The sequence below is a fragment of the Rhynchophorus ferrugineus genome, unplaced genomic scaffold (assembly GCF_030347505.1).
Source record: "Rhynchophorus ferrugineus isolate W39M unplaced genomic scaffold, kcgeb_rfMv2 rfM1, whole genome shotgun sequence".
Classification (NCBI taxonomy): domain Eukaryota; kingdom Metazoa; phylum Arthropoda; class Insecta; order Coleoptera; family Curculionidae; genus Rhynchophorus; species Rhynchophorus ferrugineus.
In genome coordinates this window covers 20899813-21465545 of record NW_027472580.1, presented here as the reverse complement: position 1 = coordinate 21465545, position 565733 = coordinate 20899813, and the positions used below count along the sequence as shown (strand labels likewise).

At 31.9% G+C, this 565733-nt stretch overlaps 26 protein-coding genes, 2 long non-coding RNA genes and 1 pseudogene across 65 annotated transcripts; 15 read left to right on the top strand and 14 right to left on the bottom strand.

Annotated features, from left to right (window-relative positions):
• The first annotated feature begins 31751 nt into the window (after positions 1–31751).
• LOC143206168 (sodium-independent sulfate anion transporter) lies at positions 31752–53178 on the top strand. 2 transcript variants are annotated; one of them, XM_076419015.1, is made up of 10 exons: positions 31752–31996; positions 33348–33530; positions 38337–38546; positions 39883–40103; positions 48772–48949; positions 49010–49174; positions 49959–50108; positions 50167–50319; positions 51211–51518; positions 52936–53178. In XM_076419015.1, the coding sequence occupies exons 1-10, from the start codon at positions 31900–31902 to the stop codon at positions 53092–53094; spliced, it is 1824 nt and encodes a 607-aa protein (XP_076275130.1). In that variant the 5' UTR covers positions 31752–31899; the 3' UTR covers positions 53095–53178. The 2 variants fall into 2 exon arrangements, with proteins under 2 accessions (XP_076275130.1, XP_076275131.1); XM_076419016.1 differs by lacking the exon at positions 31752–31996 and adding an exon at positions 32822–33227.
• On the bottom strand, positions 32002–32765 carry mRpL12 (mitochondrial ribosomal protein L12). The gene is made up of 2 exons (XM_076419050.1): positions 32624–32765; positions 32002–32565 (listed from the first exon to the last, which is right to left on the bottom strand). Exons 1-2 carry the CDS (start codon positions 32686–32688, stop codon positions 32073–32075), a joined length of 558 nt encoding a protein of 185 aa, XP_076275165.1. The 5' UTR covers positions 32689–32765; the 3' UTR covers positions 32002–32072.
• A 10847-nt stretch (positions 53179–64025) lies between the features above and the next one.
• LOC143206486 (uncharacterized) lies at positions 64026–64707 on the top strand. Its single transcript, XM_076419053.1, has one exon. The coding sequence runs from the start codon at positions 64152–64154 to the stop codon at positions 64683–64685; it is 534 nt and encodes a 177-aa protein (XP_076275168.1). The 5' UTR covers positions 64026–64151; the 3' UTR covers positions 64686–64707.
• Positions 64708–83491: 18784 nt separating this feature from the next.
• On the top strand, positions 83492–84454 carry LOC143206437 (uncharacterized). Its single transcript, XM_076419047.1, has one exon. It carries the CDS (start codon positions 83567–83569, stop codon positions 84386–84388), a length of 822 nt encoding a protein of 273 aa, XP_076275162.1. The 5' UTR covers positions 83492–83566; the 3' UTR covers positions 84389–84454.
• A 2534-nt stretch (positions 84455–86988) lies between these two features.
• LOC143206453 (uncharacterized) lies at positions 86989–87919 on the top strand. Its single transcript, XM_076419048.1, has one exon. It carries the CDS (start codon positions 87022–87024, stop codon positions 87838–87840), a length of 819 nt encoding a protein of 272 aa, XP_076275163.1. The 5' UTR covers positions 86989–87021; the 3' UTR covers positions 87841–87919.
• Positions 87920–101700: 13781 nt separating this feature from the next.
• Positions 101701–136986, top strand: LOC143206192 (sodium-independent sulfate anion transporter). 3 transcript variants are annotated; one of them, XM_076419017.1, is made up of 12 exons: positions 101701–101848; positions 120409–120649; positions 123615–123819; positions 127539–127759; positions 127898–128075; positions 131448–131618; positions 131676–131837; positions 135766–135906; positions 135966–136105; positions 136157–136330; positions 136383–136545; positions 136850–136986. In XM_076419017.1, the coding sequence occupies exons 2-12, from the start codon at positions 120479–120481 to the stop codon at positions 136903–136905; spliced, it is 1782 nt and encodes a 593-aa protein (XP_076275132.1). In that variant the 5' UTR covers positions 101701–101848; positions 120409–120478; the 3' UTR covers positions 136906–136986. The 3 variants fall into 3 exon arrangements, with proteins under 3 accessions (XP_076275132.1, XP_076275134.1, XP_076275133.1); XM_076419019.1 differs by lacking the exon at positions 101701–101848 and adding an exon at positions 116319–116429; XM_076419018.1 differs by lacking the exon at positions 101701–101848 and adding an exon at positions 118577–118974.
• LOC143206485 (uncharacterized) lies at positions 111713–112265 on the bottom strand. The gene is made up of 2 exons (XR_013008440.1): positions 112077–112265; positions 111713–112010 (listed from the first exon to the last, which is right to left on the bottom strand). It is a non-coding gene; the product is annotated as an uncharacterized LOC143206485 (long non-coding RNA).
• Positions 136987–139134: 2148 nt separating the features above from the next.
• On the top strand, positions 139135–149438 carry LOC143206109 (sodium-independent sulfate anion transporter). 5 transcript variants are annotated; one of them, XM_076418997.1, is made up of 11 exons: positions 139135–139275; positions 140357–140510; positions 141566–141761; positions 141811–142006; positions 142061–142281; positions 143770–144112; positions 144170–144331; positions 145931–146217; positions 146371–146515; positions 146579–146761; positions 147080–147323. In XM_076418997.1, the coding sequence occupies exons 3-11, from the start codon at positions 141585–141587 to the stop codon at positions 147238–147240; spliced, it is 1875 nt and encodes a 624-aa protein (XP_076275112.1). In that variant the 5' UTR covers positions 139135–139275; positions 140357–140510; positions 141566–141584; the 3' UTR covers positions 147241–147323. The 5 variants fall into 5 exon arrangements, with proteins under 5 accessions (XP_076275112.1, XP_076275121.1, XP_076275122.1 ...); XM_076419006.1 differs by lacking the exon at positions 139135–139275 and adding an exon at positions 139424–139595; XM_076419007.1 differs by lacking the exons at positions 139135–139275; positions 147080–147323 and adding an exon at positions 148964–149438.
• Positions 149348–150119, bottom strand: LOC143206483 (uncharacterized). Its single transcript, XM_076419051.1, has 2 exons — positions 149702–150119; positions 149348–149639 (listed from the first exon to the last, which is right to left on the bottom strand). The coding sequence occupies exons 1-2, from the start codon at positions 149900–149902 to the stop codon at positions 149445–149447; spliced, it is 396 nt and encodes a 131-aa protein (XP_076275166.1). The 5' UTR covers positions 149903–150119; the 3' UTR covers positions 149348–149444.
• A 1587-nt stretch (positions 150120–151706) lies between these two features.
• Positions 151707–154251, bottom strand: mre11 (double strand break repair nuclease mre11). The gene is made up of 6 exons (XM_076419038.1): positions 154021–154251; positions 153819–153963; positions 153418–153766; positions 152541–153349; positions 152371–152476; positions 151707–152245 (listed from the first exon to the last, which is right to left on the bottom strand). The coding sequence occupies exons 1-6, from the start codon at positions 154136–154138 to the stop codon at positions 152045–152047; spliced, it is 1728 nt and encodes a 575-aa protein (XP_076275153.1). The 5' UTR covers positions 154139–154251; the 3' UTR covers positions 151707–152044.
• Positions 154252–154308: 57 nt separating this feature from the next.
• On the bottom strand, positions 154309–155244 carry LOC143206484 (serine protease inhibitor I/II). The gene is made up of 3 exons (XM_076419052.1): positions 155085–155244; positions 154679–154798; positions 154309–154623 (listed from the first exon to the last, which is right to left on the bottom strand). Exons 1-3 carry the CDS (start codon positions 155140–155142, stop codon positions 154583–154585), a joined length of 219 nt encoding a protein of 72 aa, XP_076275167.1. The 5' UTR covers positions 155143–155244; the 3' UTR covers positions 154309–154582.
• Positions 155245–158326: 3082 nt separating this feature from the next.
• Positions 158327–385409, bottom strand: LOC143206226 (cytochrome b5 reductase 4). Of its 9 annotated transcripts, none has more exons than XM_076419034.1 (12): positions 250066–250144; positions 224755–224977; positions 178864–178979; positions 178639–178800; positions 174894–175071; positions 170624–170909; positions 162086–162300; positions 161878–162015; positions 159829–159991; positions 159673–159762; positions 158875–159001; positions 158327–158808 (listed from the first exon to the last, which is right to left on the bottom strand). In XM_076419034.1, exons 2-12 carry the CDS (start codon positions 224912–224914, stop codon positions 158701–158703), a joined length of 1743 nt encoding a protein of 580 aa, XP_076275149.1. In that variant the 5' UTR covers positions 224915–224977; positions 250066–250144; the 3' UTR covers positions 158327–158700. The 9 variants fall into 9 exon arrangements, with proteins under 9 accessions (XP_076275149.1, XP_076275141.1, XP_076275142.1 ...); XM_076419026.1 differs by lacking the exon at positions 250066–250144 and adding an exon at positions 243067–243189; XM_076419027.1 differs by lacking the exon at positions 250066–250144 and adding an exon at positions 243067–243186 and having other exon boundaries at positions 224755–225115.
• Positions 185878–186430, bottom strand: LOC143192078 (uncharacterized). The gene is made up of 2 exons (XR_013004706.1): positions 186342–186430; positions 185878–186248 (listed from the first exon to the last, which is right to left on the bottom strand). It is a non-coding gene; the product is annotated as an uncharacterized LOC143192078 (long non-coding RNA).
• On the top strand, positions 292872–299699 carry LOC143206406 (UDP-glycosyltransferase UGT5-like; annotated as a pseudogene). The gene is made up of 3 exons (XR_013008380.1): positions 292872–293190; positions 296582–297375; positions 299183–299699. The product of XR_013008380.1 is annotated as a UDP-glycosyltransferase UGT5-like (transcript).
• Positions 301702–317975, top strand: LOC143199463 (uncharacterized). Its single transcript, XM_076409302.1, has 6 exons — positions 301702–302071; positions 303454–304254; positions 307123–307625; positions 311683–311971; positions 312812–313618; positions 317460–317975. The coding sequence occupies exons 1-6, from the start codon at positions 301717–301719 to the stop codon at positions 317960–317962; spliced, it is 3258 nt and encodes a 1085-aa protein (XP_076265417.1). The 5' UTR covers positions 301702–301716; the 3' UTR covers positions 317963–317975.
• Positions 323306–333818, bottom strand: LOC143206390 (UDP-glycosyltransferase UGT5-like). The gene is made up of 3 exons (XM_076419043.1): positions 333525–333818; positions 326734–327543; positions 323306–323987 (listed from the first exon to the last, which is right to left on the bottom strand). Exons 1-3 carry the CDS (start codon positions 333763–333765, stop codon positions 323461–323463), a joined length of 1578 nt encoding a protein of 525 aa, XP_076275158.1. The 5' UTR covers positions 333766–333818; the 3' UTR covers positions 323306–323460.
• On the bottom strand, positions 336811–344388 carry LOC143206348 (UDP-glycosyltransferase UGT5). Its single transcript, XM_076419040.1, has 3 exons — positions 344088–344388; positions 339829–340638; positions 336811–337614 (listed from the first exon to the last, which is right to left on the bottom strand). Exons 1-3 carry the CDS (start codon positions 344326–344328, stop codon positions 337100–337102), a joined length of 1566 nt encoding a protein of 521 aa, XP_076275155.1. The 5' UTR covers positions 344329–344388; the 3' UTR covers positions 336811–337099.
• LOC143206363 (UDP-glycosyltransferase UGT5) lies at positions 347235–355273 on the bottom strand. 2 transcript variants are annotated; one of them, XM_076419041.1, is made up of 3 exons: positions 354961–355273; positions 349255–350064; positions 347235–348075 (listed from the first exon to the last, which is right to left on the bottom strand). In XM_076419041.1, exons 1-3 carry the CDS (start codon positions 355199–355201, stop codon positions 347561–347563), a joined length of 1566 nt encoding a protein of 521 aa, XP_076275156.1. In that variant the 5' UTR covers positions 355202–355273; the 3' UTR covers positions 347235–347560. The 2 variants fall into 2 exon arrangements, with proteins under 2 accessions (XP_076275156.1, XP_076275157.1); XM_076419042.1 differs by lacking the exon at positions 354961–355273 and adding an exon at positions 351955–352357 and having other exon boundaries at positions 349255–351912.
• Positions 385410–385728: 319 nt separating the features above from the next.
• On the top strand, positions 385729–391257 carry LOC143206422 (fatty-acid amide hydrolase 2). Its single transcript, XM_076419044.1, has 7 exons — positions 385729–386249; positions 387006–387225; positions 387764–388066; positions 388137–388276; positions 388506–388691; positions 390172–390374; positions 390433–391257. Exons 1-7 carry the CDS (start codon positions 386058–386060, stop codon positions 390776–390778), a joined length of 1590 nt encoding a protein of 529 aa, XP_076275159.1. The 5' UTR covers positions 385729–386057; the 3' UTR covers positions 390779–391257.
• Positions 391019–392154, bottom strand: Den1 (SUMO peptidase family member deneddylase 1). Its single transcript, XM_076419049.1, has 2 exons — positions 391642–392154; positions 391019–391590 (listed from the first exon to the last, which is right to left on the bottom strand). The coding sequence occupies exons 1-2, from the start codon at positions 391974–391976 to the stop codon at positions 391287–391289; spliced, it is 639 nt and encodes a 212-aa protein (XP_076275164.1). The 5' UTR covers positions 391977–392154; the 3' UTR covers positions 391019–391286.
• Positions 392101–407579, top strand: Dlg5 (MAGUK family member discs large 5). 2 transcript variants are annotated; one of them, XR_013008061.1, is made up of 23 exons: positions 392101–392536; positions 393022–393098; positions 393151–393263; positions 393319–393589; positions 393654–393873; positions 394233–394407; positions 394463–394744; positions 394804–395007; positions 395063–395207; positions 395269–395541; positions 396386–396663; positions 396726–397056; positions 399239–399571; positions 399658–399922; positions 400008–400228; positions 401989–402224; positions 402282–402475; positions 402539–402810; positions 402867–403093; positions 403146–403350; positions 404412–404578; positions 406048–406269; positions 406329–407579. XR_013008061.1 is itself a non-coding variant. In XM_076418970.1 (23 exons), exons 2-23 carry the CDS (start codon positions 393062–393064, stop codon positions 406525–406527), a joined length of 4896 nt encoding a protein of 1631 aa, XP_076275085.1. In that variant the 5' UTR covers positions 392101–392536; positions 393022–393061; the 3' UTR covers positions 406528–407579. The 2 variants fall into 2 exon arrangements, 1 of the variants encoding a protein (XP_076275085.1); XM_076418970.1 differs by having other exon boundaries at positions 404386–404578.
• Positions 407580–408471: 892 nt separating this feature from the next.
• Positions 408472–419016, bottom strand: garz (Sec7 domain-containing protein garz). Of its 3 annotated transcripts, none has more exons than XM_076418960.1 (32): positions 418805–419016; positions 418455–418682; positions 418174–418401; positions 417919–418119; positions 417661–417863; positions 417396–417613; positions 417168–417336; positions 416959–417105; positions 416664–416886; positions 416423–416607; positions 416218–416368; positions 415983–416158; positions 415699–415907; positions 414733–414851; positions 414450–414682; positions 412789–412916; positions 412626–412735; positions 412444–412563; positions 412175–412349; positions 411739–412121; positions 411508–411686; positions 411367–411451; positions 411151–411291; positions 410914–411095; positions 410671–410832; positions 410413–410610; positions 410164–410358; positions 409993–410097; positions 409795–409932; positions 409563–409719; positions 409361–409505; positions 408472–409293 (listed from the first exon to the last, which is right to left on the bottom strand). In XM_076418960.1, exons 1-32 carry the CDS (start codon positions 418875–418877, stop codon positions 408975–408977), a joined length of 5685 nt encoding a protein of 1894 aa, XP_076275075.1. In that variant the 5' UTR covers positions 418878–419016; the 3' UTR covers positions 408472–408974. The 3 variants fall into 3 exon arrangements, with proteins under 3 accessions (XP_076275075.1, XP_076275076.1, XP_076275077.1); XM_076418961.1 differs by having other exon boundaries at positions 411508–411674; XM_076418962.1 differs by having other exon boundaries at positions 417661–417854; positions 417906–418119; positions 418805–419015.
• A 102-nt stretch (positions 419017–419118) lies between these two features.
• On the top strand, positions 419119–421162 carry frj (membrane bound O-acyltransferase domain containing farjavit). Its single transcript, XM_076418969.1, has 8 exons — positions 419119–419405; positions 419454–419587; positions 419641–419793; positions 419848–420002; positions 420060–420274; positions 420328–420483; positions 420533–420692; positions 420747–421162. The coding sequence occupies exons 1-8, from the start codon at positions 419194–419196 to the stop codon at positions 420939–420941; spliced, it is 1380 nt and encodes a 459-aa protein (XP_076275084.1). The 5' UTR covers positions 419119–419193; the 3' UTR covers positions 420942–421162.
• Positions 421163–439356: 18194 nt separating this feature from the next.
• LOC143205929 (uncharacterized) lies at positions 439357–457941 on the top strand. Of its 2 annotated transcripts, none has more exons than XM_076418943.1 (10): positions 439357–439496; positions 443091–443407; positions 443466–443678; positions 446419–446613; positions 449618–450034; positions 456672–456891; positions 456951–457116; positions 457176–457358; positions 457452–457586; positions 457642–457941. In XM_076418943.1, exons 2-10 carry the CDS (start codon positions 443098–443100, stop codon positions 457783–457785), a joined length of 1983 nt encoding a protein of 660 aa, XP_076275058.1. In that variant the 5' UTR covers positions 439357–439496; positions 443091–443097; the 3' UTR covers positions 457786–457941. The 2 variants fall into 2 exon arrangements, with proteins under 2 accessions (XP_076275058.1, XP_076275064.1); XM_076418949.1 differs by lacking the exon at positions 439357–439496 and adding an exon at positions 439650–439750.
• Positions 457942–458499: 558 nt separating this feature from the next.
• Wdr81 (WD repeat domain 81) lies at positions 458500–477782 on the bottom strand. 6 transcript variants are annotated; one of them, XM_076418917.1, is made up of 30 exons: positions 477543–477782; positions 477192–477486; positions 476847–477087; positions 476584–476800; positions 476361–476530; positions 476142–476305; positions 473893–474239; positions 473758–473837; positions 473534–473703; positions 473374–473470; positions 473206–473322; positions 472923–473146; positions 472719–472875; positions 469137–469551; positions 466386–466594; positions 466127–466324; positions 465863–466066; positions 465596–465747; positions 465435–465540; positions 465104–465329; positions 464825–465036; positions 464360–464766; positions 464153–464309; positions 463821–464093; positions 462384–462581; positions 462083–462279; positions 461830–462030; positions 461617–461775; positions 459491–459588; positions 458500–459117 (listed from the first exon to the last, which is right to left on the bottom strand). In XM_076418917.1, the coding sequence occupies exons 1-30, from the start codon at positions 477641–477643 to the stop codon at positions 458865–458867; spliced, it is 6045 nt and encodes a 2014-aa protein (XP_076275032.1). In that variant the 5' UTR covers positions 477644–477782; the 3' UTR covers positions 458500–458864. The 6 variants fall into 6 exon arrangements, with proteins under 6 accessions (XP_076275032.1, XP_076275044.1, XP_076275041.1 ...); XM_076418929.1 differs by having other exon boundaries at positions 458500–459099; XM_076418926.1 differs by having other exon boundaries at positions 472719–472869.
• Positions 477783–478041: 259 nt separating this feature from the next.
• asun (integrator complex subunit 13 asun) lies at positions 478042–481971 on the top strand. Its single transcript, XM_076418936.1, has 12 exons — positions 478042–478464; positions 478519–478593; positions 478647–478825; positions 478910–479023; positions 479102–479192; positions 479248–479359; positions 479743–479897; positions 479962–480203; positions 480829–481060; positions 481119–481292; positions 481350–481697; positions 481754–481971. The coding sequence occupies exons 1-12, from the start codon at positions 478222–478224 to the stop codon at positions 481868–481870; spliced, it is 2082 nt and encodes a 693-aa protein (XP_076275051.1). The 5' UTR covers positions 478042–478221; the 3' UTR covers positions 481871–481971.
• Positions 481972–483491: 1520 nt separating this feature from the next.
• On the bottom strand, positions 483492–487689 carry Amun (protein amun). Of its 2 annotated transcripts, none has more exons than XM_076418953.1 (6): positions 487485–487689; positions 485508–485764; positions 484684–484944; positions 484509–484622; positions 484199–484395; positions 483492–483936 (listed from the first exon to the last, which is right to left on the bottom strand). In XM_076418953.1, exons 1-6 carry the CDS (start codon positions 487631–487633, stop codon positions 483838–483840), a joined length of 1077 nt encoding a protein of 358 aa, XP_076275068.1. In that variant the 5' UTR covers positions 487634–487689; the 3' UTR covers positions 483492–483837. The 2 variants fall into 2 exon arrangements, with proteins under 2 accessions (XP_076275068.1, XP_076275070.1); XM_076418955.1 differs by lacking the exon at positions 487485–487689 and adding an exon at positions 485949–486069.
• A 30228-nt stretch (positions 487690–517917) lies between these two features.
• On the top strand, positions 517918–525871 carry bur (GMP synthase burgundy). Of its 8 annotated transcripts, XM_076418861.1 has the most exons (13): positions 518153–518359; positions 518676–518871; positions 519232–519348; positions 519553–519857; positions 519917–520070; positions 520132–520269; positions 522243–522474; positions 522738–522897; positions 522966–523110; positions 523163–523392; positions 523486–523792; positions 523860–524048; positions 525113–525871. In XM_076418861.1, the coding sequence occupies exons 2-13, from the start codon at positions 518854–518856 to the stop codon at positions 525212–525214; spliced, it is 2097 nt and encodes a 698-aa protein (XP_076274976.1). In that variant the 5' UTR covers positions 518153–518359; positions 518676–518853; the 3' UTR covers positions 525215–525871. The 8 variants fall into 8 exon arrangements, with proteins under 8 accessions (XP_076274982.1, XP_076274995.1, XP_076274976.1 ...); XM_076418867.1 differs by lacking the exons at positions 518153–518359; positions 518676–518871 and adding an exon at positions 517918–518056; XM_076418880.1 differs by lacking the exon at positions 518676–518871 and having other exon boundaries at positions 518152–518359.
• Positions 525872–526396: 525 nt separating this feature from the next.
• Positions 526397–561112, top strand: LOC143205822 (protein KATNIP homolog). 4 transcript variants are annotated; one of them, XM_076418850.1, is made up of 18 exons: positions 526397–526653; positions 526706–526852; positions 537262–537563; positions 537735–537779; positions 537831–538053; positions 539830–539942; positions 543598–543773; positions 548900–549004; positions 549063–549260; positions 549328–549465; positions 555285–555422; positions 555492–555691; positions 557120–557292; positions 557349–557520; positions 557747–557931; positions 557987–558101; positions 558171–558297; positions 560794–561112. In XM_076418850.1, exons 1-18 carry the CDS (start codon positions 526538–526540, stop codon positions 561043–561045), a joined length of 2925 nt encoding a protein of 974 aa, XP_076274965.1. In that variant the 5' UTR covers positions 526397–526537; the 3' UTR covers positions 561046–561112. The 4 variants fall into 4 exon arrangements, with proteins under 4 accessions (XP_076274965.1, XP_076274959.1, XP_076274969.1 ...); XM_076418844.1 differs by having other exon boundaries at positions 539824–539942; XM_076418854.1 differs by lacking the exon at positions 537735–537779 and having other exon boundaries at positions 539824–539942.
• The last annotated feature ends 4621 nt before the right edge of the window (positions 561113–565733 follow it).

Here is a 565733-nt window from a genome sequence, read left to right as displayed (position 1 = left end):
CGTTCTATAAAAACACTAAAACAACTCATTTGAAGGCTGAAAACTTGTTGGAATACACATTGTATCCAAAGAGGATTACTTTGAAAGTGATTGAATTTGAAATATTATAAATCGTTTATATTTTAATTAAAAACATATTGCTATTGTTTGATCATTTTAGTATAATAGCTGTAAGAGTTAAAAAGAATAATTGGATCAGACACATGTTAAACATATCTTACATAGTGTTAGATTTATAATATTGTAACGGTATCTTATCAGAACCATTCAATTAAATTTGGTGTATTTCAATGTTGAACATATATAAGATATATCATTATTATTATATAATATTACAATATTTTTAATAAATACACTTTGATCAATCCGTGAGGTTTTTAAAATAACACACAGTCTTATTTTAGACTGTAATATATAAATATATAAGAAATAACAAGGAAACAGACATATTTTCTTAAACATTGTAAGATATATTCAAAAAAACAAGTTTCAAATGGACTCTAGTAGTCACCAAATTTATTTATAGAATATATTTAAAATTATTCAAATAGAATGCGAACAGAAATGTATATAAATATCCTACATTTTATTAACAATTTAAAAATTCTCTCGATATATATTGCAGCAAGAAACCCAAAATTTCTACTAAACAGAATTTTTTATATTTTATTTTCTGTCGATTCTGGTATAGAAATTAAATGAACAATAAAATATCTCTTACGTCAGCCATTTTTGGACGAGATAACGTTTTTTTTTTCGAAAGGAGAAGGGCCAGCTAGTAGTCACAGAATGCTAAATCTAGCCAAATCAGCCGTATGTTGGACACTTGCTACTTTTTTCATGGATTTTAGTGATAGTTTATTGCAGTTGTAGGTAGAAGGGCATTATCTCTTGAAATAATGTTTGATTTCTTCTATAAAACCCTTCTATATATCTATTTTTGCAATTGGTTTTTTAGTTTGACTGTAATCCACCACTAAAATGTGTTTTGCATCTAAATAAAAATACTTTCCTGCCCGTTTTCTGAACAAGAACCCTTAGAAATAAAGGATCTGGGTTTACTCCACGCCATTGCCCCCTGAATTAATGTTAGTTCAGTTTTAAGTTCATGCTTTTTGATGACATTTGATAAGATACAAGTCTCGTCCGCAAATCAATAGATCCATAAATGCCAAACCAAAACCCCCCCTCTGTAATCAAAAATGCTAAACGCATTTTAATATAATAGTGAAATATTAGTTATAGTTCTTCCAATAATACACGTCCACATGCTGTCGAATATACGACAAATGCAGTTGACAAAACAAAGTAAGGAAAACGCAGCGATATCAAAGTGAGTTAAATATATTACATGGATATACAATTGTTAATTATGTACACTGGGACTCCAGGGGTTACCACTACGTAAAAAAAAAACTGGCCTAGATGAAAAATACCAATAAATTCGTTTAATGAAAGAAAAAAGCATGGCGTGGAAAAAAGTACAAAAAGTATAATTTAAATATACTAAAACAACCCTAACCTACGAACAACTTAGTCTGTATAGTTAAATATAGTCAATTCAAAATAGCACTGACACGGGAAACGTCGCAATGTTGCTGCAGCTATTCTGAGTTTTAGTACCTTTAGGCTATTATATATGTTTATTATATTAAGACATATGACAAAATTTTAATATAAATGAACAAATACTCTATTAAATATAATGTATTTTAACATTATAGTACATCAAATGCATTTATTATCGAAGAACTTAAAACTACAATTAATTTTACAACCACAATAATTTATAGGTTAGAGTTGTTTTATTATATATACATTGATTTTTTCCACACTAGTATCGGTAGGGTTCTAGACGTGTTTTTGTATGTAGTGGTACCCCCGAAGGCATAATCCACTTAAGTAACAATTGTATATCTGAGTGATGTATTTTACTTTCATTAGAAAGCATATTTATGTTTTACGCTTAGTTCTTGTTTCTTTCGATGCAATCCTTGTAAAGTTATTATGATATTACTATATTTCTCTTTAGTTTGTCCTGTTACTATCTGTATACATCTTTCTTGATAAAACTACATTTAATAACTGCATTCTAATTAACGAATTTGCCATATCTGCAAAAGAGTTAGTGTTTGTTATCTACTCATACATGTTAACCAAAGTTCCATGTATATTCTGAACAATATCACACATGCTAATAAAGCTTTCACACTTTATAATTCAATTTCCTACAATTAAAGTATATTAATTGTATACTGACCTTCAATGGTTTCCTCTTTCATCACCATGTCTTGGTAATCATCAGCATTGAATCATAAACCAACATTCATAACGATTTATTCAATTACAGTCACTTTCAGAAATACTACCTAATCTATCAAAAATTTGCTCAAGATTCCACCATTTGTCAATTTCTTCTTTATTGTGTCTGATCGAGCTCATACAAACCTATGGTGTTATTTTCAACAATGCCTCTTTCCATAAATCCAGACAGTTCTGGTTTGAATGTCCTTCTCGACCTGAATATTTATTGTAATAATTCTTTGCAGTACCCTATATCAACTCAATTGGATTAAACTGATATAGGAGGGAGACATAATATTTTGTGGCCATAAGATTCAGTAATCTGATCTACTATGTATCTTTTTTCAGGCTTAATTCCAAAAAAGTAAATTACATAAGATGCAATTAAATATTTTATTTATATTTATCGAGTAATAATTTGAAATAGTTCATTCTTTAACATGATTTCCTCGAAACTTATTTTATGTACTTTAAGTCATGTAAGCCACTGTAATATTCATGGCTCTTTTAAATATATAAATTGATATAATTCTTCTTTGGTTTTGTTATATTTTTAATAATCGTATTCTTTTAAAAGCAATCTCTGGAAGTTTTATTAAACCCCTTCGTTGGTTACCTTTTCACCACTTAAATTCTATATTGTACTACCAACAATGCATGAACGGATGTTCTAGATCTCTCAAACAGCTGTATATCTTTTGGATCTTTGTGGACTAACAATTTTTTCTGAAATAATTCTATTAAATCATGTTTCGATTGAAAAAACTACTTACTGTTTTATAAATTTCGTATATTTGATCTCTGAAAACCAAGATTGAGCTTGATTCGTCACCTGTTTCGCAAAAACACGGTTTGTTTTTGACGAATTTAAGGTTATATTGTTTTTTATTTCTTGAGATATTTTAGTGATGGTGTCCGTACCAATATACAGTGCAGCTGCAAGGCGCAAAAAGTATTTTCAATAAAAACCTCGGTGATTTCAAATTTATTCAAACAAAGCACTAAAACAACGTTTACCGGGTTATAACCCGTAATTATAATATTTTGAAGAATTTTCAGAAGTTTGCAAACAGACAACTTTTGCTGGCTCGATACGTTACATGTTCGAACTTCTCTAAGAGCATTCTATCTTTTTTTAAATAAAATAAAATGACAAGGATAATATTGACTGATTATAAAACGAATATACAACTTGAGACAGACATATATTGACACTCGTGTCACTGCTATTTTCAATTGACTACATAATTTATATCCTTAATGTATGCATATACATTGGATGTACTATAATAAATTGTATTTTAAAACGTTATTTTTGTTTCATTATTTTGTTTACAATATTATTTTGTTATGTTAGAATCTAAATCAACCAAAACTTAAATTTGTTGAATTAGATGTTTTATTGGGACGTCTATATCTCCGAACGTTATATTTTTGGCCCAAGAGCTAGCTAAAAATAATATATTTAATGCATTGAAGAAGGAATGCATTTATTTATTAACATATTATGAGGAATTCACATTGGCATTGATTTTAAGGATGATAAATGGATTTCACTTCATTAGTATTTCACTCGAAACGGTTTATTTTTAATTTACTCGTATTATATTATAATTCGCACTGATCGTAGCGTAGTTATGCGAGAGAATAAAATTGACGAACTCGAACGTCATTTATTTTATCTGTTCTTTTGTTTTCCGTGGCCGATTTGAATTTCAAATTCGACATCCGCAAAACGCACCGACATATTTTCAAGCGGGCGCTTTTCGGTTGGCCCCAGACAGGAGGGGGGATCGGTCCCGGCGTCGCCGGCTTTCACCTTGACATCTCGCGCTGTTTATCAGTCGACTCAGAAGAGTTTCTTCGGTTTTAATGCAACTAGTGTCGCAATAGCTCTTAAATATCAGAGATTCAACGAAAACATCGACACAGCATTAACATTTCACGGTATCATTATATTCTTGAAAAATTCACAGACATTGAAGAATCATAAGAAGAAAGATAAACCCAAACAAATTTTATATTTTATCACGGAATGTAAACCAATATAAAAAATGTATTCCTTAAAAAGATACAATCGATCAACAATTTCGGTGGATCTTCAATAAAATATTTCCAGAAGATAAAGGCTGGATAGTTAATGATAATGGTTAACGTTTCTTGATGAGTAATAAATTGCTATTGTATTGTGTACTTGAAATTTGATATATTGAATTAAGGATGTCGACTCCAGAGAAATATATCGATATTTTTTTGATAACATCTTTATTAGATATGCATAATCCAACTTAATTATACATTAATTTATTTCATTTTCACATTTCACATATCATTTGTACTTGGATTAATTCACAAACAAGACGAGTGCGAAATAAATACATCAATATATATTCCTCAATTATAAAATTATAATAACTTAAGCTATAGTTTACATTAAAGGTATACACTTTATGTAAGTTCGTATGGTTCAGTTCGTTTCAATCTTCTGATATCCTGTTTCGTGTTCTAGGTGAAATCTAGGATAACTACGCAAATCCATTTGATTTCCAGGTCTTTGTCCAGTTCTTCGTTGGTTACGTAGCGTTAGGCATTGGTAATTACTGGAAGATTTTTGTTTTGACAGCGTTATAATAATAGCCATGTTCCCATCTTCTATTCTCATATATATATATATATATATATATATATATATATATATATATATATATATATATATATATATATATATATATATATATATATATATATATATATCCGTCTTATAAAGAAAGGGTACCAAACACTTTTAAATACATGAAGGCATATCAGGATTTATTTAAATAAAATAATCTACTCTGCACCAAACCATGGTAAGCATAAAACTCTAAAACTAATAGTAATGCGGGCCGGCAACGCATTCCGTGTCAGGGCTTCACACTCTACAAGTACAGAACGGAAACTAAACCGAACATGTTCGAACACGTTTCATACTACGGATGAACTATGATCGTCGTGGGGACCGTCCAATAAATCAGCGGGACTGCTTTTTGAAAGAAAAAAAACAGTTGAAGCAAAAACTTGGCTTTATGCCGAGTTTCCGGACACTGCCCCAGGAAAATTAACCATCAAGGATTGGCATGCTAAGTTTAAACGTGATGAAATCAGTACCGAAAGCGATGAACGCAGTGGACGGCCAAAAGAGGTTACCGACGAAAACATTTTAAAAACCCACAAAATGACTTTGAATGACCGTAAATTGAAACTTGAAGAAATAGCAGAAACTCTAAAGATATCAACTAAAGGTGTACGTGATATCATTTACGAATATTTGGGTATGATAAAGTTCTGTGCAAAGTGGATGTCGCGAGAGCTCACTTTTGATCAAAAGCATCGACGAGTTGATGATTCGGAGCAGTGTTTGAAGATGATCAAGCGTAATAAACCGGAGCTTTTGCGTCCAAATGAGACAATTAACATGCATTAACAAATTTGTAGCAATAATAATTGTATTATTTTTAGTATTGTAAAATATATTGGTTTACATTGATTTTAAAATATTAAAATCAAAAGTACGGAATGTAATGTTAACTTTTATAATGCTAAAATATCCAAAAAACATCAATCTCGTTTATAGCGGAAATATTAAGTACCAAATTTGTGACAAAATATTTTCTACAACTATAACAAGAAGCAAATAAGAAAATTATTCTTTTTGGCCAAATAAAAATAGAAATTATTGCAAACGGTATGAAGAAATAGTATACCATTGTACTAGAAGTAATATTAAAGGTAATTATAACTTAATGGGGTTTGTCCATCAAAAATAGAAACAGAAATTACATATAAACTGTGGAGAGACAACATCTCTATGTCTGAAGAAGTTTAATATTTAAAAGGCTCTAAGTGAGGGTCAGTGTATACAGTTGAAAGCATATATAGACTATCAATAAAGACGACAATCGAATGCTTTCCATATCTAACACATTCATCATGTATTATTGTAATAATAGATTATTATGAAATTTTAGACCAATTATCGAGCGAAATGCTAATAATAATCTCAACTCTGAAAAAAATTGTTATGTATAGTTTTACTGATTTGTCAAGAATGTTGAAATGATACTGAATATTTTTTAGGAGAGTGATGATTGTTTAGGAGGGCCATAGTGAGGGTGCGTACACATTCGAAAGCATATAGACAATCAATAAGAACGACAATCGAATGTTTTTCATATCTAACACATTCATCAATAAATTATCAGAGAGCCACAATTGTTTTGTTATTGTATTAATTAATTATTATAACATGTTAGACCAATTAAGTGGAAATATTGAGAGCCAATTTGCAAAAGAAATGTTTTCGTCGAGATATGTTATATCTGTTAACACCATCTAAACACAACTATCACTACAACTAGTGAATTAAAGTATACAGAGTTACTTCTCACTAAATTATTAAGAATCAATCAATCTTGCACGTCGTATATTTTACCCATACCCTATCCAATAATAAAATAATAAAAGTAATATATTCTTCGTGTTGGATGGGCTACTTTTATTGCACAATTCGTTTAAGACAATCAACTATTCGGACGGTGATTACGAAACACCTTACGGAAATAGAAAGCGGTAACGGCATCAATCGGTGCTAATATCATTTCAATTGCTTACTTTGTTGGCTTTAAATGACCATTTCTCCTATGTTATTTATGCGACCTAACTATCAGCCATAATATATTTTTTCGCTTGTTAGCGCCGAAATCCAAACATAAAAATTTTCCTAATAATCTATTAACGGACGTAATTTTTTTCTTCGATTTTCTATTGATATATGTTGTTTGCTGTTAATGGATTAGCTAATGTGTTTATATTATCATATCTTACACAAGGTCGTATAAATTTAGTTTAACTATAACTTTTGCAGATTGTTTATAAATAATTTCAAATAAATATGTATTGATCCCTGGAAAAACTATGACGTTGTTCGATCCCTACTCATAGTTTTTAACTTTAAAACGGAATTTATGGAGAAGAACTAACACAATCTACAAAGGATAAGCAAAACAATATGACATATACACAATATTTAATCTTTAAAAATGTGTTGGGCAACCATTTGCTTTCAAAACAGCTGCAATTCTTCGCAGAATAGGGTCTAAATAGCTTTCAATGCAGTATTTCATTCTTGTACTAAAATATCCGCCGATTGCTTCACTCACGTTGGGGATGGAAATCTACTTCTTACTCTGCTCTCAAGCTCCTCATAACCATTCAATTCTCTTGAGTTTTGGCAATTGTGTTGTGTAGGAAATATATTTGCAGATATTCTGACAGTGTTTGGCAGCAATATGCTAATCATGATAAACCGATCGGACGATTGACGATTGGAAGCAAGCAATCCGGATCGTAGGCTTCTTTAGAGGTTTTCCATACATATACCCGGCCATTTATAGGAAACAATGTAAAATATGATTTATTGCATCATATCACATTCCTCCGATTATCAAATATTCAAGTATTTTGAATTTTGCAACTCTACTTTTGCAGCTGGGCATTAGCTTCTATTATAAAGGGTTTCACAGTGACAGCCCTTCCATGAATATTAGCTTTATGGTACTCCCCCCCTATACTGTTTTGTCAAAGTGAGTATTGAGTTCTGCTATCACTTTTGTCTGGCCACAATCCATTTAATTTTCGTTGATGTCCGTCAGTTAACTTCGGCTATCGCCCCCTATTTCTCTTCACCAATGACGTTTTGCTAAGCCTTGCGTATGCTAGCATTACCATAGACATTATCACTCGGGAAACATTAAACAATTCGTTTATTTTCGCTATCAGAGCTCCTACTAATCGAGCACCAACGATTTATCCTCTTCGGAAGTCTGAAAGGTCACACATTTCACCAATCGCTTGTGTTATAAATCGCAGAACAAAGCATATAATACACTGATAGCAAATAGCAAAATACATACGTATCGCATTATTTAGACGAAAGCAGTGTTACCAACATATAATAAAATATACTATATTACATGGTGTTCATATTATCTTGTATATACTGTGTATATTGTCCAAATTATTTCCCATCTTTCTGGCAATATGTCGATATCGCGTAAGATATTGGTTTAGCAGCGATTTAGTCATAAATCCCTTTTCGCACTTCTTCAGTATTATATCGTCCAGGCCATATTGCATCAATGACCAAGTGGTAACCAGCCGCAAAACTTTCTATTCGAGTGTTGTTAGACAAGAAGTTGATTTTGCCTTTGCTTTTACTCACTACTGGCGGTCATTTTTCTATGGCATTCGTGAAATTTTGCACTGTGAAGCCTGCAACATATTCATAATAAATTTTTAGAAATTGTCATCGGTATATCTTCATTGGAAACAAAGATACATTGAATGCATACTGCAAATTATATTATAAATAATTAAAAAATTTACAATGTAATTCACGTTATATAGATGAGTAATGTGGAATCATCATCAACATAGCATGTATATGTTATCAACGTATATGTTATCGATACATGGATTGATTCTCGCATTTGTTGAGCATTCTAGAGAATCTATAGTAGACAACCATTATCATCATCAGTCCATAGCCGGCACTAGTGTAGAGTGTTTACTTCTCAACCAATACGGTTTCTACAAGGTTTCATTAAAAAATTCTTCACTAAATCTCGCCACAGCCCTCAATTGGCCGCAGATTGTTTTCCATTTTTGAATTCATTTCATTTTGGATCTTGATCCCTGTCTTTTAGAAGCTGCTTGCTGTGTCTTCCTTCTGTCATCACTGGATAAATATGTCCAAATGATTGTAGTATGAGCCTCTGAATATTTACTTCAACTGTACTCTAATTATCGCGTGGATTGTGATACGGTCTCGGAGAAAAACATATAGAATTTGCGTTCAGTATCACTTTTGAAAAACCTCAAACTTATAGATATCAAATTGATATATCAAATTAAAGACATGAATAGAATTGACAAGATAAGAGCTCGATAAGAGATAAAGATTCGGATTTTAGTTTTAATTTTAATCCGTACTTGATTGTACAATGCAGTGATTATTTTCATCATCTTCTCTATTTTAATATAGCAATTACTAGTAGTTAACTGCTAGTGTTAGATGAAATATAAACAGTATTTTCCGGAAGAATTCTTTATGAAATGTGGTGAATAAACTCCCACTGATCATTTTGTTAATCGACTTCAAAAAAGGAGGAGGTTCTATATTCGGCTGTATAATTTTTTTTATATTTTCAATTTCTATATTCCGTCAAATATATATGGACTTTCAAAATTCTTTCTATATTCGAAAGAGTACACTTCTGAGGCAGTCCCGTTAGAAACAAGTCACAATCTGATGGAGGAGGGGGGGAAATCGAGGGAAAACCTCATATTTCAAAGGCACGTACAATTTTTTCCCTTTTTTATCTAAAATAATCATATATTTTAGTATAATGTTATTACCGAACTGATGTAACAAAAAATCGGAAGTAGTTCAATGTGGAAACCATTCAGTTTACTTTTTATATACTAACAATACCATATCAGGAGTCGTAGAAACATTACAGGCTACTGTTTCCATGGTGTAATAGTTAGAACGTTAAGCTCACACACGGAGGTCGCGGGCTCATTTTCCATCACGGCAGTAACTTTTTTGTTCTACTTTAATTGTAACATTTGTCAAATTACCTAGACTAGGTAGCGAACCCCAGAGCCTGAAACGTTCCTTATTTTGTTTCAATATTTCCTTATTCCTGTTTTTCAATGATATATTTTTAAGAAACAAATTGAACCGAGTTCAAAAACTCATTAAAACTAAAAACTTCAGGAACTCATTAAAAGTAAAAAATAATCAGTTTCAGTTGGAATTAAACGGGTCTAAGCAATACAAGAATTATAATATAAGTTTGATTATTTTTTACTTTTTAGTGAGTTCCTTATTTATTTTTAGATGTCGGATCAATGTTTTTCTTAATAATATTTTATTAGATTGAAATTCCTAATTTTGCAATTTACCTTACAAAAATTTTAATTTTTGTTCAAAAAACCACATGACATTTTTTCTGCAAAATAATAGCCGAATGTCATTTATTGTATATAAAAACACACAATTTAATAATAAATTTACTAAAAGGTTTTACTAAAAGGATTGGTTACTATTTGAAATCCGGAAATAATATGAAGGTCATGTATATATATCAAGGACAACCAATCACATTATGACAACACATGTTGTATATTATGTTATCGATAATATACAGCCTCTATAGCATTGTGTTGGAAATGCCCTGGGGTATATTTAATTAGCAGCAATGTCATTTTCTCTGAGATAAGGAAGTATTATATTGATAGATACTCTATCAAAATTATTATTACATATTTTATAATTTTAAAAAATAAAATAATATATGACTTAGATGCAAATTATTTGACAAATATATTGTAAATTATTTAAAAAATTTTAATTAATATAATTGCATTCATCGTTATTCTTGTTTTTCTTTTGTTCTTATTTTTACTCTATTTATTTACATATATACTATGGTTACACATTTACAACATACATAAAAACCTGTAAAATATATATTGACGAAACTAAATAGTTATAAAAGTAAATAACCCTCTGAATTGTAACAACATTTCTGAGATATTTATCACCTCGAGCAAGGTCATTACATTATTGTGAATTCTGTAACAAAATTGTTATGTATAGTTTTAATGATTTATCAAGAATGTTGAAATGATTCTGAACATTGTTAGAATTATTATGAATCTAAGTAATGCTATGGAAATTTTGGAAAATACAAGCTTACAATATTTTAAATAAAGATCTAAATTCGTATGTAACTGTAACTGTAACATTTTCATTGTCTTCACATAATCACCTAAAATATATTTGTCAACGAACCAAAAATCTATCATAAAACTAGTAGGTCTTGAAAAAACTGAAATATATTGTTTACACTGTGTATTTATGTTTCACTTATTGGTTTGTTGAGTAAAATATCAGACATTGAGGGTTGATTATATTATAATAGATTTGAAGTACTCAATACGGTTTTATAATATACGATATGTAGAAAGTTATTCCGGGATTTACAAAAAATTTTATAGTGCATTAACAAGTCTATAACAATAACAATTAAATTGTTGTGTTATTCTTAGTGTTGTAACATACAGTGATTTTAAAATATAAGACTTAAGTTAAGTTTTTAAAAGCTAAAATATCCAAACAGTATCAGTTTTGTTTATAGTTATATTTTTAACTACCAAATTTGTAACCAGACATTTTCAAAACCATCAAATAGAAGTCAACATATGCCAAAATTTCACACCGATATAGCTGCACATTTCAAAATAACAACAAAAGCAAAGAAAAAATTATTCTTTTTATTCAAATATAAACTTTGCAAGGGGTATGAGAGAATAAATATGCAATCGTACTAGAAGTAATATTAAATGTAATTATAACTTTTATATGTCTTGCAATTAACTATCCATTCGTTTTAGTTTAGTAAATGTACAATACATCAACCAAAAGCTAGATAGTCAGTTCAGTAGTTAATTCATTAATGGGATTTGTCTATCAAACATAGAAGCAAAAATTGCAGCAACTAATAAAAATTAAATTTATATTTAATTTAATCATGATATATTTTAGTAAAGATTTAGTTTTTCTTTTATAGGAGAAGTGTTGCTAGAATTTCTTGAGGAAAAGCTGAAGAAAGATAAATTAGGATAAAAAAAAATTACATAAGATTTTGCAAGATGCAGGAATAACGGAGGACAATACTTACTAATAAGATAACAAATTTTAAATAACAAAATTTACTAATAAGAATTGACCTGAATTGTATAAACAAACATATTACATTAATCATCAATGACACCCTAATGTTCTAATGACTACTACTCTGAAGGTGGGGGATATTGGATTGTAAATATAAAAAAGTGTTTGTAATAATATATTGATAGGACTTCTTTCAGGTGAAAATTGCGATGATCTTTAAATTGAAGATATAGCTTTGAGATAGATGCATGATACATACAAATATGCTTTCTGGAATATTGGTAAATAATATTAGATAATATCAAGTGTTCATGTAAATATGGTGTGTAACTGAACCTGTAAGGTAATTAAAGGTGGTTAAATACCTCCACGTATAATGAAATGCTATTTTAACTTTTACCTTTTTCCATCAATTTTAGTGGTCTTTACACTCTTTTTGTTACTGTCTTACCAAAAGTGCCCCAATAAATGATTTTGAAATATTCAAGTTTCATCAAGATATACAAATTCAAATAATTTATTTTCTTTGATTTTATTATACGCCTTAAAAAATTGAATTCTTTTTAAGGCTATATTTGGAAATTCCGTTAGACCTCATCGAGGGTTATCTTTACGTCATTTAAATCCTATACCCTGTAAGAGTGTTTCAAGATTGTGTCGCTCGCTCAAAAAACTCCATGCCCTTTTGTCGCTCCAACCCTTTTATATATTCTTTCCAGACTAACAATTTTCTCTGAAATAATTTTATTAAATTATGTTTATATCGATAAAATAGTTTGTGTCCTCACTGTATATTTACATGTGTGTGTTTGACATTTGTGGGTTGACATTTCGTATATTTGATGTCGAATAGAGCCAATATCAAGATGGTCAAGATTCGTAATCCACTTCATATGTAGACGGGTTTTCTTAGTTGAATCTAACGTATTGTTCTTCATTTTGTAAGCAATGTTATTCACAGTACCCACACTAATATTCAGCGCAGCAGTAACATGCTAAAAAACAGTTTCAATTAAATTGCATCAACTTATAATATTTAATATCATCCATAATCACATCTCTAACGGAATTTACGGGCAAAAGCGAGCCTTCATTATCTCGATTATTTTTTAAATAACTTATTAAAATCGCAATCAATTTGTGACCTTGAATATCCATTGTTTTCGGTAATTTCAAACAAAATGATATGATATATTATGGAGCCATTCTAAAATTTATTAAAATAATCAAAGCGTTAAAATAACGGTTACCGGTTTATAACCTGTAGTAATTATAATTAATATTTTGAATAATTTTGCGTACGTCTGATAACCAGACGACTTTACAGGCTGATTCATTTAAGTGTTCGAACTAATCAGACAGCATTGTGTTTTTTTTTTAACTAGAATAAACTGAGAAGGAAAATATTGTCTGATTCTAAAACGAATTTACAAATTGCGGCAGGCAATACATTAAACATATTGATGACGCATATACAAATGAACTTTGAATATATTATATTAGCATGTTCGCATGTTACGAATTGTATCACAATGACTTCACAATTGCTAATCGCTAATTCCTCGAAACATTTTATTAGACCGCTTAATTATCGGTTTTATTGTATTGAATCACATCCTCTCCATATTTACGGAGAATCAGCTTATAATGATTTGTCTTATAAGAATTAACGTAGGAGGAAGATTATTGTTACCACTGAAACGTTATTTTATTTATTTTATTTGCAAATAATTATAATTAATTGTTAGGTTTAAATTTGTATATCTATAGAATAATCATTATTTATTAATCTTTTGCAAAACTGCTACATTAGGTTACATTACTTCTACGTATTAAAACAGTCACTTTAATAAGTTTATTTTGCCGAGAAGTTTTGACGAATCTATTGTCTAGACCGAATCTTGTACTACCTGACTACTGTTTGTTTCGTTCTCTACAAAATTTCCTTAATGCTGTCAAGCAGGCGTCTCAAATCTCAAAAGCTCTACAGTGACGGAATTGTGCTTTTAGCAGAAAAGTAACAAAAGTTAAAAATTTTTACGAATAAACTAACTTCTAAAAAATAAGTAAAATCCGAAATTATTTTTCTCCAACTCGTCATTTTTTCTATACTCAAGTGTTCATGCTGGTAATTTCTAATGAAACTTTGGGAATGACTGTTATTACTTATTCTGTATTCAATAAAAATCATCTCAACAGGCAAACATTTTTGATAATAGTGCGTACTCATTATAAAAAAATATGATATTCTTTCTGTAAACTTTCCTCTTATTTATTGTGTCCTTGTGTAATACCAAAATACGCATCTTTCAAGCTCTAATATTGCCAACCCTTCTGTTTAACCCTCAGACTTGGACACTGTCATCTGTAAGCAGTAATACGGTATTGAATATAGACAAAATAATATGAACAGCATGAAGTACATTATGATACATATTGAAGATCTTATTATGACTGATACTGCTTCCAAATACTGACATATTCCTAGATGATAATACGACAACACACAGAGCCAATAATTCAGGCTTGGTTTGAGGACCATCAAAATATCAAACATCTTCCCTGCCCAACTCCCAACATAACTGAACAGTTTGGGTGGGGCTTTAGAACAGAGAATAATAATTAGATTTCCATCTCCAACATCATTGAAGTAATTGGGGAATGCTTATATACAAGAATGGGGTATCATTCGATTGAAAACTATTCACAGACTGTTCGGCCAAGAATTCGTCGCAAGTCTTAAGAGTATATGTACTTAGAAAATACAAGTGTAACAAACCAAAGTTTTTTTAATGAAAGGATTGTTGGTTGTTTCGTTATTTGCTTAACGTCTTTCTGCGCACCTTTATACGCTTGTGGTAAACCTTCTAGATCTAGAAAATCTTATATATTTTGTCTAAACTTCAAGACGTAGTTAGTTTTCCAGCAAATTTTTAAGAAATATTATTTAATTCATTCATTATTTGATTTGTACTCAACGAGTTCCTCTTCTGTAAGTTCATTGTCATTAGCAGCTAAAACTTCTTCAACATCTATAGACCGAAGACCTTCAAAACCATTATGTTTTTGATGCATAACTTTTAAAATGTTAGTGATTACGACTTCTTTGTACGGAAATGCTGAGATATCGATAACAACATCTGGTCGTGGGTTTTTCCAGCTTGCATTTATAGTTGATAATCTTAAATCACTCACTGCATCTTTAATAAAGGTTATGCAATGAGCAATTTTAAACTGTTTCCAACTTTTGCTAACAGTCAACAATGCTTCCATGCATTGTAAGATGCGACTGAAAGTGCGCCTTAGATAATATCGTTTAAATGTTGCTATTATACACTGACCTAATGGTTGCAGAAGCAAAGTTGTGATGGGAGGTAAAAATTGCATTTTCACATTGTAGTCGATTAAATTTAAGGTCCGAGCGCATTGTCAATAAGCAGAAGTGCTTTAAATGATAGTGACTTTGAGGACTGATACTTTGTAACACTAGTCACAAAACAATTAGTAAACCAATCTGTAAATAGAGTCATCGTAACCCAAGCATTAGGATTTACTCTCCAAAACAGAGGCAAAGAGTCCCTTTTCCTATATTTCAACGATCGTGGATTTAATGATTGGTTCTTAACGCCAAACCGCGGTTGGTGAAACCGCGTGTTATAAGGGATTACTGCATTCACCAAAGGTGAATTTACATTACTACGTTTACAACCGATGAATTAAACAACTCACACTCAGTATAATATAATTGATTTCAACGCGTATTAGTAAAAACAACGACGAACAGAGGAAAAGAAACCGAATAAAATCGTCGCACGTACAGCGACCGTAAAATATATGTCTTCCTGGACCGGTTGATCTTGAAAAGGTCATTGAGCAAAAACGCGCCCGATATTTGTCTAAATGCGTTCGTCCTTGCGATCGCGTATTTGAAGATGGATACGGAACCGAACGAATGAATGGGCTCGGCCTGATTGTGCGGCTGATTATTGTTGGTTGATGCTATCGGAATGTCAAGAACGGACGAAAAATTGCTTTAAATATCTCAACGACGATACAGTCGGAAAAGGTCGCGGGAAGATCCCGTTACCGGCATTCATCACGATTAATAATCGGAGTTTGATGAAGTTTTTTTTAATTAATTATATCTTACATTAGATATGCCTAGTCAATCATAATTTACAAACTAATTTAATTCTACTGTTCTGTTGTACTTGCATTAATATACAAGCAAGGTGAGTACGGTATTAATACATCAGTATATATTTTCCAAATTACAATTATATTAAATTATTTAATCTAAAGTTAGTAACAGTTGTACACTATGATCTATTCAAACTTTTTTGTACATGCATCATCGAAATTTTTGACGTCAAAACGTCGCAGTGTTACCTCATCAACTCTGAGTTTTAGTTTAGTTTGGCTTTAACGTACAAAAAAATTTTAATCTAAAAAAATAATTGAACAAAAATGTTATCAAACACATTTAGTTTATTTTAACATTATAGTGCAGCTAATACATATATTACCGAAGAACTTAAAACTACAATTAAGAACACAGGTATAATAGTTTGTAGGTTAGAGTTGCTTTATTATATTTACATAGAACTCTACACCACCCATGAAGTAGAGTTGGGTGAACCATGAGCATATTGTTTATGTAGCGGTATACCCCCGGAAGCCTAAAGGACCTAATTAACAATTGTATATCAAAGTAATGTATTTTACTTTTGTTATGAGATCATATTTAACTTTTTACGTTTATTTCTTGTTTCCTTCGATAGTGCGTCTGCTTATTAAGTCATCTTGATATCACTGTATTTTTTATTTCACGCTCTACAATACAATTTTCTACAGTTATATTCTATTAATTATGTACATAACTTTAGTTATTTCCACTCTCATCACTCTGTCTCTGGAATTTCCAGTACAGCACATCAATATCACATATCCTCAAAGTTTCCTTTAGTCACTTTCACTTTCCGAGTCACTGTCCAAGTCAATCACCAAATTGTTAATTTCAAATGTGTCTAAAACATGTTCACAATTCCACCATTTATCAATTTCCTCCGCTGTATATCTTATCAAGTTCATTTAAACCGAAGGAGTTATGGTCTACAATGCTTCCTTCCGCATATCCAAATAGTTCTTGATAGAATATCGTTCTCGACCAGCATATCTATTACAGTAAGTCTTTGGTACCCCCCATATTAACTCCATTGGATTGAGTATACAGTGATAGGGAGGAATTCGCAATATTATGTGACCATATCGTTCAGCTATCTGATCTACTGTGTATGTTTTTTCTGACTTATTTCTAAAAAAAGTAAATTGCAAAAATGCAATGAAACATTTCTTTTTAATTTACCTAGTAACATTTTGAAATAGTTTATTATTTAACACAGTTCCTCAAAACTATAAATTTTATGTACTTTAAACCATTCATTAATTACAGCTTTTGTTGGTGCACTTTTGTTGGAACCTTTTCCACATGGTGAATTGGCCATAACAATAACTGATAGTTCCTCCAAATTCTTTAAAAGCTGATTTTAAAACCACTGCAAAAACAAGTTATCGTTCATTTCTCCATTGTAGTCACCCTTGGACTAATTCTAAACGAAAACACTAATTATGCACCAGGAATAAAAATATTTCATTTATATTTATTTATACTAAAGAGTAAATCGCATTTGTGGAAAGTTTAACATTTTTATTTCGATTTAAAAAAAAAGGTGGATGAATGTCATCTAATCCTGTGCAAAGCTTATAGCAATCATGCTCCATCAATTTCAACATGTAAATACTAGTTTACACGTTTTAAAAGTGGTGATTTTGGCACCTAGGACACAGGGCGTTCTAGGCAGCCGAAAGGAATTTGTCTTAAAGGCGACGATTTGAAAGAATAATTCGACGAAACCATCGATGCTATCGACTAGGATTAATACATTTTGCGGAATATATGAAAAAAACAGCCGGAATGTGAGCAAAGAAACAATAATGTTATATTTAAAACCGGTGAAAACATACTTGGAAATATTAAAAAAGGAAAGTGTTATCCAACTCGCCGTAGTTTCCAGAACTTGCTCCTTCTGATTACTACTTGTTCAGATATGAGTCGTGGCCTATCTGAGGGTTTCATTTCTTATTAAGATATAAAAAAATGGGCCGATTCATAGACCGCCTCAAAAGATCTATCGTTCTTTCGAGATGGAATCGATAAATTAGCAGAATGTTTGGAAAAAGTAGCGGCTACAGATGGACAATACACATTGTACCAGTTTTTTACAATAAGGCTTCAATTTAAAATAAAACTTTAAAACTAATCACAGGTCAATTGAAAAGTCCCTGGCCTGACACATAGATGGCGCTAATTTTTTGTTCCTATTAATTAAAATCCTATGTGTTTTAGTTAGCCCTAATCTTCAAAAGATGCGGGTATAAATTTGACAGCTGTCGGATCATTAGTTTGCGAATTATAGCATGTTGTGTGAAGCAACTTTGTTAGCAATTTGGTATTGTGAAAAACATGGATAAAAAGGAACTTTGATGCCGACGGACCGGATGTTTCTGGACGCTGCCCCAGGAAAATCAACCATCAAGGATTGGCATGCTAAGTTTAGACGTGGCGAAATGAGCACTGAAGGCAGTGAACGTAGTGGCTGCCCAAAAGAGGTTGTTATCGACGAAAACATTTAAAAAATCCACAAAATGAATTTGAATGACCGTAAATTGAAATTGAATGAAATAGCAGACACTCTAAAGATATCAACTGAATGTGCACATCATATCATTCACGAATATTTGGGTATGAGAAAGCTCTGTGCAAAGTGGGTGCCGCGCGAGCTCACTTTTGACCAAAAACAACGACGTGTTGATATTTCAGAGCAGTGTTTGAAGATGATAAAGCGTAGTTAACCCGAGTTTTTGCGTCGAGATATGACAATGGAAAAAACATGTCTCCATCATTTCACTTCGAAGTCCAATCGACATCATCAGCATCATCGCCATCCGAGTGGACAGCACACGATGAAGCTGCTCCAAAGCGTGGGAAAACGCAACAGTCGGAAGGTTATAACGTCTGTATATTGAGATGCGCATGGAATAATTTTCATTGGCTACAAGACAATGCACCGTGTCACAAGTTAGTGAAAACGAGGGAAAAAATCCATGAATTGGACTTCGAATTGTTTCCTCATCCACCGTATTCTCCAGATGTGGCCCCCAGCGACTATTTCCTGTTCTCAGATCTCAAAAGAATGCTCACTGGGAAGAAATTTTCGTCTAATGAAGAGGTGATCTCCGAAACTGAGGCCTATTGTGAAGCAAAGAACATATCGTACCACAAAAATGATACCGAAAAGTTGGAGGGCCATTATAATCAGTGTATTACCCTTGAAGGGAATTACGTTGAATAAAAAAAACCAATTTTGCCGAAAAAATGCGTTTTACTATGGTAGGTGTTTTACTATAGTATATTGTGCCAATTCTACTCAATAATGTCACTTTTAAAGTGAAAAAAATACCAATAAAAATGCGCAATCGAATTTTTGGTTCTTCATTTTGGTTATTAGATACTGCTGCGCGATTTTACTTAACAATCCAGTAGTTCACAAAAATTCGAACGTAATTTCAAATATAACCAGCAAAATGTTCTTTAACAAAATTCTAAGAACAAACGTGCCAAATGTCACATGCCTCGTCGTGTAGGTCTATTTAACAAACTGCACATATAAACCACTTGGAATGTAGTTCCTCGATGCCCGTGAACGCTTTAAAAACAACCACCGTGATGTTATCGACGTAGAAAAGTGAAATTTCCAAATGAGCAGCGGCGATGTGTGACGCATATTTATTTATTTAAAACAGTTCGGCGAGATTACGCCAACTTTTTCATAATTCTGTTAATTTCTACGTGCGGGAATGTCGGTATCGACGAGATGGGCAAAACATTCCACTTTCTTTCCAACAGGTGTAACTCTGGTTGCTTAATTACAGGGGATATGCTAAAAATAATATAAATAATCGTAAACTAAATATAACATGTGTAATACAAAACATGGTCTGAAAAGTCCCGAGCGTAACAAAGAAAACGCGTTTTTTTGAGTTGTTGTCTACTCAGATGACGACCGTTTTGAAGTGATGTATCCATGTTTCACTCATTGTCACATATCAACGCAAAAATTCCAGTTCGAAATAATATTGCTCAGAATCATCAACACGTTCTTGTTTTTTGGTCAGCCGTGAACAAACCCACTTTAAACAGAGCTTCCTCATGATCAAATGTTCATGCAATATAAAACCAACATGTTCTTTTGATATCTTTACGATGTTAGCTGACTCATGCAACTTCACTTTTCGATCATTCAAAACGATTTTATGCATTTTTTATGTTTTCTGGTGTCACCACCTCATTTGGAGGTCCACTACGTTCTGCATCATCGGTGTCCAGGTTCGAAGTCAGCAAATCAACGTTTTATTATTATTTCTGATAGAGCGGGGCATTTATAACACTTTTCAAACCATTCTTCACTTAAACGGCATTTTCACTCATCAAGAAGCAGTGTAAACTTAAAACACAAATTTGTTTTTAATTCATTCTTTTGAAGATAACAAAAGTAGTGTCACTCTTAGCACAATAACTCACAAACAATAAGTAGAATATCATAAAAATTTTCAGCTCTCTTTTGAATGTTGGTTCTAATTGAACTAAGTCTTTTATACTGCTTAGGATTTCTTTCACGCATTAGAATCTAACACTAAACATTAACAACAACAAACTACGTCCCTAAATTTTTGGTATCGCCTTTCGATTTTTGCTCTATCTTGGTGTACGAGCTCTTCTTGCTCGTCTCCCCTATTCCTATTGTTTTATGGGAAAAAAAGCAAGATCTAAATGCAGTAAATATATTTTGAGAAACATTCGAGCTCCAATCTTGTAGTAATTTTGCAACAAATTATCTATTATGTGCTTGTGATTGCCGAAATATCCATGCTGCTGCCTCATCAGACGTTAAACACCTTGAAGCATTTTTTCCACTTGTTCCTGGACAAATTAGTAATTAATCACTCTCCGTATCATGGAACTGGCCTGTATATCATGAATAATATGCAAGGATTTTTTGCTATATATCATGAAATTCATCAAGCAAGATTTGAAATGATCTATATGATTTTTCTGTTATATCCATAACGTTGACAGAATATGAATATTCAACATTTTCACCAAATGACCACTTGTATAGCTTTATTCTGTATGCGTTAAGAAACAACTTCGATACACATGGCTTGTCAGTTTACTACACCAAAATCAAAATACTTCAAATGCGCATCTTTCAGTGATTTTTATAATTTATTATGATTTTTTAACTATTACCGGTCATTAACACATGCAAATATAACAAACAAAAACTTTGAATCGGATTTGCAAAGTTATCTGCATTTTCACACGTTCCCAAGCACAATCATAACACCATATCAAGTTCCAAATGATGTTTAATTAGACGTCGTCAGCTGACAGCCATTATAAGAGCACAGTGCTGCCACCATACGCGAACTCGCAAACCGGAACCAATGTTGGCACACGGATAGAAGATCTGAATTCATATTGATGCCCTAAGATAAGGTTGATAACGCTAAGAATCGTTCTCACCTCCTCGGGCCTAAAAGTTGACCTGAATTTGTAAACTTGTGCTATTATAACTAATGATTAATATAGTTGATTAATGATTGACTATTATAACTAACTTAATACCAAACCAAATCGAATTTTATAAACCGTTTGGGTTATATGTTAGGACGCATCAGATAACATTCAATCTGTTTTTAACTAGGATAAAAGGAGTTGGAAAATGCGCTCCAAGTTAAAAATTAATTTAACATTTTTGCAAAGTGGAATACGTAATATTATGACGTGCATTGGCTGTTTTATTAGACGGTCTATACTTAAAATAATAAAAATATGCACAGGTTTTGTTTCATAATTTATTGCCATTTTGAAGGTTATAAAAGCATCACTCATAAAAGCCCTTACATCTATTGCCAAATAAATGTGAGATAACCAATTTTCGTCAGTTTCAAGTCTTTCTTGAGGCGAATTTTTCAACAAGAAATAATTTGCTATAGACACGATTACAAGGTTGATTCCAACGAAGTTCCCGGAGTTACCAGCGAGTCACTATCGATGTATGTAGTCCAGCGTTGTCTTCAGAAAATACAATTCCTGCCCTAGCAGCCAAAGCTTGTCGCTTTTAACTAATTGCTTCCTTCAAGAAATCCTAGCTTGGCCACCGTTTGTGTCGGCTACCAGGCTTCACTCACAATCGTTCCCGAAAGTTCTTATAAGCGATTTACTTTTCATCATCTGCTTCAGAAATTGATCGATTTATTTCAATTTTATTCACAAATAGACGTTTGGTTCATGAAGTATTTTTGGTTTAACTCGTATGTCATCCATATACCCACCTTTTTCTATTATATCCAGTTTTTTAAAATTATACCAAACAATATTTTGTTCAATAGGTATCGCATAGATAATACAAAGAGTAATCCGGTATAAAATATTTAGAACCGTACAATTTATATGCTGTGGTTTGTCTAACCCAATGTTAAAAAGATTTTTGTATACACTTTTACGGATAACATTATATCTGAGAAATGGTATTGTTACAGAAGAATATGAACATGTTTATTCTGCATTCTTGTTATTTCAGACTAATGAACTCGCCAGTATAACACTTTTCATTATTCAGTTCCATGAAATAATAACTTGATTTCAAGCTACTGCATGAAGACCGGTGTATATTAGGATATGTTACTCAACAAATATCTCGAGATTTGGCGTATGCTACTGGGTAGTGTATTTATTTTTGAAACAAAGAAAAATTAGTTTGACGCATGCGTATATGCAGCTTCATTTTAGATATTTGAACAATTAATATGAACTCCAAGAACTATATAAACATTATCATAAAAATGACCAATATCGTTTATAGAACAAATCCAGCCATTGTAGTTAAACCCAAACGAAAAAGCCACCGCTATATATTAAATCAGTGAAATTCTCTTAAAAATCTCCAAATATAATCAACTATGATCGCTACTAGTCTTGATCCCCAAACCACATTAATGAATAAACTACCTCGAGCTTTCGATTAACATATTGTACGTTTACTAGCCTAAAATGAATGAATGGATACTTTTAAGCTGAAAAAATCTCAGTAAATACATCATTATTTTTACAAAACAATAATTTTTTTACTTATACCCTTGTACGATAATGTAATGTATTTTCCTTGTCATTAAGTCATTAGATTGTCGTTGATAGTTTTATATTTTGTTTATTTGATCCAGGTCTACTTTTGTTAACAGATTTAATTATTTCATAGTATCACTGTATGCTGTTATAACATCTTAGTAAAATGCTGTCTAATTTCTTCTTCTCTGATTCTCTAAATTTCACATTATTCGACTTTCACTCTCAACAAATACTAGCTACATCTCGCCTATAAAATAAAATTTAAATAATTACTAAAATTATTATGTTTAAAATAAATGTTCATTATTGTCAGTAACTACAATTTTTGCTACTATTCTTGATGGACAAACCTTATTAATGACTTGTCTACTTTCAACACAACAAGAATATTTTCTTCCCTATTTTTGTTATCATTAAATTTTGGCATATGTTGATAGCTATTCGATGTCGTTGAAAATTATGTGTCACAAATTTGAAAGCTACCATTCCCACACTAAATGAAATTGATGCTGTATGAATTTTTAAAAATTTTACCTTACATTCTGCACTTACCCTTGTTCCATATTTTAAAACCTATGTATATTAAACCACCAAGAATATAACAACATTTTTATTATTATTACTATTACTACTATGGATAGATATTTGTATGTATCCTGTGTATATTGCAGAGTTCATGATCTTCCATGTATTTTGTAAGTAGTAGTTCAAACAACTTTGATGAACTCGATCGCAATCTTTGCTTTTCTACCAAGTCTTTTCTTCAAGTTCTATCATTTTATTTGCAAAACCACTTTTTTAAATTTTTGTCTAGAAAGCCCTAGCATAATTTTGTTTCTCTTCTCGTATCGTCCAGGCGTCCAGATCTCTTCCGGTCTTGAATATTTCAATTAGCTCGTTTCCGTATAAGAGTGTAATGTAGACCATTATATGAAACTATGATCTTTTCTGTAAGTTGATGCACATAATATCCTTCCTGGCTCATAATAGAGTGAAATTTTAAATCCATAGTTAAAAGATTAAACTATATTCAGTATAAAAACAATGCTATGAAACGTTCCTTCTACTGGTGTGATGGTCGCAGATTCGAGTCCTGCTGGCGCATATATGTACTTTATGTTTGTGATTGTAATTGCAAATGTCTTTATAGGAAACAGTGGACAATCCTACGAGAAATAACCATCCCAGTCACGCCAGTAACCAAGCTGGATAAGACCAGGTGGCCAGAAACCAGTCGGTAGGCTTAATGTCGAGGACCGTGCTTCAGACTGCACGTTAAACAATAGGTCTAGTCCAGATAAATGCTCGATTGGTTCAAAGGGAGACTTTAAAATATATTTAAAAAAATACGTATCTTCAATACATCCTTTCTCAAATAGGGAATTATACCCAGCAACTTAGTTGACTGTCGTTACAAGTATTAACAACAAAAAATACATTCCAATGTCAACATACTTATATAAAGATGTATTACAATATTTCATTTATGTCAGTCAAAAACATCCTGTCTTACCGAGCTTGGTTACTGCCGTGACTGGGACGAACTTCCTTGTCGGATTTATCACTTTGGATATGGATTTTCCATATGGATAAACCCAAACATAATTTTACAACAAGCGTGCCCCAGCAGGATTAGAACCATCTACTAGGATGTCAAAAAAATATCAATATCAAAATAGATGTCAAAAAAATATCGATACATCCATATTTTTCAATATCTTTTGAATAAAGATTACAGATATTTCTTAAACATTTCTGAGATGTTCTCTATGTTAAGTTGGTGATCAGTAACCAGTAGATGGGCTTAATGCCGAAGACCTAGTTTCGGACTACACGTTAAACAGTAGGTCTAATCCAGATAAACGCTCCATTGGTAAAAGGGAGACTAAGCTTGGTTAGTGCCGTGACAGGGATGAACTTCCTTGTCGAATTCACACTTTTATATGAATGTCATATGGATAATCCTAAACATAAGATAACAACAACCATGCCCCAGTATCAAGAAAATATCGATAAATCCATATCAATATATATATATATATATATATATATATATATATATATATAGAAATATATATACAAATATATATATATATATATATATATATATATATATATATATATAGATATATATATACATATATATATATATATATATATATATATATATATATATATATATATATATATATATAGATATATATATATATATATATATATATATATATATATTGCATAATTCACTGTAGTTTAAATTATTGATAATATATGCATTAGATGTACTATCGTATTAAAATAGAAAATATATATTTGAAAACATTTTTGCTTCATTATTTTATTTCTACTAGAATTTTGTCATTTTAGTAAAACTCGGAAGTTTTGATATCATAAATTTAGATGACGTATGTTGACACTTACTTTGGATATATATCATATATTAGTATTTAACATGTATATAAATAAATTGGCGTTGCAAAACATAAAGAAAACATTTCAATATTTCTTAAACAAAAATTACAGATATTTCTTAAATATTTTAAAACCCTTTTGATTATTTTTAAGGTTACTGAAATAATTTTAAAGATTTAGTGTATTATTATATAATGCAATAGATACCTTATTTTTAAAATAATCGCTATTTTTAACATGTTTAGAGAAGAATATAATTTTTATTCTTAAAAATATCGATATATCTCTTGTAAAATAACCTGTTCCTAGGTGATGCAAAGAAATATCGATATATTTTTCTCTCCAATATATGGATATATCGAAATATCAATCTCTTTCTCTACAGTCGACATCCGTCCGACCTTCCTGTCGCTTTGATCACTACGCCAACTAAGCCGGTTTCAAAACTTTTAAAGCGTAGAACTTATATTAATGTTTTTTATATGAAAATTAATAGGTTAGGTATAATAACACACAGTTACTACTAAAGCTGAACAACTACAAATTATATTTGTACTACTATTAGTATGCAAAAAATAACACAAAAACCTACTTTTAATCAGTCTAGTGCAATTTTGGTGCAATCTAGTGCAAGTTTTTGAATCAGAAATTTCGGAAGTTCTACGGTAAAGGGAATTTATAGATTTACCAGAAAAGCAGCAAGAGGTCATCGATCAAAACAGCATACAGGCTATCTAAAGTTGCTCTGAACATACGTCATCAAAATGTTTAATGTATTGTCTGCCGCAGTTTTTAAACGTCAACGTAAATTCGTTTTAGAATCCGACAATATTTTCCTTCTCATTTTATTCTAGTTTAAAAGAGATACAAAGCTGTCTGATATGATCGAACACGTAAACGGATAAGCCTACAAAAGGAAAGGTAAATAAAAAAAGGAGAAGTAAGTATTGGTGATATTAAAAATATAAGTTGTTGTAGTTTTATTGAAAACGTTTTCGGGTATTTTTACTGCTGCGCTGAATATTAGTTTGGGCACACTGACTATAATCTCTAAAAAAAATGGTTTATATGAAAATTAATAGGTTAGGTATAATAACATCCAGTTACTACTAAAGATGAAAAACTACAAATTATATTTGTACTACCATTAGTATGCAAAAATAACACAAAAACCTACTTTTAATCAATCTAGTGCAATTTATTTAAATATAAGGAATTAAAGGTTAAGCAACGCTTTATAATAGAACATCAGACACAAAAACATAACGAAATAACATTGGAAAAATTCAGCAGTTATTCAAATTCGAATTGCAAATTTGGATGTTGCTAATTTTTTTGCAATCTCGTTACACAGGGCGTTCAAATACCAATACAAATAGAAAATTACTTAATATCGAAAAAGGGAAAGTTAAGAAAACATCATAAAAAGGTTTCGTTAGTTACCTTTAGGATCATGAATATTACTGGAAATATTGCACACTCTCATTAATAATACAGTTCCCGTGACCTGGCTAATTAAGAAACATTATTACAACCAATTTGTTTTCGTTCAGTTACATCGGATAAAGTAATTAACTAAATGCTTTAAATATTTTTTAAATAATAATGTGTTCAAGAAATATCGAAATGTTTTCTTTATGTTCTGCAACCCCAATTTATTCAAATATATGTTAAATACTAATATTTGATATATATCCAAAGTAGGTGTGAACATACGTCATCTAAATTTATGATATCAAAACCTGTGAGTTTTACTTCAGTTTGGTATGACAAAATTCTAGTTGAAATAAAATAATGAAACAAAAATGTTTTCAAATATATATTTTCTATTTTAATATAATTGTACATCTAATGCATATATTATCGATAATTTAAACTACAGTTAATTATACAGCAAGACTAATGTATAGGTTAGAGTTGTTTTGTTATATTTTCATTGAACTCTTTTCCACACCATCCATAAGGTAGAGTTTCTGTCGCGTTTTTATATAGTGGTGTCCCCTTGAAGGCGTAATCCACCTAATTAACAATTGTATAACCAATTAATGTATTTTACTTTCATTAGAGAGCATATTTACCTATTTACGTTTAATTCTTGTTTTCTTCAATGTTGTGTTTCCTTGTCAAGTCATTTTGATATCACGGTGTTTTTATTTCTTCTGCTACTACCTGTATGCACTGTTTTTGATAAAACTAATCATTGAGTTATCCCTAATTCATTTGTCATATCTACAAAACCTAGCCTAATGCTCATGTATAATTCTGAACAATTACAAACATATCTATGCACACAAATCTTTCACACCCTGCAATATAATTTTTTACATTTATACTCTATTTATTACGTACACTCCTTTAGTTGTTTCCATTGTCATCACCCTGTCTTAGGAATTTTCAGCATTACATCATTATCACATATCCCGAAAGGTTCATTTAATCACTATCACTTTCTGAGTCATTGTTCAAGTGAATCACAAAGCTGTTATTTTCCAATCTGTCTAGCAATTGTTCACGATTCCAGCCTTTATAAATTTCTTCCTCTGTGTGTCTGATACAGTTCATCTAAACCGAAGGTCTTATGGTAAACAATGCTTGTCTTCACATATCCAAACAATTCTTATTGTATATCCTTCTCGAACAGCATGTCTATTGTAATAATTGTTTGCTACCCCCGATATCAACTCGATTGGATTGAATTTACAGTGATAGGGAGAGAGTATACATTGTGACAATATTGTTCAGACATCTGATCTACTGTGTATCTTTATTTAATTAAACATTTCATTTATACTTAGTAAGCAACAATTTAAAATAGTGCAGTATTTAGCATAATCTCTTCGAAACTTAATTCATGTTTCCATTCCTTCATTAAAACCTTTGCTGACGCTATTGCTGGGATGGGTTTTCTTGAACGAATCTAACATTTTGTCCCTCATTTTTTACAGATTCTAGCCCAAACTAATATTTAGCGCACAGCAATACGCCATTTTCAGTAAAACTACACCAACTTATATTTTTATTATCATCAATATTTACTTCTCTAACGGAATTTACTAGCAAGAGGGGTCCTTCATTATCTCGTTCCTGTGCGAAATAAGTGATTAAAGACGCAATCAGTTTGTAACCCTGACTATTGAAATGTATCAAAACAAGCAAAACTATAAAACAACGTTTGCCGGTTCATAACATATAGTAGTTATAACTAATACTTTGGAGAATTTTGCAAACATTTGACAAACGAACACCTTTGCAGGCTTATCTGCTTGCGTGTTCGAACATATCAGACAGCCTTGTATCTCTTTTTAACTAGAATAAAATGAGAAGGAAATTATTGTCGGATTCTAAAACGAATTTAAAAACTGCGGCAGGCAATATATTAAACATATTGATGACGTATGTTCAAAGCAACTTTAGATAGACTGTATGCTGTTTTGATCGATGACCTCTGGTAAATCTATAATTCCCTTTACTGTAAAACTTCCGAAATTTCCAATCCAAAAAATAAGTAATTGTCATAAGAATGTTTTGAACTGAGGTCTAAATTATAAGATCCAGAGGATGCATAAAGACTTCCCAGCCATTCTCTCAATAATTCCTGAATCACTAAAAAAGACAGAAACTCTTCTGTTGATAAGTTCTGGTCGCTTTTTTTAATTACAATAATTATTGACTTATTAATTATTAAAAGTTGAGCCAACGCAGGCATTACTAACGTTTCTGAAGCTTGTTAAAACCTTGACCTCGTTTTGGTGTCTTAATGATTGTAGTTCATTCCGCGTCAGCAGCAAATCACATATAGGTATTTACTTGATGAATAGATATTACTCTCCATTAAAATTTTAGCTGTTAATTCATCTGGAACCCAAGTCTCCAGTTCCTTTTAGTATCCTATCTTTCTTGGTTCAAAGGTCTTTTATGGTCGATGTTTAAAAACGACAGAAAACAGTCGCTGGGTTTGTTGAGAAGAGTTGTGATTAGGAAGTAATTTTTAGGATAATTTTATATTTACAAAAGTTTGTTGAGGTAATTTAATTGTTTATTATTTAATATAGAGAACTAGCAGCAGACAATGCGAAAATATGTGTGTAAGGTATGAATTATTAGTAAAATATTATAATTTTGTAACAGTAATTTTGTAGATTACTATGGAACAATGGTATATTTACGCTAAAGATTATTAAGATTATTATATTAAGAAAACAGAACTTGTTTAAAGATTATAGTAAATATTAATATTACACCTGTAACTTTCTAATTTTGCTATCTTTCAAAATATTTAATAAAAGCTGCATGTTTAAATGAACTGTAATTAATACATACTGTATATTCTGTTACCAATGTTATTCTCCTTATTTGATTCTTCCATTACTCCATGTGTCTATATTTTCTGTAATATTCTTCTAATTTCTTCCTTATATTGCGATTTAATCACTGCATTCTCCCCTAGAGCACTTGCTACATGATCTACAAAATACTTAATATCCATTCTCTCCTCCTATATACTTACCAAATGTACGCTATAAAGTAATAAATAATTATATTACCTCAGCAAATTTTTCTAAACATACAAATAAACTAAAAATTACTTCCTAACCACAAGTCTTCTCAACAAATACATAACTATGAAATCTGTCAATCTATTTTAGAATAAATGCGCATGAGCAGTTTTGACCAATGCACAGACATGCCAATATCTATGCGAGATGAAATATGCCCCTCCATCTTAATAGTTTAAGGACTTTCAATAACATTTTGAGCTATTTGACCTTCAATATAGAAATTTCCGTTCAATAACTTTTGCCTGAGTAAACGGATCACACTTTCAAACGCACTGCTATGGTATGGATTCATTCAATAAATGTTATTGTTATTTTCCCCCGTTCTGATTGACAACTACATTTTGTGAATAAAGTTAATATTAAAAAAAGATTCTCGAATTTTGTCTAGTGTATTATGAACTAATTTAGTAATGAATCCAGGATTTTGATTTGGTTTGAAAAATTACATCCCCCCTAGCCTACTCAGATGCAAGAATACTTCTTTCAGGGCACTGAGACGTTATCTGAAACGTGGGTACAGAAAATGAAAACAATAATAAACAAACAACAGAAATTAATTTTATCTATGGGGTAATCACGTTTTCTCGACATAATCTCCACAGATTGCAAAATGAAGGTAGAGTTAGGACAAAATATCAAATATTGATTTATAGAAAAATACTTCTGAATTAGTGGAAAAAGTGAATGCGAACAAACAGCAATAATGTCGACTACTTGAAACCTTTGAAGATTTGCTTTAAAAATAACAGCAGATCAAATAATTCAAATAATAATTATCAACAGCGTGATCAAAACCAACAGCCAAAAGATATCCCACGATGTAACACATTATTATTTAATTCGAGCAAAAATTCTCAAAATTACCGTTTATGTTTCTACCAAGGCAAAATTGTAATCATTATATTGCTACGGAGAACTGAAAAAATATTATAGCTATAAAATAATAGAAACAATAATACATGCATCTGTTTGAATCAAGCAAGCTTTGAAAGAAATTTTATTTATGGCTATTCTCTACGGCGCATTCGCTAGTATAAAATTATTTTCCTTCAGTAATAAGATATTTCATTACCAAAATGTTATATCCAGTACTAATAGTGGTTTTATATTTAATTTTCTGATACGGCCTCTCCAATACATTATTTAAAGCATATTATTTGCGTGTAATCTACAAATTACTAAGTATCCTGTATATATTTAGTTAGAAATAATTTGTAAATGTTATATATTATTTATTTTTCTAATTCTTTGCGAGGTTACCTAGCGCACTCGCCATAACACTTAATTTACAAATATTTTCGGATAAAATAACAAAATAGTTATATTTATTTATTTAAAAAACATATTAATAAACAACTATTTTGTTTTAAATTATCTATTTAGCAATACATGTATAATGTATTAAAATTCCATTAAATATTTCGTTTAGAGTAATGTCATGCATCTCTTTCATTTCTAACGCGTCTTTTAATACTAATTTTTAGGTTACATTTTACGTTTTAAAAACAAAGGATGTTGGATGAAATGATCATCCAATCACTCAGATTATAAATATTGCTGCATCGCAAATTTGTATATGCAATTGATGAATCAGAATGGATAACATTGAGGTTAGCTCAGAAGAAACCCTTACTACTAGGGCTGAAAATATAACACCATCAACTCCACTAATACAAAATAACAATGAAAACAGTAAGTCAGTTGGTATTTTTTATTTATCATTAAGAAAGACAATTTATTAGCTACAACACTTAACTTATACATACATCTATTCAATTTCAACAGTACCACCTACATTTTCTATGGCTTCTTTCAGTTTATCTGCATCGTCTTTAGGAACATCAGCTTTTACTATTGCTGGAGCACTCTCTACAAACTTCTTGGCCTGTACTAAGTTCATTCCTTCCATCAAATTCTTGATTTCTTTAATTAAAGCTACTTTCTGTTTCTCATCGAACTTCATTAATTTTACGGTAAAGATTGTTTTCACTTTTTTTGGCGCAGCGTCTTCATCATCTTCTGATTTGGCTGGACCAGCAGCTACAAAACCACCCATAGGGAACGCGGGGGCATCAGGTAGGTTCAATCTCTTCTTAAGAACACTGCTGAGTTCAGAGACTTCTATTAAATTAAGTTGGGAAATTTCTGTAGCTAATTTATCAATTTTTGGCGAAACCGGCTTGTCTACGTTACTTGGAGGTGGAATCGTAAGATTTTCGACTGACGCTGTTTGGGCTTCGACCGACTGACATGACTGAACTCTAAAATATATGAAGTGAGACTTCAGATTTAAACTACAGTTGACTTAAATATGTTTACCCTTTATGTAAACCTCGCCATTGCCTTAATGTCGACCGGAAAATAATTCTAGTTGCACTTTGCATTTTAACTAAATCTGAAAATATACCTAACTACAATCGTTAAAACAAATGATCTATTTTTAAGGTTATAAAACGTGATGGTTATGTCAAACCTTGAATTTTTCGATGCTTTTATATAGTTGCCTATATTTGAAGGATTGTTTTCTATTTAATTCTAATTTAATCAATACCATTCATAAATAAACTAACATGTTAAAATTCTAATCATAGCATGTTAAAAAATATGATGTAAAGGTACAATCTTTATGTTGATAATCGGATTATTGAAAGCATTCATTATCTTGTGTAGTGACCGACTGTGAACTTTACGTAATAATTTTGAATCAAGAAGCGATTATGTTAATAATGTTAAACAACATCACGCCGGCTACGAGAACTTGGTTAGGAAATATAATACTGAAAGAAACAATTTTGTCAATTTTTAATTACCTCAACAATGCATTAAAATTTTTGTCATCCGAAGCGTTTTGTGTTGTGTTAGCTTAGAGCTGCAAAACAAAACGACATGTCGCCTCCGATTGAATTGAAAGAGATTAAATCAAGTAAGTGTAAAAAACAACTCCCTTATATTAAATTTTTATAGATGGTAGTGATTTAGATAAGATATTGTTTGAGATAAGGTTTTGAAATATATTAAGGTAATTGTTATTTAAATTGTTCAGATGCCGAGAGACCTCCCAGGTCTATTATCAAACTTGGAACCATGGATATCGTCAAAAGGAAATTGCCCATCATCCAATGGTTGCCTACGTACACTCTTTCGTTCTTCATGCAAGATCTCCTGGCTGGTTTTACAGTTAGTCTAACCGAAATACCTCAAGGAATTGCATATGCAATAGTCGCAGGTACGTTTGTTTTGATTACAAGATTTGCTATTAAATTATTTTAATTCATTATGTTAATATTCAATATATGTTGATTGAATTCTTGGTGTTGTTAAAATAGAAATATAACAGAGACATTCACACAAGAGTCTAGTTCCGGAGAATCCCCGCATGCGCACAAGGGTGTGAGTTTGTAACGTTGCCAATTGTTGAAAATTATACGTATATTTTAAGAATATTATATATAAAAAAATTATCTCGAATTCACAAGTTAACCTAATAGTATAGAACCTAATATGTCTGTTCAGCCCTAAGTTAAAATGTGTTTATATATTTTTCGTCCCCTGTAATATAAAAAATTTAATATGAAGGACCTTTTATGAACATCTTTCATTTTAAAATAATTTTGAAAAGAAAAAAAGAGAAAATAAAACAATATGTAATCATTTATGAATACATAAACACAGTTGTTGCAAATTATTTGTATTCTTAAAAAGTACAATATATATTCTGAAATTCACAAATTAACCTAAAATGTCACTTGAAACTCGAGTTCAAATTTAACTAACTTTACTGTCTATTATTTTAAGCTTATATGGTATATCTATGTTATTTAACCTTTTATAAACATATTTAATTTTAAAATGAAAAAGATAAAATAAAACAACATGTAAAGTAACAAATATAATCTATTTATCAATATATAAAAACTCATCGATCATAATCGCTCTAATTTAGATGTAGTAATATTTTTACCAAAATTGAAACCCCCAGCCTTAACAATCTTCAAGCGAACCAAACTTCAATGTTTCTTATTCGATTTTAATGTTCTCGATTGACTATATGGTCTACGAGCTGTGATTCTGATGAGGATGATGATGATTATAAAGGACATTGAATCATATTTATAGGTACTTTTACTTTCGCTGGATCTCAACAATGCTTAAAAATAAAGAATTTGGTATGGAATTGAACCAAATTTGTAAAATTAAAATATAAATTTAATGGATATACACTTGGATGGAATTTTCTCATATATTTTTAGAATAACAGTGTTATAATAGCTTATTTGATAATACACAATCGATTATTTATCCATTGCTGCTCTACCAATTATAATCAAGATATGAACAGTACAAAAACAAATAAACCATAAACATTTCTTAACCTTACAAAATAGATCTCTTACCAACGCCAGGATCAAATCCAAATTGGCTGTTGTAATACGTTGGACCCAACCTCTCGCTTACTTATAAATGGCAATGTCGCATAATCAGCCGGAAACTACCGAAGTTTACCGAATACGGTTGAGATTCTTCAAATGTAGCCATTACTTTCATTCACTATTGTTGTTGGTACCTAATCAGCATTTCCATGTGCTTTTTAAAAAAATCAATATGTGACAACTGAAGATTCCACTAAATTAAAGAAGTGAAAGTTTCGCAAAGTTACGATACATATTCAAGGTGATATTTGGAGGTTATGTTGTTGACAGATGTCAAATATTATGAGATCTTTGGACAACTTTACTGTGTACCAAAATTCCATTAATAATTTTAAAAGAATTACTTTATCCTATTTGATAACTTTATAATTTAAAGTCCACAACAAATTATTTATATGATCCCATCAACGATTATACTAATAACCAACAGTATTCATGACACTTATCTAATTATCCGTATAATATTATCGACCACGACCATGGCAACTAAATCTGTTTACAATTAAATCTCATAAAAATATTTGATACAGATTGTAGGTGTTACAGATTTGTAGATATCGGCACTTTAAAGGGTCCGACAACCGCAAGAGATAAAAATTACTGGGTCACGCGAGCATTGATTTGCGCTTTTACCTGCTTGAAATATTTAGATCATAAATCTTCATTAATCTACAAAGTGTCAACAATTTTTCAAAGAGTCATTCGTGGCTTTTTTAAAAGTTTTTTAATAATGTATTTTGATAATGATAAAAAACGTTTTTGTCTTGTTATTCGGAATATTCCGCCGTTATATAATGATGTTAACTAACAATAAATATTGGATAGACGGATATAGTTTAACTACGGATTGAATTACACAAGTGGTACCCATATGTAGTAAGCTATGTTGTACAATAGTTACGTTTGAATATGTGTTATAAAGCGATTAATACAATGGATTCCGACTGTACGCTTTCTTGTAAGTCATAACGAGAATCTTCTTATGCATTGTTTTTGATGCTTCTCCTTCGGATTCTTTATGGTGGTAGATTTTATGTGGTTTATGTATGGTAGTTTAGGTGGCTTCTGTGCCGTCATGCGAAATACTATGATAAGCCCCTTTATTGAACCAAATGTATAATTATGTTATATCTTAACGGGCGTTAAGTTTTTGTGCATTTTAATGTTTTACATGATTTGAAAACATACCATAATATGATCATCATTATATAATTACTTCAGGCTTGTTTCTCTTATGTATTTTAGAGTATGTTATATGGCTCGGTGAATGGAGGTAAAACGAAATGAAACAGTGATTATTTACATGGTGTGACCGTTGTACAAATAAATAAAAAAGGACAGGCAGAGGTGTTACCTGAAGACGAGGTTTGCGTAGTCGATGGGAGCACGTCTTAATTGAATTATGGTCAGTGACTGAATGAATGAAAGTATCCTTCAATAATCTCCCAGATAAACGTCTCGAGATTGCCATCTATTCGTTATCGTGTTCTAGTTGGTGCTGCCGGCACCCCGCCCGTGTTCGACATCTGGGATTATATTTCTGGGTATTTTGTAGACCGTCATTCTAAGATATAAAATTCCACATGCCTCAAGGTCGCTACGTATTCTTTATTTGAGGAAAACAGTACCTGTACGCATAAAAGTACTATTAGTTTTTTTGCACAGTAATAAAGGAATAGTGTTAAAGTAACAAAACATGTATTCATATTCATTCATTCAACTCAAAATGTATGTATAGTGGAGTAACCACTACTTATTTTGAAACTAAAGTTCTTCATACCAGATTGCTCAATAAGGCGAACATCATTTTGTTTTATCAGAAAATTTAATTTAAGTTGAAATTTAAAAATATTTATAATTAACGATTAAACATATGGCATTCATATGCGCTAACAATGGAACAAAAACACATTTGAGTGCGATTTTAAAAAAGATTAAAATAATTTGATGCCTTGTTTCATTAATATAAATAAGAATTGGGACTATTTCTATTACTATAATCCTGGATCAAAACAAAGGACTTCAACTCCAAAGCACGTTATTGTTCGGAGGTCGACCTAACGAGCGTTAACATTAGTTTTTTAAAGAAATAATACATTAAGGTTACCATTGTAGTACGTTGGACCAATGTAATGCAAAAAACAATACCCAGTTTACAGAATAAAAATACATTTTCATCAAAGTAGCACCGCTATAAATAGCCAATTGTTTCAAAATCCAGTTCTAGACAACCTCATAGTTCCACATTGTGCACTTTTGGGTTCTTCTAATGCTGCGTACAGACCGGGCCAACGAAAACCAACGAATGAGATTCGGCGTTGGATACCGAACGTCCGTTGGCCTCCGATGAAACGTTATGTACGCATTGTTGCATTTGTAGTTAGGAGCAAACGTTCGTTGGGTGTGAATCCGTATTTTTCAACGACGGCGGCGACTATAGTGTATAAACCGTCCACACGCATTCGTTGATTCCATTTATTTCTTTTGATGTTAGGGATACTCTACGGATTGCAAACGAACGCCAACCAATCTTCGTTGGTCGTCGTCAAGCCGTCCGAACAGAACTAAAAATATCCCAACGGACCCATCCGTTGGCTTTCGTTGCCCGCGTACTGTACGCAGCATAATACCTCAAAAAATTATTTCAATAAATTAGAGAGATCGGTGTATTGAAAATAAATAATAATAACAATGTAATAAATAATAGTAAGAATTATACTGTACAATTTTTACTGAGTATATCTCCAAAGCTTATAATTTCAACATATTTATTTTTCAATCAATACGTTTTATTTATAAGTTGATATATAAGTATATATATAGTAAAATAAAATATTTACAGTTCAAATCAAGAGGCCGATTTATTAAATGAAATTCTCGTAGAAATCAAGGTCATATTTCAACCAGCTGTTAGATTAAAAATGCAAATGCAAAAATAATCGTTGGAATGGATTTTAATTTAACGATATCAGTTTAATAAACATCAGCTTAGTATTTTATTATATGTTTTCCAATCATTTTCCTTTTTTCTGCTCTTGAGAATAATAAAATTCGGATATATCCCTATTTTCATAAATACTGAATATATCGATTTGTTTTTATAAAATCATTAAACCAATTTGATTATAAATATAATATTTTTGTCATTGTTGATTATTAACCCGAATTTTATGGTGAATTTCCTCTGATACAGCAGTCAACAATCTGCTCGTGGACAATAAGTATAGGATCACTTCAGTAAGTGATCTGCTGTACAACTTATAATCTAAACCTGATTCTAAAGACTATTCTAGCTTATTCTAGAGATTATTAAATCTCATTCTATGTGTCTATTAATCAGTTCGTATATTTTAACCTAGTAAGTAGCCATTCAGGCAGAATCTCACTCTATATAACTGAGACACTGGCTGTTCGAAGAAAAAACGGCGTATTTTCGGAAGTATATCTGTGAGATATGATGAGCGAAGTGTTTACAATTAAGGGTTTTGTTTATATTAAAATAATAATGCACCGGCAGTATTCTCTGTATTCCGTTATAGTTAATTAAATAAAAATGTTTTAAACTCTACAGGTTTCATAATTTATACACATTTTCATTGCAGGACTAGCCACCCAATATGGAATGTATAGTTGTATTATGGGAGGCTGTATGTACGTAATATTTGGTACATGCAAAGATATCAATATGGGACCCACAGCGATATTGGCTCTATTCATTCAACCGAGCGTTGCAACCATGGGTCCAGATGCAGCAGCCCTAATATCATTTTTAACCGGACTGTTGATATTTTTAGCAGGAGTATTACATTTAGGTAGAATTAATTTATTGACAGATCAATTGAAAAGTCCCCAGCCTACCATAGTAAAACACATTTTTTTGGCAAAATTAGTTTTTTTTTACTCAACATAATTCCCTTTAAGGGTGATGCACTGACTATAGCGACCCTCCAACTTTTCGATACCATTTTTGTACTACGATTTGTCCTTTACTTCAAAAGAGGCCTCGGTTTCGTCGATCACCTCTTCATCCGTCGAAAATTTCTTCCCAGCGAGCATTCTTTTGAAATCTGAGAACAGGAAATAGTCACTGGGGGCAGATTTGGAGAATACGGTGGATGAAGAAACAATTCGAAGTCCAATTCATGGATTTTTTACATGGTGTATTGTCTTGGTGAAGCAGCACTTTCTTTTTCTTCAAATGCGACCATTTTTCGGAGATTTCGGCATTCAAAGGGTCCAATAACGCTATGTAATAGTCGCTACTGATGGTCTTTCCTTTTTCAAAGTAGTCAATGAAAATTAGTCCATGCGCATCCCAAAATACAGACGCCATAACCTTGACAGCCGACTGTTGGGTTTTCCCGCGGTTTGCAAGTTCATCGTGTACAGTCCACTCGGATTGTGGACTGGATTGTCAATTGGATTTCGGAGTGAAATGATGGAGCCATGTTTCATCCATTGTCACATATCGACCCAAAAACTTGGGTTTATTACGCTTGATCATCTTCAAACACTGCTCCGAATCATCAATTTGTCGTTGTTTTTGGTCAAAAGTGAGCTCGCGCGGCACCCACTTTGCACAGAGCTTTCTCATACCCAAATATTTGTGAATGATATGATTTACACGTTCAGTTGATATCTTTAGAGTGTCTGCTATTTCATTCAGTTACAATTTACGGTCATTCAAAATCATTTTGTGGATTTTTAAAATGTTTTCGTCGGTAACAATCTCTTTTGGGAGTCCACTGCGTTCATCGTCTTCAGTGCTCATTTCGCTACGTCTAGACTTAGCATACCAATTCTTGATGGTTGATTTTCCTGGAGCAGTATCCGAAAATTCGGCATCAAGCCAAGTTTTTGCTTCAACTGTATTTTTTCCTTTCAAAAAGCAATATTTTATCAACACGCGAAATTCCTTTTTATCCATTTTTTTCACAATAATAAAAGTCGCTTCACTCAAAGTGCTATAATTCTTAAACTAATGATCCGACAGCTGTCAAGTTTATACACGCATCTTTTGAGGGCTACCTAAAAAACATATGGATTTAATTCTAGTAGCGCCATCTATGTGTCAGGCCGGGGTCTTTTGAATTGACCTGTTATATATTTTCAGAATGAACAAACCTATTCAAACGAATCGTTTTTTAGGATTTGTAGTCGAATTCTTTTCGTACCCGGTGATAACTGGTTTTACCACTGCGGCCGCATTAAGTATTGCGTGTTCCCAGCTCAAGGGTCTTTTGGGTATTAAGGGATCCGCAAATGAGTTCCTCGAAGCTTGGAAAACTGTCATCGAGCATATTAGTGAAACCCGAAAATGGGATGCCACCTTAGGGTTCGTGTCTATTGCTTTCCTTTTTGTTTTCAGGGTAAGTGCTCAGTAATATAACATTTTCGTTTTTAAATTATTTAATATTACCTTGGTATTCAAATCGTGTGCCTAGTACGACAATAAAAAATCCAGAATATTAATGTCATTTCATTGAAAAAATATGCTCTCCTTATCACTCTTACTGTTTAAAGGAAATACTCGGTGATTTTTTCGAATAGTAAAAGTAGGTACACAAGTAGATTTTATTAGATGATCTTGTCACATCGTTGTCCAACTGAACCCAAACTTTTCTTGATCACTGTATTTTACTTTTATTTATCAAGTTATTGCAATAACTGGACGTCTCTTAGGCAAAAAAAATCCCTTTATTAAAACAATGTCTGACATAATGGTACCTAACTTTTTACGATACGTAGGGAACAAAAGCAATTACCATGATTTAATGCTTAACATTTTTCCATAATTTTTATAAAATATCATTTTTGAAATTGAAACATAGAACGTCAGTGACAAATACCAGTACCAAAACACATTATTTTTTAATTTTTATAGTTAAATACATCTTACATTAGATATGCTTAGTACCATCTTAATTTACAAATTAATATATTACTACTACTCTGTTGTACTTACATTAATACACAATCCAGGCGAGTACGAGATTAATACATCAGTATGTATTTCTCAAATTCAAATAAATCTAATCTGCTTAAGCTACAGTTAAGAATACACTTATAAAGTAAACAAGTTCATGTTGTTTAGTACGCTTCAATCCTCTGATTTCCTATGTGTTGTCTAGTAGCTGTATTCGTCTAGTCTATCTGTCTGTCTAGTAGCCACGTTGATGTGATTGAGCAACCTTATTTCATGTTTTAAGGCAAAATCTTGGATCACTTCGGGTATCAATATCTATATAAATCAATATCTTTGATTTTAAGTCAAGTTGAGAGCATCTTCCGACTAACCAGCACAGTTGCTTGACTTTGCATCTAATATGCTCTGCTTTTTGCCTAACATAATTTTTCCAGCTTAATCTACCATCAAGATATATTCATTCAAGATATAAGAAGTATTTGGTTGATTCTGCTTGAGGAACCGGGCATCCGTCAAGTGATGTAATTGGGTTTTTATCATTTCGCTGCAACGCAAAATTAACATAGACCGATTTGGAGCGATTAAGCTGTATTTCTTGTAGCCTCTTGTCCATATATAGATCATGTTGACCGCTACTTGTACTTTTTCTACAGCCTTAGACAGAGATATGTCTTTTGCCATGATAACTGTGTCGTCGACAAATGTTCCAAATATTGTTTACTCTTTTTTAAATGTATATAAAACAGAAATATAAATTTATCTGCCAATTAATTTTGCATAATATTTTTTACATATTTTATTTTGATTATTCAACAATTTTATTTGTTATTTGATAACGGTAACATGCATTGGAAAATCGTTTTCATACTCGTTTTTTAGTATTATTTTATTAAACAGCAATATTATTATTTGATTAAGCTCAACGGTCTATATAAATGAAAATATAAATATTTGTTTAAATAAAATCAATATCTATATGTTTTTCACCAATTGACAATACAACAACAAAATTGTGTTATTATAGTATTGGGAAATTAAATGCATGTATTCTGATGCTATTTTCATTTTGATAAGAAATAATAATAAATAATAAATAATAAGTATTGAAGAATATATGTATGATATATCCACCTAATACATCCTGTATCGATCTAAAAAAACAGTATTCAAAAGGCGCTATGTCTGGTCAATACGCTGGATACTGTAGAATTACCTATGAGAGCTTTTACATATCATTTAAAATTATTGCAACATATAATCGAGCGTTGTCATCGAAAAATATGGCTTTGCATCTGGTACTCGCCATCGTTGGTCTTTTTTGCAACAATACGTCGTTTAATTTGTTTAATTGACGTCGGTAGTAACACTTTCACTGGGTTCCTTATTTTCTACCAATTATGCCACTTTCTGTTTTTGCTTTCGGATCTTTCCAATCACCTGCAAACATCTGGAAACAATTGATTCATCAACTCCTGAGCTTTCTGAAAGTCCTGTGAGAATTTAAAATAGGTTTGTCGAATTAATTTGACGTTAGTATCAAAATCACAAATCGACAGCATGATCATGAGTTTCTAGAAGTGCTTTTATAATATTAGACAACATATTTTTTCAAATCCAACAACAATAGAATCACATGAATCACGAAAAACAATCTATGTACACTGAATAACTCAATAATATTAGATGGAAAACAGTCATTTCAATGCTGCTTCTTATCATAGAATAATGATGTTCCATAGCAATCTACAAGCGTTTGTAGGTTACCAATCAAATAACATCAGTCATAGACTCTTTCTTGCAAAGGAACTAATTATCCAGTAGTCCAGACACAACAACTTAACAACTGTCATCGTCAGACGCCCTATGCTCATCTATACCTATTTTAAGAAAGTTTGATGAATTTATATCTCTGTTGAAATGAGCAGCTCCCGTTGCTTCAGTAACTCCTACTACCATTTGCTCTGATCAGTTGGATGCACGGCTTGAAAATATGGTAAATTTGTTGACATTTTTATCGTGCCAAAACCTTCAAGTTATACTTATTATATAGACGGCACAAGGTCATAGAAAACAATGGGCAATATTTCCAAAAATAAATATCTACTCTTTTTTAGAACATATATTTGATGAAAACTATACACATTAATTTATACACATAATACCTAGATTTAGCTGACGTATTATGTATACAACTCTTGTTTACCAAGCTGATATACCTATTAATCTGATTTATCCAATGATATCTACTACAGAAATTGATAACAACCTCAATCCTAAAAAGACTCCTGGAATTGATGATATTTCAAGTGGGTTATTAAAGACAGTTTTATATTATATATTCAAAATATTCAAAAGCTGTTTTATACTGAAACTTTTACGAATCACTTATGATTCGGGACGGGACGGAATTAATACACCACTTATGGCCTTGGAACAAAAGAGAAACTTTATTTTGATCCCTGGTAATTTATACCCACTCGATACAAGTCACAGTGCCCTCTACTAACTTTTCTTCCTCCTTTCTATATTGGCTCTTGTATCGAGACAAGTCATATATTTAACAGAAACATGCTGGAATGTTCCAAGGTAGCTCAGATAATTATGTTTAAAAATCTGACAAAAGAACAGAACAAATCGGGTCTTACAGGCTGCTATTTCGCTGCTAATTGCAATATCATTTGAGAAACTGCTGTTAAATTTAGTACGGATTTCAAAATCACCCAAGTACATAGGGTAACAGTGATTGATAAAACGTATTTGAAGAAAATAAATAATACCCTGCAATATCTAATCTACAGGATGAGCAAATTGCTATCGTAGAACTGTTGGAGTCATATCTTTTCGAAAGAAAGTAATGACATAAAAGTATCACATGAAGAGGTATTATCAAGAAGGCATTCTCTCTCCATTATCCATTAAGAAGATATATGATTAAAAGAGGTTTTTTTTTGTTTAAGAGTTCTAAAAAAAAGCGGAAAATACATTGCGCTATATATTAAGAGATTTTGTTAATTTCATTTACATTTTCTGTCAGATTAAACTTCATAAAATTAAATTAAATGTAAAAACAAAGCTGGTTAATCCAACGACTATATTTAAAACAGATTACCTAACCTACATTTTATAATGTATTACTCTTAACTTTAGCTTAAGTAGTTTAACTTAATTTTGGTTAGTTTTAAAAACTTCCAGATATATGAAAAGTTAACTTATAATAGTTTTAATGAGTTCTCCAAATTCTTCTTGTATCTGATTAATCCTCATCCAATAATGACTTTAATTATCCTTTAACCATTTTTTTGTGATAAGTCCAAGATCTAAGCCCTAACCCTTTTACTTCAGTGTCAGTGTCATATATACTAGACACTATCAATATATCATAAATGATACAAAATAACAAAAACACTTCAGTTCCCCGAATTAGTGCAACATTTTATAGCAAATTTGAGACTCTATGGAATCCGACAGTCTACTGCTTATAGATAACTTTCGCAGACAATGTAAAGTGCACTTATGTAGCAATAAATATTATCAGTCCTTTATTTTTAGATGTCTAAATTATATCGTTTGAGTATGCAAGCTATAAAGTATATACATTAGTACATTTATTATGTAGTGAGTAATTGAACTAATATTTAGCACATAAAAACAATTGTTTTTATTACTTTTGTACTTACATCAAGTTCGTTCTACTTAAGTATTTTGTGTATAGGCAAATTTTATCGCTAAATCGTCTATCATAAAGAAGTTTGACATTTACTTAATAAATTAATGTTGATAACATTAACAGTTTACATTTCTCCATATTCGCCAGGTCATCATATCAATCATAACAAATGATGATCTGAAGGTATAATGCCTAGTCAATATAACGAATGGAGTCATCTCAGTAAGTTTATTATGCATAACGAGTATATATTATAATATCTGTTAAATACAAATAGTGCATTTTTTATTACATCTTACGTTAGATATGATTGGTTTAATATTGATCTTTTGTACTTGCATCAATGCACATGCAAGACGACTACCCAATAAATAGAGTCAATGTTATATATAGCCCATCCAAAGTTATTTTGTACATACGTCATCTAAATTTCTGAAAAAAATTAAATTATTAATTAATTTAATTAATTAAATTTATTTTAACATTATAGTAAATCTAATGCAGATATTGTCGAAGGACTTAAAACTATAATTAAGTACACAGTTGTAATAGTTTGTAGGTTAGGGTTGTGTGATTATATTTACATTGAACTCTTTTCCATACCACCTGTGAGTTAGAGTTCTAGGCGCGTTTGTAGTTGTATCTAATCCACCTAATTGACAATTATATATCCAAGTTGTATATTTTACTTCCATTAGAGACCATATTTAGGCATAGTAGACTTAGACCTTTTACGCTTAGTTCTTGTGTCCTCCAGTACAAAGTTTCCTCGTAAAGAGATTTTGACATCACTGTATTTCTCCTTCGTTAATACCTGTATATATCTTCCTTGATAGAACTAGATTTAATCACTGCATTCTCCTTAATGTATTTGCCATATCTGCAAAACAGTTACTTTCCTTTCTTTCCTGGCATATTTTAACCAAATGTATATTATGAACAATTACACACATAACTTTACATATAAATCTTTTACACTCTATATCATATTCACGAATCATATCATATTCAGAAAGTTTCATTGAAGTAAATAACTAAGCTGTTAATTTCCCATCTATCTAATCTTTGTTCACAATTCCTTCCAATCATCTTGCCATGAGTGACCATTGGGTATATTGGTCCCATTCTGAAATATCTATGCCTCATTTAAATACATACATTGAAATAATAATTCTTCCTTTATTTTATTATATACTTTTAAAAATTGCATTCTTTTAAAAGCAATATCCGGTAGCTCCATTAGACCTCTTCATTACTTTTCAGACCAATAGTTTCCTTTGAAATAATTGTATTAAATTATGTTTGTATTGAAATACTATTTACTGTTTTTATACATTTCATATATTTAATCTCTGATAGAGCTCTGATCAAGCTGATCTTGATTATATTTAGCCCAAAGAAAATACAAAAATAATAATATTATTTTGTGACATATAGAAAAAATTAAATTACCAACAAAACAAATATAAATAAATATAACTGTTTGGGTTTGTTTGGGTTCTTAAAATTAAATTCAGAATAAAACAAATCTGATTTGTTACTCGGCACCGGCTTCAAAGTGATCAGTTGGTAGTAGTTAAAATAATATTGTAAATAGATAAATACTATTAGGTAGGTATTAAGCTAAATTGTGTGTATTTAGTAGAATATAAAATACGTGTAATAAATAGGTTAAATAAGGTTTTTGTTTACTTTCATTTAGTTTTTACAACGATTATTATGTACATATTTTATTCTAAAATGTTTTTTTGTGTTAAAAATCTAAGTTTGATTATTTTTTACATTTTAGTGAGTTCCTTGTTTATTTTTTGAAGTCGGTTCAATTTTTTTGTTAAAATTTTTTATCCCTATGAGTTAATTGCAACGATACAAAACAATGAGTTCGTGTCAGTAAAACTAAAACGGTCAAACATTTTACCAAAGGCATATATATATATATATATATATATATATATATATATATATATATATATATATATATATATATATATATATATATATATATATATATATATATATATATATATATAGAATATTAGGAATATTGGGTATTAGGTACGATCCGTTTATATATTAATTTATGTTAATTGAAGTATCTTCATATTCAAAAACAAATTTATAAAAAAGTGTCAATCTGACAATGTTTTGTCAATTCCGTGTCACTGTCTTCGTATGATATTTAAATGTAAAAACTTTTTCGTAAGCGTATTTTTATGTTTTCGTTTTGTATAAACTTTGACCTGACAATAACGAACACAATAAAAAAAATATTGCCAAAGTTGGCTAAGAAGTTATACGCGTATATATTTTTCGGACATACATTTTTATTTATATTGATAATGTAAATTTGAATTAACACATATATCTTAAATATGTGTTTCCTTAAATACTTCATGAATTATGCCTTTTAATTGAACTTCGCCTCACAATATTTTTTTATAATTAAATCGACTCATAAATTATAAGTGTTACAATATAACACTCAAATATACTTAAATCGGTACAATATATTTGATAAAATTTTTGTTCGATGCAATCCAACAGTCTGCTACTTATAGATAACTTTCTCTAAAGTAATGTGCTGCTGTGTGGATACAGGTTATCAGTTCTTTATTTTTAGATAGGCATATTTTAACTCTGAAGTATGCAGCGTATAAAGTGTGGGGTGTTTTTGGGTTAAACTAAGGTGTGATAGAATGTTCTTGTATTAATATTTCGAATTTCAATAAAATATTCATGAAATTCATATAATATTTCGAATAACTTGACCATGTCGTTCCATTAAAACACTTTCAACGTTTTCTTGACAACTTTTTTAACATATTATGTCTTATAACATATTGATAGTGCTAGGGATGTCTGTGCCGCGTCTTTTAACAATAGCCTGAAAAATATCGATATTTTTTGAAAACTAACAAATAACAAAAATATTGATACATAAAGACGAGAAAAATATCGTTATTTTTAATAGGCTTTTCAAAATTAAGAACTGAAAAAACAATAAGGCTTTAAAATAAGTGTCAAGAACTTTTTTTAAAAAAATTTCAATATTACTGTTGGATCAGAAGATCGGACGCAAAAAATGACATTTAACGTGTCTTGACTTGAATTCATACGAAACTCAATTTTCCTTATTTTATACTCGTAAAGTATCAGCAAACTATTCTTGTCCAGTAACGTTTTAAACTCTAAACTTTAATAATATTCGCATTATTTTACCATACGCTTTACATGGTAATCGATCCAGTGCAGTGAAATGACGTACATAGTCTATACAATAAAACAGCAAATGCACGTCATCAAAATAACGTCAGATATCTGATCTCTAATTATTATCACTAATGTTTTGAAGAATTTTATAGACGTTTGGCAACAGTGGCAAGCGCAAATATAATGTTATATACTGATTCGGTTACATATTCCGACGCATCAGGCAATATTATATCTCCTTTTAACTAAAATAAAATGAGAAGAAAATCCCCACTCAGTTTTAAAAAAATTATACATTTTTACAAACTGCATTGGATAGTATATTCGACGTCATCTATCACTTGCATCGACTGATTTATTGGAAGAACTATACTATTTTAAGAGATGTTTTAAATTGAATACAAAAGATAATCTGATGCAATTACAAAACATTAGTATCTCTTTATAACCCTTCAAATCCTACTTGCACACCTTATTTATTATTTTATAATAATAAGTAGTAACATAATAAATTTTATACCAGTTAACATAAAACTATTAAAAATTTAACGACTAAATTCGAAACTACACCCTTGTTAAACAATCAACCAGCTATGCTGACGATGCTAAAGATACAATCAACCGAAAACATCGCAGCAGTCCATGAAAGTATATGAAAGAATTTCAGACTGTCAATTCCTTGCTGTGTACAGTAGCTCCAATACTACAAAGTACTGGCAACTCATTTCTTTTCTTCCAGTCCAAATTGAATAATATGGACGTAGACAATACAGTCCTTCCAGTAAAACAACCAGTGCACGTTATAAACGACGTCGAATATACTGCCAAATGTAGTTTTTGCAGGGCGAATTTTTCCTTCTGTTTTTACCCTAGTTAAAAAGAGACCGGATGTTGTCGATTCGTTGGAACATGTAACTGAATCAGTCGATAAAATTCGATTTGTGTCAGTCAATTTTCTATCTTGTTGATATCTTGTTTGTCAATATCGACCTGCCTTTATCGAAAAACACTAATCGTGTCATTAATAACACTACTTGATAAATTGCACTGATATTTAACCAGTCAAAAAAATAATTGTTCTTATTGTATAGGTACTTATATCAAGTCCTACTTAAGTATTTTGTGTACAGGCAAATTTTATCATTAATTCCTTTACTGTAAGGGTATTTGAAAGTACTTATGTATTGCTTTGTTTTTTTATTGTACCACTTGTACAGCGTAGCTTCTTTTTCAGTACATACGCAAATATGGTTCACTCAAGACCAACCCGGAATGGTCATCAGGAAGGAACATTTCGGCTATTGTTATTATGTATTTTTCCTTGGGCAGCAATGCTTTAGCGGTTATAGCAGGAACATCGATCGCTTACGTAGCTGAAAAACACTACAATGCCACTCCGTTTTTGTTAACGGGTGAGGATTAAACAGGGCTTCATTAATCCATTAATTAATGATTAATTTGCTAAATTGCAGGACCCGTACAAGAGGGTTTTCCCCCAATTTCATTTCCGCCATTTAGCACAACATGGAATGGGACCTACTTCAGCTTTACGGACATGGTATCGGAATATGGCTCTCTTGTAGCTTTCTGTCCTATGGTAGCATTTCTCGAACACATTGCCATTGTGAAAGCATTCTGTAAGTTCATTTTTGATAATATGATACGCTTTTTATGTTTAAAATTACTTTAAGGTCAAACAAGTTTTCCATTTTACCTAAAACATCATTTTGGTTTTTAGATCCATCAGCAGTTTAGTCAAAAATAATTGTTCACTCAACTTACCTATAGATTCAATGATTGGCCACCTGGTAAATTGTTAGATACGTTTTTGAAACATACCCAATTCATTTCTTAGTATTTTATTTGAACTAGCCGAAATGACTATTTTTAAAGATTTTTTTCCACATATGTGAAATCCCACGATATCATGACAATCTTGATTAATGACATTAAGTTAATTTGGTCTCTTAAACAAGTGAATGTAAAGAATATAAAACACGTTTAAATAATAAAATGTTCTATACAAATTTTAGAGTCCTAAATTTAGTGATATCAATAAATTCAAGTTTAAACCACAAATAATTAGGTGCCATCAACCTATCGTTACTGACTGTTATGGCAGTACCAGTTGTTTTTTAATAAATATGGATCTCTACCAAACTTCACGATACATTTACAACTGGTGATTCCCATGAAGAGTGACAGTTCTGTTTAATTATACATCAAGAATTTCAAAGATTAGTCTCATCTAATATCGGAATTCAGTTTGTTCCATACCAGTAAGGAGTTGTTGAATAAGGTCAATTCATATTAATCGATATATAACTTCAATATTACTATCTCCAGTCTAAATTTGAGCGCCTTTTGCCATCTAAATAACCCAGTACTATAAGAATTAAACATTTTTTTGTTGTATTACAGCTAAAGGTAAAACCATAGATGCCACTCAAGAGTTGTTGGCTTTAGGAATCGGTAATATGGCTGGTTCCCTCATACATTCCATGCCCATCACAGGGTCTTTTACTAGAACAGCTGTGAACAATGCTTCAGGAGTTAGGACAACCGTTGGAGGTGATGCTGGATAGATGTATCTAATGAACTGACTTTGTAATATTTATCTCTATCTTAGGTTTGATTACATCATTGATGTTGTTGGTGTCTTTGGCTGTCTTGACAGGTGTATTTCAGTATATACCTAAAGCCACTCTAGCCGCTGTCGTAATGGTATCTATGTATTATTTGTGCGAATTTCACGCCATCGGGGTCATGTGGAAAACCAAACGTAAGTTGTATTTTCAATGTAAGAAGTGTCTGGAATTTTACTATATCATTTGAATAACCTTTTCCCCTAAGTTGGTAATGCTATTCGAAGACCTCGTATGAAACCATTAATTACTAGGTATATTCTGTCGCTTTTATAAATTAATTATATGTAATTAATTAATGTCAATTTATAATTGATTTAATATAATTATACATTGAAATAATTTGTATAACTTTTTCCCGAAAAAAAATTACTCCAGTTCACAATTATAAACTTACAAATATATGTTACAAATATAATCACCTAAATGGTATATTATAGATGTATTTCTTTATAGTTTAAGTCACTTTAATATTGCAGCATTATTTAAGAATATTTTATTATTATTACATATAGATCGTGCAAATAAATTAGAGACTGTGTCATTAAAACAAAATAATTTGAGGGAAAACAAAATCAAAATAAATTCAAACAATTTTAATTATTAAAAGTTTAAATTATACAATAAATAAAAATTGTTTTGATACTTTGACGATAATAAAGAGCATTGAAATGATCAGTAACTTTGATGCAATCTTGATCATCTGATGGTAGACTGCCAATCAGAAATAAAACTCTAGCATCAACAGAATCATAAAATTTTCAAGAGTTGAACAAGAAAAACCCATAACTTTTGATTAACATCTGAATATTTTGACTAAAATTTTGAACTCAATTGAAATTTGTACTCTGAAATACCTTATATTAGTTTAAGGCAACTTAATTTTGATTTTGGCTACAATAAGAAATCTGAAGGATTTGTAGACTATGGAAATAATAACGAGAGCCTCAAAATTCCGGATACTCTTTACATACATTTGAAAATAATACATTTTTGTCCGAAAAATGTTTAAGTAATGATTGTTTCAGGACTAGACTTGATACCTTACTTTTTGACCGTTTTATGTTCATTGTTTATCAGTTTAGAATACGGTATTTTAATTGGAATTGGAGCAAGTATGGTTTATATTTTATATGATAGTGCAAGACCAAAGTTATACATGGAAAGATTGGTGATACTAGATCGTGTTGTATATTTGATTCGACCAAAAGTGGGTCTTTATTTCACGTCAGCCGAGTTTTTCAGAGAAAAACTTTTGACGGAATGTTCTGAAGAAAAATCCATTGTCGCCATTGATGGACAGTACATAAGGACTACAGATTCCACAGGAGCTAAAGTAAGCCGAAGAATTAGTATTAAATTAATTTAAGAATATATTGAAGAGATAGCACGATTGTCTGTATATTCAAATGCATTTATTTTTAAAAATGACTAATTATTGACATAGTTTCCTCCACGACTTCCTACCTTTGACTCTCTTCCTTACTTCATCCTTTCCTATCTTGTTTTCTTTTTCTATTTCGTTGGGTCCTACTTCCTTGCTGTCTTGTATTTTATATGTTCTTATTTGCTCTATTTTCCTTCATTTCTAGCCGTCTTTATTTTCATTTTATGATCAACTTCGTATCTACAAGTATTCCTACTCATTTATATTTTATTATATAAGGTTTCAGTAATTTCCTAATCTCTCTAATTTATTTATATAGATCTTCTCATAATGATCCATTATCCCCGTTCTGCTTTCTTCAATATTTCTGTTGTCTTTATTTTTTTTGTCATTTTAATATTCTCATATTATCAATCTTCTTATCTATTTTTTAATATTTTTCGTAATATCTCTAAAGACAGGAAACTCCTCCTCTGACGTATTTTACAAGTTGTCTAGCTTCACAAGTTCCTGTTGTGGTCTGAGTATCAAGCAATAAGTATCAATTATCTCGCTAGGTGAACGGCACAAATTATATAAAACATTTCAGACTCTATGATCTTTCATTAGTAGATTTAATTGTGTTTTTTATACTTTACTATCTATACCTCGCCTACCTTGCATTTTTGTGTTGTTTTTTTAATTTCCTATTTTATCTAATATTTAGTGCTTTTTTTTCCTGAATTCCTATTTTATTTTCAATGCACTGTGCGACACACGCTGCGAAACCATTTTATGTTATCTGTACTTGCAGGCATGCATTTTGGACGTTTTGTCGAATTCTATAAAAAATTAAGTAATAAACGCTCTAATTTTCTTGAGAGTTAACGCTAAAAACATATATCAGTCTTTCTTCTAACACTGAATTTTTGCTGCAAGTACGAATTCTATTTCACTTTTTGACTGAACTAGTGATAACAGAAAACAAAAGAATTAATGACTTCACACCCTCTAAGTAATTCTTCTTGGTCACAATTAAGTTACAATTGTTTTCAACGGTTGAGTTAGATTTCTGAAACAGCTTTTAAGACCTTCCTGTCAATAAAAAATCATATCCTTGAATCTTTTTCTAATGTAAAGGATAAACAAGTTATATAAGTTTGATGCAACTAAATCAGATGAATCAGAGAAGTTAATAGAACAATTGCGGAATGTTTTCTTCATTTTTTTATGAAAAAACTATCAAAAGTTTATGCCGTGTGGGAAGCCACATAAACTTATTGCGTGCGAGTGTTATCAGTTACTGTATAAGAAAAAAATTACATATAGTAAGCAAAATCCCTCCAAACAAAGTGATTACTAATCTTTATCTTTATTTTTTTTTCAGAATCTACTAGATTTACACGATAATCTAAAAGTCAGAAATCAAATATTAGTTTTATGGAACTTCAAGGATTCCGTAAAACAAATTTGCATAGGAGATAGTAAAAAGTTAACAAACAATTTTCATAGTGGAGAATTGGAGGATATTGTTAACGATCTATGAAATGTATTAAGCAACATATCTCAGGACCTTAAATATATCGATTACTGTATACATATTTTAATAAATAATTTTCATTTTTTTAAATGGTTGTTCATTATTGTTAGGTGAAAATTTACAGTGGTTACGATTATGTAACTCATGAAATCAAATCATGTATAGTATCTCCATTTCATACCTCTCTATTTATAACTTATTTTCGTGTTAATTGTGTACGTTCATTATTTATTAACTTAGATTGTGAAATTATAGTTTTATTGAACTGCATACAATATGCAATAAGATACATGTTTTATCAACATTCTTATCATTACTGGTAGGAATTAAAGATACAGTGAGATTATAGAATATGTATGCACTTTTAAACTGGATGATACGGACATGTTAAATGATCTTACACAACACATGTATGATAAATTATATCTCTCATGTCTATTGTCTATGACCAAAAGTGTGTTGACCACAACTGCATAATATTGAGTCTCATCATCAACTCAACTTCAATTGAAAGCTTCTAAAACTATTCTGACCAAGCGTTACCATGATTTTATATCTTTAACATAATATTTTACCATTGTCTTTGGTTGTGTTTCTTTCTGTGTTTCTTCTGAGTGGGCAATAAGTATTTCTTATAATAAACTTATAGACATAGTATATTGAAAATCACTTCAGTAAGTAACTAGCTATGTAAATGATCTAATTCTAAAGTATATACCTACTTCACTCTCATTACGCATGTTTACCTTTCTGGCAAGTATATTAGATTACACACTCGTTCAAAGTACTTAACACTAACATTTTATACTATAATAGTTATAGGTTCTAGTGGAATATTGCGTTGAATCACTTTATTATACACGTAATATGATATCGAATAGCAGGCAACATGTTACTTTGGAACCATTGACTGATGCCAATGTTACACTTACTGGTAAATGGATGTTCTACACACCCCGAACAAAAAATCATCAGCAATCGATGAAAACTATAGAGGGGTGACCAAAACAAAGTCATTCTATAGAAAAGGATCTGAAAAGTTATAGGAAGGTTGGAATGAATATATCACTATTGAATAAATATGTTGTACTTGGTTATATCTGAGACTTAATTAATGAGTTAAATCAGCCTACTATAACTAGTTAACTATTATTACGGCAATAAGTTTCAAAAATAAATTTATTTCATAATTATTGTTTTATAAAAATTTATACTGTAGCTATTTCATTAATGTAGGAAACTCCTCACCAGTATATTTTTTTATATCTACTATAGTTTCTATTATATTAAAATTTAATATATTACTGAAATATATTTGACAAATATTTACAATTATTAATAAATAGCTTGCTTTCTTCATATCCATTCCAATCTTACAAAATTTCACATTCCATCTGAATATCACTATTTTTAAAAAGTAAAAAACTGTTTTGAATTAATGTCGTTGACATGCAACTAAATTGACATTACAAAATATTAACCTGACTTAAGATAAAACAGCCAACATTGATATTTACTATCAATGGACACAAGGTAAACTACACAGGTGTATAATAAAGAAATACTTAAATATTGTTAATAGGTCGAACGAGCCTACTGTCTCTTAATAATACATTTTTAATAATTTTAAATGTATATAGAAAAAAACTGTAATGAAAAGAAATAAACCACACCAGTAATCTCGGATATTCAAAACAGCTTATTTATCATTCAGTATGCTGAGCTAATTATAAATTAGCATTACCGTTTTGGTTTAGTTTTACTTTTTTAAATTCATAGTTAAGATAGAGAGACAATCAACAGGCAAGGGAAATCAAGCAAGTTTTCAAAAACAAAATCTTACTTCATTTTAACCATATTTCAATATTTGTTATTGACAGAGTGTCAGAGTTATTGATAATTGGACCATTCAGATTCGTACCGTGGACAAGAAACCTGAGGGAGATTTGACCGATGTTACATTACAAACATTCACGCATAGCTTTTTTCATACCATTTCAGCATAGACTGATGTTAACTACATCTATTTTCTAACAATATCATCTCATCCGCTCGCAGATAAATATTTTGATTAATCTACTAACAAGTACATCAATTTGTCTAATGGCAAACAATGTCTAATAAGCATCAGGAAATGGTCACTTGGAAAGAGTTTTAAGGGCTTGTTATATTTCCTTTTGTCGCTAAGTTCACACAACTGTCATCTGTACTAATGCAGTAGAAGCTAATGTTTGAGAATCATAGTTGGCATTCGATAAAGTTCGGTATTTTCCGTCTGATTTTGCGACGTTGCCATTTACAAGCTATAGAGGGCTAGAATCTAACGTACAGCGACCATTTTAGGGTTAATCGTGACACTTATGCGAGATCTCTTTTAAAAGGTTAAGAATTTAGTTATTTATAATATAATTTATTTATTTTTATACTATTCATATCTTGATTATAAATAGTAGGCAGTAATGGATAAATCATCGATGTGTGAATATTGTCAAAAAAGCATACAGACATATGAGGACATTTTGCAAATTGAATTCAATTCTATACCAAATTCATTATATTTTTGGCATAGTTGACCATGCGAAAGTATGGAGTACAAATGTAGACGTACAAAAAATCGACTGATAGTGACTCGATATCCTTTATGTGAGCATACCTCATCAAATTCACAGTTCATTGAAACCATAAATAAGAAACATTGAAGCTTAGTTCGCTTTAAATAAATAAAAATATGATTGAAGCCAACGCAGCTGATAAAATTCCAATGGATGTTATATTGGATGAAGTGCGAGATAACTTGGAAATACTATATTTATTAACTAGATTGTAAAGATACCGAATACATTATATTTGTTATCTAGCATATTGTTTTATTTCCCCTTTTTCCTTTTAAATCAAATATGTTTATAAAAGGTTCTTCATGTTACATTTATTATATTAAAAAGATGAATATATTGTACCAATAAACTTAGTTAAATTTGAACTTGAGTTTCAAAGGAATATATATTATACTCTTGAAATATACGAATAATTTACAAGAATTATAACTTTGGCTTGTTATTGTACTGTTTATATATATATTTATATTGATAAATAATTACGTATAGTTTTATCATCTCAAAATTATTTTAAGATGAAATATGCTTATAAAGTGATCCTCATATTACAATTTTTATATTATAGAAGATCAAAAAAAGTTAACTTGAGTATAAACGGAAATATTAGGTCAATTTGTGATTTCAAGATAATTTATTAATACACATATCCTTCAAATATACTTATAATTTTCAAGAACTGGCAACTTTGCAAATTCAAATCCTTGTGTGCATTCCATGATTATCTAGAATTAGACTCTTGTTACTAATGCGGAGTCTGAACGTGATCTGTCATTTAGTTTGTGTTTACTGTGCTTTGACAAGTTTCTGTTCATCTTAAAAAATTTACAAATAATTTGTTTAAAATTTTATATTGCAAATGGAATTTTATATACTGGGCGCTATGTACTGATACAATTGGAGAAGTTTTACATTGAACTGGCTTAGCAAATACCGTTGGATACCATCGTACCGTAGAGTGGCGTATGCACTTTGCTCGGCCGTCAATGTCTTCAACTGAATCCTTGATGTGGATGAAGGAAATGTGGATGATGAAATCATCATTTAAGTCTAGAAAGGCCAAATTAGTGGAAAAGCACTAGATTTTATAAAAATGCGTCGAATAATCACTACATTAACATTGTTTGTTTATCTTGCCTCAAATTCAAATAACACGTTGAAGGCCAGGGTATTATTTCGGAAGGTGATACAATAAATTTTAATAAACAATAAATATTTTGTGCTTTATTGACCAATTTATGGTATTGCTTAACAGAATATATATTTGTTATTTATTTATGTAAGAGCGAGTTATTTATATTTCTTGAGTTAATCTTTCAAAACCCGAATATACATTTGGAGTTCAAGGTAATTGGAAATCCCATAAATTCTAATTGTAATATTTACGGTATTTAGTAAGCATCCAAGACAATTTGGAAATGTTGGTTTTATGTTACGCAATAAGTATGTTGAATAACTTTTTTTTTGTGCTGTCCAACTTTTGAATTTGTTTACAAAATATTCCATTTTTCTCTTTTTATTTTTAAAATTGTATAATTATAATTACATAACTGATTTGAATATACTGAGGTTCAATCTGTCTAAACCTATATATATATATATATATATATATATATATATATATATATATATATATATATATATATATATATATATATATATATTTTTTTTTTTTTTGAAGCATACACAAACGGCAGTGTCACGTGATATTTTTTTTTTTTTTTATTATTACTCTTCGTAAGTCCACAATCTGCCCTATTGGCAATAAGTATTTCTTTTGTTTATATTATATATACATGGCATGTAGAAAATCACTTCATTAAGCAATCTTCTGTATAAAATATTATCTTAATTAATTAGTCTTATTCTAATGCTTATTCTAAACTCTACATATGTCCAGTAATCAGATCAGATGGTGTTAAACGTTTTAGTCTACGCACTTCACTATCACGTCGCATATTTAGCTGATTAGCGAGTACATTGGGATGCACTGACACTCTTTCGAAGTACTTCACACAAACACGTTGGATTACACTCGTTATAGGTTCTAGAGGAATATCGCGTTGTATCACTTTATTTGAAATATAGTACGGAGCATCAACAATGGCACGCAACACCTTATTTTGGAACCGTTGAATGATGGATATATTGGATTTGCTAGCGGTACCCCATAGTTGAATTCCATATGTCCAAATGGGCTTGAGTATAGACTCATACAGCAATACCTTGTTATCTAATGATAACTTGGATTTGCGCCCAATGAGCCAATACATTTGATATAATTTTAGTCCTAGTTGTTTCCGTTTAGAGAGTATGTGCTTCTTCCAGGTTAGGCGTCGATCTAAATGCATACCAAGATATTTAACATGGTCTGCTTGGGGGAGTTGGCGATGATTGATATTTACTGGTGGACATGTTCTTCTACGCAGGGTAAACGTTATATGCGTGGATTTTGATTCATTGGCTTTAATGCGCCATGTCTTCAACCATAATTGTATTTGCTCCAGGTGGGTTTGTAGGTTTATTGATGCTGTGACTGGATCTTCATGGGATGCTAAGATTGCTGTATCGTCTGCATATGTTGCCACAGTAGTTATTTTTGTGGTGGGCAGATCAGCCGTATACAGAAGATACAGTACTGGACCCAGTACACTACCTTGCGGAACTCCTGAATATATGGGATTTAATTCGGTATGTTCATCGCCTTGATTTACAATAAAATGTCTGTCAGTGAGATACGATTTTAGTAGCTGATAGTCCGGATGAGGGAGAAGTTTCTTTAGTTTAACCTGCAAGCCCGTATGCCATACTTTGTCAAAAGCCTGAGATATGTCTAGGAAAGCAGCCGAACAATATCTTTTGGCATTTAGGTCAGCGTTTATTTGGTTTACAAGTCTATGCACTTGTTCTATAGTCCCATGCTTATTGCGAAAGCCAAACTGATGTTCTGGAATAATTTTTCTTTTTTCTATTATATAGTTTAGTTTTTTTATGTATAACTTCTCGAAAACTTTCGAGATTATTGGTAATAAACTTATAGGTCGGTAAGAGGTCACATCTTCTGGTATTTTTCCTGGTTTAAGTATCATTAATATTTTAGCTACTTTCCAGATACTAGGGAAGTAATTAATTCGTAGCATAGCATTAAATATATATGTTAATAGTTTTATAGCCTTTTCTGATAGTTCTTTTAAAATTTTGCCAGTAATTAAGTCATAACCAGGAGCTTTTTTAATATTAATCTCTCTCATTATTGTATGTTTAACTTTTTTGACCGTTAATTTCTCGTGCGGTAAATCCATTTGAAATGGCGAATCTAGAAAGCTAGTAATTTTATTTTCGTCATCTTTATGTAGCTGAGACTGGAAAGGTTTAAAAACATTTTTTAAGTGTTTTGAGAAAATGTCGGCCTTCTCTTTATTGCTTCTCGCCCAATTATTTTCGCTTGTTTTAATAGGTGGGTTATGCTGCTGGGATCTCCTAAGCTTTTTTGTTGCTTTCCACAACGAATAGTCTGTAGCCTCAGTTGATGTCAAGTTTTCTAGGTATTCTTGAATGCCTTGGTTCTGTTCGATTTGGATTAGATCTCTCAGCTCTTTTATGGCCCTATTAAATTTTCTTTTATTCTCTTCAGTCCTTTGCTGTTGCCAATTTCGTCGTAACTTTCTTTTTTCTGCTATCTTTTTCTGTATTGTACATGATATATGTGTATTTTTTCTTGGAAATGTTTCAATGTTGGGAGTCGCGGAATATGCTGCCTCCTGTATATTTTTTGTAAGATTTATTGCTGCTATTTCTATATCCATTTCAGTTTGTAACGGTAAGTTTAGAGAGATATTTTGGTCTAAGTTTTCTCTAAATGAGGGCCAGTTAGTTCTATTATTGCACAGAGAAGGGGGTTTATCTTTGATGGTAATTTTTGAAGAAATTGTTACTATTATTGGTGAATGATCAGAAGACAGGTCGAAACATGATTCTGCCTGACACTTTTTTGGATCAATATTTTTTGTAATACAGAAATCTATTGTATCTGGTTTTTTATTTCTGTCTGAAGGCCAATATGTTGGTTCACCAGTAGAGATATGTTGTAAGTTATCTATCCTTATGGCTTTGAGCAGTTCTCTACCTTTTGAGGTTATTATTCTTGAACCCCACATTAAATGTTTTGCATTATAATCTCCTCCTGCTATAAATCTATTACCTAGCGTACGGAAGAATTCTTGAAATTGTTCTGCCTTGTTGTTATGTTTGGGTGGGCAATAAATCGCAGAAATTGTTAATGGTCCATGGGCTTCCTCTATGGTTATACTGGTGGCTTGCAGGTAGTCTTTGCGGAATTTTTCTTTTTCGAAATGCTTTATATCATCTCGAATTATTATGGCTGTACCTCCATGTGCTTTATCATCAGGGTGATTTGTATGATAAAGCTTATATTTAGGAACTTTCAAATAATTTTTGTCCGTAAAGTGTGTTTCGGAAACCATCATAACGTCAATATTTTGTTCAATTACGAACATTTTTAGTTCCCTGGCATGTTGTTGGAGCCCATTGGCATTCCAGACGGCGATTTTGTAGCTATTGGTTTCAGGTATTAGGCAAGTTTGCTTACGACGGTTGTGAGTAGACCAAGCATCGTACTCATTTGATCCATTAGTTTGGCCATCATATTTTCTAATCTTGAGATGTTGCTAGTTTCAGTAGGTTGAGATATTGTCTCTCGTTTTTGTGCTGAACCATTTTCAACTATTTGGGCATAAGTTATGTCTGGTTGACTTGTTCTGGTGGGTAGTGGTAGATTGGTAGTAGTGGATTGTTTTTGTTGATGCCTTTTTTCCCTTAAGGCAGGATAGAGTTTCTGCTGTAGTTGCTTGTGAACTGCGCAACCCTTGTAGTTCGCTGGATGATTTCCGTTACAGTTGACACATTTCACTTTTTCATCGCGAACTTTACGAGTACAATCTCCTGTCTTATGTTCTCCTGCACATTTTACGCATCTATATGATTTGCGACAGTAAGTCTTTGTGTGCCCGTGCGCTTGACACCTTGTGCATTGTGGTATAATTCTTTTTATATGTGGTGGTTCGCATTTAATAATATTATTTTCCAATTTGGTGATTTCATACACCGCCTTATTGTTTCCATTAGGTTTTATGTCTATATAAAACATAGGCAGAGGTTTTTTTGTCGTGTGATGTCGTATATTGTGAATATTTACGACCTCGTGGCCTTTTTCAGCTAGTGCTACCTTGATGGTGTTAAAGTCCGTCCCGTGATGTAATCCTTTTAATACGAATTTAAATGTTCTCTCGGATTTTGGCCTGAATGTATGGTATTGGGTGTTTCTTTCATCTAATTCTTTTATAAGAACTTTAAAGTGATCCGCTTCGAACAATTGGATTTTAATTGTTTCATAGCTCACTGTTTTAATTGTGTAGTTCGTAGTAATGGTTTTTAATAAATCATGGATGTTTTTTATTATTCCTACCTTATAGACTGTTATTGGTGGTGGTTTGGGAACAACTTTTTCAGGGCTTGGTTGTATGTTCTCTTCAATTTCTTCCGACAGGTTGCTAAAACTGTTTTTTGTCTCTATCGGTTTCTGCAACCAATAGTCACTGATTCTTGTTTGTTTCCTCGCGATTTCTTCTTCTGGACTTCTCAATCGTTTTTTGTTAACGACTGTAGTCCATTCTGATGGTGGAGTTTGCGTTATTGCTGTTTGTTCTAATCTTATATCAAAGTGTGCAGGTGATTTGGTTGAATCGCTATTGTTTGCCATTTTTTAATTTTTAATATTTTATTTAATTTACTTCCAGAGGATAAAAAAAATAAAATAAATACATTGTTTATTTCACGCACTTCATTTTTCACTTACGTTATTTTAGCACTAGTTTTTTACTATAAATACTATAAATGAATTTCAAAAGGACTGTTGTAAAATAAGATGAAATTATTTTAAACACTAATAAAAATGAGATGCAGTCCTTTTGTCTGGTCACGTAAACACGTATTCACTACACTTTAGGTCCACTGAGAGACGGATAGCCGCATCTGTTATGCGTTTTTAACACTCAATTAAATAACCGTAATAAAATACTGGGTTTTTTTAAAGAAAGGTATCTTTTTATAGCTTGGACCGTATTGAAAATACGTCTTCACCCTACGAAGGTTGGAACTGTACTACGTGATATTAATTCAGTGTTCTGCTAAATATATATGGAGCGTACCTAGCGTGTTTATTAGTGTTAACGTTTGAAGTGAGTATACAACTTATTTTGGTTTTCCCTAGCATGGCCTGCTAACTCTGGTGACGGGGTATAGTATTAGTCCACTATAGTTAGTATTAGTGATATATTTTTAGTGGTACATGTTCCTTTCGCTCCATATACAAATGCCACATTTCATCCTAAACAGTTTATCAGTGCTATTAATTATTATCAATAATTGAAAATGATAATGAAAATTCGTTGGTTAGTCATATTTTTGACTTGATTTAAAAAATGTCGCCCGACCAAATCATCATCAAGATCTCACACACTTAAAACTAGATAAGAACAGATGATAAATTATTTATCTCGTTTTCCTTGGATATATTTTTTGATTTCACATCCAAATTTATTAGCTGCTTGCATGCATATTTTGGTTAGCGATATATATTTCATAAAACAGCAATAAAGAAAACATAATATTACTGATAAATTAAATAGTTTCGACATTTATTTACATAAAGTTACATTTTTCCATTTAGTATTATTGAATTACTCAGCGCATATAGACGACAGTCCGTTATATTCAAATTATCGGTTAAGTTTTCAAAGATTTAAAAGTGGAGATTTTGACATCAATGACAACTTGGCTGTTGATATATTAATTGTATTTAGAAACGTACATAAGTTGGAGGTGTCATTCCTGGCAAGAGAAAAAAAGAAGAGTCCTTGGTATTGCGGTTTTGATAATTGTTTGATATTATGGGTTTTGGTTATTAAGACTATTCCGAGTGCTAAACGTTATGAGTTAGTTCAGGACAGCCATCAACTTTGAAGCAGAATATTCATGGGCATACAGTTTTACTGTGCATATAACAGAATCAGCAAGGTGTAATGTATTACAACTGATTGAAAAAATCACTGTAAATATCTACTCACTAATTGAATGACGTATCGTTACAAAAAGACCAAAAATAGCAAATATCAGACACAAAGTAATTTCACATTTCACACATTTCAAGATTTAGAGAAAAAAACTTAATACCTACACCAGTTTGGGTTTATTGACAATCATTCAAATTTTTGCTAGATGCGTAGAATAATAGACGTAATAGAAAATGCTTACGAAGGTAAAAAGGTATGTTAGAGGTATGTCAAAACCATCGATGACGATGACTGGCATGACGGGCTTGTTCATAAGCTACAAAATATTACGTAATATTTTCTGGTGTACCACCTCATTAGGACGTCCACTGTGTTTTGCATCATCGGTGTCTCTACGACCACGTTTGAAGGCAGCAAACCAACGTTTCATTGTTGTTTCTGATGGAGCAGACTCCTTATAACACTTTTCAATCCATTGTTTCCCTTAAACGACATTTTTTCCCATCAAGAAGCAGTGTAAACTTAAAACACGAACGTGTTTTTGATCCATTGATTGATCCAAGAGTTGTGAAGGTTACACTGTTGCATGAAATAATTAACACGCTCTTGTAGATTTTTATTAATATATATTGTACCAATTGTTATAGATGCAAAATGCAAAATATACATATGCAAAAAAAACATGCCAAAAACCTAATAAATATTATCACACGTTTATTTAATTTCTAAAAATTAGTAATATATCTATCATGATTTAATTCAAATAAAAATCGAATACACTGAACGTTTGACGTGAGTTTATGATTAAAAAATAGTTACATTTTCCTAGAAGCTTCAGCAACATCAACTTAAACGTTATAGAGTGATACTATTATACATAGTATTACTTGTTTGTTATTTAATTTTATTTTATATTTGTTAAAAAATACCCATACCAACTAACAAAATAGAGTCCATATCGCATAGCATAGACCAAAGAGATATCGCTTATTTTTGTTTCTTTCAACTGGGTATGATTGCTTGTACATATAAAACACGTACATGTTGTTAGTGGTCGACAGAAGATCAGTGCACAATGAAGAGTTTCAGCAGCGTGCTCGTGTTTGCGTCCGTTTGTTTCGTTTTCGCCGAAAACTGTGATGAAAAGGGAACATTGATCTATAAAGATATCAGATGTAAACCGGTCAACGAAAGCGGAGGTTGTCCCACTAGTTTTGATTGTGATTTTGCCTGACCCAGAACTGGATGTTTATTTAAAGGTAAAGTGTACAATGCCCAGGAGCGAATACCGTCCAATCTGATTGATTCGTCTTGTCACATTGGGTGCTACTGTCAGGAAACCTCGATAGTGTGCGCTGAGATGGACTGTCACGACATCTTCGGCCCTAGGCTTAAACCTGGTTGTTACTTCAAATACAAGACTGGAGTATGTTGTGCAACCGGTCGCCTGTGCGAAGATGAATCTTCAACCAAAACGTGTGAAGTCGAAGGAAAGACTTACAAAATCGGACAAAGGTTTTACCCGAAGAACCGATGCTTAACTTGCGTGTGTCATAAGGATTTCGACGGTACCTATGACGAAAAGACCTGCGCACTCCAGAACTGCGCCTCTGAACTCACCAACGCTGAAAAAATTAGGGACAAATGTGCCCCAGTTTACTTGAGATCCGGCAAGGGAGAAACCGCCCTTTGCTGGCCCAGAGAGTGGGCTTGTCCCGATTCGGACAAGTTTGAAATAATCAATCAAGAAACTAGCACGGAATCGTGTATTTTTGGTTGGCAGACCGTTCCTCTCGGACATGGATTCAGAAAAACTCTCTACAAGCACAATGGAAATCGTAAAATAGTTTGTGAGTGTTCGCTACCTCCACTTTTAACCTGTAAGGAAGAGTGAAGTGTTCAATTATATTTTTCACTAATATTTTCTAAACAAGTAGCATTAAATGTTGCTTTAGGGTAAACGATATGGCTCGGTGAATAGAGGTAAAACGAAATGAAACAGTGGTGTTTACATTACGTGACCGTTATTTATTGAAGTAGTATAAAAATGTGGAAAATACAAAATATATAAAAACGGATGGCAGCGGTGTTACCTGGAGACGAGGCTTGGGCAGTCGATGCCAAGCACGTCTAAACGGAAGGTCTAAACGTGTACTGAATCATTGGAAATACCCTTCAATAACATCCCAGATAAACGTCTCGGAGTTGCCAGGTATTTTTTATCGGGTTCTAGTTGGCGCTGCTGGCACCCCGCCCGTATTCAACATCTGGGATTATATTTCTGGGTATTTTATATATCGTTATTCCACTATGTAAAACTCGACATGCCTCAAGGTCGCTACATTGCTATATACATCACATGCTACTAACAGCAAGGCAATGAATATAAATTAGTGTTGCTTCTGTTTGGTTTACTAAAATGAGTTCAACAAAATTAAAACAATAATAAAATGAGAAGACTATTTAAATAACTAAGAGTATCTTAAGCTACGAGGGTTGAGTATTAGAAATAAGTGTTCAGTAATAACTGCATGATTTCCAAAACAGGCAATTCTTTTCCGATTCCTTGAGATTTGGAAGAACTAATTTATCACGGTATGCTAGATCTGAAGAATTTTATACATACACACGCTGTGTGTATCTTTTATAAGGTAGGTTAATGGTAAGATTATGGATTATGCCAAATTTTATATTGGATTTGAGAAAAATGTTTTGGTCTGGTCCAAAGATATTTTTAATTGTGAAAAAATGAAATTGTTTTTCTCAGGCGCAATATTTTTCGCTACGAACATGACTTTGTTTTAAATATATACGCTGGTAGCTGAGGCTACAGATTCCTCTATATATTTACCTTCGACGCATTTTTCTTTCGAATCCAATATCTGGACAGTTTTATGAGATTTGATGTGATTTGTTAAAAAAGTCCTTCATTGTTTTGTCAGCGTTGACAAACCAACACAAGGATAATTATGCTGTATTAGTAATGTTAGGTGCTTCTGTCGGGGATCGTCGATAGTGTGCGCTGTGCTGGACTGCCCCGAGTTGTTCTGGACTACCCCATGCCTAAACTTGGTAATTACGTCAAATACGAGCTGGGAAAATATTGTCCGACTGGCAGCGTGTGCGAAGATGAAGCTTCAACCAAAACATGCGAAGTCGAAGGAAATGCTTACAAAATCGGAAAAAGGTTTTATCCGAAGAACTGGTGTTTATCTTGCTTGTAACATAAGAATTTCAATGGCTTCTACGACGAAAAAACCTGTACTCCAAGAACTGCGCCTCCGAACCCACCTACGCGGAAAAAATCAGGATAATTGTGCTCCAGTTTACTTAATATGCGACAAGGAAGAAACCGCCCTTTGCTGTCCCAGCGAATAGGTTCTTCCTACCGATTCCGACAAGTTTAAAGTAATCAATCAAAAATCTAGCACGGAGTCGTGTATTTACGTAAAATAGTTTGTGAGTATTCGCTACCTCAATTTTTAACATGTAAGGAAGAATGACTTTTTATTGTATATATTTAATGTAATTTTGAATGAACAATGAACATGAATAAATTTATTAGAATATTTTACGCTAACACATGCTAAACGGGTAACATTAAATATTGGTATATGTTTTGCTTGCTCTTAATAACAGGGCAATGAATATAAATTACTGTTGTTTATGTTCGCTAAAATCAGTTCAGCAAAATTAAAACGATAACAAAATAAGAAAACTGTTCAAATATTAAGATTATCTTAAACTACGAGAGTTGTGCAATAATTACCTGATTTTTAGTAAAAATATATTTATCCTACCACTATATTTTGTTTTTTTAGGTAATCATGTTATAATTGAAGGTAAGTGACGTAAATGTTCAGTAATAACCGCGTCATTTCCAAAGCAGATATTTTGTCCAATTCCTTGAGATTTGGATGTATTAATATTTCGCGGGACTTTTAGTATCATATGTAGAGAAATAGAAGGAGGAAATAGATAGGTAAGGGAGGAAAGGTAAATACTATTTTAGGGTAAATGATGTGGCTCGGTGAATGGAAGTAAAACGAAATGAAACAGTGGTGTTTACATTATGTGAACGTTATTTATTGGCTATATAAAAAAATATGAAAAATACAAATGATAAAACGGATGGCAGCGGTGTTACCTGGAGACGAGGCTTGAGCAGTCGATGGTGCCACGTCTAAACCAAACGAGGGTTCAGCACTGAATGAATCGAAATACCCTTCAATAACATCCCAAATAAACGTCTCGGGGTTGCCGCCAGCTATTCGTTATCGGGTCCTAGTTGGCGCTGCTGGCACCCCGCCCGTGTTCAACATCTGGGATTATATTTCAGAGTATTTTGTAGACCGTTATTCCACGATGTAAAATTCGACATGCCTCAAGGTCGCTACACTATGAATTATGCCAAAGTTTATATGGGCTCTGGGAAACATGTCATGTTTCTTTTCGTGTAATTCTATTACGAGGAAATTTAATTTGTTTTTCCTAGATACAATAATTTTCCCTTTCATATTATCGTCATTTTAACAATGAAAAAAGTAAACATTGTAATTAAATTCTTTGTGAAGTAAGTTTCAAAACGTTTGGAAATACATACCGAAAGATTAAATTGAATTGTCTCCTTCAAAAACTGCAGTGCTATCCCTATAAAGGACATCTACAAGCTAAGACGACACGAAAATTCTCATTGGTTTACAATGAACATGTGCAGTTACGAAGTTCACTTAAATTTTATGGAGCGGGAATAATTGACAGAACGGTCACATGATTGGAATAGTCATGTGGTGTAATTTTTTTCTATGGTTATAACCATTGACATTAACACACCATCTCATATGGATTTGCCACATAAGAAGCTTACTATTAAGGAAGTAAAACAAACAATAGTTAAAGAAACCAATGTTCAGAAAAGTGCATGAAATTAACAACATTTATATTTAATGCTATGTTAATACTTAATTACTTTCCCAGCACTTGGAAAGTGGCTCAAATCATATTGATTCTTAAACCAGGGAAAAAATCAAAAGACCTCTCCTCTTATGGTCCTATAAGCCTCTTACACCTGGTCTCTAAAATGTTTTATAAACTATATATTAAAAGACTCAAAACAGCATAGAAGAAAGAAATATTACTCCAGACCATTAATTTGGCTTCCGTAATAAACGGGGAAGAATAAAACAAATACATAGATTAGACAACAATTGAAAAAGCTTCTGCCCCATACGCACTTTCAACTACTTAAATCATATCTCACAAACATATATTTTATTATGAAATAGGGTGACGAATATAGTGACATCCATCCCATATATTCAGGTGTCTCGCAGGGCAGTATTCTTGGTCCACCAAAAAAACACTATTTTTGCAACATGGGCTTAAAATAGTTATGTAGAAACCTGTAAGGAAAATACTTTGCTTTGATTGGTCTGCCATTTCGCCTGATTATTTTGTGACGTCACATTTATTGGCCAATAGTATTTAAATGAAAATCAAATTTAAATTTTAAAATTAATTTATTAAAATAAAATCCTATACAAATATACATAAGTGTAAATAATATAAATATATATATAAACAAAAAGCAAAAAAAAACAGTTATGAACTCTATTCTAGGCAATATTAAAATATCTATAATTCTTCTATAACGCCTTCCCATATATGTTTAGTGCCATAAATTTTATGGGATCTGTTAGAGTTCTAACTTATCTTGATATATTGAAGGTAAACTTTGAATCCTTCCCTGTTGATATTGCATTAACTTCATTAAACCAAAAACACAATCACACCTCATAATAACTAAAAATTTGGTCTTGAAAAACATTATGACAGTTGAAACACTAAAAATGTATGTGTTTTTTAGATATTTAGATTTTAGAGTATTTAATCTGTGGAACTACGTAATATAGAATGTAATATAGAATATAATTGCATGTTGTCTCTTTTTCAGAAATTTTGTTAAATAGCCTGAAATAAGACTAAAATACAATATTAGACTCTCGTTTTCCTCGGAGCAAAATTCTCTGGAACTGAAAATATAGACTCAAATGGTGATTTAACAACCTCAAGTGGTACTAGATCTCCCGTTAAAAAAGAATATAAGTTATCTAACATGTTCATCCTCTTCACAATTTTCTCCGGGAGAATGATGTGAAAAAATTGAAGTGATGAGCCCTTTTAAAAATTTCTCGAACATACTAGGGGAAGGATGCTGTTTCTACCTCCATGAGCTCCAAATAGATCCAACAAAATTCTTTAAGCAATCTTGGTTAAGATTTGTTAAACAAATGTAGTTATTTGTAAATTTAGACAAAATAGATTTCTTTAAGGTAATAAATCCCCTAAAAGTAGCAATTAAACTTTTAATTGATGGCACCATAACAAATATTTTCTTAACAAGGCAATCAAATTTAAATATATAATTCCTCTACTATAAAATGATTGAACACTGATTGTTCTAAAAAGTTAAAGTATTGCAAATATTTTAGGGATATTTTACAATTAAAAGTAGTATTTATTACTACTAATTATCCAGTTAAATTAATTATAACCTTCTTGTAAGCCTTCTTTATGTAGAGACATCACACTGACAGCATACGAACAACTTGGTAGATTAATTGAATTTTATTACTACTAACATCTTCATTAGGTTTTGATTTTCTGTAAACAAGCAATATATAAACAAACATGTACTAGATAGATAATTTTATATGTACCTGATAAAACCAATGATGGATAAGAATTTACCCTAATACCTGTTCGTGAAGGAAGGATGATTGAACTAAACAAAACATTTCCCCAAGGTCGCCTATACCGTGAAATTTCTATTTTTTCTATGGTGTAAAGTGCATGCTCTCGTGATCCAGTCAGTGAGCGGGAGTGAGCTTTTATAAAATAAAGAGAAATAAAACGAAAATTAATATTTTAAGATTTTGGTTTCAAAAAGCATTACACTAGGTGTGTCGGGAATTACCTGCCAATTTTTGTAACAGATTTCACTAGCCATACCCATGCAACGTTATGATTTTACACTTATATCTTTTTTCTACTAAGATTAACATCAAAACTTCAGTAGTTACATTTTGGCCAAAATAACACCGTTATAGATGTATAATGTTGACCAGTTACCAAGTTAGAAACCATCTCAGAAGACATCCGGTCTTATCCGGCTTGCTTACTTGTATTACTAGAATGATAATTTCTTGTCGAATTTTAGACTGTTACCTGATGACGTTTACGCAGCAGCAGAAGCGTCGTCCTGTCGTCTTATCCACTGTGGCTACCAAGCAGGTATCTAGAAATCAGAGGTAAGTCAAATATTAGTTTGGGTATGGGTATAGTTTTTGCTGTCCTTTTAGCAAAATTACTGGCAGAGGTACATAAACGCTACAATATAATCTCGCTAAAATACTATGATATTTTCTATTACTTATCAAAAGGTAAATCCCATTTAGCATTCGCGAATTCTTGTTGTAATTAATGATAAAAACTGCAATGATAAAAAATGCAATGGAAGTGTGGAAGTGTTCGGGAGTAAAGTGGACCAGTGGAACAACCTACCGTCGGTTGGCTACCGATTTCACGCTACCGACGATCAAACAATCCTTCACCCGCGCAGTACTCCGGAACTCCCATGTCCAACCAAATGATCTAAAACAAAGCCGATATTTAAGTGGAAATTTCGCTGATGTTAATCCAGCTCTATATAGACTGAATCTGATATCGATTATCTGTATTGAAATTTTACGCGACTTTCGCCCAGTTAATGGACGTTTTCACATCTACCGATACGACACCGACACCGTATTCTGTTTTTGTCATTTTCATTAGTATTGTCCCATATAGAAGACTTTGATTCTACTAATTCAATTAGTGTTACAACATCATATTTAAAGCTATACATTTTCTTCTTTTAACCTTAAAAATATCTCTGTACACAATAAAAATCGGCGCCGACACGAGTGGACCGATTGCTGCCCGCCGACAGGTCGGTGCCAGCAACGACACGATACCGACATATTGGCGAGTGTGAAAGGGTTCCTTTTATTTACGTGAGATTACGGGTCCACCGATATCGGTGCCGGCAGATGTGAAAATGTCCAATAATGACATTGGTCCTTAATTTAATTAATGTGAAGAGATTTTTTAAATATTCTTACAAAGAAAAGTTGGAATTTAAAGGAAAAAGTAGCCCATTACCAGATGTTATTATTAAAAAATCTGGTGCAAGTTAGGGAAAAGTTACACGAACAAATGTAATACATACATTTATTTAAAAAATGAATAGGCTTTAATTAATATAAAATTTAATTTTAAATTAGATAAATTTCCTGAGAATAAACTTACATCCGTATGTTCCTTTTATCTCACGTTTGATAAAGAACGATTACGAACTGTCACTTATTTATTCAAGAAATAATTCAAACTACCCAACTAAACACTACCTCTTCTAAAACTTTTAATAGCAGACAATCTAGGAGACCCATTGAACGAGACTTGACAATTAGAAGTCGTGGTAACAACTCCCACGACATCATCAGTTTCAAAGTCATCAAAACGTTTCTCAAAAATTCAAGCCAAAGGTTGTTTGACAGCCCTTTCCATGCTATCTATTGAAAAATAGTTTATCTCCGAAATAGGCAATTTTAATAACATAGTGACTACCAAATTTGTGAACAGAAAAGAACGTAAGATGGACTCAATTTATTAAAAATAATTAAGTTGTTTTTTACAAAAATTGGACAAATTTTTCCCATATTATTCGATTGATTTCAACATTATTTACATGTGAGAATAGAGTATGGAAACCTGGTATTTTATAAAGAAAAGACATCAAACACTTTTAAACCCATAAAGACATATCAGGATGTATTTAAATAAATGATCTAAATTAGACAACACACATTATAATCTTTACCTCTGCACCAAACCATGAATATATGGGTATAAGCATAAAACTCTAAAACTAATTGTAACGCGGGCCAGCAATGCATTACGTGCCAGGGCTACCTACACCACAAGTACAGAACGGAAACTAAAGCGAACAAGTTCGAACATGTTTCATACTACCGATGAACTATGACCGATCGTCGTGGGGTAACTCAGAGCTCCCAAAAATAAATATGTAATCCCACCAAAATATTTCCTATTATTTACCAAAAGGCAAATTCCATTTAGCATTCTCGAATTCTTATTGTAATTAATGACGAAATCTGCAATGGAAGTGTGTGCTTCGGGTATAACGTGGACCAGTGGAATAACCTGCCGTCGATTGGCTACCGACTCACGCTATCGCTGTTATTTATCTGGGCCACACGATCAAATTCGTTCAAATACCCGAGCGTTACTCCGGAACTCCCATGTCCGTCCAAATGGTCTAAAACAAAGCCGATATTTAAATGGAAATTTCGCTGCATTTATGCCAGCGACTGTATTGGAATTTTACTCAACTCTTACTGACTTTCGTCCAGTTAATAATAACAATATTAATAGTTGTGCCTATGGAATTGGTCTTTAATTTAATTAGTTTGACGACATTTTTTAAACATTCTTATGATGAAAAGTTGTGATTTAAAGGAAAAGGTAGATTATTACCAGATGTTATTATTGAGAAATCTGGTGCAAGTAGAGGAAAAAGATATTTATGTAAAAAAATTAATGGATTTTCACTTTTCTTTTGGGAACACTTTGGAGAGTATTGCGATAAATTCTCTGAGGATAAACTCACTTCCCTATGTTCCTTTTCTCTCACGTTTGATAAAGAACGATTACGATCACTTATTTATTCCAGAAATAATTGAAACTACCTAACTAAACACCACCTCTTCTAAAACTTTTATAGCAGACAATCTAAGAGACCCATTGAAGGAGACTTGACAATTAGAAATCGTGGTAATAACTCTCACGACAACAGAAATTCAAGCCGAAGGGTATTTAAGAGTTCTTTCCATGCTATCTATTGACATTTTATCTCCAAAATAGAGAATTTTAATGACATAGTGACTACCGAATTTATGAACAGAAAATAACGTAGGATGGGCTCTATAAAAATAAGTTGTTTTTTGCAAAAATTTCACAACACCTTCAAATTTTTCCCATATTATTCGATTGATTTTTCAACATTATTTACATGTGAGAAAGAAAAGACATTAAACACTTTTAAACCCATAAAGTCATGTCAGGATGTATTTAAATAAATTATCTAAATTAGACAACACACGTTATAATTTTTAACTCTGTCGATAGTCAAAAAAATAGCGATAGTAATTACTATTTTCAGTCAAATGCACGGTTCGACTGTTTTTTTTTATTCGTGATGTCAGACAAAGATGAACGAATTCTTGTCTGTATAAAATGGGAGATAGGAAAGGACGGAGATAAATACTTGGAGCAGTTAATTTTAAATGTCTTTATATTCTCCAATGGTAGTATAAGCGAGACAGAGATGTATATATATTCATTCACGTAATAACTTTAAAAAAGAAAAGGAAAAAAAACTAATTTCTATTATCATGTAATAAATAAAATAATTTTAAAGGATGTAGGATTACGTTTATAAGGAACGTTCTGTGGATGTGTAAAAAAGAATGGAATAATAACACCACAAATGTTTTATCATGTTTTAATATATTAATTGCTATTTTTAAATAACATAGGATAATAAATATAAATAGTACAGTACAATTTAAATAAAACCTAAGATTTTCAATAACCATAACTACTAAATAAAATGTAAACATAAACCTAATCATTGAAAAATCTAATCCACGATGAACCTAAAAATGACTGTATAATAACTACCAGACCCTTTTTAAATAAAAGTTTTATTTATTTTTGAACGGAAATATTTTTAGATTGCTGTGAATATTATCATATTTTTTTATCAAAATATCTCCAGATGTCAATACATTCTTGGTCAGTAGTTTTGTCTTGAATTTCGAGTTGTGGAACTATATATGTATTTTTGAAGGTAGAATGGAAGATACCTCTTTTGTAACAACTTTCATAACAAAATAACAAACAAATTTTAACAATATTTTAACAAATACCAAATCCTGCTTTTTTAAATCTAGAATCTAAAAATGTGAATTTCCTGCATATCGTATTCATTTCTAAAACTGCCAGTCTTTTATTGTTGACATATAATACACAATTTTGTCATTTTTCCCCATTCACTTGTTAAAATCCTGGATTTGATGGAATGCTGCAGTCCTCTTATTAACCGTATAATTAAAGACATCGTTGGGATATCTTTCAATAGATAACTCGGTGGTCATTATTTCAATGGGCTTTAAAAGTTGAACACAGTCTGTTAAGATAGTCCATTCGTTAACAAATAAAAACTGTGATGTTCTTTAATTTTTTTGCCCTCGAAAACTAGCGTTTCAAAATGCTGCTATATTAATTTACAGTATATAGTTATTCACAAGCAAACTACAAAAAAAAACATAAAACCACATATATTACATATAAATCCATATAAGCATAAATTCGGAGCATTACTTTCTCATTAAGGTCGCGACAAGGACGACACAGCCACATTGTTAAAAATCAGTCGAACGAACTAGTAGAACCGAAAATAGCGACTAAAATAGTCGATAGTAAAAAGTAGTCAATTAGTGAACAGTCGATAGTCGATTTCAGTCGATTGTTCCCAACACTACATAAAACTCTAAAACTAATGATAACGCGGCCATAACGCGGATATTTCGTGCCAGCGCCACCCTCTCCACAAGCACAGAACGGAAACTAAAGCGGACAAGTTCGAACACGTTTTATACTACGGATGAACTATGGCCGATCGTCGTGGGGAACGTCCGATAAAATAAGCGGATAAGGCCTAGTCAGATATCGATCCGTTTAGGCGTGTTCCTAGGCTACGGTAAAAATATCGATAGTTCGATATATAGATATTTAAAAATAAAATAAGTGCTAATGTTAAGGGTTTTTTTAAAAATTATATTTAATTTATTTTGAAAAAATATCGATATATCGATATATCTACCAAAAAATAACCCAAAATATTGATATTTTTATCAGAAAATATCGATATATCGATATTTTTTCTGCATCCCTAGATCCAGTATCTCTGCCTGTCCTGTGTCCCGAGAATTGTTTCTACGCCACACACTTCTAGAAACCTAACCAGAATTGTACTAGGGCTACTTCTTGGGGTAAGGAACGGATGCTCACATACACGTAAGATATATACGCTCATAGTATTAGAACGGTACGTATCTTGTCTTTCGCGTCGTTTTGTTATTACAGAAAAAAATCCACAACAAAAGAAAAAATCCATAAAATATATCGCAAAAATCCGTGAATGAAAATAGAAATTGTTTCAATATCCAGTTTATTGGTCAGGTTGGCTTCTGGTCTTCTCATACCTCAAAAAAGAAGAAAAGATAACTGGTCTTAAAGCAATTTACCCTTAATAACTGACCTGACTGAAATAGAGCCCGATAACATTTTCCTTTAAACAATGTTTGTGTCTGTGTATATAAGGCGGTTTGGATAGTTTTAATCGGCAGAATGTTAATTTGTCCCGACGCGCACGATGAAGACTTTCAGTTACGTGTTCGCGTTTACGATTATCTGGCTCGCTTGTGCACAAAACTGCGATGATAAAGAGATTTTGATTTACAAAGACATCAAGTGCAAAACTAAAACTAAAAAAGGAGGTTGTACTACTAGTTTTGAATGTGGTTTTGCACGTATCAGAATGGATGTTTATTCAAAGGTAAAGTATACAAAGAACAGGAGAACATTCCATACGACTTGACGTATTCATCTTGTAACACTGGCTGTTCTTGTCGAGGGTCTTCCATATTGTGTGATGAGCTAGACTGTCCTGAATTTCTAGGCTATGTCAACCCTGCTTGTTATAACAAGTATGAATTAGGAAAATGTTGTGCCGTTGATACCGTTAGCGGTGATAATGTTTCATCAAAAAAGTGTCAAGTCGACGAAAAGACTTACAAAATCGGATAGGGGTTTTATCCAAAGAACCGTTAATTAAATTGTGTGTGTCATGGGGATTTTGATGGTACGTATGATGAAAAGAACTGTGAAACCCACAACTGTGCCACTGATCTACATAGCGCTGATAAAATTAAAGAAAGATGTGCGCCGACTTACTTGAAATCCGATTGTGGCGACCGCCACGACCCTTTAGACCACCACGAATTCACCAACAAGTACAAAGGTTGGCAACGCCGGTGGATTGGTACCATGCAGTTCCAGGCTATAAAAGACCATCACGACGACGTCTCGTTCTCTTTTCTTTTCTCCATCCCCTTGTAACAGTACCACTTCCACAGCGCTACCCTACTTCCTCTACCTAACCTAATATCCTGTCAATTCTCCCGTCGACCACATGTATAACTTAATATTAAAATAAACAGTATTTCTTCAACCAGTGTTTTCAGTTCTCGTGCAAATTCCTTCCAAAAATAGTAGTGTGTGTTCTGACAAATAATCGCAGCGGCAGCCACACATTTTCACGTTGATAGTCTTGTATTTTGTTTGTATGATACAAGTCTACCTTTGTTAGCAAATTTTATTATTTTACAGTATCACTGTACACTGTTCTTATATCTTAGCAAAATGCTATCTAATTTCTTCTCTGATTCTCTGAAATTCAGATTCATCGACTTTCACTGTCAACAAATTCTAGCTACATCTTACCTATAAAATCAAATTTAAATCATTACTAAAATATATTATGTTTACAATAAATGTCTAATTATTACCAGTTACTGCAATTTTTATTACTATTCTTGATGCCTATTCGATGTCGTTGAAGATGATGTGTTATAAATTTGGCAGTTAACATTGCTACTATAAATAAAATTGATGCTGTTTGGATTTTATAACTATTAAAAATTTAACCTTACATTGTTCTTTCATATTTTAAAACCAATGTATGTTAAACCACCAAGAATAACACAACAGTTTAATTATTATTACTATAGAATTATTAATGTAATACAAAATCTAAATATTCTAGATTCTTTTATTGTTTTGATTTGATCGACTCGAAAAGAATGTACCGCCATTAGAAATGGAAGACAATATAGTCATAGAGAAAAATATAGTTTATTATTTTCTGCAGTTTAATCTATGCAGGAGTATGCGCATGCGCCAAATCCAGAGATTATTGTGGAGTAATGTATCCTCACAGCGTGTTCACCCAACATAGACTCATTTGATTACCACTTGTTCAGATCAACGTAGCATGGATTGCTAATATACATCGATGGTTAAAATACTATACATTGGGTCAGTGGGCAATAAGTATTTATTATCAACTCAATATCAACTGAAAGCTTCCAAAATATCTTTAATGTTATATGTTTTTTTGGTCGTGTTTCCTTAGATTCTCAGCTCGGTTATTTATTATTACCGTTGATAAGTATTTCTGATAAATATTATATACACAGTGTATTGAACATCACTTCAGTAAGTGACTATCTATATAAATGATCTAATTCTAAAGTTTATATCTGTTCATTAACGGAAGTGTAAATTTTAGTTTACGCACTTCACTCTCATTATGCATGTTTACCATTCTGGCAATTACACTGGATTATGTTCTTCGCTTTAGATCAAAAAGATCATCTGCAGCCTATGAAAAGCATGCAAGGCGACGAAAACAAAATCACTCAATAGAAAAGGAATGGAAAAGTTATAGGAAGGTTGCAATATATTTCACGTATATTACCCTTGAATAAATGTATATTAATGAATAAAATGTAATTTCTTAAATATATGTTTTACTTAATTAAACCTGAGACTCAATTAATGGTTTAAATCTGCATACTATAACTAGTTAAGTATTATTGTAATAACTTAAAAAAAAGAAAAACAATTTATACTGCAGTTATTTATTAGTGTAGGAAATTTCTAAATTTATATCTACTATATTTTCCATTGTAATAAAATTTAAGATATTATTGAAATATAATTGAAAAATATTAATATTTATTAGTAAATAGGTTTCTTTCATTCTTTCTTTTTCTCACAGAAATTTCACATTCTATCTAAATGTCACCATTTTTAAAAAGTCATAAACTGTTGTGAATTAATGTCCTTGAAATGCTTTTAAATTGATAGTACAGGATATTACCTGTCCTAAGATAAAACATCCAACCAAGATCTTTAATATCAACGGACGCAAGGTAAACTACACAGGTGTATAATAAAGAAATATTTAGAGATTGTTAAGATGTCGCAGAGAAAACGAGTCTACTGTCTCTTAATGCATTTTATAATGATATCAAATGTATATAGAAAAAACGTTAATGGAAACAAATAAACCACACCAGTAAACTCGCATATTCAAATTCAATTTAAATCAGCTTGTTTATCATTCAGTATATTGAGTTCACTATAAATTAACATTACCGTTAGATGGTTTATTTTAAACATTTTTTAAATTTACAATTAAGATACAGAGACAATCATAAATGGGAAATAAAATCAAGCATGTTCTTAAAAATAGGATGTTATTTCTTTTTATTTTATTTTAGTATTTGTTATTGATAGAGTATTAAAGTTAGACCATTCGGATTGGTACTACCGTGATAAGCCGTGAGAGAGATTTGACCGATGTTACTTTACATACATTAACTTTTCAAATAGAATTTTTTTATTAATACCTCACAAACGGCTTGTTTTACTCAATTTCAGCATAGACTAGTATCAACTATATCTCTTTTCTCAGAATATTATCACATCCGTTCACAGATAAATATTCTGAAATGTATATTTCATATATATAGAAATAATCTACTAACAAGTAAATCAATTTGTGTCTAATGATAAACAAATAACAATAATTTTATTATACATTCTATTTAATAAATATCAGGAAATGAACACTTGGAAAACGATTTAAGGACTTGTTTAAATTCTTCTTGTCGCTAAGTTCACGCAACTGTCATCTGTACTAATGCAGTTAAAGCTAGTGTTGGAGAATCATAGTCGGCATTCGGTAAACTTCGGTATTTTTCACCTGATTTTGTGACGTTGCCATTTACAAGCAATCGAGAGCTAGAATCTAACGTACAGTGGCCATTTTAGGCTTGACCCTGGCACTGATGGTAGGTCTGTTTTGTAAGGTTAAAAACGTTGCTTTTATAATAATTTATTTATTTTTATATTCTTAATGTATTGATTGTAAATAAAAGGCAGTAATCGATAAATCATCGATTTGTGAATATTGTCAAAAAAACATGCAGAGCAAATTTAAAATTGAATTCAATTCCATGCTACTATTCTACCAAATTTATTATATTTTTGGCATAGTTGACTATGCGAATTGTACGTCTAAATCCACAGTTCACTCAGTTCAGTTCAGGTAACCAGATTGTAAAGATTTATATAAGATTGTAAAGATTTCAAATAAATTATATTTGTTATTTTACACATTGTATTATTTTTCCTTTTTCCTTTTAAATTAAATTTGTTTATAAAAGGTTCTTCATGTTACATTTACTACCTTAACTAATTATATTAAGTAATATTAGTAAATTTTTGAGTCAAATATTATACTCTTAAAATATACGAATAATTTACGAGAACTATAACTTTGGTTTGTAATTGTATTGTTTATATATAGATAAATAATTACGTATTGTTTTATTTTCTCTTTTTTTCTGTTCAAAGTTATTTTAAGATTAAATATATTCATAAAATATTCATTTTTTAAATATTTAATAAGTTAGTTATAATTAGTTATTAATGAGGAGTGTGATTCTGTCATATGTCATTTAGTTTGTGTTTACTATGCTTTGATATGTTACTGTTCTTCTAAAAAATGCTTTTGCGATTTTTACAATGGTTAAAAAATTTAACAAATAATTTGTTTTAAATTTTATATGATGGGCGCTAACTGAGACTATTACAGAATTCTTACATTGAATTGACTTTATCAAATTCAATATGACAATATCAAATCAAAAATAAATATTTTGTGCTTTATTGACCATTTTATACTATTGTTTAACAGAATATTTATTTGTTACTTATTTATGTAAGAGCAAGTTATTTGTAAATTATATTTCTTGTGTTAATCTTTGAAAAACCAAATAAACACATGTGCAATTCAAGGTAATTGGAAATCCCATAAAATGTAATTGTAATATTTACGGTATGTGGTAAGCGTCAAAGACAATTCGAAAATTTTGATTTTAAGACCCTTTTTGGGGCACTTATGCTTCCTGGTAAAATTTAAATGATGATAAAAAATTCAATATAACTTGTCCATCTCAGTTGCCGTACTGGTACTCTGCAACAAAGGCAGTTAGCATCCATGTGTGGATTGTTATTGCAAGATGTAAGATTTGGTATGTCCAAGGGTCTGTATAGTTTCATAACAGTTCAGTCTTAAAGTCTCGTCAAGTATGTTCAATAACGTATTGACTGTGTTTTGTGCTGCCCAACTTTCGTAATAGAAGAAGTTATATTTTTAAAATTACAATTACATAACTAATTTTAATCTACTAAGGTTTAATCTGTCTGAACCTATTTATATAATAAACCTGTTTAAATAAAAGATGTTAATATTAAAGTGGATAGCAGTCACTGACATTACAGTGAAAGATAATTATTCATATTTTGAAGCCTACACAAACGGCACTGTCACGTGATATCCATTCAGTGTTCGGCTAATTATATAGGGAGCGTACCTAGCGTGTTTATTTTTTGATTGGTCCCTTAATAGACACTGTACATTAACTAAACTTAGTGTTAGCTCTTTAAGTGAGTATACAACTTATTCTGCTAACCCTGGTGACGGGGTATATGGTTTTTTTCATACTTCTATGGCTTTTTTTTCATACCTATATAGACTATATTCCCTCGACTCCATCGCACGTCCACTATAGTTAGTATTAATGATACATTTCTAGTGTTACATATTCTTTCGTACCGTATGCACATGCTACATTTCATTCTAGTCAGATATCATTGCTATTAATTATTATTGCGTTTATCTGCCATTTCAATTATCAATAATTGAAATTGGCAATGAAAATTCCTTGCATTCCATTCAGAAATGTCAGCCGATCAAATCATCATCAAGATCTCACACACTTAAAACTGGTTTTATTTGTTTATTTTGATAGTAACTAGCTGTTATTTTAATTATTATTTGATCTCTGTTTTTTTTTCTTTAAGTTGATAATTTGTTTATCTCGAATTTTCCTTGAATATAATTATTGATTTTACAATCCGGATTTATTTATTTATTTATTGGAGAAAATGTAAAATATCAATGTACATAACCAACATTTCTCTACATAAAATAATAATTCCTTTTAGTATTGAGTTATTCATTGTATATAGCGCTATACCACATATACATATAGATAAAAAGGTAGGTTCTTAGATGTAGCGCAAGTATTCGATAAGATATAACATGACGGGCTTGTTCGTAGGCTACAAAAAATGTTACTGCAAGAACACGCTGAACTATTAAAATTTTAAATTATTGTCAGAATGTTTAGAATCAAACAAGCGGAAGAAGCTAAAGCAAGTCATTACCTACTCTAGATATATGATATAACAAAATCGAAAATATCAGGATGGCTACGTTTACTGACGATACTACGATATAGCTGTCGGACCCACACCAAAATTATAACAGGTACATGACAATTTAAATAATTGGACAAAAACCTGGAAAAATAAAATTAACTTAAAAAACGAAAATAAATGTGTGCATGTGAAATTTACGTATAATTATATAGCAACGCAACGCAAAAAGTACCGTTGAATGAATCTTGATGAAAAACTCCTAGAAAACTAGAAGAAACATATAAGAAAGAAAAGGTAAGAACTAGAGTTCAAATATAAGGAAATGGAAGTACATGTAAGTTAACTGGAAGAAAATTACATTTTCCAGAATGTAATATATGGACAGAAAGAATTTAATTATGAGTATATTCATAAAACAAAGTCAGGGAGAAGTACTGTAGTTGCATCCAGATACTACCGGATTGATATACCGAGACATTCATAGATCGACCATCACTCAGGAAATCAAGAGAATCGGAAAGTATTACAACTCTTGGATAATATCAGAACATGACACAAACTTAAAAAAATCAAACCAATTGATCTCCGGTACTGTAGTGAGGTACATTTAATAGAAAAAGAGCAGTGTTAATAGAACAACATTATTACACCAGATACTATAGACTATAGAGATATGACCGATAGAACCTCATATCTATAACACGTGGGCTGAAAAGCCCCGAGCGTAACAAAGAAAACGCGATTTTTTTTGTTCAAAATTGACTTTATTCATCAACGTAATCTCTATCAGGAGCCAGACAATCATTTCAGCGCCACTCTAACATTTCAGTACGGCTTTAGTAGAACAATTTATCTTTTGCCTTCAAAATAGGCTTGTCACCATTCTGATGAATCCATGTTTCATCAATTGTTGCATATCGACGCAGAAATTGTTTTTGGTCAGTAACAGTAAGCAAAGGCGGCATCCACTTTGAATAGAGCTTTGTCATAGTCAAATGCTCATGCAATATAAAACCAACACGTTCATTTGATATATTTACGATGTTAGCTAACTCACGGAACTTCACTTTTCGATCATTCAAAACGATTTTGTGGATTTTTTCGTGGATTTGGACGTCCACTGTGTTTTGCATCATCGGTGTCTCTACAACTACGTTTAAAGTCAGCAAACATACGTTTTATTGTTGTTTCTGATGTAGTTCTTATAACGCTTTTCAAGCTATTGTTGTATTAGTATTAAATTGTTTGGCTTAAACGGTATTTTTTCCTATCAAGAAGTCGTGTAAAATTAAAACACGAAATTGTTTTTGATCCATTATTTTAAAAATAACGAAAGTAGTGTCGAGCTTAGCACAATAACTCATAAACTTATGAGTAGAATATCAGAAAATGTTAACAGCTTTCTTTTTAAGGTTAGTACTAACTGAAAAAGAAGTGAATGCAATATAACTAACGCCATCCATTTGTTAGTCTTGAGACTTTTCGAGAGATAATGTATTATACATAGATTTAAGTTATTGTACAAACAAAATACAAATTGCATGTTAATCGGCAATGTAACAATAAAATAATAATAAAATTTCAAGAGTTGTGAAGGATGCACTGTTGCATAAAATAATCGATAGGCTCTTGTAGATTTTGATTAATATATATTGTACAAATTGTTACATGCAAAAAAAAACATGTAAAAACCTAATAAATAGTATCTCATGTTTATTTAATTTCTAAAAATAAAGTAATATATCTCACATTATTTGAACGTTTTTCATGTGTTTATGTTTATAAAATAGTTAGATTTTACTAGAAACTTATCAATTTCAGCGGTATAAAATAATATCATTATACATGGATAATAATTGTGTGTCCTTAAATATACTTTGAACCAAAAACATAAAGAACATGTATATATTATCGAAATTATCCCGTATATGTCCTAAGTCCACGATGATTTCTAACTTACATACATAACATGAACATATCTCATATATAGTCAAACTGTAACCTTAACCTAACTGTAACCGACCTCTATTAATTCAAACAAAAATACAAGCAGAATTACGATCCTTTTCAAGGAAAAAATACCCACACCAACTAAAAAAAAAAACAAGTCCATATCGCATAGCATAGACCAACCAGATATCGCGTTTTTTTTGTTTCTTCCAACTGGGTATGATTGTTTGTACGTATAAAACACGTACAGGTTGTTAGTGGTCGACAGAAGATCGGTGCACAATGAAGAGTTTCAGCAGCGTGCTCGTGTTTGCGTCCGTTTGTTTCGTTTTCGCCGAAAACTGTGATGAAAAGGGAACATTGATCTATAAAGATATCAGATGTAAACCGGTCAACGAAAGCGGAGGTTGTCCCACTAGTTTTGATTGTGATTTTGCCCGACCCAGAACTGGATGTTTGTTTAAAGGTAAAGTGTACAATGCCCAGGAGGAAATACCGTCCGATCTGACTTATTCGTCCTGTAACGTTGGGTGTTTCTGTCGAGAAACATCAATACTGTGCGCTGTGCTGGACTGTCCCGAGTTCTTCAACTCTATGCTTGAACCTGGCTGTTACCCCAAGTACGAGCTGGGGAAATGTTGTTCAACCGGCCGCGTGTGTGAAGATGAAGCTTTATCTAAAACATGTGAAGTCGAAAGGAAGACTTACAAAATCGGACAAAGGTTTTACCCGAAGAACCGATGCTTAACTTGCGTGTGTCATAAGGATTTCGACGGTACCTACGACGAAAAGACCTGCGCGCTCCAGAACTGCGCCTCCGAACTCACCAACGCTGAAAAAATTGCGGACAAATGTGCCCCGGTTTACTTGAAATTCGACAAGGAGGAAACCGCGCTTTGCTGCCCCAGCGAGTGGGTTTGTCCGACCGATTCGGACAAGTTTGAAGTAATCAGTCAAGAAACTAGCACGGGGTCGTGTATTTTTGGTTCACAAACCGTCCCTTTCGGACATGGATTCAGAAAAACTATCCACAAGTACAGCGCAGATCGTAAAATAGTTTGTGAGTGTTCGCTACCTCCACTTTTAACCTGTAAGGAAGAGTGACTTGTTTTTGTTATATATGTTTAATGTAATTTTTATTTAATTATATCAATAAATTTATTAGTAGTAGCCTTTGCTTATTATTTCTAGAATACATCTCAATAATACTTGCTAAACGAGTAATATTAAATATTGCTATATATTTCACATGCTATTAACAGCAGAGCAATGAATATAAATTAGTGTTGTTTCTGTTTGTTTCACTAAAATGAGTTCAACAAAATTAAAACGATAATAAAATGAGGAAACTATTTAAATAATTAAGATTATTTTAAACTACGGGGGTTCAGTACTAACTACATGATTTTTAGTAAGAATATATGTATTCTACTACTACATTTTGTTTCTTTTTAACCATTTTTTAATTCAAGTTCCTTCTGTTATTTGAATGGAACAAACCTTCAGTAATAACTGCATCATTTCAATAACAGAAAATTATTTTCAATTCCTTGAGATTTAGAAGTTATAATTTATCAGTGGATACTAGATCTGAAGAATTTTGGGGATACGCACGCTCTATGTATACTTTATAAGGTAAGGTAAGAATAATAATAAGTAATACCATGAATTATACCAAGTTTTGTATTGGGTTTGGAAATAATGTTGTGGTCTAGTTCAAATGGATGTCTTATTATGAGAAAATTAAATTGTTTTTCTTAGACGCAACATTCTATTTTTCGCTTATATATATATATATATATATATATATATATATATATATATATACGTCATTTTAATAATGGAAAAAGTAAACATTGTAATTAAATTCAATGTAATGTGTCCTAGGCGAAAGTGCAAAATCCGACAAAGAAAATGATCCAAGACACACCAGGTTACTGGCTCGGTAAGACTTAATGTCTTCTTAAGGCTTAATGACGAGGACCGTGATTCGGAGGCCACGTTAAACTGTAGGTCCAGTCCAGATAGATCTTAAGATATAAAAAAAAATAGTAATAACTGTAACTATGGAATAAAGGTGAAGAAATTTGATGACTGTGAAGACTATTTCCAGATATTATTGTTGAGAAATATGGTGCAAATAGAGGGAAAATTTAAACCCGTAAATTTAATAGAGAGATTTATTTAAAAATTAATGGATTTTCACTTTTCTGTTCCGAACACTTATAGGAGGGTATTGCGGTAAATTTCCTGAGAAATCACTTCCGTATATTCCTTTTAGCCATATTTGATAAAAAACTATTACGACGTAATTACTTATATAAGTTTAAGAAAACTGTATAGTTTTAAGATTAGGCATAGTATTATTATTATTTTGAACATAATGGTTCAAGGCGGACAGTATGTTGCGACGCAAATTTAATTATTAATAGTTGGGACAGTCGTGTAAAATTTAAGTTACGTTAATTGTAGAATTCTTTCCGTTGTATAGCTAGCGGGTCCAATTTATTATAACTTTTAAATGATGTTCCTAATATTTATGACATGGGAAAAGAATTATGGCCTGATACAAAACATAACGTTCGCATTGTAATGAACGTCTGGTGAAATGATGAGTTACGAACTAAACTATCAGTTATTTATTCAAGAAATTATTGCAGAACATTAAATGATGCACTACCTCTTCTATTTTTTTTAATAGCAAACAATCTAGGAAACACGTCGAAAGAGACTAGACAATTATTAGAAATCGTGGTAAAAACACTCATTTCAAAAAATAAGTAAGGAACTCAAGATTTTTAACACAAAAAAAGTTTTAAATTAAAATATGTACATAATAATCATTGTAATAGTAAATCAAAATAAACAAAAACCTTATTTAATCTATCTACTACACGTATTTTATATTCTACTTTATACACAATTTAGCTTAATACCTACCTGAACTTATTCATCTGTTTACAATATTATTTTAACTACTACCAACTGATTACTGTGAAGTCAATATGGGCAACAAATTAGATATGTTTTTTTCGTAATTTAATTTTGTCTATATGACATAAATATTATACTTTTATTTTTGTATTGTTTGGTCTCGGAACTGCTACACCATAGAAGCATTTGCCTGCAATATTTCTATGGCTTTCCATATAATATGGTTAGTACTTAAAAAGCAAGCAACGGCTTTTACATCAGTTTATCTAATTAATTTTAAAGCATACAATTAGTTCTCTGTATATCACCACAATATTTATAGAAACATCCTCTAACTCCTAAGCGTTGAGGAGTTGTGTCATTAGACATATCATCTCAGCAATAACATTATACACAAATATCTGATTATTTTAGACAAAAAAAAATACGTGAAAACATTGTACGTGTCTTCTGTTTTGTAATCAGCTAAAAATGCATAAAAGAAGAAGATATCCTAAAGTATATCCCTAAAAGTTAGTGAATGAAAATAGAAATTGTTTTAATAACTTCTGGTCCCCTCACACCTTAAAAAAAATTGTGGTAAACAATTTTCATCAGCCTAAGATATAATAACTGCTAATAACGCAATTTAACCTCGATAACTGACCTGATCTAATATAAACAGAAATAAAAGCAAAATTATATTCTAAAAAAAAATGGAACGCGATAACGTTTTCTTTCAACCGGGTATGTTTGTGTCTGTGTATATAAGAGGACTCTGATAATGTTTATTGGCAGAATATCGACGTGTCCCGACGCGCACGATGGAGACTTTTAGCTACGTGTTCGCGTTTTCGATGTTCTGGCTCGCTTCTGCACAAAACTGCGATAATAAAGGGATTTTGATTTACAAAGACATCGAGTGCAAGCCGGTTACTGAAAACGGAGGTTGTCCTACCAGTTTTGATTGTGATTTTGCGCGTCCCAGAAGTGGATGTTTGTTCAAAGGCAAAGTGTACAACGAACGAGAGAGAATTCCATATGACCTGACATATTCATCCTGTAACGCTGGTTGTTACTGCCGAGGGTCATCGATATTGTGTGCTGTGCTAGACTGTCCCGAATTTCTACGCATTGCCCACCCTGGTTGCTATAACAAGTATGAACTAGGAAAATGTTGTGCCGTTGGCACCATCTGTGGCGGTGAAGCTTCATCAAAAAAGTGTCAAGTCGAAGGAAAGGCTTATAAAGTCGGACAGTCGTTTTATCCGAACAACCGTTGTTTAGATTGCGTATGTCATGAGGATTTTGACGGTACGTATGATGAAAAAACCTGCAAAACCCGCAACTGTGCCTCTGAGCTATACAACGCTGATAAAATTAGAGAAAGATGTGCGCCGGCTTACTTGAAATTCGATAAAGGAGACAGCGCTCTCTGTTGTCCCAACGAGTGGATTTGTCCAGAACCGACCGATAGATTCGAGATAATTAAGCAAGAAAATAGCACGGGCTCCTGTTATTTTGGCTCAAGGATCGTTCCTGTAGGTCATGGCTTCAAGAAGGAAATACACAAATACGATGCACAATGGAAAATCGTTTGCGAATGCTCTGTCCCCCCGCTTTTGACTTGTAAAGGATTGTAATTTTTCATTATTATTGCACATGATTTTGTTATACGCGATTTTTATATACATAAGTATATCAATAAATATATTAACTATATTTCTTGTATATTAATTACTAAAATATTGCCTAACATTTTTTCGATAACTCCTAATCTTAAAAATATCATATAATAACAATAACAATTTGGTATATTCAGTTTTCAGTTAATGAGTAAATATTAATGTTAATATCTGTCACTAACTAAATTATTTCATTAGATTATTACAATATATTAATTAAATAATTTAGTTCCCTAGATGAATATTGTAAAGTATATAATAAATCAAAACTGAAGACATAGCTTGATAAGGTATATAATACAAATCAAGACAAAATATTATTTTCGAACATCCTTTCTTTTGTTAATTCAAATAAAAGTGCTATTGTAATCATTTTTCGTACAGAAATCTACAGTGCTTGATGAAGAACGCCTTTACCAACTGAAACATTTTGATGGTGAGGATAAGAAAACTGAAATAATTATCGAGCAATATTATTATTTAAATGAAATGTTTCGCACACAGTAAATAACACTTCTATGAAGAAATATTCAGCCTATTCAATATTTTAGTGATTTCTTAATAAAAATTGCTGTATGAAATTATTTATTTCATACTAGCGACCCGCCCCGGCTTCGCACGGGTGCAATGCTGATACTAAATTAAATACACTACAGAAAAAATATGAACGTTGTATATAAAAACATAGCGGCCCGCTCCGACTTTGCACGGGCATAAAATATATATGCCTATGTCACTCAATGAAAACATGATTAAAATCGATCCAGTATTTTTGGTTCATTCATTACTGCCCTTGGCCTGCACGCATTAAATTTGGAGTAAAACAATTCCTCTTCCCCTATACTTACTATGAAGATTTCCTGCTATCTTTGGAATATCTAAATTCATACAATTTTTATTACATTACACATTTTTAAACGCAAATTTTAAATTTGTAATATCTCCGAAAATATTTGTTTAATTTACATGCTGTAAGGAACCATATTGATCTATATTAATTGCACACTGTATTTAAGGTACTTAATTCGATAAGGATTAATGCCGTATTGCTTAAAATAGCTTCGTAAATAAGCCATTTTCTCACGTAAAAAGTAAACAATAAAAATGGTTAATGTGGGTTATCCCTAAAAGATAAACATATACCATCGCGGACTTTTTTGTAGACCTTTTTATGGTGTACAATACTGTAGTACATTAATTTGATCTAACTCGTAGGGTTAGGCAGCGTTTTTGCTAATTGCTAAATAAGCCTAAAAAATAGGTTAATTTACGACATCACGTTAGAAACCTCTAAAATTAGCAATGTTGCCTTAGTATATTATGCATGTATTATACATATAAACTTTCCTCTTGAATCACTCTATCTATTGAAAAAAACCGCATCAAAATCCGTTGCGTAGTTTTAAAGATTTAAGCGCACATAGGGATATAGGGACAGAAAAGGCGACTTTGTTTTATACTATGTAGTGATAAAATATAGTGGCAAATATATATTAACCAATATTCTAAAGTTGAAATTATTGGAGATATATTATTAAATGTAAAATGCAAAGTGTAAATATATAAAGCTATTAAATTCAGTTATTGTGACATTTCTCTAAATAAAATATTCGGATACATTTTACACAACTTAGGTGATGGTGAATTCACTGTTTCCAGATGTCAAACGAAAGATTCATAAGAAGGAAAAATGACTATACGGTTTCACTGATTGGTATTGATTACCAGAAAAAAAAGAGTTTTCTGTAACTTAACAGGTCAATTGAAAAGTCCCCGGTCTACCATAGTAAAACACATTTTTTGGCAATTTTTTTATTCAACATAATTTCTCTCTTGTCTTCAAAGGTGATCTCCGATACCATATTTGTATAACGATTTGTCCTTTGCTTCAAAATAGGCCTCAATTTCAACAATCACCCCTTCATTCGATGAAAATTTCTTCCCAGCAAGCATTCTTTTGAGATCTGACAACGGAAAATAGTGGCTGGGGACCAGATCTGGAGAATACGGTGAATGAATAGCAATTCAAAGCCCAATTCATGGATTTTTGCCATCGTTTTCATTAACTTGTGACACGGTGTATTGTCTTGGTGAAGCAGCACTTTGTTTTTCTTCAAATGCGGCCGTTTTAGGCGATTTCGTCCTTCAAACTTATTATAGACGCCATAATCTTGTCAGCCGACTGTTGTGTTTTCCCACGCTCTGGAACGGGTTCATTGTGTGCAGTCCACTCGGATGACTGTCAATTGGACTTCGGAGTGAAATGATGGAGCCATGTTTCACCCATTGTCAAACATCAACTCAGAAACTCGGGTTTATTACTCTTGATCATCTTCAAACACTGCTCCAATTCATCAACTCGTCATTGTTTTTCACACATTTGTTTAATATCTTTAGAGTGTCTGCTATTTCATTCAATTTCAATTTACGGTCATTCAAAATCATTTTGTCGATTTTTTAAATATTTTCGTCGATTACAACCTCTTTTGGGCGTCCACTACGTTCACCGTCTTCGTTGATCATTTCACCACGTCCAAACTTAGAATACCAATCCTTGATGGTTGATTTTCCTGGGGCAGTGTCCAGAAACTTCGCATCAAGCCAAGTTTTTGCTTCAATTGTATCTTTCCATTCAAAATGAAATATTTTATCAACACGCGAAATTCCTTTTTATCCATTTTTTTTCACAAAAGCAAAAGTTGCTTCACTCAAAATGCTATGATTCAAAAACTAAGTATCAGACAACTGTCAAATTTATACACGCATCTTTTGAGGGTTAAGGCTACCAAAAAGGACATATGGATTTAATTCTAGTAGCGCCATCTATGTGTCAGGCCGTGGACTTTTCAATTGACCTGTTAGTCTGGGTGGAAACGAAAATTAGATCTACTACGATAATCCCAAAATAGTTAAGGGGTAGCAAAGTAGAATCATCCACCGAATCACTCATGGCCATAAAATCTTGCTGTGCCTGTGGTTACAGTGTAATACGAGCTGCTACAGTGGGTGCCAAATTATTAGGGACAATACTGAGATTATATAATTTTCTAGTTTAATTGGATTTCTAAAACAAATGATTATTTGGTTTACAAAAAATATACAAAACTATATAATATTCATTCTACTAATTTCAATATTTTTAAGAAATAATAGAATTAATTTTAATATTTAGTGATGCCACCCTTTGCTGTTTTTGTATATATATATATATATATATATATATATATATATATATATATATTTGCCTAAGGCTGCAGAAAAAGTACAGGTAGCTGTAGCAAGATCTATAAATACACCAGAGACTAGAAAATACAACTTCATAGCATGTCTAAATCTGTCGATGTTAATTTTGCGTTGCGGCGAAATGACAAAAACTTAATTATAACACTTAACACATGCTCGATTCCTCAAGTAGAATCAGCCAAATACCTCGGAATACATCTCGATGATAGATTAAATTGAAAACATCATATTATACAAAAATCAGAGCATATTAGAATTCAAAATCAAACGACTATACTGGTTAGTCGGAAGATACTCTCAACTTGACCTAAATATAAAGAAATTAGTTTATGTGTCAATCATAAAGTCAATTTGGACCTATGGTGTGCACATATAGGGTTGCACTAAAACAACTAATAATTGAACATACCCAAAGCAAAGTTATACGATTAATTACCAATGCTTATCGCTACGTAACCTATGAAAAGTTGAACGTTGAAGCGAATCAAACCACACGAACTTGTTTAGTGTATAAATGTATTCTTAACTTTAGCTTAAATAGTATACTTTAGCTCGGCTTGCTTGTGTATTGATGCAAAAACAATAGAACAGTAGTAATAAAATAATTCGTAAATTCATATTATACTAAGCATACCTCATGTAAGATGTAATTAATAAAAAAATAAAGTTTAATAAAATACCCACCCATATCCAAATACATTTTGTCAAATATCACATTTGCTGTCCTGTTTATAGGCTTCAGATTCTCATTGACAGCTTCAGTTAATCAAATATGGCAGTTTCAACTCCTTGGCGGAAGTAAATCTTATTCAACAATTTCAACAACGTTTTCCTCGTAGGCATGTAGAAAATTTTTGACGCTTTATTTTAAGAAGCTTAATGCAAAAATGTTTTTCTTCGCATCTAAAACGCCCCCTTTTGGATTTTGGGGCTGTGTGTGGATTTTAGACATAATAAATATAAAAATCGTCTCATTCATATTATTTAAAATTGTCTCAAGCTTCTGAGTAGAAGAACTGACAATGTTCGAATGATTTTCCACCGACTTATCTTTTATATTCTTGTGATACTCTTTTCAAGAAACTCCCAATTGCCTAATATATAAACCACAGTATTTTGGTGACAACATATTTTGCGATTAACATTCATGGTGTATGGAATTATAATTTATATTCTAAAAAATATTTTTTAAGTAAAATAATAAAGAAAATAATATTAAAATGTACTTGATGATATTTGAAATTATTTGCCAATCTTTACGGGATATTGATCTGAGATAGGTCGGTTGAAATTGAACTAAAAGAACCTGTAATTAAATGCATTATGTAATTATGCATTATGTAATTCAGGAAACCCTGTTTGCATAAAATTTAAAAGGGTAATGTAGCTGGACTTACATCTTAGTGGTCATTTTTGGAGTTTGTATATAACATTCAGATAGGTTTACAAATGTGTTTTCATTGCTAACATAATCGCAACTGCAACATAATCAGCTATTTCAAGCGAAATTTTAATTAAATATCCGTTTTGTACGACTTACCTTTTTGTAGTCTTTTTGGGATTTGTATAGAACATTCAAATAAGTTTACAGCTGTTTTGATTACATTGCCTTGTTCTTGGCTGGCTGAAGTTGAAGGAAAAGATGTGTAACTTCACTTTAATTTGGAAATACTCTTCATTAAGTGACCCTAAATGTTATTTGCAGTTACTGGTTCTCTTTACAGTTTCATGGCTTACTAATGAAGATTGAATAATATCGCCTGCTATAAATTTTATATTTGAATCCAAAACAATTACATATAGTTAGCATTATAAAAGAATTTAAATTACAACGGTAAAGCTTATCTCTATAAAGCAATGGTATTTTCGACCACATTTCGGTTTGTACTCAGCATGTGTAAAATGCATACTACAAACTTTTTTGGTCATATTTAAGACCTAACAGGAGATCAGTTTTTGATTATCTGTTGTTAAAGACCATTTCTGACATAGAGCAGAATCCCTAGGAAGACTGTACATTCTATTTGAAACAGTAGTACATCCTGGGACGCCTATGCGATTGCTTCAGATTTGAACAAATTACTTTAACTCAAAAATAACTATAAGAAATAGCAAAATAAAAATATTTAACACGTGCTTAGACGTTTTTTGAGTTTGCTTTGTTGGAAAATTCATTCCAATTCGAAAGAGACGCTTTGTCAAAAAAAGGTAAACCGAAATCCTTTGCATATAAATGAAATTATTTTTATAGAAAGTATACAATTACCAAAAAAAGTCCAAAATATCCAAAATCTTCTTGATTATTTCCACAAAATGCAAATCCATTCTGAGTATACCAAAATTAACTTTGCTGCCAAATTTATACTGCCAGCCGCCTAGCTGCAAATTAATAACCTACACCGCTGTTTCTCTCATCTTCTTTCATTTTCTCTATATTTTATGTATAAGAGACCAGCAGGACAACATCTCTCTCTCTTCATTCATTTCCTTTACCACTTCAGCATGATCTTGTCCTAACCTATATCCTATCCATTCACATGTAGTCTTCAAAATAAACAAGTTTTAAACAAATCAGTACTTTCTGTTCCCGTGCAAATTTCTTCTACAAAATAGTACTGATTGTACGACAAACAAACAAAATCAGCACACAAACAACAATTAACATTCCTATAAATCGTTCAAATACGTTTACAACAAAGCTGATGTTAAAAACCATCCCTATATTTTAATTTGTAAATAACATATTTACTACCTGCTCTGAAGAAGTGGAATTAATAATACTGCAATAAATAATTTTTTTAATTTAAAGAAAAGCACTAACGAACATATTCTTCCCACAAAATGAGCGTTTGGATTTTGGTTATAACATTTTAGAAATAATAATTTTGGAAACAATTGTTGAAGAATGTCATTAATATCAACTGAAGCAACCTACTCAAGTTGAAGTCAGATTCCGGCGATCCAAATAAAAATTACTATATGAAAATATTACTTCTATATTTTCTTTAGAATTAAGTAAGAATTAAGTTAGAATTAAGTTAAGTAAGATATTTTAGCGAAACTGAAATAACAAATTGAATTTATGAATAAATATTAATCCCAATAAGTACCTGATAATATATTACCTATTATTCGTAAAAAAATTCATTCAAAAACATAGCTAAAATTGAGAATATGAATAAAAACTATAATATATTCTAGATGTGACAACATCAACAAAATTACCAGGATAGGATAATTATCAATGATCACATAATGGCAGGATATGTAAAATATAACTATATTAGTTATCTAAAAGTTTTTCGTAAAGAATGATAAATTTGTGTGTATCAATATTAGTAGCATTCTTTCTAGTGGTTATTAAAAATATCATGTGTAAGCATATATCTTTGATAATAATATGAAATGTATAATGACACTGTTGCATACACAATTGTTCATGTTTGGAATATGCTAAGTATATAGATGCTAGTAGATGACAAGTATAATATTACAAGAGAAAATTCCAGACAAGGATGCATTAGGATCATTTAGGGCACATTGGTGGTGTAAAAAATCCCAACAAAAGAAAAAACATCAATAATATGCGAATATAGATAATTGAGAATATTGATGTTGTTACTTCGATATTGACATACACTATATTTGACATAAATTTTGGTGCTTTCATTTTTGTCAATGTTTTAAATACATATAAACGTAATAATGCATAACCAAACTAAATTGAAATGTTATTCAATTTATTTAAGTGCGTATACACTCAACTAGCTTAACTAGCCATATTCTACATCTTGAGCATTTTTCTGTAGTCTTTGATCACTAAGCTACCGAGCCAATTTTTATAGCAAATCCTTACTAAACGAAAGCAAATCTTTCTTTTCGAAGTATAGTTTGGTGAAAGATTAAATGTAAATAGATAGAAATACAGCATCATAGACCAATCTCTCAAGGTCTACATGGGAAAATTTTAATGTACACTTTTTATAATTATTTAATTATCACACAAGGAAAATATTTTATAGTTTCATGCAATTTAACCAAAATAAATACTTATATATCAACATAGGTCAAAGTTAAATCGCAACAAACACATGACACAAAAGAAGGTTTATCACTCTGGGTTTACGACTATTTCTAAATTTTCACTTGTCTCGTCTAGAAAATGTGACTATATTTACAGTCTAGTTGGCGCTAATGAAACATGTTTGTGTTTATTATAATTATTATTCATAGTATACGAGGCCGATAGTGAGAAATTGCCGGATCTGACACTAATTTCATACTAATAGTTTGAGACAACAATAGAAAATGTACCTTGAAAAAACGATAATTTTTTAGCGATAATTTGCGGAAAACATTTTACCGATAAAAAAATTCTTACAGGATGATCTTATGCACATAATCTTATCTAATTTACCAGTTATACATTCGATTGTTGATACTAAAAAGAACATAATAGGTGATTGCCTGTATTTTGATGACAGATATCTATTAATGAAAATGGTTAGTATAAATGTAAACAACTATGTTTTATTTATTAATGTATTGTTACTATTCGTTGTCGACTAATTTACAATTTGACTCTACAGTGACTTAAAACTAGGTACTTATTTAGGAAGACACATTAGTCCTTCCTTAGTCTCTAATAAAATAAAAGTTACTAGCATTTTTCAGTGTTTTTATCATTTGTACTGTCCCTTCATGTTGAGTTTGCGCCCTAGCTCAGAGTTATCCAAGAATTGCAACTTCGGTTTTAGTCTGGGACTAGGTTATTTCCTCATGTCTTGTTGCGAATCTCTTAATTTCTTCTATGCCAGTTGGAATCCTAAAGTCTCGAAGTAAATTCATACAGCATCTGGGTGCATCCATAATGAATCTCAAGGCTTCATTCCGAAATATTCGTATCATGTTTATATGACTTATCGCAGAACATACTCATAACTAAATTTCGTAAGTTCATACAATTTCTAATATTTGCTGATACAGCAACAAATTAATATGTACGAATAATTTAGTTTTTCTTTCAAATAATCTATTAAATGTATATATTGTTTGTATTTCTAGTCAATTTCTTTTTGGTATGCTCTTTCCAAAGAAATCTTGAATCAAAATTCACCACAAGATACTTGGCATTCCTACTATATGGCATAATATAATTATTCACAATTATCGGTATAGAAACATATTGACTTTTATTCTTCATTTGGTTTTATTCTTGGTTCATTTGTGCATATTATTACTTGCGGGTAGCAGTTTTCTGGTTGCTTCTTCGTTATTGTTTCCAATATGCATATGTAGCCGCAGTAGTGCCATGGTATATTTTCTGTTGGTGGTATGTCACATGTATAGAGTGGGTAAAGAACAAGACCGAAAACAATGGTTTACAGTATTGTTTATTTGATTGTTGAATAATTTTCTTCTTATTAAACTCTAAGTACCTTTGCTGAGATGTTGCAGTTTAAGAGATCATTGTACTGCTCCGATAAAGAGTTTTATGTAGGAATCTCTTATGCCAGACCTTATCGGAGGCTTATAGTACAATAATATATGTTAGCTGAGTAAATTTTTTTAACTTCTTGGGATTTTTTTCCATAAAACAATAGCTAAACAACCCAATAACTCTTACATAAAATAATAGTTTTATATCTATCTAGATAATCAATTAAATTGCTCCAAATTACATTTTCGACATTCATTGCTTTTGCTGTTCGATTTGAAGATATTGGATGTTGAAAACCATAAACGCTTTTAATAACTTATGGTAATATTGATCCTTCAAATCCCAATTGCCGATTTTGGCTTCAACAATTTAAAAGTGTGCGCCTTGGCATCAATAACAATGAACTCGAAGAATTATCGGATTAAAAGCCTGATCAAACTCGTTCAACTTTCAAATAACTTATTGGTTGATAAATACATTATTTCCAGTAGATTTCTAGAACTATTTCAACATTACATTAACATTTCATATTTTTATTTACTATCAAAACAGAAGAATTTGCTGTGGTGTATTGTAGATGGCGATGAGAAGTAAATCTATTACGGCGATTTGAAGCTCAAAAGGTTACAGTTTATTACGGGAGAGCCATATACATTAGCAACTGAAGCTAAATATTCATGACCACAACGTCTTTCTGTGTATATAGTTGCATAACCAGTAAGGTGTAATGTATTACAAACTACTAAAATCAAATGAAACTGCTAACACGGCTGTCCCACGATTTCAACTGAAGAAATTTATAGTATTTTTCATACAACTTGACAACTAGTATTTAACAGACTCAAAGTGATCCCTTTATGAATTGCATCTCTGGATAGATAAAAACCACTGCAGTTTGAATGAAAAGTTCAGTTACATCTGGCCTATTCATCCAACATAACAATTTTGTGATTACCACTGATTTAAGGCGATGTAGCATGGTTAATACACGATTTCGAAATGCTGAAGAAATGAGAAAATGTGTCTAAACCAATAACTTTTTCAACACATTTTCGCCGTATTGCCAGAAATATATAGAGAAAGTTGTAGAAAATTAAAATTATGAAAAATATTACATACATACAGAATACATATATATAATTTTTATGGTGGTAGGTATATCAAGGAAATTCGCGGAGGCGGCTCACCCACCATCTTAGAAAACCTCCTGCAGCTTGGCCGAGTCGACTTATTATTCAGTGACAAATGCCACTTCCTCCCCCTGTATTACTAATCGCAACTGTTTGATGTCGTACACTTCTTGATGTTTTCGTCTTCCGAGCGAACTATATCATGAAGAATACTCATCTGTATTAGCGAATATATCCCTATTATCAGCAAACATCAGATTGGATAGCACCATATTGAACGTGATCATATTGTAATGTCTATTTTTAAAAACTTTTCGCATAATTGGCTCCATTACTATGTTGATAAAGAGTGGGTATACGACACCTCCTTAGCCAATACCAGCCCGGATCCCAAATTAGTTTAATAAATCATGCCTAAAGAACTTTAATATTATTAAAGGAGCATGTTAAGCTTCCAAAAATAGCCAAAATAAGGGCAAGTTTATACAGTCTATAGTATAACAGGTCAATTGAAAAGTCCCGGCCTACCATAGTAAAATATATTTTTATGGCAAAATTAGTTTTTTTATTCAACATAATTCCCTTCAAGGGTCTAAGCCCAATTTATGGATTTTTACCATCGTTTTCACCGATTTGTGACACGGTGCATTGTCGTGGTAAAGCAGCACATTATTTTTCTTCAAATGCGGTCGTTTTTCGGCGATTTCGTCCTTCAGACGATCCAATAACTATGCTAGCTATACAATGCCAATGAAAATTATTCCATGCGCATCCCAAAATATAGACACCATAACCTTGCCAGCCCATTATATAACCTCCCACGCTTTATAGCGGGTTCATCGTGTGCAGTCCACTCGGATGGCTGTCGATTGGACTTCGGAGTGAAATTATGGAGCCATGTTTCATCCATTGTTACATATCGACGCACAAACTCGGATTTATTACATTGATCATCTTCAAACTCTGCTTCAAATCATCAACTCGTCGTTGTTTTTGGTCAAAAATGAGCTCGCGCGGCACCCACTTTACACAGAGCTTTCTCATACCCAAATATTCGTGAATGATATGATGTACACGTTCAGTTGATCTTTAGATTGCCCGCTATTTCATTCAGTTTCAATTTACGGTTATTCAAAATGATTTTATGGATTTTTTAATGTTTTTGTCGGTAACAACCTCTTTTGGGCGTCCACCACGTTCACCATCTTTGGTGCTCATTTCACCACATCTAAACTTAGCATACCTATCCTTGATGGTTGATTTTCCTGGGGCAGTGTCCGGAAACTTTTCAGTTGACCTGTTATAACGACGATACAAAGCGACACTGAATGTTTTTATATATTAAAGCCCCTCTGGCGATCTATTTTTGGGAATCTTACTCGGTACACCACTCTTAAAACTATGAAGGTAGAAAGGTATCTTCAAACACATTCTTAGACGTAGCACAAGCCTTCGATAAGGCTTCGACGGCCATGTTCAGAAGCTACAATAAACATTACCGAAAACACACACAGAACTTTTAAAACCTTACATCACAGCCAGAATGTTTAGAGTCAATCAAGAGGAAGCCAAACAATGAAAGAACCAAACATAGGTGTACCATAAAGAAGTGTAATGGGGCGAATTCTTTACCTACTCTACACATATGATATACCACAAATAGAAAATGTCACGATAGATATATTTGCTGATAACACTGTGATTCTTACGTTCGAAGACAATAGCGCAAAAAGCCACATTGCAACAAACAAATGACAATATAAGTAATTGGATGCAAACTTGGAAAATAAAAATTAAGGATAGTAAATCTGTGTGAAATAAAAATAAGTGATAATATATTTCGGTATAGCAACAACGCTAAGTATTTTGGAACGAATCTTGATGTAGAACTTCGCCGGAATTGACATGAAAAAAAGTAAAGAAGTCACAGTTATCAGTACATAACAAACTGTTATAAAATACAATTAAGTAGCATAGTTTAGATACTAACTGTTACCCATGAAATGAAAATAGTTGTAGAGAGACATGAGAATAAAGTCCATTCTCATGTCAATATCGAAATAACATCAGAACCGACTCAAAAGAATCAAACTATTTTATCTTGTGTAGTGTAGTGTGTAGTGCAGTTAATAGAAAAACAGCATTGTTAATACATAAACATTATTACACCAGAGTCTAAGATAGGGCCCATGGGTCCTCATAGATATATACCTAGATTTAAGTTAATCTAAATACAAATTGCAGGTTAGTTGGCAAGGCCTAGTAACACTATAACAATTTTAATAAAAAAAATAATTCTTACAACGCATTACCTTCAGTGTATTCCGTAGTCAGAACAGTAACAGTTACGCGATATAACATCTCCTTCCTAAAGAAACGACATAAAATTATTTTTGAATATCGCCAGTACCTTCATTAGCCAGTTTACATTTAATGATTCGAAATGGCACTGTTTCCACCTAAATCTCTATGGTATACCCGGAACGGTTGGTAACTCCAAATTCCACTAGCCTTGAACTGCACACTGCTGTCAATTCGCCTCAACTTCAACCCATCCGTTGTGACCGTAAACTGTAAAGCTTACCATCGTAGCTGATTCTTTTGTCCAGTGAAGTTCCAACTTAACAAAGCCAGGAAATATTTGGAGTAATGGCGTAACTATTGTCAATCCAATATCAACCTGTTTTCTTTTCTTCATTAAAATTATTTTCCTTTATCAAAATTATTGATTTTTTTTATATTTAACCGACTAAAACCAATTCTAAAAAGTAGGAGGTTCATCAATCATAATAAATAAGTTTAGGTATGTATTAAGCTAAATTGTATGTATATAGTAGAATATAAAATACGTATAGTTGATAGGTTAAATAAGTTTTTTGTTTATTTCTATATAGTTATTACAACGATTATTATATACATATTTTATTTTAAAAGGTTTTTCTTGTGTTAAAGTTTGATTATTTTTTAATTTTTAGTGAGTTCCTTATTTATTTTTTGAAGTCGATTCAATTTTTTTGTTAAAAATATTTCCTATTTTTTTGTTTAAAATACTTTTGTCTCCTTTTTACTAACGAGCTTTTATCTGGACTTGACCTACAGTTTGACGTAGGCTCCAAATCACAGTCCTCGGTTTAAGCCTACCGATTGGCCAGTGACCAACTTAGAGACCATCCTAAAAGACATCCGGTCTTACCCAGCTTGGTTACTGGCGTGACTGGGATGGTTATTCCTTGTCGGATCTTGCACTGTTGCCTATAAAGACATTTAAATTTACAATCACAAACATATTATTCATGCCCCAGCAGGATTCGAACCCGCGACTATCGCAACAGTAGAAGGACCGTCCTGTCACCTTAACTACTGCGCCAACGAAACCGGAAAATTATTGTTTTGATTCCGGTTATTTAAATAAGTGAAAATAAACCATCATCATGACACCAACAATAATTTATAGTAAAACTAGACCGAAACTAAACCACCGAACTGGCCTACTAATAATCTAAATAAACCCTAGTTACTGCTATATCTACTCTAATAAACAATTAAAAAGAACATATTTAAATCAGTAACAAAGAATAAAATATTGTACTAAAATAAAATATACATATTCAGTAATACCTTACTATTTCTTGTGGTTATATTATATATGAAATAATTACAATTCTGTAAAATACTGATGACCATTCTACTACGAAAAACGCTATTTTTAACCAACCGAACAGGTTTTACCTTTACATAGATGTATGACCATCAGTTCATGTAATCGTATCACGAACAATCAATTATGCGACCTCAAATGAACAACAAAATCATTCAACATTTGTAACACGGAAGGTACCGTTGATATTTTAGCGTAATATCTTCATAAAAGAAGCCACTGGTCGCCCTGTATGGATTAAACGTATTTTTAACTGAGCGAAGTTTGACTGGCCGACCCGAAAGTATAAATCATGGTACCATTGTATTTCGATCAGAATCGGTGTTAAATGTGTTCACTGCCAAACTAGTCATCCTAGTTCTATTTGGTTTTATAAGTTTTATTGCGGAACTGGTACTGTGTAGTGCGGTGACTATAACAAAACGGATTTTATTTGCTTACGAACTGATTGTGTAGTCGCAACAACAAGGTTTTTATGATAATAGTATATTTCAGGTAAACGTTTATATGTTTATTGTTTGGTATTAGCTTTTACTTTTGTTTTTGGTATGTTACTTAAGAACGAATTTCCACCTATATGGTTAAAACTCATAAGAATATCAGTAATATTGTTCAAATACATAATACTAATTTATTCTGATGTTGAAGCAGGACTATCAGCATCAATTAGCATGGTTCACATCTCGTAAAAATTAGTTTAACTCTAGTTATACATTTTTTACCAAATATACTTTTTTAATATATAATTGTTTTGTTTTAAGTAAAAAGAACTTAAAGTTTTAGATTTTCTTTAACCAAATCTCTCATGCCACTTATTTTTCTTCAGCAAAATAAAATAAATATAAGCATGTTTGTATATCATATCAAGAAACATTTAATATGTTAATGGTTCAAAAATGGTCTGAAAATATTACTCAATATGGCATGGCCATGGATAGTATGCATTTCACGTTCGAATTTCACCTTAATAGATACTAATATTTAAATCAATTAGCATCATTTACTTCTTTGCCTTAGCGAATTTCTAACGGAAGATGAAAGTTCTTTCTCAGAATCGCATTAACAAATAAAAAGCTTGTAATTATTTTCTAATGTAGGGTCGGTTCGTTAATGAATGAACTTTGAATAAACTCTCACCAATATCATAAAAAGTGATTGATCTATTCAAAATATATATACATCTTTGGACCTAAAGTTAACAGCTAGCATTCAGCATAGCATATCTTTGACATACGTATTAGGTTTTGGAACAGCAATATTATATTTAAAACTGTCCACCCATTTTCGGTGATATGCGTAGGAATAGAAGTGTACAACTATAACAACTTCTAGCAAAGGCAAACATTACTATTCAAGCTAAGTTTAATCTATATTATCTTGTGTTTAAACTATCATAATATACATTTTTTTTATTGTGAGTGCTGCTATTCAAGCCTCTACTTATGTATGACAAGAAGTCTCTCAACTCTTACATCTTACTCTATGTGTTAAAATTATTAGTTTTCATGAAGTACTGTCTTCAATTACTTCTTTATTAGTTTTTATTTATTTATAATACTACATTATTTGTAATAAGATTTATCGTATCGATTTAATTACATTTAATAATAATGATTTACTAAATACTCAATATTAAAATAATTATTTGAATCAAGTCTTATTGTTGTCAACTTAACATAATTATCAAATCTCATCGACAGTTAGATCTTCTTTAACTGTAGAAAGATTTGACGTAAATACTCCTTTTGATATGAAACTTAATAATAGATATTAAGCTCAATTAATTCATTCATTCATTATTATTTTATTATTATTCGTTCATTAAGTTAATTTTAATATTAAGTTCTATGTTTATGGTTAGGTTTTACTTTAACATAATGATCTTACGTAACAGAGATAAATAAGTAAAATATATGTAACAGGTGAATTGAAAAGTCTCCGGCATACCATAGTAAAACACATTTTTTTGGCAATTTTTTTAAATCAACATAATTCCCTTCAATGGTGATACACTGGTATAGCGACCCACCAACTTTTCGATACCATTTTTGTAGTACGATTTGTCCTTTGCTACAAAATAGGTCTTAGTTTCGGCGACCACTTCATTCAACGAAAAGTTCTTCCCAGCGAGCATTCTTTTGAGATCTGAGACAGGAAATAGTCGCTGGGGGCCACATCTGGAGAATACGGTGGATGAGAAAGCAATTCGAAGCGCAGTTCATGGATTTTTGCCGTCTGAAGCAGCACTTTCTTTTTCTTCAAATGCGGCCGTTTTTCGGCGATTTCGTCCTTAACGGTCCAATATTACCTTTTTCAAGGTAATTAAATTATATTACTTTTTTCAAGGTAATTAATGAAAATTATTCCGTGCACATCCCAAAATACAGACGCCATAACCTTGCCAGCTGACGGTTGCGTTTTCATACACTTTGGAGCGGGTTCATCGTACGCAGTCCACTCGAATGACTATCGATTGGACATCGGAGTGAAATGGTGAAGCCATGTTTCATCCATTGTCGCATATCAATGCAAAAACTCAGGTTTATTATGCTTGATCATCTTCAAACACTGCTACGAATCATCAACTCGTCGTTGCTTTTAGTCAAAAGTGAGCTCGCGCGGCACCCACTTTGCATAGAGCTTTCTCATACCCAAATATTCGTGAATGATATGATGTACACGTTCAGTTAATAACTTTAGAGTGTCTGCTATTTCATTCAATTTCAATTTACAGTTATTCAAAATAATTTTGTGAATTTTTTTCATGTTTTCGTCAGTAACAACCTCTTTTCTGCGTCCACTGTGTTTACAATCTTCGGTGCTCATTTCACCACGTCTAAACTTACCATATAGCTGGGGCAGTGTCTGAAAACTCGACATCAAGGCAAGTTTTTGCTTCAACTATATTTTTTCCCTTCAAAAAGCAATATTTTATCAACACGAGAAATTCCTTTTTATCCTTTTTTTCACAATAACAAAAGTTGCTTCACTCAAAATGCTATAATTCACAAACTAATGATCCGACAGCTGTCAAATTTATACACGCATCTTTTACGGGTTAGGACTAACTAAAAACATATGGATCTAATGCTAATAGCGCCTTCTATGTGTCAGGCCGGGAACTTTACTATAACTACCTGTTATAATAAAACTCCATGGTTTTGCTATTTCTCCACATAAACATATCCATATAGTATTATTGACTTCTTCAGTGTATACAGACGCTAATCCTGGAATGTCCGAAATTATAGTTTCGATATTGATTGTTTTTGTTGAATAATTTTATTAAATATGCTGATGAACAAGGTCTATCAAACAATTATAGCGATGCTAATCCATCATATCCCTATTATCGTTTTGATAGTCGTTTCATATTTTTGTTCGTCGATTGATAATTTTCATAACAATGACAGATAATGGCATAAATAACCAAAAAGTTCGAAGACAATAAGGGTCGGAAACGACCAAAAAAAAAGGAAAATAGTTACCACAAAAATTGGCTGAAAATGTCATTTCGAAACATTTTAACATGGTGGTTTAATTTCCTGTCAGACAAAAAAAAAGCTATTGTGTGACGCGTTGTGACTGCCAATGAAAAGTGCATCTGTGTTATAACAATCGCAAAAAGTCATGGGTTAGTCCGAAGTCTAATCCACATCAACACCGAAGGGATTCATAGCCATCAAGTTTTGCTGTGCATAAGGTGGAATAAAGTGTGGTAAATTACAAACTTTTTTGAATTTGAATTGTTAAAATCAAATAAAACTATTACTACCAACCTCTAAGAAGAAACTGAACAACGTATTTCTGCAAAGAAGACCATCGATAGCGAGTAACAGACTCAACGTCATCCTATTACATGACAGCGCTCGGTCACACGTTGCTAAACTCGTACAGGATGCACTATTGCAGCTCGCATGATTTTGATTACCACTTGTTCAGATCGGACGGCATGGCTGGCATACGGTTTAGAAATTCTGAAGAAGTGCGACAATGGACCTATAATTGTATCGCTGCGAAACCTGCATCGTTCTTTCAATAAAATATCGTCATGTTACTAGAAGAATAGGAGAAATTTGTAGACATTTTTCTCAATAAATACTTCTTAAAAATGATTTCAATTAATAAATATCCATTACACAATTCATTATCACTCTTTAAAGAAATGCATCATTGTTTTATAATAACTTGTAAATCTTCTAACCCATCTAAATTTTCACATCTAGCTTTTCATGATTCCTAATCCTAGGTAGTAATGTGGCCTTGATTATATTGGTATCTTAAAACATGACTAATTTGATGCTTAACTAAGTTCCATTTGTTCTACGTCGAATAAACAAACAAACGATATGAGAACGTTTATTATTTATCACTTTTAAGATTATAGTGTTATTACGGCATTTTAATTATGTTAATTTAATTGTAATTGAAAACAAAACATTACACAACATCAATAGTACCAATATACGTATATATCAAACAAAACTATCTAATTAAAACGTATCCTTTTGTTTTTATATAACTGAACATTTCGTTGGCTTTTGGATTTCCCCAGTTTAACAAACAGGTTCCACCTCTATAGTAATAAAGAAATAAAGTATGGGAAAAGGTACATTTGATGGCAGCGAATGGAAGCAACAGACATATTAAAATAATTTTTGGGTAAAAGCTACAGGATGAAACGATTTTAAATCAATGAGTGTATGATCATTGTATTCGTGCATTTTGTTTGTTAAAATAGCAATAACTATTAAATGTAAAACCAATATATATTTATCATATCACTAATAAGTCCAGCTTTATATTTCTTCTTTTGGTCTCCCAGTAATATGCACATATTTTAGAGTGGTGATACAGGTACAATCCATTTTCTAACCGGCTTCGAAAAAGGAAGAGGTTCTATGTTCGGCTGTATATAACATATAATAATTGCATATAACAATTGTGGGCCGATTTTTAAAATTCTTTTTTTATTCGAAAGAGTGCACTTCCGAGGTGGTCCCATTGCAACCAAATCAAAACATACAAACTTTTCACATACTTATTATCTTAAATAATCAGATATTTGTATATAATGTAATTGCTGAGCTGATGTGACGTAAAATCTGAAGTCGTTCAGTATAAAAGCCATTCAGTTTGCTTTTTAAGCACTAACTATAGCATATAAGACCTCGTAGAAATATTGTGTACAACTGCTTCTATGGTGTAATGGCTAAAGCGTTTACCTGCCAAACGGAAGTAGCGGGTTTGATTTCCGACGGGGGCAAAAACTTTTTGTTGTTAATTAGTTAGAACAATCAATTCACCTAGGCTAGGTAGAGGACCCCGGGGCTGAAGCGCTCCATATTTTCAATCATTGTTTCTTTATTACTATTTTTCCTCATAATAGCTGCACCTTTACTTGGCCTACCCAATGCAATATTAAATAAAATAACTGCGTAATTTATTGAGCAAATATCTAACACTAAAAAGAGAAAAATAAAATATTTTTAACAAAAAAATTGAACCGACTTAAAAAAAAAAGGAACTCACTAGAAATGAAATATAATCAAACTTATATTTTCAATACACAAAAAAAAAACATAGAATATGTACATAATAATCGATGTATTAATTAAATAAAAATAATCAAAACCCTTATTTAACCTATCTACTACACGTATTTTATATTCTACTATATACACACAATTTAACTTAATACCTACCTAAACCTATTTATCTATTTACAATATTATTTTAACTACTACCAACTAATCACTTTGAAGTCGGTGCTGAAGATTCTGCCCTATATTTTCCATGATTGTACAATTTCTAGCATTATATCTATAATATTTCCTCACTCTAAATAGCTTGACTACACTTCGTAAATATCTTTATTGTCTTAATCTTAAACTCATGTTAATCTGTAATGATGAAACTGTAATAACATTTTCTATAGCCTAGAACTTTATAATTATAGTATATATTTTTTGACCAAAGAAGGAATTTGCGTGATCAAAATGTGAGCAACGATTATTGTTCAAAATCTTTTAAATCTCCATATAAACTCGATTACATGAACATGTAAACATATCGATCATATATCGAAACATATAGATGGATTTTCAAAAGTTTCTTATTTCTAATACTTAACTTGACTAACTCCAGAACATTTGCCAATCTAGCGTCAGTCTGTCATAATTTATGGATAATCTGTTTCTTTTTTAGATAAGTAAGTCTTTAGTGATAAGTAATATAAGTAAGTTTGAGAAAAAAATCAACTCTGAGTTTTAATTCAGTTTGGCAACAAACATATTATCAAATATAATTTATTTTAACATTATAGTACATCTAATATTTACTTTCATTCGAGAGCATATTTACTTTTTTCGTTTAGTTCTTGTTTCCTTCGATGGTGTGTTTACTTGTCAAGTCATCTTGGTATCACTGTATTTTTATTTCTTCTACTACTACCTGTGTACACCATTTTTGATAAAATTAATCACTGAATTCTGTTTATTATATTCTGGTTTTCTTGAGTGAATCTAACGTATTATTCTTCACTTTGTAAGCAATATTACTCACAGTACCCATAGTAATATTTAACACGGTTTCCTACACCCGGTAAAAGTATTTTCAATAAAATTGGAGGGACTGGTATTATTTAATATCATAAATAATTACCTCTCTACCGGAATTTACCGGCAAAAGGAGACCTCCGTTATCTCGTTCCTTTTCAAAATAACCTATTAAAGCCGCAATCAATTTGTGACCCTGAATATCTATTGTTTTCTGCATTTTCAAACAAAGTGATATTACGGAGCGATTAAAAATTATCAAAATAAAGGGCTAAAGGAATGTTTGCCAGTTTATAACCTGTAATAATTATAACTAATATTTTGAATAATTTAGCGTACATCTGACAACCGGACGACGACCAGCTGTCAAACGTATGCAAAATTCTTGAAAACAATAGTGATAGGAAGTTTTAACTCTTACCTATAAATTATTGTAGCTGTATAATTAACAGTTTTTAGATATAGTATAATGTTAAAATAAATTATATTTGGTAACATTTTTGTTCAATTATTTTATTTAGATTAGAATTTTTTTGTGTATGTCACAGCCAAACTGAACTAAAACTCAGAGTTGATGCGGCAACATTGTAATGTTTCGACGTCACAAATATCCACGACGCATTATTAAAAAAACTTTTAATAGACTATAAAATACTTGACAACTAACAAAGATGTTAATACTTTATGACAGGGAAACTATTGGGGAGAAGGGCATGTTGTAGTGGAAAACAAATCTGTTATCTTTACTATTTTCCTTGCAATTATTCTCTGTTATCTCACCATATAAATCTTCCCTGAATCCCATAAATATTTCAAAACCAAAACTATCCCAATCAGTTCAGCTATTCTGGAGCTTGAGTCGGTAACAGTAATTAATTTATATATAGGAAATAGAATATTACTGTATATATAATAATAATACTAAACGGATTAATTAAAATTAAAGTAAGATAGACGTAATTCATACGGATAATTACAACAAATAATTATATAATTAATGTTCAAAGAATGCACACGGCAACGAAGGAATTGTCTACATAAACAATCATTTTATTAAAAAGCGACCCATTCAATGCTACAAGTAATTGTTTACGGAGCAAAAACACAATTTTACGGCGAGAAAAAAATTAAATAACTAAACCCATTTCCTCCAATTCATTTTGCGATATGTCAAGTGCGGATTACCATAAATGTTACGCAACTATAAAACTCTATTAAGTTATCGGCGCAAAAAAGTTAGCAGTTCGATTCTGCTTTCCTGGAATGTGCAAAAACCCGACATTGCTGACATAATAGAATCGAATTTTTTTGTTTGTTAAAGTGACTCGTACATGATTAACAATAATCGAGACTTTGTATTATTCCACTCCGATAGTAAACGATTCCGAACTTAAGAACAAGAAAGTCAAGCTGGTAGAATTTTTGATATTTACTGTGATGAACAAAATATTAGTAATTTTGAAATTATACAAATCGTCAACTATTTATAATATTTGGGTAAACAAGTTGGCAATACACAAGCTATATGGAGGTCATCCAGTTATCATATCAGAATTGCATAATGCATATACCGGATGTTAATCTTATTGAACTTCCAGAGAGAACACAAGGCTGTTTTGAATTAAGTCAATTAAATGGAATAAAATTTACTATTAATAAAAGGAAACAGGTTGACATTGGATTGACAATCCTTTCGCAGTTACTCGAAGCACGTCTCTGTGTAATTAAGTGAAGTTCAGACAAAAATATCGCAGATGAAGCCGTAAGGTCACATAAGGTAGATTAAAGATACTCAAAGACCCCTGGCTATAAACTATTCCAGGTAAGAAATATTCGACCTTTCAAAAACATCTCTAGTCGGTGGAATCCCGGCACACGGATCACAATTCAAGGTGTTCACCAGAGGCGAACTGAAGCTACAATAATCTCAGCCGTAGACGATTGGAATCTGAAGCCACAAAACCTGGAAAAGCGTACCATATAGTGACACTATGTAAATTTAGGTAAAAACAGTACTATAGGCTATTCAAAGTTTATTTGTATATGAGTCATTGAAATTTGTGACGTCAAAATATCACAATGTTGCCGCAACTCTGAGTTTTAATTCAGAGTTCATTTTAATTCATTTAATAAAGTTCATTTTAATTCATTTAATAATTTGGCTTTGACATACAACAAAATTATAATCTAAATAAAATAATTGAATAAAAATGTTATCGAACCTTTATTTAGTCTATTTTGACATTATAGTACATCTAATGCATATATTATCCACGGACTTAAAACTACAATTAAGAACACAGGTATAATAGTTTGTAGGTTAGAGTTGTTTTATTATACTCGTATTTACACTGAACTCTTTTCCACACCACCCATGAGGTAGAGTTCTAGATACGTTTTTTTATGTATTGGTATCCCCCTGGAGGCCTAATCCACCTAATAAACAATTATATATCAAAGTAATGTATTTTACATTCATTTGAGACCTTTTACCTTTTTACGTTTAGTTCTTATTTCCTTGGATGGTGTGTTTACTTGCTAAGTCATCTTGATATCACTGTATCTTTTATTTCTTTTGCTACTAACTGTGTACACCATTCTTGACAAAATTAATCATTGAATTCTGTATAATGCATTTACCATATCTACAAAACAGTTAGAATTAATTCTCCCTCATACATTATATCCTAATGCTCATGTTTAATTCTGAACATTTACAATCATATATGTGCACATAAATCTTTCACGCTCTACAATACCATTTTCTACAGTTATATTCTATTAATTATGTGCATACCTTTAGTTGTTTCCACTCTCATCACTCTGTCTCAGGACTTTCCAGCATTATTATATATCCTGAAAGTTTCCTTTTGTCACTTTCACTTTCAGAGTCACTAACCAGTTCAATCACTAATTTGCTAATTTCCAATCTGTCACAAATCATGTTCATAATTCTACCATTTATAAATTACTTCCTCCGTATGTCTTATCGAGTTCATCCAAACCGATTGTGTTATGGTTGACAATATTTCCTTCCACATATCCAAACAGTTCTTGATAGAATATGCTTCTCGAACAGCATGTCTATTATAATAAGTCTTTGCTTGCCCCCATATCAACTCAGTTGAATTGAATATTGATCTACTATATATCTTTTTTCGGCCTTCTAAAAAAGTAAATTGCAAGAAGGGCAATGAAACATTTCATTTATATTTACCTAGTAACAATTAGAAATAGTTCAGTTTTTAGCAGTCTCTTCAAGACTCAATTCATGTTTTGCAAGCCATTCCTTCATGACAGCCTCTGTTGATGCTATTGTTGGGATTTTTTCCACCAGTGTGCTATGGTGCACTGTCCAATATAATCACTGATGGTTCCCTCAGGCTTTCAACAATTGATTTTCAAACCATAAGAAAAACATGTTATGGTTCATTTCTCCATGGTAGTAGCCCTTGGATTTGGAGGAAAACACTAATTCAGCACCAGGAATAAAACTGAAAGCATGAAGCATGAATAACAATATCTGCAATTAATTATTAATAAGTATATTGATCAACAAAATGTAATCAAATGCTATTGCAACTTTTACCTGTTTCCATCAATTTTTGTTGTATTTACACTTTTTTGTTACTGTCTTGCCAAGAGTGCCCCAATGAACCATTTTGAAAGTTTCATCAAAAAACAAACACAAATTCAAATAATTTATCTTCCTTGATTTTATTGTAGGCCTTTAAAAATGGAATTCTTTTTAAGTCAATGTCTGGAAATTCCATTAGACCTCTTCGAGGGTTATCCACACCATTTAAATCCATTCCCCGTAAGAGTGTATGAAGGGATGTCTTACATACCTCAAAAAGCTGCATGTTCCTAACTCTTTTATATATGCTTTCCAGACTAACAATTTTCTCTGAAATAATTTTATTAAATTATATTTATATCGTATATTTCGAATCTCGAATAGAGCCAATATCAAGATGGCCAAAATTCTTCACCAACTTCGTATCTAGATGGGTTTTCTTAGTTGAATCTAACGTATTGTTAATTTTGTAAACGATGTTATTCAACGTGAACACACTAATATTCAGCGCAGCAGCAACACGCTAAAAAACATTTTCAATAAAATTGTAGCAACTTATGTTATAATACTTAATATCATCAATAATTACCTCCATAGCGGAATTTACGGGCAAAACGAGCGCCTTCATTATGTCCTTTCTATAATTTAATAATAAATTTGAGTTTAAGAAATAATTTATTAAAGCCGCAATAAATTTGAAACCCTGAATATCTATGGTTTTCGGAATTTTCAATCAAAGATGATATATTACGGAGCGATTTAAAATGTATCAAAATAGTTAAAGCGCTAAAATAACGTTTACCGGTTTATAACCTATACTATTTATAACTAATATTTTGAATAATTTTGCGTACGTCTGATAACCGGACGACTTTGACAGGCTCATTCGTTTACGTGTTCGAACAAGTCAGACCACGTTGTGTCTCTTTTTAACTAGAATGAAATGAGAAGGAAAATATTGTCTGATTCTAAAACGAATTTACAAAAAACTTATATATATATATATATATATATATATATATATATATATATATTCGTTTCAGTTCTCTACTTTACTACCGCATGTTACCTAGTAGGTGTTTACTTGCAGGTTGCTGTAATTTAATAACCTTATTATATAAATCGTATTTGCAAAATATCCTAAAGTAATTTGATTTCAGTTATTGTACAGTTTTTCATTGATTACGTAGCGATAAGCAATGGTAACTAATTAAAGAACTTTAATTTGGAAGCGTTAGATTACCAGTTGGTTTGGTGTTTAAGTGCAACCCCATTTTAAGTCCAAATTAGCTTCAATTATGAAACCTAATAAACCAATATTTTTGATTCTAAGTCAAGCTGGGTGTATCTTTCTGCCTAACCTTTACAGTTTTGTTATTAAATTGGATATTATCTGCTTTTTGTCTAAGGTGATGTAGATATTTAAATATAAATATTCATCCAGATAAAATATTGAAGTTTAGAGATAAATCGCGTAAACGAATCATTAACAGTTAATATTCAATGCTCAGGCAGTTTTCATATATTAAAAGATGACTTAGATCCTGTTACATAATTAGCAGCAACATTTTCTTGTTTTGATTAGAGTATTTATACTACTGATGATACATACTTTTTCCTTTTTCAACTATTGAATATTGTTCGATAGTTTCCATGGACAGAGATAAAATATTGCCGATGAAATTAGTTAGGTATTGTATAAAGTTATTTTGAGTGTAATTAAGCCGATTTTTATTTTTATTTTGAAAGTGTTATGTACTGTTACAACAAAGAAGTGATTTGTTTATTTCAAGATATTTAAGTTGCATTTTTTTTCAGGTTTAACTTTATTATAAACTTACTATCCGCTAGTACCAAAGGACTTTTATTAATTATAGTTGCTTAGTTGAGATGTAGGATCGTTTTAGGGTCTCCTATTAATTTTTTACCATCTAGCAATTGCATCTCGCCATATATTTTATATATATTTATAGTTTAAGAATAAGCAACTAATGTTGAAATAACATTATCTATTTTCTTAAATTCCTTCTTTGAAGGCCTTATTCTACATTTTAAATGTTACTAGTATTTAAATTATTTGTGACAACTAGACAAATACTCAATAAAATTAATATGTAATAACATTTTAATATTTTATCTATATTAAGAAATGGACCAATATTTGATGATTAAATTTAATATAATTTTGAAATGTTAGACACAGGACACTGTGATACGATATTCGCTAACTAAAACATTTCATTTCGTTTCATCACTATGGTTGAGACTCCGCCACTATTATATAAGATAATATAAGATAACGGATATATACATATATATATACCTCCTTTTACCAACCAAGGGTCTATCTAGACAGGACCTACATAAATTTACGACCATGCCTCAGCAGGATAAGTCCAATATATTAGCGTCAGTTTTGCAAAACTAATTTTGTTCACAGATTACCTCAGATTAACTAATAATACAATAAATTCATCATGCTATAAGATAAAGCATCTGCTTGCTTGCTCAAAATTGCTCAATTTTTATTTACCTCAAATAAGAAAACTGAACTGTTAGAAAAAAAACTGTTGCAATAAACTATATATTTTCTGCGTGCAGCTCCCTCTAACTTCTCGCTCTTCTTAAACTTTAAAATAAATCAGCAGTGCTTTTTGCAGTCGGTAGAAGATCACCTGTATATAGAAGATACAATATCGAACCCAGTACACTGCTTTGTGGAAGTGCTGAATATATTGGATATAATTCAGTGAGCTCATAATATTGCTTGATCGTAAAATATCTATTTGTGACATATGGTTTTAGTAACTGAAAAGGAGGATAAGTGAAGAGTTTATTCAATTTAACTTACTGAACAATATATTTTATTTACGTACCTATTTTATTTCAGTCCAGATTAATTTTGTCTAACAAAAAATTATAGTCGAGAATAATAATTTTTTCTATTTATTATTAAAGCTATAGGTGTAATTTCTCAAAAGCTTTGGACATTATTCATATTAAACTTACAGTTATTAATATAGAATATAATAACTTGTAATAATATTCATCAATGGAGAGAACCAAACTTTTACTTTTAATTGTTTGAAATAAGTGATCATGATAATGCACAATTTCAATTCAGATAATGAACACCAAAGCAAAAAGTGATATTCTGCTCAGTAACCAACACCAGAAAGGAAAACAACAGCAAAAAACGAAGGAAGTTAAAGAGGTAACCGTTTAATTATAACCGCGAACGTTAAATTAACAACAATTTTTTTCTTCGTATTGTCTACGGCTGGCGATGATAAAAATAACTTGGTTTTAGATAGCCTTCACAATAAAAAGCTGTTTTCTCGGATTTGTTGATTGTTGTTGTCGCGTTAATTGCTGCACATTATTGGTATAGTGTTAACATTTTCTATACGAATATTAGCCTTCTGATTATTTGTTTTACGAGTGTTACATGAGTATTTGTATTGTTAATATTTGCAAAGTGACGATAGTCATAAAATGGAAAGAATGTCAATTTTATTGAACCAAAGAATAAGCTTTTCACACTTTTCAATTAGTCAATTTGCAAAAAACTGTATAAATTATCTTTTAAATTCTCTTAAATTATTTTTCTGCGCTATTGAATGTACAAATACATTTTGAGGATTTATTTAAAATAGTATCTATCAGTAGTTAATTATCATTTTCTTCTTTTAAAAAACTCACATATTGCGTTGGAAAAATCGTAGTTTGAATCGATTCAAAAGTCCAACGTAAGTTATTTACTATCCTTTAACTTTTGAAATCACCTATGACAACTTTTTTGAATTAAGCCAGTATTATCACGCTGTCTTAAAAATAATAGGGTGTGTTTTATCTACAGTTATATATTCAAATTATAAACGTAACATAACAGTTGTCTTCAAATGAAGCTTTCTGAGCTAAAATGAACATAATTAAACAATGCAAATAAACAACATAATAAAACAAGATGAATCTTCTTATCAATTATTTCGATAGATGTCACATTATCCTGATGAGCGCTACTTTTAAATGAAAATGTTTAGGAATGAACCTTCTGAATAATATCTGTCAGAGAGAGTGTGTGTGAGATTAATAAATAGTGGATAAAATATTGTTATCACAAAAATTGAACCGACTTCAAAAAATAAATAAGGAACTAAATATTAAAAAATAATCAAACTTAGATTTTTAACACAACAAAAAACTCAATTTACAATATCAATATATTGCAAAAAAGTATCTAATTTAATCAATAAATTATGCTGTTATTTAGGTCAAGTAAAGATGTATGAGGAAAAAATATTAAAGAAACAATGATAGAAAATAAAGAACGATTAGAGGTGATTCGACAAATGTTCTAACCAAACTAGAAAAAAAAGTCGTTGCCCCCGCCGGGAATCAAACCCGCCACCTCCACGTGTGTATTGAACGCTCTAACCACTACACCTTAGAAGCAGTTGCCTGTAGTATTTCTACGGCTTTCTATATGTTACGGTTAATGCTTAGAAAGCAAACTGAACAGCTTTTGCACTAAACGACTTTGGTAACCAATAAAAACTCCTGAAAAACCTCTGAAGGGTATAGCAGTCCAGTCCTTGCGTTCATCAGTTTACCTAAATAACCTAAAAGTATATAATTAGTTATCTGGACGTCCCCATAATATTTAAAGAAATATCCTCTACTCTAACTCCTAACCGTTGAAGAATTGTGTCTTCCGTCTCATCAGTTCAGCAATAACATTATACACAAATAACTGATTATTTTAGATAAAAAAAAATATGTGAAAACACTGTAAGTGTCTCTGAAATTTTAGACTGTCCGTCGATTTCCCTGGATTCCGCCATCAGATCCTAACTTGGTTCCAATGGGACCGCCTCGAAAGTTTACTCTTTCGAATAAAAAAAGAATTTTGAAAATCAGTCCACAATTGTCTGAGAAAACGGTGAGCATACATTAAATTATATTTATACAGTCCAACATAAAACTACCTTCTGTTTTGAAGTCGGTTAATAAAATATAATGATTCGACAAAGAAGCTATATTGGTGCAGTAAATATTGTAAATAAGAAAAAATGAATAATAATGTACAAAAATAATTCAAATTAATATTGACTAATTAATATAATGTTAGTAATCAAATGATAAGATTAGGGAAAACGCAATTATTAAAAACTATATGGTATAATAGAGAATTAAATGACAATTCAAGCAGTTAAACCATATGATAAAATAAATAATAATTACAGAGAAATAGATATCATTTTACAAAAAAATATTAGGGACTCTTTAGATATATTGATATTTTATATCATTGTTACTTTGAATAGCAAAAAAGTAATTGAATTTTAAAATATATTGATTTATTGAAATAATATAGTTTTTGATACATTTTCTATATGCGCGAGAAAATATTGATATTCCGAAAAATAAATCGATATTTCCTACACTTATTGCTCTGACAACCCCAAAAAAAAATCATTGGTTTGTAAAATATGTCATTTTGCTAGAAACATATTATATCGGCTTGGTTAGCGCAGTGGGAAAGGCGACAGGACGGTCCACCTAGTATTGCGGGTTCAAATCCTGCTGGGGAATGCCCGTAAATTTATGTTTGTGATTGTCCTAAGCAAGAGCGTACAATCCGACAAGGAAAATGATCCCAGTCACTCTAGGAGCCAGTAACCAGGCTGGGTAAGACCGGATGTCTTCAGGGATGAAGTTGGTTACTCGTTAGTCGGTAGGCTTAATGCCGAGGACCGTGATTCGGAGCCCACGTTAAACAGTAGGTCCAGGCCAGATAAACCCTCGTTGGTAAAAAGGAGACTGAAATATAAGAAAAAGCATATTATTTTTTCTAACTTTTTGACATTAATCATTAATTATATTAATTAAATTTGAAAAAACATATTTTTCAAGAATATGGATATATCGATTTTATAATAGATTTCTTGTAAAAATATAATTTATGAAACCTTTTCGATGTTGAAAAAATTATATATATTTCGATATATTATTTCGAAAACGAATTTCAATATATTATATATATTATATATTAACTATTCGGACGAACAAAATAAAGGATTTAAATTTTTTTTTATTATTTATTATTTAATTAATATATTGTTACTAGTCGTTTCCGTCTAACCTACAATTTGTCTTTATGATAACTTAAATCTAGGTATATAACTAAGAGGACTCTTCGGCTCTACTAATCTCTGGTGAAATAATGTTTATACATGTCACGCTGATTTTTTTAATATATGCACCTGACTACACAACACTATACAAGATGAGATGGTTTGATTCTTTTGAGTCTGAGTCCTGTTCTGGTGGTATCCAAGATTTAAATCCAGGTTTTAAAATAAAACATATCTATATTTTAACAATCAAAAAAGTACCTCAACTATAAAGTAATCACATCTACAAAAAATTCAATATTCAGGTAAAAATTGATAAATTTCGGACTTATTATCTTGACAACCTAAGAAATGTCATATTCTGGAAACATATATTGATTGAATTAATATATCGATTTATAGAACCGAAAGCGTCGGTCGCAAGTATACCGCCTGAAAGATGAGGCCTAATGAGATGAAGATGAGTCATAGACAGCGATTAACAGTATTTTAAATAAAATACACCCTAGCAATTTATATGAATAACCACTAAAATTTAATAGTAAAACCTCAAAACTTGTTTATACGCTTTATAACAATGATCTAATAGAAATAATGCAGAAAATGTAATTGTGTAAAGTGAAAAAACGGAAAACAAAATAATTGATCAGAGTTCATTATATTTTTTCGTTTTTTCAATGGGAAATTGCGGGTTCTCTTCTTCAAATCAAGGGTAAATGAAGGCTATAGTAGCACCGTTACATTGTACTATTACAAGATTATATTTGGCAGTCTCAACAGTGTCACAATTAGTTCGAACCTGTCGAAACATAAATCAGTTTTATTGGTTTAAATTAACATGTCCTGGTAAGTTTTTCAATTATCTCCAACATATAGCTCAGTGTTAATTAAATTACTATCTAATATCTATAAAAATAACATCTAAGAGAATTTTATTAATTTAATTTCCATCAGTCAAAATAAAAATAAGTATCCATTAATTACTAAACACTGATTATATAAAAACTAGTTCTACATTAAATTTCTATTTTGTTTTATAATTTTTAGTGAAATATTAAACAATAATTTTAATCAGTATCAATATTTTTGTATAAAATTATTGTTTATTTACGTAAATAAATGTCGACATCATGTTCATCACTCCAAAGCCTGCTGTTTTTTTTCTGCAAGTATAAACTGTGAAGGTGAATAAAAGTAAACAACTGGCATATCGTATCAGTTTTTTATAATTAGTAGACGTTCTGAAAGAAACTTTCTATAACAATTCGTTTAGAAAGAATAATAATTTCCATAAAATCAATAACCCAAAAAAATGACAAAGTGAGTTTTTTCTGGAAGAAAGTAACAAAGGTGAGTGTAGAAATTAGCTTATACGTCTAATGTATTTGTGTATTTCGTATATATTTATGTCAAGTTTTTGTATTAAATTTATTTATGCATTAGTTCGAAATATTTAGATAAATAGATTCATAAACATATTAGATAAACAGATTCTAAGCTATCGATCTTTTAACAGAGTAAAAAATGATATGTTAAACTACGCATATTTGAGAACGTCAAGAGCGAGACGGCACCATTCGGCAAACCTTTTTCACATAATGATAATCAACTACACGGATATCCTACAGACATAAAAAGCAATCGAATTCTGCACGCATTACAAAACAATTTCGGTATCCATAGCTTATCAGTGTTTACAGTTGTTAGCAAAACAGAGTACGAGAAATATATAACTTTGAGTGCATTTGCCATGACTTTTCCACGTTTACCAACAACTAAAGCAACAAAAACACTTGGCTGGAAACCAGAAGAGCACAGTGCTATTTCCATGTGTGAATTCGATTGCATTTACAGGGACGCCAAGCAAAATATGTAAAAATATCCTAAATTTTTAAAATTAACTACCAATTTCAAAAATTTATTAAAAATAATGAAATCGTTTTTTGTAATGTTTAAGAATTATATTTAATTTCTTTTAAAAAAATAGCGAGAAACATCGGCTAACAATTTTTTTTATCAATTTTGACACATGGATTCAAGATCTGAGTTCATAGCATAAAATAATGTTAAGAATCGTTTTCATCTGCTCGGGTCTAAAAATTGACCTGCATTTATAAACTTATATAATGAATGTCGAATGTCAAAAATGCGATTTTGAGAGTTTAGCGTTCATATACTGACGTATGTACTGAATAACACAATATCAATGATCAGCAATTGCTATCGCTGATCAAAATACATTCCAGCATCTGATATCTTCATATAACCCAGTCTTCTGTATGAAAAATATATGTTTCTTCGAGATATGACTCATATTAAAGTCAAATTTTGTTGATATACGAGTAGTAAATAATGAAAAAAAAAATAGTGTAATTTTTTCTGTCAGTCAGTAGCATCTGCATCTATGAAATTTCAGTGAACAGTATTTGGTAAAAGGGGTTATTTAGAGTTTAGAATTGTTTTACTACCAGAAAGTTGAATAGTCGAAAAATAATATTTTACTATATTAACATTTTCAGAAATTAAGTAAAGAAGGTGGAAATTATTGTTGAAGTGAAAAAGATGGTAGAAAGGAAAAATCAAGTTACCTAAGCCATATACCATTTTACAATCTCTAAAAGAGTTAATTTAAACTCAGAGAACATACTATATATCAAAAACCTCCTAGTATTCCTAGTTAAACTGTCTCAACATCTCCGCTCTGTTGGTATTGTACTTATTGTTATTTTTTGAGCGGAAAAATAGCTGAACAATTTTAACATGACTTGTAATTTCAATTTGCAGACGGACGCCCGACGACAACAACAGGAAGAGAATAATTGTAATTAATTTATGACTTTTTATTTACTTTGTGATGATGTTCAATAACTGGCGTTTTCTGGAGAAGTTTGTACCGATATGGCAATTCGTCAGACATTATGACCTTAATGCTGTCATTTGTGACTTGGTAGCCGGTATTACAGTGGGCCTCACTCTGATTCCTCAAGTGATAGCTTACGCTTCATTAGCGGGTTTAGAACCACAAGTAAGTTAATTAATAAATTTGTAAAATTTCCATTATTTCTCAATAAATGTCATTTCTAATGATATAAATATAGTAGGCTGCCTTATAACATGCTTCAGTAACATAGTTACAGTTGCTCTTCTTGACTTCTTTAATGTAGTTCATGAGCTTACTTTGACCTGTTTCGCCCAACATTCACAAACTCTTTTTTTCAGTAAACAATTTTTTCATTGTTGTATTTTAATTTAGTTTTAAAAATCTATGTTAATGAAATGAAATCCAACACCATTAATATATACAGGGGATAGACAAAATAATATAAACACCATGAAAATGTATTATATTGTTTTATGTTGGCAATACCGCTTCTGTTTTACATGCCAAGCCCTGTATGATATATTTCAGTGTACGAGGGGGGTCCAACAATTACTTAGCCTACGAAGGAAAAACGAAAATTTTGGAAGTCAACATAGTCTCCTTTTAGCTTGATAAACTTGACCCAGCGATACTCCAATTCTTTAACTCGTCTGAAAAATAGGCCTCTCGGGGTCTGCAAAGTGGGCTTCCGTGGCGGCGATGACCTCCTTAATCTTTTTGTAATGATTTTTGTAATCTCTGCCCGACGAGTGACTTTTTCTAGTTTGGAAACAAAAAAGGTCGCATGGAGCCAAATTTGGAGAATACGGATGGGGTAGCAGTTCGTAGCTCAATTCGACCAATTTAACCGTAACGAGTGCGGAAGAACACTTTTCTTCGAAAATGATGCCGTTTATTCTACAATTCGGTGTGAATCCCAAAAAAGCCACCGGACTATCATTTTTCCGCACAGCCGATACAGCCGATAGGAGAGTCTTCGCCTTTTTCGGAGCACGTTCTCCGGGTGAAGTTCACTGTTTAGACTGTTCCTTGGTCTCTGGTGTATACCAGTAAATCTGTCTCATCAACGGTCATGAAACGACACAGAAACTCCTTCGAATTGAGCTTAAACAGCGTCAAACAATGTTCTGAAGTTGGTTATTAAGAAGAAGGTTGCGCTTATCTGGAGTGAACAAACAAGAATCGAATCCCTTGCTAACTTCCACACGCCGTCAAGACAAAACTACGAGTTGATTTTGGCTAAAATATGTACAGTAACTATCTATAAAAATGTGTTACGTGATAATAAATTCCTCTTGCGATAGTGGCGCCATTGGGTGGTGAGGCCAAGTACTTATCGGACCACTCTCGTAATATACGTTTTGTTCTGCGTAATATACCGTTAAAATAAGCGATCGGTGAAATGTGTGATATCTCAGTTTTCTTAAGACGTTTAAAACGGATTGTAGCTAAACAACATAAAACTACTGAGGCAAAATTGATAACAGATCTTAATACACACTTGAGTAATTCTGTTTCGACAAAAATAGTATGGTAAAATCATTACAAAACTATCGTTCAAAAGAATAGACATATAAAGCCCCTAAAACAGAAGCCAACGCTAACCTGCGAAAGAAATGGCACAACAATCATAAAACCTGGATACTTGATGATTAGAAGAATATGATATGGATAACAGGGAACAAACGACCGGATTCATGTAAGGTCAGGTATGGGAGCTTCTGTTAGGATTTGGATAGCAATATCGTGCTATTCACTTGGTTCTCTCATTCACATCACTGACCACTGATCACTGCGAATTAATATCTCTAACATATTGCTGCCAAACATTGAGATATTTCAAGAAAATAATGTTGTCATAGGCATTTGAGTATCTTCAAATTATCAACAATTATCTGCCCTGGACAGCACAATCGCTACAGCTCAACATAATACAACCATTTCGGGGGTTTTAGTACAGAGAAGAAGTAGATTACCATATTCAACATCACTGAAGCAAATAGCGCATGTTTTATGCACAAGAATGGAACAACTTTCCGCTGAAAACTATTCAGACACTCTACGAATCTAACAAGTCAATTGAAAAGTCCCCGGCCTGCCACATAGATGGCGCTACTAGAATTAAATCCATGCGTTGTTTAGTTAGCCTTAACCCTCAAAAGATGCTTATAAGTTTGACAGCTGTCGGATTATTAGTTTGTGAATTATAGCATTTTGAGTGAAGCGACTTTTGTTATTGCGAAAAAATGGATAAAAAGGAATTTCGCGTGTTGATAAGATATTGCTTATCGAAGGAAAAAATACAGTTGATGCAAAAACTTGGCTTGATGCCGAGTTTCCGGACACTACCCAAGGAAAATCAACAATATAGGATTGGAATGCTAAGTTTAGACATGGTGTGACAATGGATGAAACATGGCTACATCATTTCACTCCGAAGTTCAATCGACAGTCATCCGAGTGGACTGCACACAGTTAGTCAGTACAGTACAGTCAGCTGGTAAGTTTATGGTATCTGTATTTTGGGATATGCATGGAATAATTTTCATTCACTACCTTGAAAAGGGAAGGACCATCAACAGCGACTGTTACATAGCGTTATTGGACCATTTGAAGGACGAAATCGCTGAAAAACGGCCGCATTTGAAGAAAAAGAAGGTGCTGCTTCACCAAGATAATGCACCGTGTTACAAGTGAGTGAAAACGATGGCAAAACTCCATGAATTGGGCTTCGAATCACTTCCTCATCCACCGTATTCTCCAGATCTGGCTTCCAGCGACTATTTCCTGTTCTCAGATCTCAAAAAAATGCTCGTTGGGAAGAAATTTTCGTCGAATAAAGAGGTGATCGCCGAAACTGAAGCGTATTTTAAAGCAAAGGACAAATCGTACTACAAAAATGGTATCGAAAAGTTGGAGGGTCACCATAATCAGTGTTATTCCGCGAGAACTACAACTGTTTTAAGAGCAAATAGCCTTAGAGCAATACACCTTATTAATAAAGACGATGTACATTTCAGATGTTCATATTATTTTGTCCATCCCATGTAATTAGTAATAAGTATCATATTCATATCGTAAAATTATTAACTGTGTGTTCTCTTTTCAGTATGGGTTATATTCATCGCTCTGTGGAGGATTCATTTATGCCATATTTGGAACAATTCCAGAACTTAATATAGCACCCACAGCATTGCTGTCATTACTCACGTACCAATACACGCACGAGGCAAGTTTCGGAAACGTTCAGGCAGCGTTGCTTTTAACGTTTTTCGCCGGTATTGTAGAGCTCTTCTGTGGAGTGCTGCATTTAGGTATGTGAAGTAAATAATTTAAGGTTATTTTCTATAATAAATTAACTACCTGTGAGACTGAACTTTGCTCAGTCCATTCGAAGGTTTGAAATTATCTCATCAATTTTCATAACATAATTCAATATGATTTGCAATATATAGATTTCTTGATCAACCTTTACTTAAATAATGTCAGTGTTCACAAGAGGCGTTAAATTACGCTTCTCTATATAAAACGTTATTTCCACACAAATGCAATACAAAGCATTGTCTGACATTATATATTTCCGTGAGATGTACATGTATCCAATTTTACTATTAAAAATATTCCAAAACGGGGAGTTCTGCAGTAATTCATTAAATATTATATTTATATAATTATAAATTCACTGAAAAGAACAGAGAAGGAAAAGTATCGTATATTAACTGAAAAAAGTTTAGAGCTAGTTTACTACTAGAGGTTGGAATAGCAGTGGAATAGACAAATGTATACAGTCTATCAAAAGTTATTTTGTACATACGTCATCCAAATTTGTGGCGTCAAAATATCGTAACATTACCGTATCAACTCAGGTTTAGTTCAGTTTTGTTTTGACATAGAACAAAATTATAATCTAACTAAAATAATTAAACAATAATACTGTTAAAAAATATAATTTATTTTAACATTATAGTAAATCTTTATTATATTTACATTAAACTCTTTTCCATACCACCTATGAGTTAGTAGGCGCGTTTGTAGTTGTATCCTCTGGAGGCCTAATCCACCTAATTAACAATTGAACAATCAAGTAATGTTTTTTACTTTCATTAGAGAGCATATTTTCCTTCTGCGCTTAGTTCTTGTGTCATTCGGTACACTGGTTCCTTGTAAATACATTTTGCTTTCACTGTATTTTTCCTTCATTTGTTCTATTAAAGCTGTATACATCTTTCTAAACTAGATTTAATCACTGTATTCTCCAGATTGCATTTGCCATATCTGCAAAACAGTTACTATTCTTACTCATGTATATTCTGAAATATTAGACACATATCTGTGCACAAAAATCTTTTACACTCTACAATAATATTTCCTACAGTTATTGTATATTAATTAAACACTCAGCTTTACTTTTTTGCACTCTCATCGCACTGTCTTAGAAATTGGCAGACCCATTTAGACCTCTTCGATACTCTTCAGACTAACAGTTTTCTGAAATAATTGTATTACATTCTATTTGAATTGAAATGAAAAACCACTCACTGTTTATACATTTCATATTTAATCTCTGATAGAGCTAATATGAAGCTGATCTTGATTCGTCACCCGCTTCGTATGAGGATTTTTTTTTGATGAATTCAAGATTATATTTTTCATTTTTGAGATATTTGAGTCACCATGTCCAATAATATTCACTAATATACACTGCGGCTGCAACACGCTAAAAAATAATATTTAACAATAAAAATGTTTATAATGCATTATGAGCGCTTTCACATCTGCCGACACGACACCGACACGACGGATCAGTACGTACTTTTACACTTGCAGACACGATATCGTTTGTAGGGTCATGACAGGAGTTAACAACAAATTGTACTTGCTATATTTGCGACGCAAAAAACTTTTTCTTTTTCCCTTGGGATAATTGTTCATATCCATCCATTAAATATTCAAAAATTTTTTGATAGCTTTTGTCTCTAAGCATTTTGTTTTTATTATTTTCATTAGTCTTGTCCCATATACAAGATTTTGATTCCACTAATTCAATTAGTGTTACAATATCATATTTAAAACTGGACATTTTCCTCTTTTAACCATAAGAATATTTCAGTACACAATAAAAGTCGGCACCTATACGAGTGGACCGATGGCTGCCCACCGACATGCCGACTAAAATGTAACACAATATCAACTTTAGTTCCATTTGGAAAGCTCCGATCGGTATATCGATATTTTCTGAAAAAAATATCGATATTTTTGGCCGGTATTTTTTCAGAAAAATTAAATACAATTTTTAATAAACCTTTAAAATTGGCACTTAATTTTAATTTTTTAGGGAATTTCAATACTAAGGTTTAAAGGTATAAAAGAAAAAATATTAATTTTTTTCGCCGGCCAACAACCCTACTATGAGCCAAATTTTATCAAAATCCTGAGCCCAGAATGCATCTCAGTATATCTTTTCACATTTAGCTCTGTCTTGATTGGTTTAATAATCGAGTATTTGTTCTGCAGTTCCATTTTTATTACAAAACACGATATGATATCAAATATGAAAATCAAAAATGTTCGTGATTACAGTTATTTAATTTCGTTATATATTTCAAATTAACTTATAGGCCAGTAAGAGGCGACCCATTCTGTACTTTACACTGCTAGGGAAGTAATACATTGTTACATTACATTTAATACGGATGCTATAAATTAGCGTTGGGAACTTTCGACTGAAAACAGTCGAAACAGTCGATAGCCGCAAAACATAGTATAAACTAGTAATTACTATTTTCAGTCAAATGCACGGTTCGACACGGATTTTTTTAATTCGTAATGTCAGACGAAGATGTAGAACGGTAACAATAAGGTAGAACAACGGTAAAATAAGCGAGACGGAGATGTATAAATTCCTTCACGAACTAACTTTAAAAAATAAAAGGAAAAAAATAATTACTGAATACCATAATAATAATAATACATACATATCATGCAATTTATAATTTAATTTACGAAGTAGAATTATTTTTATATTTGAATGTTCTGTGGATCTATAAAAAGGAATGGAATTATTCTATGGAATGGAATAAAACCCCACAAAAGGTTTATTATATTTTAATCTATTAATTTCTATTTTTAAATAATATACTGTAATAAATATAGATAATACAATAGAAAAAGAAAACCTAAGAACTAAAGATGTGTAATAACCATAAATACTATATAAAAATTAAACATATACCTAATCATGGAAAAAATACTAATCCATGACATAATTTAAAATGATCTAAATGAAATGACATAAGTGCTTTGTTTATTTATTGAACTGAAATATTTTTTAACAAAAATCGAGATAATTATCGAATTATTACCTATTATTGCCATAAAAACAGTCAAAATATTTTACTATTTATCATTCCCAATTTTATTCTTCTTACCCTATTACATTAATATTTTTAAAAATATCGTACTAAAATGCTATAATATTAATATACAATATATTGTTATTTATAAGCAAACTACCAAAAAATCAAAAAACTATAAATCATAAATCATATAAATCTATATACGCATAAATTAGGTAAATTTTGTCGAGGTCGTGGCTAGGATGACAGAGCCAGAATGTTAAAAATCAGTCGATGAAATAAGTAGAACCAAAACTAGTAACTAAAAGTACGACTGAAACAGTCGATGGTAAATAGTAACAAAATCAGTGGGACCGAAAATAGCGACTGAAAACAGTCGATAGTAAAAACTAGTAAATTACTAAACAGTCGATAGTCATTTTCAGTCGATAGTTCCGATCACTACTATAAACATTATGCCCATTTCTAATGCGTGAAATAACATGAGAATAAACTATTTTTAGAACCGAAATATCCTGATTGTGGAGTAAGGTAATTTTATGATTATAAATAATAATTACATTGTAGATTAATAATATTGTATTCTAGATTATTAATGTTTCAGTGCAATTTTAAATAATGTTCATTCGTTTTAATCAGGTAACTACGATTTTCTTAATATTTGAATATTAAACTAGGTTTTCTGGTGGAGTTTGTGTCAACACCTGTGGTCTCGGCGTTCACATCAGCAGGAGCCATAACCATTGCATCATCCCAAGTAAAGAACTTATTCGGACTCAAGTTCAAGGCTGAGAATTTCGTGGAAGTGTGGAGAAAATTTTTTGCACACATAACCGAAGTAAAATTATACGATACAATTCTTGGATTTGGGTGCATCGCAGTACTATTACTATTAAGGGTGAGAATATGTTAATTACAAATTTACGTCACTATGTTTGAAGGTGTTTTAAAATGTTTTCTCAATAAAAATCATTTGTTTTTTTCTTGTTTCATTCATAAATAATTTAAACAATTTAATAAAACATATTTTCTTCAGAAATTAAAAGATTATGGTGAGCCACCCGTCACACCCAGTGGATCTGAAAAAACGGCATCTGTAGGTAAAAAACTGGTATGGTTCGCTTCAGTAGGACGCAACGCTATGGTCGTGATATCATGCGCAGTTCTGGCCTTTGTTTTCAAACATTACGACGAGAAACCCTTTGCCTTAACATGTAAGTAATAAATTATATAATATTTTTTGAATACAATATTGGCTATTAGATTCATTGTTTGACTTCTCATTTGATAATAAGAGGTGGAGCAAAAATCCCGATACTATTTTGATTGCACGCCATCTTGGTTATGTGACATTTAGCTCAGTTTCGATTTAACCATTTTGCTGTGTGGGCGTCCAAATTTTATTATGGAATATACGCTACAAGAACGAGCAGAAATAGTGACAGTATTTATTGAAAATAATCATTATATTTATTGCCACTCAGCGGAAATTGCATCAAAAATATCCCGTACAAAATTCAATTAGTCCAAAAATTGATACCGAGATATTAACGAATTGGGTACGGTAATGGAATCTTAAGGCTGTCTAGTGAAATTGAAGATTTTTCGTTTAAATTGATAATGAGTGATGATCCCTATTTTCTTCAGTCGGTTTTGGTTAACACAGAATAATAAATTAATTCATGAAACTTCAGGGCATCCACTAAAACAACTATATGTTGTGGTATTCATGCTATAAACATTGTACAGTTTTGTTCTGCTGGCGTTACAAAATCATTTCGGTACCAATGGCTTATCAATATTTACTACAACTAAACCAAAGTAGTGCATTTGTCAACAGAGAAAATTGAAGATGCGCATAAGCAGAACTGATTTTGACGAACATTCATGCTGAACAGGTTTCAAAATTGATTTAAAGTCCTAGTACGTATGCACCTTTTAGTTCCAGTAATCGCCGTATGACTTTCAGCGCTTGAAGACGATCGGGCCAACAAGATGTTTTTGAATGATCAATATGTATTTAATATCTATAAATGATTAATAATACATATAATTATATAAAAACATGAAAAATTAAAATACAGCCTTGTCCAAAGAAGTTTTGTACATACTTCATCTAAATTTGTGACATCAAAATGTCACAATCATAGAGTAATAGAGATGAAACTCATAGGGGACTCTGGCGCAAAGTTTTATACATAATGGGCCATTCAAGTAATTTGATTGGTCAATTTAAATTTCTATTATAGGCACCTGTAAGAAAAATATTTTACTGTGAAGACATTTGATTGGCTCATTAGTAATGTTTGGCACGTGACAACCTTGACCTCAACTGTAATTGACCAATGAAACTTAAATAAAAAACCATATTTTTCTGAAATAAATTTATTAAATTAAATTCAATTAAATATATATATAAATATAATATTTAAAAATAAATAAATATAAATATAATCTGTAGAAATAAATAAATATAAATATAATCTATAACAATAAATATAAATTCATAATGTAAATTTATCTTCAAAATATAAATATAATATAAAAATAAATATATCTATAAAACATAAATATTATATAAATATATATAAAACCATAAGCAAGAAACTTTGGTGTATTGCAAATCAAAATTATCTCTTCCGTCTCTCTGTTAGTACTTTTAATATTTTATCCGAAAGGTCATTATGGAATGTGAGTCTGGTGCATGAGTTATTGTCTTGCCTCTATAAAATCAGTCTTTTGTGGGTCTACTGATTTATTCATAATTGTATGTAAACAAAAATCACACTTAATTTCTTTTTTAAAAAGTTTTACTAAATAACCTGGGATGTATATTACGGTACAACGTAAAACTTTGTTTGCCCGTATAGGAACATCTCGACTGAAGTTATAGAGTCAAGCAATTCAACAGTAAGAATGAGCAGAAGGGGTATACTGGCTGAATGAATACAAACTTTACTATTACCTTCCGGAGTTTGTTCAAATGTCGATCATTCTTGCTTCGAACACCCTAGTTGTGGGCCTGGAACGATAGAAATAGGCACTACAAATATAGTAAGACTGATGATGATCAATTGATGATTCCGAGCAGCGGTTGAAGATGATCAAGCGTAATAAACCCGAATTTTTGCGTCCATATGTGACAATGAATGAAACATGGCTCCAATTCACTCCGAAGACAAAGAGTGGAAAAATGCAACAGTCTGGCAAGGTTATGGCGTCTCTTTTCTGGGATGCACATGGAATAATTTTCATTGACTACCTTGAAAAAGGAAGGACCATCAACAGCGACTATTACATAGCGTTATTAGACCGTTTGAAGGACGAAATCGATGAAAAACGGCCGCATTTGAAGAAAAAGAAAGTGCTGCTTCACCAAGAAAATACACCGTGTTACAAGTCAGTGAAAACTATGGCAAAATGAATGAATAAGGCTTCTAATTGCTTTCTCATCCATCGAATTCTCCAGATCCGGTCCCCAGTGACTATTTCGAAAAGAATGCTCGCTGGGGAAAAAATCCGTCGAATGAAGAGGTGATCGACGAAACTGAGACCTATTTTGAAGCAAAGGACAAATCGTACTACAAAAATGATATCGAAAAGTTGGAGACTCACTATAATCAGTGTATCACCCTTGAAGGGAATTATGTTGAATAAAAAAAAACTAATTTTGCCAAACAAAAATGTGTTTTACTATGATAGGCTGGGGACGTTTTAATTCATTTATTTTTTGTGCACAAAAATCTTTTACACTCTACAATAACATTTCCTGTAGTTATAATTAATTATATACTCACCTTTACTTGTTTCCACTCTCATCACCCTGTCTTAGAAACTGGCAGCATTGGATCATATTCAGAAAATCTCATTCTAGTTTATAACTAAGCTATCTTCCAATCTACAATTACTACTATATCTAATTTGTTTCATAAGACTATTTTTATTATCATCTTACCATGATTGACCATTGGGTATATTCTGAAATATCCATATCTCATCTAAATACATAAATTGAATTTATAATTCTTCCTTCGTTTGATTATATACTTTCAAAAATGTTATTTTTTTTAAAGTAATATCCGGAAGTTCCATTAGATACTTTTCTACAAACGGTTGGCCTTGAAATAATTGCATTAAATTATGTTTGTATTGACAAACTACACACTGTTTTTATACATTTCATATATTTAATCTCTGAAAGAGCTAACCTCAAGCTGATCTTGATTTGTCACCCGCTTCGTATGAGGTTCGTATTCGTTTTTTTTTTCGGTGAATTCAATATTATATTTTTCATTTTTTGAAAAATTTCAGTAACCGTGTCCAATAATACTCATTACAGCTGCAACAAGCTAAAAAATATTTTCAATAAAATCGCAGAAAATTAATATTTAACAGTAAAATTCTTTACCTCTCTAACGAATTTTTATATATATATATATATATATATATATATATATATATATATATATATATATATATATATATATATATATAAATAGAGATCACAACCTAGTAAATCACGTCATATAAAATAAATTAATTTTTATTGAATAAGACTTTAACTATAACTAAACAATATTTTTCAGCAAAAGTTTCGGCCGGATTTCCCAACGTCTCCATTCCCTTCAGTCCAGTTGTTGTCGGTAACCAGACGAACACTATTACCTTAACAAGCATGATATCTGAAGTAGGCTATGGTATAGTTGTGGTATCGTTTGTAGCGATCCTCGCCAATGTTGGGATAGCCAAAGCTTTTGGTAAAAATTTAGATATACATATATGTTTGGAATAATTATTTTGTACTTTCTTTACAGCCAGAGGAAAAGTATTAGATGCATCTCAAGAAATGATCGCGGTAGGGCTCTGTAACATGTTCGGATCATTTTTCGGATCCTATCCGGTCAATGCTTCGTTTTCCAGAGCAGCTGTGAGCAATGCTAGTGGTGTTAAAACTCCTTTATCGGGAGTATATACAGGTAAATTTAAGGAACGGTATATAAGAGCTCAATTGAAAAGTGCCCGGCCTACCATAGTAAAACACATTTTTTGGAAAAATTAGTTTTTTATCCAACATAATTCCCTTCAAGGGAATTAACACTAATTATAGCGACCCTCCAACTTTTCTGCACCATCTTTGTTGCTTTGTTTGCACCAAAATAATCCGCAGTTTATTCAGACATATTATTACATATCCTGCAGTTATGTAATAGTCGCTGTTGATGGTCTTTCCTTTTTCAAGGTAGTCAATGAAAATTATTCCATGCGCATCTCAAATTACAGACGCTATAACCTTACCAGCCGGCTGTTGCGTTTTCCTACGCTTTGGAGCGGATTCATCGTGTGCAGTCCATTGGACTTCAAAGTGAAATTATGGAGCTATGTTTCATGCATTGTCACATATCGACGCAAAAACTCGGGTTTATTACGCTTGATCATCTTCAAACACTGCTCCGAATCATTAACTCGTCGTTGTTTTTGGTCAAAAGTGAGCTCGCTCGGCACCCACTTTGCACCGAGCTTTCTCATACCCAAATATTCATGAATGATATGATGTACACATTCAGCTGTTATCTTTTTTTGCTGTTCTACTAGTTTATCCAATTTCAATTTAAGGGTATTCAAAATCATTTTGTGGAATTTTTTAATGTTTTCGTCGGTAAGAACCAGTTTTGGGCGTCCATACCATCTTCGGTGCTCATTTCATCACGTCTAAACTTAGCATACCAATCCTTGATAGTTGATTTTCCTGAGGCAGTGTCCGGAAACTCGGCATCAAGCCAAGTTTTTACTTCAACTGTATTTTGTCCCTTCAAAACACAATATTTTATCAACATGCAAAATTCCTTTTTATCAATTTTTTCTCAATAACAACAAATTATTCATTCAAAATGCTATAATTCACAAACTAATGATCCGACAGCTGTCAAATTTATACACGCATCTTTTGATGGTTAGGGCCAACTAAAAACATATGGACTTAATTCTAGTAGCGCCATTTATGTGTCAGGCCGGGGACTATTCAATTGACCTGTTAATATCTAAAAACTACTACTATCACACATACACTACTTATTAACTCATAATAACAAGACCGTGGCTGAAGTTTGAAAGTTTTAAGTTTTTTGCACTGAATGGCGTAATATGTAATGGTATAATAGATGTTCGCTAGTCGTGGACACACGCTATTTTCTTGTTATTAATTTTGTATCAAGAGTCCACAAGTTTTTACTTATTTGTGTTGATTGGAATTAGTCATCAGTGAGTCGAAAGCGCAGTTGTTATATTTCTTAGCTATGTTATAAAAATGGATTGCTAGAAAATTTCCATATATTAAAAGCTTTATTTCAGTGGCTATACTAAAAATGTTCAATGCTTCAAAAATTTTTAATTTGAAATGAACATCAGTGAAAAATTGCCACGGATTTCGGAAATGTAGAATATTACTTAATTCATTATCTGTATTCACCAGGTGTTATTTCCTCCAAATATAACTTTTTGTCTTTAATTTAAAAACTAATACTTAGGCTAAGAATCCCCGGGCCTAACACATAGATGATGCTAGTTTTATTGTATTCATCGCTTATTCAGTGAGTACTAAGCTTCAAAAGAAATCTGTTAAAATTTCATTATTCATATTTTCGTATTCTATTCATATGTTTGTGAACTATTATCAGTTATTGTGCTAGGAGTGACACTACTTTTGTTATTTCCAAAACAATTGATCCAAAACAAATTCGAATTTCAATTTTACACTTATTCTCGAAGGGTAAAAAATACCAAATACAAAATAATAAATACAAGCGAAGTAATGGCTTATCTCCGCTTCATCAGAAACAACAATAAAACTTTGATTTGCTGACTTGAAACGTGGTCGTAAAGACACCGATGATGCAGAACGCAGTGGACGTTCAATTAATGTGGAAACGCCAGAAAACATAAAAAAAATCCACAAAATCCTGTCGAATGATCGAAAGGTGAAGTTCCGTGAGTTAGCTAACGTCGTAAATGTATCAAAAAACGTGTTGGTTTAATATTGCATGAGCATTTGACTATAAGAAAGTTCTGTTTAAACTGGGTGCCATATTTGCTCACTGTTATAGCCAAAAACAAGAACGTGTTGATGATTCTGAGCAGTGTTTGGCCATATTTAAACGTAACAAACCGGCCTTTTTACATAAATATGTGGCAATAGATAAAACATGGTTCCATCACTTCACTCCTGAATCAAAACGATCGACATCTGAGTGGACAGCATTTATTGAACCTCGTCCAATGCGCCCGAAAGCACAACTATCGGCTGGAAAGGCTCCCACATCCACCGTATTCGCCAGATTTGACTCCCAGCGACTACTGGCTGTTCGCAGACCTTAAAAAATGCTCAACGGTAAGAAATTTCGCTCGAATGAAGAGGTTATCGCTGAAACTGAGGCCTATTTTAAGACAAAAGATAAATCGTTCCACAATAGTGGTATTGAAATGTTACCCTCGGCGCTGGAATGATTATATGACTCTTGATGGAGATTACGTCGACGAATAAAAACAATTTTGAACAAAAAAAAACGAGTTCTCTTTGTTACGTCCGATTAGATGATCCGTATCACTTACATGTATATTTCACAACAATAGGAACTTCATTGCTTGTCGAGGACTCACCGACAGGTATTTTGTCAGGTCTGATGACGACATTATAGCTGTCAGATGGTTTCGATTCTTCAATTCGATCCAATGCGTTCTTGAACATTTCGACTAAATCGTTGTTCTGGTGAAGAAACGTTTATGGTTCTTAGACAATAGTTTGCTTAGACTATTTGAATGTTACTAAGATAGTTTTATGGTATAGCAACTCAAAAATGGAAATTGTCCTGTATAATATTCCTTGCGCCAGAACACGTCATTTGGAAACAACTATTATATTTTTGAATATTGGCCAAGAAGTGGTTAGAATGATTTCCCATTCCAAAAACTACTGCGCGTAGTAGATCTGGTGGTGAGATCAATTGTAACAATTTTACTTTCCCACTGACACAATATAACCCTGTAGATTCACCACCGTATTTTAAGCTTTACAATATTGGCAAACAATTATCATCTCTCCAAGTGTAACTGATTTGTTGGTCCCATAATTTACTTCCGGATAAAAGTGGGATGTTACTCGATAATGGCGTCGTGTTCGCTTCTTTTGTATTTGATGTGCATGAACTCGTTACATCTAAGCCTATCCACTTCATTTCCAGTCATTCTCGAACGCAAGTGAGACATACAAATACGACTGCATCAACTTTGAGTTTTAGTTCAGTTTGGCTTCGACATACAACAAAATCTAGTCTATATGAAATAATTGAACAAAAATGTTATCAAATATAATTTATTTTAACATTATAGTACATCTAATAACTAAAGTTAATTATACAGCCATAATAGTTTATAGGTTGGAGTTACAACCTCTTATCACTATTGCTTTCAAGAATTTTGCAACGTCTGACAACCGGACGACTTTGACAGGCTCATTCGTTTACATATTCGAACTGATCAGACAACATAGTGTCTCTTTTTAACTAGAGTAAAATGAGAAGGAAAATACTGTCTGATTCTAAAACGAATTTACAAAATGCGACAGGCAATACATTAAATATCTTGATGACGTGTATATTCAGTCACAAACTCATGAATTTAAAAAAAATCAAGGCTTATCTTAACACTTGGGGTCTTAAACAATTTTAAATGATACAACACTATTGTCTAATAATAATAATACACTAATATATTGCCTATTATTTATTAAAAAAAATAAATCTTGATAAAATCTCTATTTTGTTAATATAAAAAGGTAGAAAAAATTAATTTTTTTTGAAACATATAAGATCCCTGAACTAATAAAATAATATAATTAAATTTATATTACAGGTATAATGGTAATGTTGGCATTTACATTCCTTACTCCATACTTTTCATACATTCCAAAAGCTACTTTAGCAGCTGTAATTATTTGTGCTGTCATTTTTATGGTGGAAATAAATATAGCCAAATCTATGTGGCGCATAAACAGTAAGTCTATTAATTATTATTCAATTTACAAGACCAATAACGTTGCAAAATTATTCCAGAACTTGACTTGATTCCATTCTCAGTCACTTTCATCTCTTGTTTACTACTTGGCATTGAACTTGGTATCTTAATTGGAATACTAGTTGAACTAGGAAAGTTATTGTATTTTAGCGCAAGGCCTAAAATTATAATAACAAAGGTAAAGTTGAATATGAATTATTGACGTTAGATAAATATTTAAATTTTTCAGGTTGTTGGGAATAAAATTTATTTAAAACTATTACTTACATCATCTGTATTATTTTCATCAGCTGAATATATCCGTGAAAAAATTGTAGAATATTCTAACGACGTTAAACAAGATATTAGCATCATCCTCATAGATTGTAGTAATGTTAGCACTCTGGATTACACTGCGGGCAAGGTACATTCGTTATTAAAGTAATATAAGGGAAATTGACAAAATTAATTTTTAGTGTTTTTCGTTAATAGTCAAAGAATTGCAAGCCAATGGAAAAATTGTATCATTTCTCGTACCTAAAAATTCAATAACAAAAGCTCTCGAAAACTGTGATAGTAAAAGGCTGGCGATATATCAAAATGAATTTGATTTTGAACAATCGTTGACGGATAAATGCAGTAAGTATATGGCGTTGCATAACCATAGTAAAATATCTTTAATTAGATAGGTTAAATATTCTAATGTCCTTTGAATATTAATATTTAACAAAATATATAATTTACTAATATATTTAAGTATAAAAAATATTCTAAATTTATTAATACGTGTATTTTTGGTTGCCTCATTTACTTTGTTTTGGATTTATTGAATCGTAACCTCAAATTCAATCACCAAAACTAGTTTAAATAATACGTTTTTATTTATAATTATTGCTGAAATTTGGAGGTCATTGTCAACTAACGTGTTTTTATATATCTATAGGCAAAAACGAAGTAAGGAATAATGGAGATATGGAAGCTGTAACCACACAACTCTAACTCTATAAAGGTTTCCTAATTTTTGTACCATATTGTTGTGTTTTTGTTATTTATTATATTAATAAACGTTAATAAATAAAATTGTGTGTTGTTCTTACGGCTTTAATAGGTGCTAATGGTAAGTTCTAAAATAATCTTATGTAATATTTATATCGTATTTCATTGACGGTATTAAATGAAAGGAAAAAACGAAACTCAATAAACCTGTCCTCGCAGTTGGGATTGGAATTAATTGGAAAAATCGTTATTGAAAATAATTTTAAAATTTACAAATATATTGCCAATCAATGAAGCGTGAACAATTTACTTTTTTTGTCTTTTAACCTCTACAGGGTGTAATTAATAACATTAAATAAATAACAAAGAATTTACTATACCTTTTATGAGTTAAATGTAATAGTAGACTATTATTCACTATTTTAGCATAAATTATTAGGTTTTTGTTGTTTTGATTTTTTATTTTAAAACACTAATGTTATTACATTTATTTAAAAAATATACATTGTAAAAATTGCTCATTCTAAGTTAAGATTTAGTTTTTACTATTTGATATAATTATTATTAAAATATAATATCTTATAATATATATCTTAATCATTGTACCATTAATATCTCTGTACAATTTATTTATTAAGACGTTCTAAAAAGTATGGTTCTTGGTATTTTTGATTATTAAATTAAATTGTATATATAAAAAAAATTGTTATACGGCAAATATTGGGCATGTGACACTATATTCAAATACCAATATCATTAAAAATATTAATTGCATAAGTTGTATGTAAATTTAAAAATAAAAAAAAATTAATCATTTAATAAATGTAATAATTTAATATAGTTCGTAATCATGCTACAGTGTAATGTTCTTGAGTATTTAATGTAACATGTTAATTGAAGTCCCGGGCCTACCATAGTAAAACACATTTTTTTGTCAAAATTAATTTTTTTTTATTCAACATATTTCCTTTCAAGGGTGATACACTGATTATAGCGACCCTCCAACTTTTCGATACCATTTTTGTAGTACGATTTGTTCTTTGCTTCAAAATACGCCTCAGTTTCGGCGATCACCTCTTCATTCGACGAAAATTTCTTCCCAGCGAGCATTCTTTTGAGATCTGAAAACAGCAAATAGTCGCTGGGGGCCAGATCTGGAGAATACAATGAATGAGGAAGCAATTCGAAGCCCAGTTCATGGATTTTTGCCATCGTTTTTACTCATCGTTTTTTACTGACTTGTGACACGGTGCATTTTCTTGGTGAAGCAGCACTTTCTTTTTCTTCAAATGCGGCCGTTTTTCGGCGATTTCGTCCTTCTAACGGTCCAATAACGCTATGTAATAGTCGCTGTTGATGGTCCGTCCTTTTTCAAGGTAGTCAATGAAAATTATTCCATGCGCATCCCAAAATACAGACGCCGTAATCTTGCCAGCCGACTATTGCGTTTTCCCACACTTTAGAGCGGGTTCATCATGTGCAGTTCACTCGGATGACTGTCAATTGGACTTCGGAGTGAAATGATGGAGCCATGTTTCATCCATTGTCTCATATCGACGCAAAAACTCTGGTTTATTACGCTTGATCATCTTCAAACACTGCTCCGAATCAACTCGTTGTTGCTTTTGGTCAAAAGTGAGCTCGCGCGGCACTCACTTCGCACAAAGCTTTCTCATACCCAAATATTCGTGAATGATATGATGTACACGTTCAGTTGATATCTTTAGAGTGTCTGCTATTTCATTCAGTTTCAATTTGCGGTCATTCGAAATCATTTTGTGGATTTATTATATGTTTTCGTCGGTAACAACCTATTTTGGGCGCCCACTGCGTTCGCCGTCTTCGGTGCTTATTTCACCACGTCTAAACTTAGCATACCAATCCTTGATGGTAGATTTTCCTGGGCAGTGTCCGGAACCTCGACATCAAGCCAAGTTTTTGCTTCAACTTACATTGGATTAAGTGATTTAAGCATAGCTAGAATATACCTTATTAGTTAAAATATCTCTTTTATGAAGTTACATTTTTATTAAAAGTTTAGTCATAGTGAATATGGTAACTTGAGATATTTAATAAGTGATTACAAATAATAACAAATCAAAATGGCAGGCAAATAATGAAATTATCTTTAAATTTTAGGTATAAAAGTGTCCAGAAAACTGCCCAATAAATCAGACAAATTTGGTCATATTTAACACAGTACTTTGGGCAACTATTATGCTACTTGAATTTTATTAAATTGCTATCTGACACTTAAAAACTAAAGTGTCAAGGTTAAACCAAGAACAATACCGATACTAAAAAACAATAGATTTCCACTCCACTCCACTAACCACTAGATTGCATCAAAAAGGAGCGCAAGAACCTCATTGGGCACGTAAAAATATTTTTTTGTTATCTCCTGACTTGCAACATAAGTTAATTCATTTTTTTGTTTATTTATGTTTGTGAAATCTGTCGGTTATAACAAGAGCACAACAATTTACCTTTTATTAATAATCACTCACTTATTTTTGCTAGTTGTATCAAAAAAAATAGTGGTACTAGAACCGTGCTTATTGAAGAGTAACGCACATATATATTTAATGTAGAGGGTATGTAAAAATTTTATTTAGAAGTTGTTATTGCCGATAGGTTTAAAAGTGATTGTACCTCGGATTGCATTTACGCTGCAAACGTTTCTGTTGCAATTGGTATGTATTGTTCCGCTATTTGTTTAGGCACAGAGAATATTATTTACTAAGTAGTAGACGTAAACAATAAAATATGTAAAAAGGCAAACATTTAACTAAGTATTATTATATCTCATAAATGATAAAAATATGATTATTCCTCTTTATATCCTCTAAAAAGTTTATAAAACATTTTGTAAACATAACCAGTGTTTAAAATAATGAAGGCGTTATTCCTAACAATTGAACTTACTTTATTTATTTAGGAAAATTGCAAAATATTTCGTATTTTAAGAAACATTGTTATTTTATTATTGTTTTCATAAATATTTACAACAATTACACTGAAGAGTTACATGATTTAAAGTAGGTCAAATGTTTTTCAAGCTTATACCTTAATATATTGAATAAATATAATATTCACATTTAATTCACGCTTATAATTAGTATCTTTCGATCAAATGGTTGAGAGAGATTATTAACTAGTATTGCTATAGTGAGTTAAAATTATTTCTTATTATCTATTGAATATTCTTTAGGAACAAATTTAAATACAGTTCCGCAAGTAAGTTTAAATTGAAGTATATTATAGCACCTTTCTTGCCAAAATATTTTATTTTATTTCTAGTTTTTTTTTTCAAACAAAAACCTATTCGGTGACTCATTGAACTAAATGAGGAGGAAATAATATTTGTCGCAGACAGATTTAATTATTTCGTAGTTTTTGTTGGAAATGTGAATTAATAACAACAAAAAAATCAATAACATTTTTTATTTCTTAGAAAAAGTAGCTGCAAACTCGTTTTGAGCCTCATTCTTCAGATGGATTCCGCAGACCACGGAGAGAAATTATAATAATTTGTATCATGCGGACGTTTATGTAAAAGCACTTTCACCGGGTCAACATTTCTGTGAAGATTTTCATTAACAAAATAGGTAAGCAAAAACATATTAGTAGTATTATACTTGGTACGATGGCAGTACGTTTTCTGGGTTAATCAAATAAAAAATTATTGCACAATAATTAACGCCTACCGTAAAGGTTTTAGCAAATTTTCAAATGTCATTATTTAAAGTAATTTTCTTTCTGGTAATGTGTTTTATTGCGAGCATATCGTTGAATGGATTAACGACGGAGGGCCTATAAAAATATAAAAAAAGGTAATCCTCAACTAAAAGTTCCTTGTCTGAACACATGATATGTTTAATTATCATCGGATTTCTTTTTACAATTACTTTGGCCGTACAAATACAGAGAAACTTAGTTGGCTTGTTCAATGGTCTTTGTTTTGTTATAATGTTACTGTGAATGAAGATTTCAAACATGTTGAGGTACCGTTGTGATATATTTAATGTTTAAATCTAAGTTTTTGATAATTTAAATTAACCATTTTTAAAATTCGCCTTCGTCATAACATTTCAATCACAAATATGACTGAAGTATGCTACTTTTATAGTAGATGATAGCCTACAACTAGTATAGATATAGTAATTTATAATTATTATTGATTAATGATGTAACTGTACTTTATTTCTAGTCAGTGTAACTCATAAATTTTTAATTCGCACCTTGACCATATTATCACAGAAGTAATTTAATTAAATACGTCAATTATATATTTCATTTGTAATATCAAAATGTTTATTGTAAATTTATAATAATGTTTTCACTGTAACAGCGATTTACTTTTCAGTTCCTAAAGAAAAATTTATAAACAACCAACTGTTGAAATTAATTGTTGCCGCATGGTGACCAATTGTTTTAAGTAATATCAAATGAACAATTTGATTGTTCGTTTGATATTGAAACATTATTAGAGACTGAATTATTAGTAAAGCATATCAGTCATAAAAAACAGAACTATTAACATTTATTAGTAGTAATATTAATAGTTGTACTTGTTAATTAACTGCATTTCATAAAAAAATATGTAAATTATAGTATAAATAGTGTAAATTATAGTATTATATAATTCCTTATTATATTTTAGTTGGACTAATAAAATAAAAATGCCCACTTCCAAAACGATAAAGAAATTCGTTCGAAAACGAATACCAATACTGCAATGGGGCCCCAAGTACGATAGCCGGAAATTGCTATGTGATTGTATAGCAGGTTTTACTGTAGCACTTACGGTTATGCCTCAGGCTTTGGCTTATGCTACATTAGGTGGACTCCAACCACAGGTAAACAATATGTTTTGCTTTGCTTATAATTTACACGAATGTGTTTCAGTATGGATTATATTCGGCCTTTATGGGTTGTTTCGTCTATACAGTATTTGGTAGCATTAAAGATATCACCATTGGCCCTACAGCGCTTATGGCTTTGATGACTTACCAACAAATAGTGGGAAGAAACACAGACTATGCGATCCTGTTATGTTTTCTTTCAGGAGTTGTTCAACTGATCATGTCTATCTTACATTTAGGTAAGTAATTTCAAATAAAATTATTTTGTTATTCAACTTTTATCGATCCTTCAGGTGTATTGGTCGATTTTATTTCCATACCGGTAACGGTTGGATTCACTTCAGCTACATCAGTGATAATAGGAAGCTCCCAGTTTGCTAGCTTATTGGGAATTAAGATGACATCGAACGGCTTTTACGACACAATGAATAAATTATTTCAGAATATACACCTCACCCGTTTTCAGGACACCCTGTTGGGAATTTCCTGTATCGCAGTTCTTTTATTACTAAGAGTAAGTAAACAATTTATAATTGTATTAATCAATATTTGTATTGATGAAATACCATACCATAAATCCATGGTCTAATATATTAGTCGAAATTCGAGTCCATTTTAAATTAGTCTAGGACTAATTTAAAAAGTATATGTTATTAAAATTTGTTTTCACAGTATTTTGAATACAAGATCACAATGAAATACTAAAAATTCCAGTGGCGTTCAAACACCGTTTGGTGGCATTATCACAGAACTAATATTTTTTAAATTGCATTAATGTATTAACTTCAGAGCATCAAATATAAATATACATGATCTTTTTTTACTTTTATGTTATAAACATATGTATGGTATAATAAATGGTGTAAGATATGTTTGTATATTAAAACAGACAATATATTTTTAAAAATTAAATACTAAAACAATTAATACAACAAACAACTAATACAATTGGGTAATTTATTTTTTACAATTTAGAAACATTTATTAAAGTAATGTATTTAATCATTAAATTAACTATTGATTTTCCAAAACTTATTTTTATAAAGTAAATAATCAAAATAATTGAGTCACGGTTCAAGGAATAAAATGTTATATAAACACATATCTTATTACATTAATCATTAAACACCTTAATATTTATCAATACTTTGAAATGTTTAAATGTACTGTTAATAATTCTTCATATTTTCCTACATACTTTCTTTACTTCATTTATGTATATATACAGTCCTTTACAGTACATCTTTTATCCATATTTCTCACCTAAAATATATATTACAAAAACATTAAAGACACCAGGATGTTTAAAATCATAATTTCTTTACCTAAATTTTTAAGTAAAATTACATTATTCTTTGCTTATTTATTTTACTCTTTGATCTCGCCTTTACTCATCTTTAATGTATCTTCTATGGCTTTCATTTATTACCTGCAATATTCGGTTAATGCTTTATCACGAAATGCATTTGCTAATGAAACCTGAAATTAATCATAAGACAATACTACTAAAATTTACTTAAAAATATTAGCAAGCTTTAGAAATAGCTTTAGTACAATTATATACTATGTCTCCAGAACCATATCAATCAATAACAGTCTTTAAGCAAGAACCTTTTTTGTTGTCTTTTTCTTCATCAGATTAAATTAAATTAACATTATGATTTCGAAAATCTAAATATCTTGTAACCAAAGAAAACAGACGATTCTTGTTATTCTCGGATATTGTTAATATATTCGTTTAATATTGTTTTAAAATAGGCGTAAAAATTCTTCCTCCGTATAAGCGTATCGTATCAAATTTCACACCTCCAGGTACTCCCTTTTTCTTTAAAAAGTGTGGTAAAATTTTCGATTGGCCATTTAATATATAGATAATAATAAAGCTATACACAAAATTATTTATATAAGCTCCAAATAGAAACTAAATTATATATTCTTTTTTTTAACCAATCTCAAAATTTCCTTCGCATTCTTTCATTAATAAAAGAAATTCATTCTCTAGAAACTGAAAGACGTAAAATTAAACAAGAAAGGTGTGAAACCAACTAAACAGCAATGCTGTTTTAACTACATATTCTGGCTGATATCCACGTCCAGGAATGCCATAGTCGTCATTATTTGCAGTACCATTGCCTTTATGTATGAATCACGTGGGTCAGGATCGCCATTCCGACTCACTGGAGATGTTAAGGCTGGCCTGCCTGAATTTAAATTACCACCATTCAGTACAATGGTTAATAATAGTACAAGAGAGTTCCCTGAAATGCTGTCAGATTTGGGTAGCTCCGTGTTCCTGGTGCCAATCATTGCCGTTTTGGGAAACGTGGCTATCGCTAAGGCTTTCGGTAAGGAGATAAATACGATGGGAATGTATTAGGTTTACTAAGAGATTATTATTTCAGCTAGCGGTGAAGTAATTGATGCCACTCAGGAACTATTGACCCTGTCACTGTGTAATATTATTGGTTCGTTCTTTTCATCAATGCCTGTTACTGGTTCTTTCTCCAGATCAGCAGTGAATCACGCCAGTGGCGTTCAAACACCGTTTGGTGGCATTATCACAGGTATATCTAAACATAGTATATAAATAAATTCATAGCCAATCAGAATGAAATCACAATCAAATTAAATTGGATTAACATTAACTTTTGCCAGTAATGTTAATTGGAACGTAAACAATATGAATAGGGCTCTATTTATATCCAATAATTATAAACAGCATAAAGTACCACAAATATGATAATGAATAGCTTGCCATGAAAACACAGTTATTAAAACGTGAGTGAAAAAAATTAATTTTCTGAGATAACAGGTCAATTGAAAACTCCCCGGCCTACCATAGTAAAACACATTTTTTTAGTAATTTTTTTTTATTCAACATAATTCCCTTCAAGGGTAATACACTGATTATAGACCCTCCAACATTTCGATACTTCACTGACTTGTGAGACGGTGCATTATCTTGGTGAAGCAGCACTTTCTTTGCGGCTGTTTTTCGGCGATTTCGTCCTTCAAACGGTCCAATAATGCTATGTTATAGTCGCTGTTGATTGTCCTTCCTTTTTCAAGGTAGTCAATGAAAATTATTCCATGCGCATTCCAAAATACAGACGCTATAACCTTGCAAGCCGACTGTTGCGTTTTCCCAGGCTTTGCAACGAGTTCATCGTGTGCAGTCCACTCGGATGACTGTCGATTGGACTTTAGAGTGAAATGATGGAGTCATGTTTCATCCATTGTGACATATCGACGCAAAAACTCGGGTTTATTACGCTTCAAACACTGCTCCGAATCATAAACTCGTCGATGTTTTTGGTCAAAAGTGAGCTTGCGCGGCACCCACTTTACACAGAGGTTTCTCATACCCAAATATTCTTGAATGACATGATGTATACTTACAGTTGATATCTTTAGAGTGTCTGCTATTTCATTTGATTTCAATTTACGATCATTAAAGGTAATTTTGTGAATTTTTTTAAATGTTTTCGTCGGTAACAACCTCTTTTGGTCGTCCACTGCGTTCTGTATTTTTTCCATTTTTTCTTTTCATCCATTTTTTTCACAATAACAAAAGTTGCCTCACTCAAAATACTAGAATTCACAAACTAATGATCCAACAACTGTCAAATTTATACACGCATCTTTTGAGGGTTAGAGCTAACTAAAAAAAAAACATATGGATTCAATTCTAATAGCGCCATCCATGTGTCAGGCGGGGAACTTTTCAATTGACCTGTTACCTAAAATTTGGAATGTTAAATAAATTATTTTAAGTAAATCCATTAAGGAGTTTACGAATTTTGATAACACAAAAATACCAAATCTGAATTTTTATATACAAAGATAAATTGCAAATCAAAATCACTAAAATTATTTGTTGTTTGTTAATTATAACTAAATTGTTAATTATAATTAAAAAGTGTATATTAATATTCACAATTAGTATATAGTCATTTAATTTTTACGAAAGAAATGCGGTATCATTCAAAAAGAGCCTTCATTTATTCTATGCTTATGAATCAATCCAAGTACAAATGAAAATTAGTAATAAATTAATTTATAATTAAGATTGTACTAAGCGTATCTAATAAAGATATTATATAAAAAATTATTCTATAATCATATAAATACTTTGTCAGCAACTGATGAATTTATTTTTACAGGAATAATGGTATTATTGGCACTCAGTTTTCTGACTCCATATTTTGCATACATTCCAAAAGCCTCCTTAGGTGCTGTTGTAGTATGTGCTGTGATCTTCATGATCGAATATGAGGTCATTAAGCCAATGTGGCGGTCGAGTAAGAAAGATTTATTTTCTGCCATGGCCACCTTTGTATGTTGCCTGATCATCGGAGTAGAATATGGAATTTTAATAGGTGTTGCTATTAACATTATGTTTTTGTTATATCCTTCTGCTAGACCTGGTGTACACATGGATAAGTGTATGGTAAATATATTATATGTTTCAGTATTCATATATATTTGATCAAATAAGATCAGACCCTACTTTCAGTTAATTTTTCCATCTTTTTGGCGAATGCAAATACAATTTTATATTTTATCATCCTTTCGTTTCTTTCTCATTCGTTAACTTTTTTAGACACCGCGTGGTAAGGAGTATATTATTATAACGCCAGGAAATGCCCTCTATTTTCCTGCTATGGACTTTATAAAAACAAGCGTAGCGCGAGCTGGTGTTTCTTCAAAACATCTGCCAGTTGTTATTGACTGTCAATTTATATTAGGTATTACCGGATCATATAGTTCTTCTTGTTTTTAATTAACTTTATATACCCAATGATTTTTAGGAGCTGATTTTACTGCAGCTAAAGGAATAGCGGCATTAATAAACGAATTTTCATCTAGGAAACAACCACTTTACTTCCTCAATGCTCGAATGGAAGTAGTTTCTGTATTTCGAGGTGTTATGTCAGATGATTTCGTTAACTTTAATTGTAAAACGAAATTGGAACAAACTATAGAGGAGCAAGGTAACGTTCTGCACGAAGCTTGACGCTTGATTCAGAGAAACTTTTTCATTTTATTTGCTACTGTAAATATTGTAACTAATTGATCAAAAAATAGTATTAAGGTTTTTATATGGTAGATAATAGAACTTAAATAAATAGGCTCTTAAATTTTGTTTTCCTATGCTTTACCACAACTCAAATGTATATAGCTTATTTCCACTAATTCTACAACCTTTCACTTTATTTGATATAAGCTTTTAACTGCTTTCAGAATAATAAATAAAAAAACAGAGCACAAACGTTGTTTTTCTAGTCATGTGTTTGTGTTGTCTTTTCTAGGAAATAGTATAAGCGAGGAAGAAGAAAGATTATTAGCATTCCCATCAACCGAAAGCTGTGGTTTTAAAAACGTTGAATTAAAGGAAATTTCGTGTTCAAGTGACTTGGATGAAACTGTCCATCATCGACACAGTTATACTAACAAATCTAATAAATTTTAATAACATATTAAATTAATTATAATCATAATACATGTTTAGTGGCTAGTGTTTTATTTATTTAATATTTATTGTAATTGATAAGACACGAGCGTTTTATTTTCAACCTTTTATGAAAATTGAATTTTTGGAAATTTTCTATAAAAATTTGAGGTATTAAATGTTTACACTATATTCTATCGACATGCATTCATCTAACAGTTCTTAATTGGGCACTGTATATATTCCCCATCATATCACGAGATTAGAATATAGTTCTTGTGTCATTTGCTTCTTTATATAAAAGAGCACAAAGTGCTGCCTCTGATTTATCCTTTTTTAAGATATAGTAGAAAATTAAATACAAATGAAAGTGAATAGTTTAACAATATTATTTTATTATATTCCTTAAGTATTAACAGTGAACGAAAATATACAAAATGTCAATAATAAAACACAATACTCGTGAAAATTAGTCTTGTATTGCTGCTTTTGATTTTCCTCTCCCTTTATCAGAACTTCTACCATTTTTAGGAGTATTTGCTTTTCTAGGTTTTGTAGTCTATTTGGGAATTTTTGAAGTTGGAGATTCATCTGTTCTATCATTCTCAGCATTAACAGTGCTAGTTCTATTCTTTGCATTATTTTCAGTTTGGTTTAATAGCTCCTCATCCTATAACAAATCTGCCTTGTATATTTATTTTGTTAAATTGGCCAGAATAAGTGAATTACCCCTTGAACTGATAACTCCGAATATTTAACATCATTGGTTCCTTTATAATCACGTTTAAACTCAGCATACCAGTCGATAATGTTTGCGTCTTCTGGGGCAGAATCGCCGTAACATTTATTAAGCCAATCCTTTGCTTGAACAGAATTTTTTCCCATCAAGAAGCAGTGTAGAGTTAAAACACGAAATTGTTTTTGATCCATGTTTTGAAAATAACAAAAATTGTATCGCTCTTAGCACAATAACTCACAAACTTATGAGTAGAATATGAAATTTTAACAGCTTTCTTTTGAAGGTTAATACTAAATGAAAAACACAAAACATACCGACTTCATATTTCAATGTTTTGTGAAGCAAAAGCAGTATGTGCAATAAAACTAATGCCATCTATGTGTTAGAGCCGGGACTTTTCAGCCCATGTGTTAATAATCATAGAGTAAGAATAATTTTTCTGTCTTAATAATATATGCAAATAGCAAAGAAAAAATATAGTCATTTAATAGATATATTTTTTCTTATCTTAATATCATAGGCCGTTTAGAATAATCCACCTATGAACATGTATAAAAAGATTTATCTAAAACTTATTTTGAAATTTTAATTACAATTTCTTCTATAACGATTATTAACTTGATAATTTCAGAAATTATAATGTTCAACAAATGAACCAAAATTATTTAGAATCTTCCATTTCGATCCTAATTTCGGTATAAATGTATGTTAATCCAATGAATCGCACGATCTTCTGTTATAACTCAGTGTTATCTAAATTTTTTAAGTAAATCCATAAAGGGGTTTCCGAGTTTTGATAACATAAAAATACCAAATCTGAATTTTTATATAGTAAGGTAAATGGCAAATCAAAATCACTAAAATTCTTTGTTGTTAGATTTCCACTAATTTTACAACCTTTTAATTTATTTGATATAAGTTTTTAACAGTTTTCAGAATAATAAATATAAAGAAAGAGCACAAAAGTTGTTTTTCAAGTCATGTGTTTGTGATTGTCTTTTGTAGGAAATAGTATAAGGGAGAAAGAAGAAAGATTATTGGCATTACTATCAACAGAAGACTGTGGTTTTAAAACCGTTGATTTAAAGGCTATTTCGTGTGTGAGTGGATTGAATGAAAATGTCCATCATAGACACAGTTATGCCAACAGTTCTAATAAAGTTTAATAACAAATCATTAAATTAATTACAATCAAAATACATACTTAGTGACTAGTGTTTTAATTTATTTAATATTTATTGTAATTGATAAGCTGGTATATATATCTTCTTGTATCATTTGCTTGTTTCCATAAAATAACACAAAATAAGTGTTGTATTTGATTTCATCTTATATGTTTAATCTTTTTTTAAGATAAAATAGAAAATTAAGTGCAAATGAAAATATGAATTAACAGTACAATTTTATTATATTCACTAAATATTAACAGTGTACGAAAATATACAAAAAGTCAATAATAAAAGAACAATACACGTGAAAATTAGTCTTATACTGTTGCTTTTGATTTTCCTCTCCCTTTACCAGAACTTCTACCATTTTTTGGACCACATGTTTTTTTAGGTCTTGTTGTCTTTTTTGGAATTTTTGTAGGTGGAGACTCATCTGCTCCATCACTCTCAGCATTAACAGTGGTAGTCTTATTCTTTGCATTATTTTTAGATTGGCTTAATAGCTCATCATCCTATAACAAATCTACCTTATACATTTTTGATTTTGTCAAATTGACCTGAATAACTTGATTACCCCTTGAATTAACTGCTCAGAAGTTTTAACATCATTGGTTTCCTTATAATCACGTTTAAACTCAGCATACCAGTTGATGATGTTTGTATCTTCTGGAGCAGAATCACCATAACATTTATCAAGCCAATCCTTTGCTTGAATAGAATTTTTTCCTGTTAAAAAGCAATGTTTAGCCAACACACGAAATTCATTGATTTCCATTGTTTTTAGTTTGTTGAAAACTGTCGTTAAAATACAAAACCACTTATCTATTTCTAACTTTCTAAACAGAAAATACTTTTATTAACGGGATATCTTTTTAAAGATAAATTTCACTATAATTAATGAAACTCAACTTTTAAACGCTTAACATATATTCATGTTACCATAACCCTCTCAATCTTTCATATTTTCGGCGTTAACTGAAGTTAGTTGCTATGGTTACGATTAGCATTGGGAAACATAAAATGAAACCAATTATCGAATATTTAGTAATGGGTTCTTTAAGCTCTTGAATAAATTGATCCGAAAGTTTACAGTCGTTAATAATTTTGTATTTCCAAATATGAAATGGGTGAGACTAAAAGATTATTTGTTTTTGATTGATAAATTGTAAAAATACATTTTAAATATTTTTATATAAATCACTCTGAGAGGATAACCTAAACTTGATATTACTTTTAAATAGTAAGACTGTTCACATTAAAAAGTAAATTATTTTTAACTAGCAACACAAACCCCCTCCTGACAAAGCAAATATATTTCACCCCCTTATTATCAATTTTTTTAAAGAAAATATCATTAACGAAACTTGGTATTTTGGAAGTACAGTATCGAAAATTTTTTGAATTCTTCCCCACGCCAAAATAAATTTTCATGAAAAACCCGGGTTAGAGCGAAAGAATATCGATAGTTTTTCAAATCGTATTTAATTTACGGCTAACATCCTTAACTTGAATTTATTTTCGTGCGCCTAGATTCTATATTGCCATAATCCTAATATATATATTTGAATTGTATGGCTGAAAGGATTATAATATAATGATAATAATAGGAAATGATAACAAATGTACTTAAATTCCTAAGGATTAATAATGTAGCGTCCAAATAGATTATTTTAGAAGTTAAAAGAGTATAATAATCTGTCCTTATAATTAAAAGATATTTCAACACCGATTTTTTTGTATAGAACGATCTCACCGTACATTGTTTTTTTATTTTCTGTTATAGTCTTTTTTTTACCATAGAGGGTTTATCTGTACTGGATCTACAGTTTAACGTGGCTCCGAACCATGGCCCTCGGTGTTAAGCCTAGCTACTGACCAACTTAGAAATTATACCAGAAGACATCCGGTTTTACCCAGCCTGGTTACTGGCGTGACTGGGATCATTTTCCTTGTTGGATTTTACACTCTTGCTCAACACAAATATTAAATCACAAATATTAAACAATCACAAACATAAATTTACGATCATGCCCCAGCAGGATTCGAACCCGCAAATTAACGCGGATTATGTAAAATACTTTTGAGTGCACTGAAAGTTGTATTTATTCTTAAAGAATCTCCTCATAGTCTAATAGACATGATTGACTGAATAAGTTCAGAAAAAATACGGTCGTTAGCCGGTCACGAACTTCTTGATATTTATGATTTGAGTCACAGTGCCTAAATGACCTAAACTTGACTTAAAACATAGTGAGTTTGTGAATTCTGGAGTTTCGTACGCTAGCTAAACTTTTCTCAGGCAAGGGCCTTTACCAGATTTATTATGTGGAAGGCATTAAGAGTAATTATAGTGACAGCATCGTAAACAAGGTCCAGTTTGCTTAGACCAGAAAGGGAATTGAGTAGTAGCATCCGTAATCCAATTTAGACAGAATTACGACCCTATATTGTCTTTTTGATATTTAATATATGATAATCAAACTAAAACTCAAACAAATACTACAAATATATGAAGAAAGTAAGATCAAGCCTAGAAATTTATTATGGCCTTTAATACTTTTTAGAAAATATTGTCAATATTTTAGTTTTATTATATAATTTATTAGTACCCAAATATTAAAATACAATAAATAATATTTGGAAACATTATTCCATTCTTCTTTTATAAACTGAAAATAATAGAAAAATTATCATTTAATTATCTATAAAAAAAAATTGAGTGATTGGGAAGTTTTTGCTAATTTCTAGTTACAATCCTTGAATACTTTAAATAGGTAGAAATAATAGATATTTCTACAATACTAATTTATTATATTCATTATATACTATTTATTTCCAATACAAAACAAAACATTATTAAAAGCTAAACTTATAATATATTTTAAAAAATAAATGGCAATTCATATTATAATTTGATTCATACTGTTGTTTTGGCTCTTCCTCTTCCTCTACCGGCACCCCTACCACCTCTAGATCCGCGCCCGCCCCTAGCTTTTGTGGCCTTTTTTGGGCTTTCAATAGGTGGAGACTCGTCCGTTTCATCTGCATCGACATCAGCAGGGGCAGTTGTATCGCTTGTACTAGCTTGTCTGTTCGTTCGACTTAATATCTCATCAAACTATAAAAAGTAAGGTGTATATTATCTTAAATCTTTGTGTATGAAACATTGCAGTTTAAAGTTCAAATTGATATATATATATAAAACAACAATTAGCTTTGAACAAATTAAGTAAATAAACAAACCATATTAGCATCTTCATCCTCTAATAATCCTGCACAATAAGATTGAATATTTTCAATTTCAATTGAATTCTCCTTGAGTTTCTTTAATCTTGTTTCTGTAACATATCTGAAAATTGAATATTATAAAAATGTTTAATGATATTTATTGCTGAATCAACATTGTTGCATACTTTATCACATCATCTAAAATATCCATGTTATTTGAATCTACAGCTTTGGAGACTGCTTCATTTAATTTATTTACTGGAAAGAATTTTAACTTCTCAGATGTGTTACGCTCAAAGTAATCGGCTACTAATTCTTCCACACGTGATGCCTGGTCTTCAGTAATAATTGCTTGTGCTTTATCCTTTCTAGTTATCTCTTTTTTGGTCATGCATTTTATTTTAATCATGTCACTGGGATTAGCTACTTTGTCTACATAACTTTCACCAAAGCGAATTGGATTAAATGCTTGGGACTCTTTATTGTAACTGACATTTAAACGAATCAAAGGTAGTTTATTTCCTTCTCTATTTAGAGCTTTTGCTCGTTCAATCATTTCATCAATTTTTTTTCCAACCACTCTTTTCGCCATTTCCTGATGATCACTCTTATCTTTTGACATGAGCATTTCATCATCTTGTTCATTTCCAAATACAAACTCATCAAAGATAAATGGTCTAACAGTTTTTAAAGGTATTGCTTCCAATTTAAACTCTTTTTTATGGATTTTGAATAGGCCTACATGTTTTTGCAAAGACTCCCCAACAGATAGTGATGTTGCTACGGTACTACCCGGTTGACAGATATGCACTTTATTTGAGTTTGTTTCTGGATCTATCCTGCAATCATGTTCATGTCCCCATATAACCAAATCCAACAATTCAGGCAATGCATCATCGGGGATAAAATTTTTAGCTCCACGATTGGCTCTATTTTGATGGAGAACAAACAGTTGAAACCACTCATCAACTTCTGGAGGTGTTAAAAAGTTTACCTAACATTAAATTATAATTAATAATAATTTAATCTAGTTTCAGAGATAACTTTGAAAATATTACTTACTTTCTTATCTAAAAACAATCTACCCAGCCTTTCATCCTTTATATGTGACAAACCATACAAAGCAATTTTAGTTTGACCTTTTCTCAGAAGAATGGGTTCAATATCTATGTCATCATATCTATTATATATTCCAAAATAATTTACTAATCCCGTTGATGATAATATATTTAGAGCAGATATTTGATGAACTCCAGTGGGGTCATCATGATTTCCATGTATAGAAAATACTGGTAATTCAATGTTTATATTTGGATCTTCATAATTGACAGTATCATTAATGGTACTGGAAAAATTAAAGGCACCATCTGATAGAAATTCTATTTCGATTGGCCTATCTCCTAAACAGTATCTAAAAATATTCAAAGCATTATTACATTTGATGTATATACTATAATATATACCTTTTGAGCAGTTCAATGCATTTATTCAAAGCATAGCTGGAAGGTCTTGCGTCATGAAATAAATCTCCACCCAACAAAAGAATATCTACAGCTTCTCTTTTAGCAATTTTCAACACTTCCTCAAATGTAACGAAAGAATCTTCAGCTATAGAAAAAGTTTGACACACTTACATAAAGGTTTAGTTAGATATAAAATAAATACCTATTTTAGCATTTCTTTCTCCATAACCCAAGTGAATGTCAGTAGCAACCAATATTGTTACTATATCCTCTTCATTGCGTTCCTTAACATCTACAGCTTCTCCTTCATAGGAACTCATTTTTATAATTTGTTTTAAGCGAACATGAAATACAGATTACTGAATATAAGCCGACGAAATAAAAAGTTAGGTTAGGTTCATATATAGTCCTTAAAGTTATCACTAATGACATCATAAATCAGTATTTTGTAATAATGATTGATGACTCCACGTACATAAAAACTCATAAATACACTTCCTAATACAATTTATTTAAGATAACAATACAACTTTATTTCGTATTATAATTAACATGACAATCATAGAAAAAATGACAATAGAATATCAAGTTTTCATTAAAATTTTGTTTGTTAATATTTTGATGCTACGACGATGCGATCCAAGTTAAAGATTATTATGATTATTTATGCATATTATAAATTATTTAGGCCTAAATTATTAGTTGGTAAAAAAATAGTCACATAGCATTTGTTTATTTTTATTTAAAGATAATGTTTATATTTCTTATTTTCTTTCCCACTCTGGAATCAACTCTGAAGAAGCAGCTGTAAATAAAAATTAGTTGAATAAAGTGACATGAGGACTAGATATTCTTGTTACCCTCTCGTTTATTGTAACAGAATTTTCTGGTACAAATCCAAATTCCCGTCTCTGTACAAGAGCATTGATTGCAATCTTGTTGTTTAAATTGACCAGGTTCGCATTTCAAAGAATCATCTCCTAATGAATCATAGAAAGAAACAAAAAGTTAAATTTTTGTGACAGTTAAATAAGATGAAAACCTTAATTAAAATACAAATGAAAATTTCATTTTATAAAATTAATGAAGTGGTAATTAAAAGAAATAAAAGATTAAATTAAAATATTTATGAAAGTTTTTAATGTCTTGTAATTATAGTTATGAAATTATATGAGAAGTTTTTTAAGAAGTTTATTTAATGAATTATCTATAGCTTTCAAATACAAATGAATTCGTTTAAAGTAATTGTAAAGCTTTAATTCTTACCAGATGTCGATACGATATAAAGGGCTAAGAAAGCAACGAAAAACACTACGCCTTTCATTTTGGTTTGTTTTTAAAAATTAGAACCGTGGTTCTTTGGTTTATAAATGTAATAGTATAATTAAAAGGCGATAACTTTTAGACCTTTATACTTCTGCAGAACTTGTGAAACTATCGAGTTATAAAACACATGTAAAAGGAAGGATCATGTTTGTTACGATATTAATTATTTTGTATTTTAACAATTTTTGTAAAAAAATTGAATTAATAATCCCATTGGGTTGTTAATGGTAACCTAACGATAAGCAGTAAAAGTAACTAATTTATATAAAGACTGTAGAATTACAAAATATTTAAAATTTATTATTAAAATATTTATATTTTATTTATTTATCATTGATTTTATTTGGGGTTGTATTCCTTGCAACATAAACAATTATTAGCTCTATGGTTATTTATTTATTACTAAAAAAACATTTACTTTTAAATATTTTAATTATTGTGCAAAAATAATTCATAATTTCATCCCTATGTTCACCAGAATTCTTTGTAATTGAACTCTACGTCGTATGTTAATATCAATTATTGTTATTTTACAATGCTCACTATAAGGTGGTGTCGTTTAAAAAATTACTAAAACAATTTTTCATCATACCAACGAATCATATGTTAAGATCAATTATTATTATTTTGCAATGACCACTGTAAGGCGGCGTTGTTTAAAAAATAAAACAATAATAAAACAATTTTCGTCAGATGGAGGCCAGATTATGGTTATTTGGTGTTAATATATCAATTATAAGAATTTAGCAATTGTCTTAACGTTGATTTCGTACCAGACCTTTGAATTAATTCGTGGCAACTGAAATTAAATTATTGATCGAATGGTAGTAAAAAATCGTTAATGTAGATTTAAAAAATCATAACTCTATGGTATCAGACAAACCTCGAATAAAGTTAAACAATATTTAACTGACATGTAAATATTATTTAAGTGTAGTTTTATGGGAATTCAATTACGCAATATTCCAATGTCAATATTACAAATTATGTTTATATTATAGAGAGTATATGCAAAGATTGGAAACCCATCGCCATTAACTCGAAAATCTTATAAATATACAAAGATTAGGTAGCGTTAAATAAATGGTAAATAGCGTTATATATTCTAAAGAATTCTCAAATACAATAACCACGAATACATTTATTAATGTGGAATATAAAAAATTAAATATAAGATTTACATGTTATAACTCCATGGATTTTTAGAGTAAATATTTTTTCGAATGTAGATTTATCAGAATTCATACGTTACGTAATGGTATTTCGTTAAAAATATTACAATCTGATCAAAAGATGATTAAAATTAAATTGGCTATATATGCAGAGACAAAAAAAACTTGTGTTACAACTGTTCGCCATTACAAGTATAATATGTTTATTATTAGAAAGAAACATATTAATAACGTTTCATTCTAAGAAACAATCGAGTTATTGATAACTGATTAGAAATGTATATATTGGTAATATTGTTTTTAGGTATTTTTCAATTTTTGTGTATTACTAGTTAGCATCTTATAATTGAAAATACTATGTATTAGATGTGCTATTGAGGGATTTTCATTGGAATAAGATGACAATTTTTATATAACGCTTTTGTGACTCTGATAAATCATTTTGAACATAAACTAAAATAAACAAGATCGTTTAATTACATTTCAAGCAAACCGTTTTTATTAAAAAAAAGTTTAAAGTTTTGGTGGGTTATGAGTGAGAGACGCTCATTGCTCAAGCTTATGTTGAGATGGGAAGCTCTCCCGTATCTATGTCACCAGACTTGTTGAGACTCAATGCCATTTTAGTAACGAGTTTAGGTAAGATGGACCCCTTTCTGAAATTATATCTATATTGATAGTATTCATTTCACAAGCCTTCAGATATTAATATCTTACAGGAAGGTAATAGGCGATACGTCAAGCAGCAAAAACTTAAAAAAAAATAAAATTACTGTTTGTAGAAACAAATAAATATTAGCTTAACAGTGTTATAAGTATAAAATTAAAAATAAATTATTTTGAATTGTAAAACTGTTTATTTAATTAAACAAAATCAGACTATATATTCTCTTTCATCATGATTAAGGCTTATCTACATAGAAAACCGATTATTAGTCTATTACCGACAATGATGGAATGATTACCGACACCTTCGCCAAAAATGGCTATAAGTAATATGTTCAATAAAATCATATATATTGCCTTTAATTTTTTTTTAATAAAATTATTCGTTACTTGGTTTTGCTACATATTTAGTTTCTTTTCTAGTGTAGCTCATTGATAATAATTGATATAATAATATTTTTTATAATAATTAAATTTTCATATTGCTCCTATAATTTGAATATAGCAAACACTCTAAATAATATGTCCCGTTTTGATCTATGACTTTATGCTACTTTTCTGATGAAACTATAAACTATAACAGTGGCTGTTCTTGATAAAAATTTTAAGACGTTCTGCAATTTTTGCAAAAGAATTATCTATGTTACTATATATATATAATTTAGTATACGATAAATAGAGACTATTGCACTAAAGACTGTGTTGCTGGAGAACAGATCTTCTATTTCATACATACACTCAATAAGATGGTTTCTGATTTTGTATACAACATTAATAGTCCGTACATTAAAGTTCTAACGGGATGGAACGTTGTGGGGGATCCTTTTGTTCCACGCTTCTACTCGTTGAGGTGAATTATTAAAAAAGAAATGTCTTGCTAGATATTCCGAGGATTGCTAAATAATACGCGTACTTTTCTATTTGGAAGTAGTTTTAGACATAATTAAATTTAACTGTAACTGGTATAAATGTTAAATTTAAATTATTATAAAATTTAAACAACTGCTATATATAATGTTATTATGTATAAACTGCTCTTATACACTGTAAAAAATATATCTGCTGAAAGAATACTAAATATTTTATTAATTGTTAAAAATATATTATGTGTCAAATCCACTAAGAATTTAATGTAGCTTTTTCTGCCAGTCTCAAATGTGGGTTTTTGATTTGACATTTATTATCCATTAATTATCTAAAATTATTTTAAAAATCACTGTATAGTATGATGTTTCTTTATTTAAAGTTCTCTTAAGTTTGGGAGATTTCATTTTTGGATGTGTTATATAACAGTCTTTAATTATTGTGATATTTGGGGTAAAATGCTAATAAAACAAAAGGGAAGTTTCGAAAATATATGTTTTTATTTAATAGCATGTTGAAATACCCTTAATATTGAAAATCATTGAGTCACTGGGTATTGTAAACAATGACACTGACTAATTTATTGTACAATTTCACTACTAGTTCGAAACCTTAAAATCTCGAAAGCAGTTCTTTATACCAAAGTTGTATAATACTTGAATGGTGATATAGCATCTAGAATTGTATAGTTGATGTCAATTGTTTTACTTTATCACACCCACACTAAGTGATAATACTAATAGAAAAATATATACATTACAATCAAAATAGTAATTAAATACGATACAATAAAGAGTCAGATGATAAACGAAATATAACTTAAATATTTGCGGATAATTAACCAATACAAGTTGCTATCCTTCGAATTTCTTGATCTGTTCTGAACTCATACTAAGATCGTGTAGTTGCTGCAAAGCGGCATCGTTAAATTTTGGGGGTCCACAAATGAAAACGAATATATCCTGCATTAGAAAAAAAAGGATCCATCGTTAATCTACGATTGGATTTGAGAGATTTACAACTTTTACCTTTATCGTGTAGCCGGTATCCTTAAGATGCTCTTCTAAACAATCCTGGATTAATTGGGAATTAACGTGACCTTTTTCGCCGGTCCAAGTTTCATTCGGTTCAGATAATATATTGTTTATTTTCAACCTAGAAAAAAAAACACGTTTTAGAAAATGATATCTCTGATATTAGAAAGCCTAGCTAGCTAGATGTAATTTGATTTATAATTTGCAGTTTTGTGCTTCTAAAAATCTTTTTGTCGTTTTTAAAACAAAAGTCTGATTTCGTGTGTTGAAAATTATTTCATTCAGTCGCGATTTATTTCAGCATCTTGGCTATAGCATTGTGGAGGCGAGAATGGTATAAATATTAATAAATTTATAATATCATATATTAATATATAAACATATCATTAATAAACTACAATGATGGTAGAAATAAAAACAACCATGTATGCCACGCCAACACCTTGACATAACTTAATATACAAGAGTCGAAATTTTAATTTCATATGATTAGATAGTTGTTCACCAGAATTCACCAGTATGCCGTATAGTTTGGCTGAGTACTATTTCCATTTTTATAAATATATCCAAAATTGGTAGAGTCTGAGAAGGAGGAGAGTTTTTAATGATATGTCTGTATACTTTTTTAGCAAAACATTAATATTCAAAAATTAATGAGAACTATTTTAATATATGTTTAGGGCATTATTAATTACATTGACAATTTAATGCTCAAATAAATACTGTTTCTTAGTTATAGAGAGACCTTGATCAATATATATATAAAATATGATAAAAATATAAATATCTGACCTTTGATCTGAAGCAGCTAAAGATGCCAGTTGTGTTTTAAACAATATATCCTTTTCGGTTCTATTGAAGAACAATAAACGTATGAATTGACTGAAAGAAATAATGTTTGTAAGTTAACAATCATAATAATATTTTTAAAGAACCAATGATATTTACCATTTTTTAATTCTGCGTTCTAAAAGAAACAGGATCAGGCTCAACATTGGTGTAATACCAGTACCACCCGCCAACATTAAAAAAGTTTCTCTTTTTTCGATTGTCTTTAATTCCATTCCGCCAAAAGGTCTGGATAAAGAGAAATAGTCGTTCATATCTTTATCTGAAAAAGAGTTAATGTGATTATTTAAATATTACTTTGATAAAGCTCATTTAGATAACAGAATGGTATATTAACTAAAAATGTTTTTTTTGTAATATAAAACCAAAATAATTTTGTGACCTTAACCAAGTTCAAATATATGAAAGATCATATACCCGAAATTAAATGCAAATATTGGGGTATTAAAACCTATATATTAGTTGATAGAAAGAACTAAGAGATGTTTACCGTCAGATATGCAAATCTGTATGGAAATGAGGCAGATGGGTCATAAGGGAAACAATATCAACATCATCCGATATTAAGCAACAAAACTCAAATATTATAACAAGCCAATTTACTGTATTTAAACAAATATAACTTATTTTTCTGCATTAGTTTATTAAGTACTTGATTAGGGGTTTTGATGGGATTAAGTATCCCATCAAATGGATCCCATGTGGAAATCTGTTGGTATACTATAACTAGTATGGAGCGACTCAAGCCAGTGAAACAGAGTAGGAAACAAAACACGAAAAAACCTAGAAAAATGTGTCTGAAGAGGAAATTGAGAGAATAACGTTAATTAAATAACAGGAACCTCAGATTGTCAGATATTATGGAGGGTGTATTATCTAAAGATGGATTTATAATCCAATTATTTTACTGAAACCTTGGTTTGACAGAGAAGATAATTGACGGAAAAAAAACGATAGTTTCATCTAAAGTAATGCAGACAGTGCAGTCATAAACTGAATGCAATAGTTCAAGATGTGTATTATGGAACTGGGGCAAATAACTGAGGTGTTATAAATATTGTGCCGGAAGGTGATAATAAGATCTAGTACATATGAAAAAACTAATTTAGTAAGTTATGTATTATATATCAGTTTCATTGACTTTCGTTAAATATACTTTTTACTTTTTATTATTTTGGAATTCCAAAGTTATTTAATTTTTCAGATATTTTTTGTACTAATTATTGAAGTGCTCGAGCATGGAAAGATTGGGAAGTTTACTGTACGAGAGAAATGGCCTCGTATAAGCATGTGGTACTATTGTAGGACGACATTTTTGGCGTATTTTAGTTACTATTGTATTAAAGAAAATTGTTAGAAATTGGCAATTAAAACGGCCAAAGGGGGCATGATCTATTAGTTCGCTCCATGAGCGTAATATTCTACATAAGATTTCAATCAGCTTAGTTGCTTACTTTGATATATATGATTGAATAGAAATGATTTTTGGAAAATAAAATACCTGAAATTAAATGATCCTTTGATACTGAGTCTCTAGCTAACCTACTAGCTATTACATTACTTAGAATGTCTTTGTGCAGGGAATTCAGTGGAAGAATATTTTATTCTATTTGGGTTTACATTACTAAGCGATGGGAGAAGAGAGAATGTAATTGTGAATCGTAGAGAATAAAATCAATTGTGTTAATTATGGAAAGAACTAGTATAAAAATAAATTTCTGGAATCTAACTTGAAATGACAATATTATCCTTTTGATATGTGTTTTACACTTGCGGCATAATAAGCACATAATAATAATATACAGAGGAAACTAGTGGTTAAATTAATTTTGCACATAAACATCCCCAAAGAGATGGGCTACTATATTTCTTAAAATTGGGTTATAAGATTAGTCTTTTTTATAGTTATAGTAAAATTAGAAGTCTAAAGTTTTTCTAAAACAAAGAGATTTATACCAACGTTTCAAATTTTATTTTTATCGGCCATTAAAAAAGATTATCGTCAACCTTCCCGAGTTTACCCTATATAGTAACTTATTCCATCTACTGTAAATTTATCAAAGTCGATAGTCGTGGCAGTATGAATATTAAATTATGGAAATGCTTTGCAATTCTAGAAAATTACAAACTTGTGATTGATCATCTCACCTGTAATGTAACGACTCATTTTCCCATTAGAGTATCGTTTGACCATCAAACATAAACTGTCATTTTTCTTGCAATGGGGCAGGAATTTATCGAATAAATTGTCCGGGACTGGGGTGTAACTTCTGGAGAACTCTTCGCCTAAAAAACAAGGGAGTAAGAAAAAGTGAAAAATGAGACTTCTCCGAGTGGAAACGATATATTATCTTACCATCGACCGCGGCAAATACTCTGACATGCCTTCCAACGGGCACGACGATTCTTCCTTCGTCTTCCCGTTCCAGCTGCAGCAAAACAGTGTTGTAGTTAACGTCGGATTTTCTTTTCACTAAGTAGGTGGACCTAACTTGAGACGAGGATGTGCTGTTGAGTTTCGTCTGTTGTTTCAGGACTCCATAGTTGTCCCACACACCGCTGTCATGTTTCCTGTGACCGAAAAACATAAAAATCATTTTTACGATTTCTTATGTCCCGAATAAGGATTGTTAATGTCTTGGGATACTATTAGATTAGGGATTGACGTTTATCATCGTAGTTATATAAATTGGATCAGCCAGGGGATGCTTAATGGGTGAAAGAACTATTGAGCTAGGTAATCAATAAAGCGGCATGTTGGAGCATATGTGGTAATAAAGAAAATATTTACGTATCCATGAAACTAATAATTTGTTATCGTCCTGAGTGGGCACACTCATTAATTTATTTTCAACTATTTTTAGAAAATTTAAGTGATATACGTTAGGTGTTTGCATGTATTTTAATCAGCGATAACTAGTGTACATCATAAATGACGCCGAATATGCCAAATGCAGTATGTACAAATGTTCAACTCGTTTTAAACTCGGACCAGATTTCTTCTTTTCATTTTACTCTAGTTAAACAGAGACAGCGTGCTATTTGATGCTTCGAAACACGTAACCGAATCAATTTTTAAAATTCAATTTGTGTTGGTACTGGTAGACCCTGTTGTCAAATGTCTACAAATTTCTTCAAAACGTTAGACAAAATATTTAGACGTTATAAACCCACAAATCTCATAAATTTTTATCATGTGCATTAGCAGTGGAGTTAAACAACCTAAACTAATTCTTAAATTCAAATGGTTTTGATATTTATTGACATAAAATAACAGTTTTCCATTTAGTATTATTAAATTATTCAAAGTATACAGGCGCTAACCATGAACTGGTCAAAGTTGCATTTTCAACATTCAGTGCTTTTGTTGACGCTATTCTCCAATATTCTAATTGTTGGTTTTGGTTTCAATGACACAAAAGTGGCGACTTTAATGTAGATGGCAAAGAACGGCTTGAAGGACCAAACATTTTTGAAGACGGTGAATTGTAAAACTCATTGTGGAAAATTGGTTAAGGTGAGTTTTCGAATTTTCCAGATTTTTACATGCCATGGAAATGATCCAAAAGGAAGGAAAAGGGCTACCATATGAATGGCTTATGAATAATTCATTTCGAACCGTGTTGAGATTTCAATTTCATTGCTTGCAAAAAGAAGAGTTTTCTGTGGCTTTTTGTGATTAGCTATGAAAAGTGGATTTAATATGGCAATATCAAGAGCAAAAAGTCATGAGTTAGCCTAGAAGTACAATCCTCACCAATACTGAAGAGGTATATTCACGACTGTAATGGCAAAAAAGACCAGTAATAGAGAGAAGCAGACACATGGTCATCATCTTGCATGACATAGCTCGGCGACACGTTGTAAGAGTTGTTAAGGATACACTGATGCTCAAATTTGACTTGTCTGGAATACGGGTTTGAAATACAGATGAAATAGAACAACGGTGTCAAACCAACATTGTACTTTTGACATGTGAATGTATCGTCATGTTGCGAGAAAAATTGGAAAAGGTTGCAGAAAATGTTGGAAAATGTTTTTATTAATATGAATTGTAGCAACAAAAGTGAAAAAATGACCAGAACACACTCCTAATCACCTAATATAAAATGACAGCACATAAAACTTTCAAATTTCTTTAACTCGCCCGTGGATGATAGTTAATTTAAAGGTAACATCCTTTCATTAAAGATAATAAACCGGGATTGGGTTTGTAACAAGAGCTTAATTTGAATATGAAAAATCGGTGTATTGCGACATAGCTACGTCCAAAAATATATCGGATAAATTACTTTGTTTTTAACGCTGCACTTACATGATTTTTCCTTTTATATTGACTTCATTTAATTTTCAGTGATGTTTTCGCCACTTTTTGGATATAATATTTGATGAATATAAAACTTTTGACTAGTAGTGAAAATTTAATCCATATAGTGGCATATGTTTGCAGCACATTTTGGTTTATATAATTGCGCCATTTGCACAAAAACGTATGAATAGCTGATTCAATGGTTATCCATTTATTAGATTTGTTAGGCCTGACTCGTAGCAATAACTATTTGTTTGTAAATCCAAAATACGACTCCAATAAATGAGTGAGACTAATATCCGCTTCTTTTGAACATTGATCTTGCCAATCCTTTTATATGTCTCGGAAACTTGAAATGCCACATCCTTTTTTTCTTTTTCCATAATCACCAGCTAGAACCAAATGGTCTTTTGCTGATGTCGCTTCGGGTTCAGGAAAATTGGGTTTTACGGGCGACAAAGACCTTGGCATACTGGGTTGCCGTATTTGGATCAACTACCGAGATTTATGGATGGGTAGGGATATGATTCAGGCTTTTCACGAACTGAATGCCTGATTCTAGATGGCTATTTGCATTCCTCACAAACCATGGGGCAGTAACGCGCGGACTTTTTTTGGATTAGAACTTTTGGAGTAGTGCACGTTGTTTCTCGGAGACATAGCTGTACCACACTTGTGCTCCGTATTCAACCATCAAGAATTGGTATTCTAAGTTTAGACGTCGTGAAATGAGCACCCAAGACGGTGAACACAGTGGACGCCCAAAAGAGGTTGTTACCGACGAAATTATTAACAAAATTCACAAAATGATTTTGAATGACCGTAAATTGAAATTGAATGAAATAGCAGACACTCTAATATGAACTGAACGTATACATCATATCATTCACGAATATTTGGGTATGAGAAAGCTCTGTGCGAAGTGGGTGCCGCGCGAGCTCACTTTTGACCAAAAACAACTTGAGTTGAGTTGATGATTCTGAGCAGTGTTTGAAGATGATCAAGCCTAATAAACCGTAGTTTTTGCGTCGGTATGAGATAATGAATGAAACATGGTACCATCATTTTACTTCGAAGCCTAACCGACAGTCATCCGAGTGGACTGCACACGGTGAACCCGCTCCAAAGCATGACCTGTTATCTTCTCAGTATGAGTGGATTATTTTGTAGTTTTGCGATCTTTTAAAGGTGTCTGCGGTGATGGATGGTTGCTGCGACGCGAACAACTTGATGAAGGTTTCAGTGTTTGGCACGGAAGGCGAATTGTTCATTAAAAATTATGTGAGGCGCGTAAGTGAAGTTGTTTAGAGCGTGGACTATCGCTTTTTCAGCAAGTTTTTACTCCCTAAAATAATCAGGCTGATGGATCACAGCTTGGTTGACAAGTTTTCACACTATCTGGCTATAGTTTGTTTAGATCTTTGTAGAACTCTCTTAATTCAGTTAAGTTGTTCTCACAAGAAGCCCATAAAAAGCGAATGATTCAGTTTTTCAACTAGAACGTTTTTTGCATGGCTCTATATATAAAATGTCTAAAGATTGTCTAAAGTAATATGGCATATTTAGCTTAAATAAATTCAATTTTACACTTTGATTTATACTTAATGTACACTGGTGATGTTACCCAGCAATAGTATAATATCTATTTTTAGTGACGATACTGCCACAATGGCTGGAGGTAAAGTCCACAAGGCAGCAGAAATCAAATAGCAGACATCGGTAAATAAAACCAATAACTGGATGAAGCAATGTAGAATCAGTTCTAGTAAGATTACATTTGTTTATGTCAATTTCATACATAAGAGAAAACAACACATCCGTATCATAATTGATGTTTCATATCAATCACATCAATATTTAAGAATTTTTGTATATGTTTTGGAAACTGTATATTAAATTTAAAAGAATGCTTATTAGGCTATTTGGAAGAAATTCTGTACTATCAACATACAGTAAACTACTGCTTTGTGAACAAAACTTTAAGCTCATATGGGCATATTGCATCCAGATATGGCGTTGTGCCAAGAATATTAATCTGGACATAATTCAGTGGTTTCAGAAAGTATTAAGATGTGCTGTTAACACCCCAATTCAGAAATAGTGATCTACATAGGGATTAAGAAATGGACATCATTAATTAGAGTCATGAGCAGTTCTTCACCTTCAATGTTGAAGTCTTGATCTGATGTAATGTGGTGTTGGTGTAAACAAGTTGATGGAACCTTTTAATGAGATTATTTATATATATTATAATATTATTTTAATAATATTATTCATTATGTATTGTTCAGATTTTTTTAGTAATATCACTGAGATTTTATTTAATAAAAAATCGTTACTTCAAAATCCGTTGAATTTTACTAAAAAAGGCGACAAACATTTTTTCAAATCCAATAAAATGTATTTCAAAATATTTGTAAATATATTTGAAATCATTTTGTCTATTAATAACTAATCTAGTACTTAGTAAGTACTTGAATCAAGCTGAAATGAGAGGTAAAGGTTTATAAGCATAAATTAATAACAAAATGAATCTAAAAATGCATAAATTTGTAATAATTTTTATTGATCACATAATGACAGAGATCAAGTAAAAATATATAGATCCTTATACATAAAAAAATGATTTCCATATACTTCTTATTCCAATAAAAGCGGAACATTCTAAGAATTTGGAGTGAACTTATAATTTGTCATAGTTACGTTCCCATGATGGTCACCCTTATTAAGCTAACTCTCGTTCCAGAATAAGTTATAATTACTATTTCAATTTAAACGTAGTAATATCTTTTAATTTTTCAGTATATAAATTCAGCTCAACCATAGAACCCATAAAAGATAAGCGTTTAAAGGATTAAAAAGAATTTAATCGGATTTAGTATCAATCCATTTATATCTGACAAATGATGAATAGTATGATGCGTGAAATGTTGGAAAATGGACACCTGTTTTCTTTAAAAATTGAATAGTTCTGTTTTAAAGTATTCACATCTTATAAATTTTCTCTTATTATTTTCATACGTTACTATTTTCACTTATATCACTACATAGTATAAAACAAAGTCGCCTTTTCTGTCCCTATATCCCTATGTGCGCTTAAATCTTTAAAACTACGCAACGGATTTTGATGCGGTTTTTTTCAATAGATAGAGTGATTCAAGAGGAAGGTTTATATGTATAATACATGCATAATATACTAAGGCAACATTGCTAATTTTAGAGGTTTCTAACGTGATGTCGTAAATTAACCTATTTTTTTAGGCTTATTTAGCAATTAGCAAAAACGCTGCCTAACCCTACGAGTCAGATCAAATTAATGTACTACAGTATTGTACACCATAAAAAGGTCTACAAAAAAGTCCGCGATGGTATATGTTTATCTTTTAGGGATAACCCACATTAACCATTTTTATTGTTTGCTTTTTACGTGAGAAAATGGCTTATTTACGAAGCTATTTTAAGCAATACGGCATTAATCCTTATCGAATTAAGTACCTTAAATACAGTGTGCAATTAATATAGATCAATATGGTTCCTTACAGCATGTAAATTAAACAAATATTTTCGGAGATATTACAAATTTAAAATTTGCGTTTAAAAATGTGTAATGTAATAAAAATTGTATGAATTTAGATATTCCAAAGATAGCAGGAAATCTTCATAGTAAGTATAGGGGAAGAGGAATTGTTTTACTCCAAATTTAATGCGTGCAGGCCAAGGGCAGTAATGAATGAACCAAAAATACTGGATCGATTTTAATCATGTTTTCATTGAGTGACATAGGCATATATATTTTATGCCCGTGCAAAGTCGGAGCGGGCCGCTATGTTTTTATATACAACGTTCATATTTTTTCTGTAGTGTATTTAATTTAGTATCAGCATTGCACCCGTGCGAAGCCGGGGCGGGTCGCTAGTATGTTATATAACACGACTGATACGGCATTGATAATTGCAAGAAATGGCTCTGGTATTTAGTAGCGTGATGTGAGGGGTACTATGTTTACACTATAAGGATTTAGTATATATTAGGCCATGATTGAACCGGCAGTATTGTCTGTTTGGTGGTTCAATAAGTCTATTTTATTACATAAAACAAAATAGATAAAAAAAATAAGTTGCTGTGTAGTTGTAACCCTACACATGTCATAACTAACACAGTTGGTAGGATTCCGAAATCATAAAGCTCTTCTCTTCGACTTCATTCAAGTCTGACAGCCGTAATGTCACGGGGACATAGAGATTTAACTTTATAGGAAATTTTGAGGAAATTTTCCGCGACGTTCAACATCTCGATGTCGCTACTTTTAACTTATTACTAGTTTAAATCGTTATGCTAAGAGCCGCGACGGGATCGGAATAGTTCATTTAGTTTCTATCGTGCGTTCATTTTTTATTTGGTTTTGGGCACCATTTTCAGTGTGCCTAACGTAAGGAACAATGCGTTTAGATTTTTATAACGTTTACAGATTAAGTTATTAGTTTATTAGTTTATATAAGTCGGTAGTACAATAAGTAAAATGAATTATCAATCTAGGAAGTGTTGCGTACCCGGATGCACAGATAGTACAGAAATGCAGAATTGTTTTCCGTGGAAGAGGCATTTGGCTGTTTTTAAAAATGATTCCAAAGTGACTGGATTAAGTTTCAAAGAAATTTATGATCGTTACAGCCTGTTTTGTTGTTGTAAGTTGGGGTAAGTTTATTCATATTAATAATCATATAAAATATCAAATATTAATTTTTTTAATTTTAGAAATTAATTTCCTTCCGAAAAAAGCTATGCAAACAACGATATACTTTTATTGTTGGATCAATTAAGTCATAGTTGGAATTCTACTAAAATAATACCTACTAAATGCAAACCTTTTAAGACAGGACTAATCGAAGTTCAATACACTAGTAATTTTGGAGCAAAGCGATTCAGGACATATTTTTTACCTGCCATCAATTAAAAATTTAATAACTACCTTGAAAATTGTGTAATTATTCGAATAAATATATTGGCTTAAAGTAATAAATTAATTTGTATCATATCATTAATTTTTAGGAAATTGTGAAGAGGATGAACGTGAAGGCCCTTTAGATAATCTACATTCTAACAGGAGATGTATTACTAAGAGTTGAAAAATTACAACATGATACCTTGAATTTCAGATGTTCTTATACGAACAAACGAGGCAAGGCAATGTTTTATGTCTTAGAAAATTGTTTTATTATACTATCAGTAGGTGTCAGTAGGTTTTTGAACAACCTCTTTTAATTTATCCCGCGATATTGTCACGTTGGTAATATAGCATAATCTTTGTCAAATATCTTCAAAAAAAATGTATATTTAAAACCTTTTGATTGTACACTACGTAATTATCCTCCAGATAGAATATTAAAAATAATAATTTGCGCCATATACTTTTGGAATAAACAGGGAAACAGAAGTTTAACAGTGAAAGACTCAAAGTTTCCTTCCAGTCGAAACTCTAATAGATCCTATTAAATTGATGGCACTGAAGAGATAATTTTGATTTGTTCCAAAGTTCACCAACATTGTTTGTTTATTCAAGCTCATTCGATTTATTATTAAGTTCTTTGATTGTTTATGTATATATTTATTTTTGAAGATTTTTATTTCACTCATTGAATTGTATTTAATAAATTTATTTCGGAAATTAAGTTGTTTTTTATTTAAACTTTATTAATGAAACTAAATCTGTACATGTGCAGTTCAAGCACCAATAACATTAAATAATACTATCACTCCATATAGCAACAACGCTAAATATCTCGGAATGAATCTTGATGCAAAACTTCTCTGGAAGGAACATATAAAGAAGAAAAGAAAAGAACTGGAATTGAAATATAGGATAATGTACTGGCCAATTGGAAGAAAATCACAATTATCAGTAAATAATAAATTAATAATAAAATAATCAAATAATAAATTATGGGGATGTTCTGCAAAGAGTAAGATAAATAAAGTATAATTTTTTCAGAACAAAGTCCTGAGAGATATTGTGGGCTCACCCAAATACCATAGGACTGATTACCTACATCGAGACCTTCTGATACCTACATTCAAGTAAAGTCAAGAAATCAAGATAATTGCAAGGGGGCACGAGGAAACACTCCATTCTCATCAGAATATTGAAATATTGTAGCTTTTGGATACCACCAGAACAGGACACAGACTCAAAAGCATCAAACCATCTGATCTTGTGTAGTGTTGTGTAGTGTGGTGCCTATATTAAAAAATATAGCAGTGACATGTATAAACATTATTTCACCAGACACTGAGATAGGGCCGATGGGTCCTCCTAGTTATATACCCAGATTTAAGTTATGATAAAGACAAATTGTAGGTTAGACGGAAACGACTAGAAAAAATGTAATAATTAAATATTAAAAAAACAACTTTATTGGCCAATTAAATGTGACGTCAGAGCTGTCACATTCCAAATGTTATCAAAGAGTCAATGAAATGTCTTCACAGCAAAATGTTGAGCAATCAAATTACTTGAATGGAATGCCAATACATCTGGTGGTATATAAATATCTATAAACATAATAATAAAATTCGGTCATAACTTACCTAAAAACCAGTTCCACTTTTCCAGTTTCTGCCGTAACGGTGACATCGCAGGGCCAGTGTATCTTTTCGAAAAAGGTCAATTCGTTCTTGTAGGTGTGCTCGTAATAGGTCAGCGCGATTACCAACGTTCGGTCGTTAGTCGGCTTCTGTATCTCTACCAGGGGATTGGAGAAAGCTTTTGTATAAAAAATAATGGTGATATACTCCAGTTTCTGGATCCAGTCGAACCGAGGTAATTCGATTTTTTCTTCGTTGGGCGAGACGCCATTGGTTTCGGTTGATGATTCTAAAAATATGTTTTAATTAAACTAGACGTAAATGAAAGGCACAAAATGGTGCATTTTATTTTATTACAAAAACCATAGAAATATAACAGGTGGGGTAAAAGTCCCGCTACCATTTTGTGACGTTCCGCTTTAACTATTGTGTTGTGAAGACGTCTAGGTTTTGTTATGGATAAATATATGCTACAAGAACGAGCAGAAATAGTAACAATATTTACTGAAAATAATCATTTAATTATTGCCACTCGGCGGAAATTGCGTCAAAAATATCCTAATCGTCCAGTGCCTCACAAAACCACAATTTATCGTTTACATGCGAATTTTCGACAGTATGTCGTAACGCTGAAAATGTGGCTCTGGTGCGCGATAGTATTGAAGAGTCTCCAGAAACATCAATTTGGAGACGTCGTTCCCAGTTACATATTTCTGCAAGCAGTATAAGGCGAATTTTGGAAACTGATTTGAAAATGTTCTCGTACAAAATTCAATTGGTTTAAAAATTGATACCGAGAGATCCTGATCAACGAGTTGAGTACAGTAATGCAATCATAAGGCTGTCTGGTGAAATAGAAGATCTTTCGTCTAAATTGATAATGAGCGATGAAGCCCATTTTCTTCTCAGTGGCCAATAAACAGAACAGTCGGTTTTGGAGAACACAGAATCCTCAATTAATTAATAAAACATCAATGCATCCATTAAAAACAACTGTATGGTGTGGTATTCATGCTGAAAACATCATTGGACCCTATTTTTTTTGAAAATGACTAAGGTGTTGCAGTTACTGTTACTGCTGAGCGGTACCAAGACATAATTCGAAATTTTCTTGTGCCTGAAATGGAAGAGGACGGACTAGAGGACATATGGTTTTATCAAGATGGGGCCACAGCATACACAGCTCATTCAACAATTCAATTATTGAATGACGTTTTTCCACGAAGACTAATTTCGCGAAATGGCGATTTAACAGATCAATTGAAAAGTCCCCGGCCTGACACATAAATGGCTATCACCCTTGAAGGGTATTATACTGAATAAAGAAAATAATTTTGCCAAAAAAATGTGTTTTACTATGGTAGGCCGGGGAATTTTCAATTGACCTGTTAACATGTCCATCCAGATCCGGATTGAACAGCACCAGACTTTTTCTTATGGGATTTTTTAAAATCAAAAGTTTATGTGAATAAGACCCAAACGATTCAACATCTTAAAGACCTATAGACTACATATTCGTTACAAAATTGAAGAAATTCAGTCTGAAATTTCGCAGGATGTCATAAAAAATGCATTAAAAAGAGCCGAAAGTTGCATTACCAATTGCGGACACCATTTAGCTGATATAATTTTTCAGTCATAACAAAAAAAAAATGTGAAGATCAAAGAAACTTTTTATGGTAGCGGGGCTTTTGCCACGTTGTAGAATGGGAACTAAAATGGGCAGACCCGTTCTTTCGACTTAAAATTTTGTGATATCTTTATGAAAGGTTATATTTGTTTTTTTTTGGATATAGTTGTCAGAAAATTTGTTGTTATGACGTTATTTTTGTAACGTCTAATGCAAACATTAATTACAAACGACGGCACATGACAAAGAAAAAAAATTTGTTTCATCAAGACAATACATCGTGTTACAAGTCAATCAAAACAATGGCAAAACTACATGAATTGAACTTCGAATTGCTCCCATATGCACCGAATTCGCCAGATCTGGCTCCCAGTGACTACTGACAGGCCAAACCTCAAAAAAATGCTCACCGGTAAGAAATTTGGCTCGAATGAAGATGTTATCGCTGAAACTGAGGGTTATTTTGAGGCAAAAGATTAATCGTTTTAGAAAAGTGGCATTGAAATGTTAGAGAGGCGCTGGAATGATTGTGGCTCTTGATGGATATTACGTTGATGAATAAAATAAATTTTGAACGAAAAAAAAACGCGTTTTCTTTGTTATGTTACTTTTCAGCCAACGTGTTACTTGAATGCACCATTTTAAGAAAATAAGTTGAAAAAAATGATTTCTTTAAATTTAAAGATCAAACCAAAGTATTGTCAGAGTTCATTCTTTTCCAAAAGATCCTGCTCTAGCCCAGAACTAATTTTTAAAAGTAAATAATGATTCATTTAAGATAATTTCTTATGAATTCCTAAATGATGGATGGTTTTGCTTTTGCTTTGATAATAAAAAAACTTATTTTACTATTTATCAATCAAAATGTTGTTCCTTTTACCTCATTACATTAATAAATAACCTTGAAAAATATAGTTCCAAAATTCAATATTTACAATTATATTACTTTCAGTTGCTATTTTTGGTCCGACTACTATTTATCGTCTGTTTCAGTCCTGTACTTTTAGTTATTATTTTCGGTTCTACTAGTTTCACTCGACTGATTTTTAACATTCTAAATCTGTCGTCCTAGCAACGACCTTGAAAATAATGTGCCGAATTTATGCTTACATAGATTTATATGTAATATATATGGTTTATGTTTTTTTGTAGTTTGCTTGTAAATAACAATATATGTTACATCTTGGAACACTATTTTCCAAGATTATTAATGTAATAGGGCAAAACGAATAAAATTGTGAATGATAAAGATTAAAATAATATTTATTATTTTTATGACAATAATAGGTAACGTTTTTTTGATTGATTTTTTCGTTTTGATCTAATTCTTTCGAATTTTTCTCACGCATTCTGATTGTCAAAACGTCTTTCCTAAAATCTTGAAAACTACTTTAGATTCGAAACCTTTTGAAGAAGTTTTTACAGTAGCAGTTGTTAAATTTGGTAAAAGAATATTAACGGTAAATAGGTGATAAAGTATATTCAATATTTAAATACAGTTCAGCAACTCGAAATTCAAGACACAAGTATTGATAAAAAATGTATTAGCATTTGGAGATACTATGATAAAAAACTAAACTCTAGCTACTAGAATGAAATAAATATTTACACCAGGTACTACAAAAATTTTACAAATTATTGGGCGTTTAGAAAACCAACTGGATTTTTTGGCAAGCTCACAAAAATGATGTTATTTTAAAATAGCAATTAACGTATTATTAAAATACGATTCTTCATTCATGTTTATAGATATAAAGAATGTTCAAATATAAAAATAATTCTACCTCATCTAAAATGAAATTATACATTGCAACGTAATAGTACTCAGCAATTATTTCTTTCCTTTTCTTTTTCTAAATTAGTATGAGAAGGAATATGTACATCTCCGTCTCACTTATAGTACGGCTGGAAAAAATAAGTACATTCGAATAAAATATAACATAAAATATAACAACCAATTACATTTATTATATTATATCTTCATTAGTTTCCAAGTATTAAAATTAAATACGCTGAAATATATTTGGGATAATTACTCCATTTCTTTCTCATAAATTCAACGTAAATTTATTAACACTGCCAATTGCCCGTTTAAATTGATTTAAAATTAATTGTTCGAAGCAATTATCTCCATCCTTTCCTCTCTCATAATTTATATAGGAAAGGATTTGTACATCTTCGTCTGACATCACGAATTAAACAAAATAGTCGAACCGTGCATTTGACTGAAAATAGTAATTACTATTATTGAAAATAGTATATTACTATTTTCAGTCGCTAGTTTTTTGACTATCGACTGTTCCGACAGTTTTCAACAAACCAACAAACAAACCTTTAAATATTAACAAAGTGACACTAAAGGGTTTTGCAACATGATAACTTTCAGTAATTTTTTAGAAAATTCGTGTAAATTGACCACAATTACTAATCACTGATCCCGATTATTACTTGCCTCGATCGATAAAGCATGGTCTGTCTAAGTAGCATTTTACATTAAGCGAACAAAAAAAAACAAAAATTAGATGGAAAAAAATCATTCCGCCACAATAAACGCTCAGACTTTGACCCAAAAAAACGGACCGAAGTTGATAAAGCAGTAACAGGCAACAGTATTTCATAAAATATCACTTTCACAAATTATACCTGACGAATTGAGCGACGGCGAGACTTCCAAACGGGTACTCTGCGGTTTCTCCTGTGCTCTGACCTGATTCTTTTCACCGAAAAAGAGCGCTTCCGTGTCGACACTGGGATCCACGGAAACCAGCTTCCCCACGTAACATTTCTGAAGGATTTGCTCGTAATTTACCCAGGGATGAACCTGAAAAAGGAAAAATATCGGATACAGCCGCTCTTATTGCGGATAAAATTTATTTTGCTTTTGTAGCTATGCGTTTTCAGTTTGTCGGCGAACGGCTCGTTCCGAGAGATTCCGAGATTGTTTTGGTTTATGTCGTTGCAGAGGCACATAGACATTTACTTTAATAATGTTTAGATTGAAAATACGGTGGTAATTTATAAAGACGGAAGTTTAAGTTATTTCTTTTTATAGCAGTTTCAATGAACTGGATTAATTTTATCTCTTATCAAAATAGTTTCCATTTTAATACAAACTACACAAATAATATAAATATGAATATTTATAATATCTTATTATATATCGGTCTATAAATTAATTTTAATTGATTTAAAATAGATGGGTTACCGTCTATTAAGTCACATCGGGTACATTTGTAATCAACTACATGTTGAAGCATCATTGAGAGATTTTACTTCTCAGTATGTCATTTCGTCGAAGTGTGAACAAAGAAGTTTTTCAGTGCGGGTAGCTTTACTTTTTCACTTCAATTTAAAAAAAAAGGCGGTTGAAGTATATCCAGTACTCTGTGAAGCTTATAACAGCCATGGCCCATCTATTTCAACATGCGATGGGTTTAAACCAAGTACTACGCGAAAAACGACCGGAATACGAACAAAGATACGACAATGTTATTCTTCAACATGATAGCGTTCGACCACATGTTGCAAAATCGGTAAAAAGACACTTGGAAACATTGCAACAAAGATACTTGCGAAGTGCTACTCCACCCGCCCTATTGTCCAGACCAGCTTCCCTTTGTTTATTACTTATTCCGATATATGAGTTCAACAACGCTTCACTTCTTATGATGATACCAAAAATGAGTCAATTCGCGGATAATTTCGAAAGATATATTGTTCTTTCGAGATGGAATCTGTAAACTGCTTGAAGGTAGGAAAAAGTAGTGGCTATCGATGAGCAATACCTTGCATAAAATATATTATATTGTTTTTTTACAATAAAGCTTTAAATAAAAAAATCTTTAAAACTAGTTTATAGTTATATCTATTTATAAAATTATTATTGATCAGTCATGAATGGAGCAAATGTTAAAATTTATACAATGGTGTAATTAACACAAATACTTTTTAGATTTTATTGATTTAAATATCAGAACACTGTTATTTATGACAATTAATTAATTATGATATTGACTAAAAAGTCCCCGGCCTGACACATAGATGGCTCTACTAGAATTAAATCCATATGTTTTTTAGTTAGTCCTAACCCTCAAAAGATGCGTGTATAAATTTGACAGTTGTCGGATCATTAGTTTGTGAATTACAGCATTTTGTGTGAAGCAACTTTTGTTATTGTGAAAAAAAATGGATAAAAAAGAATTTCGCGTGTTGATAAAATATTATTTCTTGAAGGGAAAAAATACAGTTGAAGCAAAAACTTGGCTTGATGCTGAGTTTCCGGACACTGCTCCAGGAAAATCAACCATCAAGGATTGGTATGCTAAGTTTAGACGTGATGAAATGAATTGAAACTTGTCGATGTAAAGTCAAGCAAGATTTAATAAAAAATAAAGCTTGATAAAGAGAGATTGACGAAAGCATCGATATGGCTCTGCAATACGAAATATGAACTGTAGAATCCTTGAATCTCCAACACCCGTCTAGAGAATGTAGCGCGCCTATCATCAACATCATAATTCAACATTAGATCGCAAAAAGTTTGTAGCATAACATTAAATGCCATCTCTTCCAGCTAATGGAACTATCGTAAGGTAGCTAAAGAAGTTTAATAAATTTTAAGGCAACATGTTCTAAAAGCCGAAAGCTCTCCAAATGGATGGCTAGTATATACAGTCGAAAGCAAGACGAAAATCAATAAAAATGACAATCGCACGCTTTTCCAATACGTTCCTCCATAAATTGGCGAAGTGCGAAAATCTTGTTTAACAATCGCAATTCAGTGTAAATCCTGTCAGCTCTTCTCGGCTTGTTTATTCCGGAGCTATTTGAACTATAATTTGTAAATATAACAGGTCAATTGAAAAGTCCCCGGCCTACCACAGTAAAAACATTTTTTTGGCAAAATTTATTTCCTTTATTTCAACATAATTCCCTTTAAGAGTGATATAATGATTACTGCGACCTTCCAAATTTTCGATACCATTTTTGTAGTACGATTTGTCCTTTGCTTCAAAATAGGCCTCAGTTTCGGCGATCACCTCCTTATTCGATGAATTTTTTTTCCCAGCGAGCATTCTTTTGAGATCTGAGAACAGGAAATAATCGCTGGGGGCCAGATCTAGAGAATACGGTGGATGAGGAAGCAATTCGAAGCCCAATTCATGGATTTTTGCCATCGTTCTTACTGAGTTGTGACACGGTGCATTTTATTGGTGAAGCAGCACTTTTTCTTCAAATGCGGCCGTTTTTCGGCGATTTTGTCCTTCAAACGGTCCAATAATGCTATGTAATAGTTGCTGTTGATGGTCCTTCCTTTTTCAAGGTAGTCAATGAAAACTATTCCTCGCGCATCTCAAAATACAGATGCCATAACCTTGCCAGCCGACTGTTCCATTTTCCCACGCTTTGGAGCGGGTTCATCGTTTGCCGTCCACTCAGATGACTGTCGATTGGACTTCGAAGTAAAATGATGGAGCCATGTTTCATCCATTGTCACATATCGACGCAAAAAGTCGGGTTTATTACGCTTGATCATCTTCAAACACTGCTCCGAATCATCAACTCGTCGTTGTTTTTGGTCAAAAGTGAGCTCGTGCGGCACCCACTTTGCACAGACCTTTCTCATACCCAAATATTCGTGAAAGATACGATGTACACGTTTAGTTGATATCTTTAGAGTGTCTGCCATTTCATTTAATTTCAATTTACGGACATTCAAAATCATTTTGTGGATTTCTTAAATGTTCTCGTCGGTAACAACCTCTTTTGGCCCACTGCGTTCACCGTCTTCGGTGCTCATTTCACCACATCTAAACTTAGCATACCGATCCTTGATGGGTGATTTTCCTGGGGCAGTGTCCGGAAACTCGGCATCGAGCCAAGTTTTTGTTTCAACATATATATATATATATATATATATATATATATATATATATATATATATATATATATATATATATATATACAGCAACGGTATTGTTTAATTATTAAATATCTGTACCATAGGTTCCATATTACATATATATATATACATATATATATATATATATATATATATATATATATATATATATATATATATGAATATAAACATATGAATTTAATTCTAGTAACGCCATCTATGTGTCAGGCCGGGGACGTTTCAATTGACCTGTTAAATACTTATTTGTATCGATATGAAAATTTTGTGCTAGATCAAGATTTTTCTATTACTTGTTATAGGTTATATTCAAATTATTACGTTATACTGGAATATATGACATGTATGTTTCGATAAGTGAATATTACTAGCGATAAAAAATTATTAGGATTGTGAATTTTAAGGGTTTTATTTATTTATGCCATAGCTTGATTCTTAGTATTGTTGTTAAAACATTAAAACATTTACCTCTTCAAATAATCTGGTAGCATCAATACCTGCACCTCTCATCAGTTCGTCTTCGCCACCAGGGTGAAACGCTAGGTACTCAGTGATGTTGTATACTCGTCCACGTATCGCTGTCCAAGCATCAGTCATGGTGTTATGTCGAGCTAGTTCCAACTTAGTAACCTAACGGGATTAAAAGAACAATCACATTGCTGTCATTATATTAGAATAAGTCATTTTATTTACCGACAGATTTCCTCCGCGTGATCCCAATCCAGTCAGATCTTTACCCGATGTGCCAAGACGGATCCAGTCCATTAATGAATGTCCTGGTTGAAGGGCAACCTTGTTCCGGGGGTTTCCTGAAATAAAACCGATAATTATGAGTAAACATTACAATAGATTTTTATTGGTGCTTCTAAAAGTTTTAATTATCAAATATTTTTAGATCTAATCTGTGATTTATAGTTGTGTTTCTCAAGGTTACTTTTAAATAATTCTTTTGTTTTATTATTAAATATCTGTACTATAGGTCCCATATTACAGAGACTTTTTAACTAATTAATATTCAGCGGTTTATTTTTCCCCATTACTTAGATACAATGATGAGATAGTTGTTGATATATGATATTTGTTTCTACTTCGAATTCATTTCTTCTATTTTCTATTCATTTTAATAGACACAAACATTTTCGAATGGGTTAATTTTTATTTCCCTTTCTCTTTTCCATTTCAAGTTATAAAGAAAAATGCAACATTGTATAGATAGTTTGTATTAGATTAAAAATGTAAACACTGTCCTACATAAATATTACCTGTTAATGTACGTCAAGTGTGCACATCCTAATGTGTTAAAGTTAACTGTTAAAGTAAGATTTATAAGATTTTACCAAGAGTTACTGAAAATTATAAAAAGAAAGTGTAAAAAACTGCTGGAAAATACGTATTATATACACTCAATAATCATACCATAATTTTTCATTTTAACTGAATAAAAACACACTTTTGGCTATTCGATAATACAATTCATTAAACATTACAGACATACTTTTAATTATTTGTTTAATGTTACTATTGCTATTGGTTTACGTTAGCAATAATAACATGAGTTCGAATTACGCGGCAAAACTATAGCACAGTTAGGTACAATCTCTTCTATTTTTCACAACTTGAAGGCAGTCTCTTTTCCACTCTTGCATGTACAGAATTTTTTAGTTATTCAATATTGTTAAATTACTGTTCATCAGAGTGCACAAAATGTGCCATATTGCCGCGATAAGTTTCCATAATATTCAAATTAGAAGAGTCACTTTATGTTAAATAGCGAATTAAACAATTAAACTTACTTTTGCTAGTTTGATAACTTTGTTTTTTTCCGTTTTTATATCTTTGAATTTTTAATGAGGTGAAAGAAGGTCTGTCGTGATAAGAATACCTTAGATTAGGTCTCTTCAGTCATAAAACCAGACATTTAAATGATGCGCCACCATAAGTGGATTGAAGTTACTGAGGACAATATATTACTGAAATTTAGGCAGAAGATTCAATGGTTGAATATGTGCCAAGGGCAGAGTTCACTGGCTCACAGTAAATTTCAAGTAAATCTGTTCAGCAGAACTTGAGATATCGTGTTAATCGCATCGAAAGGAGTTTCGATAAAAACGTTTAAAGTTTCGTTTTTAAATGCCGCATTTCTTAAACTATATCCACTAAACTTTTAGATCTTCAATCTGCCCGTACAAATAAGTATTATTATATGATTTTCGTTATATAATATAACTATCCTGACATGTAGAAGATGACTTACTGAAGTGATCTGTTGTACAACTTATGATCTAAATCTTATTCTAGATACTATTCGAATTTATTGTAAAGTCTATCCTAACTTATTCTAAAGACTATTCTAACTTATTCTAGAGATTATTAAATTAACTCTATGTGTCTATTAATAAGTTCGTATGGTAGTTTGCGTTTGAGCCTATGCACTACACTGTCATCGCACACATTTAACTGTTTGGCGAGTCCACTGGGATGCACTAATAGTCTTTCAGAATATTTCGCACTAACACTTCGAACCACATTCGTTATGGGTTCTAAGGAGATATCGCGTTGAATCAGTAACATGGATATAGCAATATGGGGCACCAACGATGACACGCAACGCTTCATTCTGGAACCATTGGAGGATAGTTATGTTAGATTTGCTGGTTGTACGCCATAGTTCAATACCATAGGTCCAAATAGGCCAAAGTATTGACTTATACAGTACAAGACCTTGTTATCTAATGATAATTAGAATCAGCCAGTACATTTGCTTTAGTTTAAATCTGCTGTTTGGCTGTTTGAGTTTTGTCACTATATGTTCCTTCCATGTCAAACGTCGAACAAAATGCATTCTCAGATATTTAACGTTGTGTGCTTGCAGAAGTTCATGATTATTCAATTTTACTGAGGGACAAGTTTCTCTACAAAGGGTGAATGTCATGTGGGTAGATCTTGTCCCATTTGCTTTGATACGCCACATTTTCAACCACAATTCGACTTTGTTAAGATGAAGTTGGAGGTTTCTTGTGGCTGATATTGGATCTTCGTGTGATGATAAAACCGCTGTATCGTCAGCATATGTTGCAACAGTAGTGTTTCTTGAGGTCGATAAGTCAGCTGTATACAATAGATATAACAATGGGCCAAGAACACTGCCCTGTGGAACAGCCGAACATATTGGGTGTAGGTCAGTGTATTCGTCACTCTGTTTGACAATAAAATGTCTGTCTGTAAGGTATGATTTCAGCAGTTGAAAGTGCATATGGGGCAAAAGCTTTTTCAATTTAACATGCAGTCCAGTGTGCCACATCTAATCGAAGGACTGAGATATAACGAGAAATGCAGCGGAGCAATATTTGTTATCGTTTAAGTTTATGATAATTTTGTTGACTAATCTATACGTTTGTTCTGTTATTCCATATTTATTACGGAAGCCAAATTGATGGTTTGGAATAATATTTATCTCTTCTGCGATTATTTTGAGATTTTTAATGTATAGTTTTTTAAAAAGTTTAGATATCACAGGTAACATGCGTATAGGACGATAAAAGCAGATGTCTTCTGATTTTTTTCCAGGTTTAAGAATCATATTGATTTGAGCCACTTTCCAAGTGCTAGGAAAGTAATTAGGTCTTAACATGACATTAAATATGAATGTTATTAATTTGATGTATTTTTTTGAGAGCTCTTTTAATATTCTAGTAATTAGGTCAAAATTAGGAGCTTTTTTAGCATTAATTTCTTTAACAATTGTTCGTTTTACTTCCTTAGCAGCAAATTGCTCATGTGGCAGATCCATTTGAAACATCGCCGAAATTAATATATATTTTTTAAATCCTCTTAACGGCATATTAACGGAGTTAAGCTTAGAAAATATGAAGAATACCCCCTTAATTTAGCGCTGGTAGGATGATATTTTCATAATATCAAAAATGGTCTTTTCGTTCGAGTGCATCTAGGATACTGTGTGAGTATGGCCAGTCCGTTGGGCGTTATCGATTTTAAAGAGTTCCATAATTCGATATTGGCGCTCAGAATTGCGCGAATTTAAACGAGCGCTCTGGTCGTAAAACATTAAAAGGGACCATTCGCTCTGGAATGTTGAAGGGTTGATTCAATTATACGACCAGTTCAGACGAGGACGGCCCATTCTGTTTAATAATCTGCTTCTCTTTATTGTTTTTGAAATTTCATAATTTATATTAATTTATACTCGCATACGATGATAATAAACGGAAAATTATAATGCTGAAACGATGTCCAGTTCCAGACGAATTAACAATATGTTACTTATTTTATAAAATGGATGTCGTTTTTATTTAATACAACGAAGGATATAAATTAGCGTTGGGAACTATCGACTGAACTGAACAGTCGAAACAGTCGATAGTCCCAAAACAGTCGATAGTCAAAAAAATAGCGATTGAAAATAGTAATTAATATTTTTAGTCAAATGAACGGTTCGATTGTTTTTTCCATTCGTGATGTCAGACGAAGATGTACGATTTCTTATCTGTATAAAATGTGAGATAGGAAAGGACGAGGATAAATGCTTGGAGCAGTTAATTTTAAATGTCTTTATATTCTCCAATGGTACTATAAGCGAGACAGAGATGTATATATATACATTCACGTGATAACCTTAAAAAAGAAAAAGAAAACAAAATTAGTAATTTCGTAATTTCTATTATCATGTAATAAATAAAACAAATTTAAAGGAAGTAGGATTACTTTTATACTGAATGTTCTGTGGATGTGTAAAAAGGAATGGAATAATAACACCACAAATATTTTATCGTGTTTTAATATATTAATTGCTATTTTTAAATAACAGCATAATAAATATAAATAGTACAAGTACAAAATACAATACAACTTAAATAAACCCTAAAAACTAAAGATTTTCCATAACCATAACTACTAAATAAAATGTAAACGTATACCTAATCATTGAAAAATCTAATCCATGATGAACCTAAAAATGACTGTACAATAACTACCAGACCCTTTTTAAATAAAAGTTTTATTTATTTTTGAATGGAAATATTTTTAAATTACTGTGAAGGTTATCATGTTCAACTATTCTCCAGTGAGGCGATTTCTTCGATCGTTAATTATTTGCCCAGATTTTGAAAAAACTCGTTCCCAGGGGACAGATGTTGCAAGTATAGAGGAATATTTTACGTGTAGCTGATATAATTCAGGTAGTTTCATTTTATGTTTTCTAAACGCCCAATAAATGGAATTTCCAAATACTGCTAAATCTGTAAAGTTGCTGCAGTACTTTGAGTAATTACTTCTTTCATTCTAGCCATTTTTTTATCAAAATATCTCCAGATGTCAATACATTCTTGGTCAGTAGTTTTGTCTTGAATTTCGAGTTGTTGAACTATATTTGTATTTTTTTAGTTAGAATGGAAGATACCTCTTTTGTGATAACTTTTTGTATAGCCTCAGCATTATTTGCAATACCAAATCCTGCTTTTTTTAATATAGGATCTAAAAATGTGGATTTCCCGCACATTGTATTCATTTCTAAAATTGCCAGTATTTTATTGATGACATCTAATAGACAATTTTGCCATTTTCCCGCATTCACTTGTTAAAATCCTGTATTTGATGGAATGTTGCAGTCCTCTTATTAACTGTATAATTAAAGACATCGTTGGGATATCTTTCACCAGATAACTCGGTGGTCATTATTTCAATGGGCTTTAAAAGTTGAACACATTCTGTTAAGATAGTCCATTCGTTAAAAATAAAAACTGTGGTGCTCTTCTTAATAGCCAACAAAATAAATTGTTGAATATTAAAGTAGAATTTTCCTATCAGAAAATGTATTTATTACAAATATTTAATATACTTTATTCACCTCTTTACGGTTAATATTTTTAAAAGAAATTTAACAACTGCTACTGTAAAAATTTTTTAAAATCTTTTGGATCTATGTAATTTCTGAAACCTTTGGAACCTAATTTAACCTAATTCTTCCTTTTTTCACCCTTGCTTCGTTTTTCAATCTCTATCTGTGAGAAATAATTTTACAGATTCCTTCATCAATCCCAAAATTATTTGCAGCGGTGGTAAAAGAAGATGGATGGATGACATTTTTCTCATCAATTTTAGGCCTCCTCAGCTACCATACTTTTTGGTCCAGTGTTAAATATGGTAAACCTAGGTTGTCCGAACAACATGCACAACATTTCAAAATCACTGCACACCTGCCAGCCATGGTCTTCATATTTTAATTTGTGAAGAATCAATTCCAAATTCTTGTATGTTTCCTTGACAGAATGACCTACAGGAATGGAAACATAAAAACCGCCATTGTGAAGTAGAACTGTTTTAAGGATTCTCGTGCATCTCTGAAGAACATCCTGACGTCCTGGAATTTTCTCCATATTATTTTTGTTATCAGTATATACTAAAATGCATAAAAATAAGTGATATATTTCTAAATTTATTTAATCCCATTAGAGTAATTTCACTTATAATGCCAACTGTTCTCTAAGTAAAAGGTGTTGAATTCGACTTCTGAGATTGCTGAATCAGTTTTTGAATTATGGAAAATCGGACGGGCTACTTTCGTCCTCCAACCCTCCTCAATTCGCTCTCTTTATTGAATTTCAAAATCTCTTTAGCATGAATTTTCCGTAGGTGGGAATATCGAGTATGGAGCATTCTGATGCTCTAGCTACATTGGTTCTCTTACATTGCTATCTTCTCTCAAACATGAATTCCCATTATTAGAAAACGTTTAACTCCTCAATGCCACTAGTCGAACTTCACGGACAACAAACTCTTTCAGATTAAGCCAGATTTATTTTTTAGCCTTCCCCTACCATCAGTTGACCATGAGTTGTGTTCTTTCACGGTTATCTAATAAATATAGATAATCCATTCAAATAAAAGTTTTGTTTAGATATAACAACTCCTGTTTAACATGTTCTAAGCGAATGTCCTCGCTAAATCTCAATTAAATCTAATTACGTTTCGACAAACTACAAAACGCTCTTACTGGAGACAATATCGATAGACTGCTAGGTTTCGTTAGGGAAATTAATTATGTACATAAAATTTAATATTGTTAGAGGTTAGTGATTGAATCCAGTATGATTATGCTCAATTTTGATCTAGTGCTCGCTCTGTGGATACCTGATATACGTCCCTTTTTCCTTCTTTCCTCATCACTGTTTACAATTAGGATTTCTAACTTAGTTGTGTGATGCGATAGTGGTAAAATTAAGTATTGTATTTCACTTATTGTGATGCTGTAGTTCGGTGCTGTATTTTGCTATATTTGACTTTTTTATTTATTCATTTTTAATAAATACGTAACTATTAAATATTGTATTTCAATTTTATTTACTTATAGTTGATTTTTCATATTTCAGTTTAAATTATCTGATTTATTATATAAGGTGGGTCAAAAGTCCCGCTACCATTTTGTTTTTTTTAATACATATTGTCACTACTTCTGCTCGTACTTGTGGCGTATATTTATCCAAATAAAATTTGGACGTCTAGACAACACAATGATTAAAGCGAAACCTAGGTAGCGAGACTTTTGCCTTATCTGTTTGGATCTAATAATATAAGGACCTAATATATTACTTTCTGTTATTTTATTTAACAGAAAGAAGAGGCGACTTGTCGAACAGCGGTATAAAGCGACACTAAGGGTTTTCTCTGTCCATCTGTGGTAGAGATGTTTAGCTAACCAAGACCGTATTATATAACAAATGTATTAAAAATAACCGAATTTGTTTAAAAATAATGAAGAACATCAACAAGCAGTATAACTATATAGTTATTAAATATATGTTCTCAATATTTTCACGAAATCTCTCTTCTCTACTTACAGTATTATTCTTGGAAATAATAGTATAATAAAATCTAATAAAACTGAATATATCATTTACGAAATTTATTTCATTATAGAGCACAATACAAAGAAGCAAACATCCGGCTTAAACATAAATCATACTAAATGCGGACATTTGTCCCCGATTATTGCGAAATACACCACTAGACACAGCATGATCAAGAAGAAGGGCACGGAAACGCACAGCAAATAATTTAATGCCCTGAAAAATAAAAGAAAAACAAGATTCAAATCGGCTGAAAATTGTCAAGCTGACGCGAAACGTTCCACGTTTATTTTTTCGCGTTACTCTCACCGACTAAGATCCTGTTTTGTAGGCTTTTCGCGTTTCTGAACGAGCCCCGCCTGTTTTTTCGAACCCGTAGGATATTTCACCTTTGGCATCTTTCAAACCAGATTGACTTCTGACATTTACCGAGTTTATTAGGAACTTAAAACGTTTTGATTTTTTTTCTGAATAGGGAGGTAAGGAGGTAAGGTATTAAATTTTTTTTATGTTTTATAAAGGTTTACCCAGCCTGGTTACTGGAGTGACTGGGATCATTTTCCTTGTCGGATTTTGCACTCTTACATAGACAATCACAAATATTCAACAATTACGAACATACATGTATGACCATGTCCCAATAGGATTCGAACCCGCGACTATCGCAACAGTAGGAGGACCGTCCTATCGCCTTTACCACTGTGCCAAACAAGCAGGCTATAAAAGTCCTTGATTTTACCTTATTGATAACAGGTCAATTGGAAAGGCCCCGGCCTGACACATAGATGGCGCGACTAGAATTATATCCATATGCTTTTTTGTTAGCCCCAAACGCTCAAAAAATGCGTGTATAAATTTGACAGCTGTCGGATCATTATTTTGTGAATTGTTATTGTGAAAAAAATTGATAAAAAGGAATTTTGCGTATTGATAAAATATTGATTTTTGAAAGGAAAAAATACAGTTGAAGCAAAAAGTTGGCTTGATGCGGAGTTTCTGGACACTATCCCAGGAAAATCAACCATCAAGGATTGGTATGCTAAGTTTAGACGTGGTGAAATGAGCACCGAAGACGGTGAAAGCAGTGAACACCCAAAAGAGGTAGTTACCGACGAAAACATTTAAAAAATCTACAAAATGATTTTGAATGACCGTAAATTGAAATTGAATTGAAGCAGACACTCTAAATATATCAACTGAATGTGTGCATCATATCATTCACGAATATTTGATTATGAGAAAGTTCTGTGCAAAGTGGGTGCCATGCGAGCTCACTTTTGACCAAAAACAACGACCAGTTGATGATTCGAAGCAGTGTTTGAAGATGATCAAGCGTAATAAACCCGACTTTTTTCGATCGACAGTCATCTGAGTGGACTTCCTAATCTACCGTATTCTCCAGATATGGTCCCCAGCGAATATTTCCTGTTCTCAGATCTCAAAAAAATGCTCGCAGGGAAGAAATTTTCGTCGGATGAAGAGGTGATCGCCGAAAATGAGGCCTATTTTGAAGCAAAGGACAAATCGTACTATAAAAATGGTATCGAAAAGTCGGAGGGTCGCTATAATCCGTGTATCAGCCTTGACGGGAATTATGTTGAATAAAAAAAAAACTAATTTTGCCAAAAAAAAGTGTTTTACTATGGTAATCCGGGACTTTTCAATTAATCTGTTAGTGCATCATTTTTATATTTAAAGACACTCTTATTATTTGTGGTGGATACGTCGATGGGCAATATTTCTTTTGTCTATGGTTTGAAAGTATTTTAGATGCCCACGACATAATTAGTCGTAACGTATGACATGTTCAAACAGAAGTAAAATGGTAAAAAAGGGAATAAAGAAATACTTTGAGGTAACAAGTAGTGTGTAAAAAATAAGAATATAGTGGAATATGTATAATTAAAGTTAGTGAATAGAGTTAAAAAATAGTTAAGAATATAGTTTAATATTTGCTAAAGTTAAATAAGAATATTGAAAAACAAATTGGTCCTTCATTAAAAGGCACATATAGTATAGCAACATATAGCACTCATAATACAAATCTCAGAGACTAATCGCATAAAATAATAGAGAAACTAGCAGGAGGTATAATAAGGTTATCTAGAGAAAAATATCGCTACGTCCACTATCTAGATGAGGTTATAATAGACCATTCAAGTAATTTGATTGTTCAGTTTAAATTTTCATTACAGGCACCTGTAAAGGATACACTTTGCTGTCAAAGCATTTGATGGCTTCTTTGATAAAGTTGGCACGCAAGTGCTACACGTTACAGTATTGACGTCACGTTTCCTTAACTAATGAAATTAACAAAAAACAAACAATTTAAGGAGTTTTAAATGTTTCATGTTAAAAATAAGTTTGATTATTTTTTACTTTTTAGTTCCTTATTTATTTTTTGAAGTCGGTTCAATTTATTTTGGTAAAAATATTTTATTTTTCTCTTTTTAGTGTTCGATATTTACTAAACAAATTACGCAGTTATTTTATTAAGTATAACAATAAGTTAGGTCAAGTAAACGTGCAGCCTGTATGAGGAAAAACACGAATAAAGAAATAGTTATTGAAAATAAGGAGGGATTAGATGTGATTTGACAAATGTTTTATCCGAACTAGAACAAAAATAAAAAGTTGTTGCTGCCGCCGAGAATTAAACACCGCACTAACCACTACATCATAGAGGAGGCTTCTCATATGATACGGTTAGTGCTTGAAAAGCAAACTGAACGGCTTCTGCCCTAAACAACTTTGGTAAGCAAACCCTTACTAAAAATGTCTCAAAAACTCCTGAGGGGTATACCTGTCCAGTGCCTGCTTTCATCATCAGCTTACCTAAATACCTTCAAAGTATACAATTAGTTGTTTGTACGTCCCCATAATATTTAAAGAAATGTCGTCTAACTCCTTGAGGAGTTGTGTCTTCCGTCACATCAGCATTACACGATACATTATGCATTACATGACATTATACATAAATATCTCATTATTTTAAATTTAAAAAAATTGAAAACATTATACGTGTTTTTCAAATTTGAGGGTCTCTCTCGATTTTCTCGGATTTCACCATCAGATCCTGTATTGGTTCAAATGGGACCACCTCGGAAGTGCACTCTCGAATAAAAAAAGAATTTTGAAATTCGGTCCACAGTTGACGGAGAAATCAGAAACATACATAAAAAAATATACAGTCCAACATAGAACCTCATTTTTTTAAGTCGGTTAATAACCATTTTTTGCGCTTTTAAATTAATAGGATCCATTAGAGTTCTTTTTTAAATAACTGGGCCTAAAGTTTAATGTAGGCTCCGAACCACCGTCCTCAGCATTAAGCCTACCGACTGGCGAGTGACCAACTTTAGAAATCATCCCAGAAGACATCCGGTCTTACTCAGCCTGGTTACTGGCGTTACTGGGATCATTTTCCTTGTCGGATTTTACACTCTTGCCTAGAACATTTACAAGTATTAAACAATCACAAACATACATTTACGACCATGCCCCAACAGGATTCTAAACCGCGGCTATCGCAACAGTAGGAGGACCGCCCCATCCCCTTTACCACTGTGCCACCAAGCCGGCTATTAGAGTTCTGTTTTTGTTGTTGTTTTATTGTATTGAAAATTCGTCGTTCTTCCCTCATGCAATTCTAATAATTAATTTAATTCAAAAATATGTCATATGATTGTCATATTCTTAATATAATAATTTTATTATATATATAATTGTATATACTAAAAATCATTACAGATTACACAACGAAAGGGTTAAAAAATTAAAAACATTAAAAAATTATGTATTAATACTACTGCAGCATTAATGACATGGCAAAATCTAGAAATAAAATAAAGCAGATAACCTACAGACCTATACAATTTGTGTAATCATTGCAGACTTCATTTACACAGTTTCTATGAAAGCGTAAGAATTACTCTCTAAATAATGTTTGATAATGAGTTCAGGAGACTAATTTGTTGATAGTTGGAAGGAGCTTGTATCTATTTTTCAGAATAACAGCGATAGAAGTGTGTTTTTAGAAAGATGGAAATTTTTACTGAGCCATACCTCTATGTTAACTTGTTCACTGCTGTCGAAGGAAAAATCAGTCAGCGGCAGTGTGGTGCTGTTGTCGTTGATAGCGGCGGGTCCTTTCCGTTAATTTGGGTAAAAAAGTAAACAAACAAAATAGTAGTTGATAGTGATATATAGTATATTCAGCAGTGTACTCACGTCATCAATATGTGCCTGTCGAAAGTTGTAAATTTGTTTTACAGTCAGACAATATTTTCCTTCTCATTTTATTCTATTTAAAAATAGATAGAATGCTGTTTGACAAGTTTGAACATGTAACCCAATGAGCCTGCAAAAGTCGTTCGTTTGTCAAACGTCAGCAAAATTCTTCAAAATATTATAGCTACGGGTTATAAAGCGGCAAACGTTGTTTTATTAAATTTCAAATCGTCCCGGTTTATATTGAAAATATTTCTTTTGCGTGTTGCAGCTGCACTGAATATTAGTACGGCACGGTCACTAAAATATCTCAAAACATAAGAAACAATATAATATTAAATTCACCAAAAAGAAATCGTCTTTGTGCTTCAAAAATCAAGCAAAATCAAGGCAGAATTATTATATCAATTTGTATATTTATTCAGATATTTTCAGATATTTCAGAATCGTAAATTGGGTCACTCATTGCAAGATGATAATAAATATAACGTACAGACAATAAAACTTGACGGAAAAAGGTAAGCGATGGAATAACTATCGATTAGGTTTTGTTACTTTGATTGAAAATTATTAATAATTCAGTGCAGACGTCTAGTTTTTCATGCTGGAAACAGGAATGGTTTTATTTCTGGTGCAGACTTAGTATTTTCTTCTAAGTCTAAGGGTGCCTACTATGGAGAAATGAACCATAACTTATTTTTGCAGCTTTTAAAGAATTTGGAAGAACCATTAGTTATTATCATGGACAATGCACCATATCATATTACACTGGTGGAGAAGATAGCAACAAGTGCATCAACAAAGGCAGCAATTAAGGGATGGCTTAATGTACATAAAATAAGTTATGAAGAAACCATGTTAAATAATGAACTATTTCAAATTGTTACTCGGTAAATATATATGAAATATTTAAGTGCCTTTTATATAATTTATTTTCTTAGCAATAATCCTGAGAAAAGATACATGGTAGATCAGGTTGTTGAACGTTATGGCCACAGAATATTACGCCTTCCTCTCTATCAATGCATATTTAATCCAATTAAGTTAATATGTGGTATTGCAAAGAATTATTACAATAGACATTCAGGGCGAGAAGGATATTCAAACCAGAACTGTCTGAATTTATGGAAAGAGGCATTGTCGATAATAACACCTTCGGTTTGAACGAGATCGATCAGACACATGGAAGAAAAAATTGACAAGTGGTGGAATCGTGAGCAATTTTTTGATAGATTAGAAATAACCAGCTTAATTATTCACTTGAGTAGTGATTCTGAAAGTGACAGGGATGGAATAAAACTTTATGAATGTTGGTTTATGATTCAACGCAGGAAATTACCAAGACAGGGTGATGAAAGAGGAAACAACTAAAGATCGGTGCATAATTAATATATTTTAACTGTAGGAAATTGTATTATATAGTGTGAAAGCTTTATGCGCATGTATGTTATTGTTCAGAATATACATAAACGTTTGGTTATAATGTATGAGGAGAGAAAAAATAGTAACTGTTTTGCAGATATGACAAATGCATTAAGAAGAATGCAGTTGAAAGAAAGGTGTATACAAATATTAATAGAACAAACGAAGGAGAAATACAGTGACATCAAGATGTCCTTACAAGGAAACACTATACCGAAGGAAGCAAGAACTAAGCGTAAATGGTAAACATGGATGTAAACATAATGAAAGTAAAATACATTACTCAGATATAAAATTGTTAATTAGATGGATTAGGCCTTCGGGGAATACCACTACATGTTTTTTATGTAACTCTACCTATACTAAAGTAGAAAAATGTTCATTCAATGTAAATATAACAAAACAACTCTAACCTATAAATTATTGTGGCTGTATAATTAATTGTAGTTTTAAGCCCTTCGATAATATATGCATTAGATGTACTATAATGTTAAAATAAATTATATTAGATAACATTTTTAATTTATTATTTTATTTAGATTAGAATTTTGTTATATGTCAAGGTCAAAATGTACTAAGACTTAGAGTTGATGCGGCAACATTGCATTTATATATTATATAAACATTCTATATTATATAAAGCTGATTCTAATAAGATTTAATTAATTCCATATATTAACAAATAAAGCTTTAAATAAAAAATAGTTTTTTATGCAGTTCATAACATTATTGTCTATAAAATAGAGTGCAAAAATTAATAGTTCAGATATTAGTAACCCTTATTTATATAAAACCTTATTTTAATAAAACAGAGATAATTAATCTAAATTAATTTTAGTTCTATTAACTAAACGAATAGATTTTCTCATTTCCATTCAGTTACTTCCAAAATATACCGCCCTCTATTGAAATGTAATGAATCAATTAGCGAGTTTGCCTATGTGTGCCTTTTCTATTTACCACTACTAAATAATACCGTTTAATTAAACTAATTAGCAAAATCATTACAAATTAGCACTATTTTATACTAACAGCGCTCAACTCATGGAAATTAAAAAAACTGCTTCCAAAAAACATTTTCCCTGTAAAGCGAGTTTAGATTCTTTAGATAGAAACGAACTAAAACTATAATTAGGTGTTTTACCATACGATGAGGTTAACTATCTATTTTTGAACTAATATAAGAATTGCTATTTATCTATATGTTGAGTCTGATAATGACAAGACAGTAATTTTTAACGAAAACGGTTTTATTATTTTCCGAAGCATTGTCCATAATGATTAATATACCTTTGCATGCGCTTGAACCAATATTCATGATACTTTTTCCACTCTGATTGAGTCTTTTTTTGTCGAATTATACGGAATCTGACGTGAATAAATCTTTTGCACAGCTAAATGCTTGTTCATTCACTACTTTACAGGACATCATGTGCAAGGATGACTCAATCCCACAGAGCATTACAGATATTCACCACTATCATGCTTGAATGAATTGGAAAGTCGTGTTTCCAATGATTCACAGTAACAAAGGAAAAGATTTCATGACCAAATGTCGAAGTAAGTTGATCGTGTCTTGATAATCCACTTCGAAAGTCGTAAGACATCATCACATAAAAATTTTTACGAATTAACATTTTCTTCACAGAGGCAAAATTTTGGAGTGTTTGTAAACAACACAAGTTGTACCCTGATGACAAAACGTTCTGAAGAAGATTATGTGTAAAAAAGTCTACCCTCCAATTAGAAACATCAGATGAAGCCTAAGGACACTTAGTATAGCCAATGCGCTAAATATAAATAATGTTGGTTGGTTACGTTGTGCTGGTGAAAAAGTTAAATTGCCACAATCGGTCCTACGATCAGATGAATGTAATAGATTCATTATTTTCTGGGGTGAGAAATGATGCTGACCACTTCTCGGCCGACATACACGAGGATAATGTTATTGTCGGAGAACATTTGCACAACAGTTCTAAGTGATACAAAATTAACCTGATCATTTAATAAAGCTGTTTCTTAAACGGCTTAGCGAAAATTTTGTCTCCCTTTCTTGATGAAATTTGGCACGGTTAAAGCTTATATCGTGGAAGAATTCTTAGGAGTAAAATTTTAGTGTAATATGCGCTACAAATAAATAAACTGAAATAAAACGAAATACGCCTAAATCAAGTAACCAGGAATAGCCGACACAAAATATATAAACAAATATTTTAGGCTCTGACCGACGCGCTGCCAGCTCCGGCCGCCTAATTTTTAAAATCAGAATCTGAGAGCGCTGTAATGTAAAATGCCGACAGGCAATTTTATAACAGGTCAATTGAAAAGTCCCCGGCCTACCATAGTAAAACACTTTTTTGGCAAAATTAGTTTTATTTATTCAACATAATTTTCTTCAAGGGTGATACACTTCAAGGTGATTATAGCGACCCTCCAACTTTTCGATACCATTTTTGTAGTACGATTTATCCTTTGCTTCAAAATAGGCCTCAGTTTCGGGGATCACCTCTTTATTCGACGAAAACTTCTTCCTTCTTCTTTTGAAATTTAAGACCAGGAAATTGTCGCTGGGGGCCAGATCAGCTACTCGAAGCCCAATTCATTTATTTTTGCCATCGTTTTCACTGACTTGTGACACGGTTGGTCTTAGTGAAGCAGCACTTTCTTTTTCTTCATATGCGGCTGTTTTTTGGCGATTTCGTCCTTCAAACGCTCCATTAATGCTATGTAATAGTGGCTGTTGATGTCCTTCCTTCTTCAAGGCAGTCAATGAAAATTATTCCATGCGCACCCATCATGTGCAGCCCACTCGGATGACTATCGGAGTGAAATGATGGAGCCATGTTTCATCCATTGTCACATATCGACGTAAAAGCTCGAGTTTATTACGCTTGATCATCTTCAAACACTGCTCCGAATCAACTCGTTGTTGTTTTTGGTCAAAAGAGAGCTCGCGCGGCACCCACTTTGCACAAAGCTTTCTCATTCCCAAATATTCGTGAATGATATGATGTACACGTTCAGTTGATATCCTTAGACTATCTGCTATTTCATTCAATTTCAATTTACGGTCATTCAAAATCATTTTGTGGATTTTTTAAATATTTTCGTCGGTAACAACCTCTTTTGGGCGTCCATATATACAGTTATTACAAGGTAATAAAGTACAAATTTAGTGGTATTAACTTTTAATTCATTTTCAAATATTTGGTAATACATACGTCAATTTATACATCAAAATGAATGAGTTAAAATGAATGTTGTAAAAAATATTAGCAATTACAAAATAGTTTCATAGAATTTTAATTCTTCTGTAGCGACCTTGAGCATGTCGAATTTTACATCGTGGAATAACGGTCTACAAAATACCCAGAAATATAATCCCAGATGTTGAACACGGGCGGGGTGCCAACTGGAACCCGACAACGAATAGCTGGCGGCAACCCCGAGACGTTTATCTGGGATATTATTGAAGGGTATTTCGGTCATTCAGTGCTCAACCCTCGTTTGGTTAAGACGTGCCACCATCGACTGCCCAAGCCTCGTCTTCAGGTAACTCCGCTGCCATCCGTTTTATTATTTGGTATTTTCCCTTTTTTTTTATATTGCCAATAAATAACGGTCACATTATGTAAACACCACTGTTTTATTTCGTTTTACCTCCATTCACCGAGCCACTTCATTTACCCTAAACTTCATTTGTTGGGGAGCTGTTAGTTTCTACATAGGACAAATTAGAACGCCGTAGGCAAATGCAAGCCATAGAAGGCAAATTAATTAAGATGCGCTGGGTGAGATAAGAGTTGAATAAATTACCAAGAAGGATACAAAAAATATTTTATTCAGCTTGGTGTATTCATTGTTTTTGCAATTTATATTTTAAGTCATAAATATGGATAAAGGATAAAAATTATATGAATACATAAATAAAGTAAAGAAAATATGCAGCAGCTAAAATGAAACTAACTACATAATTTGCATACATGATGGACAAATAGAAGAAATTATGAATTACTAAGCGTAAATGCGTAAACATTTCAAAGCATTGTTAAATATTAAGATGTTTAACGTTTAATGTTATAAGATATGTTCCTATATGGCATTCTATTGTTTGAACTTTGTATCAATTATTTTGATTATTTACTTTATAGACGTTTTGAAGTTTTGAAAATATATTTCTAAATTGCAAAAAATAAATTACCTAATTGTGTTCGTTTTTGTTTTAATATACATGATAAAGTTAAGTATATATAGTATAAGTTAAGTATAAGTATATAGTATATCAAAAGTGCTTTATTCATATATTCTCTGTTTTAATATACAAACATTTATTACTTCATTTATTATTCATTCATTATTATAATTGTGTTTATAATACAAAAGTAAAGAAATATCATGTATAGTCAATTCAAAATAGAAGTGACACGAGTGCAATATATGTCTGTCTAAAGCTGTAAATTAGTTTTACAGTCACACAATATTATCCTTGTCATTCTATTCTATTTAAAAAGAGATAGAATGCTGTTAGAGAAGTTCAAACATGTAAGAAATTAACCATAATTTGTCTTTGCAGTAGTTTGAAAATCAGCTTTTAAAGAACTACACTGATGGGGAAAATCCCAACAAGTGCATCAACAAAGGCTGCAATTAAGGAATGGCTTAAAGTACATAAAATAGGTTTTGAGGAAATCATGTTAAAGAATGAACTATTTCAAATTATTACTGGGTAAATATAAATTAAATATTTAATTGCAATTTATGTAATTTACTTTTTTAGAATTAAGCCTACTAGATTACTGAATGTTAAGACCACAGAGTATTATGTATCCCACCCTATCACTGCATTTTTAATCCAAATGTGTTGGTATGGGGTATTCCAAAGAATTATTACAATAGATATTCAGGTTGAGGAGGATATTCAAACCAGAACTGTCTGGATTTAAGAGGCATTGTCGAAAATAACACTTTCGGTTTGTATGAGCTCGATCAGACACACTGAAGAAGAAATTGACAAATTGTAGAATCTTGAGCAAGTTTTTAATAGATTGGAAATAAACAGCTTGGTTATTAACTTGACTAGTATTTCTGAAAGTGACTGTGATTGAATAAAACTTTATAAATGTTGTTTTATGATTCAATGCTGATGATTACTAAGACAGGGTGATGAAAGAGGAAACTACTATGGTCTTAATTGTAGTGAATTGTATTATACAGTGTGAAAGCTTTATGAGCATGTGTGTTATTGTTCAGAATATACATGAACGTTTGGTTAACATGTATGAGTAGAGAAATAACACTAACTGTTTTGCAGATATGGCAAATGTATTAAGGAGAATGCAGTGATTGAATGAATTTTTATCAAGAAAGATGCATACAGATAGTAACATGATAAACTAAAGAGAAATATAGTAATATCATAATGAACTAACTGAATGAACATAAGAACTAAGCGTAAAACATAAATATGCTCTCTAATGAATGTAAAATACATTACTCAGATATACAATTGTGGAAAATAGCTCAATGTATATATTATAAAACAACTCTAACCTATAAATTATTGTGGGTGTAAAATTAATTGTAGTTTTAAGTTCTTCGATAATAAATGCATTTGATGTACTACAATGTTAAAATAAATTATATTTAATAGAATATTTGTTCAATTATTTTATTTATATTAAAATTTTGTTATATGTCAGAGCCCAAATGTATTAAAACTCAGAGTTGCTGCGGCAACATTGCGACCTTTCCCGTTCACTGTTATTTTGAATAGACTGTATATATCATATATTTGATGTTCTGAAGTTATTACAGTCCTGAAAATAATACTAAGGCGTAGTAATTTAAACGTATCAATACTTTGTTGATTATTCAGACTTAATGGAAATTTGATTTAATTAAACGCCATTTTAAAAAGGTTAGTGAGTTGATTGAATATAGAGACATTTATTATTCTTATTAATGTTATATATCTAGTATTTATAAATATCGAAAAAAGCGGAAAAAAGTTTTAAATGTCTGTAATAATGTCTTAAATAATCTGTTTATATCAAAAATAGGTTAGGAATTAATTCCGACACCTAATGGAACTTTTAAAAGAGTCTTCGAGGATACAAAAACAATGTTCTGAGACGTTGATCAGAATTTGATTTATATGTAAAGAATTTTAATTTACTTCCGGCACAACGGCAATAATTCATAAAATAGGAATCGAATAAGATAGAGCGTATTAATTAATGCGGTTTTAATGCCCGAAACCGTCATGGGGCAACGGCAGGAAAGCCTGCATTGTTTGCGGTTTAGTTGAATAGCGAACGGATCACGATCCAGTTCTAAATTGAACGCTCCGAACAGCGTTTCACACATAAACCAGCGGCATGCAAAAGGAGGCGAATTGTACGTGAGCATAGTCGGACAGCTTCTCCAGCTTCGCCTTTGTGTCGGTAGCAGGAGCGCACCGAGGCGAAATTCCTAACAATACGATTATTCTGAGGCTGCACAACTTTGGCGCAGCTGTCTATCCCGCTGGCGGGCCTTTGCAAAGGCGTCACGGCGTATATATCGGGCGTACGGCTTAATTTAACCTAGGAAACGATATCAGATGATTCGAATATTGTTGTTTTATAATAACAGTAATTTATCTAGTTATGAGATGAACAACAGGATTGATTTAGGAAAATGTTAATTGATTAAATTTTTATAAATTTTCTTTCAGCTTAAATTTATATCATTTATTCTATTTATTTTGAAGTATATAAAAAAGAAAAGAAAAGAGCTCGAATTAAAGTACAAAAATGTATTGCTTGTTTGGAATAAACCCTAAATTATCCGTACATAATTAGTTGCTGCTATACAAGTAAATACTAAAATGTATGTGAACCTGTGGAATTGAGTTATGGGGATGTTCTGTGAAAAGTAATATCAACGTAATACAAATACTTCAGAATAAAATCCCAGGGCGTATCGTGGATGCACTCAGGTACTATAGGAATACTTACTTATACCCAGACCCTCGGAATCTAACTATCGTTAGGGAAAGTAAGAGATTCGCAACACTCTCGAACTCCGAAGCGTTGCAACTCTTGGAGATATCCAAGGAGTTATCGTGAAGTTCATTGTTAAATGAACTAGAACGCAGAGTCTAGAAAACTGAACCATGTAATCTTGCGTGAATGAACTAAATGGTAACTTTTAAATTAGAGGTTAAGTAACGGCCTGAGTCTAAAATGGGTCTTCCTAGATAATTAACTAGTTTTAAGTCACTGTAGAGACAAATTGTCAGTTAGTTGGGAACGATTAGTCATAACACATTAATTTTAAAAAAAATATCGTAGTAGATACTTGCATTATTTTACTATTCGTTTATAAAGAAAAAATGACAAAGAATTTAAATATATTTATTTAACCTAATGCATATTAAACTACTAACGATGATAGATGAATCTATATGCATTACAACTAATGGAAGTGATATAAATTGTCCTTTGTTTGACGATTATGGATAAGAATAGGTACAATTAACTACAATGACTGATTTATATAACTGGGACAAAGTAGGCGCTCCCTTGAAGCCTGATAACGTGATGATGAAATTATTCTAGTTACTCCATAAGTTACATACAGTGTGTCCTTTTTTCGGAGATTTATTACCTCAGTGACCGTTACTTATTAACGTTATAAATAATAAAGAAAATGCAAAGAGAAACGGTTTAGTAGCGCAGTGTTCTCACATGTAAGACAATTTTGAAATAAGTAAGTAGCACTTAAGAAGCAAGAAAGTTTTACAGTAGTTTAAGTGAAAACATAAGAAAGAACGATTACTATTCTCCCAAGAACATATTCCATGAAAAAAAAGGAGCGTCATGTAATATTTTCGACCGATTTTCATTTTGGTTCAAGAAAAGTTCAGAGGAATTTAAGCCGCACAGAGTTGGATGGAGAAAGTGTTATGTGCTAATTATCGACGGACGGTTACTCCAAATATGGAACACAAATTGCCTGTCAGAATTATATTTTTCAGAAAGATGATGCTGCTGTTCATACTGTGAAACTCGTTAAAGATTATTTTCCAGAACACAACCTTTAAATCTTAAAGGGGCCCTTACTTCAATATTTTTGAAAATTCTTAAGGTAAGCTAGCATTTGCTGTGTACTAAAATGGTAAACAACTTAATAATGCTGAAGAGCTAAAAATGTTATTCAAGGTAAGTGGATCAAGAGTATGTTAAAAACCTATATAAAACGCTGCCCAAGATACTGATTGAAGTTATGAAAAATAGAAGAGCATGTACCCATTACTCAAATAAAAATTGAAAATAATTATCAATTTTTATTATTTGATATTTTACCTAACTGTGTTATAATTTCGTCGCGTAGTTCGAGCTTCACGATTTTACACGAAATCTAAGAAAACAATAACTGTCTCATTGTGATGTTTAGATGAGTACCATGATTATTCGTCTTTAATCGTGAAATCTAAAAGCGAAAAATACATTTTTATTGTAAATAATAAAATAAATGTAGTGTGCTAAAGTTTCGTCGCGGTAAAGTGTATATTCTCTATATTAATCGGCTTAGCGAAAATTTCACCTTCCTACTTGAGCAAAACGGAAGCACCGGGAGACGCGAAATTTGACACGGTTAAAGCTTATAAGGATTTTTAAACTAAAAATTGTTGCGTAATAACAGGTTCATTGAAAAGTCCCCGACCTGACACATAGATGGCGCTACTAGAATTAAATCCATACGAGTTTTAGTTAGCCCTAACCCTCAAAAGATGTGTGATTAATTTGACAGCTGTCGGATCATTAGTTTGTGAATTATAGCATTCCGAGTGAAGCAACTTTTATTATTGTGAAAAAAAATTGATAAAAAGGAATTTCGCGTGTTGATAAAATATTGCTTTCTGAAGGGAAAAATACAGTTGAAGCAAAAACTTGGCTTGATGCCGAGTTTCCGGATACTGCTCCAGGAAAATCAACCATCAGGGATTGGTATGCTAAGTTTAGACATGGTGAAATGACGTCCAAAAGAGGTTGTTATCGATGAAAACATTTAAAAAATCCACAAAATGATTTTGAATGACCGTAAATTGAAATTGAATGAAATAGCAGACACTCTAAAGATATTAATTGAACGTGTATATCATATCATTCACGAATATTTGGGTATGAGAAAGCTCTGTGTAAAGTGGGTGCCGCGCGAGCTCACTTTTGACCAAAAACAACTAAAATTCTGATACAGTAGGTCATTCGCCGTTTTCGCTTTATGTCAATCGACTACGGACGTGTAATTTTACGTTGTGACGTAAACTCTGGCAGCGTTGTACAGTAAAATACCAGCAGAACAATTTTAAATCAGAAGACCGGTCCTTATTTTGTATTTGATCGGTCTACCGGTTTTGTATTTGAAACGATATTAAGACGGTAAGTCAAAGTAAAAACATCATAAAACAATTTATTAAATTCTAAGCAGTGGTTTTTAAGGTTTTATTTTACTTGTGGTTATTCCCGTACTGTTGAAACTATTAAAGTGTTATCGTAGTTATGATTTAACGATTAAGAAAAGTATGATCTTAAAAAGTTACATTCTACATTATTTGTAGAGACAACCAATTAATGTGTAAGTATGTTTATTGGAATGGGTATTTAGATGTAACAAAATTCCAAAATAACAAGAATCGTCTGTCCTTTGTTTACAATTTATTTGGACTTTCGCGTGCAACTTTCTCAGATTCAAAATTAATCAATATATATTCAATATTAATAACTTCAATTAATTTGATATGTGGTGAACTCAGATCATCTAAAAAAAATTGTTTTTGCTTAAGAACTGGTAGTAATTGATAAGGTTCCGGAGACATAGTATATCATTGTATTAGAGGTAATTGCATAGAGAGAAAAAAACCTAATACCAACACACCAGTTTGGGTTTATTAACAAGCATTCAATAATTGACCAGGTCCACAAGTAAAAAAGTATGGTTAGCTATATTCTTAGATGTAGCATAAGTCTTCGATAAGGTTTGGCATGAAGGCCTTCTTCATAAACTATAGAAATTATTACCAAAACTACACACCGAACTGCTAAAATCGTACATTATAGTCAGAATATTTAAAGTTAAACAAGAAGAGTAACATATAAGTCTACAATAAAAGACGCTAAAGCAGGTGTACCACAAGGAAGTGTACTGGGGCCAATGCTTTATCTTCTCTACACTTGTGATATACCATAAATGGACCATATTGCGATGGCTACACTTACTGATGACACTGCGATTATAGCTGTCGGAGACAATAGTGAAGAAGCCACACGAAAATTACAACAGACAAGTGACAATGTAAATTAGACACAATTAGACACAATACATGAAAATTAAGGACTGAAAATCTGTGCATGTCCTACAAATAGACCGTACAAGTATCAATAACATTAAATAAAAATATCATTCCATATAGCAACACCGCAAAATATTTCGAAATGAATCTTGGTGTGTGTGTGTGTGTGTGTGTACTACTATAGGAATACTGTAATACTATAGGAATACTGTAATACTATAGGAATACTGTAATACTATAGGAATACTGTAATACTATAGGAATACTATAATACTATAGGAATAACTAGCTACATCCAGACCTTCAGATACCCACAGTCAGTCAAGTAGTCAAGATAATTGCAAGGGGGCATGTGGAGACTCCATTCTCATGAGAATATTGAAGTATTGCAGCTTTTGGATACCAGCAGAGCAGGACACAGTCTCAAAAGGATTAAACCATCTGATCTTGTGTAGTGCTGTGTAGTGAGGTGCATATAATAAGAAATTCATCAGTGAGTAATCCACACCGGGTTTTATTAGTAAATACATTTGGCAAGGAAGTAGTAATCAAATGCTGCAAAGTAATAAATACATCAATTTGTGCATCAAGAGTTGGAACGAATGTTGTAGACTATTAGAAATTATAAAATAGTTTGTAGAATTTTAATTCCTCATAGAAGAAACTATGAATATAATTAGTATTAATAATTAGATATTTTAAACCGTTGATAAATATTAAGATAGCAGGCTTGGTGGTGCAGTGGTAAAGGTAACAGGACGGTCCTCCTACTGTTGCGATAGCCGAGAGCTCGAATCCTGCTGGGGTATGGTCGGTAAATTTATGTTTGTGATTGTTTAATATTTGTAATTGACTTAGGCAAGAGTGTAAAATCCGATAAGGAAAATGATCCCAGTCACGCCAGTAACCAGGCTGGGTAAGACCGGATGTCTTCTGGGATGACTTCTAAAGTTGGTCACTGGCCAGTCGGTAGGCTTAATGCCGAGAACCGTGGTTCGGAGCCCACGTTACATAGCAGGTCCAGTCCGGATAAACCCATAGTTGGTAAAAGGAGACTTTAAAATATGTAAAACAAATATTACGATATTTAGGATTAATGTAATACAAAATGTAACTATATGACAATTTATTCCTTGAACGGTCAATCAATTATTTTTGGTTATTTACTTTATAGACCTAAGTTTTGAGTCAGTAGTTCATTTAATTATTATGAATACATTACTTTAATATAATTTATATTGCAAAAAAGAAAGCCTCTAATTGTGTTCCTTATTAATTTAATTAATATACAAATATGTATTAGTTCATTTAATAAAATTCATTCTCCATTAAAAAACCTATTCAATAGCATTGTTTTTGTTTCATTTTTTTATTTAAATTGGAACTTTGTTATACATCAAAGCCAAAATGAACTAACACTCAAGGTTGATGCAAAACGTTGCAATGGTTTTGACGTCATAAATTTAGATAACGTGAGTTCACTGTTTTATTGAATGGTCTATTCAAAGATATTTTGTACATACGTTATCTAAGTTAGAGTTTTGGTTCAATTGGGCTTTGATGTACAATAGCATTTTAATAGAAATTAAATAATTGAACAAAATGTTATCAAATATAATTTATTACAGTACATCTAAAAACTACAGTTAATTATACAGCCGCAATAGTTTATAGGTTAGAGATATACACTATTGATTTCAAGAATTTTGCATACGTTTGACAATCAGACGACTTTAACAGGCACATTCGTTTACATGTTCGAACTAATCAGACAGCATTGTGTCTCTTTTTAGCTAGAATAAAATGAGATTACAAAACGAATTTACAAATTGCGGCAGGTAGTACATTAAATTTAAATTGTCTACATATTAAAATTATCTTGATGGCGTATGTACAAAAAAAAACTTTGAATAGACTATACTTATGGCTACATTTACTGATGACACTGCGATTATAGCTGTCGGAGACAATAGTGAAGAAGCCACACGAAAATTACAACAGGCAAGTGACAATATAAATAATTAGACACAAGCTTGGAAAATTAACGACAGAAAATCTGTGCATGTGCAGTTCACCACCTCATGGGATTGTTGTGCAAAGAGTAGCATAAACAAAATACATTTTAAAATTTTCAGAACAGCCCGGAGAAGAATTGGGGGCACACCCAAATACTATAGGAATAACATATAGTTATGTAGATACATCAAGACCTTCAGATACCCATAGTCAGTCAAGAAATCAAGAGAATTGCAAGGGGGCATGTGGAGACTCCATTCTCATGAGTATTGAAGTACTGCAACTTTTGATACCACCAGAGCAGGATACAGACTCAAAAGAATTAAACCATCTGATCTTGTGTAGTGCTGTGTAGTGAGGTGCATATAATTAAAAATTTAATGCTCTGATGTTGTTACAGTTGTGAAAATAATCTTACTCGTGACAATTTTGATGTAATGTTCAGTGGGGTAGTAATTTAAACTTATTAATACTTTGTTGATTATTATAACTTGTGGAATGGAAATTATATTTAATTGAATGTCTTAGAAAAAGGGTTAGTGAGTGTTAATTGTTGGGATAGTTTGCATATATTTTAATATACAAATATTTGTTACGCAGTAATGACTGTTCTTCATGGGTTTCTTGTTCTGGTCACAATAAAATCAGTTTTAGTTTATTTTTGTGATTGACCAAAGGGAAGAATATGTGTAATAAAGAACACCCATTACATGGTCAATATTTAGATTTCTGCCATCCTGAGATCCTAAATGGTAAAAAGAGGATTCTAAAATATAATAAGAAAAAAATTAAACCAAGCCGACCTCTTATAGATCGTTCTACTTAACGAATTATGACTTAAAACGTTGTCATTAATAGTTTATCGGTCAGGTTGGCATAAAAGCTAATGCATCAGTATCGTTCGCTCAGGATATGCGATCGATTATTCGATTGGCATCCGAGCTGAAAGTTTCAGCAATAAAATTTTACGCTTGTCAATTACGAAAACTAGAATGTGATACTTTGTTCCAGTTTTGTGGCAGTAATAGGAAGCCGTGCTGTCGCTTAGTTACGGTAATATGGCACTATGTGTTTTTTCCACTTTCTTGGATTAAAATTAAATTATAAATATAGTAAATATAAACAGGGAATTGCATTAAACTATAGCAAATTGTTGCAAATACGAAAACTCCGGTTACCAATGGGATTTTATTTATTTAGAACAAAACTTGAAATATGGCACTAAAAAAAAATGCTTGCTGTTTTGCTGATTTGATCAGCGATATGCATTGGTGAATATGTGAAGTATTCATGTAAACAACTGTTAGACCACCAACTGTTAAATTCGAATGTTTTAAAATTTATTTATTATTAAGAAAAAATTTATTTAATTAGGAATTAGGCTAAAATGTTTGTATAATATACGCTATACATTTCAATAAAGCGAGATACGTCCCAATCAAGCAACCAGGAATAACCGTCACATCGGTGACCCAAAATTTATAAACAAACATTTTGGACTCGCTGCAAGCTCGAATTTTTCTAAGGGATTCATGGTTTCTGTTTATGTTCCAAAAAAGGTCACTAGTAAAAAGTAGTCAAATCAGTCGAACAGAAAAGAGCGATTGAAACAGTCTTTTTATTATTATTTAATTAATATATTGTTAATAGTCGTTTCCGTCTAACTTACAATTTGTCATTGTGATTCAGTCACTGCTGAATTTTTTAATTTATGCACCTCACTACACAACACTACACAAGATCAGATGGTTTAATTCATTTGAGTTTGTGTCCTGTTCTGGTGGTATCCAATAGTTGCAATGTTTCAATATTCGTGTGAGAATGGAGTCTTTCCTCATGCCCCCTTGCAATTCTCTTGATTTCTTGACTGACTTTGGATATCTGAAGGTCTCGAAAAATTTGTATTTTATTTATGTTAGTCTTTGCAGGACATCCCCATAATTGAAATCCGTATGTCCATATAGGTTTCAGTATTCGCTTATATAATAGCAATTTATTATGTACTAATAATTGCGATTTCCTTCCAATTAGCCAGTACATTTTCCTATATTTCAATTCCGTTTCTTTTCTTTTCTTCTTTATATGTTCCTTCCAGCGAAGTTTTGCATCGAGATTTATTCCGAGATATTTAGCGTTGTTGCTATGTGGAATGATAGTATTATTTAATGTTACAGGTGCTTGTACGGTGTGTTCATAGGTGAACTGCATATGTACAGATTTACTTTCACTAATTCTTATTTTCCAAGCTTGTGTCTAATTATTTATATTGTCACTTCACTGTTGTAATTTTCGTGAGGCTTCTTCACTATTGTCTCCGACAGCTATAATCGCGGTATCATCAGCAAATGTAGCCATCGTAATATTTTCCGTTTGTGGTATATCACAAGTGTAGAGTAGATAAAGCATTGGTCCCAGTACACTTCCTTGTGATACACCTACTTTAGTTTCTTTTATTCTAGAGTAAGCTTCTTCTTGTGTGACTCTAAACATTCTGGTGGTAATGTATGATTTTAATAGTTCAGTGTGTTGTTTTGGTAGCATTTTCTGTAGTTTATGAATAAGGCCTTCATGCCAAACTTAATCGAAAGCTTGTGCTACATCAAAAAATATAGCTGAGCATACTTTTTTACTTTGGTAGGCTTTTTCAATAACATCTGTTATTCTGTGGAGCTGGTCAATTGTTGAATACTTGTTAATAAACCCAAACTGGTGTGTTGGTATTAGGTTTTTTCTCTCTATGATCGGTTTCATTATTTTCAACAGGAGTTTTTCAAAAACCTTCGATATTACTGGCAGCAGTGATATATCAGGAATCATTATAATTTGCGCCATCTTCCAAATGTCTGGGACATGTTTTAGTTTAAATGCTGTATTGGACTGAAACAGTCGATAGTAAAAAATTTGTCTATTACTAAACAGTCGATAGTTCCCAATTCCAAACATATAAGCTTAAGTTAGTTGATTTCCCCAGGCAATAGTATAACAACGGAACCATATACAGTAGTACTTTTGCTGTTTACGCAGAAATATCATTGCAATAGTGGATCAGAATCGAACCGGAAAACGTCAGGAAGCGACGAATGCATTTCATCGTTTACGTAGCGAGCGGCACGTAATTTCGCCCGTTTTATTGTTTTCCGATATTTACCCGACATGTTTCTACTTGTTTAACTCCGTCCGCTCCAACAAACAAATGGACTTTGCGAACTTTTTAAAAATTTCTAACTGGAGAAAAATACAATCGGACGTATTTTATCGAGGCCGCTCGAAAGAGAGATATGGAAATTGGACCGTTTCCAGCTGCAAGGAGGAAGAGCGGCACCGGCGAACCAGATTACCCGAGCCGAGATAGCACGAACGAACATCCAGTTTGGGAAAGGTGTTTTTGTTCTCGGCAAATGGATTACTCCATTGATGCTTATATAATTGATAAAATGCTCGAGTGGGGAACTGATGTAAATTTGGAAAAGTGCATTTTATACCCAATGCAATGATGAACAAAAATACGAGGCGTGTTTAAAAACTAATTTCTACTAAACTACGATTTACCAGCTGTACCGGAAAGTCATTACCGGCTTTTTTAACAGATGTCGCTATGATTAAATATGATAATTTGACACAGATGTTATTTTAATCAATCAAAAACAGATTACGTCTCTAGTCAATAATTTCGAATAGGTACGAGGTAATGGGTGCCCGTTCTTAGCGGTAAAATGGGTTAGAATGATAAGTACTGATACTATTAAATATGAAGTTGATGAGATTTTTATTGGAAATGTTCTTGTTGTATTACAGCTGTATTATGACACTGTTAGTAGGTCTTTTAGTTGTCCTTTGTTTTATCCCCCGATATTGCCAAGTCCATAATATAACACAATTTGTTTCAGATATTATGTGAGAATGGAGGGTGGGCACGTGGTTTTTATAATAAAACTACTGGATTCTACTATGGTTTATTCGAGAAGCCAGCTCAGAAGATCATTCAATTGCCCTTTAATTAGGACTCTTCCTTCTTCCTCAGGCCATACTCGTACCAAAACTGCCCTGATTTGGCGGCCGCTCAACATTATTAGGTGTGGGGACGAGATCTCCATATTTCTTGGAATATTCAAAGGAGGCAGCATCCCAACTGCTTACGGCCAATAAACGGCGTATGCTCACGTATATTTCAAAAAAGTTTATTTAAAACCAACATTCAACAGGTAAATTGAATATTAACTGGAAAAGACTCAATGATTATTTTAGTACAAGAAAACAAAAAGACAGGGCTCTAATAGATCTTATTAAATGCAATTAGCGCTCTCTATTTTCTCTGTGGCTATAAATATCACATTTTGCGAAAGTAACACCGTCATAGATTTATACCACTTTGAAGAGTTTCGTGTCTGAAAACGTGTATTTGCGGCACGCATTACTTTTCTTATTTAATAAAAAAAAACCATTGAAAGTCATAGTTTGATGTTAGAAACTTACTGTGAGCCTACTCTAATCTTAAGAACATGTGAGGCCTGGTTTGGAAAATTCAAAAGTGCTCATTTCGTTGTGCAAGACAAAGGACGTTCTAGTAGACCAAAAGGGTTTGAAGATACGAAACTGTAAGAGTTATTGGATCTAATCTATATAAAAGATGGAAAGATGCGTGACATATCAATTAAATGGCAGGCAAATAGAAAATAGAAAAATCGCCTATTAAATGCTGCTTCAGAGGTATGATCGGAAGTCAGTTCTGCATCGAAAAGTGGATTTATATTTTGAAAACCTGTAGCGACCGCTATGGCCCTTTAGGCCACCACTCATTCACCTACAGCAAGTTCAAAGGTTGGCAACGCCGGTGGATTGGTACCATGCGGTTCCCGACTATAAAAGACCATCACTCTTGTAAGTTTAATCCCTTCGTACTTCCTTTTTACCTAACCTAATATCCTGTCCATTCTCCCGTCGACCACATGTATCATTCAATAACGAAATAAACAAGTTCTTATTCAGCCAGTGTTTTCAGTTCTCGTGCAAATTCCTTCCACAATATCGTAATGTGTTTGGACAAACAACCGTATCGACAGCTACAAACATTCATACAAACCCTAAGCGATAAAATCATGCTTGCGAAGCCTGCATAAGGCTGATAGATTCCAAGGCCAAATCGAGTTTCATGGGACCAGAGTGGCGTGATGAGAACAGTAAACCTGATGAAACGATGAGTTAATAGTGATCGCTACCGACAATAAATGATCAATTTGAGTTATGAATTGATCGAAAAAATGTCTAGAAAGGTCTCGAAGACATGGTAAAGCTATTTTACAACACGACAATACGCCGTTTCATAAGCAAAACCAGCCAAGGAAGCATTGAAAGCACTTGGATGGGACATATTATCGTAACTGCTCTAGAATTCAGACCTTTCCCAGCCCGACTATCAACTTTTCGCATCAATGGGACTCGCGCTTCGCCAAATTCGAAGAAATTAGAAAATGGCTCGATGAATGGTTTTTCTCAAAGGACAACCTGTTTTTCAGAATGGCATCCCTAAATTGCCTGAAAGATGAGCAAGTGTATAGTATCAATTTTTTGATTTTTTTGATAATGATAGTGCAATCCGTATTGGGTCATGTGATATCATCACTGGTATCATAACCTAAATGATCCAACTAACTGAAGTCTTCAGAGCTCTATTTTTCAGAGTGTACAATACGAGTATTATAAATATCCATCAAATATATATTCCATAATTTTCAACATTTTCCCATGTTTTTGGCAGCATGACGACATCAAATCTAAGGAACGATATTGGTTTAGCAGCGATCCAATAATCTATCAATAAAGTAATAAATAATCACTAAATAAATATCAATCAACAATTGTTCTTGCTTTATTTTCAAAATTTGCAAAAAGCTAAAGTTTCCTTCTAGAGTGTGTTATTGATATTTATTGTATTACGATGATCCTAAATCTAGGCAAAAAGACCTAGATTAATAAATATGTTAATTTTAGTTTTTTTTGTTATTGTGTCAGCATTGGATTACAGACAGAATGTGAAACACACATTGGACTATGGTATTAATATCATTTACTAATTCATAATTTAAAAACTTCTATAAACAACATCAAGCGATTGAAAGAGACGTAACGATATTCTAAAAGCATGGCTACTCAAACTTACTGAATTTGAAATCGGCCAGAAAAGAAATCACGCCGGAATCCAATCGAATTATTCATAAAAGTTTTTCCATTAAAACCTAAATAATCATGTCTACTTATTTTCGATTTCAATAGTGACTTCCTGGCCAAATACAATTTGTGCGGCTTTTGACTTCTGTTAAAAGAAAACACGCTCCGAGGTAATGAAAGTGATTGGTAGCTTTCGTAATGAATAATCGAAAGCTTTTTGCGATTTTTCATACGTCTTAATCAAACGTACAAAAAAGTTTTATTATTTTTGTTATCATAGCTTGCTTCTTTATAAACAAGTACTGCGACTAAAATAATTATATAATTTCTAATTTTGGTGATGGTAAAAATTTGGTAAAAAAATGAAATCGAGATGCACGACCAGTTACAGTAACAGGTCAATTGAAAAGTCCCCGGTCTACCATTGTAAAACAAATTTTTTGGCAAAACTAGATTTTTTAATCAACATAATTCCCTTCAAGGAATACACTGATTGTAGCGACCCTCCAATTTTTCGTTACCATTTTTGTAGTACGATTTGTCCTTTGCTTCAAAATAGGCCTCAGTTTCGTCGATCACGTCTCCATTCGACGAAAATTTCTTCCTAGCTAGCATTATTTTGAGATCTGAGAACAGGAAATAGTCGCTGACGGCCAGATCTGGCGAATACGGGGGATGAGCTCACTAAACACTGCTCCGAAACATCAACTCGCCGTTGTTTTTGGTCAAAAGTGAGCTCGCGCGGCACCCACTTTGTACAGTCTTTTGGCAGTCTTCGGTGCTTATTTCTCCATGTCTAAACTTAGCATACCAATCCTTGATGGTGATTAGCGAGTACATTGTGATGCACCGACACTCTTTCGAAGTACTTCACACAAACACGTTGAATTACACTCGTTATAGGTTCTACAGGAATATCGCGTTGTATCACTTTATTTGAAATATAGTACGGAGCATTAACAATGGCACGCAGCACCTTATTTTGGAACCGTTGAATGATGGATATATTAGATTTGCTAGCGGTACCCATAGTTGGATTCCATATGACCAAATGGGCTTGAGTATAGACTCATACTGCAATACCTTGTTATCTAATGATAACTTGGATTTGCGCCCGATGAGCCAATACATTTGATACAATTTAAGTCCAAGTTGTTTCCGTTTAGAGAGTATGTGCTTCTTCCAGGTTAGGCGTCGATTTAAGTGCATACCAAGATATTTAACATGCTCTGCTTGGGGGAGTTGATGATGATTGATATACACTGGTGGGCATGTTCTTCTATGCAAGATAAACGTTATATGCGTGAATTTTGTTTCATTGGCTTTAATGCGCCATGTCTTCAACCATAATTGTATTTGCTCCAGGTGGGTTTGTAGGTTTGTTGGTGCTGTGAGTGGATCTTCATGGGATGCTAAGATTGCTGTGTCGTCTGCGTATGTTGCCACAGTAGTTATTTTTTGGTGGGCAGATCGGCCGTATACAGAAGATACAGTACTGGACCCAGTACACTACCTTGCGGAACTCCTGAATATATTGGATTTAATTCGGTATGTTCATCGCCTTGATTTACAATAAAATGTATATCAGTGAGATACGACTTTAGTAACTAATAGTTCGGATGAGGGAAAAGTTTCTTTAGTTTAACCTGCAAGCTCGTATGCCATACTTTGTCAAAAGCCTGAGATATGTCTAGAAAAGCGGCCGAACAATATCTTTTGGCATTTAGGTTAGTGTTTATTTTGTTTACAAGTCTATGCACTTATTCTATAGTCCCATGCTTATTGCGAAAGCCAAACTGATGTTCTGGAATAATTTTTCTTTTTTCTATTATATAGTTTAGCTTCTTTATGTATAATTTCTTGAAAACTTTCGAGATTATCGGTAATAAACTTATAGGTCGGTAGGAAGTCACATCTTTACAGAAAATAACAGTTTTCCTATTAACTATTTTACTATTTTAGTAAAATAGTTACTATTATAGTTAAATAGTTACTATTATAGTTAAATAGTTACTATTATATTATTATATATATATTAGTTCACTATTTTATTTTCAACTTTTATCATCTTTCTTGTTTGAATTGAAGAAATTAATAGATTGGCGGATATAGTTAATCATATAGTTATCAGTTAAATTAGATTCGAATAAACAACAATTTATTTCTTTTAATAAATTTGTTTATCATCCATGGTTATATTAAATTGCCATCGGCATACTTGATTGATCCCTATTTTGTAAATAAAATAGGATTATAATAATTATACCCCTGTTGTAGACTATTTATGAAGGCTGAGACAAAACTTCCTCCAGATTATAGACTAGTACTAAGACGATTTTCTTCACCAAACTGTTTACCCAATTAGTATACCTCCTACGAAAATATTAAATATACATGAACAACCAATATCGATTAATACGTTCTATGTACTTAATGTTTGAAACCAAAGTTTTGTTAATAAAATTTAATGGATGGTAGGAGTTGTTCTTGTATTTTCTTTTTTTATTCTACTTGTATAGATATTATTGCACCAGTAGTCGTATTAATTTCATTACTCAATAATCAACTTAATAATTAATTACTTTCATTCCGACTACTACTCATTTAAACATCTTCATGTTTGGATGAATTTAAAAGTCACTGCAGCCTCATTTTCGAAAAAATAATACCCAATTATGCTTTCAGTTTAAAATTTGCATCAACGTTGTGGATTCTTTTGTATTTTCATAATCAGTTTTGGGTTCTCTAAATCTCAAATGCCTCAACCTCAATGATTTAAAGCGAAAATAAACTTCAACTCTAAGATCATTTGTCTCGAAAAACTTTCATTATTCTAAGCACGTTTTTCAACAAAAAAAGCAAATCATTTTCTCCTGTAGGATTTAACTTTTATTGCACTAAACTGTTAGCTGTGAAAGTTTGTTGTCATTAATTTTCCTGGGCTACAGAAAATCCTACAAGAAAACGTCCGTCAGCATCAAATCGTACAATCTTGGTTTTATTATCCTGACTGGTTCAGATATTTGCCCAGTAAACAATAAGTAATTCTTGTGATAATTATTATATATGAGCCATCTAGAAAATTACTTCAGTAAATTATTGTCCGTGTAAAATATGTAATACTAAATGTTACCCTAAAGATTCTAATATTTGTCCAATAATCACATCTGACAGTGATTGACAATGATATTTGGGTGCAATGATGCTCTTTCGAAATATTTAACACTAACACTAGGTTATGGTGTCCAGAGTACATATTATACTGTACAACATTGAATGATAGCTATATTAGATAAGCTAGAAATATTCCATAGTGGCTTTGAGTTCAACATGTCAATATATTTGAGGAATCTAGCAATGAAGCCAAGCAATATTTTTTAGAATTTTAAGTCTTTATTTGTTTGGTTTACTTTGCATTTGCTCTATATATTCGCGCTTATTTCGAAATAAATTGGTGTTTAGAAATAACTTTTATACATTCCATTACTGTATTGAGTATATTGATGTACAATTTTTCCCAAACTTTGGAAATAATAGGTGATCTTTCTCAATTTAATTATTTCACCCACTTTTCAGATGCAGAGAAGCAGAGAGCATGGACAAAATAATATAAACACCATGAAGTTTAGTACATCTTGTTGCATGTTGGCAACGCTGCTTCTGCATATGTATTGTTCATTTTACATGCCAATTTGTGTAGGTTATATATATCAGTATTTTATAAGTTTTGTTCTGCGATAGTTACAGCAAGCGATTAAAAAGTAAAATCAGTCCAGTAAAATCATTTCATCAGACTATTAAACAAAAGAAGACGAATTGTTGATACTCGGTTAGAGATAGCGTGTATATGACCAAAAAAAATCAAATTATTTAATGTTTTACGATCGACAGTATCTACACTAATAAGAGCATACACAAAATAAGGTAAGACATCATCGGTGAAGAATAATAACGGGCAAATCCAAAGTTAATTGGTAGAGACCGCTTAATATTAAAAAGGATTCGAGCCATACAACATAAAATCAGCGCATCAAAAGTGACCCAGAACTCAACACTGAAGGAAACGCTAAGCTGTGAAAGTAGTAGTGCAACGATCATAAAACCTGGATTCTTGCTGATTTGAAGAATCCGACATTTTCCGATAAATCATCCCTTACATTCTTTCTTACGGACCCCCGTGGGTTTATGTATGCAGAACCCTATTAAAAGCCTACGATCCAAATTGTCTACTTCCTATAGTCAGGTGCGGGGTAGGTTCTGGTCCTCTCAATCGCATTACTGGCAGGATTGCTGCGAATACATATCTCGATACCCTCAATTATGAAGTTCTTACTATGATTAGCATGTTACTGCCTAATAATGCTATATTTCAAAACGATAATGCGCCCACAATAAATAGATTAAGGTTGGTTTGGGGTTTGAGGGGCATGAGAACATCATCAAACATCTCCCTTGGCCAACACAATCGCCATACCTCACCAAAAATGAACCTCGTTCAAGTAATTGACAAATGCTTTGGAACATTTCGTTGGAAACTATGCAGTTACTCTACAAATAGTGACTCGACAACACATTAATGAATAAATATTGCGTATATATCAGGTGTTCGTTCAGCTCAGAGCGAGGCTCACTCGTATTCTTAATATATATATATATATATATATATATATATATATATATATATATATATATATATAAAAATCTACAACATGGCCGACTCATGCTCTCAACATCGATCCTCCTTTATCGAAACGCTTATAAAAGCATAATTCAATTTATTTTTATTACTTAATAACACAGATATATTAGATATTTCATGACTGCCTTATTGAGTTTCAAAAAACACGTTTATTGAAAAAAGGGGATACATTTATCTGTGAATTTTTTTAATGTGTGCTATGTTATAAACATATCACGGGAGAACGGTAAATGTCGGTATGAAAACGTAGTGATTAAATCAAATTTTATCAAGAAAAACGTGCACAGACAGTAACAGAAGAAGCTAAGGAGAAATACACTGATATTAACATGATTTGACAAGGAAACACTACACCGAAAGAAACAAAAACTGAATGAAAAAATGGTAAATATGCTCTCTAATGAAAGTAAAAAACATGACTGGTTGATACAGTTGTTAATTAGGTGGATTAGGTCTCCAGAGGATACCATAATATAAAAAACGCATTTTTATTGTATTATATTACATATTATTTTTATACGACATGGACGACTCATGCTGTCAATATCGACCGTTTATTATTGAAAGCCTTATACTGCGTGGCTCAATTTACTCTTGATGGATGTAAAAATTACCCTCGATAAATAAATATTTTATTGGTTAATAAAACAGATAGGTACTTCGTGACATATCCCCTACGGAGTTAAAAAAACGCATCTATTAAAAAAGAGGACACATTTATCTGTCAATTTTTTTAATGTCTCGAAGTTATAAACACATCATCGGCGAACGGTAAATGTCGATATATTAAAAATTCCCGTGGAGGCTTTTTCGTTTAGTTCGTGGCGAATGGCAAACATCCAGAGCGCAACATATTAAAAAATAAATAATCGGATTAAATATAAACCGACAGTTTCCATTCCACACATGCCGAGTTAAAATATGTATAGTTTTCGTACGGATTTGGTTTTCAAATAATCTGATCTGATACCGAAAGCACCGGCGGATGGGATGTAGGTGGATTTATGCAAAAAACCCTGCGCGACGAAAATATTATTATAAAAGTTTATATTTGAAAAAATAAAATCCAGCTATTGTCCGGAGAATTAAATATATATATATATATATGACAGTGATACCTATTTAGCTTAGCATGTAGTAACAGGGCAATTGAAAAGTCCCCGGCCTACTATAGAAAACACATTTTTTTGGTAAAATTAGTTTTTTTTATTCAACATAATTCCCTTCAAGGGTGATACATTGATTATAGCGACCCTCCAATTTTTTGATACCATTTTTGTAGTACGATTTGTCCTTTGTTCCAAAATAGGCTTCAGTTTCGGCGATCACTTCTTCATTTAACGAAAATTTCTTGCAGCGAGCATTTTTTTGTGATCTGAGAACAGGAAATAGTCGATGGCCAGCTCTGGAGAATACGATGGATGAGGAAGCAATTCGAAGCCTAATTCATGGATTTTTGCCATCGTTTTCATTGACTTGTGACACAGTGCATTGTCTTGGTGAAGTACCACGTTCTTTTTCTTCAAATGCGGCCGTTTTTTAGCGATTTCGTCCTATAAACGGTCCTATACCGCTATGTAATAGTCGCTGTTGATGGTTCTTCCTTTTTCAAGGTAGTCAATGAAAATTGCAGAAAATTGTGTGCAGTCCATTCGGATGACTGTCGGATGGATTTCGGAATGAAATGATGAAGTCATGTTTCATCCACTGTCACATTGACAATGAGATGACGCAAAAACTCGGGTTTATTACGCTTGATCATCTTCAAACACTGCTCCGAATCATCGTTGATTTTTCTGGGGAAGTGTCCAGAAACTCGGCATCAAGCCAAGTTTTTGCTTCAACTGCATTTTTCCCTTCAAAAAGAAATATTTTATCAACACGCCAATTCCCTTTTATCCATTTTTTTTCACAATAACCAAAGTTGCTTCACTCAAAATGCTATAATTCACAAACTAATGATCCGACAGCTGTCAAATGTATACAAGCATCTTTTGATGGTTAGGGCTAACTAAAACTCGTATGGATTTAATTCTAGTAGCGCCATCTATGTGTCAGTCCGGGGACTTTTCAATTGACCTTTTATTTATTTTATCATTATTGTTTTTATGAGTTTTGGCTGGAACAAATTTCTAATAAGTTGATTAAAAAGTATCCGGTCCTTCCGCATATAGAGTTACCTAGTTTGGATTTATTAACAAAGATTCAACAATTGCAGATTACATAGAATAATACATGTAATTGACAGAGTCTATGAAGGTAAAAAGGTATGTTCAACTATATTCGTAGATGTAACACAAGCCTTTAATAAATTATGGCATGACGGCCTTGTTCATAAGCTACAGAAAATGTTACAGAAACTGAATTGAACTGAATTATTAAAACCTTACATAACGGCTGGAATGTTTAGAGTTGAACAAGCGGAAGCCAATCTACAATAAAATAAGTTAGAATAGGTTTACCACAAGGAAGTGTATTGGAGATTTGCTAATGATACTGCGATTGTTGCTGTCGGAGACAATAGCGAAGGAACTACACAAAAATTACAACGGGCAAGTAACACTATAAATAATTGGATCTAAACGTGGAAAATAAAAATTAATAAAGGTAGATCTATGCATGAGTAGTTCACGTATAATCAGACTAATAACAAAATATAATACTATTATTCCATATAGCAACAACACTAAGTATCACGCAATAAATCTTGATCACTGGAAAGAACATGTAGAAATAAAAGGAAAAAATTGGAGTTCAAATATAGGAAAATGTATTGGTTAGTTGGAAGAGTCACACAGTCATAATCAGTATATAATAAAGTATATGGACATACGGAATTCAGTTATGGAGATATTTCGCAAATAGTAACATAAATACAATAAATGCCTAATAAGCCCTGAGAAGTATTGTAGGTGCACCCCACGACACGAGTGATTACTTACACCAAGACTTCAGATAACGACTGCCACTTCAAGAGAATCGTAAGGAGACATGAGGAGAGATTACATTCTTATGTCAATGTACAATATTACAACTTGGACACAAACAAAAAAGGATCAAGCCATTTGATCTTGTGTAGTAGAGTGTCGCGAGTTCATTATTACAGCAGAGACTAAGATAGAACCGATGGGTTTAGGGTAAATGATGTGGCTCGGTGAATGGAGGTAAAACGAAATGAAACAGTGGTGTTTACATTATGTGACCGTTATTTATTGGCTGGAGAAGAGGCTTGGGCAGTCGATGGTGGCACGTCTAAATCAAACGAGGGTTGAGCACTGAATGAATCGAAATACCCTTCAATAACATCCCATATAAACGTCTCGGGGTTTGCCAGCTATTCGTTATCGGGTTCTAGTTGGCGCTGCTGGCACCCCGCCCGTGTTCAACATCTGGGATTATATTTCTGGGTATTTTATAGACCGTTATTCCACGATGGAAAATTCGACATGCCTCAAGGTCGCTATAATACTCCCCTTCCAGAATTTTACATACAATTATTTTAAGCAACAAAAATACAAAAATGTATGAAAAAATATCAAATACAAAAAAATATATATACCAAACAAAATGTGCTGCATGAAAAGGGCTTTGAAAAATATGATAAATCGAAACGGTTGTGGTTGGTACGGTTGCGATCTGGTACGGCTGTTGATATTTTCCGCTCCTACAGATACCGTTGCTTCATCGTCGTTTTGGCACTTGAATGTCGTCCATCGACGACGTTGAGAACAAGTTATTTTTCGGACAGGGCTCCCGTAACCGACGCTGTGGGAGGATTGATTGTTCGACGACGTGGTAGCTTATTTTCTTCGATATATACATACATATATATATATATATATATATATATATATATATATATATATATATATATATATATATAATTTTATACCAGAAATTTTGAATTTATAAACAATCTGCTAAAATTGATTTATGGTTTTTATATACAAAAAATAAATAAATAAATTGAGAATTTCTGAAAAACATTTTCAAGTTTTTTAGTTTTGTTTACCTCTTTCTTGTTATCTGATTCGGGCATTTGAATAAAAATAAATTTTTTTATTTGATATTATATCTACACAATAGATTTAGTCAATTTTATGAATGGAAATGAAATATGAATGAACGAAATTCCTGAACGGGAGAAAAAATGGGGTTTCCTGAGAGGCGTATCGTCTTTCCGATCTGTTTCTTTATCGGTCCCAAACCGGGGGTATCTGCGTAAGGTTTATGGATGGTCCAAGGCCGAAACAACACCGCCTGACTGACGGGAGACGGAGTGAGGTCGAACCGAAATTAATTCGTTGGATCTTCGGAAATTCCGACCCGTTGGATATTCGAATGTTTGCAATTTTAATAATTTAAGCCGTTAACAAACGATCCGTCCGTTTCACTAAACATATTTAGTGTACATGCTTCTTCTATTTAAGTTTATGTTTACTGAAGTTTGCTATATCTTCAAACAATTCAATCGTTTTATTTAAAAATACGAACGTATAAAAAAAACTATCGAAAAAAGTAACTTTGTGTTTCATTTTAATTAGTTTTTAGAAGCATGATGAAAAAACAACAATAATGCCGCATATGCAGCAATTATTTGCAATGTTCCCTTGATAATTTTTTTTGATAACATCTTCACTAGATATGATTAGTACAGTCTTAATTATAAATTAATTTATTACTACATTTCATTTGTAGTTGTATTAATTCACAAGAATTCATTCATAACATATTCATAAATATGTAATCCTTAATTATAAAATTATAATAACTTGAGCTATGGTTAACACTAAAGGTATACACTTTATATAAGTTGGTATGATTTGGTACGCTTCAATTTTCTAATATCCTGCGCGTTGTCCAGTAGTTGTATTGCCTACACGTTAGCAAACGCAAATCCATTTGATTTCCAGGTCATCGTGTGGTTCTTCATTGGTTACGTAGCGATAGGCATTGGTAGTTAATCGAATACTTTTGTTTTGGCAGCGTTGGATGACTAGTTTGATTTGAATTTTAAGTGCAATCCCATATTTGCACCCCATAGGCCTAAATTGGCTTTACGATGGTCTGAGTTGAAGTTCCTTCAATATACACAGGATAAACGTGATATTAAACTGATTTTATCTAGCTAAACTGATCTAGCTATTTTAATTTAATAATATGAAAATGTATAGTCTATCCAAAGAAGTTTTGAATATACGTTATTAAGATAATAGTAAGATGATAATAAAAATAGTGTTATGACAACAAAAGTTGATGGAAAAAGGTAAACGTAAGAATAACAATTGATTAGGTTATATTAGTTATAACATTTACTAATAATTCATTGTAGATATATTGTACTTCATGCTAGAAACAGGAATGGTTAATAATACCTTTGATTTGGATTAACTCGATCTGATACATTGAAGAAGAAATTGGAAAATGATGGAATTGTGAACAAATGTTAGATAGACTGACAGTTAACAGCTTAATTATTCACTTGAATGAAACTTTCTGAATAGGATATGATTCAATGATGCCAATTTCTAAGGTGTAAGTAAAGGTGAGTATATAATCGATATACGATAACGGTGGGAAATGTTATCGTATAATGTAAATTATTTATATGTACAGATATAGGTGTGATTATTCACAATATACATGAGCATTTGGTTAAGATGTGCGAAGAGAGAAATAATACTGTTTTCCAGATATGGCAAATGTATTAAGGAGAAAGTAGTGATTATATCTATTTTTATTAAGAAAGATGTATACAGGTATTAACAGAACAAAAGAAGGAGAAATAAAGTGACATCAAAATGCTTTTATAAGGAAACACTGTACCGAAGGATACAAGAACTAAACGTAATAGTGTACGGTAAATATGCTTTCTAATGAAAGTGAAATATATTACTTCGATATACAATTGTTAATTAGGTGGATTAGGCCTCCAGGAGATACAATTACATAAGAACGTAAGTATTGAAATGATATATATTTCAATAATATATTAGCTATACCTTTTGAAATTGGCCAGACATATCAATTTGTCAAAACCTTCTTATTCCTCTATTTATTTGGAAGGAACCCTTATTTTTTCCCAACGAATATATAAAAGGGTCTTCACAACGAATCTGCCTTCCTACCACATAATTTTTTTCAATTGGTCAAATAATAGATGTCGTCCCCATTTTGCACAATTGGTGGACCAAAACGGCACGAACATCTGACATTGAACGAAATTATTTTTTTTCGGAAGGAAATTGAGCGTTCGATCTTGGGCTCTTGATTTTAATAAAATATCAAGACCACTGATTACTTTTTTTTGCTAGGGATCGATGATACTTAATGTAATTAAAAATACCAGGTGGTACAACCAAATATTCAATTTTAATTTAAATTTTTTAACTTTGAAGAAAATTTTAAATATTATTAATGTAACCTTTTGGACCACTGGATGTAAAAATTCATAAAAAAAGTTCCACCGAAAAAAAAAACACTAAAATCAGTGAAGTGCGTAATTAAGTAATGCCTGTATACTAGATGGAATATGCCTTCCTCACTTGCATTCAATGAGTTTGACTAAACTTGAGGAAACTAAATTAGTAGGAAAATCGGCCAAGTGCCAAAAAGTACGATATTTTTTAATATCAATACTGTACTAATAAATTAAAGTAATATTTATACGAAATCGAAAACAAAAGACTGTTGTGAAATTCTTTGACTTACTGTAAGTAGACTTTTATTATTCGGTACTTAGTTTTAGACTAAGCAAATTATCGCTTTGATAGTTTGCAGGAAGAGGCTTAGAGTTAGGCATGAGGATGTCTGTTTGGAATTGAAAAAGCGATGTGTCTGAATTGCAACATAGTAACTGAAGATACTGTTATAATAGTTGTATGTAAAAATTACGAGAAAGTTGCAACGAAATAGTGAGTAGAGTGAAGAAAATGTGAGTAAAGAAAATTAAATATTGCATTAAGTTTGAAGAGACTAAATCAAAATAATATTAATGTGCTTTACGATATACAATGTGTATGAATGATACTGAAAGCGAAAATATAGTGGAAAACTCATGTAACAAAGGATGAGGAAGAATTGGATGTTAAGACAAAACAATGTATTAGTCATTTTGAGAAAATCTCATAACATACAAAAAATAGTGTTGTTTAAATACATCCTTAAGCCCATATGAAAATAAAATATCCAGAAATGAAATTGTAAGAAGATCGATCTGGGCATAATTCAGAGGTTTTAGAACACAAAATTGAGGACTATTAATGCCTCCTAGCGCCTATATCCTTCTATAAACTTGGAAAGACACATCATTAACCAGGTCATTGAAAACATTGCCTAGAACCGCAAAAACAAAAACACATTCACACAAAAATTGGCACAAAAAATTCTTCAAAATCGAGGCGGTCTAATTTCTCGATGACATAGTTTGGACAGAATCCAAGAGAAGTGACCATTTTGAGCTGGTGTAGTATGGCGTTCGTGGAAAAGTAGATAATAGTAGTAGTGTACATGTTAACAATAGACTAAACAAGTTGTTAGAAATTAAGTTATTTTAATGCCAAAATCTTTCGTCTTTTATTTGTAGTAATTTAGGACTTTTAAGATATAATAACAAGTATTCATCAGACTATTTTTAATAATATCACGGAAAAATATAGTCTAGCCAAAGAAGCAGTGAACATACGTCATCATGATGTATAATGTATTGCCTGTCGCAGTTCGTAATTTAGTTTCATAATCAAACAATATTTTCCTTCTTATTTTATTCCAGTTCAAAAGAGATACAATACTGTCTGATATGTTCGAATACGTAAAGGAATGAGGCTGCAAAAGTCGTTCGGTTGTCAAATGAATCTAATTGTTCAGAATAATACATGAGCATTCGGTTAGAATGTATGAGAAGACAATGAATACCAACTGTTTTTTAGATATGCATTTATCATTAGGTATAATTCAGTGATTAATTTTATCAAGAATGGTGTACACAGGTAGTAACAGAAGAAACAAAAAACACATGACTTGATAAGGAAAGATTTCATCGAAAGAAACAAGAACTAAACGTAAAAAGGCAAAATATGCTCTCTAATAAAAGCAAAAAATATTATTTGGATATACAATTGTTAATTAAGTGGATCAGGCCTGCAGGGGATAACACTACTTAAAAAAAACATGCCTAGAACTCCCTCATGGTTGGCGAGGAAAAGAATTTTACGTAAATATAATAAAACAACTCTAACCAATAAACTATTGCGGCTGTATAATTAAATGTAGTTTACATTTTTCGACTAATGTTGTAAATTGTGTTATATGTCAAACCCAAAATAAATTAAAACTCATAGTTGTTGCGACAACATTGCGACGTTCTGACGTCATACATTTAGATGCCGTATGTTCGCTGCTACTTTGGATAAACTATATTATCTTGAAATTTGATTATATGTTGATATATCCAAATATTAATATGTAAAGCCTACTAAGAAAGAATCGTCTTACAAATGTAAAAAGTAACGATATGCCTTTTAATTTCATTAATCGATATGGGATTATTGTGAGTTGCAGTTTAAATCAATATGCAAATGAAATTAATGGTAGGGCTAAACGAAATTTTGGCGATCCTTTTTTTTTCCTTTAATTAGGAAATTTCACTTTATCCCGTGGCACGATTAATAATTGCGTTCTCCGCGGTACAGATTTTCCGGCTTGATATAAAAAAAAAACGATTTCTCGATTGTTCTCTTCCGAAAATTAAAAGGGCGCCGACCTTAGGAAGAAAGAAAGAAAAAAATAATTAGAGGAGAATTAATTACATCTAAGTTAATGATTGCTCGAAAATTGGCTAAAAGTATAAAAATGATTTTTATCCATTTTTTCGGATTGTCGACCCAAAAAAAATTATGGGCTTTAATTAAAATGTTAATTTAGAATACGCCCCTCCGTGTCCTTGATAAATCGCTGTGATTTGCAATAATTTTCGTACTTTTTGGTCCACAAATCAACAAAAACTTACTTTTCCACACAAAATTCATGTCATGAAAGGAGGGAGAAATCTCAAAACAAAAGTTCGATACGCTACTTCCAAAAATTTCTTCAAAAGACATCCAGTCTTACTCAACTTGGTTGCTGGCGTGATTTGAAACTGGTGATTTGGGTCATACTGATCAGTTAAGCTTTGGACAGCACCTAATGTTTGAAAATGCAAAATTGCAATCTAACTTGATTAAAACTTAACGTAAACACACCTAAAACTTGCGTATTAGCTTGGAGTTATGAAATAAATAGAAACATTTTAAAAATTTGAAGGTGGAATCCCATATGTGACTAAATATATCCTAGATTAATGCATGATTGTACCTTTCCCCCGATGCATCGATGCCAAAACAGGCGATATCATTAGAGAAAATGTTCCCGATGGAACCTGAAATAGGATATGCTTTATGATAAATTGGGAAGGTGTTTTGTGATCAATATATGTGACTCCGGAACGTTACAGTCAACAATTTATTTAATGGTGAACTGAATGAAAAACTCGACCAGAAAAGGTTCTTTACTGTACATACGTATAAAGAAGCAGGTAAGTCATTCTGCTTAAAAATAACATTCCGCTTCACACTGTTCAAGTAGCTGAGCTGACCTCTTGACATGGTCCTGATTAGTTGTAACATCAGAAATGCAGAAATGATTATATAAACTTATATAAAACAACTGATAGAATATTTTTACGGGATTAAATTTCCTGTTATATACTTTTTATACGAAGTAAATTAATTGAAACACATGTAAAAAGTATATGTCATACAACTAATTTTTAGAAAGACAAACAAGGAGAATAAAAAACATACAATAGAAAATCCTACCTTCTTCATCTAAATCGTTGTCGCTAGTCGTTGAATTGTCATCGCCTTTCGAAAGATCGACGTTTCGCGTCGCGTCCTTTTTGATCTCATCATCGGACACTTCCGATTGACTTTTCCAGTTCCAGCAACAACACGTAGTTAACTTCAGTTTACAGAACATGGTCTGTCACTATGCCATTTCACAAAAATTGAAATAAAGGTCCATCAATTTCACTTAATTTAACTATCAATTTATATAACAGAATATTAATTAGCATATATATAGCTGATATTTATATACGGGACGTTTCGTCTAATCGATCGTTACTGTCCGAAGCTATACGGTGCTAATTAATAACGTGCTCGAGTTTGAGTCTGATGGCTTTAAATTTAAAACAATTGGGAATAGTTATGGAATTATAGAGCAACTCGTGATGTTTCAGTATCAATTAATTTAAAAAGTTACAATAACATAATAAAGGAAATTGTATTGGAAAATTGATCCATGAATCTTCTTTTATTTTTTTTAGCAATTAATAAGGAATATGTTTCGTTTTACAATTATTATAATTATTGTTTTTTAAGTTTTAATTATTCATTTTTTGCAATTAGAAAATCTGTATACTTCTGTTTTAGGTTATAGTTATCTCTCTGAAAACTCCCATAAGGTAGTGTCTTTAGACCAATATTGTATTTACTCCTTACCAGTGATATCCCTAAATGTGAAGGAGTAACAATGCCATATATGCTGATTATACTGCAATATTCGTTATATCTAACATGAAGAAACTAACACTAAGAAATGGTGAATTAAATTTAATGCTAGGAAATCTACATACATCTAAATATTATGTGCAAGAAAGTAGAAAGTAGTCGATTATATATATGTTCTAAAGCAATTCCATATACGAATACAGTAAAATAGTTAATATGACCTTGAATTCCAAGCTCAAGGTAAAAATACATATTAAAAATAAACGACTAAAACTTAATTTTGTCCAAGGAAATTATAGAAAAAACAGACTATTAGTATTCTTTTTCTACCTTAACATCATCAACACCATAGCTACAAAATTTGACTTTGAATGTATCAATCAATTGGCCTAAAAGTACAAATTGACATTTAGTAAATACATACTTTATACATGATAAAGAATTATCTATTTCATCAATATTTCCTTAAGATAAAATAAAGGCTCATGAGTGTCAAGTTCAACAAAAAAAATCATCTTTATCAAAATAATTAATGATGTTTCTTTAATGTTAATGCCTATTAACCTTTATTACATAGCATTTTATTAAAAAAACAATGTTTAACATACAACATACTTTTTGCTGGAACATACTATGGTGAATGAAATTCTGATATCATCTGGCTCTGTTTTAATGCGAGCTATGTTATGAAGAAATGTCAACACCTGTAGAGCGCTATCATCAGCGAACCTAAAATCAATTAAAATGTGTATAGCATCATACTTGAAAGAGTTTGAATGGAATACGTGTCAAGCTGGAAAATTGCTTCACTCTGTACTTTTTTTGCAAATATGAAATATTTCAAAAGCTACTCTAGTTATATTAACAAAAAAAAATTAATTAATAGAAGTGTTAAAGTAAATGAAGTAAAAAAAGTTCGTTGACTTGTTTTAATTAAAACACAAGTATAGACGGTTTTCGAGTGAACATAGAACGAGATACATGTTCATTATAAGAAAATGATGGGAATAGTAAGCAAAAAAAGACGTTATAATGAACGTTATGAACGAATATTTCAGTTTAGTCACCATCCGTAAGAATTATAGAGCCATCAGTTTTTTCTCCTAATTGATAATTTTTATATTTATTTTCGGTATGTTTGTTGTCTGACTGTTTCTTAAATACATGTTTGCGATTCGAAACTCAATCCAACTCACTGGTAATCACCTTCGAAAAGTTATTATAACTTTTTGATGTATCATTGCGCATATGTAATCTATTCAAAGTTCTTTTAGTAATGCGTCGTGGATATTTGCGACGTCGAAACATTACAATGTTGCCGCAGCAACTCTGAGTTTTAGTTCAGTTTGGCTTTGACATACAAAAAAAATTCTAACCTAAATAAAATAATTGAACAAAAATGTTAATTTATTTTAACATTATACTATATCTAAAAACTACAGTTAATTATACAGCCACGATAATTTATAGGTAAGAGTTAAAACCTCTTATCACTATTGCTTTCAAGAATTTTGCATACGTCTGACAGCTGGTCGCGGTCCGGTGGTCAAATGTTAGAAAATATTAGTTATACTTATTACAAGTTATAAACCAGCAAACAATATTATAGCCCTTTATTTTGATAAATTTTAAGTCGCTCCGTAATATATCATATTATTTTGTTTGAAAATGCCGAACACAATAGATATTCAGCGTTAAAAATTGATTGCGACTATAATATTGCCCCCTTTTGCCGGTAAATTCTGTTAGTGGGGTTATTATGACATTAAATAATATAAGTCGTAATAACATCGCTTACAAAATGAAGAATAATACGTTAGATTCACCCAAGAAAACCCGTCTACATACAAAGTGGGTGACGAATCTTGACCATCTTGATATTGGCTCTATTCGAGACCAAATATACGAAATGTATAAGAACAGTAAGTACACAAACTATTTTATCGATATAAACATAATTTAATAAAATTATTTTAGAGAAAATTGTTTCTCTGGAAAGTATACATAAAAGAATTAGGGACATGCAGCTTTTTGAGGGATGTAAGACATTTGTATACACTATTACAGGGCATATATACATAGACATATTAAATGGTGTAAAGATAAATCTCGGAGAGGTTTAATGGAACTTCCAGATATTACCTTAAAAATAATTCAATTAAAGGCATAAAATAATATAAGAAACTTAAATATTTCAAAATGGTTCATTGTAGCACTCTTGGCAAAACGGTAAAAAGTTACAACTGCATTCAATTGAGTTTTGTTGTTCATTATATTTATTAATCGTTAATTGCAGATATATTGCTGGTTGAGAAGGATATTACATCAAAAACTGTTTGGATACGTGGAAGGAAGCATTGTCAACCATAACACCTTCGATTTGGATGAACTCGATAAGACATAAAAAGGACAAGACGAAGTAATTGATAAATGATGGGATCGTGAACATGTTTTAGACGAATTAGAATTTAACAGTTTAGTGATTAAATTGGACAGTGAGTCGTAAAGTGAAAGTGATTGAAGGAAACTTTCAGGATATGTGATAATGCGGTGTAATGCTGGAAATTCCTGAGACAGAGTGATGAGAGTGAAAACAACTAAATGTATGCACATAATTAATTGAATATTACTGTAGAAAATGGTATTGTAAGACGTAAAAGATTTGTGTGCACAGATATGTTTGTAATTGTTCATAATTAAACATAAGCATTAGGTTAGAACGTACGAGGAGAGAATGCTAACTGTTTTGTAGATATGGTAAATGCATTAGACAGAATTCAGTGATTAATTTTATCAAGAATGGTATACGCAGAAGAAATAAAAATACAGTGATACCAAGATGACTTGTCAAGTCAAGGGGATAACACTATATAAAAAAACGCAAGGATGGTGTGGAGAAGAGTATATTGTAAATAAAACAAATTTAACCTACAAACTATTATGCCTGTGTTCTTAATTGTAGTTCTAAGTCATTCGATAATATATGTATTAGATGTACTATAATGTTTAAATAAATTATATTTGATAACCTTTTTGTTAGAATTTTCTTGTATGTCAAAGCCAAACTGAAGTAAAACTCAAAGTTGATGCGGCAATATTGTAATGTTTCGACGTCACAAATATCCACGAAGCATTACTAAAAAAACTTTGAATAGACTATATACATGGTTTTAGACATGAGCAATCAAAAGCTTTTTACAAGGTAAATTAGGGTTTCAAAATTGATTCTAGCTTCCGAAATATTTAATAAATTCATTATTTTACTATTTTTGACCTGAACGAGAAATGAACGGAGGTTGAACTGAGTCTTTTATACTACTTGGGATATGTTTCACGGACTAGGGTCCAGTAGTAATCGCTCGTCAGGTCTTCATACCAAAATCATTGGTATCGCCTTTCGATTTTTGGTTTTTCTTGGTATAACCGCTCTCCTTGCTCGTCGCTTGTGCCACCTGAGTTTTATGGGAAAAAATTAAGATGTGAATGTAGAAAATGTATATTGATAGACATTCGAGCTCCAATCCCGTAGTAGTTTTGCAACAAATTGTGGATTCTGTTGTGATTTGTGGTTATCGAAAAAGTTGTGAACAATACTTTGATGTCCATACTCCTGCTTCATCTGGCGTTAAACATTTTGTACAATTTGCGTCAGCCATTAGTTTACGAATATCAAAATCGCTTTCACTGTTCATTGGTGATGAAGACAAGGTATTTTAAGGCATTTTTGCACTTGTAGTTCGACAAATTGATAATGGATTACTGTCAGTACATGAAACTGGCCTCGACACTGATAATACGTCCGATAGCCGATAATACATACCGATGATATTCATCAAGCAAAAGTAGCAATCATCTACATTATTTTTTTATTCCTTGCACAACGTTGATACAGAAAATGAAAAGTATATATTTTCAGTGATGACTTGTATATTTTTGTTCTGCACGTGTTTCAAAGAAATATCGGTACTCATGGCTTGTCAGTGCATACTACAGCAAAACAAAAGTACTGCGAATACACATATTTTGCATTTTTCATGATTTTTTCTACTTTACCAAGTATATAACTTTCACAAACGTAACAGAAACATTTTGAGTCGACTTTACAAAATAAGAAGAAGAAAGGGAATCTTTCTGAATATGGGATTAAGATTCAATTCTGATTATTTCCACACATTTCGAATCACAATTACAGCACCAACAAAAGTTCCAAATTGTGTTTAATGTAACGTAGTCAGCTGACAGCCGTTATAAGGGCACAGTGTTGCCACCATGCACAAACTTGAAAACTAGAACTAATCGTCACACACGGATTCTCACGTGCTCGGGTCCAAAAGTTGACCTCAATTTGTAAAGTCGTGTTGTTAAACTTTACATTTGACAAAGCAAAATAGATTTTCAATAAGGAACTCATTTTTTTGTCAATTTATTTTTTTCCAAATCTAGGATAAATTTATTTAAATAATACGGTTCATTAATTGATTTATTAATTATTTTTAGCATACCGTAATAATAATATTGTTACTAATATTTTTATCGTGAATTTATTTCATAGGCGACATTGATATAATTAGCAGATTGAAATATTTACATTCATATATTAAAAACGGTTGTGCAACTAAATTCAAACTGGACAACAGTGTTGAAATAATTAGAGTAGGCATATATAGCCTATCCACAGTTGCTGCGACCATACGTCATTAATATGTTTAATGTATTGCTTGTCGCAATTTGTAAATTCGTTTTAGAACCAGACAATATTTTCCTTCTCATTATATTCTAGTTAAAATGAGATACCATGCTGCTTGATACGTTCGAACACGTAAACGAAGCAGCCTGTCAAAGTCGTCCGGTAGTCAAACGTATGCAAAATTCTTCAAAATAATAGTGATAAGAGGTTATAACCCGACAAATGTTGTCTTAACGCTTTGCATGTCTTGATAAATATCAAATCGCTGCTTATTATTACTGGGATTAAAAATGCCGATGCCAGACCAAACAAATTGTCTCTTTAATCAGTTACTTGGAACAAGAACGAGATAATGGATGCCCCTTCTTGCCAGAAAATTCGTTAGAGAGGTAAATATTTTTTACTGTTAACTATTAATTTGCTGCGGTATTTATTGAAAATATATTTCTAGCGTGTTGTAGCTGCACTGAATATTAATATGGATACGGTCACTGAAATATCTCAAAAAATTAAAAACATAATCTTGTATTCACCGAAAAGAAACCGTCCTCATACGAAGCGGATGGCAAATCAAGATCAGCTTGATGTTAGAACTATCAGAGATCAAATATATGAAATGTATAAAAACAGTCAGTTTTTAGAACTCAGTTAGAAGTTAGTCAGTCTTTTGAAGATAAACATAATATAATACAATTACTTGAGAGGATACTGTTAGTCTGACAAGTATTAAAGATGTATTGAAATTGGTCTAATGGTCTAATGGAACTTCCAGACATCAATTCAAGAAAAATCAAAGAATACAATTTTTAAAAACATATAAGATAATCAAAAAACGTATTATTTCATTTTATGTATTTAGAAGGTCACTAATGGTAAGAGGACAATAAAAACAGTTTTAAGACAACTAAAGTTCATGGAAAAAGGTAAACGTTGGAATAAAAATTGATTAGGTTTCATACATTTATATAGTCATATTATTTATTAATACATTATTGCGGATATATTGTGCTTCATGCTGGAAACAGCAAAGATTAATAGCACCCTCGGTTAGGATGACCTTGATCAGACACATTGAAGAAACTGAAAACTGATGAAATCGTAAATAAACGTTCGATAAATTGAAAATTAACAGCTTATTTATTCACTTGAGTGAAACTTTCTGAATATGGGATTATGATTTAATGCTGATTATTTCCAAAACATGGTAATGAGAGTGGTAACAAATAAAGGTCTGTAGGTCATAGGTGGTGTGGAAAAGAGTTCAATGTAAATATAATAAAACAACTCTAACCTATTATTAATGTGGCTATATAATTAACTATAGTTTAAATTATTCGATAATATATGCATTGGAGGTATTATAATGTTAAAATAAACCATTTTTATTTTATAACATTTTTGTTTCAATATTTTATTTAAACTAGAATTTTTTTTATTTGTCAAAGCCAAACAGAAATAAAACTCAGAGTTGACACGGCAACATTTTGACGTTTTGGCGTCATAAATTTAGATGACATATATTCACACCAACTTTGGATAGACTATGCCACATCAGAGCACTGATCACATCATACAATATTGTTTTAAATGCAATTATAAAGGTACAAACCTATTCAGCAAAATAGATGCGATTTTCTAATTCCTACAAACTTTTATAAAGTTGTACATTTTTAATTTTCATTGCCTTTTGTTTCTAATTATTTTGAATTTTGTCCCCCTTATTGTGAGGAAATTTTCTGAAATTTCCTTTCCGTCGCCCTTATAGAAAATTTACAGCTTGTAAGTTTAAAAAATGAAATACAAACGCGTATAATTGCCCTCAGCGTCGCGATGAAGAACTGGAGAATAAAGTTTCAAACAGAATTTGCTAAAAATTCAGGGTGCTCTCTCATAATCAAAAGCACGAACGCGATTTCGTTTGAAGTTTAATATTATATTTTTAATATAATATTATTTTTTCGTTTTTTCCGAACTGAAAATATTCAATTTGTCCATAATAAATGGTCTATTGTTTTCTTTTTATTGGCATAAATGAACTTATTAAGATACGTTTAACAAATATTTTACGCATGAAGAACTAAAATTTGAACAAAATATTTTCTCTAAAACATTTTACTCGCAGAGAGAGTCTCCATTATCTCGTTCGTGTTCGAAGTAATGCCTGGGCTGAAAAGTCTAGGCCGTAACAGAGAAAACGCAGTTCTTTTTGTTCAAAATGGGCTTTACTCATCAACGTAATCTCAATCAAGAGCATCACAATCATTCCAGCGGCGCTCTAATATTTCACTACCACTCTTGTAGAACGATTTATCTTTTGCCTCAAAATAGGCCTGTCACCAGCTGTCCTTTGAGATGATGATCGTTTTGATTGATTCCGAAGTGAAGTAATAGATCCATGTTTCATCCATTATCACACATCGACGCAAAAATTCCAGTTTGTTACGTTTAAACATGGCCAAACACTGCTCAGAATCATCAACACGTTTTTGATTTTGGTCAACAGTGAGCAAACGCGGAACCCACTTTGAACAGAGCTTTCTCAAACTAACACGTTCGTTTGACATCTTCACGATGTTAGCTAACTCACGCAACTTCACTTTTCGATCACTCAAAACGATTTTATGGATTTTTTGAAGTTTTCTGCTGTTACCACTTCGTTTGGACTTCCACTGCGTTCTGCATCATCGGTGTCTCTACGCCCACGTTTGAAGTCAGCAAACCAACGTTTTATTGTTATTTCTTGAGCGGAGTCTTTATAACACCTCTCAAGTCATTGCTTGGCTTGAACGGTATTTCTTTGTATCAAGAAGCAGTTTAAAATTAAAACACAATATTGTTTTTGATCCATTATTTTGAAAATAACAAAAGTTGTACCACTCTTAGCAGCAGGATATCTCACAAATGGATGAGTAGATATCATGATATTTCAACAGTTTTCTTCCGAACGTTAGTACAAACTGAAAAAGCGTTGAATGCAATAAAAATAGCACCATCTATGAGTTAGCCCAGGGACTTTTCAGTCCACGTGTTGCTTCTAAGAAAAATAATCTATATTAGAAAATTCCACTGTTATATCAGTTATAACAAAAGTGGCAATTTGTACGCCAAGATATCAAGCAGAGCAAGTTAAATATCTTGGTATGCACTTAGATCGACGCCTAACCTGGAAGAAGCACATACTCTCTAAACGAAAACAACTTCGACTGAAATTATATCAAATGTATTGGCTCATCGGGCGCAAATCCAAGTTATCATTAGATAACAAGGTGTTGCTGTATGAGTCTATACTCAAGCCTATTTGGTCATATGGAATCCAACTATGGGGTACCGCTAGCAAATCTAATATATCCATCATTCAACGGTTCCAAAATAAAGTGTTGCGTGCCATTGTTGATGCTCCGTACTATATTTCAAATAAAGTGATACAACGCGATATTCCTCTAGAACCTATAACGAGTGTAATTCAACGTGTTTTTGTGAAGTACTTTGAAAGAGTGTCAGTGCATCCCAATGTACTCGCTAATCAGCTAAATATGCGACGTGATCGTGACTAAAACGTTTAACACCACCTGATCTGATTACTGGACATATATAGACTTTAGAATAAGACTAAATAATTAAAATAATATTTTATACAGAAGATCGCTTAATGAAGTGATTTTCTGCATGCCATGTAAATATAATATAGACATAAGAAATACTTATTGCCTATAGGGCAGATTGTGGAATCACAAAGAGTAAAAAAAATGTTTTATTTTAAAAGGAAAATTATATTAATAAAAACAATGCATGAACAAAAATGTATTACTAATTAACAATTATAAACACAGTGCGACCAAATGAGGGAAAAGCACGAAGGATCAAAGCCACTCCGTACACTTAAAGCAAAATGTGGAAACTGAAAAAGAATAAAATATAAACGTTGCTAATGAGATTTGGCCCTTTCAACGCTGAGTTTCTGGAAGTATCCGAAAACTTTGAACAAGATTTATTTGGGTAAGATTGCCGCCGGTTTTCGATTTCAGAAAACGTCGAAATATGATAGATATTTCTCGCGAACTTATTGAAATTTCTTCGGAAATATTTTCAGAATTTTAGCGTTGTGTCAAAGAAAAACTTAATGAAATTTATTTATCATTATTAAATTACTAAAACTTTGCAATTATTTAAAAGGTTTTTAACAAATAAACTGATTTTATTTACAGACCATTTTTAACGAGTTATTTTAATAAAATGTCTTTCTAATAACCCAATTGTTAAGTTGTTTTTTTACATGAGTATTTAAGTGAGTTAATGTGTTAAAGTAGCATAGGTTCTAACAACCATAAAACAATGTTTCCTCAAAAATTTATATACCCATTTAGCCAAAATGAATAACTCTATTAGCTCTTTTTGAATAGTTTCAACCTAATAAAAATTGTTCTTGCTCAGTGTCATTTGGCCAGTATATCTAGGCTTGGCGCATAGGACACTGCTGACTGAAAATGCATCAACACAAAGTAGTAAATCTTTTGAGCGACTGTTAAACAAACTGAAAAATTCATCACTATTTCGTACGACTTGGAAAATAATTTAAAGGGAAATAATATTGAAGTGGTTGAAGTGATCAAGGAAAATTTATATTTAGTACATTATAACAATGACTTAATTAATAGCAATGCATTTTGAAGGCGAGCTTTCTATTTAAATTATACCTTTTGGAAGTAGTTTAATACAAGCAGATCAAGTACTGCAATCGATAGAGTTGATTCAAAAACATGGAAAAATGCATCGACCTATTATGAGTTATAAAAATACCCGGAAAATATTCGAAGAATAAAATAATTTCGTAGTAAATGGCAGTTTTCCATTCAGTGTTATTGAAATTGAATTATTGACAATAATTAATTTTATTGTTTGATTTGAAGAAATCTGTTGTTGAAGTCCACTTTAAGCTAGAAACGTATGGTCACAAAATATAAAAATATAGAATAGGTTTACTCGTAACCATGCTTTGCATGTCCGAATCACTGGAGTAAAGACATTTTTTGTTATGATCTTATTTTTCTAGCACCATTTTCCTTAATCTATTGAAAAAGATAATATGCCTACAAGATAAATCAGTTAATCAAGTATCAGCAGTTGCACAGCCCAAATTAGAATGTTCAAAAAGAATTATAAGTACAAATATCATATTTTTGAACTGAGAGGTTAAAAGTTAAAAATTATAACACATGTTTCTCCGAAGATGCTTTTGAAACCGAAGAACCTGTATCTTCACATTTATGCTGATAAGAACCAGACACACTAAAACAACACTAAAAAGATTAAGTATTATTACATATACAGGTAATATTGCAATCAAGAATTATTATACATATTGTTATGATTCTACTATTACGTTATATTATCTAAATGTTATTTAACAGTACTCGGGACCTATTTTAATTCATTTTTATGGGAAGCTATCACTAGATTTTTTCATTTATTGGTAAAAGAATGAATATAACCAAATACAATGAACGTTCTCGTACAGATATTGTCAGCTAATGGCGATCCTTTCTTAAATTATTAACTGAGCAGAACATAATGAGAAAACGCAATGTAATAAGAAAAATAATAAACTCGCTTTGCGCCCTCAGGTGTCTTGGGCGAATAAAACTTGATTACAACCTTACACATGAGACAGCGCATTCTAAGTCTTTCCATTCTGTACTTGTGGAGATTCTGCTCCATCTTGTCTCAATTGTCGGCTTTGACAATAACAAACAACAGCCTGTACGACCAAAAAAGTTCGAAGACAATTAACTGCAAGAATTATTGGACGAAACTTTCAAAGAACTTTCGGACAACTTGACAGCTCATGACTCAGAGCTGTTTCCAGATGTCATAGGTTTGTTCAGGAGAGTCAAAATTATTGCTTGCTGCTAAAACCGTATGAAACTGAAAACAAAAGCAAGGGCATCCTTTTGCATGACAATAGGCGATCACATGTTGAAAGAGTTGTGAAGAATACACTGTTACGGTTCAAAAGGAAAGTTCTGTCGAATCCAGCCTTTTCACTATAACAGGTTAATTGAAAAGTCCTCGGCCTGACACATAGAAGACGCTACTAGAATTAAATCTATATGTTTTTTAGTTAGCCCTAACCCTCAAAAGATGCATGTATAAATTTGACAGCTGTCGGATCATTAGTTTTGTGAATTATAGCATTTCGAGTAAAGCAACTTTTGTTATTGTAAAAAAAATAAAATATTGCTTTTTGAAGGGAAAAATACAGTTGAAGAAAAAACTCGACTAGATGCCGAGTTTCCAAACACTGCCCCAGGAAAATCAACCACCAAGGATTGGTATGCTAAGTTTAGACGTGGTGAAATGAGCACCGAAGACGGTGAACACAGCGGATGGCCAAAAGAGGTTGTTACCGACGAACGCATTTAAAAAATCCACAAGATTTTGAATGACTGTAAATTGAAATTGAATGAAATAATAGACACTAAAGATATCAGCCGAACTTGTACATCATATCATTCACGAATATTTGGGTATGGGAAAGCTCTGAGCAAAGTGGGTGCAACGGCAGCTCACTTTTGACCAAAAACGAGTTGATGAATTAGAGCAGTGTTTGAAGATGATCAAGCGTAATAAACTCGAGTTTTTGCGTCGATATGTGATAATGGATGAAATAGGGCTCCATCATTTCACTCCGATGTCCAATTGACAGTTATTCGAATGGATTTCACACGATGAACTCGTTCCAAATCGTGTGAAAATGCAACAGTCGGCTGGTTGTATGACGTCTGTATTTGGAATGCGCATGGCAACCTGGAAAAAGGAACCATTTGTAGGACGAAATCGCCGAAAAACGGCTGCATTTGAAAGGACAAGAAGGTACTGCTTCACCATGACAATGCACCGTGTTACAAGTCAATGAAAACGATGGCAAAAATCCATGAATTGGTCTTCGAAATCCACCTCCTTATCCACCTTGTTTTCCAGAACTACTTCTTGTTCTCAGATCTCAAAAAATGCTCGCTGGGAAGACATTTTCGTCGAATGAAGAGGTGACCGCCAAAAGAGCTACTTTGAAGCAAAAGACAAATCGTACTACAAGAATGCTTTCGAAAAGTTGGACGGTCGCTATAGCAGTGTATCACCATTGAAAGAAATTATGTTGAATAAAAAACTAATTTTGCCGAAAAAATGTGTTTTACTATGGTAGGCCGGAGACTTTTCAATTACCTGATCAAGGTTTCAAGGACCTGTTACATAGCGCCTTCTGACGATTACTTATTGGAATCCAAGCAGTTGGCACGCGAGATTGCATTATTTGCAAATCAGTATAGGGCTTTTGACACAGTATAACCAAGTTTCCAAAAATATGAGAAAACATAAATGATGTTAATTAAGATATACTCTATCAATTTTTCTCAATAAATACCTTTTTAAAGTAAAAATGATCAGATTACATGCAAGCACCTAGTAGATATGAAGACGAAATGTAACTACAAAGTTATCTCACCAAGAAATGCATATTGATAACAAGTCGTATTGATCAAAAACCATCCTCGATGAGTATAAATAAAATATTTCCCATCCTTAAACGAGACCGCTTCTTACGCGGAAAGTTTCAAACGAAAGTTTTCAGTTGAGTTTCATGACACGAACATCAATCATGCTACAGAGACGAGACGGGATTGCTCTTTTCATCCTCGACAAATTAGAAACGCAAATACTTTGAGTGTTAAAATTATTTAGTTCGGAAGAAGTCTTCAAGTTTTATACTACTAATTGTTTCCAGGAGATATATTCTTTAAAAAAGATGTTTAAATACTTCTTAATTTCGATATTAATAAACACTAAACTAAATGTAATAAAATATCTGTTGAGGGAAAAATACTTTAAGTATTTATATGGACTGGTAATTTTAGTTTCATTTTGTGGTTTCATCTTTTATTTTATCTATGTTATATCAAGTGACTGTTAATGGGCCTGACTACAAAAACTTATATGCCTCATATTTCATAACTAGAGTTTAACGTGGGCTCCGAATAACGGTCATCGGCGTTAACGTATCGACTGGGCAGTGACCAACTTAGAGACCATCCCAGAAGACATCCGGTCTTAATCAGGTTACTGGCGTTTTCAATTACAATCACAAACATAAAGTACATCCATGCCCCAGCAGAACTCGAAGGAGGGGAACCGTTCTGTTGCCTTCACCACTGCGCCAATGAAGCCGGCGTTATTTGTATTGAATTATCATCGGTGATGGAGTGGAGAAAATTATGAGTTAAGAACCTCCACTAGTGGCAAATCCAATTTTAGTGGGGTTAGAAAGGCGCGATAAACAAACAACTACTAAAGTTAAATGAAATTAAAACTGGAGATAACTATTAACTATAATTAAACCGTCTAAACCTAATATTGAAAGAATAAAGACCAGAGGATCGAATCCGAAACAAAGGACACAATTGGTTTTTAACACAGCAATGCTCGTTACACCTCTAAAAATGAGTTAAAATATTTATATTTTAATTATAATGGAAAGTACCACCTTAGCCACCATATTCCGATGCCACCGTTGTTGCACCTTCTAACTAGCGCTCGTTTCGGTTAATGACTCATTGCCATAGAGGCAGAAGTTCACCCCTTTTGTTTATCTTGTTATCTCAAGATTAAAAAAATATTTGATTCATAGATTGAAAGACGAAGAGTTTTTGAGGCAGGGATCGTTTTTGACGGAAATTTGGAAGAAAATGGTATATAGTAATGTATGATATTTTCAATAATATATTTTTCGGTAAACGGTATAAATTAATTCAAACCAGGTACTACCGTCTACAAATACCACAAACTCTTCTTTCTTATCATATGTCATTAAAAAGATAATTTCTTTATAAATTATCAATTTATGTGAATTTCAAAATAATATTCATTAAAAATTAAAAAAAAAAATTTCCGCAGTATTTGGTATATACAATGGAGTACCGTTGGAAATTTACGCTGAACTCAACTCACAAATCATTTCAATGCAAGGTAATTTGCATTTAAAATGCTGTAACAAAGCTGCAACATAAACAAAACTTATCTCTGGAATTCCGATAAATTGGAAACGTAAATTTCGGCCATAGCGGTGTAATTAAGGAATATATATATACATAGCTAATGGAAACAAACCAAAGCAAAAAAGCATCTCGAGAAGGTATTTTCAATTATATCAGTCACACTACTAAACACTGAAAAAACAGTTATAAAAAACATTTTTAACAAAAAAAATTGAACAGACTTCAAAATTCAGATAAGGAACTGCCTAAAAAGTAAAAAATAATCAAACATACATTTTTAATACAAAAAACAACGTTTTAAGATAAAACATGTACATAATGATCGTAATAACTAAATAAAAGTAAATAAGAATTTTATTAAACCTATCTACTACACGTATTATATATTGTACAATATACACACAATTTAGCTTAATACCTAAATTTTTATTAAGTGTATTAAGTGAATTTACAGCGTCTTTCAAAAGATGCTGGTATACATCGAAGTGATTTAATTCATGATTTGTATAAAATTTCGACATAATATATGCTTGTATGCATTTTGATGAATGGTATTGGTGAAAATGAGAAGCAAAGAACTGTTAGACAGCATAATCTAAATATTAAATTCAATGGTTTTGACATTTATCTATATAAAATGACAGTTTTCTTGAATGACTTGAAGGACTTATTCGGTGTATTCAGATACTAATTATGGAACATTCAAAATAGCATTTTCGATACTCGTCACTTTTATTGTTTAATTTGAAGAAATCTGCTCCCGAAGCCCATCACACTTTCAGAAACTTACGGTGATGTTACTCCTAATTAATAGCATATAATAGCCTAATTGCTGCAACAACGGTCTGGAGTACCAAAAAAGTTCGAAGACATATGGATTGACTGAAAACGTAATTTCGATCCGTTTCAATATAGAGGTTTTATTGTTTGTCAGCCAAAAAACAAGAGCTCGTATTACGGCTAGCGATGAAAAATGGATTTACTACCATTCTCTTAAATGTAAGACGTTATAGGTTAGTCCAGGTAAGTTATCCGCATTTACATCGTAGCGAAATATTGGCGGCTCTACAATCTTGCTGTGCATATGGTGGGATTAACAAAATGTAGTGTATAAGCTGCTAAAACCGAGTAAAACTGTCACCACAGATGTCTACCGACGTCAATTGAACAGATGGAGTAGCATAATGTTACAAAAAATATCAGAATAGAGAAATAAGCACAAACTCATCCTATTGCCTGACAACTCCTAGCCACACATTGCAAGAGTTAGGAAGGATACACTGTTGCAGCTCAAATTGGGGATTTTGCCACATCCGGCATACTCGTCGGATATAGTGCCTTCTGATTACCACTTATTCAGATCAATAGAGAGTGGCTAGGTTGGCACACGGTCTTGAAATGCTGAAAAAGTGCTAAAATGGATCGAAAATTAGATCGCTGCAAAACCAGCATCGTTCTTTCGACACGCTATAACTGTATTATCAGAATGAACGTACAAAAAATGTACAAACTAATTTTATTATTATATATTATATTTTAGCAATTTGTATCATTGAATGCATTTTTAAATCGAAAAAATGGTCTGAATACATGAAAGAACCTAATAAAATTGCCTAGCAATAAACAGCAAATATGGTAGGTGACATATTTGTAAAAAAATTGTTTTACTATTATAAATAATTAAATATTTAAAAATGAATTTATCGAAAAGAGGTTTTCAGATTACTTATTTGAAGTCATCCTTGAGATATTGTTGAAAATATTTTTAAATGTGTATCTGATCATTAAATTAACCTTTATATTTCACAGTTTTTTGATATAGGTTTTCCTGCTAACTCTAACAGCTTATAATTGTTTTCTTTTATTTTGAATATTTTTCAAACTTTAATAAATATGTTGTAAAAAAATAATGCTAAATATCTTCGACGCTGGTTCAATTTCAACATATTAATAATGAATAAATTAACAAAATTAAATGCCATCAGGCTTATAAACTAATTTTAAAGGATTTACAACAGATGGTGTTAATGTGCATTAAATCGCACCGGGCACATTCTTAACCGACTTCATCTCGGGCCAAGCTTTACTCTTAAGGGAAGTAACAGGCTGTGTGAGGCTTATGGCAACAATGCTTAATCGATTTCAATATGTGAATACCGGTTTCAGTGTTTTAGACAAAGACACAAAGTTTCAATTTTTTAGACAAAAAAAACTAGTATTTGAAGGATTGATGAGATCATCAATGGAGATCGCTAACGAGTGCACTTGATGCGTTTGGGCAAATCACTGCGCGAAAACATACTTGGAGACAACAAAATGCCCACCGTATTTTCCAAATTTTACTTCTTCTGATTACCACTTATTCTTAGTTCTTCACTAGTTCATACTGTTCACTAGTTCTTACGAAGACACGAAAAAAAACCGATTCGTCGATAGCCTCAAAATATACACCGTTCTTTCGAGATGGAATCCGTAAATTACCTGAAAGACTGTTAAAAGTAGCGGCCATCGATGCACAATACTTTGAATGAAATACATTCTACTGATTTTTCCCAATAAAGCTTCAATTAAAAAAAAACCTTTAAAACTAATTTGTAGGCCTAATAAAATAAATAATTAATAAAAAATTATATTGAAACATTATTTAAACATGAACATATATCCCCAAAGGAATAAAATAGAAATACTAAAATAGTTAATTACTTAATGCAACTTTTGTATTACATCTTACGTTATATATAACAGGTCAATTGAAAAGTTCCCGGCCTACCATAGTAAAACACATTTTTTTGCCAAAATTAGTTTTTTTTATTCAACATAATTCCCTTCAAGGGTAATACACTGATTATAGCGACCCTTTAACTTTTCGATACCATTTTTGTAGTACGATTTGTCTTTTGCTTCAAAATAGGTTTCAATTTCGGCGATCACCTCTTCATTCGACGAAAATTTCTTCCCAGTGAGTATTCTTTTGAGATCTGAGAACAGGAAATAGTCGTTGAGGGCCAGATCTGGAGAATACGGTGGATGAGGAAGCAATTCGAAGCCCAATTCATGGATTTTTGCCATCGTTTTCACCGACTTGTGACACGGTGCATTGTCTTGGTGAAACAGTACATTCTTTTTCTTCAAATGCGGCCGTTTTTCGTAACTCGTCGTCGTTTTTGGTCAAAAATGAGCTCGCGCGGCACCCACTTTGCACAGAGCTTTCTCATATCTAAACATTCGTGAATAATATGATGTACACGCTCAGCTGATATCTTTAGAGTGTCTGTTATTTCATTCAGTTTCAATTTACGGTTATTCAAAATCATTTTATGGATTTTTAAAATGTGTTTGTCGGTAACAACCTCTTTTGGTCATCCACTGCGCTCACCGTCTTTGGTGCTCATTTCACCATGTCTAAACTCAGTTCAGTCACTCAGGCAGTGTCCGGAAACTCGGTATTAAGCCAAGTTTTTGTTTCAACTGTATTTTTCCCCTTCAAAAAGCAATATTTTATTAACACGCGAAATTCTTTTTTATCCATTTTTTTCACAATAGCAAAAGTTGCTTCATTCAAAATGTTATAATTCACAAACTAATGGTCCAACAGCTGTCAAATTTATACACGCATACTTTGAGGGTTAGGTCTAACTAAAAACATATGGATTTCATTCTAGTAGCGCCATCTATGTGTCAAGCCGGGGGCTTTTCAATTGATCTGTTACTTGGAATAATCTTAATTTACAAATTAATTTATTACTATTGTTCTGTAGTATTTGCATCAAAAGAAGGACGAGTGCATTTACCAAAATGTGTTGTAAACAAAATAATATAAATTTATTTTAGAAAAGAACAATACGTAATATTTCACTGAGATATAACGCTGAGATAATATCTTACATTGTTAACACGAATGATGCTGGACTGAAAACTTCTGAACTACAGTTTACAAACATAAACACAAACTCGAACACACGATTTCTGCCAAACTCCGTCGAATTAGAAACGCAAATTTCAACTGGTTCCCCCGTCTGTAATAGGGGCCCGTGGTTATGCGCGTACATTTTAATGAAGAAAGCAAATCCTTTTTCGTAACGTTTTTATGACTCCCAATACGGGCTGAACCTCGCGAAATGAATCAGTACTCGAATACATTTTGAATACTAACCGTACGGTTATTGTATTCATGATTTTTCGACGTAACAATATTAACAATTGAAAGTTTTGTGCGCGTACTTCTAACGTGCCTTGTAAACAAAAAATAACTTGCCATAACATTGTTAAAATACAAAATATAAAATTGAGGACTCATAGAATTTTTGGATGTTTTGCCTCAAGTTCCTTTGTCGCAAAAATATCCGTCTTACCATACTTTTAGAAATGGTTTGGCGCTGGAGTTTAAATGTTATTGATTTGGAAACAAAGAGAAACGCTCAAATTTCAAAGGCAAGTACAAAGCTTTTTGTGTATAATGTTATTGCTGAGCTGATGCAAAAGCCATTCAGTTTGCTGTTTAAACACTAACTGTAGCATATAAGACTTCGTAGAAATATTGTAGACAACTGGTTCTATGGTATAATGGTTAAACCGTTTAGATCCCAAACGGAGATCGCGTATTCTATTCTCGGCACAGAAAATAGTTTTTTGTTCCAGATTAGTTAGAACATTTGTCAAATGATCTAGGCTAAGTAGCGGACCCGGGGGCCTGAAGCGGTCCCTATTTTCAATCATTGTTTCTTTATTCCTATTTTACCCATTCGGGCTGTATAACCTGGTCTAGCTATTGTAATGTCAAATAAAATAACTGCGTAATTTACTAAGTAAATATCCTTTCAAAGTAGTCAGTTGGTAGTAGTTAAAATAATATTGTAAATAGATAGGTTAAATAAGGGTTTGTTTATTATTACTTAGTTATTACAACGATTATTATGTACAAATTTTATTTTAAAATATTTTTTTTGTGTTAAAAATCTAAGTTTGATTTAAGTTGAATTAAAAAAAATTCCTTAAGTCGGTTAAATTTTTTTGTTAAAGATATTTTATTGTTGGTATTTAATTGTAAGGGTTTATTATATTTTATGTTCAATATATTTTACGAGAAATATCGATGATTTTTAAAAATAACGAAAACGTTATATCGATACTTATTAAAATATCGATATTTTTCTCGGTAGTCAACACTTGGAGATAACGAATTTCTCTTCTTTCTTTCTTTATTTCTTCTTTTTTTCTTTATTTGAAATTTTGTAGGACAGGTTATATTTGTTATTCTTTCATTTGGCAAATCATTTTAAGTAAATTTGTTGTCACAACGTTATTTTTGGTAGCATTTAAGGTGAACATCATTTGTATATAAAAGCAATAAACAAAGGCAATAAGGGTGTGGTTTTTCAAGATGTGAAGGTTCAAATAAAATCAATCATTTTCCAAAGAGATTCTGTTCTAGCGCAAGAAATGGTTGTTAAAAGTAAATAATAATAAACTCAGGAAATCTCTTATGAATTCCTACATTTGACCCAACCATATGTTTACGGACCGAAATGTGAAATATTTACTTATCTCATTGCTTATCTAAGATGGAATTCTTAATTGTAATTTCAAGAGTAAGTCTTTCATTAAAATCTACATCGATATTTGAAAAGAAATACATAATATGTGTATCTTTACATTCACATCATTTCCCTTAACCCGTTGGAAAGGAAAATAGAGCTACAAGTTAAATATTAGAATCAGTATTAGCTCAGCCCACATTAGAAGTATAATCATATTTTTTTCAAATGGAGTACATTGAGAGGTGTGAAAATTGAATATTACAAGACGCTTTTGAAACGGGCGAACCTGTATCTTTAGCTTCATGCTGATAATAAACAGACAAGATGATTTAAAAGATCTTAGTCTCTTAAGTAAGTGTGTATGTAGTAATATTTCAAGCAAGAATAGTTAACGGTATTAGGAATACTTTAATTCGTTTGTGCGAGACCCTAGACTTTTGCATAGCTATATATAATATGGATAGTGTACATAAAGCATCTATAAAAATATATAAAGAAGAAAAGGAGGTTTCGTAGTCATTTACAAAATTGTAACATGTAATTATTATATTCTATTACTTATTAATTACTAGATTCAAATAAAATATTTTGAAGAATATTTTGGAAAACTGGAATGGTTTTTCTACTTTTTAATATTTAAGGCAATAACAATGTACAGTTTGAAAATAAGTTGTCAATTGGCAGATTAGATATTGTTTTTTGATGCATTTTGAAAATGTTTTATAGAAGCGTTAACTAGTATTTAAATAAAATATTTTGTCGATATTACTTAAGGACTTTATGGTCATTAATATTCTGCTTGTCGATATGGATGGCTCCTCTAGATTAATCCATAACTTTTTGAGCTTAGAACAGTGTAATATACCCGCTTTTCATCGCCAGTCACACACCACCGAAAAATATTCTTTTTTGCCTGAGAAGCAATAGAACTGTGATGGCTCCAAATGGCATTTTCAGTCAATTCGCGAGGTAGCCATTTTTACTCAATTTTGAACTTTCTCATCTAAAAACAGTTGACTAATCAACTGCTAAGCTGCTTGTAAATTATTTGAGAACTTGAGCTGGATCTTCGCCCAATATGTCTTGCAATTTATTCTCCTCGAACTTTAGTCACGAAAAATAACCAAAAATCACTCAAATCTGGTGAGTAAGAATTATATAATGAAAAGTTATGGCAGGATGCTGTATGTAGTAGTATCACCTAAAGAAATAATACTATTAGTAAAAATAAAGAAAATTTTTGAAAATTTTGGAATTTGTACCGAGTAAATCGCAATTACGGAAAGTTTTACTTCTGTATATCTTATGGTAACCATGCTCCATCGATTTCAAAATGCGAATACTAGTTAAAAAGTGGTGATTTTGACACAAACATTCTCGACAGCGGAAAAATATTGAAGACGGAGATTTAAAGCTATTATCCGATAAAAGAATCAATGCGAATTGTTTGTTACGTTTGAGACGGGCGAAAACGACCGAAACACGAGCAAAAATACAATAATGTTATTCTTCAGACAACGCTCCACTATATGTTGCAAAATCGATGAAAACCTACTTGGAAACATCAAAATGGAAAGTGCCACTTTACACGCCGTATTATCCAGACCTTGCTCCTGATTTTTACTTGTTCCGATATATGAGTCATGACCTATTCGAGCAATGCCTCACTTCTTATGAAAATACGAAAAAAATGGATCGACTAGTAGATATCCTCAAAAGATACACCGTTATTTCGAGACGGAATCCGTAGAATTCCTGGAAGATAGGAAAAAGGCCATCAATGGAAAATACTTTGAATAAAATACATTGTACCCATTTTTCACAATAAAGGTTCAAATTAAAACAAATCCTTTAAAACTAAAATATTTCTGTTGTCCAAAGAGACAGAAATCTTTGGTCGTAGTAATATAATAATAAAAGTAATTATTTCAAACAGTAATCGTGAAAATTTTTCAAAAGTATAACAAATTATTATAAATTTAGTATAAGCCAAAAGATACATTTTCCTGGCAATAAATATCCTCCTTTCAACGTATAAAAGTTATATAAGGGGTCATCCTTGGACGTAACATTTCAAGGACCAGCAAATATACCACTTAGATGCCATATATTATCGTTAATAATACCCAGCGCCGAGAAAGATAATAAAACGTATTCATGAACGTTGAGAAATATACCGAGGACCGTTGCCTTTTGCTGAATATTTTATATTCTGATAGTTTACAAAGATAACACAATATTTGGGGTTATCTGGTGTAATATATTTCTTCCAAATGGTACAGTTAGGTGGAATCTTAAGTAGAACATTTATAATAGTTTATAAATATCAACAAAATTAACTATCAATTTACTTTTAATTAACTATTTGAGTTTTCCGTGCAGTAGCTCTAAATATGTACGACGACTGCTTTCAAAATATATTTATATACTACTGTGACATGTTGAAAAAGCTGCGTCCTTTGGTTTATGCAAAATAGCAGACACCAAGGAGCAATCAAAACAGTGGATGAGCATGTGAACGTACCACAAAGAAAGCCAAGTTGTGTATGTCTCAAATTGGCATCTCATTCATTGAGGAAACCTACTATTTACAACGAATACAAACAATGGAAAATCGCTGCACTAAATAATCGAGTTAAAAAAGTTTCAAAAAGTTATACTAAAATGTTTAGTAACTTCGTGGAAATGAAACGGAAATGTTTGGAAAAAGCAAATGTAATAAAAATAGCTTTCTAGTTACACAAATTATATATTGCTGATTGTAATTTCTGATAATAAAGATCTTTCCCTATAAAAAAGTGTAAAAAAGTCAGAATAGCTTAACATTGAAAAAACGAACGGGTTGTACTGACTTTAGATTTTATGAGCTGGGTGAATTTCTGAGTTATTTCTGTTAAATTAATTAAAAACACTTTCTTAACTGATTTTTGAACACAAGCACCATTGGAAAAAAATGGCGGAGTAATTTACACTTATTAATACTTTATAAATCATTGAAATTTAATGGGAATTACATTTAATTAAATGCAATTTCAGTTAAATCAATAGTAAATAATAGCCATTGAGATAGTTTACACATATTTTAACATGTTTTTATCTACAGATATTTTTAATTTTATTTAATTTTAGGTGTCAAATATATTTATGATCTTATACTGAAAATATTATGAAAACAAGTGTGAGTAACATATAATTTTTAAATTAGTCCTTTTACTTTATTATGAGAGAAACATAATAAATTTAATATATTGTGGTCGAATTTCGGACACAGGGAGGGCGATCACTAATTATTATAAATGTAGTAGTACACTTTTTAGTCAAAAGACTCTTGCTGCTCTTGTTTATTACATTGACGCCTAGAAATTCCTACATTCAAACAAAAAATCAAAATATTTACCGGGAAATACGAGCCCAGGCTATAGCTCTATGATGCTTTTCAGCTACCAGATGGATAACATCTCATTTGCAGAATGAACCGAACTAAACTCTAGGAACTTTGTAACTATGTAACAGTGTGCAAGTAAAACGTGTGTACAGTGAGAGAAACTCTAGACAGAATCATAGCTTATTCCTGGATGAACTATAATATACGGCGACTAATTTAAAAAAAAGATTAAATTAATGGTTGATCTAGGAAACTAGTGTTAATATAAAATGAAATTTTTTAAAAATATGTAATTATTTTTCTAGTGTTTATACATTTACATGTTATAACATTTATATAATGTAAATAAGGGCTAAGGAATAATCAAAACAGTGGGATTCTCCAGGCGAAGATACCCCAAAGAAAGCCAAGTTGTGTATGTCGGCTAACAAATCATGGAGACAACTTTTTGGAATGCATACAATGTATTTCATGTTGATTATCTTGAAAAAGGAAAACGATCACCGGTGAATATTATTCAGAGCTTTTGGACATATTTATTAGTCAGTTAAAGAAAAAACGGCCGGATTTAGTAATAAATGTGTTTCATCAACATAATTCATCAACACAGACCGTGATGAGAAAACATACTATTTTGCAAAGAGCTGGGAAATTGCTGCACTAATTAATCGAAAAGAAGTTTCAAAAAGTAATACTAAAATGTTCAGTGAGTGCGTGGAATGGAAATGAAACGGAAATGTTTGAAAGATGCAAATGTAATAAAAATAATTTTCTAGTTACACCCATTACTTATTGTTCTTTCTAATTTCTGGTAATAAAGATCTTTTTCCATAAAAAAAGGTGTAAAAAAGCCAGAACAGCTTAACATTGAAAAAACGCACGGGTTGTACTGACTTTAGTTTTTATGAGCTGGGTGAATTTCTGAGTTATTTCGATAGAAATTGAAAGTGTAAACTTGAAAATGAATTATATATTATTACATTATTATTGTATTTATTATTATTATATTATTATTATTATATTATTAATATTATATTATTAATTATATTATTATTATATTATTATTATTATTATATTAATATTATATTATTATTATTATTATATTATTATTATATTATTATTATTATATTATTATTATTATTATATTATTATTATATTATTATTATTATATTATTAATATTATATTATTGTTATATTATTATTATATTAATATATAAATACAATTTCAGTTAAATCAATAGTGAATATTAGCCCTTGAGATAGTTTGCATATATTTTAATATGATTTAATGCACAGATATTTATAATTTCAATTAATTTTATATATCAAATACATTTAAGATCTTATGCTGAAAATACTGCGAAAACAAGTGTTAGTAACATATAATTTTCAAGTCAGTCCTTTCACTCTATTATAAGAGAAACATGATAAATGGCACTAATTATTATACATTTACCAGTACACATTTTCGTCAAAAGACTCTTACTGCTTTTATTTAGTTTACTACTTCGAGGCCTACGAATTTCTACAGTCTAACAAAAAATTAAAATATTACGAGAAAAACGAATACAGGCTATAGAGATCTATGAGCACGCAGATGCTCTTCAGCTACTAGATGAATAACACCACGTTTGCAAAATGAACCGAACTAATCGCTAGGAACTTATGTAACAGTGTACAAGTAAAACGTGTGTACAGTGAGAGAAACTCTAGACAGAATCGTAGCTTGTTCCTGGATGAATTATAATATGCGGCGACCAATTTAATAAAAAGATTAAATTAATGATTGACATAAGAAACTAGTTTTGATATAAAATGAATTTTAAAAAAATTGTGTAATTATTTTTCTGATGTTTATCCATTTACATGTTATAACATTTATATAATGTAAATAATAAATAAATGGGTAAATGTGTAAATATGTACGGGTAATTAATTATAAAATAAAATGATACTACGAACATATACTTAGCGGTTTTATGGATTTTAACTTGCGAATAAGTGAGATTCGTATGCCGCCATTCTGTCGCCAACCCGAGAAACGAGACCGTAGAGCATCCGAGCGCGCCATGCAAAGACACGAAAAAAGTACGAATCCGGCAAGCACGTGAGATGATCGGCGGACGGGACGTCGCGACGCCAGCATCGGTGCATGCGTCGCCTCGAGCTCCACGGCCCGACTGAATCGGGAGAAGGAAGAACTTGCGCCAGAGGTGATTCCGGGACGTTACACTACAACCAAGCTTCCCCCCTTTTGACCAACCTCATTTCCGGTTGCCCGAACAACACCTCGGCATCAAATGGTGCGAGGTGCATCAAGCGCATTAAGTATTTATTCTGATAATTGGAAACCCATATTACGCACATTATATAGTCTATCCAAAATAGCAGTGAACTCACGGCATCAAGATGTATAATGTATTGCCTATTGCAGTTTGTAAATTCGTTTTAATACCAGACGATATTCTCCTTCATAGTTTACTCCAGTCAAAAAGAGATACTGTCTGATACGTTCGAACATGTAACCAAATATCTGCAAAATTCTCAAAATATTGGTGAAAATAATGACAGGTTATAAATGGCCATACGTTATTTTGACGCCTTGCTTATTTTGATAATTTCAAATCGTTGCTTAATATTCTTGATTATTCTGGTTGGAAATGCCAAAGCTAAATAAATAGTCGGAAACACATTACTAATCTATAATAACTTCGAAAAGGAACGAGGTAATGGGGGCCCGCTCTTACCAGTAAAATGTGTCAGAAAGGTAAGCATTGATAATATTAAATATTAAGCTGCTGGGGTTTTCATTGGAAATACTTTTATTGCACTGAATATTAGTATGGACACTATAACTAAAATCTCACAAAAGAAGAAAAACAATATTATTTTGGATTTACCGAAAAGAAAGTATCTACGTATCTTGACACTAGTTCTATTCAAGATCAAATTTATGAAATATATAAAAACGGTCAGTAGTTTTTTGTAATACATGTTAAATATATTTCAATGTAATTATTCAATAACAGAGATAACTGTTAGTATGGAAAGTGTCAATAGAACTTAGGAATATGCAGTTGTTTGAAGGATATAAGTCATCACTACAAACACGTTAGGAAATCTAAAATTTAAATAATATAAAGATAAGTCACAAATAGGTCCAATTCAAATTCCAGACATTGCTTTTAAAATAATACAAAAGCATATAATAAAATTAAGAGAGACTTTATTATTATAATTTATTTCAATTTGTATACAGACACAGGTATTTCTAAATTGATCATTGACAAGACGCTGATAAAAAGAGTGCAAAGACAACAAAAGTTGATGGAAAAAGGTAAGTAAGAAAAACATTTGATTAGGTTTTGTTAATCATAATATGTTTTAATAATTAATTATAAGTATGTTGTTTTTCGTACTAGAAATAGGAATAGTTTTATACCATTTTTTAGCAGAGTTAGTGCTTTTGCTATAAGTCCAAGAACAATTACCATCGAGAAATAAGATATACGTTTTTGCTTTGGTTTGAAAATCACTTGTTAAAGAACTAAAAGGAACCATCAATTATCGTTATGGATATTGCACCATATCGTAGCACATCGGCGGAAAAGATCGGAGAAAGATAGCATAACATAAATTAAGTTTTCAAAATACCGTGTTGAAGAGTGAAATATTTCAAATTGTTACTTGGTAAATATAAATGAAATGCTAATGAAATAAATAAAATAATTCCGTTTTATGTAATTTATTTTTTTAAGGAATAAGCCTGAAGAAAACATACAAAGTAGATCAGAAAACTACACAATAAGGCCCCAGAATGATATGCCTGTATCATTGCATATTCAATCAAATCTAGTTGTTAGGTAATGGGTGTTAGGTAAAAAATTACTATAATACACATGTAGGTCGAGAAATATATACAAGAAAGAACTGTTTGGATATGTGAAAGAATGTGAAGGATTGTCTATAAAAACACTTCTGGATGGTGGCTCAGAAATTGACAATGACTGAATGAAACTTTCTGCATGTGGGGTTATGATTCAATACTGAATGTATTGATATGTATGCAATTCCATATAATATGCATGATCATTTGGTTGAAATGATTAGAGGAGATAGGAACGAAGAAATACAGTGATATGATAATAACTTGATAAGGAAATAAAACAATGAGGGCGACAAGCACTAAACATAAATAGGGAAATATGCTCTATATTGAAAGTAAAATACATTACTTGGAAATACAATTGTTAATTAGGTGGATTAAGCCTCAATGGGATACGGTAGATGGGTTGGAAGATAATTTTATGTAAAAATAATAAAACAACTCTAACCAACAAGCTATTATAGCTGTATAATTAATTGAAATCTAAATCCTTGGAAAATGCATGCATTAGATGTACTGTAGTATTACACAAATTATATTTTGTAAAATTTTTCTTCCATTATTTTACATTAAAACAAGAATGTTGTTAAATGTCAAAGCTAAAATAAACTGAACGTCAAAGTTTAATGCGGCAACATTGCGACGTTTCGACGTCATACATTTAGATGACGTTAGTTCACTGTTTGATTGGACAGACTATATATTAATTTTTATCATACTACGTACTGAATTGTCAACGTACCATAGAACCGCCAAAAAAGGTGTCATCAGTTGCAGGGTGAAAATATGCCTACCTGAAAAGAAATAAAATAAAATGCTTTAGTAAAATAATCGGTAACAAATTCCTCTCTACTTGATGCTTGCAAAAATTTTGATAATTTTTTCACTTTATAAAGCAATTTATTAAATAAATTACAATATATGTTAATCTATTATTTCCAAAACATCTTCCGTGTTACATCATGATACAATAAGAAGACGTTTTCTATTCGAGCTGTAACAGTGTATCTTTGACAACTGTTGCAATAGGTGGCCGAGGGCTTTGGAACAAGATGACCTTCGTTTCTTTGATACTTGTTACACCTTATGGATCACACATACCCACCCTTGACTTTGTTGTAACATTGTTGATCCACTATTCAACAGCCACAAAAAGCCAAGGAAAGTTTTTGTATTTTTGCCCGGCAAATAATTAAACTGTGATAGTAAATTCAAAAAAAAAATTTCAGCTAATTCATGTGGTAATAATCTCATTATCAAATATTTTGGATCGATTTATTAAGCTAAATTGGGTGTATATAACATCGTAGAATATAAAATATGTGTAGTAGATAGGTTAAATAAGGTTTTTGATTATTTTTATTTAGTTATTACAAGGCTTATTATGTACATATTTTATTTTAAAATGTTTTTTTTTTACTTTTAGTGAGTTCCTTATTAATTTTTAGAATTCGGTTCAATTATTTTGTTAATTTTTTTTAATTAACAAGTCCTAATAATGATCTTTTAAGATCATTATCGACTTTTTTCGTCAAACCCAGTCTTGTTTCATGAAATTTGACATCCAATTGGCCGATTATTATTATCAAAATAATAATAATATCATCGAGTTCATCGAGTTTTGTTTCATTATTAGTGAATAGGGAAATATTAAACATGGGACATATTAAAACGTTGAACAATTCTGCTATTGTGGAGTAAATCACGAAATTAATGATCTTAGCATAACAAGAACAGAAATATTTATACTACTATTCTATACTATTCTATTTTATAATTCGAAATCCGCAAGTGAAAAATAAAATGATAAAGATACACAAAAAAATTAAGAGTAATATTTAATTAATCTATTTTTCAAGTCACATTTACTTTATAAAATTGATTGGACATTGTCGCAAGATCCAAATAGTCAGTGAGATAGCTTAGTGAGTTAAGGAAAATGTATACAGGTAGTAACATAAAAAACTGTAAAAAAGAGAAAAAAAAAGTAAATATGTTCTCTAATTAAAGTAAAAGATATTATTGAGTAAATAATTATTAATTGGGTAGATTAGACCTTCAAGAGATACCACAACATAAAAACTTGCTTAAAACTCTACTTCAAGGTAGTAAAAGGAGTTCAATATACGTCTAAGAAAACAACTCTAATCTACAAACTATTGTGATTGATTAATTAATTCTAAGTCAGTAATATATGCTTTATATGTACTATAATTTTAATAAATAAATTATATTTTACGTAATTTTTTTTCATTATTATATTTACTTTAATATTTTGTCAATCCTAAATCTAGTAATCCAAAACCTAAATTTGATGCGGCAACACCTCATATATTCGCATGACATATTTTAAGAATACAACGTATTTATACCTAGTACGTATATTTGTCCAAAAACTTTGCTTTTATCTTCACTACTGATATGTCGATATAAATTATAAACCGCCAGAATAAGAAAATAAAACAGTAAATAAAGTAACTTCTTCATTTTCTGAAACCGTGTTAGCTCGGTGAACTTTCGGCATTTCCTTTTAGAGTTAAAAGCACTACGGCAGGCCGTCTCTGGATACTTTTTTCGGCGCAGAGCGAACGGATAAGCTCGGGGATTTGCAAATAAACAAATTTTCTTTTTAGTCCCGTTCTTTCTTTCGGTGGTTTTCCAATTTAAATTATTCCTTACAATTTGCTCGAAATCGGTCGAGAACATACGGTAGAGAGCCAGTTTATAACTTAGTGTTTCTATCAATTAATGCTCTGCTTTATTTTATATTAATTTCGAATAAATGCGATCGACAAATTGCATTTTAAAAAATTTCAAAAACGCTAAGGCCATTGAACACATCAGGAAAAAAACCCTTATGGAATATAAAATGACTATTTTATATATTAAACGAGAATCTTTGTAAGATATAAAGTTCAGGCAATACGCAATGTACAAAAGTAAAATTTGGAGGAAGAAATTAACCGTCTTTTCTTCGAATTCATGTATGCGAAGCCAGAACGGTTAAGGCCAGTCGTCAGCCATGGCAGGTGAATTATTACTGTGTATAAAAAATATTTTTGCAAAAAAAAATTGAACCGACTTCAAAAAATAAATAAAGGACTCACTAAACTGTAAAAAATAATCAAACTTAGACTTTTAATACAAAATAAAACGTTTTTAAACTAAAATATGTACGCAATAAACGTTGTAGTAACTAAATAAAAATCAGTTTGAAGTTGGTACACTGCCCAAACAGTTATATTAAATTAGATTTGTTTTGTTCCTTTCTAATTTTATGTTTATATTATTATTTTTCAAACTTTCAAACTAGTTTTTATTTGTTATATTTTCACCTGTTATGTACGTTTATTACAGTACATAACAGGTAAATGTATCCCCACTGTCTCCAAGTATGTTTTCACCAGTTTTGCAACATGTAGTCCAGCGTGATGAAGAATAACATTGTTGTGTCTTTACTCCTATCACTCTAAGGCATCAATTTTAATCCATAGCGATCCTCATTGATGGTTTCATCAAATAATGCCTTCAAATCCTCATATTATTTAGGTGTCCAGAACGTTCTTTGTCTTCGGTGTCAAAATCACCACTTTTGAAACATTGAAACAAGTATTCACATGTTGAAATCAATGGAGCAGTGTTCTCGTAAGCTTCCGACAGCATTCGATTCTTTATTCCGCTGTCTTTTTCTCCAAATTGAAGTGATAAAGAAAAACACAAATTGGATTTACTCGATACAAATTCAGATATTTTTAATGCATTGAAAAAACTTCTTTGTTCACAATTTGACTGAAAAGTGAAGCTTCAAGGTGAAGTTAACACCATATGTTCTAAATTCTTTGAAATTAATTTATAGGCCTATATAAATATACATACAAATAACATAAATAAATTAATTTTAAGCGGTTAATGTTTTTACATTATTACAATTACAATATTTATTCGTCGTAGATTAAAACTATTAATAACATAAAACCTATAATTATGATTTGTACTATAACGTAACTATAAAGCATTAATATCAGACATTTATATGAGCTTCGCAGACCTAAGGATATATTGTTTACAAAATCTTCGCAGAATAGCCACTCCAGGGGTCGGATTTATTCTTTATCCGGGGATTCGAAATTATTTATAAGCGTCATGCGATGCCCTCGAGGGGCATTACGACTGGGCACCGCAATATATTTAGACGGATCAGACCGCGTACGATCAGAGCGGGCCGATTTAAACTTGCCCTAAATAAATATTTGACTACACCTGAACAAACTACCCGACACGAAATCCTTTCAATATTGTATCTTGTCCTTTTTTCACGTCCTTTAACGATTCGGATCTTGTAAATCTGCTTTTCTTTTTATATCAGATTTGTTTAATTTTTACAAGTAGTATAACTCGTAATTCAAGTAAAATAACTTATAAATTATATTATTATGTTATTAAATATTAGGAGTTCAACGATACTCGGTGACATTAACATGTATATTGCTTTGTATTAAACGGAAAAAGAAAAACGTTCGATACGAAATTTGGCTGTCAACATCTCAAAGGTTTATATAAGTCATGCGTACTTGGTCGATACTTTTTTCGAAATTGGGATTTAAATATAGTTTGCATTGATAGTTTTTTACTTGGTTTCATGTTGTAGCCTTTTCATTGTAGAATTAATAGTTATTTTATCCCTATATATCCAAAGCATTATACTGTTATTTCTGAATGAAAATTAGAATATTCTAGCTTATTTATAAAAGCTATCAAATACCGATACTACCTAGTTTCAGAATACTTATAATTACCTGTATCTAATATATTTCTTTTATCCACATTGATTATAATAATATTTATGATAGGTTTATTTTAGTATTTACATTTACGTTATTAGATTGCAATTACTCATAATTATCAGTACATAATAAATTGCTATTATATAAGCAAATACTGAAACCTATATAGACATACGGAGTTCAATTATGGGGATGTCCTACAAAGAGTAACTTAATAAAATACAAATTTTTCAGAACAAAATCCTGAGAGGTATTATGGGCGCACCTAAATACCATAGGACTGATTACCTACATCGAGACCTTCAGATACCCACAGTCAGTCAAGAACTCAAGAGTATTGCTAGGGGGTATGAGGAAAGACTCCATTCTCATGGGAATATTGAAGACACAGACTCAAAAGAAACAAACCGTTTGATCTTGTGTAGTGTTGTGTAGTGAGGTGCATATAATAAAATATACAGCAGTGACATGTATAAACATTATTTCACCAGAGACTGAGATAAGTTATCATAAAGACAAATCGTAGGTTAGTCGGAAACGACTAGTAACAATGTAATAATTAAATAATAAAAAATGTAATTACGATTGTAGCATAAGGTGTAATATTACCGTATATTGTAGTAATTTAGTGTTTTTGTCATGGAATATAAAACTATATTAATACTAGGGAAACAAATCACCAACCTCTTATATATTGTGCCCTCTATGTTATCGGAAATTGTATTCAATCATTATAAAAAAAAATGTATGCCAAAGTGCTTGTTCAATACGTGAAAAGAAGAGTTATTTCAAAATACTCCAAAGCCGACTTGGGGCAGGGTCGTGAATCTATGTTTGTGATTGTTTAATATTTGTGATTGTCATAGGCAAGGGTGCAATATCCGACAAGGAAAATTATCTCAGTCACTCCAGTAACCTGGCTGGGTAAGACCGGATGTCTTCTGGGATAATTTCTAAGTTGGTCACGCGCCAGTGGATAGGCTTAATGTCGAGGACCGTGGTTCGGAGTCCACGTTAAACAGTAGGTTCAGTCCAGATAAACCGAGAGTTGGTAAAAGGAGACTTTAAAATATATTAAAAAAAAACACACCAAATATTTAGAATACATATCACAGAATAGCATGGTATAAATTTTGAGCTGAAAGTTCAATACATTAAATCAAGTACCACGTATTTCCAAGAAATAAAAATATAACGAGCTATGTTATGGCTCATTTATTTAAAAGTTTCTATTGTTTCCGCGCGATATTTCCATAGCTACGTTATTAAATTTGCTATTATTTTTGCGATTGCCAACTTTCTAGAAGTTTTATATATTCCCGTATGACATGGATTTGATTGATCATGTTACTTAATGTCCGTGTTGATTTTGTTTACAATTTTTTATTTACAGATATTTAAGTTATTTATGTTTATGTTATGTATTATATTATCAACAGCATACATAAACTTGTCAACTTTGAGTATTATATGATGAAGATAAACAAATGAAGCCTTGTATATTAGGTTTAGAGTTTAATTTATATGTGATTCGGACACATTAAGAGCAAATCTAGAGTACCAGCATAATTATGTAGAAATTATCTTCGGATAAAAACAATTAATACATTTTTTAACTTATTTATTACATTGTTACTAGTCATTGCTGAGTAACCTGCAATATAACTCATCGGCCCTATACTAGACCTCGAGTGTAATAATGTTTATGTATTAACACTGTTATTTATCTATTAAATGCACTTCAATAAACTACATTACACAAGAACAAATAATTTGATTCTTTTGAGTCCTGTTCTGGTGTTAACCTAGAGTTGTATTACTTCGATATTGACATGAGAATGGAGTCACCTTGCAATTCTCTTGATTTCCTGAATGACAGTCGGTATCTGAGGATCTTGGTATAAGTAATCAGTCCTGTTGTATTTAGGTCCACCTACAATACATCTCAGGATTTTATTCTGGAAAATTAGCCAATATATTTTCCTGTAGTTTACTTCAAGTTCTTTTCTTTTCCTTTTTGCGCGTTTGTTGCAACGAAGTTTTGCATGGAGATACATTCCGAGATACTCAGCGTTGTTGCTATCCGGAATGATAGTATTACTTATTGTTATGTGGTCTGATTATACGTAAACAATATATGCATATGTTTACTTTCGCTAACTTTATTTTCCAAATTTGGGTCCAATTATTTGTATTGTCAGTTGCATGTTGTCATTTTCGTGCGGTTTCTTCATTATTGTCTCCGGCTGCAAGAATGGCAGTGTCATCAGCAAATGTAGCTATCGTGATATTTTCCATTTGTGATATATCACAACTGTAGAGTAGGTAAAAATAGGCCCCAATGCACTTCCTTATATACCTGCTTTAGCTTCTTTAATTATACAGTACGCTTCCACTTGATTGACAATAAACATTGACTGAAGGAGGCAATATTTCAACAGTTCAATGTGTTATTTTTTGGTAACAAATTCTATAGCTTATAAATAAGGCCGTCATGCTATACCTTATTGAAGGCTTGTGCTAGATCTAATAACATAGCTGAACATACCTTTTTACCTTTATAGGCTTCTTCAATTACATCTGTTATCCTATGCACTGATCAATCGTCAAATGTTTGTTAACAAACCCAAAATGATGTATAGGGTATTGGGTTTTTTTCTCTCTATGATAATATATAAATAATTTAATAATATATAATATATAATAATATATAAATATATGTTAATATAATATTGATATAAACTATATTTTATAAGATATAATCTATATTTTATATATATTATACATAAAATGTGTTTCATATTTATTGGTAAACTGTGTTATTCTCAATATTTGAGACAGGTTTATTAAAATTTGTAGATTGTATTTTATGAATCAGGTCCAACGTGTACATATCTTTTTCACACCTAAATGTTTATGCGATACCTTCTTGATGTTCGTCATACTAATAACCAAAGATAACTCAATCTCATGGTAAGTAACATGACGATCTTGCAATCTAATTTCGTGTTGGGCGACCTTCACCACTTTTCTCACAGAGCGGCCATAATTATGATAATTTCGTTATACCAATATTTCACACTAGTCAAGGATTGGATTTCATCGCGAAATTAAGAAGGCATAGCCATTCCTAAGGCTGACTTCGATATTCAACAACAGCTTCGAGGACTGAAAAAACATTGGCGCAAATGCATTACATCCAAATATTTTGAAAAGGTCAAAATAAGGATGGAAAAATAAATAGCCCATTTGCGATATACTTCTCAAGTCTCAATAAAGTTTGGCTCACAGTATCATTTTATTATGATTGTAAACCAAATATTATAAGATTTCTCCAAAATTAAACGAAAAAATCTTCAAGTTATGATTAGTTTAGAAAAACAAGATCCACCTGGGTATTTTTTCTCCTACGTAACACAATTTCCTAAAGCCGTTACGATTTTAAGGCCTCTTAAAACTTTTTTCGTTATATCGGATAACATCGAAGCTATTTATTATGAAAAAAAAAACAATGGGACATAAAATCCATCCAAGTAAGAAATGGTGTTTTAGTCTTGACCAGTTCGAAAACAAATGCCCAAAAACGCTTCAAATCGGAAAACCAATAAAAAGCAATAACGAGACTAAAAGGAAAAACTGTTTATTTGCAAATCTCCGAGTTCGTCCAGTCGCTTTTTGATGAAAAAAGTATTTATAAACAGTCTGTCGAAGTGCTTTTAACTCTAAAAGGAAATGCTTCAAGTTCGACGAGACGACACGATTTCAGATGATGGGAAAGTTACTTTATTTACAAGTTAACTTTCATGTTTTGACGGTTCAAAATTTATATCAGATGCGCCGCATTACATATAAAAGTGTTGGGACTTATATAAGTCATAGCAGTATAAATATTATAAAAGCTATCTATGAAGCGGTACGAACGTAAATAGACAAAATGTATGTTCTTTTTGATATCATTTTGTTTTTCAGTTATTTGAAAACTAATAATATATTATAATTAATAATGTTTTTTATGTTACAAAATATGTCATTCAGGTTATTCGAAAAAAACACAGCCTACTTAGTCTGACTGTTAGGCTTTATTTCTATTGGACCATTGGATCATTGGACACGTTGCCAGATTCAACTCTTATGCGGTAGATTATCTGCCATTTCTGTTGTATATAAAAAACTCGATAAGACATACAGAGGAAGTAATTGATAAATGATGGAATCGAAAACATGCTTTAGATAGACTGGACATAGAAAATGTAGAAAATGGTATTATAGGGCGTTAAAGATTTGTGTGCACAAATATGATTGTAATTGTTCAGAATTAAACATGAGCATTAGGTTAGAATGTATGAGGAGAGAATGAATACTAAATGTTTTTTAGATATGGTAAATGCATTAGGCAGAATTCAGTGATTAAATTTTATCAAGACTCGACAAGTAAACAAGCCATCGAAGGAAACAAGAACCAAACGTAAAAAGATAAATATGCTCTCGAATGAAAGTAAAATATGCTTCTCAGATATATAATTGTTAATTAGGTGGATTAAGCCTCCAGGGGGATACTACTATATAAAAAAACGCACTTAGATCTCTATGTCATGGGTGGTGTGGAAAAGTTTTAAGTCCTTCGATAATATATGTATTAGATATACTATAATGTTAAAATAAACTAAATATGTTTGATAACATTTTTGTTCAATTATTTCATTTAGATCAGAATTTTGTTGTATGCCAAAGCTAAACTGAACTAAAATTCAGAGTTGATGCGGCAACATTGCGACGTTTTGACGCCATAAATTTAGATGACGTATATAGAAAATAACTTTGAATAGACTATATACTATCCTAGATTAATAAATAAAAATTCGGAGTATTTTCATAATGTAGTACGAAAACGTCTCGTATCAATATACGAGATATGACACATTTAAAACAAAATATTCAGTTCCATAACCACTCTCCACGACAAACTAAAACCAGAAATATTAATAAAAGTCATTTAGATTGATGACGATCTATTTACCAATAAAAAGATGTAAAAATAGACGGGGTAATTGGTTCCATGCGCGTCAAAACGTTGTAAACCTGCCCGCGGAGGTCTGATAAATGATAAGGAAACAATTAGCTCGAAACGAAGCAACGAAAATTAATTTCCCTCGGAAACAATTGGCGTGTGTTTTTTGTTTCTTCTGTCCGAAGACTTAATTCCCCAGAGCGTTTCGGGATTGTCACGAAACCTTCTTGACGACCTTTCGTAATTTGCTTAATCTCTATCGACCCCTTGACGAACGCTCCTTTTTTGTTCCAGCGATGTTTGTCCTAAGACCGACCTTAAAACATCGAGGTTATTTCATTCGATGACGATGAATAATTTGGTGTGTATTGTCCGGATGATTACAAAATAAACAGTGCAGTAAGCGAAATGGGGTTCTTGAAAAAGAAATATGAATCCGTGATTTTTGTACTGGAATAAAACTAAAAATTACGTGCAAAATTTCAAGAAACATCCTCTAAAGCATAATTATAATATTAGCTGAACGTTTTCCCATCTAAGCCTTTTCCTATACTTCTATCTATATATAGAAATATCTCTTACAGATCATTTTTATTCAACGATAAATAATTTCTATCTATATATAGAAATATCCCTTACAGATCATTCTTATTCAACGGTCCTGGCTTTTCGACCTAAAATAAATTATTAGGTGCTTTCGTGTATATTTATCATTTCTTTTATTTTTAAAAAAATCATTTATTCAGAAAAGTTGGTACAATATAATACATGGGCAGAAAATCGATATATTTATTTATCAACGTCAAGAGTAACAGAATCATTCCAGCGCCGCTGTACACATTTCAATACTACTTTTAAAAAACGATTTATCTTTTTCCTCATAATAGGCCACAGCTTCATAACCTCTTCATTCGAGCGAAATTTCTTTCCAGACAGATTTCTTTTGAGATGTGAGAACAGGAAATAGTAGCTGGTGCCCAAATCTGGAGAATACGGTGGATGAGGAAGCAATTCGAAGCCCAATTCAAGGATTTTTGCCATCGTTTTCACTGACTTGTGACACGGTGCACTGTCCTGGTGAAGCAGCACTTTTTTTTTCAATAGCGCTGTGTAATAGTCGCTGTTGATGGTCCTTCATTTTTCAAGATAGTCAATGAAAATTATTCCATGTGGATGACTGTCGATTGGACTTCAGAGTGAAATGATGGAGCCATGTTTCATCCATTGTCACATATCGACACAAAAACTCGGGTTTATTACGTTTCATCTTTCATCTTTCTGTTCCCCTCAAAAAGCAATATTTTATCAACACGCGAAATTCCTTTTTATCCTTTTTTTTCACAGTAACAAAAGTTGTTTCACTCAAAATGCTATAATTCACAAACTAATGATCCGACAGCTGACAAATTTATACAGGCATCTTTTGAGGGTTAGCGCCAACTAAAAAACATATGGATTTAATTCGAGTAGCGCCATCTATATATCGTGCCGGGGACTTTTCAATTGACCTGTTACACTTTCTAACCCCAATTCTTGATTTTTCATAAATAAATCCCCTAGATATTTGTCGCCCTGTATTATTTGCACTTTGCATTTATCTCTTTATTATAATATTTTCAAATATGTAAATAAGCCATACTATGGATTCACTATGTTGAGTCTATCTGTTAAAAATCGGTAATATCATTTTTTTTAAGTCCTTTAAAATTTATCACTTATAGAAATGATATTTTCATACCTGCGACGTCCTATACCACCCTCTCTAGTTATCAATTTTTGCTCCTTCTGAATACCATCCATCTGTATAGCTAAAGCAATACAATACATTGAATAAAATAAGATGTACGAATTCTTCTAAATAAAGCTTCAAAAAAACGTAGACACTTATTTGTAGGCCACCATATTTTACAAAAAAAACTGCTGTAGAATATTATGTATACCGTGAAATTTTATTAAAAAAAACAAGCTCTATCTAAAACAATTTGCAGAGATCTCTCTTATGTTACTCTGAAGACATGTTGGAAGAACGTTACTACCACTTGTTTCAAGAATATGAAATGTATGAATGTAGTCGTCTTCAAAAACGGAGGAGGTTCCATGTTCAACTGTATATTTTTTATGTATGTTCAGGGATTACTGCGTCAATTATGGGCCGATTTTCAAAATTCTTTTTTTATTCGAAAGAGTGAACTTCCGAGGTATTCCATTCAGTTCCAAGTCAGGATCTGATTTTGGAACCCGATGAAATCTAGGGAAACCTCAAATTTCAAAGCCACGTACAAAGTTTTCACATATTTTTTTATCTAATATAATCAGATATTATTGCTGAACTAATAGAAGACACTAACCACTAACCATATCATATCGGAAGCCGTAGAAATATTGTAGGCAACTGCTTTTATAGTGCAGTGGTTAGAGCGTTCAGATAACATGCGGAGCTCGCGGGTTGTTGTTCTAGCTTGGTTAGAACATTAGTCAAATCACCTAGACTAGGTAGACTCCGTGGTCTGAAGCGTTCCTTATTTTCAATCATTGTTTCTTTATTCCTATTTTTCCTCATACGGGCTGTACCTTTACTTGGCCTACCCATTGTAATACATAATAAAATAACTGCGTAATTTATTGACTAAATATCTAACACTAACAAACTTATATCAAACTTAGATTTTTAACACATAAAAAACGTTTTAATATAAAATATGTACATAATAATCGTTGTAATAATTAAATAAAAATAAACAAAATCCTCATTTAACCAATCTACTAAAAAAACTACTACTACTACTGTTAGAAATATTTTATACTATCTAGTTTCCAATCTATTAATTTCCGTTGCATTACGCGTACTATATGAAAGCATTGTCTAGCCGTGCACTTGAATTTATACCTCCCATGAATTAATCAAAGTAATCACAAGACCTATAGTGCACTATAGGTCTCAAAACATTGAGGCCATTTATTATATACCCAGGATATTATGGAATAAACATTTCAGTAAGAGAGATGGGGGTCTTGGAAACCAACCAACCACAAATATTAGCAAACCCTCGTTACTCCAGTTTCCTAATTTAGATTTGCTCGTCGAAGAAAATACATTTTTTCACTTAAACTTTTTGTTTTGTTATGTTTTTTCAAGGATAAGATCAAATAATTTCGAAACATCCATTAATCAAATAAATAAACGTATTTAAAGCTTTTAAATGAGAAAAACAAAAACAATAACAAGATAAGTCAAAATCATATTGTACACTGCGATAAAAACGAAAACCTGGAAACAAGTTTCAATTGAATTCTCGAAATACTGTAACTATTTAACTTGTTCTAGTAATCCAATGGGTTTAATTAACGGAGAAACTGTTTCAAACTACGTCGTAGGAAACGTTTGTTACAAACAGTTGTTTAAAGCAAAACAACAGTCTAATCTTATAAATATATAAATTATAATTGAAATAATAACTGTTTTGTTATCTAAATCTAAATTCCTCATAAATGTTATGAGTGTCGTTAATTACTTTCCGGTTTTTGTGACAGGTTCTAGTCAATATAACACTAGTCATAAGTAGGCAATATTTTGATTTGATACATATGTTTTTCTACTGACCTAAAACTGCATAATTTGCGTTCCTGCAACATAACAACGTTATAGATTCATAATTTTTAGAAAATATACGGTTTTGTGTCTGAGAAAATGAATTTGCGGCGCGCATTACTTGACATTTTCACTGTCATTAGTGACAGTGAGAATGCTCCAACCATAATAACATGTCAAACTTGGTTTCAACAAATCAAGTGTGGCGATCTCAACGTTCAAGACCAAGAACGTCCTGTCGGTTTTGGATGAAGACTGAACACACACTCACAAATAATTGGCAGAAAAGCTTAATGTAAGCTGACTCGCAATTTGTGAACAAATTACAAGTGACGCTAAAGATCCAAAAGAGAAAATCGAAAAATCTTCAGTGAACGCCCGCTCTATTCTCTAGATCTGGCCCCATTGGACTGCCACCTTTTCGCATCGATGGAAAACGCGCTTTCAGAGGATATGATTGCGATTTGGAAAAATTCGGAAGAAAAAAATGCTCAAAGAAAATACTGTTCTTTTGAAACGATGGCCTCAGTTTCAGCGACCATTTCTTCATTCGATGAAAATTTCTTCCCAGCGAGCATTCTTTAATAACCTTGACCTAACCTAATGTCCATCCTCCCCTCGACTACGTGTAGTCTATAACATCCAAATAAATATATTTTATATCATTCACTTTATATCATTTTTGTCACTATAACAAACGTTGCTTCACTCAAAATGCTATAATTCACAAACTAATGATTCGACAGCTGTCAAATTTATACACGCATTTATTGAGGGTTAGGGCTAACTAAAAAACAATATGGATTTAATTCTAGTAGTGCCATCTATGTGTCAGGCCGGGGACTTTTCAATTGACCTGTTATAAATTGCGTAAGAGATGGGAACAATGTATGGAATGAAATTGTCAATACTTTGAATGAATAAATTGTAACTATCCATGGCAAATAAAGGATATTTTTTAACAAAAAAAAACGACGTTGAGTTACCGACACACCTGATATTTTAAAGAATTTTATATTGTATATTTGAATTGCCTACATTAGTATTATGAATCAGTTGCTATTATGTTGTATATAGGACTATTATGATATGGTCCTGTAATACTAGATCCAATTACCCAACTCTTCATATGTCGTTATCTACATGAGTTGAAATTATCGCTTCCATTATTTCTCACTAAGTGATCCTTTTATCCATTATATATTCCATTATTATTTTCAACCCCCATGAGACTCCTTTCTCATTGCTTAATTCAAATAATGATGTTACTATTTTGCGCTGTATAATCTCCCTCGTATTTCTCGGTGATTGGTGAAGTTTAAGTCAGATGGAAGGGTAGATATGGTGTATTGAATGTAGACAATCTTGTTTCAAATAACCAATAGAAAGTAATTTGTAAAATATTTACAAATTTTAAGTTGTACTATAGTTGATGTAAAGAGGGCTCGTCTAATTATAATTAATATTAATCAATATTTGGTCTGTTGCAAGACCTTTTCCATAATAGTCCTGTCATTTTAAGAGTTTGTGAACATGTAATTGTTCTTGCACTGCATTCGTACTTAACAAAACATTTACACAATTGTTAGAAACGTGCTTCGGCTAATATTTCAAAAGCTTGCAATAACGAGAGATTATTAGCCTAGAAACTTTCAGAAATGTAAAATAGATTTGAAAAAATGTTATCCTACTATTTATATGTAAAAATTAGATTTAAATATCAGCTAAATTTATTCTGAAAATATGATATTCAATCTCCAGCAATGCCTACAGTTCATAACTCGTGCAGTCGATAAAATTCCGGAGATATTGTAAGGCTGTTTGTTTTTTATTTCATTCAACTAATCGCAATCAAATTAATTATCAAGAAGAGAAAACAGCTTGACGTTTTTTGTGTAGTTAAGTGGAGTTCGAGCAAAAGTATCCTAGCTGAAGCTGGCTGGTTGTAAGGTCACAAAAGGTGGAGTGAAAGTGCTCAAAGACCCCTAGCCGTAAACTAGTGCAACTAAAAACGTTAAAACAATGAAAAACATACAGACTCTTAGTCCGTGGATTTCTGGTACAAGCATCTCAGTTCAGGATGTAAGTCCACCAAAAACGGACTGAAGTTGCTGAGATCTAATATAGTCTACTATAACTTGGATAGAAGCTTGCATTTTCGGGCGTACGGTCACCAAAGATACATTGCAATAGTTCAGTTTCTCATCTGTAAAGTATTGGAATTTAGAGTCATTCAGAAAACCATTTCATTAGAGGGATTCCATGGAAATTTGGATACAGTGTCATTTAAAAGATTTACATAGATAGGAGATACTTAAAAATAATTTTATTAGAATTATAAGCTATTCTGACGAAATACCGACCATATACATCCCATATCTCTGTGGTCGTTTGTTTAAGGGGACCATGTGTTTTAAGACTGAATAATGTAATAGATGTCGAAAGGGATTTGGCCTAGATAAAATAGATAGAAAAATTAGTGTCGTTTTACTCTTTCACATATCATAACTAATATGGATAGAACTTTAAGCTATGAAATGTGAAAATGTGTAAGCTAAAAATCAAAACTTTAATTTTATTTTAAAACTATCTACTACTGATAATTATATTTTAAATAAAGATGTCGTGACTTATTGAACCAAGAGCACAAATAACACTGTTGGTTCAATCTTATTCTAAAGTAAATGAAACATAAAAACGAATAATCCTAAGAAACTAAACCCTTATTTCTACACACCTAACTTATCACACAATTACATCCTCCTCTGCCTCCCATAATACCTTGTTTATGACTCTCTCAATAACACAGTATAAAACTTAATGATTTTGTATTATCCTTTTTTTTTGATACGGAATTAATGATTAGATTAATTATACCCAAAAATCCACAGCGACAAAGGAACCGTACATTAGTGGCAAAAATGAAAACAAGTTAGTGTAAAGTCTTATATTGATAAATACTAATAATAATATACATATGTATATAAATCGCTGGATAATGTTTAAGAAACTCATATAATTTTTTGACCGAAAAATGGTTTTCAAATTACTATATTATGTAAATAATGCCAATTAATAAAATATTCTGAATAGTATTTACTTGTAGCCAAAGTTAAAAATATGAAACGACCCTTCGTATATCCAATTATATTAATAATTCAAAGTTATAATAACATAACATTGGTATTAACCAGAATTTGCACTAATAGTTTAGATTTTTAAATGCCATTAATTCGAAAATAACATGATTAGTTTAATAAAATTCAAGTATATATATTACCGAACAAACTCAATATTTTTCTTCAACTCAACACAAGTAAACAAAAGAAGCACGCATTTTTATAAAAAATTCATTAGACCCCATATTTGCCAACGGATGTAAAAAACAGCGCGTGAATGCCTGTTGATTCATATAAAACAGAAATGAATATTAGATTACTACAAAACCATATATACTCCACCGGAAAATATTATTTTAGATTCATATATATTTCGCAAAATAAATAAAAATAATTATATTTACCGTTCCTTATGCATGACGAATTTACATGAACCGAAATGTAAACGACCATGTTTAACTTCGAGAATTTGGGAAACAAAATGTCAATTTTGAATTTTACCATTAAAATCTAGTTAATCATATCAAGATATAATAATTATATATTATATCTGGATTATTACCTGGATATATCAATGAACACCGACAAATGCTAAGAGATGACAATAGTACCATAGTAGTTATATCATTACATAGCAGTTCTTTTCATGCTGGAAATAGGAATGGTTTTATTAATTGAGCAGAATTAGAAAGTTCTTCTAAGTCCACCAAGTTATAAGATTTGAAAATCAGTTCTTAAAGAGAAACTATCAGTTATTATTATGGACAATGTATCATACTATAGCGTATTAGTGGAAAAAATTCCAAAAAGCAGATCGACCAAAATTAAGAAAAAAATAAGGAATTAATTTTTAAAATAACATGTTAAAGAGTGAATTATTTTAAATGTGTAGTTGATAAACATAAATGAAACGTTCAATTACGTTTTATGTAATTTACTTGTTTAGAAATATATAATTAGATACATTGTTGATCAGATTTCTGAATAATATGGCCTCAGAGTATTACCTCTTCCTACCAGTGCATATGGTGTGTGGCTAAGAATTATTATAAGAGACATGCAGATCGAAAGATATATAAGCAAGAAGTGTTTGGAAATAAGCATTCTCTAAAGTAACACCTTTAATCTGTATAAAATCCAAAAGATACATGGAGAAGAAGTTGACAAATAGTGAACCCGTGAAAAAGTGTTAGATTGGAAATTAACAGTTTGCCCATTGTCTTGAATAGTGACTCAGAAAGTGACAGTGACTGAATGGAACTTTTGGGGTATGGGATTATGATGTAATGCTGACATTACTATGACAGAGTGATAAGAGTAGGAAGAACTAAAATAATTAATATAATATAATATAGTGAGTATATCATTAATATAGGAAAACTCTAGAAAATCCTACTCTAAAGTGCGAAACATTTTTGTGCATAGACTTATATGTAATTAGTAAAGAATATACATGAGAATTTAGTTAAAATGTATGAGGAGAAAATTAATGCTAAATATCTTGCAGATATAGCAAATGCATTAGGTAGAAATGCAAGATTAACACACCAGCTGGGTTTATTAACAAGCACTCAACAATTGACCAGGTCCACAGAATAACAGATGTTATTGAAAAAGCCTACGAAAGTAAAAAAGTATGCTCAGCTATATATAGTAGTAACTGCAGAAAATGTAACCAAAACAACACACCGAACTACTAAAATCGTACATTACAGCCAGAATGTTTAGAGTTAAACAAGAATAAGTTTACTCTACAATAAAAGAAGCTAAAGCAGGTGTACTACAAGGAAGCGTACTGGGGCTTATCTACTCTACACTTGTGATATACCACAAATGGAGAATATTACGATGACTATATTTGCTGATGATACTGCGATTACAGCTGTCGGAAACAATAGTGAAGAAGCCACACGAAAATTACAACAGGTAAGTGACAAATAATTGGACACAAGCTTTGAAAATAAAAATTAACGAAAGTAAATCTGTGCATGTGCAGTTCACCTACAACCAGATCGTACAAGCATCAATAACATTAAATAATACTATCATTCCATATGGCAACAACGCTGAATATCTCGGAATGAATCTTGATGCAAAAATTCGCTGGAAGGAACATATAAAGAAGAAAAGAAAAGAACTGAAATTGAAATATAAGAAAATGTGTTGGCTAATTGGAAGAAAATTGAAAGCGTTCAATTATGGGGATGTTTAGAAACTGAGAAGTGTTGTGGGCGCACCCAAATGCTATAGGACTGACTACCTACATCGAGATCTTTAGATACCCAGAGTTACTCAATAAATAAAGGGAATTGCAAGGGGGCATGATAAAAGACTCCACTGACTTCTCATGAGGATATTGAAGTATTGCAACTTTTGGATACCACCAGAGCAGGACGCAGACTCAAAAGAATCAAACCATCTGATAGGCGCACTGACATATATAAACATTATTTCACCAGACTGAGATAGGTCCGATGGGTCCTCCCAGTTATATACCTAGATTTAAGTTATCTCAATAATTAAATAATAAAGAATTTGGTTATATTTCAAAACCAAAATAAATTTAAAGTCAAAGTTGATGCAGCAACACTGCGACATTTTGACGTCAGAATTTTTGATGAGTTGGGTTCACTGTTTTATTGGATAAACTATACATTGAGAAAACAAAAAATAGCGACGGTTATACAAGTGTATATACATAAATATTTAGGCCGAACGATTACAGTTCCACATTAATTATTTAAATTGAAATATATCGAAAATATAGATTTATTTTGATGCCATTAACAAATCTCTAACGAAGCTTAAACAATTCGGGAACATTATCCAATTAAAAAGATTATTGTCGTTGGATCTCAACACCGCATAATTAACTAATGCCCTAAAAATGAATGGAGGAACCGTAATTCTAAAAGAATCGCTATATAGGCAGAAAGAAATCGGCGAAGAAATTCTAGCGACAATTGTCAAAGGCGAGAATTCTGTTCGAATCCGAACCAATCTCGTTTTGACGATGCCGGTTAATGTGAGCTCGTTCAGATCGTAACGATTCCCGAGAACAGTTCGTGGGAAGAGGGGAAATTTGTCAAAAAGCGACGGTTTTTTTCCTCGATTCACATCGAATTTGATTGGAGTCTGTTTTTCGTGTTCATCGTTCGTCAGGTTTAAAAATAGAATACGTGTATATATAATAGAAAGAAAACGCGCAAAAAGAATACTCGAACAAAAATAATAATTTATAAATACGTGAACCTTTTCTGGTTCATTAAAGCAATTTTTAAACTTAAACTATTTTAATTTGTGGTCATTTAAGTAGTAATATTTCAAGATCCGCCAATGAGCGATTATGATGAAAAGTAAATTTAAGTAATTTTAAGTTTGTGAGTTATTGTGCTGAGCTAGTTTTATTGTTTTCAAAACAATGGATCAAAAACAATTTCGTGATTTAATTTTATGTTCAAGGGAAACAAAAGCTTGAAAAGTGTTATAAGGACTCCGCTCCATCTGAAACAACAATAAAACGTTGGTTTGCTGACTTCAAACGCGGTCGTTCAGACACCGATGATGCAGAACGCAGTGGACGTCCAAATGAGGTGATAACACTAGAAAACATTAATAGTCCACAAATTCCTTTTAAATTATCAAAAAGTGAAGTTGCATGAGTTAGCTAACATCATAAATATATTAAAAGAATGTGTTGGTTTCATATTGCTTATATGTTATAACATTTGGCTATGAGAAAGCTCTATCCAAAGTGGGTGCCGGGTTTGCTCACTGTTGACTAAAAACAAGAAAGTGTTGATGATTCTGAGCAATGTTTTGTCACTTTTAAAAGTAACAAACCGGAATTTTTGTATCGATATGTGACAATGGATGAAATATCGATGAAACTGTTATTTTTTGCTTGACAAGCAATAGAATGTCGCGAAGATTAGAAATATTATTTTCAATCACTTCAGATGGTAACCATTTTCTCTCCTATTGGATCTTTCATTTGCACATGCTGTTCGGTAATAGTTGATTCATCGACTGCTAAGCTGCCTGAAGATATTTTGAGCAATAAGTCTTCCAATTGATTGACTTTGAACATTGTTGGTCATTCAGGCGCTTTTCTTTCTCAAGTATATCAACTTTTACGTTGAAACAAAAAAGTGTTTTCCATTATTTTGCAGTAGATATCTTCAATGCCTCAAACCCAATTAAAAAAATATTTAATGTTGTAATGTTGAAAACTATTCTGTTCTATTTGCCTTCTCTATATACTGAATAACTGTTAATTTATATAGGGAAATGTCTATAGCAAAGACAATAGCAAAAAATGAAGAACGAAGTAAAAACAACAAGGCAAAATGCAATTGTGTGATTTGTACTCGCTTTCTAAATATACAACTTCGACAATCACTTCTTCATTGGAAACAAATAACAGAAGCTTTCTTTTGAAGTTTACAATTGACTATTAATCAATGGGGACCTAAGTTAAACTATACAGTGAACTATATAAGTTCATTATGGTTTTCATTAATTTGTAACATGGTGTTTTTTGAAATTAAAAAAAATGTTTCCCCGAAACTGAAACTTTAAAACTGATGGTCAAATTGACAACTCAATACCAAATTGTCAAATTTTGCAACATGTTATTTGAAACATGTTGTTAAATTAATTTTAAAATAATAAATCATTATACCCATTTATTTGTCCCATTCTGTGATTAGTTTGGCCCATTTAAAAGAGTTTCATCTTTTCGTTTCATTCTTTAAAATCTGTCTTTTTTAAGTAATTGTCTGATTCATTTGATAAACTGATTTGAGTTTTAATTAGGAGTTATTTAGCTTCATTATTTTCTTTATTAATAGTTTTTCCGCAATGTCTTACCCTTCCGTATTGGCACTTTTTTAATGATACGTTTCTTCTCCTTTGTTTCTAATAAATTTGTGTTTAGGCAGAGATTATTATGTTTTTATGTGCTCTATATGTAGATGTCAGTAGTTATATCCGTATAGTTATTATTGGTTTTGGAGCAGTTTGCAGACGAAACTAACAAAAATTCGTTCAGTTTCAAGACCTTTTAAACAACATGAAAAAAAGTATCACCGTATCAACGAAAAGAAAAATCTCGACCACAATACAATAAAGTTATTCAAAAACCAAAAATACTAATTCGGAATTGCGTGACAGAACGCTAAATTAAAACTCTTAATTAGTATTCGAACTACGACTCAGAAAGCACATAAACTCGGTAAATTATGCTAATCATCATTCACATGCTAACAGTAAAGGAGAATCCCTAACTCGAATTACGATCAATCCAAACAGCCACTAACAAATCCGAGCAAATTAAACGAAAACGGAAAAACATCGTCTCATTCTTGTATTATTTATAGTAAGGGATAGGAAACAAAATGGCCGGATCGAATTTATCGCTTGGATTCCCTCTATTTTCGGGCCGGTTAAAATCGGAACGTCGTACGAATGAAAAGGGATGAAAAGAAAATTGGCGCGTTAGCTTATCCGTCGCCTGCCTGGCCGCCAAATGGGATATTAATGAAAATGCTACTTTCGTTAGTGGTAAAGGCTTGTTGTTCTCATCTGTCACAATTCCCTTCCCCATTTATTGTCGAACGATTCCGGACGCCATCTGTGAAATGTATTATACAACCTTTCAGCGTTCCATTAATTATACCAAGAATGACGAATTAAACGTTCGAAAACCGTACGTTAAGATTAATATTTAACGTTTTTAAAGCTCTGTATATGACATTATAATCAAACCTTCCATAAGAAAAAGAGAATTTCAGGTAATCTGATCTTTTGACATATCATATCTTTCGCTCTCTCGGTCAGCATCTGCCCCATCTTGCTGGCGGCAGGAGTTGCGTTTACCAGTGCGCATCGTACAGGTTAAACACTCAATTTTTAAAATAATTAAGAATAGATAATTTTTCTGATGACTTCTGATAGGCTTAACATCGATATATATATCGATATATTTAGGATATTTTAGTTAGCCGATATTTTTTCAAAAAAATTAAATAATTTTTTTAACGTTATAAAAAAAACCATATGATAAGTCTTAATGAACTTTTTAAATTGGTACTTAATTGTAATGGGAAACATATTTAAATATTGTTTTCTCCAATAAATCGACATATAGATATTTTTTAAAATATCGAAATATCTTTGTTCCTTATTATTTAACAATAGAACTATTATCTAGCGAACTAATTTTATGTATTTTGATACTTAAATAATATCATATAAAAATAAGTTATATCCAAATAATTTTTTTATAAATAAAATGTAGCGTCTGGTACATGATAAACAATCATAAAAATGTCTGGCAATGAATTAAATATCTTTTCAAGCCTAGAAAAAAGTCATTAAAAAATTATCCTTTCTTCATTAATTTAAAAATTGAGTATTTTTACCTGTACAGATACGATGCGCACTGGTAAACGCAACCCCTGCCGCCAGCCACATGGGCCAGGTGGTGAACGAGAGAGTGATAGAAATGAAATGTCAAAAGATTAGTTTACCTGAAATTCTTGTTTTCTGTACGTTGCTAGCTCCCGTACTATTACAGCTGTTTCTAATTCACTCGATCAGATAATCAAAGTAGTGGGTTGAAGAAAAGTAGGGTAAATGTGGGATAGATACCATAGGAGGATATATGGCAAATTAATCATGTAGCGAGTGTTTTGACTTTTGTAAGCTTACCCCGTCACTCCCGCCAGTTAATGCCGTGCATTTCGCTGGAACCAACGTGTTACGAGTTGTTAAGACGAAACTATGTTATTTTACGCTACGGCGGACTGCTAGATCTAGCTTTATGCGAATCTCTTTACGCCCGGAACTTTTGATATTATAAAGCAAGTACATATATTTTTATATTTTCTAACTATATACGTATCAAATAAAAGCAATTAATGTTTTTTTTTCTAATATGATTTATTTGCAAATTTTGTTGGGCGTCTATCCTCACGAGAAAGGATAGATTCCCCAGTTTATGTCAGATTAGATTCCGTTGAGACATCTACATGCAACAGCACAGGAAACAAAAATAAATACGACCAACAAATTGGAATAATAAAAAATCATGTGTAAAAAATCGATGCACGAAATCTGCTTATTATAACCAATGTTTAAAATTGCACACCAGAAAAAAGTCTATTTATAAAAATTACCATAGCCAAATAAAAAAACAAAATGCAAGAAAGAAGAAGCTGGAAAGCGATTGTGATTATTTTTAAGATAATAAGTATTTGAGATTAGTACCAAAGGCGATTGTGCCATCCAACTGACAATTCCCAAAAATAAGAAACAAAATTATTGTATTTTAAATTAGATACCTATAAAAATATCATTATGTAACGATAATAATAATAATAATACAGTGCGTAAAATAAATAATAGCGAATAGGGAGCTGAGTAAGAATTTTTGATAATTTATGTTAATAAAAAGTATTTAAAATAAATAAGTAACAAATATGATTGTGTCACCTGAAAAATCAAAATATTGTTTCGCCAAATACATAATTATAAAACTATATGGTTATTTTCATTATTTTCCTATCTTCCCATTTAGCTAATATCGATCAAAATTAAGAAACCCAGGATATTAAATTTTTTTCCTCAGAGCAACTATCCCACGAGTCAAAATCATCATTGCGGCATCTAACTAACGCAGTAGCCATCTATCTCCTTATATAGGACTTTTTATTTTGTCTACAAATAAATATTAAATTATCCCGATTATTTTCTTCCTTAAGAAGTATACAAACAAGTACTCGTATATAGTAACAAACAAAAAGTATACAAAAAAGTGTAGGATAATAAAATGTTTGTCTTTTGTAGTTAATCACTTATTTCAAAAAGGTTGGCAACTATTCTACATTTACCCTATATGGAAAATATATTAGTTGCTTTATTATATATATATATATATATATATATATATATATATATATATATATATATATATATAGATATATGTATGTATATATATGTATAGATATATATATGTATAGATGATATAGAAGATGACCAGAAATTCCTCTCCAACGCCATCAAATCCATCTTCTTCGCCATCTTCCATAGGGTCAAAGCAGGTTTGCGTTTATAAAACCCAAGTGACTTAGTAATGCCGTTAGTTACTTAGACTCTCTAAAATAAAAGTTGCAGCACTGTCCAGTGCTTTGACTACTTAGTATAGTTCACTACATAAGATCACACGGTATGGCAGGCTATGTCAGCTGAAATCAGAAAGTCTCGCTGTAAGTAAGTGTTTCTATAGTATCTAGGAGCATCCACAATACTTCTCAGGACTTTATTTTAAAATACTTGTAGTATGTGGATATTACTTCTCGCAAAACATCCTCACAACTGAATTTCATAGTACTGGATTGTACAGCAGCTACTAATACATTTTTTGTATTAATTAGAACTCTTTTTTTTTTGCTTCTTCCAATGAAGTTTTCCATCCTAAGGTATTTAGCGTTGTTACCGCACTGGATAACAGTGTTATTCATATTTATTGGTATATAAACAGTTTGGTTGTAGGTGAATTTAATATGCATTGATTTATTCTCGTTGACTTTTATGTCTCGGTTCACTTATTTATATTATTGCGTGCGTGTTGCACTTTTCAGTTGCTTCTTCAATATTGTCTTTAATAACAAACATTGCAGTGTCATCAGCAAATGTACCCATAGAAACATTTTCTACTTGTTGAATGTTACATGTATGTAGGTAAAGAACTAAACCCACCTGCTTTTGTTTCTTTTATTGTTATGTTTCTGTTATGATATCTATAAGAATTATTTTATATTTGACTCTATAAAGTAGAGAATTTCTAAAATTAGTTATTTTAATGTATTATAATGTATTTAAAATATATACAAAACTCGTAAATATATATAAAGTATATAATAATAGTAAATATATAGTATATGTAGTATATAAATATATAGCAGATAAAATAAATATATAGTCTATTATAAATCTATTTTTATGTTTGTTTTATTTATATATATCTTGAATAAAGTGAGTTTTGCGATAAAACTTTAATTATAACACAGACAAATATATATACGCATATATAGAACAAAATATACAACTACAAGTACTAAACTATAGGGTTTAGTATCTTCTTTTATTATTTTATGTAAAAAAGGTTATAATTAACTATATTACATGTCTAAAATGTTAAATATTTATGTAGGAACTATTTTTTCTAAGTTTCTTTCTCTAGTTGCATAAAAGCTTAAGAGTGTCTTTCCTGTTTCCAAACATAGTTATAAATACATATTTATTAGTGACGGTAGCAGCATGAATATATAAAATAATTTCACTAAAATAAAAATCAAAAAAACATTTCTTTCTGAATTTGTTATAGCTAGAAACAAAAAACTAGCTCTTATTTAGATAATATAAAAAATTTTTCTGGCATCATTGAATTGGCTTCACACGACTACTACTTGAACTTCAAAATAGTTGTTTGAACCATTAAGGATCGTATCACTATAGTAGTTGTCCTGAAAGCCTGTAAATTACCTCTTTATTTTTATCAAAATGGTTTTTTACATAATACTTTTTTTATATAAATACTAACGCGAATACATAATACGCCTTATATTCGGAAATCAAAAGAATATAAATTCGCGAAGAATATGGATGTATGTATCCTATACAGGTGATTAAAACCAGATATTTTTCATACACTATTGCATCCAACTGATTCAGAAGGTTAATTTGACAACAACTTTAAGAATTTATTATTTTGGCAGTTTGCAGGGAACCCATACAGTCTGACACAATATCCCTTTGACTGACTTTTGAGCAGGAATCATCTTCAGAGCCAAAAAGTTAGGTAAACCTAATCCTTAACCACTTATTTTGATTCAGGATGTATGTATGACTTGATGTTTTTGTTCCATTGTGAGCTAATACAATACCAACCATTGCTCACACAGTTTGTTGCGTCTTCAATTCTTTCAAGTGAATTTTAATTTACTAATGGAATTTTTGTTGTGCTCTTGATGATGATATATTTAAAACTGTGCTAAATTTTGAATTATAATTATTGACGCCTAAATGGTACTATTATTAAATCATTAAATAAATCATTTTTGAAATCCAGTACTGTTTAATCCCATTCATTAGGACTTTAATGTAATTTTAAATACAAAATTAGTAAAAGTATAGAAACAATAATTTAATAATAATATTAAAATTGGTAATATTAAAAAAACACAGATTTAATACCGTAAAATTTACAAGTTCCTTCACCATTTTTTAGTTCCTTCACCTGATTATACACAAATTTTACCAACGTGTCGGCTCATATTCCTTTACATTAATGAAGCCACACATTCAACGTCAGGCACGAGAACATCAAGTCAAGCCTGGTATTTCGTGTAGTAAAATCAATGTTTATTACTTGGCAGGATATTTTGTTATATCTCGGTTATGTTTGAGTATATGCATCTAATGTCATTCATTCCAAAAAAACAAAATTGTACAATTAACAAGTTTGTTGATATTAAAATGTTTATTAACAACCTTCATTCTTGTTAGAAATTCACTAGTATTATAAACTTCTACTGAAATTGCATCTAAAATGGCGAAGCAAGTTGTACAAGACTAAAATGTTAAAATGTAAAGTGGTTGATATATTGTTTATAATATTCAAATAAAACGTGCCATTCAAATAAAACCGTCTCCGATAGATCCAGCTAAATTAAGCCATAAGATAGATATCTTAAGTAGGCGCATGTAAAACAAAGTTTGACTTTGTTGTTCTGCCGCTTGGCAGCTATAATATAATTTTTTTTATAACATCTTTATTAGATACGCTTAGTACAATCTTATTTTACAATTAATTTATTACTACTTTTCCTATGTACTTGGATTAATTAACAAGCAAGACGAGTGCGAGAAAATACATCAGTATGTATTCCTCAATTGTAAAATTATTTATTAATTATTAACTTATAGCTATAGTTTACACTAAATGTATACACTTTATATAAGTTCGTATGGTTTTGTTCGTTTCAATCTTCTGACATCCTGCGCGCTGTCCAGAAGTTGTATTGCTTCCACGTTAGTATGATTTAGTAATCTTCTCACGTGTTTCAAGGCGAAATCTTGGATAACTTCGCAAATCCATTTGATTTCCAGGTCATCGTGCAGGTCTTTGTTGGTTACGATAGCGATAGGCATTGGTAATCAATAGAAGAACCTTGTTTTGGCAGCGTTGTATGACTAGTTGATTTGAATTTTTAGTGCAACCCCATACTTGCACCCCATAGGTCCAAATTGGCTTTATAATTATATTATAGATCAACCTCTTTGATTTTAGATCAAGTTGAGAGTATCTTCCGACTAACCAGTATAGTTGTTTTAATCTGGATCTAATGTGTTTTGCTTTTTGTCTAACGTGATGCTTCCAAATTAATCTACCGTCAAGATGGATTCCAAGGTATTTAGCAGATTCTGTTTGAGGAATCGGGCATCCATTGAGTGATATAATTAAGTTTTTATTATTTCGCCTCAATGCAAAATTAACGTGGACAGATTTGAAGCTATTAAGTTGAATTTTCCAATCTCTCGTCCATTTGTAGATTTTGTTGACTGTCACTTGCACTTTTTCTATTACCCTAGGCAGAGATATATCTTTCGCTATAATAATTGTGTCGTCAGCAAAGGTTCCAAGAAGTGTTTCTTTTGTTGTTGGAATGTCAGCAGTGTAGAGCAGATATAGGAGAGGTCCTAAGACGCTACCTTGTGGAACTCTAGCCGAGAATATTATAAATAAATACAAAATAAATGACAAATTTGACGAACTTAATTGGCAGTAATAATGCTGAAGTAAACCAATTATAAACGCTAATTAATTCAATTGGGGAAATAGTGGGTTCTTGGAAAATTTTGGTAATCGTGTAGCAGCAGCATTTCTTAACAATGTTGATTATACACCTATGTGTTCCAAGGTATCCTGCTGTATATTAGAAGAAACTTAAATACTTAAAAAATATTTTGAACAAAAAAAATTGAACCGACTTCAAAAATAAATAAGGGTCTCACTAAAATGCAAAAAATAATTAAAATTGGATTTTAACACAAACAAAAAAACGTTAAAATAGGTACGTAATAATCGTTCAATTTTTTTAAAATTATATATCAGTAGAGTATTAAAAACATAATTAAGTTTAATGAATTACGGTCGAATTTCAACCTTTGGATGATCAATGTTATTTTAACTTCATTATTTGTGATGCCATTTATACTCGATAAATTTATACTATTTATACGAAAAATTGCCTCTTTTTAGCCCCGAACAAACACGATAAATAACAGTTTGCTGTACAATAGTCTTTTAGCGGGGCGATTTGTACTGTAAATTAAAGTGTCGCTCGTAATATTCTTTTAGAACCCATTATTTCATTCTGGTCAGCGTTAACCCGGAAGATATGAAACCTCTGGTTAGGCCAGGGCCGAAAATAGCACACTCCCGCTATTGTTCGAATTAATTAGAGCTGGGGCAATTTCCGCTTTTCATCTATCAGCCAATTATGAGAGCTTTCCACGCGAACAGGCCCATTGAATCTCGCCTTTAGGGGCCATATGGATAAGACTAACTTACTTTTCAGACTTTAATATATCATTTATTGTTTCGCCAAAATGTTTTACTAAGTAAATATTGTTGAAAAAGTTTTTTACATCGAAATTTAATACAATGAAACAAAAATCTAATAATTATACCATTTTAGTAAGATTGAATTATTTATCAATTTCGAATTTTTTAATCTATATCAAAATGATACTTTGTCATAGGTCGGTTGTCTCTTTTCCAGCTAAATTTAACAAATTAGATTAGATTAAACTTCAAAAGTAGTTTAAGAATTAACTAAAACATGTATACGTTAGTATTTTGAATATTAAACTATCAGCCCTATGTTATCCAATTCCAATCACAAATGTATTTGCATATTAGGAGTTAGTATACAAGCTAATAGGTATTACCAACCAACAACTGTTGAATATTATAAATATGATTAAATATATATGTTGCTGAAAACAGTCGAAAAAGTCCATAGTCATAAAACGGTTGAAACAGTCGATAGTCAAAAAACTAAGCAAATGCATGTTCAACTGTTTTTCGATGACAATTCGTGATGTCAGACGAAGATGTACGGACCTATTCCTGTATAAATTGTGAGAGAGGAAAGGACGGAGACAACTGCTTGGAGTAGTTAATTTTATATGAGCTTTTTTTTTTTTCACGTACTAACTTTAAAAAAGAAAAGGAAAAAAACAATTACTGAATACGATTAACATGCAACTAATAATTTCATTTTAAACGAAGTAGAATTACTTTTATATTTCAATGTTCTCTGGATCTGTAAAAAGGAATGGGATTTTTCTATGGAAATTAATAATGCCCCACAAATTTTTTATTATATTTTAATATGTTAATTGCTATTTTAAAATAATATACTATAATAAATATAGACAATACAATAGAACTTATACAAAACCTAAAAACTAAAGATGTACAATGACCATATATACTAAATAAAAATTAAACATATACCTAATCATAGAAAAAACACTAATTCATGACATTAAATTAAATTTAATTTCAATTAAATATGATAGCACAATAACTACTAGAGCTTTTTTTAAATAATTTATTTATTATTGAACGGAAATATTTTTTAACAAAAATCGAGAAAGTAATCAAAATATTACCTATTGTTGCTGAAAGAACAGTCAGAAGTATTTTACTATTTATCTATATTTATATATATATATATATATATATATATATATATATATATATATATATATATATATATATATATATATATAATATATATTATTAAACAACTTTGTGCTTGGCTTAAGTCCTAACCTAAAATTATGAACAGACTTATTAATTATTTTTGAAACATAATTATAAAACTATATGGTTATTTTCATTATTTTCCTATCTTCACGTTTAGTTAATATCGATTAAAATTAAGAAACCTAGGATATTAATTTTTTTTCCTCAGAGCAACTATCCGACGAGTCAAAATCATCATTGCGGCATCTAACTAACGCAGTAACAAATTTTTTATTATATTTTAATATGTTAATTGCTATTTTAAAATAATATACTATAATAAATATAGACAATACAATAGAACTTATACAAAACCTAAAAACTAAAGATGTACAATGACCATATATACTAAATAAAAATTAAACATATACCTAATCATAGAAAAAACACTAATTCATGACATTAAATTAAATTTAATTTCTATTAAATATGATAGCACAATAACTACTAGAGCTTTTTTTAAATAATTTATTTATTATTGAACGGAAATATTTTTTAACAAAAATCGAGAAAGTAATCAAAATATTACCTATTGTTGCTGAAAGAACAGTCAGAAGTATTTTACTATTTATCTATATTTATATATATATATATATATATATATATATTATATTATATATTATATATATATAATATATATTATTAAACAACTTTGTGCTTGGCTTAAGTCCTAACCTAAAATTATGAACAGACTTATTAATTATTTTTGAGTAACAATACAATGAATTAAATATACTCTACAATATATTAATATTTTCAGTAAATCCTTTGGTACATTTTGAATTACACACGCGTCTTTGACTCACATTTTAAGCCATTTTGATTCATTATGAAATAACATTCGGTCACCATATAGTATTCAATTTTAACCTTACCCCCATTAATTGAATCATAAAACCAAAAATTAATTATGTAATTAATACATTTGATATTAACATTTCATGATCAACAGTTAATAGCACTAAAATGATTTTTCTAATTTGATTAATTAGTTTTAGTTCGTAAGATCCAGTCCTTTTTATATATATTTTTACCTCCTTTTTATATATTTTTATTATTTACTTATTAGGTGTATGAAGTCTGCACATTTTTCAAGAAACACTATATTATAATAGTAATAAATACAATAAATATAATAAATAATAATGATAAATTAACAAAATTAATATAATAAATCATCCAGCCTTTTGAACAATTTGTCCATTAATATAATACATTAATACAACAAATAGTAGTCAGATAGATCTATGTCTGATTAATAAGTTTAAGAGGGTTTTCTGAGAGGTAGGAGCAACTTGAAATAAATGATTGTCATGCAGTACTATGACTTGCGTGCTTCCTTTTTCAGCATATTCTGATCAAATATTTCAGATGATGATCAATTATATGCTGTAGCATTTCGCAGTAATCATATAAATAGTTCGAAGAGTTCATAATAAAACACTCCCTAATATCCCATTAAATACAAGAGAATCTTAAGAGATTCTGGCACCAGGTCTCTAGCCAAACCATCCAGAATCTTTCTTATTTTCGTTTACACAGGATTTGGTCTTAGTGAACCTATTTTGAACCGACTCTTCATTATTACTAGACAATATGGGACTACTAGAAGAAAGAGTATCCAATTCATTTTTCGCGGTGGTCAGTTCGGACACCGACTTGAAACTCTGCACATGCTGATGGTCGTGCTTCACAGTACTATAATTATACGACATAGTTTTACTAGGTATCTGGGATAGCGTCTTCGAATTAAACTTAAAATTACTTCCTGGCTTATTGAACGGAGGGTGATCGTTGAAAATTGCCTTACCTTATCGATTGGAAGCTTCACGCAGAATTCGATAACTTTCGGCCGCCTTTTTCTTACAATGGAAGTAAAAAATAAACATTCCCGTAAATAGGATCTACTCCGTAAGAAGTCAAACATTTTCTGATTTTTTTGCGCTGAAAGAATGTGTTACGAAAATACTTCGACGTGAATACTGCGACGAAATGACACATACTGAAAATTGAAGCCTGTCAATGAGGCTTCAACATGAAGTTGGTTACAAATGTACCCGATGTGATTTAATACACAGTAACACCATCTGTTGTAAATCCTTTAATATTAATTTATAAAGTTGATAAAACATTTATACCAATAATAACACAATTATGTGACAAATCATACACCCAATACTTTATCATAATTATCATATATAAATATATAGCAACATTGTATAACACAAACGAATAACAAAGAACAGAAACCAAATTCAAAATTATATAGAGTTTATTTTCTGTGTAACCTAAGTTTAGTTGTACAATATCAACGCTGCCCTGCCCATAAATCCGGATTGGGCTGATAGAGATCCTGAGTGGGAATGGCTAATACAGTACCGAACAATCGGATAAACCTCGTAAAAAGATTCAGAGCCCCTCCGCCGAACAGCTTCAAGAACTTCTTCAGCGGATTCTCCGGCTGCTTCGGCATAACCATCACCGAAAACAAACTGTTATCAGAGAGCAGCCAGATCAACAATGAGGTGATTAGCAAAGCACAAAGGTACGAGCTCAACTGTAGTAAAGTGAGCCAGTGGCTCTGAACGCGATGGGAATCCGATAACAGTCGTTTGGCATCAAAATAAGTTGAATCGATTTCCGATCCGTCATCATACAGGTACGTTTTCTTATCAGAACTATTTTCCGGGACGTTATCGACGGCAGTTTTCATCGAAGATGAAACTGAAAATAGCGGAAAGGTTCGGGATCTTTTCCAAGGTACCTGCAACAATGAGTACTTTTCGGTGAGCCTCTTGTCCTTCCAGGGTGGCTCATCTAGAGATTCTAGTACCGGATCTCTCGTAAGATCTTCCAGAAGATCCTCGTTTTCAACAGAAAACCGGGATTTAATTTTATCTTTTTTATGTTCGTTTACACGCGATTTGGTCATAGTAAACTTATTTTGAAACGACTCTTCATTATTACCGGACAATATGGGACTACTGGAGGAAATAGTATCCAATTCTTTTTTCGCGGTGGTCAGTTCGGACACCGACTTGAAACCTTGAACATCCTGAGGAGTACGCTTCAGTGTACTATAATTATACGACTTAGTTTTATCCGATAACTTGGATAGCGTCTTCGAGTTAAACTTAGGATTACTTCGTGGCTTACTGAACGGAGGGTGATCGTTTAAAATTGCCTTACCTTATCGATTGAAAGCTTCACGCAGAATTCGATAACGTTCGGCCGCCTTTTTCTTACAATGGAAGTAAAAAATAAACATTCCCGTAAATAGGATCTACTCCGTAAGAAGTCAAACATTTTCTGATTTTTTTGCGCTGAAAGAATGTGTTACGAAAATACTTCGACGTGAATACTGCGACGAAATGACACATACTGAAAATTGAAGCCTGTCAATGAGGCTTCAACATGAAGTTGGTTACAAATGTACCCGATGTGATTTAATACACAGTAACACCATCTGTTGTAAATCCTTTAATATTAATTTATAAAGTTGATAAAACATTTATACCAATAATAACACAATTATGTGACAAATCATACACCCAATACTTTATCATAATTATCATAAATAAATATATAGCAACATTGTATAACACAAACGAATAACAAAGAACAGAAACCAAATTCAAAATTATATAGAGTTTATTTTCTGTGTAACCTAAGTTTAGTTGTACAATATCAACGCTGCCCTGCCCATAAATCCGGATTGGGCTGATAGAGATCCTGAGTGGGAATGGCTAATACAGTACCGAACAATCGGATAAACCTCGTAAAAAGATTCAGAGCCCCTCCGCCGAACAGCTTCAAGAACTTCTTCAGCGGATTCTCCGGCTGCTTCGGCATAACCATCACCGAAAACAAACTGTTATCAGAGAGCAGCCAGATCAACAATGAGGTGATTAGCAAAGCACAAAGGTACGAGCTCAACTGTAGTAAAGTGAGCCAGTGGCTCTGAACGCGATGGGAATCCGATAACAGTCGTTTGGCATCAAAATAAGTTGAATCGATTTCCGATCCGTCATCATACAGGTACGTTTTCTTATCAGAACTATTTTCCGGGACGTTATCGACGGCAGTTTTCATCGAAGATGAAACTGAAAATAGAGGAAAGGTTCGGGATCTTTTCCAAGGTACCTGCAACAACGAGTACTTTTCGGTGAGCCTCTTGTCCTTCCAGGGTGGCTCATCTAGAGATTCTAGTACCGGATCTCTCGTAAGATCTTCCAGAAGATCCTCGTTTTCAACAGAAAACCGGGATTTAATTTTATCTTTTTTATTTTCGTTTACACGCGATTTGGTCATAGTAAACTTATTTTGGTACGGTTCCTTCTTCGCCAGAAACGACTCTTCATTATTACCGGACAATATGGGACTACTGGAGGAAATAGTATCCAATTCTTTTTTCGCGGTGGTCAGTTCGGACACCGACTTGAAACCTTGAACATCCTGAGGAGTACGCTTCAGTGTACTATAATTATACGACTTAGTTTTATCCGATAACTTGGATAGCGTCTTCGAGTTAAACTTAGGATTACTTCGTGGCTTACTGAACGGAGAGTGATCGTTTAAAATTGCCTTACGGTATCGATGGGGAGATTTTCGTGGTCGTGTCCCCGTTGCGTGTCGCAAGTCGATGCAATCTTCGTTAAAAATTATTTTCAAAGGCGAAGCGCTCATTCTAATAGGTTTCGTGAAAGATCATCGCTAAAACTACTATAGACGAACATACGATGATTAACAAAAAACACCATTCGCTGACCCGTTGACTTTGACAAAAATAATTGTCATTAGACGTGTTACGATATACGGGGATCTAGAAAAGTTAATAACAGTAACTTAACCCGATTTACATGTCTACGGACACATATTCCCCAAATATATCGTACATTATCGAGAATAGTGTGACAAAGTAGAGAGTTCGTAAACTGTCACTATTCAAAAAAATATGATGAAAATAATTCCAGACGTTACATCGCATGTTGTTGCACATGTTGTATTGAAATAATAATATAATACTTGGTTATAGGTATGATAAATTAAAATAACTACAATAGAGTAATCCTTTGCATCAAAAGGTAATAATACTAATGACTAATAATGTTCGCGGTCATATTCATAGCGATCAAATCATATTTCTCATATAAACAGAATTCTTTTAAAACGAAACGTTTTGTTATTAAAACTTGTTTTGACAATATTTTCATCATAACATCAGTAATATATTTGATGTATAATATTAATTAAATTAATATATGTCTGTTTATTAAAACATTAATATATAGTCTATTCAAAGTTTTTTTAGTAATGCGTTGTGGATGTTGCCGCATCAACTTTGAGTTTTAGTTCAGTTTGGCATACAACAAGAAAATTCTAATATAAATAAAATAATTGAACAAAAAGGTTATCAAATATAATTTATTTAAACATTATAGTACATCTAATACATATATTATCGAATGACTTAAAACTAAAATTAAGAACATACGTTTGTAGGTTAAATTTGTTTTGTTTACACTGTATTGTTTTCCACACCATCCATGACATGTTTTAGGCGCGTTTTTTATGTAGTATTATCCCCCTGGAGGCCCAATCCACCTAATTAACAATTATATATCTGAGAAAAGTATTTTACTTTCATTTGAGAGCATATTTACGTTTTACGTTTAGTTCTTGTTTCCTTCGATGGTGTGTTTACTTGAAAAATCATCCTGGTATCACTGTATTTTTATTTCTTCTGCTACTATCTGTGTACACCATTCTTGATAACATTAATCAATGAATTCTGTCTACTCTGTCTAATGCATTTACCATATCTACAAAACAGTTAGTATTCATTCTCTTCTCATATGCTCTAACCTAATGCTTATGTTTAATTTTGAACAATTACAATCATATCTGTGCCCACAAATCTTTCACGCCATACAATACCGTTTTCTACAGTTATATACAATTAATTATGTGTATACATTTAGTTGTTTCCACTATCATCACTCTGTCTCGGGAATTTCCAGCATTATCACAAATCCTGAAAGTTTCCTTCAGTCACTTTCACTTTACGACTCACTATACAATTTAATCATTAAACTGTTAAATTCTAATCTGTCTAAAATATATTCACGATTCCATCATTTATAAATTACTTCCTCTTGTCCTTTTTATGTCTTATCGAGTTCATCCAAACCGAAGGTGTTATGGTTGACAATGGAATATCCTTCTCAACCAGCAATATATCTGCAATTAACGATTAATAAATATAATTACCAACAAAACCGAATTGAATGCTATTGCAACTTTTACTTTTTCTATCAATTTGTATTGTCTTTACACTTTTTTTGTTACAGTCTTGCCAAGAGAGCCACAATGAACCATTTTGAAATATTCAAGTTTCTTATATTATTTTATGCTTTTAATTGAATTCTTTTTAAGGTAATGTCTGGAAATTCCAATAAACCTCTCCGAGGGTTATCTTTACACCATTTAAAAGATTAATTGTAAGAGTGTATCAAAGGATGTCTTACATCCCTCAAAAAGCTGCATGTCCCTAATTATTTTATGTATACTTCCAGAGAGACAATTTCCTCTAAAATAATTTTATTAAATTATATTTATATCGATAAAATAATATAAATAATATTAAATAATATAAAATAGTTTGTGGACTTATATTATTTAATATCATTAATAATTACCTCACTAACAGAATTTACCGGTAAAATGGAGGGCTCCGTTATCTAGTTCTTTTTCGAAATAACCTATGAAAGCCGCAATCAATTTCTGACCCTGAATATCTATTGTTTTGGGTATTTTTAAACAAGGTAATGTGATATATTACAGAGCGACTTAAAATTTATCAAAATAATAGGCTAAAATAATGTCCGTCGGTTTATAACCTGTAATAATTATAACAGATATTTTGAATAATTTAGCGTACATCTGACAACCGGACGACGACCAGCTGTCAGACGTATACAAAATTCTTGAAAGCAATAGTGATAAGAGGTTCGAACTCTTACCTATAAATTATTGTGGCTGCATAATTAAGTTTTTAGATATAGTATAATGTTAAAATAAATTATATTTGTTAACATATTTGTTCAATTATTTTATTTAGATTAGAATTTGTTTGTATGTCAACGCCAAACTGTATTAAAACTCAGAGTTTATGCGGCAACATTGTAATGTTTCGACGTCACAAATATCCACGACGCATTACTAAAAAAAATTTTGAATAGACTATATATCCAAACTATCTCAAGAACTAACTCTCGCTAATATTTTTTAATTTGCTTTTTTTTAAATTGCGATAATCAACATGTACTGATACGTTTCTTCACCACTGAACATTATAACAAAAGTAGCGTAAGTAAGATTATTTTCAGAATTGTAACAACTTCAGGGAACCAAATATCCAGAAGAAACCAGAAATTGTTATAGAGTTACATATTTTATTGCATTAATCATTGAAGACCTCAATATTTATCAACACTTTAAAATAATTGCTGAATAACTCTTAAATAATTCATAATTTATTCTATTTGTTCTATGTGCTCCATCTATGCAAATTATTTAGTTAGTTTCAGTTGAACTGAATATTGTCGTTAGTTCACTTATGTATTTATCTTTTATACATATTTCTCAACTAAAATATATATTGAAAAAACAATAAATACTCCAAGCTATTTGACAAAAAATAATTTCTTTACCTACATTTTTAAATAAAATTGTATCGTTGGTTGCTTATTTATTCGACTTTTTGATCTTTAAAATAGTAGCTGTAATTTTTCCTGTTAGTATATAAATTTATTTAAATCCACTACTTTATGTAATATTGTGGAATTTTGCCCGTGTAGGTAGCTAGCTCATCTTTAATTTGTCTTCTATGAATTTTGTTAATCTACTACTCTCTACTTTGTCTTGTGTCCCACATGGGAAGTAATAACTCACCAACAAATGAGAAATTTTACGATCTATTTTATAACTGTTCTGACACCTATTCCTAGTTACTTGGTATTATAAGCTTTAATCGTGATAAATTTCAAGCCTCGCGGTACTAAGCTAACTAATATATAGCAAAAGATATATAATTCATGAAAAAAATATTTCCTAAATTTAAACAATAATCTGTGATCAACTTTATCATTATTTTAAGATCTTATATTTCTTCTTCTTATTAGAATCTTTTAATTTTCAGTAGTATTTGGTAGATCCTCTTCTTCACATTTAGAAAATGCTTCTTTGTAATTAAACATTTATCCATAAAAAGGTTTATAAAACCTAGGAATATAGGTTACGGAGGCATTGCTTTTATATGCTGAAAAGCAACCAACCTTGTCCATGTCAACTGGAGACTCACCTTTTTCAACCTTAATTACTTTATTTATTAAATAAATGACATGCATTAAATAAATGCCATTTTCCGTGCAGTTGAATTCTCTGTTTTTGTATTAATTTTGATTTAGATCATCTTCTTCAACTACGTTTGATTCATTTTATATTCCACTTTATTTTATTCTCACTTTTGTCATTGTCTTTCCAATTTAATGAGTGGTATATTTCCAGTTTACAAAACTGGAGATAACTCCGTAATATTAAAATGAGTTTGTGAATAAATTGGATTTTATTAAATTAAAAATCCATTTTATTTTAAGAAAAAAAGTGGCAACTGTGAAAATAATAGCAACCACAAAACGGTATTGAAGGTTTAAATCTCTTATGACATAAACCTATCACCTATATCCAGCGGTCTCATCACATCCATATAATCTCAACATAAAAACACAATCTTGGTATTTTGATACACAGGACCGTATGTTCCTCCTAAAAAAGGCCAAAGAGATGTAGCTGTTTATAGTTGCAATAACATTATTTGTAATAGAACTGTTACTAACCAAATTTTCATGGTATACCCTGTACGAAATGGTTTCCAAAATTGTAACTGTTTCTACTGCAATTCGCCTTTGATGATCAATCCAGTTAGAAGCTTCTGGCCAAATTTCATCATATTATGTTAAATTGCAGCAAGTCCGTCTTTGATGGCTTTACATCTTAAACTGCTAAATTAATGAACTAGGGCTATTTTAAAAGCTTCATTGTTCCTTAACTAGACAAATTTATGTCTAAAGGTCTTTAGCACCTTCAGTCCAGCTCTTGTGACCTTACAGCTTCAGCACACTTGTTTAAACTCCAGTTAACAACACTAAGAACTTCTCAATCAAACCCCAATCTGATTTTCTTGATAATTAATTTAATTCCACTTAAATGAATGAATATAAAAGAGAACAGTTTTGTCATTGGAATCCTATCTACTTAGCCAATTAAGAAATATGAAATGGGTTTAAAACTTAAAAACATTTATTTAATTTCAGAAACTCATTTTTAATTTGAAACTGTACCAATTATTAATAACTTACATTGAAAGTGATTAGGATAAAATAATATTCATTAAGGTAATTAGTGTTTTTTGCATACAATAATTATTATCGCAACTCAAATGCTTAAAAAAATTGATGTTGGGGTAAAAGACACTATTAAAAACTACATCAATATTGGATTACGTGTCTATCGGTCTGACCATTGTAACTTTCGTTTCTATTCCGATAGGAATGATAAAATGAAAAATAGATCAAAGTAATGTTTGTAAAAACAAATTATTCTGTTTCGTGTTCTATTGAAAAATATACTTAATGGCACCGTAAACGTATGGTAATGTGAATAACTTGAATTGGTTTTAAACATGTCACAGCTAAAACTTAATTATCAAAAACAAATTATCATTGATAATGTTAAAAGACAAAAATAATTTGTAAAATGATTCTTAAAATTGTCATAATCAGATAGAAAGTATATCACTCTATTCTAGTTTCATTGTGTTTCTCATTCTGCCAACCTTCTAAATGAATAACTTTCGTGTTTTGGTTTTACTTATTTCACATTAATGTTCAATATTATAATAAATTTGCCTTTTTTAATCTAGTTGTTGAATTAATTGTTTTCATGTATTTTTGTCAACAATATTATATCAACATAAATAACAGTTTTTCATTTATCAAAATTTAATTATTGAATGTATACAGACGCTAATCATGGATTGACAAAAATTTTATCTTGCGATACTCATAACTTCCGTTGATTTGAAGAAACCTGCTCCTTAAAAATTGGCGACGCAGCTCCGTCGTATTCCGTCAATTGTCGGTTTTAGCTTAAATTAATTAAAAACCTTGATTTTGATGTTAATAACAAAGAACAGTCTGGAGACAAAATGTTAGACAGACAATTGGTAAATCCACTGTTTCCCCATTTTTAAGAATTAAGTTAAACTCCTAATAAAGTAGAGGATACACAGCTTACTTTTACACCTATCCTCGTAATATATTATATAAAACATATTATCTAATAATGCCTCATATCAACTCAGATTACCACGTTAATTTAAACTATCAATACTATTGATAATGATAGACAGACAATATTTAAAAAATCGTTTCTGATAATACGTCTGCCATTCTTGCGACGAACTCTCGAGTACAGTTAAATCCACAGTATCGTAAGAGTAAAATGCGTACCACAACGATTACAAAAAGTGCGATTATATTCGTTTGGTTATCGATTATTTCACAATGTGCCAATATTTTGGGCGTATTTCCTATGCCAGGAGGAAGCCACTATATCCTAGCCTACAAACTGATGCAAGGATTAGCTGAAGCCGGTCACAACATCACCTTCGTTAGTCCTTTTCAAGCAAAAAGTCTGCCTGAAAATGGCACCATCCACGAGATTGTTTTAGATGATTTAATCCAACAATTTCAAGGTAAGAAATTCTTTATTGTCATCTTTGAAAAGAGCTTCCAATATTACTTCTATTTAGATATCATGTGACATAGTTTAATATGGTACCTAAATAACTATCGTATAAAAATCCTTCAAAACAAAATCTCGGTTCAGAATGATACTGAAAATGCTTTCTAAATACGGCATGAGATACTGACTGAAAAACGGAAGAGCCATAGCTGGTGAATACGCTCATATTATTCAACATTGCATAACTTTTGTCATATGGATATAACATTGCGACAGCAATGTAGATTTGGTACTACATTCATCATAAAGCTATATCCATTTATGATAATTTGATCTAAATTAGCTATAAAAATATCCTTTTTTTAAATTATATATTGTCAAAGCAAAATTCCACAATTTACTAAACTTCTTTTGATGATCTCTTTGTAATCAATCTCATTCCCCTTCTACCTGTAATATCTCAGTAACTCTAGGTAATAATATTAACTTAATATAATACTAGTGTTTAACTTTCATTTTTATTCAAGATTCCTTAACTTACACTACTTAAAATATATTCCTGAATAATATCGCCGAAATTACTTTTTCTCATCATATTTCTTAATTTAGATCAATATAGGTATGAAAATGATACGTAACAGAAGAGTTGACTGTGTTTTTTCCTATTTAAAATTCTAAATTTAATCAATTGTTTTTCTGATTCCTGACCAAATGTCACATTTAGCACATATTTGATAAACCTAAAAATATTTCGTCGCAAATTTAAGATTTATATTTTTAGAAGTTCACCTTATATTATCGTTTATAAATCGAAAAATCAAAATAGCACGCAATCCAGTGTGATAGTAAATAAAACGAAGTTAAAATTATTAATTAAAATATGTTGATAACAACATTTCATCATATTAATGAACGAATAATCCGACTGTTTATTCACAGTAACGATACTATTAAGTACACATTATGGGTATTAATACCATTCAATATATACTTTCAAAAGTTGGCCTCATATTATCTTTTATAAATCGCAAAATCAGAATAATATTCAATCAAATACAATAGCAAATAAAATTACCTAATCAACTTGCATGCAAAAAATTTTGATAACAACATTGCATCATATTAATCAACCATTGACCCGATTGTTTATTCACAGTAACGATACTATTAAGTAAATATTGCGGATATTAATATCATTCAATTAAAAATATTAAATAAACATGTGTGTTTTTTAGCTACGTTAAATACTCCAAATTAGAAGGAACTATCTTCATAAAACCACATCGAAATATTATCATCATATATGGTAATATGAAACATTAGTGTTATATAGTAGAAATATATCCATTGTGATAAAATATCACCTATCGAGTTTTGCTTATTATTAAATATATTGTTAACCTAAAAATTAATTTTACATATTAAGTAACACTTTTCTATGCTTCCTACACTGCAAGGCTCTCGTGCGAATCTATACAAGATCAAATGGTTTGATTTAACGGATTTAACACTCCAAGAATTTAGTATTAATATGGGAATGGAGCTTCATTCAGTGTTGCAGAAAATCGCCATAATTCCATTCCATGGCTCAATAGAGATTTTAAAATGGAACCGATAATTGAAAATATATTGGTATATGTGTAATTTGGCTGGTTGTTTCATTTGTAGCGACCTTGAGGCATGTCGAATTTTAGATCGTGGAATAACGGTCTGCAAAATACCCAGAAATATAAGCCCAGCTAGAACCCGACAGCGAATAGCTGGCGGCAACCCCGAGACGTTTATCTGGGATGTTATTGAAGGGTATTTCGGTCATTCAGTGTACCGCTGCCATCCGTTTTATCATTTGTATTTTTTACATTTTTATATAGCCAATAAATAACGGTCACATAATGTAAACACCACTGTTTCATTTCGTTTTACCTCCGTTCACCGAGCCACATCATTTACCCTAAATATCATTACTCTACTTACGTATCATTACCAAATGTAACAATTATACCATATTAGATTTGCTGTAAAGTAGGTAAATACTTAATCCTCATACACTGCCTTTAGCAACACTTACTATTGTTTTTTTTTTTGTTGTTGTACAGCAGACTTCCTCCAATTTAACTCTAAACATTCTGGCTACGATATAAGAGATTTATGCTTCAGTGAATTATTCTGAACGCCTTGCGAATGAACTTCCCACGACAAACTTTCCTGTAGTCTGGAAATGCAGTCTTCGCATTATTAGACCTATAAATTAGTTTTAAAAGATATTTTTAATTCGAAACGCTATTGTGACAGTCGGTTCAATGTACTTTATTCAAAGTATTGTCCATCAAAAACCGCTATTTTTTTCATCTTTAAAATATCACAAGAACGATATAGAGATCGATGAAAATTATTATTAGTGTAATTATTATTAGTCAGAATACTCACTACTATTTTTGGAAGGAATTTGCACGAGAACTGAAAACACTGGTTTGAAATACTGTTTATTTTAATATTAAATTATACATGTGGTCGACGGGAGAATTGATAGGATATTAGGTTAGGTAGAGGAAATACGATAGCGCAGTGGCAGTGGTACTATTACAAGGGGATGGAGAAAAGAAAAGAGAACGAGACGTCGTCGTGATGGCCTTATATAGCCTGGAACTGCATGGTACAAATCCACCGGCGTTGCCAACCTTTGTACTTGTTGTTGGTAAATTGGTGGCGGCCTAAAGGGAAGTGGCGATCGCCACAGTAGTATTGTCACACAAGAAAGTTATGTGATCAGTAGATTCAGCAGTGTTACATTGCCTCATACAAATATACTTTTGGATATTTCTACAGTATTTTGCGATCTTCCTGACAACTTGGCGATACCATATCGCAAGAATGACATAGGTTTGGAAACGGTTCAATGATTAACCTATTTGCGAACTTGTTTAAGATTTGAAAATCGTTTGCCAGCCGTGCCGCTGCAGAATGATTATTCTGCATATATCTGAAAAAGGCGAATTCGAAATGTGAGAGTATATCCTTCACAAGTCTTACAACGTGCGCACTATAAATGTCTAACACTGTTTTGGACTAAGGCTGTAACGGGTTTTGGCAGCAGGTTTATAAAAATGAAATAGCGAAAGTAATAAATATCCAAACATTTGAACCTCCCATGATGAACATGTGTATATACTGAATAATTAAAAAAAAAAGGAAATGGAAAACTGTTATTTTCAAAGAGAAATGTTAAAACCATAGAATTACATTTTTTGAACAGTCGATTAAATTAATAATTCCTATTTCCATCAAGCCCCTAATATTATTATAAAACTTGGATAGAATATTTTTTAAACAAATGAAAAAATAATTTCTCCAAAGACTTTTTAGTCACTTTTTAAAATTAATTGTTTTAAATTTTCTTTCAGGACATCTACAGAACCTATTTAACGAAGATAGTGCTAATATTTTAGATAAAGTGGTACACCTGGCCACTTTCTTACTACCGAATACCAACATGACCTTACACCATCCGAAAGTAAGAGAACTGGTAGAATCTCGTCCGAATTTTGATGCTGTAATAATGGAGCAGTTCAGTAACGATGGTTTAAAGATATTCGCGCACATCTTCAATTGTCCCTTGATTGTGTTAAACAGTATGGGTCCAAATGGACGAATCAACAGCCTAGTGGGCAACTATATTCCAGTCTCATATGTTCGTCATATGTACTTTCAAGGCGATAACGCTGATATGAATTTAATCGAAAGAGGTTACAACTTGGGCCTACACATCCTGGAATATGTAGTCACTAATTGGTACTCAATAGTAAAACATAACGAATTCATACAATCCGCCTTCCCCAGTTCTCCAAATCATTATACAAAAATATTTCGTTAGTCTTGCTTAATTCTCATTCAAGTTTATATACTCCGCAACCATTAGTGCCCAATATGATTGAGATAGGCGGTTATCATATCGACCCTCCAAAGAAACTACCTCAGGATCTACAAACATTTCTGGATGAAGCCAAAGAGGGTGTGATATATTTCAGCATGGGTTCTAATCTAAAAAGCAAGGACATCAGCGAAGATAAAAAGAAGATATTTCTCAACGTTTTGGGAAGATTAAAACAGAAAATTATATGGAAATTTGAGGGGGATCTTCCGGAGAAGCCTGACAATATGATCATTAGCAAATGGTTGTCGCAACAGGATATTTTAGGTATGTATATGGCCTATAAAATATTTTTAAAGGCTTTTTTGTTAATTTGATCAATCATCAGATCAATTGAAAAGTCCCCGGCCTGACACATAAATGGTGTTACTGGAATTAAATCCATATGTTTTTGAGTTAGCCCCAACCCTCAAAAGATGCGTAAATAAATTTGACCGCTATCCGATCATTAGTTTGTGAATAATAGCATTTAAAGTGGAGCGACTTTTGTTATTGTGAAAAAAAATGGATAAAAAGGAATTTCGCGTGTCGAAAAAATATTGCTTTTTGAAGGGAAAAAATACAGTTGAGGCAAAAACTTGGCTTGATGCCGAGTTTCCGGACACTGCCCCAGGAAAATCAACCATTAAAGATTGGTATGTTAAGTTTAGACGTGGTGAAATGCGCACCGAAGACGGTGAATACAGTGGACGCCCAAAAAAGGTTGCTACTGACGAAAATATAAAAAAAATCCACAAAATGATCTTGAATGAAGTTGAAAACGAATGAAATAGCAGATACTCTAAAGATATTAACTGAACGTGTACATCATTCACGAATATTTGGGTATGAGAAAGCTCTGTGCAAAGTGGGTGCCGCGCGAGCTCACTTTTGGCCAAAAACGACGAGTTGATGATTTGGAGCAGTGTTTGAAGCACATTCCAAAATAAAGACGTCATAACCTTGCCAGCCGACTTTTGCGTTTTCCCACCATTTGGAGCAGGTTCACCGTGTGCAGTCCACTCGGCTGACTGTCGATTGGACTTCGGAGTGAAATGATGGAGCCACGTTCCTTCTATTCTCAAAAGTGAGCTTGCGTGGCACCCACTTTGCACAGAGCTTAATATCCAAATATTCGTGAATGATATAATGTGCACGTTCAGTTGATATTTTGAGAATTTCTGCTATTTCACTCAATTCTGGGGTAGTGTCCGAAAACTCAGCATCAAGCCAAGTTTATGCTTCAACTATTTTTTCCCATTAAAAACCAATATTTTATCAACACGCGAAATTCCTTTTTAACCATTTTTCACAATAACAAAAGTGCTTCACTCAAAATGCTATAATTCACAAACTAATTATCCGACAGCTGTAAAAATTCTACACGCATCTTTTGAGGGTTAGGGCTAACTAAAAAACATATGGATTTAATTCTAGTAGCGCCATCTATGTGTCAGACCGAGGACTTTTCAATTGACCTGTTAGAGTAATTTAAAGGCAAATTGTAGTTATTGCAAAACGATAGTTCGCGGTTCGAGCCTGCAGAATTCATAATTGTTAATGAAAAACGCAGACGCGACTTCAGTCAAGACAGAATATAATCAGTCATATATTTCAAACTCCATGAAAAAACTTTATATAAATCTCACTTAGTGATTACTACCACGTAGTCTAAGCACATTAGATGACATTTTACTACCAATAATTGAAAATATACCTAAAGTCGGTTACAACCTCAACTTGAGTTTCTCTAAAGTAAAGAAGACAATTATATCAAGAATAAATTATGGAGGCAATGATCTTAGAACCTATGGAAGATGTTATTACTTTGGATTTATGGAATGTGTTATCTTTGTTTAAACTAAACCCTTCTATAAAGGGATTTATGACATATGCTTGGTATTTTTACTGACTTCGAAAATTTACCAATCTCTTATCCAATTCAAGAAGGATAATATAATTCGGAATTGTTAACCCAATGTGGCCAATATATCCATATTTTTTAACTGATAGTTTTGCATATTTGTTCAAAAATATATGGATATTTTGAATATAGATTATTGAACTTAATACCATAAAACAATTAATGTTTCAGCTCACCCAAATGTAAAATTATTCATTGGACATGGAGGACTTCTAAGCATAACAGAAACCATCTATCATGGCGTACCGATCTTAGTAATTCCGGTGTTCGGAGATCAACCAGAAAACGCAAAAAGAGCAGTAGATGCAGGATACGGTTTGGCCATTAACTATAGGGATAAAAACTTCACCGAAGCTCATTTTAAGAGCTTAGTGGACGAACTTCTTAATAATCCCAAATATAGGGAGAATGCGAAGAGAATGTCGCGTCGGTTCCATGACAAACCCATGAAACCTCTGGACACTGCCGTATATTGGATAGAGTACGTTATCAGGAATAATGGAGCTAAACACTTACAAGTAGCCGGGGTAAAGCAACCCTGGTACCAATTATTTATGCTTGACGTTCTTTTATTTATAATAGTATTGATATGTATTTTAATAAAATCAGTCGAAATTATTATAAAAGGAATAGTACATAAAATTATTTATAAAAGACCAAAATTAAAGACACAATAAATAAAATTATTTTCAAAAAACATCACGAGTTTTACTGCTTAAGAAATAAACTTAGGCTTACTAAACGAAAAACATTTTTAAACCTTCGAAATTCAATAGAATTGACGTTAGTTAAACAAATGAAGCACCGATTATACATTTGATAATAGAAATAAATCTTTATTTTATAGTTGGTAATAATAATGGTATGTTTAAATATAATAGTTGTGTCACATATAATATAATGCAGTGAAAAAATATAGAATAATGTACAACTAAATGAAAATTCTACCATTTTCTAAAACTTAGTTTTGTCTTTCTAGCAACATGGCCATACCGTTACGAAATAACGACGATGATTTGGCAGTTATTCAATAGTCAATCCATTTTTGAACTTCTTAAGCGTTCTGAAACCGTATTGCATACTGCAGAATGCTACACTGTTACAGCTACCCATTCGAGCTGTAACAGTGTATCCTTTACAACTCTTGCAACCTGTAGTCCAGCGTTGTTTTGCAAGTGGACGACTTTGCACCTGTTACTCGTTATTGATGGACTTTTTTGCAACAATACGTTGTTATATACTTTTTGTGCTGAAACAAAAAAAGGGGAATCGATTTACAGATACCTAGTCGCAGCTGATACCATAATACTAACTGATACATCTTACTGTTATTAAGGAAGGTGTCCATAACTGGTAACACTGTTAAACTGGCACGAAGGACAGGCAAGGGCATGGCATCACGTAGCTTGCGGTATCTGAGTTAATCGCTTGATCCAAAAAATCGAAATTAGGAGTAAGAGCATGACCAGCTCGATAACATATCTATTATAATATATTATACGAGAGACGAAGACTGGAGGAAAATCTCCAGTAGAGCTCAGATATAAAATCGTGAACTTGGAGACATTAACGATAAGCTTCAGGGGGGATTATTCCATCAATACATAGGACAAAATGTCGATGTAGACAATCGTTGTATCGTGCTATACTCGCCAATATTATCCAAAATTTTTGAAACTCACATTAATCTGGAATATTGAACAAAGGTAGCGATATGGCCGTCTTCGCTGTAACGAATGCAAATGACCAAATATCACAGTACCAGATAGGTCGCTATGTAAGTAGCAACGAAGCAATTTGGCGTATCTTTTTACTTGCGATCCTTGAAAGACACTCCACAGTAGTCCATTTGGCAGTTCATTTAGAAAATGGTCAGGAGGAAAAAAGTGGAGGATTCGAGATTGCCGAGGATCTCAATATGACCATTCAGGATTTTTTTGCGGGAGAGTTGGTTTCCTTTAAATCCATCGACACCGTTATGAACCAGGACGACGTAGTCAACTATTCCACGAAAGAGCTTTTAAATTCACTGGAATTAAATGGATTACCACCTCACAATTTGAAGTTAAAAGTAGGATCAGTTGTCATCATGCTGCGTAACATTAATCAACCTCGCCTGTGCATTGGAACAAGGCTGGCTGTGAAAAAGATGATGAATAACGTCATTGAAGCAACAATCATAAAGGGAAAAAACAAAGGAGAGGATGTCTTGATCTCGCGTATATCGATGATTCCAACGGATTTACCATTCGATTTTAAACGTTTACAATTTCCAGTACGTCTGGCCTTTGCGATGACCATAAATAAATCTCAAGGCCAGTCGTTGGAAGTTTACGGAATCAAATTGGAATTTCCCTGTTTAGCGCATGGATAATTATACGTCGCATGTTCGCGCGTCGGAAAACAGTCATCTTTGTTTATTTACGCACCACAAAACTAAACAAAAAATATAGTTTATTAGAAAGGTTTAAATTGATTAAGAAACTATATCATGACTGTGTGTCTGTAAATATCTAATTGAAACCTTATAAATACCCAGTATTTCAGGAAAACTCTATTTTCTAAGTATAAAACATCATGTGTAATTAATCAGGCAGTACGAAATCTGCCGGGTCAACTAGTATATTATATAAAACATATTATCTAATAATGTTTCATATCAACTCAGACTACCACGTTAATTTAAACTATCAATACAATTGATAATGGCAGACATACAATATATTAAAATCGTTTCTGATAACGCGTCTGGCGCTCTTGCGACGAACTCTCGAGTACAGTTAAACCCACAGTATCGTAAGAGTAAAATGCTTACCAGAACGATCACAAAAAGTGCAATTGTATTCGTTTGGTTACCGATTATTTCACAATGTGCCAATATTTTGGGCGTATTTCCTATGCCAGGAGGAAGCCACTATATCCTAGCCTACAAACTGATGAAAGGATTAGCTGAAGCCGGTCACAACATCACCTTCGTCAGTCCTTTTAAAGCAAAAAGTCTACCCGAAAATGGCACCCTTCACGAGATTGTATTAGATGATTTAAGTCAAGAGTTTCAAGGTAAGAAATTCTTCGGTGTGATTTTCCAAAACAATTTACTGAACTTAATTTAACCGAATTTACTTACATCGTACCGTAGTATAAAAATAAAAAACATTCAAAACAAAACCAACATCTCAATTCAGAATGACAATGACAATCTTTTTATATGTTGATCTATATTGCTATTGACCTAAACAAATGGAAGAGATGAGAAAAAGGTAGCGCTTTCAAAAAATCTTATGTTAGAAACATGGTATACTTTGAGCGCTTACAAATTTGAGCGTATCATTGCGATAGCAATATAGATGTGAATGGTGACTTTTCTACATATAAAATTATATTCATTTAATCAAAATTTTATATAAAAATAAGTTTCTATTGAAACTAAAAACGCTTTCCAAATATAATCTGGAGTCTTAACCAAAAAAAAAAAATGGAAAAGGAACAGAAAAAAGGAAAGCTTTTGAATAAGCATATTAGCAAACATTGTATTATTTGTAATTTATATCATTGTAATTATTCATATTGTCATAATCACTTTTAAAGTAAGATTTCACAATTCACTCATTATCAGGTCAACCACGTGTTAAGTACTTACAATAATTTTCAGTCTGATATCTCATATCTCATCTCTGTTTTTTTTCATCGTAAGTTTCAATAAATAAACCGCAATTTTATTTTGATTAACATATAAAAATAACACTCACTATCCACATATATAATAGAAGAATACACCGAATTTATTCGTATTAAAAATGTTAATCAAATGCTTCCGATTCTTAATCCCTTATGATTAAATACCACCTTAAACGTAAACACGAAACTATTTTGTTATAAATTTTAAAAAATTTTCCTACCAACATAAAAATTATATCAAATGCAATGCATAATAGTAGATAAGATTCAAGAACAAATGCTTTATCGTATTTTAATATGTAAATTGCTATTTTAAAATAATATAATAATAATAATAGAAATAAAATAAATATAGAAAATACAAAAATCGATGCTGCTATATTAGTATAAAATATATTGTTATTTACGAGCAAACTACCAAAAAAAAAATCATAAAACTATATATTACATAGAATCTATACATATGTAATCTATGTAAGCATAAATTGGGTACATTTTTGTCAATGTCGCGGCCAGGACAACAGAGCCAAAACTTTAAATATCAGTCAAATGAAACTAGTAGAACCAAAAATAGTAACTAAAAGTACACGACTGAAACAGTCGATAGTAAATAGTAACAAAATCAGTCGGACCGAAAATAGCGACTGAAACAGTCGATAGTAAAAAGTAGTCAATTACTAAACAGTCGATAGTTCTAAACGCTAAAAATAAGCCTAGAATTTATTATTTATTATTATAATTATTTATTTAAAATTTTCTTCCAGGGCATCTACAGAATTTATTTAACGAAGATAATGGAAATATTTTAGATAACTTAGTACACCTGGTTACATTCTTACTACCGAATACCAACAAGACCTTACACCATCCGAAAATAAGAAAATTGGTAGAATCTCGTCCGAACTTCGATGCTGTAATAATGGAGCAGTTCAGCAATGATGGTTTAAAGATATTTGCACACATTTTCAATTGTCCCTTGATTGTACTAAACAGTGTTGGCCCAAATGGACGAATCAGTAGCCTCTTGGGCAACTATATCCCAGTTTCATATATTCGTCATATGTACTTTCAAGGCGATAGCGCTGATATGAACGTAATCGAAAGAGTATACAACTTGGGCGTCCACATCCTAGAATATATAGTTATTAATTGGTACTCAATAGCTAAACATAACGAATTGGTACAATCCGCCTTCCCCAATTCTCCAAATCTTGCATCGATATACAAGAACATTTCATTAGCGTTCCTTAATTCTCATTCAAGTTTTTATAATCCTCAACCACTGACGCCCAATATGATTGAGATAGGCGGGTATCATATCGACCCACCAAAGAAACTACCTCAGGATCTACAAACATTTTTGGATGAAGCTAAAGAGGGTGTGATATATTTCAGCATGGGTTCTAATCTAAAAAGTAAAGACATCAGTGAAGATAAAAAGAAGATATTTCTCAACGTTTTGGGGGGATTAAAACAGAAAATTATATGGAAGTTTGAAGAGCACCTTCCGGAGAAGCCTGACAATATGATCATTAGCAAATGGTTGTCGCAACAGGATATTTTAGGTATGTATATGGCTTATAAATTAGTTTTAAAGTATTTTTTTTAATTGAAGCCTTATCGTAAAAAGGTTTTGTCCATCGATAGCCGCTACTTTTCCCATATTCCAGGCAATCCTTTTCAGGATTCTATCTCAAGGAAATGGTATATCCTTTGAGGCTATCCATAAATAGACCCATTTTTTTATATCTTCATAAGAAATGAAGCATAGCTCAGGCAGGTCACAACTCATATGTCGGATCCAGTAGTACCCAACGACTGAAAATATGGTGGGTGGAGAAACGTGTTCTGTTTAATATTTTCAAATATATTCTCATCCCTTTGAGTTTTATTGAGTAATGCTTCCAAATCTTCGTCTTTAATTTTTGCCTGTCCAGAACGCTCTTTGTCTTCAGTGCCAAAATCAAAACAATTAATGGAGCAATGGAGCATGGTTGCTATAAGCTTCGTACAGTATTCAATGATCTTGAGTCCATTATTCTCCAAATTGAAGTAAAAAAGTAAAACCTCCCACAAATGCGATTTACTCGGTGCAAATTTAGGCATTTTCAAGGCACTGCAAAATATGTTTGTTCGCACTTTAACAAAATGACATACTAAAAAGTGAAGTCCGAAAAGTAAGGCTTCAAAATGAAGTTGGTTACTAATGTACCCGATGCGATTTAATAGTACAATCTGTTGCAAATCCTTTAGAGTCAATTTATAGACCTGATATATGCATATACATAATATAAAAATAACTATATAGTTATTAAAATATTATCATTGAACGCATTAATATTTATATTATATAGAGTACAATTTGAATTTTGAATTTTTATTTTCTGCAGTTGGAGCAGTAGCTGACATATGAAACAGCATCATTCGACGTCCCTTAAACGGATGAATCCATATGGTAATCAATGTCTTTCTTTTTGCACCAATTCCAAGGATTTTCATTTATGGAAAATGTCGTACTATGTAACCGCTAATTAATAGGTTTTTACTGAGTTTAGCCACAATCTCAGCTTCTTCATCAGTTTTGCATAAACAGGTCTTCAAAACTTCTTTACTACTTGGTCTTGCACATGGTTTTGACTTTACATATCACATTCTCGTTCACCATTTTGAGCTCCATCTTTAGTTAAATGGCGGGTTTCAGTTTGTACCTCAATACAGAGGTAGATTCAAAATGATATTCATCTTTTCTTCTTCTTTTTCATCGCGTGTTTAGTCGGAGTGTATTGCGCTCATACAGTGTGTCTTAAGTAGAAGTTAATGAAAGACACAGAGAACTTCAAATCACTGGCCTAGATGATAAAGATGAAAAATTAGAAGAATTTTTACTGGCAGAAAATATCCAGTCCCAGGTTAAAGCAGGTTAGGTGACATTTTTATTTAAAAAACATGAAAATATAGCTACAGTCAGTTACAACCTCAGCTTGTGTTTCTCTAAAATAAAGAAGATAAATTATATCAAGAATAAATTACGGAGACGATTATTTTAGATCTTATCGAAGAGGTTATTGCTCTGAGATTATGGAATGTTTTATCTATGTTTAAACAAAAACTTTCTATTAAAAGACTTTATAATATATGCTCGATATTTTTACCAACACTACAAAAAATTTAGTTTTCAAACTAAAATATCGGAACGATATATTTAATTCCAAGCTGTTATCCAATCAAGAAGAATTATATTAATGAATTCTCGACTCGATATAGAGATGCCGATTAAAAATTGATATAAAAATATCGATAATTTTGTCCAATATTTCCTTGTCCGATATATTGATATTTTTTGTAACACATAGGCTGAAAAGTCCCGGGCGTGACTAATAATACGCGTTTTTTTTTGTGCTAAATTGCCTTTAATCATCAACATAATCTCCAGAAAGAGCCATATAATCACTCCAACTTGCGTCGCTCTAACATTTTAATACCACTTTGGTTGAACGATTTACTTTGTGCCTCAAAATAGACATGTCACCAGTTACTGTCCACTCAGATGACGATCGTTTTGATTTCGGAGTGAAGTGATGGATCCATGTTTCATCTATTGTCACATATCGATACAAAAATTCCGATTTGTTACGTTTAAACGTTGACAAACACTACTCAGAATCATCAACGCGTTCTTCTTTTGGCTAACAGTGATCAAAGGTGGCACCTTTGAACAGAATATTCTCATAGTCAAATGCTCATATAACATAAAATCAATACGTTCAACAAATCATTCGAACCACCTCCGTGTCCCTACGACCAAGTTAGAAGTCATCAAACCAACGTTATTATATCAACAAGAATGCTTTAACACTTTTCAAGTCATTGAAAAAATGTCAAAAATTAGGAAACTGCTAATTTCAGGGCTTAAACACAACCCTCTTTTTATTATATACTAGATATACCGAAATTTCCAAAGAACGTTGATCAAATTCATAAAAATGTCACATATCGATACAAAAATTCCAATTTGTTACGTTTAAACGTTGACAAACACTACTCAGAATCATCAACGCGTTCTTCTTTTGGCCAACAGAGATCAAAGGTGGCACCTTTGAACATAACATTCTCATAGTCAAATGCTCATGTAATATAAAATCAATTCAACGTTCAACAAATCATTCGAACCACCTCATTTGGATGTCCACTGCGTTCTGCATCGTGTCCCTACGACCAAGATAGAAGTCATCAAACCAACGTTTTATTATGGTTTCTAACGGAGAAGAATGCTCTAACACTTTTCAAGTCATTGAAAAAATGTCAAAAATTAGGAAACTGTTAATTTCAGGGCTTAAACACAACCCTCTTTTTATTATATACTAGATATACCGAAATTTCCAAAGAACGTTGATCAAATTCATGAAAATTAAATAAAATAATTATTGTTTCAGCTCATCCAAATGTAAAATTATTCATTGGACATGGAGGACTTCTAAGCATAACAGAAACCATCTACCATGGCGTACCCATATTAGTGATTCCAGTATTCGGAGATCAACCACAAAACGCGAAAAGAGCAGTAGATGCAGGATACGGTTTGGCCATTAACTACAGGGATAAAAACTTCACCGAAGCTCATTTTAAGAGCTTAGTAGACGAACTTCTTAATAATCCCAAATATAGAAAGAATGCGAGGAGAATCTCGCGTCGGTTCCATGACAAACCAATGAAACCTCTGGACACTGCCGTATATTGGATAGAGTACGTCATCAGGAATAATGGAGCTAAACACTTACAAGTAGCCGGGGTAAAGCAACCCTGGTACCAATTATTTATGGTTGATGTTCTTTTATTTATAATAGTATCCATAAGTATTTTAATAAAATCAGTCGAAATTATTATAAAAGGAATAGTACATAAAATTAAATATAAAAGACCAAAAGTAAAGACACAATAATTAAAATTATTTTCAAAAAATATCACGAGTTTTACTACTTAAAAATAAACTTAGGCTTACCGATTGAAAAACATTAAACCATCGAAAATCAACTCTATTTTTTAAACAAATGAAACGCCGGTTATACATTTGTTGATTGAAATAACTCTTTGCCTTATAGTTTGTAAGAATAGTGGTACTTTTTGCAATAGGCGATCTAGCATCTAGCAGTAAAAAAATATAGAATTGTATACAATTTAAAAAATTCCACCATTTTTAAAAACGTTTCCTTCTTTCTGGTAACATGGCGATACCATGTCGAAAGAACGAAATTAGTTTGGCAGCAATCCAATGGACTATATATTTTTGCACTTCTTAAGAATTTGAAAGCCGATATACTTTGCGTCTATTACTCGCTATTAATCGTCTCTTTACAACACGTCATTCAATTTGCTCAATAGACATCTACAGTTTCAATCGGTATTAGCAGCTCGTGATATACTATACCTTGCTAATCCCACCATATTCACAAAAAGGCTTTTTAAATCGCAATATTGAAACCCTTTAAAATGGAATTCAATATAGTAACCAAGTAAAGTCAATTCATTCGGTAGAAATTTTTGGAGAAATGCCTACCATACGCTGAAAAAAAGATGGGTTTCCGTAACACAATTCTTGAATTCAAACAATAAAAGTGATGAAAGCCAAAAATGTAATTTTGAGCCTTCCAGGATCAGCTTTTACATACAGTGAATAACTCAATAATACTAAATGGAAAACTGTGTATTATAGGTAAAAAATATGTCAAAAATACTCAATCTAACAGTCAATTAATAGTAGCTTACATTTTCACCTAGAGATATAATTAAACAGTTGAACTAAAAAATGGATAATTGTATTATTATTATAATTGAAAACTTCAATCAAATTCGTATCAATGTTTGTATTCCGAAGCTATAATCATAATATCAAACCCTTTAATAAGTATTAGTGTTAAATTAAACAACTTATAAATACAAATTATATCTTTACAGTGATAGTGTTCCAAGTAATCACTAATGACCAACTCCATGAACTCGATGAATTATTATTTTTAATCAACTTCGAAAAAGCAGGAGGTTCTATGTTCGACTCTATATTTTTTTTTTAATGTCTGTTCCTCGATTCCTCCGTCAACTATGGATCGATATTCAAAATTATTTTTTTACTCGAAAGTGTGTACTTCCGAGATGGTCCCATTGAAACCAATTCAGGATCTGAAAGGGAAAGGGGGGAAATCGAGAGAAATGCTCAAATTTCAAACGCACGCACATATTTCTTATCTAAAATAATCAGTTATTTCTGTATAATGTTATTGCTGAGCTGATGTTACGGAAAATCAGAAGTCATTCAGTGCAAAAACCCATCAGTTTGCTTTCTAAATACTAACTGTAGCACATAAGACCTCGTAGAACTATTCTCGTAGCTGCTTCTATGGTGTAATGGTTAAAGCGTTTAGCTCCCAAACGAAGGTCGCGGGTACCGTTCCCAATGGGAACAATAACTTTTTGTTGTTCTAGTTAATTCTTTATATTTTTTCCTCATACGGGCTGCACCTATACTTGGCCTACCCATTGTAATACTTAATAAAATAACTGCACAATTTATTGAGTAAATATCTAATACTAAAAAGAGGAAAATAAAATATTAAAAAAAAATAACCCACTTCAAAAAATAAATAAGGAACTCACTAAAAAGTAAAAATAATAGAACTTTTAGATTGAAATTTTGAACATAAAAAAACATTTTAAAATAAAATATGTACATAATAATCGTTGTAACAACTAAATACAAACAAACAAAAACCTTATTTAACCTATCTACTACACGAATTTTATATTCTACTACATACACACAATTTAGCTTAATACCTACTTAAACCTATTTATATATTAGCAATATTATTTTAACTACTACCAACTGATCACTGATCACACTGAAGTCGGTGAGGACCCCAAACAATACAAAAATAATAATATAATTTTGTGATATCAATGATAAAAAAGCTCCCGGTTTTGATCTAATTACTGGAAGAATCTTGAGAGAGCTCTCAGGAAAGTGCATCAAATTAATAACATTCATATTTAATGCCACGCTAAGACTTAATTACTTTCCTAGCACTTGGAAAGTAGCTCAAATCATTATGACTTAAACCTGGGAAAAAATCAGAAGACGCTTATCCTCCTCTTATCGTCCCATAAGCCTGTTACCTGTCATCTCAAAACTTTTTGAAAAACTATACATTAAGAGATTAAAATTAATTGCAGAGGTGAGAAATATTATTCCAGACCATCAATTTGACTTCCGTAATAAACACGGAACAACAAAACAAATACATAGAATGGTCAACCAATTTAACAAAAAATTAAACGATAAAAAATATTCCTCCGCTGCATTTCTCGATATCTCTCAGGCCTTCGACAAGATGTGGCATACTAGACTGCACGATAAATTGAAAAAGCTTTTGCCCCATACGCACTTTCAATTGATTCAGACATTTTATTGTCAAACAGGGTGACCAATACACTGGCCTACAGCCCATATATTCGGTGTTCCGCAGGGCAGTGTTCTCGGCCCATTGTTATATCTTATGTATACAGCTGATGCAACATATGCTGACGATACGGCGGTTTTATCATGACACGAGGATCCAATATCAGCCACAAAAAACCTCCAACTTCATCTTAACAAAGTCGAATTGTGATTGAAAACGTGGCGTATCAAAGCAAATGAGACAAAGTCTACCCATATGACATTCACCCTTTGCAGAAGAACATGTCCCTCAGTAAATAGAATAACTAGAACAGAATAATCATGAACTTCTGCAAGCAGACAGCGTTAAATATCTGGGAATGCATTTTGATCGACGTCTGACTTGGAAAAAACATATAGTGACAAAACGCAAACAGCTTGGGCTTAAACTAAACCAAATGTATTGGTTGATAGGGCATAAATCTAAGTTATCATTAGATAACAAGGTTTTGCTGTATTAGTCAATACTCAGGCCCATTTGCACCTATAGTATTGAACTGTGGGGTACTACTAGCAAATCTAACAGATATCCTCCAGAGGTTCCAGAATAAAGTATTGCGAGTCATCGTCGATGCCCGATATTACGTGTCCAACAAACTGATTCAACGATATCCACATAGAACCAATAACGAGTGTAATTCGAAGTGCTAGTGCGAAGTACTCTGAAAGACTATTAGTGCATCCAAATGCACTCGCCAAACAGTTAAATGTGCGCGATGACAATGAAGTGCGTAGGCTCAAACGCAAAATACCATACGAACTGGTTAATAGACACATAGAGTGAAATTTAATAATTTCTAGAATAAGTTAGAATAGTCATTAGAATATGTTAGGATAGACTAAAATAAGTTAGAATACTATCTAGAATAAGATTTACATCATAAAGTGTACAGCAGATCACTTACTGAAGTGATCTTCTACATGTTAGGATGGTTATATTATATAACAGAAATCAAACAATAATACTTATCGCCCACGGGCAGATTGTTAACGTTCCAAGAGATTAATTTAAAAAAATTGTGATATATACAAAAATTAAATTAGCAACAAAACAAATCTCTGAAAATAAATATAATAAGTTGAGATGCTAACTTCTCAAAACTATCCAGTCTTTAAAAATGTATAAATTCAAAATATTTAAATATTAAACAAACACGTAAAAACTTATATCTAAAATCACGTAATACACGTAATATCTTATATCTAAAATCACGTAATACACGTAATATCTTATATCTATTCTAAAAAACCTTCATGCCATGTCAAATTATTATAATATCATATCAAGTAACAACTTAATTCAATAAAAAATCTTCAAAACTATCCAAAATTATAATTATGTGAATTGAAATTATATAACCTTTAGTTATGACTAAATAGATCAAAAACCAAACCAAATTGACCTTACAGATAGCCTATAAAGTTATCTTAAATGGCAGCTATCTAATAATATTTGGCGATACACTGACGTTACTGATAATGTCCCTCGCATTCTTACAAGTAAATTCCGTTACTCTCAGAGCAGTGGTTATTTAAGAATAAGATGCGTGCAGCAGTCGGGATAAAAGTGATTATATTCGTTTTGTTACCGATATTCTCACAATGTGCTAATATCTTAGGAGTGTTTCCATTGCCTGGAGGAAGTCATTATATCCTGGCTTACAAACTAATGAAAGGGTTAGCCGAAGCCGGTCACAACGTCACTTTTGTTAGTCCCTTTAAGGCAAAGAGTCTACCAGAAAAAGGAACACTACACGAAATAGTTTTAGATGATTTAGCCAAAGAATTCCACGGTAAGGAATTGCTCCAATAATTTCATGACCAATCAACAAGTGTCAAAGATGTTGGAATAAAGGAAAAAAAATGGAATAACATTTTAAAATTATAAATTATCTTATATTATATTACAGACATTTTATCCTATGGATTCTTGTTAATATTACGAGGCTACAGGAGTCTGTTTATAAGATCACTTTTAATATAATTTACCTTATTCATATTTTACCAAAGAATTCAATCAGAATTCAACGCGTTGGAGTTTACTATTCTATATGGTCAATATTAACATCTAGCAAATTGGGAAGACGATGATAAAAAACCATTGTTTTAGAACTGAGAATTAAATAGCACTGGGAACTATCGAATGAAAACTAACATTTTTAATGTTTTCGTCGGTAAAAACCTCTTTTGGGCGTCCACTGCGTTCACCATCTTCGGTGCTCATTTCACCACGTCTAGCATACCAAGCCTTGATGGTTCATTTTCCTGGAGCAGTGTCCAGAAACTCGGCATCAAGCTAAATTCAAAAAGCAATATTCTATCAACAAGTGAAATTCCTTTTTATCCATTTTTTTCACAATAACAAAAGTTGATTCGCTCAAAATCCTATAATTCACAAAATAATGAAACATATGAACTAATCCGACAGTTCTTACACACGCTACAGTTTACATTTTATACACGCGTCTTTTGAGGTATAAGGCTAACTAAAAAACATATGGATTTAATTCTAGTAGCGCCATCTATGTGTCAGGCCGGGTCAGACTTTTCAATTGACTTGTTATATTACACCAGAAATTTTAATTCAATAATAATTTATACTGATAATATTAATAACTTTTATTTTATTGCAGAAGAAGTAAAAACACTGAACTTGTTCAACGACGATCAAGATAGTGATTTAAGAAAAATGTTGATTATGGCCTCATTCTTCCTACCAAATACAAACAAAACTTTGCACCATCCGAAAGTGAGAAAACTAGTGGAATCAAAAACCAAATTTGATGCCGTAATAATGGAACACTTTAGCAATCACGGTTTAAAAGTATTTTCCCACATCTTCGAATGTCCGCTGATCCTGCTAAACAGTGTTGGACCTAATGGTCGAATTAACAGTGCTGTAGGTAACTATATACCTGCATCATACGTTCGTCACATGTTCTTTCAAGGCGATTCTGAGGACATGAATTTCCTCGAGAGAGTTCGTAATGTGGGATTCCATATAGCCGAGTACATAGTGGCTAACTGGATCTCGATTAATAACCATAACGACGCGGTACAATCAGCATATCCCAATTCTCCGGACATTGCAACGATATATAAAAACATTTCATTGGTATTGCTTAATTCTCATTCAAGCTTCTATACACCTCAACCTTTGGTGCCGAATATGGTGGAAGTGGGTGGATATCATATCGACCCACCAAAGAAACTACCCCACGATATACAAACATTCCTAGACGAAGCTACAGATGGAGTAATATATTTCAGCATGGGCTCCAATTTAAACAGCAAAGACATAAGCTTAAATAAGAGAAAAATGTTTCTTAAAGTTTTGGGGGGACTAAAACAGAAAATTATCTGGAAATTCGAAGAAAACCTTCCAAATAAACCCGATAACATGATCATCAGCAAATGGTTATCTCAGCAGGATATCTTAGGTAAGTATGAATCCAAACATTAAAAATGAATAGTACGAAATTGAATAGTTTATTTAATAATGATGATGACAAATATTTTTAAAAATATGTTTTCATTAACGACAAAAGAACAAATTCACTAATCAAAATTTAATTGCTTGTAGAGCAATTAAAAGTGTTTACATTATGTGACAGTTATTTATTGACGATTTGAAATATTAAGCAAATACAAATAAATGAAAGATATCTGTGCTGGGTTTACCTGTTGACGAGGCTTGGACAGTCGATGGTGGCACGTCTGAACTCAACGCTGGTCAGATACTGGATGATCGAATAACATCCCTTCAATAACATCCCATACAAACGTCTCGGGGTTGCCAGATAATCTTTATCATTTCATAGTTGGCACTGCTAGCACCTCGCCCGTGTTCAACATCTGGGATTATATTTCGGGGTATTTTGTAGACAGTTATTGCAAGATAAAAAATTATATATGCCTCAAGGTCGCTGCAGATCTCCTAAATGTTCTACTTAGGTCATTTCGTAAAAGTTCATTATTTTTTATGAGTGTGCAAATATCTCCAAATATTAAAGCAAAAACGAAAGTCGCACTATAAAGGCTGAGTTCTATGTAAGTTTGGTTTTCATGTTATCTTGAACAATAAAATTAGATCATAAAACATACTGTAGAGTAAAAAAACTACTAAAATACAGAGTAGTGGCATGACTTACGTACATTACATACATTCTATACATTTTTAATTTTTTATGAAATAAATACAAATTTCTAGACATCATTATAGTGAATAACTCGAACAAACCATAAAGCCTTACTAATTATTATTATTTGTTTCTACATTACTTTAAACTAATTTTAGATACTAATAATAAAAATTTACTGAAAACAATTATATCACTAATATGATATTTATTATTGGAAATTAAAATAAATTTCTTGTGGCAGGAAATGCATCTGCGATCAAAACAGCTAGTAATCACAAGAAGCAATTTAAGTAAATAAGGAAGGTGGTGGTCCTACTCCACCCCAAATGTTTTGCTTGGTTAGTAGAGAAGAAGGTTGCAGTAGAAACTTCGAATAGCTAATGGGATATGATGGAAGAGTTATAATCCTGTTTTGATAGATAGAGTTTGATAGAAACATCATATGGTTAATCTATATGGTTTATGGGCTCTCTCATTAGACCATTGTATCAAATTATTGATCAATATAATTGAACTTGAATGATTTATACGTTAATGCCTCCTTTCCTTCCTTATCTTAACACCAAATTAATGCTAGTAGACGAGAGCTGTCTTCAAATTGACCAGAGGCATAAAATTGTTTCTGTGAGGAAAACGATATTTCATCACAAATGTGACAAAAATTGTTGATTGAATTTACAAATTTCAGTGGCATGTGTCTACCTGTGTTTCTAAAAACGTGGCTAAATCGGTACTATTTATGGTGATTTTTGAATTGGTTTCGAACCTAAAACATTTCTATTGTTGAGCAATACTATTTCCAAATCAATTTTTAAATCATACAATTAATCGTATCGTATCCCTAATACATTAAAAAATTATGATATTAAAATTAAATTCCCTTCACCAGAAAAGCAATATATTTTTTCATTTTTTTTACAATATCATTTCCAAGATTATGCTGATTTAACATGAGAAATGCTCTAGCATCTGAATGCAAGTCACACCTGAATAAAAAAATTAATATACAACTAATAATAATAATAGTTCTGATTTATACTTTATCTTTCACATAATCGTACGTAAAAGGAACAGTAATAAAAGTGTTTATATTTAATGTGATCGAAAGTAAATAATTTATAATAATAATTTGAGAATCATAATAAATTGTAGTCGTATCAGTTTTCACACATGTAAAGACAAATAATTTTACTCCTAAAGATATAATATTATGTTACTATACATTTTAAAATCATAAATTGGTATTAAAGGAAAAATCCTTGTTTGAAATTTTATTACGAAAAATCGGTAAAATTACACTTTTTTCATCTTCCAGACAATTTACGGATTCTAGCTTCATAGAACGATGTATTTTTGAGGCTATCTACGAATCGATTAATTTTTGGTATCCTCATAAGACGTGAACCCATGATGATGAACCGAGTCACTACTCATGTGTCGGGACATGTAGTAATCAGAAGAAGCAAGTAAGAAAGGAGCACCGAGGAATAACAACGTCCTGTCCTTGTTTATTCATATTCCGATCCTTTTTCGCGCAATGTGTTCGATTCATACCCATCAATTTTAGTCGATGGCGATCCCCATTAATAGATTCATTTAGTAATAGCTTCAATTTTTTTAGCTGCTCTAACAACGTACTCCAATATCTCCAGAACAAAACCAATACTCACATGTTGAGATCGATGAAGCATGATTCTCACACAATATTCGAAGACCTTCAAATTCGCCCCTTTCTTTAAATTAAAGTTAAAAAATTAAATTGCTGGCAAATTTGATTTATCTGACGTGATTTAATATGCAAAACGCCTTTTATAAATCATTTAAGATTAATTTGTAGGCCTTTTAATATGTATGTACATAAACATATTAAAACAGTATCAATGAATATTAGTACAGTACAAATTGAGTGCATTAACAGGTCAATTAAAAAGTCCCCGGCCTGATACATAGATGGCGCAACTAGAATTAAATCCATATGTTTTTTAGTTAGCCCTAACCGTCAAAAGATGCGTGTATAAATTTGACAGCTGTCATTGGATCATTGGTTTATGAACTATAACATTTTGAGTGAAGCAACTTTTGTTATTGTGAAAAAAAATGGATAAAAAGGAATACCGCGTGTTGATAAAATATTGCTTTTTGAAAGGAAAAAATACAGTTGAAGAAAAAACTTGACTTGATTCCGAGTTTCTGGACACTGTCCCAGGAAAATCAACCATCAAGGATTGGTATGCTAAGTTTAGATGGGGTGAAATGAGTCCGAAGACGGTGAACGGAGTGGACGCCCAAAAGAGGTTGTTACCGACGAAAACATTTAAAAAATCCACAAAATGATTTTGAATGACCGTAAATTGAAAATGAATGAAATAGCAGACATTATAAAGATATCCATTGAATGTGTACATCACATCATTCACGAATATTTAGGTATGAGAAAGCTCTGTGCAAAGTGGGTGTCGTGACCAAAAATAACGACGAGTTGATGATTCGGTGTTGAAGATGATCAAGCGTAATAAACCCCAGTTTTTACGTGGATATATCGATATGTGATAACTATGTCTGTATTTTGGAATTTTCATTGACTACCTTGAAAAAGTAAGGACCATCAACAGTGACTATCATATAGCGTTACTGAACTGTTGGAAGGACAAAATCGCCGAAACACGGCCGCATTTGAAGAAATAGAAAGTGCTGCTTCACCAAGACAATGCACTGGACACAAGTCAGTGAAAACAATGGCAAAAATCCATGAATTAGGCTTCGAATTGCTTCTTCATCCACCGTATTCTCCAGATCTGACCCCCAGCAACCATTTCCTGTTCTCAGATCTCAAAAGAATGCTCGCTGGGAAAAAATTTTCGCCAAATGAAGAAGTGATCGTCGAAACTGAGGCCTATTTTGAAGCAAAAAATAAATCGTACTACAAAAATGGTATGTATATCACCCTCGAAGGGACTTATATTGAACAAAAAAATGAATTTTGCCCAAAAATGTGTTTTATTATGGCAGGTCGGGGACTTTTCAATTAACCTCTTATATATGCCATTGATTGATACACATGATCCCAAAAACAAAATCTAGAGATTAATTTATAGACCTGATATTATACGATTAAGTAATTAAAAAAATATATTTCTAGCCCATCCAAACGTGAAGCTATTCATCAGCCACGGAGGACTCCTAAGCCTGACCGAAACAATCCACTATGGAGTACCGATTTTGGTGATTCCCGTATTCGGTGATCAACCAGCGAACGCTAAAAGAGCCGTAGCCGGAGGATATGGCTTAGCCATTCCATATAATGATAAGAACTTCACTGAAGACTCCTTCAAAAGTCTGATTCACGAACTTCTCTACAATTCCAAATATATTGAAAATTCTAAGAAAATCTCGCGCCGATACCACGACAGGCCGATGAGACCCATAGATACAGCCGTATACTGGATAGAGTATGTAATCAGGAATAAAGGGGCAGAATACTTACGAGTGGCCGGAAGAAAACAACCCTGGTATCAGTTCTTTTTGATTGATGTATTGCTATTTGTATTAGTCACTATATTTATTGTATCTAAATTAATCAGCATTACATTAAGGAGAATAGTATCAGTTTGGGGCAGAAATCCAAAAATAAAGACACAATAAAATGTAAGACTAACTTCTTGCTTTAATTTAGCTTTTGGTTGATCCATTTTATTTAAGTTTACAAGTTATCAAGCTCAAACTACACAGGCCTACCCATCACAATAAGTTATATCGTTCCGCATCACAATAAGTTACCGTCCCATTCGTCTAACTTCGTCAGTCTTATGACTATATCATAAATTAAAAAAACGAATGTGGAACCATTAAATTTTGCTTTTACTTTTATTATATAATATAATCTATTTCTTACAACTTAGGGCATCAACTTAAGCACAACTTAAGTCCCGTTACCATATTAATTGTCTATAACTTTGTTCAAAGAAAACATAAGTAAGTTTGGTTTTCATAAAAAGTTTATTTGGTCTTAACGCATTTTTGATATGTTGAATCGTTTAGGGCTCATTCATATAAACTTTGGATATTAAAACACCCCATAAGAAAAACTTTGGTGCTGTTAAATCCGGAGATCTGGTTGGCCATATAAATCGCCACTTCGCGAAATTAGTCTTCGTGGAAAAAATCATTCAATAATTGAATTGTTGAACGAGCTGTATGTGTTGTGACCCCATCTTGCTGAAACTACATGTCCTCTAGTCCTTATTATTCCATTTCAGGCATAAGAAAATTTCGAATCATGTCTTGGTACCATTCAGCAGTAACTGCAACACCTTGGCCATTTTCAAAAAAAAAATTGAGACCAATGATGTTTCCAGCATGAATACCACACCATAGAGTTGTTGAGAGCGATACTTTTGCCCCACCTGTTAGAACCGATTACATCAAGGGTGCCTATGCCCACAAGTCATGTGGACTTTCAAATGACCCGAGCAAGCAAGTCACAAAACTTATTTTAGTTACTTATAAATGATTAGAGAGCAAAAATCCTAATACATACACACTAATTTAGAATTATTAACAACCATTCAACAACTGGCCAAATGTGTAATTGAAAAAGCCTATAAAAAATATTCAGCAATATTGTTAGATGTAACACAAGCCTTCGATAAGAATGGTATGACGGCCTTGTTTATAAGCTAGAGAAAATGTTAGTGAGACAACACACTGAACTATTAAAATCTTACATTACATTCAGAATATTTAATGTCAAACAAGAAAACTACTACTACAACAAAAGAAGCTAAAGCAGCTATACCTCAAGAGGCTAGAGTTATTGGGACCAATAGATGAGCAACAATATAAATAATTGGACCCAAACCTGGAAAATACTCTTGAACAACACAAGAACAGCTCCTGTTCTCAGATCTCAAAAGAATAATCGCTGGGAAGAAATTTTCGTCCAATGAAGAGGTGATCGCCGAAACGGACGCCTATTTTGAAGCAAAGGACAAATCGTACTACAAAAATGGTATCGAAAAGTTGGAGGGTTGCTATAATCAGTGTATCACCTTTGAAGGGAATTATGTTGAATAAAAAAAACTAATTTTGCCAAAAAAATGTGTTTTACTATGGAAGGCCGGGGACTTTTCAATTGACTTATTATATCAATATTGCAACACACGATCACTCACCCTATCGGTATTATATGTTCCTAAACAAATCAATCATTTTAAGTACCGTACCACGTTTGAGTTTCTAAATATCCAATTAAAAAAAACAAAAGTATCAAAATAATGAATCTGATATGTTTAGATTAAAAAAATTATTTTAAGCAAAATAATATGACTAATACAAGCAAATACAATGGTCTACGAGTAGCATAAAAATAGTTCGTAATTTATCATATTCCTGTATCAAAAAACACTCCAAATAACAAGAGAACTTCAGCGAATATGATGTTTTTGAAGGTGTAAATTTAATATTAATAAATCTATTGATAACGTTTCCAGCAATATGAAAAAAAAATAAGATGATTAATGCCATTGTCTAGACACATGTATAAGTACTATTGAACAATAAAAATAAAAACAAAATTGATATTTTCTCATCAAGATCATCAACTTTCCTAAACTAGATAATATCATTTTTATTAACTTTAATTTATTAATTTTAATTAAGTCGTTAGTCTAACATAGGGATGTTGGCCACCGAAAAAAATATCGATATTTCGATATATCGATATTTAAAAAAATATCGATATATGGTTTTCGATATTTAAAAAAATATATATATCGATATTTTAAGAACAAATAAAAATTGTGAAATATTAGTCTAAAAAAATATATATTATTTTTAAATCTCATCAATCTCAATCAATAAACGTTTATTAAAAGACATATTTAATTTAATCTGAAAAAATATCGAAAAATATCGGTAGAAAAATATCGATATATCAGGAAAAAAAATATCGGCCAAAAATATCGAAATTTTTTTCAGAAATTATCGATATTTCGTTATGTCGATATTTTTTCTGTACCCCTAATCTAACATTAACTTAAATACAACTCAAATGGGTTGGAAGCTGCTTGAAAAGAGCAAAAATTATGTAGAGTACAACTGATTTCTGCACGTCCATTCAACAGCCAGTGTAAAATTATCCACTCACCGCTTGACACACAGTAACCAAAATAAAACTGTTTACTAAAGATCTGAATTATTAAACAAATTATTGATAACAAAAAGGTTTAAAATTAACCAATATTGCAATATTGCAATATAAGTGTTTTTTTTTGTCTATAAACTAGTGTGTTTAAAATAGAGTACGCTTAAGTACCAAACGATTTAATGAATTGTTTTGAGAGCTCATTCGACAGCTAGAAACAATTATAAATGTTATCCAATAGATTAGGCTGATCAAAACATGTTATCAATCTACTGTGCGAAATATAGCGTATAGGCATTAAGCAAATATCGTATGAATAATAAAAGTAAAAATATAGATTCATTGTCTGGTCGAAATATAAAATAAAGATGATACACAAAATACTTTAAATTGTGTGGCAATTACCATAATTAATATTATAATTAATAATTTAAAACGAAGAAAAAAATGTATATACATCTCAATACATTGTAAATGATTCTCAAACCGCATGAGTGCGCAAGTCCAACAAGGAAAATGATCCCAGTCAGACCTGTAAACAGGCTGGATAAGACCGGACGTCTTCTAGGATGATTTCTAAAGTTGGTCACTCGCCAGTCGGTAGGTTTCATATCGAGAACCATGGTTAGGAGCCCACGTTAAGCAGTGGCTTCAGTTTATGAAAAACCTAGTTGGTAAAAAGGGCCCTTAATTATTAAAAATTAATTATTTTTTAAACAAAGAACTACTGATACTACAAACTACTGATCCCAAAATCTCTCAGAACTCGTATCTAACACAAATTTGGGTGATATTGTGCAATTATATTTTCATTCGGTAATGTTTCTGTAAACCGTAATCTTCGTTCGACTTTTATCAAACATAACAAACATATACAATTGTCGAGTGTTACAGAAAAATATCTCTGACGTGCTGAGTAACTTGTGGGCAGATTAATGAAGATTATATCAATACAAATAAATCAATTGACGATTACAAAATACATGATATAACACTCTCACGGCCATATCGCTTATCAAACAACACATTAAGTCATAACAACATTTTTACTTTTTTATAAATAATATAGTGACACCAAATAATATATTGAATGATAAAATGTATCAAACATAGTTGTTCATAACAGAATTATCTTAATAGACATTTATTATGCTTAGTTATATATATATATATATATAATATTTTTAACAAAAAAATTTAACCGATTTCAAAAAATAAACAAGAAACTCACTAAAAATTAATAAATAATCAAACTTTTTACGGATTTTTAATACAAAAAAACGATTTAAAATAAAATATGTACAAAATAATCGTTGTAATAACTATATAAAAACATATAACTACACGTATTTTATATTCTACTATATACAGACAATTTAGTTTAATACCTACCTAAACCTATTTATCTATTTAGAATATTATTTTAACTCCTACCAATTGATTACTTTGAAGTCGGTACAAGCAATAAATTAGATTTGTTTTATTCGCATTTTAATTTTTTTATATGTTACAAAATTATATTATTATTTTTGTGTTGTCTCAGCTGTCAGAGATTAAATATATGAAATGTATAAAAACACTGAGCAGTTTTTCATACAAACATAATTTAATACAATTATTTCAAAGGAAAAGTATCGAAGAGCTCTAATGAATCTTCGGGATATTGCTGGTAAAAAAATACAATTTTTAAAAGCATGTAATAAAATGAAGGAAGACCTATTATTTGAATTTTGTATTTAGATGAGACATGGATATTTCAGAAAGGGACCAATTTACCCAATAGTAACTCATGGCAAGATTATAATAAAAATAGTGCTATGACAATAAAAGTTGAGGGAATAATAGTTGATTAATTTTATTAGTCATAACATTTATTAATAATTCATTACAGATATATTGTACTTCATGATGGAAACAGAAATGGTTAAAAACAGCTTCGGTTTAGATTGGAAATTAACAGCTTAGTTATTCACTTGAATGAAACTTTCTGAATATTATATGATTCAATGCTGCCAATTTCTAAGACAGGGGGATGAGAGTAGAAACAAGTAAAGGTGAGTATATAATTAAATTATGATAATTTTATGAAATGTTATTATAAAATGTAAAAGATTTATGTGCAGAGATATGTGTGCAATTGTTCAGAATATACATGAACATTTGGTAACAAGTCAGCGAAAACGATGGCAAAGATCCATGAATTAGGCTTCGAATTGCTTCCTCGTGCACCGTATTCTCCAGATCTAGCCCCCAGCGACTATTTCCTGTCCTCAGATCTCAAAAGAATGCTGCCTGGAAAGACATTTTCGTCGAATGAGGAGGTGATCGCCGAAACTGAAGCCTATTTTGAAGTAAATGACAAATTGTATTACAAAAATGGTAACGAAAAGTTGGAGAGTCGCTATAATCAGTGTATTCCTTGAAGGGAATTATGTTGATTAAAAAATCCAGTTTTGCCAAAAAATTTGTTTTACAATTGCTATAATCAGTGTATCACCCTTGAAGGGAAATTTTTCCAAAAAAATGTGTTTTACTATGGTAGGCCGGAGACTTTTCAGTTGACCTGTTATATGTGCCAACTGCTTGTTGCGTCTTTTATCAAAAAAGTTCACTAGATAATTTTAATAAATATTCCTAAAGTAATTAAGATAAATAAAGGAATTAATAATAAACTTTTATTAAAACATACATATTTACATTTATAACTGTAGGCAATATGCAAACTAACCTAAACACCAAGAATAACGAACCATCTAGAAAAAATATTACAGTTTAGAAAAATTATTAATGAAATTAACAATCGCCCTTAAAACATTCCAATTAGTTGTTAATAAAAAACTACATTTTGATTTTATCATTACACGTGTTTATTTGTTCTTACAGCTATAGTACATTGAAGGTAATATAAAATAAAAAAGAAGCTCACACTTTCATAATGCAATGATAAAGAATAAGATAATAAAAGAACATAAGAGAAAACTAATATTTTTTCACTTTTCTAGTAGTTTTTTTTTCTCATTTTCTCATTTTCGTTTCTATACCTATAATTCACTATAACTTTTACTAACTTCTTTATATAAATGACAATTACAATTAATCCAATCAACAGTGGGACTAATACAAACAGTGCTACGTCCACGAGATAATACTGATACCATGGTAAATTAATTCCACCTACTCGAAGATGACGAGCGCCATTGTTCCTCACCACATATTCCATCCAATAAACAGCCGTATCCAGTGGCTTCATAGGTCTGTCATGGAACAGTTTCGACGTTCTTTGGGCGTTATCTTTGTATTTTGGATTATTCAACAATTCGTCAATGAGACTATTTAAACGTTTTTCCGTGAAGTCATTGCCATGATAATCGAGTTTCAGAGCATATCCGGAATACACTGCCCGCTCGGCGTTTGCTGGTTGGTCACCAAATACCGGAATAGCCAAAATTGGTACACCGTGATATATCGTTTCTATTATACTCAGTAGTCCCCCGTGAGTGATAAATAGTCTAATATTGGGATGAGCTAAAAGTAAATTCTATATTAGGTCATGTACAGGTAAAATAATGATTAGTTTTTCACCAATCATTAAAAAAATGAATGAATGAATATTATAGGACAAATTACAGAAAAAAAATGAATATTACAGGACAGAACGGAATCTGTTGAGCTCGGGGTATCTAGTGCGCCATCTGCAATATAACGCACACGCTCTGTGATATATAGGTGCATGAAGCATTAGATGAAGCGGAGAGGTAAGGAAACCAAGCCACCCTCGCTTTAGTTGTTGACCGGCATTTGTTTTTGATGTTAATGCGTCATGCTGCAGATTTGATGCCAAAAGTAAAAAACCTTTCTTCACCGAATTTGGTTTAAAAATTACGAATGTCGTCATACGGCCATCAATTAACTGTATTATGATTTAATCATAATTACTGTTAATGGCATAAGCGACCTCTAATTTGTGTTATGGTGTTTGTTTACACTATATTTTATGTTATATGAAAATATTTAATCACTATACGCTTGAAAAAGAGAAATTGTGCTGTTATAAAAAAATGCCTTTAAAATATTGTCTTTTTTATTTACTTTTCGGCTCACGAAAGAAGATTACAAAATCATACTAACGTGGAAGCAATACAACTGCTGAACAGCGCGCAGGATGTCAGGAGATTGAAGCGAACCAAACCATACGAACTTATATAAAGTGTATATATTTAGTGCAAACTAGAGCTATAAGTTTTTATAATTTTATAATTGAGGAATACATATTGATGTATTTTCTCGTACTCGTTTTGCTTGTTAATTAATCCAAGTACATAGGAAAAGTAGTAATAAATTAATTGTAAATTAAGATTGCACCAAGCGTATCTAATAAAAGTGTTATAAAAAAAACTTTTTGGCTGTCCAGGGCGATTTTTGACCAGTATTTACATGTTGAAATTGCTGGAGCATGGTTTCCATAAGCTCCACATAACACTCGATGACCCTGAGCCACCGCTTTGTCAAAGTAAAGTAAAAAGTAAAACTTCCCTCAAAGGCGATTTACTCGATACAAATTCAGATATTTTCAACACACTGAAAAAATGTTTTGCATACACTTCGACAAATGACAAATACTGAAAAATGAAATCTGCCAGTGAGGCTTCAAGATAAAGCTGGTTGCAAATGTACCCGATGCAATTTAATCCAGAGCAACACGATCTGTTATAAATTCCTTAAAAATTTCTGTATAGGACTCATATTTGTTCAGTAGTTGTATTTATATTCAGAAAGAAAGATAGAAAGAGCATGACATGCATCATTGACGCACTTGAGGAAAATGTCCATAGAGCTATTTATACACGTTCTCTAATACAATAATTAAAAAAATTGTATATAGGTGTAATTTTAAATATTAAATTAAACATTAACAAATAACATCCTATGTAATAAAACCTCTCAAAACATAACAAAGCTTAAATATTACTATACAATCATTAAGATGACTATGAAGTGCCTGAGCGAATAGCCCTTTTAAATTATGTTAATAAAAAAAGATTTTCTTTTAAATACAAAAAAAGTTCAGTTGAAATATTCTCATCTAACAGTTGTGCGGGTATTGAAAATTGACTCAAATGTAGAGTACCTAGTGGATTCTAGAAATCATCAATATTACTTAGATGCTTGCATGTATTCTGTTTCATTTTCTCACTTTGAAATATAAGTTAATCTGGAAAATCGGTAGAATATATATAAATCTAAATATTTTCCATCATTCTCTTCATTTCGAAAAAGTATACCTATCTAACCATGGCTGATCGTGAATCGAATTAAAGAACTGGTAAATCGGTATGCAGAACTTCTCATTCGAGCTTGTATCTTCACAACACTTGCAAGATTTCGCATTATTATTCAAAACGATAACTTTGCCTATGTTACTCACTATTGCTGGTTTCTTTTGCAACAAGACGTCATTCAATTTATATCACTAGACATCAGCAATTTTATTTGATAACAGCTCATAACATAATGTACATTGCTGATCTCATACTATACACAGCAAAACTTTATGGCCCCGAATGTTTAAGGTTTATAGTTTACATTGATACTTCGCATATTCACCAATAAATATGTCTGATCAAAATTCATGCAAGCACCTAATAAAACAACAATATCGAATTTCGAAATTTCCAATATCAATATCAAATTTCAATATCCAATTATTATTACAATATTTTTAATTCAAAATGAACCGCTTTTCTTAGTTGAAAGTATAGTTTTATATTAGAAATGTACTGATATTAGGAGAAATAAAATTTACCATTATCGAGTAAGAATCTGAACCGGTGTTCGCCAAAGAGAGTTTCCACCTTTGTTACAATGAAAAATAACCGACGTAATAATATGAAAAAGTATTTATATACATACAACATACATTATGACCCACAATGTCAGTCCAACATGACAATGCAAATTTCTTTTCAAATATAATAACAAATCAACAAAGCTGATCTACTGCTCGCTTATTTGACATATTTGTCAAATGAAAAGGAAAATGTTTTCTCCACGACTTCTTAGGAGAAATGACCATTTTGATGGAATACACCTTAATCAGCAGAAAAAACGTGGATTAAAGTCATAGCTAACGACCTTAAGAGTAGAGAATAGGTAAAGAAGTTTAAAATCCCGCAATGCCAGCAGCAGCATATTGGTTGAAATATAGACACTCCCCTAAGCACCTACTACGTTATCATAATGATGATTGTCGATAAAAAAATAATTATATTACCTAAAATATCCTGCTGTGGTAACCATTTCTTGATCAACATATTTGATGGTTTCCCAGGTAAATCCTCCTCGAATTTCCAAATAACCTTTTGTTTCAACCTCCCCAAAACATTCACTAAAATTTTCTTCCTGTCTTCGGGCATGTCTTTACCTTGCAAAATTGACCCCATGTTGAAGTAAATGACACCGTCTTTAGCATCGTCCAGGAAATGTTGCAAATCCTGAGGCAATTTTTTCGGTGGATCGATATGGTAACCACCAATCTCCACCATATTAGGCACTAAAGGTTGCGGTGTATAGATACTGGTATGAGAATTAAGTAAAACTAAAGAGACATTATTATATAGATCTGTTATTTCAGGAGGATTATTGATGACGCTTTCTAGTATCCGCTGATGTACTGGTAGAGTATGGTACTGTGCACACAAGTATTCGGCCATGTAAAGAATAAGATTGTATCTTCTTTCCAGAAAGGTCATTGGTTGTTCCGGATTTCCCGGCGTATTATAATGCCGTATATAGGAGATCTCGTTCGGGTTACCAACAACAGAATTAATCAAGTTATTTGGACCGACATCGGATAATATAATCACTGGACAGTTAAATACAGCAGAAAATATTTTAAGAGCGTCGTTATGAGAATGTTTCATAACAACTGCATCGTATTTTTCATTAGAGTTAAGAAGCTGCTTTATTTTTGGATGATGCATGGTATCATTAGAACTCTTGAAAAGTATGCTCGACGCATATCCCAATATCGTTATCGAACTTTCTTTCATAAATTCAAAGATATTAGTATCAACCATTCCCTCTGTAAATGAATATAAAAATTATTATGAGAATTATTATTATAAATATTATGAGAAAAACAAACACAAAAAGTTGATTAATTATCAAAATATAATTAAAGCTTTAAAATCATATACTGATGCTTCGACATAGTTATCGTTAATACTAAGGCTTGATGGATAGGGTGGGGCAAAAGTCCCACTACTATTTTAATTGCCCGCCATCTTGGTTGTGTGATGTTTAGCTCAGCTTGGCTTTAACCGTTGTCTTGTGTAGACGACCAAATATTATTATGGATAAAAATATGCCCCAAGAACGAACAGAAATAGTGACAATATTTATTGAAAATAATTTATATTTATTATATTTAAATATAACCACAATTTATGGTTTACATGCGAATTTTCGACAGTACGGTACGACAGCAGGCATAACGCTGAAAATGTGGCTCTGGTGCGCGATAGTGTTTCAGAGTCTGCAGAAACATCAATTTGGAGACGTGGTTCCCAGTTACATATTTCTGTACGCAGTTTAAGGCGAATTTTGAAAATGATTTGAAAATCTTCCCGTACATAATTCAATTAGTCCAAAAATTGCTATAGAGAGATCCTGAACAACGAGTTGAGTACAGTAACGCAATCCTAAGAATGTCTGGTGAAATTGAAGATTTTTCGTCTAAATTGATAATGAGCGATGAAGCCCATTTTCTTTTCAGTAGCCACGTCAATTAGCAGACTAGTCGGTTTTGGGGAACACAGAGTCCTCAATTAATTCATGAAACATCATTGCATCTACTAAAAACAACTGTATGGTGTGATATTCATGCTGGAAACATCATTGGTCCCTTGATTACTAATAATACAAATTGAATTACTGAATGATGTTTTTCCACGAAGACTAATTTCGCGAATTGGCGATTTAGTTGGCGATAAAATCAAAGTTTATGTGAATAAACGTCGTCACGAAATTGAAGAAATTCAGCCTCAGGTGTTGCAGCGGATATCATGCAAAATATCTTAAAAAGAGCCGAAAGTTGCATAAAGAATCACAATTACCATTTAGTCGATATAATGTTTCAATCGTAACGAAAAAAACGTAAAAACTAAATAAACTTTTTATGAAAACCAAACTTACTTATCATTTCTGTGAGCAAAGTTATAGCTAATCAAAATGGTAGCGGGACTTTTACCCCACGTTGTATAATGATTGTAATGGCTGTGTCTAGAATTGTCTACAGATTTTACGGTATCTCCATTGTTCAATACTGAAACTGACACGTGTCTTGAATATTGCAATAGGGGTTAAGATACCCTTTTATATGTTATTACCAGGCAAAGATAGATTGCTTTTTGTATTGAATTGTATAATACAGTGTTTTTCCTTTTCTTTTAGTATCAAATAATTCCAAAAATAATTTTGATCTTTAATAATGAACGTAAATAATTGAATACATCGATGTTGTTAATTCGATACTAAATTACTAGGGGAATAAAATGTATTATTCAATATAGTATAGGTATAGAGAAACTCAACATTTAACATTTTTCAATGTAGTCACCTTCGGGCTCTACACGCTCTTGCCAACGATTTGGAAGCGTCAACCCATTGAGCACATACTCCTAACAGGTCAATTAAAAAGTCCCCGGCCAGACACATAGATGGCGCTACTACAACTAAATCCATATCTTATTTAGTTAGCCCTAACCGTCAAAAGATGCGTGTATAAATTTGACAGCTGTCGGATCATTAGTTTGTGAATTATAACATTTCGTGTGAAGCAACTTTTGTTATTCTGAAAAAAAAATGGATAAAAAGGAATTTGGGGTGTTGATAAAATATTGCTTTTAGAAGGGAAAAAATAGAGTTAAAGCAAACACTTGGCTTAAGGCCGAGTTTCCGGACACTGCCCCAGGAAAAACAACCATCAAGGATTGGTATGCTAAGATTAGATGTGGTGAAATGCGCACCGAAGACGGTGAACGCAGTGGACGCCCAAAAGAGGTTGTTACCGACGAAAACATTAAAAAATCAACAAAATGATTTTTAATGACCGTAAATTGAAATTGAATTGAAATATCAGACACTCTAAAGATATTAACTCAACGTGTACATCATATCATTCACGAATATTTGGGTATGAAAAAGCTTTGTGCAAAGTGGGCGCTGCGCGAGCTCACTTTTGACTAAAAACAAAGACGAATTGATGATTCAGCGTAATAAACCGGAGTTTTTGCGTCGATATGTGATAATGGATGAGACATGGCTCCATTATTTCATTCCCAAGTCCAATCGACAGTCATCCGAGTGGACTGTACACAATGAACCCGCTCCAAAGCGTGTGGAAACGCAACAGTCGGCTGGCAAGGTTATGGCGTCTGTATTTTGGGATGCCCATGGAATAATTTTCATTGACTACCCTGAAAACAAAAAGGACCATCAATAGCGACTATCACATAGCATTATTGGACCCTTTGAAGGACGAAATGGTCGAAAAACGGCCGCATTTGAAGAAAATTAAAGTACTGCTTCAGCAAGACAATGCACCGTATCACAAATCAGTGAAAACGATGGCAAAAATCCATGAATTGGGCTTCGAATTGCTTCCTCATCCAACGTATTCTCCAGATCTAGCCCCCAGCGACTATTTCCTATTCCCTCAGATCACAAAAGAGTGTTCGATAGGAAGAATTTTTCGTCGTATGAGAAGATGATCGCCGAAACTGAGGCCTATCTCGAAGCCAAGGACAAATCGTACTAGAAAAAGGGTATCGAAAAGTTGGAGGAACAGTAGATTTGACGAACGTAATACATATCTATTAATACAAGTTTTATTTTGTTTTGAGTTTAGTTTGTTAACATTCCATTAATTTTCCTAAAATATTGATAACCGTTCATATTGTGATTAATTATTTTTGAAAGAGAAACCTAATGTGGAACTAAATGTACTTCCCAATGAAAAACCAACATGTAAACAATAAAAATGTCAAACATAACTGAACTAAATTCCTACTAAATCCCAACTAGCCAATCATATAGTACATTTTGTTCTATTGTTCATTGTCCTTATAGACTGAATATTTTATCGAAATGCTCATGTGCAGAACAAACCCATCATATACTACATCTAGTTTGTTACCCTATGGCATTTTACCCTCACATGGCTGTAAACAAAAAACTCTAAATAGCGCTATGCACGACATCTATTAGAAATCCTTTCTAAGTCCAATATTCCTTAGTAATCTCAATTTTATATTTATCTTATAATATGTATGTATAATCCATTCAAAACAGTAATGATACATGTGATCAATATGTGTCTATCAAAATTCATTTTACAGTCATACAATATTATCCTTCTCATTTTATTTTACGTAAAAAGAGATAGAATGCTGTTAGAGAAGTTCGAACATGTAACCGAAAGAGCCTGTAAAAGTTGTCCATTTATCAAACGTCTTCAAAATTCTTCAAAATATTATAGTTACGGGTTATAAACCGGAAAACGTTTTAATAAATTGCAATCGCCGCGGTTTTCATTGAAAATATTTTTGTACGTTGCAGCTGCACTGAATATTAGTACGGGCACGGTCACTAAAGTATCGCAAAAAATAAAAAACAATATAACCATAAATTCCCCGAAAAAACGTATTTATGCGAAACACGTGACGAATCATAATTAACTTGATGTTAACTCTACTAGAGATCAAATATACGAAATGTATAAAAACAGAAAGTAATTTTTTTAATCGAAACATAATTTAATACAATTATTTACAGCTATTTGAGGGGTGTAGAACATCCCTTCATACACTCATTGGGTAATATAGAATTTAAATGATGTAAAGATAACCCACGAAGGGGTTTAATAGAACTTCCAGAGATTGTTTTTAAAAGAATACAATTTTTAAAAACATATAACAAAATCAAGGAAGAGTTATTATATCAATTTATATATTTAAATGAGACATAAATATTTCAGGATGGTAAATTTGGTTGCTCATGGCAAGATGATAATAAATATTTTAAAGACAACAAAAGTTGATGGAAAAAAGTAAACGTTGAAATAACTATCAATTAGGTTTTGATAGTCATAACGTTTATTAATAATTCATAATTCATGTCTGCAACATATAGTTCTTCATGCTTTTCCTCCAAGTCCAAAGGTGACTTGGAGAAATGAACCATAACTTGTTTCTGCAGTAGTTTGAAAATCAGCTTTTAAAGAACTTGGAGGAACCATTACTTATTGTTATATACAATGCACCATATCATAGTACACTGGTGGAGAAAATCCCAACAAGTGCATCAACAAAGGCTGCAATTAAAGAATGACTTAAAGTACATAAAATAAGTTTTGAACAAACCATGTTAAAGAATGAACTAATTCAAATTGTTACTCGGCAAATATAAATGAAATACTTAATTGCATTTTATGTAATTTACTTTTTTAGAAATAAGCCTGAGAAAAGGTACATGGTAGATCAGATTACTGAACGTTATGGCCACAGGGTATTACGTATTCCTTCCTATCACTGCATATTTAATCCAATTGAGTTGATATGGGGTATTTCAAAAATTGCAATTTTGCTTATGCAATAAACATTCAGGTTGAGAAAGATATTCAAATCAGAACTGTCTGGATTTATGGAAAGAGGCATTGTCGAAAATAACACCTTCGGTTTGTGTGGGCTCGATCAGACACATTGAAAAAGAAATTGACAAATGGTAGAATCTTGAGCAAGTTTTTGATAGATTAGAAATAAACAGCTTAGTTATTAACTTGATTAGTATTTCTGAAAGTGACAGAGATTGAATAAAACTTAATGAATGTTGGTTTATGATTCAATGCTGACAATTACCAAGACAGGGTGATGAAAGAGGAAACAATTAAAGGTCAGTATACAATTAATATGTTTTAATTGTAGGAAATTGTGTTATAGAGTGTGAAATCTTTATAAGCACGTGTGTTATTATTCAGGATATAAATGAACGTTTGGTTAAAATGTATGAGGAGAAAAATAATACTAACTGTTTTGCAGATATGGCAAATGCATGAAGGAGAATGCAGTGATTAAGTGTAGTTTTATCAAGAAATATTTATACAGGTAGTAACAGGACAATCTAAAGAGAAATATGGTAATATCATAATGAAAGGAAACATTGCATCGAAAGAAACAAGAACTAAGCGTAAAGCTAAATATGCTCTCTAATGAACGTAAAATACATTACTCAGATATACAATTGTTAATTAGGTGGATTAGGTTCTCGGAGGATACCACTACATAAAAAAGCGCCTAGAACTCTCCTTATACTAGTGTGGAAAAAAATTCAATGTGTAGATAATAAAACTTTTCTAACCTATAAATTATTGTGGTTGTATATTTAAATGTAATTTTAAATTATTCGATAATATATGCATTAGATGTACAATAATGTTAAAATAAATTATAATACATACAGTTTTGTTTCATTATTTTATTTAGATTAGAATGTTGTTATATGTCCAAAATATACTAAAACGCAGAGTTGCTGCGGCAACATTGCGATGTTTTGACAGATCACGTGTGTCACTACTGTTTTGAATAGTCGATACATACTATATATTGATATATATTTATTGTATATATGTTATACTATACGATTAGTACTGTACTTGCTACGGACTACACTGTGAGCTGAGGTCTCCATCTGCTAAGAATGGTGTTGGGATGACCAGTTATTACCCTCAATATTGCTGTTTATCGCCGTTCAACAAGTCTTTTTTCCGTAATATAAAAGTTTTTGACAAAAATAATAGTTTTCTGTTTAATTCCCCTTTACAAAATATAACTTATATGGACACAATATTTCCTTTATTAGTTACTGTTTCATTTTCAAAAGCAACCGAACCAGATTTAACTAAACACAAATTATTATTTTTAATGAAATGTTATGATAATAATTCGTCGAACATCATATATTAAATAAAAATAAAATGTATAAAATTAAATAAAAATCAATGCTAACCGCTAGTGTCAACATGAAGATCCTCCAGTATCAACTCCGTAAAATTGCCTTTAGTTACCAGTGGTTTTTTCTGTTTGATGGATGAAACAAAAGTGACATCATGGCCCGCATCCGCTAAAGCCCGCATCAGTTTGAAACCCAAGATGTAATGACTACCACCTGCATCTGGAAATAAACCCAAATACCTGGCTGATTGTACTGAATAGCACGCACTGAAAATAACCAACGCAATTTTCCACATAACTTTGTCTTTTAATTTATATATTCAGAATAAAATAACTTAATGTATATAATACGATTGAAACCTTTATATAAGATTATACGATTCGAGATTAGTAGATATACTATCAGCACCTGGTTACTTGATTAATGGACAGGATGACATGTATAAGTCATAACCGAATGTCAAGTATGAAGTGTTCATGAAAGACTGTCTTGGATATTGTAGAGATTGTCTTGATAAATATAACGCAAATCGATTATGTAGCGTGTGTAGTGTGTTACTATGTATAATTTCATGTCCCACTGACAGGTTTCACTTTTCGGTATGTGACATTCCGTCCAAGTGTATGTGTATGTTAATGCGTTGAAAATATCTAAATTTGTACCGAGTAAATCACATTTACGATAAGATTTACATCAATTTAAGAAAAGAGACGACCAAAGGTCGTCAAATGATGTAGACGCCTGTAACTTATCGCAATCATGCTCAATGATTGATTGCAACATGTCAGTACCGGTTACGGCATTATAAAAGTGATTATTTTAGTACTGAAAACAAAGAGGACAGAGGAGAGACGCTCTAGACAACCAAAAAAAAATTTAAGCCAATGATTTCAAGGCTTAAACTAAACCAAATGTATTGGCTGAAAACCTAAATTATCCTTAGATAACAAGGCTTTGCTGTATAAGTCAATACTTAGAACCCAAAACGAGTGTAATTCAAAATGTTAGCACAAAGTGCTCTGAAAGACTGTTGGTGCATCTCAATGCACCCGCCAAACAGTTAAATGAGCGCGATAACAGTGAAATGCGTGGGCTCAAACTCAGGTTAGTCTCTAGAATACCATTACGATTCGAATTTTGTACATCAGATCACTTACTGAAGCGATCTTCTACATGTTAGTATAGTTATATTACATAACGGAAATCATAAAAAAAACTTATTACCCGCGGCCAGATTATGGAGTTCCAAGAGATTAATAAAAAGAATGTTTTGAAGAATTTTGACATTGGGCAATATAGCCCACTGGAACAAACGCAAATACAATGTTAAAGGGCGACTCGATTACGTGTTCCGACTCATCAGACACCATTATATCACTTTTAAATAAAGTACGATAAAATAAGAAGGAATAGTCTGCTTCCGGTTAAAAATTAATTTTACCTATTTACAAATCGTAAATGGCACTATATTCTACGTCATCTATAACGTGCATTGACTGTTTTACTGGAAACGCTATAGACAAAATATTTTATTTTATAGCCTCATGAAACAGTAATATAGTTGATAACAGGTCAATTGAAAAGTCCCCGGCCTACCATAGTAAAACATATTTTTTTTTTTGCAAAATTAGTTTTTTTTTTATTCAACATAATTCCCTTCAAAGGTGATACACTGATTATAGAGACCTTCCAACTAATAGATACCATTTTTGTAGTACGATTTGTCATTTGCATCAAAATAGGCCTCTTCATTCGACGAAAATTTCTTCCCAACGAGCATTCATTTGAGATCTGAGAACAGGAAATAATCGCTGGGGGCCAGATCTGGAGAATACTGTGGATGAGGAAGCAATTCGAAGCCCAATTCATGGACTTTTGCCATCGTTTTCACTGACTTGTGATACGACGCATTGTCTTGGTGAAGTGGCACTTTCTTTTGCTTCAAATGCGGCCGTTTTTCGGCGATTTCGTACTTCAAACAGTCCAATAACGCTATGTAATAGTCTCTGTTGATGGTCCTTCCTTTTAAAAGGTAGTCAATGAAAATTATTCCATGGGCATCCCAAAATATAGGCGCCATAATCTCGCCAACTGACTGTTGCATTTTCCCATGCTTTGGAGCGGGTTCATCGTCACGAATGACTGTCGATTGGACTTCAGAGTGAACAACATCTTTTGGTAGTCCTAAAATCCATGCGCATCCCAAAATACAGAAGCCATAACCTTGCCAGCCGACTGTTGCGTTTTCCCACGATTTGGAACGGGTTCATCGTCTCGGATGACCGTCGATTGGACTTATGATGTTTCATCCATTTTCACATATCGACGCAAAAACTCGGGTTTATTACGCTTGATTATCTTCAAACACTGCTCCGAATCATTAACTCGTTGTTGTTTTTGGTCAAAAGAGAGCTCGCGCGGCACCCACTTTGCACAGACCTTTCTCATACCCAAATATTCGTGAATGATATGATATACACGTTCAGTTCCTTTAGAGTGTTTTGAGTTTAAAGTTTTTTGCTATTTCATTCAATTTCAATTTACGATCATTTAAAATCATTTTGTAAATTTTTGTAATGTCTTCGTCGGTAAGAACCTCTTTTGGGCATCCACTGCGTTCATTCACCGTTCGGTACTCATTTCACCACGTCTAAACTTAGCATACCGATCCTTGATGGTTGATTTTCCTGGGGCAGTTTCTAGAAACGCGGTACCAAGTTTTTGCTTCAACTATAACCTTTCTCTTCAAAAAGCAATATTTTATCGACACGCGAAATTCCTTTTATTCATCTGTTTCACAATAACAAAAGTTGCTTCACTTAAAATGCTATAATTCACAAACTAATGATCTGACACCTGCTAAATTTATACACCCATCTTTTGAAGGTTAGCGCGAACTAAAAACCATATGGATTTAATTCTATTAGCGCCATCTATGTGCCAGGTCGGGAACTTTTCAATTGACCTGTTATTTGCGATTGGAATATGCGAATCGACAACATAAAACCGAATTATGTTTTCTAAATTCTTGCTTGACATTGGCAACGGAAATATTTCGGAAAAAGAAGGTAAGATAACAATTCCAAATAACCTTTGTGACACTGTGGGGATCTGAAACTCTTGCGAACAAATAAATAAATAAATAATCATTTAATAATATTCCGTAATATTTTTCATTTAAAAATTGGTCTAATTGTAATATCCATCTCTACACAATACAGACGATCATCAAATTCTAACAATCTTACTAAACAGTGGCAATAATCGTAATAATATTTGTAATAACAAGACATATATTACCAAATTTAAATTATTGTAGTAGGTAAAAAAACAAGTAAAATAAAAATTAAGACTTTTTATTTTATTTAAATCACAGTCTCAATACTCAATAAATCACTTCATAAATATAATATATTCTAGAATGTACATACTTTTATAACACCATATTTATTTTATAATTACATTATTTTTATTATTAATTAATTAATTAATTAATAATATATTAAAGATATTTATTTAACAATTACACGTTTTTAATCACAATTATATTTTTCTTCAATAAAAAAATTACGAATTTTAAATTTTATTAATTCCCCAAATAAAAAAATCTAAAAATTACAAAATTATAATTATTGTTTTTTAACTTTTTTTACAGGATGAACTTTGCTTCTTAGTTTTCGGCATATTCTCCTAAGAATAAAGATAACAGCGTATAAAACAATTGACACCATCACTGTAAGCACGAGCATCACATCTAAGAGATAATATTGATACCACGGTATATTGATTCCGCCTACTCGAAGATGACGGGCTCCATTGTTCCTCACTACATACTCCATCCAATAAACAGCCGTATCCTTGGGCTTCATAGGTCTGTCATGAAACAATTTCGATCTTCGTTGGACGTTTTCTCTATATTTAGGATTATTCAACAGTTCGTTGATAAGATAACTTAGTCGTTCTTCCGTGAAATTGGTATCATGATAGTCGAGTTTTAGTGCGTATCCGGCATACTGTGCCCGCTCAGCATTAGCTGGCTGATCACCAAATACCGGAATAGCCAGGATCGGTACACCATGGTATATCGTTTCTGTTGTACTTAGCAGTCCACCGTGAGTAATAAACAGTCTAACATTGGGATGGGCTAAGAAAAAAATAATATTATTTATTAAATAAGCTAAAAAATATAACAAAATTATTCATTGCTTGCATCACAAGTCAAAAGATTGAAGTAAACAGTCTATCATAATTTAGATAGAGGCAAGTTAAATTTGGATAACAGTATGTTCGCGTTGGATCCCACACAATTTGACGATCGCTCAAAAAAAGACTCATGTCGATTGGTGCAAAGAAATGCTTAAGAAATTCAACCACGGTGCTTCGAAAGATGTTTATAAAATCGTGACAGGCGATGAATCATGACATCGTGACGGTACTACGAGAGTAAGCAGCAGTCGACTGTATGGGAGTTCCAAGATGAACCAAATCCAACAAAAGTTGTTCGCGCACGAAGCACGGGAAAACTGGTCATATTGCAACAGTGCCTCTAGAGGATCGTAGAACAGTAAATTCTGATTGGTACACAACCATTTGTTTGCCAAAAGTCTTTGGTGAAATAAGTAAAACAAACAAGAGACGCCGGATTGTTCTTCATCAATGACAATGCGAACTCTCACACATCGGCTCAAACAAGAGACTATTTGAGCACTCAAAACATCGAATTGATGGGTCATCCGCCGTACAGCCCTGATTTGGCACCCGATGACATCTTTTTGTTCCCATTCGTGAAGAATAAACTGCGTATTCAACGATTTTCATCGCTCGAAGAAGCTACTAGAGCGTTCAAAAATCATGTTTTGAAGATACCTCGTTCGGAATGGAATAAAGGCTTTGAAAATTGGTTTAAACGTATGCAAAACATTATCGATCATCGTGGCCAGTACTTTGAAAAACAATAAAAATATATTCGCAGCTTAACTTTTTTTCCCTATTCTCGAAATATAAATAGTGACCCTCGTATAAAGATAAATAAAAGGTCTCAGATGTTTTATATCATAAAATTTAAAATGATTTTCCACAATAACTCAGCTATTTTTTCTTTCGTAACTTACAAGTGTTCTAGGAATATTCTCAAAATAATAATTATCCCACGAACGTTTCTTAAACTCGAAAAATAGCCAAAAGTAAGCAGTGTTTTTATTTTTAATTGTCGCATTCGAATAATAACAACTATGGTGCAAAAACAATGAATCCAGAGTACTATTCTGATAATATAAAATTTAAGTTTGGTTCCTCCTAAGAATTATATATTTATACTATGTAGTGAGAGAAAGATTATGTGTTGATATACCCCTATTCTAATAGTCGTAACGTTTATAATTAACTCATTTATGCATCTATTTTTCTTCATTCTTAGGAACATTTCCTAAGGACACAAAGTATTCCTTGGTCAACGTTCAAAACCACCATTAATCCTCAGATAACCACACAGAATGTTCCTTAGTCGGTGTTCAAACTAACTATTAATCCTCAGGTAAGTAGCATACTATGACTGACAGCGAAAACTGGATCTACTACGACAATCTCAAGCGCAAAAAAATATGAATGAGACACGGAGGGTCGCTCACATCAACACTGAATGTTATAGTTCAATGAAGTACAGCTTGGATAACACTCAGTTTAGAAATGCTTAAAAAATGTGAAAATAGATTGACGATTGGAGCGCTGCCAGACAAACATCGTTCTTTCAACACGGTATCGCCATGTTCCAAAAAGACAGAAAAAAGTCGTAGAACAGGATGGAACAAATTTTGATTAATATAAATATTACGACTTTAACTCAAGATATGTTTTGAAAATAAAAAAAATGAACACAACACCAAAAATTGCTTCATTATTAGAAAGCATTAAACCAACATTCCCCCATACTCTGGATATCGCTTCAGCCAACTTAATTCTCTTTCCCATCTTTATTGCTTATATACACATTTTAAAACCCGCTTGGGTCGGTAAATTGTCTTTTCCAAGCCGCAAATTGTTAAGACTTTCAACGGAATGTCTTTGTCTTCTGTCTATACCTTTGTCTGCATATCTTCAAAGAATAATACTAATCAGTTTCCAAACAATCCTTTGGCTTAGTCCGAAAGAAGGGTTTATGGAAGATCGGTAATTGAGCACGGCATTGAAAAAGTGAAAAAGTAGTTATTTTTATAATATATCGAAATGTAGGGCAATTTTTGCATGACATCTAAAAATCCAATTCAAATTCTACCACAAAATCGAAAGCATCTATGATTAAATATTAATGTGCAATAAGTTCCAAATGTATATTATATTAAAAACACATTAATTATATTACCTAAAATATCCTGTTGTGGTAACCATTTCTTGATCAACATATTTGATGGTTTCCCAGGTAAGTCCTCCTCGAATTTCCAAATAACCTTTTGTTTCAACCTTCCCAAAACATTCAAGAATATTTTCTTCCTATCATCGGGCATGTTTTTACTCTTCAAGTTCGATCCCATGCTGAAGTAAACGACACCATCTTTAGCACTATCCAGAAAGTCTTGCAAATCCTGAGGGAGCTTCTTCGGTGGATCAATATGATAGCCGCCGATTTCCACCATGGACGGTACTAAAGGTTGAGGGGCGTAGATACTCGTGTGAGAGTTCAGCAGAACTAACGAAGCGTTAAAATATGAATCGTAAATGTTTGGCGGGTTTTCGAGAACACTATTAACTAGTTGCTGATGTTGAGGTAAACTGATATAAAACGCCAGAAAATAATCTACCACATAAAAGAAGAGATTCTTCGTTCGTTCCAGAAAAGTCATTGGTTCCGTGGGATTTCCTGACGCGAAGAAATGTCGTATATAGGAAATCTCGCTCGGGTTACCAACCGTGGGGTTAATCCAACTGTTTGGGCCGAGACTGAACAATATAATCAATGGACAGTTGAATACGGCAGAGAATACCTTCAGAGCATCGTTCTGGAAATGTTCCATTATAACTGCGTCGTATTTTTCATTAGAGTTCAGGAGCTGCAGTATTTTTGGATGGTGCATGGTTGCGTTGGTACTGTCCACAAATATGGTCATCATTAACTTCATCATAGTTAAAAAGCTTTTTTTGTTAATTTCAAATGGATTAAATTCAACCATTGCCTCTACAAAAAAAGCATAGTGATTTTTGTAATAATTAAGGGCATAACCTTTCTGAAACTATAAAGCAAAATGTTTTCGTCTAATCACGTTAGTATTTAACGATAAAAATGTTAATCAATATTTATTAAAATCTAAATTTTTAACGCCATTAATTGTATTTCATTAGAAAGCTATTTTAGGTATATAAACGAGAAATTTTTCCAAAGTTTGATTCGTCTCTTGTTCAAAAGATACAAAAACTAGTGGTAATAAAGAACTGACAACAGTTTAGATATACTTTTCAATATCATCTTAGTTATTGAAAACATATGAAAATACATTAGAAGATAAACTATGATTCTATGCATAGGGTGGGGCAAAATCCCCGCTACCATGTGACGCAATTTCCACTGAGTGGCAATAATGGAATAAATAAATATTGTCATTATTTCTGCTCATGCTTGTGGCGTATATGTATCCGTAATAAAATTTGAACGTCTATACAACACGAAGGTTAAAGTGAAACTAACTCCCGTCACATAACCACGATGGCGCGCAATCAAAATGGCAGAGGGACTTTTGCCCCAAGATGGCATGCAACCAAAACGGTAGCGTGACTTTTGCACCACCCTACATATATTATAGAAAACATTTCAGGGCATCACAATTTTTGATGAATTTAAGATCCAATACGATATAACACAACGGTGTCTTTTTTAAGAAGCCTGAAAGAAGCAGTTTACCAGGTTTAATAAACTCTCTTGCTTTTTGTGTCGATGAGACTGCAAAGACAGAGCAAATCACAAGGTCATAAAGAGTTAACAGCCTAGGGAGCTTAGAGTTGATAAGGGGAATGTCCTCTAGGAAACATTGGTACCTCCGCATAAAGTTATTTTATCACAGCTACACACAATTTTGGGATAAATCAAGCAACTTGTAAAATCACCTCCCAATAATAGAGTAAAATTACTTCCCAAAACCATTTGAAGCTTTAGGTTACCTAAGGAGCCCAAAAATATATTTTCTTCATTTTCACTTCTAGTACATTCCGGAAAACTTGGGAGATGAAGAGCAAGGTGAACAAATTCTCAAGTTCTTTAAAAAGATGGAGAGAAGATACCAAAGAAACTGAAGAACCTCAAATCTTTCTTCCCACAACCGAAAATATGCAAAGAGGTCTCTCACTTTGAAAACGGAAAAGGTTTTAGTATGAACATATATTAGATTAATAAATATGTATCAATGATGTTTGTAAATGAAATTATAATTTTCAAATCCTTTCTCTTTTATTTTAATTATTCTAATGTAATAACTTGCATAACATAGTTACCCAAATTGTCAAGCACACCCAAAAACATGAAGATTACGTCACAAGACAGCTCTCGGAATTGTGTTCAGACATGTGATGAGTTAAGAAAAACAAGAAAAATTAGGAACTCCAAAATCAAAATATAACCTTAACAAAATAAAAATATCTAATCATGAATCATGAACTTGTGTGAAAGGCCTATTGCCCAAGTCTAAGGAACAAAGAACTAAGTCAAGCCAGACAAGAAAGAAGATCATAAAAATATTGCAGTATCCAAATTAAAAGTATTGCCGGAAAATAAAAAGCCAGACTATATCTCCATAAGAACCCAATGGCTCCAGCTACTAGACGGACAACACATCATGAAGAACATCCAAAACAAGGAGTAGTCAGTTATTGATTAGATCAACCATCAAGGAAGGCCAGTTTTAATATAATTTTAAAAAATTATTAAACTATTTTTTATAAAAATGAAAAACGTTGCGAATTATACTACTAAACTACTGTTATGTTGCTTATCCTCTTTATAATACGCTTCCACTTTTACTGTTTATAAACAATGTTAACAATATCATCTTTTCTTCTTACAAAAGTATGTTTTATACTTTATATACTTTCTATATGCTTTACTTTTTAACTTAACTAAAAGTATCAACTTATTCTCATTATAGACAATATATTCGGACATTAAATATCACATAAAATATTAATATCTGAATCTGTGTAATCCCATAATGTTTCTATAAAAACAACTTAATTTTCTCAGAATTTTAATGACTACTATTAGTCAATGAATGTTTCCGTAAACGCTTTATAATCTTACTATTATTATCCATTATATAGAAAGAAATGGGTTCATTTCACTTATTCTATAAAATACAATAAACTGTTATAACAATAGTAAGATTTTAATATGTAATTGCATACTGTTATATAATCAATGGTTATTTATGACTTTGAATTTATTTCCTTCTTTATTATTATTATTATTATTATTTCCTTTATTTATTTAATTATAACAACTTATTTGACCAGATAGGCATTGAAAGATCATTACAAGCGATTAAGTGAATCATATACAACTGTAATACGAAAAAAATCGTAGTAGAAGAACCACCGAAAATGTCGGAGAAGCGTCACAAATGGTTGTATAGGCCACATTGGCAATAACGAAGGTTCTTAATCTTAAGTTGTTCGAACTGGGTCAGATCATTAACCCGACTCTCTACTGTCAAAAGCCGACTATTAAAAACAAACGCTACACCCCTACACCACATCCATCTTTAATATCTCAACAAAAATTAAAAGAAAAATAAACTGAGAAGTACAATGTATACCCCAGATCTCACTGCGTCTATCAATATTATTGTTCTGGTCTCTGCAGAACCATGTTAATAATGAAAAGCTATCTTCAAAAAAGGCTTGTGAGTATCACTCAGTTTAATTTTTCGAACAGGAAAATGGCGAAAAGGAAAACATTATTTGAAAGAAATTACTTTTTTCTCCGCTCCATTTTTTCAATTGTATATATGTTTAAATAGCTTTATTTTAAGGATAGTTTGGTGACCGTTGTTTACTTACTACTGAAGTTTTTTTATCGGATATTAATAAATGATTAAATATATGAATAAGTTTGCCGTACTACCAATTAATTGTTCACAGTGACTGCTTTTTTTATTTTAAAAATATAACCTACAATATACAGTCAATAGCATTTTTCATTTTTAACAACAACATATATTTTCGAAATTGTGTAGTGAAGAAGTTTAAACGTAGTTTAAAGTTTAGACTTTAGCTAAGATGTTTCACAGATAACTTGGATGTTTCTAAAAATAAAAACATGCCTGTATTCAAACAGTTTGATGACAAAATTGTTTTACTTATTGTTAAACTTTCACTAAATTTAATTGGCTATTACCTTAACATTATAACAAAAAGTCTATAATCGTTTTACAACACATTTCAAAATAATTTATTACACCGATTAACCAAAAGAATCAACAACATATATGTAACGCAGTCCTCGATAACGAATTAAACATAGATTAATATATACCATTTAAATAATAACTGAAATATAGTGACTTTAACAGCACAGTTTTGCAGTAACAATAAATTTTGACGCATAGTTTCAGAAAGGGCATCAATAGAATGTAAACATACTCTGCATTATTTCAGCAAAGCCTTCCAGTTCCAAGTCAGTAAAATTTCCCTTTGTTTTCAAGGGCTCTTTCTGTTTCGTAGGAGAAACAAAAGTGACATCGTGACCGGCATCGGCTAAGGCCTTCATTAGTTTGAAGTCCAGGATATAATGGCTGCCCGTGGACGTAGGAAATAATCCTAAATATCTCGCCGATTGGACGAAGTAGCACACGCACAAAATCACCAACACCGGTTTCCACATCGTGCTCTCACTTGTCGACGAAATGCACAGTAGATTCAAAACAACAATGATAAAAATTTTGGACGGGATCTGCGATTTATAATACATGGCGAGATAAACCAATAAATTATCAGTAATTGCTTAGTGGTTGAGCGCCGAGGACTATTATTGAAAATTGTTTTATGCAATTAAAAATACGACATTAAAATTAAGCGGATGAGAACGAGCTTGTTACATATTTTGTTTTATTATTATGCAATAATGAAAAATATCAACTGTAAGTAAAATCAGTTTCGGATATATCCCAATAAAAAAGCAGGCAGCAACGGCCATCAAATCATACCTACCAATGGATGTTTAAAAAATACAATAAAGGCAATATACTATAAGTATACAATAAACAAATATAAATAAGGAAATTTATCTGTAAAGGATACTTGCTTTCGCCATTATTGTGCACATTTGCCTCACACAGTTATTGCTTAACTTTTCTGTTCCTTAACCTTTTTCAAAATTGAAAATGTACTTATGTAAATAACTGAAATGTCTGTCGTTAACAGGTACGTCAAACATAAACAGAGCCGGCTGGTTGGCGCATGTATCTTGTTAAAGCGTTATGACTCGCCAGTCGGTAGACTTAATACCGAGGATCGTGGTTCGAATCGAACCTACTTCATTATAACAGGTCAATTGAAAAGTCCCCGGCCTACCATAGTAAAACACATTTTTTGGCAAAATTAGTTTTTTTATCAACATAATTCCCTTCAAGCGTGATACACTGATTATAGCGACCCTCCATAGCGTTAAATACCATTTTTGTAGTACGATTTGTCCTTTGCTTCAAAATAGGCCTCAGTTTCGGCGATCACCTCTTCATTCGACGAAAATTTCTTCCCAGCGAGCATTCTTTTGAGATCTGAATACAGAAAATAATCTATCTATACACACACACACACGCTATCTAGAGACAGAAATATTTTATGTGAAAAATCAGTATTCTAAAAATCGCCTAAGACATTTATTTTCGTTCATTACTTTAGTATTTATTCATGTACTTTAGGAACATTTCCTAAAGACAAAAAATGTTCCTTAGTTCGTCCAAAACAATCTGAACTGGGAGCCTTCATTAAATTTAGGAAATGGATTATATTTAAAAGAAAATAAAAATCACTGGATTATTCGAAATGTAAAAAGCCAAAAAAACTTGCCGTTGATAGTAGAATCAGCAAAATTCAGTGAAATATAAGTTGTTGAATGTATTATTACAAAAAATAGCTTTCTAACCAGTAACAGTAGCTGTTAAAGCTTGAATGGGATATTCTGCAGCATACGTAGCGCCTTGTACCAATTTATTTATTATACCATTATTATTACTATTATTATTACCATAAATACCATTTATTTAGACCGATAACTTGGCTAGCACACGGTTTCGCACAAAACTTTGAAGAAGTGCGAAATTAAATCGTTACATATATTGTTTTATTATTATGCAATAATGAAAAATATCAACTGTAAGTAAAATCAGTTTCGGATATACCCCAATAAAAAAGCAGGCAGCAACGGCCATCAAATCATACCTACCAATGGATGTTTAAAAAATACAATAAAGGCAATATACTTAAGGAAATTTATCTGTAAAGGATACTTGCTTTCGCCATTATTGTGCACATTTGCCTCACTCAGTTTACATAATAGTATTACCATTTATATTATATATATTATACCATTGCTTTTCTGTTCCTTAACCTTTTTCAAAACTGAAAATGTGCTTATGTCAATAACTGAAATGTCTGTCGTTAACAGGCACGTCAAACATAAACAAACAGAGCCGGTTGAGTTGACGCATGTATCTTGTTAAAGCGTTATGACTCGCCAGTCGGTAGACTTAATACCGAGGATCGTGGTTCGAATCCCGCGTTAAGCAGTATGAACCTACTTCATTATAATAGGTCAATTGAAAAGTCCCCGGCCTACCATAGTAAAACACATTTTTTTGGCAAAATTAGTTTTTTTATTCAACATAATTCCCTTCAAGCGTGATACACTGATTATAGCGACCCTCCAAACTGTTCAATACCATTTTTGTAGTACGATTTGTCCTTTGCTTCAAAATAGGCCTCAGTTTCGGCGATCACCTCTTCATTCGACGAAAATTTCTTCCCAGCGAGCATTCTTTTGAGATCTGAGTACAGTAAATAATCGCTGGGGGCAGATCTGGAAAATACGGTGGACGAGGAAGCAATTCGAAGCCCAATTAATGGATTTTGCCATCGTTATCACTGACTTGTAACACGATGCATTGTCTTGGTGAAGTAGCACTTTCTTTTTCTTCAAATGCGGCCGTTTTCCGGCGATTTCGCCCTTCAAACGGTCCAATAACGCTATGTAATAGTCGCTGTTGATGGTCCTTCCTTTTTCAAGGTAGTCAATGAAAATTATTCCTTGCGCATGCCAAAATACAGACGTCATAAACTTGTGAAACGATTGTTGCGTGTTCCCACGCTTTGGAGCGGGTTCATCGTGTGCAGTCCACCCGGATGACTGTCGACTGGACTTCGGAGTGAAATGATGGAGCCATGTTTCATCCATTGTCACATATCGACGCAAAAATTCGGGTTTATTACGCCTGACCATCTTCAATCACGGCTTCGAATCATCAACTAATCGTTGCTTTTGATCAAAAGTGAGCTCGCGCGGCACCCACTTTGCACAGAGCTTTCTCATACCCAAATATTCGTGAATGATATGATGTACACGTTCAGTTGATATCTTTAGAGTGTCTGCTATTTCATTCAATTTCAATTTACGGTCATTCAAAATCATTTTGTGGATTTTTTAAACGTTTTCGTTTGTAACAACTTCTTGTGGGCATCCACTGCGTTCGCCGTCTTAGAATTAAAATAAGGATTATTAAAAAACACAAAAAAAATAAATCTTTTTATTTCATTTTAATCAGTCTGATTATTGAACTTTATTTAAAAAATATCAATTCATTAGTACAAATATCGAAATACTGTTATTATTTGTTATAGAACATATTTTACAACAAAGATATTGTATACTACAACATAATATTGTTGCTTTGTGTTGACTATAAATATAGTTATATAACAATATTCAAAATCAAATATTATTTCTCTCAGAAATTCAAATTGTAACAGTTTCTTTATATTTTATATCACAATAACAATCATATATTTTAAAATAAAAAAACCATTCATTCATTTAACAAAAATGTATAAAAGAAAAATTAGTGTTTTTTTAGTTTCTTCGCATGATGAACCTTGCCCCTAAGCTTTCGGCATATTCTGCTAACAACAATGATTACAACATATAATATCAGTGATAACATTACTGTAACTAGAAGCATCACATCTACGAGATAATATTGATACCACGGTATATTGATTCCGCCTACTCGAAGATGACGGGCTCCATTGTTCCTCACTACATACTCCATCCAATAAACGGCCGTATCCTTAGGCGTCATAGGTCTGTCATGGAACAATTTTGATCTACGTTGAACATTTTCCCTATATTTAGGATTATTCAGCAGTTCGTTGATGAGATAACTCAATCTTTCTTCCGTGAAGTCATTGCCATGATAATCAAGTTTTAGCGCGTATCCAGCGTACTCTGCCCTTTCAGCATTAGCGGGTTGATCACCAAATACCGGAATAGCCAGGATCGGTACACCATGGTATATCGTTTCTGTTGTACTTAGCAGTCCACCGTGAGTAATAAACAGTCTAACATTGGGATGAGCTAAGAAATAAATAATATTACTTATTAAATAAACTCGAAAATTAAAACAAAATGATTCATTGTTTTTGCCTTATCTACAATAAAAAGATCACAGTAAACTGTGCATCATAATTAAGATATACACAAGTCGTATTCAAATAATAATATGTTCTACTACCTTCTCAAACTACAATTATTGAAAATATATCAAGTATGTTCAAAGTAATTATTCACAACAACTTAACAATTAATTTAGAAAATGGATTAAATTTAAAAGAAAACAAAAATCACTGGATTATTTGAAATCTAAAAGGCCAAAAAAACTTGCCGTTGTTAGTGAAATCAGCAAAATTCAGTGTATTATAAGTTGTTGAATGTATTATTATAAAAAAAAAGCTTTCTAGTGAGTAACAGTAACTGTTACAGCTTGAATGGTATATTCTGCAGCATACGTAGCGCCTTGTGAATACCATTTATTGAGACCGATAACTTGGCTAGCACACGGTTTCGCACAAAACATTGAAGAAGTTGAATCGTTACCATCATTCTTTCGAAATGTATCGCCGTGTTGCCAAGAAAATGGGAAAAAGTTGTACAAAATGATGGAAAATATTTTATGCCAATATTACTTAATAAAAATATGTTTAAAGTAAAAAAAATATAAGAAAACTCGCAAGAACTCAATAGAAGATCGCTGATACCTTTAAACCAACTTAACCACAATACCGTCTACATAAGGGATATAAATCTAACCAACTTCATGATCATCCTAAAAAAACAGCTTTGGAATACTTGAAGCCATCCATGACACCAAAACAAACAACCTAAACAAAGCTTAACCCGAAAGAAAGGTAATTGGAAGACCGCTATTAATTGAACACAGCATTAAAAAAAGTGTTGAATAGCTATTTTAATCATGTATCCAAAAATAGGGCGACTTTTGCATGATATTAAATTTTACCACAAAATCACAAGCAATCATTATTAAATATTAATGTACAATGTAAATTGATGTAAAACTATAGCATCATTTATTTCAAGTACACTGAAATTATCAGCTTATTAATTAAATACTTTAATTAGCTTGAATTAATTTAAATTAAATTATATTCAAACCTAAAGTGTTTATCTTAAAATATTTATATTTCTTAGAAAGTTCCAAATACATAATATAATAAAAACACTTATTAACTTTATTACCTAAAATATCCTGTTGTGGTAACCATTTCTTGATCAGTATATTTGATGGTTTCCCAGGTAAGTCCTCCTCGAATTTCCAAATAACTTTTTGTTTCAAACTTCCCAAAACATTCAAGAATATTTTCTTCTTATCCTCGGCCATGTCTTTACTTTTTAAGTTCGATCCCATACTGAAGTAAACGACACCATCTTTAGCACTATCAAGAAAGTCTTGCAAATCCTTAGGCAGCTTCTTTGGTGGATCAATATGATAACCGCCGATCTCCACCATGGACGGTACTAAAGGTTGAGGAGCGTAGATGCTGGTGTGAGAGTTCAGCAGAACTAACGAAGCGTTAAAATACAAGTCGTAAATATTAGGCGGGTTTTTGATGGCACTATTTACTAATTGTTGATGTTGCGGTAAACTGTAATGAAGCACCAGAAAATGATCTATAATATGGAAAAAGAGATTCTTGGTTCGTTCCCAAAGAGTCATTGGTTCCCTGGGATCACCTGCTGCGTGGAAATGTCTTACATAGGAAATCTCGTTCGGGTTACCAACCGTGGGGTTAATCCAACTATTTGGACCGAGACTGGACAATATAATCAATGGACAATTGAATACAGCAGAGAATACTCTCAGAGCATCGTTCTGGAAATGTTCCATTATAACTGCGTCATATTTTTCATTAGAGTTCAGGAGCTGCGTAATTTTTGGATGGTGCAGGGTTTCGTTGGTACTCTTTAAAAATAGGCTCATCATTGAACTCATCATCTTTAAAAAGCTTTGTTTGTTCATATCAAATAGGTTAAATTCAACCATTGCCTCTACAAATAATTACAAAAAAAAACATACTTAATGGTTTTTATGATAATTAATACAAAAAACCTTTCTGAAACTATAGTACAAGGTGTTTTCATCAAATCGCCAGCTAAGTCTTAACAGCAAAAATTTTAATCAATAACGATATTAAATGTTTTAAAATATTTGTTACTTAAAAATAACACTGGTATATAAAAAACAAATAAACATTAGTTTCATTTTGTTACTGTATATAACATACATTTTTGCTGGAAACATATTCAGGGCGAATAATTATTATTAGTAGTAAACATATCAACTATTTGCAAAAACAAATGACAAACTAAGAGAGTGACGTCTGGTAAATATAATGAGTCAACAGATTTAGCATTTAGGGCATTATTGCTTCAACGTTCAGTTTGATTTTTTATTTATAATAGAATGGTTCTAATCGTTTTCAACCAAAAGTACTAAACATTTTTGCAAAATCTCTACTCTAATGGAAAGTCATCAAGCGCTATATTGTACTGATTGTTCAAGGCAAGAATTTACTTATGAAGATTGAAAAATATGGTCGGTTTAGGAATTACAGTAGCCGAGAAACTATGACGACATCTGATATTTCTCTTAACCAAAATATTGTAACCAAAGTAGTTGATAAAATGGAAATTTACCCAATAAAGCTCACAACATCTGGAACATCTATCAACCACAAGTGAATTCAAAGACTAAGACAAACAATTCAAGAAGAGAGCTATAACAACTTATCAAAAGGTTAGCTTATCACTTTCCCCGCTAATATCGGTAAAATATCTGGTTTCCTAGATTTTTTATCAGAAGAAAATAACTAAAAAACTTCAAATTTTATAATAATGAAAGAGAACTTCGACTTGAATATTCATGTAGAATTAAATAAAAATATGAAAAGCATTGAAACCTAGGAATCCTAAGAATCAAAAAAGAAATCAAAAGATTCCACCACTCTCTGCAACTTGTAGTACTCGTATAACAGGTCAATTGAAAAGTCCACGGCCTACCATAGTAAAAGACATTTTTTTGCCAAAATTAGTTTTTTATTCAATATAATTCCCTTCAAGGGCAATACACTGATTATAACGACGCTCCAGATTTTCAATACCTTTTTTGTAGTACGATTTATCCTTTGCTTCAAAATAGGCCTCAGTTTCTGCGATCACCTCTTGATTCGACGAAAATTTCTTTTCAGCGAGCATTCTTTTGAGAACATCAATCTGAAAACAGGAAATAGTCGCTGAGGGCCAGATCTGGAGAAGAAATTCCAGAAATTCATGGATATTTGCCATCGTTTTCACTGATTTGTGACACCGTGCATTGTCTTGGTGAAGCAGCACTTTCGTTTTCTTATCATGGCGGCCGTTTTTCGGCGATTTCGTACTTCAAACGGTACTATAACGCTATGTAATGGTCGCTGTTGATGGTCCTGCCTTTTTCAAAGTAGTAAATGAAAATTATTCCATGCACATCCCAAAATACAGACGTCATAACCTTGCCAGCCGACTGTTGCGTTTTCCCACGCTTCGGATCAGGTTCACCGTGTGTTGTGGAGTGAAATGATGGAGCCATGTTTCATCCATTGTCACATATCGACGCAAAAACTCTACGGGTTCATTACGCTCGATCATCTTCAAACAGTGATCTGAATCATCAACTCGTCGCTGTTTTTTTTTTCACAGAGCTTTCTCATACCCAAATATTCGTAAATGATATGATGTACACGTTCAGTTGATATCTTTAGAGTGTCTGCTATTTCATTCAATTTCAATTTACGGTCAATCAAAATCATTTTGTGGATTCTTTTAATGTTTTCGTCGGTAACAACATCTTTTCGACGTCCACTGCGTGCAGCGTCTTCAGTACTCATTTCACCACGTTTAAACTTGATACCAATCCTTGATCGTTGATTTTTCCTGGGGCACTGTCCACAACCTCGGCATCAAGCCAAGTTTTTGCTTCAATTGTATTTTTTCCCTTTAAGAACCAATGATAAAATATTAATCTATGATATAAACTCGCGAAATTCCTTTTTATCCATTTTTTAACAATAACAAAAGTTGATTCACTCAAAATGCTATAATTCACAAACTAATAATCCGACAGCTGTCAAAATTATGCACGCATCTTTTGAGGGTTAGAGCTAACTGGAAAAAACATATGGATTTAATTCTAGTAACACCATCCATATGTTAGGCCGAAGACTTTTCAATTGACCTGTTATGCGCACTGTTACACATGTTGCGAATGTAAATATGTAAAATGAGTAAATGAAAATGCAGCATAGGGTCTGATGAATTATAGCTAAGGGGAAATAATTAAAAACATTTAAAAAATTATAAATCAATTGATCAGATCAAATATTAATGAGTTTAATTAAACCTATAAATTAGTTTTAAAGGATTTCTTTAATTTGAAGATTTATTGTAAAAAATCGTTACAATATATTTTATTTAGAGTCCATCTCGAAATATCAAATCAGATGTTAGAGCAAAGGCCGGAGAATACGGCGGGTGGAATAGCACTTCCCATATTAATGTTTCCAAATACGTTTTATCAAGTGCTGCAACATTTGCTTGAGTGTTGTCATGCTGAACAATAATATTGTTGAGTGTTTGCTCGTATTCCGAGCGCAGCGCTCGATTTAAAAGCATTAATTGTAGCGGATAACGATCTCCATTGATGGTTTTATTATATTTTAGCACTTCATAGATTACCACCAAGCTGATTCCACCAAATACAGAGCATTATCTTGGAGCTTTGGATATTTGGCTTTGCCGTTGATGTTGATGCTTGACCAGGTAGTCTCCATGATTATTTTTCACTTTGGATTATCGTAATCCATCTACTTTGAATCACCAGTAACAGTACGATGAAAAAAGCCTTTTCGATTTTGCCATTTTGCCGATTTTAAAATGCTCACACACGACTAAACACCTTTCAATATCTCTTGACCATTCGTACGGCACAAAATACCCAAACTTTTGGATAATTCCCATATTCTCCAAGCGATTAGAAATTGTTTCTTGTCTTACTCCCAACAATATTGCATATTTTTCACGCGTTTTACACGAATCATCGAGTAATGATTTCAAATCTTCATTTTCGACGAAATATCACATACTGGAAAGTGAATCCTGTTAATGAGTCTTCAATATGAAGGTGGTTACAAATCTCTACCATGCGATTTAATACGCAGTAACAGCATCCGTTGTAAATCCTTTAAAATTAATTTAGAGGCCTGATAATTTAATATTTTAAAAAAATAATTAAGCTAATTCTTACATATTATAAGTAAGAAATCTATGAATCACTTCTAACACAAAGTGATAATCATCACTATGTTAACTATTACTACTATAAACAATATTAACAATGTTATCATTTCAAGAGTTATAAAATTCACAACATTTCATCATATTACTTTATACATTTTTATTAATAAACAAGAAAACATAGTCGTTACAATCAATATATTGTGATATTAGTAACTATATATTGTAACTTATAATACGATAATATTAATCTGAATAATCCTACAATATTTCAAGAGGAACGACTTAATTTTCTCAGAATTTTAATGGCTACTCTTAAATCAAGGAATTTTTCCATAATCGTTTTATAATCCCGCCATTATTATCCATTGGATTTAAGTATTAACATAAATAAATAATAAAGCTGTTATAGAATGAAGTGGGTTTATTTCACTTATTGCATAATTTATAATATACTAAATATAAATCGTTATAGACGCTATGGTTATTGATGTCTCTGAATTTATTTCATCCCATTGTATAACTAGACAAACGAAAAAAAATGATCACTTACAACAATGTGCGAAAAAAACCCTTGTCGAAGCCTGGGGAAGTTTCCTAAACGGTGGTAAAGTCCACATGAACACCAATGAAGATGATACTAGGTGTTTGATTGGATTGAACAAGAATTGTTCATCATAAGTGGTTCGAACTTGGTCAAATCATTAATTTAACTATCGATTGTCAAAAGCAAACAAATAAACGAAGCGATTTGATCAATAGAAATGGCGTTGTCTTCTATTACGACAACTCTACGCCACATACATATTTGGTGGATAGCCAACAATTAAGAGAGAATAGGTGAAAAGACCGTCGTATAGGCCAGATCTCGTCCTGTCATTCCAGTCTGTGCAAAACTATCTTAATGATGTAAAACTGGCTTCAAACAGTGTTGTGAAAATTACTTAGTTCAATTTTTCGTACAGAAACATCAGAATATTTATATTATAGTGACAGAATTCCTTAATAACCATAAACCATAAAACCATAACTTGTGTTTGAGAAAAAATTCACTTTTCCCCTGATTTAAGTCAAAACTGCCAATCACCAACAATGTTGAGTGAAAAATTTAGTACAAAGTACTCCAATATCAAAAATAACTTTGAAAATGCTTATTATTGATTAGTGAGGATTCGATATTTATATATAAGTTTGCCCAATTAATCGTTAACAGTGAAAGTTTTTTATTTAACAGGGTTGATATATATGGTCAAGGGCGTATACCGCTCATCGAATATCCTGAATCAATTTAAACAGTTTGCTGACAAAATTGTTTAGTTACTACTGAAGTTTTATTAAATTTGACTGGTTACTATCTTTAAATTATAATAAAAGATCCATAATAAATTTATAATCCATTTCATTCTATTATACGGACTGTTAATAGGCAATAAAAATGTATATCGTATAGTTAGTTGTACTCGTTGTCCAATCAAACAAAGCTTAAATGATAACTAAAATAGAGTGACTTTAATTTAAAATAATAATTGCTACATCACTGAACTTGAACCGAATTTACAATAACAATGACTTCCAACGTCTAGTTTCAGAAAGGTCGCCGGTAGAATGTAAACGTACTCTCAATTTTCTCAGTAAAACCTTCCAATTCCAAGTCGGTAAAATTTCCTTTTGTTTTCAACGGTTCTTTCTGTTTCGTAGGGGAAACAAAAGTGACATCATGACCGGCGTCAGCTAAAGCCTTCATTAGTTTGAAATCCAAGATGTAATGGCTGCCCGAGGACGTAGGAAATAATCCTAAATATCTCGCCGATTGGACGGAGTAGCACACGCACAAAATCACCAACACCGTTTTCCACATCGTGCTCTCACTTGTCGACGAAATGCACAGTAGATTCAAAACAACAATGATAAAAATTTCGTAGGGGACCTGCGATTTATAATACATCGCGAGATAAACCAATAAATTATCAGTAATTGCTTAGTCGTCGAGCGTCGAGCAACACTGATGAAAATTGGATTATGTGGTTAAAAAATATGATAAGGATCTAAACTAAAATTAAGAGAACGAGATCAAGTATGTTGTATATTTCGTTTCACTATTATGCGGCAACCAAACGTTATGGAAGTAATAATATTTCAGCTTGATTATTCGCTTATTCATTCTACAGTGATCAAAAAATAGTAGTATTTTTGAGATAAAATACAAACAACATGTATTTGTATTTTAAATATTTTTTTTTGATTATTATAGCTTCCATTCCATTTTAATCAACTCGAAACGATATTACGATAATGGAATTAACTTAGGCTCATTGGGCGATTGTGGAATAATGAATGATATTTTTGTGAAAACTGATAAGTTATATTTCAGTCCCCTTTTAACTAGCTAGAAAAAAACACCTACTACTTGACATGGGCTCCGAACCACGGTTCTCAGCATTACGCCCACCGACTGACGAGTCGTCAGTTTAGAAATCATCAGGATCTTCCCGGCTTGATTACTGGTGTGACTGGAATCATTTTTCTTGTGGAATTTCGCACTCTTATCTTTCTGAGAATCACAGTTATAAACAATCACAAATATAAGCTTACAACCACGACCAGCAGTATTCGAACCCGCGTCTATCGCAACAGTAGCACGACCGTCCTGTTTCCAACCAAGCCGGCATTTATTTATTTATTTTTGTTAAATTTTGAAGCCTCCTTTTTACCAACTAGGGTTTATCTGAGCAGAACCTATTGCTTAACGTGACAACGGTCTTCAACATTAAGCCTACCGAGTAATAAACTTAGAAATCATCCCAGAAGACTCCAGTCCTACCCAGCCTGGTTAATGACGTGGATATAATGGTTTTACTTGTCGGATCTGACATGCTAACATTACAGAATCATCACAAAACAGTAACACCTTCAGGGTATCATGGCTTTTTTAGCGTTTGTTTCTTAATCGTTTTCGAAATTGAAAATATGCTTTATCCGAAAAGATCGTGACAAACAAAATCGTAATAAAATTAAATCAAACATAAACGAACAGAAGACCCACCTGCTGGTCGTAAGACATTTATGATTATCCTAGATGTCTTCTGAGGGGATTTCTAAGTTGGTCACTCGCTAGTCGCTAAGCTTAATGCCAAGGGTCGTGGTTCGGAGTCCACGTTAAACTGTAGGTCCAGTCCAGATAAACCCTCGTTGGTAAAAATGAAAAATGATTTTTTGAGAAAGCAGCAACTTGTACAATGTAAAATTAACTTATAATATATTACAATTATAATTATATAAGTTATACTGATAAGGAATAATAAAAAAAAGAATATGTTTGACAACTTTTATTGAAATTGTTAGACTCCAAGCAGTCTTAAAATATCACAATAAAAATGGTCACGTTTTTGGCGCTTGCGCCTGCAAATGCTTTATTGTTAATTATAAATAATTCAAGTACTGGGTACAGCAATTTCTATGAACAAGATACAAAGACCTAATAATATTTCAGGAAATACAGTACAATGTACGTTAAATTGGTGGTGGAACTTCATTCCCCTTTAGCGATAGGTTTAACTATACCTATATGACTGAACATATTTTTGTTAAGTTTCTCATCCACTTCATAACAAGTTGCAACAAGCTTCTTCGAACAATAGTCCTATCAGGAATTAGAACAATGACTAATTTAGAAAACCCATTCTATAATATTATAATAATAATATATACTACTTCTTAAAAATAACAATTTCTACAGGAAATAATGGTTTTCAGGAAAGCAAACCTTGCGGCGAAACGATCACCGATATCATATGACGTCAGTTGAGCGCGAAAGCATCCGAAACCTTTCATTTTGCATATTAAATATGAATTATTAATAAAAGAATGTTTGATAATATAAAAACACAGATAAAACTAAACGAAACAAAGGTTTTCAGGAAAAGAAACTTTACAGTAAAATGAACTAGATTTATGATTGGTTCGTTATGCACATGCGCATTTCGATAATCTGCATCTGGTTATATTTATTATTTACTAATTTCATGATTATGTTTTTACATACTTGTTAATTTGTGATACAACAGATTAATTGAAAAGTCCCCGACCTAACACATAGATGGCGTTACTAGAATTAAATCCATATGTTTTTTGTTAGTCCCAACACTCAAATAATGCGTGTATAAATCGTCGGATCATTAGTTTGTGTATTACAGCATTTTGAGAGAAGCTACTTTTATTATTTTGGAAAAAATGGATAGAAAGGAATTTCAATTTTATTCAATATTCAATTCAATTCTTATTTTCAATAAATAGGAATCAAATATTGCTTTTTGAAGGAAAAAAATACAGTTGAAGCAAAAACTTGGCTTGGTGCCGAGTTTCCGGACACTGCCCTAGGAAAACCAACCATCAAGGATTGGTATATTAAGTTTAGACGCGGTGAAATCAGCACCGAAGGCGGTGAATGCAGTGGACGCCTAAAAGAGGTTGTTACCGACGAAAACATTTAAAAAATCCACAAAATGATTTTGAATAACCGTAAATTGAAACTGAATGAAATAGCATAGATATAAAGATATCAACTGAACGTGTACATCATATCATTCACAAATATTTGAGTATGAGAAAGCTCTGTGCAAAGTGGGTGCCGCGCGAGCTCACTTTTGACCAAAAACAGCGACGAGTTGATGATTCGGAGCAGTGTTTGAAGATGATCAAGCGTTATAAACCCGCGTTTTTGCGTCGATATGTGACAACGGATGAAACATGGCTCCATCATTTCTATTCCGAGTGGACTGCACACGATAACCCGGTCCAAAGCGTGGGAAAACGCAACAGTCAGCTGGCAAGGTTATGACCATCAACAGCGACTATTACATAGTGCTACTGACACGTTTGAAGGACGAAATCGCCGAAAACGGCCGCACTTGAAGAAAAAGAAAATGCTTTTTCACCAAGACAATGCACCGTGACAAAAATCCATGCAATCCGAATTGCTTCATCATCCACCGTATTCTCCAGATCTGTCCCCCGGCGACTATTTCCTGTTCTCAGATCTCAAAAGGATGCTCGCTGCGAAGAAATTTTCGTCGAATGGTGACCGACGAAACTGAGAACTAAAAAAAACTAATTTTGGCAAAAAATTTTGTTATGGTTGTAAAAGTTTGATGAAGTTCAACAAAAATACCAAAATACCTGTTTTTATTAAGAATGAAATTAAAATTAAATGAAATTATAGCAAAACTGAGGATGACATATGTGAAAATTCTATTCCAACAAAGATTAAAATAATTGGAGAATAACAAGAATCATTTGATTTACTTGCTTACCAGATAATTAGATTTTCGAAATCAGCTTTTGATTTAATTTGATGTTTGGTGAACAGCTAAGAAAACTACTCCTAATTTAACGACTGTTATTAATTGATATGATTCTGCAGACATAGTACTATAAAAGTACTAGAGGTAATTCTAAATATGAAGATGTTTCTGTAAATTTGAGCAGTACATTTTTCTTAATAAAGCACTAACCGAATATTGCAGGTAATAAATATATTAATTTGTACATCAAGAGTTAAAACCAATATTGCATAGAATATTAACAGTTATGAAATAGTTTCCCAGAATTTATATTATTTATTTGTTGGCGAGATTTTAGTTCCCACGTGGGACATAAGACAAAATAGAAAGCAATAGATAAATGAAAGCCCTAGAAGACAAACTAAAGATGAGCTATCTACAAGGGCGAGATCGAATAATGCAATAAACAAGCAGATAATGTTGCAGTTTTATTTTAAACTTTAGGTAAATAAATGATTCTTTTAATCGACCTATTGTACTTATTGTTTCTTACAATATATATTTTAGGTAAGAAATATGGAAAAATAAGGGTTATATGAATATATAAACGAAGAAATTATGAATACAATAAGATATATGACATTCTATTCTTTGAATTAATTTGATTATTGTAAATACATTCCTTTAACATACATTGTAAACTGTAAAAAATAAATTACATAAAATAAAATAAAATAAATGTTAAAGTCAAATATCCATTTCAAAATTTTTTTATTCATATATATTCTCTGTTTAATATACAAACATGCATTAACTCATATATTATTCCATATTTATGTTTATAACATAAAAGTAAAGAAAGATTATGTATACTTATGATGATTCTCTGAAGCTGTTACAGTTCTGAAAATAATCTTACTTATATATAATGTACAGTACAGTGGTGTAATAATTCAAACTTAGTAATACTTTACCGATAATAGAAACTTAATGGAATTCTTGAGATAGTTATTTTAATATACAAACATTTATTATTTTTAACCGACTTCAAAAGAGGAGGCGATTCTATGTTCGGATGTATTTTTTTTAATGTATGTTCGCCGATTTCTCCGTCAATTATGGGCTAATTTTCAAAATTCTTTTTTTACTCGAAAGAGTGCACTTCCGAGCACATTACACTCCGGATCTCATGGGGGGAATCGAGGGAAAACCTCAAATTTCAATGGCACGTCCAATGTTTTTCTCACATATTTTTAATCTAAAATAATCAGATATTTGGGTATAATGTTATTGCTAAACTGATGTGACGAAAAATCGGAAGTAGTTCAGTGTAACAGCAATTCAGATTGCTTTTTCAGCACAAAGCATATCATATAAGAAGTCTTAGAAACATTCTAGGTAACTAATTCTATGGTGTAATGGTTAGAACGTTCAAGCTCTCACGTGAAGGTCGCGGATTCGAATCCCAACAGGGCAGCAAGTTTTTTTGTTCTAATTTGATTGGAACATTTGTCAAATCACCTAGACTACAGAGCGGATCCTAGGGCACCGACTTCACAGTGATCAGTTGATAGTAGTTAAAATAATATTATAAACAGATAAATAGATTTAAGTAGGTATTAAGCTAAATTGTGTGTATATAGTAGAATATAAAATGCGTGTAGAAGATAGGTAAAATAAGCATCTTTTCTAGTTAAAAATATAAGTTTGATTATTTTTTACTTTTTAGTGAGCTCCTTATTTATTTTTTGAAGTTGGTTCAGTTTTTTGTCAAAAATATTTTATGTTATATATTAAATAAATTTTTGGTCTTATACTGAAAATACAGTGTTACAAACAAATACTGTTATACAAATGTTACAATACAAAACAAGTGTTATTAGCGTATCATATTTAAACGACTCCCCTTACTAAATTATGAGAAAAACGTGATTAACTTATTAAATTTTAGTGGAATTTCGACCACAGAGGGCGATCACTAGTTTTAATAAATCCTTCTGATGTCTCATGAAGAAAGGTCTCGTTTACGTTAGATCATGATTAAACCGAGAGCATTGTTGTCACTTCTTCCCAAAAACATCATAATCAGATATTAGTAACAAACGCAATGATAAATGATAAGCAATTAAAAATTGCAATAATTATCGTAAATAATATAACCATATACTGCAAAAGTTACAAACGTTACTATTTTAAAAAAACACATATTCTTTAAAATGTATTTTAATCACAGTCAGATTAATGAACTTTATTTGAAAAATATCAATTCACTAGTAGAAATATCGAAATACTGTTATTACATGTTTTAAAATATATGCCATTGTACAACACACTACACATTCTTTTTTATAAGTTAAAAATACAGTTAAATAACACTATCAAAAATCTGAATGAGTTTGTTTTATATTAAATGAATACATTTCATATTATCGAGTCCTTAAATTAAGTAACAGGTAGGGGCAGAAGTCGCACTACCATTTTGATTGCGCACCGTCTTGATTATGTGACGTTTAGCTCAGTTTTGCTTTAACCGTTGTATTGTGTAGACGTCCAACTTTGATTATGAATATATATATATATATATATATATATATATATATATATATATATCGACAGCAGCTTTCTGGAAGACAAAGAACGTCTTGTAACGTTGAAAATATGGCTCTGGTGTGCGATAGTGTCCATTCGAAGACGTAGTTTCCTGTTACACATATCTGCACACATTTTAAGGCGAATGTTGAAAACTAATTTGCAAATGTTTCCGCACAAAATCCAATTAGTCTTAAAATTGCTACCGAGAGATCCTGATCAACAAGTTTACAGTAATGCAATCCTAAGGCTGTCTGGTGAAATTGAAGATTTTTCGTCTAAATTGATAATGAGCAACGGAGCCGATTTTCTTCTCAGTGGCAACGTTAATAAACAGAACAGTCGGTTTTGAGGAACACAGAATCCTTAATTAATTCGTGAAACATCATTGTATCCACTAAAAACAACTGTATGGAGTGGTATTCATGCTGGAAACATCATTGGTCCCTATATTTTTGAAAATGAGGTGTTGCCGTTACTGTTATTGATGAACGGTACCAAATCATGATTCGAAATGTTCTTGTGTCTGAAATGGAAGAGCAAAGACTAGAGAACATACCTTTCAGCGAGTTGGGGCCAGAGCACACACAGCTCGTTTAACAATTCAATTATTGCATGGCGTTTTTCACGAAGACTAATTTCAACACCAGACTTTTTGTAAAATCAAAAGTTTATGTGAATAATCCCCAAACGATTCAACAGCTTAAAGACAATAGTCACGGAATTGAAGAAATTCGGCATCAGATGTTGCAGGATGTCATGAAAAAGACCTTAAAAATAGCCGAAAGTTGCATTGCCAGTCGCGGTCACCTTTTACCCGATATAATTTCTCAATCACAAAAAAAAAATTAAAAACCAAATAAACTTTTTATGAAAACCAAACTTACTGATCTTTTCTTTGAGCAAAGTTATAGGCAATGAAAATGGTGGCGGGACTTTTTCCGCGCGTTGTATATTACAAGAATTTGTACAAGAGGAAAGTTAGTGTTTTTTCAATTTAACAACAGGATGAACTTTGCTCCCTAGTTTTCGGTATAGTATCCTAATAATAATAATCACAACATATAATAATAGTGACAACATTAACGTTAGCAAGAGCATCACATCTACCAGATAATATTGATACCACGGTATATTTATTCCGCCTACTCGAAGATGACGGGCACCATTGTTCCTCACTACATACTCCATCCAATAAACAGCAGTATCCTTCGGGTTCATAGGTCTATCATGGAACAATTTCGATCTATGTTGAACATTTTCCCTATATTTAGGATTATTCAACAGTTCGTTGATAAGGTAACTCAGTCGTTCTTCCGTGAAGTTATTGCCATGATAGTCGAGTTTTAGTGCATATCCGGCGTACTGTGCCCGTTCAGCGTTAGCTGGCTGATCACCAAATACTGGAATAACCAGAATTGGTACACCATGGTATATAGTTTCTGTTGTACTTAGCAGCCCACCGTGAGTTATAAACAGTCTAACGTTTGGATGAGCTAAAAATAAATCACATATTAAGAAGACCTAAAAAACATGATGAAAAGATTCGTTATTTTAGCAGCAGCTATTAGGTGCTTGCATTTATTCTGATCATTTTTTCACTTTAAAAAGGCATTTATTGAGAAACACTGGTGCAATATTTGAAATACTCAAAATATCTTTCACCATTTTCTACAATTTTTCCCATCTTATTCATACCAAACCACGGTAAATATGTTCATTGAATATATATTAGAATAGGTAACTGAACGAAAGGTAACATTATATAACAGGGTAACATAGGGTAACATTAACAGTTGACACATTTAAACCCAACTATCATACAAAATGCAAAATCATAGAATATTAGAGAATTAACTATATAAGTGGCGTTGAAGAATTATTTTGCGTAGTCTTACAGTATAAGTGTAGGAACATAACCTTTTCTAGACGTTTGATAGGCTGGTTTAAAATGCTACAGATGCATATAATTTCTATGACTCATTGGTTTGCTTGTTTTAGATTCAATTTTGTGTTCGCATAGCAAAGAGAATAGCGTATAATCAATCAATTATAATCATAATTAGATCATTGTAGTACATCGATCCATAGTAACATAATAAGTAGCGTTATTTATCTGGTTTATCAGAAACCAAAGAAATGACACACTTTTGTTGGAAGAAAATGTTTGTTCTAAAAATGTTAAAATTACGTTGAGGGTAAAAGTAATTACATTATATGAAGATTTTTAAAGTATACCCATTCAATATTCGTGTAAAATTATCTGTTGCCCTTTAAAAACGTGTTTATCGTGTCAATTAAAAACTAATCATTTTTCAGGTTCATTTACTTATTATTATTACACTTAATGGTTCAACAATCTGGACAATCGGAAATAAGTATTTATTATCATAACTATTATTCCACAAATGGACTAGAGACTGGAAAATACTGCTTAATAGCTCCAAATCCGTCCATGTTAATTTTGCTTTGCGGCGAAATGACTTCTGATGATGCTTTGAATGATTCCTCAAGCAGAATCAGCCAAATACCTCGGAATATATCTTGCTGGTAGGTTAAACTGGAAACATCACGTTAGACAAAAATCAGAGCAGATTAGACTCAAAGTCGAGAAACTGTACTGGTTAGTCGGAAGATACTACTAAGAGGTGCAAATATGGGGAGCAAGAGATCAAATAAACTAGTATCCAACGTACCCAATACAAAGTTCTACGATTAATTACAATGTTTATCACTATGTAACCAACGAAGAGCTGCACGATGAACTCGAAATCAAATGGATAGACGAAGTGATCCAAGATTTCGCTTTAAAACATTGAATAAGGTTGCTAAATCACAGCAACGTGGAAGCGATACAGCTACTGGACAACGCGTAGAAAATTAGAAGAATGAAGCGTGCCAAACCACACGAAATTATTTAGTGTATACACTAGCAATGGGAAAACAATATATTTCTTGAAGAACGCTTTTTTTAACCTTCTTTCCTAAGGTCAAACTGACCCCAAACCACATGAACTTTACTTGGCTTTAGTTTAAGTAGATTAGTTTTATTTTAATTTTGGAAATACATACTGATGTATTAACCGCGTACTTGCTTGTATAGTAATGCAAGCACAACAGAACAGTAGTAGTAAATTAATTTGTAAATTAAGATTGTACTAAGCATATCTAACACTCTTTCAGATTTATTTAAAGAAATTATTTCGGCTAATTAACCAAATGAATATGTTAGCTTAAGGCTACTCAACCAACAATGTTGTGATTCCAATCAAAAGCCGCGAAAAGGCGATTTCATTACATTCACTGCTATGACTAGACAAAACAATTCTTCAGTCTCGCCTATTGAAATCACACTATAATACAATATGATTGTAACAACAATATAAATCATGACAGACATTATATTTTTGTGTTTAGAAGTTAACAACATACTTTGTCAATTAAAAAAAAACTCAAAATATCAATGGAAATCAATACAAATTTAATTAAAAACTAGAAAAATTGTTCAGTTTGAAAGATCATAATTAATGAACACTGTGGTCTATCCAACAAAACGACATCAAAATGTATGCCGACAGCACATCCCAATATTATCACTAATGTTCTGAAGAATTTTGTAGGCATTTGACCACAGTGTCGACCAGTACCAAAGCAAAACAATTTTTATAGACTGAATCGATTACTTGGTCCCACAGATATCTTTGTAGAGGGAAACATCAGCTCTGAGTTTAAAATTAATTTTACATTTTTACTATACCGTTCTGTATAGATGAGCCTTGGCTTTTTCATTTTAAGGACTACATACAACTTCAATTTTGCAGTTGCCATTAATTGGTTTTACTTGCTTAATTTTAAAATGTTCCTTTCCTCCTTTGCTTCTTTTCCTCTACAAACCCCATCAATAAAATGTGGGTATTTCTGAAGTAGTGATTTCGATATATTCTATCATACGGAAACCTTAATCAATCAAATGTTAGACCATATAAAATGGGTTTAAATACTTAAAGTGGTAGTAAAGCGCCCCAAGCAATTGTGTTAGGTGAAAGAGATTCTCAACTTGCAACAAAGCGATGTTCTGCCTAGTTTGCTTCGAGCGATTGGGCAGTCAAATATTAGGATCAGGAACACTAATGGAATCGTAACTCCAGAAACATTATGTGATAATTTTTGTTATGGCCCATTTTGACCATTAACCTTTTACCTTAACCTTAAATGCCCATTAACGAAAATTCAAATGCTAGCACCAACTACACGAAATCAGTAATAGCAAACTGTAGATGATAGTTAAAAGTATTATGTACCCAATCTTTCATCATAAAGCATTGAATCCGTCAAAATTAATGCACCATGTATAACAATCACTTAGAATATACTTTACTTTTCAACATAGTAATGTAATAATACTATAGTTAATGAAAATTGGATAAAATCATGGTTATAAAATATCTACTATCTTACCCAGAATATCCTGTTGTGGTAACCATTTCTTGATCAATATATTTGATGGTTTCCCAGGTAAGTCCTCCTCAAACTTCCAAATAACCTTTTGTTTTAACCTTCCCAAAACATTTAAGAATATTTTCTTCCTGTCTTCGGGCATGTCTTTGCTCTTTAAATTCGATCCCATGCTGAAGTAAACGACACCATCATTAGCACTATCCAGAAAGTCTTGCATATCCTGAGGCAGCTTCTTCGGTGGATCAATGTGGTAGCCACCGATCTCCACCATGGACGGTACTAAAGGTTGAGGAGCGTAGATGCTGGTGTGAGAGTTCAACAGAATTAGCGAAGCGTTAAAATACAAATCGACAATGTTAGGAGGATTTTTAATAACGCTTTCCATTATTTTCTGGTGTTGTGGTAAACTGTAATGAAACGTCATCAAATAATCCACTATATATATGAAAAGGTTCTTGGTTCGTTCCACGAGAGTCATTGGTTCCGCTGGATTTCCTGCGGCGTGGAAATGCCGAACATAGGAGATTTCGTTGGGGTTACCAATCGCGGGGTTAACCCAACTATTCGGACCAACAGTGGACAATATAATAAGAGGGCAGTTGAACACAGAAGAGAATACTTTGAGTACGTCGTTCTGAAAATGTTCCATTACAACTGCATCGTATGTTTCATTAGAGTTAAGGAGCTGCGTTATCTTTGGATGGTGCATGGTTAGATTGGCACTCTCGACGAACAGGTTCATCAATGTTCTGATAACGTTTACGAAGTTTTGTTTGTTTACATCGAACAGGTTAAATTCAGCCATTCCCTCTACAAAAAAATCTTGTTTCAAATCAATCAATAATGACTTGAAAATTTCTAAATTATTGATATTATATTGTATAATAGTTAACCTTTCTGAAATTATAGATTAAGATGTTTCTATAAAATTTTCTGTTAGATGTTCTAGTCTAGAAATAATATTTAACTATAACTAATATTTAAAAAATGTCAAAAAAGTCTCGTTTTTCAAACAATCGTTTTGGGGAAATGTTTCGAAAAGTTTTGCGACGTCCATCATTTACATGTCACTACTTTTAACTTAATTGTTTTAATCGCTGTGCTATGAGCCGCGACGGGATCTGATTGGTTCACGTCGTCTTTACATCGTCTTTACTGTTTAATTGTTTATTTAGATTTTTATAACGTTTCGAGATTAAGTTATTAGTTCATTAGTATTTATAAGACGATAGTATAATCAGTAGAGTTAATTCTCAATCTAGTAATTGTTGTGTACTCGGATGCACAGAGAGTAAAGAAATGCAGAGCGATTTTACTTCGAAGTATTAGCTGTCTTTAAAAAGTGGTTGCTAATGTTAAAAATCTCAAACTGACTGGATTAACCATCAAAGATATTTATAATCGTCGCAGCGTGTTTTGTTGAAAGTTGAGGTACGTTTATTCATATTAATAATCATATAAAATATCAAATATTTATTTTTTAATTTTAGAAAGTAATCCCTTTCCGCAAGAAGCTATACAAACGGCCGTGTACTTTTATTCTTGGATCAATTATATGAATGCAAACATTTTAAGAGAGGATTAACCAAAGTTCAATACACTAGGAGTTTTGGTACAAAGTGATTCAGTAATTAATTATTGCCCAAGTGAGAATAAATTTGTTAAAGTAAATTAAAAATTTAATAATCACCTTGAGGGGGTTCATTTCATTAAAGAAAAACAAGTGTAATTATCGGAATAAATATATTGGATGGATTGAAGAATATACATCCTTTGGCTAGTATGTTTGACAAATCATTTAAAGCGTTCATTAGTTAATTTTTTTCATGTAATTTGCCTTTATAAATTAATTCCATACTAACGGGGAATGTATTACTAGAAGTTGAACAATTACAACTTCACTTTATACCTTCAATACAATTGCAGAGATGCCCCAGAAGATTGTTTTATTATACTGTCAGCAATTATTTGGGCTATCTTTTTTATTTTATCTCACAATATTGACACATCGATAATATAATATATATTGTCAAATATCTTTATAAAAATGTAAATTTAAACCTTTTTATTGCACACTTTTTCAGATATTATACATTCTTTCAGATAGAATGTTAAAAATAATATACACTATATACTATTGGATAAAACAGGTAAATATAATTTTAACAGAAAAAGACTAACAGAAAATAAGTTGGGTTTCAGAATAATAAAACAAAAAGCCAGTACTCTAATAAATTCTATTAAATTGATGGCCCTAAACAAATATGAAAAAGGGAAAAACAGAAGAGATAATTTTAATTTGTTACAAAGTTCCTTGTATATGATAATATTTATATTTCATAGATATACTTATTTTTATACTATATTTATATTTTATACATAACTTGCAGTTTTACAGATTATATTTAATTCATTCATTAAATTTTATTTAATAAATTTATTACAGAAAATAAATTGTTTTTTATTTAAATTTTATTGGTCATTTAAACGTGACGTCAGGGCAGTCACGTGCCAAAACTTATCAAAGAGCCAGTCTTCACGGTAAAATGTTTTCCTTACAGGTGCCTATAATGGAGATTTAAATTGACCAACAAGTCCGCTTTATCGGAATATAACATATATTTAGCTATGAAAGAAATACACGCCATGTGCGAAAACTTCATCCTAACACAGATTAAAGTAAGTCGAGAATAACAAGAAACGTCTGTTCTCTTTGTTTACCAGGTATTTAGATTTTCGAAGACAGCTTTTTGAGAGTTATAAAATAAAAATTATTATAAATAGTAATCAATTCTGAATTATAAAAATTTTAATTAATTTGATATCTGATGAACACAGAACAGCCGAGAAAAAATACTGAGCTGAGTTCTCGCTTCAAAACTGATAGTAACTGAGATGGTTCTGGAGACATAGTACATTAATATACTAGAGAAAATTGTAAAATATAATAAGATTCTTCTGTAAATTTTCTTGGTATTAATTTCTAATCCATTTCATATATCATTAGTAAATGAAAAAGCAAACAAACAAAACATAAATTTGTGAATCCACAGTTAAAATTAATGTGCTAAAGAATATTAACAACTGTAAAATAGCTTCATAGAATTAATCCTCAGTTGTTCGTGAGTTATTCCTGTGGGACACAAGACAAAATAAAAGCAAGGAAACGAAAGGCATAGAAGACAAATTAAAAATGGGTTGAGATTTCGGAATATTACATAAACTAATAGCTTGAAATAAATAAATTTATTCACAGAAAAAATAAAATAAAATATGACAGCTGTTTCAAAGGTCGAAGAGTGGTGTAAAAAAGTGTAGAAGAAGAATACAATTTAATTTAAAAATGTAGATAAAGAAATGACAATGAAATGGAAATATATAGAAAAAATTAAACTACATAAATAACTATATACATAATTTTCATGGAACCACATAGGGCGAAATTATAAATTATGAACAAATTATATTATAAGTAATTTATATAATTATATGACATTTAATTCTTTGGACTTTTAATTAAACAATTATATATTAATAATATAATTATAATATATTAGAATAAAGTTTATATTTGAATGTTTGGATAATTGGTTGCCGGAATTAATATAACATAAACATATCATATAATATAAACTTCAATTAGTAAATATAAATTTGCTATTTTTAAACGATCTGCTATTGGTTAAATTACTAAATTATTTCAAACACATTCATAATAGCGCCATTATAATTCTTAATTATAATTCTGTTTTAATCTAATAACACATCTTGAACAAATTTCACAACTCATTGTTACAAATATGGATACATTGGATTTACTTATACATTTTCGGGAAATCATATGATAATCACATGGTATCGCTTGAATTACCATTTAATTTTAGTTCGCATCAATCTCCTGACTTGCCAAAACAATTTTCAATGCTGTCAATCACATTTAAGAAGTCATTTAAAGATAAAAAATAACGCTTCGCCGAGTTGTCCCACGTTACTTGTACCACTACGAAATGTTAAGAAATAAGAAATGTATGTTTTGACTATGGTTTAGTTTGGCTGAAGGCTGTTGTGAAAATTGTGTTGCTGTGAAATTGCGTCGAAATAAAACAGTTGTGTCGGTAATTAATTTCCGATATTTGTAACAGATTTCAGCCACCATAAGAAGTATGCAATGTTAAGATTTGATGCATATGTCATTTTATTCTCTTCACATGCGAAGGAAGAGACCACACTTCCTTCGCATGTGAGACCACGACAATTTAAATGTGGTGACTTTTAACATTCAAGACAAATAATATCCTGGTAGGCCGAAAACGTTAGAAGATGCGGAGTTGCAGAAGTTTGGATAAAGACCCAATGCAATTTGTGAACGATTACAAGAAATGGAAAGAATCCAAAAGATGGGAAGATGTCAAGATAATCAAGTTAAGAAAGTCATGACGGGCAATTAGAAAATCGAAAAATTGATAAACAGTTAATACTGATCGCTACCAACAACAAATGATCAATTTTAACTGTTTTAACTTTAAAAGAAGCACTGAAATAACTGGAATAGGAAGTGTTGTTGCGCCCACCATCTCTTCGTACCGACGATGTTCGCACTTGCAGGTCAACACTTCGCCGATTTCGAATAAATTAAAAAATGGCTCGATAACTGGATTAGATCAAAAGAGAAACTGTTTCTTTGGAATGACATCTATAAAATGGTTGAAAGATGGACAAAATATATAAACTCAAATGGACAATACCTTAAATAAATAAATATTAACTATTCGTTTTAAAATAACGTGTTTTCTTTAGCGAAAAAAAGTAATTTTCCGATAATACACCAACATACAGCCAGTTTCAATACAATTATTTAAAATTCAATAGCACAAATAATATGTAAATATATGAAGAAATATGAGAAAAATTCTAAAATATTTTATTTTATAATAGTACCACTAAAATTTTAATGAAATTATAATATTTAATAACAAATTAGTGTGCAACTTAAAAGCAATAAGACCTAGCAGCTTCACTAGTAGTTTGCATCAAATGATAAAAATTCAAGACATTGAAAGGTGAGTTCCACATGAACAGCACTTACAACATGTTACGTTTGAATGGAAAATTTTAATAGAGATAAAAAATAAAAAATATGATGTTTTTACTTTTAAAAGATCTTCAATTGTTTAAATTACTAAACTATTTCGAACAGATTCATAATAGCACCCTTGAATTATAAGTCTGTTTTAATCTAAACAAATTTCACAACTCATGGTTACAAGTATGTGGGATACATTGGATATATTTATAAATTTTCGAGAAATCATATGATAATCATATAGTATCGCTTGAATGACAATTTCATTTTAGTTCGCATCAATCTCCTGACTTGCCAAAACAATACTCAATGATGTCAATCACACTTAAGAAGTCAATTAAAGATAAATAGAGACGCTTCGCCTAGTTGTCCCACGTTACTTATACCACTACGAAATGTTAAGAAATAAGAAATGTCTGTATTAACTTTTATTTAGTTTGATCAATAATATATAGTACATAAACTTTTTTGTAAAAAATTAAAAATTAAGACTAAGGCTGACTATCGTCGAAATAAAAGAGGTGTGTCAGTAATTAATTTCCGATATTTGTAAGAGATTCCACCCACCATAGGAAGTATGCAATGTTAAGATTTGATGCATATGTCATTTTATTCTCTTTACATGTCAAGTGTGGTCTCGACAATTCAAATGTGGTGTATTTAACATTCAAGACAAATCAACAACCAACAACAAATGATCAATTGTAACTATCCATTGATAAGGTGATTATGCAGCAAGACAGCGGGTCGCCTCACACAGAAAAATAAGTCAAAGAAACATTGAGATCACTGGAATAGGAAGTGTCGTTGCACCCACCATAATCTACAGACATGGCTCCATCCGACTACCATCTCTTCGTACCGACGAGGTTCGCACTTGCAGGTCAGCACTTCCGATTCAGCCGATTTCAAAAAAATTAAAAAATGGCTCGATAACTGGATTAGATCGAAGGAGAAACTGTTCCTTTAGAATGACATCTATAAAATGGTTGAGAGATGGACAAAATGTATAAACTCAAATGGGCAATACTTTAAATAAATAAATGTTAACTATTTGTTTTAAAATAACGTGTTTTCTTTAGCGAAAAAAGTAATTTTCCGATAATACACCAACATATAGCCAGTTTAAATAAAATTATTTAAGGAAATATGAACAAAATTCTGAAATACTTTATTTTATAATAGTACCACTAAAATTGTAATGAAATCATAATATTTAGTAACAAATTAGTGTACAACTTAAAAGCAATAAAACATAGCAGCTTAATTAGTAGTTTGCATCAAAAGATAAACATTCAAGGCAATGAAAGGTGAGTTCCACATGAACAGCACTTACAACACGTTGCGTTTGAATGGAAAATTTTGATAGAGATAAAAAGTATACTTTTTTTTTCGAGAATCCTAAACGTAAACACGTAAAGAGGCCACTGAGTCGACATCAAAACAAAACACTCAGTTCAGGACGGTCCACCTACTGTTACGATAGTCGCGGGTTCAAATGCTGCTAGGGCATAGTCGTAAATTTATGTCTGTGATTGTTTAACACTTATAATTGTCCTAGATAAGAATGCAAAATCCGACAAGGAAAATGATCCCAGTCACACCAGTAACCAGGCTGGATTAGACCGAATGTCTAGTCCAGGAGGTCCAGTCCAGATAAACCCTCATTGGTAAAAGCAGACTTTAAAATATATAAAAAACATATAGTTAAACAAAGTTTTCTTGTATATCTAGAACGGTTGAATAAAATACACTAAGAACTTGAAAACAGAAAAATTAAGCTCATTGTACATTTTTATATGAAAAAAAAATTGTAAAGATTAAGCCATAAGACTAGTACAACTAACTTATCATATGTTTCATTATGTTTTCAGACATGTGTCCTGTAAATAAAATTAACTTCATCTATATGTTAATCGGCTTAGCGAAAATTTTGCCTCCAATTCCAAATAAAACAGAGGCACCTGAAGGCGAGAGAATTTGGCACGATTAAAACTTATATGGAGGAAGAATTTTTAGACCTACTATTTTTGTGTAATATGCCCTACAAATAAATATATTCCAATAAAACAAAGCAACCTGGCCGTCAGATCCGTAACACAAGTGGGTCTCCGTGCGGGCTAAGAGTTTAGCTCGTCGACAATAACGTACTAAGATCAAATCTCGCTGGGGATAAAGGTTTTTTTTAAGTTATATAATAAATTAAAGGATAGTCATCGTTAAAATTAAGTGAATGTTTGTTTGTTACATTTGAGACGATATTAAAACAGAAAGTGAGTGATTAAAACATTATTACACGAAGTTATATAATTTTAAACAGTGTCTTGTGTTAGTTTCGGTTATTCCCGTATTGTTGAAATTATTAAAGAGTTATGACAAGTTTGGATTTTACATTTAAATAAGAGATTGATATTACAATGAGAAAACAAATTAATGTGCCCTTTTTTTCGGAAGGTATATACTGCTGTGAAAGAAAAATCCGATATATGTGAAAATTTCATCCCAACATAGATTAACAAAATTCTAAAATAACAAGAATCATCTGTTTTATTTGCTTACAACATATTTATACTTTTCAAATTACCAATGTTGATTTAATTAGATATATAGTGAAGAAAAAAAAAGGTCCTTGCTTAGGAACTGTTATTAATTGATATGGTTCCAGAGACATAGTTTATCATTGAAGTAAATTTTTTAAACTTTAAATAATTAGGGATAGTATGATCACGTAAAATTTTATTTTACTTTTTTCGTAGAGAGAACAAAGTAAGGTGTCCGCTTTATCGGAAGTTATATACAGCTGTGAAAGAAACATGTGGCATATACGAAAATTTCATTCCAACATAGATTACCAAAATGCCAGAATAATAATAATCGTCTGCTCCCTTTATGACTGATAGTTAGAATTTCGAAATTTGTTTTTAATTTGTCTGGTGAACGGAAAACAACTACGAAAAATAGTTCTTGCTTAATAACAGATTTTTATTTAAAGATTTGGGTAAAAAAATATTATTTTAATCAGCCTAGTGTATTTATTATTTTTGTAATATTTTAGGTCAGAAATATGATAAAAAGATAAGGACTATATGAAAACATAAATGAAGTAATGAAAAAAGGATTTGAAATGAAAGATAAATATTCAGGTGTTTAACGATTAATGTAATAAGATATGTGACTATATGAGATTTCATTGTTTGGACTTTGTATCAGTTATTTTGATTATTTACTTTACTGACCTAAGTTTTGAATAGTCAATAGCAAATATTTTAAATGTATTATTACATTTTAGAAGAGAGTAGAATTTCCAGTTAAGTGATTTTCCTGAAGTCATATCTTAATTATTGTTAGTTCTATTTATATACGTAAGTTTCAGAGTTTTCAGGCGTTTATCAATTAACGTAATAAAATATATAGAAACGTAACCTCCTGTTCTTTCAACATTTTATCAATCGCTATTCGAATCATTAACTTGATAAATATAATTGCCGTAAATTTAAGTTTTCATAATGTTCACTGCTGTTCTATTTTAAACTTGAGTCTTACGTCTTACGATGGTTCCATAAATTCGTTCCAAAGTCCGAGTCGGTGTTCGGCAAGGAGATATTATCTCCTTACTGTTGGAGCAAATGCAGAAGTTCATTCAATACGTGGCATCAGTAATATAAGAGAAAAAATCTACTGCAGAAACAAGCCAAACTGGTCAAGCTGCCATAGACTGCAACAGAACCTAAACTGTTTTTTTTTTCGAAAAATATCGATATTGATGGCCGATATTATTTCAAAAATGTTAAAGATATTTCTTAAACATTATAAAAAAACCTTTTAATCATTTTTAATTAATATGTTAAATTGATACTTAATTTTAAAGTTTTAGTACATTTTGGTGCTTAATTTGAAAGATTTATTTCAAATGTTATATTTTTGTAATATATTCGATGTATTGTAAAATATTCGAAATCGATATATAGATTTTTTTTAATATCGATATTTTTCTTGGCGGCCGACACCCCCATCTCCGAATAATAAAAAAATATCAAATTATGACCTTTCTTGTCCTTTAAAAGTTAATTTAGCTAACGGTAGTACCCATTACTAATTATTAAGAATGCAAATATCAAAATTTTCCGGACTTAATATGCATAAATAGTAAATAACAAACCAATTATGAAATCAAAAAATGCTAAGGTCGTAGTTCAAATTTCCTGATCAAGAGTTATTTTTAAACAATCGGCGGGCAAAATTAGTTAACCTCAAATGTAACGGGGATTGAAATAAAATACACAACATCGGTATATTCTGAGCCTAACTGAAACTTACTGAAAACTAATCAATTAGACTATTGCAGGCGATTCGATATATTTGCGAGAGCTATAGGAGTTTCTTACTCATATTATTTCATTTGCCTTAATTATTAGTTTATTTTGAAGGCCGAGATAATCAGATGGTGTTACTCGACTCAGTAAGGAAATAAGGGTATTCTCTTCTCGACACACTTCTACGGGTATTTTTCAGATAGTTATTGAAAAGAATTAAAAGTTATTGTATAATCTCCGTATTTTATTGCTTAGTGTTAATATACTTATATTATTTATTATTTAACTAACAATTAACTAACTAACAACTAACTCTTTGCTTCAACATATCGATATCTCGATTATTTTTTCAAACAATATCGATATTTTTGGCCGATATATCGATATTTCGATATTTGTTTTAGCAGATATTTTTTCAAAAGAAATTATGTGTAATTCTTAATCAACCTTGAAAAATAGTACTTAATTTAAAGGGTCATATCGCTACCTTTTTCTTAGACATTTAGAAAATATCAATATTTTTTTGGGTCAACATTTCAACTTTTTTATTTTTTTCTTAATAATATCGATATATTTTTGTAAAACATCGATATTTTTATTATAACTAAACGTCGATAATTATTTATATCGATATATCGATATTTTTTCGGTGGCCGACACCCCTAATTTAAATAATAAAGGATTTTCATCAAGACATCAGACAAAAGAGGGACGACAAACAATCCTAATATATAATTTCAGAAAGGGTGGTCGAAATGAAACATAAACATACTTTGAATCGCCTCGGCAAACCCCTCTAGTTCAATATCCGTAAAGTTGCCTTTGGTTTTCAAAGGCTTCTCTTGTTTCCTTGGCGAAACGAAAGTGACATCGTGACCGGCATCGGCTAGAGCCTTCATCAGCTTGAAGTCCAAAATGTAATGACTGCCAGTGGCTACGGGAAATAACCCCAAATACCTGGCCGACTGCACATGGTAGCACACACACAAAAGAGACAGCACTATTTTCCACATCGCGTTTTGATTGCGTGACAATTTAAACAACTGCTTCGAAATAACAGCGACAGAAAATACGAAACGGGATCTTTTAAATAGTGTTGAGATAAGTCCCTGTAGTATCAGCAATCGTTTAATTGTTAACCGTCAGAAAACACCGATGAGAATTGGATTATGTTTTACAAAATAAGATAACATCTGAAACCTATTACGCAACGTTAATCACTGGTATATACCCCACCGCGATATATTTTTGATAATTGTCGTCCATTCTTTACAATGATCTATTTTTATTGATAACCCTTGTTCTTAACGATACATTAAAGAAAATAGTGTAATATAATTGTTGACCGATATTAAAAGACAATTTCACAATGGTGTAAATCAAGTAAATGTGTAGTTACTTTAAATTAAAACGCTAAAGCACTAATGACCAACAGTGGCGGCTCCTGATAAAAATTTAAGGTGTTCTGCAATTCTTGCAAAAAAACCTATTTCTTATAAATTAATGTTCGCAAATTTGGTAATCACTTTGTCATTAAAATTGTCTATTTCGGAGATAAAGTATTTTTCAATAGACAGCATGGAATGAGCTGTTAAACTATTGAATTTCTGAGAAAGGTTTTGATGCGCTTTAGTATTGAGAAACACCTTTCGGCCTCTGGTGTTGTCATGGGAGTTGTTACTACGATTTCTAATAATTGTCTAGTCTCTTAGATTGTTTGCTATTAAAAATTTTAGAAGAGGTAGTGCGCCATTTAGTGTTCTGCAATAACTTCTTGAATAAATAACTGACAGTTCAGTTCGTAATCGTTTTTCATCAAGTGTAGGATAAAAGGAACATACGGAAGAGTTTATATTCAGGAAATTTACCGCAATACTCTCCAAGGTATCCCCAAAAGAAAAGTGATAAAACTACAAGATGCTCTTTAAAATGAAATCGATCTTTTGCACAATTTATTATAACATCACACACCTCTAAAGCAGAAATTCGGTGATCAAATTTACTGTTGTCTGGACGGTTGACCCTCGTGACTATCATATCTGATGCTTCACTAATAATGTTATCAATATTATTTCGAACTTAGCATCTCTTATTCTAGTAGGTTCGATTTTTCTTTGCAGGAGTTGGTTAAAAATGATATTTACATGGGCCATCAAATGAAAGAAAAAGTTAGCCAAAAGTTGAAGATAGGATCATTTATTGTTGCTATGTTGCTCGAGAATTGATCTTCTATTTCATCAATACACTCAATATTTTGTTATGACGGTATTAAAATAAACTAGTGTTGGGAACTATCGACTGAAATCGACTATGGGCTGTTTAGTAATTGACTACTTTTTACTACCGACTGTTTCAGTCGCTATTTTCGGTCCGATTGATTTTATTGCTATTTACTATCAACTTCTTCGGTCGAGTACTTTTAGTTACTATTTCTGGTTCGACTAGTTTCATTCGACTGATTTTTAACGTTGTGGCTCTATCGTCCTAGCCGCGACCTTGACCAATGTACCCATTTTATGCTTACACAGATTTATATGTAATATATATAATTTTATGATTTTTTTGGTAGTTTGCTTGTAAATAATAATACATTGTATATTAATAAAGCCTCATTTTGGAACGATATTTTTCAAGATTGTTAACGTAATAGGGTAAAAAGATTAAAATTGTGAATTAAAAATAGTAAAATGCTTTTGACTATTTCTATGGCAATAATAAAGCATTTGCTTTATATAAAAAAGCTCTAGTGGTTATTGTGCGATCATTTTTAATTATGTCACGAATTAGTTTCTTTCTATGATTAGGTATATGTTTAATTTTTATTTAGTATTTATGGTTATTGTACTTTTTTAGTTTTTAGGATTTGTTAAGTTCTATTGTGTTGGCTATATTTATTATAGTATATTATTTAATTATTATTTATTATTACTATTTATTTTATTATTATTTAAAATAGCAATTAACATGTTAAAATACGATAAAACATTTGTAAGGTATTATTCCATTTAGAAAGAAATTATTTAGTTAGTAAAATTCCATTCCTTTTTACAGATTCATAAAACATCCAAATATAAAAGTATTTCTACTTGGTTTAAAATGAAATTATTAATTGCAAGTTAATAGTATTCAGTAATTATTTTTCTCCTTTTCTATTTTAAAGTTAGTACGTGAAGGAATATGTACATCTCCGTCTCGCTTATACTACTGTTGAAAAATATAAGCACATATAAAATTAACTGCTCCAAGTAATTATCTCCGTCCTTCGCATAATTTAGACAGGAAAGGGTTCATACCTTTTCGTCTGACATCACGAATTGATAAAAACAGTCGAACCGTGCATTTGACTGAAAATAGTAATTACTATTTTCAGTCGATAGTTTTTTGACTACCGACTGTTTCGACTATTTTGCGACTATCGACTTTTTCGACTGTTTTCAGTCGCCTGTTCCCAACGCTAAAATAAAAAATTGATAACTCAAAAGTCAAATTGAGATGTGGTAACATTGTGACATGCTGACGTCATAAATTTTAATGACATGCATTGACTGTTTTATTGAACAGAATATATATCCTGGATACTTTAATTAAACAGAAATAACGTGAGTAAGAGTTCCTTGAAGATACAATATATAATAAATGCGAAACGCCGACTACCATGAGTTTCTACATTAATCTACCACTCACACTTAAGAAAGTGCCAATAAATGTAAGTAGTGTCCAGTTCTGGAGAATCCCTACCGTATTCGATAAATTTCGGTAGTTTCCGCCTGATTATGCGACGTGGCCATTTACAAGTATTCCGGAGGTTGAATCCAACGTACCACAGCAGCCATTTTGGATTTGACCCTGGCGTTGGTAAGAGTTGCGTTTTGTAAGGTTAAAAATGTTTATAGATTATTTGTTCTTGCACTGTTCATATTTTGATTACAAATGGTAGACAGTAATGGATAAATCATCGATTTGCGAATTTTGTCAATAGAGCTATTATAACACTCTTAATCTAAACAGACATATGAGGAAATTCTAATCAGGTGCGTATCCATTCAATTTTAAGTTTGCAAATTACATCCAATTCTATACCGAATTCTTTATATTTTAGGTATAGTTGATCATGGGAAAGTAAAAGTACAGATAAATATACCTCGATGTCCTTTATATGAGTATATCTCATCAGAATCACAGATTATTACTCACTCGCTGATTGTATAGTCCATCCATAGCATTAAAATTGAACAAGAAACATTGAAGTTTGGCTCTTTTGAAGATTTTTAAGGTTGGGGGGCTCCTATTTTGGTAAAATTATTACTTCTACCAACGTTGAAGTAATCGATCAGGATTTCATAAGAGTGTATCAAAGAATGAAAGATTCTCAGCAGAAAGCAAACCAATTGAATTGAATTCAGAAACCCACCAAATGGATTCCACAGTTACAAAACTTAAAAGTGACGCTACGAGTGTTAAAGTACATGTAATAATCGTAATAAAAAAAGGACAACATGAAATGTTAAAAGAATATAGCAATGAATTTATATATCTATATTCTATACACAGGCTTAACGCATATCGATTTGAATCACATTCATTGCTTTTATTGAATGAATTGAGAAGGTGTTTCCATGATGTTTGTGCCTATCGAAAATATTCGATGAGGGAACAATGAAGATATTTTTTAGTGCAATAGAAGATATATTATTGAGTAATTTTAAAGATAAATGGATGCTGGCGTTTTTGTATATTGATAAATAAATTATAACTGCTACCTTACATGTTTCATTTTCTCTTTTTCCTTTTAAAATTAAATATGTTTATAAAAGGTTAAATAACTTAGATATAATATATAAGCTTAACAGACAGTAAGTTAAATTAAATTTGAACTCTAGTTTCAAGTGAGATTTTAGGTTAATTTATGAGTTCCAGAGTATATATTATACTCTTCAAGTATACGAATAATTTTAAAAAACTACTGGTTTATTATTGTAGCCTTTATATATTGATAAATAATTACATATTGTTTTATTTTCTCTTTTTTCTTTTCAAAAATAATTTAAAATGAAAGATGTTTATAAAAGGTTCTTCATATTACATCCTTTATAATATAGGAGGTGAAAATTGTAACAATAAATGTAAAATTAAGTTTCAACGGAAATATTAGGTCCTCTCTCTCCCTTTCTCTCTATTTCTCTCTATTCTGTCTAATCTTAACCTTATTGCTTATTATCCATCCTTCAATCATATACTGCAATGTAAACAGTAGTAAATGAATTAAATATCAATACGCAATTCTAAGAAATATAAGTATAGTCTATCCAAAGTTGCTGTGAACATACGTTATCAATATGTTTAATGTATTGCCTCTCGCAATTTGTAAATTAGTCTTAAAATCAGACAATATTTTCCTTCTCATTGCATTCTAATTAAAAATAGAAACAATGCTGTCTGATACATTTGAACACGTAAACAAATGAGCCTGCAGAAATCGTTAGGTTGTCAAATGACTGCAAAATTCTTCAATATATTAGTAATAACTACAGGTTAAACCGTCAAACGTGATTTTAGCGCTTTGCTTGTTTTGATTGATTTCCAATCGCTGCTTATTATTACTCTGATTGAAAATGCCGAAACCAGACAAAATAGATTATTATCAATCACTTCGAGCAGAAACGAGATAATGTGGGTCTTGCCAGTAAAATCGTTAAAGAGGTTGTTAAATATGCCTAAAATAAATAAACTGCTGCGGTTTTTATTGAAAATATGTTTAGCGTGTTGCAACTGCACTGAATATTAGTTTGGGAACGGTCACTGAAATATCTCAAGAAATAAAAAATAACCTTGAAATCGCTAAAAGGAACCGTCCTCACATAAAGTAGATCATGAATCAAGATCAGTTTGATGTTATCTCTATCACAGATCAAATATATGAAGTGTATAAAAACAGTGAGTAGTTTACTTAATATAAAGGTAATTTAACACAATTATTTCAGAAGAAACTGTTGGCCTGAAAAGTATCCATAGAAAGCTTAGAGATATGCAACTCTTTGAGGGGTGTAGAAAATATCTTCATACACTATTAGGTAATAAAGGATTTTAAAGGTGTAAAGACCCACGGAGAGGTCTAATGGAACTTCCAGATATTGCTTTTAAAAGGATATAATAAAATCAAGGGAGACTTATTATTTCAATTTGTGTATTTAGATGAATTTAGATGAATATTTCAGAATGGGGCCAATACACTCGACGGTCAATCATAGCAAGATGATAATAAAAATAGTGTTAAGACAAGAAAAGTTGATGGTAAAAGGTAAACATTGGATTAACAACTGAATAGGTTTTATTAGTCATAACATTTATTAATAATTCATTGCTGATATATTGTTATTCATGCTGGAAAGAGGAATCGTTTATAAGCCCTTTATTTTGAATGAACTTGATCAGACAGATTGAAGCAACAATTGACAAATAACGGAATTGTGAACAAATGTTGGATAGATTGGAAATTATCAGATTTATTGAATTTCACTTGAATGAAACTTTCTGAATATGGGATTATGATTCAATGGTGACAATTTCCAAGACAGGGTGATGAGAATAGAAACAACTAAAGGTGAGTATATAATTAATTTGCAGTAATATACTGTAGGAAATCTTATTGTAGAGTGTGAAAGATTAAAGAGTAATACTGTGATATCAAATTGACTTTACAAGGAAACACTGTACCGAAGGAAACAATACCCAAGCGTAAACAGTAAAAATGTTCTTTAATGAAAGTAAAATATATTACTTGGATATACAATTGTTTATTAAATGGATTAGACCTACAGGAGATACAACTACATAAAAAACGCGCCTAGAACTCTAACTCATAGGTGGTGTGGACATAAGTTCAATGGAAATATATTAAACAACTCTAACCTTCAAACTATTATAACTTTATAATTAATTGTAGTTTTCAGTCCTTCGATAATATTCGCATTAGATGTACTATAATGCAAAAATAAATTATATTTGATAAGAGTATTTTGTTTCATTATTTTATTTAGATTAAAATTTTATTGTATATCAAAGCAAAAATGAAATAAAACTCAGAGTTTTTTGCGAGACAACAACTCAGAGACAACATTGCGACGTTTTGACGTCATCAATTCGGATGACGTGGTTCACTGTTTTATTGAACGGACTATATGTCCACAGCAGATACCTCCTACAACAACGATAGCGCAACGAAACTAATAGCGCCATCTCTTATCGAACATAAAACTTACTGAACAACCGATTATATACTATAATACATATTAAAATGACTAATATATTTTATACATTAATAGTAGTAGCACATAACGATAACAATATACCGAACATATTATCAGTATCCTCCAAAAACTATATCTTATATTACATAGTAAACTAACATCTTTAATTGATCGCATTTGCATACAAACTGCATATGGTTGTGCTACCGTTATTATTTTAATAGTGGTTCGATACTGTTTGTAATTTTATCACAATAATATAGATATAGTGTTATATAATCGTTGATTAAGGAATGTGAGCATCAGTGATAGCTATTGATTTAACTAAATGTAAGTATTAAGAACAAAATGTTCCTTAGTCGGTTTAAAAGAATCAATTTCATTAACATTCCCTAAATGCAATATTTAAGACATTCTAAACATTTCTCTGCAAGATCATATTAAAAATGAAGTTATTCGTTTAATGCGACAATCAGTACACAGTTGAGGAACAAATTCAGAGATACAGATTACAATGGTTTTGACATGTTGAAAATTTAGTCGAGGAATATTCGAAGTCCTGAGGCACCAATAGCGGCGTATTGGTTGAGTAGTAGATACTATCCCCAAGCACCGGCTATAAACTAATGATGATTATGAACATTTCCTTCAATCCAATCAAGCTTTATCCTCTACATACATTAGTAATACATACAGTACCTGAAAGCAATTTATTGGGATCTTCAAGAATTATCGGACCGTGACAATTTTAGATATTATAAATACAAAAATGCACCGATCTAATATTTTGGATCACGCATTATACATAAGGTGAGTAAATATGTATAGAAATTGCAAATTTTCGGTTTTTTTTTCCATTTTTTCCGAATTACCCGAAATTTAAAACATCCGCTACTAAACTTTGTAATATGACGATGACTTGTGACCACATCACAGTAGTGATCAAAAAAATTAATCAATTAGCAATAGTTAAGTAACATTTAAATGTACCTCGTTCAAAAAAAGTTCTAATATCTTGAATAATAGATCTTTCTATCCCCTCAACTGTTATATTGGAACATATATACGATATTAATTAATTAATCGATAAGTTAAGTTAAGAGCATAAAAACCATTATTTATTGTTCTTGCTTAAACATCAGTCAACCCAGTCAAATTATATTCATACATATCACAATACAACAAATATTAACTACAATAAAAAATATTGAACAATAAATAATCATAAAGGAGATTTATGAAGTGGACATTTGCCATCATTATTTATAAATTATACAATCCCAATCCGATATTAGGATTAAGGATGATAAACTGTTATGGAAAAACGAAATAATAATGGTGGCATGGATCTTAACAGTTAAATACAAAACACTCTAAACATTGAAAATATTGAGGATGTCTTTTAAAATGGCGAAGGCGATGCATAATTTTCAATCAATGCTGATTAGTTACAAATAGCTCCCCCCATAACTTGTTACGGGACATGGAGATCTTTTTCACAACAGCCATAAATAGGCCATACTATATTCAAAAAGTGCTCCACAGAAAACTCTTTCTACCAGCACATTTTTTACAAAATCAGTCCTTTTCTTTTTCATTTTAACGTATCTAGAATCTAATAGATGAAGATTCTTATATATTCTTATATATAGTTACATAAAATCTAGAGTTAATCGTTTACTTTACCTCAGGCAATTACCAATCTTTATAACTAATTGCCTTATAAATAATAATATAAATTTCACAACCAGAAAAGCGGTTTTTAATTCCTCGCAATAACAATGTAAAAAATATTTAAATATATATAGTACTTCTGTATACGTAATTAAAATTATGCACTTAAAAACACATATATTTTACTCATCTGGCAAGTTTACAGATAAAAATAATTACAAGTTTATTGTTTTTTTTTTCATATTAAAACAAGATCATTTTAAACATCATCATCTTTTGATCATCACCTTTGAAAATGTTAATTAATGGTATTGTGTAATAAAATATATTATCGAAGGTATTTAAAAATAAAACAAATCTCGAATAATATTTTAAGTTACGGTAATACTTGTCTGATAAAACCCTGTAACACGTATTAAGATAAAAAAAAAATTAATTATCTGACATAATAATTACTATACTGCAAATACTAAATTTTTAACCATAAAAAACGTTAAGAACAAAATGTTACAGTATGTTTTAAAAACCTAATGTGAATTAATCATTACGTCGTTTAATGATAAAATTATGTGATAATATAAAATAATCCAATTAGCTCAATATCCAAAAAACGAAATATGCGATTTACTATTTAAATATTTTTAATTAAAACTTGATTGTATTACTAAAGCGCATTTATATCTAAATAATATCATGGGTATTAATTTTGCCAATAAATAAATATATTAAAAAATATCATCTCAGTATTTCATTACTTAATGTACTGGAATAATAAAACTAGTTCTAATTAAAAAAAATTCATGACTTGTTTTCATAGAATAAAATAGGTGGTTATTTCATGAAAAACAAAAATTAATGTCATAAATAAACAAATTATACATATAGCTCGACAATGTCCTGTCAATTCAAATGTTAAATACAACTTAAAAATAAGTAGTATAAATAGACAATTATAATAATAGCTATAATAATTCGCAATTAATCTTCATATAGATAAATATAGATGTAATTATATATATCTTACCTGTTGCTGATCCTGAAGCACCAGTACTCACGGAGGCTACACCAACAGCTAATTTTCCGACTTCCCTTAAAACCGGTGGCACTAACGCTGATGAAAGCTTATTATTGAACATTCGGTCTTTGGTTTTACCACGGTTCGATTTTCCTTCATATTTGTTTTTCTCATTCATTTTTAATGTAACTTAATAACAATTACACTTAACCTCAAATTAATTGGGCAATAACAAGTTTATAACGTAATGTAAATTTAATAGCCACCCGTATTATAATAGTTATTGTAAACAACACAAAACACCGGCCTTTATATAAAATATATATACAATTAACTATATACACACATTTCCTTTTCTTTTTAACTTGAAAATTTTAACTGAACAATAACAAACGATTACGAGGAGACGTTGCCGTTTTATCGTAAACATTCTCATCTAATTTATATTTTCGTTCTGGAGACAAAAAAAAACTTTTGAAATATATGTTGTTTAATAAATAATTTAATATTAATTGTGATTGAATATAATATGTTTGTTGTGATATCAATTAATTATCGCATTTTGATAAATTAATTCATAGCTATAGGGGCATCGAAAAAACACACAGAGCGTGTGAAAAATGTATAAAATATAAAAATCTCAGAAGGCGGTACTATGAACACTGATAATCAACTATAATTGTGATAAAAACCTTTCAGCATTTAAAGAAATTATTGACGACTTGACAAATGGGCATTGTTTACAAATCAGCTGACTGTCAAAACAATTATTTTTGTAGTGCACAGTTTATACAAATATTTTAGTGACATAATGAGTAAGAATTGCCGTTGAAACGTATCCGGTAATGGATATAATACACCAAATTATTAGTAATTCTCGCTAACAACATAACCTTAAAAGTCACGTTTCGCAGAAAGAAGTTTGGTGGGGATCAAAGCAACACCCACAATAAAACAACAGTATTCGTTAATTAGTTAGTTGAGTTAGCACGATTAATAGTGGTCCGATATATATTGCAAAGTAGCAAGTAATAAATAAATATTTTTTTAATTAAAATGGGCAAAGATAATGCATTCCGCGAGTATGCACGAAGAATAACCAAAGTAATTTTTGGGCTTCTAGAAGTTTTCTTCCACTGGCTTTTCGCTATAGTCTATGGAAGAAACAAAGAATCTATGCCTCCTATCAAAGATATATTATTATTGGAATCTGCCACTAGTATAGCCTTAAAAATCAGAAACAAAAAGGTAAGTAAGTTTTATATTATCTCTACTTTCCAATTATTTTTAAACTTTCGTTGTTGATTACGCTCTTTAGATGTACGCGCGTTTAGCATAATAAAAGATAACATTACCATTACATGCAAAAATAAGTTACGAAGCGTAAACATAAGTGTATTTAAAATAAAGGTAAGTATTTTTTCGTACTATACGAGGGTGATTTATAATAACCATTAAAAAATGTTAACATTTACAAAACAAAAAACATATGGTCAGTATACATTTTAAAAAGTTTATTTTATATTATTAGTAATTGCTGGAAATATCTCGTATATTTGGAAATAGCTAGTATGAAAAAGATTCTTTATAAATAGCACTTCATTCAAACAGTGGAGGCTCAAAAAAACAAGCTGTTAAATATATTTAATTCCCAGACTTTAGTCAATTTTTTATAGAAATCATAATTTCTGATTAATCACTAACTAGTGACATTTTTACATCTATTTTCTTCAAAAATACATTCGCCAATAACTTAAATAAAATAAATCTTTTTGGAATATTTTTATTTACTATCATTAACCATTAAAAATGCTTTTGCTGCTGAATATTTTTTGACATATAATAAATTTCATAAAAACTATTAATAATTTTGATAAAACATTTTCGGATATAGCTTCAGGTATTGGCAAAAATACCTAATAACTAAACCTAAACCTACCTACTGTTACCTAGGTGCTATGTGCTATGAACTGTGAATACATAAACAAGCAATAATATTTACAGATATCAAGTGAACAAGTGCTCGAATCCTTTATAGAACGAATAGAAGAAGTAAATCCGGTGTTGAATTGTGTTGTAGCAGATCGATTTGAGGAGGCTAGAAGAGAGGCGAGAGCGGCAGATGATTTGATCAAATCACAAACCATTTCTGAGGAGGTTCTCGCAAAAGAGAAGCCATTCCTTGGTGTGCCTTTTACCACAAAAGACTGCATTGCAGTCAAAGGTATGTCGATTTTGACGTCAAAAATAATATTTTTATTCTGTTCTTTTATATGCCCTGGTAGTTATTGAATGACATCACGCGGACTCTATAAGACTATGACTAAATTTTAATTGCACTATCTGTTGCCCCTTATGTATATACCTATGTGGATTTGAAGGTCTTTACAAAATTCTAAGTTTAATTATTTCATTTTAGACTATACCGGTTTTTGTAAAAGGAATGTTAATTTGAGAGTAGATAAGAATATTTTAAAAACCAGCACATATTTTTTACATAATTTATTGTAGTTTTTAAGAAAATAAATCGCGGATATTACATGATATACTATGATGGTTTTAAAGCAAATCTAGATATAATAAAACTAAACAATTTAAATTAAAAACGATGTGCTTTTAAAAAATTAAATTGTTTTTACACAAATTGTCGCTATATGAAATAAAAGTGCTAAAAGCAGAGTCCGATTTAAATTATTTTAAGTTTCAATCATGTCTTCAATATATAATAGGAATTATCAAATGTTATATGGTATATTTTTTAGGTCTGATACATTCCTCGGGTTTGGTATGCCGTAAGGATATCAAAGCCGAGGAAGATGCCATAGTAATAGCTCGTCTCAAGAGAGCAGGCGCGATACCAATAGCGCTTACAAACGTGTCCGAGTTATGCATGTGGTGGGAAAGTGCCAACCATGTCCATGGTCGAACTAATAATCCATATGACACAAGCCGAATAGTGGGTGGTTCTTCTGGAGGTGAAGGATGTGCTCAAGCTAGCGCTGCATCAGCTTTTGGAGTCGGATCAGACATAGGTGGCTCAATCCGTATGCCTGCCTTTTTTAATGGTACTGCTGTTTTTCAAGTCGTTTTTATGATTAATATTTGCTTCGGTTAAAAATTATAACACATTTTTAGGAATTTTTGGTCATAAACCTTCACCTTTCACTGTTCCAAATGACGGACAATATCCCCAACCAGTGACTGAAGAGCAAAATAAATTTCTTGGACTGGGACCCATGTGCAGAAGGGCAGAGGATCTCTTACCAATTTTGAAAGCAAGTAACATTAACCAAATGAAACACCACATTAATAGAATATTTTAAAACGTCTTTTAAAATTGATATATGCGACATTATCTATAAGAAGAGGGTATCATAGTATCTAAAACAATGAAATCTATTAAGTATAGTTGTATGACTCAGATTAATTATCATTGCTGCATTATAATAACATGTGTACTTGATTTTATTTTTTCCCATTTATCTATTATTATCATTGTTTCAGGTCATAAGCAACAACAATCCGTCTCTAAAATTAGACGAAGCTGTCAATATCAAAAACATTAAATTCTACTACCAAGACAGCGATGGAGGCTCGAATCTGATATCGTCGGTTGCGCCAGACATTAGAGAACTGTTTATTAAAATTGCCCAACACTTGGACAAGGCTTACTCAATTAAAGCTAATAAGGCAAGTATATAACAGATGAACTTTATGACAAGGCAAGTAGATAACATATTATTGCAGCAGAAGTTAATAGAAGATTATAAAAGTTTGTTCTTCTCAGGGAAACACAAGTCGAGTACTGAGTTTCTGAGTACTGAATGCTAAAATCGTAGTATACATTTTAAACCAAAGTGATCTTTTTTGAATAAGTTCATATAAATTAATCCTAAATTATTAATGAATCTCAAATGAAAACTGTTTTTCTTTTACATTTGTCAGTTCTTATCAGTCAAAGCCACTACTGCCGACTTTCCATAATAGCCTGTAAATATACATTTATTTTACCTGTAATATATTTCCATAAAATATTATTTAGCCTTTATAAAATGATATAAATTGAATGTAACCTTTGACTGTATTAAGGACTTACTGTTACTTTAAATGATATTCTAAAACTCTACCAGAAACAATTTAAAATTGCCTACCACCTGCTAACTGATTTGGTATTAATAATAATAATACCCATTATTAATAATTTATCAGAAAACTATCGATTAGATAATTAATCTAAGAAATTATTTCATAAAAAAAATCCGAAACATTACACAGCGCAACATACCACGTGGATAGCTTTACCCCTTTACATCCAAAAGAAAATATTTTGAGATACATGAAGAAAAAATAGAAGCATGGACAGTGTCGACATTGTAGCGTCGAACTACTGGCTATACTGGATCAAGTCGTTTGGACCAGAAACCAAAGTATATAGTTAAAGATCCTATGGTTAACAATGAGAAATGTATATATGGATGTACCAGATGTTCGGATCTTCACCAAACAAAGAAAGTTTCGTACTATCAATACGCACCTGAGCCTGTAGAATAACGATTATAAATTGTACTGAGGCCGTACAGTGCTTACAGATCAGTGGGTCGACTATAATAGATAATACAAAGGGAGAAAACGTATACTGACGAAAAACTTATTCACAAAATACAATTACAACAGTTAAGAAATCAGTTTTAAATAAAGGATATCCGCACTATACCAGTCATTTTATCAACCACAAGTTTTTTTTTAATATTTTAAAGTCTCCTTTTTACTGGTTACTGACGTGGCTGGGATGATTATTCCTTGACGGAATTTCCACTGTTGCCTAAAGACATTTGCAATTGCAATAACAAACATAAAGTACATCCATGCTCCCAGCAGGATTTGAAGCCGGCAACAACAGATATAACACCTAAAAAAAACTATTGACTAATATTTATAAACTAAGTGTACACAATTAGCCCGATTAGTCCGAAAGTTCTTATCCATGTCAGAATCAGAAGTGAGTCATCGAAGATCTGCAAGGACGCACAACAGAGCTTAATCCTTCTGATATATTTAATATGCTATAAATTTAATATGCTATAAATAAATGTTCCTTATAAAGGAGTGAGAATGCCTTTTGGTTAAATCTATAATACTCATCAAATTTAACAATCCATTGTTTTACCAGGTGGCTTTTAAGCGTTTTATCAAAAGCGGTCCTCTATGGTTTGCTAATATGAAGTCACCATCGGGTCCGATGTTTGCACAACAACTAACCAACTTGAAAGGCAGCATCAATCCTTACTGGGAGTTAGTCAAGTGGGTGGTTGGTTTATCTAATCACACATTTATTGGACTGGCCACATGTCTACTCGAGAAAGGAGACTGCAAGTAAGACTCAATATTTTACAAACTTGAATGACGATTTTGATAACTTTCACTATTCTAGGTATGGCGACGAAAAATATCGATACCTTAAAGAAGAAAGGGACGCTTTACGATTGGAGTTAATTGACCTCTTAGCAGACGACGGCGTACTTTTATACCCAACTCACCCTACCTCAGCCCCATATCATAACGAACCATTAATTAAACCATTCAACTTTGCATACACTGGTTTAATTAACGTGCTAAAATTACCGGCAACCGCCGTCCCTATGGGTTTAGATCGACACGGGTTACCCATTGGAATACAGGTCATTGCAAACGAAGGTAACGACAGGCTATGTTTAGCGGTTGCAAGAGAGCTGGAGAAAGCATTTGGAGGTTGGATTCCACCAGAGGTTCAAGCCTGATTCCCACTTTTTTCGGATAAATATTGGCTTTTTGAATTTTTTGGGATCATTGAAGTTCAATTCCTAAATAAAATTTGATTAAAAATACTTAACGTAAGCAAATAACTTGTACATTAATTAACACTAATATAGTTAATTTTTCAAAGATTTAGTTGAAAGAAACATTCTTATTAAAAAAAAAGTAAATAATTTGAAGACAATATAAGAGACTCTATTCTGAAACTAAATAAAATACCATAGTATAAATAATGCATTTAATGTATATGATGATATAACTATTTTTTATAAATGAATATTTATATGGAAGATTTTCTAATATTTTTGGTGATAATATCACCATGTATTAGATCATTTCGAAAAGATGTAATGTCTTAAATGACTTTTGTTGATGAAGATATCATTTAGGCACCTGTACAATTTAAATTATTTTTATAATTGTTATATATGTTTTATACCAAATATAGAACTGTACAATTTTATTATTTAAATTTATTAAATCCCCCAGATCTCATCTGCGTAACTCTTCTATTAGTTTTAAAATATCAAATCTTTTGGAACGCACTTGCTCTGGAACTATCTTGGGGCACCCTTGAATTTTCCCATAATGACTAGCATAACTTGCTAACTGCTCAGTGTTACAGAGGACATGAATCCCACAATCATAGCCATTATTTTGTTGAAGACAAGGTACTTCTTGAAAACGGCCCTCTATACTATAGCCAAAATATCTTAGGATTTTTTCAGCAAGATCTAAAGCCTGCATTTCATTACTACCTTTAGAAGAATCATAATGAAATATAGTTTTTTCTAATCTAAAATATTGATAATAAATATAGATCAATTAAAATTAACACTACATTTACCTAGAATATAGCAGCAAACTCCAGTGGCTTCCTCCTGAATATTCTGTTAATTCATTGTCATTTAAAGCAAAAAATATAAACTTAGGATCTTTTTCTTGTAATAAAGGATCTAAGAATATGCTAAGTTCTTCTTGAGGTGATATCTTTATACACTGAGTAACTTCTGGTGAAACAAACAAAAAGGAGTTATTTCCTTTAAAAAAATCTAATTCTAAATACTCAAAGTAGAAAGATATTATGGTATCGTTGAGCCAATGAGGTCCTTTAAGCAAATCCACATCTGATTTACGAAGCAAACTTTCATTATAGCTAAGAACAGTAACGTTAGTATTCATTTCCGTTCTGTTTTTAATACTTGTCCATTTTGATTTTGTTTAAAAATAATCCATAGTTGTCATTTAAATTTTTGCAACCAGTTAAACATTAATAAGGTTTGATTGTTAAAATTATCACCTCACTTATTATTCTCTGTAACTGACAGTACTTTACTGATTTTTTAATATCTTAATACTTAATATTAATTTATTTATTTTCCAACAATGTATATGCAACACATAAAGCACAGTGGTAACTAATATATTTTTAATATAGCATACTAATTATTAATTATAAGCATAATAACACTATTTTTTAAGCTATATCTAGAATTTTGGTATATACAATTATTAATTCACTTTATAATCATTTATTTTAACATATCTAAACTATTTTCCGAAAATGACAATTCATATGTGACTAATGTCGTATGGGTTCCAATTTTCGTAATCTTGTGCTAAAAAAGAAAAATATTTACAACAATGGCTGAATCTTGGTGAAAAGAAAGTGCAGTGAATGTGTTGTCTATTCCACAAAACAGAAACATGATTTTATGTAACAACAAAAGCCCATGCACCAGGTAAATCATTTTCCTTCCGTCTTTTACCTATTAGAGGGATTAGTAATAGTCTAAATATAATTTTGTATTAATTTGTCTGATAAAAAGAAAACTAATGGATGGGTGAGTTGGTAAGATTATAAAATATGTGTAACGTAGGCCATACTAATTAGATTCTAATTAAAATAACACAATACAGAAATAAACAATAAGAAAATATATATTTTCTAACGAATTTAACATGTATCTTTTAAAGCAAATATGTTTTTTTAATAATATATACATTATATGAAACCATGAATATTAATTTAGATGGAAAATGCACCTCATATGCTCTAATACTATATAAATATATTATTATATATGTTTTTCACCAATCTTGTACCCTCTAGTTATAAAAAATTGAGGTCACTAGTCATAGTCTGGCTTACCTTAGCTCAGATATTATTTATTAGTATTAATAATCAGTATGCTTTTAGTTTAAAGATGTTTTCAATTGGTTTTAGATATTTTTAAGTATTTTTTTACTTAAAATATATTAAACAAATGGCTTCAAATAGTGATGGAGGAGCTGGCAGCAGTAGTGAGTAACTTACAACATTTTGTTAACATAATATTATGAAATTTTTTTAAAGGTACTCTGGCAAGAAATTTTTCTTCTAGAGAATATGAACCTTACAAATCTCAATTTGATAAACCAGGTAATGATTTAAATACTTCCCGGAGAAGATGTGACCATCCTATAAATGTATGAGTATGAAATAGATGTATGTGGATGCATATTTTAACAACACTTACTTTAGGATCTAGATTATTATCGTGATCAATTAAGAGCGGTTATGAACCAATTGGAAGTGTCTAGTCAAGACTCAGCTTCTTTAAGAACTAAATATACAGAACTAGTCTCAGAAAATAAACAACTTAGGGAAGAAAACCAGCGTCTGCTCAAAGAATTAACTGAACATAATGGAAATGCATCTGAGGCTCTATTTATGTCTCATACTCAAGCACTATCCAAATTAGAACTTGCACAAGATGAAAATGCCAGATTGTTAAAGCAGTGTGAAGTTTTAGGTACTATACAAATTAAATATGAATGTATATATATATATGATAATTTTGCAATTAATTAATTTAGGACAAGAAAGAGGAGCAGCACAAAGAGATATTGCAGGTTTAAGACAACAATTTGGAAAATTATTCAAAGACTATGCAAAATATAGAGATGCTCATCAAAAACTACAACAACAATATGAAGAAGCTGTCAATGTTTCTATCAAAGCAAACAAAGATATTAAAAAATTAACAGATGAGAGGAATGCAACAATGGCTGAATATACCCTAGTAATGAGTGAAAGGTTTGTACATTGTAGAATTCCATTTTTTTAAATATATCTCATACATATTTTAAAAGGGGAGTCCAAATAATATTTGCACATTAATGTTATCCAGCAACACACTCATTGTTATGATAGTGTTATGAAATAATGTTTTAGGCAAAATTTTATCTGTGGTGTATATTTGTTTAATTATTAGCATTATTATGTTAAATGCAAACTTATGATTTGGGATAGAATATTGTTCAATGTTTAGTTGTTACACTTATAGAACTGTTAAGTTAAATTATGCCCAACAGAAAATATGTTTTATGCCATTCAAAGTGAACATTATTAAAATATTTTTTTACAATTATAAAATTATCCATGTTAAATTGTAGAGATACAGTGCACAAGGAAATGGAGAAGTTGAGTGATGATCTTTCTCAAGCTTTGAAGAAGATTAAGATCCTTGATGTAGACAAAAAGGAACTTCAAGAAGAAAAGAGAGGTCTAAATTATCAGTTGGAATCATTAAGAAGAGAAATTGTTAGTGCTTTACATGAACGGGATAAGGTAAATTTACCTATTTAATTTATTTCAGATACCATAGTTCTAAAATTTTTATTAGGCGTTAAAAGAATGTAATGATCTTCGAGAGAAATTTGGAGAATTGGGAGCAACGTCAGAAGATGGTCGTCTTCTGCTAGGTGACCAAATGAAAAAAAGTAGGGGACGTTTGATCGACAATATGGGAACTGTAGGTGATGGAGGCTTACGTAAAGAACACCTGAGGGATGACTCCCGATCTATAGGTCAACGGCAACGTCTGGATAACTTGGATCAAGCAAATCAAGAACTAGAATCATTACGAAAAAGTCTCGACAAGGCACAGACAGAGTTGGCTGAAGCCGTTAGTAACGCTAATCAGTTTAAATCTTCCGGATATTTAATTTTGTATTAAACTTGCAGGTACAAGAAGCAGAAGTCTCTAAAGGCAGACGAGATTGGGCATTTTCAGAACGCGATAAAATTGTTTTAGAACGAGAGAGCATTAGAACTTTATGTGATAATATGCGAAAAGAACGTGACAGAGCTGTCTCAGAGTTAGCAGAATCTTTAAGAGAATCCGATGCAATTAAAAAACAACGAAACGAACTTTTAAAGGAAAATAAGGTTTTAATATTTGACATTTCAATCGAATTGATAACGTATTTATAATTGATTTTAGGCTTTAAGGGAAGCATTAGAAGCACAAATCGAACGTGAAGGTCGATTATCTCAGTCTAATATCGAAGAAATGCATTCTTGTGGTCATACAGAAGTAATTCAGTTGGACCTAACCAGCTCCGACGAGGAAGCCTTGGAATTTGCTGGTATGGCGGTGTGGATTAATTGAGTGATATAAATTCTAATAATATTTTAATTTCACAATAGGGGGTAGGGAGTTTCCTGGAGATGGATCAGTATACGTCGCATCTGTAGCTCCTGGATCATCAGCTATTGGAAAATTTTTCCCTCATGATCGAATCCTACGTGTAAATGACGTAGATTGCAGTCAGGTGTCCCTTCGAATGGTCACGGAAGCTATCCGCTCGAGCATGCCCGCCGCACATGTTTTAGTTCGTAGAACTAGATGCGCTAGAAATGAAATTGGGTCATCCGGTGAACAAGTTACTAAATGGATTCACACTGCGCGCTTAGCACCAGGTATGGTTTCCATCTAAAATCACAATACCTATATTAATTATTATACTCAGTTTTATTCAAACGGCAACTTTATCGGCCACTGTTACTCTTCGCACCCAATTATCTAATAAAACAGTGACTTAGACGACTTGACAGAATTGTATTAATGGTCTAACAAGAGCTATTAAATCGATTCATTTAAGATAATTAAGATTATATGCATCGGAAGTACTATTGTTTTGAAACGTTTTATTCTATTTCGGACTAATAACTAATCGATATATTTGAGTTACTTGGTGTAGAAATATTATCTATTTAAATATTACGCTTTTTTGCTTACTTATCGTAGTTTCTAAGGGCCAACATAATATAAAAGATACTTAATTAGTGTGTACAATTTCATTTGTATATCAGTGGAAAACTAGATGATTAAAGATGACCTAAAACTTGCTGTTAAGTTCATCATTAATATTTAATATACTTAATGGGTGTAATTAATTTTTATTAATATGTATAATTTTGTTTTTATCATTTTTTTAAAACATAGTGTGGATCCATTTTTACCCTTTCATCTAAAAACCGGAATGATATCTTTTTTCTTCCATTGCTTCGACGTAATGAAATCACTCACAACTTTTCATTAATGACTAACTAATGACCTTATATATTAAAGAATCACGAGACACTACAGCGTCACAGTTATATAACAGGAATAACACACCCAATATTCTTACATAATTTTGCACTAAAGCGACCTATAAAATCGACAGAAAAATTATACTGGACATTAATATTTTGTGTAAAAATTTTATTTCATTGTATCCAATTTCATTATTTTTAAATGAAAATTAAAATCATTTTCCAGGTTGTCATGGATTGTCGTTAAAAATGGGAGTGTACATTAATCGAATTAGTGAAGGCAGTTTGGCGGCGCGGGACAAAAGTCTAACTGTTGGCGACCGTATTCTTCGAATAAATGAAAAATCCATGGACGATATAGAAAACGTACGCGATGCCATGCAAGTTCTCAACGACGAGAACACCGAAGTTATCAACATCACCACGCTAAAGATGAGTTATCCCGAGTGCCCAAATGTGTTCACTCCAGTTAGACGAAACAAAAAGGAAAATCGTAGTTCACAGGTGAGGATTCATTCAAGCCGGAAGTCATAACCAATATTTTAATCAAATAATGATATCATTAGACAGAAGATTGGCTGAGCCAAGGCGATTATAAATTCAATAATCAAGAGAAAAACAGCAGCGCGTGGTTGAAGGAAAAATTAGAGCTGATGCGAGGTCCATGGAGGCATTCCAAAGAAGACAAAAAGAAATACCGAAACAGTTCGCCAAACGCAATCGATTTCGGACACGAACAGGCCATTGCTGCACTGGATTCCGTTTTGGATAGTTATCATCATAGCACGATTAAAAGATCGTCAGGAGGGGCGAAGCGACATTTATCTCAACCCAAGGAGGAGAAAAACAATGGGGGTACATGGCCAAAAGCTAGAGCAACCGCGGTTTTAACGCCAGGTATGTTTTTTTTTCAACTTAGTTAAGTTCATCATAGAGTTGATCATCTGTTACTAAATTATGTTACGTCGATTTTGGTGGTAAATATTTTTTTAACGGAAGTCATTTACATCTTAGAGGTTACATAAACAGAACTATCATATTTGGTGCTCTACAAAACCACAAGTAAAAAACCATTGCATCATAAAATCAATTATTTTATGGTAAATAAAAATTGTAACATGTTTACGTTAACTGGAACGACTTACAGGAACATACAAATATATTTTTGTAGTGACTATTACGTTTTTAGACTCGAACTAACTTTGGTTCTAACAAGATACCACAGGATAATAACAGTTTTAGTAACACCAATTTTATCGTTTTGGTAAAGTTCATTGGGCAGCATGTAGTTGCAATTAAATGTCATTGGATCATTTTACGTGGGTTGTCCTATAAGTACTTAGCCTACAAAAGAAAAACAAAAATTTTGGAAAATTGGCGATTTGTTTCTCAATGTAGTCCCATTTTAGCTCGATACATTTGATGGTCCAGCTTCTTTTAACCCTTCTGGAGAATACGTTTTCTCGAGGTCTGCAAAGTGGGCTTCCGTAGCGACGATAACCTCATGCCTCATGATTTTTTGCAAGTTCTGAAACAGAAAAAAAGTCGCATAGGCCCAAATCTGGAGAATATAGTAGATGGGGCAGCAGTTCATTGCCGATTTCAACCAATTTGGCTATGGCAAGTGCGGAGGTGAGAGCCGATGCTTTGTCATGGTGTCAGAGCACGTTTTTTGTCAAATGAAGCCGTTTTTTTATGCACTTTGGCGTCGAATCCGCCCAATAGTTCGGCATGGTACATCCCTGTGACCGTTTTGCCATTCTCCAGGTAGTCGATGTAGATCACACCTTGTAAATCCCAGAAAAAGAAGGCCATCATCTTTCCGGACGATAGGACAGTCTTGGCCTGCTTCGGAGCACGTTTGCCAGGTGAACCCCACTGTTTAGACACTTCCTCCTTGGTTTCTAGTGTGTACCACAGAGACCATGTTTCATCGACGATCATGAAACAACGCAGAAACTCTTCCGAATTACGCTTAAACAACGTCAAACACTGCGCCGAAGTGGTTTCACAGTTGCGTTTGTTGCCCGGAGTGAGCAAATGCGGCATCCATCACGTCGACAGGTTTCTAATGCCCAATATTTCATGCAGGATGTAACCCAAGCGGTCTTTTGAGATGCCTACTGTCTCAGCTATCTTGCACACCTTCAGTGGGCGGTCTGCCAATACGAGATCGTGGATTTTTGTCGTTTTGTCCTCCGTGGTAGCCGTTTTCAGGGCACCTGGGAGTGGCTCATCAAAAACCGATGTGCGACTACGTTGAAACTCCTTAATTCAACAACAGCCATCGAAGGAGAAGAATTACAGTACACAGCATCCAAGCGGTCTTTGATTTCGCTGCGCGATTTCCATTTTTTTCCATTTTTCCAAAATCCTGTACACACCCGCTTCTACATGCGGCCAAAACAAAACTATGAGTCCGATTCGGCTGAAATTTCGTTTACGAGAACTACGTAGTAACTTTCTCTTGCGACAGTGGCACCATCGGGCGATGAGGCTAAGTACTTGTCGGACCGACCTCTTATAGCGATATGTTAATGACTTGTTGATTCAAAGGAGATCAGCCTTATAATTCTATGAGGGCATCAGTTCTCATTTATGTAAGGATGAAAACACACCTTTATTTAAATAATAAGCAGTGGTGACATATTGGATCCACGGAGGCACTAATAATGCTGCCATTCTATTCCTTTTCTAAACTAAATGAAAGCTTCAAATATAATATTGCCACTATTTAAAAACAAACACTTGAAAAGGAAAATCGCCTATGTTCATTAATCTGTCTGCTCGTACAGCTAAAAACAGTTGACAAAAAATAGTGGTATTTAGGTTTAAGAGAATTACTGCCAAGCCATCTGCTGGAACCATTTACCTGAAATTTTCATAGCTGAAGGAAGGAAGGATTTAAAAGGAAGGAAGTATATGATTTAAAATAATGTAATAATTATTTAAAAATATAATTTCAATATAGTTTAAAAAACAATTAGTCAACTCTATGCTTCAAGCCCAAAATTTACATTAATAACAGTACATAAGATAACTTAATTAAATATACAAAAAGTTTTGCTTTAATTTTTAGGTGGTGGTACTGTAGTAACTCGTACAAAAGAACGACCTCCACTTAGTTTACTGCCTCAATCCAAAGAAACTCCAGATTACTATCGCAACTCTACACCAGTACCTTTATCTTTAGCTCCACTAAATCCTCTTCCAAGCAATAGATACTCCCGCTACAAGAGCGTTGATACAACCCATCATTTCGGCATGGCTACTGATTCGTTTGAAATAGTAAAATGTGGTAATGGATCAAATCGACATAGTGTTAATATGAACTCGGACAACAGCTTGTATATGCCAGACCAACGGCTCTACGAGAAAGATTCCTTGCCTTATTACAAGAAAAATAGAATGGGTGAATATTAATTTTAAATATATTAGACGTACTAAACAGACCTACTTAATTCAATCAAGTTATATAATGTTAATGGCTTTTTTCAGGTATAAGTAAATATGGATCTGATTCAGAAAGGGACAGTATAGTTGGTACTGATTTAGGACCTTCACATTCTCGAGGTCCAAGTCAACTATTTGTATCACCCAGGATGCACTACCCCTATCACCCACATCCCCATCCCCATATAAACCAGTCTCGAGAAAGTTTCAGTTTTGAACCCTATCATCATAATCACAGTCCATCCGTTGATATTGGCAGCAGAAGGCCCCCTGATTTGTTAGAGCCTGGAGGAACCTTTCCCAGAAAAAGGTACCGTTAATTATTAAAAGTTTTTGCAACTTTATGAAGATGTTTATGTTTAAGTCACAAATATAATATTTCGTTATAATCTTAGGGAACAGAGATTTCGAGTACCATCTAACCCTAGTGTAACGTCGAAAGTAAGTACCGGTAGTATCGAACGAGGCAGCTCTGAAAGAGGAAGTCCGATGCCAATTTTTCACGTAGAAGTTTTGAGTAGCCCTGGTGATCATTCATCCCAAGTTAATGGTCCGAAGGATTATTGTCCTTGGGGGCATAAACCATTACCAGGAGAATTACGCCGAGTACATATAGGTGAGCTAACTATATATTTTCTTTATTTATATATATATATATATATTATTATTATTATTATTAGAGATAATTGCTTGGAGTTAATTTTATATGTGCTTTTATTTTCCAACGGTAGTATAACGAGATGAAGATGTACATATACCTTCACATACTAACTTTAAAAAACAAGAGGGAAAAAATTATTTCTGAATACTATTAACATGCAATTTATAATTTCATTTTAAACGAAGTATAATTACTTTTATATTTGAATGTTCTGTGGATCTGTAAAATGGAATGGAATAATACCCCACAAATGTTTTATCGTATTTTAATATGTTAATTGCTATAAAAAAAAAACTAATCCATGGCATAACTAAAAATGATCGCACAATAACTACTAGAGCTTTTTAAAATAAAGTAAATGCTTTATTATTGAACGGAAAATATTTTTTAACAAAAATCGAGCCATAAAAAGAATCAAAAGTATTTTACTATTTATCATTCACAATTTTAAACTTTTTACCCTATTACATTAACAATCTTGAAAAATATCGTTCTAAAATGCTGCTATATTAATATACAATATATTGTTATTTACAAGCAAACTACCAAAAATATCATAAAACTATATATATTACATATTAATCTATGTAAGCATAAATTGGGTATATTTTTATCAAGGTCGCGGCTAGGACGACAGAGCCAGAATGTTAAAAACCAGTCGAATGAAACTAGTAGAACCAAAAATAGTAACTAAAAGTACACGACAGAAACAGTCGATAGTAAAAAGTAGTCAATTACTAAACAGTCGATAGTTCCCAACGCTAGTTGGCATTTTATGTTCTATGAACTAGAGCAACATTAAGTTACCAAACATTATTTATTTCTGAAACTAAATGTACAAAACATCGTGGCGGGTTATCTTTTACATATTTTTTATTTACTCATGTAAGTCAAAGAAGTATCGAACCTATTGTAGCAATAAACAATAAAAATTCAAGAAGTATACACTGCCCTTGAATATTTGAACTTTCTGAAAATTGTAAGTGTTGAAAGTTTGTCGTCGATATAAGAAATGAAATGAGCTTTCAGTGATGATGTCACTTGTATCAACCATATTTACATTCAAACAAAATTATCATTTGCACAAAACTAAAATCTTACATCCTATGAGTATGTTTCACCAAGACAGTTTATATTACTTGTATCAATCTAATTCACCATGTTCTGTATTCTTATCCACAAAGGCTATAAATGGCATGGTTGGTTAATATTCCACATTTTTTCCCTTTTTTAATACCACTCTCTTTCCTCTACTTTTCATTAGCCATTTTATTTCTCTAATCAACGACATTTTAACTCAACCAGCTGGTTGGTCAACTAAATTTAGTAGCCATACAAACTTTTGCGTATAAAATTCGTCATTACAATATTCGCCAACCACGAGGTGCATCAGAATTAATTTTAAACACTCCAAGGTCGGCCAACTAATGCAAGTCTTAAAAACTTACACTGAAAGAATGTTAGATTCTTACTCAACGTTGATTAGATAATATAATCATCAGTAACTAAGCCAATTTATATCCGTAAACAAATAAAGCTGTAGGTATTGGGCCGCATCAAACTCAAAAGGGAGATACGAAAGATTGTTACACGGTCCAAAGCTAACTGTTACATGCATGTTACATATTTTAGTTTTCGGTTAGGAGTATGCAAGAATGGGGGCAGTTTTATACAAAAAAAATAACCACACCTACTGGACACTTCTTATCTTCTAGATAAATCTAACGAACCTCTCGGTATACAAATAGCAGATACCGGAGGTATCTTCGTATCGACGGTCACGGAAGGTAGTTTAGCCAGCCGAGTGGGGCTGCAAATTGGTGATCAACTGTTAGAAGTTTGTGGAATAAATATGCGCAACGCCACATACAACTTAGCAGCCAATGTTCTGAGGCAGTGCGGGAATTCCATTACTATGCTTGTTCAATACAGTCCTGATAAATATCATGAGGTAACATTAAAAGCAAGACCGATTTTAGTATATTTATCTACACGTAATTATCGTCAGATCGGCGGCGGAGGTGATTCTCTATCTGGCACTTCATCAAACGAAGACGACGACGATGATGAAGATGAGGGGGAAGGAGACGCGACGCCATGTAATTCCCCAAAAGAGGTTAGGAAAAGTTCATCATTGCAAAATAAACCTTCCCTAATGGTAATGCAAAGACAAGGTGGCGGCCCTAATATAGGAAGTCCAAGGTAAAATAAATATATGCTCAATTGGGAAATGTTTATAATAAAAATATATAAAATTTGTTTCAGAGGAGGATCCATGGAAGAGCCAAGATATCTTTGTATTGAAACACTTAAGACCTCTAACCTAGGAATTTCATTAGTAGGTGGAAATGCTGCTGGTATATTTATTCATTCAGTACAGCCAGATTCTTTAGCGTATCACGCCGGTCTAAGAACGGGTGATCAAATTTTAGAATACAACGGTAGCGATCTTAGGTCGGCTACTGCTGAAGAGGCTGCATATGAGTTAGCAAAACCCGCTGACAAAGTTACTGTTTTGGCTCATTACAGAATAGATAGTATGTAAAGTCGAACACACATGGAAAAAGGCAGATGTAATATAAATATGTTTCAGAATACAACGAAATCAAAGATAAACCAGGCGACAGTTTGTATGTCCGTTGTGGTTTCGACAGAGGAGGCAACGAATTGACTGAACCACCTCAGTTATCTTTCAGCAAAGACGACGTTCTCTATGTGGATAATACCATGTTTAACGGAGTACCAGGTGAATGGCGAGCTTGGAGATTGGATGGAGAGGGACATAGGCAACAATGTGGTGTTATACCAAGCAAATATAAGGTCAGATTTTTCCTTTTTTTTATATATGTTAATCATTGACACTCTACTTTAGGTGGAGGAGGAGATGCTATTACGTCGAGGAGCGGGTGACGCTTTGGAAGGACGTGCTACAGCAACAGCTAGACGAAGTTTTTTCCGTCGTAAGAAACACCAAAGAGGCGGCAGCGGTTCCTCAGGAATGGGCTCGTCTAATTCTCGGGATTCAAAAGAGCTGGCCAGCTACTGCAACTTAACTCCTGGATGGATATCAGATAGCGGTATTGATCATTAATTGACATTTGTGGGCTTTTTTATTTTAAAATATATATTTTAATTTTGTATGACATTTTGCAAATTACATTTATATTGTCAGCATATTGCTTTTTGTGGTCTTTCATCTAGTGGTATTAATTACAAGGTGTCTGAAGAGAAACTTTCTATTTAGTAGATAATTGAATTTTTTAAAAATATTTATTAATTTTAAAATATACAATTGGGGAAGTTATTTATTAAAAATAATATTATCTAAATGGAAACTTATCTTTAAAAAAAGCAATAAAACATCTCAGCCAATGCTCTTTAAAATAGAGGTAATTCTGTTAATACTACGGGTTAATTTAATTATTTACCTGTATCAAGATGAATATGAGTTTCATTTGAAAACAAGATGTTAGTAACATTAAAAAAGATTCTACAGTCTAGTTTATAAAATCAAATCTTTTGCTGGTATCATTGAGCTTTAGTTTTGTACCGATTGAATTTTGTATGAAAGACTCCACGTTTTTTACCGTTCTTTATGAATTTCTTTACTTGTATTTTGATTTTTCCATTGGTATTTCGGATCTTTAAACTGCTCAATCATTTCTGAAAGAGGTATGCTTCGGGTATCATTTGTGTGTCAAGTGATGAAAACCACCGTTTTTATAAAACATACGCAAGCGCAACTCGTAGTCGACTCTCAAGAAATGTTATGAACCTAACGACTGAGTTCCCAACAGCGCCATATTACTGATTGACATACATTGCAACAATTTTTTGTTAAATTTTAAAAATTAAATTAGATATGCTTAATCTTATTTTACAAATTAATTTATTATTAGTGTTCTGTTGTACCTGCATTAATACACAAGCAAGGCGAGTACGGCATTAATACATCAGTATGTATTTCCCAAACCTCCAACAAATAAAAAGTTTCTTTTAAGGCATAATATAAAATCTAAGAAATCGTAACTAACGTATTGAAATCCCAGCTGTAACGCTAAAACAACGCCTAAAATTAGAATACCATTTATTACAACTTTGGTACTGTTCAGGTTCTTTGCATGAGGATTTGTCGCAGATGTCATATCAACGTGTTGAGCGGCTCCAATTCCCCGAGTTTAGACCAGTCTTAGTTCTTGGACCTTTGGCTGAATGCGTTGCTGAGAAACTAGTTAGCGACTTTCCGGAAAAATTTCAAAGAGCTGCCACTGAAGCAAGAAGATGTACTCAAGCGCAACTCGACAGGTAGGCTATATTTTTTGGTCTCCTTAAAACAACATGATTAATGACAAGAGTCTAATTCTGGAGAATCGTGACATGCGCACAATGATTTGAATTTGCAACGTTACCGCTTCTTGCAAATTACACGTATAGTTAAAAAGTATAGAATAAATGAAATCAATTATCTTGAATTCACAAATTAACCTAATATTACTGTTGAGACTCAAGTTAAAATTTTAGCTAAGTTTTTGCTACATTTTTCATTTCCTGTAATATAAAAAAGTTAATATAAAGAACCTTTTAGAAACATATTTCATTTTAAAATATTTGTTAAGGGAATAAAGAGAAAATAAATCAGTATTTGTCAATATATAAACATTAGAATAATAAATCAAAGTTCTTGTCAATTATTCATATATTTAAAGAGTACAAACGTAACATACTTATTAAACACAAACATCTATATATTTTTATAATTAGTTAATCAAAAATATATCTAAGTAGTGGCAAATCCTAGATGATCTCAGCCAACAGCATGGAACCCCTCTTCCAATTCATTTAATATAAGCAAGGAATGCAATTCAAATACATATGCATAAATCAATGTGTAGAATTTACACATGTACAATCATAACTATATTGTTTTAATATTTCATATTGTACTTTTTTCATTATAATTAATCTTCTTCCTTTAAAGTGAGGTAGGTACCCAGAAAATTAGATTGTGGCTTATATAACACACATCCTGTATTTTTAACCTCATTTACCCGTGGTTTAACACTTGTAGCGCCACTTTTTGCTTTGTACCTGCATGATTCAATCAGCTTTCTTGTTGGATATTATGTAAATCTTTACGAATCAAATCTAGTCATTCCAAATTGCCACTGCTTACATTATCTTGGTTTCATCCGATATAGCATCTATTGAAATGTTAGCAACTAGTTTAACTGCAATCATATTTTTATCTCATTTCAATAAAAACATCTTACTTAAGTAATTTTTATGCCCCACATTTGTTTTAATGTATTCTATTTCACATTACTTTCCATTTTCTATCAATTTCATACCAGTTACGAGGAATGAGTAGTGTGAATTTGCTATAGAATTGAATCCAACTTACAAAATTAAAATAAAAATCGAATAGAAATGCACCTGAATGGAATGTCCTCATATGTATGTTCAGATTAAAGGTGTTATAAAAGCTTTTTGACAATATTCACAAATCGATGATTTATCCATTTCTGCTTACTATTTATAATCAAAATATGAATACTACAAGAAGAAATAAACTATTAACAACAACAACATTAACCTTACAAAACAGACCTCTTCCCATTGTCAAGGTCGAATCCAAAATTCCCTCTGTAATCCCTTGGATTCTGCCTCTTAATTGCTTGTAAATGGCAACGTCGCAAAATCAGACGAAGTTTGCCGTATGCAGTCTATGATTCTCCATAATTAGCCACTATTATAACGTGACTTGTTTATAACAGGGAATTGGAGGAAGGTCTTATAATAGAGTACCGTCGTCGGGGTTCGTGTTTTGAGTGTATCACAGTACACGCCATCAAAGCGGTTGGAAATTCTCGTCTCCACTGCATGCTTGATTGTTCCATCGCAAGTGTACAGCGTCTTAGACGACAACAAATTAATCCAGTTGTACTTCTCATCAAGTTTAAGAGCACTAAACAAATTAGAGAGGTGAAAGACGCCAGGTAATTTTAATGGTTGAGTTAATTGTAATTGTAATAGTTAATAAATTCAATATCTTCAGGTGCAGTGTAGATAAATTATCCGGCAAAGCAGCTAAAGAGATGTTTGAACATGGACATAAACTCGAAGCAGAATATCGTCATCTAGTTACTACGGTGGTGTCAGCCGGTGCCAACGTCGCCCATGTCTGCGCACAAGTCAAAGCTGCCGTCGATGCGGAACATAGAAAAAGCCAATGGGTCCCCGTTCCAAATCACTAATTTCAACATATACAAATCCAATTTACAGTCTAATAACAAATCCTGAAGATATCAGGATACAAATATCCATCCAATTAAACAAAGCATGCTCCATATTTTGTAATCATTCTGTATAATCATGTAAATCAACTTAATTTAACTACCGTTAGTTGTTCCGGGATTAACACTATATATAAAATTGAATATTTATTTATTTATTTTTTGACGAAAATAGATCGAATTTATTTATGATCGTCATCAACACTTTTTGAACAATTTGAAAAAATTCCTGTGACTTTAAAGAAATCTCATCAGTGTTGAATTGTTAATACGATCGATATGCAATATCGGGAAATATTGATACCAAATTTTTTAGATATTTGTATACATAGTGCTGGTAAAGTAAAATAATTTATGATTGTTTTTAAACTGATCTTAAATATTGTTTTATTTATATTTATAAGATTTTGTTAGTCAACTATTAACGCAATTTGAATGCAAGTAGAATTAATGTTTTCTGTTTAATGAACAGTATAAATTATTTCACTATTTTTGTGAACATAGTCATTCACAACGACAAGCTCATGATATTGTTATATACTAAGAGAGCTTTTTGATTATATATTATAAATATATAGATTTATATATTTTAACATATAGTCCAATAAATATTTTATAACGAAACGAAAACAAAAAAAAATTAAAGTACTAGTTAGTCTTCCAATAAGGCGTTACAAGGTGATTTTTAAATAACTTTTGTGCCTTGTTCGCCTGCCAAATTATCTCAAAAAAGAAAACTTTTGACGATGTTTAACTTAGATACTCCGAATCTCACTTTTACTGCGATATATATGTGCACCAAGCGTAAGACTTAATTTTCTTTTTGATTAAGTCTGCGACGATGAATATATTGAAACAAGTAAGAAACATGATTCCAAAAAATATTTTAATTGTAATTATAAAGTTATACATTACGCATTTGAGGTGGTTGTATATTATTTTCTTCTTTCTGTGATTACTTTTCATATTTTCAACGGAAATCTCTAAGAACAATAAAATTATTGTATTTGTAATTCTGTGTTAATATTTTGATTACCTTTACTGTTAGTTATTGCAATATGTGAAGAATGGGTATAGTGAGCTATCCTTATCCCTACAAAATAGATGTATGGAATCGCGATTTTTTCTATATAGACCTAGATACTTTGTTTTGTTATATCTCAGATATTAGGCAGCGTTTTAGATTAAAGTTTCCAGGTGGCTTGACTTTTTCCGACATTTTCAACAATTATCATCACGTTTCAACCGACTTACGCAACAAATTATAATGCACCTAAACCTTCATAAATCACTCTAGTTTTTGAGTTTATCATGAACAGACAAACGTGAGACATTTCATAATATATAGTTAGAGAAATTATGTTGAAAATAAATGACTTAGTCAGTTGAACAAATCTCTTTAATACGAATTCCAACGTCTAAAGAAGTTTTTATATTCAACGATGGCTGGGAATCAACTGTTTTATATCACGCTATGTAAATGTGCACTATGTGCCTGTATTTCTATGATAACTAGATTTAAAAAATCCCAAATCCAGAAAAGACATAGCATTGCAAAAGTTGCATGGTTGAGTAGCAGATCCAAATGATAAATTTTATGATCTTAGTTTACCCAAAAAATCATCTTTACTGACGAAACACATTTTTGAATGGTTATGCTGACATGGTTGCCATATGTGGCCTGCGACATGAAATTAATCAGGCGACAGTGCAGCCACAAAAAGTTACTGTTTGGTGCAAATTTTGTGCTAGCAGTGTCATTGGTTGATACTCTCTTCGGCGATTAGCGACGAGGACATATGGACATGGATAACACTAAGTAACCCAAAATATTTGACAATTAGATCCACCAATACAAAACTGGCAGAAAACCTACATACTCCAAAGGATAATCAAAAAAAAAACTGCAAGAAATACTATATTATTGTAATATTACAATGGAATTGTTCATATAATGTTAAATCTAATTTATCCAGATTCATTCATATAATTAAACAAAGTGATACACCAAAAAAATAATCATTTATGTCTGTATTTAATTTTATATTTATTTATAAAGAAAAAAGTGCACATCACAATTTCATTTTCAAATATATTTTTTTTCCTACATACACTTTATAATTAATAACTGATGTGTGCAAGAACATTTATATATCAAGCCTCCAATAATCTACTGAAAACAGCTCTCACTATACCAATAAGTAAAATATACATACATATAAACCTATTACACTTTATAAATTGTTTATAATTTACTATACCATTTACATATCGGTTTTTGAAAATATATTACACTGTACAATATTTAGTATAAAATCAATCTGGTAGAAGGCTATTTAAGTCGTTTCGTTGAGCAAAAAATATAAACATTTGCTTTTTTAAAGAAATAATGCCTTTTTGGTTCTTAATTAAACGTCTGAACTTGGAGGCGTGGTATTACTAAGTGGAATTTTTTCAACATCTTTGTTTACACCAAAAAGTATTTCACTTCCTTCTGGAATAAATGAGGTCGCATTAAAATAATTAGATGATTGGAAGAATGCTGTTGGCTGTGCTATGCCATCGTTTTCGATCATAGTTCGATTGAATTGATTAGAATTAGCAACTACAGACATCCCATCGGTTTCCGATACAGTAATTTCTTCCTCCGTTTGCTTTGAGATAGTCGTCGCAGCTGTATTTTGATTAATTGGCTCTTCTTTTACCAGGCTTGGTATTTTATCATCCCTAACAATATAATTTTTTAGAATGAATGAAAGAGATACAAAATCATTATTTAAGTCTTCTACTTTACCTATTGCTACCATGCGCATTGTAAGGATTACCCATATAATCGGCATATAAAGAGAGGGGTTGTACTTCAGTGGTAGTGGTACTAGGAATAACGGTTGGAGTATTATACAAAATCGGAAAAGTATGCTGGTCAGCTTCTACCGAAACTAAAAATAACACACGTAATATAAGTAAAATATTATAAATTAACTACTATGGGTTACCTTGAGAAGGAGAACTAACTACATTTGTCAGTAAATTAGGCATATAAGGTAAGCCTGGCTGTAATGTCGGTTGCATAACAAAGGTTTGATTGCCTGTAGATGAGACAATCGTTGAAGTTTCAGTTACATGATTACTACCAATGGGAGTCGAAATCATCTTAAAAACAAAATTATATCTTTAGCATTCATTACATAAAAAATGTCATGTGGAATTAAAACAAAATATGCTTACTTGTCCCAAATGGGCAAATAAATGAGAAGAAACTTGTTGCTGAGATATAGGAGGCTGCAATATTATGCTCGATCTCGTTAAATTCTCGATGTTATGTTGAATAGGATTTACAGTCTTTGGTACACCTTGAACAGGTTCCTAAGAAAAAGTATCACAAAATATATTTGGTGAAATTTTAATTGGTATCCAATAAAATACCTTTTCGATATGAGTAATTTCATCATCGCTTTCTTTAAATAGTTCATGTTTTAAATTAGGCAGGAATTTTCCAATTTTGTCCCAAGTAACAAGCCATAATTGATTCTAAATAACAGAATTACAAAAATACATAGAATACAAAAAGAATATATAAACAAAGCAAATTCATACCTTTCCGTCTGGCCCGTCGAATACTTTTGCTGAATTCATAACGAGAAGCATATTTTTAAGTAGTTCTGGGATAGCTTCATAAAGGATATCACTTTTATCTGCATGCATATACTTTTCCATAAAATCTAGTATATTAGACCATAGATTTGCAAAAGTTGGCAACGATAGTAGTGGTGTAAGGTGATGTAAAAAGACCTAAATATAGGTTATTTATTATTGTATATTTGAGAATAAAACCAAAGTACTTGCTTTTGACAAAACCGTTGCCGCCCTGTTTCTAAATTCAGCCATCGCCACTGGCTCCTTAGGATTAATGGGTTGCAGAAGATAGTTTAGGAGTGGAAATAGGACCCTATGGAAACATTGTTCCCACTCAGGTCCAGTGAGAGTTTGAAGATCGTGAACCAATAGGGCTCTTTGTAAAAATGCTATGGCGCTGATCCTCACCTAGAAAATATAAAAATGATTAACATTAAAACAATAAAAACAATGTAGATGTTATATTGCCTGTTCTCGACGATCACAACACATTCTAGCAATGCCTTGCAATAATGGACACCAACCCTGTGTCCAAAGAGAAGTTTCTTGAGCAATCTCCCCACCTTCCTCTGCCCACCATTTAAAGATTTGAGCCGTTCTAGTATGAAGAGTGTGCATCAAATCCAGTAACTTTAAAAATAAAATATAATATTTAAACAAAGAATAACACTGATTTGTTACAACTTATGTTTAATGGCTTATTTATCTTACCAAATGATGGTAACCGCCAAGGCAATCGTTATCACTACTATTATCTTCATCAGGACTACTTGTTGGACTTTTGGATTTGGCATTTTCTGGATTTCTTCGGCTCGAATTCTTTCGGCGCAGTCTCGACTCTCTTGAATCATTAATCCGCTTACTAGCGATTGTCTTTCTTACGCCCTTTTTGGCTGCAAACGATTACAGTTAAAACAAATTGTTATAGCGTGCGATTATTAAAGTTACATTCTTGTAAACTGGCTTCCACGAATGTTCTTATACAGTGAACACAAATATCAAAATTGTATGGAGTAATATGCGCTACATCTCTGACTAGAAAAGCTAAACTTTCACAGCACTTTATCAAACTTATCGGATTATAAGGTCCTAAAAACATTATACTTTCAAAAATGATAGCTACTTAAATAATTTTAATAACAAATAGAATAAAAATATATTTACCTAAGCTTCTTTCCAAAGCTATTCCATACTGAGTAGGTGGCACAGTACGACCAACTACTGGTTGTATTTCACCTTCATTGCCAACCTAAAAAAAGAAAGCAAATACACTATATATAAACATAAAATGTATACTATTCTTACAAGAATCCATCCACCCGCATTTGGGGTTCCTATGGGAGAATTAGGCACTATAAACGGACTGGGTGCCCTTTCGGTATTTTTTGGACTTTTGGCTAATTCTGTATCTGAAGTATAACCCCGATCTGAGATAACACTTTCATCATCACTATTTATTTGGTTTTCACCTTCTGATTTCGTACCTGGATTGTAGAACAAAAATAATTAGAAATTTAAGAAAACAACTTAATATACCTGGATCAATATGATGAGCACCATCGTCAGCAATTGGTTTAGGAGGTTGCGCTCCTGCACCCACACATTCTAGCAATGTAAATATTATGGTCCAGTCAGTGCTAGTGTGAATGTTTTGTGCAGAAGTCTTCAGCAATTCATATAAACCAAAAGAAATTTGTGTAGATATTCTACATAAAGTAGCGCTTTTCAATAGAAGTAGCATTCTTAGAGACTGTATGACTATTGGACACATTTCCTCATTTCTCATTAGTCTGATTGCTATACGCAACAAACCAATAACCGAACGTTCTAACAAAAATTGATAATCGAATAGTGACGCATTCATGACGAGAGTATAAATATGATCCCTAACTGGCTGCCAAACAGTCATTACGCGATCCCTGAAGACACAAAATCTATTTATCCAATATAAAATTATATCTACTGAACATACCTATTTTGAATGACAATTTTAAACAGCAATTCCATGAAAAACACTGTGATGCTCTCATTATATGTATAACCTAACGATTTTTGTACATCAGGGCCTCTGGATAAGTCAATTAAAGCTTTCACTAATTCCAATAAGGACTGCTCATGCAAAAATTTGGAATCAGTAATAATTTGATCTAAAACATATTCAATTATTTAATATAAAAATATGCTGTATCACAAAGAAAATTAATTATCCCGAAAGTTGATATACGAGATTAATCCATTTACCTAGATTGCAGTCTTTTAGGCATTCTTTTGCAATTTCAATATACTGTTGTTCTTCTGGGGACGGTATTTTAGATAAATTTTCGGCTGACACCATATATGAATACAATGAACTTAATAAACCTGTAAATTTGTCAAGACCAATTTTTTTAAAACGTTACATATTGCTAATGTATTAATCTTACCAGTGTCCTGTTTTTGTAAATTTTCCGTTTCCTTATAAGATAATATAATTCTTCCACTCTGATCGATAAAGTCTTCTGCTTCAACAAATCCTTTAGGCAGTAAATTGTTACTAAAAGGAAAAACTTGCCAATACAAGTATATCATGAATTGAAAAACGAATACCTGTATAAAGATTGAATCAAATCAAATATATGTTTCCAGCTTTCCCTGATGTTATCTCCATGAAGATGGGCTAGTGAAAATACAGTCTTGAGAGCAAGCTGAGCCTTCTGGTCAGCACCAAAGGATATCTATATCGAAAAAATCTCATTTAAATTGCTGAATTTTATTTCTTTTTTAATTTTGTTATAGCAATATCAATATCTCTTAAAAAAAGATCTAACTAACATGTTACCAACATAGAGATCATTTCATAAAGCTACAAAGTTACTTAGTGTGAGTGACTAAGATTATTATTCTTTGTCAAATTTTATATTCTTATTCTATCAAAATCAAGTTGTGGTAAGAAGCTAAAATCGACCAACAGCAGAAATGATTAAGGCCGATGGAGAAACATTATTTCAACGGCTTCACGTTCTGATTACGCAGATTTGGCGAAATTCCGGATTATTTCAGCATTAAAAAAAGGTCGTAATGAAACATTTTAAAAACTATCGAGGAATAAGTCTCCTATCAATTGTCGGAAAAGTGTTATAAAAATTATAGGAATAATACTTCGAAGAAGAAATCCCGAAGCAACAGGATTTGGAAACAGAATTTGGACTAAATCGTGATTGTGTAGATACTACTGTACTTTATCATACGCTGCCAGTACTACTACACTAGCAGCTTTCGAAGCTGAATATGTTTTAAAAAGATTAGACTTTTTCAAGCATCTTAATGGTCCCATAGCAGAATGATTTATTATTCATTGGAGATCTAAGCTGGTATTCACCAAGGAGTCGTCTCTACTACTTGTCAACATGATAGTAACCCCGGATCGTCTTACAAACGCGGCAATCAATGCACAGTTAGAGAATAAAATCAGAGAGGTCGATTATAATAGTTTGAACTTGTCAGTCAAATGAAAGGTGAATGAATTCCTTCCAGACCTCTGTGATGAAATCAATCTTCTGGATGAAAGATACAGCGAGTGCTCCAAAAATACATGGATCAAGATCATTGAAAGCTATCTAAAAAATAGAGACTAATATTGTTTGACGCCAGAACGGCTGAGGTCGATCGCCAACAATAGCAATATTTGCTGAAGAATATTAGAACTCTAAAAGCACCAACAGCATATTGATCGAGAAGTAGACTGGTTATGGATCAAGACATAGGATTTTTCTTTAAGGTTTGGCTTTTTCACCTTTGGCTTAAAAGGTGTATCTTGTACAAGAACAGGCTTAAGTTCTGAATTGACTGCCTACTTTGCCTTGGGTTCTACTTTTACGGTCAATGGCAACGTCTCTGTCGATTCTGAAGTTTATTATATAAGGGCATTGGCTGATTTTTTACTGAATTTGTTGTTTCCAATTCGGCCACTAAATGGAGAGTCGATATTTTGATGTATATATTAACATCCAAACTGATAAAGTTTTACACACATACTACTGAAACATGTAGCAACAAGTTAAACACCGCCGAAATTAACACGTCGTTCCAGGCCAATTGGAACCAATGGCCAATTGGCCGACACAATTGGAAAATTCTATTTTCCAATTGTGTCGGAACTAATTTCGAGTAAAAAACTGGATCTATTCAGAACTTATACTCAAACAAAATATATTGTAGTATGAAATGATAATACAGTAAATGAAAATTATGTCTTTTAGCATACTTACTGTGATATTGTGTTGGCGCTTCTGATTGAAAAATATTGTAAATTTACAAAGGGACAATATAAGTGTATCCAAGTTTTCTGTCATGCCGAATTGCGCTGCTACTGTCGAACATTTTTCAAATCCCATTATTATATGTTTAAATATGGATGACTCCTCGGATTTCTCATAAACGCCACATAATGCGGCCACTACTGGTCCATATATCAATTTAAATAGTTCAGAATCATATGTTCCTATAAACACGATATTTACAAATTAATTCTAGATAGCTCAAGCAACTTACCCTGAGGAATATGCATATATAAGCCTTCCTTTGAAGCTCCTTTTCTCAACAATACCTTCCACAAATAATTTTCTCTTACTAATCCTGTCTGTTCCGCTGGCATTACAATTTCATCATTTCTGTAAAGAGAGTTAATGGAGAAACAATTAAAAAATTATTGAACTATTTTAAAATCATAAAAACTAATAAAATTAATTATAAAACTAAACTGAAAACTAAATTAACTAAAATAGAATTATAAAATATATTAACTATTATAAATATTGCCTGTTTGACAAGAGTGTGTACAAGTTTTTATTATTGATATGTCGTTACAACGGAACACGTTTAAAAATGAATAAGTACGAGAGAGTAGGAGCTGGAAACATAGAAGAAAGGCGTACATCGTCATGAATACTCTGTCTATGTTAAGAAATTCAGAAGTTCTTGGATGGCCTAAGAAGCGGCTACAAAATACATGAAGAAGTCAAAAGTTGATAAGGGCATAAACATCACTATAATAAAAAATATGCGTAAAATAATGAAAAAGGAGGTCAACATTTGAGAGCATTTTTGGCTTGACAAAACATGTTGCGTAATGTGATAAAATGAAACAACTATTATTCGAAAATCGCTATAAAAAATGCTGAAGAAAGTTTGAGCTGCAACTGGGACAACGGATTCTTTTTAGGCGAAGCATCTTTTTGATAATGTTCTTTTGACACTGATACATGGTACTGATCGTCAAACATTCTGTAAAGGTGCACAGGAATTTGACACTTTGCACATATTTAAAGATAATTTAAAAACTAAAGTCTTTATTTCAATCTACCCTGATGAAACGTCACAGACTGGATATGTTATTAATTATACATCACATACATACATGTGTAATTTTTCTGTCAGACCGTTCTGATTAATATTTATAATACTTGCAAAAATCAACTAGAATAATTTTCACTCTAATAACGTGAAAACACAACTTACTTAATGGTTGTGTATATTTCATCCAACATTTGCTCGTCAAAATCATTGCCACCATTAACGCCTTTTAAATTCTTTTTGAACGCAACGTCTGACATTGGAATGGTCTGTTTTTTCGCATTTTCGTTATGTTGATCCACATTAAGCATTATAACAGCATAAGCTAATGTAAACGCTGAATCTACATCGGCGAATGGTTCCCCATTACTTTTCTGTAATTAATTAATTTTCTGTATTTTCTGTATATTAAGTGTTGAGCTTTACGGTTTAAAGGAAATTATACTCACATGCCAATGCTCGGCAAAATGCTCCAAAATTAATGATATTGTTGGGGCCTCCCCTGGTAATCTGAATGTTTCTAAAAAACTACGTAGGGCCTCGTCTATTCGTACTCCAGTGAAATCAAATGTTTTTACAAATGCTTCTAATATATTTAAGTTACTCCTATTACTAATATATTCTCCTATAAATATAAAAAACAATAACCAACGTAGATCAAAAATTAAATATAAGTAAAATTACCTATCATTTTCTTATCCAATGCCGGGTTTTCCTTTAAAAATAATGCTACCTCATAAACATCTAAGTCACTTTTCAGAACACCATGTTCTTGAAAAAATTGTATGCCTTTCTTCGGCTTTGAATTGAAATACTCAGTACCTTGTGGCAACCACTACAATGGAAATCAGTCTAAATTATATTATATAAGTTAAACCATTATAACAACCTTTTTGATATTTTTCTTTACTAATAAATCTGATAATGCTGGTATGTTTTCACAGAATTTTATTCTATTAGTTTTTCCTAAAATATTACTAATGCTTTCTATGACTCCATCACTTTCTTTTGTTGACTGATTGTTGCTAGTGGAATCTTGTAAAACTTTGTTTCCTAAACAGTGATTTTCTATGCCTAAAACATAATAAACTTCCTATTTATTATTAAATTGTTGATATCACTGTAAATACCTTCTATAACTGTAAGAAGTGCATCCAAAGACAATAGGTGAGTATGCCAAACACCAACAGAAGCAGAATAAGCATTTTTTGCTAATAATTTAGTAAGATCTTCATAGAGATTTGTACAGTACATGTCACAATCATAATTTAAATACAGCTCATTAACAAATCCAGGAATTCTCCAGAGTTGTAAAATATTATCTAATGCGATTTCTTTATGCTCATATGTAACCTGAAAATAGTTAAAACATTTTGAGTTTAATAGAACAGTATATAATAATCAAATTACTATTGATATATTTACCTTTTGACTATCATTAATAATTATATCGATGAGTCTAGTTAAATACTTCTCCATTTGAAATTTTAAATGTGTTCTTAAAGACTCAAACATCAAGAATGAAACTTGTAAATCAGCTGCAAATATCGAAATCCTTTCTGAATTTAAAAGCTTTAACAAACATAGATTACATTATGCTTTGTTTAAATTGTATCTAAATATAGGGAACTCACAGAAAATAAATTTCTACATAAATCATCTCGAACTAATGACAGAAGGGCAGGGTGTTTGCCAATACTATCTGCCCCCACTTCAAAAGCCACAGTTAATAAAGTTAAACCCAAATGGATCATTACTTCAGTGTTCATTTTGTCATTTGGATTGCATAAGCTTATTAAAAACCTACATAAACATATAACAAAAAGCAAAAAATATATTTTAAACAGAGAATAATCAATTACCTAAATAATTCTCTAACACATGCAAGTCCATAAGGAACTAAAACAAGCTCATCTTGCGTTTGAGGAGTGAATCTTATACCCCTTTGATTGACATATTCTTTATTTTCATCATTTGGTGATACTATGTTTTCAGAATGAGATGTTAAGGATGTAACAATAGCTGGTTTTTCTCCAGTTTCAGCATTGACAGGATCACAATCTAAATTACTTTTATTGGACTAAAAAAAAAAATGTATAATGGAATTTTGTATCACATAAAAATTACCTCTACTGATTCACTACTATTGCTATGATTAGATGAGTCGGCATTTAAATTTTCAATATTGTTATCTTGAACATAATCTGAAGAAGTATTCTCTTCACGGACTAATTGATTTTGAACATCTACAACATTACTGGATTGTTCTGATAAAACAGAATGATTATGGTCACTAGAGACTGATTTATTTGTTGTATCTTCTGATAAACCTATAAGAAAATAAACATAAAAATATGACCATGATTTTTTACATGAAAAATTAACCTTTTTCCTCAGAATTACTTTTTTTTCTAAATGAATGTCTACCCTTCTTTTTCAATTTTGTCTGCTCCATAGCAGTACCAGCTCTCATTTTTAAATGCTTGACACCCAAAGATCTGGTGTCATCTGAAAATTGGGGTAATCTCATAAATACTAACTGAACCATATCCTTTAAATAGTATTCCGCTGTTTTCTTTAACAATTCTAAAAATTATTTATAGTACTAACTTTATAACAAAGCCTTTCTATATACTTTACCATGAATACGTGTTTCAAAACATATTCTAAAGCAACTTAGCATTATTTCACATAAACTTTCATTTGTAAGCATAGCTCCTTCTGGTGTTAACGTTAATGTTCTTAATACTTGCAATATTCTCATTAACACCACACCATCTGAAGAGAGATCTGTACCAACAAAACGTGCATGAGTAACAGCATCTGCTATGTTATGTACAGTTTGTGGAACAGAGGAATGTGTTGGATCTACAAGAAAATGTAAATGAAATTACAATCAAAACACTTCATTTAAAAATGACCTATTAATCCATATGACAGAAATTTATTTACTGCTGCTAATGCCAAACTAGTAACAGGTCCAGTAGTTTCTTCACTGCGAATGACATCTAAAAATGGACTTAAAAATACATCAGGTTCTATGAGCCTTAGGTCATCGATTTTAATAAGTATATCTTTTAATTCTTGAAAATTCTTCATTAATAAGTCTGCTTCTTCATCCTGATATGAATGAGATGACCATCTAGCCCCTTAAATAATGAAAATTTTTGTAATAAAGCAATTTAGTTACATGTCTTCTAAGAAAAATATTTCAGGAAGTCTTAACATATTTTCCTTACAAGAGACAATCTATGTCCCCATTTATAATTACCTCTTTTTAAAGCGGCCATAAGAATGGTCATTTCGCCCTTAACGACGAATATGCCATTGCCTGGTAAAGCCATAGCTACTTTAAAAATTTGATTAGATACTTTAGAAAATGTTTACATTTTAACACGTCAACCAATAGGTGAAATTCCAACACATCTGAAGTTTGACAGATCACATATTATATCTAGTTTCCAAGAAGTCATTCCTATAATAAGATATAGATGGCACTTACGGTTAGGTAAACTATATTTATCTTCTTTTGGCGTTTGACACTTGACATGCATTTGACCTTTTAAAGTAGAACAGAAGATTTGTGTATCAGCTGATAGTCAATCAAATACCAAGTTTCGAATGTTTATAGTTAAATTTATTACTTAATTTATAGTCACCATGAATTCTGATGATTATTTATATTTATTTTTTCTAACTTTCTCAATAGGTTTTGGATTTTACTATCGAAAATTAAAAGATCCCCGTTTAAAAATGAAATTAGGTGCTATGATAGGTTTGTTAATAATTTTGGCGGTATCAAAATTACACATAATACATACATTAATTACTATATTTGTGAATTCCTTTATTATACTACATATAAATAAAAGGTAAAATAAATCATTTTATTTTCAAATTAAGTATTTTCTATTTTGTAGTTATTGCCATATAATGTCTTTTATTTTTTCATTTTTGTATTTGATCTTTTTCCGAATGACTATTTATTTTGGATTACCATACCCACCAAATCATACAAATTTAATTCAAATGATACTGACTTTGAAGTTGGTAGGTAAGATATTTTAGAATATTTTATAGAATTTATCTTACTGGTTATATTAATAGGTCTAGCATTTGAAGTAAATACTGAATATATCAATAAAAAAACATGTGGCATTAAAAGACATGATGAATCTCAGAAAAATGAAGTACATGAATTGAATCTGAAACATTGGGATATATTTTGTTATTCAATTCATTATATTGGTGTATTAACAGGTTAATTGTTTTCAAGGTTTATTCATAGTTTGTAACTAAAATTATTTGTTGAAGGACCATATTTCAAATATAAAACTTATTATGACCATTTATATAAAACATTTAATCAAAATGATAATTATACACAGGAAATAAAAAGAAAATTTATACCATACCTTCCAATATTTGCAGCTGTTTATTTGTTAACTGATTATTTTTGGCCACTATCTGTAAGTATTAAAAAAGATATATATAATAATAAGTTAAACTTCATATTGATATTATAGTATTTAACAACAGTTGAATTTGACCAAAGGTCATTTTTATATAGATATTGGTATATTTGGCCCACATTTTTAAACTTTAGAATGAGAATCTACATTGGTTTAATATTATCTGAATGTGTTTGTATAATGGGAGGCTTAGGAGTATACCCTAAGTTTTGTAAAAATGAACCTGGACATGGACCTACAGAAAAATATACTAAACTTGATGAAATTTGGTAATTTTTGTAGTATCTTTAAGTATTTTATCTAAAAAATATTTTAATATTAGTAAGGATGATAATTTACTAAAAAAAACTGAGTATGACTACGAGACTGTACATAATATTAACACCTATGCAACTGAATTTTACCCCACACTAAGAGAGGGAATGAGGAATTGGAATATGACTGTTCAGTATTGGTTAGCAACATGCATTTATAAAAGGTAAGGTAGTTTTTAATTTAAAGGTCGGTATGATATAACAACTCTTTAGATACCCGAGTAAGAAATATAGAACATTTGCAACAATGTTTGTATCAGGAATGTGGCATGGAGTGTATTCTGGATATTATATATCAGTTGGAATGATACCATTTGGACTTATTGTTGAAGATGTATGGGCTAAAATCTTGCTGAAGAACAATTTCCTTCTGGTATCTCTGTTATTTATTGCTATACATTTTATATTTTCATATACATATTTTTAGCCAAAGAATATAGGGTATCTAATAATGCTATTTTTGAAAATGCAGTTCTTCTCCTATGCTGCACTGGCATTTAGTTTACTACAAGTGAACAAAATCATACATTATTACAATTCAGTATATCACTGGATGATATTTTTCCAAATAGGCTTGTATTTAATTGGTGTAATACTGATAAAGTATAAGAAATCTTATTAAATTTATTTATTAAAATATCTTTGTGATAATCAAAAAAAGAAATATATATATATATATATATATATATATATATATATATATATATATATATATATATATATATATATATATATATATGATAAAGTGTAACAGTAACAAGAAAAATAAGAGTAGCAGTGAAAACAGAATCGTGGTAAATTTGTAATTTAAATCAAAATTCCAATAAAATATAATACATGTGATGATGTCGTTTTTATTTTTGGCCTCAAAGTATTAAACTCACTTAAGAAAGTGTTCTACTAAGTTTAATTTGCATACATACAAGTTGATAAATAATTTATTACGCTTTAATATAAAAGTGTTACATTATATATCATGGGGGTACAACTTTGGTTCCGCCATTTTTTAATCTAAAATGCCTGTTTTTATTTGAAATAACTTATTCTATTTTACTGTATATATTTTATGTTTATTAAATAATTGTCACGAGCTAACACTTTCTGCGGTAGTTTTGATAGCGTATATATCTATTAAAAAAACGGTTATTTAATTGATACCATCTTTTATTCTGCAATAGACCGAAAGCGCTGGTAATTTAGGTTCTGTGTCTGATAAGAGGAAACATGGATATAGTATTTGCTGTATGCACATAGTAATCTACATGGTCTTCGGTGATGATCTCGTTAAGGATTCATCGTTATCAGTTTTCGTTAAGAATAATTTCGGCTTCTTTTTGTTTTTCAAGGTAGTCAATGAAAATTATTCCACGCGCATCCCAAAATACAGACGCCATAACCTTGCCAGCCGACTGTTGCGTTTTCCCACGCTTTGGAGCGGGTTTATCGTGTGCAGTCCACTCGGATGATTATCGATTGGACTTCAGAGTGAAATGATGGAGCCAGGTTTCATCCATTGTCACATATCGACGCAAAAACTTGAGTTTATTACGCTTGATCATCTTCAAACACTGCTCCGAATTATCAACTCGTCGTTGTTTTTGGTCGAAAGTGAGCTCGCGGGGAATCCACTTTGCACAGGACTTTCTCATACCCAAAATAATCGTGAATGATGTGATGTACACGTTCAGTTGATATTTTTGATGTTGATATTTAGAGTGTCTGCTATTTCATTCAATTTCAATTTACGGTCATTAAAAACCTTTTTGTGGATTTTTTAAATGTTTTCGTCAGTAACAACCTATTTTGGGCGTCCACTGCGTTCACTGTCTTCGATGCTCATTTCACCACGTATAAACTTAGCATACCAATACTTGGTTGATTTTCCTGATGCAGTGTCCGGAAACTCGGCATCAAGCCAAGTTTTGTACAAGTATACAAGTTTATCAACACGCGAAATTCCTTTTTATCCATTTTTTCACAATAACAAAAGTTGCTTCACTCAAAATACTATAATAAATACAAAATATAATAAATACAAAATATAATTCACAAATTAATAATCCGACAGCTGTCAAATTTATACACGCATCCTTTGAGGGTTAGGGCTAACTAAAAAGCATATGAATTTAATTCTAGTAGTGCCATCTGTGTGTGAGGCCGGGAACTTTTCAATTGACCTGTTATGTGCCATTGTTCTTAGTGGTTATTAAGTATAAAAAAAGTATAAAAAATAAGTGTAAGCACGTACATTTAATGAGAATATGGAATGGGCATTGACACTGTTGTACACATTGGTGGTGTGAAAAAAGCAAATGCAAAGGAAATACATCAGTAATATGTGAATGTACAAAATTTAGTATACCAGATGTACCAAAAGTTGTTACCGGTTTTTTTCAGAAAAAACTGCATAATTTTCAAGAAAATCAAATATAAATATTCATTCAAAGTATTGGCCATTTGATTCTATGTATCTTGCCCATATTTCAGGCAATTTATAATTTATAACTGTTTGTCCTTTGAGAGAACCATTCGTCAAGCCGTTTTAGTGCCGCTCTGCAAGCTCGTATCCCATTGCTACGAAAAGTTGATAGTCGGACGGTATAAAATTTGGAGAGTACAGCGAGTGCGATAATATGTCCCATCCAAGTGCTTTCTACTGGTTTTGCTTTATGAAATGGCGCGTTATCGTGTACTATATCCTGTAATATACGTCGATATTGAAATATATTATATTTAACATAAAATTTATTTTGTTTATTTCAAGAAATCCCAAACCAAAAGTTCAATACTCTCATTTACTCAAAAATATCGTTATATCGAACAGAAAAATATCGGTATTGTTTCGCCATCCCTAGTCCAATCTTCTAATAAAATATTTTAAATCAGATAATTTTACCTCATTCAACTAATTACTTGATTGTCATCCTTTATTGAATGTAAGAGACTTATTTGTGATTTACAAATTATAAATATATTATAATACAGATTATTGTTATAAATTAAGTTCTAATACCACTAGATAAATGTTTTGAATGAAATTTTGTAAGCACTATAATTTATCAATTCTCCATTTATTGCTCCTTTCGTTACTTTTTTTAAATTAATCTCCTAGAACGTCAACAATCTGCCCGTGGGCAATAAGTACTATTATATGATTTCAGTTATATAATATAACCATCCTGACATATAGAAGATCACTTCAGTAAACGATCTGCTGTACAACTTATAATCTAAATCTTATTCTAGATACTATTCTAACTTATTTTAAAGTTTATCCTAACTTATTCTAAAAACTATTCTAGCTTATTTTAGAGATTATTAAATCTCACTCTATGCGTCTATTAATTAGTTCGTATGGTAGGTTGCGTTTGAGCCTATGCACTGCACTGTCATCGCGCACATTTAATTGTTTGGTGAGTGCATTGGGATACACTAATGGTCTTTTAAAGTACTTCGTACTAACACTCCAAATCACACTCGTTATGGGTTCTAACGAGATATCGCAGTGAATCAGTTTGTTGGGCACGTAATATGGGGCATCGACGATGACTCGCAAAACTTTATTTAAAACCTCTGGAGGATATCTATGTTAGATTTGCTAGTAGTACCCCACAGTTCAATGCCATAGGTCCAAATGGGCCTAAGTATTGACTTATACAGCAAAACCTTCTTATCTAATGATAATATAGATTTATGCCCTATCAGTCAGTATATTTGGTTTAGTTTAACCCCAAGCTGTTGGCGTTTTGTCACTATATGTTGTTTCCATGTCAAACGTCGATCGAAATGCATTCTCAGATATTTAACGTTGTCTGCTTGCGAAAGTTCGTGATTGTTCAATTTTATTGAGGGACATGTTCTTCTACAATTCGATTTTGTTAAGATGAAGTTGGAGGTTTCTTGTTGCTGATATTGTATCTTCGTGTGATGATAAATCCGTTGTATCGTCAGCATATGTTGCAATAGTAGTGTTTCTTGAAGTTGTTAGGTCAGCTGTATACAATAGATATAACAATGGGCCAAGAACACTGCCCTGCAGAACACCCGAATATATTGGGTGTAGGTCAGCTTATTCGTCACCCTGTTTGACAATAAAATATCTGTCTGTGAGGTAAGATTTCAGCAGTTGAAAGTGCGTAAGGGGCAAAAGCTTTTTCAATTTAACATGCAGTCCAGTGTGCCACACCTTGTCGAAGGCCTGAGAAATATCGTGAAATGCAGGGGAGCAATATTTTTAATCATTTAAGTTTTTGTTAATTTGGTTGACTAATCTATGTATTTGTTCTATTGTTCCGTGTTTATTAAGGAGGTCAAATCAAATTGATGGCCTGGAATAATATTTCTCTCCTCTGCGATTATTTTGAGTCTCTAAATGTATAGTTTTTGGAATAGTTTAGAGATCACAGGTAACAGACATATAGGACGATAAGAGCAGACGTCTTCTGAGTTTTTTTTCGGTGTGATAATTGCGTGTTTTATTCAGGTTAAGGCTGCTCGGGCCGTATCAAGTGGCGGATTAATTATAAAATCGCTTCACGTGGGTCAAACATAACTGGCTCAATTACCAAAAGAAAGATGACGGGCGACGTGTGTCGCGGCAAACCGCGAGGAATTTAGACTAACCATATTCATCAATAATGTAACGCGGCTGATGAGTCGGATCCACTGACCTAAAGAGAAATCGAACCGTCAGCCGTCGGAATTTAATATTCGTCAGCAGGCGTCGCGAGAGTGTAACGCATTTTTAGCCCCCCTCCCCTAGACCCAGACCCCGGTCCGATTCGATGCCAATGATACTGGCCGATTTCCGGAATCACGACGAGAAGTGAAAAGTAAAACTCCGCCATTCGACACTCCGTCTATCTTCTCCGCTTTCGATTGGTAAATAAGCACTTTCTTCGGCCCTCGAAGAAACGTTTCACAAACGACATTACTAATTCAATTAGACGAACAGGTTTTTGTTCGTCAGATGAATTTAAAGGAGAGTTAAAGAAAATTATAAACAATATAAAAGAACATTTAATATAAAGCACCAATCAAGAAAACATTATTTAGAGATTTTAGATTTTTTTTGATGTTCAATTAAGGTCAATCGATATCTGCAGTAACAGTTTCATTATGTTTTACCTCGTAACACTCCACATCTTGCTGAGGGACTTCGTTGTTGACGCGGATCTCCTGAACTACCCCATGACTTTTTGAGCTTGGAATGATTATAATAGATGCTTTTCCTCGTCAGTCACAATATGCAACAGAAAATTATTTTTCTTGTCTGACTAGTTCTATGTGTTCATAAACTACAGAAAATTCTACCAAAACAACACACCGAACTATTAAAATCATACATTACAACCAGAATTTTTAGAGTCAAACAAGAAGAAGCTTACTCAACAATAAAAGAAGCTAAAGCAGGTGTACCACAAAGAAGTGTACTGGGACCAATGCTTTATTTACTTTACACTTGTGATATAGCACAAATGGAAAATATCACGATGGCTACATTTGCTGATGATACTGCGATTATAGCTGTCGGAGACAATAGTAAAGAAGCCTCACGAAAATTACAACCGGCAAGTGACAAAATAAATAATTGGACACAAGCTTGGAAAATAAGAATTAATGAAAGTAAATCTGTACATGCGCAGTTCACCTATAAACAGACCGTACAAACACCAATAACATTAAATAACACTATCATTCCATATAGCAACAACGCTAAATACCTCGGAATGAATCTCGATGCAAAACTTCGCTGGAAGGAACATATAAAGAAGAAAAGAAAAGAATTGGAATTGAAATATAGGAAAATGTACTGGCTAATTGGAAGAAAATCACAATTATCAGGACATAATAAATTGCTATTATATAAGCAAATATTGAAACCTATATGGACAAACGAAGTTCAATTATGGGGATGTTCTGCAAAGAGTAACATAAATAAAATACACATTTTTCAGAACAAAGTCCTGAGAGGTATTGTGGGTGCACCCAAATACTATAGGACTGATTACCTACATCGAGACCTTCAGATACCCACAGTCAGTCAAGAAATCAAGAGAATCAAGGGGGCATCAAGACTCCATTCTCATACAAATATTGAAATATTGCAACTTTTGGATACCACCAGAACAGGACACAGACTCAAAAGAATCAAACCATCTGATCTTGTGTAGTGTTGTGTAGTGAGGTGCATATTTTAAAAATTTCAGCAGTGACATGTATAAACATTATTTCACCAGAGACTGAGTTAAGGCCGATGGGTCATCCTAGTTATATACCTAGATTTAAGTTAGCATAAAGACAAATTGTAGTTTGGACGGAAACGACTAGTAACAATGTATTAATTAAATAATAAAAAAAAATTGTCTGACCAGAAAGGAAACTGTGATGTCAATTTCAGTTAACTCGCGTAGTAGTTATTTTTCTTCCTTTTGCATCTTTACCATCCCATGTAAACGTATGAAAACGGTTGATTCATGAACTTATTTGATCCTCCAGGCTATTCTTTGTCGCAAATGGTAGAAACCAAAAGCGACAATGACAGAGCAGCATCACCATTAGTTTCTAAAAATGTTTCATGAGCTCTGACAGTAGATTTTTTTAAAATAAAACAATAAAATTATTGAAGCCCCGGCTTGGTTGGCAGGACGATCCTCCTGCTGCTGTGATAGTCGTGGGTTCGAATCCTGCTGAGGCGTTGTAAATTTATATTTGTAGTTGTTTTACATTTGTGATCGTACTTAGGAAAGGGTGTAAAATCCAACAAGGAAAATGATCGCAGACATTCCAGTAACCAGGCTGGGTAAGACCGGATATCTTCCGGAATGATCTCCAAGTTGGTCACTCACCAGTTGGTAGGCGTGTTTGCAAGATCGTAGTTTTTGCAGATCGCGTGTTGGGTTTATACGGATCCAAATTACTCTGTTATTAACGCAAATTTGTAAGTGGCAGTTGTAAAATGGTAGGTGGATTCTCAGTGAAATACATACGGTTCAATGTAAAAGTGGGACAGCACGACTTATTTTGGAAAAGTTATTTTAAATAAGCAGTTAGACATATAATACTTAAAATATATATGGTTTATATATAAGTAGTTATTAAATACATCTCATTTTTGTGCAATAAAATTCTCACAATTTAGTTTCTGTTTTTGTATTAAATGTATTCTAATAATGTTTTACCTTAAAAGACATTTATTGGAAAACATTTGTACAACAACAACATATATTAATAAAAATATTTTCCATAACTTTTGGTTGTAGCATTGCAATACCATGTCGAAAGAACGATGTTGGCTTCACAGCGATTGATTTTCGCATTTTTATTACTTCGAAACCGAAACCAGCTAAGCTATAGTCTATTCAAAGCTTTTTGTACATGCGTCATCAAGATGTTTAATGTATTGCCTGCCGAAATCTGTAAATTAATTTCAGAATCAGACAATACTTTCCTTCTCATTTAATTTTACATAAAAAGGGTCAAAGTGCTGTCTGATTATTTCCAACACGTAAACGAATGAGCCTGTCAATGTAGTCCAGTTATCAGACGTATGCAAAATTCTTGAAAGCAATAGTGATAATAGGTTATAACTCTAACCTATAAACTATTGTGGCTGTATAATTAACTGTAGTATTTAGATGTATGTTACTATAATGTTAAATTTAATTATATTTGATAACATTTTCAAAGCCCTACTGAACTAAAATTCAGAGTTGGTGTTGCAACATTGTGACGTTTTGACGACGAATTTCGATGACGCATACAAATAAACTTTGAATAGACTATAGTGATCTGAGCAAATGATAATCAGACGGTGTTATGTCTGCTGAGTAACAAATTGGACACTTATTTGCCACAACATGGTTGTGAAAATAAATGAAGGTTGTTTAAATAACTGAAATGATTCCAAAAAGAAACATAAATAATTTTTGAGTAAAATGACGAGAGAGCAAATGTTAATCAGAAGGTGCTATGTCTGCTGAGTAACAAATTGGACTTTTATTTGCCACAAGATGGTTGTGAAGATAACTGAAGGTTGTTTAAATGACATTGACATAATTGTTATGATAATCTAGGCATATTTAATTTGAAAGTTTTTACAAAATGCAATATCAAATCACCATGTTTACCATAACGTTGCATTTCTACATATAACGGCTCGATTTTGTACTTGTTATACTTAAAGCAATCTATTGTTTGTTTCCTACAACTAAGTCAATTAATTTTTTAAATAATCGTTTTCATGTATAAAAGTTGAATTATTTAACGTTTAAAAATTCTAGTTATATAAACCCACTGCATTTTATTAAAGTGCGAAGAAAATTCTCAGGAATTAGTTTTAATTTCGACATTGCATTTTTTTTCTGTATATTTTAAAGTATCCTTTTCCAACTAGGGGTTTATCTGGACTGGACCTATAGTTTAACGTGGGCTCCGAACCACGATCCTCGGCATTAAGCCTATCGACTGGCGAGTGACCAACTTAGAAATCATCCCAGAAGACATCCGGTCTTACCCAGCCTGGTTATTGGCGTGACTGGGATGGATATTTGTTGTCGGATTTTCACTCTCGCCTACTAAATTTACAATCATGTCCCAGCAGGAATCGAATCCACGACTATCGCAAGAGTAGGTGGACCGTCCTGTCGCCTTTACCACTGCGCCACCAAGCCGGCACATTGCATTTTTGTTCATTATATTTTTGTGTATTTGTCTATTTTTAAAAACTATAACGTGCCTTTTTTTGTTATATTTTAGTGTCCATTTAACCAATTGGGATTTATCTTAGGACTGGACCTACTGTTTAAGGTTGACTCCTGACTATGGCAGCCTTCTAAGGGGAGTAACTGGGAGTTAGTTACTGGCGTGACTGGGATCGTTTTCCTTGTCGATTTTGCACTCTCCCTTAATAATAATCACAATATGAACAATCACAAACATAAATTTATAAATATGAACCGCAGGGTTTGAACCCGCGACTATCAATAGAAGAGTAATCAAACTGCGTCTAGTCGACTTGTATTTCAAATGTCTTTACCGGAGAGTACTGAGATGTTAAAAGATATTTTTTATATCAAAACTATTTGAGCTAAAATTTTGTGTTAAAATCGCCGTTAGGACTTATTACAGCTATTATGTTATTATTACTCCAGACTGTAGTAGAGATCTTTTAAAAAATTTAATGTCAAATTGTGTTTTATTAATTTAGCAAAATTTATTATTGATTTAATTTTAAGAAGGAATTTAATTAAAAATAATTCGATTTCTTTTTTCAGCATTTCAATAAAGAAACACAATCTATTAATTTTGTACAATCCAATCACGTAACACCTAAACACAGCGCTTTTATACATGGCGTTTTCGCAAATAATTTTAAACAGTCTTTGGGTCAATGATTTTTAGTTTTATTTTATTATATTGATGTCATATCAATATCAATATTTGTAATGATTTTTTAAAATTATTTACATCTTACATTAGATACACTTAGTACAATAATCAATGAGCCTGATCTGCTTTACATGTTTAACAGGATGTTTCCAATTTAAACTGCCATCAAGATGTGTGCCGAATTTTTGAATATTTTCTACAATGACTACAGAATGTGATAGAGATCAAAACAAGAAATGAATAAGATTAAGGCTGTTGGTTTTTAAAACTTTTTTACAGAAATCACTGACACTATATGGAAAGTTTTAGTTATAAAAATCTAGAAGTTAGTAAAGATTATAATAGAATTGGAAAGATGTTATATAGATCCATATTAAAACTAAATGAAAGAAAGTAATATTTACATTATTTTAAACAAATTTTTATTGAAAATAGCATATATTCTGCAGTATGTCAGTATAACACGTCAATTGAAAAGTCCCGGGCCTTTACCGGCCGGAAAACACATAGATGGCGCTACTAGAATTAAATTCATATATTTCTTACTTAGCCCTAACCCTCAAAAAATGCGTTTATAAATTTGACAGTTGTCGGATCATTAGTTTGTGAATTATAGCATCTTGAATGAAGCAACTTTTGTTATTGTGAAAAAATGGATAAAAAAGAATTTCGCGAGTTGACAAAATATTGCTTTTTGAGGGGAAAAATACAGTTGAAGTAAAAACTTTGCTTGATGACGAGTTTCCAGACACTACCCCAGTAAAATCAACCATCAAGGATTAGTATGGTAAGTTTAGAAGTGGTGAAATGACACCGAAGGCGGTGGTTGTTAAAAGAGGTTATTACCGAAGAAAACATTTAAAAAATCGACAAAATGATTTTGAATGACCGTAGATTGAAATTGAATGAAATAGCAGACATTCAAAAGATATTAACTGAACGTACATCATATCATTCGTGAATATTTGGGTATAAGAAAGCTCTGTGCAAAGTGGGTGCCGCTCAAGCTCACTTTTGATCAAAAAGAAGGACGAGTTCATGACTCAAGTACTTGAAGATGATCAAGCGTAATAAACCCGAGTTTTTGTGTCGATATGTGACAATGGATGAAACATGGCTCCATCATTTCACTCCGAAGGGCAATCGACAGTCATCCGAGTGAAGTGCACACGATGAACCTGCTCCAAAGCGTGGGAAAGCGCAACAGTCGGCTGTCAAGGTTATGGCGACTGTATTTTAGGATGTGCATGGAATAATTTTCATTGGCTATCTTGAAAAAGGAAGAACCATCATCAGCGACTATTACATATTGTTATTGGATCGTTTGAAGGTCGAAATCGTCGAAAATCGCCAGCATTTGAAAAAAAGTGCTGCTTCACGAAGACAACGCACCCTGTCACAAGTCAATGAAAATGATGGAAAAAATCCATGAATTGGGCTTCGAATTACTTCCTTATCTACCGTACTCTCCAGATCTGCCCCCCTGCGACTATTTCCTGTTCTTAGATCTCAAAAGAATGCTCACTGGGAAGAAATTTTCGTCGAATAAAAAGATGATCGCCGAAACTGAGGCCTATTTTGAAGCTAGGAACAAATCGTACTACAAAAATGGTATCAAAAAGTTGGAGGGTCGCTATAGTCCCTTGAAGGGAATTATGTTGAATAAAAAAATCTAATTTTGCCAAAAAATTTATTTTACTATGGCAGGCCGGGGACTTTTCAATTGACCTGTTAGATATATACACCAATAGCCTCCTTTTACCTATAAGGTTATTAAAATAGATCCTTTTTTCATTAGCGGTCACAATTCAAGGTAGTCTAGTAATGGTGTAGAATATTCCAAGCATTTACCAATACATAACCGGTGAGAGTGTCTATCATACTTCTCAACCAATACGCGATTGTTGATGCTGCAGGGCTTCGGATATTCTTCATTAAATCGTGCTACTATAGACGATTGGCTTTAACCCGTTCTGGCCTCGGATAATGTCTCCTATTTTTCAGACCCCTTTGTATGATTTCTATCTTTTATGAGTTGCTCTATCATATCATAGAAAGGCTATATGAAATTTGTTCACCTTTCATTCGACAGGCATGTCCAAACCAACCGCTAAACATTTCATTTTTGGTTGGTAATCTTCGCTAGTCTCGATTCCAGCTAGAAGAAAAACATTCATAAATAGAGTTCACCTCTTGGAGCCCTACTGGAGATAGAGAAACAAAGGCTTCTACAGCTCGGCCGATTCCGGCTTATTATTTAAACCATAGATGTCATTTTCTTCTCCTGTTTTATTAATTTCAAATACTGAAAACCTAACAAGATGCCGTTGAGATTTATTTCCATCTATTTTGATCAGAGATATCTATTACAGAAAATGCAAAGGATCAATGGAAATAACTGTTAAGCGATCTAATCTAGTTGTATTATTTTTTTAATTAATTACATCTTACATTAGCTATGCTTAGTACAATCTTAATTTACTACTACTGTTCTGTTGTACTTGCATCAATAGACAAGCAAGGCGAGTACGGGATTAATACATCAGTATGTATTACCCAAATTAAAATAAAAGTAAACTACTTAAGCTAAAGTTAGGAATACATTTATACAGTAAACAAGTTCGCGTGGCTTGGTTCGCTTCAATCTTCTGATTTCCTGCGTGTTGTCCAGTAGCTGTATCGCTTCCACGTTGCTGTGATTTAGCAACTTTATTTCATGTTTTACGGTGAAATCTTGGATCACTTCATATATCCATTTGATTTCGAGGATATTGTCCTGGAGAAATAGAGATTTAACTTCAATTTTGGCGAAATGTTTCGCGACGCCCAACATGTAGATGTCGCTACGTTTAACATATTACTTGTTTTATTGGCTAAGTTAAGAGCCGCGACGGAATCTGATTGGTTCATTTCGTTCTATGGTTTGTTTATTTTGCATTGAGAGCAGTGTGGTTAGCTTTTTATAACTTTTATATATTAAATTATTATTTTATTTTATTACCATATACAAGTCGGTAGTTGGAATGCATTCCCGTTCTAGGAAATGTTGTGTGCCCGGATACACAGATAGTGAGGAAATGCATCAACGTTTTCCGTTAAAAAAGCGATCTTTAAGAAATGAGTAGAAAACATAAAAAATCCTAAACTGGTTGGGTTAAACATGAAACAGATTTATGATCGTTGCCATGTGAAATATTTTTGTGATACATTTAAACTTTCCTTTAAGTACTTATGAACAATTTAGTGATGGTGAAAATAATACCACGAGCCCAGAATATGTACAAATGGAAGTGGATCAAAATCAAAATTATATCATTCATATAGTCACATTTCTGTTCATAATTGTTAATTGATTGTAAACTGTCTTACTATATTTGTAGTGCCTATTTCCATCGTTCCAGGCCCACAACCAGGGTGTTCGAAGCAAGTATCATCGACATTTGAACAAACTCCAAAAGGTAATGGTAAAGTTTTTATTCATTCAGCCAGTTTCCTTCTTTCTGCTCATTCTTACTGTTAATTACTTGACCCAATAACTTCAGTTCAGATGTTCCTATAAGAGCAAACAAAGTTTTACGTAGTGTACATCTCAGATTTTAAGTAAGATTGGAAGTAAGACTTTTTAAAAAAGAAATTAAGTGTGATTTTTGTTTACATATAATTATGAATAAATCAGTAGTATTATAGAGGCAAGACAATATCTCGTGCCCCAGACTGTAATAAAATTGTTTTATTATACTGTCAGTAGGTCTTTGAGCTAGGTCTTATTTTATTCAGCGAATTTGTCACGTCGATAATATAAGAAATTTTTTTTCAAATGTTTAAAAAAAAGTAAATTTAAAACCCTTCAATTGTACATTTCATAATGATCTTTCGGATAAAATATTAAAAGTACTAAAGGAGAGATGTAAGAGATAATTTTGATTTGCAATGCACCAAAGTTTTTTGCTTATGGTTTTATATATATGTATATAATATTTATATTTTATAGATATATTTATTTTTATATTATATTTATATTTTGTAGATAAATTTACATTACAAATTTATATTTATTGTTATAGTCAAATGTCTTCACAGTAAAATATTTTTCGTACTATAATATATACTAAGGTGCCTATAATAGAGATTTAAATTCACCAATCAATTTGCTTGAATGGCCCATTATGGCTCCCTCTGGATGTTGGGTAAAGTAAAATTTTGCGCCAGAGTCCCCTATTGAGTTGCATCTCTATTACTCTATGGTTATTGTGCAGCTCTTCGTTGGAGCATACTGTAATCACAGTTTCCATACCCTTTTCCCAATATTTCTAAATTTGCTGTATTACTGCCTATCATTTCAGTGCCTAGTGTCCACGCGTTATTGTTTATGACAGTAGTTATTATGTAGTATTTTTAGGTTTATATTCTTCCTGGATTAGTTGATATAATTATTTACTACTTAACAGAGAAAATTACCAGCGAACAATACGCATTAATTACTTAGTAATTTAATCTAAATAAAATAATTGAACAAAAATGTTATGAAACATAATTTATTTTAACATTATAGTACATCTAATATATATAATATCGAAGGACTTAAAACTACAATTAAGACACATCTATAATAGTTTGTAGGGTAGATTTGTTTTGTTTACATTTAACTCTTTTACACACCATCTACGAGGAAAAGTTTCTAGGCGCGTTTTTTTATGTAGTGGTATCCTCCAGGAGGCCTAATACACCTAATTAACAATTGTATATCTGAGAAACGTATTTGGCTTTCATTCGAGAGCATATTTACTTTTTTCTTTTAGTTCTTGTTTCCTTCAATGGTGTGTTTACTTGTCAAGTCATCTTGGTATCACTGTATATTTTATTTATTCTGCTACTATCTGTTTACACCATTCTTCATAAACTTAATCACTGAATTCTGTCTAATGCATTTACCATATCTACAAAACAGTTAGTATTCATTCTATCCTCATACGTTGTAACCTAATGCTCATGTGTAATTTTGAACAATTACAATTATATCTGTGCAACACAAATCTTTCACGCCCTACAATACCATTTTCTACACTTATATTCAATTAACTATATGCATACTTTTATTTGTTTCTACTCTCATCACTCTGTCTCAGGAATTTCTAGCATTGCACAGCATTATCATATATCCTGAAAGTTTCCTTCAGTCACTTTCACTTTCCCACTCATAGTCCAATTCATTGTCCACTAAACTGTTAATTTCTAATCTGTCTGAAACATGTTCACAATTCCATCATTTATCAATTACTTCTTCTGTATGTCCAATCGAGTCCATCCAAACCCAAGGTTTTATGGTTGACAATGCTTCCTTCCACATATCCAATCAGTTTTTGATAGAATATCCTTCTCGACCAGCAATATATCTGCAATTAATTATTAATAAATATAATGATCAACAAAACCTAATCGAATGCTATTGTAACTTTTATCTTTTTCCAACAATTTTTATAGTCTTTACACTTTTTTTGTTACCGTCTTGTCAAGAGTGCCACAATGAACTATTTTGTAATATTCAAGTTTCATCAAGATACACAAATTCAAATAGTTTATCTTCCTTGGTCTTGTTTTATGCCTTTAAAAATTTAATTATTTTCAAGGTAATGTCTGGAAGTTCTATTAAACCTCTCCGAGGGTTATCTTTACCCCATTTAAACCCTATGCCCTGTAAGATTGTATAAAAGGAGGTCTTACATCCCTCAAAAATCTGCACGTCCCTAATTCTTTTATGTATACTTTTCTCTAAAATAATTTTATTAAATTATGTTTATCTCGATAAAATAGCTTGTGTACTTATTGTTCTTATAAATTTCGTATATTTGGTCTCGAATAGAGCCAATATCAAGATGGTCAAGATTCGTCACCCACTTTGTGATGTTATTCACAGTACCTACACTAATATTTAGAGCGGCAGCAACCCGCTAAAAACATTTCTAACGGAATTTACCAGCAAATGGGGACCTCCATTATATCGTTCCTTTTCGAAATAATCTATTAAAGCCGCAATCGATTTGTGACCCTAAATATATATTGTTTTCGGCATTTTCAAACAAAGTAATATGATATATTACGGAGCGACTTAAAATTTTTCAAAATAAAGGGCTAAAATAATATTTGCCGGTTTATAACCTGTTGTAATTATAACTAATATTTTGAATAAATTAGCGTACATCTGACAACCAGACGGCGACCGGCTGTTAGGTGTATGAAAAATTCTTGAAAGCAATAATGATAAGAGATTTTAACTCTTACCTATAAATTATTGTGGCTGTATAATTAACTGTAGTTTTTAGATATGCTCTAATGTTAAAATAAATTATATTTGATAACATTTTTTTGTTCGATTATTTTATTTAGATTAGAATTTTTTTGCATGTCAAAGTCAAACTGAACTAAAACTCAGAGTTAATTCGGCAACATTGCAATGTTTCGACGTCACAATAAAAAATGAAAATATTAAAAGTTATAGTGTACTTTAACACATTCATGTTGTTTGTTTTTTTGAGAAGAGAACACAGCCCTACCACAGCTATAACAGCAAAATGGTAGGTAGAATTGGCAAAGATTAGTGTATGCTCTTCGTTTGTTACGAAGCGATAGGCATTGGTAATTAATCGTGGAACATTGTTTTGGGTGCATTGGATTACCAGTTTGTTTGATGTTTTAGTGCAACCCCATATTTACACACCATAGGTCCACAATAGCTTTATGATTGACTGATAAATCAATTTTTGATTTTAGGTTAAGTTGAGAGTATCTTCTGACTAACCAGTACAATTGCTTGACTTTGAGTCTAATCTGCTCTGCTTTTTGTCTAACATAATGTTTGCACTTTAACCTACCATCAAGATATCTGCCGAAGTATTTAGCTGATTTTACTTATTATAGTATTATTGAGTTACTAAATGTATATAGACACTAATCATTGGATACTCAAAATTGCATTTCCGAATACCATACAAAAAAAAATAAGAGTTTTCTGTGGAGTACTGTAACTGGCGTATTGAAAAGTTGATATATTGCGACAGTCTGAAGAATAATACGTCACGAGATAATCGAGGAGAACCATCCATACCATGGCCACAAGGTCTTGCCGTGTATATGTTGCAATTAGCACGGTGTAATGTATCATGAGTTGATCAATGAATGATCGAATTAAAATGTCCTTGTATATGTCTACCGACATCAACTCAATAAATTTAAGAATGTATTGTTGCAAAAAAGATCAGCAATAGCGAGTAATTGACGCTCTATTCTTCTCATTTATTTTTATGAGGCTGTTCGGTTACGGATTGCAGGAGTTGTGAAAAATACACTGTTGCAGTTTGAATGGGAAGTTCTGCCGCCCCCAGCGCACTTAACAGATAGCATCTTTTATCACCACTTGTTCAAATCGATGCAGCATAGATTAACTGGCAAATCTTTTCGAAATTCGCTGTTATATTGTAGAAAGTTGGGTAACTATTATAGAATATAATGAACAATATTTTGGTTAATATTAGTACTGGGAACTATCGACTGAAATCGACTATCGACTGTTTAGAAATTGACTACTTTTTACTATCGACTGTTTCAGTCGCTATTTTTGGTTTGACTGATTTTACTATTTTTTACTGTTTCAGTCGACCGTTTTCAGTCGCTATTTTCGGTCCGACTGATTTTGTTACTATTTACTATCGACTGTTTCAGTCGTGTACATTTAATTACTATTTTTGGTTCTACTTTATATGTAATATTTATAGTTTTATGATTTTTTTTTGTAATTTGTTTGTAAATAACAATATATTGTATATTAATATAGAAGCATTTTCGAATGTAATAAAATTGTTAATGATAAATAGTAAAATACTTTTAACAGTTTTTATGGCAATAATAGGTAATATTTCGATTACTCTCTCGATTTTTGTCAAACACTATTTCCGTTCAATAATAAATAAAGCGTTTACTTTACTTAAAAAAGCTCTAGTAGTTATTGTGCGATCATTTTTAATTATGTCATGAATTGGTTTTTTTTCTATCATTAGGTGTATGTTGAATTTTTATTTAGTAGTTATGATTATTGTACATCTTTACTTTTTAGGTTTTGTTTAAGGTCTATTGTAAAAATAAAACATTTGTGAGGTATTATTCCATTTCATAGAAAAATTCCAATCCTTTTTACAGATCCACAGAACATTAAAATATATATTAAGTATTGCATGTTAATCGTATTCAGTAATTATTTTTTTCCTTTTCTTTTTTAAAGTTAGTACATGAAGGAATATGTACATCTCCGTCTCGGTTATACTATCGTTGGAAAATATAAGCATATATAAAATTAACTGCTCCAAGAAATTATTTTCGTCTATTCCTCTGTCATAATTTATATCTTCGGCTGATATCACGAATTAAACAAAACAGTCGAACCGTGCATTACTATTTTCTATTAATTACTATTTTCAGTCGCTAGTTTTTTGACTATCGACTGTTTCGACTGTTTTCAGTCGATAGTTCCCAACCCTAGTTAATACATTCTCGATAAAGGTCTTTTAATGTGAAGAAAAGCACCTAATAAAATTAATGTAAATCCATTGTCTTAAAAAATTAAGAAAATTTCAACAAAACATATAAAACTGCAAAACATTAAAAAGGAAAAAAACACGAACTAATAAATACTGCAAATTTGACATAATGGCGTATTTTCTAGAGCAGTAGATCATAAAAAAATTATAAAATCAAGTAAAGACTTGCATTAGCATATCATGATCTACTGTTTGGCAGTAGCTTTGTTTAAAAAATGTGTTGAAATAAATGTTGTTTGAAAAGGACAGTGTCAATGACAGTTTTTGACGACAACAAAATATTCGAGTGCAAAATCGGAGCCATCGATGAAAGGCTTTCAAAATTTACCGATTTTCTATAAATGAACGCTTATGTTTTTATTTATATAAATGGATACGGAACATCTATCAGCGATGCAAATGTCTAGGAATAACCTTTCTGAATGAACAAAAAGAATGAAAGTATGCGCAGATGTCAGATCTAAACAAATCGTTCCATATAGTTATACCAACGGCTTTTTGTTTGATTTAGTTTCGCGGTCTTTTTGTAAAACCTTGAAACTAATTGTTAATAGTGAACGCAAATGCGTATCAGTATTATACGAGAAAAACATAGAATAAGGAATGTTGAAAATTGTGAAACAGTATCGCGTTGTTGACATTCTAAGGTCACGACAGGCCGGAACGAAATCCCACCGTGACCTAGTGCCGTCAACGGCACAGCCATTGACCTAGAAAATATCAGCGTCAATAAGAAAATCACCAAGGACTCCCGAAGGTAAATCTAAGAAAATCTTATCGTCGATTTCCTGGCTCTGATCTCTTATCTAATAGGGAAACGCTCATCATCGCTCATCCCTCCTACGTATTGAACAGCGCCATCTCGTACTTATTTATACTCCCTTGATGCCGGTGATATTCAATTGTCTTGGCCGCGATCGCTGACACGCCAAGTAGGCTTTGCGCGAAACACTCTCCATTAGTTATAATCCCCTTCCACACACGCGGGCCTGTCGTCTTGGATTGGTCGGTCGACGATATCCGGCCTACTTTGATCTTCGGGGGCTTCGCGAAGATATTCTTCGGTGAATCCTTTCTTCCGATAGTCAGTGGTGTCCCGATCAGTGCCAAGGTCGGTGGTGTTAAGGTTGTTCTGTTCAGTTCTGTTCAACTGCGTCGAGTCAAGAAAACTATCGAACACACACACCTTTCGAATCACAGTGAGTAGTAAATCAGCCGTTTCCTAATATTAATTTTAAAAGCGATTGTATGAGAAAAAACGGTGAGACAAATCGTTTTCACATAAGGTCACCGCTAAGGCTGTACGTTTTTCGATCTCAACATACCGGACGTTAACTTTAGGCGTTACGGAAATTTGCCGAGATTGGTTTTAAAAATATAAATAGCCGAGAAACTGGGTACCATATACATTCAAGTGTTATCAATCGTTGGGTAGTTTGTAAATTGATCATAGGTAATTTATATTAATTTCTATATCATATATAACGGTTGTTAGAATATAAGCTTTGATATTGTGCAGTCCAAGATTTCTTAATTTATCTGAGAATTTTAAAATATTTTGCTATTTATGAATGGTGTATTTTCGATTTGTTGTAGTAAATAATAATTCACTTAATGAGTTTCCGGTTTTTGACAAAAAAAAATTTTTTTGTCCACTCAATTGAGATCTTTGATTTGTGTTGTTTTTTGATCAATACTGAATCAATTGTCGCGCTGGGATATTTCGCGATTTAAACGTTTCGATATTTGAAATTCTTAATCATGTCACCCAATTTTACTTTACGATTTTGAAACTATTTTGCGACCTGTTTCTATATTTTCGGAAACAACTACCGAATTTAGGCGACCGGGGTGCATCATTGACATTTGTACGAGAGTTTAAATTCAACATACCAGTCAATAATAACCCCCCTTGCCCACTATTTGTCTTCTGTTTTTCCTATCATCTATTATTTTCATAATAAGAAAAGTTATTTCACTAAAACAACTGTAACTTTCGATCTAATAGTTTGACTGATATGAAATTTTGACACAAATATTTCGAAGGTTATGTATCCAGGCATTTTATGGATCTGTGGTTAGTGGCGACATCTACAGATCAAGTCAGTGACTTATTAAACTGTGTTAATGATAGGATTTTTTGCATATTTTAAAGTCTCCTTTTACCAACTATGGGTTTATCTGGACTGGACCTACTATTTAACGTGGACTCCGCACCACGGTCCTCAGCATTAAGCCTACCGACTGGCTAGTGACCAACTTAGAAATTATCCCAGAAGACATCCGGTCTTACCCAGCCTGGTTACTGGCGTGACTGGGATCATTTTCCTTGTCGGATTTTACACTCTTGCCTACGACAATCACAAATATTAAACAATCACAAACATAAATTTACGACCATGCCCTAGCAGGATAGCTTTACTTCTGCGCCACCACCGGCGATGTTAGAATTGCAAATTAATATTGAGGGTTTCTTCCGTTTCTTGTGAAACAATATAATTTAAAAGTAAAAATTTCTAAATAGTTTTTCTTCATTTTTCATTTCAGCCTTTGAATTCTATGTCGGCAGTTTTTATATCATATATTAACGGTTATTAGAATATAAGTTCCTATTTACTTTAATATTGTGTAGTTCAAGATTTGTTAATTTCTCGGTAAATTTTAAGATTTTTGCTATTTACCATTGGTGTATTGTCAATAAATAATAATTCACTGGTTGGGTCTATGGTTTTTCACAAAAACATTTTTTAAATTGGATTTTATTCAATACTATTTTGTAAAACGATTTGTTTGATTGTTTTGAACATCTTCCACCAGCTACTATCCACCCTGCTGCTGATTTTTTTTTGATTCGGGTGTTCAGTAGTGATAATATCCATTGTTGTGCAACTATTTGTCATTATACATTATTTTGAAAAGAAGAGAAGTTCTTTCACCAAAACTATAACTTTTGAACTAACAGTTGGATATGAAATTTTCATACAAATATTTTGAAGGTTAGTATTATCCAGACGTTTTATGGAAGTGTCACTTGTGCGACATCTATGGGTCAAGAGGCTTACAAAGTAGGGTGTTGTTTTGCGAAAAAATGTAATTTAGAAATAAAAGTTTAGCTTCTTTTAAACAACTCTTCTCCGTCTTTCTAGCAAACTTTTAATTCTATGTCAGGAATATTCTCATGAAATATGTTATATTCTTTTAATTTATTATTTATAACAATGCAGATACTCATGAAACAAAATTCTATAGTTTCCGTGGTAACAGGTGATAATAAGAAAAAGTGATTTCTGATAAATACGGAGTGTAATATTTTGAATCTAATTGTGATCACACATCTGCTTGTATAACGATCATTTTCTGTTCTGTTCGCTTTCTATATTCACTATCTCACCTTTCCAAACTGTTACACCTAAGTAGAATGTTTTTTGACATCTCTTGAAATCTCTATTCATACGTTTTTAACAATATAGTAATAATATAAAAAAGAAAATTATATTTGAATAAAGTTCTATATATTCCGCTTTTTTAGATAAATAACCGATTAGATAAAATATTTTTCAATTAAATGTAAATATAAGTTTATCTTAATTTTTTAGAGAAATTTTAAACACCTTAACTCACTGTTTTTTTAAAGAATAAAAAAGATAATATATATTTTTAAAATGCATGTTAAATTTAGCACAACGTTAAAATAAAATTAATTCGTTATAATCAAATATTTAATAAGCAGGATGATCTTGATACTTACGATTTTTTTACGAAAGAAAATAGTTTTTGTTGTAATTGTAAACGGTAATAAATTTACTTACTACACGCTGTGATATTCTCTGTTGAAAAATTTGTCCTAGAAAATGGTATGGTATGGTAAACATAACTAAGCTCTTTTCAAATCAACAACTTAACTGTATCTTCATAAACTGACCGGTAGTGCTAGATTAGGTTGTACCGTATGAATCTGTTTCACACGTCGATCAAGCATGTCTAACTGTATTTATTAGTTCTGAACTTTAAATTTCACATAAATGGCATGACAAAAAGCGGTCTTTTTAAAGGTTATATATGTATGTGGTTTTAAATATATTGTTTTTTTAATTGAAATTAAAACGTACCTATTCTATTTTTTTATAGCTGTTAATATATTTCTTCGAACAGTTTTAATTTTTTGTGATTACAGTGAATCGTTCTGCTTTCACTTTTATTTCAATGAATCAAAACTTGACCTGTTTAAACCATGATTTCATTCTTAACCCCAATTTCGCATAACATGTGCTACTTTATATTCATTATTTTTTATCCTTCCAATAAAGCAGCCAATACACGTCATATGTGACGTCGAGCATACTACCAAACGCAATTTATAAAAATGTAAAATAAGTTTTAATTTTGGAACCGGATTGAATGAATTTTCATTCTCATTTTACCCTAGTTAAAAAGAGATAGAATACTTTTTAATGTGTTGGAATATGTAATCGAATCGGTCTATAAAATTCGATTTGTGTTGATACTGGTCGACCCTGTTGTCAAATGTCAAGAAAATTCTTCAAAACATTAGTGATAATAATTAGAAGTTACAAACCGGCAAATCTTGTAAACCAAACTAAATTTGATTTACATTGCGATGTGCTGATGTCATAAATTTTGATTTCGTGCATTAGCTGTTTTATTGGAACGACTATATGTCTCTGTTTATTTATTTTGTCTTTAGAAGAAAATTTTAAAAATCCTTTCGTTTCATTTTCTTCATATACGTTCCTGTTATTGTTCTTACCATGCCCTATTTTTCCCCTTTCCAGACCCAAAATGAAGCTGTACCTTCTCGGAGCAGCTCTTCTTTGTTTTTTCCTCGCTTGCCATGCCAATCCAATCATAGTCACGGCCGAAACATCGGAACAGAGCGTAAAAGATGACACAGAAACCAAAGAAGGAGCAAACAAAAGTTTACTTTTACCGATCGATGATGTGACGGAGAAAGGCGCGGAAGCCAAGGAGAACGATGTAGTCGAATCTGCTACTAAAGATAAGGAGGAAGCGAAAGAGGAAGAAGTGGCTAGCCCTACCGAAGCTGAGGTGGCCGAAAGCACAACTGTAGCGGCTAAAAAAGCCAGTGAAGGTACTCATTGATAACAGCTGAAGGTGTAGTATTAATTTGAAAACGTTTTCGATAAAAGGTCGCGCCCACCATGGTAAACATCACCATCACAAAGGAAAAGTGACCGGTCGGCAATCGTCCGATGATGATGACGATGACGATGATGATGATGACGATATCTTAGGAGATGATGACGACGACGACGATGATGATGCCGCCGATGATGACGACGATGATGACGATGATGAAGGCGGTGACTATTTCGGTTTTTTCGATGATATTTTAGGCGGAGGTAGGTCATTTCTATACTAATTTATTGTAAATAACCTTGACTGTAAATGTTGTACAAATAAATTAATTATTTATTTCAATAATGGCGACTTTTATTCACCGCTAATAATTATTACAATGCATGTCTCCTTATCAAGAATTTACAAAATTCACTGATTAATTATAGTTGTTCATTAGGTTGTTCAATTCGTTAAGGGAAACGGTCATTGTCGGAAACCGAAAAAATAAAGCACGATTATCGCCAGTCGGGAGTCTTATTAATAAGTTTTAGAGTTAGACTAAAAATTTAATAATTATCTGGGTTTATTGCATTAGCAATTTAGGAAATCCATAAACAAACTTGCTGTAGCATAAAACAATTGAACATGATCTCCATTCTCTCTTGCACTCTCTTGTTTTGATCTAGAATCATCACGATGAGACCGATGCACTAGATCTTTTATACAATCGTACAATACGTAATGTGTACTTACAATACGTAATGTGATTTTGTTCCATTTGTCCAAAATTTTTAAGTTCTTGTGATTGGTAATGAGAACAACATTACTATATATATACATCTATAGACAATTATCAGGTCTATAAATTAATTTTAAAGGATTTACAACAGATGGCGTTATTATGTATTAAATCGCATCGGGTAGGTTTACAACCAACTTCATGCACCTTAATGAGAGTAGCGTTAGGAATGTCTTAATTTGTACCAAATAAAAAATTTAAGAAAAAGCTTCTCACACACATTGAATAATGTGTGAAACTTATGCTAACCATTGTTTTCAACATCATTTCAACATGTAAATACTAGTTAAAAGTACTAGTTGTTTTAAAGTTGATGATTTTCACACAGCGAGTTCTGAACAAGACAAGGATTTGAATGCATTAGTTGATCATGATCGGTGTAGAACTGCAGGAATATGCAGAATTGGTTGCAAGACACGAAACCATTTCCAATCCCTTGGAAAATCTGGGGATATTGTGTGTCGTATTAACTGAAATAAGAGACATTGAAAAGGTCATGTGTAAAATATTGCTTCAACGGCAAAATCGGAAAGGTTTTTTGCATCCTGTTGTTACTGGTGATGGAAAGTGAATCAATTACGATAATCCGAAGCGAAAAAATCATGAGGATCACCTGGTCATGCATCAACGTTAACGATAAAGCGAATATCGATGGATCCAAGTGAATGCTCTAGATTTGATGGGATCAGCTTGGTGTGGTATACTATAAGCTGCTTAATTCTAATGAAACCATCAATGGGGATCGCTATCGACTATATTTGATTCGTTTGGCTGGCATTGGGCTGAGCACTGCTCGAAAAACGGCCGGAATACGAGCAAAACACAACAATGTTGTTCCTCAGCATGATAACGCTCGACCACACGTTGCAAAACCAGTAACACATACATGGAAACATTGACAAGTGCTACCATACCAGCCAAATTATCCAGGCTATGCTCCTTCTGATTACTATTTGTTCCGAAATATGAGTGGTGACCTATCTGAGAACCGTTTCACTTCTTATGAAGATACCAAAAATAGGTCGATTCGTGGATAGCTTCAAAACATACATCGTTTTTTTTCGAGATATAATTTGTACATTGCTGGAAAGATGGGAAAAGTAGCAGCTGCCATCTTTCGACTTAGAGCTTTAATGCTTGAGACTTAAAGCTTTAATGATTAAATTTTAAAAATCCTTTACAATTAATTCACAGGCCCAATGACTGACTTAATACAAATATTATAACTTATATTAACTTATAATATACAACTTAGATTTAGAGTGGGTCATATGTTGGTTTATATTTGATAAGATTGTTAATTCTAGACCTACAAATAATTTAAAATAATTGTTAGTGCTAGCACTGGTTTGATACCAATCCAATTTTCTTAAACCAAATTTGATATCAACTTTGATTGAGTTGATTTTTCGAATATTTATTTCAGTGAGAGCTCGATGCATATTTCCCTGACAACGTACCCATTGTTTATGAATCACTGACTTGTGACACACTTTGTTCACTGGCCTTTAATGAATTAATGTATAATCGAATTAAAAGATTATTTAGTTGCTTTAGTATATAAGAATGTCTAAAATTGTTTCAAAATCTTTCAGGATGCAAATCATCACAAGTAGATTTGCGAAACTAAATCCAACAGTTGTGATAGTTCTGGTGAAAGTAAATCTCGTTTGAGAAAATTATTTGTTTTGAAGGCCAGAGACGATATAACATGCATTTTAAACTTAAACCAGTTGTTGACCCACTCAATATTTAGTTATTAAATTAACGATTTGAGTTTAAACATCAATCAATATCGGATTCTCCCTCTTCACATATACTTTTTTCGATTTTTTGTTTAAAAATAGTCCAAAAGCAGTTCTGAATTATCATTAATTCTATTCAAACTAAAAATCTTGTTATAGAACGTTTTGTTTTTTTTTATAAAAACTGTAACGTTTTGATGTAGAACAAAAATAAATAAAAGTCTAACTAATTGCTGTCTACGATTATTTAATCGATATTTAGAGAATTGGTAAAAAAACAATCGATTTGCTTACAAAAAATACACAAAGTCACCTTATAATTTGCATGGTCATGATATGATTGGTTTTGTTTAATTACCAATACAAAAAATAGACCTTTATCGTAATCAGCGTATAAAAATATTACAAAATAATTAATTGGGTTTTGTTCATAATCGAATATGGTTTCCCGATTGTCTTAACAAGCATATTCCTTAGATGACGACGACGATGATGACGATGACGATGAGGAGGATGAACCAGTATCTTCAGGTGTGGTAACCAACGCTGCCCAAGCCGCTCAAGCTGTTCAAGCCGCACAGGCCGCGCAAGCTGTTTCTGAAGCCGCATCCCAAGAACAGGTCGATGAACAACTCAACGCTGTGGAAGATGCCGATACGGAAAGCGAAACTGGTAAGGACTAAACTAAAACTACAGAGAGGTAAACAAGATATAGTATATGATTGGTTCACTCTGCACGTGCGCATTACTAGACACTACATTAGTTACTAGAACACATTGGTGGTATGAAAAAAACAATACATCAATACTATGTGAATATACATAATTGAATGACAGGTCAATTGAAAAGTCGCCGGCCTACCATAGTAAAACTAATTTTTTGGCAAAATTAGTTTTTATTATTCAACATAATTCCCCTTAAGGGTGATAAACTGATTATAGGGACCCTCCAACTTTTCGATGCCATTTTTGTAGTACGATTTGTCCTTTGCTTCAAAATAGGCCTCACTTTCGGCGATCACCTCTTCATTCGATGTAATTTTCTTGCCAGCGAGCATTCATTTGAGATCTGAGAACAGGAAATAGTCGCTGGGGGCCAGATCTGAAGAATACGGTGGATTAGGAAGGAATTCGAAGCCCAATTGATGGATTTTTGCCATCGTTTTCACTGACTTGTGACGCGATGCATTGTCTTGGTGAAGCAGCACTTTCTTTTTCTTCAAATGCGGCCGTTTTTCGGCGATTTCGTCGTTCAAACGGTCCAATAACGCTATGTAATAGTCGCTGTTGACGGTCCTTCCTTTTTCAAGGTAGTCAATGAAAATTATTCCATGCGATAGCTTTGCCAGGCGACTGTAGCGTTTTCCCACGCTTTGGATCGGGTGCATCGTGTACCGTCCACTCGGATGTCAATTGGACTTCGGAAATGATAGAGCCATGTTTCATCCAATGTCACATATTGACGCAAAAACTCGGGTTTATTACGCTTGATCATCTTCAAACACTGCTCCGAATCATCAACTCGTTTTTGGTCAAAACTGAGCTCTCGCGGCACCCACTTTGCACAGAGCTTTCTCATACCCAAATATTCGTGAATGATATGATATATACGTTCAGCTGATATCTTTAGAGTGTCTGCTATTTCATCCAATTTCAATTTACGGTCATTCAAAATCATTTTATGGATTTTTTAAACGTTTTCGTCGGTAACAACCTCTTTTGGGCGTTCACTGTCTTCGGTGCTTATTTCACCACGTCTAAACTTAGCATACCAATCATTGACGGTTGATTTTCCTGGGACAGTGTCCGGAAATTCGGCATCAAGCCAAGTTTTTGCTTCAACTGTATTTTTTCCCTTCGAAAAGTAATGTTTTATCAACGATTGTAATTCCTTTTTATTAATTTTTTTCACAATAACAAATGTTGCTTCACTCAAAATGCTATAATTCACAAATTATATACGCATTTTTTGAGGGTTAGGGCTAACTAAAAAATCATATATATTTAATTCTAGTCGCGCCATCTACGTGCCAGTTCGAGGACTTTTCAATTGACCTGTTATATCGATGCTGTTACTTCGATATTGAAATATATTATTGATATCACCACCGTATTTGACATCATCTTGGTTTGTTTGTTTTGTCTTTATTAAATAAGTTTTTAATACCTCAGTAAAAAGCTTTTATTTATATTATTTTAATTTATTTAGTGAACAAGAAAGGCATAATAGAAATTTCAGTTTTAAATTCCACTAGTTATCCTAAAATATCGATAATGGTAATCGTATTGTGATGAATTATGTTTCAAAGAGAGACAATATCGTTAAATTTATTTCTCATCCAAATACAAGCCTCCAAACAATGAAAACGTCATACATAACTAATAACTAAACTAAATTCAAATATTGTTAATTTTATTGCATTATTAAATGTGCATGCGCCTATCTAGCCAATCATATACTAGATCTTGTTCACTTCCCTGTAATCTACTAGGACTAGGGATGTCGGCCGTGGAGAAAAATATTGATATTTCGATATATTGATATTTTTAAAAGTAGCGATACTTTTAATAAACCTTTAACATTAAGCACCAAAATGTACTAAACCTTTGACACAATTTACCAATTTAAAATGTTTATTAAAATAATTAAGAGGTTTTTTAACGTTTAAGAAATGTCTTTAACATTTTATTTTTTAAAAAGTATGGAAAAACCTGGGCTAACAGAATGTATCTTTTTACTAATAAGATACATTTTTATTTTTACGAAAACTACGAAAAATATCAATATTTTCAAACAAAAATAAAAATATTGATATATTGTCCCAAAAATATATCGATATACCCTAAACATTTTAAAAAGAGCGATATTTTCCATAAACCTTTATGATTACGCACTAATTTTAAAGTTATAGAAATAATTAAAAGGATTTTTAATTAACACGTTTAAGAAATATCTTTAATTTTTTCTGTGAAAATATTGAAAAATATGGGCTAACAAAATTATCGATATATCTATCAAAAAAAAATCACCAATTTTTTTTTTGTAATAACCAGAGAAATTATCGATATTTTACAAATATAATATATATACATTTCTTATAAAAAAAATAAAAATATTGATATATTGGTTCAAAAAAATATTGATCTTCTCTAAACATTTTAAAAAATAGCGATATTTTAAGAAACTTTTAAAATCAAGTATCGATTTTGAAGGTTTATTAAAAATAATTAACCTTCTAATTTTTAAATACTTTTAAGAAATATCTTAAATTTTTTTTTAATATGAAAAAATATCGGCTAATAAAAATATTTATATATCGACCAAAACAATATCGCCCATAAATATGTTTTTTGCAACAAGTAGGAAAGAACGATATTTTTTAGAAAAAATAAAAATATTTCTCTGATATCTGATATTCTCTGAACATTTTAAAAAGTTGCGATATATTATTAAGCCTTTAGAATTAAGTGCTAATTATAAGGTTTCTTAGAAATAATAAAAAGCTTTCTTAACACGTTTAAGAAATATCTAATTTTTTTCTGCAAAATTATCGAAAAATGTAGGTATATCGATCAAAAAATATTGCACAAAAATATTGATATTTTTTCGGCATCCCTATACTAAACTAGACGGTTGGAGGGACTGATGACGACACGTCTCTGCGACGGGTTTCAGGTACGGAGGTAGTTCAGGACGAGAGCAATCCGGACTCCCTGATCGAGAAAGACCAACTCCAAGACGAGGCCGCCGTCGTTCAGAACCCCGTTCAACAGCCGGTCATCGTAGACCCGGTGCCAGCTTATGACACTCCCGTTGACGACGACGAGGACGACGACGATGACGACGACGAGGACGACGATGACTTTGGTGGGGTAATTGACGATGACGATGACGATGATGATGACGACGATGACGACGACGATGATGATGACGATGACGAAGACGCCGATGACGATGACGACGACGACGACGATGATGACGATGAAACCGATCTGGAGGACGTGATCGAGGCGAGAAAACTGCGCCAGTCCAGGGCGAAGAAGCACAAGAAGGGAAAGCATCACGGACACAAGCGCGCCTCCTCCAAAGACAGTAAGAAAGTCCGATAAAACGACCGTGTTAAAATATCGAGCTGAATTCGTTGCCTCGACCATCCATCCAACGACAAGAATGCTTTTTTTGTACAAATTGTGGCTTTAGCTTCGTCATTCTATGAACACTTTTCCGGTTTCGCTTAGAAGTACAGTAGTCCGGTAGATGTAATTAATTTATTCTTCCATTTCCCCGTAGACTATTTATTTATTTATTTATTTATTCTTAGCATTATCCTAGGTATATGTCACGTATCTTGTGACTAAAGACAGCTGTAGGACCTTATTTCTGTATAATATACGGTGTTAAAACAGAAAACCACTCATGGCGTTTTATTTTTTTTTTAAACATATTTATTATTCACATCAAAATCATCCCCGTGACTAACACTGTTTTTGTGACATCTACTTAGCTAATGCACTACTAACCACTCGACCTTTAACTAATGCATGTTTCTGTCTTCACCCTCACGCTTTGACTCGAATGTAGGTAAGTAGCAAGAAACTGAAACAATCTCAAAACTAGACTAAACTGCTGCATGACGACTTAATCTGACTGGAAACTAAAACGGAAATTGTTGTTGTTACGCAGAGGATGAGGAGCATGGTGGTCTTTTTTGATCAGGAATGTCGGAATGAGTATCCTTTTGCCCGTTTTAATCTAGCAGTAGTTTATAGTGTGCATAGTGTTGTATGTTAACAGGGTCAATCTGAATTTGCGTTTTCGTTTTGCTTTTTCGCGTGAAAAGTGTATTGATATTTAATTATTTATTTGAAATATTATTATGTATTGTCAGGCAATAAAAAAAGTTAGAACGTTAACCTATATCTCTTCTACCAAAGGTACCAAAAATATCTAGATATCATATTAAAAGTTCACCAACAACAAAAAGATTAATTAAAAAAAATTAAATTAGTAACTATGCATTTGTCATATCCGATTTTAAATTACAAGTTGATCACTAAAATGTTATTAGAACTATCTGTAATTCAGTAAGAATTATTTAAAATGTCATATCAGAATTGTAATAACAATAATTTCACTATTTCTTTAATTAACAATCTCTGGAATCTTATGAAAACATCCCTATAATTGAAACTATTTTTAATAGTTTTTTCAGATAATAATTGTTAATAATATCTAATTGTAAATAATCAAAGGTTATATATCACTGTCTACTATAATTTTATATTACACATAATCGCTAGACTTTTACAAGAACGATCTATGATATATATTGTGTTTAATAAATTTTTCTATTTTTTCTCACTAAAATTTGAATGGAGAAAATTTAATGGGGTCTTCTAGTCTAAAAAAATCGATATTTTTTCATATTTTCAAAGCCGAACGCTTTCAAAATATGCCCTTTAGATGCTGCATCACAACAGCTATATATCCGAAAAAAAATTATTGGCTTGTTGATAATTATATATAATTATGTAGTATATTTTATATTACATAGTTTATTTTTCCACTTGACATTCATAATCATATGATATATAACAGGCCAGTTGAAAACTTCCCGGCCTACCATAGTAAAACACATTTTTTTGGCAAAATTAGTTTTTTTTTATTCAACATAATTCCCTTCAAGGGTGATACACTGGTTATAACGACCCTCCAACTTTTCGATACCATTTTTGTAGTACAATTTGTCCTTTGCTTCAAAATAGGTCTCAGTTTCGTCGATCACCTCTTCATTCGATAAAAATGTCTTCCCAGCGAGCATTATTTTGAGATCTGAGAACAAGAAATAGTCTATATATTTAGATATATTTTGATTTATTTACTTTTGCGACACTTTTATAGGTAGCAATTAATTTTTTCTTTATTATTTATACTGTAATTGATATTTGACGAGTATATTTCTTTAAAAAATCTTAAATCGAAACAGATATTTTTATCTTCAAGTGCAGTTTCGAATACATAATTTGAGATTGACCCTGCGCAATAATAAAACTGTAGCTAGAGCAAATAGACCTGAAAGCAGGACAGCAATTAACTTGCATGAACGCGTAAAACTAGACGCAAAGCGTCGCATCCCGCGTCAGAAGAGAAACAAACGATTAATGCGCCCACCTGACCGTGTAACCCGAGTGCCGTTCGCGCGGGTTTTCGTACACATGTTGCGATTTCATGGCTCGACGTGTATTCGAAATAATCGTCCTGTGTTCCGGGTAGTTACGCGAATCGCGATAAAGCCGCTAGAATTGTTTTATATTTTACGGTTGAGACGACTATCGGTGGCAACAACAGATCACGACAGACGAACGACTTTCCATTAATCGAAATGCGATTCTTGTTGAAAATAAGGCGTGCGACCAGGTGGTTTACCTGTCATGTAGGAAAACGATACGGAAGCCAGAATGTAGGGCAGCGGGTGACCTTGTTCCGAGCATCGGTTTAGGGTCATCTGTCGATCACAATTCGCTTATTAATTTACGTTCATTAGTGTGTTAATTAACCGGCGCAGATATTTTCTACAAGTAGAAAATCTGGGAAACGATTAAAACATTATTAATTAAAATCATTATAATCTGAAATTATAGTAATATTTTACCAATTGGTTGCGTACGTGTATAAAACAGTGAACGCACGTCATATAAATTTAAGACGTCAAAATGTCGCGATGTTGCCAGATCAACTTTGAGTTTTAGTTAATTTTAACTTAGACATACAACAAAATTTTAATCCAAATAAAATGATGAAACATATATAATGTTATCAAATATAATTTATTTTAACATTATAGTGCATCTAATGCACGTGGTATCTCGTTTCTGTTCGAAGTAATTATTTAGAGACAAAATCTGTTTTTGACTCTGATTATCTAATGGCTTCGGTATTTTCAATTAGAGTAATTACAAATTTTAAGCTGCCGGCTTGGTGGCGCAGTGGTAAAGGCGATAGGACGGGCCTCCTACTATTGCGATAGCCGCGGGTTCGAATGCTGCTGGGGTATGGTTGTATATTTTTGTTTGTGATTATTTAAAATTGTTCTAGACAAGAGTGTAAAATCCGACAAGGAAAATGATCCCAGTAACGCCAGTAACCAGGCTGGGTAAGACCCGATGTCTTCTGGGATGATTTCTAAAATTGGTCACTCGCCAGTCGGTAGGCTTAATGCTGAGAACCGTGATTCGGAGCCCACGTTAAACTGTAGGTTCAGTCCAGATAAACTCATAGTTGGTAAAAGTAGACTTTAAAATGAAGCTGCGATTTAAAATTTATCGAAATAAGCAAAGCGCCAAAGCAACGTTTACCGCTTTACAACCTGTTATTATTATTACTAATGGAGAATTTTACAAAGCTTTGATTACCAGGCGAATTTTATAAGCTGATCCAGTTACATGTTCGGATGCATCGGACAACATTGTATCTCTATTTAAATAGAATAAAATGAGGAGGAAAAATACGACCTAATTTTTAAACGAAAAAACTGCAATGTGCAATAAATTCTATATGATGATGACGTGAGTTTACAATTATTTTGGACCGATTAGAATAACCAGAATATATTTCAATAAGCGTAGTGCAGATTAAAAGGGTATTTATTCAGAAATATTGATACTATACATATTAATCACATATTTCCTACAATATTTCCGTATTTCTGGTAATTTTATATTAATGGCGTGTTAAAAGAACGATTTTGGTTTGGCAGCGATCCAATCATTAATCCACTTCGTATTTTTTCTGCATCTCTGCACAAGTGTCAGGCCATACTGCAACGATCTGAATTAAAGGTTATCAGAAGGTGTTTTGTCTGTCGAGTACGCTAGGTGTGGCAGTGTCATGCACGAGAATTATTGGTCTTTTTGCAACAATACGTCGTTCAATTTGTTTAATTGATATCGGTAGACATCTGGAGTATCAGTTTCTTACGGTTTTAACAGCTCCATATCGCAAATAAAACCCCAATGTTGAAACGTCTGGAAACAGTTGATTCAACAACTGCTAACCTAAAAGTTCGTTGATAGTTTGAGCTGGGTTTTCTCTCAATAAGACTTGCAATTCATTGTCTTCAAACTTTTTCGTTCCTCTGGGCCTTTCTTTATCGTTGACGTCAAAATCGCCACTTTTAAATTTTTGATATTCAATAATCTCAAATATTGTAATTGTTCATACAAATCTGATATGAAGGAGCAATTGAAACATAAGGTATCAGGCCAGAAGAATAAAACCAGTGGTGTAATACTGTAATGTTAAACTCGTCTGCCTTATGGTCAGTTTTAACAATTTCTACATACTTTTTATGCGTTATGAGAGATTCTTTATCAATTTATATCATGGTCAGTTTCAAGAATCATCCAATCGACTAGATTACCGATTTCAATACCCATTTCTAACTCGAAAGGAAAACCTGTGGCCTGTGTTATCATTAACGTATTCTCAAATATTTGATTTCAATATTTCAATAGTGAATAGTGACTTGTTGATCATCTGATGACCACCATGTGGATTAGCCTTATTTTTTAGATCATACTTTTTAGTACTTTAGATTATTTAGATTATACTTAATAATGTGGCCATGATGTTTCATATAAACTTACACAAATTCTTGAAGATGTGAATTTGTTATCTTTAATGTTGTCATATACAAGATATCTGCCAACTTTGTCTCATTAACATCAACCAACCAGTTAAGATTCAATACTAGATAAAGACCTCTTTCACGATTTTCCAGTATGTTTTATTTATACTTCTAGGACCCACTTTCAGAAAACTCTCTTGTGTCATCTGACGACCTCTACTTTATATACAATTATTTACTATATAATATCCGGTTTTTCTCCTTTCATTCATATACAAATACTATTTAAATTATTTTTGAATGAATGATATACAATGTTCTTATAATATATTAAAATGTTAAACAGGAGGAAATAAAGTTCATTAAACCGTGTAGCATCAAACAAGATTTAATGGTTATTGTTCTAAATGTGTCTGTTTCACGGCTCGTAAGTGCAACGATGCCGTGTATGTGAAATTTCACGGTTGGTCATCCCAAGAATAATGACGTTAAGACAGGCGAACAACTTTCCCTTAAGCGCCATTCGTATATTGAAAACAAATTTAAGCAGTTCATACCTAGGAGGTTTACCTCCTAGCACGGACGAAAACACGGAAACGGTTATGTGGGCCAGCAGGTGACCTTGTTCTGGACGTGCTCAGTCGATGGCCTCGGGTCATCTTCTTTAAACAAGTACCAATATTTTATTTTAATTTCCAATACCAAGATTTCTCGTTTCTAGAAAGAAATATGGCTTTTATTTTAAAGATAACCGAAACTTATATTAGTCAAGTTAACGAGTTTTCTGCTTATTAGATTCTGTCATTTTTCTGATATTATGAAAAAAGCTTTTGAAACAAACCGATAATGTATCTTATGAAACATTGGAAAATTGGACTATTTACATTTACTATCCCTACATGACGACCAGCGACCTTGAACGGCATTTTTAATTTGAGAACAATATAAAACATACTTTTGCCCTAAATGCTTCATTAGAATATAACTGAATATTTTTAACGCAATAAAAAACGTGTTTTTGCTTATAATTATAATAGAGTAGTAGCTTGATTTCTTAGAAAGATTGTATAGTTAAATACCACTCCTAATACAATAAATACTAGTAATATAGCATTAAAAATATAGGTAGAGATTACCAACCGCGATGGCCCACTACTGTAGCGATAGTCGCAGGTTTGAATCCTGTTAGGGCATAGATGTAATTATGAATACCAATAACCAATAATGTAAAATTCGACAAAGAACAAGTCTAGTCACGTCAGTAACTAAGTTGGAATGCCTTTTGTAGTTCGAAACCCACGGTATATAAATCATATTTTGTAAAAGTGAGACTTTTAAGGATCATTCTGAAGATCATGGGCAATATATTCTTTGTTTTTGATCAAAATTCAATTAATGAAGCACAAAGTGCTGCTGAAAAGCTTTCTATTATGTTGAATATAAGTTGTCGAATAAATAAAGTTAAATAAATCAGTTAATTACGTTAACATAGAGAGGATGGTACAAATCTTTTACATTTCTATCCACTATGTTTCGAGTTTGAAGCGCAATCGATAGAAAGTCCGTCCCTGAACGCGGATGATGAACTTCTGCGACCCGATGCTAAAACGAGAATACCGTTAAATTCTTAAATAAATAGAATATAAATGAGAGCCACTTGGTGGTCGTTTTGCGTGCACACCGTTCTTTGCGAACAGGCGGATACATGAAAATAATTGCCTAGAAAGCAGCTGAATACGATTAAACGCCCGGAAAAAATATCTATTTGCCTTTTTATATACTAAATCACTCGACTACACGCCCTGCTAATGAATATAAAAAAGATTGCTTTAGGAATTATACCATCGATGATTTCGGAAGCAGTTTTTGTTATAGCTTATTTTATTTAGCTGGAGATCCTACAAAATAAATTAATAATCACAGTGATTTAAAACTAGAAATGTTTAACCACCAATTTAAATCTTTCTGCTTAATGGTTTTCGCTTTATTGATAATGAGCCAGAATCACTAGGATCAGCTAGAATACCGATATAATATAAAAAATAAGATTTAACTTCGTACGCTCCTTCCAAAAATATATTATAAGCCGTTCTTTATCTTTAGGTGGTTTAAAAAATACCCCCAAAATGCCGCAAATGTACATTCAGAAATATAATTCGTTCGTCGACGCTGTATTAAATAGAATCAATCGTGCTTTGGGCAAGGAGTACGACCCCGTAAGGGTAAAGCTGCTGACTCAAGCTCAGCGCAATAACGTAAAAGAAAAATTCGGAAAGAACATTCAAACTAAAAGTAACAAAATGGGAGAAATGGAATTAGACAGGTAATAAATCAACTTATTATTACCATAGGATTTGACATATAAGCAATTTTTATGTCTAGGTATAGGTACAATGAAAACTCCAGAGACAATCAAGATAACAGTGAGTTCGTCTTAATTTCGAAGGCTGGTGGATCGAGCGATCCCAAGGAGGTTCGTGCGACTCCCACTCGAAAGGGCACGAAAAAACCATCAACCACCACTAATAACAAGAAAACCGGAAATAAAGTAAGCAAGAGTTAGAATAGAATCAGATGACCGGTAATCAATAATATTTATTTTCATAGAAACCAGCAGGAAGCAATACTAAGCAAACCGCTTCCAAAAACAAGCCAAAGGCCAAAGCTACACTCTTCGGTTTAAGTACCTTGAAGAGAGACGGAGATGTCATGATCAACATGTCGCCTGACTTTACTACGGTTAAAACAAACTTTATGTTAGGTCCACTGACACTCAGAGTTGAACGTCAGGTAACTTATTACAACAAACTCTGTAATTTTCATATAAAAGTACTTTTTTAACAATAAACAATTACAATTTTAAACACATTTTTAAAAATATAGGTATCAAAAAGCGGTAAGAGGGAACTTAGAAGTGCTACAGCAACTACCGAAGAAATGTATGGAAGGTTGGTACTGAAATTAGCTCATGGAGGAACTGCCACATTACATACCATAAAAGTTTTACAACCTAAACAGGTAATATACTGGATTTTATATTCTTAACGATTACTAAACAATTCTTAATGTTTAGGTTCGAATTGATAGTTCCGATAATAACGACAAAACCACAGAGTTTATGTGGAAACGCAGCCCTCAAATAGCCACCGTCGTCTCGCAAACCTTGGCGTCTGCTGCCAGAGCTTTATTTAAACCTCCACCTCAACCTAGACCGTAGTTATATCTATAGTATGACTAAGGCCTGATTCTTTTCCACTGTTTCCTCAGTACAACTATTAGTTATTAGTAGATATGATAGGTTTAAGTTATTTATTCAACATTATTTATATATTTATTTCATCTAGTATAATAATAAACGTAATAAAAATTCAAATATGTTTCTATTAATGTATCAAGAAAATATTTCACTATTTTTATATGCCTTAATTAACAATTTTTACTATAAAATATTAATTTATCATCTCAATGAGACAAATACTAGTAAAGATTATCTAGTAAGAAGACTAGTAAGAACAGGTTTCTACCACTAGGGTTAGGGTTTTTCTCCTAATTTAACGATTACCAATAATAATACAGGAAGAAACATTTTTTATTTTCAAAAACTTCCACTGTACGAAGTGGTGTGATTTCTAGAATATTTTCAAAATCAAGAATTAGTTTCTAACAAACCTCAAAGCAAATATGCAGTTTGTAGTACTGTTAATTGCTGTAAACAAAAAAAGAAAAATATTATATAACATATCATGAAAATTGTTTAGTTCCTTACAATTAGTTATAGTCGAGTAACTTCCACTGTAACACCGGTATATCAAGCGTACCACGCTTATAAACCTCGTCTCACTGAGTACGTGAATTTATAATTCACATAGATTGACTAAATTAATCATGACTTTACAATATAGTCTTAGGGGTAATAATTATAACACTGTTCTTGCTAAAACATACTTTAATTAATCTGAGGATAGGTAACTTAATAGAATAGATTTATAAAATTAAAAACAAATATTTTTCAACTGAACACGATTATACACAAAAAACTATAATTTAATTTGTTATAAACTATAATACTCAATATTTGTAAAAAGGTATTTCAACTGAATAAAAAATAACGTACAATGCTTCATTCTGGATAATGTGAGTAAACAATAAAAATCTTCAAAATTGGTATAGGATGTTGTTGTTATTATATCAATTAGTAGACTATAAATATGGTAGAAATGACTTAATAAAACATTGTACTATTATTTATAATTGCACTAGTAAATAATATGACCTACAGTTATTTCATAAACCATTTTAACACAATAAACTGATCTGACCATTATCGGCTCCAAGTAGTAACAATCTGTTCAAAGGTAGTAGCTCCATGGACGTGAGCACGCCTTTAAAGGTATCTCCTCGTAATTTGGTGCTGCTGTACGCGGATACGGATGATATTTCAGTGTGAACTCCCACTCTATTGGCGGTTGTACCGCTAATCAATTCAGTCCTCTCGTAAATACAAAGGCAATGAGCTGGTTCTGTCGCTCCCCTATGAAGGCAAACCGTGCTAGAAATAGGGCAACGGGGGATAGTGCGTAAATGATATGCAAAGCGTGCGAATAACAACATAAACTACAATTCTGTTCTACAATTCATTTTAGAAAAAATATGAAAGTTATACAAGTATTACAAAGTATGTGTATAGTTTAATATTTGTAAATTATTTTTTAAATTACATTCCAATAACAATACAAAATTAGCACAGTAATATTAATATAAAATCAGACCATTTTAGAGGATAAAAATAAAAACAGATAATAATTATTTACATGACCTGATGTATCTGGTAACAGACATGTAATGCATATCTTGTAACAGACTAACGTTGCATAATCAACAGCCCAAACTGAAGCATGCATAATGAAGTTTTAAGTACTTACCTCATATGGAATTTGAAACGTCCGTCAGTAATATTCCAAACACTAATAGTTTGATCTAAGCTACTTGATATCAAGGTTTCATCATTTGGGGCAACCAACTACGGAAACATTTTCAATTATTAAAATACAAATTCTTCAGGAGTACATAATACAACTACTAGCTGAGTTTAGTTAAAAACAAAAATTTATATTTTAACGAATTGAAAATATCAAATCAAACAATAAATAAGTTAGAAATTAGGTTCTAAGAAAATGTAAAAGAGACAAGTGTAAAAATTATTTTATTGTATTTGAATTGCTAATTATATTATAAGCACTTTCTTTAAATCTGCAATTTTTTTTGCAAATTCGTTTTATGGGAAAAATAGTACATCCGTATTAACGGTCCAAAGCTATAATTTTCTGTTATTCAATTGTTCATTAACTGAATCTAAATAAAATATGGTTAATAATAGCGTTGGGAACTATCGAATGAAATCGACTATAGACTGTTTAGTAATTGACTACTTTTTACTATCGATTGTTGCAGTTGATATTTTTGGTGCGACTGATTTTACTACTTTTTACCAGTGACTGTTTCAGGCGTTATTTTCGGTCCGACGGATTTTGTTACTATTTACTATCGACTGTTTCAGTCGTGTACTTTTAGTTTGGTTCTACTAGTTTCATTCGAGTGATTTTTAACGTTCTGGCTCTGTCGTCCTAGTCGCGACCTTGACAAAAATGTACCCAATGTTTACATAGATTTATATGTAATATATATAGTTTTATGATTTTTTTGGTAGTTTGTAAATAACAATACATTATATATTAAAATAGCAGCATTTTGGATCAATATTTTTCAAGATTGTTAATGTAATAGGGTAAAAAGATTAAAATTGTGAATGATAAATAGTAAAATAGTTTTAACTATTTTTATGGCAATAATGGTATTATGGTAATAATTCGATTACTCTCTCGATTTTTGTTAAAAAATATTTCGGTTCAATAATAAATTAAGCATTTATATCATTTCATTCAGATCATTTTTAATTATGTATGTTTAATTTTTATATAGTATTTATGGTTATTGTTCATCTTTAGTTTTTAGGTTTTATGTAGTTTTGTGTGTTTTATATGTAGACTTTTTTTATGGCAATAATAGGTAATATTTCGATTACTCTCTCAATTTTTGTTAAAAAATATTTCCGTTCAATAATAAATAAAGCCTTTACTTTATTTCAAAAAGCTCTAGTAGTTATTGTGCGCTTATTTTTAATCATGTCATGAATTGGTATTTTTTCTATGATCAAGTATATGTTTAATTTTTATTAGTATTTATGGTTATTGTACATCTTTAGTTTTTAGGTTTTGTTTAAGTTATATTCTATTGTCTATTTATAGTTCTATTCTATGTTTATTATAGTTATATTATTTGAAAATAACAATTAACATATTAAAATACGATAAAACATTTGTGAGGTATTATTCCATTCAATAGAAAAATTCCATTCCTTTTTACAGATCCACAGAACACTCAAATATAAAAATACTTCGTATAAAATGAAATTATTAATTGCATGTTAATAGTATTCATTAATTACCTTTTTCCTTTTCTTTTTTAAAGTTAGTACGTGAAGGAATATGTATATAAATCTCCGTCTCGCTTATTCTATTGTTGGAAAATATAAACACATAAAATTAACTGCTCCAAATAATTATCTGCGACCTTTTCTCTAAAGAGATCTCGCAATTTATACAGGAAAGTGTTCGTACATCTTCGTCTGACATCTCGAACAAGTCGAACCGTCGAACCGTGCATTTGACTGAAAATAGTAATTACTATTTTACTGTAATTACTACTAAAATAGTAATTACAATTTTCAGTCGCTTGTTTTTTGACTATCGACTGTTTCGACTGTTGTCGTTTTTCAGTCGATAGTGCCCAACGCTAGTTAATATCTTCATTTGAATAAAGAATATAAAAAAAATTAAAAATCTAAATAATACAAAAAATTTTACGTCGGGCTTATTGGCCGCCAAAAATGGACTCATTAAACACATGAAATGATACAATGAAATGAAAATAATCTGAGTAAAGAATTAACAGAAGCTGGTTTTAGATTTAAATAATGTTATTTATTTACCTGTAAAACTTCTCCTTCGTGTGCCCTCCAATTGGATATAACTAGTCCTGTTCTGGTATCCAAAACTGTTATGCACCCGGAGGATTGCCCAGCAGCTACCCAATTTCCTGATGGTCCAATAGCTAAACATCGTATGAGACCTGAAGGGTTGACTGTTACCTAAGAAAAAACATCTTACAGGTAAAGAAGATGTTGCATAATTAAAAATTGAACCTTTAAATCATATACAAAGTTAGCTAATCTAGTATCAATAACTTTGATTGTGCCCTCAGTTGTTGCGGAGAAAACCAATGTTGAAGGTGAAGGCATCGATTTCAAAACATTTACCGGAGAAAATTTGGTTGATTCTAATTGGCTTACTGTAGTACCCATAAAGGGATCCCATAAATGGACTGTACTATCACACGATGCCACCTACGAAGGAATGTTAAGCATAGGATCATTAAAGTAAGATATTTAACATTACCAATCTTGTACATTCCACAAAGGTGATAGATAGGATAGACTTTTTGTGAGCAGTGTATGTCCACTGACAATTTGATGTAGATGAACCATCTCCCTGACTCCGCAATGACCATAGTTTCACTGTTTTATCACGCGAACCAGATATAAAACTATTCTCATTGTCTAACACAGACAAACATTTTACACTATTACTATGACCTAAAACATCGAAATCCTCATTTTAATCATCTTAAATTTAAATATGACAGATTTTTTATGTTAAAGGATCTGCGTTGTGTTTATTCAAGGTTTATATAGCTTACCTACAAATGTTTGAAGTTTTATTTGATTGAAATTAAAACTATTATCTTTCTCATGACGCCCAATCTCATGGGCCCAGTAACTGTACCAGTTCCCTTTCAAGTGTCTTGTATTATTCTCCATCCTATTGCTTACTAGACTTAACAAATCAGTGGTATTTACTGCATCTGCCGATTCACTTTGAATATCTATTCTGTTCCCTAAAAATAATATTTTTTAAAACATACGGTTCCACCAGATTGGATTATAAAAAAAGCAAAAAATTAATTTGTAAAAATTATATTCCATTAAACAGGATATTTTATTTAAGTTCTTCCAATGACATGAAGCGCGTTAACAAGTAAGAATTTCTAAAGATCAATGTTTGTAAAAATATTATAGGTAATAACCAAATACTAGGTTCTTCACCATAAAGGGCAGTGGTTCTATTATTGATATTAAGAAAAGTATCATCAAGTACCATTATCATATGATTTTAATAATGTGTTTGTAGTACAAAGTCGTAAGGTTCAGAATCCCCGCCCCCTAACAAAAAGAGTGTTGTTAAAAGTATTAGACCAATTTTCAAGAAACGATTTGAAGGATTGTGTCGAAATACTATTGATGCGGTCGCAAAATCCTGTATAAGCTTAGGTAGCCACTGAAGCTTTCCAGTCTATGCATTATATCACCAATCAATATAATATTTGGATACAGTAATAACTGGATCAGTTTAATAGATACTTAGCTGACACAGGTAACTGCAGCAATTGAAACAGATCGAAAGCGCCGAAGGAAATTAATTACAGGCAAAGACATATCAGTTGTATAAGGAGAAAGCACTTTGTGGATGGTAAACTTATAGAGCAGAAGTAATAGAATAGTCTAATCACTAAATAAAAATTTACCAAAAATAATAAATATTAGCAATAATATTGATATATATACAAATGATAAAACTTAATAAAAAACATCTTTTGTTTCTTACAAAGATACATCAAGTAAACTATATTTTGAACAATCTACTTTTAGCAACTTTCTGGCTTTGCCGTCCTAGCCTTAAATAAATTATCATGTCATTGTTACGTTCGAAATATCCGTTTTCAAATTATCCCATTCCTTTTTTTATTCAAAATAATATTAAAGTATAAAATTAATTGCACACTGCTAATTGCCAATTTCAAATTATTTAAAATGAATGGATCTCTACAGCACAGAGATCCAAGCAATTAGTTCCGTCCTTTCTTCAATTAAAATTAAAACGGGAAGGAATTATCACACATATGGAAAAAACACTGGAAATGGCATTGGACATGACATTAGGCTTAAGAAGTAATTTTTATTTTCGATCGACTACTATTGACTAGTTCAATCGTTTTACGACTACGACTGTTTTCATATATGGTTCCCAATGCTACATATTAGCTATATCATATATTACAAAAATATTGTATACATACCAATGACATTGATATTACTTCCTATACTACTTGAGGTTGATATAGTTTGACCCCAATTTATATCTGATAACTTAATGTTGCCTTCCCCTTCAGTTTTAAGCCCTTGTTCGTAATTTTTACATAATTCTCGAATATGATCATGATTTTTCAAAGAAATATCCAAAGAGTTAACTCCGACATGTTTTAAAAAGGCCAAGTATGCAGTATGGGCCAACTCTGGAGAAAAAACTTCAGTCAGTTCATCCATAGCTAATGCTTGTACATTTTCCTCCCCTATAAAAGAGATTATACATATTTTTATATATGGTAACTAGGAATCAATAATTGCTTACCTAAAATAGCCCCATGTGTTGGTGATAAACTATCAAACGATTCTGAGTCTTTTAATCTAACATGCGGTATTGCAACTGGTTTGCTACCTGTTGTAAAATCAACAGAACCAGAAGCCGAGGAATCTCCACTCGTCTTTTGATTGCTTTTATATCCAGTCTAGAGAAACATTAAAGTAATATTAGGTATAAAAATATAATTAGGCTTACCTTTTCATCTTTGGTAGAATATACCTTATCAAAAATGAAAAAAAATCGTTGTAATGCCGGTACCGCCAAGTATTTTCTTGTCATGTCAGCACCTATGCGTATCGATAGAACATACAACGTGTCCACGTATTTTCGTGCTAGCACATTTCTTGCTAAAGCTCCACTGGGGAAAACGTATTTCGTAGAACCTAACAGACGCACTGCCGGATGGATAATGCCCGTCAGAATCTCTTGTAATTGATCCATAAGTGTCGCATCGCTAAGATACGGAATAAGATGTTTTAGCAAAACTAAACAGGATATAAGTCCTCCTTCCAATGTTTGGGTTAAACGCTTCTTAGACATAGCTAACAGTTCAGTCATGTGAGGTAAATACTGAAACAAAATTAATTTTTCTCCATATAATCCTGAAATATTTCAAATTTTAATGATGCAATGACTAATCGAGTCTGTTTTTACTAATACCCGCAATTTCAGCTAAACATCCCAACACTTTACAAGCATTCTCATCGCCAATCACCTTACAATATGTAACGGTAACATCTTTTATTGTTTCTTTGGTACTTTCTTCAGAATTTGATTTCACAGCCACCAGATTTTCCTTCCCTACATAACAAAGGGTCAACATTTTTAATAGATTTCTAGATAGATATCTCGACATTAATACTGGACCCAACCTAAAATCATAACATAGAAACAACATGAAATAAGAATTTACAATATTTAAATGCGTATCCTACTAACCTATGAGACAGCCATATTATAGAATCTGAGCTCATGTCCGAAATCTTAGAATCGTTCTTTCTAGATTTAGCAGGAGCTTTGGAAATCGATCCTGCTGATGTTGAGATTAATTTTATTTGATCATTGGAAGAATTTGGCGAATCTAAATATAAATCGCTCTGAGAATATGATAACTTTTTATCAAATAAGGAATCTGATTCGCTTTTTCTGCTTCCAATATCACAACCTAAAATTGTAATTTCAAATAACATCAAGTGTAACTAGTACTGAATCAGGTTTCTTCAACAAATTAACATACTTAAATGAAATTTATATTGAAAAATAGACATACTTATATTTATCACATTATTTTGATTACTGGACGGAATGGGAATAGTTGGGGAAATCACACCAGGTTTATGTTCTTCAACATCATCATTGAAATTTAAATTCAATTCCTAAAAATAAACCTTATAAGATATGAATCAAATTTTTGTACGTTAATATTTGTACTTCTAAACTTTTAAGCTGTTCAATATTTTCGTTTAACATCGCATCTAAAGCCTCTTCCGCTGTAGAGACATTAAAAGGCAACTCTGAAGTTATGTTTAGTTCAAGATGTTCGATGATATCTTTTATCTCTTTCCCTGCGACTTTTTCTTCATCTGAAAAGAAAAAATAAGAATCTAGCCACTAACCATAAACAGCCAGTGACAAAGTCAAAATTTAACTAACACTTTTTAACATAAATTTAATTAACACTACGGATTTATGTCTTACCCAACTCGAAAACCTCTTCATCCTTATTCAAATCTTTTTCGGGGTCGCTTTTTGAAGGCTTATCCGTAGAAGGACTGGATTCGTCACTTGCAGAAGTATTAGTGTGTTCTTCGTCCATATTTTTTAAATGTGAAGTTTTCTTCACAGTAACTTTTTCGGAATGTGTATGTAGGGCAAAGTCCACTTTGTCAAAATCTTTATAACCTTGTAAATAAATAAAACCTTTTATTATTATAGCCCCGCTTTGATATATATGTAGTTTACCTCCAACAGCTTCCACTAGAGGCGTAACAAAATTTTCTAAAAAGCATTTTAAACCCAAACGCACCATCAAACGAAGCAGAAAACTATGATGATATATTTTTGCGATTTTTGCATTATATGGTATGAATGTTTCTGATAACTCGCTTTCATAGAGTTTCAAAATCGATCCTAAGAGTGTCTTAGCTGACATTTTTCTACCTGCACATGTAATCATTAAATAAAAAAAAATTATTGTATGTTTTAAAATTTAAATGCCTACCTAGAATCTTAGCAATCGGGTCAAATAAATACCAGACCGCCAAAACTGACGTTGGAGGATCTTCTATCATTTCTTTAATATAAGGCAAGAGGATGTTAATGATTTCAATATCAGTGTTAGGGTTGACATCATCGATATAATATTCTAATTGCTTGGCACATGCCTTTACCTTACATTCTGCTATATTCTGAGTGAATAAAAGTTTTCTTCTAAAATTATTACATGCCATGTGAAAGTTAGTAAACCAATATAATAATTATCGAAAGTGCAATTTTATAATAAAGGATTGACTATCTATTGGTTTATTTTTGATCATATATTGAAACTAAATACGGAAATTTTTAAAAACAATTCGAAGAAACGTTCTCTTCTATCGAATTAAGGTTCTCAGCAATTCACGTAGTCTTTACAACGACCCACTTTGCACTGATAATACCATTCAATATTTGGATTATAATTTATACCTGTTCTCATTCGTATATTTTAAATGGTTTACCTTGCATGTCTTAATAAATATGAATAATTGAAACATATTTCCAATGCTTATATAATGCTATCATACTTGACTTAGATATTTCAATTTTCAATGTTTTTAACTTTGCTTTTAATTGTTTAGTTTCGTAATCCCATGTTGGTAGTGGAAAATGAGAAATTTTATAGTCACACAGTACTTTTCTTGTCCAGTTATTTTGACGAACACACATGTACTCTAATATAATATACGCGACATACGTATTTTTAGCATATAACATACAACAACCTTTACCATTGTCCGGTTGAATAGATATTACATTTTTATTAAAAACAATACTTGTTACAATATTTTTAATCATTTAAAAAACCAAAAAAAGAAATGTTAAATAATAATAAATGAAAAATAAAATTGGCAGGGGTGAGATCGAGACCTGAGAGATTTATTCACGAAAAAGTCGTTTGCCGGCTGAGTTGGCGCAGTGGTAAAGGCGACAGGACGGTCTCCCTGTTGTTACGATAGTCGGGGATTCGAATCTGAACTAGCTGAGCATTACCGTAAACTGATGTTTGTGATTGTTTAACATTTATGATTTTCTTTAGGTAAACGGGCAAAATCCGACAGGATAATAGATGATTCCAGTCACGCCAGCAACCACTCTGGGTAAAATCGGGTGTCTTCTGGATCAATCTGCAAGTTGGTAACTCGCCAGTCGGTATGCTGAGGACCGTGGTTCGGAGCCCACCATAGTAGGTCTAGTCCAGATAAATTAATAGTTATTAAGAAGGAGACTTTAAAATATTTTTTAAAAAGTATGTGGTTTTGTATTATGCAGATCATGCTTATCGTAGCAAAACAAATGAACGCCAACTTATAAGCTTATTAGTTTTAACTTTTAAGAGATACCCAAATAATGCAATTCATAAAATTCTTTATTTTTTTAAGTCGAGAGTCAAAAAAAAATCAAACTAAAAATATTCAACAAATAAACCAGCTTCTTTTCTTTCCATTTTCTACTGCATCAGTATACTCATATTTCACATAAATATGATTCCATTCCATTCAAAACTTTGGAAATTTTAAGAATATTTCACAACATTACTCAAGAGTAAAATAATTAGCTTATACAATAGAGATTTTCAAGCATAATAATGTTAATTTCAAAATAACATTTACTTTAAAAATAACCGATAGACGGTCAACCCTATAGTGTTTTTGATATACTATCCAGTCAAATTGCCGCATTCCATTTATGCTATTCTCAGGTTTTTATATCTAACAATGAAATACATTATTTAAGTTAAAAATTGTAATTTGGAGTTTGTTGAATTTACTCGTAAAAACAAACAATAGTTTTTCCTAGATCAAAATATTAGGTGCTTGCATGTATTCCGATCTTTTCTTTCACTTTAAAAGGGCATTTATTGACAAAAATTGGTATTCTTACAACGTGTGATCCAGAGTTGTCACGCAAAAGCATGACTTTGCATGTATACTTGCTATTACTGACCTTTTTGCAACAACACATCGTTCAATTTATTCCATTGATATCGGTAAGAATATAATGTAATTGTATGTAATGTGTCGTAATTTCATTCAGTTTCAGCAGCTCATAATACACTATACATTGTTGATCCATATCCATATGCCATGAATATTTTGCTTCGGTATCTATGTGAATGGGCTGTCCTAGACTAACCCATGGCTTTTTAAGCCTGCAGCAATGAAACCACAATGTTGAAACGGTTTCAAATTACATTTTCAGTCAATTCGTGCAGGTAGCCATTGCCGCTACTTTTGGATGTTTCCCATCCGTCTTTTCCATTGTATGTAAAGGTATGGGAACAGTTGAGTCTTCAACTGCTAGGCCGACTGAAAGTTCCTTCAAAATTTTAACTGGGTTTTCATCCAATAAATCTTGCAATTCATTGTCATCGAACTTCTTTAATCTTCCATACCGTTTTATGTGAATAGGATCAAGATCACCACATTTAAATGTGAATGAAACCAAAACCAATCATTGAGAAATGCGATCCATGCTTAGTGTACGCTCGAATAACTCAATAAAACTAGAGCGAAAATTGTTATTTTGCTCTACTGTTTGCTGTTTGAGATAAATGTCAAATCAATCTAATTTAACAGTTAGGTTAAGTTGATTGACAGTTGTTTACATTAATATTTCGCACTTTCTCCGATAGATAACGCCGATCAAAACACACGCAACCACCTAACATATATAGAGAAACATAAATATATTTAAAATTTCTAAAAAAACATACCTCTCTATATTTTCATACTGTTCACACATAGTACCATCACAATCAAAATGATATAAAACTGTCAGCTCCCCCGATACATTTTTGAACTCTCGCAAAGACGATAAAATATTGTATATCGTCAAAAAACCTGGCGGAAAAGGAATCACGCAATGTAAACGTGACTCCAACAACCAATGAGCACTTGGTGATGGTATACCCAAATCTGTGACCACCGGATAAGAAAAGTTAGATAGGTCCGTATTCTGGGGTTGAAGTAGCAGATTTACTATATAGGATATACATGGTGGTATGTCGCCTGGAAAGCTGCGTAATACTGTAAGACATGCTTTTAAACGTTGCGGGAAAGACACTTTTACATTAGCTGAGCCCAAAGCACGAATATGTTTTGACATAAACAATTCGATTATTAAACAACCTGAAAAAAAAAGTTCATAAAATTGTAAATTATCGCACTATCGTCTGAAACTTAAAATATATTTTTAAAAACACAAGGCTCTCTAAAAAGAAGGTTTATATTTATTACATCACTAGCTTGGCTTTTGGATGTACGTGCAGAAAACAATGATATTCTTTGATATGATATATCTCAATGTTTTTCCCAATAGCTTCTTCCTAATAGGCGGATTTAAAGTCGCATATCTCTAATAATGTTTATTCAATTAAACCAATGTTATAGCGCTTTTGAAACGTAACAGTATTCTGAGTTCTATATAAATTAACAGTCAAAATCTATATTATAAAAAAAGTTTACACAAGTTTACAAATTCGGGACAACTTTTGGACCTGAGCAGTTAAGAACGATTCTTAACGTTATTTGATGCCCTGAGCTCAGATCTTCAATCCAGATTGGTTCTAGTTTTCTTGTTCGCGCATGGTGGCAGCACTGCGATCTTATAACGGCTGTTAGCTGACGATGTTACATTAAACATTATTTGGAACTTGTTTTTGTGCTGTGATTGTGGTTCGAAACATGTAAAAATGTATTTTTGTTACGTTTGTGGATGCGTAACATTGACAAGCCATGGGGACCAAAATTATTTTGTAACGCGTGCCGAACAAAGCTGTATAAGTGTCAGTTGGTGAAAATGTACAGTTTTCATTTTCTGTGCCAACGTTATATATAGAACAGAAAAAATAATGTGCAGAATTGCTATTTTTGCTCAATGAATGTAGTTGGTATAAATGCAAAAAATAGCACAGTGTAAATATCCTGACGTATAATCAGTGTTGAAGCCAGATTCACGTACGGACAGTGATCAATTTGTCCGGGTACAAATGTAAAAAATGCCTTAAGAACTTCGTCTTTATAACCGGCTAGCAATGAAAGCGATTTAGTTATGGAAGGAAATCATTTAAATTATTAAGAAGTATTTGTTGGACCAGGTCAAAATATTTAACGCCTGATGAAGCAGCAGCATAAGCATCGTTTTAAAGTGTTGTTAATAACTTTTTCGGTAACCACAAATCACCGCGTTACAAGATTTGAAAATTACCACACATCTTAATTTTTTCCCACAAAATTTGGACAGCAGTTACACCAAGATATAGCGAAAATCGAAAGGCGATACCAAGAATTTTGAGCCAAAAGCATGATCAGCGATTATTGGTGAACCCTAATGCGTGAAACAAATCCTAAGCAATATAAGCAACAGCACCTTTACAAGGGTCACTATTTATATTTCGGGAATTGGCAATACTGTTGTCATGTGAGTCCATCTGGCAGTTCCATCGTAGTTTGACATTTTTGAAGATATACGTACTCAGAACATTTTGTCGCACGGGCGCTATTTGTTTATTTTATATTTAGTTGAAAGTTTCGTCTCGGCAAAAAATGGAACTGAATCGTGAACATTTTCGTGCGATGATTTTTTACGATTTTCGACGTGGATTATCACAACAAGAGAGCACCAATCAACTTAATTTGACTTTTAGCAATGAAGCTCCATCGAGCGATTTCGAGCGCGAAAGTAAGGAGCAATAGACTGTATGGGTATAACACTTGAAATAAAATGGTGGCCTGTTTCTTCGGGCAAACTGGTCATATTGCAACAGTGCCTCTAGAGGATCGTAGAATAGTAAATTCTGATTGGTACACAACTATTTGTTGGCTAGAAGCCTTCGGTGAAATAAGTAAGAGACGCCGGATCGTTCTTCATCAATGACAATGCGAACTCACACATCGGCTCAAACAAGAGACTATTTGAGCACACAAAACATCGAATTGATGGGCCATCTGCCGTGCAGCCCCGATTTGGGACCCAATGACTTCTTTTGTTCCCATCCGTGATGAATAAACTGCGTGGTCAACGATTTTCATCGTCCGAAGAAGCTATTGAAGCGTTCAAAAATCATGTTTTGAAGATACCTCATTCGGAATGAAATAAATGTTTTGAAAATTGGTATAAGCGTATGCAAAAGTGTACCACTCATCGTGGCGAGTACATTGAAAAACAATAAAAATATATTCGCAGCTTAACTATTTGTTTTTTTTTCCTATTCCCGAAATATAAATAGTGACCCTCGTATTACTAGTGTCTGAAATTTGTATAAAAAACTAGTTTTTCTCTCTTTGTTTCCAACACATTATATCAATAATCCTTTATCCTATATAATGTATATCTAACTGGCCTGTAAGAGACCAAAGGAGGGATATAGTTTAATATTACTAACTAATGAAAAATAATCACGCTTGAGGAAACGAATCGACTTTGTTTATAGAACTCTCAATATTTCTTATATAATCCTTGGGAAAACAAAATTTTATTTACTCTTTTGATATTCAGTCTGTTTCTCTGAATAGTTAACAGCTGTACAGAAAAAAGTTTCCCTTAAATGAAACAGCGCTATCCACCGGGATTAAATATTTGTATGGTATATCGTATAACTTCAGGAACGGTACTTTATAATCTGCCTATACTTCTATGGGATTTTCATAGAATCTGCTAAAAATGACATTCAAATAAAGATATTTTTTTATTCAAACAAACTCCATTTAACGACCCGAATTCCTTAACCTAATCCGTTCATAATTCGCCTAGCTGATCTTTCTTTCAGATTTCTAATTTCACTTAATAAAATTTAATAACGAAACTGGTTTAACGGCGCTCGTTCGTTTGTTTCTCTTCAGTTATTCAATAACTAGACTTAGCACCACACAGTGCACTGACAAAATGACTTTTTTGCTAGAGCAACATTTATTACCGGACTACTGATTTCAGTGGACATAATATGTTAAAAGCCGAATATATTGCAAACTACAATCAAAACTTCGCTGAGTGTATTATCAACAACTGTGTTTCTGGTTCCAGAACTTCATTATCATATATCGTGCAAAAGACCCGGAAAACAGAAACCTTTCATTCGCCTGCAGTGACCATAAGGACCGCGATGTTGGTGCGAGACCTTAGAAATGGGCGCTCTCAACGCAAGGGCATTTATATTCAAGAAATAATTTTTAAACACTGATTTATTAATAGATATGCTTTCCATAGATTGCTTATTTTTTAAAATCAATCCATTAAATATAAACTTTCCATGAGACACCATATTAAACAAAAAGATAAAGAAATATTATTTACTTACCCAGTATTTGTAACTCCCTTATCCTACGAGCTGTTACAATGTTTGAATAATTACAAATAATCTGATGCTCCGTTTTCTTAAATGGGGCTCGACGATCTAAATTATAATTATCCATTGGAAATGTATACGACTTCGTAGCCTTAGGCTTCACCTGGTACTTAACAATAAAGTAAACTACTGAAAACCTGGATATTAATTGGTTACCTTAAATTTTTCCTCGAACTTTTCCGTGTAGATAAAATTAGTAAAAGCATTCTGAACGAGACATTCTTCAGAAGCTTTATCTTCAATTGTCTGAAGTTCTTCTTGACAAATTTTGTACTTCTTAGCACTGTCTTTATGAAATATTTTTGACATAAAAGCATGTTGTTTTTCCAATAGTTCCAATGCTTGCTCTGGCTTGTAATCTTTAGGAAGATAAATAACACCTACAACACAATTGAGGAATCAAAATTATTCAGAATAACGATAATGCTAGATTGAATACCTGTATTGCTTGACGCTTTCGACTTATTAGCCATATGTGAAGTAAAACTGGGATTCTTAGGCCCCAAGCTAGCACTACGAGTTGCACTAGGACTTCTGTTTTGTTTTGAACTGGAAACTACATAAATTCTATGAAAAAAATGTATATAGTATAATTATTAACACATACATTGTTCTTCATGCAGAGATGATCTACTCCTAGAAATAATCTTTGATAGGCCTATTGGAGACCATGTTGAATTTCCAGATACATTACTATCATATTCCTAAAATAAAACAACAGATACAGAAAAATACATTCACGAATCATGCAATGTAGGTATTATTACTTCATCACTTTTACTGGTCTCAACAGAGCTTTTTGCTAATGTAGTTCTGTCCCTGGATCTTTGGTTCTGTCTAATATGACTATTACTATAATATCTAGGGGGACATTTAGTCCAATAAGGTGAATGTACTGCTTTTGGAGGATGCATTTGAGTAAATAATTGTACAATGCCTACAAAATAAAAATTAAATGTCTAAAGCAATCATTGTTTCTTATACTCCTCACCTGATTTTGTTAAATAAGCATGATCATCGGCCAAATGGAGACAAACATTTTTTGCTTTAACAGCAGCATTTCCTGATAATCTATTAATAAAAAATTAATGTTGCTAATTTTAAAGATTATTTTTATTTAACTTACTTATAACCGAATGTTAAGTCAATCCAGTGATGAAGTTTTTCAGATACTTGTGTGCTTTCTAATGCTTCTCTGTGTTTTTCAATAAAATCTTCTGGTCCTGAAGCCCATAAAGGGACTTCCAAATCATCTAAATCGTCGTGAATGCTTCTAAAAACTGACGGATCCGAAAAGAATTCCGGGATGCATTCGTCGGGTGTCCACTCTTGCATTCTTTGAATTGAACTGGGATATTCCGCTGGTACCCATATAGTACGAACATTTTTGCACAGAACAGATTTAGGAGTACGTCGAGCCATATACACGTAGTATGTTATACTGGACAAAACATCTGATACATGATGAGGGACCTAATAGAATAATATATAATTATCGGACACTGTATATAGTGCTAGATCTCTTTAAAATATATTAACTTGTAATTCACTTGAGCCATTGCATAAAACCTAGGTTTTATTTATGCTACTTCAGTAATTACTTAAAGCTGTTTTCCAAATAATCAGATAGTTTCGAAGATTTCACGCGACTTTAATCTTCTGCCAGACAAAGGTGTAGACGTGAATACTAATATTAGGTTGGCCAAAATTAATTTTTTTTAACAGCCTGTTTGAAAGGTAATAACAGGTCAATTGAAAAATCCCCGGCCTGACACATAGATGGCGCTACCAGAATTAAATCCATATGTTCTTTAGTTTGCCCTAACCCTCAAAAGATGCGTGTATAAATTTGACAGCTGTCGGATCATTAGTTTGTGAATTTATAGCATTTTCAGTGAAGCAACTGTGAAGAAACAACAAAAAAAAATGAATTAAAAGGAATTTCGCGTGTTGATAAAATATTGCTTTTTGAAAAAATATAGTTGAAGCAAAAACTTGGGTCCATGCATGATGATTCGGAGCAGTGTTTGAAGAAGACCAAGCGTAATAAATCCGAATTTCTGAATTTTTAAAATGTGTTTCGCTATGGTAGGCCGGGGACTTTTCAATTCACCTGTTACTCCACGGAAAATTTTAGATATAAAGGTATACTCATTTACTCAGTCAAAAGTTATCGCGCTTTGAAAATTGAGTTGTTAAAAAGTGATTTTCTTATTAACTGGGCGAAAGTCACAGAAAAGTTTGATCACAGAGCATGTTCATGTAGCCCAGATAAATAATAGCGATAGCGTGAGTCGGTCGCGAATGAGTTACACTTTGTATTTTTACATTTGAAAATGGATATTGGGTAATATTTATTGTAATGAGTACGGAAATAAATCCCACCCTCGCAGATCAGTCGTTAGTAAAGTTGATGAAATTTTTAAATATATCGAAATAGAGCGACATTCCCTGCGCAACATCGACTGGAAGCAAAATAATCTCTACACTTGGATTCCACATGTATTAACAGAAACAATTTAATGGGGTGAATTTTTAATTGTAAATCGTTGAAGCGAAAGAAGGCCAAGTCATTTTTGAAACAAATGATTACGGATGATGAAAAACAAATTGTATATTACAACAATGTGTGAAAAAGATCACGACGGAAACACGGAGAAGCTTCACAAATAATTGCAAAACCCACATTAGTGCAAAGAAAGGTGATGCTAAATGTTTGGTGGAATTCGAAAGGAATTACTCATCATTAATACACAAATAAGTCATTAATTCAACTCTCTGTTGTCAACAACTAAGTTGATTGACACAAGCGATTTTAAAAAAATTACAAGAGCTACTATATTAAAAGCTTTTCTATCGACAAGGTAAACCATATATTTAAGTGACTTGCGCAAAGTCAGTTAGTGACAGATTGCCCTGTCTGGTCTAGTAAAGACCACTGGTCTTTACTAGACTCTTCATGATACAATTGCGGATTCAAAAATCAGAAAAGTAACAAAAGATAAAAGAGTAGTGAAAAATTACGAGTATTTATTTTTCGCGATTTCTAATCCAAGAAGACTAATCAGACATGACTAATCTATAGTCCGAGAACAATGCCCATTAAATACATTTATGTACCAATATAATTTTTATCATATTGCTCGTGTTAATATAAAATCTAAGTAATATAAAACCAAAGTAGCAGTGCACTTTTACTTAAAAAAAAATACGTTTCGGTACCTTTTATCTGCCAAAGCCATTATGATTGGCTTTTTATGTAGTTTAAAAAATAACGTAAAAGTTTAATGTTCAGTGAATTTTGAACCATAATAATACAACTTGTATGAATATAATAAAACTAAAATTTGTTAATCCCTTTCATGCCCCACTTACTACCTGTGTATGAGAATGGTCATAAGTTAAATCCAACTGTCTATCTCCTTTGTTTAATCTATATTTGGATTTTTTTAAATCCCGCCAATTTTTTCCGCATGGCGAAGCAAAATCTGTAACCCATGGAAAAACGTAATGACAGTTCGGATCTCCGAGTTTTCGACCTAAAATTAATCAAATTTTAGATACTATCTTCGAACGAAAAAAACCTAAATCTACCAGAAAATTTATTTAATGCCGAGATATATGTAAAATTTGATATTTTTCCCTCGATCCATAATTGGCAAATTTCTTCTAAGGTCTCATTTTTTATTTGAACTCTATCATATGTTTTTATATGACAAAATTCACACTTCATTATGGTGTTATCAAATTTGTGACCAAATTTACTATAATATGAAAATTAAAAATTGTAAAGATACATATCTAATCATACAATTACCGGCAGTCTCTAAAAACAGGCAATTTCCCTTCTGAATCAGATACATCTTGTGTATAAATATTTGAGTGAACTTGTGGAAATACACAAATCCACAAATCTTCAGTTAAATAAATATCATTCAATGAAATATCACCCAATGTTAAACTTCTATCATGAAGAGATTTCAATAGATTTATGAGTTGGTATATTATAAATAAAGGTTTTGAATAGCATTTATCTAAAATATACAATTAGATAAAATCAGTTATTTAATTGTAAATTACCTAAAATGGCAGGGCTAAAAGTTACACAGTCTAACAAATTATGTTCTATATATGGAATGTGTAATAAAAATATTGCATTTAGTGTTTCCACTGCGCCAAAGGCTGGTAAAATATTTAAATGTACATCAAATACTTTAGAATCTTCTATGGTTAATGATGCATCAAGAGTATTGATTATACAACAGCCATAAATTCTTAAAATTATTTCCCTTAGGACATCATTATAGTCAACAAGAGTAACCTACAAATAAAAAATAATATATATATATATATATATATATATATATATATATATATATATATATATATATATATATATATAATTTAAATATTATAGGGATATACCTGAGTATCTTTGTTAATGTCTAAATTTATATTGTATTTTTTATAAGCATCTTTCCAGAGATTTTTATAATTACTCTGAGAAATATATTGCATGAGCTGAACAAAAAGTAGTGAATTTTCCTCATTTGATAATGTAGGCCTAATTCGAGGCAGTGGAATAACTTTTGCATCTTTCTTTTTAAAAACAGAGATAAAAATTTTTATCCATGAAGAATTTACATCATCGGAAGAATGCCATGATTCTAACTTTGGTTTTTCTATAAAATCTACTAGTTTAGAGTATTTAAAAAGTGATCTACAAATAATAGCAGTAACAGTATTATAAAAAATTTGATTTGATTAAACAATTACTTAAGCCATTGTTTATGAACTAATCCAATGAATCTATCGTCACTAGAAGATTTTTTCAGGTACTTAGGTGGAATTCCTATTTCTTCAAATAAATTTTCCATAGCTAAATTTATTTCAAATGTAGCGTCCCAAATATTTTAATCATTTTATATAAAATCCTTCGACGTATCACTAAAATTAATAAAAAATTATGTTAACCTATTAAATTATTTTTCTTGTCAAAACAGAAAATATAAACATAACCTGAAATGTTTTATATGACATTTAAAATATTTTTATTTGAGTAGCGACATCTTGCCAACATATTAATATTATTTACCAAATAGTATTTTCTGGGTTATGAAAAAATAATATCATACATCTAAATACCTAATCAATGTAAATAATAAAATATTTATAAAACTCAATAAACAGTATAGAAAATGTTTATGAATATTCTATAGAAAATAACCATACACATATATATATATAACTATATTTCAAATTCACCAATTAACTTAAGATGGCGCCAGCGCAATGTTAACCTAAATTATAAAGCATATAAAAAGGGGTGATATATTGTTTATGTTATATGTATATGTTTACACATTAATTTTAGCAGTTTAGGTGAAATGTAATATATTTAAGAATTTTGAGCTCCAGAATCATCTTTTTTGTTTTGTATAAAATAATATCAAATATGCCCTTTACTTTACCAAATAATAAAATGTATCCTGCCAATCATAAAACTGTGTTTGTATTAGATCATACTCCATATTTTGGGATATCTTGCGAAAATGTTATAGAATTTGAATTTTTAAAAGGCCGGACACCAACTTATATACCTATGGCTCCAATATCAAAGAGTTTATGGACTTCAAGCATAGAAAGTGCGATTGAATACTGTAGGATTGTCTGGGACCTATTTCCAACTGGAAAACTGGTAATTACGACATTGTTTTTCTATGTTAGATTTAATATTATTTATATGTTGTAGATTCGATTTTTTGCAAGTGATACTGTAGCTCATATATTAAATGGATGGAACACAAGTCAGCAATCTCTAACTCATGTAAGTATAGAGATAATATTTATATTTTTAATATATGTTGCATATATTGACAGATTTTAAATGGGTGCGCTCTTATTGGTGTACCTCCTTCACCACCTTCACATCGGTCTTCAACACCATCACCAGATTACACTGTATTACATGGTTTACGAGCCGCTATTGAAGGAATGTGTGAACCCACAGAATACCAAATAGAAAAATTAAAAAATGATAACAACAAGGTTTTAAATAGGTATGTTAATGCTAAATCACTCTGTACTCTCATTTATTTCATATATAACATCTCATAGTTTTTAATGAATGTTTATATTTTTAGATGCAGGGTTATTTGTATTACATCAGCTAGAGACAATGAGAGTATGAAAAGATTAGAAGAAATATTCTTAACTGTATTGAATCAACAAAATAAACTAGTAGCTGGAAATGACTCGTAAGTTATTAATAATATTAATAATATAGTTATTGATAATAAATAATATGATTAGGTACCAATATTTTTTTGTTTTAGATTATTACCAATAGATCATTGCCATCTAGTTATTATTAATACTTTTCCAATTAATATTGAATCTTCAGTAAATAATCATCCCTCTAAAGCGGTAATTATTTTTAATTTATGATTTTTTTTTTCACCCATTATTAATGTCTTTTTAGCTATCTTCATTGTTAACTACAGAGGTCCATTCAATAAAAGCTCCACAAATCCCAAATAAACTGTCATACTTAATCTTGGAACACTATGACTTAGCAAGCACTACAGTTACCGGTAGGTTCAAGTATAATCTATAGAGTTGAGGAAATAATAATTTCAATTGTTCCTAATACATGACTTTAAAGTTGCCTATATTTAGTAATACTTATGCAATATAACAGTTCATAGAACATTTTAAATGTAAAGGTGGTATAATTCTATTGCTTTGAACTAATGCAATATCTCATAATGCTATAAAGCTGGCTTCAAAAGAGGCTTGTGAAAATTTCTAGGACGGAATTATGGTTTTACCAGAAAAGTTCTAAAAGGCGATCAATTAAAACAGCATATACATTGTTAATTAATATTTGACATTTATATGAATAAATTCACAAAAAAATTTTTTTTTTACCCAACTCATGTATAACTATATCACCTCAATATTTATTATTTTACAGGGATTCCAATGAAAGAAGAACAAAATGCTAGCTCCTCTGCTAACTATGATGTTGAAATTTTTCATTCTACGCTGGCGCACACTGCAATATTAAAAGGAAATGCTTCGGATTCAGCCGCAATCAGAACAACAAAAGATGGCCTTGAATATGAAACGGTGATAAAACATTAAAAATTAAGTTGAATCAGTCTTCTCATAGATAAGATATATTTTATTTTAGGTTACATTGAAATGGTGTACGCCAAGAGGAGTCACTGGAAATGAGTTGCAAAATTGTACCGCAATGCATCGGATAACTCCAGTCGATGTAAACTCAAGGCCGTCTTTGTGTTTGATCAATTTTCTTTTGAGTGGAAGATCTGTAATGCTGGAAATGCCCAGAAAGGCTGGAGGCAAGATTACCAGCCATTTGCTGGCAGCACATGGTGGTGAAATATTCATACATACATTATGTACAGCAAGGTACATTTGTCAATATTTCCCAGTTTCTTTTTTGCTAGGATTTTTTATGTTTTATTTTAAAAAGCTTGGTCAAGGTTTGATTAAAAATTAAGACTTTATATTAAGTTCCTTAAGTCAAAGTATTTTATAAGACTTAAGACTTGTTAGAAAATCGTCTTCAAAATTCAAACATAATTTAAACTTTGTATAATCTGTACATAATTCTTGCCCCGATCTTGTATACATTTTAGATTATTTCACGGTAGTTTATAATGGTAGTGCGCATAAGCGTGCACTTCGTGGCAAATTAAATATATCTCATTATAACCAATGCTTTTATGGCTCCTGGAAATTCGGATAGATATAATTTAAGATAATTAAATCCATAAATGTTATTGTTATTTTAGCCTAGTATATAGAGAACTGATATTACATTATTTATGGTACTCTAAATATCTTCCTACACATGTGTACCTGAAGCCTGTTAATAAACTCGCGCGTCACAGTAACTTTCCAACGATTTCTAATATTGGAAAATCAGAATTCAGAAAAACAGTGTCATCATATTCCACACGTGTTTAAGAATAAATTTATGCATAAAACATACATTTTTCAATACATCATATGAGATAATCTTCATTTCCAGATCGGTTTTAGAAGATCCTCCATCAATATCAGAAGGCTGTGGTGGACGAGTCACCGACTATAGAATTCCAGATTTCGGATTGTTAATAAAACAGAACACATTGTTACCCATAAAAACAAAAAGTTCAAATGAGATTCAAAAACCTACCGAGAGAGTAAAAGAACGACTGAACCGCCAAACAAAATATTGGCCGCTGACAATTAATTCTACTTTAATTTTCAATTTAAAACAGGTAAAATTACTTACTTATTTTTCATAATAGATAATTTATAAACGTTAATATTTTATAGTGCATAGATCCTTTGCCATCATTGATTGTCAAGGAAAAACTTACAACAGAAGAGGAATTTATTTGTAAGAAAATAATTTATAATTTAATATCATTGGAGACAAAAATGGAGCCTCTTCACTCGCAAAATACTGGTCAGAGATTAAAAGGGCAAAAAAGGGAGGAACAATATAAAGTAAGATATTAAGGATATTATTTAATCAATGAAAATCTATGAAAATATGTTTTCTAGGCTATGTGGAATGAGCTTGAGACTTTCCTAAAATCCAACTTGCATTCTGACAATCATCGATCGGTGTATCAGTGTTTACTAGAGTGCCATAAATTTAGTTTTGATGACGATAAGGTTGGAGAAAAAGTTGATTTGGATGATGCTCTGAACCAACTTGATAATATAGGAGCCACCACTAAAGATGAAAATTCCCAAAGGGCTTCCGTTATTCGAGCTACCACAGATTCTCCTATGTCGCCTCCACCATTATCCAACATAAATACAACGTTTGGGAGACAGCAAAGCAGAGGCAACTCTATATATAGTGCACAAAGAACATTGTTTGAAATTTTTGCTGGACAAGAAAAAGTAAAAATTATATTTATTGGTAAATTAATAAGCATTAACATTTTCGAATTATTTAGGGTAAAAATAGAACAGAATTTTCTGGTCGACTTGGAGACAGCCTAGTCACCAAATTATATCCAAATCTTAAAACTGATGACAGAGGTCCTAGAGATGGAGCTATGGAAGTAGAATAGTAGGTAGCTGTTTTTTTCGTACATTTATAAAGGAATCTTAGGATTGAACTAGATATTTGTTGACACTATTTTAATAAACATAACTTATATTCTGGTTTAAATATTATTTTTTATATTTTAAGTACTTATACGCTTATGATTATTGGACATCTGAATAAAACAACTTTGATTTCGTGAATTATTTATATTTATGAAAATATGCTACAAAACCTCGAAAATCATTCGACAAATTGATATATCTTTTGATGATCAGTTACACACTCATTCTATGTCCCATTCAACCGAAAAGGATATTAAAAATGAGTGACATTATATTAAAATATATCTTTATTACCATACTGCAGTTACCAATAATCGCTAACTCAACATGTACAATGTTGAAGCAGTACGAAATCGAAATGAATTAATAATATACAGGAAAATAAACCGGCAACAATGTCTTATAGAGGTTATCGATTTTGAATTAAATGCATTAGATAATGAATATCATTTTTTAAAGGCATTCTTATATCATACTATATATTACCATATCCACTGATGAAGATTAAGGCAATATAAACGAAAGTTAATTTACACGTGTCTATAAAATTGCCTTTAAAAAGGCCACTTAGGCAGTTAATTGATATTGTGGAACAAAACACTGTCTAAAAACAATAGAGTAAATGAGAGAAGATGGAATGCGTATGAGTACAATTTAGCTTAGCATTCTTACAAACAAAAATAAAGACGACCCCTTCGCAATTAACGTATTTCTATATAAGACCACAAAATCGGTAATAAATTTATTATATATTACAATAAGAAATACAAATCCATTTGAAAAGAAAACACCACAGTTTTCATATGAACTTGTATAAATAAGGTCTAATATATTCCACAAAAATAATAGCGCCATTACTATTGTCACAGCATGTCTAACTACTTATGTATAAACGTATCAATAAACATCGATATACTACCTAACATTAATAATCACAAAATAGGGTGTTTGAAGTGGTTTTGGTGCATTTATTTTTGCGGAATTGCTATTTATGTATGTATCAAAATGACACTGATTTGACTTGATTATTCCCGAACATTATTGGAGAAAACCAAACAGTTTCTACAAATAGTGGCGAAAGTTAGGCATCAACTTCAATAATTATTAAAAATAGTTTTGGATTACAAGTAAATATTAGTTTAATAATCGCTTCAACCATTTTTTGGGATATTCTTAACTGGAGAATATTTAACTATGAGAAAACTGGTCGGAAATGTGTCGAAACGCTTTTTGAACCAATATGAACTTCATGGTCGACTCTATTTTTGAAATTGATGCAAACTTTTGCATCTATGTGTACGTAAAAAATGTATTGTACAAAACGGTGCAAAAATAAATAAAATACGTTTAAAATTCTTTTATAGTGGGTAAAAAATGTACCCATAAATTTTCAAATAGCGCTTCTTTTCGACTAAAAATTTTCTAGTTTGTTTTTTGAAAATACCGGATCTAAGTGCTAAGAATATAAAAGGCTTTTAAACCAGTCCACAACGTGCGTGTTGTGAAATGTTACCCTTTTAAAATAACTGGTTCCAGATGCAAGATTGCAGGAAGGATGAGTCGGCGAAAGGAAATGTGCGGTCTGTTTTCATATTCTTTATTGTTAAAAAATAAAATACAAAAATCCAGATAGGAATGAACATACAAACTATTCTCAACAATATTTATTCCTCGATAGATCTGCTTACGTTTCGATCGACTTACAAATCAGTTTGTAAGAACACTTTAAAAACGACGTCCTTGAAAAAATGGCGGTGTAACAAGAACAAAAAATCGTGTGAAAGTCTATTTTAAAAAGGTAACACTGTGTCTCGCCTGTTCTATACACATTAGGTAGTATATAACATCATATAATAGTTAAATCCTAAGCTTACTCTTACTTAGTAGAATTAAAAAGGAGTCTAGCGGAGGGCGGTCTGCGGTTTCGTCACTTGCTCTCCTCTCGTGCCTTTTTGACCGATGGAGGACCATCGGCACCTTCGAGCGGCCTTTTGACCGAATAGCCGATGCTGTTTGAATCTTCATCCTATAAAATCAAGAAAACATGAGCTCGCAATATTTCTTCAGATCAAGCTACTAAAACTAATTTTGAAAAGATATTTGATTATATGAATTTTTTTGTAAATGTACATTGTCTTGAATATATTGATTGCTTGAAGGAATATATATTATATAAATGTATCAAACATATTATTGTTAATAGTGTTACTGGTGGTGCATATATTTAAGCTGTATGAAATTATGGGATGCTATCATTAACATTTAAAGAGTGCAGTGAGTAAATGTACCTGCATGGAGTCCTTGGTAGATTCACTGACACTAGATGCGGAGTTTTCTCCGAGCTCATCTTCAGCAGACACTACAGCGGGGCTGCCATTTTCGGTATCAGCAAAGGAAGCGGTAGTGTCCCGCGTGTCTTCATCTAAGGCAGCAGCCGGCACTGCTGTGGTCGCAGATGCTTTGCCGTTCAACGGTGGCATACCACCTACAAAAACATTCAGATATTGTATATAAATATTGCCCAAATTGTTGAAAATTAGCAACACTATGATTGTAAAAACGAATAATGAATTTGTAGCGTGTAATGATTGATCCTACCTGCCGAATTACTTTCATCTGAAGTAACGGTGGCATCTGCGTCGAGGGAATCTCCATTTTGGTGCAACGCTGCAAGATTTGGAGGGATTGTGGTACCATTTTCGATTTGGATATCTGAAAATTAGAAACTATTAGCTTCTGTTCTTAAGCCGTGCCTGTATTTCGCCTATTTTACCATCTAACAGTTCGGGTTTTAATTCTGATACGACATAGTGAGTCCATATGGCCAATTCTACTTTGTGTGGGGACCAGCGGTTTGTGTTGTTTCCCAGCCGGTCCGCGTCCAAATTTAACCGTTCCGCCACAGAGCTAATGTGGTGTGCAAACTTCAGGTACTCTTTTGTGGTATAGTCTATACCTTCAATATCTGGGATGGCCATAAGACATTCGTCAGCCATGAAAGGGGCGGATTCTGGACAAGCTGCAGCAAGTAGTGCTAAAAATTTAAAATAAAATATAATCCATGAATGATAAGGGCATTATATAATTGCATTATTTTATTTAAAGTGTGTCCAGTCAATTAAATTAAACTTAACTTCTAAAGTTATTGCATCACACTAAAGTCAGTATTATGCTAGTATATAAAAGACACCATTGTTATTGTTTAATAACTATAGTTAATAATCTGCGGTAACAAAGAGTTATCTTTAAATATGACAGGTATATATTTTTTTGGTTTTCTTCAGTCACCATTATATAATTTCAATATCAATGATCAGTTACATATGGTATTAAAATATGAATCAGTTGCTGTCTCTAGAAATCCGAACTCGAGGCTGCGCAGCCACGCGTTTATTCTTACGCAAATGGCAACGAGTTTCGAACACCTTGCTTGGTCAGCGACGCATGGGTGTGCAATCGTTGCCTTGTTTAACGTTGTCGCGGTATTTTTCTGCGACGACTGAAGGCCGGTAGCCAAACATTGGACCCATTTTTACCGTCCCAACAACAATACGTCCTCCCTTGGTAAATTTCAAAACTAGAATGAATTAAACTTACCACTAGCCATTGTGGTTCCTACTCCTTTCAAGTTACTTAAGGCTGTGATGGCCTGTTCCAGATTAGGTAATTTTCTGAACGCCTTTTTGGTTTCTTGCATCACCATCCTAGGAGTGTTGACTTTCACTAAGTAACTCAATTGGGGATAAAACTTTCCTCTGATCTGCTTCCATTTCATTGTTTGCACTAGTTCCTCATGAATCATGTGCGCGTCTTTCCCTCGCGATTTAATTTTTTTAGGAAGTTCATTTTGATACCTAGAAATATTAATATATTTATTTTATTTACCCATTATATATACGACATAAAAATTAATTACAACAATTGTAATATCATGAACTATAATTCCTAAATATTTAAAGCAGAAGCAATGTTAATGACTGAGTATTATTTCACTATGCACATATAAATATGGAGTTGATAAAAAAGGAAATACCTTACGCTTTTAATTAAATTGTCACAATGTAAAGCACATTGACCAAGTATCCGTCTATGGTAATCCCTTATAGTTGTATACAAATGGCTCGAAACATACGGTAAACAAGCAGTGCGTTGCGATCGTTTGGGAATGTTTGTGTACAAATGAATGCGCCGCTTATTAATAGAATTTACCTCCGAATCTTTTGTTTTGTTCGACCTTGACCTACAGCGCGAGAGCAGAGCACGTTTCATTACTGAAATAGGTCTGTTACGCATTCAAGCAAAATCTGGCCTCTTCGAAGGACTAAGATTATTTTGACCACCGAAGACATTTCATATTGAATTATAAAAATATGAATCATAATGGTTAATGAATTATGACTAGGGGTAAGTTTTAACGTTTGTAGTCAATATTATAAAGTAATAATATAAAGAAACTAATACGATAAAAATGAAAAATATAAAGAGGTTTCTAACTCAATAGAAGAATATATTTCTTAAATTTTATTGCGGTGTCCTTAATTCAATTCAAATGAAATATATTAATAACACATCGAATTAGTATCACCCATATTATATGCAATTGGTTTAGATTTTATCGTGGAACTAAAAATTATTTAGAAAATAAAAATTAAGAATAATGTGAATCAAGAACTATATTGTTCAGAATTTATCAAACAGATGTTAACGTTAACAAAAAATAAAAATATATACGTTTGGAATAATATTCCTGTAATGATTATATCAATATGTGCATACAGAAAAACAAACCTCAAAAATAATAACAAGAAAATGCATGTGATTTCCCATTTTACTTTAAGTAAAACGTTATTTTAATTTAGCTAAATCGAGATGCAATTGCTTTAAGCAGATTCATTGAACAACACCACCGACTTACTGATTAAATACTATAATGAACTACAGAAAATTTGCAAATAAAAAAAATACATCCAGCTCATCCTTGAAAAACATGTGCACATCGCTGATAATATCTCTCCCCACTATTGTCGACCGGTCGTCGGTAAAGATCAATCAAAATTCAAATAGCAAAAGGCGGCGGGCGGGATTTATATGAAAGTAAACAATACGGATACATGCGTACGTTATTTGTTCCGATGCATTTCCGAAAAATTCTGGTCATTTAACAGGTAAAAATCATAGTGAAAAACGGGACACGTATTCGTAAGCTTTGTTCGGACGGGAACCATTTTGAAACCGAGCTATGTCTTTGTTAAAACACTCCGTTTTTAGCGTTTTTATAAGAGATTCGGTACGTTTTACAATTGCATTTTATAAACATATACATAGCAAATCTTTTAAATTGTTTTTCTTGTAGTGAGGGGTATTTTTTGACGGCAAAATGGTCTATAGCCACAGGAGAACAGCCATGATGCCGTTATGCCACGACTAATCTACTCTTATTGAAAAATATAGTTTAAAGCAAATATAATACTAAATACCCTCTAAATAAAGACAAACAGCCGACAAAATGTTCGATTAGATGAGTTCATTGACACACTGTTGTCAATTGTCGTAGTTATTTATCGTATTACTTACCAGTTATCCAACTTAATTAATTCCTCCGGTTTCTTTGCCTTATTATCTGCTTTTAGTCTCAGAGCCTGTGGGTATAGTTTCAAAACTTGTTCGTATTGGTCACTCGTACCGTGCGTGAAGAACTTGGCCGTAGCTTTCGGTGCCGCCATGTTAGTTGCTCGCGAACTAAAATGCGACGACTAACTGATCGTACAGAAGACTTGATCGAGTGCGACGTTGTCATGCGTCCGTACCGATTTGCAGCGCGCGCTTAGTCATCCCCAGAAATTTCACTAGGCCTAGTTCGGAAAGCATTTTATTGGTTCCGTTCCATGTCTAAGTGTAATAAATGAGATAGTAAATATCTGATATTACTAGAAATATTTTACCTGAGCAGAAATATGGGGTTATAAATATATTTAATAAAAAAACAAAGAATAAAAATTAGTTGAAAGGTATTACCCTAATATCTTAATAATTGCTTTTGGTATAGTGTCATTGTATTAAATGAATAATATTTTAATTTAAATTAAACTGATGTAATAAAAATTAATTGATGCCAAAATTCGTAACTTCTACAAATCTCGGCAACAGCGCATAGTACACAAAATTGCCACGGTTTTCATGAGGCGTCTGAGACCGTACGAAACGCAACGTTGTCAGATGTTGTCCTTGTCGCTGTTATAACCACCTGTGGGGGGAAGTTTAGACGCCCGATTCTGGGCTCCTCAGCGTCGACCGGACTAGTCCGGGGGCGTGAGGCGCCTACGCGCGTCTCCCGGAATTAATTTAATCGTTCGATTCGGCCGTTTAAAGGCGAATCGGGAACAGAATGCGCAGCGGACTCTGGGCGGAAACCGCATAGTAGGTCGTGGCGGCGACTGTTGACGTAAACATAAGTGGGGACGGGAAGCTTTCGAGAATCGAGTTGGCTTCGCCTTTAGCGAAACTAGAATGGGAAATTTTCGAAGGAAATGAATCATTAATTTGCGATTTTCTTGACAAAATATATCGTGTACAATCCTGGCTTTTTCCTACTCAAACAGGGCATTCATTTCACTAGACATAGTATAATATAGTTGTATTTCATATAATACCGAAAAAGAAACGTTTATGAAGAATATTGAGCAACTTATGGGTTTATGAGATACATTATTTAGCATCTGAGTGATATTTCAGTGCTAGAATTGATGTATAATAATGTTTTGATTTGTATAATAATTTTGTAGGTGTCACTTTTCTCCTTTATTTTAAATTCACAATTTATCGCAACAAAAAAAAACGATGTAGACAGAATGTTGTGATCAGCTGATAACTGAAATAACGGAGACATGTCGAGCCCGTTAAACTGTTAATGTCATGAAGGGTACGTAGAATTCAAGTCTGTCCTAAAATATCACCCACCAGTTGCTGTTTTGTCCGATTGGCTGTATAACGACCTCTCCACTGAATTCCCAAAGGAAAGACGATTTACAAAATGTAACTGTAAACTTACCAGAAGTTTTCGTTTAGGTTTGATACAGTTATGCTGTATTTTCAGTTAAATATTTATATTGTACATTTTTATTATACTCTGGTTTATGTTTTGCAAGTATTTATTTATTTATTATAAAAATACCTCAGTAGGTATTTGAAAATGTAATTAACGATTTTCTATTTCAATATCATTCAATTTTATGTTTTTTTAAATGTTTGCCAAATTTTTACCACAATTCTAAAAGCAATGATATTCAAATTAGTAAGATGCATTGTTTTTTTTTCTCTAGTTACTTGATGCCCATGTATTTAATTTTTTTTAATAATGTGCATGCGGTTTTTTATATACTGAAATGAAGATGTGACTGATTAATGAAGATGTTCAACGAGAATTACAGGAAGATGCATTATTGGCCATCAGTGCAATCATAAGAACACTTATATGACGTCCAATACCTTACTTATATTCCATGTTTTCATTATCAGTTTTAAGTTCATGAAACCACAATTTAGCTGAATTTTTTTTGTAAAGTACACTCGGTCGAAAAAAGTATTCGTTCAATGAAATAAATACACTCTATAATATTTTTAAGGCACTTAATACTTACTAGGTTACATTCAATTTATTAGAGCTTATTCAACAATTATCTTGGAAATTTGACTAATTTAAAGTCAGCGCGGAGATTCCACAGTGGGACAGGTTAACGAGGACGATATCGACTCACACAACTGTATCTAGAATTAATTGCTTTAAGGTAGAGCATGCGAGCACTTATCTATTGCGATCTGGAGCTTGTTCTGTGTCTGTTTTTGTAGTGCTATCCGTGCCGTTCCGTCTAGGTTGGCGTTACATATACATCAGTAACATCATTTCGAACGTCAACACGTTCTGTTTATCTCGGAACATCGATTGTTTACGTGAACCATGACAGCCTACTAGTGAGATATAAAATTCGTGAAATATTCAATATACGGAGTACATGAAGGATATCAATTTACTTATTTTACTCTTTGGTAATTTGGAATGATTGTTAGTTTTTTTGGTGTATTTTTTAATATTTAGTATTGTAAATAAGTAAAGGTAATTGTCGAAATTATTTGTAGGTAATCCTTATATTCCTTTTTTTGTATATATGAACAGTTTGGTTCTTTATTTATTTTCTTTCATCTTTTAGCACTTTTGCTGATTATTAACTGTAATTAGTTTTGTTATAGCATATTGTTTTGGGTGGACTATGGTGGACACTTTTGGGTTAAAAATTAACATGTTCATTTTTATTTTACGGTTTTTTGATATTCTTGTTGCAAATGAGAATTTTAATTATTTAAACTTGTATTTTACATACATCCGAACGTTGTCTGACTTCTGTAATGATCTATGAGTAACAAAATACACTAAGATTTGAAAAATTAACCAGCCAAATTTGTTTTTAACTTGTTGATGAGTTACAAAAGTTAATGTTTTAGTAACGCTTAATATATATTTTTTTAGGAATCATGGCTTGGGTTGCAATATATCAGAACGAGCTTGAGTGAGCAAATTAGTCAGTTGTCTTCATTTTTCCTTCATTAGCCGAATTTATTTTATTTTTTCTTTTATATGTTAATGTGAATATATTTCTAGAGCATCATGTTCAACCTGTTTGGATTCGCGTAAATTGCTTAGGTACCCCTCCGATAATTACTGGTTGCTTATTGTTTGACAGTCAAAGCACATACAGTGGTCAAAGTGACAGGATGGTTTTCCTATTGCTGTTATAGTCGCATGTTCGAATCCCACCATGGTTGTAAATTTATGTTTGTGATTGTTTGTAGACAATAGTGAGAAACCGAAAGGGAAACCATCCCAGTTATGCAAGTAACCAGGCTGGGTAAGTCCGGATGTTTTCTGGGGTGGTCTCTAAATTGGCCACCCGCCAGTTGATAAGTTTAATGTCGAGAACCATGATTTGTAGTTCATATTAAGCAGTAGACCCCGTCCGGATAAAATCTAACTGATAAAGTGGAGGCTCTAAAATATAGCGATAATAAAATGCTCTTTATGAAAAAACAGCCTCTCATTGAAATCGCTACACATAAATCTCCTATATATCCTTTACATCAGTACAGCTTATCGTGAGTTTCAGAAGGAAGCAACAAAATAGTAATTACTATTTTCAGTCAAAGACATGGTTCGACTGTTTACTTCATTTCATGATGTCATACGAAATAATACTTTATTTTTATTAAGAATACTTTCCTGTAAAAATTGTGAGAAAGGAAAGGACGGAGATAATTGCTTGGGGCAGTTAATTTTATATGTGATTATGTTTTCCAACGGAGATGTATAAATTCCTTCTCGAACTAACTTTAAAAAAGAAAAGGAAAAAAATAATTACTGAATACTATTATAATAATAATACATAACATGCAGTTTATAATTTAATTTTAAACGAAGTAGAATTACTTTTATATATGAAACATTCAGACACTGTGGATCTGTAAAAAGAAATGGAATTTTTCTTTGGAAAAATTATGGAATAATACCCCACAAATGTTTTATTGTATTTTAATGTGTTAATTGTTATTTTTAAATAATATAATGTAATAAATATACAATAGAACTTATACAATTTTACTTTTAACATACAATACAATTGAACTTTTACAATAGAACAAAACAAAAAAAAAGATGGACAATAACCATAAATACTCTGCAAAAATTAAACATATACCTAATCATAGAAAAAAAACTAATCCATTACATAATTAAAAATGATCTGAATGAAGTGATATAAATGCTTTATTTATTATTGAACTGAAATATTTTTTAACAAAAATCGAGAGAGTAATCGAATTATTATACATACATACATACATACATACATAGTACCATTATTGCCATTAAAATAGTCAAAACTATTTTACTATTTATCATTCACTATTTTCTTGAAAAATGTCGTTCCAAAATGCTGCTATATTAATATACAATATATTGTTATTTATAAGCAAACTACCAAAAAAATCATAAAACTATATATATTACATATAAATCTATGTAAATATAAATTTTGTACATTTTTGTCAAGGTAGCGACTAGGACGACATAGAGAGAACGTTAAAAATCAATCGAATGAAACTAGTAGAATCAAAAATAGTAACTAAAGGTACGACTGAAACAGTCGATAGTAAATAGTAACAAAATCATTCGCACCGAATATAGCGACTGAAAACAGTCGAGTAAAACAGTCAAAAAGTAGTAAAATCAGTCGAACCAAAAATAGCGGTTGAAACAGTCGATAATAAAAAGTAGTCAATTACTAAACAGTCGATAGTCAATTTCAGTCGATAGTTCCCAACACTACTAAATTCCAATTGTTTACGGACGAAGGTTGTTTTTCAAACCACGTATGTTTCTTACTTGTAATAGTTTATGATTAAGATTTTTGCACTTAACTAGCCCAAGTAATGCTTCGAGTAACTGCGGAATGATTAATCCAACGTCAACCTGTTTTCTTGATAATTAGTTTGATTTCGTTTAATTGAATGACTCCAGAGGAGAACTGCCTTATGGTCTCCCGGAATCCCCGAATCGACTACGCCAGTTATGAAATATGAAAGGGTTTAAAACACAAAAACTATTAAGTTAATTTAAAATACTGTTCTATTTTATGGATTGGAGAGGCGACTTTTGTACATGGATCTGTGTTTTGTATAAACTTTTGTACTGTTAGAAAACAGTGCAAACCCATCTCACTCGTTACACCATTCAATCTTAAAACACATGGATCTTGCACACGGATGCAATTCCTCGAATACAGTCTATAGCTAGGGCCATAATAATTGCGTAGTATAACATATATACATTAATAGATATCAAAACTCGTTTATCTACATGAAATTAATATTACGTTATTCTATTAAACCCAAGTTATCCCATATTTAATTAATCGGTCTGCTTTTATCTTCATAATTTTTACATTATAATTTATTTATTGTTTTTTTGTCTCGATATATTAATATATTTTGTATTATGAACTATATTTTTTAACTATTTAGATAATTCAAATAATTTTAAATTCATAAAAGTAATTCATGTTTTATCTTACTTTATATATTGATTAGTTACACTATTATTTATACAATTTGATTTTTGTACTGTATATTTACATATTTATTCTGTTGTTTTTTATCCACGTATCCATCTAAGTATATTTAAAATATATGAAACCTATAAATTAATTTTAAAGGATATAGATAGTATTACCTTGTATTAAATCGTAGTAGATACATTTGCAATCAATTTTGAAGTTTCATTGACTAACATCACTTTTCAGTATGTATCATTTTGTCGAATTGTGAACAAAAACATTTTCCAATGCGCTGGAAATGTTGCACTTGCGGGAAGTTAACTTTTTTACTAAAAAATGTGGTTGAAGGTTATCGAATATTGTGCGAAGCTTTTGGCAACCATGCTTCATCGATTTCAATGTGTGAATCCTGTCAAAAGTAGTGATTCTGACACCGAATACAAAGAGCGTCCTCCGCAGCCAAAAAAAACTGAAATCGAATATTTGAATTGATTTAACAACGCTCGACCACATGTTACAAAACAGGTGAAAACATACTTACAAACATATAAATGGGAAGTGTTACCCGATCTTGTTCCTTGTGATTACTAGTTGTTCCAACATATGAGTCGTGACCTGTCTGAGGAGCGCTTCATTTCTTGTGAAGATACCAAAAAATGTGTCGATTCATAGATAACCTCTTTCGAGACGGAATCCATAAATTGTTTGAAAGATGAAAATCCTTTAAAACTAATTTATATGGTTTTGATCAAGTTTATTTTCGTCTGAAGTAGCTAAATAGCTCAAAAGTGTTGTAGCGACTATCATATTATAAAAAATAGTTACCAAAATCAACGATTTGATCAAGTCAATCAATCACTTTATTAGTCACTGCCACTTTAGTCGTACTTTCCTAATTTGGAAAGAATCGGCTGCACTAACTTAGTGCCCAACTCATGGTCTCCCACGTTATATGCGGCTGCAGTAATTGGATATCTCTAAGATCATACTTTTTTTTCGAATTGGTTGAAGAAGAATTTATTGGATCACCTACAAAGGATTTGGTTCTTCCTTGAACATTTAACTATTACCATCACATATACAATTTCACAAGAACAAGTCCTCACAGGATGCCCATACGCCAACACAATTTCCCATACCAATACAACATGCACCTAACATACCCACTATATATATGGGTGTTATATGGTTATATCATAATAACCGTATAACACCCATATAATATACTGTATGACAGCCGGCTTGGCAGTTGTATTGGTCAAGACGACGGAGGGTCCTCCTACTATTGCGATAGTCGGGGGTTAGAATCCCACAGGGCATGGAGGTACTATGTTTGTGATTGTTATTGTGAATATCTCTAGACAACGGTGTAAAATGCGACATGGTATCCCAGTTACACCAGTAACCAGAGGTGAGTAAGATCGCATAAGTAATTAAGCAATAGGTCCAGTCCAGACTTTATAATAAAAAACATGTAACTATCTAGTCACAACTACCGCTAACGCATTAAGATGACGTTATTTAAATAAATAAATAATAAATGTATTAATTTTTATTTCTATTTAAAACAATTAATCATAGCTTACAATGTTTACAATTTTCGCTATCATTATTCCTTTACACAAAATATCTCTTTTAATTATTCAATGATAAAAATAATAGAACTTGCAATAATATTTTTGTAATAAAAACTAAAACTTTGGTAAAAACAGAAATTTATTCTTCCAAATTTATTTAACCTATTTCGAAGTGATTCCTCTTGAATTCATAGTATTTATGTAAACGTTTTTTTGTCTTCGAAACAGTTATTGAATTTAATTTTAAAATCTCTTTCCGTTTTATTTTAATTTCTTTAAGTCGATTCACACCATTTTCCGTTTCGAACGATTTTTTTTATTTTATGGGGTAGCCAGAAATCCAAGGAAACTATACAAGACGAACAGGGAGGTTATGGAATAATATAAGTTAAATGTTTGATGAAACTGTCGCGAAGAACCAATGTTGTGCGACAAGGCGTGTTATCGTTATGAAAAACCAAAAGTTATCGCTTCATAAACGACGTGCTTAACACTTAATGTTGTTGACAGTTTGGCTCGACGAAGAGATATATCTCTATATTGGAATAAGGTTTGATAATTTGTGTTTCAACAAGTAAAGTATCTACAATCCAAACAAGTACAACGACAAAAATGCTCATTTATTACTTCACCTCCATATTAACATTTATTAAATCAGATTTAGATTTTCCGAATAATTCAAGTGATACATACCTAATACTATTAAAGAAAGACGACAAAATGTAACTGTAAACTTACGAGAAGTTTTCGTTTAGGTTTAATACAGTTATGCTGTATATTCAGTCAAATGTTAATAATATACATTTTTATTATATTCTGGTTCATGTTTTGCAAGTATTTATTTTTTTTTATAAAAATGCCTTATTAGTTATTTAGTTACTTGATGCCTATCTATTTAACTTTTTAAATAAGGTTCATGCGATCTTTTTATATTAAAAATTGTCGTTTCATAAATGACATGAAAAAAATATTGCTTATTTATTACTTCACCTCCATATTAACATTTATTAAATGAGATTTAGATTTTCCGAATAATTCAAGTGGTACATATCTAATACTATAAAACTAATCATAAAAATGTATTGAAGTAACTAAAAAATTTAATTGAAATTGCATCCCTTACTTTGGTAATTAAAAGATATGTCAACAAAAAAATCATCTTTACTACCGCTCTTTCTTTGAATGAAACTAACCATTTTTGATTTGTCATCATATTTGACTGATGTTCATCAGTGGTATCCAGACCAAAAATTTTTAATTTAAAAAATCATGAAACTACTCTCTTAATCTACTAGTTATCATATTTTCCCACTCTCAGTAGATTATTTAAATCATAAAAGTAATATGTTAAAAACCATAGAAAAAACTATAAAATGAATTAAATTAATAAAATTAGTTATTAGTATTGATTTAGCTTAATGTCTATATTAACTTATTTATCTATTTACAATAATATTTTAACTACTACCAACTGATTACTTTGAAGTCGGTGACCAGCCCAAAAAATACAATAATAATAATATAATTTTGTAATATACAAAAAATTAAATTGCCAATAAAACAAATCTAAATTAATATAAATGTTCGGCACCGACTTCAAAGTAGTCAGTTGGTAGTAGTTAAAATAATATTGTAAATAGATAAATAGGTTTAGGTATATATTAAGCTAAATTGTGTGTATACTATATAGTAGAATATAAAATACGTGCAGTAGATAGGTTAAATAAGGTTTTTGTTTATTTTTATTTAGTTATTACAAGGATTATTATTTACATATTTTATTTTAAAATGTTTTTTTTTGAGTTAAAAAGCGAAAAGTTCGAATATTCTTTAATTTTTAATGAGTTCCTTATTTATTTTTTGAAGTCAGTTAAATTTTTTTGTTAAAAGTATTTTTCTCTACTGTATTTGGCATTTTTTATTTCAAATACACGACTTTTATTTCTTATTTTAAATAGGTGCCAAATTATTTTTTATATTATATATTTTTCAAAGTATCTGTATTGACTGTTCAGACTAATTGTAAGTTAGTCGGCAATGATTAGTAATAATATATTAATATACATTGTTACTAGTCGTTCTTATCTAATCTCAATTTGTTTTTACAATAACTTATTAATACAAAGTATAATAAAATAATTTTCTCCTAATTAACCAGTGCATTTTTTTATATTTCAAAACCACTTCTCTTTTCTTTTTGTAATGTAATCCTAGCAATAAAATTAAATATTTTTTCTGTTTGTTTACTATTAAATCTTTTAATAAAAAATTAACAAGTTGATTTTTACTCATATTACAAATGTAATATTATCAAATTCAACTTAGAGTTTCGAAAACATTAAATTTAAAAAAACGAGCAATATGAGACGAAGATGTAATAAGTAAATATAAAATGTAATATCCTCAATTTTTCAATTGTTTTTAAAAACAATTGAAAAATAAAAAAGTAAAGCAAAGCAAAGTTCTTCAATTCATTACCAACGCTTATAGATACGTAAGTAACGAAGAACTACACGATGATCTTGAAACTAAAGTAAACTTAAAAACATGAAATAACAGATCAGTTGAAAAGTCCCCGGCCTACCATAGTAGAATGCATTTTTTTGCCAATATTAGTCTTTGTTATTCAACATAATTCCCTTCAAGGTTGATACACTGATTATAGCGACACTCCAACTTTTCGATACCATTTTTGTAGTACGATTTGTCCTTGAACATTTCTTCCCAGTGAGCATTGTTTTGAGATCTGAGAACAGAATATGGAGAATACAGTTGATGAGGAAGCAATTCAAAGCCCAATTCATGGATTTTTGCCTGACTTGCGACACGGAGTATTGTCTTGGTGAAGCAGCACTTACTTTTTCCTCAAATGCGGCCGTTTTTCGGCGATTTTCTGCAAACAGTCCAATAACGCTATGTAATAGTTGCTGTTGATGGTCCTTCAAGATCAAGAAGGTTTTTTAAGGTAGCCAATGAAAATTATTCCATGCGTATCCCAAAAATACAGACGCCATAACCTTGCCAGCCGACTGTTGCGTTTTCCCACGCTTTGGAGCGGGTTCATCGTGTGCAGTCCACTCGGATGACTGTCGATTGGACTTCGGAGTGAAATGATGGAATCATGTTTCATCAATTGTCATAGAAATAATATCCGTCCTTTCTTTACGAAGCGTGCAGGAGCTCGCTTACCTTTATTAGAATTTAGAAAAAGGTATAGTTAGAATAAATAACGTTTTTAATTCACTATCACCTCTTTCACTAACAAATACTTCATTCTATTCGATGAAGTGGATATCGAAAGACCCATCAGAACCAATCCAGATCTCAAACAGGCATACAAACAATCCGGAAAAATGTGCCAACGTTTTATGAATATATGCTTTAGAATCACAAAACGATATGTATGACGTGTTTACAGATATATAACCCTATATTCGAATATTACGGCGACGTTAGACTGGCCGGTCAAAGTTCGTGAATGAGCAAGCCGACGATTGCGTAACGGCGTGTGGCACCTAGACAGACGCCAGACACAATATACAACAAATTAAATAAAAAGCGATTTAAATATAAAATCGCGCAACGGCTCACCGAACAAAATAAACCTGACCTGGGTCAAGGGAACCGGCGCCGATCTAAAAAAAGAACGCATAATAATGTTTACATACTTGAAGAAAGCGAGAGGGGAAATGTGGCATTTTTGCAGCCGGCCGCGTTGATAAAAATAAAAGAGAAAATTAGTGTCAGCTTCAAATGGCCAGATTACGATAAGCGACGTGCTAAAACTCTCGCTTCTCCTATTTTCTAATCAAACCATTGTTGGCCCGATAGGTGTCGGTAATGTACCACCGTATAACACATCCTCCTGGCACGCTCGCTATTTTTGCGTGGTGATGATTGAGCGGCTTCTCGAAACTTTTATTATTCACTTTTTTCGCATATAATAACTCAACTGATATTAACGTAGAATAATAATAGGTTTATGGTACAACATACACTAATGTTTAGCATCAAAATAAATATGTCAAATGTTTAGAAACAAAAATTCAAAATAAATAACACCTAAACAAATATTAAATAAACTAAAGCTTTTTATTTAAAATTTTAATTATAACCGAATAAGTGTTAATATATAAGGCATATTTTAATGTTGATGAAAAACCAAAACCTAAATTATTCACTCTTTTCGCCTATAATAACTAAACTAATATTAATAATGAAACAAAACTGTCAAAAATTTAGAAATATTTTAAAAAATATTTAAAATAAAAGCCAACTACCTAAATAAATTTAAATTAGACAAAAACAGTCTAAATACACTAAAACTTTTTATTTATGAATAAATATTAATATCCAAGGCCTATTTTAATGTTGATGGAAAACCAAAAATATCAGAAAGTTCACAAGTTCTAAGCTGTGCAGCCCATATCATTCACTTTTTTCGCATATAATAACTAAATTAATAATAATAATGAAACAAAACTGTCAAAATTTTGAAATATATTAACAAATATTCAAAATAAAAGCCAACTACCTAAATAAATTTAAATTAGACAAAAACAGCTTAAATACACTAAAACTTTTTATTTATGAATAATTATTAATATCCAAGGCCTATTTTAATGTCGATGAACAACTAAAAATATCAGATACTAATATAAACATGTTAGCAATTTTAAAAAATTGTCATGCCAAAATGTTGACAGATCTATAAAGTTCACAAGTTCTAAGCTGTGCAGCCCAGCAGAAACTGATAATAACGATATTGGTAATAATAACTCAACTAATATTAACGTATATAATAATAGACAATATACATATATTAATACCCCCTATAATAAAAAAGCGTCAAAACTATCAAAAGTTTAAAAATAATTTAACAAAAATTCAAAATAAATAAAAGCCACCTAAACAAATATTAATTAGACAGAAACGTCCTAAATAAACTAAAAATTAGTATTATAAATAAATATTAATATCCAAGCTCTGTTTTAATGTTGAAGAAAAACCAGAAATATCAAAAACTAAAATAAATATGATACCAATTTTAAAAAATTGTTATGCCACATGTTAACAAACTGAAAAAGTCCTAAGCAATGCGAACAGAAATTTATCTTTTCGCCTATAATACCTCAACTAATATTAACGTAAGATAATAGGTTTATAAGACAATATACGTAAACTAATACGTCCTGTAATAATAAAGCATCGAAACAAAACTGTCAAAAGTTTAGAAACGGTTTAACAAAAATTCAAAATAAATAACAGCCACCTAAACAAATATTAATTAGACAGAAATAGCCTAAATAAACTAAAACTTTTTATTTAGGAATAAATATTAATATCTAAGTTCTATTTTAATATTGATGAAGAACCAAAAATATGAGTAAATAAAATAAACATGTTGCCAATTTTAAAAAATTGTTATGCGAAAATGTTGACGAACCGAAAAAGTTTCCAGTCCTAAGCCGGGCTACGGCCCGACAGATGCAGATGTTTGACTCTACACGAGGGCAACATCTGCCTGGGAATATAATGGATCCTTAATATAGGGTTACCGTACAGAGTAATAAATCTTTGCTGTCAATATTGTTGTGTTACTTTATTCTGAGTTTTTAACAATTCATACAGTGAACAGACGAATCTCGTCCGGATTTTGATATAAAACATCTCGATTATGTATATTATAGAACGTTGTAAATAATTTTTAAAACAATGGCAACTGCGCAATATTTCCGTCCTTGGTTGCCTGTTGGGCGATCAGGCACCATTCGTTGTGCGCGCTGTTGCCGGACTGCCGAAGCCATAAAAACAGGCCAGCTAGCAACGAATACTAATCGGATTTCAACTTTGTACGTTAGGCTGGTTGTAAGTAGGTAGAAAATAACGAGAAGCGAAGGTTCGCATCGCTTGATACCTCTCCGTGGTGATTTTTCAAGGCCTACGATGTTAACTACGTGGTTTAAAAATATTGTGTGCTCTTTTAGCGTTTTAAAGCGTCCGATATGTCATATTTATTTGATTGGCGGATCGATTTTTAATAGAATTTATATTTTACATGTAGATATCAGTAAAATTAGAAATATAAAAATAATTTTAGTTGAATCGTTTCTGAAAAAAATATAGCTTTGGGAATTTGGCGAAATTGTATTTTACTACAAAACTAAATAATATTATTTTGCTATAACAGGATATAATACTTAAAGTAATTTGTTTTTCGTATTTACAGGATATTATATACTGAGGCGGCTAAAATATTTTATTTTAACTTTATAATAAAGTTCGGGTTGACGGCCTCGTCGTTAGTAGGCCTCCTCGTTTCTAGGGAAGACCGTCAAGTGTGCTCTGCGCGAGAGTAGCGCGGCGTTGTCACGTACTCCGCTTTCGAAATATTTCATGCGGGTCTGTTATGGCCTACTTTTATTCGGTCGTCGAAGGATACTCCGTAAAACCGACCATATTCTTTTCGAACTCTTATTGTTAAGTCGACTTACAATGTCGCGAGCGTCTTTTAACAGGAACCATTTATGCAGATTTCGTTTAGACGAAATCAAGTGACGTATGGTCATGACTAACTCGAACTAATCAGCAGCTACGTTATATCGGTCCGGCTTCGACTATTTCGTTTGAAACGAACGCGTTTGGTAAATAGGTTTTCGGATTTTATTCGGAACAAAAATGTTAGTCATTCAGTTTTATCATTACGTACAATGTTTATTGTTCGGATTATAGGAGTGTGGAATTTTGACAAAAAGCATTACAGCTGTTTGATTTCTTACATCTATTAATACATTTTTTAAGTAGTAATTACAAATACAATATTAAATGAGTGTTTATTTATAAAAGTAATTGAGTTTTACGTAAATATATTAATAAATTAGCTACCAAAAAATTGAAAGCGAACAATTTGTCCTGCGATTCCGCCCGGTTGGGCCTCTGTCCGTCGCTCGCGGTGCGGCTGAACTAATTTGCGGCTCCTTGAGAGGATGATGCAGCGGCTCCGGCCACAGTCGATTTGTAAATAAGCCGGCCGGAAGACGGAAACGAACAAAAACCGGCGAGCGTGGTGAGACGCGTGCCGGAATGGGCCGCCCCCCTCGGTAGTCTTTGTCGCGGTCGCAGCAACAAGTGGAATGCACCGTAGACACGCGTGTGCATCCGGTAAACAAGTCGTAAATTTAGTTTACCTCACGAGCTGTCGCCAACCGTCGTCTCTGCTCTGGACCACTTCTGGTGGATCGCCGCCGCCGCCTCGATAGAGCGATTTCGGCCGTCAATCCGCGGCTTCCGTGCGCATTTCGCTTTTGTATGAAGCGTGCGATAAGTAATCCCGGTTTTGTTCATACCGATGTGATTTTTCACAGTGAATTCAATTTCTTTGGAAGTTATTTAGAGATCAAATGTTATATTGAGAAATATTATATTATATAGTACAAAAACAAATTGCTGCTCGTTAGTCTCGCTAAAACTTGATAACCGCTGGTACGATTGGGCTAATTTTTGTGGAAATCCCGGGAAGGTTCATATGGTTCGAAAATGTAGAATAATTGCGAAGGAAATAGTAAAAACAAGAAAACAACAAGAGACGAAAGGAAGGAGATAATTGCTTGGAGCAGTTCATTTTATATGTGTTTATATTTTCCAACAGTAGTATAAGCGAGACGGAGATGTACATATTCCTTCACGTACTAACTTTAAAAAAGAAAAGGATAATAATAATTACTGAATACTATTAACATGCAATTAATAATTTCATTTTAAAGGAAGTAGAATTACTTTTATATTTAAATGTTCTATAGATCTGTAAAAAGGAATGGAATTTTTATATGGAATGGAATAATACCTGACAAATGTTTTATCGCATTTTAATATGTTAATTGCCATTTTTAAGTAATATACTATAATAAATACCCTAAAAACAAAAAAAAAAACAAAACCTAAAAACTAAAGATATACAATAACCACAAATCTATATTAAGGTTTAAAAGGTGAATAAATAAGAAAATATTTTAAATTAATTAAAAACAACAATTTTGTTTTTTCTTTGATGTATGTATGTTCAGAAATCAAATAGAAAGAATAGTTTTAAATGAATAACTAATTAGAATTTTTATATCTTTATTCTCAGGAGGTAAAAAATAAACATAATTTTAGCTAACTACATTTGTTAACTATATATCATATTATTTTTATGTAGATTGATAAAGAATTTTTGTCACAAATTAAATTTCTGAACCCAACCATAATATTTGACATTTGACAACCAACTAATATGTCTTTTGGTCACAAATTAAATTTCTAACCGCTACCATAATATTTGAGATTTGAAAACCATCTAATGTGTCGATCCATCTTCTATGTCGATCGATACCTCAGACAAATAGCGCATCCTTCTGTTTTTGAGTGAGGATTACCGCTACGTGCGCGATAACTTTCGTAACTTCGGTGATCCACTTTTAATAATGACATTTCAGATTATGTGCCCTTTTTTTTCTTGATTTTTTGTGATAGTGACACTTTACTGCTAAGTGCGCGAGAACTTTTCTCACTTTGATTAATTACAATTTATGATGCCGAGGAGAAGACGACCTGACTTAGGTCGTCGCAGTCAATCAAATGTGCGAAGAGTTACCTCACGTGCTAACCGCACTGATGACCAGTGAAGTAGTGAAGTAGATAGACTTAGAATGCAACGAGTTCGTGCACATCAAACAAAACAACAGCGAGCACGACATAACGAAATTGAGCGATTCCGCAAACACAGTGCTCCTGTGATCCTGGAACGAGCTGCATTCCACTATGATGCGGCAATAGATTATTGTGTGGACAAATCGGTAATAATTGGGGAAAGGACAATAATTTGTAAATATTGCAAGGCGTTAAAGTACAGTGGTGAATCTACTAGATTATGTTGTGCAGGAGGCAAAGTAAATTGGTCCCATCACCAGATCCTTTACGCTCTTTAGTTTCTGGGATTGGAAATGATTCTAAGCACTTCTTGGCCAACATTCAGAAATATAACAGCTGTTTCCAGATGACATCATTTGGCGCTACACATATACAGGACAATTTCATGCCTACTTTCAAGGTATACCATAACATTTTATCTTATTTACTATGTATCTTTATATCTTTGTTACTTATTGATATACAATAAAGTATTACAATTTTTTAAAAATAATATTCAATATTCAACTATTACAAGCAATTTGCATTAAAATATATATCAGAAATAATTACTGGACAAATCTTTAAAAATTACAGATACAAGGACAAATTTATCACTTACTGGGGGTACTGTTACTACCAGATGCAGATCATCAATTTTTACAAATTTATTTTATGGACAATTCAGATGCGGATGTTGATAAGCGTTGTGCTCATAATCCAACAGTGAAGAGAATCATTGTGAACCATCAGAACAACAATTTAGTAAACATGTTCCAAATAGCATTGGATCGGATGCCATATGACAGCCATAATATTGTCATTCGAGCTGATAGAGCACCTGCCGGTGAACACACAAGGAGGTTTAATTCATCCACCATTGACAAAGTGGCTGTTGTCATTGTGGGAGAAAATTTACAATCTAGAGATATTGTGTTTCATCGTCAGAGTAATGATTTAAAACGTGTATCTGAAACACACAGGACTTATGATGAGTTACAATATCCTTTGATCTTCTGGCAGGGGAAAGATGGATACCATTTTATTATGAAAATGGTAAATCAAGTAACAGGTAACTAGATTGAACAAGATTAAATAATATTTTTAAACTTCAATTTATCTAAGTAACAAACAAAATTATCATTTTTGATTACAGGTACTGAAACTAATAAAAAAGTTAGTGCTATGAATTTCTATTCATACCGGCTCATGATCCGGGAAGGTGAAGTAAATCGTATTTTGATGTCGACGGACTTTTTCATCAGTTTGCGGTTGACATGTATGTCAAAATTGAGACTGAACGATTGACATACAGCCGTTTGAACCAACACCAGCTTCGATCAGAGGAATACATTCATCTCAGCGATGCTATAAATGCAGATGGCAATGTGAATAATGTGGGAAGAATGACAATTTTGCTAGCCACATACATAGGAAGCCCGCGCCACATGCACGAATATGCTCAGGATTCTATGTCATATGTTAGGCATTATGGCCGCCCGGACTTATTTGTTACATTCACCCGTAACCCACAATGGTCCGAATTCAGGAGGGATTTGCTACATAGCCAAACACCAATTGATAGACATCATTCTTCATGAAGCATCATGGGTATGGCCAAGTCCGTTGTTGGATGTACTCTGTAGAATGACAAAAGCGTGGTCTGCCACATGCAAAAAATTTTAGTTTGGTCAGTGGACAAAATATGGCCAAATGAGATTGATTCCATATTTTCAGCTGAAATTCCTGATGAAACAGTTGACCCAAAATTGCATGCAGTAGTTACCAAAATTTTGGGTTAAAAACAAAATGCTCTTCTAGTCTCGCTAAAATTCGATAACCGTCGGGCCGATTGGGATATTTTTTGTTTTTATTGGTAGGTTTATATGGTATCGAAAATGTAGAATAATTGCGAAGAAAATAGTAAAAACAAGAATTATGTTCCCCTACAAAGTGTTACTACGACTGTCGTCAATCAACTGTCACAAAGAATCGACATTGTTGTTGGTTGTCAAAAATTTACGGACGCGTTTGGAAATTTATTTTGCGACTAAAATTTTTGATTACTGATTAAAACTGCCGGCCACTATTGACAAGCCGCGATTAGAATATATAATATGTTAAACATGTACGATCATTTCTCGGCACTCATCGTTTAATACTTTATCACGATTTATATTTAATACAATTATAGACATGTTTTAATACATCCATTCGATAACGTGAAAATCAAGTGGAAAATAATGACATATATGTCAAATATGACATAAATATGCTTTAATGTTCGAATCGTGCTCTAATCACGGTCGAGTAATCACTTACCAATAACATAGTTGAAATATATATTATGTATGTATGTTGTGTACGTAAATATGGCTGTTTATGGTATGTTTAATGCATCGCCGAAAGGAAACAACTTGGACTTAAACTCAAACATTTGGGTAATGTATTGGCTTATCGGGCGCATATCCAGTATCGTTAGATAATAAAATATTATTGCACAAATCTATATTCAAGTCTATTTGGTCATATGGAATCAAACTATGGGGAACCGCTAGCATGTTTAATATAACCATCATACAACGGTTCCAAAATAAATTACTGCGTGCTATTGTCGATACTCCGTACTACGTTTCAAATGAAGTGCTACAACGCGATATTCCTCCAGAACCAATAACGTGTGCAATTCAACTTCAAAATTGTGTCAGAGCATCATAACAATGTACTCGCTAATCAGCTAAGTATGCGAAGTGACAGTAATAGGACATATATAGATTTTAGAATAAGACTAATTAATTAAAATAGTGTTTTATGCAGGAGATCATTTAATAAAATGATTTTCTACATGCCATATATAATATAAACATAACAAATACTTATTGCCCTCTGGGCAGACTGTGGAACTACTAACAGTAATTAAAAAAAAATTAGTGCGCGAGAACTTCTTTATTCTTTTTGCACCAAGAAGTTGTTTTGAGCTACCTCACATACTAACCGCACTAATGACTAACGAGAGTCGTCGAATAGTCGTTTTGGTACGTCACAATTGTTAGGCTTATTAGTTTCTGAGTTGGGAAATTATTCTAACTACTTCTTGCACAACATAAAAAAATATAGCAGTTATTTCCAAATGACGTCCTTTAGTGCAACGCATATTGTACATGGCAGTTGCATGCCTACTTTCAAGGTAACATATTATAAAAGTTTTTTGGTAGTAACATCCAAATTTTTAGCATAGACGAGTTAACAAAATCTTAAACAATCGCAGATACAACCACAAATTTATCAGTTTCTAAGAGCACTGTTACTTTTACCAAATGATCTACATCAATTTATACAAATTTATATTATTCGCAATCTGGATGCAGAAATTGATAGGTAGGCGTCGTGTTGAACAATCCAACAAACGTTTCATCTTCAGAACAATTATTTTGTAAAAATGTTCAAAATATCATTGGAGGACATTTGACCATCATAATATCGTCAACCTACTTGACAATGCACCTGCCGGTGAACACGCGAGGTGGTTTAATTCACTGACAATCGATGAAGTGGCTATTGTTATTGTTGCAGAAAATTTGCAAGATAGATATAGGTAGTACGAAGTTCATCTGGTCCTCTAATGTTAGATATAAAGCCACCCATGAATAGTGTCATACCGGCCAATATCATATTGTCGACAATGTTCAAATTATTTTGAAAAACGTCTATTGAAAAGGATAAAACCAATCATTAAGGACTCAAAGACTCAAGCACTAACTAGTGTATATAAAACAAGTAGTCCCGTACGACACAAATACAGCCAAATATCTTGGAATCTGAGAATTATTGATGGTTAAACTCAGGTGGACGCCACATGTTAAAAAAAATGTGTAAAACTTAATTACATGTATGATGTACAAAATATATAGGTATATATAATGGTAGTATATAATAACTAGTGTTGGGAACCATCTACTGAAAACAGTGGAAACAGTTGATAGTCGCAAAACATTCGAAACAGTTGATGGTCAAAAAACTAGCGACTGAAAATAGTAATTACTATTTTCAAACGCCGGGTTCGATTGTTTTGTTCAATTCGTGATGTTAGACGAAGATGTACGAACCCTTTCCTGTATAAATTGCGAAAGAGGAAAGGACGGAGATAATTATTTGGAGCAGTTAGTTTATAAGTATTTATATTTATTAAGTAGAATTACTTTTATAATTGAGTGTTCTGAGGATCTGTAAAAAGGAATGGAATAATATCCCACAAATGTTGTATCGTATTTTAATATGTTAATTGCTATTTTCAGATAATATACTATAATAAATATAGACAATACAATAGAACTTAAAAAAACCTAAAAACTAAAGATTTACAATAACCATAAATACTAAATAAAAATTAAACATATACTTAATCTTAGAAAAAAAAACTAATTCATGACATAATTAAAAATGATCGCACAATAACTACTAGAACATTTTTAAATAAGGTAAAGGCTTTATTTATCATTGAACGGAAATATTTTTTAACAAAAATCGAGAGAGTAATCGAAATATTACCTATTATTGTCATAAAAAGTTAAAAGTATTTTACTATTCATCATTCGCAATTTTAGCCTTTTTATTCTATTACATTAACAATCTTGAAATATTAATATTAAAATATACTGTTATTTAGAAGCAAACTATCAAAACAATCATAAAACTATATATATTACATATAAATCTATGTAAGCATAAATTGGATACATTTTTGTCAAGGTCGCGGCGAGGACGACAGAGCCAGAACGTTAAAAATCAGTTGAATGTAACTAGTAGAACCAAAAATAGTAACTAAAAGTAAACGACTGAAACAGTCGATAGTAAATAGTAACAAAATCAATCGGACCGAAAATAGGGACTGAAAACAGCCGACTGAAACAGTCACTGGTAAAAAGTAGTAAAACCAGTCGAACCAAAAATATCGACTGAAACAGTAGTAAAAAGTAGCCAATCACTAAACAGTCGATAGTTCCCAATGCTAATAATAACCTGTTACTTTACTAACACGTCTTAAAACCAGTGTGGACTTGCGTTCAACTCTGGAGTTGTACCAGCCTAAGCAATAGAAATATCATACAGTTTCTAAAGCGAGATAGTGCGAGGTATTGTTGATGCTCCATAGTATGTTATATTCCTACAATCTGCATAAGAACCTGAAAGTATTAACTATCGATAACGTTATCAAGAACTATACCCAAAAACATGAACAGAAGCTTCATCAGCATACAAAGGTTGAGCTTCTCCAGCTCTTCCAGGTAATGATGGCTTAGTTGGAGGATTAAAGAGAGTAAATAGTTAAAGTTATAGGTAAAACTCTATTCTAAAAGCGTAGTAAATAGGATTAAGACAAATAGTTTATTAGTGTTAATTTACTAGATTGTTATAATAAATAATACATAAAAAATATTATGTTAGGTCTAAGAAAGTTCCTGTCGTTGTAATATTCTATTGTTTATTTAAAATTGAATTATTTAAACCAAACATACTCCATCTTTCCCCTGTTTTGGATTGAATCATAATGCCATCGCTGAAGAATGTCTGTAGTTTCTGGTTGAAAAGTGAAACCAGTGGTCTTTTACAAGCAACTTAATTAACGCAGATCATAGTCAGAAGGTGTTACGCCTATACTCATCAAAATTTCACAACGAAATTCTAGCAATTTTTGAATTTAGAATAATTCATTTCTCAAATTAGAACATCTTCTGGACTGGATACAACAATTATATTATATTATAATAATATATGTAGATTAAAACGGATTTATTGAGATGAATTGATACAATTTTTTTTTGGTGAGTCGGTTGGAAGCGGGACTATGGAAACCCAAGCATGGATCAACATGTGGCTGAAAATTATCATGCAAGAGAATGGCTTACTCGATATTGTTGATCTTTTTTGGCATAATACGTGGTTCAGTTGGTTCAACTGACGTCGGTAGACATCTGCAGAAACAATTTCGTTTGCTTTTATGAATACACCACACTTGATATACATTAAGTACAAAACTGAAAATAATAATGTTAAATTGCTTAAACAACCCTACACATAAAATGCTATCTATAAATAATATTATAAATAACTTTTATTAACTAATAACTGTTACATAATAATGCTCTAGATAAAATAATTAAATAAGTACCTTTGACGGACTAGATTATTTCAAATTTTTTTTTGAATGTTTAGGCTTTTTATCACTATTATGATTTATTATTAAGTTTTTACTCAATCTAAATCAATTTCAGGGCAACAATTGGTAATTTCAACCATTCGGACCAATAATGTTAGGCATTGTTCTAGTAGTTTGTTCCATTGTTCAGAATTTTTAGTGTTTAGTTTTAATTAAAATGAAAATTGCAAAACACTATCTTGCTTGTATTAAAATACCAAATATCAATTACAGTATTTTAACTATTTTTATTTAAAATACAAATGATAATACAGAATATGTAAATAGAATAGAACGAATCCAACTTAGCCTTTTAATCAGTAGTAAGCATTTCCTTTCGTGAGCACTAAATTTTGAATTTTTAAATGTACTATTAGACAAACAGCTTCTTGTTGGGGAATTAATAAAATCTGTTAAAGAAAACAATATTTCTACAGGTCCTGATGACGACAGACTTGTGTTATATTCTATGAAATCATTTTTTATATTTGGGTAGCGTTCAAGGATTGTAAGCTTTTTAGTTTTATCTTTTAGGAAGTTGTCTAACTGTAACCCCTAACTAATTACTGATGTCTTTTGTTGATTACTGTCCTTCTTCGCAAAAACAATAATATCATAATTTTCTTTACTACTTTACTAAGGCATGAATTGCAAAGTTTTAAATTATTTACCTCTCATGTGTTGATGCCTTCTGGCAACCAAAGCATTTTGTAACTAAGATGGTAGATCTAATCTGGTTCATCTGCAACCATTAAACTAGGCAGAAGTTTACCACAGTAATACGTGTTGACCAAAACGTAATATAAGTTGCAGCAATTAGTTTCAATACGAGGTCGATAAATTCCTCCAAGTATTTTAGTTCTATGGTCGATAAAGTATCATAATACGTCGTTCAATTTGTTCAAATGATGCCGGTAGACATATGCAGAAACAATTTCATTTGGTTTTAACAGTACGTTGTACACTACACCTTGCTGTTTTCACGATTATTTTTATTGCAAGTTGCTATACTGTGTTAATTTTTTTTAATTAATCTCTTAGAACTTCAACAATCTGCCAGTGGACAATAAGTATTATTACATGATTTCCGCTATATAATATAACTGCACTGACATGCAGAAGATCGCTTCAGTAAGTGATCTGCTGTACAACTTATAATCTAAATCATATTCTAGATACTATTCTAACATATTTTAAAGTCTATCCTAATTTATTTTAAAGACTTCTTTAACTTATTCTAGTGATTATTAAATCTCACTCTGTGTCTATTAATCAGTTCGTATGGTAGTTTGCGTTTGAGTCTATGCACTACACTGTCATCGCGCACGTTTAACTGTTTGGTGAGTGCATTGTGATACACTAATAGTCTTTCAGAGTACTTTGCACTAATATTTTGAATCACAGTCGTTATGGGTTCTAAGGGGATATTACGCTGAATAAGTTTATTGGAGACTGAATATGGGGTATCGACGATGACTCACAACGCTTTATTCTGGAACCTCTGGAGGATAGCTATGTTAGATGTGCTAGTTGTACTCCTTTTGCTATGTTAGATTTGCTAGTTGTAAAAAAACGTTGTTATCTCATGATAATTTAGATTTACGTCCTATCAGCTAATACGTTTGGCTTAGTTTAAGCCCAAGCTGTTTGCGTTTTGTCACTATATGTTTTTTTTTTCCTTGTCAAACGTCGATCACAATGCTTTCCCAGATAGTTAAGGTTGTCTAGTTGCGGAAGATCACGATTATTCAATTTTACTGAAGGATAAGTTCTTCTAGTTCTAAGGATGAATGTCACATGGGTAGATTTTGTCTCATTTGCTTTGATACGTCACGTTTTCAACCACAATTCGACTTTGTTAAGATGAAGTTGGAGGTTTCTTGTGGCTGATGTTGGATTCTCGTACTGCGTTACATGAAATTAATGAATTTGCAGATAATTTGTCTTTATTAGAAGGAAGAGATTTTTAAATAAAATCCAACTAGGAACAAGCATACTAATTGCGTCAGTAACCTGGTGAGCTGGCTAAGACCGGATGTCTTCTGGGATAGTTTCTTAATCGATCACGCCAGAATAATCGGTAGGTTTAATGCTGAGAATTATGGTTTATTGCACTATAGTAGGCCCACGTTAAACAGCGAGTGGTAAAAAGGAGACTTTGAAATTTGATTCGAATACAAAAATAATTAAAACAATCTAACAATTTAATATTTTTATTATTCAGAAATATTACATGTTCGAATCATATCCTGGACATTGATTTTAGATATATTAGATAGGTAGATTTTTTGTAGAAAATAGTGTAAGATCTGACACGGTATAAGCTAATCATTTCATTCACGTCAGTAACCAAGCGGCGTAAGACCGGATGCGTTCTGGGATACAATGTAAGTTAGTTATTTGTCTCTTTTAAAAAAATATGTATTTATTATATTGTTACTAATCGTTGCCGACTAACCTACATTTCATCTTTACAATAACTTTAATCTAGGTATATATCTAGGAGGACCCATCAGCCCTATCTTAAACTCTAGTTTCTCTGTTTTTCTATTAAAGTCATTGCTTTTTTGTATAATAGCTGGTATCTGAAGGTCACGTGGTTGTATAATAGTAATTTACTATATATTGATAAATGTGATTTTCTCCCAATTAACCAATACATATTAATATGTTTTAACTCCAGTTTTTTCTTTTCTTTTTACATGTTCCTTCCAGTGAAGTTTTGCATCAAGGTTCAGTCCGATATACTTAGCGTATTTATGTTTGTTTCCATATAGCAAAAAGGAATGCTATTATTATGTATTGTTATTGGTACTTGTGTGATCTGATTATACGTAAACTGAACATGTACAGGTTTATTTTCGTTATTTTTATTTACCAGGTTTGGGTAAAATTATTTATATTGTCAATTGTCTACTGTAATTTTCATATAGCTTATTCACTATTGTCTCCAGTAAAAATTGCAGTATTATGAGAAAATGTGGTCATCGTGATATTTTCCATTTGTGACATATCACATGTGTGAAGGAGGCAAAGAATTCGTCCCAATATACTTCCTTGTGGTATACATAGTTTCTTTAATTGTAGAGTAAGTTATCTTTTGTATGACTCAAAACATTCTGGCTGTAATGTAAGATATCAATAATTCAGTGTGTTGTTACGGTAACATTTTCGGTAGTTTTTGAATAAGGTCATGCCATACGTTATCGAAGGCTTTTGTTACATTTTTCTCCAGAGGCTTTCCCAATTACATCTGTTATTCTATGCACCTGGTCATTTGATGAATTCTTGTTAATAAATACAAACTGGAGTATGGATATTAGGTTTTTCTTACTATAATCGGTTTTATTCCTTCCAACAGTAGCTTTTTGAATACCTTAGATTTTACTGGCTTTTAGGCTCTTTAGGCTTTTATTTCCCTTGGTAATTTTTCAAGTTTTGGAATCATGATAATTTCAGCCTTCTTCCAAATATCTGGGACATGTTCTAGTCGATATATTGCATAGACGAACTTGATTATTTTTATAATTCCTTATTTTGCAGCAAAATTTTGTTCTTTCGGCATGACTAATTGCATCATCGAATTTTCATATTCTAGGTTTGATAAATTATATTCAATATCACGTTTGGTTTGAAGTTCTTTTCAAGATGGTCAGGAAATGCTTCTGCTTTTTATTGATTGTTGCGTGCCCAAATTTCACATTGATAGAGATTATGTTTTAGAGATATACAATATTGAAATGGATTGTCTAGAAATTAGAAAAAATGCTTTTCTTTCACTTATATTCTCAAAGTTTCAACATTAGATTATGCTCACTTTCGCACACTATATATCAAGCAAATCGTATCAGTAAAACTCGATATAGCATGTCAACCTAGGTATGCTGAAAAAATGTCGATATATCGACATATTTTTTTCAGCAGATATTTTTCGATACTTTTTAAAAATATATTTCTTTAACATTATAAAATTGGTAAATTATTTTAAAGGTTTAGTGTATAATAAAATATCGCTGTTATTGCAAAAATATGAGGATATTTATTTTCCTCCGATATATCGATTTTCTTTTAATATTGAAAACGATATATCGATACTTTACTTGCCAGCCGACATCCCTATCTCGTAACATCGCGACATCTCGAAAAATGTAGTTTTGAGAAAAACGCGGTTACACTTTTGTTTTTAGATATTGCGAATTAGATGTCGTGTCACTAAAACAGCTGTATCTCCGACAATAATGGAACATTTGAAAAATCCTCTTAAGGGCATGTTTTTACAGGATTAAGTTTTGAATATATGAAACTATCGATTTTTTCAAATTTTTAGACTAGAACACATTGTTAATAATTAATTAAAAAAATATAAGGAAATGACAAATTTTAAAATTAATATGTTGATTTTGTTATTATTTCTCCATTCTGTTATCATAGCCATCCTAAAATGTAAATAATTTTACAACTTATTCTTTGTTAAAATATAAAAAAAAGGTTGAGGACGACAAGTGAAATTGAATAAAATTTACCTGATTTGGGAGCTGTAAAATTTGAAAATAAGTCTTGGCCTATCTACCCATGGAATAATTATACTTCCAGGTAGATACCTTTGAGGCACCAAGTACCTGTAGCAGTAGTACCTGGAACGGTTATGCCTAAGATCGCAAACATCTTTTATTTCCCTTAGTTCCCAAATAAATTTAAGTTTTACCAGTTTACGCAGTTACGTTTCCTTTTACCCAGAAATGTATTGTATTTTGAACACAACAATATTACTGCTGTAAAGGTTTATTAAATTGATTGAATGAAAAATAAATTGTGTTTGGTTCTAATTATTTTTTCATTAAATGCCCATTTGAAAAAAAAATTTCTTTAAAAATCCAACACAAAATACTATATATAAGTAATATTAAAAAATATTAAAAATGGTTTTTATTGACTAATTAGAGTTACATAATAATTGCCTAGAAACAATTATATTTACCTGATATTATATTATTAATAATAAATTATTAATATTATGAATAATTACCTTCGACAACCCACACAATTTCAAGTTTTTATTTGAATTTTTGAACTTTTTTATCATTATTATAATTTATTATTAATATTATGAATATGATAACAAGGATTTAATAAACTGCAGCAATTTCGGGACAACAAACTGGTATTTTCAACCATTCCGAACAATAATATTTCTAGGTATTGTTCTAGTAGGTTGTTCCGACTTTTTAATGTTATCATAATCAAAAATTAGAATTATTCAGAGGCTCTTGTCTCATATGATTGTTATAAGCCAACATTAGACAGAGGTGGACCAAATATATGTTTTGCTTTAATTAAAATACAAATTACGAAGTACAGACAGGTCTTAGGATATGTAAATAGAATATAACTAATTCAGCTCACCCTATGAATCAGTAAAAGAAACATTTTATGAAAGCTACGTTTTTGCATTAAAAAATTAAACCGACTTCAAAAAATAAATAAGGAACTCACTAAAAGCTAAAAAATAATCACCCTTAGATTTTTAACACAAAAAAAAACACTAAAATAAATTATGTACATAATAATCGTAATAACTAAATAAAAATAATCAAAAACCTTATTTAACCTACCTACTACATGTATTGTATGTTCTACCATATATACACAATTTAGCTTAATATCTACCTAAACCTATTTATCTATTTACAATATTATTTTAACTACTACCAACTGACTACTTTGAAGTCGGTGCCGACCCTAAACAGTTATATTAATTTAGATTTATTTTGTTGGTATTTTAATTTTTGGTTTATGTCACAAAATTGTGTTATTTTTCGATTGTTATGGTTTTATTGTTTATCGTATTATATATTGTATGAGAAAAAATAGGAATAAACAAACGATGATTAAAAATAAGTAACGCTTCAGGCCCCGGAGTCCGCTGCCTAACCTAGGTGATTTGACAAATATTTTAACTAAATGACAACAAAATGTTATTGTCCCCTCCAGGAATCGAACCAGTGACCTCCGTATAGGAACTAAACGCTATAACCATGACACCATAGAAGCAATCGTCTACAGTGTTTCTACGAGGTCTTATATGCCATAGTTAGTGCTTAAAAAGCAAACTGAATGGCTTTTGCACTGAACGACTTCCGATTTTCCGTCACATCAGCTCAGCAATAACATTATACACAAATATCTGATTATTTTAGATAAAAGTATGTGAAAATTTTGTGCGTGTCTTTGAAATTGGAGGGTTTACCTTGATTTCGATATCGATATTTTTTGCAGCATCTACGAAAAACATCGATATTTTAGATATATTGATATTTTCAAGCAAAAATAAGATATTAATATATCGGCCCAAGGATATTTTTTTCCTTGTTAGCTGACGATTGATTTCTTCAATTACAAAAACCAAATCTATTCGTATTTCAATTACAGGTAATTCAAATATTATCCAACTCTGACTATGGAATATACAATACGTAATTCTTCTTTTAGGGCAGAATAAAAATCTATAGAACGCCAACCATTTATTGTGGGATGTTTGATCCGGTAAGGGTCAATTATCTCAGTCACGCCAGTAACCAGGCTGGGTAAGACCTTCTGAGATCCGACCATCTGAGTACCTAAGTTGGTCAATGACTTGTCCGGTGGGTGTAATGCTGATGACCGTGGTTCAGATCCCCTCGTTAAGCAGTAGGCCCAGTCGAGATAAATACCACTTGGTAAAAAGGATACTCTAAAATATAATAAACAAAATAATAAGTGTATACAATAATTATTTACATTAATATTTACAAATATTGAGTTTACTAGTACTCTTCTTTGGGCTAATGCGATATCATACTAGATTAAAAAATCTGCTTTTCATGACTCTGCGAATTTTCCAACAACCAAGTTAATAATATAGTCTATTCAAAGTTTATTTGTATATGTATCATGGACATTTGTGTTCGAAATTCATTTTATTCCTCTTTCATGTTCTAAACCCTGACTTTGATACCTTCACATTATGTACAAATATAATTAGGTAGATAAATGTTAGTATTTCATTATTATTTAATCCATTTGGGAAAATGAGACTGACACTATGCCCCTAAAGCGGGAAGACGTTCATTTGAAAATCACTCCCACTATCTTCAGTAAAACCATTCAAATTTTACGTAAGTTCAACAATTTTTACGAATTTCCAGCTGGTTACTCCAGCAAAGGAAGCTTTTCTAAGTAAAAATATCTCTGTATACTTTTTCAAACCGCTAATTACTTTGTCAACCACCTAATGTTCTTAAAACGGGGAAAAAAAAACAAAAGCAATTCTGATCTTTTTGAACAGCTGTCAGGTAGAAAACGTATCATGTTGGGTGACCTTATTGGCTTAAATTTTACTTCGGGCTTTTCTATTTTATTCCACTTACTAATAAAAAAATGTTATAATAATAAAAATATTATAATGGTAAAAAATATTCTCAAAGTATTTGTGGATTTATCCTCAATGTTCGTGCGATAACGATCGAGGGCTTCCAAATTCCAACGACTACGCGCCAAACAGGCAAAAACATCATGAAGTAATAATAGAGTCGATTCCCCATCGTATTTTCAACCAACCAACGAGCGAACGAACGAAGCCGCATGGAAAATTTCGAAGCGGTCGCAACGGGAAGTCCGGATCGATACGGCTGGCTGAAAGGCAGGCAGTTTGTTCGGGTCGACGAGTTCTAAGGTCTAGAGCAACCCGATCCCCATAGAAAGGAGTCCGATTTTAACGTTAGCACGTTAAAATATATCGGCATTGTATATTGATGAAAGTCTATTTTGTTTTTGAATTGCTGTTGATTTAGCCCACTTTTTTATTTCAGCTAATTGGCTTCAACTAATTAGTAAAAGGGGTTAAATACCCAAGATGATTATATATTATTCTAAGATTATTATATTTTTGAGCCGTTTTTTTTTAATAATGATGTAAAAATAATATTTTAAGTAATTTTGAAAATACCTTTTGTTCTTATTGAACATACACAACATTCCATATAATTTCTAAAGTATAATATACATTGAAATTCTGCAATACCTACATGTATTACGTATATTAAAAGATGAATCTACAACAATTTAATAACTTTAATTCATAGTTCGGTCTATCATTTTGATTTCTATGGTACCCGTATATTTTATACATTAAACATTTTATAAATTAATTAGGTTTATAACAATATAATTTTTACAATAATTCCTCAAATGTCACATAACAATTACAAAAAAAATTATATGTATAGTAGATTCAATAAGTTATCTTTTCGTGATTAGAAATTTAAAATATTAGCTATCACAGCTTTTGAAAATAAAAAATAAAACAAATCATATTCAATTTAAAAGCCTCCTGGCCATCTATGTTTAAAATATATTATTAAGACTTATACTCTTTATAGAAATCTATATATAAGTAGTGTCGATAGCGGCATCTATACATTTGTCTGTAAATTTAAATGTCATCGGTCCTAACAGTTTTTCGGAACGACCGGTAAAATCGCATCGTTTTTGTGTTTAGTGATGTGAATTCACCGTATTCTCTCAAAAGTTAACTATTTACTCTTAATTACTTGTTGTTCTTGAATTCAGGTAAGTTTTTCTATGGAGCTAAATTGATTGGATATATTCTGTCATGTGGGTGCTTAAATGTTCTGCAAATGTCTTAGTTTTCATTGAAAACAGATCAGTCCATAAGGAGACCGTATAGGTCATGGTACTTAATGTCAAAACACTATTTTGTTAATGGCATAATTGCACGTGTGTTTTAAAAAAATATATGAATTATTCTATGTTATATTGTGCAGGCCTAGGAACTGTGGTATTTGATATCTGATTACAATTACGTGCTCATAATCATATTTATACAGTACTTAAATACTTCTTGATACTCAAGTAGGTAGTGGTTGTGTTATCTTAATACTTCATTTTTTGCGGATTTTTTTGCTGTCTAAATTATAACCCTTCTTTGTGTTGCTTCTGTTTTTAATATTGCCAATATAAAATATGCTTCAATCTTGTATATTAATTATGCCAACTTAGTTCGCATAACCTTACATTTCGGTTTTTAAATTTAAATAGGGCCTTATGCAATTCCGATAAGTAGATTATTTGATTTGTTTGAATGTCCGATTTTTACAATTTAATTGATATTATAGACTTGTACGTTGCATACTGGCTATTGAAGATATTTTTGTTTATTTCATTGTAGGAACCTGCAGCACCTGACACATTTTAATAATAATTTAGGTGCCAAATGCACACTCACGCAGTTTAAATTTAGAGATGGACTGTTTTAGATTAAAATAGAATTTCAATTTTTATTCTATTTTCCTTTGTGTTTGGTGCCTTTTTAACTAGAAAATTTCAAGAGGTATAATGAAGTGGGGATGAATTTATCTTTATTGGTAACTTTTACACAAATACTGTGTGGCGTCTTTAAGTCAGTTTATAGTTTGTTCAAATTACTTTTTATAATATGAAATTGATATTTATGTGCTTTATAGTGCAATAATGAAAAACAATGTAGCAACATGTTTGTCTTGGATTGTATATTATTTCAATGTTGATGTTGAAATATTTATCATTCTATTATGAAATAAATATATCATTAAAAATAATAATTTCATATATGTTGTAACATCTTAGTCATACAGATACTGTTTCCAGTTGTTCATTTTAAAATCAGAGTGCCATCAGTAATTATAACACATACACTTTGAATAATACTTTAATAAACTGTATTTTAATCATAATAAAATTTTTAGTGTTGTTGGAGTAAAGCTATGCACAATATAAACTTAGAAGGTCAATATACTAAAAGTAATGGGGGACATAATCCAGAAAAAATCTGCATATTGGATGCTGGTGCTCAATATGGAAAGGTAATTAAATATTCATGTACTATGGAAAGGAGAAATAAGAAGGCAACTTAATAATTATTTGACTTTATGTTGTTGATACAATTCTCCAAAAGTAAAATACTCTTGTAACAACTGGGACTAGTGAAGTTATAAAGTTCCAGCTACACCATGATTGACAGTCTTTAAAAATGGTTTCTTGATGTTTTAATTTTATATATTCTTTAGGTAATCGATCGGAAAGTTAGGGAATTGTCTGTTGAGTCAGATATATTACCACTTGATACACCAGCTTTCAATATTAAAGAAGCTGGATACCGAGCTATCATAATATCTGGTGGCCCTAGTTCTGTGTATGCAGCAGATGCTCCACGTTATGATGCAGACATTTTCAGAATAGGTATACCAGTTTTAGGAATTTGCTATGGTATGCAAATGTTGAATAAAGAATTTGGAGGATCGGTGCAAAGAAAAGATACTAGAGAAGATGGCCAGTTTTTAATTGAAGTTAATACAAAATGTTTATTGTTTAAGTGAGTTTCATTTAATATTAAAGGGATGATAGTAATAATCATGTCAATTTTTTATGCAGAGGTTTAGAAAAAAGCCAAGAAGTCTTACTGACTCACGGTGATTCTATAGAAAAGGTTGCTGACAATTTTAAACCTATTGCTCAGTCACAAGCCTTCATAGCCGGTATAAGTAATGAAAAAATGAATTTGTATGGTGTCCAATTTCATCCTGAGGTACGCTAATATTAAGTAAAAAATAACTTTTCTAGTTTGAAGTTTGTTTATTCCTTTTTAGGTTGATCTTACCACAAACGGTAAAATAATGTTGAGAAATTTTCTTTTTGATATTTGTGGTCTCACTGGTAACTTTACTATTCACGGTCGAGAAGAGCAATGTATAAAGTATATCAAAGAAGCAGTTGGCAACAATAAGGTTTGTCTTTATTTGTTAAGGAGTATTTTTAATTATATGAGATTGGTAAAAAAAGGATTTTTGGGTTTTCCTAATTTATTGATCTAAAATGGCATATAATTTTTCAATGAAATCATACTATAGCGCATCTGAAAGGTATAAGATATAGATCTCTAGAATATTCTTGAAAAGTAGTGTCGGATATAGGAAAGGCGTTGTTTTTCATAACAAATTTCATAACAAAATTAGACCACACACATCGTTACTGAAATTCAGTGATTGGGAAGGTTTGATACACCATTTTATATCCCAGATCTTTCCATATGTTATTTGTTCCATTGTTCTGATCTCTATAATATTCTCTTAAAAGTGTATAGCGGGGCATAAAAAAGGTTTTCAAAAATAGCTTCAGTTTTTCGTGCAGAAATCTCGTGCAAAGTTCTACAGTGACGGAATTATAATTTTAGCAGAATAATAACAAAATGCCATTGTTCAAAAGGGCGCATATGTATGTTAATTTAGGCAGTTCTGTGATTATTTCTAAGAATCGCCAGTTGTGATTTTAGATTTATATTTTAAATTGCACATTAATTTAGTTTATATACATTAATTTAATTTAAATTTGCATTTTTTATATCATAAAAAAATCCAAATTTAAATTTTATATGTAAAGTTTATTTATCATAATAATATTTCTAATAGTGCCGTAGCCTTGGGAGATGGTGTTAGGAATTCCTTAATAACTAGTTGCTATAAAAATTAATTTGCAATATTCGGAGTAATATTGAACTCTCTTGTTATGAGGCCATCATTGGAAGCGAAACACGTTCAAAAAGTGACGAAAATTGTTGACTCACATGTCGACTGTACAATACAAGACACCACACGTGTGTGGTAACTATACTGATATGTTGACGCATTGACCTGATGGACCCTGTTCTGACGTCATACAATAACTTTCATTGATTGTAATGTTCCAAATTTTGTTCATGTTTTGTTGATAAGGATCAGAAGTTTTGGCATCATGAAGAAATATGTCGGAAGGTCACCGCTCGAAATTTAAAATATATATTCCGTGTTTATATTATATATAAAGGATAATTATTCACACTCTTAAAGTAAAACTGTTTTTGTTTACCTCAGATAATATGTAATACAGGATACATTAGTTAATCACATATATGTTCATTTAGGGTGGCTCGTTGTTGAGATAATATGAAAATAGGCTGTGTGTGAGGTGTTAAACGGATTTAGTATATTTGTAAAGCCCGTGTATGTTGTTATGTAGAAAATATAATATCGCTTCAATGTCCACTGCGCCTGTTTATGGTGGCACAGATTCGAGCAAAAATAACCATATATTCATATTTTTCATGCAATATGTCTATAATGTTGTCCGTTTTCTAGGAATATTCGTTTGTTCCTTGTGTATTGACTTCAAACACTCACTACTATTTTGTTGAAGGAATTTGCACTGAAACTGAAAACACTGTTTGATATAAAACTGGTTTATTTCAATGTTAAAGACTACATGTGGCAGACGGGAGGATGGATAGAATATTATATTATGTCAAGGTTATATGAAAGTGTCAAGGAAATGAAATAGGAAAGAGGGAAAGGCGTAGTCGTGCCGCTTTTTTATACCAGGAATCGCATGATACAAATGCTCTTGTGTTGCCAACCTCAGCGTGGGCGTATTTGTGGTAGTCAAAGAGCTTGCTACAGTAACGCCATCTTACAGTAGTTAATGTTAATAGCCTCTTCAACATCGTTTCCGAAAAAAAAAACTCGTACCAACGAGCCTTCCTATCACCTAGTGAGTCTCGTGAATTAATGCGTTTCCATTTATGACAATTATGATTGTCATTCAAGTAAAGCTGCCAACATCGACCCCCCCCCCCTTATTGAAAATAGTGTTTTTGAAAACAAGCAAAAGCTTTAACATAACATTAAATCGTATTTAATAAAAATTTGTTTTTCTTAACATTGTTTAGGTACTTCTTCTTGTTAGTGGTGGTGTAGATAGTACAGTATCAGCGGCATTATTCCATAAAGCATTACGGCCTGATCAAATCATAGCAATTCACATAGACAACGGGTTTATGAGGAAGAACGAAAGCGCAAAAGTACACGACTCCCTTCAAAAAATCGGATTGACTCTACGAGTTATTAAAGCAGCCGCAACGTTCTCTGAAGGCAGTACAGTAGTTCCTATAGATAAAGAAGGTTTGTAATGATTTCTACCGAGGTTTTGGGAAATGCGGTAAGGTGACCATTTATAAAGTGTTAAACGTCACTGAAGTTTCATTTCCAAAAGCACCACTTTAGTCTATAAAATATGATTCAATTAATTTAAGGGAACAATTGAACCATATTATATGACTAACACTAAAGACTAACTACTTTAGACGTATGTAAGACGTTATAGAGTTTATTAAATTATTTGCATCGGTAGTTTAAAGTTACTAATAACTGGCATTATATTTTAGGCAATGCTCGGACCCGCGTCACTAAAATGTTGTGTCAAACGACAAATCCGGAAGAAAAGCGAAAAATCATTGGTGATATATTTGTGAAAATTTCAGACGAAATTATAGCAGATCTTAAATTAAAACCGGAGGAAGTTCTATTGGGACAGGGCACTTTAAGGTATATATGTCACAGTCAATACAGGAAACCGCATCATGTTTACAGTAGAATGTCGTTTTTGTGTTTAGGCCAGATCTAATTGAGTCTGCTTCAGCATTAGCGTCTGGAAAGGCCGATACTATTAAAACTCATCACAATGATTCGGGGCTTATTCGAAAATTGCGCGAGGAAGGTCGTGTCGTGGAACCTCTTAAAGACTTTCATAAGGACGAAGTGAGTTATTTCCCTGAAGTGTTGATTCATGTTTTAACACTCATTTTTCTAGGTTAGAGTAATAGGCAAAGACCTGGGTCTTCCAGCGGAGATAGTAATGAGGCATCCTTTCCCAGGACCAGGCTTGGCTATACGGGTACTTTGCGCGGAAGAACCTTATATGGAGAAGAATTTCTCAGAAACGCAAGTGCTAGTCAAAATTTTAGTTGAATTTGATCAGATGTTTCAAAAGAAACATGCTCTGTTAAATCGAGTTGAGACTGTCACGACGGAGGAGGAAAGGTAATTATGTTTTATTTTATTATATATTAAGTAGCTATTGATGTTATGTAAAGTGTGGAGCGGTATTAATATGTAGTAACATTTTGTTTTCAGGTCGGTTCTAAGGCGAATATCTTCGAAGCAACGCTTAGCAGCTACCTTGTTGCCCCTTCGTACTGTTGGGGTTCAGGGAGATTGTCGTAGTTACTCATATGCTGTCGCCGTTTCCAGTGAGAAAGAACCTGATTGGAGCGACATATTTTTCTTAGCTAGACTGATGCCGCGCGTTTGCTGCAATGTCAATAGGGTGTGCTATGTTTTTGGCGGCATTGTTAAAGAACCTCTGCCAGATGTAACGCCCACTTTCCTTACTGGAAATGTATTAGCTACATTAAGACAATGCGATGATGTGGCTATGACTGTAAGAGAATGCTCTATTTTTCAAAATATGTTCGATGTTATGATAATTCTTTTGTGTTTTGTCGTAGGTGTTACAAAATTCTGGTCATATGGGATCCGTCAATCAAATGGGCGTCATATTGATTCCATTGCATTTTGATCGAGATCAGGCCCTGAGGACACCTTCCTGTCAACGTTCTGTTGTTCTTAGGCCATTCTGTACCCAGGATTTTATGACCGGTTCTGCGGCGGTTCCCGGCAGAGATTTGCCTCTCGATGTAAGACTTTTTGTTTGTAATAGATATACAACTTTGCTTCCACCGTTTGTTTTGAAATCATGACTAGCTAATATTTTCTGCAATTTTTTGTACAGCGAATCAGTGTCGTGTTAAAAAAGCCTGTTTACCTCTTAATATACTTCTTTATAAGAGCAAATGTTCTGGTCGCCAGGCTGTGTACTATTTATTAAAATATGCTCTAAATTTAAAAATTTGAATTAAGCTAGATCTAGTTACAGAGTATTACATAGTATTTTTGAACATGTGACCGAACTTTCTCATGTTACAGAATTACTTGATTGAATTCCTACTTCTATATGAATAGTTGGAAATCTCAGAAATAGTGGAAGGAAAGATTCACATCTATTAAATATTATTCTGTTGTTAGTCATTCTAAATTATTCTTGGAAACTTGGTATTTCCACAAATTGGTACACTGATACAAATATTTAAGCATTTGTTATAAAGGCTTTTTCATTTTTGATTTAATACTCGTGTGATTTTAATGCTATCTCATATGAAACACCTTATTATTTTGTTTCTATTTAAATTTTAACATACATACATCTATGGGAGGTTCTAAAAAGGTTCCTAAACTATGAATGAAACACTCTCTAAATACCTTTCATTGTATGGAATCCCACGTCCAATAATTTCAATTCAAATTCTCTCCGATATAAATAATAACAAAAACTTTGACAAAAATTAAGAACAAACAAAATATCGTTCAATTTGTGTCTCATTTTATTTGGCAATTTCAACACATTTTCCTGTAATATTGATCTTTTTTGTTCATACAAGTCTGAAATGTAAATTTTAACGCTGATAAGATGGTTGATTTTTCTAGCAAAGGTATTTACGGCTAATTTTTATTATACAGTTCTTAAAAAATATTTACGACTTGTTTTGGCCTATAAGAGAAACTTAATCATACACTTAAACAACAGTAATGGATTCTTCCACTGAACCCCCTTAGTAGTTTTTTTAAAATACTACAATATGTTATATATATATATATATATATATATATATTTGTTACTAAACGTAATGTTTATATTTATTAGATCGTGCAAAAAATGGTTCAGGAAGTGGAAAAAGTCCCTGGTATCTCCCGAGTGTTGTACGACGTCACTTCGAAGCCCCCGGGTACAACAGAATGGGAATGATGTAGGCAATGGCTGTGCAGTGCACTTCATCGTATGAGAAAAGCAGAACATCTATATAAACTATTCGTTTTTTAATTGTAATTTGTTATATCTTCAGCCAGCTTAAGTAAAAATGATATTCAAATAGTCGGTGGTTCCAAATCGCTGAACATTTTTTGATCGTTCAAAATATTGTTTTTACTATAAATATTTCTTTTTTATAATGAAAGATAGCTATAACAATTATTTATAGTAATCAGTAAGTCTATAAAAGACCCAGTCCAATTGCAAAGGAACTAGGATCGCAATCTTTGCAATTAGTCTATTTTATCTGGAAGTTTATTAATAAAATGCACGTATCATTTTCCATTTTCTTATTAGATTTTCATTTTAAATAATGCCGCAATGTGTATGTTTATGCAGTCGAACCTAAAAATCATTAATGCAATTAAAGTTTACTTCAATTTGTTATTAAATCGATTTTGTGGTCCTGTTTTTGTTTAGATGATTTTAATATCAACCTTGGTAGTGTAATATTTTTTAAAAAGAACCGAGATGTTTCCTGTTATTATGTTTTTGCTTTATAAATTTTCTTTCTTCATTTCAAATGGCCCCTTCTATATGTCCTTGTTTTTATGTTATCAATTTTTGTTTAATATAGTAAATAATTATTTTGAATTTGTACTTTATTTATTCTCATTTCAATTTCAGAATGTTGGCATTTTTTATAGCTTTCGATCTCTATTGCTAGGTATGTAATCAACAGTTGCTTTGCAAGCACCGCAGTTGTAGATCGAATAGGTTATGGGTTTTGTGTGATAACAAAAATATTAAATAAGGACAGCGTTAAAGTCAATACATCTTAGTGAATGCAAAGCTTTTTTTCATAAATAATTTTATAGACAATGGGATGAATGCGAAATAAATCGATGTCGAACATTCATGACCTACATCGGAAACGAGCTATTGTAACAAAATTTTCTTAGTTGTATTAAAAAACAAATTCAATGACTAGACGACCTCAATATTAAATTCGCTAGAACTTTCAAAAGCCCGAAAATTAATGGATATTCACATTTGACATCTTCTATAATAAAATATTATTTTTAAACTCGGCCTATATTTTCCCTCGAACGTTACCCACACAAAACCACCGGTTTAAAGTCGCCAATAGTTTTGGGAGACTCGTCACCGTAGCAACGATTATAACCAAGCGGCGTTCCACCATAACAAACGTTAGTGTCAAAAGCAACTTCATGGAATATTGAAGTGAAAATTATAGTTTCATTCTCAAACAATGTGAAAAGTAACAGTTTTTAATCGAGAAACGCGCAATCTTAAATAATGGAAGGACAAAGTACACCGAATTTAAGTGATTTGGGACAATCGGACCAAACTGCTCGTAAATCTGGAAATAAGACTGATAGTCAGGTTCCTAAATGGCTCGAAGAGATTACAAGGTACAAGTTTATATGATGATGTGATACCATAAGCGTTTATATCGATTTGCAGTACACTATCTCGAGAATATTTCGAAGAGCCAACGAGAAGAAATTCAATAGCTTCTCCTGATCATGGTTTATTTGGGTTGGCCTTTAGTAGTTCTAATATTCCAAGTCGTATACCTTATTGTGAGGGTAAAATTGGAGAATCTAAACAGTAAGTAAAACGTTGAAAAGCAACACAAATAGTATTAAAAAATTAAAAATATAAATAACTATTTAAAGTTTATTGATTAAAATAATGATATATCTAGATTACAACCAGTCTGACATGGTATCTCTTATATTTTCAAACTAAAGATAATATTAATATGACTTGTTCAAACTCCACTATCAAAATAATATTCCTAATTATCTTTTATCACTTATTTATTAATATAAGATCGCATTTTATGCTGAAAGATACCTTTAGCTGGAATAAAGTGTCAAAAATAAAATTTTGTGGTAATGAACATCTTGTACTTGAAATAACTTATATGGAGTCACACATAACTATTTTGATTGTTACTAGAGTAATATCAACAACTTCAGTCTACATTACCTGAAATTTTTCACGTGCGGTTTCTAATGTTTGAATGCTTTTACTTCTGTGTTGAAGTGACAAAATTGCTCTCTTATTTTCTGTAAATTTAATATGTTTGAGTCTATTAATATATTTTCTAGTTTCGCTGCAGATTTATTCGTCCTTTTATCTCCAAATGCTCTTGCTAGCTGATTATGTATAATAATAAATTTAATAAACCAAATATTAATTGAAGTAAATGAATGTGATTTTTTAAAAAATCTTTTAATCTATGATAATTTAATATTTTTTAAAACTATTGGCAATGCAGGTATGATCAAGCTATTAATTATATCTGTGGTAGTAGCTATCTAGGAATATTTAATAGCATCAAGGCCAACGTTACAATATGAAAACATTATAAATAACGATATAAATCATTATAAATGTTCAAAGGTTGTTTTATCGTATTAAGTATAATGCGTTCGCCATATAAAATTCATATGAGTTTATTTTCTAGAGACTCGTTTAGTTTAAAGAAATTAATTTTTTTTTGTATTAGTTGATTTAAGAAAAATCAACTAATACAACTTGTTTTGGTCATTGTTTTTTTTTCAAAATATTTGGAAGGCGATGATCAATTTTTGATGTGGTTGCTTTTTGTCTTTAGCAATCTGATCAAATTTGCCCTGTTAGGCCTTATAAAATTGAATAGTAAATCTGGCTTTAATTATCTACAAGTTTTTTACATATTTTGTAGACAGTTTAACATATACATGGTATGACTGCAAGTTTATTACATTAATGTAAATGAAAGCATTTGGAAAGCGTCACTTTTTTAATAGTCAATAGTCATATGTTATTTTAAATTTAAAATAATACTGTTTTATTCTTTAAAGAACTTGAAGAAACAGAAGAAGTTAGAAAGTTAAAATTTAAATAATTAAATTCGACAAATAAGCATTAAGATATAATTACTAAGAATAAAAAATCTACTTAGCCTACTTATACTATTCATCTATCAAGCACTATGAAGTTATGAAAACAAGTCTAGACTAGACGTACTAAAATATTAGGTATTGTTTGTATTGGGTAGAAAGGATTTGAATGTATATATAACTCGGTCTTACTATCATCTGATGCACAAATGGTCAAATTTGTAAACGTATGCATTGACCGTATAATAATCCGTCCCCAACTGTCATCTTTAAAAGTTAAAGTTTGACAAAAATGTCATTTATTGTCAATTTATTTAATTGAATTTGCGAATAACGTCATCCGCATGAATCGGATTTGGTTCTATCTGAAAACCTAATCGAAAAAGGTCGAAGTGCGTATGGGTGACGTCATTGGCAAATTTTATTCAGTAATTTTAACATTGTTTGAATAATATAAGGAATTTTGCTATTAATATATATATATATATATATATATATATATATATATATATATATATATATATATATATATATATATACGTCTTATTTTGCGATCACAATAATGTATATTGATGACATCAGGTGCTTGTATGTATTATGATCATTTTTATTCATTTTAAGAAAACATTTATTTAAAAAAAATGTACAATATGTATTCACCAAAATATTTATCATCATTTTCTACAACTTATTCCCACCTTTTTGGCAACATGACGATACCTTATAGAAAGAACGATGTTGGTTTATGATAGGATATATAGATCTAAACGGGTTATAATCAGAAACACAACACAACCTTTGCAACGTGTGGTCGAGTGTTGTTAAACTAGAGGACGTCGGTAGATATCTGTAGTAACAGTTTCATTCGGTTTTAGCAGCTCGTAATGCACTACACCTTGCTGATCCCACCATATTCACAGCAACACCTGGTGGTGCATTGTTTTTGCGCTCAGGAGGATTGTCATAATAGATCCATATTTCATCGCCTGTCATAATACTCTACAGAAAATTGAATTGAATGATGAAATGGTTTGAAATAGCATTTTCAATCTATTTGTACGGATGTTATTTTCTCAATGATGTACTGTTAAACTGTTCGATGGTTCTTTTGAAAAGTGCAAGTGCACAAGGATTTGAAATTGCAACGTTGCCACTTTCTGAAAATTATATTTATATTTGTATATTTGAAGAATATATAGTCTATTCAAAGTTTCTTTAGTAATACATCATTTGTGACGTCGAAATTCAGCTTGACATGCAAGAAAATTCTAATCTAAATAAAATAATTGAATAAAAATGTTATCAAATATAATTTATTTTAACATTATAGTAAATCTATTACATATTCGATAATATCGAAGGACATAAAACTACAATTAAGAACACAGGTATAATAGTTTGTAGGTTAGATTTGTTTTGTCTACATTGAACTGTTTTTCCAGACCATCCATGAGGTAGACTTTCTAGGCGCGTTTTTTTATGTAGTGGTATCCCCCTGTAGGCCTAATCCACCTAATTAACAATTGTATATCTGAGAAACATATTTTACTTTCATTCGAGAGCATATTTACCTTTTTACATTTAGTTCTTATTTCTTTATATCTTGGTATCACTGGATATTTAATTTTTTCTGCTGCTATCTGTGTACACCATTCTTCATAAAATTCATCTCTGAATTCTGTCTAACGCATTTACCATATCTACAAAACAGTTAGTATTCATTCTCTCCTCAAACATCTGTGCACACAAATCTTTCACGCCCTGCAATAGCACTTTCTATTCAGTTATGTTCAATTAATTATGTGCTACCTTTAGTTGTTTCCACTCTCATCATTCTGTCTCAGGAATTTCCAGCATTGCACAGCGTTATCATATATCCTAAAAGTTTCCTTCAGTCACTTTCACTTTCTGACTCACTGTCCAATTCAATTACTACTAAACTGTTAATTTCTAATCTGTCTAAATATCTGTCTGTATTAATTACTTCCTCTTGTCCTTTTTATGTCTTATCGAGTTCATCCAAACCGAAGGTGTTATGGTTACAATTCTTCCTTCCACATATCCAAACAATTTTTGATGGAATATCATTTTCGACCAGCAATATATCTGCAATTAATTATTAATAAATATAATGACCAACAAAACCTAATCGAATGCTACTGCAACTTTTACCTTTTTTGATCAATTTATATTGTCTTTACACTTTTTTTGTTACTATATGAAGGATGTAAGACATCCTTTCATATACTTTTACAGGGCATAGGGTTTAAATAGTGTAAAGATAACCCTCGGAGAGATTTAATGGAACTTCCAGACATTACCTAAAAAATAATTCAATTTTTAAAGCATGAAATAAGACCAAGGAAGATAAACTATTTGAACTTGTGTATCTTGATGAAACTTGAATATTTCAAAATGATTCATTGTGGCACTCTTAGCAAGACACTTATAACTTAACTTTTTATAAACATAAAGACAAAGACATAGAGAAAAGAAAATAAAACAATATGTAAGATAACTATAATGTAAGAACGGCTGGACCGATTTGGATAATTTTGGTCTTGAATTATTTGTGGAAGTTCAGGGAAGATTTAAAAGGCGAATAACTATGAAAATGTTCGAAATTAAATTAAAACAAAATTTTTGTTTTTTCTTTGATGTCAAGAATCGAAACCGACAATCTACGTGCGCGAGAACATTCTAAACTTCGATGATCCTTTGTGATAGTGACATTTCAAATTATGTGCTCTTTTTCTTGTTGATTTTTTGTGACAATGACACTTTACTGCTAAGTGCGCGAGAACTTTTCTCACTTTGATTAATTACAATTTACGATGCCGAGGAGAAGACAACCTGACTTAGGTCGTCGCAGTCAATCAAATGTGCGAAGAGCTACCTCACGTGCTAACCGCACTGATTACCAGAGAGAGACAGATCAAGAATATAGTCGTATTGCTATGTCAGAATTGCGTTCTGTAGAGAGTGACAATGAAGTAGATAGGCTTATAATGCAATGAGTTCGTGCAGATCAAACACAACAAGAGCGAGCAGGACATAATGAAATTGAGCGATTCCGCAGACACAGTGCTCCTGTGGTTTTGGAACGAGCTGCATTCCACTATGTTGCGGCAATAGATTAGTGTACCGACAAATCGGTAACAATTTGGGAAATGACAATAATTTGTAAATATTGCAAGGAGTTAAAATAGAGTGGCGAGTCTAGTGGATTTTGTTGCGCTGAAGGCAAAGTAAAATTGCCACAATTGGTCAGAAATATAACAGCTATTTCCAGATGACATCATTTGGGCTACACGTATTATACAGGACAATTTCATGCTCACTTTCCCATAGTTGACCCAAAATTGCATGCAGTAGTTACCAAACACATGATACGTGGACCTTGCGGAGTTTTTAACTACAATTCACCATGTATGGTTGACGACAAGTGTTCCAAGCGATACACAAGAGACCTGATTGCTGAAACCATAACGGGAAATAATGGATACCCATTGTATCGTCGGCGAATAGTTGCGGACAATGGGCGATCGGTAGTTGTGAAGGTAAGAGGACAAAATTTTGATGTAGATAATCGTTGGATCATGCCAAACTCGCCAATATTATCCAAAGCCTTTAAGATTCACATCAATGTGGAATATTGTAACTCTGTGAAGTCGATAAAGTACATATGTAAATATGTTAACAAAAGTAGCGATATGGCCGTCTTCGCTATAACCAATGCAAATGACCCAATATCACAGTACCAGATGGGTCGTTAGGTAAGTAACAACGTAGCAATTTGGCGTATATTTTCATTTGCGATCCATGAAAGACACCCTACAGTAGTCCATTGGCAGTCCATTTAGAAAATGGTTAGGAGGAAAAAAGTCAAGGATTCGAAATTCGAGAATCACAATGCGACCATTCAGAATTTTCTTCCGGGACAGGTGGTTTCCTTCAAATCAGTCGACACCGTTATGAACCAGGACGGCGTAGTAAACTATCCCACGGAGTTTTTAAATTCACTGGAATTGCCTGTATTACCACCTCACAATTTGAAGTTAAAAGTAGGACCAGTTGTCATCATGCTGCGTAACATTAATCAACCTCGACTGTGCAATGGAACAAGACTGGCTGTGAAAAAGATGATGAATAACGTCATTGAGGCAACAATCATAAAGGGAAAATACAAAGGAGAGGAGGTCTTGATTCCGCGTGTACCGATGATTCCAACTGATTTACCATTCGATTTTAAACGTTTACAATTTTCAGTACGTCTGGCCTTTGCGATGACCATAAGTAAATGTCAAGGTCAGTCGTTGGAAGCGTTGGTTTGCGTAATCAACTTTGAGGTCCCCTGCTTGGTGCATGGACAATTACAAGTCACGTGTTCGCGCGTCGGAAAATCGTCACCTTTGTTTATTTACGCACCTCAAAACAAAACAAAAAATATAGTTTCAGAAAAACTTTATAATCAGAAAGCTTTAAATTGATTATCATAACTATATGTGTCTGTAAATATCTAATTGAATAACCTTATAAATAGCCTGTATTTCAGAAAAACTGTTTTTTAAGTATGAAACATCATGTGTAATTAATCGAAAATAAATTAATTACAGATTATTAGATCTTTTATTTATCTATTGAGGCAGTACGAAGTCTGCCAGGTCAACCAGTTAATATGTAAAAACACAAGCATCTATTTATCTTTACAGTCACTCAATAATATATCTTAATGGTGGCAAATTCCAGATGGTCCCAGCCAAACTGCATCGCATCGCAATTCATTCAATTCAAGCAAGGAATGCATTTCAAATGTATATGGACATATCGTGTGTAGAATCTACACATATAAAATCATGGCTATATTGTTTAACATTTCATATTGTCTATTATTCATTATGATTAATATAAAGTATTTTTCCTTTAAAGTGGAGTACCTATCCAGAAATTGAGATTGAAGCTTATATAACAAACTGTACTCTTGACCTTATTTACACAAGCTTCAACACTTGTAGCGTCACTTTTATGCTTTGTGCCCGTGGAATTCAAACGGTTTGCTTCCTGAATATTGTGTAAATCTTTACATTAATAAATAAATGTAGTCTTTCCAAATTGTCATTGCTTAAATTCTCTCGGATTTAATCCACTATAGCTTTCGTTGGAATTTTAGCAGCTAGTTTATAGCAGTTAAATTGTTAGTAGCTAAATTATAATAGGAATATCTTACCCAAGTCATTTTTATGTCTTACATGTGGTTTAATGTATTATGTATTACATTTTTTTAACCCTTTTCTATCAGTTTTATATCATCCGGGCAATAATAATTTATTTTAATACTTTCCTGGAGTTTTGAATGTCCTTCACCCTTTGATACACTCTTATGAATTCCTTATCGATTACAGTCAAAAGATGTAACAGGTTACTTGAAAAGTCCTCGACCTGGCACATAGATGGCGCTACTAGAATTAAATCCATATGATTTTTAGTTAGCCCTAACCCTCAAAAGATGCGTGTATAAATTTGACAGCTGTCGGATCATTAGTTTGTGAATTATAACATTTTGAGTGAAGCAAGTGTTTTGTTATTGTGAAAAAAATGTATAAAAAGGAAGCAGAAACCATCAATGATTGGTATGCTTAGTTTAGACGTGGTGAAGTGAGCACCGAAGAAGATGAACGCAGTGGACGCCCAGAAGAGGTTGTTACCGACGAAAACATTAAAAAAATCCACAAAATTATTTTGAATGACCGTAAATTGAAATTGAATGAAATAGCAGACACTCTAAAGATATCAACTGAACGTGTACATCATATCATTCACGAATATTTGGGTATGAGAAAGCTTTGTGCAAAGTGGATGTCGCTTACTTTTGACCAAAAACAACGACGAGTTGATGATTCGGAGTAGTATTTGGAGATGATCAAGCGTAATAAACCCGAGTTTTTGCGTCGATATGTGACAATGCATGAAACATGGCAGCATCATTTTACTCCGAAGTTCAATCGACAGTCATCTGAGTGGACTGCACACGATGAATCCACTCCAAAACGTGGGAGCAACAGTCGACTGGCAAGGTTATGGTGTGTGTAGGTCATACCGAAAATGACCACTGTAGTTCGTTGGACTCTAGCTCTCGATTGTTTGTAAAAGGCCATGTGGCAAACTCAGGCGAAAACTACCGAAGTTTACCTAATGCCTTCTATGATTCTCCAAAACTAGCTACTATTGGTTTTTGACAGTTTAAACATCCAACAAGTCTTGCTATTAATTGTCTTTCTAATCTTCCAGGTCGCTCATTATCATTCAAATCAAAATGACGAATGAATTTGTACTTTATTTATTTTCTCTTTTCAATTTCAAAATGTTGGCATTTTTTATAGCTTTCCATCTTTATTGCTAGATATGTAATCAACAATTCCTTTGCAAGCACCGCAGTTGAGATTGAATAGGTTATGGGTTTTGTGTGATAAAAATATTAAATAAGGACAGCATTAAAGTCAATACATCTTAATGAATGCAAAGCTTTTTTTGATAAATAATTTTATAGACAATGATACTAGACGACCTCGATATCAAAGTCGCTAGAACTTTCAAACCCCTGAAAATTAATGGATATTCGCATTTGATATCTTCTATAATAAAACATACTACTGGTCTTTGAATCAAAATGACTATTTTCAAATCATTGAAACCAAAATTGATAATTGGGATATAATGGATACGTTTCTAAAAGTGATCTCAAATGAAACTACAAAAGTGAATGTCGAAAGTACAATTTTGATGGTTCATGATTAGCGTATTTATACATTGAATAAGTCAATAATACCAAATGAGAAACTGTTATTTTATCTAAATAAATATCAAAACAATCGAATTTAACAATTAGATTAGATTGTTTAACAGATGTTTACATTTATGCTTCGCATTTTCATCAATAGATCTCGCTGATCAAAATACATGTAAGCATCTAATATATAGCGTGCAGCAACAAAATATAATGGTACGTTAGAATTAATGTTGGGCACAATCGAATGAAATCGACTATCGACTGTTCAGTAATTGACTACTTTTTACTATCGACTATTTCAGTCGCTATTTTTGGTTCGACTGTTTTTACTAGTAACTGTTTTCAGTCGACTGTTTCCAGTCGCTATTTTCGGTCCGACTGATTTTATTACTATTTACTATCGACTGTTTCAGTCGTTTACTTTTAGTTACTATTTTCGGTTCTACTAGTTCATTCGACTGATTTTGAACGTTCTTTTTAAACTTAACTTTTTTCCCAAAGTTTTGAAAATTAAAATTAGGTTCCAAAGGTTTCAGAAATTGCATAGATCCAAAAGATTTGAAGAATTTTTTACAGTAGCAGTTGTTAAATTTCTTTTAAAAATATTAACCGTAAAGAGGCGAATAAAGTATTTTAAATATTTGTAATAAATACATTTTCTGATAGGAAAACTCTACTTTAATATTCAACAATTTATTTTGTTGGCTATTAAGAAGAGCACCACAGTTTTTATTTGTTAACGAATGGACTATCTTAACAATGAATGTGTTCAACTTTTTCAAAGCAGGATTTGGTATTGCAAATAATGCTGAGGTGATACAATAAGTTATTACAAAAAAGGTATCTTCCATTCTAAGTTCAAAAAATACAAATATAGTTCCACAACTCGAAATTCGAGACAAAACTACTGACCAAGAATGTATTGACATCTAGAGGTATTTTGAGATAGAGAGGTATTAGAGATATAAAATCAAGGCTATATTGTTTAACATTTCATATTGTCTATTATTCATTATGATTAATATAAAGTATTTTTCCTTTAAAGTGGAGTACCTATCCAGAAATTGAGATTGAAGCTTATATAACAAACTGTACTCTTGACCTTATTTACACAAGCTTCAACACTTGTAGCGTCACTTTTATGCTTTGTGCCTGTGGAATTCAATTTGGTATTGCAAATAATGCTGAGGTGATACAATAAGTTATTACAAAAAAGGTATCTTCCATTCTAAGTTCAAAAAATACAAATATAGTTCCACAACTCGAAATTCGAGACAAAACTACTGACCAAGAATGTATTGACATCTAGAGGTATTTTGATAAAAAAATGGCTAGAATGAAAGAAGTAATTACTCCAAATGCTGCAGCAACTTTACAGATTTAGCAGTATTTGGAAATTCCATTTATTGGGCGTTTAGAAAACACATTGGATTTTTGGCAAACCCATAAAATGAAACTACCCGAATTATATCAGTTACACGTAAAATATTCCTCTATACCCGTAACATCTGTGCCCTGGGAACGAGTTTTTTCAAAATCTGAGCAAATAATTATCGCCTCACGGGAGAAAAGTTGAATATGCTAATATTCACAGTAATTTAAAAATATTTCCGTTCAAAAATAAATAAAACTTTTATTTAAAAAGGGTCTGGTAGTTATTGTACGATCATTTTTAGATTCATCATGGATTAGATTTTTCAATGATTAGGTATACGTTTACATTTTATTTAGTAGTTATGGTTATTGAAAATCTTTAGTTTTTAGGTTTTATTTCAGTTGTATTGTACTATTTATATTTATTATGCTATGTTATTTAAAAATAGCAATTAATATATTAAAACACGTTAAAACATTTGTGGTGTTATTATTCCATTCCTTTTTACACATCCACAGAACATTCAGTATAAAAGTAATCCTACTTACTTTAAAATTATATTATTTATTACATGATAATAGAAATTAGTAATTTTGATTTCCTTTTCTTTTTTAAAGTTATCACGTGAATGAATATATATACATCTCTGTCTCGCTTATACTACCATTGGAGAATATAAAGACATTTAAAATTAACTGCTCCAAGCATTTATCTTCATCCTTTCCTATCTCACATTTTATACAGACAAGAATTCGTACATTTTCGTCTGACATCACGAATGGAATAAAAACAGTCGAACCGTGCATTTAACTGAAAATAGTATTTTTTTAACTATCAACTGTTTTGGAACTATCGACTGTTTCGACTGTTTTCCGTCGATAGTTCCCAACGCTAGTTAGAACCAATGCAAATATCACATTAAAATGATTGTGTGTGGTGTAAAATTCGAATTTTGATATTTTAGAACGACGCCTAATTCTTCAGCCAAATATGGGAGGAGATCCTCAGTCGCACTCGATTTATATAACGAAAAGTCGCCGAAACATTTAACGGTTACCGTTTCCGATTACGTGGTACCGAAGATTAATCAGCAATTTGAAGCGTCAGAGATATATAAGCCCGAAGTGGATCTAGAGAAGTGCTGGAGAAGCTTAAGTAATTTTAATCAATCTCATAAAGGAAGACTAGCGACCAGGACAACAAAAGATAGACGGGAGATGGTCTCCAGTGATTCGGGTTTAGCTTCGTCAGTTGACTTTGTACCCGGTAAGAAATAAAGACACTGTAAGCCTTGAACTAAATTAAACCATATCTATTGATCATAGTGTAGTTTTTGTGTTTTGCACAGCATGTATCACTATGCTTAATATACACATCTGACTATCGTGTAAGTAGGTAAAAATTGGTTTTCAGCTATTACCCCGAATTATATTTTAGGTCAGAACTGGGAGACTAGCGATATTTTTCCCTTATCTGGAATTAGTGAGTGTTCTTTTTTCTATTGATATTTTATTTTATACCATTGAATTATAGGGGATAATAACACGCCTGAAAGGTGTCATAGTGAGTTGTCCAATGAAGTGCCACTCTACGAATATGGCAATATAAGGAAAGCCGCTGAAAGACATCTGTATCGAAGTCGACAAAATGATACGGATACCGACAGTTTGTTTTCATACCGAGTTACCAAATCACGATCATCGGAAACTCTATTTGGTGATAACTTGAAAACGCCAGATGCCACAGCTGGGAATAAGTAAGAATAGTTAACGTATTATTCACGTCCAATAAAACAGCTCATGCACGTCATAGATGACGTGGAATTTACTGCCAAGTGCTATTTGTATAAGTGTAAAATTCATTTTAAATTCCGAGCAAATTATTCCTTTTTATTTTATCATAAATAAAAATTATATAATTCTGTCTGATGCGTCGGAAGATATAACTGAATCAGTTTATACAATTTGGGTTGATGCTAGTCGGCCATGTAGCTGAATGTCTGCAAAATTCTTCAAAATATTAGAGATAATGATTAGAGATTATAAACCAAACAAACCACAAGAAACATTTATAAACGAAAAGTCAATATCGTACGTAATATTATATATTTTTTGGAAAAATTTGTTTAACTTTTTTTTGTCCGATATATGGATATTTTTTGGGCGGACATCTTTCAATATTTTTCAAACTATCATCGATAGTTGTAAAAGAATATATCTAATTTCTAATAGTGATAATAATTAGAGATTACAAACCACAAGCGCGGTTAGTGCGACTAAATCGATATCCTCTTCTCTCCTTCCCCTCACAAATATTTGTATCCATATTGATCTTATCCCATTCGTTTCGTGTTTCACCAAGAACGAGGTACAACGCCCAGTCCCAACAAGCTTTTTGAAATCAAAACTAATTTTTCTCCCTTCTTGACTTTCTTTCCCTTCGTCACTATGCCAGAGCTATGAATCTATTGAGATTCGGTCAATGTCGTTTCTCGCACCGTCACTTGATGACTTCGAACCCGCCTGCTCACTTTGAGTTTTGTCACCTTGCCCTTACTACAGTCTACTACATACTGCAAGACTGTCCACCACTCATCCAGATTAGAGGCTCTGTGTGGGCTTCAAACCTCGGATTTGTACGAGAAATCGATTATCTTCATAGAGTCTAGCCTATGCTGAGATAAGTGTCGCTAACCAAATAACCATTACCACTGCGGTTATTGGATCAGCTGATAGGGTGGGGTTTAGTGGGTAGCCCAGAGGCAGTCTCCACATAACAAGTCCAACTCGCTTATTCCTGCGGGTCTTCCCGACCAGGTATCCGTAACAGGATTCCCCTACCCGGTTCGAGACCAAAAAAAAATTACCACTTCGGCTAGTGTGTGGTGTCTGGATTTGGAAAAGTAAAATTCGATGCGGCAAATAGGGATTTTCTTGGGAAACAATTTTTTTGGATATAATATCGATAATTTTCGCCTATATTTTTTTGCCGATATATGGATATTGTCTGGCCCGATATTTTTCAATATTTTTATCAAACTATCGATAGTTTTAAAATAATATATCGAACTTTAAATTACAAACTAGAATATAGAATATATATTAATATCAGTGGTTTTCGAAGAAAAGTATCAACTTTTGTTTTGGAATATCTCCCATCTTTCTCATCGACATATCCCTAGCGTTAACATTACGACGTGCTGACGACATTCATTTTGGTCAGAATTTGGTTTAATAGAAAGTTTTCATGTTTGTAACCTCTGATTATTATCCCTTAGGTTATGAAGAAATTTGGAGACATTTGACAACAGTGTTGACCAGTACCAACACAAATTGAATTTTAAAGACCGATTCGGTTACATGTTCCGACGCATTAAACAGCATTCTACCCATTTTTAACTAGGGTAAAACGAGAAGAAAAAATCCGCTGCGACTTTTGGCAGTATATTCGACGTCGTTAATGACGCGGGCAGGCTGTTTTATTGCAAGAACATTTTGTACTTGAAATCAACATTAAGTTGTTTTAGTTTAAGATTCGCCAGGAAATTAAGCAATTACCAATTAAGTTTAGCCGAAGAAGAAAAACTCCGGGAAATGATGATCAACGAGTTGTTATGTGAAAATGAGAAAATAACTAGTGCGTCAGGTAATATATCACTATTAAAAATATATCCATTCAATTGCACTAAATTGAATTGAAGTCTTAATTGAAGGGAATTCATTATATATCAACCCCTATTGTAAGTTCATTATAACTCTGTAAGTTGATTTTCACAAGCCTTTTTTGAGGCATATTTTACACTAGTAAAATAGTTCGCCACTTGGTGCCAGGTCCGGACAATTAGATGAATCATTGGCATAGCGAAGATGAGCAAATTGTTACCGCGTAACTATTGTCAATTGCTGGAGTCATATTTATTCGGAAGAAAATTTAGAGTATCGCACGAAATGGCGTTCTCGACATTTAAAAATATCTCGGCTGGAGTTCCACAAGGTAGCGTCTTAGGACCTCTCCTGTATCTGCTCTACACTGCTGACATTCCAACAACAAAAGAAACACTTCTTGGAACCTTTGCTGATGACACAGTTATTATGGCAAAAGATATATCTCTGCCTAGGGCAATAATAAAAGTGCAAGTGGCAGTCAACAAAATCTACAAATGGACAAAAGAATGACAAAAAGAAAATTCAACTTAAGAGCTCCAAAATGTGTCCACGTTAATTTTGCATTAAGGCGAAATAATAAAAACTTAATTATATCACTCAATGGATGCCCGATTCCTCAAGCAGAATCAGCAAAATACCTTGGAATCCATCTTGACGGTAGATTAAATTGGAAGCATCACGTTAGACAAAAAGCAAAACACATTAGAACCAAAATAAAACAACTATACTGGTTAGTCGGAAGATACTCTCAACTTGATCTAAAATCATAGAGGTTGATCTATAATACAATTATAAAGCCAATTTGGACCTATGGGGTGCAAATATGGGGTTGCACTAAAAATTCAAATTAGTTAGTCATACAGCGCTGTCAAAACAAGATTCTTCGATTGATTACCAATGCCTATCGCTATGTAACCAATGAAGAACTGCACGATGACCTGGAAATCAAATGGATTTGCGAAGTTGTGCAGGATTTCGCCTTGAAACACGAAAGAAGATTACTAAATCATTCTAACGTGGAAGCAATACAACTGCTGGACAGCGCACAGGATGTCAGGAGATTGAAACGAACAAAACCATACGAACTTGTGTGAACATTTAGTGTGTATTATTAGTGTAAACTATAGCTATAAGTTAATAATTAATAAATAATTGTAATTTTATAGTTGAGGAATACATACTGATGTATTTTCTCGCACTCGTCTTGCTTGCTAATTAATTCAAGCACATAGGAAAAGTAGTAATAAATCAATTGTGATAATAATAATAATGAAGATTGTACTAAGCGTATCTAATAAAGATGTTATAAAAAAAATTGGCATAGCGTAGTACATAGCGTGCGACACTTTTCACAATAAATCGTAATATCTTGTCATTATCTGAACAATTTTATATTTTTTATGCTACGATTCCAACCAATTGAAATGAGCACCAAGCAATTTTTCATTACTTATCCTTTGACGAAATCGGGGAATCTCTTTCTTTAAAAGATTTTGAACAAGCTTGAAGTTGATGGTCTCGATATAAGCAACTGTTAATACCAAATATATTATAATGTTACTTTTATGGCTGAAAAGAATCCAGGAGTGCACAGAATTAAACAAATAAATTCTAAAGATGAATTTTCTCCTTGCTCAAATCATTCACTAAACCCGGTTTGTTTCCCGACAGAGACAGATTAAAGCTTAAACACATGATCGGATGTAGCGACTTTGTTGGGTCATAGGTCTTTAGCAACTGGTGCTACATGAAGTGAGAGATGCTCAAACATATTTACAAAGGGACTTGACATAAGACTGTGCGTTCACAAATTTAAATGTTTTGCTGATGGAACTGATAGAGAAACGAGCGGAATGGACTGATGTCACTGTAAGTTATACAAACAATATGTGTGAACAACTTGTAGATTCCATGGAATCTCAGAGGCGCATAAAAAGAAGGAACATATTTGATGATGGACTAAAGATGCTAACTAGTCTTGTGCAAATGAGATGAGGCGGAAGCTGATTTCTTCGATAGATAGAATCATTATAGAAATCAAGAGAAATTAATGAGTAATCTTAACAAAAAAGCGTAAAGCAATAAAATATGGCAACAAAGGAGCGATAACTGTATTAAATGAACTGCCTCAACAACTTCGCATTGTGAAAAATGAAATGCTTTCTGAATTTATCGAGAACTTAACAGACTATGACAGCAATTCGAAAAGAAAATGGAGAGAGGACAAAAATATAGCGAGAAGGCCGAATTATTTGCTGAGTGCTTAGCAAATACTTTTCAATATCACCGTCTTGACAGATGTGACACCTTACCTAATTCAACTAGAAATGAAGATGAAGTTGAAAATAAACACAAAAAAGCAACTCGCCAATGAAATTCAGAAAAATATCAATGTCAAAAAGCTTCAGGGAACGATGACGTTCTCGACCAATTAATTTCGAATTTGTGTTGGGCCTTCATCCAATAACACCTGCAATTGAAACGTTTTGGGCCAACCAAGATGTTTTTTTACTGAACGTTGAAATTTCTTCATTTCAATTGTCGAAAGCACGTTTCACACATTCTTATAATTGTAGCATGCTTACCGTAAGTCTCTACCAGCAAATGATCACTATCAGCAGCTTTTTTCATTTGGTGAAAGAAGAAAAGTAAATGTTCGTTTTCAAGCATAAAACTCAACATTTCCAAAAAATTATAAACCTAAAACAAAGTTATTTTGGCCGAACGTAACTTATAGTCTATTCAACGTTTTTTACGTCATCAAGATGTTTAATGTATTGCCGTAATTTGTAAATTCGTTTTAGAATCAGACAATATTTTCCTTCTCTTTTTATTCTAGTTAAAAAGAGACACAATGCTGTCTGATTAGTTCGAACGCGTAACAAACTAAAATGACGTACGTATAAAATAACTTTGAACAGAGTATAGTCTATCCAAAATAGCAGTGAACCACATCATCAAGATGTATAATGTATTGCTTATTGCATTTATAATTTCGTTTCAATACCAGACAATATTTTCCTTCACATTTTATTTCAGTTAAAAAGACGTACAATGCTGAATCAGTCTGCAAAATTCGTTCTATTATCAAACGTCTGCAAAATTCTTCAAAACATTATTAATTATAATTACAGGTTATAAACTCGGCTTGCTTGTTTGGCACCTTGCTTGTTTTGATAAAGTTCAAATAGCTGTTATATGATATAATAATATATACATTAGATGTACTACAATGCTAAAATAAATTATAGCTAATAATATTATTTTTGTTTCTTTATTTTATTTAGAATTTTTGTTATATGTCAAAGCTAAAATAAACTAAAACTCAAAGTTGATACGGCAACATTGCAATGTTTTGACATCACAAATTTAGATTACGTGAGTTTATTGTTTTATTGAACAGATAAATATGTATCAAATCATAACATTGTATACTTACGGCAAGTGAAATCTGCTACAAAATCCTGAAAGAAATTATCGATACACCTGTTAATCTAACACTATCTTATATAAAGAAAGTGACTACAATACCTAAGATATTAATATATGGTTTGTTATAACAATGGGCATAAAACCTTCAGCCTTTAGTTGTTTGTATGTTTTTATGTATGGCAGTTTTTCATGTTTATTTCAAGGAGTACGTGACAAAAGACCTAGTTCCAAACTCGAGAAGAAAAGGCAACTGAAACATTCCAAATACACTTCGAAGTTTTCGGATCGAAGAACTAGTTTTCCACAGGATAATGTATTTGGGGAGGATAGCCGAGAGACGGTAGATGATTTTATAATACCGGAATTGCCGAAGGGTAAAGTGAGTATGTTAAAGTACAAGTGATTGGTTGTTCAATAAGTTTTGTGTTCGACCAGATATGGCGCTGCTATATTTTTTGTGTTATTTTTTTATTGTTTGTTGGGTCGTTGATTAATATTATTTTAACGTCGTTTATAATTAGATGTTCAGTGAAACTCGTAGGCATCTCATTAAGTGGTGGCATATATGCTTTGCTTTAAATGCAATAGAAAAAACTATCTCGTAGGTATTTAAAATTCGAAATATAAAGTACTTATTGTACTTAGTTATGTAAATAGAATAATTTCCAACAGGTCATCTCCTGTTGGAAAGAATAAAACCGATCATAGAGAGAAAAAACCTAATATCAACACATTAGTTTGGGTTTAATAATAAGCATTCAACAATTGATCAGGTCCACAGAATAACAGATGTTATTGAAAAAGCCTACGAAAGTAAAAGAGGATGCTCAGCTGTATTCTTAGATGTAGCGCAAGCCTTCGATAAGGTTTGGCATGAAGGCCTTATTCATAAACTACAGAAAATGCTACCAAAACAACGCACCGAACTATTAAAATTGTACATTACAACCAGAATGTTTAAAGTCAAACAAGGAGAAGCTTACTCTACAACAAAAGAAGCTAAAGCAGGTGTACCACAACGAAGTGCACTGGGTCCAATGCTTTATCTACTCTATACTTGTGATATACCACAAATGCAGAATATTACGCTGGCTACATTTGCTGATGATACTGCGATTATAGCTGTCGGAAACAATAGTGAAGAAGCTTCACAAAAATTACAACAGGCAAGTGACAATATAAATAATTGTACACAAGCTTGGAAAATAAGAATTAATGAAAATAAATCTGTACATGTGCAGTTCACCTATAAACGGACCGTATAGGCACCAATAACATTAAATAATAATATCACTCCATATAGCAACAACGCTAAATATCTCGGAATGATCTTGATATAAAACTGGAAGGAACATATAAAGAAGAAATGAAAAGAACTGGAATTGAAATATAGGAAAATGTACTGGCTAATTGGAAGAAAATCACAATTATTAGTACATAATAAATTGCTATTATATAAGCAAACACTGAAACCTATATGGACATACGGGTTCAATTATGGGGATTTTCTGCAAAGAGAGAACGAAGTCCTGAGAGGTATTGTGGGCGCACCCAAATACTATAGGACTGATTACCTACATCGAGACCTTCAGATACCCACAGTCAGTCAAGAAATCAAAAGAATTGCAAGGGGGCATGAGGAAAGATTCCATTCTCATGAGAATATTGAAGTATTGCAGCTTTTGTGGTTCGTACAGACATTAACATAGGCAGAAGTTTGCCATAGTAACAATTGTTGCTCTGAATGTATTCTAATCCTTCAGCGAAATTCGTTTCAATACTTTCACTACTTACCCTGGGTCTGATAGTTCAAAAAGTTCTATCTATTACCCTTTTTTTATAATTATATTCATTAACATTTCTGGAGAAGGAAAGACATCTAAATGAGATGTAAACGGGATAGTATCAGTTTTATCGGATGTAAAAGAACTTTTGTTGTGCAGTGCTGTATTGTTAACTCAAATTATTATTATCAAAGATATCTGGTGTTTAATCAAAAAGCCATCAGTTTAAACTGTTTACATATGAGAACTTTTAAGTATTATCATTTTTTTTTGAATCCGCATCACATGTTAGTCCCTTTTCTCTATCGAATTTTACCATACTTCATTCTTCTAATCATCAATTGTCCATGTTTTATGATAAACTTTTCAGTCGAAAACAAATCGATACTGGTGTACCTCAAGATTCCACACTGGCTCCAGCCTTATTTAACATCTTTATTTCAGATCTGCCGAGAAAAGAGTGCATTGACGTCGCGTTTTACAGTCTGTTCTCCTCTACGGATCTAATGTCTACTTCAAGTTTGTTACAACCAATCAGGCGAAACGTCTTCAAATTTTCCAAAATAATCTCCGCAGGAGAATCTTAAACGCTGCATGGTTCCATGTCAGAAATAATCAAATTCATAAGGAAACTGACACTTCAGAAATCAAGCACTTCATATCTCAATAATTCCACAAACAACTTAGATCAAATTCTTCTAAAAACGCTTTTATTCGCCAGCTGGTCGGCATGCTGGGAGCTTAGCACCGCGTCACCGCTAACCTCCTCCTTTTCAGGGCTGAAACGACCTCATCTCTCCATGCAGTCATAACCCCCATATGACAGTTTCCAATCGTGTGTTAACTCCAGGACGCGAATCAATAGAGTCACCGGGTCCTTGTGCCAAATAACGGCTGCCCAATTAGCGGGTGCCATATCCCCAAATTTAATGCAGTAGCAATAGCAGTAGCGACCCACAGGAGTCAGTTGTGAGGCGGTTTCGGTTTAGTGTATTCGTAAACCCAGAGGCAGTACCACATAACCCGGTCCGAGTTGTCACTCCAGGGCAAGTCTCCGCGACCAGGTATGCATCATGCATTCCACCGCCTGGTTTTAGTCCAGAACAAGGTGTTATGATAGTCATACCATTTCTTTCCCTGCTTAGCTTTGGACTCCGTTATAAAGAGTTTCACAGTCATAATCCTTCAATGAATGTCAGTTTGTTTTTGTTGAAATAACATTACTCAAGTGAGTATTGAGTTCTTCTGTTTCTTTTGCATGGTAGTTTTATATTTGTTTATTGCCACAATCGTTTTCATTGTTTGCCGGTCTATGGTCAGTTGGCTTTGGGTTTCGCCCACTACTTCTCTTCATCTATGATGTTTCCGTCATTATACTGTGAATATTGTCGCACGTGAAACATGGTGAAGATCACACATTTCACTTATCACTTATCTTAACTGTCGCAGAACAAAGCGTACAATACATTGAAATATAACGTACAAGACTTGCCATGTAAAGCGAGCAATACATACACGTGATTATTAATACTATTATAGAGAGAAAAAACGTAATACCAACACACCAGTTTTGGTTTATTAACAAACATTCAGCAATTAACCTGGCACATAGAATAATGGATGTAATTAAAAAAGCCTATGAAGACAAAAAGGTATGTTCATTTATGTTCTTGTGCTACATCTAGAATGAACTGCTGCGAAAATTACAATAATCAAGTGACAATATAAATAATTGGATCCAAACCTGGAAAATACATATTAACTAAAGGAAACCTGTTCATGCGTAGTTCACATATAATCAGACCGTACAACCATTAATAACAATAAGTAATATTATCATTCAGTATAGCAACAAAGCTAAGTATCTTGGAATGAATCTTGATGCAAAATTTCGCTGGAAGAAAGATGTAAAAAATAAAAAGAAAGAACTGGAGTTAAAATATAGGAAAGTGTATCTGTCAATAGGGAGAAAATCGCAATTATCAGTACATAATAAATTGCTATTATATAAGCAAATATTGAAACCTATATGGACATACGGAATTTAATTATGGCGATCCAAGACAAAGTCCTAAGAAGAATTGCAGATGCACCGAGATACTACATGACTAATTAGTTATACTGATATCGACTATCAACTCAGGAAATCAAGAGAATCGCAAGGAGACATAAGGACAGACTTCATTCTGTCAATATCGAAGTAATATAGCTCTTGGGTAACACAGAGTCAAAAGAATCAAAACAATTTGTGTAGTGTAGCGCAGTCAGTGAGGTCTCTATTAATTGAGAAACAGCAGTGTTTATGTACATTGTAACACTGGAGATTAAGATAGGGACGATGGGTCACCCTACATATATACTTAGATTTAATAGATACGGAAGCAGTGTTTCCAACATGCAACAAGATGTAACAGGTGGGGCAAATGTCCCGCTACCATTTTGATTGCGTGCCATCTTGGTTATGTGACTAACGCTCAGTTTCGCTCTAACCAAAAATTGCTACCGAGAGATCCTGATCAACGAGTTGAGTTGAGTTTCTCAGTGCCCAGGTCAATAAACAGAACAGTCAGTTTTGGGGTACACAGAATCCTTAATTAATTCATGAAACATCATTGCATCCACTAAAAAAAAACTGTATTGTGTGGTATTCATGCTGGAACCAATGATGTGATCTCTGAGCGGTACCAAAACAAGATAGGGCCACAGCACACATAGCTCGTTCAACAATTCAATTATTGAATGACGTTTTTCCACGAACACTATTTTCGCGAAGTGGCGATTTAGCATGGCCAGCCAGGTCTCCGGATTTAACAGCACCAGACTTTTTCTTATGGTTTTTTTTAATCAAAAGTTTATGTGAATAAGCCCCAATATCTCAAAGACAATATTCGACACGAAATTGAAGATATTCATCCTCAGATGTTGCAGGATGTCATGAATAATACCTTAAAAAGTGCCGAAATTTTCATATCGAATCGCGGTCACCATTTAACCCATATAATTTTTCAATCATAACGAAGAAATAGTGTAAAGACTAAATAAACGTTTTATGGAGACCAAACTTACTGATCTTTTCTTTGAGCAAAGCTATAGGCAATCAAAATGGGGACTCGGGACTTTTGCCCCACGTTGTAGTACATTACATGATGTTTATATTATTTTGTCTATCCCTTGTAGGTCATGATTGACAAAAAAAAACATTTTTTAAACATGCATTCAAATGAAATAGTAATTACTATTTTCATTCTACTACTTTTTTAAAAATATATTTTAAAGTCTCCTTTTACCAACTATGGGTTTATCTGGACTGGACCTACAGTTTAACGTGAGCTCCGAACCACGGTCCTCAGCATTAAGCCTACCGACTGGCGAGTGACCAACTTTAGAAACATCCCAGAAGACATCCGGTCTTACCCAGCCTGGTTACTGGCGTGACTGGGATCATTTTCCTTGTTGGATTTTACACTCTTGCCTAGGACAATCACAAATTTTAAATAATCACAGACATAAATACAGTAGGAGGACCGTCCTATCGCCTATACCACTGCGCCACCAAGCCGGCTGGACTACTTTTTTTTTACTATCGAATAGTTTGAATGTTTTCCGGCTATCGTTTTCGATATATACTGTAAAATAGCAAAACTTGTTGAACTCTCTAGTGTATTAATATTTGAGATTTTTATCGTTTGAGTTTCAACTGTAATTATTATCATTATTTCAGACATTAATTATGGATATACTAAGCACATGGGGCGACAAATACTATGTGGGCCTCAACGGTATAGAGATTTTCAGCGATACCGGAGCAATTGTAAAAGCCAAGGAGGTAATTTTCTTTTAATATAATGTTAATTAGTAATTTAATATTTCTAATTGATAATTAGATATTTGCGATTCCGTCAGACGTGAACGTCCTACCGGAATGCCAAAACGATCCTAGAGTGGTACAAAACTTATTGGATGGTGTCAATAGAACCAGAGACGACTTACATATTTGGTTAGCGCCGTTCTATTTAGGGAAAAGCCACATACTTAACATCGAATTTTCTGATGTAACTACGGTGGCGATGATTCGGATATGGGTATGACTGTATAACGTAATTTTAATTAAACTTTAGTAGACTACAACCAAGTTCTTCTTCTGTTTAGAATTATAACAAGTCCAGAATCCATTCGTATCGTGGTGTTAGAGAGGTTGTTATGTTGTTGGACGACCAGCTGATATTTAAAGGAGAAATAGCGAAGGCGTGTGGTGAGATTCTTGGCGGAATACACCAGTTTGGCGATGTGAGTGTTTTTTTTTATCACTTGTGTACGCTGTAAAAAATATAGACTTTTATATAATATAACTTTTGGACTCGAGCAGATGAGAACTTAAAGTACACAGAATAGACGGGTATAAATGAGTAGTAACGACAACCTTCACATTGTTAAAGTGACACCAACTATGCGCTCCCTTGATCGCGTATTTAAATAATCTGTGTTTGATGATTATATTTGATGGCTCGCATGTTTTATTTTTTCGTTTGATACATCGCATTTTATCCACCATTGCAAAAGCATTCAGCAATCACCTAAATGATTTTTCTGTTGTCTCCACAATGTTGGCACAAAAAATGAAAAGTATACATTTTCACCAAGTGACCGTACAGCTTTGTTCTGAACTGCGTTACAAAATAATTTTAATACTCATGGCTTGTTAGTATTGAAGATCTGAGTTCAGAGTATCTGTAGAAATTACTTTAGGCGTCTAATGTATTTATATGTTTGGTGTATATTTATGTCAGTTTTATTCATAACCACAAAAATACTCCAAATACATATGAATTAGTTCAGATCACTGTCCATACGTGGAACTAGCGATTGATTACACATCAGTATATTTATACTGTGCTATTTTTTGTATTTATACTGATAGCATTAATCGAGCAAAAGTAGCAATTATCTAAATGATTTTTCTGTGGTCTCCACAACGTTGACACAGAAAATCAAAAGTATACATTTTCATCAAGTGACCGTTTGTACAGCTTTGTTCTGAACTGCGTTACAAAATAATTTTAATACTCATGGCTTGCCAGTGTTTACCACAGCAAAGTACAATAAATGCGTATCTTTGAGTGACTTGTGTCAGGATTTGTTCATGCTTACCGAACATATAACATACACAAACGTAACAAAAACACTTTAAATCGATTTTGCAAAGTTGTCTCTGCATTTTCATAAGTTCCGAAGCACAATCACAGCACAAAAGCAAGTTCCAAATGATTTAATGCATTGTCGTCAGGTAACAAGCGTTATAACAACGCGCGAACTCAAAAACTAGTACAACACCTGATGACATTGCAGTACACATCAAACAATTCTTTGTATTTCGAGATTTTGATTGTTTCTGATCTGTGATCGGTGGCTAATTGAAATATTATTCCAAAAATATAAGGTTTAAAAGCATTAGTGTTCCAAACAATTGACAATTACCTTATTTCAGTTGTTGAGTATTTTATTTCCGTGTTTGTTAATATTCGAGAATCTACCGGTCGTTCCGTTTTACCATTATCCCTCAAGTCGGAAAGAACTAAACAAGTTATAAAATTTTAAGCATCTGTTGTTAATATGAATTATTTATCAAAGTTAGGATACATTAAAATACTATCAGACGTTATAATTTTTTTACATTTTTTAAAATATGTTCTTATTTTTTGGTGAAGTTAAAAATTACGACCTATAGATTTTATTTTAATTAATTTTAATTTTTTGGTATCCGAAATCTACCACAGATTTCATTTTGTTAGTTGATCAAGTATTTTAGGCACTACCCAAATTGGAGAATTTCATGGCGATATTCAATGATTCCCTAAGCAAATAACTTTTGAATTTAATTTTTAACTTCTTGTTTTTGGGCATAACAGTACCCATACTGCAGTAATTATGGAATTTCCTGAATTTGTTTTTATGTGATATTTTATTTTACAACTGAATGTCAAAGGTTCGTCTTTATCTAAAATAATGTCAAAACATATATACGCATATATTTAATTTTATTTTGTAAATCAAAATTTACATATTTTGTTAAAAATTTGTTTCACATAATTTGCCTCTTTGGCATCTTTTGAATTGGATGAATATTTGGATGAGGATTGTCTTTGATTGAAAATAATTGATAACTTTCTCCATTTATAAGCCATGAGAATTCAAAACCTGAAAATGATTCATTACTCTAAGAAAATATAAATCCAAAATACCATCGAAGGAAGATTTTTGAAAACATATTAAGAGATTTATGCTGTGAGAGACTGTAATAGAGGTTGCATTTATTCCAAATATATTAAAATTTTCTTTAGTCAGTTTACAATAAAAAAAGAATAATACAAAATAAAGAAGTTCCCGAATCCATAAGTAATTTTAATAGTGATTGTTTACTTATTTGAAAGATTGTAATGCCGTCTGGGGATGTTCGTTTACCATAAAGCTTTGAGGGTAAAAATTTGATCTAGCTCTATTACAATATCGTCGTTTTTATCAATATTTTATTCATTTAAAGAAGCACTGGGACCAATTTGAATTTTAAACATTATTTAATAACAACTATCTATTTTCCATATGTACATACAGATTTCTGCTTCATCTATCTTGATATCAATACAAAAATCCTTAAGTTTTGCTTTTACATGATGTTTATCTTGGTGACCCCATTTCTCATGATACAACTGTAATAGATCAGATTTACCCTTGATAACAGAACATACATCAACTCGATGTTCAGATACTAATGGTTTCATAGCTGCTTTGTACAGAGTACCATTTACTGCACGAAAACCACACAACTTCAATTGACCATAAATATTTATAGAACTGGACTCAAACTTACTATTTTTATTTTGGTCATGAGTAGCTAAAACAGAAAACAAATTTTTGGAAATATTCGGTACATACCAGACATCTTTCAATGTAATATCCTCACATCTCTCTTTAACTGTTGATATGAACGGAATTGTTCCTTTCCCTTAGGCATTTAAAAATTCTTTTCCAGCATTTTTAGTTCATTGTGGTGGATTGAATGCTTCATAACTCACAAAATAATCTGGCCTATTTGTCACATGCTTCGTAGCCCCATTGTCAATCTCCCAATTATTTTCGTCTACTTCTGCAGAAAAAATCTCACCGCCTGACGTTAATAGTACTGTGTTTGTCTCCACTATCTTGTTCTTTTCCTTCTTCTATCGATGTTTGTTTCCAATCGATAGTTCTCAACGCCTATACGGAACTTAGTAAAACTTTGATACCGAAAACCTTTGATTATAAAAACTTAAGTGGGATAATAAAAGCTATTATTGCTTTTTATCCCATTGTTTTAATGATAATATTATTGGTTAAAAGACTTTTGCAATGGCAATACTTTTGAATACTCTAATTTGTTTAGATACAGGTAAAATACTCGGAGAGTGTTTGTACTTCTTAGTCATTACGCTGTTTTGGTATCATCTACTCTCTGCAATTTCCTTTTTGTCTAAAATATCGTTTTCGCTATTAAAGTACGTAAAGAATTCGTTCACTTTCCATTCGATAGACATGTGATCTACGTCTCTGAATTTTTTTCTTAGTTCAGATATCTACTCCGATATCTTTTGCATCTTTGTGCGTCTTTTTCCTCCCAAATATAAATGAGAATAACTGGTAAAGTTAAAAAACGACTTTATTTAGAATAAATTCAAGTAACAAAATAATAGAGTAGTATAAATGGCCGATGACGACAATATGTACATTCTTAGAAAGCTTAACACTTCTTATCGCAATTTAATTAATGAGTTAAAAAATCTGAATCTAAATGTTCTGAACTAATACATGTGTGTTTTGAGTAATTTTGTTGTCATAAATAAAGTTGACATTACTTGGTAGACACCAGCGGTGTTACCACGCTTTAATGATTTTATGTAATATAAATTTTATCAGGAAGGAAGGCGCTTGGAACGTCATTTGGCTGAATTTCATTGTTTAGTTTAAATTACTATTATAGGCACCTGTAAAAAATATATTTTAATAGGAAAGCATTTTATTATATTAATTATTATATTATAAGCATAACCTCTGACGTCACATTCTACTGACCAATTAAATTTGAAATAAAACCTAAATGTAATCTGTTAAAATAATTTATTCAAATATAATTCTATATAAATACAAATATTATAAAATATCGTAAATCTAAAATATAAATATATAATGAATATAAATAAAAAATAATGAAATATAAATATATAAATAAAAAATAATTAAATGTGAATATAAGAAAGGCTGCAATCTAACTGAATACATAAGATATCTCCTGGCAAATGTAATCAAAATTGTCTATAGCGCTTTTTCCCTTTTTCATATTTCTTTAGTGCTATCAATTTAAATAATATGTATTAAGTTTTCTATATTTTTGTTCGTTCATTCTGAAAGCAGAGCAGCACAACTGAAAGTCTGTATCTGTTTATATTTTACGTGTTCGTTCAACGCAAAAATGTATTGAGACAAGTTATAATTATTTTTACAATATTATTGTGAAAATTGTGGAACGGATCATTAAAACCGTTAAATTGTATGATATACGTCAGAATGGAGAAAACATACCAAAAAGTAGTACTTTAAAGAACGGCGACAAAAATTTAAATGTACGATATATGTTAATATTACTACTGTGCTCTTATTATGGCAACATAAAATCGAGGAGTTAAAGAGACCGCTTAAGGATCTATTAACAATATAATAAAACAACATCTTGTCTATAAAATCAAGCTCATCTTGTTGATCTACAGATTGTATAATTCTAGTTTGTATTGACGTATTTTTTAAAAATCTTTGTTGAAAAGGTTATCTCGGTTAAGTTTCAAGTAAATGAACCCCTTCAAAATAATTAAGTTTTTAATTGAGGGTATTTTACAAGCAACTTTTTAAAAGGTAACAAAAACTTTTCATGTAGTGTAATCACATTTACCTTCAATGTAATTTTGCCACCACCTAATTTGGACACATTTTGTTTTTAAGGGTGGGTAATATTTTCATAATTTCTTCTGTTGTCTATGATTAACAGTATATATGAATACAAATGTTCTATACAAATAATTGTACACGTACCAGGTAAAAGCAATGCTGAGTCATACACACACATCCTTAATATAGCTAACTTGGGTTGTTTCTTCCTAGGAAAACGACGCCTGTTTTTTTTTATTTCCGCACATATACTGGATACACAACACTTTTGAGAATGAAGATACATTATAATCAAATAATAGTGATTATAATTAAAAATGCTGATCGTACTCATTGTCAGATATAGAATAAAGGTTTCTTTATTCTATGATGTCAGAGACAAAAAAATGGCGTCCTAAACAAACCATAGAAACAAACAATCTAGTTATAATAATTGGTCAATTAAAAGTTTTTGTAAGAAAATTCAAATGAACCAATAGTGGTCTCAGAGCCAGCATTGGTTGGACCACGTAAAACATTTCCTCGATTTCGCCTATTTAAGTAAAACCTCTATATGTGCTCTATGATACAGTAATTTTGTACATACGTCATCTAAATTTGCGACGTCAAACATTCGCAATGTTACCGCATCAACTCTGAATTTTAGTTCAGTTTGACTTTACAGTTTAACATGCAACAAAATTCTGATCTAAATAAAATAATTGAACAAAAATGTTATCAAATATAATTTATTTTAATATTATAATACATCTAAAAACTACGGTTAATTATACAGCCACAATAATTTATAGGTAAGAGTTATAACCTCTTATCACTATTGCTTTCAATAATTTTGCATACGTCTGACAATCGGACGACTTTGATAGGCTCACTCGTTTCGAATCAGCTCATTTCGAGTTAATTAGACGGCATTATGTCTCTTTTTCACTAGAATAAAATGAGAAGAAAAAGATTGTTTGATTCTGAAACGAATTTACAAATTGCGACAGGCAATACATTAAACATGTTGATGACGTATGTACAAAAAAACTTTGAATAGACTGCATATAATAATTTAAATTTACATTAGAGTCTATATTTTTTATGGCGCTGTAGGGTATACGTTTCTGTTTTAATACGTTTTAGCTCATTTACAGACAATTCTTTTCACGACAGATGAAGCTATCCTCGAAAAAATTTCACTAAATGATTCGTCTTACTCAAGTTTAACATCCCAACCGATTACTCCAAGCAGCAAGGACGATAGACCACCGACTTCCATACTAAGTAGTGAGGTATTATATTTTTTATTAACGTTATTAATTTTTGTGTAGTGACATCAACGTGATAATTTAATGATTTAGGTAAGGCCGATTACGGGTATTTCTCTGACAGACAAAACCGTGCCAGCGGGCCTGGAGCATAGTGAAGCTGTCGATTCGCCCGAACAAATTTTATATGGCACTAAAAGAATTGATTTTGTTTTGCTAGAAAATTGGGGAAACCCTTTAGCAATTGGATTAACGGGTTTAGAAATAATCGAAGGTACTGAGGATGGTGCCAGGTTCGTAATATTATTATTTATTACGTGCTTGCATGTATTTTGATAATTTTTTTCACTTTAAAAATCGGCATTTGTTGAGAAAAAATGGTACAATATATTTTTTCGCTTCGTTGAGATTTTAGGCTATTAATTGATATTCTGAGATTACTTTAATAAACAGCTTTATTTATTTAATTTATCTAAACTTAGACTATAAACGAAAAATGAATTATCTATATACAACAACGTGACTTTTCTTTTAATTGACACTTATATATATGCTTAACAACTACATAACTCAAAGTCCCTAGAAACTAATGACATTTAATTACTGTACTTAACACAAAAGCCTTCATTTAACTAAAGCAGCAATAATATACTCTGGCACTTTCCCTTGTTAAGTACAACAATCAAACAAAGATAAAGAATTCAATCCTACAGCAACCCCAATTCACCACCCAAAAATCCACAAATGAGTCCTCTGAAATGGTTTGGTCATGATGTCTGCCACCTGCTGCTCTTTATTTTAATGTTAAGTATGTTTTCATCAGTTTTGCAACATTTGTTCGAGCATTATCATGCTGAAGAATAACATTGTTGTGCCTCAAACACCTCAGTCGTAGTCTTTAGCGATCTCTATTGATGATTTCATCGTGTAATGCCTACACATCTTCAGCATTCGATGACCTTCAGCAGCCTTTTTTCAAATTGAAGTTGATTTAAAAAAAGATCTGTTGGCACTTCGACAAAATAATGGAAGTAAGCATATAATGGAAATTGAAGCCTGTTAGTGAGGCTTCTGCATAAAGTTGGTTACAAATATACCCGATGAGATTTAATACACAGCAATACAACATATTTCAAATCTTTTGGAATTAATTTATAGGCTATTATTATATTAATGAGAATATCAATGTAAAATGCAATGCAATACAAGCACTCATCGATTAATTTTTGTTCTTCTTTAGCATTTCAATTTCAACTTTCTTCTTCAACCATGTGCCAGTCAAGCCATGCTGGACCGACCTGAACAATTGATAATAAGTTCTGTAATCACAGTACGGCAGAATTTATGATCGAGCGTTGTATGTTGACCATTGTATGTAAACTTCTGGAAACAATTGATTTATCATCTGTTAAGCTGTCTGAAAGTTTTAAGTATCCTTTTTAAATCGTATATATCAGAACTGACAATTGGTATAAAGCTACGGGTTTTGAAGGGCTTTGCGATTAAACAATTCCAAGTTTAGCATATATGCACACCGAATAATTCAATAATGCTAAATGGAAAACTGCCATTTTATGCAGAGAAACAGTTAGGTTAAAGGTCTTATTAGTTTTTTACATAGATAGTTTCCATCTGTACCAATCGCTGATCAAAATACATACAAGCACTTTGTTATTATAAACCAACAACAATGTCAATATTTAAATTAACTTTATTTTAAGCTGTAATGAACTGCGTTGGTCTTGTAATGTAAAAACAGACTGCCTTAACAATTTATCTAATGGCGAGAACGTTACCACCGATTCTTCGCAGATGTGGTGTGTGTGTCGACAAGTATTGCCAGATGATTCAGTCATTATTAGTGTCGATTTCGATGACTACAAGTATATTTCAGGTAATATAATACAATGAATAACTACTTTTTGGGCATTACAGCAAGGTTTCTTATAGGAGTACGAGTGTGGAATTATAATGAAAACTTGGAATTGTCGTATGTTGGTGTTAAAACAATGAAAGTCCTCTTAGATGGACGACCTGTTGTAAATCCCAATAACGGCGAAGAATGTTTCCTATTGAGACGTGCTCCGGGTAATGCTTTTTACGATTTTATTCAAGAAATAAGGTAAGCTTATAACGACAATTAATGATATATTTTGCCATGTTGCCAAATGTTTGCAAAATTCTTCAAAAATTAAAGGTTATGAACGTTGTTTGTCGCTATGCTCTTTTGTATTGAATCTATTTGGCAACATTGCGACGTGCTGACGTCATAAATTTTATTGACGTCAATTGGCCGTGTTATTGGATAGACTATACATATTTAAAAATATGGAATCGCTTTTTTATAGATTTTTTGATCAGCATCCTGAAGTCATTACTCAACCTTCTACGAATAAGTTGATTTTAAATAGTTTAGTTGGTTTTGTAACGGAAATTGTGATTTACTCAACATGGGGTGATATGTATTATTGTGGTCTAAACGGATTGGAACTATATGATGGAAATGGACAAAAAATTTCTCTAGAAGAGCAAAGTAAAGATAAATAAACGTTAGTTTTCTTGAGTCATTAACTCTTTGTTTATTTTAGATATATGCGCATACCCAGAGAGTGTGAATATTCTACCAAACATCTCGGGTGATGTGAGAACTCCTGATAAGCTTATCGATGAAGATAACAACAACATTTCAGGCAACCATTCTTGGTTAGATGTTATACAAACTGAAACAAGTATCGTGAGTGTAAATATTTAATAAATGGTGTTGTTTTTTAGGCTTGCCCCAATTATTCCACGACATTTGAATCGAATATACGTGATTACGGACGTGCCAATATCAATATCGTTTATGAAATTTTGGAATTACTCGAAAACCCCGAGCAGAGGTGTAAAGGATTTCGGGGTAGGTTACTTATACAATATTTGTTTTATTATTTATTATAGAATTGTAGTAAATGAACACTAATAAATTCTTTGTTTTTATTCTAATTTGCTAGAGTTTTAAAATTACACAATACTTATTCTACGATAGATACTTTGGGCTTAACATCTATGTCACTGTTTTTAATGTTGGGTTTTACTTGTAACTTCACTGAACTAGGTCTTATTGGTTTCCATCTTTTTAATCTTCTGACTAAGGCATTATTATCTAGGAGCTGGAGAACCTCAACATCGATCTGTTTATGGAGCCTCTGTTTATATATATGGGCACAGTTCTTGATAACGTTATCAACAGTTTCTACCTTTAGGTACTTATGCAGATTGTCGGTACGAATTTACCATGCAGCATCAAAAATATCTGGCAGCACCTTGTTTTGGAATCAATGATATTTCTATTGCTTTGGCTGGTATAATCCCAGAGTTAAACACCATAAGTCCACACTTGTTCAAGATTTTGGTAAAGGATGAGTTGATCATATACTGACAGTACTGAATATATACCTAATAAACACTACCTTTTTTTGTACATCAGCTTGATTTATTTTTTCGTAACATGTCATTTCCACATGAGTTTCTAGGGTCATGCCAAGATATTTGGCTGTTTTCATACCTGCTACTTGTTGATTTATATATACTGGTTTATGCTTGGTTCATTTGTTGGTGAAGTCAATATGCACTGATTTATTTTGATTCATTTTGGTGCGTCGCTTTTCTGTCCAGACAATTTTTCGACAATAGCTGTTACTTTTTGGTTGATTCATTGTTGTTATCTCGAATATCTAACATTTTTATCGAATGTAAGCAAGCCCCTATTATACCACAGATAAAGGACTGGTCCTAATACACTTTCCTGTGGATACGTTCTTGTATTCGCCTCAAGTTAGAACAATAATCTTCTTGTTTAACTTTGAGAAGCGAACGCATATCCCAAACTTTATCGAAAGCTTGAGCAATATCTAAAAATGTTGCAGAATAAATTTTTTTCTAGTGATTTTTATATGACATGGCTGATTCTCTGAACCTGATCGATGTTGTTTCCTGAAATCAATTTAGCAAGTCGGAATAAGATCCTCAAAGATTCTGCCTCATTCTGCTGAGTTTCAATTTCTCTGCGTTTTCGAGGTTTTTCCACTGGATTTTTCCGTGCATTCGACTATATAAAATTCTTTTTGCTAACCTCTTGTCTTCCGTTTTTATTCCATGCCCTGCCCACTATAACCGTTGTAGACTGATATATTCTGATAGTCGGGGTTCTTTAGACAGATATAATTCTTGGTTAGATCTAGTTTTCCAAATGTTATTGTCCTGTTATTGACATTTATTTCGAAGACATTGAGCATGTTTGTTTTTCTTTCTGTCATGGTCCACTCTGCGCTTCTATAGCTTGCGACGGGACTTGGGATTGTTTTGGGGACCTTCAGCCTGTTATTACGGTGTAGTTTTTAGATTTTAGTACGTGAAACATAGCGAAATAGGCTTTATTGGAGTTCAGTTCCACTGCCAGGTATGTGAAGTGATCCATAGACTCAATATTGTCTTCTGCTATGATTTGTGCGTCTTCATTACCTTTTTTCTGTATTAAAGTTTTTGTTTTATTCGGGTTGATCTCAAGGCATATGTTATTGGATTCTTTCGGTTCTATTGTTAGAGGGTTTAATTTATTAAACCTTTTAACTGAAGTTCCTAATATTTATGACATGGTAAAAGAATTATGGCCCGATACAAAACATAACGTTTGCATTATATTGAACGTCTGGTGAAAATAGACAGGCAAAAAGATACCAAGTAAACAGAACATATGTGTTCAACAATGATGATTCCCATCAGCTCGTTGTCAAGTATGTCGGATAACTAGGGTTCAAGTACCGAGGCTAGACGTGTCAGATGTTAGACCTGGTAGAGGACTTCTTGTAGCGCCCATAACCATAAATATCAAGAAGACCCGAAATCATGTATCTGTACGAAATCTGTATATCAAATATATTTCACTATTTATGTCTGTTCGCATCAGTGAAGTTTGTGAAATTCGGTCAATGGTGTTAGAAACAGCTCAATGAGTATAAGGGTGTGTTGTGGAAAAATTGATTTGTTATGAAAAATATTTTGAACAATTGTGTACGAGATGTGCATTAGTGTTGGTAATTGGCTTTTGAGATCTATCTCTGTTTGTGGATTAGATACATTTGAATATTTTTTTATGAAGGTTGAAATGCCATGCCTAAGAACTCGTGGTACTGCATCCGGGGTAGACTAAAAAGTTGACTGAAATAGAACTAATAATGCGAAAAAGCCTGAAAATAAAATTTAAAACAAAATTGTGAATTTTAAAATAGAAATACTTGTATCAATAATTATATTTTTGATGATTGGAGTTCGGTCCTACTATTTTTTTAATTTTTTTTTGATTTTATATTATTTTAATTCATAACAATTTTGAAAAAATTGTTTTATATTCTAGATTCTTATCGATGACTTGCTGATATATAACGGGACGCTGAGATCATTTGCAGATCTAGACGGCGATGGTTCTCAAACAATTTATTTGGGCGATGGAGATGTGCAGAGCGGCAGCGAAGATGCCGAAGATTTAGACGGTCTGAACACTGCCTTGGCCGAGTACAACCATCTGCACATGGAAGATGGAAACAGTAAAAATGAAGCGGATCAGTCATTAAGGCCTTTGACGTGCTTAAGCCCTTATCGTGAATAAGTTTTTTTTTGTTTACTTTTTACGTTTGTTTAAATGTTTAGTGAAATAAAGTCTTTTTTAAATCGGTCATATATGTTATTGAGTCATACGCATTGAATATATTCCAACAGGTCAATTAAAGAGTCCCCAGCCTGACACATAGATGGCGCTACTAGAATTAAATCCATATGTTTTTTAGTTAGCTCTAACCCTTAAGAGATGCGTATATAAATTTGACAGCTATCAGATCATTAGTTTGTGAATTATAGCATTTTGAGTGAAGCAGCTTTTGTTATTGTGAAAAAAATGAATAAAAAGGAATTTCGTGTTAATAAAATATTGTTCTGTGAAGAGAAAAAGTACAGTTGAAGCAAAAACTTGGCTTGATGCCGAGTTTCCGGACACTGCCCCAGGAAAATCAACCATCAAGGATCGGTATGCTAAGTTTAGACGTGGTGAAATGAGCACCGAAGACAAAATGATTTTGAATAACCGTAAATTGAAACTGAATGAAATAGTAGGCACTCTAAAGATGAACGTGAACATCATATCATGCACTCTGAACGTGAACATCATATCTTTCACGAATATTTGGGTGTGAGAAAGCTCTGTGCAAAGTGGACATCGCGCGAGCTCACTTTTGACCAAAAATAACGGCGAGTTGATGATTCGGAGCAGTGTTTGAAAATGATCAATCGTAATAAACCCGAATTTTTGCGTCGATATGTGACAATGGATGCAACATGGTTCCATCATTTCATTCTGAAGTCGTCGATTGGACATCCGAGTGGACTACACACGATGAACCCGCTCCAAGGCGTGGGAAAACGCTATAGTCGGCTGGCAAGATTATGGCGTTTGTATTTTGGGATGCGCATGGAATAATTTTCATTGACTGCTTTGAAAAAGAAAGGACCAAAAACAGCGACTATTACATAGCATTATTGGACCGTTTGAAGGAAGAAATCGCCGAAAAACGGCCGCATTTGAAGAAAAAGAAAGTGCTGCTTCATCAAGACAATGAACCGTGTCACAAATCAGTATAAACGATGGCAAAAATCCATGAATTGGTCTTCGAATTGCTTCCTTATCCACCGTATTCTCCAGATCTGGCCCCAACGGCTATTACCTGTTCTTAGATCTCACAAGAATGCTCGCTGGGAAGAAATGTTCGTCGAATGAAGAGGTGATCGACGAAACTGAGGCCTATTTTGAAGCAAAGGACAACTCGTACTACAAAAATGGTATCGAAAATTTGGAGGGTCGCTATAATCAGTGTATCACCCTTGAAGGGAATTATGTTGAATAAAAAAACTAATTTTGCCAAAAACATGTGTTTTACTATGGTAGACCATGGGAGTTTTCAATTGACCTGTTAAAGCCTTTTTTTACCAGGCTATGGCCACAGCTTTGATTTTACTCAATTTAGTCAATAACTTGAGTGAAGTTCACAGATAACAAATAAATAAAAATACTTATGTTTTAGCGGGATTTGAACCTGCGATTAAAGTGTCAGTAAAAATATCACTATGATAAGTATCAATTTAATAATTTAGCCTCTCTATTAATTTCGATTACTTTTATGAATGACTTTTATTCAGCTACTCTGAAATTAGTAATTTTGATGTCAGTTATAAAGAACGTAGAAGATCAAAAGTGTTGGAAGACAATGAATTACAAGATTTATCAAAGAACTTGCACATGAATTGACTGAAAATGTTATTTCGAACCGTCGTAACATTGCGGTTTCATTGCTTGTTAGGCAAAAAATAATATTCAATAACCAGTAACAAAATTTACATAAAATATATTTAAAAATAAAAACGAAATATCCAAATAAGCAAATAAATAGATAACATTTTATATAAAAAAAGTGATCTTCAAATGAAGACTAATTTCCTTAAGAAGATCAAATAATGTCGCCAGGTTTTGAAGCATGAAAATATCTCTCAATGAACCAGACAAGTCATGACTTCTAATAAGTCTTTGCATTTTTTTCCTCACGTTGGAGATGTAAAGATCTCTCAACAGCCTGCTGAATTTGATTTGTTAATCTCTCTTTTCTAAAGAAGCAGGGAAAGTCCTTCTTAATAGACTAAATCTTGTTTTCCTCGTCTAGAAGATACCAGCGTCTATTTATCTTACTATCTATAAATGGAGAAAGTTCTTTATAATATAACATATTTATGGTTTGTTCTCATTTGTAATAGTATATTTGGTGAGGGTATTAGTCAATTTGTTCTCAAGTATACCCTTGTGACTGGGAATCAATACGAATATGATGTTATTTTGTCAGGAGATATATATAGATATATATATATATATATCTCCTGATATATATATATATATATATATATATATATATATATATATATATATATATATATATATATATATATATATATATATATATGTCAGGGGCCATTCTGTATAATTTGGAATTATCGACAATTTGCAGTGAGTTTTTGCGAGTCAGATCATATAAGCCAGGTTTTAGCATGACTATTGAGATTTTAAAGTTGAGGGTCTCCTGAGTAGCGCGAATAATTTCTGAAATATTAGTAGACTTGATTTTTGTTGTGAATATATATTATATTGAATATATATTACATGCAGAAGCGAGTATATTGTACCCTGGATGATATGAGATATATCGTTTTTTTAGTGATGAAATATTTTCGTCCTCTGTTGGTAGGAACTATATAAGAGCTTGATTTCAGGCTGCCATCAATCCGGCTGATGATTCTTATATTTTATTTGAGAGCTAGTCTTATTCGTCCAAATTTAAGTGGTTCTACAGACATGAGGCACTGAATGTTGGTTACAAGAAGAGATTAAAGGCTACCAGTCTGTGCGATTCTTAAATCAGCGTTCTGTTTTGTTTCTATTCTTCGCAAATAAGAACTAGATGCTGAACTGCATAAGAAACAGTCATATTCTAGTTTTATGTATAATAAATATTTAATGATATTAAGATCCTTAGCCGTTTTGATTTAAGGTGTTTAATATACTCTCACCAGGAGATATAGCAGTCCATCCCGAGGGGGTGAGATATTGGACAGTTTTTGATTTTATAAAAATGGAAGACAGATTGTCCTAAAGCTAAAATTTTAAAGCCTGAAGAGGTAGACCATTCAGTATTGTTATCAACACAACTCTGTATTGTACTAGTAGTGAAGTTTAAACTTGTAGAAGAACAAAAGGGCATGGAATATGGAATTTATGGTAATGTTGAATACTGTAGGATTGAGAACATAACTCCGAGGAACTCCATTATCTTGTGTATATGTAGGAGAGAAGCAGTTGCCTATCTCCAGGTTAGAACATATATATTAGATTAAAAAGAAAAGGTTTTTTAATCAGTTCGTTCAGTCTATCCAAAGTTATTTTGTAGATACGTCATCAAGATATTTAATATATTGCCTGCCGCAGTTTGTAAATTCGTTTTAGAATCCGATAATATTTTCTTTTTCATTTTATTCTAGTTAAAAATGCTGTCTGATAAGTACGAAGGTGTAAACGAACTAGCCTGCCAAAGTTGCCCGGCTGTCAAACGTATGTAAAATTCTTCAAAACAATAGTGATAAGAAGTTATAAGTCGACAAACGTTATTTAAATGCTTTGCTTGTTTTGATAAACTTCAAAACTTCTTTATATTATATATACAGAATAATGAAATTTAGAAGTGAAAGTTATATGGAAAAATCGGGTTCCATGTATGTATCTCTCTCGTTCGGCCTCGGTATTAATAATTCTAACCTGAGCAGTTAACCATTTTTATTTAGGTGATATAATTTGTATTGTTTATTTACGTCAAGTTTTTCGGTATGTGTTTTCGTATATATTTGACAATTACTTTAGATTATTCTGTGTATTTTAATTTATTAGTGTAATAAAAAGAAAACCTTAAGAGGACCTCTTATGATCTCCTATGTAGGTCAGGAAAGTTCGTAATCATTTTTAAGATGAAGAGTATAGACCAAAATGTGGAAAGCCATGGCTGAAACAAGATAAGTAATTCCTACTAGTAATTTAAATAGTAAGTATTTTGTTAAATAATAATGATTTATTGCATTGAAATAATTAAGCAATATTTATTGAGATTTTTTACCTTTACTACAAGACAAAGAACATATGTCCCCAATGGCAATATTAAATCGCATAAGTGTTTTGAGGCTGAGTAAGTATATAATAAGAAACTTATGTTTATTATTAGAGAATGGAGGTCCTACCTTGAAATTTATATGTTCATTTACAGATAACTCAGCCTGTCCCATCAGTTTCATTTCAGGATGGATGAAAAACTAATGGCTTTATCCTTATTGAAATGCAGTGGCAGAGGATATAAACTGTTATCGAAGATATTCTGCTTGTCTTCTAGAAGAACATTAATGCAGATACTGAATAAGGTTCCTTTTTGCTTCTGGAGTAGTAACCTATAATTTTAGTCATTAGTTCAGAAACTTGACTGTATAGACCGAACTGCAGTTGGCATATTTGATAAAATGTATCTGAATTTAGGTAGGTTGTTAATTTAGTTGATTCTAAAAAATAATACAACAGATAATATCAGTGGATTACGTGTTTTGGGTAGTGGATATATCTCTGTGATTATATCGATGTCTTTATGGTCAAGGAAAATTAATGTAATTGTAATATATCAATAAAATATATTTAAATATATTTATTTTTTATTTTCCCAGTAAAAT

Coding starts and splice junctions, on each gene's coding strand:
- LOC143206390 (XM_076419043.1), bottom strand. CDS start 333,765: ATGTGGAAAATTGCGTTGGTTATTTTCAGTGCGTGCTATTCAGTACAA. Junction 327,544..333,524: donor TCTTCATGTTGACACTAGCG/GTTAGCATTGAT, acceptor ATTCATTTACAG/AGGGAATGGTTGATACTAAT. Junction 323,988..326,733: donor ACCACAGCAGGATATTTTAG/GTAATATAATTA, acceptor ATTTACTTTTAG/CTCATCCCAATATTAGACTA.
- mre11 (XM_076419038.1), bottom strand. CDS start 154,138: ATGAGTTCCTATGAAGGAGAAGCTGTAGATGTTAAGGAACGCAATGAA. Junction 153,767..153,818: donor TGCATTGAACTGCTCAAAAG/GTATATATTATA, acceptor GAATATTTTTAG/ATACTGTTTAGGAGATAGGC. Junction 152,477..152,540: donor ATTTTAGATGATGTGATAAA/GTATGCAACAAT, acceptor TTCAATTTTCAG/ATATGTTACAGAAACAAGAT.
- garz (XM_076418960.1), bottom strand. CDS start 418,877: ATGGCTTTACCAGGCAATGGCATATTCGTCGTTAAGGGCGAAATGACC. Junction 411,687..411,738: donor TGCTCATCATATTGATCCAG/GTATATTAAGTT, acceptor TCTACAATCCAG/GTACGAAATCAGAAGGTGAA. Junction 411,452..411,507: donor ATGCGGGTGGATGGATTCTT/GTAAGAATAGTA, acceptor TTCTTTTTTTAG/GTTGGCAATGAAGGTGAAAT.
- LOC143205929 (XM_076418943.1), top strand. CDS start 443,098: ATGAAGCTGTACCTTCTCGGAGCAGCTCTTCTTTGTTTTTTCCTCGCT. Junction 450,035..456,671: donor GCGCGCCTCCTCCAAAGACA/GTAAGAAAGTCC, acceptor CTTTATCTTTAG/GTGGTTTAAAAAATACCCCC. Junction 457,359..457,451: donor CACTCAGAGTTGAACGTCAG/GTAACTTATTAC, acceptor TTAAAAATATAG/GTATCAAAAAGCGGTAAGAG.
- LOC143206483 (XM_076419051.1), bottom strand. CDS start 149,902: ATGGAAATCAATGAATTTCGTGTGTTGGCTAAACATTGCTTTTTAACA. Junction 149,640..149,701: donor CTGAGCAGTTAATTCAAGGG/GTAATCAAGTTA, acceptor GATTTGTTATAG/GATGATGAGCTATTAAGCCA.
- Wdr81 (XM_076418917.1), bottom strand. CDS start 477,643: ATGGAAAATTTATTTGAAGAAATAGGAATTCCACCTAAGTACCTGAAA. Junction 477,088..477,191: donor ACATTAACAAAGATACTCAG/GTATATCCCTAT, acceptor TTTTATTTGTAG/GTTACTCTTGTTGACTATAA. Junction 465,748..465,862: donor TGAAGAGGTTTTCGAGTTGG/GTAAGACATAAA, acceptor TTTTCTTTTCAG/ATGAAGAAAAAGTCGCAGGG.
- LOC143205822 (XM_076418844.1), top strand. CDS start 526,538: ATGGAAGGACAAAGTACACCGAATTTAAGTGATTTGGGACAATCGGAC. Junction 543,774..548,899: donor CGGAATTGCCGAAGGGTAAA/GTGAGTATGTTA, acceptor TCATTATTTCAG/ACATTAATTATGGATATACT. Junction 549,466..555,284: donor GAATACACCAGTTTGGCGAT/GTGAGTGTTTTT, acceptor GCTCATTTACAG/ACAATTCTTTTCACGACAGA.
- LOC143206453 (XM_076419048.1), top strand. CDS start 87,022: ATGGAGACTTTTAGCTACGTGTTCGCGTTTTCGATGTTCTGGCTCGCT.
- Dlg5 (XM_076418970.1), top strand. CDS start 393,062: ATGGCTTCAAATAGTGATGGAGGAGCTGGCAGCAGTA. Junction 402,811..402,866: donor GGCTCATTACAGAATAGATA/GTATGTAAAGTC, acceptor AATATGTTTCAG/AATACAACGAAATCAAAGAT. Junction 403,094..403,145: donor TTATACCAAGCAAATATAAG/GTCAGATTTTTC, acceptor ACTCTACTTTAG/GTGGAGGAGGAGATGCTATT.
- mRpL12 (XM_076419050.1), bottom strand. CDS start 32,688: ATGCAAAGTGCAACTAGAATTATTTTCCGGTCGACATTAAGGCAATGG. Junction 32,566..32,623: donor TGGCGAGGTTTACATAAAGG/GTAAACATATTT, acceptor CATATATTTTAG/AGTTCAGTCATGTCAGTCGG.
- LOC143206192 (XM_076419017.1), top strand. CDS start 120,479: ATGATGTTCAATAACTGGCGTTTTCTGGAGAAGTTTGTACCGATATGG. Junction 131,838..135,765: donor TTTATCGGGAGTATATACAG/GTAAATTTAAGG, acceptor TTTATATTACAG/GTATAATGGTAATGTTGGCA. Junction 136,106..136,156: donor CTAAAATTATAATAACAAAG/GTAAAGTTGAAT, acceptor TAAATTTTTCAG/GTTGTTGGGAATAAAATTTA.
- LOC143206363 (XM_076419041.1), bottom strand. CDS start 355,201: ATGTGGAAAACGGTGTTGGTGATTTTGTGCGTGTGCTACTCCGTCCAA. Junction 350,065..354,960: donor TTTTACTGAGAAAATTGAGA/GTACGTTTACAT, acceptor AATTATTTGTAG/AGGCAATGGTTGAATTTAAC. Junction 348,076..349,254: donor ACCACAACAGGATATTTTAG/GTAATAAAGTTA, acceptor TTTATTTCTTAG/CTCATCCCAATGTTAGACTG.
- asun (XM_076418936.1), top strand. CDS start 478,222: ATGCCCTTTACTTTACCAAATAATAAAATGTATCCTGCCAATCATAAA. Junction 478,465..478,518: donor TATTTCCAACTGGAAAACTG/GTAATTACGACA, acceptor TATATGTTGTAG/ATTCGATTTTTTGCAAGTGA. Junction 479,024..479,101: donor CTAGTAGCTGGAAATGACTC/GTAAGTTATTAA, acceptor TTTTTGTTTTAG/ATTATTACCAATAGATCATT.
- LOC143206348 (XM_076419040.1), bottom strand. CDS start 344,328: ATGTGGAAACCGGTGTTGGTGATTTTGTGCGTGTGCTACTTCGTCCAA. Junction 340,639..344,087: donor CTTTGCTGAAATAATGCAGA/GTATGTTTACAT, acceptor CTTTTTTTGTAG/AGGCAATGGTTGAATTTAAT. Junction 337,615..339,828: donor ACCACAACAGGATATTTTAG/GTAATATAATTA, acceptor TTTTTTTCTTAG/CCCATCCCAATGTTAGACTG.
- LOC143206422 (XM_076419044.1), top strand. CDS start 386,058: ATGGGCAAAGATAATGCATTCCGCGAGTATGCACGAAGAATAACCAAA. Junction 386,250..387,005: donor TAAAAATCAGAAACAAAAAG/GTAAGTAAGTTT, acceptor TAATATTTACAG/ATATCAAGTGAACAAGTGCT. Junction 388,277..388,505: donor ATCTCTTACCAATTTTGAAA/GCAAGTAACATT, acceptor TCATTGTTTCAG/GTCATAAGCAACAACAATCC.
- LOC143206109 (XM_076418991.1), top strand. CDS start 140,884: ATGAAGATTTCAAACATGTTGAG. Junction 141,762..141,810: donor TAGGTGGACTCCAACCACAG/GTAAACAATATG, acceptor AATGTGTTTCAG/TATGGATTATATTCGGCCTT. Junction 146,218..146,370: donor TACACATGGATAAGTGTATG/GTAAATATATTA, acceptor TAACTTTTTTAG/ACACCGCGTGGTAAGGAGTA.
- LOC143206226 (XM_076419021.1), bottom strand. CDS start 385,179: ATGAATGAGAAAAACAAATATGAAGGAAAATCGAACCGTGGTAAAACC. Junction 178,801..178,863: donor CACGCGGAGGAAATCTGTCG/GTAAATAAAATG, acceptor TAATCCCGTTAG/GTTACTAAGTTGGAACTAGC. Junction 175,072..178,638: donor CTACCAGATTATTTGAAGAG/GTAAATGTTTTA, acceptor TTCCTTTTTCAG/GTTCATCCCTGGGTAAATTA.
- LOC143206484 (XM_076419052.1), bottom strand. CDS start 155,142: ATGAAAGGCGTAGTGTTTTTCGTTGCTTTCTTAGCCCTTTATATCGTA. Junction 154,799..155,084: donor TTATATCGTATCGACATCTG/GTAAGAATTAAA, acceptor ATGATTCATTAG/GAGATGATTCTTTGAAATGC. Junction 154,624..154,678: donor CTGTTACAATAAACGAGAGG/GTAACAAGAATA, acceptor TTTTATTTACAG/CTGCTTCTTCAGAGTTGATT.
- Amun (XM_076418953.1), bottom strand. CDS start 487,633: ATGGCGGCACCGAAAGCTACGGCCAAGTTCTTCACGCACGGTACGAGT. Junction 484,945..485,507: donor AGGAACCACAATGGCTAGTG/GTAAGTTTAATT, acceptor TTAAATTTTTAG/CACTACTTGCTGCAGCTTGT. Junction 484,396..484,508: donor AGATGAAAGTAATTCGGCAG/GTAGGATCAATC, acceptor ATGTTTTTGTAG/GTGGTATGCCACCGTTGAAC.
- Den1 (XM_076419049.1), bottom strand. CDS start 391,976: ATGAATACTAACGTTACTGTTCTTAGCTATAATGAAAGTTTGCTTCGT. Junction 391,591..391,641: donor AGTTTGCTGCTATATTCTAG/GTAAATGTAGTG, acceptor TCAATATTTTAG/ATTAGAAAAAACTATATTTC.
- frj (XM_076418969.1), top strand. CDS start 419,194: ATGAATTCTGATGATTATTTATATTTATTTTTTCTAACTTTCTCAATA. Junction 420,003..420,059: donor ATTATTTTTGGCCACTATCT/GTAAGTATTAAA, acceptor TTGATATTATAG/TATTTAACAACAGTTGAATT. Junction 420,693..420,746: donor TGAAGAACAATTTCCTTCTG/GTATCTCTGTTA, acceptor ACATATTTTTAG/CCAAAGAATATAGGGTATCT.
- bur (XM_076418861.1), top strand. Junction 523,393..523,485: donor GTCACGACGGAGGAGGAAAG/GTAATTATGTTT, acceptor TTTTGTTTTCAG/GTCGGTTCTAAGGCGAATAT. Junction 524,049..525,112: donor GCAGAGATTTGCCTCTCGAT/GTAAGACTTTTT, acceptor TATATTTATTAG/ATCGTGCAAAAAATGGTTCA.
- LOC143199463 (XM_076409302.1), top strand. CDS start 301,717: ATGGCAGACATACAATATATTAAAATCGTTTCTGATAACGCGTCTGGC. Junction 307,626..311,682: donor GACCAAAAGTAAAGACACAA/TAATTAAAATTA, acceptor TCTTACAAGTAA/ATTCCGTTACTCTCAGAGCA. Junction 311,972..312,811: donor TTTAGCCAAAGAATTCCACG/GTAAGGAATTGC, acceptor ATTTTATTGCAG/AAGAAGTAAAAACACTGAAC.
- LOC143206486 (XM_076419053.1), top strand. CDS start 64,152: ATGGACTGTCACGACATCTTCGGCCCTAGGCTTAAACCTGGTTGTTAC.
- LOC143206437 (XM_076419047.1), top strand. CDS start 83,567: ATGAAGAGTTTCAGCAGCGTGCTCGTGTTTGCGTCCGTTTGTTTCGTT.
- LOC143206168 (XM_076419015.1), top strand. CDS start 31,900: ATGGATAACATTGAGGTTAGCTCAGAAGAAACCCTTACTACTAGGGCT. Junction 31,997..33,347: donor ACAAAATAACAATGAAAACA/GTAAGTCAGTTG, acceptor TAAATTGTTCAG/ATGCCGAGAGACCTCCCAGG. Junction 50,320..51,210: donor GGTCATGTGGAAAACCAAAC/GTAAGTTGTATT, acceptor TGATTGTTTCAG/GACTAGACTTGATACCTTAC.